At 45.5% G+C, this 576,716-nt stretch overlaps 7 protein-coding genes, 1 long non-coding RNA gene and 1 pseudogene across 9 annotated transcripts; 4 read left to right on the top strand and 5 right to left on the bottom strand.

Moving 5' to 3' along the window:
• Window positions 1-15,977: 15,977 nt before the first annotated feature.
• Window positions 15,978-50,399, bottom strand: SUDS3 (SIN3A corepressor complex component SDS3). The gene is made up of 12 exons (XM_090291792.1): window positions 50,104-50,399; window positions 48,180-48,249; window positions 42,001-42,056; window positions 40,669-40,740; window positions 37,900-37,919; window positions 36,555-36,711; window positions 28,773-28,868; window positions 27,788-27,849; window positions 27,605-27,626; window positions 26,312-26,417; window positions 19,527-19,611; window positions 15,978-16,277 (listed from the first exon to the last, which is right to left on the bottom strand). The coding sequence occupies exons 1-12, from the start codon at window positions 50,249-50,251 to the stop codon at window positions 16,179-16,181; spliced, it is 993 nt and encodes a 330-aa protein (XP_090147918.1). The 5' UTR covers window positions 50,252-50,399; the 3' UTR covers window positions 15,978-16,178.
• Window positions 50,400-54,106: 3,707 nt separating this feature from the next.
• Window positions 54,107-190,166, top strand: TAOK3 (TAO kinase 3). Its single transcript, XM_090257380.1, has 21 exons — window positions 54,107-54,397; window positions 109,285-109,384; window positions 119,438-119,643; window positions 123,635-123,706; window positions 124,113-124,214; window positions 129,295-129,340; window positions 130,217-130,313; window positions 132,665-132,778; window positions 133,906-133,997; window positions 137,996-138,089; window positions 139,565-139,646; window positions 143,264-143,431; window positions 145,836-146,042; window positions 157,282-157,416; window positions 165,119-165,355; window positions 167,210-167,338; window positions 172,731-172,934; window positions 180,695-180,934; window positions 182,372-182,584; window positions 188,467-188,649; window positions 189,686-190,166. Exons 3-21 carry the CDS (start codon window positions 119,524-119,526, stop codon window positions 189,845-189,847), a joined length of 2,697 nt encoding a protein of 898 aa, XP_090113506.1. The 5' UTR covers window positions 54,107-54,397; window positions 109,285-109,384; window positions 119,438-119,523; the 3' UTR covers window positions 189,848-190,166.
• LOC149996878 (small ubiquitin-related modifier 2-A pseudogene) lies at window positions 72,456-72,740 on the bottom strand (annotated as a pseudogene).
• A 5,789-nt stretch (window positions 190,167-195,955) lies between the features above and the next one.
• PEBP1 (phosphatidylethanolamine binding protein 1) lies at window positions 195,956-201,655 on the bottom strand. Its single transcript, XM_090291872.1, has 4 exons — window positions 201,376-201,655; window positions 200,181-200,290; window positions 199,416-199,516; window positions 195,956-196,947 (listed from the first exon to the last, which is right to left on the bottom strand). Exons 1-4 carry the CDS (start codon window positions 201,508-201,510, stop codon window positions 196,730-196,732), a joined length of 564 nt encoding a protein of 187 aa, XP_090147998.1. The 5' UTR covers window positions 201,511-201,655; the 3' UTR covers window positions 195,956-196,729.
• Window positions 201,656-220,458: 18,803 nt separating this feature from the next.
• VSIG10 (V-set and immunoglobulin domain containing 10) lies at window positions 220,459-241,852 on the top strand. The gene is made up of 9 exons (XM_090291801.1): window positions 220,459-220,904; window positions 225,288-225,569; window positions 233,805-234,107; window positions 235,817-236,077; window positions 236,448-236,741; window positions 238,812-238,922; window positions 239,217-239,232; window positions 240,688-240,923; window positions 241,718-241,852. The coding sequence occupies exons 1-9, from the start codon at window positions 220,832-220,834 to the stop codon at window positions 241,771-241,773; spliced, it is 1,632 nt and encodes a 543-aa protein (XP_090147927.1). The 5' UTR covers window positions 220,459-220,831; the 3' UTR covers window positions 241,774-241,852.
• A 3,890-nt stretch (window positions 241,853-245,742) lies between these two features.
• Window positions 245,743-262,309, top strand: WSB2 (WD repeat and SOCS box containing 2). The gene is made up of 9 exons (XM_090257272.1): window positions 245,743-245,897; window positions 252,182-252,350; window positions 255,958-256,202; window positions 256,337-256,468; window positions 259,088-259,188; window positions 260,019-260,191; window positions 260,927-261,037; window positions 261,151-261,258; window positions 261,889-262,309. Exons 1-9 carry the CDS (start codon window positions 245,885-245,887, stop codon window positions 262,049-262,051), a joined length of 1,215 nt encoding a protein of 404 aa, XP_090113398.1. The 5' UTR covers window positions 245,743-245,884; the 3' UTR covers window positions 262,052-262,309.
• Window positions 262,310-264,328: 2,019 nt separating this feature from the next.
• Window positions 264,329-273,961, bottom strand: RFC5 (replication factor C subunit 5). Its single transcript, XM_090257270.1, has 11 exons — window positions 273,773-273,961; window positions 272,197-272,261; window positions 271,796-271,932; window positions 270,596-270,675; window positions 269,859-269,932; window positions 268,510-268,669; window positions 267,690-267,771; window positions 267,212-267,341; window positions 266,581-266,658; window positions 265,483-265,537; window positions 264,329-264,503 (listed from the first exon to the last, which is right to left on the bottom strand). The coding sequence occupies exons 1-11, from the start codon at window positions 273,835-273,837 to the stop codon at window positions 264,407-264,409; spliced, it is 1,023 nt and encodes a 340-aa protein (XP_090113396.1). The 5' UTR covers window positions 273,838-273,961; the 3' UTR covers window positions 264,329-264,406.
• A 15,193-nt stretch (window positions 273,962-289,154) lies between these two features.
• LOC149996872 (uncharacterized) lies at window positions 289,155-298,790 on the bottom strand. Its single transcript, XR_016513952.1, has 3 exons — window positions 298,716-298,790; window positions 289,794-289,885; window positions 289,155-289,292 (listed from the first exon to the last, which is right to left on the bottom strand). It is a non-coding gene; the product is annotated as an uncharacterized LOC149996872 (long non-coding RNA).
• A 164-nt stretch (window positions 298,791-298,954) lies between these two features.
• On the top strand, window positions 298,955-570,874 carry KSR2 (kinase suppressor of ras 2). 2 transcript variants are annotated; one of them, XM_090290536.1, is made up of 19 exons: window positions 298,955-299,198; window positions 359,054-359,194; window positions 362,374-362,524; window positions 411,166-411,679; window positions 456,529-456,713; window positions 499,778-499,847; window positions 501,237-501,320; window positions 514,503-514,568; window positions 516,674-516,800; window positions 522,998-523,166; window positions 526,646-526,687; window positions 527,283-527,355; window positions 527,787-527,835; window positions 530,003-530,370; window positions 559,889-559,985; window positions 560,891-561,024; window positions 565,536-565,667; window positions 569,326-569,455; window positions 570,438-570,874. In XM_090290536.1, the coding sequence occupies exons 1-19, from the start codon at window positions 299,019-299,021 to the stop codon at window positions 570,573-570,575; spliced, it is 2,850 nt and encodes a 949-aa protein (XP_090146662.1). In that variant the 5' UTR covers window positions 298,955-299,018; the 3' UTR covers window positions 570,576-570,874. The 2 variants fall into 2 exon arrangements, with proteins under 2 accessions (XP_090146662.1, XP_090146663.1); XM_090290537.1 differs by having other exon boundaries at window positions 514,503-514,570; window positions 516,682-516,800.
• The last annotated feature ends 5,842 nt before the right edge of the window (window positions 570,875-576,716 follow it).

Here is a 576,716-nt window from a genome sequence, read left to right as displayed (position 1 = left end):
CTGTGTATCACAGCAGTGCAGGATCAAGTTTTTTGAGTCATACCAACTTACAGTTGTGCCAACGAACGGCTTATTGTCTATCTGGATGACATGCATTTGGTCTCAGTTTCTTCATCTGTAAAATAGGAACAATATCTAACCTGTATGTTAGAAGGATCTGAGACAACACACTACACCATACACATACACACATTAAAATATATATTTTATGTATAATATATAATGCCCATTATTCTAATTAGATACAGATTACTAGACTGGCAAATCAGTTACATGTAGTAGAAATAGAATAAATCTAATGGAAAGGTCACAAGTTTTAGAATCAGTCCAAAATGAGTTAGAGCCTACTTCTGCCATTTACCAGCTTGGCTATCTTGAATAAGTTACTTGAACTCTTTAATAATACCTATTCCTTCACTGGGCCGCTGTAAAAATCAAAAATAATAGATCACCAACTCTATGCCAGACACTAAGCCAAGCCATCTGCTTACTTTCGTTCACTTACTTTATAGAGAGTGACCATAGCAAGTGCCCAGCAAATAGCAGGGAGTGTCATTATCAGCATCCCTGAATGGCAACAGGGCAGTTAACACGTCCAGGACACCCTTATGAGTATAACAGAGAAATTTGGGCGAGATACAAGTATGGTAAAAGAGTTGAATACACATACCATTGAGAAAATATTGGATAACAGCTGAGAACAAATGAGGCTCGAATGATTATTTAGAACAGGGTCGGGAAGTGTTTTGTGGTTTTTGTGAAGAATGAGTAGTAAGTATTTTTGTCTTTGGGGGTCAGTCTCTGTCACAACTTACTCAACTCTGCCCTTTTAGTGTGAAAGCAGTCATGGACAATACATAAACTTACGGGGGTGGCTGTGTTCCAATAAAACTTTATTGACACAAACAGGCAGTAGGCTGGATGGGGCCTGTGAGCCATGGTTTGCTGACCCCTGGTTTAGAATAAATCATGAAACAGTATGCTATTAAGTTCAAAAAACTGACTGCACAAGCATTGAAACTCTGGGAACTTAAACCAAAACTCAGGACAATTATGTCAGGTGAGATAAAAAAACAAAATTGCTAAAGTAATTTTAGGCCACAAAAGTCAAAATTCTACCCTAGTCTGTTCTGGATGGACCTTGCCTAGGTCAGTTCTGAATAAAGTAATGTGAACTGAAGCATGTTCAACTGTGAAGGGTGATAAAATACCAAGCAGAGGTCGCGTCTATGTTTCAGATGGTGCATCTGCCACCCCACCTCACCCCACCCCCAATCAATTGCTAGTAGCTGCAAGGAGCACTGTGGGAAAAGGATTTAGAGACCTCGCATCTGGGCCTAGAGAGTGAAAGCCACAGTTGATTGGTAATGCCTGCCACAGGGACAAGCGGGGAGAGCACTGATGCGTGTGCCACATGCTCGCTACCTCTAAAACCATATCACATGAGGATGGATGAGTAGCAAACAAATCAAATTTATTACCCACCGGAAGTTGTATAATCCCAAATATAATTATCTTCAAGCTGGCAAGATAGTACTACTTTCTAAATATTAATCCCGTCTTGCTGATAATGGACATGACATATCCAAAGTAGCTTTTATTATAGTGAGCAGAAGTGGGCTGGACACCTCTGAATATTCTTCTCTGCCCTGCATGAGTCTCTGGTTTTTTAAATGCCCCATTGCACCATCACAGCTGTGTTCCAGGTGGCTTTGTCTCCCCAACAGCTTTGAGGATATCATGAATATTTAAACATACTTTAGGCTAAACATTTTTCATGCTTCTCAACTCACCCATGGTCCAAAGGTAGGCTTTGTTTGGCAAGAATGCTCATTTTTGAGATGTGAGCATATGTACACATATGCATGTAAACCCAAAGGCGTTGTGTTATATGCACGCATTTGAAGCTTCAAGGTGCATGAAGGTGCATGTATATAAAGTCCTCCTCTTAAATATTGACACTCATCTCTGAAGCCCACATCTGTAGTTAAAGGCCACTTACACATCTTCAGGCACAAACCAGCAGCTTTGCAATAAGTAACGATGTGCTATTTGGAACTGACTTACTAATGTTCCCGCTGCAGTTATTCATAGACTATGGCCTCAGAACCACAGTGACTATGAGACAGCCAATGTCCCCTTCATTGTCTTGATGAGCAAGAGGCTGAATGGAGTTACAGAAAGTCCCAGAGAGGTGGGGGCAGGCAAGGCACAAAGGGTTGAAGTGAAGAGGGTTGGTGAAATATATCTGTTTTTCCTTTATCCATGAAATCCCGCTAAAACAACTATAAAGTTATTTGTTTTGTTTTTTTGTTTTAGGACTTAAACTCACCAGGATAGAGAATACAGGTAAGGAAAAATTAAATTGTAAAAGCTGAATGTAGAGGGAAAACACACAGTGAAATCTTAAGCCAAGCTAACAATCATGAATTAGCAGTATATAATCAGTAAAGACATTGCTAGAAATGAAGGTGAAGGCAGTGGGACTGGTTGAAATTCATTTAAGAAGCTGTCAGTTCCCAGATCTGCTTCCCTACCTGAGCAGCAAGACGGCTCAGAAATCAACCTGGTAAAAGACTGAAGATGTCTTCTGCAGAGAAGGTAAAGCAAAGGGTCTCTGGATTCAAGGCCTGCAGAACCAGATACCACTTTTTCTTTTTTAAAGAGGGGATGAAAAATCAAAAAGAAAAGAAAAGAAAAAGAAAGGAGAGAGAGAGAGAGAGAGAGAGAGAGAGAGGGAGAGAAAAGAAGGAAAGAAAGAAAGAAAGAAAGAAAGAAAGAAAGAAAGAAAGAAAGAAAGAAAGAAAGAAAGAAAGAAAGAAAGAAAGAAAGAAAGAAAGAAATAGCTCTTTAAAAATTTCCTTTTCAATGAAAGACCAAAAATGCAACTCAATAGAAAGATTAGAAAATAAAGTTAAGAAAGTCTCCCAGAACAGAAAGGAAAAGACAGAGAAAACAAAATAAATTTGAAGACATAGGAAGTCTACTATTTAAGTAACATGAATCCTGGACTAAAACAGAGAAAATGGAGGAGAGGGCATCATCCATTGTATCAGTTACCTCCTGCTGCATAACAAGTTGTCCCAAAAGCTCACCCAGCATTTATCCTCGTACCCAGTTTCTGAGGGTCGGGACCCCATCAGCAGCTTAGTTGTATAGTTCTGGCTCCGTGTCTCCCATGAGGTTGCAGTCAAGCTGTCAGCAGGGGCTGCCGTCTCATCTGAAGGCTCAATTGTGGCTGGAGAATTTGCTTCCAAGGTGACACGCTCACACGTTTATTGGCAACAGCCTCAGTGGCTAGCTGGCTGTTGGCAGGAGGTCTCAGTTTCTTGCCACATGAGCCTCCCCATAGGCTTTACATGGTAGCTAGCTTCCCCCCAAAGGAAGCGATCCAAGGAGGGAGAGCCAGACCAAGACGGAAGCCACAATGCCTTTAATACCCTAACCTCAGAAGCAAACTTACCATTAGTTTTGCTGTATGCTACTGGTCAGAGACCAACGCTGGTCCAGTAGCGAGAGCAGAAGGTATAAGGACATGGCTATAAGAAGGCAAGGATCACTAGGGTCATCCTGGAGGCTAGCCATCACATCCATGAAACATGTGTGGGTTTTTATGTATATGTATATTTTAATTCTCAGACTGTAAGGGCATAAGTTTCCAGAACCGAAAAAGTCCACTAACTGCGTAGCACAGTGGGTCCCCACCAAGATAGATCTATCATCATAAACCTACAGAACACCAAGGATCCTACAAGCTCTCAGAGATATTAAAGTCAGATCACCAAAGAAGATACACAAGTGACCAATGAATACATGAAAAGAGGTTCAACATCACTAGTAATCAGAGAAATGCAAATCAAAACCACAATGACAGACAACCTCACACCTATTAGAATGGCCATTATCAAGAAGACAAGAGATAAGTGTTGGCGAGAGACAAAGGAACCCTTGGGCACTGTTGGTGGGAACCTCCATTAGAACAGTCACCATAAGTAACAGTATGGAGAGGTTTCAGAACTAAAAATAGAACTGCCACATGATCCAGCAATCCCACTTGCGGGTATATGTCCAAAGGAGATGAAATCACCATCATGGAGAGATGTCTGTACGCCCGTGTTCATAGCAGCATTAGTCACAATAGCCGAGACATGGAAACAACCTAAGCATCCTTCAATGGATGAATGAATTTTTAAAATGTGGTGTATACATACACACACACACACACACACACACACACAATGAAATATTACTTAGCCAGAAAAAAAGAACAAAATCCTACTATTTGCAACTCTATAAATGAACCTTGAGGGCATTAGGCTAAGTGAAATAAGACAGAGGAAAACAAGTACTATATGACCTCACTTATATATGGAATCTATAAAAAACAAGCTCATAGAAACAAAGAGTAGATTAGTGGTTGCCAGGGGCAGAAGAATGGGGGAAATGGGTAAAGATGGTCAGAGTTCAAACATCCCACTATAATAAAAATAAATGCTGAGGACAAAATGAACAGCGTGGTGACTATAGTTAACAAGACTATAGCATATACTAGACAGTTGCTAAGAGAAGTAGATCTTAAATATTTTCACCACACACACAAAATGGTAATTGTTGATATGTGGATATGTTAACTAACCTTATTGTGGGAATCACTTAGCAATATATACATATATCAAATCATGTTATGCACCTTAAACTTATACAATATTATGTCAATTATTTCAATAAAGCCAGGGAAAAACTTTTTAATTCAAATCAAAGACTCAATCATCAGAATGGCTTCAGCCTTCTCAAGGGCACACTGGAAGCTAGACAGCAATTCACAATGCCTTCCAAATCCTTAAGGAAAATTATTTCCAAGCTAGAATTAAACCCACCATCATGGAGAGCACTGGAAACAAGCAAATTTTAGAAGCTAGACAGCAAAATTTTTTTTAAAACCTGAATCTTCAAATTGACTATGGAGAGAGCTGAGAATAATAAATTAGCAACATGAAGAACCTCTAAGATATGGAGGTGAAGGAAGGGAGGGGCTGGGTGAACTACACTTTAGGAGCTAAGTACTTAGTAGGACTTTTCAATTCTGGAAATGTATGGACCTAAATTCTGAGGATTAAAGATGCAGTTATATCAGCCAAGCTATTGATGAAGTAAGTAAACAGAATGAAAGTATTTTCAATCCTGCTTGGTAACTTACTGTAAGATGTGTTTTACCAAAATGGGGGAATAAAGTAGAGAAACAGGAAGATAAGAGAAAGATGAAATGATCCAAACCCAAGGAGGGGTAAAGGGGAACACCAGGATGGTGGTGAAGGGAGACCCCAGAGGGACAGCTGTGTGCCAGGCTCAGGGGTGGGGAGGTGGGTGGGCAGCAACCAGTCCAGAGTGGAACAGGTCCGAGGACCTCAGGGAGGAGGCTTTTCTCAGTGGGCTGCAATCAATGGAATGCCTGGAGGATTTAGACATTTGCTGAAGAGTTTGAGGTCAAATTCATAATACACAGGAAACCAAACAAACAAAAATGATAAAAAATATTAACTCCTGGGAAACGTCAAGGAAAGAAAAAGCAATCATAGTATACAACATGGTTCAGCCGTGACTAGTGTTTATAGTCATAATAATGTAAACACTCGATGGTAACCTAATCAAAATTATGAAGTAAGAATTTGGGGGGAGTAGGCAATGACTTCCTCAGTGGGAATTTAATAGAGATGCCTAGAAGTGGACTGCCTAGCATTAGTAATAAGAAGCTACAGATGGAATTAAACACCAAAACAATCAGCTAAGAAAGATGAAATGGTTGCTTCGGGGAGGAGAAATGAGGGAGAAAGCAGGGGACTACTACATTTTGGGGCCATTTGGTAGAATCTTTTGACTTTCTAAATTACACATGACTTCAATCTTAGAAAGAGATTAATATGCTGCAATGAGAAATGGTGAGGACCATCCATTCAGAGGATAAGCATTTAATGTGTTATAGTATACCTACCGCTCCCTGGGGACTTGGGGGAGGGGCAGATCTGCTCCCTGTCCTCCCTGGCTCAGGTCAGTGGGTTTCTCAACACAGTGCGGGCAGGGGGCAGCCATTCAAACTCTTCTCTAGTGAGGTATTTATAAAGACAGATGCCTAGACATCTGCCTGTCCTGAATTTCAAGGTTTGTAGTTAGCGGCTCCTGTTGGCTTGCCCTGGGCAGGGGTACCCTTGGAACACTGCTGTGGCATGGTGGGAACTGAGAGGTAGGTGTGGCAGACAACTCCTGAAATAACAATGGACAGCCCTAGGTTTTCTAAAGCACCAGTGACCTAAGGCTTGTTTCAAGCATAAGGGTCACTGTTCTGCCTGCTTTGCTCGCATGACCATATTTAATGCTCACAATAAACTTCTGAGGTAGCTACTATTATCATCCCCACTCTCTAAATGAGGAAACTGGAGCTCGGAGAGGTTACATGACTTGCCTAAGGCCACACAGCTAGGAAGCTGAATTTAAATTCAAACCCATGCCCTTTAGCCTCAAGATCGAAATTCTCAATCATTGGATGAGTTGCTGTAAGACCTGGATACTAGCTCTTGCTTCACCATTAATCATCTGTGCTTAAGGGCAAGTCCCTTCCTTTCTCCGTGTCTGTTTCATATGTGAAAAACGGAGGGGGTTGGCTTGGCTGACAACTAGCATCCTTTATCCTTCGGAAGTCTATGTTAGGATGGGGGAAGCCACCTGGAAAAGGAAATACATGAATGTGGTGCAGAGACGAACACTCTCGCCTCCTCTGAGCCTCAATTTCCTCAGCTGTGAAATGCAAATCATTAGAACACACATCACGAAGTTGTTGAGTGTGTTAAGGAAGGTAATATATGAAAAGTCCTTAGCACACACCCAGGCACATGGTACGTACGTACTCAGTAAACATCAGCCCTCATTTATTCCTATTATGAATGCGCTGACAGCCCCCCCATGCATGGATTTCTGAAAGCTGGCACTTCTGGTTAAGGTCAAAGCATCGTGTTTGTGGGAAGAATGATCAAAGCAGAAGAAAGGGGGTCAAAATTACTAACACGAATGTGTGCTGCTGCCCTTTATTGGTTTGACATGCGAGTTAGTTTACGAATACTTTCAGGAGCATGTAAGTGTGAAATTGGAAAGCGTCACTGCGGGACTGCCACGAGCCACCACGCTGGCGATATAAAAGGGGAGGTGGAGGGAGCGGGGTGAGCCAGGGAAGGGGAGAAGAAAGGAGAAGGGAAAGGAAGGTGAGCCCGAGGGATGCAAGGACAAGAGACACCAGGCTGGGGAACAAGCCGATTTTAAAGTTCAAAGCTCATTCATCCAGCTGGATTGTTCAACACACAGTCTTACTCGACTTTTTAAATATGCCCTCCACTCCCCCGCCTCTGTGCTTTTGCTCTAGCCATTTCCTCTGCGTGCGATTCCCATTCCTAGCTAGGGACCCCGCTCAAGAGACACTGCTCGAGGCCCGCCGAGCTTTCAGGCCAAGCTTGAATGTTACTTCCTTTCAGAAGAAATTGTAAAGCTTTCATGGTTAATAAGAATATAGACTTTGGGTCAGCAAGACCTTGGGCGAACTTGAGGCAAGTTTCTTAACGTCTCTAAACCTCAGCGTCCGAGTCTGTAAAACGCAGATATGTGATCCCAACCTCCAGGGTTGCAGTGATGAGCAGTGTTATGCACGTGCGGTGTTTAACCATCTGCTCCATAAATGGCAGTTGCTGTTATTTCTCTGTCACCCACATTCTGGCCCCATTTTTTCCATGGCTCAAGTGTAGATCCGATGACACCAAACTAGAATTATCACTGACAACATGACTGCCCAGCCCCACAGCCCCAGAGGGAGGGAACCATGCTTTTATTCATCTCTGAATCCCCGAAAAGATCCTAGGACACCACCTAACATGCAACAGGTGCTCAACAATGTCATTTGAACAGAATGCAACACCTAGAGCAGTGGTTCTCAACCTTCCTAATGCCACGGCCCTTTAATACAGTTCATGTCGTGGTGACCCCCAACCATAAAATTATTTTCGTTGCTACTTCGTAACTGTAATTTTGCTACTGTTATGAATCGTAATGTAAATATCTGATATGCAGGATGTATTTTCATTGGTACAAATTGAACATAATTAAAGCATAGTGATGAATCACAAAAACAATATGTAATTATGTGTTTTCCGATGGTCTTGGGCGACCCCTGTGAAAGGGTCATTCGACCCCCAAAGGGGTTGTGACCCACAGGTTGAGAACCGCTGGACTACAGCATTCTCAAGCTCATAATTATTATTTCTAGGATAAGAAAAAACATCCCTAACTACAGGCTACAGGTGACCAGACGATCGTGGCAAGGTTTCCTGTCTTGTCTGGGATGAGACTGAGGCTCTCTGTGGTGTGGAGAGAACCCTTCTGCTCCAATAGTATCAGAAACAAGAACAGCAAATGACTAACATGTATTGAGGACTTGCTATGTTCCAAACACTATTTCTAAGTGTTTTATCCAAAATAAGTTAGTTAAATCTTCAAAGCAATTCCATGGAAAAGGGGCAATTCTCGACCCCATTTTACAGAGGAAGAAGCTGAGGACCAACTGTCCCAGTTTGCCTGGGTCTGAGGGGGTTCCCAGGAGGCAAGAATTCCAGTGCTAAAATCAGAAATGCCCGAGGCACACTGGGATGTGTGCAGCCTTGCCACTGAAGCACACAGATGCTAAGTCACCGTCCCAAGGTTAATAAGGGGCAGAACCAGGATTATGAACCCAGGAGCCCAATCACCTGTACTGCAGGCACAGATAGAAGCAAAGATGAACCAAGAACTGAGGGAATAAATTAACCTAGTTATAAAGTGAGCTGCCTACCACACTTTCCAGCACAGAGTCTAACACAAGTTGGTGCTCAAATGATTATCCCAACCATGTTCTAGCCATACACTGCCCATGGCTAACAACACGACCTTGGACAAGTCATTTCATATCTCGGGGCCTCAGCTGTTTTCATCTTCAAAATAAGGGGTCAAATTCGGTCAAGGATGGCTGAGAAATGGATTCCCTTGCAAATGGCAAAGGTAAGTAAGCCACCCCTTCCCACTGTAGCTGAACGTGGGCCTCAGAATCCTTCCCAACCCAGCACACTGGGCACGCACAACCCATTTGCTGGAGGTGATGTTTAAGCATGATCTCCCAGGCCAGCTTTACCTTCATTGTCCATTGGCACTAAATGAGCTTCCCAAAATTGTCCTGGTCTCCGGATTTCACACTCAGACTAACATCCAAGGACAGGAAGCAGACACATGGCAGCAGCAATGGCAATGGCAGGCCAGTCCCTGAAGACTAGGAGCTCCCTGCGAGCAGGCCTGCGCCATGCATACCTCACAGCACAGCACCGTGAACGCGAGGGCAGGGACTCCGGAGACCACCTGGACTGGGAATCCTGGCTCGCCATTTACTGCTACCTGGGTGACGTTGGGTAAGTTATTAACCTCTGTTTCTCAATTTCTTTAACTACAAAATGAGGGTGATAATGGTGCCTACCTCATTGGGTTATTACAGCGCTAAGTACATATGTGTAGAACCCTTGGCACATCATGCTCTACGTGTTAATAGTATTAGAATTCGCAAAACCACTGCAGTAAATACTATTAATTAACAGATGAAGACACCGAGGTTCAGAGACTCACTTGCCCAAGGTCACACAGCTAAGCAGCAAAGCCAGAATCCAAAGCCTTATTAGAAGAATCTGTGGTGGAATGGAAGTGATTCTTGACTACATGCAGGGGCCTGCCAACCCGGGGCCACTGTGCCCAGCCCCCGCTTGCTTCCCTGGCTGAATCTGGAATGTCACCTACTTGCCCATCCAGGCCATCAGTTTATAGAAATTCTGGCAACAATCTAAGCATCAGCCTACGGAAAACCAGAACATACTGCTGAGTCTCCGCTTTTGAGAGACAGGAAAGAACCTTTAAGATTCTGATTATTGGTCTTTATCAGTAAAGTGAATTTGGTTATTTTCTAGATCTGTATCTTTCAGCAAATTGAGCAAACACAGACTGGAGAAAATTGGTAGAGGGATTAAATACCTAGGTATCTATGTTCTATCTTATCAGATCTTACTCCCCTAGGAATTCTCCTAAACATACTCTATATATTTTTCTGTCTTAGTAATTATAGTTATTCACAAAAATATCTATTCTTGTTAAAACTAATGTTCCTAAAGCTAATGTATTTCTTAGCATGCTATGATGTCCAGAGAGTGAGCTGGTGCCCACATGTCTAGTACGTTCCATCCAGTGCCTTGTTTTTAAAAGCAGGAAAGGTGCTTACGGCTTTGCTAAAGCTAAGGCTAGTGGCTGGTTCCGTTCCTGCCTCTCCAAAGACGGCAGATGCGGGCTGCTGGTTCGAGCTGAGCCAGCAGTTTGAAGCAGGTGACATAGAACGGTGTGTTCTGTTCGGTGACGCCACTGGAGGACGCGACACGAAAAGGTCCACTGATATCCCAAGAGCTGCAGCGTGTAGGATGTCCAACTCTCCACCGACATTTTTAGAGAACAGTTCAATGGCTCCTACCCCTCCTCCTTCCTTCACAGATGACAAGAAAGAAGAAGGTGATCTGGAAAACTATAGATACATGTCCTCTTGAGGCTCTCTTGCTGCTTATTAGAGTAGGCTTCATCAAGACCGATTACTCTTCACATTCTAAACCGTTTGTCCCTTTATAGAACTGTTAAGACTCAACGCCTTCTCAAAGGAAAGCAACCTCTTGGCCAATAACTGTGACTCTTTCAACTCTATTGCTAAGGGGAAACCCAGTTATCTATCCAGCAGGAGAAAGGGTCCTAGCAAATAATAATGTTTTAAATTTTCTAAAATTTGCTCTGTGTGTGTGTATAAGAGGTGAGAAGAGATAAAAACAAACTCCCAGGGAAGCACTGAGGAAAAAAGGTGAAAACGTCAAGTGTTAAGTTTTATCATAGTTTGGGAGGGGACAAGAGAGGGTAGTGGTTAGGGAACCTGGCTTAGACTATGGAAGTCACGGCCTCGGCCACGTGGTGTGTTTAAGTTACTGACCCGTCTTCTGTGACTAAGCCAGTCTGCTGCCCTCTCTGGAAAACGGCGAGAACAGCGTGCTGTCCCCAGGGCTGCCATGAGGTAACGTGCATGAAGGGCACCACACCCGGAGCTGGCACCACCACCAGCCGGCTGCCTTGCTTTGCACGTCCCTGGGCACCAACACTATTCGACAACATCTCCAGAGCACTCCCTGTGACCAGGCACAGTGCTGAGCTTTGGGTTCCACAGCATTAAATCTCGGGGTGGCTATCAGTAGGTCAGCCTTCAATTTGGGATTATTAGTCCTCCTTTCAGTTTACTGTGAAGACTGAGCAAACGACTCCTGGGAAGGGCAGAGTCGTGTCCGACATATGCAAAGTCCTCAACAGAAGGCAGATGCTAACGTCAAGGGCAAGCCCCGTTTGCCTTGAAAACCAACAGGAGGGTGAAAGGATTGACCCAAACCCAGTTTTTCCTCCCCCATGTGGCTACATCCTTTGCTGCCACATCCCCTCGCCTACACCAGGGACTTAGTTCTCCCAGCACAACGATGGAAGGACCCAGCAGCTCAAGAGCTTGAAGGTTAAGGTGACTGAAACAGAGAACCCTAGCAGACTAACAGTGACCCTAACAGGAAGTAACCCAAAGGAAGCTGACATTGCTATTTCTTGGTCACATGGAAGCGTTCACTTTTGAGAAAACTCAACTTCTACAATTAAGAATTGGGCACTTTTCTGTACATTACAATGAAAAATTTTAAATACTGTCCCCACCCATTATTCAAAGCACAAAAGCAGCCCTTGTCGGTGAGTGTGCCGCAACAGGTCACCCGGGGAAGCAAGCAACTGCCTCAGTTTACCCCACGGGAGCTGTAGAAATGCTATGGGTTTTGGTAAAATTGGGAGAGACCACTCTAGAGTGCCCTTCGAACACCCCCCTCATTAATCACAGTTTACCCCAAGGTTCCTCCTGCATCACATGCCATGGAGTCAGCCGCACTCCAGTGAGCCCATGAATGAGTAATGTCCACAGTGGCCCGCCTCCTGGAGCCCTACTCAGCCCCTGCCGACTCCTGACTGTGCCTTCTTTTACGGAATCAGCCATCTCATCATATTGGGTCCTCTTCTCCTGCTGCCTTCTACCTTCCCCAGGATTACTGTCTTTTCCAAAGAACTCTGCCTTCTCACGATGTGCCCAAAGTGGGACAGCTTCAATTTTGTCACTTTTGCCTCCAGCGATGTTTCAGGCTTAATTGGCTCTAGGACCCAGTCCTTCGTCTTTCCGGCTGTCCAGGTATCCGCAGAGCACACCTCCAATAGAGTCTTTCAAATGAATCCTTTTTTTATTCCTTATCAGCCTGCTTCGCCATCCAATTTTCACATCCACATGTAGTAATTGGGAATACAATGTTTCCTATCTAAGGTTAAGTTTATTTACACGTACACGTACATGTACACGTACACACGTGTTAAGTACATGGCTTTGTTAGGTCGACAAACCCCCTTACCCCCGTTAATCTCATGCCCAATATCTGTGTATCCTGCCAAACCCCAAAAACAGGGCAGATATAAGACAAATTAAAGACTAACTATATTAAACCCAAAATAACCTCATGATCGGTCTATTGAATAAAATAATAACCGATAATAATAACTGGTTTTTAATCAGACTACTTAAGCCTCTCCAACAAGGAGAGCATACACTTAATTTAAGGGCCAACACCCCTAGACTGCTCTTTACAAAACTGAGTTAGTCTTTGACATCATTCTTTATCTGACTCTTTAAAACAAGCAAATGTCCCTCCTCCCCAACTTCCTTCCCCATTGTCATGGGAGGAAAAAAATCTAAAATAAATTTCAATCATTCATCAACTCAATGGACATAACACAGACTACACGCTGGTTTTCTCTTTGAAAGTTTATTGTTATTTTTTTTAGAAAAGCTATACTTTTTACATTTTATATTCACCTCTCAGAACATTTACTGGTACCAGCTAATGATGTTATTGTATAAAAAAAGCCCACCAGCTGCTTGAAATGGCTGCATTTTTTTTTTTTACCATGTTCTAATATTAAAGTGGTTTGAACTCTGGAAAAATTGGTATAGCATTAAGAGAGTACCAAGGTTTCAAAATCTCAGGTTAGAAACAAGAGTTTTAAATCAGGAGGAAATTTAGTAAAAATTCAAGGCTAAAGGAAATGTTAATAGAAAAACAAAAACAACAATATTGTAAAAAACAGGTTTTTCCTCCAAGTTAGATTAAAAATGCAACCAGCTTTCCCCCATGTTTCTCTTAGAAAAGTCACCCAATCCTAAACACAGGGTCTCCCACACAAATACAAGTAGCCTGATTTGCAGATCAGCCTCTGGGATCTCTCAGCGGCCCCACTTAGAAGTGTTTTGTTTGTTTGTTTTTCAACCAAGTTATGTTAGGTAGGTAGACATCAATAAATACTAGTATCCAGGCAAATAAAAATACCCTGGCTTTGGTACAGCTACAGAAACACGAAAACTGTTCGAGAGGACACCAGCTCAAGGAGAGAGTCGGGGAAACACACAAAACCTCCAATAGGGGTTAAAATAAATATGGGGACACACCTCTAGCAAATACTGTGGACTTGAGCCAGATGCCTTGAGCCAAACACACATACAGGTTCTTGATCAGAATTGTCTGGACCAACCTTTATCAAAGTAGCACTTGCAGGAAACACTTTGAATTTGGGAATTCATCTAGTGAGAGACAGACATTTTGGACTAAGAATGGCCACCTGGGCTAAAAGCCAGGTGCCTCTTATTCTAGGAATCACACAGTCTGTTTCCCCCTCCAGCTCACTTCACCCATCACAAAAGCTCCTCCTTCGCCTAACACGGGGCTCTGCCACCCCTGGTCACCACAGGGGCCTGAGCGGTTGAAATGCCGATTTTTCCATCTCTGAAATAATTCAATTTTAAAAAGTAATTGGTCTCCAGGGTCAGGAATATAAATTGCGGTGCGGGCCTCTCTCTCGTCCATGTCACATTTTCCTCCATTTCCACTAGGCCATGATGTTAAGAGTTGTGAGGACACTGAGAGAGAAGGCAGTGATGGGACGACAGCACACCTCACCCCCGCCTCCATCACCCCCAAGTTTACAGAAGAGAAGAGGCCGAAGTGCCCAGACCCAGGTCTTCAAATAAAGTTATTTCACAGCAGCACAAAGGTGCTACCAGACAAGGCAAGGAAAAAAGGCAACTCGCTGCCTCAATGCTAAACCCTCAACAGTCAGCAACACAATCCCTTCGCCAAGAAAAAAACTTTGGTGTACTGTTAGGAATACAAGTTAAGACAAAAAACAAAAACCTTCAAGGGCAACACACACTAAATATACCTAAATAATTTCCATCACAGGGCGCTCGATGACAACCAGTAGCCACTGACGTGACGCGATGTTACACACAGCAGTGACAATTCAAGCAAGAGAGCTCTCCCCAGCAGCAAAGGCCACCGAGAGGAAACAAAAGGCGAAACCCCTGTTGTCTGCGGACTTGGTTCACTGTAGTAAACATCCTGCGAATGGGGGACAGGGGCAGAGGAAACACACCAAAGGTCGGGCAGTTTTTGATGAACAGCATCATTTATCCTGTTTTTAAATGAGGCTCCAACACCAGGAAAAAAATGAGAGGAAAAAACAGGTTTTAAATTAAAACAAAAATATATCTGTACACATCTTTACTCTGAGTCTGTAAGGTTGGGCCTCTGCTGAAGCCAGGACTTTGGGGACGGTGACTGACTTGTCACCACAGCCCCCTGACTCGCTCTGGGGTGTGCACATCGAGAGACAACATGAAGGGACTCACTTACGACCAAGGGAATTACTTATGAAGATTTCCTAGGAGGTGTAAAGTCTCCTGATGGTCTATAGAGATGCTAACACTTGCTCCAACCCCCCAAACTTTATAAACATCATAAGGTGGCAACTAGTAGATAAAAAACCCCATCACCCAACAAACGCTTTCTCTCGTTGCAGGACTGAGGGAAAGGAAGCCGGGAGCGCAGGGGTGGCTGCTTCGTCTGGACTCGTCAGCGAAAGCGTAGAGTCAGCGGCAGCCACAGCAGGGCCTTCTGTCTTCGACCTGGGCCGGACCTCCCGGGAGGCCTCCCGGAGGCCGCGAGTGCCGGCACGGCTCCTCTGCTTTGGAACGGCCAACGTGCAATAATGGCCTCGGTGACAAGAGTGCGATCTGAATCGTGAGTGGGAGTCTGTAGGTCACTGGGTATTGCACCATCAGTCTCGCCTCCCCACTTTCAGTAGGTGACCCAGATAATCAGCCCGTGGCAGGGACCCCTTCACCTACTCGGGAGCAGAGGAAATGAATTACAAATGAAACCGTCGGAAATGACCACTTCTTGTTCCAGCTTGGGCTCGAACAACTGTGTGTGCATAAACCACTTGCATTAAATAACATTTAAAATACGGTACCTTTAGCACATTATGAATATGAAACACCCCCTCCTCCCAGCCCCAATTACTTCAGTGCACAGAGTCCCCCAGGCAAATCTTCCTGTCGTGCAGCCAGTGGAGAGGATGGCACGCGCCAGATGTTACACAAGGCATTTATTTCTCTGAGAAGGCTGAGAGCCAGGAGAATTAATCTCCTGCTAGGACCGCTCCCCCAAGCTTCTGGGGAAAGTGAATTGGGCTCAACCAGGGAAGCAGCTATGTGATCCACGAATCAGATTCAAACATGACAATGCACTGCAGAGTGTATCCCTTCCTGGTCCTCTTCATGTTAGAAAGACCTAAAGATAATTAATAGAAGAAATGTCCCTTCAAACTCAAAGGATGCTTTGAAAAAAAAACACACAAAAGCAAACAAATAAACAAATACGTAAACCAAACGCCCAAACTCCTGAACGTGAAATCGTCCCATGGTGACCACTGGCCAGGAGGCGAGGCCGTAAGAATGAAACGCAGATGGACGTGGCCACGAAAATGCCTTGCAGAATTCACAACAGAGTTCTCCATTTTCCAAGGCCAAGGAGCAATTCCCAAGTTAAAAACTTTCTATTAAGAAGAAAACAGAACAAAACCAAAAACCAAAAACCACCCCAGGAAACAGGTCAGGGGCCGGAGCACGCTGCGTGAAGTCAGGCGGCCGACCTCCGGCGGATCACGAAGAGCCCGCGCTGCAGCTGGCCCAAGTAAATCCTCATCTTGGTGCTGTCGCTTGTCTTTCTCACCCAGATCTGTGGGGGGGGGGAAAGGGGACAAGATGAAAGAGGCTGGGACCGAGGAGGGAATCTTCCAGAGCATGAAAGTATCTGCACAAATTAGGTGCAGGCAGAAAACTGGCAACCTCTACCTGTCAACCTGCAAGGTCTTCGAAAGCACCTATGTGACCTTCGGCCCTCCTAACGGCACACCTCTGGTGGAGACAGCAGGCATCAGCCCTTGAACTCATGTCTCCCAGCCATCTCTCTTACATCTTTGATTATGAAAACAGGAAGAGCCCTGGCTGGTGCGGCTCAGTGGATTGAGCACTGGCCTGGAAACCGGAAGGTTGCCAGTTTGATTCCCGGTCAGGGCACGTGCCTGGGTTTTGGCCAGGTCCCCAGGTGGGGGCGTAGGAGAGGCAACCCAATGGTTGTTTCCGTGGCACATCAACGTTTCTCCCCTTCTCTTTCTCCCTCCCGCCCCTCCCCCCGAAAATAAATAAAATATTTTTAAAAAGGAAAGAAAATGGAAAGCACAATGATAGGGCTCCATTTTGGCCTTTATCTTAAAGATGATTTTTGATTTGGTTTGATTACAGCATTACCAACATTCAAAATACATTTATTCATGAATATAAGCTTTCAATCAAATTATGAAATATTTTCCTTACCTCAAGAAACTTCAATATTATACCGTATTCCCTCACTTACCGCGGGTATTATGTTCTAGCTCTCCCACCCCACGAAGGAGGAACCTTGCATTTATTCTACACCCTGAAACCTACGTAACTTTAACAACCTACGTAACTTTAACAACATATGTATAAGTACCGCAAAATCCCGCGATATAGTGAAAAATCCGTGATAAATAATTAAATATAATATTTTTTTAAATCCCGCGATACAGTGAGGCCGCGATAAGTGAACCGCGATATAGAGAGGGGCTGCTGCATAGCCCTTCAATACTGGTTTCCTGACAATTAAGGCTGATGGTTGTGACAGGAAAAAAAAGAATAACAAAAAAGATGCCCATGAGTGAGCTAAGGCCAATTCAGATCATGCAAAGGTTAAATGAGCTTCAGACAGTCCTTCCCTCCTGACCAGTGTTCTCCCACAGAGGGTATCACACGTCCTGCATTTTACAGGCAGACACGTTCTTCTGTAGAAGTGAGGATAAACTCTTGCAGCAGGGGGGCTGCCAGCGCTGACAAGTGCGTTCAATAAAGGGCATCTCTGCAGCCAGGGATGGGAAAGAGGGCTGACACACCAAAGCGAGGGGCCACTGTGTGCCAGACACTATGCTTATCCAGCTGCGCCTCCTCATCCTCAGGGCCCCCCCCTCCGATGAAGTATTAGCACTGCCCGCCTTAGATAGAAGAGTAAGGCTGAGTCACATGTCCAGTGTAAGCTCTGGCACCTGATATCAGAGTCCTTGTTCTTCTCCATTAAACCAGACCCTGCCTCTTCTCATCGGTTCTCTCATGTTTAATTAACACAATTTTTTAAAAAACTCTGCACCACATATATGCAGGTACACATTTACAATGTATCTTCTCCCTCCCCCACTCAGTTTTCAGATTTAAAAAAAGCTTATTCTCAGTTTCATCTCAACTTCTTTATTGTGATTATTTAGCAACAAAGAGACTTTAAAGTCAAACACACTGATTTGAAAATAAAGTTAAAGACCTCACATGAAGATGAACCTCTAAAGGACACTACAGAATCATTTTCAACTAAAAACTGACCCCAAGGAGGGATGAACTGGGAAGTCCCCAACATGCTCGGATGCACCCACCAAATCTGCCCAGAGTCAAGTTATGCAACGGCCAAGTAGCTCCAGTGTCACTTAGGACGGGGCCTGAAGAACGAGCTGGAATGCCTCCGAGAAGTGAGAAATGCTTTCTTGTGGCCAGAGTTGCGTGCCTCTGATGCGGTGAAGCATCTCCCCTGCAGGGGACATGTCTCAGTGTCACTGTTTCCTTGTCAGACTTGTTGACACTCTGTTATGTCAAAGGGCAACAATCTTCAACAGAGAGACAGGAAAACCTAGCTTTCATTTCTATTTTCCTGAAAAATCTGGAGGTGTCAGGGAGAAGAGCACCCTGGATCTGAAGTGAGGTTTAGGTACTAGGAGGCCACACAGCCAGGCACAAAACTGCTGTGAAGTCACAACACCTCTTGCTGAGGAGCAGCAAGTGTCTCTATCAGATCCCCTGTTCTGGTTTTGACTTGTCTTAAGGTGACACACAGATCCTGAGCCCAGAGAAGAATGAAATTCATTTATCTGGAAGGCTCTCCCTAACTCCTAAGGAAACAATCATTTTGCAAACTAGTCACATTTAAGGCATTTTCAATTCAGGAAGCTGCAGGAATACAAGAGGCTTAAGTTATTTCATAATCCAGTTTCATTAGGTTTACTGTGCATTGGCACAAATGAGTTACAGAGGGCAGACACGCAATAATCAATTTTGCTGCAGACATTTGTGGGCTGATAAAAGATCAAGCCAATTCAGCTATTAAACTTTAAAATTTTTTTTTACTACTACTGATACAGGCTACGCACTGCTGACAGCCTCCTAATGAAGGGCAGGTCAGAGAACTCCCAGGTGGACCGTGTCATCCTGGAGCATAACCCTCTGAGCTGACTTTACAACCCAGGCCCCATCCCACAGCAGCGACTGGAGGAGACAGACAACTAATGACATGAGCCTGGTCGCTCAGTGTTCACAGGCACAACGGGGCGTATCAGGTCGGAACGGCAGCAGGCAAGGAGCAGTGTGTAGGTCAGACCTGGCCAGCACCCATTTACTGAGCACTTACTGTGTGCCGGACCCTGAGGGGGCCTCAATATAAACCTCACAGCATGAAACAAACCTATTAGTACACATGGAAGTTCTACAGAAATAACAAAGATGCAGTATACTCCTCAGGGAGGTTCCATGCTCAGTAGATGGTCACCTATAGAAAGCAGCAGGATCTGAAAGCACAGATATCACACAGACTTGCCTTTTGTTCTTCCTGTTGTCTAGCTAGCGGTTCCCAACTCAATTACTATACAGGGAGTTCACAGATACAAAGAATACACAAATCCACATACACTGCAGTTAAGCAAAGTAAGAGACTTTCAAGGGTGATTTTGCACACGTGCAATTTCTGCCTGGAAGTGCTGATTTTAGACTCCATCCCACATACTACATGGTTCCACTGTACTTTCTTAGTGGCCTCACACTGCAGGGGTGTCACCTTTGGCTTTCCTAAAGGGTGAGGGAGTTCAGTCCCTACCTCGTTGGCTCCAACAGAGCTGATCACACAGCTCAGTTTCTGGTTGTCCTTTGACTCCAGGTAGATGGCTTGGCTCTTGTGGTACCTGCCAGAAATGGAACACAAAAGTTTATCTTTTTAACCACGTTATTGGAGTATGACTGAAATGTAAAAAGCTGTACATATTTAATGCATACAATGTCATGAGTTTGGGGATTAAGTAAACACCCATGAAACCAAACCTCCATCAAGGGCACACGTACAGGAACGTGTAAAAGTAGGTTCACAGTTGTGAGTACATGAAACAGAATTTATTCTTACATTATAATAATTATTAATTACTGTATTATTATTAATCTGCTTTTCCCATCCCTGTAATATACCACCTCCCAAAGTTTCCTCCTGCCCTCTTTATTATGATTATTATTTTTTGTTGGTAAGAACACTCAACATAGTAAGATCTATCTTCTTGTCCTGGCTAGTGTGGCTCAGTGCACTGAGTGTCAGCCTGCGAACCAAAGGGTCACGGGTTTGATTCCCAGTCAGGGCATATGCCTGGGTTGTGGGCCAGGTCCCCAGTTGGGGGCGTGTGAGAGGCAACCACACATTGATGCTTCTCTCTCTCTCTTTCTTCCTCCTTTCCCCCCTCTCTAAAAATAACTAAAATATTTTTAAAAATTTTTCCTTCTTAAAAATTTTTAGGTATACAATATAGTATTGTTAAAGGCACAGATTTTTTAGGAAGGAAGTGAAGAAAAAAAGAAAAGATCACCACAGTAAAAAATGTTAGAAGAGTCTCCACCGGTATTTGTGGAAGAGTCTGAATTTCAGGTTAATTTTAAGGCTTCCATCCTTGGATTAGATTAGATGATGACATCCTAACCTTCTTCTAAATCTAAAACTTACATTCTTTGGTCCCTCTGTGGAGGCGGAAAGGGGAGGATATCAAATTAACTGTATATTAATTTTTTTATTTGGACTATATGACTCAATTCAAAAAGTGAATTGTAATTTTTCAAGTAAAACCTGTTTCCACCCCAAAACATCAAAGAAGGCTGGGTACACAAAACGAACAGATAAGTTTAAACAACTGTTTGTTCTGTTATTTATTTTCCATTTGTCCAAGCCATCAATAAGAAGGAAAGCCAAATTCTGCCCTTATCTGGGTCACTCGTTCAACAAATACTCATTAATCACTTATTGTGTACCACTGACTATGCTGAAGGTTGGAGGCAGACAATGAACGAGGCCACAAGGTCCCTGTTGTTACGGAACTTCAAATACAGCGGCAGTGAAGGAGATGAAATAATCACACCCGGTGAGCAGTAACTGGGTGAAGTTCTGAGTGTCGTGACAAGCGCCCAACAGTATCCAGCGTGGCCTGGTCAGTCAGGAGAGCTGCTTTAAATGGAGCAGGTATGACAGACACTCCTCTCTTAGCCCCTCTACCTACTCTCGTGGCCTATAGTGCAGGACCACCTTCAGCTCCCACAAGTTCAGGGACAAGGCTGAGGATGAAAGTGAGGAAGCCAGAGAAACAGCAAAGGGGGCGATAACAGCCGCCACAGGACGAAGGAGCAGCTGCCGGATTCCACGAGCCGGAAGCCAGAGGAGCCGCTGGCGGCAGCCCCGGCCCGCTCCCGCACCTGTTCCGTCAGCCACACCACCTTTGGCTCGTTCTGGCTGCACGGATCTGACCTAACAGACCCATTAACTCAGGTAAATGCCACCAACACCAAAATCCACCTCCCAGCAAAGCACCGCATTTAGAGCTCTATTTCCGTGGGAGAAAAAAGCAGACTGTTTTGTTTGCTGGTATAATGAAATAATCTAATGCCAAGACATTACAGTAAAGGATGTACTACTTCACTCCCACAATAAGCTTTTTCCAATCTAGGTTCTAAGCACTCTTCAATCTGCTACTTAGGAACCAAAAACTAAGGTTTCCAAGTCAATTTACTTCCTGAAAACAGTTTAAAAAATTGAATCACAAACACAATTAGAATAGCAAGATTGGTTTAGATCCAAACTGGCTTTTGGCCAGGGATGAGCTGGTAAACTGGGTTAGGGGACCTTCAATAACGCTAAATATGTAATATTGCAAGGCTTGAATTGTACGATGCATGAAGAAAGGCTGAACAGGCTCCCAGCTAAACTCAAACTGTGAGTTTCCCTCCCACATCTAATCCAACTGTCCTGTCTCAATGGTTAGAATACATACATAGGAAGAACATTCAGTTAGTCTGTAAGGATTGTGATTTATTAGAGATCAAAAACACAAAACAAGAAGCAACTAGCCTCAAGTCATTACAATACTACTATCAAAATACTTTAATAAAGGAAGGTCATGGATGTGGTAGAGAAGTATGTTACTAGTTTGGAGACATGCTCAAAATACTGCTAAATAACTATGCCCATTATGTTCTTATGTCTGTAACAAAACATGCATATTACACATGTATCATACACACATACACAAAAAAAAACCTGGGTAAACTTATATATTAAAATGTATATTAAAAATTTATTAAAATACGAAATGTAAATTAAGAACAGCATTCCTTTTATTGCATAGCCTTTTTTTTTTTCCAGAATAAACAGGTATTAGTTATATTAAAAAGTAAATAGACTTCCGGTCAAGATGGAGGCGTAGACAGACACGCTGCATCTCCCTCCACAACTAAGAAGGAATACAACTACCTCAAAACTAGAGACAACCAGAAGTTCCAGAAAATCGAGCTGCATGGAAGTCCAACAAAGATATAAAGAAGAAATATTCATCCAGACAGGTAGGAGGGGAGGAGCCGGGGCGGAGAGGACAGTGTGGCAGTGGCAGCAGCGGCAGCAGCGGCAGGCCAGCGGAAAGCGCAGTCACACATTTTAAAAAGTTGGGAGGGACACCTGGGGAGCATTCCCAGCTCCTCACCGGACCACGCAGCTCACAGCCCCAGCACCGGGGAAATCAAGCCTCATTGCCTCTGACTGTGCAGACCAGTGGGGGTTGGGGTGGAGGTAGAAACTGCCGGTCTCTCAGCAGAGTCCGCTTGTTTAAAGGGCCCCCATGGTCCTAGAACGTCCGCAGACCCACCCACTCTGGGAACGACGGCCAGGGCAGCAACTAGAGGGGCGCCAGTCCGGTGTGGAAGTGGGAGAGGTGCCTAGAAAGGGGGTGAGTGCCGGGCAGGTGGCATTGTTCCCTCTCAGACCCCTCCCCCACATACAGTACCACAACGTGGTGAAACAGGTCACCCTGTATTGATGAATCCCTAAGGCTCCGCCCCTTACAATGTAACAGGTGTGACAGCTCTACCTGGGACATGGAGGCAAACACAGACAGGAGACTTCCGGCCAAGATGGTGGCCTAGACTGACACGCTCCGTCTCCCTCCACAACTAAGAAGGAATACAACTACCGCAAAACCAGAAAAAGACAGAAGTTTCAGAAAATAAATGGGAGTCCAACGTATGAAATTATAAAGAAGTGCTCGTCTGGACGGGTAGGAGGGGTGAAGCCAGAGCGAAGAGGTCAAGCTGTGCTGGTAAAAATAAATAAAAAATGAATTATCTGAATTCTCTGGAAAAAAAGAAGTCCTCAGTGCTCATATGGGGGTGTTTTTAAGATGAAGTCAAAAAGTACATGACAACCTTAAAATAAAAATTTACTTTCCAATTTCTAAGAGCTAATAAAAGAACAGACAACATTTCAAAATATACTTAGGACATAAAAATGTTAAAAAGCAACATTAATAGAGCTGTTAGTAGAAATATACATTTTACTTTTTTGCCAATTAACCCATTTTACGAGCTGCAACTCATCTCCACTGAAAAAATACTTTAAATAGCCTCAGAGGACAAGCCCCAGATGTCAAGCTACCTTTATTACTTTATTACTAATGGAAATTCTGACCTGGGAATCCCTACAGTTAAGCTGCTAAAGCTTTGCCTCTACTGTTAAATCCAATGAACTAGAATCACCACTACTATTACGGAAGAAAGCAATTTCTTTAGAAGGTGGGTCAAAAAGTGGGGCAGGGAGGGGGTAGAATTAATTTAATTTGGTACCCTGCTGGGAACCCTGATATTAACGTTCACTCCAAAAGAAAAGACCATGTCACAGCTACAGCCTCCAGGAGCCCCAATTCTAGCTGTAAACATTCACTGTTTTAAGTTAATAGTCCTTTGTGTCAGTCGAAGGCTAGAGCATTAAATCCACTCAAGCAAGTGGATGACTTCATTTCTGATTCACATTAGTAGCCCCAGATTTAATGCGAGGAGAAAATAAACAGTCTGCCGGCACTATCAGTTCGTTATTTTAAATATCAGCTACTTTCACAGTACTTTCTAAGAAGGGTCATTAGTCCAAATCAAAATGTGAGGAAAACTTACAGCAGGATATAAAATACCTTAAAAGCATTATGAGACCAAGGCAAAGGGAAGATGCTTATCTTTCAAAATGAAATGTAGCTTGATGAGTGTTCCTGCCAAGATGGGAAGCCTGAACCACACTCATTTTGAGGAAGTCATTTAAAACTCAATGAGACATGTTTTGCCAGAAATACTGTTTCGCCAAAATACTCCCCACTACTGGAAAAAACAAAGCGACTCAGTTGACCTCTCAGCCACAGGCTATGAATGCTGGGAAAAAAAGGAAAAATGACAGCTTCCAACTGACAAGGACACGAAAGGCAAACAGTAGAGCCTGGTGAGACAGGAGAGGCCGGTCCTGTACTGGTCAACATGCTGGTCAGGAATCCCATAAACACCTAAGACGGAAGGGGACAACCTGTCTTTCAACAAATGTGTCATGAACTTTGACTGCCAAGGCAGAGAAGTGGTACACACAGAATACAGAAGAAAACAACGGTCTTGATATTTAACAATAAAATAAAAGCAGTTTTAAATTCATTGAAAAAGTAAAATGTTCCCAAAGACCTTATTATTTTTTAAATATTTTATTTATTTTATTTTTAGAAAGGGGAAGGGAGGGAGAAAGAGGGGAAAAGAAACATCAATGTGTAGTTGCCTCCTGTGCACCCCCAGCTGGAGACCTAGTCCGCAACCCAGGCATGTGCCCTGGCTGGGAATCGAACCGGTGACCCTTTGGTTCACAGGCCAGTACTCAATATGCTGAGCCAAACCAGCCAGGGCAAGCCTTATTTTTTAAATTTTTTAAATTGTGAGGAAGACAGTGAAATTCTTTCAAAATGCTTAGGAAATCTAGCACCTGACTACTCTGTCTGCATCATGGAACACCAGTCCCTGTGGATCTTTTCTTTAGAAAAACAGGAATTTTTTTTACAGCAATTTCACTCTCAAGACATGTCTCATCAAGTCGAAGGATTAAGCCTTACAAAGAGGAAGATCTGAAGCAACACAATTACAAAATGAACATTATTTGAAACATCACAAATGTTAGTGATAAATCTAATCATTTTTGAAGATGTTTCTTGAGTGTGGGCTTGATCTTCAAAGGTTTTTTGGTTTTCATTATCTGAAACAGCTGTCGTGCTATTTTGCCCCCAGTGTGTTGAGCGGTTAGGGCCTGCCACCTAGTGGTGATATGGTCTCACAGGCAATGTTAAACTACACGGCTGCCAAAGAACAGCCCAACGAGAAGGGCAGAAGGCCCTAAGATCAGGCTTACAAATAGAGCAGGCCTTCATCCTTCACTGGGTAATTAACTCACTGTAACCTAAAAGGTGGACCTGACTTATTTCAGGCATGACCAGATCACTAAGCATTTTCTGCCCATTTTAGTTACAATATTACAAGGTAACTAACTAAAACAATGTTAGGGATTTTTTTCATTAAGAAAGTACAAAAAAGTCAAAGTAGCATTACTCAAATTTTGGAATCTTCAGTTAAATAAGTATATTGAAACTCAAAAGGTCATTACATAGCCATTATAAATAATTAGAGGGAGCATACAAGAACCCAGAAACACATTCTGCATATAACCAAGTAGAAAGGCAGAAGAAGGCAAGCATGTGTCCACCACGACCTAAAGTGAGTAAGAGCAGGCCACATGTGGACAGTGAATAAGGACATATATCAGAATTAAGAGAGCTGTGAAAAGGGGGCAGGATCCGGGGTTACTTAACACTTAGCAGAATGCCTCGTTACAGAGCAGACAGTAAAGGTTTGCTGAATGAACACATTGATGAGCTTTTAAGGTTCTTTCACATTGTTTTGCCATTTCCTTCCCAATGGAAAGACGGGTGGTCTGAAGGTTTCAACCCTTCTTCAATCTAAACTAGTCATGTTCGAGGATACAATTCCCCAAGTATATTTCCTGGAAGAGCATCCGAAAGGGTCCCTCACCAAGTCAGTACCACTGGACAACACCCTAGAAAGTCACAGTGCACACGAGCACATCAGAGGACCCCGGCAGAGCAACAATGGAGAAGCCGATTCATCTGAGTTAACACGGTTATCCTCCAAACTTGTCAGACCACCAACCCCTTTTCTCCAGAGGAGACATACTCACTTTAGCACACAGGGGCAGAGTTAAGAGCAGACAGAGCACTGCAAAAGATATTAGCCTGCAAATTCTAGTAAAGCATGGACAGAGGAAGGGGGGTCACCATCAGAAGAACGTTTCGGGAAAACACTGCCTTCAGAGATCTAACAAGTGGCATAAACCAAATAACTCCTGATACCCGTTCAAATGTTATTCCATTTTTTATATTATGTAAGTTAGGCAGCAGCCACGCTCTGAAGCAACAACTATAGATTGGCCCAGCCCTCCTTCCAAGTGGTTCTTCTGAGACTCTTTGGAGTCATCTGCGTTTTTTCCCTACAACATACCATCTTTTATCATAGTACAATTTGCCATCTTCTATCCGGGCTTCAAATCTCTGGGCTGGAGACTCAGCAGGTGTGGCAGGCATGTGCTCAGGAGAGGACGGGGATGCTGGAGAAACCAAAGAAATATGTCAATGACTAAGCATGTAACAAACATGTGAATCTACCAGCTAACATGCGTTAACTAAAATACTAAAAAGTGCTAATAATCATAATTATCAAGACCTTACAGTTGTAATAAATGGGAAGTCAATAAAATTCTTGTATAGCTCATCTAACAATCCTCAGAGCAAACTTGTGAAGTACGCAAGCTTAACCTCACCGAACAGAGAAGAGACCTGAGGCTCAGGCAGGCTCAGGGATCTGCCCAAGGTCACTTGGAGTAGAACTAAAATCCCAGTGACCATTAGAAGCCCCAAAGGACAAGAATTCAGTAAATCTCTTTAAATTTAAACAAAATGAAGTAATTTCTAAAAATATTTATTACTAGGTAGAGCAGACTATTGGGTATGTGTAGAGTCATGCTAATATAGTGCCAGTAACCACGGTGGTTTAAATGATCTAAAGTCACACACTCACTCAAATAACCCCTTCCCTCATCACGCCTTCAGAAACTCAGGCCCTCTCTGGGGACCACGGCAGCCCTCAGGAGGAAATTATTTAAAGAAAGAAGAATCTTGTTTTCTTCCCCAAGACTTGGTGAATAGAGGGATGTGTGAGTAGTTATAGTGCTTAAAACAAACAAACAAAAAAACGCCCTGCCAGTTCAAAATTCTATCCGACAGCCTAGCACTGACTCTCAAGTGCTGCGCTAGGAGGAACCACAGGGAACACTGGGCTGGCCTCTGCTATAAGCTGGGACTGGGAGCAGCCTGCAAGTCCCTGGCCAGAGCCAGGCCATGACAGGCCACTGCAACAGCAGGGCCTAGTACTTAACTCCACAAAGAGAGCAATCTTGAAAAATCCTTCTGGGTTCATTTTCAGAAATGGATGTGTACTTAAATCTTATGGCTGATGCCCATACAGAAAGGAAACCTTTACCAGCCAATCAAGCAAATATCTCTTTTACACTAAATCCTAAGGAAGAGACAAAAATTGCTTTAACATAACAGGGTTTAAAATAAAATCAGGGGAGGGTACACTTAAGGTTCCCTTCAGCTTTCGTGATGACCAGTCTTAGGCAAATGATGAACACTTTACTTTTGAGAATGGCAACAATTTCCTGCCAGGTATTCACATGCTTCTCCAAATACATGATAAAAAAATTGCACAAATGCCAATAACATCATCACTTACCTGGTCTCTTGGGTGACTTAAGCTGTAGAAAGAACAACAAAAAATCTTAGAGAAAATCATTTCAGATGCAACTCACAATGTCAAAGGTATCAAGCTGATTTAACAACTAACATGTGAACAAAGTAAAGCAGAAAATCATACCAGCCCTAAGCTTTGAAACAAATCAAAAAAATCAAGCCGTACCTTATTTAACGTTCTCAGATCCTCCATGATCTGTTCATCTGTTAACAAATAGTTTAGCTGGGGTGTCGAGAGTTAAAGAAAGGTGTCTGGAAAGCACTGTTTCCAAGCAAAGAGTATTCAACAAAATGGTACCAGTATTTAGAATTTACAAAGTATAATTATGTTACATGACATTTTTACAATAATAGCCTGTCTCCTGAAAGTTTTTCATTCTTCTACTAAATGTCCTGGTGCCAGGTAGTCAAAAGAATTCATACTCACTGCCCTCCCCCACCATCTTACAAACTTCAATGATGCAAAGGTGGAATGAGCTTCAATAGGTAACTACAATAAAAGAACTTCATCCTGAATTTATGAAGCGCTTTGGTTCCAAAGATCTGAAGATTTCCACAGACACACATGGGGTTAATCTTCCCTTGCAACTCACACTCTCAGTTGTGAAGAAAAGGGACCTGAAGTTATGCCCTTTCTTGGCGGCAGACAAATGACTAAACAATTTTGTGTAAATAGCCATTTATTAGTTCCTCAAGAAGGATAGAAACAGTATGTCCTCTTTCCATTCCCATTTTTATGATTAAAGGGGCTTCTTTATGTCCAACTGAAATCTCATTTGCTTTAATTTAACAACGGTTGGCAGCCCAGGGAAAGAGAGATAGCTAAGGTAGAAAAAGCAGATGATCGCTGTCCTCGTTTACAGGTGAAAAACCATAAAGGCACATGGAAATTTTCAGTTGCCCCTGAATCTCCAACAGAGTATTAAACATAAAGTACCTTTCTAAATCCCCTCTATGCTCTCTATAAACCCTTCCCACCAAAAGCAGTAGCAACTGAGGACTCCAACAATAAAATGGCCGGCCCCTACTTTCCAACCAAATATGACTTTTCTGTAGGACAATAATCATACGTATTCTATCAAACGGGTAAGCAAAGGATTCTATAGTCTTAAGGGGGAAAAAAGTGACCAAGGCTTGACGCGAATGGATATCAGGAGCAGGTTTTCTCCTCTTGTCTGGTATGGGGACAGGATCATTCGGTCGCCTCCGCAACTTTCTGGTCATGATGGGTTTCACTTCCATAGAATCTGTGGCAGCAATGGAATGTATAAATCTGAAGTGAGAGCCTCTGCACTGTAAGAATGCCTGCCCCCGAGCCGCCCAATGAGAACCACTTCCGGGAGATGGCTGGTCCGCACGGGGCCCGGCCGGATGCCCACCTCGGGCTTTACAGAGAGCCCGGGCCTAGGAGAGCCTGACCGGCTGACCCAAGTGCACGCACATCCCTCTCGGAGCACATCCCTCTCGGAGACGCAGCCCAGCCCTGCAGTCCAACACCACACCCGCTTCAGGCGTCTCTCCCGCATCCTGGAAACCAGAGATTTCCCTTCTCGTCCCTCCACTTTAAAGAGGCCACCGAGTCACAGAGGGGATCAGAAGGAGCCTCTGGGTCATTTCAGTCAACCAAGTCCTGCTGCTCCCATGGAGGGCAGGTAGACTGAAGCCCACCTGCACAGAAGGCTGTTAAAGGTCAGTGGCCTCAGTGCCAACAACTGTATATGAGATCTTCATTCTCAAACGCCAACCCTGTCTTTATTTAATAACCTTTTGTAGCCACTTGACTATCAAGAACGATACAATGAAGGCTCATAACAAAAGCCTCTTTTCATTCTTCTTGACTTCGCTGTGCAGTCGGACACTGGTTGCTCACTCCCCTGGCCTTAAAATCTCTCCTCCCCCGGCCCCTGGCACACAAATATCTCCTTCTGTCATGATTTGCTTGCCTGGGTTCCTTTTTGCTGGCCTGCCCCTTGAAAACTGAGGTACCAGTCTCAGCCTGTATGCCAGTGGGTCTCCTCCCAAGGCTGCTGGCTCTCCCGTGTCTCAGTGGCATCGTGTCCATCTATCCTTCCAAGCCAGAACAAAATCTGTCACCTGTGACTTGTCTTCCTTCATCCAGGCATCAAACCCACCAGGTAACAGCCGGTCTGCCTTTTAACTACCTCTCAACTCCAACCCCCCATCACAGCCTCACCTCCTTCACGGTGATCTCCCTAAGACACAGATCAGATCACTTTGCACCCACTCCAATACTTCAATGGCTCAGCACTCTACAGAATCAAGGCCAAGCCTCATTCTGGTCTTCCTTCCTTCTCCTTCATTCACACGTACACTCTGCGTGAGCCTTTAGCTATTTTGTTACCCAAAGACACTCTTACTTCTTACATCTTCAAGACTTTGCACGCTGCCCTCTCTGCTTAGGCTCCTCTTTTCTGCCCAGTAAACTACGCAATATCCCTTAAGAGCCAGTTCAACAATCCCCCTGTGGCAGTAACCAAGGTGTTTGTATAAACCTCTACTGTCAAGAGCCACAAAGTATGGGACATGTCCCCCAACAGGTGCTTGAATGCCACCCCAGCATGGAACCGCCCCCACCCCAGCCCGATGAGGAGATAAAGTGAACCTGAGACTATGCACACTACAACAGAGCAGACAGGACAGCCTTGCAGAATCCAAATGGAGCCCTTCCATTACGGCAAACTGTGGGATATAAGAGTATGTCATAAACACGCATACAAAATCAAGTAACATTTCTGCACACTGCTCTTATGAACAGAAATGGGCAATACTGATATTTCCCCCCAAGAAGGAAGAAGCACAGACCTAATGAATATTCGTAAAAGTGTACTTGAAAGTGAGGGTAGAAGGATGGACAAGCATACACGCACCTTGAAGGGAAAGGTGTGTGTGTCGGGGGGGTGTGGGGGGCTTTCCCTAAAAGAAATCTCTCGCCCTCTGCCGAGATGCCACCCTTCTTTGGTTATGTACTGGCCAGGCATCTGAACCCCTGCTGCACCTGTGTGACCTAAGGCAGGCTACAGAAACACTCTACGTCTCAAGTTTCCCCATGTATGAAATGAAAGTATCAATAAAACTGCCCTCAGGGGGTGTTGTGAGGATCACGTGAGATGCTACCTGCGAAGCCCTCAGTACAGTGCCTGCCATAACGCGAGCTCAATCAATGCTAATTTATAGTGTCATAATTTCAATCGGGAAAATAATTATACAAAGATCTTTTTAAAAAGTCAAGGTGCACCCCTGACAAGTGTGGCTCAGTTGGGTGTCATCTCACAAAACAAAAGGTCGCTGGTTCGATGCCCAGAGAGGGCACATGCCTGGGTTGCAGGTTAGGTCCCCAGTCAGGGCATATATGAGAGGCAACCAATCGATGCTTCTCTCTCAGATTGCTGTTTCTCTCCCTCTTCCTCCCTCCCCTTGCTAAAAATAAATGAAATCTTTTTAAAAATAAAAATAAAAGGTCAAAGCACAAGAAGCTGAAATAGAAGGTATAGACTTGAAGGCACCCGAGGTCAACTCTAAGGCTTTGCAGCACTCAGACCTAACTTGGAACACAGAGTAAAGGGAGTGCACCCAACCCTACGGGGCACCAGAGAAAAAGCGTCTAGCTCATGAACATCATAGCATGTTCGGTCCACTACAGAGTGGTCACATGTGCCCTACCCTTTGGCTGCCCAGTCTGGGGAATGAGGAGGGTGGGCAATACATGATGGAAGCAAGTGAAGTAAAGGTATAGCTGAAGATCTGGTAATAACTCAATCTAATCATGGCCAATAAACTCAGAACATCATCACTGCATCACTCACAAATCCAAAAATATAATCGAATTCTTCCTATGAAATGGTGAAAATCAGTTATTTTATTAGCCTACTCACAATAACCCAATCAATTAAAGCCAAAAGACTACTTCGGCAGAAGGAAGGTGATCTGAAGCAGCCTCTAAAATTTATTAGAATGTCCCCACCACCATTCAGGAGAGACAACACAGCACGGAGCACTCCTGGCCAATAGTCCAGGTAGAAGATGTGATTCAAGGGTTAGATCATATCTAAGTATCACAGGCCCAAAACTACACAATAACATGATCTGCTTAACTCACTGGGTCCCAATCCCAGGTATGCCTAATTGACTTCTAAGGGAGATTTTACAGAGGGAGGGACCATCCTGACCACCTGGGTCTAAGTCTGCTGCAAGGGCTTAGTATTCACTGGAAACAAGAAGCGGGTATTTATAGCATCAGTCTCCTGTGAGGCTGGCCAGTAAGAGTTCCAAATGGGGCCCGATCTGGGTGCATCGACAAAAATCAAACCTCCAGAGCTCAAACTCAGGCCTCGGCAAGTCTGACCTTGCAGAAGGGAGTGGAGAAGGGCATGGTGCACCAGCACAAGACACCTCTGGCTCAGATCAGGAGGCCTTCCAGATCCAGAGGACTTCTTGTAGGTTTGCTTCAGTGGGGAGACTATTTGCAGAATCTAACTGAACATCAAACAATTAAACCAGAGAGTATAAGTGACAGAAAACACCAAACACGCAACAAAACTCGGTTTACAGCTCCTCTCCAAACCATCTTGTATAAATGACCTTTAATCGTATAAATCCTAATGCTCACTAGGAAGAGTGGAATGGCCAAACCTAACAGACATGGGTATCCCCAGGTAGTGATGGATATGCCAGCTAAGAAATGGGGAGCGCAGGTTGAATTTTGCTACATGGTCGTTACAGCATAGTCCCTATGGAGAGAGATTCCTAATAACATTAATTACCCACAATTAGCATACAATGATCACTTCCTGGCAGGCCTTTGTCCTGCACTTCCTAGGCCTTCTCATTCACTCCAACAGCTCAGCTGCCTACAATGCACTACCAGAGTTGAAAGCGTCATTCGAACATACTTACACCATTAAAACAAACTGACACCTGTTCAGCTGCTGAAAAAAGAACTAGTTATAGGAAAAAAGGATGAAAGCAGAAGAAAAGCTATGACCGACTAAACACTGTAGGAGACTGGAAATAAGCCCCAAAGCAAGGGCAGCGGGACACGGGAATAGACTAGAGGCCCAGAGCAATCCCAGCACAGCCAGGCCCCTCTGCAGCGGGTGGCAGGCTCCCAGTGTCATTGATCAATGCTGCAGTAACAACCACAAATGGGCGCCTACAGGAGGGGTGCGGAGAGGGCTACACAAATCAAGGCCAGATCTTCAGAGGCCACACCAGGGTAGGAAGTAAGGAACCGATCTCCATTAGGCCAAAGTTGCCCAGAGTTCAGGGATGGCATTTAAAGGGTGAGCCAGTCAAGCCCTCCTCTGTACCGGCCACCGCATTAAAGACCCTGGATTCCACAGTGGCAGCACCAATAAAGGGCACCCTAGGAACAAGCCCACAACTCCACCCAAAACCCCGGTCACCTCTTCCGTTCCCCCTCCCCAGGCTATTTGTGTGGGACCTCTTCTTCGGAACTTGGCTTCCCAGGTTCCCTGCTCATTGGCATCTGTTACGGATTGGCTGAAACTTAACTGCTCCTACATCAATACAACCACACATACTTTGAAGGTTTTACAACTGGTAAAAACAAGCCTGTCAAATGTTTATCCTGATTTAGGAGCCCTCTCTCTCGACACCGCTATGTGTCGAGGAAGACATGGAAACGTCAGTCTTGTAACTATCAGAACACAAGCTCCTAGAGGACACAGACCTCAGCTGTTAGCCTCATTCTGTGAGTCACTTCGTACCACATGAATCCATGGTATACGTAGGGAGTCCACATAATAAACGGGCCTGGAGTCAGACAAACTCTGGCTGACCCGCCATCTCACTGGAGGCACTATGAGCACACAGCTCTGGTTCTGAGCTGCCTCTGCCAAGCCAAGGCCCCAGGCGCTGCGGGAGCAGAATCAGGTTGTAGCTCCCCAAACCCTGCTGCTCACTCTGCACACCAGCCCCCTTCGAAGCGCCAGTGAGGCATGGCTCAGGTAGCCTTTCCACCAGCCCTCCCAGGCCGGCTCTGTCACCTCCTGCCACCTGAGAACACGCCACCCCTGCTGCTCAAGACAGGGCCCGGACTTGCCCCGTCTGCCAGCCTGTAGAGGCAGCTCTCCTATTTTTAAGTAATATGTGGCAGCTCAGTGTAAGTGCTCAGGAAACAAGAGCTCCTGCTTCGATATCATAAGTGTGCATGGCTCTAGCTACAAGTCCAGTATCTTCTGAAGGAAACGAACAGGCTTTTTACTGGGTCGTGAGTAGCTTCCACGGGGGCCTGAAGATTGGAAGATGCATCTGGTGGGGCAAGAACTTACAAAAGAAAATGCAGTAGCAGTCAGTGGGCTGCTGGAAGAAAGGAGAAAAGACAGCTGTCCTAAGGACAGGAAAAGGAAAAATGAGTTAAAAGTGATAAAGCTCCCCACATTTTCAAGTTCGTTAAATGCTCAGTTATTTGGGTTACTTATTTACCTTGGCCTCAACAGCAGAGGAAACGCACACTCGGGGCATTTTTACCTATATCCTCACTGCTCCAAGTGGGGTCCGACCAGCAGTACCAGCAGCTCCTGGGGGCTGCTTAGAAATAAATGCAGGCTCTCGGGCTCCGTTCTAAATCCCCCAAAGCAGCACCTGTATTTTACCAAAACCCCCAGGCGACTCACAAACATTCAAGTTGTGGGGGCAGTGACCTGGAACTTATCCCAGGTTCTTTACCAATGACACACCTTCCCAGCCACCCCCCAGCTGTCCTCACGAGTTCTCCACAGGAGGTCTGGGTGGTGAAGAGAACCTCCCCAGCTCCCACGGAGGCCAGAAATGCTTTCACAGTCCCGTCTGGACAAGGCAGGCCACCGGATCTACCCATTGCCAACGGGTTATTTGGACTAAGCTTCTCAACAGCCTTATTGTGTTTTGTTTTCAAGAGACCTTCATGCTGAACCAGAAAAGGCGATCTGAAGAGACTTCTTTTCTGGGCAGAGCTGGGCAACACTGACATTGGGCCTCAATCCACAAAGGGGAAATAAGCCACTCAGTGAGAGGAGTGAAATCAGGCCTTTAATCCAAAACCATAGCAGCACCATCTGCAGAAATGCTAATTATCCTTCCAGCCCCAGTGCCCCTCCTTTCAGCCCTCTGTCACTGCCTGGGCAGTGCTCTCCAGGCCAAGGGTACCAAATGGCTTGAGGAAGGACATCAGTGCCTTTAATGCCTGTGGCTGGGTCTGAGCACTTCTGCCATCTATTTTACTGCGTTACAAATGACTTCCCCGTGTCTGTCTTTTCTACCCTGGTAGCCTTGGCCTCAAGTCAGAGGACGCCTCCTGCTCCAGGTAGGATTCTGGCTGTAAAACCGCCTGGCCAAACAATGTCTGTCGCTTGTCAATAACTGGGATGCCAAATCACAGGTACGGTGGTGATATCCTTCCCTGCAGATGGAGCGGGAGCAGCAATATTTCCCACTAGCCTAATAAAGGCTCCCAAACATCTGGTGGCCTGAGCAGAGAGTGATGAGGCGTCGATGCCAGCCGCAGCCACCATCAGAGAAAGTGGTGTGCGGGTCAGAAGGCAGGCAGGCAGGCGGGTACCGCACTAGGCCCTGTGGTGCTCAGTCGGATTAAAAAGGCGCCGCACCAGGAACAAGACGGTGCTCTCTGAAGCTTCCATTCTCACCCAAAAAGCATTTCTGAGCTACTTCCAGAGGTCTGCAAGGAAGTCACCCCTGTCGCCTCACATCTCAGTGAGGAAGCAATCACAGGAGACATTTTTCAAGAGTGAGGCTCCCACTTGAGACACAACCACATTCTCACTGAGGCGTCGTGGGGATTCCAGCTAGACGTTGATGTCAGTTGGGAGGCCAGTCTGCCACTGGTTCACAGCCCCACAAATGCAGATGGGGAAACACAGTTCTACCAGTCACTGTTAGTTTCAAAGTTAACCCCGAGGACTTACATAAACACAATGCATTTGCGGCGGATCCCTACTAAAATTGGGCATGCCAGAGCCCCAGCACCCTCAGAATATGTACAGAAGTTAAATTCTGAGGTGGGCAGAGGCATGCCATTTACATACCCAAGGGACCCACTCACCTCTGACTTGCCTTGTGGTACCTGCTGATGGAAATTTTGCCAAGTTCCAAAATAGCTAATTCAAGCCAATTCCGGCCCTGTATCCTTCTAGGATTCATCACTCTACATATGGCAACGGAAGAGATGGCGCATATTGCTTCTCCCTTAAACCTGCTGAGTCTCCATATGCAGATTACTAAAGCCTAGCAGGGAGGGGAGGGCCTGGCTCTAAGGCCACGTAACTTCACTACCTTTTCAGGAAAGTTCAGCTTAGCTACCCTTGCTGAAATCGTATCCACGCTCTCTGAAATGTTCACAGCAAGGCCTGGGAGAAGGCATCTAACAGCATCGATGATACAGCCAAAAGCTTGTGTTCTCACATCTAGGTCAAAGGACGACAAGCTCTTTTCTGTAATTAAGGCAGACTGGAAAAAAAAAAAAAAAGGCCGCAGAGGGACTCGAGTAAGTAATCTGTGAATATAAGCAAGACACAAATGGCAGCTGACCCAAGAATTAAATTAAACAAAGCAGAAGCCAGGGGTTGCAGTCCCTGTTAAAGGTCTACCATTCGCTGGATGCCTGTTATGCCCAGGGCGCTGCACTGGGCACGCCCGTCTCTAACCGCAGTCCTGCGTGTGATCAGTCCACTTTACAGAGGGGGAAACATGCTCCGAGACGTTAGGTGGCGTGACTGGAGTCACGGAGCCGATACAAGACAAATGAGAAGCCTGACCGGTCACGTCAAAGCCCCTCTTCTTTCAGCCTGCTCTGCTCTGCTGAGGAACTGGGATAAAAGAGGGGGTTAACCGGAACGCAGCTGCCCCCACGCCAGGCCCTGCCTTGAGGCCCCCAGGACCCCGCTGCTGCTTTCTACCTCCAGTCAGTTCCATCGTCAGCTTTTCGTTTTCAATCATTTTCTTCTTCTCTTCTAGCTCAGCAATCAGGTTCTCTTTCAGCTCAACCTTCTTATCTTCAAATTCTTTCACTGCTGCTTTCTTTTCTTTAACGTAATTTCTTTCCACTTGTTCAGTCTGAGCAAAAGAGAAACAGAGAATAGGGGTACATGGACCTGGCACCCAGGGCTCCACCTTGATGTCTGGCCCTGCACCCAAAAGCAAAGAAAACACTTTGAGAAACAGTTGCACTCACACAGACAAATGCAGTAACAGGGTCTCTGAAAGCCAGTTTGCCAACGAATGCATACACTTGAACCACCAAACTTCTGCTTGTTCTTATAAGTACACCTCACTTGTTACTCAGGGACTTCCTCTGTTCCACATCTTGTATTTTATCGCTGTGTCTCTCTTTTAAGGACACAATTATCAAAGGAAAATAGTGCATTCCAGATGAAAGATCTATATTGACAATTAGCTGAGTCAGGATGGCTCAGCAAGATAAAGATCAACTAGAGTAGACCATTTATTAGGTGTCTAAACCCAAAGTACTAAACACTGAAATTATACTAAATAAAAACTGCATAAATATCCTCTTTCTAACTCTCTCCATGGGGCTTATGGTGGGCAATGGCTGAGGACCATGTGATCCTTCAGGCTTTGACATGTATGTTGCACTGATGTGATACGAAAATGGTTTCCAATAATGTGGCTCTGATAAATCATGATCTTCTCACACTCGTGTGTGGCTCTGATAAAACTCACGACCCTCCCAACCATCCCCGCCCCCGGCACACAAGCCACCTCAGGAGCAGTACATCATTCAAGATTCCGGCCCTTGTCACTGTACCAAAGTACTGTGCCTCACACAGGACCAGCACTAGACGTCTGCTGAATGAAAGGAAATTTTTAATCAGTCTTTCCTGCTAACCCACAGTCGCGGCTGTAAAAGTGAACTATTGAGCCAATTCAGAAACCGGGCTCCTTTGAGGATCAATGTAACATATTATGAAATTATTAGGCCCTTATAATTCAGACATACTCCCAAATGGCTTCACTGTAAGATCCAAGTCAACAAGAAAACCATGAGAGGTGAGTGTCCCCTGGGCCCCTGTGACAAGCAGAGGCTGCCCAACAAACAAATGAGTAGATGGAATTTCTGAATTGAGACCAAATGTCCTTTCATCAAATAGAACATTGACAAAGGCTTCCGGCTGGAGGCTTCCCAACTACCTATTTGGTGCTAGAAGGAAAGCCCACCAACTGGGAGAGCGAGATTCCAGTCTGAGAAAGAACCTGCAAACCCAGAAGGTCCATGGTACTTACCTCCAGTTGGAGGAAGAGTTCTGAAAGAGAGAAAACGTGCAATTAGATTCGCTAGGCTGTGTCACCTTTTTAGAGAGTACGTTAGGATTCATTTAGAAGCAGTAATTGCTTTCTGAAGGCACGATTACCCAGAGCAAATGTTTGCCTCAGTAAAGTGCTGATATACATGAATGGGAGGGAAGCAAGAAGCACTTGTGTCTACTTAAAAGCTGGCCCTGAACAAACAGCATCAGCTCTGGCAGCTCTGCCCAAGGGCAAAAACAAGCAGCAGGAACCAAACTACCTTGACAAAATAAAAATAAAAGCTATCCCTTCTCTCACCCGGTACATAACCCCCAATAGTCCTGCAAGGCAGAATGGGTCAGGAAGAAGCAGTGTGCGGACTCCGGAAGCAAAGTCAGCACTGATGTTTTTAAAGCACTGTGTGAAGGGCTCTGGGTGGTAACAGGAAGGACAGTTCTTGAGATTTCAGAGCAGAGGTTCTGAGGCCTCCTAGGCTTTCCTCTTCAGCTGCCAAGACTCTGTTCCTGGCCGGGCCTCCACCAGCAGTTTCAGATCTAACGCAGCCTCCTCCAGCAGGCCGTTCCTGAGGACCCTTGGCCCACCTACCCTCCATCACCTGAAAGTACCTACCCCACAGTATGCAACAGCTTATTTAGCACCCGCTGTGTGCCAGGCAATTCACAACTGTTAATCCAGCAGTTTCCCTCTCCACTCAACTGAAAGGCCCTCTACACACCCAGGACTTGGGACAAAACAGGTCCCTGGCGTCTAACCTTTCCTGGGTGACAATGGAGCTGCTACATAAGGTCCACAAAGATGGCTGGCAAACCAACAACTCCAGGGGGTGCTGTTCACATTTTACCGTGGTCTCCTTTGCAAATCTGATAAATTCTATGGATCCATTCCCCCATTAAAAATTACATATGTACAGTCACGCACAAGTCGTAAGATTTTGAGAGTTTCAGGGACTCCAGATTAAGAATCTAAATGTCAACAGTTACTGAATGAGAAAATTAACTGAGCAAAGGGACAAGCCACTTACTCTTTTCTAACCCCCCAAAGCCCTGAGCCCTGGGAATCTCTGGGCACACAAGCACAGGTACACCCAGTCCAACATGCTCACTCCTATGATTACGTCATACTTGGACCACTCATGAACAAGCCAGACAGCTGAAGTTGGTGCCATTCCAAGAAATTACACCTGCACCCACAAGTCAAATTGACAATTAGCACTTAGGAGTTGGTGGTGGTGGTTTTAGTTAAAGCAGCCAAACAACAGACACAACTATAGCAGGTGGATTATCTCTGCGTGGAATGTGCTTTTTAAAGCTCAAGACATGACTGATTTAGGAGCTCTCCTGCATCTCTATAGGGGTGGGGGGATGTTTAGGAAGGATCATGCGAGGACAGAAAAAACTCTGTACTCACCCTGCCGTTCCAGCTTAAGAAAAATGGCGCACACCAATTTCCTTTCCTTACTTACAACTTAAACCAATTCCATGAGCTAAACTCCCCTCTACGATAGGGAAACTGAGGCTCCAAGAGTAAGTACCTGCTTAAAGGCCTAAGACCTAAAGCGATGGAAAACCCAGACCTAGGAGCTCTCTCCCTGGGCACCACCTTCTCCCCCTGCTGGAAGGGAGCTCCAGGAAAGGAACGGGATTCTGAAGATGTTCCGGGGGGAGCCTCCGGATTCAGAGTGGAGGTGGGGGGTGGGTAACCACAGGGGCAGGAGGGATGAAGATGGACAGAGGGCTCATGGCTACGTCTCCATGGTTCCAGCACCGCTCACACCCTCAGCGTCTCTTCTATCTGGTGGCGTCCACGGAACATCTACTCACTGAGGGACAGGAGGAAGGATTCCATCAACAGCAAGTGGGAAAGTCACGGGACGGGAAAGGAAGAGGGCAGCAGCCTCGGGAGGGGCACCCAGACCTCATTTTAAAACCCAACATTACCTTTACCGCTGCAGGAACCAACACCATGCTGGCCACCAAAACCCTGGCTGATGGGGAGCTTCAAAATCTAACACAAAAGACTTCCTGTAAACCCAGGAATTTGTGTTTCCACACTTTAAAACAGTCATCACATCTTACTTTGTGCATGATTCTCTATTTAACTTATAATGTTCCTTCCAGTCCACCTTTCAGTATCTTTTGTCAATGAAACAGGAAGTTTCCTTAAGTTAAGGACAATGTCTCACACTACTTATCCTACTCACAGAGCTTAGATGGAGCAGATGCTCAACCAATTTTTGTTGAATACATTTACTGTGTACAGCAGACCAAAAGCGTGTTTTTCTCCAAATGCTTATAATACTTGAGGGGGGAAAAAAAAACAAAAACCAAGAGGTCACTCTTTCCTCCCAGAGCACAGAATCTCGGAAACAGCAAACTCAGAAGAGCAGGGAAACAACCTACAGTCCTTTTACATGTCGGCTCCTCTGCGGGTCCATTAAGCCAGCCATGCAGACCCGAGAAAGCAAGTGCAATTCTTGGGGCACCAGTGGTGGGGGGGTGGGGTACCCTGACTGCAAGAAGCCACCCCTAACCACCTCAACTATGAACCTTGATTGGTCACTGGAAAAAAGATGAACCAGTTTCACATAACTGCGCCTTTGAAGTCTCTGCTCACTAAAACTCTCCCCGCAGTGAGTTATTTTGAGATACATTTTGGAGCACAGCTCTTAGGGCTACATTACACTGCCGACCAGCAAAAAGAGGAAAACTTGGAGATGAGTTATTTCCATTTAAGACAGCACCTTACCTGCATTGCGTATCCTCTCTTTGTACTGCTGATCCAGCTTTTTCATCCTCTTCTGATATTCCTGTAGCGTACCTGATTTTGAGATTTAGGAAATAAAAAGTTACTTTGAAAATATATTCTCCATTCTGGCTCATTATGAGGGTCCCAGTTAGTGTGGGAAGTGCTTCCTAATCATAATACTTTAGTAAGATATACAGAGTGGGGCAGAAGTAGGTTTACAGTTGTGAGTTCAGGAAACAGTTTATTCTTGTATTATTTATTATTGTATTATTTTCCATAGAAACTGTAAACCGACTTATCCCCATTCTGTATTAAAGGCATCTTTTTCAAAATCCTTCGCTCGGCCATGCCTCGCAGACTTGCCAGAGTGGAATGTATTTCTTTCTCTGGCAGTAGTACTTCCATTATTGTGAAAAATAATAAAATAAAAGATATGAAATTGCAACTTATGGGAACATTTTTCAATATTAAGCAGAAATCAATACAAGATGAACTGGTCCAAGCAAGAAAAGTACCCAGCAGAAGCAGTTTCGCTGATGACGGAACAGCACAAAATGAAGCCTAAGAGCTAGTGGCAGTAGCTACCGGTCCCTGAGTTCTCACAGTGTTCCTGAGAGTGCTGGTCACTTTTTGTACATGATCTCACGTCCTTTCTTTTTCTTCATTTCAGAGTAGAGATTAAGCAAGAGAAAGGGGTGTGCTCTAGAAAGCAGTGAAGTTGGGATTCAACCCCATAATGAGACTCAAGAGCCTAAAATGCCTTTAGCCGAAAATAATATTCAACAAGATACAATCCATTTTTTTGAAAAATAATTTTTATTTCTTGATTTTAGAGAGAGAGATCGATTTGTTCTTCCACTTATTTATACATTCATTGGTTGGTTGTTTTTTGTATGTACCCTGACTGGGGATTGAACCCACAACCCTGGCATATCAGGACATTTCAACCAATTAAACTAGCAGGCCCGGGCTACAATCCATTTTTAATTTACCATGCTAAAAAGAGAAAACACAGGAGGATAGTTCACAGTTCATTAGCCTTTAGTTTAGAAAAAACAGTACAATTTTATTTACTGTTTTGGAAACATCTCCCCTGAAAAGTGTCCAGCAGCAGGCAGAGTGGTCTTCAGTTCGTGCTCCACAGAAGGCCTTAAGTGAGATTTCACAATGGTCTGAAAATCGTACTTCACTGACTAAAGATAGCAAAATGTGTACTGAGACAGCCCTACCCAATTTTAAATCACTCAGACAGAGAAGTGAAATACACAGATCTCCAAGGTTTGTAATATTAAGAGGTATATTTAGAAATAAAGGACTAAATCGCACACTAACCTTCCTGCAGCTGTTGCAACTGTCTCTTGAGAGAAGCCAGTTTATCCTGATACATCCTGTGAAGAAAGGAAAGCCACAGTGAAAGACAAAAACATTCAAGACCGAATTCCAAAATAACCTACATGCAGAGGTTCCCTGGGTTGTTACGGGAATGTCATCGGTGTCCTTTAGGAGAGAGAAAACTAATGTCCGCTGGCTGGTTTGAAATGCAGCAGCAGCTAAGAAGGACTGAAAGGGACAAAGATTCTGTGTTCTTGATCCTGTCCCAATTTTATAGATTCTCCTTTCCCACCTTTAGAAATCAGCCTAAAATCTACAAATATGAGGAATGCAGATTTTAATTAATAAGTGACAATGATAATCAGAGTTAGGCAAGAACAAACAAAAAAAACTGAATGTGAGGTCATGTTCCTCTAGACTTACAAGCCTAAGAAACACACACACACACACACACACACACACACACACACACAGGAAAGGCATTAACACAGCTCTTGTATCTGCTCTACAATTAGATTATAAATTCCAAAGGAGTAAGATTATGCCTTCGGCACAATTTTTTCCTATATAGACAGCATAGCTGTGTGAGCACTATGTTAATAAACCTTCGTGTCATTTTTAAAATCACTACTTTTTTAGGATCAGAGAAATAATAATTCAGTAACAAAAGCTAAAATGCACAATTTATTGGCAGCCCCAGCTGGATGAGAACACAGAGCACACAAAAAGCAAGAGAACCTGGAGAGTTCTGTTTTGTCCCCTTTGTACTGAATGAATTATAAGCAATTAAACACTCCAGCAAATCTGCAGAATGGTAGATTCCACACGTAAATCACATCTCAGCAATATTTTCGCTTCTACCTGAAAAACACTTCTGATTTCAAAAACAAGATTTGCAATCTGGAAAAAAAATAAACACTATCCAATAGGTAACAGGCACAGCAGCATTCTGATTGGTTAACTGAAGACTGCAAATACACCCCAACTACCTATAGGTTGAGGAAGTACGCAGAATCTGAGAATTACTCCGGATGCCTGATTCTTTTGGGAAAATTCTGATGTACTCTCAATGCTCACCTTGAATTACATAGGCATTCCATTTTTTTACTTGCAATTTATTTATTTATTTATAATTGAATTTATTGGACTGACATTGGTTAATAAAATTATATAGGTTTCAAGGGAAAGCATTCCATTTTAATCAAATTTATTTTCTATATCATCAAATATTAAGGGGCACATTCAATTAAAAGATTGTCTCTAGCGACTTCCAGCCAAGATGGAGGCCTAGACAGACACGCTGCGTCTCCCTCCACAACTAAGAAGGAACACAACTATCTCAAAACTAGAGACAACCAGAAATTCCAGAAAATCGAGCTGCATGGAAGTCAGCAAACAATGATATAAAGAATAAATACTCAGCCAGATAGGTAGGAGGGGCAGAGCCGGGGCAGAGAGGACGCGGTGTGGTGGCAGGAGCACTGGCGGTGGAACCAGAAGGCAGGAAGAAAGCTCAGTCACATGTTTTAAATACTAGGGAGGGACACCTGGGGAGCACTCCCAGCACCAGACCAGACTGCCCAGCTCATGGTCCCAGCACTGGAGAAAATCAAGTCTCATTGCTTCTGACTGTGCAGACCAGTGGGGGTTGGGGCGGAGGAAGAAACTGCCGGTCTCAGCAGAGTCCGCTTGTTTAAAGGGCCCCCACGGTCCTAGAACATCCACAGACCCACCCACTCTGGGAACGATGGCCAGGGCAGCAGCTAGAGGGGCGCCAGTCCCATACAAAGTGGGAGAAGTGCCTGGAAAGGGGGCAAGTGCTGAGCAAGTGGCATTGTTCCTTCTCAGACACCTCCCCCACATACAGCGCCACAATGTGGTGAAACAGGTCACCCTCTACTGATGAGAAAACCTAAGACTCCACCCCTTACAATGTAACAGGTGTGACAGCTCTACCTAAGACACAGAAGCAAACAAACACAGGAGTCTGTCAAAATGAGGAGACAGAGAAGTATGGCCCAAAAGAGGAGAACTAAGCAACGAGGAGACAGCCAACCTCACAGATGAGGAGATAGCCAACCTAACAGGCGCAGAATTCAAAACACTGGTGATAAAGATGCTCACAGGCTTAATGGATATGCTTGAGTACAGCAGATGGGTAAGAGAAGAAGTGAAGGCTATGCTAAACGAAACGAAGGAAAATCCACACAAAACCAATGGTGAAGGGAAGGGAAACGGGGTTCAAATCAATGATTTGGGACATAACGAAGAAAAAAACAGTCAACCAGTGCAGAATAAGGAAGCAAGAATTGAAAAGAATGAGGAGAGGCATAGGAACCTCTGGAACAACTTTAAACGTGCCAACATCCGAACCATACAGGTGCCAGAAGGAGAAGAGGAAGAGCAAGAAATTGAAAACTTATGTGAGAAAATAATGAAGGAAAACTCTCCAAATATGGGGAAGGAAATAGACATACAAGTCCAAGAAGCAGAGAGTCCCAAACAAGCTAGACCCAAGGCGGACCACACCAAGACACATCATAATTAAAATGTCAAAGGTTCAAGATAAAGAGAGAATCCTAAAAGCAGCAAGAGAAAAGCAGAGAGTTTCCTACAAAGGGGTGCCTATAAGACTATCAGCTGATCTCTCAAAAGAAACTTTGCAGGCAAGAAGGGGCTGGCACAAAGTATTCAATGTGATGAAGAGCAAGGGCTTACAACCAGGACTACTCTATCCAGCAAAGCTATCATTTAGAATGGAAGGGCAGATAAAGTGCTTCCCAGACAAGGTAAAGCTAAAGGAGTTCATCATCACCAAGCCATTATTATATGAAATGTCAAAGGAACTTCCTTAAGAAATAGAAGATCAAAATTATGAACATTAAAATGACAACAAACTCACAACTATCAACAACTGAATCTAAAAAATAAAAACAAAATCCAACTAAGCAAACCAGAATACGAACAGAATCATATATATGGGGATCATCTGGAGGCTTATCAGCTGGGAGGGGGAAGGGGAAGAATGGGGAAAAGGTGCAGGGACTAAGAAGCATAACCGGTTGGTATAAAAGAGACAGGGGGAAGTTAAGAATAATGTAGGAAAGGGTGAAGCCAAAGAACTTATATGCACGACCCATGGACATGAACTAAGGGGAGTGGGACTGCTGGAGGGAAGTGGGGTACTGGGAAGAGGGGAGCAAAGGGAAGAAAAAATTGCGACTATGTACTGTAACAACATAATCAATAAAATATACTTTAGAAAAAGGCCAAAAAAAAGATATTTTCCATTCTTCTATATAAAAAAGCAACCCACATACTCATTTTTAGCAAAGTAAATGATAAAAATGAACCGATTTATCCTAGATTCTTATTTATAATTACATGCATTTGCCTTATTAACTTGAATAAACTTACTGGAGTAAAATATTAACATCTTGAGGTCAATCCTTAGATAAATATACATAAAAATATTCACAATTTAAGAAGTGATGAATCATAAATCTAATAATTTATTGAACTGAATTAAAGATTTATGCTTAACTTTTAAAATATAATTAGGTTTGTTCATTTACCCATTTACCCACAAATATTTATCAAGTGCCAACAATATGACAGGCACTGTTCTATTAACTTGATCAAAAATTCTAAGTTTGTGCTTTAAAAATTTTATTACCTAATTAAAAATGGTAAATATATAAACAAGTAACTGAAAAAAACAAATCCCGTTTTTAATACAGACTGTTAATACACTTGAGTAGATTTTTATAATTGAGCTCTTTATTCTACCTTTGATGTTGTACTCTTTTAAAAATATTTAAACTACATGCCCTGGCTTGTGTGGCTCAGTGGACTGAGCTCTGGCCTGCAGACCGAGAGGTCGCTGGTTCAGTCTCAGTCAGGGCACAGGCCTGGGTTGCAGGTTGGGTCCCCAGTTGGGGGCGTGCGACAGGCAACCACGCATGGATGTTTCTCTCCCTCTCTTTCTCCCTCCCTTTCCCTCTAAAAATAAATAAATAAAATCTAAAATAAATAAATAAAATATTTTTAAAAAAATTTAAACTAGAGTACACAACAATCTTACCTAATAAAAATCAAGATGTATGGAAATGTGAGTCATCAAAAGAATGAGTATTTTTGTCAGCTCTGAGAACCACTAATGAAAAAGAAAACAGTGCACATGAGTAAGACACTGGGGATGTTCACACGGATTTGATGCTGTTATTCACTGCCGTGGACAGCTGCACCGTCCAATGAATTTTTACCTACAACTGGCAACATCAGACATCACTATCTCTTCCATAAGATTAGGCTCCAACTGAGAACCCTAATAAAAAAGAAAACAACAGTCTACACAAGTAAGACACTGGGGAAGGAAGCTCATAGGATCTGACGCGACTACAGCTTCAGCCTGAGTCTCAGCTTTGCGCCTCTCTCCCTGAACAAGGGCATCAGCACGCACTCCAGCTTCTCCACAAACCACCGTGGGCTCCATGCAGTTGCCCAGCCACCGGGCCCGCCCGGCCAGCAGCGCAGCCAGCACCCATGCAGGCGCCGAGGGCCCAGGCTCCCGGCTCTCAGTGCCCCACTTCACTAGCACGCAGGGCAGCTGGGGATCCGGGGGCCTGGCTGCAGGGACGGCCGGGGGTCTGGCAGGCATAGGGGCATCCAGAGAGAGGAGGAGACTCTGCAATGCCTGGATGGCCGCCTGGCCTCCTGCCTGGAGAGGGTAAGAAGCCCGGGGGCTGATAATTGGAAACTGGAAAGCAAAATCTGGGAACACCTAAAGAAGGGACCCCACGTCAGAGACTGGGGGCGTTATTTCAAGACCATTGAGGACCTGAGGGCTCAGATCTTTGCAAATTCTGTGGACAAAGCCCACATCCTTCAGCAGATTGACAATGCCCGTCTTGCTGCTGATGACTTCAGAGTCAAATATGAGACAGAGCTGGCTGGGTGCCAGTCTGTGGAGAGAGACATCAATGGGCTCCGAAAGGTCACTGATGTCACCAACATCTCTCAGCTGCAGATGGAGACAGAGATCAAGGCTCTTAAGGACAAGCTGCTCGTCATGAGGAAGAACCACGAGCAGGAAGTAAAAGGTCTACGAAACCACACTGCCAGCTCTGGGCTGCCTGTGGAGTTGGACGCCCCCAAACCTCAGGACCTCAGCAAGACCATGGCGGACACCTGGGCCCAGTACGACGAGCTGGCTCGGAAGAACCGAGAGGAGCTGACAAGTACTGTCCCCATCAGACTGAGGAGAGCGTCACAGTGGGCACTTCACAGACCACTGCGAGAGAAGCTGCTAAGATGACACCCGCAGGGCTGACATACATGCAGTACTTGGAGATCGAGCTGGACTCAAGGAGAAACCTGCAGGCCGTTGGGAGAACAGCCTGAAGGAGGTGGAGACGTGCTATGCCAGGCAGATGGAACAGCTCAACGGGATCCTGCTGCACACGGAGTCAGAGCCGGCCCAGACCCGGGCAGAGGCAGCACCAGGCCCCGGAGTAAGAGGCCCTGAACATCAAGCTCAAGCCGGAGGCTGTGATGGCCCCCTACAGCCGCCTACTGGAAGAAGGGTAGGACTCTGAGCTTACTGATGCCCTGCACACAGCCACTCCTTACAACCATCCAAAAGACCACTGTGGATGGCCAAGTGGTGTCGGAGGTCAACACCACCAAAGTTTTAAGGCGTAAAAAGCAACAGTGGACAGACTTGTTACCGAAGAAAGTGGTAATGAATATTAGCCAAGCCATTTTGAGCTTCTGAAAATAGGAGATTGACCTGATGAAGATGTGTATCAAGGACGCTGAGATTCTGAACTAGGCTCCAAACCCTCAACTTCCTGAAATCATATGATCATATTTACCATGTGCCATTAAACTAACAAAATTAATGAAATATAATTTATTAGCTAAAAGGGTGGGAGGAATGGTCCGCTCCTGTTGTATGGCCTTATTTCCCTGGGATCATTCCCTCAAGTTTCTTTCTAGCCTATCCTCAAAAATATTATTATAACAGGCTGATTAAATGTGACAAATTTAAAGGGAGGATACTGCACACATATACATGGTCTTTGGAGGCACTATGGTCAAAGCCACACACATACAGTCATTATAGAGATTTCCTTGTCTATTGCAAATTCCAAAAAAGAAATCTAAATCCTACTCACTGTTCTTTCATTTCTACATAATCTTCTTCATCATGCTTTGCCAGGTCAGTTTCGCTAGCATCTTCAGTGTCTAAGTAAAATCAGAGCAGAAGGGTTTGTTAAAATCATAATTCGTAGAGTTGAAATCACCTGACACACTTAATAAACTATTTTTTTTAATTGAATTCTAGTCAATGCAGGCCTGAGTGAAGCCATCAATGAAAAATATTACATTAACTTCAGAAAGGAAAATGCTATTTTCCAACTTCTAAGCAGTCAGATTGACTCAAAGAGCTTGCCTTCATCTGAAGTGCAGCTACAGAACAGGGTGCATCAGACACAGGCAGTCATGGTCAAGGCTGCTGCTTCTGTAGAACCCTGGCAGCTCGGCAACAGGAGATGTGAGTGTAAAACTGGAAAGCTACACGCAGGCAAGCCTTGCTCACTACTCCAAGACAACCTAATATCGACTTTCTCTTCTGGAGTATGTCTGGTTTGAACCCTAGCAGATTTTACATCACAGAGATACAAAGGAGAATTCAAGTCAATGAATTGAATTCCAATAACTGAAAGATTTTCAAAGTAATAGCTAAAAGGGACAAGGTGATCACATGCAAACTTTTAGAACATTTTAAAATAAACACTGTTCTTAGAATAAGCAAACCGCTGGAGTCCTACATAATTTCAACAGCCCTCCTTAAGGGGGGAAGTAATCAATTTTGGCCTCACTGCTCCCTCTTGTGGGTATTAGAGGCGGTACAAGTGACAAGTGACTGACATTCACAATCTCGGGCTAAGCCTCGGCTACAAACATGGTTTCACCAAATCAATTAGTTCCTTCAACTCTGTATCTGAATAGGCAGCTGCCTTTTTAAGGGCTGTTTCGGGTCCAATTCTCCACCAAGCCCTCCGCCCTGAGTTCCTGTCATGTCCCAGCCATAGCACTTGGCACTTGGGGAACTGAGATAAAAAAACAAACAAACCATAATCCTCATTTCAGACAGCTCGTCTAGCCTTGTGCTAGAATATTCTACCCATATATTGGTCTCTTCCTCCTCCTTCTTCTCCCTTGTCTTTTGCTTATTCACCTTTCTCCCTCCCCCAGCCATCTCCTTCAACCCCTCCAAAACAGTGTTCCTCACACTTGCCAAGATGTAAAACCCCGTTTGAAGAGCAAGGCTCCGAGAGGCAGTCATGACAACACAGCGCGCATGGGACTTAAAAAGCACAGCGCCTGGGCACTAGGAAACAAATCCACATCCCTACCTTCCCTCACTGTGCTTCCCCAAAGGTTTAAATACCGGGTATTTCCTGAGCTTTAAAGTGCCAGTCCGATACTTTATGCACATATCTCATTCAGTCCTCACACCTACACTAGGAAGCGCCATTGGTTGGGGAAACTGAGGCTCCTAAGCTTAAACTGTCTAAGGTTAAAGTGAGCCAAATTTAGACCTACGTCTAACTGATGTCAGGTCCCATTCTTTAACCACCTTGTACTGCAGTGCCCAGCGTGAAGTCTGAGAAAAGCATCACCCCGAGGTAAAGGGTGGGAACCCAGAAGCCGAAAGGCTTCGCTCCAATCTTCTCCGAAGCTAAAAGGGGAGGGGCACCCAATGGAAGGCTTTCTCATTCCCAACAGTGAAAACCTGAGGTTCAACCACAGATGGTTGGGAAATAAGAAGCAGAACCTTTAATGGACCTCCTCCGGCTGTGACAACAGCTCCCTAAGTCCCTTCTTTTGAAAACTGTAGGGTGCAACGTACCCAGAGCGTCCCCCTTGCCCTGAACAGGTGGGGTTAACCTCCCAGAGCCGCGCTCCCTCCAACTGTCCCTCCAACCTGCCCCAAGCCTCACAGGTCTCGCCGCCCCTCTCCCAAGCAGCCCCATCTCTTCCCGCAGCGCTCCCAACCCTGCTCCGGGCTGCCCAGAGAGCTAAAGGACGCGCCTTCATCCGACTCGCGTCCCCGACAGCTGCGCTCGTCGTCCTCGGCGCTCTCCAGCTCTTCGTCTTCCTCGGGGTAGTACTCCGGAGCCGGCGGTGCTCCAGCCGGGGCCGGGGCCGGAGCCGGAGCCAACAGCCCTGCGGCACTCATGTCGCCTCTGACAGCAGCTGAGGGCGCCACCCGGGGACCGCGGCTACCCGCCCTGCGGACTCGACGCCCGCCAAACAGCACCCGAGGGAGCCGCCAACTTGAAAAGCGGGAGCCGCGGCGACCTCCTGCCCGTCTCCGAAAGCTCCGCCCCTCGCGCCCGCGCTCGGCAACGGGGGCTTTGCGCCGGTGGCAACTTCCGGGTCGTGAGCTGCCCGAGGACCGCCTGTCTCCGCCATCTTTCAGGGAGTAGAGAGGCCGCCGGCGGCCTCCTTAGCCTTAACCCCAGCTGCTTCATCCCCGACTTAAAATCCTCAATGGGTAGTGCGTAAGGGCAGAGACAGGATCTCTAGAGTTAGGCAACTCCATGGACAGGCCTGGTCGCGGCCAGGACCCCGAAGCTCAAAGGCGACTTCCGGAAGTAGCCGCCAGGCGGCGCCTGGGGCCACAGTGAAAGCGAGCTTCGTGAGCTGCTTGAGAGGGCAGAGGGTTTGAAGGGCTCTGGGCGGGTGGAAGTGAGCTCTTTAAACAGGTGAAAGACGTTAAGCCTAGACAGCTAGAGTTTGCGTGATCATCCCAAAGAGAAGAAGCCTGGCTCCTCCCCTAATAGAAGCCTTACTGAAAACTAAAATAAAGACAAGGATGCTGGTATTCCATCTTGGAGTCAGTAAAACGGTATTTTTCCAACTCTCTGGGAGTCCTTTCTGTTTGTATAGGTTTACTCCATTAGATGTTATCCCTGTTTCACAGATGAGAAAGCGCTGTCACTTGCCTATTAAAATGATAGCATCTTTTTTACTTCGGCAGCCGTCCGTCTCGAGAGACGATGGTGTAGCTTCTTAAGAGTCTATCTGCACCGCCGAGAATGGTTGTGCAGTCCGACTCGGGAGTGACACAGTATCTGTCATCTTGCGATGACGCTGGAGTGTCCTCTCCAGTGAAGCTGAAGCTACAGAGCCTGGGCAGGGTGATATGGAGGGTCTGCTGTTGCCCATGCAGCAGACCCCCCCTCTCTTCGCAGCTGAAGGGTTCAAGGGAAAGACGGAGTCAATACAGCTTGGCTTCAGGTGCGCTGCAGGAGTTGCCGGTGTTGACTACAACGTCAAACCGCCTTAGGGACTCCGGCTCCGGATTTTCTGTCGGGGTTTACTCCCTTAGCCTTTCCCCTGAAGAGGTATGCCGCAAGGCAGCGGAGGTTTTTTGGAGTCAGAGTTTTCCTTCTCTGATAGCATCTAGTCAGCCTTGTTTAGACTGTCAGAGCCAGGCCCACTACAGTACAGCTGCCTCGCATTCTTATATTAGCTTTTACTTTTTAATGGTGGTTCCCACCAAGCTAATAAATGGCACATTTTCCAACAGGAAGTTAGTTAGGCTAACTTAAGGAAGGTGCTATGTGGAAACAAAACAAGAGAATGAGAGAACAAACGACGGGAATCTGCATGAATTGGTTTGTGTGCTTCCCCCTGAGCAGAAGGGGACACGTGTTACAAGCTTTGCTTAATGAACAAACTCAAGCTGTCCCTTCTCCCATCGTATGTGGCGAGAAAAGGGATAAGGAAAAAGACACAGAGCTGTGTAATGGTTTGTCCAAAGTAACCCCACTCCCTACGTTGCACCAAGTCTCCTGAGAAAAAGTAACGTACAAGTAGCGAAGTTGAACACAGAGTAAAAAGACGGGGTGGAGTCCAATATTAGGATTCTCGGATCCCCTCCCCTGTGACTGCATTTATCTCTGAATTGGCCCCAGTAGAGTCTTCTCAAAGTGCAGAAACTTACTCTCCTCCCATTTATTTCTTGTTTTGTACCTTGTCTTCATTAAAATCTTGGCTATCTTTGTGAGGAATTCTTCCTCCCAACAAAACTCAAGAATTTCCAGAAAGGAATGCTGCGATGTCTTTCCAGCAGTTCAGAGATCTTCTGACGCCCCTCCTAAATAAGAGTCACTCTCAGGGCTCACTGTAAGGTCCACTGTACATGAACTAAGATTTCAGAACTGTCTCCTGTCCAAAGGATGACATCATTTTCTTCTTTTATGCTCTCAGATCACATTTAATTATTTGTAATCAATTGTATTGAGCAACTTGAGTTCCTATCAGTAGTGATAATTATAGACCAGAAAAAGCACCAACATTTTAGAAATTACAGTTCATTGATATGAGTCAAAAAGAGAAAGAGTTGATTTCATTGCTAATTGGTTTCCTTTCAAGACACTTGATTTTTTATCTTGTTTTATTTCTATTTTCTTGATTGCAAATAACATCTGTCAATGGTCATGCATTTTTTTTATATGAATAGACACAACTGAACGAACACTTGAGTGTTAAAAACTTACCCCATTTTTTTCCAGTTCGTATTGCCAACTTCACAAGGAGGACCTAGCTATTTTAATATAATGGTTTTGGACAGTTTTTCTAGGTCTATAAAAATCAAGTTCCCTCAAAACTGAGTTTTTACTGTCTTGAAATGTTTTTGCATCCCTTCCCCAAATGGCACAGAGTCACACTGCTCAGGAAACATCTTCAGAAATAGCCTTAAAGTCCTGCCAGCCCCATCTATACAGGCCCTCTTTGCATACCCTAATACTCAAACTTCACAGGGAAGCATGGTAACTGGAATGCGGCATGATTTTAAAACACTAGGGAAGATATAGTGTTTAAAAGACAAATCTTAGTGACAGTTAACACAAAAAAAGTTAATGGATGGAGTTTTGAGTGAGGCCCTATAAACACATCTGACAAGGCTTAAGATCAAATTGTGTTTGTGAAATGAAAGTTTCTTCATAAACACGTGGTCAAGCACCATAAACTTTGGGGTTTAGGGATGAAAGTAGCAGTTTTTAGTTTCCTGTATTGTTTAATCAGCATATCCAATTTCACAAAAATAGAAAGAATGGCTCTGCATAACAGGATGCACTTTCACCCCTGCAGGCACCATGTTTCACCTTGGGCCAGGATGGGTCTCTGGTTATCACAGGTTGCGCTTGGGTCAAAGTTTATTATACTTTGGCCATTAGTTAACACAGAATCATTAAAACATGTGGCCCTGAAAAAGAAGATATTGAATAGGCTTGCTGAAACCTTGCTAAAGCTAACGAGGTTTCCCCTACCACGCAGTTCCTATTCCCCCGTAATAATTATCAGAATCCACAAACTGATTATTTCTAAAGCTTTGTCCTTGTAGCACCTATCAACATGTGCCCCATCAGTGTTGAATATTTAGTTGTGAAGAGCATGCATCTAGTATATAGATTTCTTCTTTCAAGAGCATTCAACTGACACATTTTGAACGCAATAAAACGTAGGGCAACTCCCTGACAAAGGTACAAAAAAAAAGTTTAAATTCAGGAAACATTTAAAAGTCCTGGGTGAATAAATACTATATTAATTTCTGGCAGAAAGCTGTGCAAGGTCTGGCGGAAGAATGGGGTCCTCCTCAAAGGCTCTAACATGGTGGTCCAGGGGAGTCCCAGCGGGCCTTGGCCTCTGGGAGGCTCCCAAGAAAAGTAAAGGAGCGGGGAGGAGTGCCGTGAACTTTGACCACGGCGCAGCACAAACAAAATTGACCGCACCCCAGACTGGCCCATGGGTAACTGAAGTTGCGAGGTCTTCCGTGTCCGAAGAAACCCCGCCCCGCCCCCTCCCGCCCACCGTCAACTCAGCCAATCCTCAGGCGCCATCGACAGCTCGGCTCCTCAGGCACCTTCAATCAAGTACCTATATCTGGGCCCAGGCTTGTGCCCCGCGATCAAGGAAGGTCAATAGAGGGCCTATCAGAGTCGAGCTGGGGGCGTGGTCAGGGGTGGGGGGCGGGCGGACTGAGACCGTGGGGCGGAGCACGCTCGGCGCAGTCGGGTGCGATTGGCCACCCCTGGCAAGAGCCGCACCTCGGACAGCAGCAAACGGCGGCTGCGGGAGGGTCCTTGTGGCGCCCGGCGGCGGCAGCGGTGGTGGCGGCGGCGGGGTCCTGAGTGAGAGAGTGGGACGCGACACAGAGACCGCGGGCGGGGGCTCCGCGAGGCCGGCCCGGGCACTCAGCGACTGGACTTCGGGATCCTCCAGGGGACCAGCGGCAGCAGAGCGACTCGGAACAAGTGCGAGAGAGGAAGCAGCGGCGGCGACGCCGGACTGGGGTGGTGACAGCAGGTCTGAGGTGAGAGCACCAGGGCGCGGGGCTGTCACAGCGTGAGCCGAGGTGTGGGACCTTGGGCGGAATCAGGTCGGCGAGGACCCGAGTGAGGGGAGTTCCGGGAGCGGGCTTGACAGTCGGGACTGTGCAGAGCAGACCCCGAGAGGAGCTGGGGCAGAGGGTCTGAGAGGACCCTAAGGGGGCAGGGGAGAGTGAGTCTGCGAGCGGGCGCCGAGAGGGTCCGGGGCGGCGGATGTAAAGAGGGGACCCCGAGAGGGTCCTGGACAGCGGATCTGAAGGGAAGGGACCCCGAGAGGGAGCGGGGCAGCGCGTCTGAGGGGAGCTCCCTAGAGGGCCCGGGACAGGTGTACGGGAGGGGCCCCGAGGGGGGCGGGACAGCGAGTTTGAGGGGCGTCCCCCAGAGCGGCTGGAACAGCAGGTCTGATCGGGTCGGAAGAGTGGGTCTGAAGGTGAAGGGGACCTCGAGAGGGGCTGAGAGTGCAGATCTTGGGGGGCTAGGTCCCCGAGAGTGACCGGGCCAGCCGGCCTGAGGGGCGGGGGGCCGAGAGAGGCTCTGAGCACGCCCGGGCCCCCGCGTGGGAGCGCCGAGGAAGCGCGGGCCGGGGTCGCTGCGCGGGGCAGAGGGACGGCGCTGCTCGCAGGGTCGGCAGTCGGCGACCTTCCTACGGGCGGCGTGGGAGGCGTGGGACAGCCGGAGCCCCCGTGGCTCCGTGGGTGACTGTGCAACAGGGGTTATGTAATGAAACATCTAAGTGGAACGCACGGGCCGGAGGGTCTGGCAGGAGCACAGAGATCCTGCAACATCGAGAGCGCTGGCGGGACTCGCCCCCTGGCCCTTCCCGTTCATGTGTCCGAGTTTGGCGCGGGTGCCTAGGAAGGGAGGGGGCCTCCCGGCCTTAACAGCTTCATCGGAACGTGGAACGTGGGAGAGGGCTTCTTCAGCCCACCGCAAACACATCGAAAGGGAAAGGGAGCCTTCAGGACACCCGCGTTTGAGATTGATTAGGATGTTTCAGTTTAGGTCAAAAAAAAGACCTAAGAAACTTTTTCAGATCTGGCAGCACATCAGGACCGATGTCGACCATGCAGATTTAAAGGCGTAGATGCTAAGTTGGACTGTTAAACCAGGATACGTTGGAGGGAGTTGGAAGGTCATACTGAACTTCGAAAAGAGCTCTTGGAGTTGCTAAACTAACAGCACTGCCCAATTAGATTTCTCCTCCTAAAAGCTGCCAGGGCTGAGCTTCAGGCTAATACCGGGGACCGGCCGAGGAGAGAGAGAAGCCTATTTAAATCAGACGCAGGATGCCCTGGTGGGAGGCAGGTGCGTGTCTGCTAAAACGATAAAGTAAACAGAGGAAAGCAATAGGGGGTGGGGATTGGGGGGCAGACTCCTACTTTGAGGGATGCGAAGATTAAACTAATGACCAGGCTAGTGGTTCAAAGTACGTAGCATCTGTTGGTACCGCCCTGACCACCTCTCACAGGCTCTGCTGAATGCACGTGCTTCGCTATTGTTGCACCCAGCGATGGTGCAGGTCAGTTTTGTTTTGTTTTGTTTTGTTTTTACCTCTTTTTCTCTGTGTGTTGCTTCTCCGTACCCCATCTCTTTACAACAGGTTTCTTTCTAATAGAAGCAAATTTAGAAAATTATGGTATTGGGGAAACAGTGGTGGATGTAACTACTAGATCATTTCACTGTTATTTAGATGCCTTCTTTGTTTCAGGTTTAGAATATGCCTTATTAGAAGCCTTTGCCCCTTGCCCATGTTTAGGAAAGGGCAGCTTCCCCTAAGAGGAGAAAAGAAATACCGCGTTATTTCCCAGAGTCAACATGTAGAGCTGCTTATTTAAACCCAAGATAAAAATTCCAGAAGTCATCCTCCTCAGGGCGATATTAGAAGACATGCGCCATTTGGGGATTTTATTTGATATCACCTGATCCAGAACACTTCTTATCTGGCTTCAGACAGTGTGGAACTTCGTGTGGTTGTGAAAAATCCACCAACCAGAAGTCCTTCTCTAAGAAACAGAAGTCATGGAGATAAGAGGAACAACAACGGCAAATACAGATTTTAAATACGAGGCCACTGTAATTTCTTTAAGATGTAATAAGTGTAATTTTTTTACATTAAATTATTTTTCCCGGAACCCGCAGGTAGAATTCAAGTAAAAACAAGGCCAGTTAATGAACAAGGTTATTTGCAAAGGTCATATAATCACTCTGTAGCACCTGTGACATCTGAAATGGCCTGTGGAAGGACTGGGAATCTCAGTACCAGTAATTGTCTACAAAGTAATAGAACTCTTTGACCAGATAAGCTCTTTCATCACACTTGTTAACTCATTTCTGACTCGTACAAACGGTGGTTCCTTAAGAGAAAACACGGAATTTATTTACTAGTAAGAAAAGAACGTGTTCTGATACTCCCCTGAGTGATTACTAAAGCAGTCGTTTCAACCATATTACGTTGTGATATTGATCGAGAGATGTTGAAGAGAGATTCATTGTAATACAATTTTTAGTGATAGGAGGGGCCTATGATAACTGTTTATTCCTTGAGGAGAGGAGGGGTATAGGAGGGTAGGAATTCTGTGGGAATTTATTTTCATTTGTTTCACAAAATAAAACATCAGGAGAACTATAAATATGTGAAGTTATTACATCTTTGCTTTTTTAAACTGCTTCTTTTCCATTAAAAAATGTAATCAAAAGTAGACATTAAGAAAGAGCCTTACACTTCCATATGAATGGTTACAGCAACCACAGAATACAAGTTCTTTTTGGTTGGCAGTTCTTAAACTATTAGTTTAGCAGGCTGCAAGTACTGCCCAGTAAATACAATAACCCACTTTACACTTTCTCTACCACTCGAGTCCTATACAGTCAAACCATTATAATCTCAGAGTCTACCTCTAATTTGGTTTAATGTTTAAGCCAACTTGAAAAAGTTCTCATCTCTTGCCAGTGTTCAGATTTGTTGGTCTCGGTAGTATAGGAGAATGAATGAAAACTATCAGTACTTTTATTTTAGACTCTTTGTTTAGAAGCCTTTTTCCTTTATAATCTTTTCCTCCATTCTTTGTTTCTTCCCTTCCCCCCAAAAGAAAACAGACAGAAAGTTTCCATCTAAAAGTGTTGTATGACTCTCCTGAGAGAAGGTATTTTCAGATTTCTTTTCATTCTTCAATGAGAGATTTCTGTCAATCAGAAAATAGTTTCGAATTAGTAGTTTTGAGTTATGAGGTATTGTACAATTAATTACATTTCACCGTAGGGAGTTTAGTTTTTAGTTAGTTAGTCTTATATTTAGCCATTTGATTGGTTGCTTTATTATTTATGAGGATATATTAAAATTTTGCTACTGTTTCTTAAACTCAGACTCAGCTTAGTAAAAAAGCAATAATAATAATAATAATAAGTGATATCCAGCTAACTATAATTACAGATTAGATATGTTCATTTATAGGCCAAAATGTGATCTAACTCATTTCTAAGTTATGGGCCCCAAATTAAAAACAACTAGTTAGAATTTTTATGACAACCAGTAGGAATTAAATTGATTAAATTTTATCATTCCAGCTATGCATATGTTGTTGTTAAAGTTACCTAACTACTGTATAAATCAGCATAATGTACTTTTCTGACTTGAGATTTGTTAGAGACATTGAAATGTATTTAAAGTCTTTCTAAGTTATTCTGTATTACAACAGAAAGACTGTTGATTTGTTGATTTGTTAACACAGAACAGTCCACTAACCATTGTCAGCTGTCTCAGAAATACACATTTTTTGCCCCCAGAGCAAGTGAGAAAAAGAAGATGCCTTAGAATAAACATTTTATACCTAGTAAAACCTACTCCCATTAAACAAAGAGATGTGGCCCATGTGTCTTTAGCTCCCAGCCTGGAATTTGCAAGCTGCAGCCTAATGTTTTGGGCCCTTTCATTTCACCTTGGCCTCAGTGAAATGATGGATGGCAAAAGCAGCCTCACATTGTACATTTTGATATGCTTAATATTTAATTAGTCAGTTATCAAAGTACTCACTGAAAGAGTTCAATTTTACTTTCTTCCACTTTTTGATGGACAATGATATAACTTGTTATTTCCAGGTCAAACCAGGAGTCTCGTGGCATATATTTATTTTTATGGAGTATGTTTCACTTCCTGTCTAATGACACTGGCTTATATCCGTAGCAATCAAGGCTATAACAACCCCAAATACATTTTATTTATCCATTACAACAGATGACACTAATCAAAGCAGAATGCGTTCTTAAATAAACTAACCACCTAATGATTCTTGGCAATAGACACACAATACAGAATCATAGTTCATGGCTAATTTTCCTTCTGTTAACATTAACCTTTGAAGGATGTATGTGTAAATAGACAAATATTTCCCCAAACCACAGAAACATAAGTTTAAAATGATCTAGGTCAAGGTTTAATAGCTGAAATACAAAATTACAATATTTTGCTTCATACACCTTTATGCTTCCATTGTCTCTTGTGCAAAAAATGCTCTTCTGTCATTGTGTACCGGTTCCTTATTTACATGTGTTTGCCTTTTACTAGCTTATAAGCACTTTAAGGGCAAAGATGGGTCTTATTTACCTTTACATTTTCCATGCCAAGTGTAGTATGAGGCATAAAGTATGAAGGATGCTCAATAAATGTGAATTGAATGATTGAATGAATTAATGATCAACAAATAAGTAGGTTATATCCACACTTTGTTTCCTGTCCTCATTAAGACCTTTTTGTATGTCAGAAGGGTGGTAAAAGAGACAGTGATTTGTTTGGATCACAAGAACAAATGTTAGCCGTATTTATCTATCTTATAAGAAACAGAATGCTATATTGAAAGAAGGAAAGGCCTTAGCCTCAGAGATACCGAGGCACCTATTTTGGTTTTGTCACTATGCCAACTGGCTGGCACTGGGTAAGTTACTTAGTCTTAAAGTTCTCCAGTCTCTCATCTGTAAAATAATAACACATACCTCATGGGATTCTCCTGAGAATAAATGAAGCAGTTTATGTAAAGTGCTAAGCACAGTGACATACACAGGAAGTATATAATAAATGGTAGCTGCTTATTATTTTAATCACTTGAAACAATTTTTATTGCTGTTTTTTTTTTTCTCTACTCCCAGTATCTAATCATTTGCTGAAATTCATGGCTCCTGACTCCAAAAAAGGATAATTAGTAGATTCACACATAGGTAAACTGAGACAGTGAGAGTAAGTGACTTCCCAAAGTCATCCAGACAGTGGCATCCATCACTCCATCCAACTGAGTTTGGTTTTTGAACTCAGTACACTTCCTCCTCTATACCCCTCACCGATCTGAGAAGGCGCTAATGAAGACCTTAATAAGGTGCTAGGGAAGAAGTACTGTGACAGTTTTTCAGTCTCCTTTTTCATCTTTCTTACATGTGCAGTTGCTCCCTAAAGGTACAACTCTGAATTTGTCACTCACGTGTTCATAACCTTTAATAATTCCCCATGGCCTATTGAGTTCAGTACAGATTTACTAACCTGTTTTTACGTTCCTATTGCTCATAATCTATACATTATGTATATATTATATACTTATATTTCTTTGTTCCTGCCATTTTCCCCTAGAATGCCTTCTGTTCCTCATCTTTCAGACCTTCCTCCAATTATCTTCCAAAGAGGCCTGTCCTCATCATCCTCCTTGCCGCTCTCTCCTTTGAGTTCCCTAAGTGCTTGCTCTGTATGTTTTCTTGTGACACTAATACTCTCTCTGATATTACATCATAGGGCTGGCACTTGTCTCATCCTTCCTAGATGTCCATCTTCTTGGTTTTAAAAGGACAGTGTCTTATTCATCTAATCAAGTGTGTTGCAGCTAGTATCTGCTCAATAAATATTTGTTGTATTAAATTTAAATACTTAGTTTAGATTCAAGATAATATTTCAGTATAATTATTGCTACTAGTACAGATAACAGGGATAATTCCAAAGTGAAGAAATCTCTTCTGGCCCTGGCCGGATGGCTCAGTTGAATGGAGTTAAGAGTGTCGTCTGTACACCATTGAAAGGATGCAGGTTCCATCTGTGGTCAGGGTATATACCTAGGTTGCAGATTTGATCCCCGGTGGGGCATGTACTTGAGGCAACTGATTGATATTTCTCACATCAATGTCTCCTCCCCTCCCCTCCCTTCCCCCTCCACTAACCCTCCTCCTCCTCCTTTCTTTTTCTTCTTCTACTTCTTCTTCTTCTCTTTCTCTCTCAAATCAATAAACATATCCTCCGGCGAGGGTTAAAAAAAATTCACTTCTGAACCTCACAGTTGGTAAATTCAATGCTAGTGGTAACAGATATAAAGAAATTAGTATGATCTTATTCAGAATGATAATATTTCCTAAAGCGACCTTTGACTCCAAGTATTTAGGATTATCAGAAGGATAATATTTCCTAACGTGACCTTTGATTCTAAATTAGTTTTGTTTCCTTATGTGATGGTTTTATCAATAAGGAATGTGGTCTAACTTCAGGTCTTTGAAAGTTTGTTTTTTTTTCTCTAGATACTAGGAACAAATGAAATAAGATTCTCTGTGATTTGCAACAGAAGGTGGTTGTTCCTTTGAGTTAGAGATAGTCTTGGAAGAGCTTACACTCTGGTCTTCAAAGCAAAGTTCCTTGGTGATATAAGCAATCTGCAGCTGTGACCAAATAAACTTATTGTTATCCCTACCTTTCATATTATATTATTTTCCATAGTGCTTACTACCTTCTAACATAATAAATAATTTATATTTTATTTATTTGGTTGTCTTATATCCCTATGCTAGAATTTAGCATCTATGAAAGCAGATTTTTGTTTTATTCACTGCTGTGTCCCCAGCTCATAGAACAATGCCTAACATGTAGTAGGTGCTCAATAAATATTTGTTGACTGATTAGCTAGATAAATTTGGCTTTTGGAATTTCTTTGTTTTGTTGGCTAAAAAGGTTTTATTTTAAACATAAGGGACTAAAATCCTGTGAAGGTAAAGTATAGAAGAACTGGAAGAGTTTTTCTGTACATTTTACTCTCTGGGTTTTACATTTTTCTTTGAGCAGCCTTGAATTTACTATATATTTGTTTTTACTGAACGCAAGTAAAAGCCATTCCTGCCACCACACCATAGATCCAAAGATGATTGTGTCTCACTCTGGCTAAAATCCACGACAACTGTTTGTTATAACAAAGTCTAATGGAAGCTTTCTGACTTGACCCTTAGATGTTAAAGACTAATGAGACCAAAATTATAATAAAATTCAGTTGAGGAGCATTAGCCCATTCAAAGCACTTCACTTGTTTTTCTTAGATGCTGATAGTAACCCTGAAAATTGGTCAAATCAACCTTCTGCTGTTAAATTGGGGTTATCAGTTTTCTGCATGTTCAAGTAATTGGGTTTGAAAAGTGTTTAAGCCTGAATTAAAAGAACTTAGTCACCGGTGACTCAGAGTAAGAAGTGTTTCCTTTTCCCGGCTGGAACATATGCCATTGCCTCAAACATGCCCTTTCTGAGACATTAAAAACGTAAAGACTCCTACTTTTACGTACTAGGTTCTGGAAAAGTTCTTTTAGGTTTCAAGTGGTAGCCTTAATTATAGTGCTTTTTAGTGGTGGGCAACACCATTGACTCTCCAGATCCCCATACAAATTTCTTTACTCTGCCTTTCTGGGAGTTTTTCAGTATACGCATATGAAGCCATCAACAGTCTGCTACATAGGGTATGAATGACCACAGGGACTTGATCTGTTTTGTCCATTACGATGTCCCTCGTGCCTAGAACAGTGCTTTCCACAGAGAAAGAAACTAATACATATTTGCTGAGTGAAGTCACGTACATTCTGGATCACCGTGCATCTTAGAAAAATCATGAAAGTCTGTCAGAATAAATTTTCTCCAGCACTTTTGAATTAGGTAATTATTAAATCACAATTAACCTAGTTTGGGAGGCCCTTAGTATGAGCCCAAGGTAGTTTTGCCCTAGTAGCTCTTAACATTGATTGTGCCAACCTGAAATTTTCTTTAGTCGTTCACTTAAAAAAGGAGGGGTAAATTGGCAACACCCATAGGCACTTGTACCTGTGGGAACCAATGGGAGCCGTAACAGGAAATACTTAAGCCTGCAATACCGAGGGTAGTGTGCAGCAGCCAGGTCACGCTGTTTTTATCTGCAGTTCCTTACTACGGGATTGTACAACCTTTCTTGGTTTATATATACATATATGTATTTAAAAGAGAATTAACTTCAACCTTGAAAACTAAAATATGAATTATTTGCGTTTTCTTCACTATCAAGGAATGGGTGAGTTGTCCTTTAACTAAGTTCTTTTACTTTCTCATGTGTCCTGGGAAACCTCATTCTGGCACGCAGGGTAGGGGGAAATGGGAGGGTGCATAAATGTAAAAGTAACATAAAATTAAAATTTAAGCTCATATTATTGTCAGTGATATAATAATCAGTTCTGATACATAATTCCATAATGGCAGGCATTGGTAGAATTTTGCAGATTTTTACGTGAGATTTGTTTAGCTTGAGCAAGTTTTCCTCTTGTACAAACCAGGGGGGGAAAAATCAGAAAGAGTTCTTAGAAAGTTCTTTTCAAAATGTCGAAATCTAAAGCTGTATAAAATGCTGTTGCCGTTAACGGTCTGACCAGGAAGTACTCTCTTTAAGCCTCATTTATAAAACTGTCTCTAATAACTTCCTTTCTCAGGATGAAGGTGCTGATAGCATGATGTTGTTCTTACGACTTGAGTTCAGTTTTAGCTTTTCTAAGTGATTAAGAGACAGCTCTTAAAGAAAGCCACTTCTGGGGCAATCTTATCATTGCTGTAGGTAAATAAAGAACTTTTTAAAAGTATTTTGTGCTTTGGGTTGGAAATGTAGGACATGCGTTTGAGAAGATCTACTCTAAGCTTGGTGTTTTGTTTTACATTTAGTGTATTATTATAAATGGGGTTTATGTCTAAATATTGCTAAGGAACTCTTTGTAGAATTTCATGTGAATATTTATGGCCTAAGTTCAAAGTCCAGCTGAGAGTAATCAACCTCAAAAGTCACTGGATTCATATGCTCTATTTATTTTAATTTGTAGTTTGATACTCTACAAATAAATAATAGTGGAAATTATTTTCAAAAATTGTTTGATTTTATTTTCTTTCTCCTGGATAAGTAAGATAGATATCGAGCTGCAAATAAAATATCAAAATCTTGTCAGAAGTCTTTTAAATTTTAAATATACTAAAGGCCATGTTTATTAAATAGATGCAGTTTATTATAATGATTATATTATTACTGTAAAACGATATTTTAAAATTAAGCAACTCAAAATACCTTACTATTCATCCTAGAAAGCTTAAAAAATATAACAAAACTACCTCCTATTTTTCTTCTTTTACAGAAGGGAAAATAGAAGAGAGACCAGAGTAATTTCTTAAATATAACACCAAATTTAGAGACAGAAAAGTCAGAAGATTTGATCACATTTACTTTGTTATGTATTTTTTTGTGTTTTAGTATACAAGGTTACTAATTAAAAATATAAAAAGTAAAATATCTTTGCCGTAGGTAGTAATTTTGGGACTACTGTAGTCCATAAAATGGAATTAGATGAAGTAGGAAAAGAAATAGTTTTTTTAATTTAACATCTCATCGTTTGTATGTCAAAAAGTTAATGCAAAATATTTTATAAACCAGGAAAGCTACCTTAATAGTTTCTTTACCAACTTCACTAGGCTTTTGGAACAATGTTTAAATGAAATGTGTGTAACTCTGACTTCCAAACTCCTAATACTTTACATGTTAATGTGTAAATTAAAGCCTTGTAATTGTACCTAGGATGCATTTTCATTCAAGAAGCATTGCAATGGATATTGCTGATTTGGGGGTTGTATTTTCTTTCTAATATATAAAAAAGGAAATTAAGTCATTCAAATAATCTTCGAAATGTGCTATCATATAGTGTTTTTTTTCTTAAAATTTATGAATGTTAAATACTTAAAAGTGCCAATTATGCAAATTTTAGTTTTTATAGATAGGGAGGACTTTTATGATTGACTGTTGTCATGTTGTCAGCATATGCCCTCGGTATCCCAGTCACAGTTTGAATGAGGGTGGGGCAGAGGAAATGGGTGGGGCTTCAGAGCCGTGACAGATTATTGCAGATTAGATGGCTGCCTGCCAGCACACCCGCAGTTGGAGGGAAACGTGGAAGTTGCCAACTGCATCCTATTAATTTATTTAATAGGATGTTTACTTAACCAGTTATAACTGGACCGATTATATAACCAACTGTTTGCTGGTTTCATATACAGATGACAAACTTTAAACTTCTGAATTACTTGACATGTGCTTAATGTTATGTTCTTTAGTTTCCCATGGTCATATTCCTTATCTATGGTCTGCAGAGATCACACTGACCCTTTTGTGGGGGACCATGTGTTAGCAGGAAAAAGGGGGGGGGTGAGCAGAGACAACTTTAAAGTATAATTGCTTTATTTTCTAGTTTAAAATATTATAGAGTTAAAATGTAAGGTGTCCCATCATTTTTAGACCATTAGCATAAAATACTAATAAAAATAATCATGTCTTGTGAAGGAGTTTGTAATTAAATATATCCGTCGAGATGCATAAGCAGGGAATTACAGTGGAGAGTTATTTTGAGATGTGTCTTACAAATGTATCTCATGTATTGAGAAATATCTTTAAGAGGTTAGTTTGTATTTCAGGGTCACTGGTAGGAGTTACATAGGTTGCTCAGTTCACTGGATATTCTACTATGAAAATTACTTTTTTAAACATTTTGATGTCACCAACCAGCCTAGTTAGTCTCGACCTGGCTGATGTAAGTAGGAGCATTTTTTAAAATTGACCAAATTGAGATCCTGTCAATACCACCAAATAATAATGTAATAAAGAGGGGACAGTTAATTCTCATATCAAAGCAGTATCCCATTCTCCTTCAGGAATAGAGCACAGCGTTATCAGTACTAAAAAGGAAAGGTTAGAAGTTGCCTAGGACTCTATCCATTTGTATCACCGACACATTTCTCAGGATTGATGCTCCCACTTACCTTTTTACACAGTGAGTAGCATGTCCGGGTCCTCATATCTCTTACTTTTCATTTCGGTGTTGGCAGTGTAATATGATGATTAACAAGAGCATATTAAATGGACATGTCTGCCACTTACTGGCTCATTAGCTTTGCAACCTTGTACAAATCCATTAACTACTGAAGCCTCAGTTTCTTCAACTGTAAAGTGGGCGTACCTACCTTGCAAGACTATCGTGAGGATTCAGTGATATTATGTATAAAAAGCATAAATTTGGACACACATTGTAAAGGAGGAGCTCAGTGAGTGATATGTTTATTTTTACTGTTTTTTTGGACATTTCAGTTCTTATTCACAGCTCTATCGGAAAATGACCACTGGAAGAGATAAAACCATACATGCAATCATGTATAAATAATAGAATGGGTGTTATAATAATAGAAGTATTTAGAAAGTACCATGGGAGCCCTCACCTTACCACATTATGTACTTACTCCCATTCTCAAGGGAGAGGGAGTGCAGGAGACAAATTGATTCTAGATTGAAATAATTATTAGTCAAAAAAACTAATCTGCCAAAGTTAGCTTTAGTAACATTTTTCTCTTTGTTTTTTACTTAAGAGAATTTCCTCCCAATTTGATAGCACAACTCAGGAAAGCAAGGTGGCAAAAGTGCTGATTTCTTAATTCATTATCTTGATAGAGTTTATTTTCTTCTGATTGGATCACTACCAGATATAGTCAGCACTATATCTCAAGATTTTAGATCAGCTAAAAACACAAGTTGGGTTTTTGGAATGTAACCCCCCCTAACTCCCCTCCCTGCCACAGAACCAGGCAATAAAGAATATATATGTGAGTATAAAGAATATTTTTCTGTTTTCATGATCTTAATCGCTGGGGCGCTTGTATCCTGTAATGGGTCAGTTAACTTTGTTTATGTATTGAAACACAGCTAATTTTTACATGAGCAGATATTCACAGGGCTGTGTTAGCAAAGCAGATATGAGATTTGGGGGCACCTGCCTTAAATTCACTAAACAAAACAATGAAACTACTTATAGGGTACTTACAAAACATTTATGCTTTGTGAATATATGTCTAGTGTTTGAAATTTCCAGGTCTTATTAGCATGTATTAGTACTTTATTCTTTCTTATGAATAATATTTCATTCTATAGATATTCCACATTTTGTTTATTCATTCATCAGTTGATGGGCATTTGACTTGTTTCCACTTTTTGGCTGTTGGAAATAATGTTGCTATTAACATTCACGTACAAGTTTTCACACGAACATATGTTTTCAATTCTCCTAGGTATACACCTAGGAATAGAATTGCTTATAATTATTTTCATAAAATAATTCAAATCAAAGCGTTTTGAAATGATTTTTTGAATCATTTATTTAGCCCCCCACCACCACCACACACAATATTGTTTATTTACCTAATTTGTTTCCCAGCATTTTTCTTCAGAAATAAGGTAGAGGCAAACTTTAGCTCAGCTTCTACACAAGGAGACTCTAATACTAAATGAATATAATCTGAGTTCAACACTGTCTACTACATTCAAGACACTAGAGAGGACAAAAAAATAATAATATTCCTACTGCTAGTCATATTCAATTAATGGCATTATGAACTGCCCATGTCCTTAAGCAAGGCAGAATGGCATCAATCCTGTAACATGTTGTTAAATTCTTCCCTACATGAAGAAGGAAGGGGTTACTTATGTACCAGGAAGATGGGGTAACTTGTAGATAGGACTTGAGTGGAGTTCGGAGAGCTGGGTAGTGTTCAGCAGGTATGGTAGGACGTAATCAGCGTACTTCGTAGTCTAGCTCTTAGTTGTGAATGAAGTGCAGGGCACTGAGGGGAAGTGGCAAGTCAAAGGCCCTCAAATCACATAACGAGGTTTGAACTTAAAGCGGGAGACGGTGGGGTACCATTTCAGGTGTTCGAAGGGAAGAGACTGATGTCATCAGAGCCTTTGAAAAAATTATTCTGTCAGTAGTTTGTATACTGATTTAAAGGAAGAATGAGCTATGAGATAGGGAATGAGAACTTGGACTGGTAATGAGGTTCTGGAACTAGCGCAGCCCCAATGGAAGGAAGAAAAGCAGCTTGTGAGAGATTTACTAAGGGCATTAACAGCTTGGGAGAGGCAGATAAATAATAGAGAGTAGAGAAAAGAGAGGAGGCCCGGCACCGACCCGTGCGTTAAGTGGCGAGAGAAGGACAAGCCAGGAGAAGTGAGTTGGAAAGGAGCTCATATGAACCAAGAAGCCACACAAACCAAGAAAGCACCTTGAATTACTTCAGGCATATGTGGAAGGATTTAATTCTGTCTTTCTATCTTATGTAAATGTTTTTCTTTCAGCCCTGTGTTGGACATATCTTTGTCTATGCTTTAATGCGTTTTCCTCCCCAAAGCATAGTTACAGGATGCAATATAGAGACTACCACTTAGGCCTGCTGAATCCAGTTTTTCCTATTTATTCAAGCTGTGTCTTTTGAGTGCTAATAATAGTAGGAACTAAAGTACAGTATTTTCTTTAAAAATTAGCCTATAATCCTCAGTTTGAAATTTTTATGTAAATGTTTTATTCTCTCTAAAAGATGCCCCAAACTAATATTAATATATTTTCTACAGAATAGGAATTTTTTAGTGATCCATTCTGTAGTGTAGCAAGCACTGTGGAGACATTAATCTACACAATATTTCTGTAGTTGAAAATAATAATGATGAATACAGGTGACTTTGAAATTATAAATTCCCTGTTATAAGATGTTGCAAAATCAGTTCTTTGTTTGTCCTGATGTTGGGAGTTCCTAGCAAGAAGACTTGTTGGTAAATAACTAGATATGGAAGCTAAGATCTCCTTCATTCCTTTTTTTTTTTTTTTTTAATCCTTACCCTGAAGATATATTTATTGATTTTACAGAGACAGAAAGAGAGGGAGGGAAGCATCGATGTGAGAAACATCAACAGGTTGCTTTTCATGTGCTCTGACCAGGGATCCAACCTGCAGCCAAGGTGTAGTGCCCTGGCCGGGAATCAAAGCCACAACCTTTTGGGTACAGACAGCGCTCCAACCAGCTGCCTCATCCGCCCAGGGTTCCTTCATTCCTTATGTTTTCTCCCCCTCCACCAAAATGGTAGGAAGTCCTTGACCCAAGACAGCTCTTATATAATTTTTAACAACCATTAAGTAATATATGCTTTTTGTTTTAATAAATAGAAAATGCAGATGAGTAAGAGAAAATAAAAGTTGTCTTCTATATTAGCGATTTTCAACCTTTTTCATCTCATGGCGCACATAAACTAATTACTAAAATTCTGCAGCACACCAAAAATATATATTTTGATGATCTCACAAAGAATAGGTATAATTTTGCTTCATTCACATGGGATGGCTATTCTTATATTGACTATCGTAATTTTTTTATTTGACAACTTAAAGGGAAAGAGGTCAGTGTCCCTAACTAAATAGTCAGGTATTGCATGTTTTAAAAATTCTTGTGGCACACCAGTTGAAAATCACTGTTCTGTACCTCATATAGTCCAACATATAACCACCCAGACTTGTTTTTAGATATTTAAAAAAATAGTAATTAGGAAGGTTATAGTGCATGTATTGTTTTATAAGGTGTTTTTTTAACTTTAGCAATATATCATTATGTGATATTAACAAGTACTCATATTTCTATGTCTAAATATACCACATCCACATCATTTTCAAGTCAATATTGTTATATTCTACATAGATTGTGTTCTTAGTTTTTATTCTTAGAAATTATTCTAAATTGTTATTTTATCTCCAGTACAACTCTAGGGTTCTTCCTGCTGAGATTCCACAGCAGATAAAACATAAGAACTTGGTTTCCAGGAACATGGTTTAATTTTTTTTTTTTCAAATAGGGTGAGGAATAGCATTATTATACTGTATGTCCCAGCAAAGGTTCCATTTGCTTAAGAATATGTCCCCTTTTCCCCCATCAACCAGAAACACAAGTTAATAGTGTCTGACAATTCTGTCAGCCAACAAGAACTCAAAAGGATCCATACTTATCTCCCTAAACACATGGCTCTTCTTGGCCTTCATCTGCTCCAGAGGAACTCTAGCTCCCCTTCTTCCCTCAGACTATCATCAGCCTTCCTTCCTCTTATATTCTTGCCCATTCAAGATTCTTTTGTTCAAGTTTTTCATTTAACTTCTTAGTTTTGAGCTTTTTAAAATCACCATTAAGAGGGGAGAGACTTTGGATTTGTCCGAAGTGACCAATTACTACAATAATTTAATTACAGAATATTTCTTGTCCATTATTATAAAAGTTATATTTCAGCCTCCTTAATTTAATTATTTCTATTTTGTATTATTTAAAATTTTTTACCCTGATCTGACCCTTAAAAAAAATATATGTTTTTATCCTCATCTTACTGAAATTTTTTCTTCAGATTTATTTCACTACAGTAAATATGAATACAAGTTTAGAAGCTGCTTTCAAAAAGCAGATATGATTTAGTAGGCTTAAATAATTTTATCTAATGACTAGGTGATTGAGTAGGCTAAGCTTATAAAATTTGCTAAGTGATCCTTTACTGGCTAGCATCTTAAAAAACCAAATTAAAATTCTAATTATCCTTGACAAGGTGAAGGGGTATTAACAAGAGGAGGTTGACTAGGGGATATATACTGAATGATTCAATGAAGGACTAAAATAATGAAATGTAAATATAACAGGGGGCTTCAGGCTTTTTTAGAAAAGCATGACAGAAAGAGAAATAAATAGTGATAAGTATGGGAAGGTAAACTATTATTTTTAAAGCTTTAATATTAATAGTATTAATAGTTGTATTTTAATTGATCATAATTTATTTTTCAGTTAAGAAGTAGCCTTATTTATTTTTATTATTTTTAGCTAAATGCTCTCCATTGGTTTCTAATACGTACTGAGAGAGGAGGAGAGAGGAGGGGAGAGATGATTAAAAAAACAACAGGATACTGTGAGATCGAAAAGTTCTAATTGCCACATACCTTTCGTATTATTGAACATATTGCAAATAGGTAGTGCTGATCCCATGTTTCTTAGGTGGGATTTCCATCATTGTCAAGGTATGAATAGGCATTGTTGATGTGAACACTGCTGCTCCCTTGTGAGCCAAATAAGATGGATGCTTGTGTTAGAATGAGGTATTCCATCTGCTCTGTGTATTAACCGAGATTTACACCTGAACTTCTATATAACTGAACAAATCAACTCTATAATTGCCTTATCTGAATCTAGTGGATTAGATTTACTATGGCACCTGCTTTTACTTTTTTTTTTAAAGAATCAGGAGCTTGAATTTTTGTATTTTGGTAAATCAGAAAAAAATTGTGGAATATACACAAGATAAAGGACACTGGTACATTAGGGACTCTGGGGGAAGATGAATAAAGTCAATATAAATAATAAAAATAAACAGGATTAGAAGGCAGTCCATTGTCAGTGCTCAAAATTTGGGGAGTCCATACAGGTTTCTTATGTTGTAGAACTTGGAACAATTAAGTTCTGGCAAGTTTTTATAAGACCCTTTGAGTTTAAAAGAAAACATTAAATCTCAAAATTTTCCATCTTCAAATTATTGTCTTCAAGTACTTCTTTTAAACTAAATGTATTAATGATTTCATTTGGTATCATTCTGCCACTTTATTCTACTGTTTGCTAATACAGTTCCCTGAAAATCTCAAACGCTCAATAAGTATTTTTAATTATTTTACTGGCCATTTAAGTTCTAGGTTTAATATAAAATGACCCATATATGAAGTGCACTGAGACTCCTGAGTTTCCATAACTAATTTTTGCTTCTGATTAATGACTTTATTTCACTCTAACGGCTGTCTAGACTTCACCAATGGCTGTGGAAGGAACCAGTATATAATTTTTTCTAAACCTGAGAAATACTATTAGAATGTAATATAGAAATTTCAGAAGACCTAATAATTGCTAATTTATGATGTCTCACAACAGAGTACCATAAGGCACTTGTGATAGTACACAAATTTATAACTCTTTGTTATAATATCTGAGTAAAGAGTCTGGCATTTACTTTGTGGGTCTCTGCAGACTACTGTAGGTGGTAAGTTTCTAACTTATTATTTCAAATCTTGAACTAAATGGGCTTCTTTCTTACTTGTATAACAAGATCTTTTCAACTCGGAGAAAATACTAACTTTACCAAGCTTTATAAAGGATAAAATTCAAAGTTCTTTCCCATCGTGCTAATAAAACTTTTACTGATCTTATTTACATAGTAGTGTCTGTTAACAAATGAGCGTACAGTTGATAACTGTCAGCAGATTGAGTCCTCATGCTCGCTTTCTCACTAGAAACACCAATGTTATAGTCATAGTAAAGCTACCTGCTCTCTGAGATGAGGAAGCCTCATGATCGCTCCCAGCTCTGAAATCCTGTGATGTCAAGCTAATTTCAAATGAAGGAGGAAGTGTTTACTTGGCCAAGTAAAACAGTGAAAATGTTAACAGAAGCAAGTGAAAGATTACAGAAGAGTTTCGTTAGCATGGTTTAGTGGATTTCCTTGATAAAGTCTTATTATAGAACCATTATTATGGGCAGTTTTATAGTTAAAACTGTGACACGGAAAGAAGGCGCCGTTTTTGAAAACAGGCAAAAATGAAATCAAGCCTTTGTCCCCACTTTTCTTCCTCGGTTTCCGTGGTTTGACCATACGTATCAACTTTTCCCTGCTAGGGTGACTTAATCTGGTTATTCACTTATTTATATTAGATTTAATTATTTAAATAAAAACTGGTAAGCTTAATTTTTAAGCACATTGAGTTGTTGCCATTAAAGTAAAATTTGGACAGATAAGTAGCCACGATATTTGGAACGAGATTGCAGTTTTCTAATTGAGAATGTCTGCTTGGTCTGGAGGAACAGGGTCTGGAGTAAAGTAGCAGGTTCCCTTGTCAGTAGACATCCGCCTGCTGCTGGAACACATCAGTTGTATCTTCCGCCTCCATTTCCAACTGTGCAGGTGCGTCTGTTTCATTGATTGGCTGCCCGTCAAATCGGAATCTGATCCGCCTCATTGACAAACCCTGTGGTTCACAAGAGGCTTTCGTTAGTTTACTAAGTGGTGTGCGCCTCTAAATCTTAGACTGCACCACGGAACCATCCCGCACTGCCCCCTTCCAATTAATATGATTGTCGTTCTCAGTCTTGACTCCTTCTTTGGGCTTTTAATTGGCCATGGCGAGCACCGAGGCTCATCAGCTGCCACTTCCCAAAAGAGGTACCAGGTCTGCACCAAAAGAGCCTACATAAATTTTTTAGATTAAACTTTATTTGAGATTTTGTTGATTCATACACAGTTGTAAGACATACTATAGAGAAATCTCACATACTCTTTACCTAGTTTCCCCCAGTGATAACATCTTACAAAATATGGTACAATATCACAACTCGTCGGCAGCTGTCCGTCTCGAGAGACGATGGTGTAGCTTCTTAAGAGTCTATCTGCACCGCCGAGAATGGCTGTGCAGTCCGACTCGGGAGTGACACGGTATCTGTCTCCTCCCGTGTTGAATCGACATCTTGTGATGACGCTGGAGTGTCCTCTCCAGTGAAGCTGAAGCTACAGAGCCTGGGCAGGGTGATATGGAGGGTCTGCTGTTGCCCATGCAGCAGACCCCCCCCTCTCTTCGCAGCTGAAGGGTCCAAGGGAAAGACGGAGTCAATACAGCTTGGCTTCAGGTGCGCCGCAGGAGTTGCCGGTGTTGACTACAACGTCGAACCGCCTTAGGGACTCCGGCTCCGGATTTTCTGTCGGGGTTTACTCCCTTAGCCTTTCCCCTGAAGAGGTATGCCGCAAGGCAGCGGAGGTTTTTTGGAGTCAGAGTTTCTAGAATATTGATATCATGCAGATTTCCCCCAGTTGGTTTTACCGGTACTGGTGAGTGCATGTATGTATGTTTATGTGTGTTTAGATCTGTGCAGTTTTTCACATGTGTAGGTTTGTATATCTACCACCACAGTCCAGATAGAAAGCAGTTCTATCCCTACGAGACTACATTACCACACCTACTCCCATCCCTTTCTCCCCAGTCCCTATCCTCAACCCCTGGCAACCACTAATCTGTTCTGCATTTCTATAATTTTGTCATTTCAAAAGAGTTATACAAATGGAATCATACAGAATGTAGACTTTGGGGACTGGCCTTTTCTTCCACTTAGTATACAGCAGTCCCTCGCTATATCGCGGTTCACTTATCGTGGCTCACTGTATCGCGGGATTTTTAAAAATATTATATTTAATTATTTATCGCAGATTTTTCACTCTATCGCGGGATTTTGCGGTACTGTATACGTATGTTGTTAAAGTTATGTAGGTTTAAGAGTGTAGAATAAATGTAAGATTCCTACTTCGTGGGGTTGGGAGGGAAGGTCTAGAACGTAATACCCGTGATAAATGAGAGAATACTGTAATTCTCTGGAGTTTCTTCCAAGTTGTGCATATCAATAGTTCTTTCCTTTTTATTGCTGAATAGTATTCCATAGTATGGCTGTATTGTAGTTTATTTAATCATTTTTTTATGGAAGGACATTTGGGTTGTTCCCAATTTGGAGCTATTAAGACTAATACCGCTGTGAACATTCATGTATAGGTTTTTATGTCAACATAAATTTTCATTTTTTCTAGGATAAATTCCTGGTTGTATGGTATTTGCATATTTAGTTTTATAGGTGCCATACTATTTTCCAGAGGGCTCTACCATTTTACATGTAAAAGAGCAATGTAGGAGGGAGATCCGGTTTCTCCATGTCCTCACCAGCATTTGGTTATGTCACTGTCTCTTATTGTAGCCTCTCTGATAGGTGTATATAGTAATATCTCATTGTGGTTTTAATTTTCATTGACTGGTAAAATTGAACATCTTTTTCTGCTTATCTGGCATTTGTATATCCTCTTCAGTGAGATTTCTGTTTATGTCTTTTGCACCATTTCTAATTGGATTTCTTTTACTGTTGAGTTTTGAGAGTTCTTGACGTAACTTGCATTCTGCATACTACTTACTCTTTTGTTGGGTATGTGGTTTGCAGATATTTTCTCTCAATCTGTAGCTTGTCTTTTCATCCCTTTAATGGGGTCATTTGCAGAGCAAAGGTTTTAAATTTGATTAGGTACAATTTATTAATATTTCTTTTTTACGGGTTATAGTAACAAGCCTAAGAAGGAATTACTTTTTCTGGACCCTTTACATTACCAATTCAACCCTCCCCCCCATGGTTATAAACCTATTCCATGTTATCTATTTAATGTTGGTGGATTTTTGATGGTTTGTGGTTTTTGAGAAATTGGCCCATTTATTCTAAAGTTCAAATTTTGTGAACAAAAGAGAGCTCTTTGGTTTCTAATTTAGCATGGTGGAATCATTTTCTAGGACTCCATGCTAGCTACCTCTTATATTCATTCCCTCTCTACAGCAATTTAGTAAAGGAAATTTGAAATCTTTTAGACTTCATTGTAAAGGAAATAGAATTGAATTCAAAGTTACATTTATATTCTGTAGTAATTACCCGCTCTTTAAAAATACTAATTCAATATGTAATATATATATAATATATTTTATATACATAATAGATATTTCAAGAAATCCTCTTCCCACCCAGTGTAAAATGAAATTACAGACCTGTGTGTACCATATCTAGACCTTTGTATTGCTTGTTTGTCTTTGATTGGTTTTAGTAGGTGGCAGTTATGGATAAGTTAGGTAAATTCCATATTCTTGTTCTTCACCCAAAAAAGGGGGTGGGGGACAAATGTCTTACATTTCCTCAAGCTTTATGGCAGTTTCAGACTTATGAATCTCATAAAAATAAAGAGCACTGTCAAAACGAAAGGGTCCTTGTTTATCAAGATTGCCTTCTGCACCTTTCTACCCATTAGTGGCTCTTTCTTCCTCTCTTTTCCCTTCTTTTTTTTCTTCTCTTCTTTCCTTTCCTGTTTCCCCCCTTTCCTTCTTGGCCTCTTTTTTTCCTTGGTTTCTTTTTTTTTCTTTCCTCCTTATGAGCCAACACATTTAAAGTTTAATTAGCAACTGCCTTACTTTGTAATCTAAAGGGGCTGCAGTGTAGTATAATATATACTTCCTCTTTGTGATACTTCCCCCTTTGGTCTACTCTCAAGTGGGACAAGATACACACAGATGTGGTACCTTAACTATCTGGAGTCTGCCTGAAGCATGAGGTGTGATAACAGAGTTTGGGTCCAGAATCTGAACACTGCCTAAAAACACACCAAGTTACTTTGACATATTTTAAAATTCATTTAGAAATGGGACTCTTTTTTTTTTTCTCTATCACCAATAGATAGATTTATGATTTACATTGGCGTGTATAAAAATACATATAGCTATTCTTTGCAGATAAAAGAAGTGAATGAAGACTCATCAGATCTCACAAATCTAATATCACGTAAGCAAAGCACTTAGAAGTCATTTCATTCATAGACATGAATATAATCTTTACCTTTATTTTCTAAACTTTCATTTTGACTTTTTATGGTGAGGGTTTTATTTGTTTCCCATCCTGTCATCTCTAGATATAAATAATTTGTTAGGGGAAGAAAGACAGGAAACGAGAGTTCAGATTTAATTTTAGGATGTTTGTCATTTTCTAGAAAGCCCACACCATGGAGCAGCTAATGTATATTTCCCTTTAAATACTGAAGATATCGAAATATCCTTCTATGTTGTTGTTGGCACAAAGTTCTAACTTAATGGCAAAGATTGATGGTGTTGTTGTTCTTCTGTCATTATTTATGAGAATTAAATGGCAAATACCCCATTTCTCTGCCTTATGTTTCTGGTCAGTCACGTACCAGAGTTCCATTTTTAAGTCATTGCAGAAGTGGCTTCATAGAGCCACTTTATGCAAATCTTGGTTAAGTGTAGACTGCTGTCATGTGAGAGGAGTCATCTTGGATCCCTGTGGGAAAGATCAGAATTGAGGAAATATTTGTGTTTCCATGTCCTTTGGTTTTTATGTAGCTCTGCAGTAGTTAACTGAATACTATTCCCATTTAAAAAGGGCAGAGACTGACCTCCCTGGTGTAAGTAATAAGTCGTAGAATATAGCTAGCTTTATATCTTGATATAAAAATCCTGTTCCTCCGACCCCTGTAAGTATGGAATGTATGCAAAATGACTCATTGAATAGAATAAAGTTCTTTTGCTGTTTATAGTTCTGGCAAATGTTTAAAAGCACTCTTAATACATTATCTTCCTTTTCTACATTTTACTTTTCTAATTATACTCTGAAATAAATGATACAGTATTTTTGATTGTTTGCTGGGTTTTAAAAGGTTGAGAATCAATTGAAATTGCTTTGGAATTTGGTCTCTCAGGGCCCAGAATCCTGGTATGTTTCCATGTTAAGATTCTGGACAAAATAACACCGAATCACCATTCCTAGTTGGGTCTACCATACAATTTCTTTTGGGAAACATCACACAGTGTTTAAAGTTAAGTGTTAAACAAAAATTTTCACTTCCATGGCTGAAAATTTTTTAAGAGAAAGGGTTTATTGGGCCATTGCTAGCAAGAAAGCAAAGCAACGTCCTGGCGCATGAAGTCTGAACCACTAGCAGCAGCGCCAAGAGGAAAAGGCAACAGGCCCACCATCCTGGAGTTGGCAAGTGTTCTTTATACATCAAGTAGTGGGGGAGAAAGATGTAGGTTGTTTTGAAAGAACTAACGTGGGCTAAAGTAAAGACGCTGGTAGAAGTTGAAGCTGGGCTCATTCTGAGAGAGGCGCAGAGTCTCTAAGGAAGAACTATTTGCTGCTTTGGGTTGGTTATGGGCGACAGTCCAGAAAGTTCACGTGTAAGCAAGAAGCAGAGGCGTCCTGGGGTTCTATGGGCACCAGGCTATTCCCTCTTTTAGGTAATCACGGAAATAGCCACCTGCAAGTTAATTCACAGCCCCAGCATACGCTCAGGAATGCGGGCAGTCCTGTTAGCTGGCCCCCAGCTATTACCCGTCTAACTGCATTATCATCCTCTCACGCTCCAGCCGCGGTAATTTAACTTAGGACATCTCGGAATTGTCTTTTCTTGTCACACGTTTCAAGGTCCAAACGTCTATATTTTGTTATCCAGTGTGTTGGTCATGTTTATTAGTCATGAGCCCTGTCAGGCTATGCTCTTCCGCCTCTAGGCCTTTGTGGTAACTACCCCAGCTCAAATGTTGCTTTCTTTGGGACTTCCTTACCCCCTTTCCTCAAGAGACTGACCAGATACCCTTTCTGTGGGTTACACTGTTCTGTTATTCCCTGTACTTCAGGGTTGCTTTCTCACTAAATATAATTTCTTTGAGGATAGAGATCTTAACATGTTCATGAGTATATCTTTACTACCTGGTATGAAGCCTGGCACATAATAGATATTAAATAACTGTTTGCTGAATAAATGAATAAAATAACAGGAAAAATAGTTACTTAATTTTTTAATTTAAAAGCCATTATAAATCTCTTATATGAAGATATTTGTTATCTTGATAAACATGATACTTTTTTATACAAGTGGAAAGTTGCAATTATTTAGTGACATTAAAAATTGGGGCACTGGTTTGTGTGGTTCACTTGGTTGGTTATGGGTTCAATTCCCAGTCAGGAGACATACCTAGGTTGCTGGTTCAATCCGCAGTTCAGGCACATACAATCCTCATTCTGGGCATATACCAGAAGCAACCAATCGATGCTTCTCTATCACATTGATATTTCTCTCCCATCCTCTCTAAAAGCAAAGAAAATATGTCCTTGGGTGAGGATTAAAAAAATGAGGTTCTCCAGTTTCCCTTGAAGAAAAAACTTGTCGCTCACCTACTCAGAGGAAATAATGAGTTTAGCATGTTACCGATTAATGGGAATTTCTGAAATAGCTGGGTTGTTTGGGTTTTTTAATAGTAGGCTACAGAGTTTGCTGTACTCTACTGTAGAGCTTTGAGCTTGAATGGGCAGTAGGTCAGGTTCTCCTTCCCCATGTAAGCAAACGGTAGTGCAGTAAATCTACTAAATGTGTCTTCTATAGACTGCGGGCTCCTTGAAAGCCGGGGTTTTGTCTATCATATTTCTATCTGGTACCTAAACAAGCCGGTCGTTTTGAGAACTTATTAAGAATTTGTTGTATAAAGAGAGAACATTACAGAGGGGACTTTAATTTTTTGTGTGTGAACCCTGTGGTAGAATGCATATATGGCCAATTTAAAAAGTAGAACTTACTATGTAAATACAATACACTCTCTGAAGTAATCAAAAATGTCTTATTGGGATTAGGAAAATCACAACTGTGGGGTTGGTTTTATATGATACTGTCTCTCTTTCAAGCAAAGGAGGTCTAAACTTAATCCATAAAGAGCAACTGGACTTTTCAAATCTTATCTAGCAATAGAAATTGAGGATAGTTTTTGCAGTCTGTAAGTAAATCTTTATTCAGGAAGACATAAGATGGAAACTCTAAATGCCAATTATCCTGAGGCTTATTTGTGAACATTTTATTTTCGGAGTTGTATAAAAGTTCTTCTTCTGCCAGAAAGGAAACTTGAATTTGAGAACCAGTCTCCAGGGACTTGATATTGAATGAACTTAACTCTTTGTCTAACACAGATTGATTTCATTATTCTTGGCACAAGATCAAATAGCTTAGACATAGCATTTCTATGAATGTTTGGAACATTTTCTGTCACTATTATTATTTCTCAGTATATATAAGTGCTGTTCTTTCAAAGTGATATATGCTTACATTATATAAATAAGTGGTTCAAACTTGTTGAACTTTCCCTCGTCCTGGTTCTTAACCTTTTCAGAACCTCAGCTTCCTCAACTATAAAGGTGGGATAATAGTGTTTACCTCCTAGGATTCTTGTGGGAATCAGTTAATATCATATATATATATATCTTCCTGTACAAAGTATGCCATAGATAGATGATGATAGGGTGAAGTAAATAGTTTTTATTACTAGAGCCAGATGCAGGGATTGAATTAGGTGTGTTGCTTGCTTGTTTCTTTTTGATCACTATGGTCCCGAAGTAGCCCAAATGTCTTTGAAATAAGGAAAACCGTGAGGAGTATTTTTCAGTAATGGTCTGTTTAATTTGCTATGTGAAGACAAGCTGCAGATCAGCATTATAATATGACCATTTGTGTAATAAAAAGAGGATTCTCATTATATATATTTATAGATAAAACTTTGAAGAATACACAATAGTTTCTTAGGATTAATTACTTTCAAGGAACGAGAATGAGGCAGCCAGGCGAAGAGGGAAAACTTTTCTTCTCTTCCCATGCCTTTGCACTGCTAGAATGTCGAATGTGTATTACTTTCATAATAGAAAACAAAAATAAAGACCATCGAAGGTTTTGGCAACAGTCGGTAGATTGAAGATTGTAAGCAGAACTAACAAACCGCCTAATGAGCTAGTGAAATCTAAGAGTAAGTTATTTTTTATCATAATTGATAACTTCAGTACAATTATATACATGATTATTTTAAAAAATAAAGCGATATTTAAAAGTTGCTGTTAAAATTATAGTTATTTAATTTAAAACACCTGACACAATGCTGGATACCTTAAAGATGTATCTTTGATAGTTTTAATTCTGAGCAATTTCTCTTCTGTAAAAAATGCAAACAACACAGAAAAGTTGAAAGTGAAATTTCTCTATAGTAACACCACCAGTGAAGTTTATTTATTGCTAGTGATTTGGTATATAGCTTTCTGGAATTTTTCCTATGGGCATACATAAACCCACATGCAATTTTATGCATATATTTCTTACATGAAAATGGGCTTTTATTACATGCACTGTTCTGCAACATGCTTTTTTCACTTAATATATTTATGTAAGGTCAGGACACATATACTTGCTCTTCTTTTAACCACTAACTTATTATACCGTGAATTCTCTAATTATTGTTATTGAAGAAAGTTAAAGTTGTTTGCATTAGCTTGCTACATTAAACACGCCTGTTCCACCTGGGTATTTTAGGAGAACAAATGCCTGGAAATAGAATTGCTGGATGATACGGTATATCCATTCTAAAATACGATAGACATTGCCAGCTTGCCCACCAATGAAGTTCTGTTATTATATCAACTTGCACACTGCCCACCCACAGGGTCTGATATAGTAGTGCCTGTTAATGCATTGCTGCTCTGGTATGAATAAATTGAAAACATTTAACTTATATTTCTTTCATTATTACTGAGGTTGAAAATCTCTTCACATGTTCATTAGCTATTTATAGTTTAATAAATTGGCTATTCATTTCCTTGTGCCCTTTTTGATACCTTTTTTCACTTCGTCGTTTTGATTTGTAGGTGTTTTTTATATACTACAGATACTAGTTATCCTCTTAGTGTATGAAACATATTCCCCCCCATTTGTTGTCTTTCTCTTCTAATAGTGTTTTTTGCCAAAGAAGCATTAATTTTTATGTAATGTTGTTTTTAACAATACATCCATACAGTTTTAAAAGCTTTTTCAAAGCTTATAATGAAAAACAGTTGTCTCATGTCTTACATCTCTATTCCCACTCCCAGTTCTTGCTTCTGAGAAGCAATCACTTTAAAGTTTTATAGATATTTTCTCTGGTTTTTTTCCTCCATATTTCTAAAGAACATATTTATACTGCTATCTCAGTATTTCAGTTTTAGATGAAAGATGAGAATTTAACTTTCTTATACACATGTTTATATTATTCATTGCCAGCATATAGAAATATAACTGATTTTGTGCGTTGATTTTGTATCCTGCAACTTTGCATCTGTTTATTATCCCTAACAGTTTTTTAATGAATTTTTTGAGGTTTTCTAGATATAAGATTATGTCATTGAGGCAAATTTTTTTTTTACCATGATATATTTCTGAGTAAGACCAAGAATATAATGTATGCCAAATGAGTAGGAGCTCTCTCAGTTCTGTGTTTTATATGAGGAATCATTTTTTCTATTATATTTTTTAAAAAGGAACACTTGCAATAAACAATAAAATTTCTACAGGAATACAAGTAAACTACTAGTACCTTTAACCAGATCCTTTTGAATAGTGAGTATGCTGTGGTTAAAGGGAAAATTAAGAGGCGTTAAAATATAAGATTTATATGGATAGGTCCATGATCTGTATGCCTTTTTTTTTAGGTTTCTTTAATTGAATACTTTGAAACCTGACACTGTATATAAATATATTAAGAAGAAGGCACAGCCCTGGCCAGGTGGCTCAGTTGGTTGGAACATCATCCCATACACCAAAAAGGTTGCGGGTTCAATTCCTGGTTAGGGCACTTACCTAGGTTATGGGTTCGATCCCCAGTTGGATGTGCATGGGAGGCAACCAATTGATGTTTCCCTTTCACATTGATGGCTCTCTCTCCATTTCTCCCTCTTAAAAATCAATAAACATATCCTCGGGTGAGGATTAAAAAAATAAAAGGAGAAGGCACAGTCACCTGCACCGCTTGTTTATAGCAGCATTATTCACAGTGGCCCAGACATAGAAAGAGCCTAAGTGTTCATTGTTGGATGGATGGAAGAAGATAATGTGAGATAAGATACACACACACACACACACACGCAATAGAGTAGTATTCAGCCATAAAGAAGAAGGAAATCAAAATGGCAACATGGATGGACATTGAGATCATTATGCTTAGAGAAATAAATAACTCAAGAGAAAGACAAATACTGTATGATTTCACTTATATGTGGAATCCAGAAGAAGAAAAAAAAGCCTAACTCAGAAACAGAGAGTAGAATGGTGGTTACCAGGGGCTGGGAGTAAGGGAAAGGGAGAGGTGTTGGTCAAAGAGTACTATCTTCTAGTTATAAGATGAATGAGTTCTGGGACTCTACTGTTCAATATGGTATACTTGAAAGTTGCTAAAACAGTAGATCTTAAACATTCTCACCACACACACATGTACACACACACAATTTTAATTAGGTGAGGTGATGAATGTGTGTTAACCTTATTTTGGTAATCATTTTGCAACATATACATGCATCAAATCATCACATTGTACACCTTAAACTTACACAATGTGATATGCCAATTATGTCAATAGAGCTGGGGGATAAAAACAAGACAGTCACCCATTAGCATTAGGAATAAATTCAGGGGAGATCTAAGAAATCAAATAACTAGAAATTGTTTGTAAGTAATATATACATGATGTCCCATCCAACCCACTTTGCAGTCTTTGCCTTTGTTAAAATCAGGACCTCGTGGTAACCTCCCTCCTCTTCTCACCATTCTAAAATATCCCCACAGCGACCAACAGTCTTCGTCAATGCCAGCAGCTCACGGTGCACTTGGAGAATTATCCGAGCCAAAATTCACAATCTCCTTTATTTACTATTTCTTCTATCAATTTTCCTTTGTCATTTACACTTACAATTTCATTTTACCCCAGACACATTTTTCTCACATGTGCCTGTAGACTCATAATTACCTCAAATAATTGTTCAATCTAGTCTCTTTCATTTTTAGATCCTCCTTTTTGTGGGGAGGAAGTTGTTTTTTTTTAACTTAACCAAGTATTTCAAACATGCAGAATGTACTAACATCTAAAGTCCTATCTCAGAATTTTTTAAAGAAATACATTATTATATAATTGAAGTCTCCTTTATACTTCTTCCATGTCTCATTCCTTTCCTTCTATCGTAGATCTATCTACTGTCCTGAAGCTGGTACGTATCCTTCCCTTTCCCATTTGTACTCTTATATGTGTGCTTCTATAAACAATACATATTTCTTATGTTAAAGTATGCATAAAATTACATATATTTACATATGATTCTTCAAATTGTTTTTTTCTATTACGTTTTTGAGATTTATCTATATTAATAAATTTCAGTCACAGTCATTGATTTAAACTATGGTATGACCTTTATATTGGATGATTATACCACAATTATCTTTTTCCTTTAGATAAATGTTTCAGTTGCTTCTTATTTTTTAGTTATAAATGATGGCTTAATGAATAACTGACCATGTGACCATGTATGAGTGATAGAGTATGCATACCCCCAACTTTATTAGATATTGTTAAATTACACAGATAAAATGGTTATTGTAATATTTTATTTTAAATTTATTTCTGAGAAAAAAATAGGGTGTTGATCATGACTGGCAAACATCCTTACAATGGAAAAGACACTGGATAAAAAAATTTGGATGTATTTCAGCTCCCAGACTAATTGATTGGATAATTTGTGTTAAGTTATTCCATCTGAGTCTCAGTTTCTCCATTTCCAAATTAAGGTTAGGTTGAATATGATCTCTTAAGTCTTTTCCTACCTTGATGTTCTGTGGGTTTAGTGCTAATGTATGTTGAGAGACAGAAGAGCCATACATTTTATTATTTTTTAATTATATTTTATTGATTATGTTGTTACAGTAGTTTCAATTTTTTTCCCTTTTGCTCCCCTCTGCCAAGTACTCCCTTTCCCTCCAGCAATCCCACTCCCCTTAGTTCATGTCCATGGGTCATGCATATACATTTTTTGGCTTCACCCTTTCCTATACTATTCTTAACTTCCCCCTGTCTATTTTGTACCAACCAATTATGCTTCTTAATCCCTGCACCATTTCCCCATTTCTTCCCCTTCTCCACTCCCAGCTGATAACCTTGCGAATGATCCCCATACCTATGATTCTGTTCCTATTCTGATTTGCTTAGTTGGATTTTGTTCTTATTTTTTAAATTCAGTTGTTGATAGTTGTGAGTTTGTTGTTATTTTAATATTCATAATTTTGATCTTCTTTTTCTTAAGTAAGCCCCTTCGACATTTCATATAATAATAGCTTGGTGATAATGAACTCCTTTAGCTTTACCTTGTCTGGGAAGCACTTCATCTGCCCTTCCATTCCAAATGATGGCTTTGCTGGATAGAGTAATCTTGGTTGTAGATCCTTGCTTTCATCACCTTGAATACTTCTTGCCAGCCCCTTCTTCCTGCAAAGTTTCTTTTGAGAAATCAGCTGATAGTCTTATAGGCACCCCTTTGTAGGTAACTCTCTGCTTTTCTCTTGCTACTTTTAAGATTCTCTCTTTATCTTGAACCTTTGGCATTTTAATGATGATTTGTCTTGGTGTGGTCATCTTTGGGTCCAGCTTGTTTGGGACCCTCTGTGCTTCCTGGACTTGTATGTCTATTTCGTTAGCCAGATAGGGGGAGTTTTTTGTCATTATTTTTTCACATAAGTTTTCAATTTCTTGCTCTTCCTCTTCTCCTTCTGGCACCCTTATGGCTCGGACGTTGGCATGTTTAAAGTTTTCCGGAGATTCTTAAGCCTCTCCTCATTTTTTTCAATTCTTGTTTCCTTGTTCTGTACGGGTTGACTGCTGTTTTCCTCCTTATGTTCCAAATCATTGATTTGAACCTCAGTTTCTTCCCTTCACCATTGGTTTTGTGTGGATTTTCCTTCATTTCATTTAGCATACCCTTCACTTCTTCTCTTATGCGTTTGCCGTACTCAAGCATATCTGAGAGGGAACAATGCCGCCAGCTCAGCACTTGCCCCTTTCCAGGCACCTCTCCCACTTCCGCACTGGACTGACACCCCTCTAGCTGCTGCCCTGGCCGTCGTTCCCAGAGTGGGTGGGTCTGAGGACGTTCTAGGACCGTGGGGGCCCTTTAAACAAGTGGCTCTGCTGAGAGACTGGCTGTTTCTTCCTCCACCCCAACCCCCACTGGTCTGCACAGTCAGAAGCAATGAGGCTTGATTTTCCCCGGTGCTGGGACCATGAGCTGCATGGTCTGGTCTGGTGCTGGGAGCGCTCCCCAGGTGTCCCTCCTGACTTTTAAAAATGTGTGACTGGGCTTTCCACCAGCCTGCCGCTGCCACCACTGCTGCCGCCACCACAGCGCGTCCTCTCCGCCCCAGCTCCGCCCCTCCTACGTGTCTGGATGAGTATTTCTTCTTTATATCATTATTTGCTGGACTTCCATGAGTTCAATTTTCTGGAACTTCTGGTTGTCTCTAGTTCTGAGGTAGTTGTGTTCCTCCTTAGTTGTGGAGGGAGATGCAGCGTGTCTGTCTAGGCCTCCATCTTGGCCAGAAGTCTTAAAATGAAATTAGACCTAATAAAGAGCTGCTGTCAGCCGTCCCTAAAGTCCATCAGTAATCCAGAAGTTCAGATCAGAATATCCTTAAGTCTCCATTTACTATGTCTCTTTTATGCACTCTATCTTAATTCAAGATATTGTTTTAAAATTATGACTCAATTAAATGTTTTCTGATTTGCATAATTAGTTGTTATTCAGCAATACTTTTAAAAGATATTTTATTTTTAAAAAATTAGTTCGAGGGATAAAAAAAGAGAGAAAGAGAGAGGGAGAAGAGAGAGGGAAAGAGAAATCTACTTGCCCCCTTATTTATCCATTCATTGGTTGTTTCTTGTATGTGTCCTGACCAGGTATCGAACCCACAACCTTGGCATATAAGGACATTGTTCTAACCAACTGAGCTACTTGGCCAGGGCATTTTAAAGATTAATTTTTCAGTGTAAAATAAAGTATTAGATTTGCATTACACTTAATAAACGCTATGGTCTAATCTAAAATCCTAAATTCCAAAGAATGAATAAATAAATAAAAACCTAGATTCCCTATGAAACATTGATTTGTGGGTACAAATATATTTAGTTTCAGATAACTAACTTGGAAGTGAGCGTTTGGAACCCAACACCCTTGCATGTTGGAGACTTCCTGTAACGTTAATTTCAGGAAATCCTAGGCAAACCTACAGTTATTACTCTAGAAGATATATAGATGGTGTGTATGTGCTGGAAATTAAAGTGTCACTGCTAAAAGATTTGCATTCTGTGGGCTCTGAAGGGCCTAGGACTTCTTTCTTAGGCTTCGTTTTCCTCACGAGCAGTATCATTCATTTTACTACTTCTGGAGAAAGGCAGGCAAGATTAGAGGCATGGAGAGAAGAAGAAATACTTAACAGAAGGGCAAAGACAACTTCAAGGGTAATGATGGTAAATAAATTCTTTGGCTGAATCACTGAATAAGATAGAGCCATAATAACTTATTCTAGTTTGAGGTCTTCGTAAGAAGTTGTCCTGGTTTTCCTTTAATGTAAAAGTTTTGGTTTCATTTCTCTGAATTTTTGGCCTTAGATTACTGGACAGTTGAGTCATTGCTATGTTAAAAATTTTACTATTGAAGTATCTAATACACATTCATAATGGGATTACTATTGCCAATAACCTTTAAAGTGTTAACCTGTCCCAGTTATGGGAAGTTACAGAGGATAGCCTTTCTTTCTTTGTAATAAGAGCAGAAAACATCTTCATTCTCTAATGCTTTGCCTGACCTTTCTATCGGGACCCAGCATTATCCCTAGGGTTGGCTCTCCTTATATGAGTTTTAAAACTGTCCTTTTTTAGAGAGTTGTTTTTTGGGTTTGTTTTTTTTTTCCTTTGAACTCCTTTTAAATTGCTGTTAGCCTCTTTTCTGCATTTTCCCCTTTTTAATGATAGGAAATGTTTTTGTCAGTTTCATTTTCACCCCAGTTTTTAATACAAGGCTCAGCAGAATAGAACCTCAACAGATAAGCACTTATGACTGATGGAATTTACATCTCTGGTGTTTTCCCCAGTGTCCTTTTTCCTCCACAGTCTTTCGCTGCTCTCATGATTTTGTTGTGCTAGATCATGATGCTACAGGCCTCTGATTAAGATCACTTCGTAGTAGAAGTGATAGTCTTTTTTCTGTTGATTCAGTATGCAGCTTTGGACAATCAGGTTCATTTAGCTTTGTTTTCATTTCTTCATTTGTACAATGAAGCTAACAGAAGCTATCTTGTGGATTTTGTAAATAATTTGACCATAGGCATTTATAAGTTGTGATGCCTTTTGAATTGGATATCAGTAATAAACCTTTAATAAATAAATAATTTTAGGAAGCTCTCTCCCCTCACCTCTATTTACTTCCCCACCTCAAGAAAAATATCTTGCTTCGTTTTAATTGTCCAAGACATGACTAGCTGTAGATTTTAGAAACAAGGGTATCTATTTTCCTTAATTATAGTATTGTTGCTTATTTTTTTAAAATCACAATTGCTTATGTAATTTATTTATATTTCTTCCATGGACTTTTAAGTAGTCTTAATAAATATTAAATTATAAATTAAGGTACTAGATTTTCTTAAAATGTTTAATTCTTAATACTGGGGAGTCACTTAGGTTTTATAGTTTTATTTAACTCATCAGTTTTGATTTTCTATAGCTATATTTTTGTCTAATGTTTCTGTTATAAGTAATACATGAAAAACTATTTTGAAGATGAATATTAATTTTTAAACCAGTGATTCAAGTAGAAGAATACTGGATTTATGCTAGTCTTAAGGTTTCAAAGTTCTCAAACTTGTTCTTCGCCCAAATGCCTGTGTAGTATTTTTTTAATCCTTGGACTTTAGTAGCTTAATTGAGACATTTCAGTATTTAATTATCCTATAACCATTTTTCCTGGGATATGGTGTGCCCTATCGGTCTGTAGCTTTAAGTCTTGTCTAGTTCCCAGAAAGTTTTAAAAATTACATTAATTTTAAAATTATTTTATTTCCATTGTTCAAGGATACTGATTGTGAATATGTATATCTCTCATATCTATATTATCTTTTCTTTTTTTACTTTGTTCCTAACCCTTTTGTTAATTTTACCAATTGTGCACTTCATGTCCCTCCCCGTGCTTTCTTCAGCATTACAAGCTCTTCTTTGTCCTGCTTCCAGTGCAGGCTTCATTTCAGTCGAGGTTGTTTTTGTTTGTTTGTTTGTTTGTTTGTTCTGACATCTCTCCTGACATCTGCCAAGTCCTGTTTTATTCCATGTTTGGCTCACCGTGTATTCCATTAACCCCTACATCCTGCTATGAACTCCTGTGTTGTATAGCAGTTACTCCCCTACACCCTCACCCTTCCCATTGCTCCGTGATAACCGAGTGCGACAGCTCCTGTTTTCTGTGCAGTTCTCTTTCCTGCCTGATTCTAACAAGGACAGCTGGCCCAGGAGCTACCTACCTGTGACTAGTCTGAGAGAAAGAGATGAATGACAAGGCAGCAGGACCTCCTTCCCTCAGAGGTTAGGCCAACCCAGACGGTTGGTTCCCCACAGGGGCCTAAGGTCAGAGTTAGGCTACTAGTTAAATGTTTCAGATCTTAGCTTTTTGTTTTACAAATGACTTCAAAGGGTGTATGGGGCCACCGATGCTGGCGGGAGGGGCTGGCTGGTGGGAGGTTGATTCATAAAGCGGTAAAACGCCCCTGAAAGCCTCAGTGCTTCTCACAGAGTTAGTCAACAATTCCTGAGGCAGCGACACAGCCTCTGTAGTTTAGTTGTGAGAATCATTATTATTCACTTCCAACATAACTACCAATATTTTGAACTGTCTAGAACTGTGCATTCAATATAGCTGCTAACCGTGTAGCCATTTAAATTAAAATTTAACTAAGATTTAACAAAATTGAAAAGTAGTTCCCCAGTCACATCAACCACATTTCAAGTTCTAAATAGCCACATGTGGTCAGTGGCTACCATGTTGGAGTGCGCAAATATAGACTGTTACCATCATCATGAGACATTCTTTCTTGAAAGCACTGATCTGGAACAAACTCTGAGAGCAGAGGGTTAATTTTAAGTATATCTGGTTTACAGTCAAATGATTAAAGTCCAAAATGTAGCGTGTAAAATGACCTTTTAAAGATGGAGCCTACCATTATGGTTTGGTTTTTCTAGGCATAAATAATAATATTTCTAAAGTGAACATTCGTGTCCACTAAATAAGTTTTCGTTTCATGTTAATTTTAGACTCAAGGACTTGAGGAAAAGATGTATGGATATTTTTAAATGAAAAATCTTACTTCATTCAAAATCCTTAAGGATAAAATAAGTCACTGAAAAAAATTTAGACAAAATTTGATATAATTAAAGTTATTGGTAAGTGATAGAACATGAAAAATTTAATTTAAACAATGACATAGGGTCCTTTGTACATTCTGTATTATTTTATTAAAACACAATGCCCTATTGAACAAAAAGAGGGCATAAAATCACTGAAAAGTAATTTCTATAATAAAACTTAAATATCAATCAAAGACTGATCTAATCTTTATTCTAATATAGTAATTAATGTTGCTACTATATTTAGAACATCAGCGTGGGATAATTGAATTATGGGCAATTGAGCCCATTTTTCTGACATGCAAAGAAGAGTAAAAATTTAACAGTTAAGTACTTCATACTTTATATATATGCTCTACACAGACTATTACATTTAATTATTTTATTTATTAGTAGTAATGGACGAAGTTTATTGAATGCTTATTCTGTGCCAGACACCTTGCTTAGCACTTCATATGCTCTGTCTAATTAAATCCTCACAGATCAACAATGCTATGAGTTAGGTATATTTATTATGTTCATTTTAAAGATGAGGAAACTTAACCTTGGAGAGTTTTGAAACTTGACTGTGATCATATGCCTAGTTAGGGATAGACCTGGGTGGAATTTGGATGCAGTTCGGCTTTAATTAAACCACATAGTCTTAACTGAGGTTGCCTTGTCAAGTAGCTGACTGAAGGCTATATTAGTAAGTAGTAGAGTAGGATTTAAACATGCTTTTCTGACTCCAGGTGTCATGTTCTTTCTAGTTTGCAGTGTGCCTCTCATATCAACTGAAAATAAACAGGAAATGACCATAATTTTATCATTTTAATGGAAATTCTTAAAGTCCCGATAATAAATTCAGTTTTCCTAAAGTTATAACACATCAAGATTTGAGAACATTGTCTGAACACATTGTTTTTTTAAAAATGCCACAAATTTTATAAAAACTGAAATACAGGTTGCATTCATGTGACTTTTAAAACTCAAAAGCCTTAGCGCAGTGCAGATGATACTCATCAGAGGCTTCTTCTAGCATCGTCTTGATTTCCAATTACATTCATTTTTAGGAAACATTGCAACCACGCAAAGTTGTTGAACAATATTTAAGGAGTTTCTTACTTGTGAAGATAAATTATGGTAATATTCTTAAACTGGTTTATGAATAATCAGATATTCACACCAAGAAGTCTGAGAGAGAATTCATAATTCAAGACCAAGTAGTGAAGCCCTCTCTTTGGTTAATACATTTCACGGTTAGCCTCATCCAGACCCTCCTCCCTGAAACCATTGAGGCTTCTAGCCCTCAGTGTGAGAAGTATCACCAAATGTGAAGTTTCTGGAGAGTAAATATAAAAGAGAAGTAAGTATCCTCTAGTGGAATTTCCTTCTAAGTGAATGAAATGTAATTTAGCCAGTTGAATCACTGAACAATTTTATTGCATTGGAACTCATAAAAGAATTTTGTTTAAAAAACACTGCTTGCCATTTCAACAACTTAAAAGTCATAGTCTATTCAATCACTTCATAACAGACCAGTGTGGAGAAGGACTTCTCTGAAACAGAGCGCAGCTCCTGCAGAGGGGGGTTGATATGTGGCAGCAAAGGGAGAGGGCGGGGCCAGGAACATAAAGAAGAGTTAACTGTACTTTATTTATTTGCTAACATTTGAAATATGAGAGCAATAAGGAAATAATTAAAAATAATATGTGCAGTCATCTTCCAGAAAGTTACAATCTAATTGAGATAAACAATTCATATAATATAATGAGATTTGGAAAGGAACATTAACATAGGAAAAATGGTACATAGGTCAAAGTTAGTGAAAAAGAAACTTTTTAACATTTTTTGTTGTATTGGAATTGATTTATTCAGTCTTTCATCAACTTTTTTTTTTTTTGCATGAGTACTATCTGTCAAACATTGTTTTAGGCATTGGAGATGCAACAGTGAACACGCTAAAAACCTGCCTTTATAGAATTTACATTTTAAAAGGGTGAGACAGAAAATATACAAATTAATTGAAGTTCATAGTGTATTAGAAGGTGATAAATGCTCCAGAGTAGAAAAGCAGAGAAGATGGACGGGGACTGGCGGAGGGATGCAATTTTAAAACAGTTTTCTCGGAGATCACCAGTAATTTTCATTTTGCCAACTTTAATGGTCTTCTCTAAACCCTCCTTTAACTTGCCCACTTGATCTTTTTGGTCAGCCTCTCACCTTGCATTATATCTCTTAAGGAGATTAATGAGGGCACATCGTAATGCCTGACACAAGAAAGTACTTGTCAAATGTTGGCTGACTGAACTGAATATGACTTTATACTCTGTTGTTTATTCTAGCTGAATGCCTTAAATGTTGTGGGTACTCAGTGCACTTGGATTTGTTTCATGTATGACTGAATGCATGAACTTGTCCCTCCTTCTCTGTCTCTTTTCATAGTTCTTCCTCTTCCTGAACTCACACATATGCTTAAGAACTTATATATTAATCATTATGCCAAAGGCTTTATATTCATTATATCATTTATTTTTCACAACCAATTGATATGGTAGTTATTCTTATTTCTCTTTTACAGAGTTGGAAAATGAGACTTAGAACTTTTAAATGACTTCTTAGAGAAAGCCACCAATTAAACTAATGGAGATTTTTATAGAGGATTCAGATATTAGCTCTCTGCCCTTTGTTTGCACTCTTCTCTCCCTTCAGGGTCCATCCATTCTCCTGATTCTAGTTGGCAGTGGGATGCTAGTGACACTGAAGTCAAGGCCTGTGAGAATTGACATTCTACCCCATTTCTTTAGCTGCTTACACTAGAGGATCATGCTATCATATGTTGAACTCAACCTGTGTGAAACAACTCTTCAGTATTACCTCAAATTGTATTCGCCTTTAGTGATTGAGTTAGTGACAGCCTCACCGTCCAAATCACTCAAAACGAAACCATCTTTAACTTCTCTTTTCCATTTCCTTATCCTACTTCACATCAACTGATACAGCATTACTCCCAAAGGATGCCCGACTACATGACTAATCCTTACATGGCTACCACAGGTGGAAAAGTCAATCTGGTAGTGTCTTGATTACTTCCCTTTAGTTAATTACCTACTTACCATCTCATGTCATTTTAAAAACATGAAAAAACTTATAGCTGTTAGAAATGTAATACTTATTTGAAACTATTTTTTCCAGGATCTTACATACTGGATAAGTGACAAATACTGCTAACTTACCAATTTTTCCTACAGATGGGGAAGATTTTGTTTTTGCTAGGTACTTATTCAGAAGCCTCGAGCTGAAATCCCCTTTGTTCCACTGGGAAGAACTGAGTCACATGCTTACCCCTACGTCAGTCACTGGCAGTGACAATCAAGATGACTATAACTAGCTTATACCTGTTAAGGTGTATCTTGTATCAAATCACAAGGCTGAAAGTTGTTATGTGGGCGGAATAGGGGGAAAAAAGGACTGTTGGTAGGTAACCACCAGGCGGGGTCTGCCGCAGTATTCTTTCTTCATTTTGAATTTATCCATTGCACAGCATCTGCATCTTGGCAAGCCATCTTTCCAAAAGTAAATACTGTGGTTGTCTTCTTCAAGAATGGGCTACCATGTATGGGATATTTAATATAAGGGAGTTTGAAAGGTATTCCTATTTCTTAAAGAACATGCCATTCATAGGAGTATCAATCGGCGGCAGCCGTCCGTCTCGAGAGACGATGGTGTAGCTTCCTAAGTGTCTATCTGCACCGCCGAGAATGGCTGTGCAGTCCGACTCGGGAGTGACACGGTATCTGTCTCCTCCCGTGTTGAATCGACATCTTGCGATGACGCTGGAGTGTCCTCTCCAGTGGAGCTGAAGCTACAGAGCCTGGGCAGGGTGATATGGAGGGTCTGCTGTTGCCCATGCAGCAGACCCCCCCTCTCTTCGCAGCTGAAGGGTCCAAGGGAAAGACGGAGTCGATACAGCTTGGGTTCAGGTGCGCCGCAGGAGTTGCCGGTGTTGACTACAACGTCAAACCGCCTTAGGGACTCCGGCTCCGGATTTTCTGTCGGGGTTTACTCCCTTAGCCTTTCCCCAGAAGAGGTATGCCGCAAGGCAGCAGAGGTTTTTTGGAGTCAGAGTTTTCCTTCTCTGATGTACCCTGACTGGAAGATCGAACCAGCGACACTTAGCTCGCAGGCCGACGCTCAATCCACTGAGCTAAACCAGCCAGGGCAAGGAGTATCAATATACATAGAAAATAGGAACTGTCATTTAATTGTACTAACAATAATAGCTGACAAGTTTTATTAAGTGTGATTTTAATATGTGACGGTAGACTATTTATATAATCCTATAAGGTATGGCTATTTTTATTATCCTTATTTACCTGTGGAAAGGATGGAGCACGGAGAGGTTCACTTACTTGACCAATAGTATGAGTCGGTGACAGAAGCACCTCCCTTGAAACACAGGTAATCTTGCATCAGAATTAATGTTCGTGACTAGTACACTAAACTGCCTTCAGAAGTTGGAAGTAGGGACAAGACAGTGATAAAACCTACCCTGTCATTCATCGTGAGGCCTGGGACTGTCGACCTATTTTTTTTCTTTTGCTAACGTTTTTCCTCTACCTCCTGTTCCCTCCAGCAGAGTGTGGATATGATTAGTGTGTTGAGGATATCACAGGTCACTCTTCATTTTCTTCCTTGATCTGTGCAAAGAGTCACACTTTGTTTTAATTTCCCCACTTCAAGATGAATAAGTAGGAACAGAGTACGACAAAAGACATCAACTGGAAAAATCTCTGAAAGCACAGAAATATTCTAAAGGAGGCATTTTGAATTTAAATGTTGTTCATATGTAATGTGTAATTCTGTGAAAGTTAAAGGGGGATAGATGGTCTGAGAAGAAAATATATGACTACAATATGATCATCTTCAGCCTTTCTTTTGATGCCCTTGTTCTTGTTATGCTTTGAACTCTGACGTATTCTGACCACAACTTCAAGCTTTATTAACTACAAATTTAAATTAAAAAAAAAAAAAGTATCTTTGCTACATGAATTCTAGTTTTGGGAAGGAGCCTAGATAGAAAATCCTAGGTCGCTTGTGGTGAGAAAGGGCCTTAAAATTTCAACAAAACGCTTAAGCAGATTTTTATTATGGAGTTGCCTTTGTATTAGGCACTCAGCTAAGTGCTAGAGGGTTTTTGTTGGTTGTTTGGGTTTTTTTTTTGTTTGTTTGTTTGTTTTTTTTAGCTTCCATCACCTATTTTGCTTTGATGTTTCCACCTCTTTGCCACTGTAATCAAGCCTCCGTGACAGTGACATTTGCCGCTCCTTGTGGCAATATGCTGTCTGACATTTATCAAGCAACAAGGAAACCGAGGCAGGTGTGAGTAGTAATGGAGAGGGCACAATGTAAAATGGACCAAAACATTAGTACTGGATGAAGAGCTGGTTTTTGTCATTTCTGGCTGTGTAAGAGAGGTTAAAAAAAAAAAAAAAAAAAAAAGAGGAAGGGAGTGTCCTAAGAGACGAGAAAAATGAGCGGGGAATGAGGAAATGATTAGGCCAGGGACATACATAATTGTTGAGGAACAGAAATAGCAGAATTCAGGAAGAAAAGAACAATCTGCAAAACATCCTTCAATATACTAAAAGCTTTTCCATGTGTGCATATTTAATGTGGTGAGATTATTTAGAAAACTAACTTGCTCTGAATTCATCTTTATTTAGGATGAGTCTCAGGTTTGTGACTTGCGTTCCCTAAGCTTAACCCTCACCTCTTTGGTACTCAGCCCCCAACCACACAGGCTCTCAGAATTATCTCTTTTATCTCTTGATATTCAGGTCACGTTTACTTTCTCAGACTTTTGGAAGTTACCACTCAGACAGATGCAAATTCAGTATTTGCCTGCCAAAGTGCTGAGCAGAAGAGAGCCTTTCTTTTACACCTTCCATCTTTAGAGCTTTTGGTCCCGTTCGTTCAATCTTTGCTAAATAGTAAATGGGGAGATTGTTGCTCAGATGAACAGGAGGGCATTTGCATTACTGCGTTCGCAGTTTCTAGTTCTAAAGAGATTCTTTACAGTTTCCTTATCAGCAAAGGAATCACCTTGATTTCCTTTGATGATGTTTCCCAGCTGATATTCTAGAACTAGCACCGGAGCGATTCATACCCTCCTGAAATGGTTCTTGCCCAGAAATCCTGCTTGATGTGTACTTATTAGGCTTTAACTGCAGGATGAAGAGGGTGGATGGAAAAGAAAGCAAAAAATACTCACTGCGCTCAGATTGAGCTCTATCAGAACAGCTTGGCTCCCTCAACGGAGACTTGCAGGAATACATTTCTACTGTAACAGGGTTGTTTTCCCAGTTGTTAGCCACAAATAATAAACACTTACATTTTAAAAAATAACCTTTGGTCATTTGAACTGAGCACAAATAGACCTCTGTTAATAATAGTTCACAAAATTGTGAGAAACCGTTAGTACCTTAGACCTATAAAAAGCATCTCAAAACACATTATGAGCCTTTTTTTTTTTTATTTGCCATTATGAGTCTTTTGCTTAATGGGTACTGTATTCTTGTTTCAAGATAGCAGTAAAAGGCAAAAGGTTTTGAGTCTGTTAAGTGTTTTGTATTAAATTGAGAAGTTTATGTCATGAAGAGGGGGAAAACAGTGCTGAAACAAATGAATATTTTTAAAAGTTTGGACAGATTTTAATGTTTAATACATTTGAGGGATCCTATTTTTGGTTTACTTTAAATTTTTTGGTGTACAGTAGTTCTTCTCTATATTGCGGTTCACTTATTGTGGCCTCACTGTATTGCGGGATTTTTTAAAATATTATATTTCTTTATCGCGGATTTTTCGCTCTATCGCGGGATTTTGCGGTACTGTATATATATGTTGTTAAAGTTACGTAGGTTTAAGAGTGAAAAATATGTTTAAGAATATAAGTAGTGTTTATAAAAGTGTGGAAAAGGTTAATAAGGGAGTGGGAAAGGTTAATAAGGGACTGGGAACGGTTTGTAAGTGTGTGGGAAGGGTTTATAAAGCCTTAAAACATATATAAATACTAAAATAAATGTAAGGTTCCTACTTCGCGGATTTTCATCTATCATGGGGGGGTTCTAGAATGTAATACCTGTGATAAGTGAGGGAATTTACTTCGCGGATTTTCATCTATCATGGGGGGGTTCTAGAATGTAATACCTGTGATAAGTGAGGGAATACTGTAATTATAAGCCCTGGCTGGTTTAGCTCAGTGGATTGAGCGTCGGCCTGCGAGCTAAGTGTCGCTGGTTCGATCTTCCAGTCAGGGTACATCAGAGAAGGAAAACTCTGACTCCAAAAAACCTCCGCTGCCTTGCGGCATACCTCTTCAGGGGAAAGGCTAAGGGAGTAAACCCCGACAGAAAATCCGGAGCCGGAGTCCCTAAGGCGGTTCGACGTTGTAGTCAACACCGGCAACTCCTGCGGCGCACCTGAACCCAAGCTGTATCGACTCCGTCTTTCCCTTGGATCCTTCAGCTGCGAAGAGAGGGGGGGTCTGCTGCATGGGCAACAGCTGGCCCTCCATATCACCCTGCCCAGGCTCTGTAGCTTCAGCGTCATCGCAAGATGTCAATTCAACATGGGAGGAGACAGATACCATGTCACTCCCGAGTCGGACTGCACGGCCATTCTCGGCCGTGCAGATAGACTCTTAAGAAGCTACACCATCGTCTCTCGAGACGGACGGCTGCCGACGACGACGACTGTAATTATTCTTTGAATTTAATCTTATATAATCTTTATGTAGTCTTTTAAAGAAAACTAGGACCAGTATAAACAACATATTTAAAAATTATAGAACAAGTTAAATGTCCTGAGAAATGGCAAGATCTTAAAAGGAAAAAACTGCTGGTGGGGAGCTCAGTTAGTTAGAGCATCATACTGATACCCTGAAGTTGTGGGTTCGATCCCCAGTCAGGGCATGTACAGGAATCAATGTTTCTCTCTCTCACTCTTTTCTCCCCTTCTCCCTACTTCCCTCCCTTCCTCTCTCTCTAAAAAAGCAGTAAATAATAAATAAAAAAATAAACAAGGAAAAAAATCACTTTTGATTAAGTAAAATTGCCCAAATTTTACAACCAAAATCAGTCTTCCTTTTCTAACTTAAATACTTCTGTGTATACTGATTAAAATGAAACTATGTGGAACATGAGAGGTAGAACACGGAGTTTTAAATTGTGTTTTCTCTTTTTTAGTTAACTTTAAATAGTTGATTCTGATTAAAGGTATTTCTTTGAAAAGAATATGGTTTTATAAACATAGACTTGAATTTAGGGGGTGACGAGGGTAAATTCATAGTAATAGCTTTATAAAAAGTTTCCATCTCACTCTGGCCAGTGTGGCTCAGTTGGTTGGGCATCATCCCACAAAGCGAAAGGTCGCAGGTTCAATTCCCAGTCAGGGCACATGGTTGTGTTGCAGGTTTGGACCCCAGGCCATACAAGTACCAATCTGTGTTTCCCTCTCCCATTGATGTTTCTCTCCCTTCTTCCAGTCTCCCTCCCTAAAAATAAATATGGAAAATCTCTTTTAAAAAACGTTCCCATCTCCTTCACAGCTTTAAATAGCCTAGCATGCCCTCTCCTTTTCTATGGGGGTAAATTTTTTTTTTTTAAGTCATAAAAATGCAGTAACAGAAGAACCCTATTCACAACTTCATCTTGTGCCTTTCAATTCAAAGTGTAGCCCATGGACCGTTAGCAATGGCCGGGAAGCTTGTTAGAAGTACAGACTCTCTGGCCCCAGACCTGTTGACACTCGAAGTCTGCATTTCAGCAAGCTGCCCAGGTGATCAATGCACATCAGAGTCTGCGAATTACTGATATAGTTCTGAACAATTTCATGTGCTCAAGAATGGTTACTAAACTTCCCTTTTATTTTTGTGACCTCTGTAAGCATTCGAAGTAACATTAATTGGGTCATTTCAGACTAGTAGGTCTTCACCAATTAATAATTTCTTATTATTCAAAAGAAAGTGTGCAAGTACCTTGGCCTTTGAGAGACTCTGTAAGGAAGGATTGAAATATGGAGTGACTCCCTGTTTCTGAGAAATAGTTTGAGTTAAAATAAAAAGCACCTTCTATTTGGTCATATCACCTGTCGTTACTGAAGCAGAACCCACGGGCTGTCCTGATGGAAACAGAATGTATGGGCTTTTTCAGTTATGAGGGGCTTGATTGCCCACTGCCAAAAAGCATAACTCCCAATACTAGAGTTTGGTGAAAAAGAAAGGAATTGTTTATTTAAAGGTTATACAGATTTAGATCAAAGGCAGATTTCTGCCATTAAGTCTTACTTTCTTTAAAACACCCGCAAACACATAGTTCTGCCTCCCTCTGCCCAGTCAGGCTAGTGTTAGCATAGAAAAGTCAGAGGTACCATTTCCCTCCAGGAAAATAGAAGTCCGTGCCTTTGTATCTCTCAGACACAGTTCAGCTTTACCAGCAGCTCCCGATCATTCGTGCCTGAATGGGGAGGTTTTCCCTGTGGCGCGGTGTTTTTCAGCTCTTAATGCAGAACCACGTGGCCCCTGCTTACCCACCCCACCTTAAGGCCAGCTGGTGAGGTGCTTCTGTTCTCTTTCAACCCGCGTGGCCCTCTCTCTACTTACTGCAGCCTGTGATGCAGTGGGTATGGTGACCAGTCGCAGCCACTGCAGAATTTTACCCAAGCCCTGTAAGCTTTTTGTCACCATTCTACGATCAAAGCCCCACCCATCTCCTTGGTGTGTGGAATGGCCACACGTATTTACATACTAAGAAACTAGGTATTTCTTAGGAAAGTGGCTGTGTTCCGCTGAGTCCCATCCCCCACCCCCAAAACGTGGGCTCTGGGGAATTTTTGGGGACCCCGCTCTATAACATTACCAACTGTGTTATCTACGTTCCTGAATCTTATAAATTTTTGTTACACTTTAAACAGTGTGCTTTATCGTAGTAGGATTTTGCAGATCACTTTTTTACCATACGATTGATTCCAGTATAAGAACATAATTTGGGCATCTCCTTATATTCTTTTAACAAATATTTGCTGAGAATAATAGCAATGAATAGGAAAGACAGGAGAGAAACAAAATACAAACGTGTAAATACAATAATTTCAGATAAGTTTAAGTTCTCTGAGATAAACAGAGTGATGCTGGTCAGTGAGAGGAAGAAAAAATACTTTAATAAGGGTGGTCTGGGAGGACCTCTTCAGGTGGTAAAATCTGCATCGAGATCTCAAAATCAAGGCGGAGACCCGTGAAGCTCTGAGGACTGTAAAGAAAGCCTGTGTCGGGAAAGTTTCCCTGAAGTGGTACTATCTAAGCAGAATCTTGAACAAATTCTTGTTAGTAGGAAGAAGAAGGCGGTTGCCAACAGGTACTTCTTCATGTCCCAAGGAAGTAGTTTGAGATAGCTGGGGTGCCCAGTGTGGGGCCTCACAGTTCCTATGGGCGGGGTTCAAGAGCAGAGAAGGAGCAGATCACAGAGGATTTCATTTGCCATCTCTCTACAAGGAGTTTGGATGTTATATCCTGTACCTGGTGGGGTTAAAGGGTTTTAAACTGGAGAATAGCATGGTCAAATTTTACTTACAGGTTGACAATGCTGTCAGTAGCATAGAGGATGGATTTCACTCAAAGAGCTACAAAATGTTTTTTAAATCAGGTAGTAATATAGGGAACTCTTAGGGCTCATTCAGCTTCTAAATTAAAAGTAAATTACTCAAGGATAAAGACATTATTTTAAATACCTGAACAAGAAAGTACTTGTAATCACTTATATCTTGTGGAACTTACATATTTAAGTTTCATATTAAGCGGCAGCAGTATCGTTGAAAGATCAAATAAATGTAAAGTGTCTTTGGGAACAGATTTTAGGTCAAGAGTTTACAGTTAAGTAAGTGTATTCTAGTTCCCTTATTTGTGTCTGTTTTATAAGTTATTAGGTGGCGTCTAATGAAATAACTATAACCTTTTTCTTCTCTTTCAGAGAACACTATTTCTACTCAATTCTTTGAGTTAGCAAGGTGTATTTTTGAAAGGAGAATGATTATCAAAAGATCAGTTTTTGTTTTTTAAGTATCTGAAAAGAAAACATTTTGGCTACATATTTAGTAACCATTTGAATATTGTCCAAATCTTAGTCTAAAATTTTAAGGAGGCTCTATCTTAGTCTCCTTAGTCTGCTATAACAAAATGTCAGAGACTAGATGGCTTAAACACGAAAATGTATTTTATCACCTTTCTGGAGGCTGGGAAGTCCAAGTTCGCAATGCCAACTGATCAGGTTTCTGGTGAGGTCTCCCTGGCTTGCCGAATGACCTGCCTTCTGGATCTGTGCTGACAAGGCCTTTCCTTCTTGCCTGTATAGGTGGAAGAGAGAGAGAACGTTTCTCTTCCTCTTCTGTAAAACCATTAATCCTACTGAATTAGGGCCCAACCCTTAAGGACCTTATTTAACCTTAATTACCTCCTCTCTGTCCAAATACAATCAGTCACGCTGGGGGTTAGTTTCAAAATCTGAATTTGGGGGGGACACATTTCAGTTCATAGTGAAGGCCAAGTAGGCCTTTTTCTAAAAAAGTAAATTTAAATATAAGTATATACCGTTTAATTTTGAAGTTTTGGGGTTTCTAAATCTGATTGTGCTTAAGAAAAAATTTTTATTTTCAGGGCAACCAAGTGGAGACAGGAGAGAAATGGTCCCAAACAAACAACAAAAAAGGAACTTGCTAATAGCTGTGACATTTTAGAAAAATTGCATGTCAGATAATCCTTCATTAGCTCTAAGAAGGTTTATCTTCCAAGCTCTTTATTTCTGCATGTTGTATTATCTCCAGAGCCTGTAGGAGGGAGTCAGAAGTTGTAAATACAGGGCGCTCACAGTGCCTTCATGTATTTGGTGATCAGTAGGAGGTAAAATTTGCAGAAGCTGAAGGTGTTTATATCTTGGGTTTTCTTTAATTTGACTTTGGGACAATTAAAGTGAAATCGATTGCTGGGGATTTTAGTTATAGTGAATTCACGACATTTGTGCGTGTGTGAATCTGAATAAAAGATTTTAAAACCAAGCAACATGCCAGGATCACAGACTTTTAGTGTTGAAATGGAACCTTAGAAATTGCCTTGAGTATCCACAAGACCAAGAAAAAAGTCAGCTTGTTCATTTTATTACTGTAGTGCACGTACTTGTTTAAAAACACATCTCCAAAGGCAGAGGGCTTTTGTCGTAGTTTAGTAATTGACATGAAGCAAAAGCCAGAGTTATATAAAATTCTAAATTTTATTTCTGATAGTATTATTTTTACTATTCATCTCAATTTCTTAGACTTAGGGAAGTCATTTTAACATTTTGATTATCTGTAAAATGGAGTGAATGCTTAATTATAGAAATATAATATTGTACTTAGCACTTACCTAACATTCGCTAAGAATTCAGCTTTGGAATATTTCACCAAGATTTAGTTCTCAGCTTTGTCTTCTCTCTGCATTCTTTACCTGAGTTATCACAGTTCCTTCTTGAGTTTCTTATCAACCTTGTACAAATAATTGTATATCTGAATTTCTAGCTGTGTTATTTTCCCTGAATCCCAACCTCCATTTCTTTCTAGTTGCTGTACATCTCTACCTGGGTGCCCACCTAGCCCTTAAAAGTCAACTTGGCTAGAAAACACTCATCATCTTTTTCCCATTAAACTTGCTTATTTTACCAAATGTCCTATTTTTGTTCAAAGAATAATTGTCTTCCCTGTCACTTGTTCTTAGAGCCTCAGAGCTAACTTTGACTCCTGTGTCTTTTCCAGGCTATAAAGCCAATTGCTGACGATGCCACATTATTACCATGTTATTTTTGCACCCAGATTCTTGAAGCCATGGCACAGTGTCTGCCTTGCACCTTCCATTTATTGCCAACGTGCTAAAATAAGACTGTCATTCCTGGTGGGTAGCTCTGACCCACTCCCTGCTCTAGTCCCCTTCTGTTCCAATTCAGTCTTTTAAAAATACTTTAACTTTTTTTGTTACAAAGTGATATATGTTCAGTAGAGAAAATACAGAAAATAAAAAGAAAGTAGAAAATGCCTATATTCCCAATAACCAAAGATAATCACTAGTGATATTATGATCTATATTCTTCTAATTCTTTCTCTGTGATGTGTACACAGTGTTTTTAAACAAAATGTTTCCAGCCCAACCTGTATATTACTGCCAGACAATTAGACTGTTACTCTTTTTTTTCTTGTTGGGATATAATTGACATATAACATTACATTCATTTCAGGTGTACAAAATAATGATTCCATACGTGTGTATATTGCTGGATGATCACCACAGTAAATCCAGCTAACTTCCATTACCACACATAGCTACACAAATTTTTTCTTATGATAAGAACTTTTAAGATTTACTTTCGAGTAATTTTTTTTGTACCAACAAAAATAATAGCATCTTTATATAAATCAGTGTTGTTAACTTTGATTTGAGGAGGAGTTGTGAATTTGTTTTATATAAGTTAGAGAAAAGCTCTCAGAAGTTTAATACGGTTTTATAAGTAAATAGGCAGTTTCATCTTTCAGTAGCTCAGGGAACAAACTTTCAAGTCATCGTTGACACCACTCTTTCATATTCCATCAAAGCAGCAAAGCCCATTCGCTGTTCCTTTATAGCTATTCCAGAATTTAACTCCTTCTCACTGTCCCCACCACCACCACCACCACCACCACCACCTTGGCACCAGCTACCATTATTTCTTGCCTGGACTTTTGTAATGGCTTCTTCAAGGTTTCCCTGTTTTTAAACTTTGCGCCCATACAATTTGTTTTTCACAGAGTAGAGTAATTTTTTTAAATACTTAAATCACTTCTCTCCCCAAATACCTCAGTGGCTTCCCAGCTGACTTATTATAAAATTACAAGTCTTAATGGTGTTAGAGGAGGCCCTCTCTCTTCTCCTGCTATACTCGCCATTGCTCACTCTGTACTAGCCACCCTGGCCTGGCTTTTCCTGGAATACGCCAAGCAGTCTTCCTATTTTCCCTGCCTGGACCTCTCTTCCTTGTTAGGTATCTCAGGGCTTCTCCTTCACGTCATTTAGCCTTCAGGTCTCTGCTCAACTGTTAAGTCATCAGAGAGATCTATCTTGACCACTGATCCTGCTTTATTTCATCTTTCTTTATGATATATATTAGTACCTGCCCTATCAATATTTGTGTGTTTCTTCATTAGAATACATATAAGTTCTATGAGAGGAAGAAAGAACCTAAATAAAGCCTTGTTCCATACTATACACATATTAGGCACTTAATAAATATTTGCTGAATGAATGAATATATGAATAAAGCAAATGACTAAAAACATTAAGCAAGTATTAGGGATCTGTGAGAATTTTTTACAAGGAATCTAAATGTTAATCAAGTTTGAGAAACCCTATTTTAAAAAGTAAAATATCATTTCAAGTTTTCATATGATTAAGTTACAGTAAGAAGGGAAGACTTCAAAAGTCTGGTTAAATCCATTAGAATAGTTTGGAATCTACATAGACAAATCAGCACCATTTCTGTACTGGTCTTAATCCAGGTAAAGTACCATTTTCCCCAAATGGATGTATAATTGATTGCAAGTTGCTGGTTTCATATCAAAGTGTCACATAAAACAAAATTTTTCGGTGCTAAATTCCAGAAATCTAGAAGAGCTTTTTCTGCCCTAACGGTTGTGGCTCAGTGGGTTGGGCATTGTTCTGCAGACCAAAAGGTCACCGGTTCATTTCCTAGTCAGGGCACAGGCCTGGGTTGCGGGCCATGTCCTTGGTTGGGAGCGTGCGAGAGGCAGCTGATCGAGGTTTCTCTCCCTCTCTTTCTCCCTCCCTTCCCTTCTCTCTCAAAATAAATAAATAAATAAAAATTTTTAAGGAGCTTTTTCTTTTCCATCTGTTTCTCAACCTATAAACATCTATTTTTTTAAGGGAGAGGGCAAATAACAATCTTTAAGAAACCAAAATAATTGATTTTTTTGCTTTTCGGCACACAAAAAGTCTTAAAAAGGTGACTTGAAAGAGTATTCTTCATAATATTTAATGTTACTTGACCCAGGAGTAGTCTAAAGGTTATAATTATTATGATAATCAGGAACCCCCAGCCACTTCTGCATTATTTGCTAAGTAGAAATGAGGCGATCATTAAGGTTCCCTTCCAGTTCTCAGGTGGACTGATGTGTGATCACAATGGGCAGATATAATTAATGGCATAAAAATAACTGTCATCTAGTTTCAATTTCAAAGCTAAATTACTATAAAGAGGGTTCCCTATCTCAGGATATCAGGTGAGTGTTAGTGGCGGACCATAGCAACAGCTAACCAAAACAGTTGTTTCTTTCTTGAAAGACAGTTCTCTTCAAGTCTGTATGGGAGGTGGTGTTATAGATAAATTAGAGAAGACACTGGACTAGTCTTGACTTTGAACAAGTCCTATCACTTATTTTTACTTCATTTTTTACTGCTGTAAAATGAAAATTTTATCTGCCTTCTGGGAGCAAGATATGAATGAAATAATAGGAATTTCCACAGGTGAAGCTTAAGTTTGAGAGTCCCTCATTTACACCAGCCCCTTTTAAGGCCCTATACGTATTGGTGTAGAATTTTGTAAAATGTTTTTTCTTAAAGAGATCCCCAAATTTGTTTACTCTTTCATTCCCATAACAACTGAATCTACCACTGTGTATTCAAGTGTTATGAGAGCCTTTAGAGAAGTAATAAGATGAAGTCCAATCTTATATTAAACTTTTCTTGATTACCCTCTAAAATATAGCAAAATCGGAAAACTCTTTGCAATTGAAGTCTGACTTAGGCAGTTTGATTCGGAAGAAAGTTTCTTGGAGTGGGAAATTAGAAAGATTTTAATGTGGGTTAACCCTACTACATAGGTGTGATTTGACCCTTAAGTTTTCTGAGATTCAGTTTAATAAAAAGTAGTTGAAATGTCTAATCTTTAAAGTTCTTTCCCATATGAAACAGTCTGATTCTTCTTCCCTAATGCTGAAATATTGTGGGTTATTCAGACTAGTTGGCTCCAGGTTTATTGTTGAAGTGTGATTGCAACATTTTAAGGCAGCTAACATCTTCCATGAATTTCTTGAAAGATGCTGGGCAAAGAGAAGTTATTAAAAATAGTTACATTTCTCCTCTCTATCAAGTGTTCTTTCTTTCTTTCTGTTTTTCTTTATCCTCACCCAAGGACATGCTTATTGATTTTAGAGAGGGGGAAAGGGAGGGAGAAAGAGAGGAAGAGAAACATCGATTTCAGGGAGAAACATTGATCGGTTGCCTCCTGTACACGCCCTGACCTGGGTCCAAACCCACAACCTAGGCATGTGCCCTGATCAGGAATCGAACCCGCAGCCTTTTGGTTTACAGGACAATGCTTCAGCCAACTGAATGGCACCAGCCAGAGCATCAAGTGATTTTTCTTATATTAAGTCATAACGTCTGTGAAAAATAATTTACTTGATTATCATTGTTGGAAGATTTTCCTTTCTTAGAATAAAGAATGAAGAATATTATTTTAGTTACACATCTCTGATAAAATCTTCTACTACAAGGTAGCCGTATTTGGATTGTTCAGTTGGCCTAAGGGCCTGAGACCTGAAATACTACATTCTTGGCACAGTTCTAAGCTCTCACTATAAATGCAATACCTGAGTTTGCAGGAAGTCAAGGAAGAAGAAAAAATAGTTTCAGGCAAATTATTTCATCTTCACTTAATTATTAAAATGCTGTCTTCTTAGAAAAAATGTTCTTTATGTTTTGAGGGAAGGATGAATTGAAAGATAATTTTTAGTATAAAACTGGGTTGGAAAAGGGTATTTTAGCAGAGTTTTATAGAGTATCTGCTATATAAAGATGCCACGGGCCCAGCAGTTCAATTCCTAGGTATTTAATCATGAGAAACAAAAGTTATGTTCACACAAAAACTTGTGCACATGTGATTGTAATAATATTATTATATAAGTCCGTTCATGTAGAATGTCCAGAACAGGGGCATCTCTAGAAACATAAAGTAGATTAGTTGTTGCTTAGGAATGGAGGGATAGGACAGGGGGTGAGTGATAGCTACAAGGTATGGGACTTCTTTTGTGGTGATGAAAATATTCTGAAATTGACTATGATGATGGTTGCACATATTTGTGAATATACTAAAAACTATTCATTGAGTTGTATACTTTATATGGGTGCGTTGTATGGTATGTGAATTATATCTCACTAAAAAGTGGTTTTTAAAAACCATGCCATGAGGATACGATGATTAATCAAAATCTAGGTTTAGACATGAATCCTACTCTGAAGAAGCACTTGTCACCCAGTGAGAGTCCTAATGTATGTGTATTAAAACTGAAGCAAAGGGAGAAAATAGTAGGTGCTATGGAAGAGGTGATACTTAGCTGAACTGGGAGGGATGTTCTAGGCAGAGGCAACAGCAAAAGCAAAGACAAAGGTATGAAAATGTGCCTGTACGGTAATTCATTTTGTCCTGACCATAGAGTTTAGAATTTAGGTTAGAGTAATACTTTGAGGCCAGTTTTGAGTGTTAGGTGAAGTAGGCCACAGGGAGAGAGTGAAGGATTTTGATCAGAGATATGATGTTATCTGAACAGTGCTTCAGGAAGATGATTATGGTAATTGTGTTTTTAAAATGAATTTCAGAAAAGACAGACAAGTGGCTGAAAGCAGAAGCAAAGGAAAGCAATAATGAATGCTAACAGAAATGGAAAGTGAAGAACACATAAAAAGAAATATCTGAAGTAGAATTGTGAATTAATTGGGGCAAGGGAAAGGGAAGTCAAAGTTAATGTGAGGTGTGTGAGGGCCATTTAGGGGAGCAGCCGAATAGATACTTGAAAACATGGGACTGGAACTTAGAATGGAGTTTAGCCCTGTCTAGTGACACTGTGTTACGTGAAACCATTAAATGGACAGAAATTAGGATGGCAGCTTCCAGTCTCACAGAGGGCTTAAGGCAAATACTTTGAAGACCACATTTACTTAGAGATCATAGAGGAGATAACTATAGAATGAGTAATATGGAAAAACAGGAAAAGACAGTTTCATGGAATCCAAAGAGACATTTATAAAGAAAGAAGAGAGGCAGTGAAATGGAAGAAAACTGAGAACATCCTTTATGTGTAATGGATAAACTTCAGAGTATAGTTTTCACGCTAATAGCTTGTACAGCATTCTAGCAAGAAAAAAGATGGTAAGACTGAGGAAATTTAATTCCTAGAAGCCTTAGACAGTTTTAGAACATTGATAGAGTCATGCACCTGAAGATGAGGAGAATACATATTTTAAGAAAATCATGTAAAAATGAGTATTTAGACAGAAGAAAAATACTAAGCATATATGTCCATAGCATGAGAATAATTTCTAGAAGTGAACATCTCCCGCATTTAAAATTAGTCAGGACATGAGGATGTTAGTAGATGCCTTATTTAAAACTACTCTCTTAGAAATTTTGCAACTAGTATTAATATAATAGCAAAAGGAATTTTTTTTTTAATTGAAGCTATAATCAGACTAGATTAGCAGGGTAGACATACAGTCATAACAGTTACTGATTAGTTGGTAATTCAGTGAAATGGGATGCTGAATTCAGGCAAGTTTTAGCATCTCAGCTATAGAATCAGGGAATAACAAAAATAATGCAGACATTTAGTTTTTAAGTATAGACGTGAGTGGAGATTGGGATGTCCCCAGCAGGAAAATGTGAAAGTGGAGCCTGGTATCTTTTTTCTGTCCCCCCCCCCACCACCAAAACCCACCACAGAGGGTTTCATCTCCAAAGCTAGTCAAGCATCTAAAAATTATTTCAATAACGTAAGTTTTAAATTGTTATATTCTTTGATCCAACAAATCTCTTTCTAGAAATCCATTCCAGAGAAAGCCTTAAAACATAGATAATATGCACAAAGACCTTCAAAGCGTAATAAATTTTAATAGTTCATCAAAGGGTCGACTATGGCCTTGTTTCAAATTGTGGAGAAACAGTTATGAATGAATTATGACATTTCCATGAGATATACATTGAGTAGTCATTAAATGATCTTTGTGAATAGTGTTTGATGACATGGAAAAATGCTTATAATATAGTTAGAGAAAAGAGATGGTCTGAAATTATATGTATAAATACGATCTCAGTTGTATAACAAGATAAATATGGACATGAAGAAATAAATATGTGCTTGGAGAAACGTATGCCATATTGTTAATGGAGTTTTTCCGGGGTAGGATTATGGATTTTTTTTTCATATAGTACTATATATTTCCCAGATTTTCTACATTGGACATGTACTTCTTTAATAGATAATAAAGAATAATCATTACTCCCCAAAATGGGGGAGATTGGTTATAGGAGAGCCTCGGAAACGGAAGATAGATGAGCCGATGTAAAGCATCATGCCTATTGGAAAAGCAATTCAGAATATAAGCCTCACTGACAGACAGTCAGTAGCATCAGTGTGTGCTGTCAGATTAGTCCTCTCTGCTGGTGGCCTCTATTGAGTTTCCCTGGACGCAGACAAACCCGTGGAAGCCTCAGTATAGAGTCCAAAATCTAATGACACGTTTGTTTTCACATTTGCTTGTGAAAGAGTAGCCTGTGTCTCTGTTGTGAAAATTTTAGCGTTACATCTGTCATCCACAAGCAGATGAAGATAAAATTCTAACTTTGTAATATTATTTGTAAATATTTAAAGCTGCCATGTTATCGATTATTGCTTCTTTAATTTTGCCCCTATAATTATGTATTTTATTCTTCTCTTTCCATAGGTGCACCATAAATACAAAAGACTGAAATTAAAAGAGGAAGAAAGGTTGCTGCTAAAATGAATTTGAGCAATACAGTATATTTTGTGCCATATACGAAAAGGTATTGTCCATAGATCCAAGCATTCTCTTATAAAGTGGGAACAGATTGTACATTCTGGTTTTTCTATAATTAATTTTTAGTATATTTGTAAGAAAATTAAAGGGAAAGAAATATATTAATAAAATTGGGATAAAATATTTTTTTTAAAACTTTTTAGTTTCAACTTATTCCCTTATAGATTTTTATTATTCTCAGTTATAGCTCACAATACAGAGAATTACTTCATTAAAAGAAATGAGCTAAAATTGGTTTCTATTGTCAAAATATTTTCTGGAAATAAATTTTTGTTGTAGAAATACACATTAGCAAAAAGAAGGAAATAAAAAATTTACCTGAAATCACTACACCTACTTCACCTCAAACACAAACCTACAAAGAAATCTAAACTTGCAGGTGAAAGAAGCCATATTTCCCATCTTCAGGGTCATACCTGTCCTATGCTCTGCCCACTTACATCTGCCTTTTCCTAGAACAAACAGAACAATGAAGAAATGGCTATGTATAAATTCCTATTATGATATTACTGGGTCAAAGGCTATACCTATTTGATTCTTCCAGTTATGTATCCTTATGCCCTCACCAAAAAAAAAAAAAAATGCATCTTTTCTCTATTACTTTGCTATTTTGGTGGGTAAAATGAGATGTCCTATTATTTTAGTTTTTACTTGTTTAATTACTAATGAAATTATATGTTTTATATTATTAATGGCCACTGCTATTTTTTAAAATTTCCTGTTTATGTTCTTTGAGTGTATATATATGTGCTCACCTCCATGAGGTTAAGAATAACTGCCAAATATTTTGTAAGAACCATCCCCACTTTATTTGCCTTTTATTTTTTAATTGTATCTTTTTAAAACAAGCTTACTGGTGTATAATTAATATACAGTAATTGAATATATTTAAAGAACATGTTAAACATTATATAAATTTAATATTAATATCATTCCAGTTATTAATCATTAATTTATGTCTATTGATCATTTATTAATATAGTTATTATTTGTGTATATTATATTTATAATATTTACTAGTATATTTATACAGTATGTTGCTTATTGATATGTTTCTTAATATTTATTGATATAGTCATATTAATAAGTAAATATATATATAAAGCCATCATTATGATGAATATATATAGCCATCACTTCCAAAAGCTTTCTCATACCCATTTTAATCCCTCCCTCCTCTTCTCACCCCAACCCTAGCCCCAGGCAACCTCTAATGTGTTTTCTGCCTCGTTAGGTTAATTTGCATTTCCTAGAATTTTATATAATAAATGAAATTATAAAGTATGTACTCCTTTTTTATCTGGCTTCTTTCACTTATCATAATTATTCTGAGATTCATCCATGTAGCATCTATCAATATAGTTCATTTTGTTGCTGAGCTGCATTCCATTGTCTGCATTTACCACAGATTGTTTATCCATTCATCTGTTGATGGACATTTGGGTTGTTTCCAGTTTGGGCTATTAAAAATAGAGCTGCTATGAACGTTTGTGTACAGGGCTTTGTTTGGACATATGCTTTCATTTTTCTTGGCTAAATTCATAGGAGTGGAATGGCTACATCAGATGGTAGATGCATGTTTAACTATTTAAGAAACTGCTAAACTGTTTTCCAAAGTGTTTGTATGATTTTTACATTCTCGCCAGCAATGTATGAGAGAGCAGTTACTTAACATCCTTGCCAACACCTGGTATACTCAGTCTTTTCAATAGTAGCTGTTCTAATAGGTATGTAGTCGTATCTCATTGGGGATTTAATTAACATTTCCTTGGTAAATAGTGATATTATCAAGTATCTTTTCTTTTGCTTATTTGGCATTCATGTATCTTCCTTAGTGAAGTGTCTGTTCTAATCTTTTTCCCATTTTTAAAATCAGGTTGTTCATTTTGTTGAGTTGAAGATTTCTTATATTTTATAGATATGTCCATTATTAGATATGTTTTGCAAAGATTTTCTCCTAATCTGTGTCTTTTCATTCTCCTAACAGTTTTATTAAGTATATGGTTTTATCTTGATGAAGTCTAATTTATCAATTTTTTCTTTATGGATTGTGCTTTTGTTTTCATATCTAAGAACTCTTTCCCTAACCCAATTTCACAAAGATTTTCTCTTGTGCTTTTCTCAAGGATGTGTTTAGTTGTAGGTTTCACATTTAGTTCTATAATGCATTTGGAATTAATTTTTGTATATGGTGTTAGTATGGATCAAAGTTGTTTGTTTGTTTGTTTGCATTTGTATAGGCAATTGTTCCAACACCATTTATTGAAGATTTTCTCTACTAAATTGCCTTTGCACTTTATCAAAATTCATTTGTCCATAAATGTGTAGTTCTATTTCTGGACTTACTGTTCTGTTGCATTGATTTATTTGTCTCTAGTGCCTTGATAACTATTGCCTTATGATAAATCTTGCAATTAGGTTATGGTAGTCCTAAAAATTAGTATTTCTTTTTCAAAGTTGTTTTGGTTGTTCCAGGCCCTTTGCATTTTCATGTGAATTTTAGAATCAGCTTCTCAATTTCTGTTTCTAAAGAACACTCAATATTGAGTCTTCTGACCTATAGCTACAGTTCATTATGTCTTTAATTTCTTTCACCATTATTTTTTAGCTTTCATTGTACAGGTGTTTCACATCCTTTGTTATATTTACCCCTAAATATTTCATATTTTTATGCTATTGTGATGTTAAAATTTTAATTCCACTTGTTCCTATTTAGAAATGTAATTGTTTTATACATTGATCTCATATTCTGCACCTTTGATAAACTCACTTATTAGTAGCTTTCTGTAGATTCTATTGAATTTTCTACCTGGATGATTATGTTGTTGTTTGTCAATAAGTCTTGTTTCATTTTTTCCATTCTTGATGCATTTTTTTTCTTTGCTCATTACACTTATAAAACATCCAGGGCAATGTTGAATAGGTGGTGAGAGTAGAAATCATTGCCTTATTCCTGATCTTGGGAAGAAAGCATTTTGTCTTACGTTGTTACACTTGATATCATCTGTAGATAAATTCTCTTTGTCAGATTGGGATGTTCCCCTTTATTCCTAGATGGCTCAGAGTTTCTATCAGGAATGAATTTTGGACTTGGTCAAAAGTTTTTTCAGCATCTTTAGAGATGATCATTTGGCTTTTGTTTTAGATCATTGAAATAGTTACATTGATTGATTTTTGAGTGTTAAACCAACCTTGCATTCCTGAGATAAACCCCACTTAGTCATGATTGTAGTATTCATTTTATACAGTATTTTATTTACTAAAATTTTGTTATGAATTTTTGTATATATATTTATTAAGAATCTTAGTCTGTTTTCTTTCTTAGAATGTTTTTGTCTGACTTTAATATCATGGTAATGCAGGCCTCATAGAATAAGTTTTAGGAAATATTTCTCCTTTCCTTTTTCTGGAAGACATGTGTAGAATTAATATTGAATTATCTTTAGATGTTTGATAGAATTTACCAGTGAAGCCATTTGAGCCTGGAGTTTTCTTTGTACTAAAATTTTAAATTACAATTTCAATTATTTTAATAGATGTATAAAGGTATTCAGATTATGTATTTCTTCTGGAGTAAACTTTGGTAGCTTGTGTCTTTCAAAGAATTTGTCTCTATGATCTAAGTTGTTGCATTTATTTTCATAATTCCATAATTTCTGATTATCTTTCTAATATGTATAAAATCTAAACTGATGTCATCTCTCTCATTCCTGCTATTGGAAATTGTGTCTTCTGATGTTTTTTCCTGATCAGTCTAGCAAGAGGTTTATAAATTCAGTTGTTCCTCAAAGAAGCAGCTTTGCTTTGATTTTTTCTTTTGTTTTTTTGTTTTCTGTTTCATTGATTTCTGCTTTAATCTTTATTATGCCCTTTCTCTAACTTTGGGCTTTAATTTTTAATAGTAGAAGCTGAAGTTGTTGGTTTGAGATTTTTTTATCTCCTAAAGCAATACTCAAAGGGACTACTGCTTTAGCAGCATCCCATAAATTTTGATGTGTTGTGATTTTATTTTAATTAAGATAAAAGTCTTTTCTAGTTTCTGTTTGATTTAGTTGGTGACCCATGGGTTATTTAAGTGTGTTATTTAGTTTCTGTACATTTGGGGATTTTTCAGGTATCTGTCTCTTATTGACAGACAGCAAATCAAAGGAATGTTTGTTACAGAATTTATGGGCCTACGTCCTCTGTAAATAAATATATATTGAGTTGAGAAGTAAGACCATGATAGATACTGAAAGGAAGAAAGCATTATGTTAAGACTCAGGGATCAGTACATGTCATTAGGCTCAGAATCGTCCTGTTTTCAAGTTCACTAATGACGATGGGATTGCCACCAGAGTGGAAATACCAGGATCTCTCAGAATTTGGGGATTCCATTCTAGGTTCAGCCTATGACCCAAATCCAAAAGTTCCAGCCTTTTTGCTACCTCCAGAGTTAACTCTAGGCTCTGGTCAAACAGAGCTAACTCCAGGTTCTGGTCAAACAGTACACACTTGATGGGCATTTCCAGGGTGGATCCTTGAGGGTAAAGTCTTAGTAAATTCATAAAGCTTTCAGAGGAGCAAATCTATGCCAGCTCACCTAGACTATGCCAGGACCACAAACTCGATCCCTGTCAGTGGCTAGAAGAGGAGCAATTTACATGTGTCTGTCTGCAGCATCTCAATGACTTTAATTCTGTTGTGTCCCAAGAATATACTATGTATGGCTTAAATCCTTTTAATTTATTGAGTCTTGCTTTTTTGCCCAGAGCTGAACTTTTTGTGAACTTCCAGTTACCTGACTGACAAGTAACTAGATTTGAAGTTCTATTGATATATTGACTTCATGCTTAATTATTGGCATTATTGGATTGACAGGATGACTGCCCAGGATTAATGGTCTGCAATATTGTGGAGGGAAAACCTTTTCCCTTTGTAAAAGATTCAGTGGCTTCCCATTACCCTCAATAAAGTCCAAACTTCTTAATATGTTTTAAAAGGACTATTATGATTTCCTTGGCTCAACACCAACTTTATACATTCTCCTTCCAACTCTCCCATACAGTCATGTTGAATGAACTACTTTTATTTTCCCTAAAAAGGCATGTCTTTTCATATTTAAATAAAAAATAGACTGGGTCATCCTCTTATATATTTACATTAAAATGTGTTGCTTTTTCTCTCATAACAAGTATGACCATTTTGATATTTGTGTCATTTTAATGTCTCACTGCATTTGACGCTAAACCCTTGAAAGACATCTCCTTCTATCACTAACCCCAATTATAATGTCTGATAAATACTAGGCATGCAATAAGTATTTGTTGAAAGAAGGAAAGAGTTGAGTGAATAGATGGATAGTTAGACTGAGACATAAATACGTTAATGTTGTTGGAAGTTCTAGCCACAGCAATCAGACAAGAAAAAGAAATAAAAGGCATCCAAGTTGGAAAAGAGGAAGTAAAACTGTCATTATTTACAGATGACATGATAGTGTACTACATAGAAAACCCTATAGACTCCACTAAAAAACTACTCAACATAATAAGTAAATTTGGCAAAATAGCAGGGTACAAAGTCAATATTCAGAAATCGAAGGCATTACTGTACACCAACAATAAAAATATCAGAGATAGAAACTAGAAAGAAAATCCCATTTACTATAGCAACAAGAAAAGTAAAATACCTAGGAATAAACTTAACCAAAGAGATAAAAAACCTGTACTCGAAAAATTGCATAACACTGAAGAAAGAAATTAAGGAAGATACAAATAAATGGAAGCATATACCATGTTCATGGATGGGAAGACTCAGCACTGTTAAACTGGCCATACTACCCAAAGTCATTTACATATTCAACACAATCTCTATTAAAATACCAGTGACATATTTCACAGACCTAGAACAAATACTTTGAAAATTTATATGGAACCAAAAAAGACCCCGAATAGACACAGCAATCTTCAGACAGAAGAACACAATAGGAGGAATCACAATACCTGACATCAAACTATACTACAAAGCCACTATAATCAAAACAGTCTGGTACTGGCATAAGAACAGATGTATAGATCAATGGAACAGAATAGAGAGCCCAGAAATAAACCCAGGTCTATTTGGTCAACTAATATTCAACAAAGGAGGAAAGAACATAAAATGGAGTGAGAAGAACCTCTTCAACAAATGGTGCTGAGAGAACTGGACAGGGATGTGCAAAAAAAATAAAACTAGATCACCAGCTTACACCACACACCAGAATAAACTCAAGATGGGTCAGAGACTTAAATGTAAGACTTGACACCATAAAAGTCCTAGAGCAGTGGTTCTCAACCTGTGCGTCGCGACCCCTTTGGGGGTCGAACAACCCTTTCACAGGGGTCACCTAAGACCATTGGAAAACACATATATAATTACATATTGTTTTTGTGATTAATCACTATGCTTTATGTTCAGTTTGTAACAATGAAAATACATCCTGCATATCAGATATTTACATTACAATTCATAACAGTAGCAAAATTACAGTTATGAAGTAGCAACGAAAATAATTTTATGGGTGGGGGTCACCACAACATGAGGAACTGTATTAAAGGGTTGCGGCATTAGGAAGGTTGAGAACCAGTGTCCTAGAGGAAAACATAGGCAGAAAAGTTTCAGATATCCCACATAGCAATATTTTCACCAATACATCTCCTAAGGCAAGGGAAATAAAGGAAAGAATAAACAAATGGGACTACATCAAACTAAAGAGTTTCTGCTCAGTGAAGGAAAACATCAACAAGATGAAAAGGGAACCAACCATATGGGAAAACATATTTGCCAATGATTCCTCAGACAAGGGATTGATCTCCAAAATACATAAAGAACTTACGTGTCTCAACACCAAGAAGACAGACTCCCAATTAAAAAATGGGCAAAGGACCTGAACAGACACTTCTCCAAGGAGGACATACAGAGGGCCCACAGGCATATGAAAGGATGCTCAACATCACTCGCCATCAGAGAGAGGCAAATAAAAACCACAATGAGATACCACTTTACACCAGTCAGAACGGCCATCATCAACAAATCAACAAACAACAAGTGCTGGCGAGGATGTGGAGAAATGGGAACCTTAGTGCACTGTTGGTGGGAATGCAGACTGGTGCAGCCGCTGTGGAACACAGTATGGAATTTCCTCAAAAAACTAAACATGGAACTGCGTTATGAACCCGTGATCCCACTGCTGGGATTATACCCACAGAATCCTGAAACACCAATTCAAAAGAACGTATGCACCCCTATGTTCATAGCAGCGCTGTTTACAATAGCCAAGTGCTGGAAACAGCCTTAGTGCCCATCTGTAGATGAGTGGCTTAAAGAACTGTGGCACATTCACACAATGGAATACTATGCAGCAGAGAGACAGAAGGAACTCCTGCCATTTGCGACAACATGGATGGAACTAGAGAGAATTATGCTTAGTGAAATAAGCCAGGCAATGAAAGAAAAATACTATATGATATCACCTAATACAGGAGACTAATGAACACCACAAACAAATGAGCAAAATTGAACAAGGAACAGAGTAACAGTTATCAGGGGGGAAGGGGAGGGAGAGAAGGGGGGTAAGTAGCGGAACGGTTTAGTAAAGGAACTAGTGTAAATAACCCATGGACAACGGGGTGGGGAATGACTGGATGAAGGGGTGGGCTGGGTGGGGGGAGCAATGGGGGAAGAAGTGGGACAACTGTAGTGGAAAACAAAAATAAAGTTTTAAAAAATACCCTGGCTGCTGTGGCTCAGTGGATTGAGCGTCAGCCTGCGAACCAAAAGTAACCTTGTTAAAAAATAAATTTAAAAAGGTATTTTAAAAATATGTTAACGTTTTAACTAGACTAACCATATGAAGTAATGTACATTGTCCCCTATGACTGTCATTTCAGAAGAGAAATGTGCCTCTTAGCACAGTCAGTTTTATTTCTTAAAAATATATATTTTATTTAATTATTTTTAGACAGAGGGGAAAGGAAGGAAGAAGAGAGGGAGAGAAACATTGATGTGTGAGAGAAACAGATCGGCTGCCTCTTGCCACACCCCTAACCAGGACCAAGCCTGCAACCCAGATGTGTGCCCTGACCAGGAATCGAACCTTTGTACTTCCTGCTTTGCAGGAGGATGCCCAACCAACTGAGCCACATTGATCAGGGCTTAATTTTACTTCAATTGATAATCCTCTTTTTCTCTTCTTGAGTGGAGTTTATGTTTTGAAAAATACAGTTTTATTGACCTATAACCAAGGAAAAAACACAAACTATTTTGTGATAAGTTCAGATGTTGGAACGAAGGATTCTCAGGACTTGGGGGTGGGAGGACATATAATAAAACTATAGATGAAAGTTAATATTTCAGTATTTTTTCAAAAAATAAATAAAACGTATCTGTACTAAATAAGTAACTATTTACAATCAACATATAAACAGTCAAAATAATGCCTTTTTGTTAATAGAAACTTTGAGAATATTTTGTATAGCAGCAGAATAACCTGCCCCTATAAATGAACATTTAACATAGTCTTTAAATTATAGCACTTTTTCCAGTAGTTCATAAAGAGTTACTTAATTACCTATTCTACCATATGTATATATTGCATTTTAATTACAAGCATGGGCTTTGCAGTTGGATCAGGGTTTGAGTCCCATTTCTGAAAAATAACTTGCTTCCTGACCACGGAGTCGTTTCACCTCTCAGTCTTAGTTTGTTCCATAAAAGCCAAATAATAAAGTCCTACGTTATGATTTGTTGTGGGGATTAAAGGAGGTAATACACGTGTGTGGTATTTGGTGTGGCCTGACACATGACAAGGCTTAACTAATATTAGCTGTTATTATTTCTATATGAATTAGACCAAAATGCTTTTTTAAAAAACAAATTTATTGAGGTATAATTTTTATATCATACAATTTACGTATTTAAAGTGGGTTTTAGTATATTAGCAATTGCACTACCATTACCACAATCAAGTTTAGAACATTTTCATCACCCCATAAAGGAAACCCATACTCTTTAGTTATCCCCACAAATGATCCTTCTCCCCAGCTCTAGGCAACCAATAATCTACTTCGTCTCTATAATTTACTTATTCTGGATGTATTTTATAAATGGAATTATACAATATGTGGTCTTTTGGGACTGGCTTCTTTCACTTAGCATGTTTACAGGGTTCATCCATGTTGGAGCATGTATTAATATTTCATTCGTTTTTATGGCTGAATAATATTCCATTGAATAAATCGCATTTTGTTTATCCATTCACCAAATGGGCATTTGGGTTGTTTCCATCTTCTGGCTCTAATGTGTAATGTTGCTATAAATATCCATGCACAAGTTTTTGTGTGGACATATGTTTTCATTTCTCTTAGCTGTATACCAAGGAGTAGGATTTCCAGGTCCAATGGCAACTTGGTTTAAGTTTTTCATGAACTGCCCATCTGTTTCTCAAAATGGCTGTACTATTTTACATTCCCACCGGCAGTGTTGGAGAGTTCCGATTTCTCCACATCCTTACCAGTACTTATTATCTGAGTTTTTAAAGAAGATTTTATTTATTTATTTTTAGAAAGAGGGGAAGCAGGGAGAAGAAGAGGGAGAGAAACATCCATCGGTTGCCTCTTGCATGCATCCTGAATGGGGACCAAACCTACAACCTAGGCATGTGCCCTGACCAGGAATCGAACCCCTTTGCGGAACAACGCCCAACCAACTGAGCCATATTAGTTAGGGCTATTATCTGACTTTTTGAAAATAGCCATCCTACTGTGTATGAAGTGGTACTTCATTGTTGCTTTAATTTTACTTCTCTGATGGCTAATGATGTGGAGAGTTTTATTCATGCCTTAGTGGCCACTTGCATATCTTTGAAGAAATATCTGTTCAAATCCTTTGCGAATTTTTCTTTTGGGTTATTTGTTCTTTATTATGGAGTTTTAAGACCACAGTGTTTTTTAATATTGATTTGTATTGCCGCCAAACGAAATGTGTTAGAAATAAGTTACTGTCAAACTTAATTTTTCTACAGGCACTAAAACTTTACAAAAAGATTGTCAATGACAGATAAAGCTGGCTGGGATATCAAAAACAAAACGTTTGCAATTATTGGTCATCATGCCTAAAGGGTTGCCAAAAGACCCAGAGATTGCTGATCTGTTCTACAAAGATGATCCTGAAGAACTTTTTATTGGTTTGCATGAGATCGGACATGGAAGTTTTGGAGCAGTTTACTTTGTAAGTAATTGAAAAGAATCATTTAGATAGATCAGGTTAAGAATGAGTGACTTCTACACATTCTTTTACTTGTAAAATACACTTGGTTTTAATGTTTATTCTATCAATTAAATGTTATTTACAGTAGGGGCAAATAGTCATTGCTGAAAAACCAGTCCCAGAATTCTAGGTATTTTCAAACCAATGATAATCCATATCAACTGACTGCTATCAAGGTAGTGTGTAAAAATTATAAGCCTGAAGTTGGGCCCTATGTATTTCCACTTGTGTGCCAAGCTTCCGCTGCCTGAGGGCCTTTATATGTGCTCCTACCTAGAAAACTCTGCACACTGCGTCCCCATCTCTAACTTGTTCTACACATTTCATCTGAAGTGTTACATCCAAAAGATAATCTTTCCTGTTCAACCCTCCAGCACTAAATTAAGACTTTTTTTAATAATCTCCTAACACCCTGTGCTTGTACTTTGTTGCATTTGTCACAATTGTGATTAAATAATGATGTGTAAGATTTTTTGATTCATGTATAGCCCTCCCCTTAAATAATAAGCTTCAGGAGGACAGGGGTTATGTCTATCTTGTTCATTGCTATATCCTCAGGCACTGGTATACTGTAATGGCTGACAATAGTAGGTGCTCAATAAAGGTCAGGTGAATACATGGATACATGGATGGCAGAGGACCAATGAATGGCTATTCAGACAGATTGATTGACAAAGATTTTTAGTAACAATCATGTCAAGGCAATATTTTAGATCTAAGGCTTTGGCCTCTAAAATCAGTTTGTATTCCAAGAATGTGATTAACTTCTAATGAGAATGAGAACTGACTGAAATGCTAACATAGCTCATTTGCCTGAAATTCAATACATAAAATATAATTTTAAATTTATTTAGATAACCTTTGAAGGTTACTTTACAAACAAACAAATACTTCCTTATGAGTACTAGTCTATTAAAGCAAGTAATATTTAAGTACTGATTATTACCTATTTCTCACCCAAACCTGTTATCACATAATTTTTTCTTCTTAAATAATATTTGACTTTTCCTTTTAAGTGGTCCTTTATGTCCAGCCACCTGGGTGGGGTTTATTTTAGTTGTCCTTTCAAATGAGATTTTATTAATTGCATCTTTAGACCATCCTGTTGTTTCTCGCCAAGTCTTCAGCCTGGGTTTTCTCTGGTCTTTCTCCCTTCATGTCTAAGATCAGCACTTACCGCCCCTTCTCCCTTGTCTCCCCATCTAATACTTGGCTGCCATTCAAGTACATTTTATCATTAACTCACCTTCCATGGCTGAAGAGGGTCCTTAGAATAGTATTTAAGGCCCAATCAAAGTTCTGTCTTTCTCATTCACAGGAGACACTTAAAAATATTTTTTTGGTCCTGGCCTGGTGGCTCAGTTGGGTAGAACATTGTCCCACTACACCAACACTGCAGGGTCCATCTCCCATCAGGGCACGTACAAGAGTCAACTGATGAGAACATAAATAAGTGGGACAACAAACTGATGTTTCTCTCTCTGTGTGTCTTTCTGTGTGTGTGTCTCTCTCTCACTCTCCCTCCCTCCCTTCCTATTTCTCTCGAAAAATCAATAAATTTAAAAAGGAAAATCTTATGCTTAATTTCTGTATTTCTTTATAAACAAGCAAGAGTTGAGAGTAATTTAAATATAGTGGGAAATGGTTAATAAAAATATCAAAATGCACTGTAACTTTTCAACAAATACTTTTTGAATCAATGATCTTGCTTAAAGATATCGAGACCATTGTGACTATTGGCAGTGTTAAGTATGAATATCGGTTTCAAGAAGAAAACTTGAAATGGCTAGAGGTTGTAATAATTCATAAAATAGTATGAAGCACTAGAAAGCTTGAGACCCCATTTATAGTTTTCTTTCCCTGTGTAAAATATTGATTTTTTAAAGTCTCAGTTTCAGTTCTAAATTTTAACCAGTATAAAATTTCATTTAAAAGATCACATCTGTAAAGAAATCAATATGGAAATGTTTTTCAAATTTTAAGTCTCCGCCCCAGTAGATAGGTTTTATAAGCAAGTATACTTACCACATTCTAAGTAATGATTACTCTGTAAATCTAAGAAAATACACATATTTTTTTAATTTTAGTGTTCTTCTGTGTTTCTGTCTCTGGTTCCACATTAGCATTGATTATAAATAACTAATAAACAATTAGATAATACAATTTTTTCCCATTTCTGTAGGCCTTTTTTGTTTTTATAAAGGTTAAAGGTTTGTTCGTTTGGTTTTTTAACCCAACTATAAGTTAAAATTCTTCATTGTTTGAGCATCTCCTAAACTTTTCCCAGGCTCCTTTAGCTGCACAGTATAGATTCATGCCCAAAATATCCACCTTCAGATATAGTCCCTCTTATATTTATTGTAATACTGAATTTACATCAGCTTTTCTTTGTCAATGTAAATTGGTCATATAAGCACAGTCTTAATGTTAAATTTTAAAAGGCAGCAAAATGTTAGAGATGTTTTAGTTTTAACAAGTCAATCTATACCTTCTAAATGAATAAAATATCTACAATATACCCTTGTAGAGTTATGCTGATTTGAAAACTAACTAGTGGAAACCTTGTTTCTATAATAGGTATTTTTATCTAAGTGCTTATAAAATAAAAAATTTTTTTTAGTATATGTTAATTTTCTCTGCATTCTGGCATTCAGTAAGAATCTGGGGTTGAATTCCGTTTACATGAGTAAGTTATTTTTCATTGTTTGAATTTAAAATATTTTTAATCACAAAGAAATGTTGGTTATATCTCAGGAGCTTCTTTAATTAGATGTATTTAAGAAAATTATGATGCATTTTTTTTTCTTAAAAATTGGTGACCTGATTTTTATTAGTGAGTGAATCCTAATCTTTCACCTCAGAACCATTGCTCTAGCTTCCTTGGTCTACAATAATAATAGTCTGAACCAAAATAGCTTACTTACATCAGGAGTATGATGTAGGGCCCAGTTATTAAAAGAAAACCAGAATTAGGTCATCTTTTAATGTCTTATATTTTTTTGTGAACAATTTTAGAAAATTATCTAGTTTTAAATCTCAAGTAAATTGGGAGAAAAATAATATCACCTGAGTTATTTATGGTTTTCATGTGTGCTTTCAATGAACTTATATTTAGGATTTAGAAAAAAATACATAAATATGAGACAAGGCAATCTTTATAAATGACTACACACACACGTGTGTGTATGTATGTATGTAATATATTCTTATATAAGTAACTTTGAATGTGAAAATCCATCTTAAGATTAATTTTACCTTCTGCTGCACTGTTCAATACGGTATCCACTATTTAAATTTAATTAAAATTAAATAAAATTTAAAACCCATTTCCTTAGTCACATGAGCCACATTTCACATGATACCAAATAACGATGTCAATATAGAACATTTCCAATCTCACAGGAGGTTCATCCTACATCACTGCTCTAGGGATTATCACTAATATATATTCTGGAATAAAGTTTTTAAATAATTTCTTCTGCACATATACCCACATTATTACTATTTTGGAAAAATAATATCATATCATACCATACAGCTTTTTTTGGTCATGGTATTTTTGACATCTTTTTATATTACTATGTATACAAATACATTACCTCATTCTTTTAATGGTTGTTTTATTATGTAACTGTACCATATTTATTTAACTGGTTCTCTATTAATAAATGTTCTCTATCATGAAGCTAGTATGGATATTTTGGAAATATGACTTGTTTCTGTTTGATTGGATATATTTAAATTTTTTAAAAAATAATGTAATCTTTGCATATATATAGAAAGGGACAAAGATAAGCTGTTCTTAAAGTGGAATGGAAATGTCTACCTAGCCTATCAAAAGTTGGGATATCTTTAAATTATGATAATGAAGTATGAGAATGTCATTTAAATCTCTAGTCAAATACTTAAGTTAAACTGTCTTTTTTCATTTTATTTTACCATCTTAACACAGGCCACAAATGCTCACACCAATGAGGTGGTGGCAGTTAAGAAAATGTCTTATAGTGGGAAGCAGGCACATGAGGTAAGTTAAAGACACTTGTATACCTAAACTGACCCAAGCAAATTAATATGAAATTTACAGGAAAAATAACGTTCTTTGAACGTTTTTTATCATAATTCCTTTTGTGTTTTTTTTTTTGCCTCCTTGTGGAGCATACAATAAACATTCCTACTATTCTAACTTGGTCAACTATTTTGTGGAAAAATGGGTTAGTATAATGGATTTAAATATGTATTTGCTGATAGACTTACATTTACATGTACATGTATTCAAACTAAAGATATAACACAAGACTAAATGACTCCTTTATTTATTAAACATTTACTTTGTTCATTTAAAAATAAAAAGAACATGATATATGTGTACTTGATAATAAAATACTATTTTTAGCTTTAGAATGATACCTTTTTTTTTCTGACTTCAATAGAAATGGCAAGATATTCTTAAGGAAGTCAAATTTTTACGGCAGTTGAAGCATCCTAATACCATTGAGTACAAAGGTTGTTACTTGAAAGAGCACACTGCTTGGGTAAGTCAAAGGACCTCTATTATCTATTTTTCTCTATTATCTCTTTGATCTATAAAATTATCGATCCCATTTTATATTTATTAATGCCTCAGAGTATGCCATATGCTGTACGCATATATTCCATAAGAATGATATCTAGCCTATGGGAAGTTGCATTCTATAAACATTCATCGAAGAAATGGTGAAAAGTTAACATGATTATATAATCATTTATTTATAAAAGTAAAGGGCAGGGCTTTCTCTGTTCTCAGCATAGAATTTTATCTTTAACGTTTTTCATTCCCATTCCAATTCCTGAATAATTCAGAATTGCGCTTGGTATTATAAAGCCTATCTAAGTTGTACCAAACAGGGCCTAGAAATAATTTAAATGAAACAATCTTTTGTTCTACTCTGTCTTCTTACTGTATTTTTACATGATTGTGTTTATGTTGGGCACTGTTTAATACATGAAATTTTATATCTTGTACTTATTCAGATTACACATTTCAACTTAAAATCCAATTTAACTATCATTTATTTGGTGCTTACAATGTACTATGTCCTTTCTTGTACATAATCGCCACTTAGGGAACTGAATTTTTGTTCCCAGGTAGACCATCAAAGAGTATACTTAAACATGTATGTTCAAGCAGCTCTTAAGATATCTAGAGTCATTGTTTTTGTTCTAAGGACAACTTAACTGGAGGAATATCTCATTATCCAGAAGTCTGGCAATCTCAACTATCTTGAAGGAGTCAAGGAAAGGACTTTGAACAGACAGAATGAATGTTACAAAATCAAGTGTTCAACTTCATGTGTTCTAGTCTTCAGAAAAGTCCTCTTACCTCTTATTTGAAACCTATTTATTCTTAGATTACATAGAGTGCTAATAAGCTGGGTCACATGGTCTCTCTCTGCAATAGATTTGATAGCTTTAGGAACCAATCCGCTGGAGACACACATACAAACAGCCTCAAGACTAATTTGACCATAGGAAGAAGCTGAGAAAGCTAGAGTGCAGACCTCGTCATTTAAAAGCAGCATCTGGAGCTGCTTAGTGTCAGGAGTAAACAGTCAGCCACAGCTCAGGTGCACTTGTGTTGCGGAACAATAAGGAAAAGAATATTTGTGACAAGATACGGAGTTATTTAATATGTAATTTTAAAGATATAAATATTAAATATTTACTCCATTAGATTTCAAAGTTCTGTGTTCATATTCCATATACTCGGTTTAAGGAAGTTAAATATGCATATTCAGTTACTTAGTTTAAGAAATTAGAAAAGTAGGGAGCCTCGTTATACAATCTGAGTATCATATGTTTCTCCCTTGCTCATATATTGCATTAAATTGGTTTTTCTCATGTTTAAAAAAAAGAAAAATAGAAAAGTATGTGATACAGCTTAGAAATGTTTCCATCAAAATTCATCAAAGAAAAAAGTGTTTTTCAATTATACCTTGATAAAGCTGAAAAAATAGTGTACATAAAAGGCTACGGTTCATTATAAGAATCAATGTTTATAAAAGAATTAATGTTTATAAATCTACTTTTAATATTAAGCAGAAGACAATAATAAAGTTTCTTAATTTTAACTTTGGAACGTTTCATATTCTAAATTATTCCAGTAATACAATAATTTAATGATTGTATAACTTAACAATTTAGACATATATATAACTAGATCATTATACAATATATTATATATGACATATATTGCTATATGTATTATGTACCTTGCATGCATTATTACTGGAATAATTTAGAAAAATATAAAATACATTGAATATATGTATATTACATATTACATATAATTATAAATTGTGTAATATATAAATGTGATATATAATATTTACTATATATTAATATTATATATCATATTCTGTTATTTTGATTACACAAAGTACATAATATATAAATATATGTTTTCATATTAATTTTTTAATATAAGTAATTAATATATTAATATTGGTTAGATCTAGATAATTATGGGAAATTTTTATTTTATAATGAGCATATGGTTTTTTTAGAATAACAAAATAACTTGTCAGAGTGTGTGCTTGTGCATGTATGTGGACACTGTCACTGAGCATTCATAGTTCTTTTCTTTTTTTAAGATTTTATTTATTTTTCGAGAGAGGTGAAGGGAGGGATAGAGGGAGAGAAAAATTCTTCAGCTGCCTCTCGCACGCCCGCAGCTGGGGACCTGGCCCTCAACCCAGGCCTGTGCGCTGACCTGGAACAGAACCAGTGACCTTTAGGTTTGCAGGCCGGCGCTCAGTCCACAGAGCCACGGCAGCCAGGGCATCACTTGCAGTTCTGCCTTTGGCTACAAATCAGTAGTCTGGGACACCTAAAAAACCTAAGGTGAAAGTAAAGAAAGAGTTTTCTCATTTTTGCTTTTAAAAAACCTCACAAGATTGCAAGCCCAATAAATATCAATAATATTTTAATAATATTATTTTCAATTTTTTTTACTTGAAGTGTTTTTAAGTATATTTTATTGATTATGTTGTTACACTAGTCCCAATTTTTTCCCCTTTGCTCCCCTCTGCCAAGTACTCCCCTTCCCCCAGCAATCCCACCCCCCTTAGTTCATGTCCATGGGTCATGCATATAAGTTCTTTGGCTTCACCCTTTCCTATGTTATTCTTAACTTCCCCCTGTCTATTTTGTACCAACCGATTATTCTTCTTAGTCCCTGCACCTTTTCCCCATTCCTCCCCTTCCCCCTCCCAGCTGATAACCCTCCAAATGATCCCTGCACCTATAATTCTGTTGCTATACTGCCTTGCTTAGTTGGATTTTGTTTTTATTTTTTTAGATTCAGTTGTTGATAGTTATGAGTTGGTTGTCATCTTATTGTTCATAGTTTTGATCTTCTTTTTCTTAAATAAGTCCCTTTGACATTTCATATAATAAGGGCTTGGTGATGATGAACTCTTTTAGCTTTACCTTGTCTGGGAAGCACTTCATCTGTCCTTCCATTCCAAATGATAGCTTTGCTGGATAGAGTAATCTTGGTTGTAGGTCCTTGCTTTTCATCACCTTGAATACTTCTTGCCAGCCCCTTCTTGCCTGCAAAGTTTCTTTTGAGAAATCAGCTGATAGTCTTATAGGCACCCCTTTGTAGGTAACTCTGCTTTTCTCTTGCTGCTTTTAAGATTCTCTCTTTATCTTTCACCTTTGGCATTTTAATTATGATATGTCTTGGTGTGGTCCTCTTTGGGTCTAGCTTGTTTGGGACTCTATGTGTTTCCTGGACTTGTATGTCTATTTTCTTCCCCAAATTTGGGAAGTTTTCCTTCATTATTTTTTCACATAAGCTTTCAATTTCTTGCTCTTCCTCTTCCTCTTCTGGCACCCCGTGATTCGGATGTTTGCATGTTTAAAGTTGTCCCAGAGGTTCCTAAGCCTCTCCTCACTATTTTCCATTCTGGTTTCCTCATTCTTTACTGGTTGACTGTTTTTTTCTTCCTTATGTTTCAAATCATTGATTTGAACCCAGTTTCCTTCCCTTCACCATTGGTTTTGTGTTGATTTTCCTTCATTTCACTTAGCATAGACTTCACTTCTTCCCTTATGCGTTTGCTATACTCAAGCATATCTGTCAAGCCTGTGAGCATCTTTATCACCAGTGTTTTGAATTCTACATCTGTTAGGTTGGCTATCTCCTCATCTGTTAGGTTGGCTATCTCCTCATCGCTTAGTTCTCCCACTGGAACCTTGATCCATTCCCCTTTTGGGCCATGTTTCTCTGTCTCCTCATCTTGACAGGCTCCTGTGTTTGTTTGCCTCTGTGTCTTAGGTAGAGCTGTCGCTCCTGTTATGTAGTAAGGGACGGAGCCTTAGGGACTCATCAGTACAGGGCGACCCGTTTCACCACATTGTGGCACTGTAAATGGGGGAGGGGTCAGAGAGGGAACAATTCCGCTTGCTTAGCATTTGCCCCTTTTCCGGGCATTTCTCCCACTTTTGTATGAGACTGGTGCCTCTCTAGTCCCCAGAGTGGGTGGGTCTGCAGACGTTCTAGTACCGTGGGGGCCCTTTAAACAAGCAAACTCTGCTGAGAGACTGGCAGTTTCTGCCTCCACCCCAACCCTACTGGTCTGCACAGTCAGAAGCAATGAGGCTTGATTTCCCCGGTGCTGGGACTGTGAGCTGCAGGGTCTGGTCAGGAGCTGGGAACGCTCCCCAGGTGTCCCTCCTGACTTTAAAACGTGTGACTGTGCTTTCTGCCAGCCTACCGCTGCCGCCACTGCTGCTGCCACCACACCGCGTTCTTTCCACCCCAGCTCCGCCCCTGCTACCTGTCTGGATGAATATTTCTTCTTTATATCTTTGTTTGTTGGATTTCTATGCAGCTCGATTTTCTGGAACTTCTGGTTGTCTCTAGTTTTGAGGTAGTTGTATTTCTTCCTAGTTGTGGAGGGAGACCCAGTGTATCTGTTTAAGGCCTCCATCTTGGCCAGAAGTCCTCAAATTATTTTAAAGTATAAATTTAAATATCTCATACCTCAGGAATTCAAGCTAATGTAATGCTACAGGCTACACCTTTAGATTGAGTTCTAAACTATACATATTTTTTTAATGAAGGCGGAAATAAGTGATCTTGTTGCCATAGATATAAAACTAAACAATATTTTCTTGTTTAGCCCTTTTTAAATGTGAAGATAAGGAATTTTCTACTTAATTTTGGCTTATTTTACTTAACTTATATTTCCCATTATAGATTTTACAGACTAATGTAAGTTATAAAATTTAATTTGTAGTGGAACCTAAACTACCTTAAATCCCTTTTTGAAACAAGACGGTGTAGAATTTAGTAGTAAATAAGTAAGTTAGAGCTCTCAGCTTGATCATTTCCAGTGAGTATTTCCACATCCAGAACCCTTATAGTCTTAGATTAATTTCAGTTCAAGTAGATGACAAAACCAAATGATAAAGACCAATTAGTGCCAGTTGACCAAAATTTAATCCAGGGTCAGGTAGGTCAGGATATTTATTCTTCTAGTATTCTTATGTTCTGGGTTGTGTGGCTGGTTTAGCTATTTTTTTATCCATCTTCATTGTTCTGATTGTTATTTTAATCTCTTACAGTTGGTGATGGAGTATTGCTTAGGCTCAGCCTCTGATTTGTTAGAAGGTAAGACTCAAAACACCGTCCCTTCCTTTCTGTTGTACCTTGACCAGAATATTATCTACTCCTAAATTAAAGTGCAATTTGGACAAACTAAATGGATGATAACTTAGACTTATGGGTTGTATGGATAAATTACGCAATCTTTATAGTGTCACTGTAAGTATCTGAGTAATGAGGAGCAGCCCTCCAGCTGTTTGGTTTAATTCAGGGCCCGTCCTGGTAGGTACACTAAAACGTTTGGCTAATGGGATGTAGTATGTGCGGCCCAAAACACCACATTTATGCTCATGTATGAAAGAGAAGTAGATGGTATTAAATTAAATGTTGATATTTAACCCTTTCAAATATCTTGACTGACCCAGTTCTCCACAGATGCTGTTAAAACCAGAGACTGCGTTAAAAATTTTACATTAAATTTTTTTTTTACATCATCCTTGACCTCTGTATAGAAATTGCTTATTAGCTGGTTTCACAAATAATGGAAACCTGTAGTTAGAGAAGTAATATAATAATATCCTCCCTAGCAGAGGAGAATAATGCAACCTCAAACACCCTAGGGTTTAAAATGTCAGAAGAGTTGGGTAAATTTAGACCTGGCCAGTTGAGGTGCAACTGACAAGTAAATTAACAATTCATTAGCACGAATATCAGATTTTGTTTTATTTTGTTTGGAGGGGTTTGTTTGTTTTTATACTTGGGTTTTCTGTTATCTGATTATTTATTGCTGTTCTATAGAAAATATATATTCGATGTATTTAGATGAACACGTTCTCAATTTGTTATGCGAGAAAGTCTATAATTCAATCTAGTATAGCTGTATAAGATAAAAAGAGGCATGAAACTGATCATCTACTCTTGAAAATGTTTTTCCTTCCTCAGTTCACAAGAAACCACTTCAAGAAGTAGAGATCGCTGCCATTACTCATGGTGCCTTGCAGGGGCTAGCCTACCTGCATTCTCATGCATTAATTCATAGGTAAGGTCAGAGACCAGTTACATTTTCATTTCAGCAATATGACTGTCTCTTCAATGAAACCTGAAAATTAGTGCATGCTCCAATTTTTAGGGCGCCTAAGGATTTATGGCAAGCAAATATAGGCTGCTGCTACTTCTGGATGTAAGGAGTAAAATTGCCAGAACTTATTTCCCATCTCTCGGTCTCTCCCATATATCCATAAAAACTTACATCATCTCTATTCTATAGGTAACTATTCTCTAGGCAAGGTGTTGCGGGGAAATTGGAAGGAGAGCTCAGTAACCTTTTGATACTGTGTCAGGAAGAAAAGAAAAAGAAATCAGCGTTCCTAACATGTATTTCTTTCCTAGCTCCTCTTCTTCCCTTCCAATTGCAAATAAAAAAATCCACCTTACAGAACTATATGCTGTTTTATCACTTTAAAACGTTTTCTGTTTCTGGAATTTGTGTAGATATTTAGGATAATGTTATTTTATTGTCTTTCTTTTGGCAGATGAAGGAACTAGGACTCAGAAAGATTTAAATAACTTGTGCATAGTTTCACAGCATTTATATAATAAAGATTAAAACTCAAATTTCCTAACTCCTAACTCAAGACTTTCCCCTACTTTGTTTTTTCCTACCATTAGCCGCACTCTACTTCCCACCTCTAAATTCGCCTAAACAAAGGTGTTGTTTCTACTCTCTCCCTTCCCCAGTAAAGAACTTCTGGTTATTTCAATGAATGGTACAGAAGTAGTGGAATGAGTTAAGTGGAAAGGATCTGAGGTGGTTCAAGAACAAAAGAAAACCCTTTGACATTTGCTAGGAAGAAATGAAACTATTAGGTCATAGGTTCCCCTTTTACTTCTGTTTTAGTCACAGAAGAGTAGCCTTCATGGTTACTGGTACTAAAAAAAAAGCAGAACTTCCTCTAATAGGCAGACCAAAATCCCTGCTATGAATTTGGCTTATTTATAAGGACTAATAAATATCGACAAAAGAAATTGAACCATAATTTCCATGGATTTGATACTTCTTAAAACATATCTCTTTTGTACCAAGATGTCATTACTGAATGCCAACTTCATGATTTTTGCCTGTTCCTCTGAAAGCCACAGTTCCATTTTTATGCCTTTGTTATCTTAATCTGCACATTAATGTGTTCTTCTATGTCACACTTTAACTCTTTTAATATGTAAAGTAAGTTGAAAAGACAAACACCTTTTAAAGAGTGCTCTTTACTTAATAGTAAGTGGTATCTATGTCTCCGATTTTATTACTTTGATTTCAGAGGCTAGTTATGTTGTCATTGAAGATAATAGAAAAAAGATGTTTTTGTTGTTGTAAGAAAATAAATGATGCTTTTTTTTTTAGTTTTCTCTGCCAATTCCTAATGTCATCATGAGGAAAGAAACTGAATTTTCAAGGGAAGATTTTTGGAAACATTTTGGAAGTATCTGAACCTTGTCATTTCAGCCTGACATAAATTTTCCTCATTCTCTCTGCTTTATCTTTTCACTGCCCATCAACCTGCAATTCTTGGTGTCTAGTACTCATTATACCTCATACCATTTTTTAAAGAAAATAAGGAATACATTCACATCTCATTTTTAAATTATACTGAAGACTGAATTTTTTAAATCATATTTTTAAGTCTTTTTGCTGCATAAAGTATCTAAGAGCTTTTGTAGTAACCGCTTGTGATTCTTTGCAGTAATACAATAAATGCAATTTCCTAACTCCTAATCCTTGTTTGTTTTGATCTTTCAGGCTCTTCTTTTTACTGTACAGTGTTATTTTTTAAAGAACACCTTCTATATAATATGTATCCTCAAATGCCTTAGAGTTGCAGTTACACTTAAAGGCAGAGAGAAAGGGTCAGAGGCAAGAGAGAAAAGGTATGTGTGTAGAGGAGGCGTATTGGTAGGTAGTCAACACAGCGTCATTGAGGGTTTGTGTAGGCTCCAAAGAAATGTCCTGTAATTTGGAAAAGAAACAAAAGGCAGCTGCAAACAGCACCAATTGTCCCAGCACAAAGAATACTGTGGATGACTGGATTTAGCATCTAAGAATGTGATTCTGTAACTCTAGCAACTGAATAGGTCTCCTTGTCTGCCATGTCTGCCTTTTTCTCAGGGCTTCCCTCTCTGAAGCGGTCTCTACCCTCTGGTGTAGTCACTACAACCTGCCTCTAAGTGCACCCAGGAGCTTGGGCCCCCTTACAACATGCAGCAATTACTAAGTCCCCTTCTGGCTATCTGAGCAAGGATTTTAAAAATAAACTTTTATCTGATTAATTGCATGCTCTGACCTTCTTCCATAAGCAAAATTGAAAAGTAATTTTCTAACCCTCTTATTGTTTCCTACAGGGATATTAAAGCAGGAAATATTCTTCTAACAGAGCCAGGTCAGGTGAAACTAGCTGATTTTGGATCTGCCTCAATGGCTTCGCCTGCCAACTCCTTTGTGGGCACACCTTACTGGTATGTAGAATTAGAAAGCATGACATAGTTTTAAAAATATGCATGCACGAACAAGGTTTTGTTTGGTTTTATTCTGACAGTGTCTCACCATGTCTCTTAAAATGAGATTTCATTAGAGAAGGATAGAAAACTCACTAGCAAAAAGAAATACTCTGATTTAGTATAAAATTTCCAGTGACTTTAAATCGTTCAAGTAAGGTTGATGTCACTGTGTGTAAACTGAGCAGGATTATCAACACTCTGGCCAAGCTCAGGTTTTCGATTTCATTTAAAGTTTCTTTTCAACTTTTCTCTTGAGGCAGAGCCTCTGGGCAAGGACGGTGGCTCCTTTAACCTCCTCTAGCCAATGAGCACAAATATTGCCTTTCAGGGAAAGAAGTCCAGGTTCTTGTCTTTGTTGAGTCTGCTGATACTTTACCTAGCTTATCGTTCTGATTTAGTTTTACCCCATTCAGTTCAAAATTCCTTTCCTTCTTTCACAGATACATTGGAGTTTTATTATACCTTACAGAACGACATACCCCTGGAAAATTACCTACTAAAAAAATCAGCTATTTGAATTTTTTTTCATCATCATCAAATAGCATTTACTAAGTAACTACTTACATACACCAATAGAGAATAAAGAATATTATGTTGATAGGAGCCCTGCCCTCCTTATGAAAATCCATTATCAACTAACAAAGTAGCATCCATAGCGTGTTTGTTTGTTTTTAAGTTGTAATATCTTTGAAATATCTTTCATGTTGCTTAAAGTAATTCATTTGTTTAAGTGTTTCATACATATGAATCCTTTATAAATCTCTCTGAGGTAGCTGCTAGAATTCCCTCCATTTTTATAGATGAAGAAACTGATATACAGAAAGGTTAAGTAACTTACTAAAAATCAAGTTTAAAGGAAATAGTGCAAACAGAGTTTATTGAAAATAATGTATTGTTTCATCTAAATTAGTAAGCATATTATTTACATTTTGAAGAATATTTTTTTCTAAATGATTTGTCTAAGAAAGTAATATATCAGATAAAATTTTAGAATACCTTCAAACACAGTTATTGCATTGACTCACTTTATTAGGTGAATTTGGTCTTTAACTTACAACTTGATTTCCTCATGTTATGTTTGGCAGGATGGCTCCAGAGGTGATCTTAGCTATGGACGAAGGGCAGTATGATGGAAAAGTCGATATTTGGTCACTTGGGATCACCTGTATTGAAATGGGTGAGTAAAGAGTTTCATTGTATTTTTGAGACTCACTTCTTATTAGGACTGTGAATTTATTCATCCAGCCATTATTTAATGAGTTACTGGTATAAGTGTGCTAGCTTTCAAATAGTAATCCTTACTGTCACGTATTCCCACATATATTAACTGCCATATCTGCTCAAACTTTTACTTGAATTAATAACTTGAAAATGTAGGCTTTGCAAGCCACACATGTCTCTATCACAGACACTCACCTCTGCTGCATTGCATGAAAGCAGCTGTAGGCAATATGTTAATGAGTGGGTGTGGCTGTGTTCCAATAGAATTTTATGGAAATGGGCTGCTATGTGAAGTTGACCCTTAGTCTGCCAACCCTTGCTCTGTAGTATTCTGGATTAGCAGTGAGTCCTGTCACCATGACTCAGGATTTATGTACTGCATCTGGCAAGGAACTTGAACATACATGAGGCCATATGAAATTAATATTTAGCGAAAGCTTCCCAGAAACTAGTATTTAGCGAAAGCTTCCCAGACCGTGGAGCTGTGCTGTGTTTGGAAGACCTTTAGCCTGTGCTCCTCCCTACTAGGACTCTTCTTCTGTTGTGTGGTCAGCTAGCTTCTGTCTTGTTTATGAACAGAGGACCTGTTGCTTACAGGTGCTCCTCAGCTCTGAACACCGTTGCACTGGGTTTTGTAGTTATTTTTGTTCTTTCGCCTCTTCTTCCTTCATTTGTTTTCTTCTTTCGTTAGTCCCCCTTTCCTGCTATTTCTGTACAATTCTTCTGAGCAGCTGATATTTTACATTTTTGCCAGCATATGAGAGGGCTCCTATCCTTCTGATAGTGAATGAAGTCATCCCAGAGTGTCTGCCTGAGACTCAGTCTTTTCTCAGCCACTTTGTGACTTCCTGCCACACAGCCATTCTTTGTTGACAAAGTTTCTTCTTTGTCTTAGTTTTCCTTATCTTCATTTACTCATTTTATAGTTATTTTTAGCCATTAAAAAGAAATATCAGGTGCTGTGCACAGCACTGGAAATGCAGAGATGAACATAAAAGATATTGTCCCTGCCCTCATGAAATTTAGCAAAGATGATACACGTTAAAGAATTGCACAAATAATTAATTATGGTTGTGATACGTGGTAGAAAGGAACATATAATTTGGAATGACAAACTAATGGGAGACCTAGTCTGAGAGGTCAAGAAAGGCTTTCCTGAGGGAGTGATTTTTAAGCATTTAATGAGACTGGAGTAAATATTTATTAATTAATGCAGAAATAAAATTATATTTAAGATAAAACCTGAAGGTTTGGCAAGAACTCATCATATCAAGTGTAGAGAACAAAAGTGGGAGAGGAGTCCAGGCAGAGAAAGCCGCCTGTGTGAGAAGCTGTGAGCTCGGTTCTTTCAGGGAAGCAAAAGATTATATGAGGAGAAAGGGGGAAGGATTGCCTCCCGACTGACGTGCTGGAGCTACCCAGGGTCATGTTAGTCAAGGCCCAGAGGCTATGTTTAAGGGTCTGGAGTTTGTCCTGGGAATGATGGGAAGCCATTGATGGCTCCATGATGTGTTCCTAGTTCCACCTGGCTTTAAATACTTGTCAGAAACCAAGCTTTAGAAACGTAATAGAGTCTACCTCCTGAAAAAGAAAACAAACCTGAACCAGTTATTTCTTTTCTGCATTAGAAACAGATATAAATTCATGTTTTCACACTGCAACTTTCTAACTTCCACTTGTTAACAGTTCATGTCCCTGTAACACTTGATAGCTATTGGGTGAATATAAAGTACTTTGTTGAGAGGTTAATAAATATTTGTAGAATTGCAGACACTTTCAAAGGTATCAAAGATCATTTAGTCGAGACTATAAGGGCCCCTCTGAAGTGTCACAGATGCGTAAGTAAAGTTGCCTTCTGCTTGAGCACTCCCAATAACATAAAGTTCCCTGCTCTCAACAGTTTTCATTTCAAGTTAGGGGGAGGGTGTTTGGTTCTGTATCACTCTGGCTTTTCACCTGTTCTTCCTTCTATGAGTAAAAGTGTCTTACTTCTTCTGCCCTTAGTTCTTGTTCTGTTTCTCAGAATGCAAAGAATAAGCCCAATTTTCCATTTTAAAAGTGTTTAATAAAAGGATCTTTACTTAAAAACCAAGATGCTCTGATGAAACCAGAGATCAGATTATGAACTACAAACTGGGACTATGTAAAGAATTCATTAGGATAAGCACAGTAGAATAAGATAGCGATTAATCTGCTATGACATAATAACTAATAAATAGCATAAAATTAACTGTACTCAGAGCTAGAACCTTGTTTCTTTCCTTTTGGTCAACAAATGGATCACCTAATATGTGAATAAAATCTTAATACATATTCTTGGAGAATAAATAATAAGAGTATTTGGGTTATAAGATCTTGCTCATAGAGCTTATTATTGTCTTTAAAAGAAAAGATTTGTATGTTTCTATAAATGTTATAAGTGAGCATATGCCAAATCAGTAGTAAACTAAAAGAGAGCTGTAGGAACTCCAGAGAAGAGATCATGGTGGGCTGGGGTGCAGGAAATCTTCCACTAATAGTTGATTCACTGAGTTTCTCTTTAAAATTGGATGGACCAAGCCCTACTTAGTGCTTCTCCTCTTCCTCCTTCCCATTTCCCCTCCACACTCACCCATGCCATTCTCTGGCCTGGGTATTCTTCAGTGTTTATTGAACTGAATCATGTTTTACACTGTGTTAGAGATGTTTAAGATGTTCCATTTTATAGTTTTTACTTTACTTTTCTGTGCTTTCTGAATTTTTTCAATGAATACATATTTTTAAATTAAGACACACATGAAGATGTTGTTAATGTAAGAACATCCAAACGTATAGGAAAATTTTATACATTTATTAGAGCCAAACTAAGGACATTCCCAGGAGCAAAATCTTAATGGATCGAGAAAATGCTCCAGAGAATGGCAGTTTGGCAATTTTTATTATACATTTAGAACCAAAGGAGAAAGCGTAAGGAAGGTTATATGAAATCCCTTGGTGGCAGATTAAGGAGGCAGGAGAAAGCAAAGCGGGGAAACCTCTGGGATTGGATAAAAAAGCAAAATGGAGAAGCACATACTTCTTTTACAGTGGTGGCTATAGGAGGGTTAACATTTAACATTTACGGTAAATAAAGATGGTATGGGGGCAGTAAGATAACAATGAGGAGTTTGGGTGCACCTGCTCTTGTGAGGGTGACATTTCAAAGGTGGATCAACCTGAATGTGCAAGAACAACTGACAGGGCTCACTTATATTTTTAAAGATTTTATTTATTTATTTTTAGAGAGCTGGGAAAGGAGTAAGAAAGGGAAAGAAACAGCAAGAGATGCATTAATCAGTTGCCTCTTGCAGGCACCCAACAGGGGACCTGTCCTGCAACCCAGGCATGTGCCCTGACCAAGAATCAAACCAGCAACCTTCCAGTTCCCAGGCAGGCGCTCAATTCACTGAGCCACACCAGCCAGGGCAATAGGGCTCACTTAAGACGAGTAACTTTTTACTAAGGAAGCTATGGGCCTAGAGCCTGACTACCCACCATGCCCTGCCCAGGTAGTATTTTATGATCAGATCATCATCGTGTTTGCTAACTTTTGGTCACTGAACTTGTTAGACCTGCCACATAGCCCCCTGAACTTGTCAGGTTTTCTACACAGCCCCTTTTTGTTCGTGATGGTCATACCTATTATGAGAAGACAAAGGCTAGCCTTCTGAAGATATGTGAAAAACATAATAAATTGTTCTTTCACATTCTTGAAGTGGGTCTGTTCGGAGCTTTGCCTATGTACATTAAGAAGACCAGCAGCTTCTTTTGAATGGCTACTCTGGGCTGACCTAAGAGATTAAAATAAATGGATTATGTGGCATGATGACAGTAAGAAGCTCTTGATTGAGCAGTAAAGCTTTGCTCATAGTTCCTATTTCTCTGTCTGCCTGATTTCTTTCAATAACTGCTTTATCATGTTTCTTTTCCTTTCAGCGGAACGGAAGCCCCCTCTTTTCAACATGAATGCAATGAGTGCCTTATATCACATTGCCCAGAATGACTCCCCAACATTACAGTCTAATGAATGGTAAGACTCTGCTATAATTTCAAATGTCTAATATAATGACATGTATTTGGTGCTTTCATTAAATTTTATTTTAAATATCTGACCTGGAGCCCTGGCTGGTATAGCTCAGTGGATTGAACTCCAGCCTGCAAACCAAAAGGTCACTGGTTCAATTCCCAGTCAGGGCGCTTGCCTGGGTTGCAGGCCAGGTCCCCAGTTGGGGGGCGTGTGAGAGGCAATTGATCAACATCTCTCACACCAATGTTTCTCTTCTTCTCTTCCTCCCTCCATTCCCCTCTCTCTAAAAGTAAATAAATAAAATCTTTAAAAAAATAAATATCTGACCTGGAAATCATTCCATTTCTTCATCGTACATTATAAAGAGTGACATTGGCATTACACGGCCACACACAACACACACACACGCGTGCGCACTTTATTTCAGCCCTCACTGTGGCTTGTATTGTGCTCTTAATATGTTTAGTCACTGAAATTTTACAGGGAACATGCCCTGCTACCTTCCTAACAAGTCTAGTCTCAAGTCAGGACAGAATGTATCGATCATCTCAGCTCTTAACATTTCTAATCAGAGATAAAGTACCCTCTTTGATGCCATTATTTTTCTAGGTGTCGTTTTTTTATTATATGTATATTTGAATGTATTAAGACAGAACATACTTTTTTTTTTTTTAATGTAATGTTCCTTGCTGAACATTGACATTCTGATAAACATTTGGGCCAAAAGAGTTTTAGAAAAAGGACAATTTTATTTTATTTTTTAAAGATTTTATTTATTTTTAGAGAGAGGGGAAGGGAGGGGGAAAGAGAGGGAGAGAAGCATCACTGTGCAGTTGCATCTCAAGCACCCTCCCAACTGGGAACCTGGCCCGCAACCCAGGCATGTGCCCCAACTGGGAATCAAACCAGCAACTCTTTGGTTCGCAGGCCAGCACTCAATTCACTGAGCCACACCAGCCAGGGCATAAAAAAAGGACAATTTTAAAGAAGAGTGGACGAAACAGAATTTTCAAGACAGGAAATATTTTCATTCAGGAAGCATATTCCCAGTTTCTCTTTGACTTCTTTGCTTCAAATTTTAGTACCTGGTTACAGGTTGGGGTGATGGAGGAATTACCAACTGGTCATGAAGAATATAGGCTTAACATTTATGAGAGTTATCATCTTTGGAGAGAAAAAGTTGTATAAAACTATTATATGTAAATACAATATTTTCACTTTCTGATATATATTATGATTTGACCTTGCTTATATATTAAGGTATGTTTATGTTTGACTAACTTGAAGTGTTCACATTTTTAGCCAAAAGAATTTTAGATACCATAAACTTGAAAATGGCTCTATTCTCCTGATATTCCGGAAATATTGTATTTAAAATCTAAAATGTAAAATTGTCCCTGGGATGAAAATTATTTTAAGTAATCCATGAGTTCTGTAGACCCTGATTTTATTTTCTTTTGGCGTATTTGCACACACAGGACGGACTCTTTTAGAAGATTTGTTGATTACTGCTTACAGAAAATACCTCAGGAAAGGCCAACATCAGCGGAACTGTTACGGGTAATCACCCCCCCCCCCCGTTATTTATTTACTTATTTAATTTATTGGAGTGAAAATAATTTTTCAAATTTATATTTGAGGAGGGGAATTTAAAGTCATGTTGTAGTGGAATATAGTAAATCATTCCTGCAGCCGCTCACCATGACAAGCTGGATTAGAACGTGCTGCCTCGTCATTCATCCAGAGAGACTAGGCAGACGTAGAAATAGCAAGAGTATCTCCGTGTAGGTTCTGTACACATACTCCCTGTGAACAGTTTTCCCCATCTTTTCCTTTTGCTCACACCCACTCCTGTTTTTGACTTATGACAACAAAATATTTCTCCTCGCTCTAGTCATTATTGTGATATTCCTGTGACCAATATCTGTATGAACTTTCAGGACAGAGTCTGCCAAAACAACAACTCTGAGAATTTCCCTTACGTTGTTGTCATCATCAGGCATGTTGGTGACAAGAGTATCACGTTAACTGCATTCATTTGATTTAAACATCATAGTTTTTAGCATCTCTTTCCACGTAACTTTATTATAGGCTTATACATAGGCAATACGTTCCATCTATATCAGTGAAGTATGTGGGAATCTTTTAAAATGTAAATATCTTTCCTTTGGCACAAAATAGTCTAGATTTCTTTAACTTTTTTCTGTATGCACGTTTTTCAACCCTTGTTAGTTTAGCTTAAGAAAGACTGAAGGATCGTGTTGCCTAAATTAGTGAAGCTTAAAAATGTCAGCCACCTTTGTAATTGAAGAGCACTTTGGCTAGGTCAAAAATTCTTGGGTTCCATTTTCTTTTTCTTAGAACTCCGTAAACATTTTTCTCTCATTTTCTGGCTTTTAGTATTCCTGAAGAGGTAGGTCTGAAGCGGACTAGTTTTTCCACCCAAAAGTAAGTTTTTTCTTCTTGCGAGTCGCAGGCCGCAGGGATATGCTGAGCGAAGCAACAGGGCAGCGCACTCTACGTAGTCCTCACGTGGCGTGGTGTCGTCCCCGGTCTGGCCGTGAACGGTCATGTGCGCCTTAGCAGCAGCCCCGTGTTTCTAGAGCGAAAAAGGACAGCCAGAGCAAAGCACTGTAATACAAAATAAAGTAATAGCTTTATTACTTTTCAGTAAGCAAAGTTTATTTTTTTAATTTTTACCCAAGGACATGTTTTATTGATTTTAGTGAGAAATGAAGGGAGAGAGAGAGAAACATTGATCAGCCGCCTCCCATATGCACCCCGACCGGGGATCAAACCCACCACCTTCCGGTGCGCGGGAGGATGCTCCAACCAACTGAGCCACCTGGCGAGGGCAGCGAAAAACTTTTAAAGGGCAGGAAGGCACTACCATCAAGAGAAAAAAATAATAATAAATTCGGGTTATATTAAAATTAAGGGGGTAACTCCAAAGACGAAGATACTACACGGATTCAAAGCTGAATTTTAGGGTAATAGACAACAAATGGATATAAAAAGCAAGTGGGCAGAGGTAAAGAAAAAAATGGAAGAGAAAAATTAAAGCGTAACATTAAAATCATAAGCAACAGGCTAATACCATAAACCAGTCCATTTAGGGTATTTCCCATGGAAATAAAACAAAATTAAAGGCAAATGAAAAAAATTTTAAAGGTAATTATAAAGAAGATGACACATGTAGAAGACAAAAGAGAGCTAACAGGCCAACCTATTATTCCTGAAGGACAAAGCAAAGCACAGAGCAGAGGATATTTAAAGATATACTTGAAGGAAACTTTTTTGTCAGTTAATGTTTGAATCCTTATTTGATTTGATTTGATGTAGTCTTTATTTGACCAAAACAAATGAGCCTACCATTTATTCAACAAATATCTACTGATTGTCCACTGTCTGCCAAAGCATGGTTTTAAGCACTAAAAATAACATAAAAGTACACAAGAAAGAGATAGTTCCTGCACTTATGGAACCTAAATTCTAAGGAAGGGGTGTAAAAACAAATATGTGATGGTATAATGTCAGGTGATGGTGGATCATTTACAGAAAAATAAAGCAGACACAGGGGCAGAGTGCCAGGAGTGTTAGATAAGGAATAGAAAACAAAATACACACAAAGATAATGCGGGATCGGGAGGAGGATTGAGGCAGATTCTAACAAGAACAGTCTGTACCCCGCATTGCCTTTGCTTATTGTATAGTTTCAGATTTGAACCTAAGTTGTAGCTTCAGGTTTACTAAAAACCGATTTGCTCTTGTATAATTGCCAGCACTGGAGAGGCAAAATAATTTCCTTTCTCCCTTTCGTTCTCATTTTGAAATATGCAGGCTACGTTTACTTCCGGGAATGGTATTTCATCTTTACAAAGGACTCTTTGCAGAGGAAGAGATATTTTATAAAAGCAGGAGCAAAAGCCACAGTTTCCCTGACAGCAAAGTCGGGGTGAAGAACCACAAGACATGTAGATTATTTTTTTCTCACAATGGCCCTGTTCCTCTTTTATATCTTTTTAAACTTAGAAAGAAGTAAAGCTCATTTCATCATCTAAGGTCTACCCCATTAATTTCTTTTCCCCAATTTTCTCAAATTATAATTTCACATAAGTGAATTTTTCAAATAACCGAAACTTTTCCTTTAAGAAACAAAGCATCTTCCTCCCACTTTTGAACATTTTCTTTGTCAAAATGCAAAATATGCTTCTCTACCTTCTGAAGAAGTATAATGAACATAATTTCACTTCTTGATGGCTCAAAAACAACAGTGTTTTGCGAACTCCTGGAGTATAAAATGATGATATGAGGGCATTGCTCCTCTTTGCAAGTAGCCCACAGACCATCGTTCATTTTCATTTGGTTGGTCCTTGGTGTGTGAGTCGTGGAATTTCTTTATTTCTCTTCTGTCAGGCTATCAGAGAACTTTCAAAGTGCACTTCTCTTTACAACAATAACCCTATCTCTAACAGTTATCCTCTCCTACTTCCATTCCCTCTTTCTTACCTGCTATGGGCTGAGAAACCAGGAAACCAAAACACATATTAACAATCATTGACAATATTGAAAGTGAGGACTGCTTATACTAAGAAAGGTTTATGGACCTTCGGGCAGATATATTCACTCCTCGGAGGCCCTTTTCCCTTTTTTCTGGTTGTAGGACTTTTTAAAGGGAAGGTGAAGTTGCCAGAATTCTGACCTCTGAGTTTAACAGCTCTCACATTTTTAGTCATACACTATATATGACCACAGAAACAGGAAGAAAAATACAACGATAGTGTAAGGTGGGGAGAAGGATTGAGGCAGCTTATAACAAGAATATTGTATACTCTGCATTATTTTTGCTTTATTATATAGTTTCAGATTTGGAAGTTAGAAGCCACTCAGCTTCTAGTTAAAGTTATAGTTATTGTTATTACTTGAAAGATAAGGTAAACCTCCTGAGTAAACTCTAGGACAAAGGCCACAAAATGGGCTTGAAGTGGAAGAGAAGAGCATTTTAGTTATCTTGTTATGGGATTTATACAATATGAGAAGTTATATGACATGGAAATCGTATCTTGTTCTTTATGCAAAATCCATAGCACTGTTTTATGTCTATTTACAACCAAATCTTGCACCTAAAAATAGGTTTCTCATGATCAGTTTTTGTTGTTTTCTCCTCCCTCAATTAGCATGACTTTGTCCGACGAGACCGACCACTACGTGTCCTAATTGACCTCATACAGAGGACAAAAGATGCTGTTCGTGAACTAGATAACCTACAATACCGAAAAATGAAAAAAATCCTTTTCCAAGAGACGCGAAATGGACCCTTGAATGAGTCACAGGAGGATGAAGAAGTAGGTTCAATTTATTTTAGCAGGCACTTACAGAGTGCCTACTGTGTGAAAAAGTTCTGGACTGGGCAATATCAAAATACACGCTGGGGGATAAAAGTGTAATGGATATTCTCTGCCTTAAGAAACACACAGAGTTACAAAAGAAACATTCATGAAATAGCTCTTATATAAAACAAAATATGAAAAATGCTATAGAGGTGTATCGCCACGCAGGGGTGCACCATGGGGATTAGTGAAGGCTGTAGGGAGGACCTGATGTGGGTGATTTTTGACAGAAGGGCATAGGGCATTTTAGACTCAGGAAAATGCTGGGCTTTAGAAGGATTATCCGAGCAACGCAATGTAGGATGGGTTTGATGGGTGACTAGTCTAAGCAAGAGTAAACAGGGCCACGTCGATGGGAATGGGGGAAGAAGGAACACTTGAGAAACACTGTAGAGGCAGATTTGATAATGCGGTGCTTCTCGTTGGAGGTGACAGTGGCAGGTGGGGAGAAGTTTAAGGCAACTCTGAGCATTTGAGCCTGAGTGACTGGAGTATGTCAGTGCCGAGAACAGGAAAAGAACCAAGGAGAAAGAAGAGGTTTAGGATGGTTTCACTTCGATGCCTTTGAAGTTTCAGGTCCTCGCATTCTATGCCACAGACATGGGATACACGTGGAGTTTTCAATGGAGAGATGACTTCCTGGTTTCTCATTCAAATTAGTTGAAAAGGGCTGGTGGAGGTGAGGGTGATGACAATTGGGACACCTAAGCGATGTCTAGCAATTGGTTGGGATATACAAATCCAGGACATAGGAAAGAGGTCTGAGTAAAGGATTAGGGGTCAAGAGCACTAAAGCGATCATGAGCCAAGGAGTTGATTGTAGAATGGGAATGCCGTGTAAGAAAAAGGAGAGCTCGGAGGCAAAGGCATCACAGACACTAAGAGGGGACACAGTTTCAAGGAGGGAGCAGCCAGTCCCATCAGACACTGCCAAGAGGTCAGGTTAGACCAGAAAAAAATGTTAAGTGTTTTATAAGTAGGGCGTTCTTGATGACCTTAGTAAAAGCAGTTTTACCGGAAAAGTTGGGAAAAAGAGTAAGATTACTGTGGGATTTAGAATAAATGGGAAGTGAAAAAATAGAGACAGCAAAAGTTTGTTGTTTTAAGATTTATAAATTTGGCTAAGAAGGAGAAGCGACAAAGGGCAGTATGTAGAGAGGAACGTAACTGTGGGCAGGCCTCTTCAGGTTTATATGCCGAGGGGAAGGAGCCAGTCCAGAGGCGTCCAAGACAGCGGGCAGAGATACAGTTAAAGAACGGGCATCTCAGGGAGTGCTCAGGGTAGGGGCAAGGGCGTCTGAGCACGGATTAGCCTATCTAAGGCTAGACAAAAGGGAGGGAAGGAATGGGGAGTGTTGTTTTAGCTTTTTTACACAAAAGAAAATAAAACAATTATTAATTTTTTACAAAAATGAAATTTAGAAATCTGAATTGGACTGTAAAATTTCTGATTGCATATATACAAATTGGGGAAATAACTCTATTAAAAATATAGTTATTATCTAACATTTTAAAATACCCCAATTACCATGTCAGTGATTCCTTATATTGCCAAGTAACAGTTCTTTGAAGTCATATATGTACATACGCTTTTTTGAAAGTAGGTTTTATTTGGAACTAGTTGCTTTAATTATATTATTTAATCATATATCAAAAGATATTCCACCGTGATGGATAAATTATATGTTCTGATTATTTTACTACTTCTCAGATAGTGGTCTTTAGACTAGTAGTGATGAATACCAGTATTATTTAACAGATATATTTAATAAGATTACAGAGGTGAGCATAATGGAATTGCTTAAGGGAGGCAAAATTTAATTACCTATCCAGGACAGTAGAATTAATATCCCTGCTTAGACATGAAGTTACTCAGTAACGATTTGCCAAGGAGTATATTGCTTGTCAAATCTCTGAAAACTCTTTTTACTCAATTAGTTTCAAGTGACCACTGCCATATTTGCAGATATCCTAGAGGTCACCTGTCCAATCACCGGCAGTCTTTCTGTAGCAACTGGATGTTCCTGAAGGCCTCTCACAGACCTGGCCTAATTCTCCTTCCTGAAGAGCAATACAATAAGATGCTAGTTGCATATGACAGGGCAAAGCCCTGGGAGAGCAACGTTTGGAGCCTCATGACTCATGTCCGGAATGGCCCCTAGGGAAGGCATAGAAGTGAATTTGTGACGTCTGGAAAGGGCAGGGGAGTAGGGGAGCCACTACGTAAAAAGTTTATCTTTGCAGATTTGTCAGAAAAGCAACCTGGCGCTGCAAACTTGAGTGTGATTAATAGCTTAGTCGATGGATTGGCGCTTTATCGCCAGTCATGTTTTCTAACCTGAGCGTCCCATTTTTATAGGACAGCGAACATGGAACCAGCCTGCGCAGGGAACTGGACAGCCTGGGCAGCAACCATTCTATCCCGAGCGTGTCTGTGAGCACAGGCAGCCAGAGCAGCAGCGTGAACAGCATGCAGGAGGTCATGGACGAGAGCAGCGCCGAGCTTGTGATGATGCACGATGACGACAGCACGGTGAACGCCAGTTGCTCTGTTGTGCACAGGAAGGTAGGTTTCACGGTCCCCTGCAGAGCCTGAGGCTTTGCCAGTCAGAGCAACGCCAGTTCAGGGCACTGAGCATTCGGATGTCGTAGTTACCTTTTTACTACTGGGATGTGGGACTAAACCCAGCCCTAGGTAAGTTCTCTTACAGTACAGAGGTAATGAAGAACACTGCGACCATATCTGTGCCTAGTTCTTCACCTTCTCGTGTTACTCCGATAGCTCCCACTATCAGTGGGCTACAATTGTAAAAATCCATAAATCTCCAAGCCAAATAAACCAGTACGTCCCTCTCTAAACCAGTAACCTTAAGACTGTAGACCAGCGAATTTCAAGCTTTTCCCCTCATGGCACACATAAACTTATTATTAAAATTCTGAGACACAACAAAAAATATATTTTTTTGTCAATCTGACAAAAAAATAGGTATATAGCCCTGGCTGCTCTGGTTCAGTGGATTGAACATCGGCCTGTGAGCCAAGTGTCACTGGTTTGATTCCCAGTCAGGGCACATGACTAGGTTGCACGTCAGGTCCCCAGTTGGGACACAAGTGAGAGGCAACCACACAGTGATGTTTGTCTCCCTCTCTTTCTCCTTTCCCCTCTCTCTAAAAATAAAATAAATAAACAGACAAATAAATTATTTTTAAAAATAGATATAATTTATTTATTTTTAGAGAGAGGGGAAGGGAGAGAGAAAAAGGAAGAGAAACATCAGTCTGTGAGAGAATCATCATTCGGTTACCCCTCACACATGCCCCAACCAAATGCCCCAACTGGGGACCAGGCCCACAACCCAGGCATGTGCCCTGACCAGGAATTGAACCTGCAATCCTTCACTTTGCAGACGGTGCCCAACCAACTAAGCCATGCTGGCTCCGAGCGGTATAATTTTCATTCATTCACACCAGGTGGCTATTGTGTTGGCCGCTGTCATTTTTTTATTTGACAGTCTAAGTGAAAAGAGGTTAGTGCCCCTGACTAAATAGTCACTTATTGCACCTTTTAAAAGTCCTTGGGGCACACCACTGAGACTGCCAGGGCACACCGGTTGAAAATCGCAGCTATCGACCTCAGAAGCTTCCCGAGTAAAACCCTTTGGGTGTGCCCTTTTAAAGTATGCTTTTTCAGAGTATTTTTCTTAATGTACACAGGATTCCCTCACTTATCGCGGGTATTACGTTCCAGACCCCCCGCCCCCCACCGTGAAGTAGGAACCTTACATTTATTCTACACTCTTAAACCTACGTAACTTTAACAACATATGTATATACAGTACCGCAAAATCCCCGATATAGCGAAAAACCCGCAACAAATAAATATATTTTTTAAAATCCCGCGACACAGTGAGGCTGCGATAAGTGACCACGATATAGAGAGGGACCGCTGTATTCCCAAGATGCTATTTTAGAAACACTTTGTACTCTTTTCTGTTAAATCTTGGATTTACTGTTTCTAATTCTTCCAAGACTAGCTCTCTGTTACTTTAAATATTCTGACTTTTGAATGAATGATTCTATTTTTTATTTTTACTTTATTTTTCCAATTAAATATCCTCATTTCTTACAAGCCTATCATGGTTCATAAGTTGAAATACTTTATGGAAAAAAATTTAGGCTTCTTTCAAAGCAATTTCTGAAAGATGAGTGTTTCACAGAATTATCATTAATTTTTTGGAGGAATTCCCAAAAGTGTTTTGAGTGACCATAGGTAAGACGTTCATAGAATTGAATTATAGAAAAAAATCCCTTATAATTTTGTCCTTATTAGGTATATTTGAGGTGTATATGTACTTTAATAAATGGCAATGATCACATTCTAATTCCATTGAGAGAGCATGTTGAAGAATAGAATTTTTTCCACTTAGAACTTCTATTGGTTGTGCATTTTTCTTGAAAAGAAAATTAAACAGGTAAGGATGAAGGGCAGAAGAAAATATATTGGTCTCTGGTTGTAAATAGTGGAAGGATACATATATATCTTATTATTTATTCAACTAATACTGGTGGGGGGGACCTCTGTTATGTGCCAGGAACTATGGTGGTCCCTGTGGATACAAAGGAAATAAAACGAAATAGTGTTTTCATGGAGCTTATTAAATATAAAGAAGATCAAGCAAACAGTCATACTAATAACTATATCATGTAATTATGAAACTTGCTGTGGGTAAAAGGAGGCCGTCCTGGAAAGCATACCCAGTAAAGTGACGTCGAAGCTAAAACTTCAAAGACAAGTGGAAGTTCGCTAACTTGGGGTGAGAGATGGGGATGAATCAGTAAGCAACATGTACAAAGTACCTGAGACAAAAAGGAACATGTATGTTCAAGGAAGAGGGAAAGGGTCAGAGAGGTCAGAGTTTGGTGACCTATGTGGAGAGTCAGCTGAGACCAGAAAGACAGCCAGGACCCAGGTTATCAGAGAAGCATGGAAAGAAGCGGTATCGGACGGCTGCAGAAAAGTGCTAAGAGATCAGCATTGCCAGCTGGCCTCCTTTGAATACCGGCGAGTGATCGTAGACGCATTTGCAGGGGAGAAAAGAAGGTTTTGCGAGGCTCTCTTTTTGGAAGGAGCTTTCGTGGATGCTGACATCTGGCTTTCCTTTCTGTTCCCTCTGGGGCTCCATGGGTATAGAGAGCAAAAGAAGAGACATTCTGTGGGATCTTTTTACTCCAGGACTTCTCAAATGAATTAGAAGAAAGCTGCTGCTGGAATATTCAACAAGAAAGATGACCCTGGTCTCAGACTTACTGAGGGTTTTTATTTTAATTGTGACATGTTGGTATAGAGCTTCCTTGTGATGATATGGGTTTCTCAACACTTTTTTCTCCCTGGTGCAATCACTTAAGAAGTAGAAGGTAGTTGTATTTGATCCACAAAAAATTGTTTGTGAGGAAGAATTTAAGTTATGCAATGTATTTCTTTTTCATTATGAGACAGAGGAAATGTGATAGAAGAAAATTGGAAAACCTTTGCAAAAAAAAAAAAACCTGAATGAACTAACTTTAAGATATAATGGAAAGGCTATAAACAAAGTCAAAAGACAACCCACAGGATGAAATGTTTGTAAATCATATTTACACATCTAATATTTTGCATTTATAGTATTTGCATATCTAATAGGAAATTAATATCCAAACTATATATAAAACTCCTAAAATTCAACAACCAAAATAAACAACCTGAATTAAATATGAGCAAAGGACTTGAATAGACATTTCTCCAAAGATGATAAACATAACCAATAAACACATGAAAAGATGTCCAACATCACTAATCATTAGGGAAATGCAAATAGAAACATACAGCAAGATACTACCTCACACCCATTAGGATATCTACTGTCAAAAAAGAAAATAACAAGTGTTGACCAGGATGTGGGAAAATTGGAACCCTTGTGCACTGTAAGTGGAAACTTAAAATGGTACAGTTGCTGTGGAAAACAGTACAGAAGTTCCTTAAAAAACTAAAAATAAAATACCGTATGATCCAGCACTTCCACTTCTGGGTACATACCAAAAGAATTGTTAGCAGGGTCTCGGAGAAATGTCTGTATACCCATGTTCATAATAGCATTATTCACAATAGCTAAAATGCAGAAACAACCCAAGTGCCCATTAGTGGATGAGTGGATAAGCAAAATGTGGTATATACATACAATGGAATATTCTTTGGCTTTAAACAGGTAGGAAATTCTGACATATGCTGCAACATAGATGAATTATGAGGATATTACACTACGTGAAATATGCTAGTCAGAAAAAGACAAATACTGTATGATTGTACCTATATGCATAAAGTACTTAGAACGGTCAAAATCATGGAGACAGAAAGGAGAATAGCGGTTGCCAGGGGCTGGGAGAGAGAAGATGAGGGGGGCAGTTGTTTAATGGGTACAGAGTTTCAGTACAGTGTACTGACCTGTATACTTAAAAATGGTTAACATGGTAAGTTTATATGTATTTTACCACAGTGAGAAGAGGAAAAATAAAAGCAGACTATAAAAATATTATATATGAAAACTTAATGTTAAATACCATGTACCTGTGCTTAAAAATATCATCTTTAAACACAATAAAAACAAAATATATTTCAATAGTTTGCATTGTTGGTTCACTTGAGTTCCTAAAAGTTTTCTACTTAAGAACATAAATGAAATAGGATCTTAAACTCCCAATGGAAAATTTTTGTATAATGGACTATAGGAATGAAGAAACTAGTTTATAGTTCTATCTGCCACTGATAGTTTTACTTTACTTTGGACGAGTCACAAACCTCTCTGGGGCTCAGTTATTCCATCTGTAAAATATATGATTTCAAAGATCCCTTCCAACTCTAAAATTCTGTGGTCCTCTTCCTGTAATAATTAAAGAAGGAAATCTCTAATGTGGCCCTCAGACTGTGTTATAGAGGCACCTCAGGAGCTAGCATCATCCACACCTCACCCAGGACAAGGTCTGCTTCATCTCTTACAATATGTATTTGAATTCCACTTAAATTTCACTTGCAGAAGGGTTGGGGTTTTTTGTTTGTTTTTGAAGCCACTGCCCTGATCAGTCCCTTCTTCATGCAGATGGGATGGTAAGTACAATATATTACATGTAGGTACGTGCAGGTAACATTTGTGTTGCAGGTTGGATTCTCTAGGAAGCAGAGTTGAGATGATTTATCACAGCATGTTTTTATTATTATTATTATTATTATTATTATTATTATTCTATTGAGAGTTTCCTTTGGGTTGAATACCCATGGAAGGGAAGAGGAGGAAACAACACTGATAAGAGGGCAAAGTTGAACTGAGATGTAGGCCCAATGGCAGCCTCAGCCAGCCTTCCAGTGAGCTCTGGGGCTATACTGGTTCTTTAGAGCTGGGCCAGAATAGCCACGCCTTGATACCCCAGACTAGATCGGTCAATGAATATGAGCAACCTGGGAAGGGTATGAACTTGGACAAGGCTGCCCTCTACAGCCAAAGCAGTTCCTAAAAGAAATGACAGCCAACGACCACTGCCAGCAGCATGTCTTGTCTTAAAGGATGTGGTGCGTTTCTGTGGCTATCGTCATTTGCAACCAGGTTGTTTTAGAAAGAAAGCGTTCGATATTGTTACACAAAACATTTACCACTTTTGTAAGGGTCAAGGTCCAGAATTTTTGAAAAGCCTATGTATCACTAAGTTATCATATTATAAACAATATTCTACCCATTATTTTATTATCCTCTTTTATTTTCTATTTAATACTCTCTCTAAAATTATACTGTGAATTAATTTGCTCATCTATTATTTTATGAGTAAAATATAGGTTTTATTAGTGCAAAGATTACAGTGCTCTGCACTGTATCTCAACGCCTATAACAGTGCCTGGCACAGCACAGCCACTCAGTAAATAATTACAGAATGAATGAATTTTTTAAAAACCCACAGGGAATGGATTAATTACCAGATATTAAACATCATGCTGTGTTGGTTCTTTGAATATAATGGACTAAAAGGGTTAAATAATATTAATCATTACCTGGTTCAATCCCTGGTTGGGTACATACAGAAAGGCAGCCAGTTGGTGTTTCTCTGTTGAATTGATGTTTCCTCTCTCTCTCTCCCTCGCTTTCTCTCTCCCTCCCTCTCTCTCTCTCTCTCTCTCTCTCTCTCTCTCTCTCTCTCTCTCTCTCTCTCTCTCTCTCTCCCTTTCTCTCTTTCTCTCTCTCTCTCTCTTGCTCTCGCTCTTGCTCTTTCTCTCTCTCCCTCTCTCTCAAAGCAATGAAAAATGTCCTCAGGTGAGGAAAAAAGAAAGAATAAAGGTGAGGGATGTTTTGCGCCTCCAGATTGTTGCACTCAAGCAGATATACCCTAAATTAGTCAATTCATAGATATGAAACAAGAGTACCCCTTTACACAGGAAGTAAACTTAGCTTTAAAGGCCATGTGTAACTAGTGATAGCACAAATTGCAATGAACTGATCTGCATCCATAATAAAGATGCCGTGATTTGAGCAGGACAGTTCTATCCCAGATCAAGCCCCAGAAATGTAAAGTGGGACACTGAAAAATTTCCTTTGCCATCAGAATTTCAGGTTACTTCTTTCTCTCCAAATCTTTGCCTCTATCCTGGTCTTTCCTAGGCCCTGAACGGATCCTAATCTAATCTTCCTTTTGAGCAAGAATGATTTGATAAATCTAAAAGTATATTCTGACAAAATAAACTTTAAGCACTTATTTATTTTCCCCTTGCTAGTGTTGCCACACGGCTTTTTCCAGTAACAAGAATATCACCGTTTCTCTACACTGGTAGTTCTTCAAGGACACCTCTCATCACCCGCTGCCTAGCACAGTGTCTGTCTCATAGTAAGCACTCAATAAATGTTCTGTGAACTTTTATAGGATACAACTCTGCACCCAATTCTTGATTATTCACAAGTGGTTCCAGTGCAGACTTTTAATCCAGATTAGACGTTGGCCTTCACCTAGCCTGCTTCTAGCCTCTGCTCTACTCCTTAAAATCATTGCTTATAGAGCAGGAGTAAACAGATTTTAGTCTCATCCTAAGCAACGAAGTCTATTTTCTTAATTTGTCAACTAAAAGTTTTATTTTATTTTGTTAGTCTAAAATTAGTTCTCTTAGCCTGCTGCTGCCATCTATTTATGTAAATCATTAGACTTTCATATATTAAAATTATTTCTTTGTTATTTTAGATGTCCCTAAAGAACTCTGTCATCATCATTGTCCCCTTTTAGCAATTGTTTTTTAAAATCATTCTATCCTAACTCCTAAAGCTTGACTGGGCTCCTACTATTAGTTCTTTTTTTTTTCTTCTTCTTCTTCTTCTTTAAAAAAAGAAAAGCTTTCACCAATTTGGGGAAAGGAAAAAAAGAAATGTCCTTGAGGGGATAGGATGTTCTAGTTTAATTTTCACTTGCTTCAGTGGCCTTTCCTATTATTTTTGCTGAAGAGTGGGGCGGGTTCTTTGACTCTTCAACTCACCTTTGGCAAAGTAAAAGTAAATTAACATGTGACGGTAATGCTTCTTACGCAGAGCAGTTCTACATCCCCTTTCCCTACAGAAGCCCTTCATCCTCAGCATTGTGCTAGTCATTTTCTTCTCCCTCATGGCTCCCCTTCCAGGTTACGGTGTCCTTTCCATCGTCTCCCCTTCCTCTAGCCCACATTTTGACAGTTGCACCTGCTTAGGCAATAATTTAATAATTTTGAAATGAACAAAACCAAAAAGAGATGGCGGGTTTGCTGATCCTTTCTCCACAGCATGAAAAGTGTTGGAATCTATAAAAGGGTTTCTCATCAGCACATAAAAGCCATTTTTAGGTTCCCTCATCTTCCCATTATAAAGGGGTGCTTATATGTGGGTCACTGTTTTACTACTCCCTTGGAGTACTGAGTGGCAGGTTTTTGTGAAACACAGATTTGAATTCTGTTAAGTAATATAAGAGGAGATGTCATTATCCTCACATCTCAGACCTATGTTCTTGAACTTGTTTATTCTGCAAACATGTACTGAATACCTACTAAGTATTAAGCCCTGTGCTAGGTGCTAGAGTGACTGAGAGTTTTCAAACCACATTTACTGTCTTCCGAAATCCTGCAATTTTGTGCATAGACAGACAAATAAGTGTGATGAATAATGTGACAATGGTATACCTAAAACTTAACAGAATTCAGAGGAGTGGTTTCCAGGATTAATTTCAAGGTAAACTAGAAACTATAAACAAGTGGCTACACAGTAAATCTTCATTTTAGAAGTATAACTATTCAGACACTTAAGGAAAAGCTAAATAAAAATAAAGCACCTTGTCCAAAGTATAATAGTAAAAAGTTTGTACCTCATGCTTTTACACACTTCACTATATTGTGTGTAGGTTCAATTTTTCTGACTAAACATTTGGAACAAACATTACAGCTTGTTTTTTAATCTGAAGTTTTATTTCTCATAATGAAAGAACATTGTAAATTTACCAGGTTAACATAGATTTACTTAAAACTGGACCCCGATCATACTAGTATTTCAAAGAGCTAGTTTATTTGTTCCTCGATGATAATGTTTAAAACATAAATTATAACTAAGTCATATAGTTTGTCTTGATAAAGTAGAACATGATAATTGTTCTTCACATTCTAAAATCATTCTTCAGCATCAAAGAAGATGGCCCTCTCGTTATTTGTAAATATTCTTTATAAGTGTCTAACTGCATAAAATAGCAAGCTGACCTTTTCCACTATTAATCTTCAAATGTGTTTAGTTCAGAAACTCTGGGACCCAAGTATAGTCATTTTCAAAGGGACTGCTACTTAAAGGGACACTATAGTGATCCCTCACTTATCGCGGGTATTACGTTCTAGACCCCCCCCCTCCCGCGATAGGTGAAAATCCGCGAAGTAGGAACCTTACATTTATTTCAGTATTTACTATACAATACTGCAAAATCCCGCGATATAGCGAAAAATCCGCGATATATAATTAAATATAGTATTTTTTAAAACCCCGCGATCCAGTGAGGCCGCGATAAGTGAGCCGCGATATAGAGAGGGACTGCTGTATAACAAACAGACAGTATATCCAGTGAAGTTGATAGTTTAGGTTATTCGTACTTGCTTCTCAAGTGACATTGCCCCATTTTAAAATAGCTTATTATTTAAGTTGTCCTCAGAGTTTGGAACTTATTTTATGCAAAGGAATCAACTATTAAAATTCACTTTCCAATGTACTTGAACTGGATATCACTCTGAGACTGAAATTTTGCCCCATTTTGTGTTCTCTTGCATAACTTAATGTTGGTGATCTTGGTTATGAAGCTGCTATGGAAAACCAAAAACTCTTCAAAAAGAAAAAAATAAATTTCAGGGTATAAAGCAAAGATTATGCTGTTATCATTATATTACATTTAAAGTACATTAAAATTTTGGACCTATTCTTCAGACTAACTTCTAAAATAGCATTATTTTTAAAATATACCTTATTGGGTTTTATAATTAGCTATGTGTCAACTAAAATCACTGTGATTTTGAGTTTTAACTTTTCCAGTGTATTCCAAGATCCTTGAGTTTTATTTGAGAGAAAACAATTTAATAATATTAAAATTATACGTATTTGCACATAAATATGTTTTGTTTTATTCTGTTATGTGAAGAGTGTGAATTCTACTGTCACTGTTATCTTTGTAAATCAAGTTATAACAACTTGAAACTTAGCAGCTGCCACATCATTTGAGATCTTCTTAATATTAGCTAGCTAATCTTTGCCAAAACTCTGACTCCTCAGGCCTCTACCTGGTCTGTCTCTTGGGCTTGTTGATGTTTAAAAGCTTCTTGCTTTTCTGGTATTGTAATATTAAGTAAGATCAATTTTGGAGATAAATGTAATTTATTAATGAACATTTGGCAACATGAATGGTAGCAGGTCCGAGTGTATTCCTCTCTAGAACCTAAACCTAGTGCATAAATTCCAATCCGCACCTAATCTTTATTTGCTCTGTGAAATAAGAGTTTATATTTCCCAGAAAATAATGTAGAAAAATTTTAATTGACCTATTATCTTTTTATAAATTTGAAAAATATGGGTTGAGATGCATTTTTAACCTTTCTTGAACTTTCTGCAATGATGGAAACGATCTTTATCTGAGCTGTTCAGTATGGTAGCCATAATTAGTGTCTATCTTGAAACGTAGCTGGTGTGACTTAAGGACTGAATTTTACATTTAATTTAAATATCCATGTGGCTAGTGGCTATCTATGACACAGCACAGTAGTAGAATGTCCCTTAAATTTTATATATGTGCCCTCAATGGCATTTGGGGTCTCTTCATTATTTGGAAAAAAAAAAAAAACGTGATACAGTAAATTGAAAAAAATAAATCTGTAAATATAGATATAATGGGAGATACCATCCCAACATTCTGAAGCATTCTAAATTTACGAAAGGAAAAAGAAAATCAGCCCAATGATAAATTTAATCTTGACTCTTGGCTTTTACATAAAAACCTGGATGTAAAATTTAACATCCATCAAGGAATATATGTGTTTTGACTTATCAGAATTTTAGACTATATAATAAATTCTTCTGTTTTCTAAACCTCAATATTGTTTGCTGATGAAGTAAAGGGCAATTATAAAAAATAGTCATGGACAAAATGCAAAACTGACTTCTCACAAATGGTTTCTCCTAAAACCCTAGGGAAATAAGAGAATTAATTTCTCCTTCACTGCCCTGAACATGTACCATTTTAAAATCTCCCATGGTTGTACATGTTTTTGAGCTATTAATTATTATAGTATCTTCTTTTCTGCAGGGTTAGAGCCACTTACTGACTGACCACTCCATCTTTTATAGAGAGACACATCACCCTTTGAAAGCATTTTCCCCTTTAAAAGTCATTCCAGTTGCATTTAAGAAACATCCATTACTATCCTTCCAGGGAGCATTATTTTTCACTGGGCGTTACAATAAGATTAATCATCTTTGCCTATCAAGAAGCATATGCTTGATTAAATCAGTCAAGGGCATTAAATTCCAGCCTCACGTACTCTGGTGAGCATACCGGGACTGAGTTGAGGAAGAATTTGTGAAAGTATCATTTGGTTAAAATTGTATGCCTGTCTCTTTAAATCTAAAAAAAAATCCTTTCAGAAGCTGTAGAGAGAAGGTGCTAGAACTGTGTACGATCATGACTGGAAAGCAGGATCCCTCAGTGACTGCCGAATCTTCCCAGCACAAGATAGAGAGGCAGTTCAGCACAAGCCTACACTGGTTCTAGGCAGAACGATGATCCTACCGAACAGATCTCAAATAAAATTAAATTGAGAAAGCAGATCTTTCAAGGGAATGAGGCGGAGGCTCGCTTTTATGTTAAAAGCAACCAGCATCCTCCTTGCTACACATGGACATGATATTTTTAAAGGAATTATTTGGTTACAGCGTCTTAAACAAACTGTTCTAAGGAGTCTGTACATTGCATTGTTTTTTCTATTCTTTTTTTCTTTTGCATATATGTGATTCTGGAGGTAAAGAAAAAGCCTGCCAGGGATTCAGAAGGCATCCCACTAGCGATCAGCTGACATTCCTAACTGAAGGCTGCAATGTGTTGCTTATTCATTTTGTACCGTGGGAGCTGCGGGGACTAGCAGAGAGCTAAACTATGCATTTCAAACAGCAGTGCTTGTGCAGAAAGAGGGGTGAGAGAGAGGCAGCCGGCGAGGAAAGAGCACAGCTGGACTTTCTCCTTGTTTTTATCCATTTCTGCAGGATCATGTATTCATAAGGGATGAGGCGGGCCACGGCGATCCCAGGCCTGAGCCACGGCCTACCCAGTCAGTTCAGAGCCAGGCCCTCCAGTACCGGAACAGAGAGCGCTTTGCCACGATCAAATCAGCATCTTTGGTAAGCAAACACCCCTCTACTCACCTTCCCTTCCTTCCCCTCCTCCCCATCTGGCAGCCTCTCGCCCTCCCTGAGCCTCTCTCGGCTTCATGGATGGGAGGAAAGGAGTCAAGAATGTTTTCTGCCTCCTAATAATTTTATTCATTTTAGAAAAAATCTGTTGGCATAGCAACCTGATCTCAGATATTTTAGCATTGTCTACGGCATGGAAAAAAAAAACCCTTTGTGTGTGTGTGTGTGTGTGTGTGTATTTATATATGCTGTATGTGCAAAATAAGAGGCCTTTAAAGATGAAGTTGCTAACATATTTAATTTTTTTAAAGCTATTTGTCTTTTAATTAAAATAATAATGCTAAAAATATTTTAAAGGTATTTGATGTATGTGTTTGCAGGGCAGTGTGCTTCTTTTTATATAGATTCATGTGTGTCTATAATGTATACACATACATCAAAAGATAAAACAATTTTTTTTAATATATGGTTGCCGGCTACTGTATATAATTGTAGAAAATAAGATACTTGCTTCCCAGGGATGGATTGCTGGTTCGTTCTGGTTCATTCATTTATTTATTGCAACAATGGTAGTGGCTGCACTTCCCCATTTAACCCCTGAAGAATTTCCTGGCACCAGTAAAGCAAGAAGGGCTTTGTAGGAGAGGCTGGGGATGGTTGTGGAAGAAAAGATACTGTAGGATCCTTCAGCATTTTTACTATTGCAAATGTGATTGCTGGATGCCCTTGTAGTAGCAAAAGGGGTGTGTGCTGGAAGAGTTAGTTTTCATGCCTCCTCCCCTTGGTCCCCAACGCGTGCGCACACACACACACACACACACACACTCACACTCACATCCTTTCATCCTTGGCACTCTAAACTCTCTTTAATCTTTTGCTTCTGAATCTCACTTCTCAGCCAAAAAATTACTGAAATATTTAGCTGGTTTGCCCAAATTGATGTTAGAGGTGACATGTGCAGGAAGAGTTCCACTGCCTGCCCGTTACATTTAGAACCCATGATGACATCATCCAAGGCCGACCCAGAAAGGATTATTTTTCTTGTCCTATTTTTTAAACCCGATTTACACTTTTATTTCTCAAGTCTTTAAAAGGCTTCAATTGTCTTTTGGAATTGATAATGGATTATAATTTTTAAAACCCCAAATAGAAGGAAAATGGGAGTTAAAGCACCTGCATATTGGCTGTGCCTGCTGCTGTCTAAAAGCAAGCGATTGAACACAGACTCCTTAGAAATAATAAGCCTGCCTTTAAGCTCCTTTGTATAGAAGTTTTTTTGTTATTTCTTGAATTGGCAATTTTTTATTTTAAATGAGTGCTATACTGTGCAATGGAGATCTTAAAATGTCCACTATGTATTTGCTAGTGATTGTTGAGCACCTAAAAAACATGTTTCTGAGTCTAAATAAAGCATGAAATATTAAATAATAAATATCTTCAAGCCGTGATATCTGACGAAGAAATACGGCATTTATGGAATATTACTACTTACCACCGACCCTTGTGAGACTTGTAACCTTTATTCAGACCTGTTCATGTTGAAATGAGGGGAGGAAAGATGAACCACCACTGAGAATCAGAGCACCACAAACAGGCTTTGAAAGTGAGGCAGACATTATACCAAGCGGCTTCCCCTCTCTGGGACAGGCTCTCCTCTTTTCTCAGTTGCCACACCCTCGTTCCCACATCATATATTCATGACCTCTCCTACCTCCCAGTAAGTAAGATACTACTGCTGCCATGCCAGAATCATCTTCCGCTGGCATTTGTGAACTCTGTGTACCTATCAGCCATCACCGTCTTCCTCTCTGTGGATAATGAAAGCTGCGTCCCCTACCAGGCCACCTCGGGGCTATGGGCAAAGTCCTCAGGAACCCCTCTGAATCCTACAGGCTTCCTGGTGCGCATTCAGAGAACAGCTGGGATCTGTCTCTCTGGTGGACTTTTGATTTGCTAAAAGGCCCCTGCCACTATATTAAGTTAAAAACAGAGTAGCTGATAGGCTCTTGCTGTAACCACAAAGTAAGTTGTTTTTTGGTGAATCACAGAGGAATTGATGGGAGGTTATCAGAGTTTAGTGGCAGTTCTATCTAGTGGTTTTTAGGGAGAAAATAATTAATAGAAGGGAAAAGTGATATGATATTGTATGATACCACATTCCGTTTTGAACAATCTAACTATTGAAATGGATATTTTAATGTATATTATCAAGTACTACAGTTCTACTACTCATTATGTTATTTTAAAGGCTAATTTCATTAGGAATATGTAAATCAGGACAGTCAAATATCAAGAAGCAGCACCTAATTTTTTAAACTATATTGTGAATCTTACTGTTTTTCATGAATCCCAACTGAAAATGAAAAAGGACTGAAATTACTTAAATAACAAAGAGTAAGAGCAAGATCATGCGAAAATGAAGGTCCACTGTAACAAATAGTCAAATCATTGTTGAAACCTGTCTCCACTTCCCATAATTGGTAGCCATACTATATTGATTTAGTTACTTTGGTTTTACTCTTTCTTTACAATCTCCTAACAGAAGTGATAACAAGCCACAGAATGATCCAAAAGTGAACAACAAAAGGAGGAATTCAGAAATGAGTTTTTCAATTACAGTACTAGATAAATAAGTGATGAGTGTGTGTTCAGTAGACTTGCAAACTGAAATATATATATATACATGGTTTTTCAAATTTATCAATCTGTCTCTTCTACACAGCCTAAAAGAGGCATAGTTCTGTGGTTTTTCCCCTAGCATTTCTTTCTGTATTGTGTATTTCAAGGGGTCATTGGCAAGTGTATGAAGCCCACGGGCTATAAGCTTTCACTACTATATATTTTTATTATCTTGGCGCCTTACAACTGAGATTTTTATTTTATTATGCAACCTACACAATTGCATTTGTAACAAAGAAAAAGCAAGGACTGCCAACCTTGATACCAGAGGAAACCCTAAGGAAATTTTAGAACTATAATCATTTAAGGGAAACATTATTGACCTTATTTTGAAAAAATAGGAAAGGTAAGGGCATCTTGTGGAACCTTTTTAATTTCTTCTTTCTTCTTCTTCTGTAAGAAAGTTCATATCTGGCTGATCCATTATCTGGAGAAAGGAATTGTTTATATAGTTATTCAGAATGACTGAATTCTTGGGCCTTTGAGATGTGCCTTTTGAGTTTTTATTGTTGTGGATGGAGAGCCTAATATTTTAATTAGATTAGTAACCCATGAGAGTGTTTTTAGCTGTATTAATCTGATTTCATTTCTTCCTAAAATTTCATAATGTCCTGGGTCCCTGGCTGTTCCCATAATAGATGTTAATATAAAGAGCTCCATGACCATATCTGTCAGACAATTCTGCTTTGGGTCTTATGAAGGAATTCTTACTGGAATGCTGCTACACAGGTGAATTTACATTAGAATTCATATTAGGGAGAGGCACACAAAACTCTTAGTTTCTAATCTCCAGGGAAGTATGTAGGAGAAAATTATTAGTCTATCGAAACAAATACAGAGTCTTTGACTTTCATTTCACAGATTCAGTAGAAAAGCTCATAAAAATGGAGTCTTCTTTTGGATTTTTAAAAATGCAACCTAATTATTCAGCTAATTGTGAAACTGGATGCCTGAATGAGTTTGATAGACAAGCATAAAAATATTAGAGCTTTAGCAATGAATTCTATGTTGCACCTCTCATGAGCCATACTTTTCTGTTTCTAAATGCTTAAAATTTTGTTATCTTCCTAGATAGCATATCAGAGGATTGTTATCAAAATATTGCATATCTCCTCTTTCCTTTTTGTTAACTTCTTAATCTCACTAAGATCACTTTTCACTTGCCTTGCCCAATCTATATGCCCATCCCACGTACCCAAGGGTTTCAATAAACATGTGTTGAATGAATGAAGTCTCTTCCAGCCCTGCTACCACATCAGAATTTGGATTCATAAGTGTGCATTTCAGAATTCTCTGTCAGTTTTTCTGTATAAGGCAGAATTGCCTGTTATCAGTCATTACTTTTCATGTGAACTTAAAACATTTTCCCCTAGGTATTCTAAAGAGTGGAATGTCAAAATTCTAATGCCAAAATGTGACTCATTGTATTCTTTTTAAGAACTTGTTATAAATTTCATTTGTTCTAAGTTCTGAGGCCAGTTTCATCATAAGCATTATTTTGATTCTTACATATAATTAATCTTGTAAGTTGGCTTTGATTTCTTAAGAGAGTAACATTATCAGCCACCATGCTCCTCTCTTATGTTCAGTAAGTTGCTTATTAGCTTTCTAGTGCAGTGTTGTGTAAATACTTGGTAGGCATATAGTACACTTTGGGTGATGTGTTTTAAGGCCACATTTTGCTGGAATTAAATTGGGGAGAGTTGAATGGTTATCGTTAATAATTTAAATTTAGAAATTATTCATACTTATCTTATAATCCACAACCTGGATACAAGTGCAGTTTTATTGTTAAACTTGCCCTTTCTCTTAGATCCACTTCTTCTGATTTATGTCCTCATTAGCAGAAATGCTTAGTGGAGGGAAAAAGAGACAGATTACTCAGGGTCTGGCAGGAGAAGAAAGGGAACCAGCATCTATTGAACATTTCCTATGTGTCAAACACCTTGCTAGGCACAGCTGTTATCTCATCAGTGATGTCCTCTAGGGATGGTTCCTCTTTGCCTAGGAAAACTGAAAGACCTCGAAGATTAAGTAATTTGTCCAAGGTCAGTTACGTAGTAAGGGCTGGAATGAGATTTGTCTCCAAGCAACCTACTAGGTGTGCAAGATGAACTGCTCGCTTTTGGTTGATTACATTTTTGAGGCCATGATTGTGAAAACTACAATTCCTACATTTCTATAACTTTCTCTCATTTTCAGATTTATTCAATTTGTAACTTGGATTTACCATTCTCTTCAGCTTTGATTATTTTCAGTATTGATCCCTTCATTACTTCATAACAAAGTTTCATTCATTTCTGCCTTAGTGATATGAATTCTCTCAGGCAATTTCAGAACCATAGGACCTTAGTTCAAACTCCAGGCTTCATGAAAATTAAAGAGGTAAATTACATGAGAAAGCGCATTGTAAACCAGAAAGCATGATACAAATTATGAGCTCTTTCTTTTATTTTATTGACAAAATAGTGTATTCATAAGACATGAAGTTTAAAAACATACACAGGAACATTTTAAAAAATAAATTTTATGTTAGACTTCACAAATGAAGCATCTGGTTGTACTTTTATTTACATTCATCTATCTAGCTTGAAACATGGAAACATAAAATTCACTGTCACTATCTGTATCTAAAAACACAGTTACTTTGAAACTTGGAAACTTTAGTTGTACAAATGGAAGGTGATGTTAGGAATTTAAGAAGGTGATTATTCAAATTATGGGAAGCATTTAAAAGCAAAGTGTCTCTCCTGGAATTTAATGATGTACAATGCTAGCATGTTGAGCTCTGTAATTTGTTTTTGCCACATAATTGTATGATCTGGTATGCAGTAGGACCACCCTTTTCACAGAGACTCACCCACCAATTAGGAGAGAAAACTGGCCTTGACACAGCTCATTTCTGTTTTATCGTTACGTTGTCTGGTTTAGGGAAATGTTCATACTTTATTTTACTGACCATGAATCAAACGTTCTGCTGGCAAGTTTAACTGTATCATGATAGTTCTAGAGTGTCCCATACCTCAGCTTTGGGAATCTGAATAAAGGAGAAATACTAAAGTAAGAAAAAATAAGTACACAGATAAAACACCTCTCAAACCCCTTACTCTCTAACAGACACTTTACTGCCACACTTGTCTAAAAACAAGTGAGTTCGGGAAGGCCTAAATGGTATCCTTTCTATTGATTGAAATTGTTCTTCATCCCTACAGTTGTACTTCAAGAAGGCACAAACATGAGAAAGTAAAATATACACATATATTTCAAACTACTTTCTTTCTTATCATGAAATAAGTCCAGTAGAAAACACATAATTGTGATGGCAAAATAGATTATTTATAATATTTAAAGCGTTAGGTCCCTCTTTGGTGATGATATCCCTTTTTCATCTTGAAATATTGTCTGCTCTTCTTTCTCATACTTTAAAGAGGATCGTCCTTTAGGAAAGAGAAATGAATATGAAACCGAGAGTTAGTTTCAGCTGGAAAGGTTTCAAAGTTCGGCTAACGTTTAATGGTGTACTTTGATAACACTATCCAATTACAGAACAGCGCTCTCTTGATAGTAAGGACTCAGTCTAATATGCAGAGACACCTTATAAAAAGAGCAGGCAAACAAACTGTTCTTTGTATAAAATGCACTTTGACCCATAAACTGAAAATAGTAGACAGAATTAATAACAGTATGAAAATTTCCAGTAAAACTTGTTTGAGGTTTAGCTTGAGAAGTGGCTTGTAGTAGGTAGGAGTGACTAAATTACTGAGTGAAAGACAAAACTAAAGTTATAATTTTGCAATTAAAATTTTTTTCTAAAATAAGAAACATGAGAAGAAAGTGACCAGAGAGTCTGAAAGGAAAATAAATAGGGCTGATACATTGGAGGAAGGACTGAAAAATCAGAAAAGGTTTAATGAATAGAAACGAGATATCAGAATTCCCATTTGCAATCTTCCGTTTGTTGGCTATTCACTTGAGAATGGGTTAAGGAAAAACTACTAAGAAAAATAGCCATCCAGAAATTGCAGAAATGTCTTTTCCTCTTTAGAAGAGCAGGTAGATGTATTATAATTTTTTAACGTCCCTTCTGCAGGAAGGGAAGGGGAGGAGGGAGACAGATGATTTAAAGGGAGAGCGAGTTCTTTCTCTCTATTCATATTAAGAATAGGAAATCAGTCTTGTTCAAACTATAATTGAAAAGATATTCAAGATTCCTATGACTGTTAGACATGATTCTTAACAAACAAGCAAGGAGTATGATGCGGGGCAGCGGTTCTCAACCAGAGAAGACATTAGGCAGTGTCCGGAGACATCTTTTGTTGTCTTGACTTCGGTGGTGCTGCTGGACTCTAGTGGGTGGGTAGGTCAGAAATGCTGCCAGACATTCCACAATGAACAGGGCAGCCCCCACGTAAAGAGCTATCCGATTCAGTGTCGATAGTGCCAAGGTTGAGAAACCCCCCGCTACAGTGGAAATAGCATGGCTCTGGCGTCAGACAGAAATAGGTCTGAATCCCAGCTCCACTCATTAGCGCCATGACCTTGAGCGTGTACAGGGATAGGCAAAAGTAGGTCTACAGTTGTTCAGATGAAAAAACACATGCAAGTTTTGATTATTACAATAGCTTTATTAACTCAAAAGAATGGCCCTCACAACTGTAAACCCACTTTTGCCCACCTCCTGGATATAACGTATCAAAAACCTGTAAATATATTTTGGCTGCAAGAATAAATAAATTCCCTCAAGCCTCAATTTCTTCATTTACAAAATGGGGGTGGTAACACCTGCCTCCTGGGTGAATAAAAGGATTAAGTGAATGAGGTGGGCTTTAGGACTAAAGTATATACAGAGCGCCCAGCACAGTGCCTGGTGCAGACACGTGCGCAGGTAATGGGAGGTAAATTGATGGTGACAACGATAAATGAAACTATGCCAGAGGGTTCTCCTCCTTTTCCTGAAAGTTTGCCTTTCATGAACCTGGTTACCTGAATTCTGTTCCCCAACCCAAATCAGGTTACACGGCAGATCCATGAGCATGAGCAGGAGAACGAGTTGCGGGAACAGATGTCAGGTTATAAGCGGATGCGGCGCCAGCACCAGAAGCAGCTGATCGCCCTGGAGAACAAGCTGAAGGCTGAGATGGACGAGCACCGCCTCAAGCTACAGAAGGAGGTGGAGACGCATGCCAACAACTCGTCCATCGAGCTGGAGAAGCTGGCCAAGAAGCAAGTGGCTATCATAGAAAAGGAGGTCAGTGCGTGCACGCATGCCTTCGTGCCACAGCTATGCCAGGCGTGCTCCGGCCAGTGGCGTCAAGGAGGCAGGAGGGGTGTGATTTCTGGTGATAAAGGAACAGTATTGCTTTGGTGGGAGAATGGGGGTGGTTTGATGGGGCTCCTTAAAATTATCATTAAAAGTTAAAATAGTAACTAAAGGTGTGTATCGCATCCTTGTCTATTTAAGCATCAGTCCCTTCATGGGGGTCTGGGTAAAATGTGATTTAAAAAGGTGCTTCTTTTCTATGGAAACTTGCATACTTTGGGTCTGTTGCTGTGCCTGCCACCCCCACAATCCTCTTCAGAGGAAAAGTGCTCCACAAAGAGTCCCTTTCAGTCAGAGGTGGATTTAACAGCGGGCGCACTGGGCGCGCGCCCTGGGCCCCGACTTCTGAAGGGCCCCGCAAAACCATGCATTTTTATTTTCCTTGTCTCCCTCTTTTTTTTTTTAAAGGACCCAATATTTTCTTGTGCACCTGGCGCTTTAACCGACCTTAATTCACCTCTGCTTTTAGTGTTGATAATCCCTGCCTGCAGTTGATTGGACTAGGGATGGTCACCTGACCAACTGCAGCAAGTAATTAATCTGGCTGTTGCTTGAGTATTCTAGAGAACATTTGTCTTCCCTACTCATGTTCTAAACTAATTTTCAAAACACACGAGAGGGTAAGGTAGATAGAGTCAAAATATCACCTTTATTACTGATAAATGTTAGATGGGCGAAGTGACTTATGTCTGAAGAAAAATAGACCTGATCCTACAGATCAAAATCAGACCTGCATACCCAGGCACTAGTAGTGCCTGTCACCCCCCCATAAGACTTAGACAGTGTGGAAAAGCAGGGTGAACATGTCCTCCCTGTGGATGGAGTGACTGGGGACAGGGTTCCGGGGTTCTTTCAGTAATTAGATTCTCTCCACATGAAAAGAAACTTCAGAATTGTAGAAGTGCTCCCCCAACACCCATCCATCTGTGAGGTGGTCTGGCATGAAAACATCAGCCCAAAGAGGGATGATGTTGACTAAATAAACCAGTCAGATTCTTTCTTGGGAATTTGGCTTGGTAAATATGTGAAGACAATTGTTCATAATGGAAGAATTATTAATGGATGCTAAGTGTTAGATAAGATACATAAAAAAGGACCATGAAGCATAATTCCTCTCTGTCCCTTAAGCATCTCATTTACCTATGCACTTCATTGAATGGTTGGTTCCCTGACACTTAGATTTGGTCACTTTCAGGAACCAATATTTATTGGGTTATCTTTTATTTGGTCTGTGTTCAATCCACTTAGGAGCACCCAGAATGTCCTGGTGTCTAACTGCTGTGGATTGTAATAGGTGGCTAAGAAATCAAATGTCTTCAGCTTTGCTTTTTATACTAGAGGTGGCCCCACTGGGAAATCTGATAGTTGGAATAATTAATCAATTAAAGTTAGATTCTTAAAACAGGCTAATTATATTTATCCATTTTTATACTATAACCCAACCCTTCAGCTACCAACAATATGATAAAGAACTTTTTATTGTAATCCTTAGTTTAGCTTACCTTTCATCCTGTGTATTTTTTGTATGTTTTTATGGTTTTCCCTCACATTTTCCCCATAATCGGGAATAAATTTTTCAGTGGTAAAATTTTCAGTTTTTTTTAAAATTTGTTTAAGATACAGGAAAATCAGAGAAGACATTTTCTTATTTTGTTTTTAATTATTTGTTCAAAGACTACATTATTCAGCATTTATGAACTCTTTTAATGCATTGAAGAATATATACAGCTGAATTCTGTGTGAAGAACAATTCATCTAAGATCATATTTGTTATTTTTGCAGGCAAAGGTAGCTGCAGCAGATGAGAAGAAGTTCCAGCAACAGATCTTGGCCCAGCAGAAGAAAGACTTGACAACTTTCTTAGACAGTCAGAAGAAGCAGTATAAGATTTGTAAGGAAAAAATAAAAGAGGTAAGAGTACCAATATTTGTAGTCACTAGTTTGCCATTAGAATGGTTGGACCTTAAAATTGATTCATCTTACATTATGATCAATATGTAGTCTAACCCATCGATTCTCAAACTTTACATTAGAATCACCTGAAATGCTTATTAAAACAGATTGCTAACCTACCCCTAGATTTTCTGATTCAGTGGGTCTGAAGTGGAGCTTGAAATATGCATTTCTAACAAATTCTCAGGTGATGCTGATGCCGGTGGTCCAGGCACCACACACCAAGAACCATTTGTTTAACTCGAGCCATTCTTGCTTACTTCCAGTTCATTCTCCACACTTTGGACAGAGTGACCTTTTCAAACCATAAGTCTAGTCCTATCCCTTCATGGTTTTAACATTTACTGGCTTCCCATTGCCCATATAGATCAAAATACTAGAAGTCCCTACGTGGTCTGCTACCGACAGCCTGCCGTCCAGTCTCACCTCACCCCAGTGTGGTCCCCGCCTGCTCACCCCACCCCCACTCTGCACTGCTCCTGCCACACTGGTCACCTTTCGGTTCCTCAAATGTGTCAAGCTCTGCCCTTTTCAAAGGGGCTTTGCTCATACTGTTTCTTCCACCAGGATGCTCTCCCACCTGCACCCCAATTCTGCTGTTTATTTCTCCTCCTCCTCCTCACAAGATTTGGGATTGTTTATTAGTACCTTAACTTAAATATTGCTTCCTCGGGGAACCTTCCTGACTAAGACCAGTACCTCTGGTTTCATAATACTAGTTTTCAATCACACATTTTTTGTGATTCTTCGAGCTACTTTCCCTATTGCTGGCCAGTAAGCGATAGGTGCAGAGACTATGCTTATTTATTGGCGAGTTGCTGTTTTTGGGGTATGTGTGTGGTGTTTTTGTTTTCGCTTTTGTTGGTTTTTTTTTTTTTTTTTTTTTTTTTGCCCATAACTGATCCACAGACTTTCCTTCTCATAAGACTTAGGATCTCTTATTTGTTAACTACTAGTGTATTAAGGTTTAATAAAATTCAATACGGGGCATTGTTCTAGTATATGAAATCATTCATTTGGGCTCAGATTCTTTTTTTAAGTACAATTTTATTGATTATGCTGTTACAGCTGTCCCAATTTTTTCCCCTTTGCGCCCCCTCCAACCACTACCCCCGCTTCCCTCCAGCAATCCACCTGCTTAGTTCATGTCCATGAGTCGTGCGTGTAAGTTCTTTGACTTCTCCCTTTCCTGTACGATTCTTAACATCCCCCTATTTTGTTCCTACCAGTTATGCTTCTTAGTCCCTGCACCTTATCCCCATGTCTCCCTCTTCCCCCTCCAAGCTGATAACCCTCCAGATGATCCCCATACCTGTGATTCTGTTCCTATTCTGGTTTGCTTAGTTGGATTTTGTTTTTATTTTTTAGATTCAGTTGTTGATACTTGTGAGTTTGTTGTCATTTTACTGTTCATAGTTTTGCTCTTCTTTTTTTTTTCTTAAATAAGTCCCTTCAACATTTCATGTAATAATGGTTTGGTGATGATGAAGTCCTTTAGCTTAAGCGGCAAAAATCTGTCATTTCTTCCACAACACCACCCCACCAAGCCAGACGTAATGGGGATTTATCTTCCCGGTGCTGGAACCCTGGGCTGTGTGGTCTGGCCTGTGGCCGGAATCGCCCGCTCCCAGGGTGTCCCTCCCAATTTGTATCCATCACACGTGAATGTGGAACCATCTGTTTCTCCTGCACAGACACTTGTCCGAGCCACACCGCCTCTTCGCCTGCCTCCATGACTCTGCCCCTCCTACCCGTCTGGATGAATGTGGCTTCTTTAAATCCTTGGTTGTTGGACGTTCATATATCTTGATTTTCTTATGGTTCTGGTTGTTACTTGTTTTTGAGATCTGGTTGTAATTCTGTGCTTGCGCGAGGAGGCGAAGCGTGTCTACCTGTGCCTCCATCTTTACCAGAAGCTGGGCTCAGATTCTAAGTTAGCAATATGGGACTTAGCAAGGTTCCTCTCCCTTTCTTTTTTCAGTAGGAAGAGAAAGCATGTATTTGGGGGTGGGGCCTCGGGACCTTTTGCCCCACCCAGGCAAGCTGCTCATAATTGATGGGCCTGACAGAAAGTTGTATTTGCTCCACACAGCTTGAGGGGAAGAATTTCTGACACCAATAGGTCAAGAAAACCAAACTGTAATGAAAAATAGCCCAACTAAGAGGGTTCACACACTCTCCGTTTTCTCTTAGTTACTGCTTGAGCCTAATTACTACATGACAATAGGATGTTGTTTCTGGATCACAGAGATAACCTTAATTTTTCACTAAGAAATTTTGAGATTTTCTCAGCTGCAAATGCATTCTTACTTCTAATGCCCTGTGCTTACTCATGCCCTGGAGGCCGTACAGTAGGACTACAGCCACCATTTCGAGCTTTTATAATACTCAAGTATTGGGAGATTGTGGGAACTCCACCCTTAGAAGGATCTCCCAAGAACAGCATCCAAGAGTTCCCACTCAGTCTTCAGGCAAAAGGCTATTTTTGGTTCACCATTCTCAAACTGAGCAGAAGAGACTACAGGCCTAAACTTATAAGTCTTTCAACACACTCATGAAAGAAAACAAGCCTAAACCCAATTTGAGATAGCCTCAGTGAGCCCTTCTGTGCAAAGCTAATATTACTCCTTATGAAGTAAAGCTAAGTTCATACTATTTAAGGGGGCATATATATTTAGTATTGGTATACTTAAAGGTTTGTCCTTGAAATGACAAAATAATCTCCATTATTCCCACTCTTGATAGATAACACGGCCACGGATAATACAGAATGATGGATGGTCCAAAAATAATTTATTCTTGATTTTGGAGTGAATTTTTATGATCATATTTGAATTTGGGTGTGCAGTATATTGGTTAATGCCAAATCTAGTAGTGAAGTCGAGGCATCAAGAAATTAGTCACCCCACCTCCCTACTGTGCTCCCAGCTTACTCCGTGCTGGAAACAGCTCATGCTCTCATTGATTCTAATATTTCACTCAGTACTTCATTGGAACAGAAAAGTTGATTTACAAGGGTTTCTTGACTAAATACAAAAATAATCAAAATAGTATGTGATATCTGCATCACAAAACATTAAATAAAATAGGTGTCAGCCCCAGGTGGTGTGCTCAGTGGGTTGAGCTCCAGCCTGTGAGCCAAAAGGTCACTGGTTCAATTCCCAGTCAGGGCACATGCCTGCGTTGGGGGCATGCAAGAGGCAACCAGTCGATGTTTCTCTCGCACATCGATGTTTCTCTCTCTCTTTCTCCCTCCCTTCCCCTCTCTCTAAAAATAATAATAAAAATACAATATTTTTTAAAATATAGGTGTTAGTAATTAAAGGAGATTTCACTGAGTGAATAGTTAACCAAACATTATAGGCCCAGCTTGTCCACAGGAACAGTATGAACAAAGAAGAGTACAGTGTGCTTTACCTAAAAGCGGTCATCTTACTTTCCTCATAGATCAACAGCTGTTCTGATTCACTGCTCTCTTCCCTTTACCCATATGGGCAGTTGTGGATTTTGTCTTTTCGAAAATATAGGTGGTTTATAATCCCAAATAAAGACTGTCTTTTTTTTCTAAAATTCAAAGGAGTGACATTTGCAGTTACCTCCTGTCTTTAAAATCTGTCTACTTCTCTTTGTCTTTTTGCCTTCTCCTTTGTCCAGGCTGCTATCATCTCTCACCTGGACCTTTGCACTAGCCTCCCAGCTGTCCCCCTGGGCACACTCTTCACCTTCCTTATTCTGTTTTCCACATGGCAGCCAGTATCTGTTTGAAATGCACCTTATTATTATGATATCCCCTTCCATATAAAATCCATTTCTCCTGTCCTAAAGATCAGTGTCCTTAACTTGGCCTGTAGGGCTCTACTAGTCCTGTCCTGTCCAGCCTTGTCTCATGTGACACTCCACCACACCTGGCCTTTCAGTCCTTTGAGCATATATACCAAGTTTCAACTGACCAACCCTAAGCGTTTTGCATATGAGGTTTCCTCTACCTAGAGTATTCTTCCCTTTCCTTTTGGATGGTTAACCCTTCGAGTGCCATGCGTAATTGCTAAAATTCGTGTGAGAAATGCCAGGCTATTTTGCTGAGAAATGCAGAGTTTATGAAAAATGCCTATAAAAACATTATTATTCATAATAATTTGCTGAAAATTTCACGATGTATAATAAATGCACTCTTCTTTTGTAAGCAGTGTTCTTTGACACAATTGAGAAAAAAATTTGTTGCATTAAAATTATTTTATTAAATTATTTTAGAAAAAATAAATTCTTTCCTTCAATATGGCCTTTGAAGTACAATATATGGCATAATATAAAACCTATTATTATAATTTGGAAAACACATAGCAACATGGATAACAAGCAAGAAGTATGCCAAATATTGCATAAATTTTTGAAAAGAAAATAAAAACTTCATAACATACAAAAAAAATGAACACAAACGGCATTCACACTAGAGACATGTATCAATAGATACCAACAGTTTATAAACAAAATGCTAACACTATACTGTGAAGCAATGAAAATATCCTTTAGCAAAAGCTTCCTTATCATGCACGCTGCATAGAGTTTCGATGATTATTGCAAATATAAATGAGATTAAAAGGAACATTTAAAATATAAGTAAAACTTATAACAGAATTAATATGTTAGTATTTGAACAAGCATAAAAATTTGAAATGTGGATCAACATGAGAAAAAGTTACATCAATATATAACCTGAGGCACAAAAAAAGAAAAAGAACAAAACATAAAATACAAATTATTCCATTGTTATTTACATTTATGGCCATCGACAAAAGAGTCACTGGGAGCCACGCTGGCACTTGAGGGAAAATTTGTCAGCATCGCTCCCAGTGACATTGGCACTCAAAGGGTTAATGCCTATGGCTTTTCAAATTTTAGCTTTGTTGTTACCAGTATTTTCTGTTAAACATTCTTGTAGAACCAAGAACTCACCTCCAAAGTAGTTACCACAATACTTTTAGTTCATTTATAATGGTCCTCTGATTAGTGTTTTACTCTAGACTAAAAAGGCCCGTGATGGTAAATACCATGTTCTTTTATTCGCCATTGTATCCTTACGCCTTGCACAGAACCTGTCACATAATCGGAACTCAGTAAATGTGTATTTGATTGACAAGGGGAACAAATCCTGTCTGAGAGTTGAGAAGTCAGAGAACTAGAAACTAACAAGTCTCCCTCTCACTTAATATTCAACTAATTGAATTTTTAAAATTTTGCGGGCAGGGGGTGCAGCACCAAGCCTTAATCCACAATTACAGTAAACTATTACAGTTCCTTTGACTGATGAAACCGGCATGGGTTCTCCCCCCCCCCCTCTTTTTTTGTGAAGGAGATGAATGAGGATCATAGCACACCCAAGAAAGAAAAGCAAGAGCGGATATCCAAGCATAAAGAGAACTTGCAGCACACGCAGGCCGAAGAGGAAGCCCACCTTCTCACGCAGCAGAGACTGTACTACGACAAAAACTGTCGTTTCTTCAAGCGGAAGATAATGATCAAGCGGCACGAGGTGGAGCAGCAGAACATTCGGGAGGTATTTATGTTTCTAACTATTGTCATTAACTTATGGGACAACAAGCCTTGTGAGGAGCATGACCATGTCTGTTTTGTCCATTCCTATACGCTTGGCCATTAGAGTCTTTTAAGTGCGGGGCCTGACACAGTATTAGGTATACGAGAAGCCAGGGAATGAATTTACCACTGACAGGAGAAAGCCCATTTACAGAACAAAAATTGATTAACTTTGTCCAAATAAATGTGATAGTGTTTTAGCGAACACTCATAAGCCAAATCATGCAGTGGAGAATAAAAAGAAGTAGAATAACTAGCTTGCTTTTCAAAGACTTGTGTTTTTGTGACTCCACCACAAACACTTAAAAAACAATACAGTGCTCTACAGTTAAATTCATTCATTCAGTCGTCCAGCACTTACCGAGTGCCTCCTTTGTGCCAGGCCCTGTGCTAGACACCGGAGCTTCCAAGAAGCTGTACTCCTCTTCTCGATAGCCCCATGCCTAAGCGGGGAAACAGACATGTAACAGACTAATTACAATAGAATACATTAGGTACAATAAAATAGACACACAAAGTATCATGGGCATATAGTAATGAAAGGGCTTGTATGATTCAGTGATTGATGAGGTGGTCAGTGTTCTGGGTGTGGGGCATGCAACGTCAGAACAAGAAGAGTTGGCAGCGGAATTTGGGGGGCCTTTTTGTTAAGCCAAGGCATTTAGATTTTAGTCTGAAGGCAGTTGCATGGCCATCAGAGGCTTTTAAACAAGAGAGTGATGACAAGTTGTCTTTATTTTGAAGGATTAATGGATCGGTGTGAGGGTAGGCTGGTGTGGTGAGAAGTCAAGTACAGTGAGGTCAGCTAGATGCTCTTTCTCCAGTTCCACCTGGAAGGGGCAATGAGGGTAGAGAGAAATTAGATTTTTTTTACCCCGATACTGTAAGATTCATATACATTTTTGGAAATTAGATCTGAGTGACATTTCTGAAGTAGAACTGGTATGAGAATTTCAGAAGAGGGAGTAGTCAAAAATGACTTCAAAGTTTGTAATTTGGGGAAACTGGATGAATGTGATGTATTTCACTGAGATGAGGAATAGAGAATGTGAATCAGTTGCAGATACAAAGTTCAATAGGAAATTACTGTAACCTGGAATAATCAGAGAAAGAGAAGCCTCACAAATGAGCTAGCACATTGGTAAGAACACCAAGTTTGGTAAAACCCAGTGTTCCTCTGCCTGAGGGAAACAAGCACTCCAAGTACATTTAATGGGAATGTGCATTGATGTAACTTTTTAGAGAGCAGTATTCAAATGGGAAGGCAACAGGGTGATGCAAACTCAAGTTTATTAACCACGTTTAATTAAGGACCAGGCTCAGACTCTTTGTCTGTGTTATCTCATCTTATCGGAAGGGGGAGAAACTGCCAAACGTTTCTGAACCAGTCAGTGATCCAGTCAAAGTTTTACGTCAGAGAGATCAGCCCAATTTGGTGGCCACACACAGAGTGTGAATTCTCGGGGTGGGGGTGGGGGATGATTCTTGTAGGGGAGGAGTCTTAGAGATTACAACATTTGGAGGCCGTCTGAGGGGCCACAGTACATAAACAGATACACAGTATATCTGTGGTATTAACATTTCAGGGGTGGAGGTGGTCGGGGGAGGGGGAAATCTACAAGGCCTCCTGATGGGGACAGTAAAGGAGGGGAAAGGCTGAGAAACACTGGATTATTGGGAAGAAAGAAAAGGCAAAGAAGTTAGGTGGTAGAAAAAAGGGCACAAACAAAGACGGTGGCATAGCTACCCAAAGAACGGTGGGTTTGAAGCATATTTTTTAGTATAAAAGAAGCAGGACTTGGCATATGATAAGACATGAGAGCAAAGAAGAAGGTAGAATCAAAGTTATTTCTGGTGTTTGAGACCTGGGGAAATGCAGATTTGGGCAGAAACAGAGAAGCTTAGAGAGAGGTGTTGATAAGAAACCAACTAATTCAGTACTAGACATGCTGAGTTTCTTGGAAGACAAAAATCCAAATGAAAAACTCCAATAGCCAGTTGGAAATAACATGTTTTGGACTTTTCATCTGGCAATTATTATTATTATTCTAATAGCACATATTTAGAAGAAGTCTGAGGCTAAGGGGACGTTAATGCCCATAGTTCTATGAGGATATTTTTCTTAAGAGTCTAGATTTTCTTTTGTTTGCTCTTATTCCAGAGCCTTTTCCATGAAAATGTTTAGTTTTTCTTTCTGTTTACAAAATTAATCAAAAAACATTGAAAAAAGACGAATATAGAAAAATACAACACTGAGTAGTGAAAGTTCTTGATACTCCCATCCCATCCAGTCTCTACCCTGAGATAGTCACCATTAATTTGGCACACATATTTCCATATTTCCTGGCGTTTTCTCGGTACTTATGAAGGAGAACTCCCCCCAAAAACAACAGGATTATCTTTTGGAGGGCAGGCACCTTGTAGTACAAGCTGCCCCTGCTAGGTGAGTGTTCTAGGAACCCATCTGCATCAGTGTACCAGCTGGTGTTGTTGTGAGAGGCTGCGTTCAGCTTCAGGGAACTTGTGTTCAAGGCTCTTTCAGCGCACTTGCCCATTTCAGGATGGGTGATTTACAAGTGCACCTGCCCACGCCGCACTGAGTATGCAGCAGTTTTTGACCAAAAACAGCATGACCCCTGTGCCCCACATCCTCCGTATTCATCACATCTTGCCCTGAGCGACTTTTTTTTGTTTGTTTCCCGGATGAAAAAAGTTCTCAAAGGAAAACGTTTTGCCAATGTGGAAAAGGTGAAACAAACAAACAAAAAAAGCAGAAGCACTAAAAAGCATTGAAATCAATGAGTTCAAGAATTGTTTTGAGCAGGGGAAAGAAATGTCTTCATAGACATATTGCATCAAATGGAGAGTACTTTGAAGGTGACTGAAGTTTAAACCTGTAAGAATAAATACATAATTATTAATAAATTAATTCTAGGTTGTTAGGGCCCCCCTCTATATAGACATACGTACAGCTTATATATTATACAGAACTTTAACTTTACAAAATAAGGTTGCATTAGTGGTTTATTTGATTTGTAAGCAATAGAAACAAACGGGCTGACTTAGTTTGAAGAGGAATTTATTGGAAGGTTAACAGGATAGATGACAGAGCTGAAGAATCACCCTGGAAAAGGTGAAGAATGAAGCTGGAAAAGCAACTTCCGTGATCTAGAGAGCAAGAACCAAGGGACGTTGTTCAGGGCACACCCTTCTGAATGTGTCTCCTCCAGCTATGTTTAATTTCTGTGTCATTGCTGCTGACGATTCAGATTGCTAGGAGGGATAGAACTTGATTGAGTAATGGGTGCTTACTCCCTTAACTCCTGATTCCAGAAAGGGTGGAGTAGTTTCTTGGAAAAAGAAAAACCTGTTAACAAAAAGGAGGAGAAAGGGATACTGAACCTACAACAAAAAAACCAGATGCCTACCATACTGTTTTATAACTTTTTTTCATTTACTATCTGGGACATACAGCTCTGCCTTGTTCTTTTTAGTATTTTTGGCTATAAGATTTTTTATTTAATAACATGCTTCTCAGCGACTATTTTGTTGAAGTTTTACAGTATTACTAACAATGCTATGGAGAACAACTTTGGATAAAGATCTTTTTACATATATGCAAGTATTATATAGGATATATTCTCACAAGTGAAAGTTCTGGGTCAGAGTATACACATCTAGATTTTTAATAGATATTACCAAATTGACCACTAAAAGGGTTTATACTCCCACCAACAAGGAGAAACTGTTGCCTGTATCTTTGCTAAAATTGAGTATTAGCAATCCTCTAATTAATAAAAAACGTTTTTAAAAGATCAGCATAGACTAGGTTGAGCCTCTTCTGGTATCATCACTGCGCACAGATGCCCACTGTATTCTAAGCAATTGTGAAAGTAAGAAAGCATGAAATGTCTTACGCTTGAACATCTCCATTTAAACGCCTGAATTTTAGTTCTTACTCAACCTCAGTGGGCACGGGGACAAAAATTTTGACTTGAAGGACATCAGTTGCGTTTAAAGAAGTTAATAGCCCTTCCACTGCAACTTAACTAGAATGAATGGGTCCCAGTTGGGAAGGGTTTGCTAGAGGACACACCCTGGGTCCACATCTTACACAGGAGGTAGGTTCGTGTGAAGTCTGGTGATGTGCTCAGGGGCCGTGGTATATGAAAATACCCGCATTTCAATACTAAGTTCACACTCCGCTCGGCGAGATGCTGAAATCGTGTGAAGTCTCCCATCTCACACCCCTGGCCAGGGCATACGTGCACTGAGTACACCGAGGGGCAGAATTACCTGCACCGTTGCACCTGTTTTTGTTTCTTCCTCAGCTCACTCTGTTGAGTTTGTATAAGCCAAAGGTACACATGATGTGGCTCTGCCATCAATTATGTCATCTGTACAGCTGAAGTAACCATTGCAGGGTGTCTAGCTAGAGGAGAGGAATTTTTCAGAATAGTGTAAAACATAAAACAAAAATGTAAGCCTTCACCACGCCATCTTTTCATGGAAAATATTGAAAATCTAAAAACATGAGTTTTAGCCTCATTTCTGCAATTCCGAAGTTCCTTACTGTCATATATAAAAGGGGTAAATGCCTACAGTCTTACCCCCACATAGGGCTGCAACTAGGACTAAAATATCTGAAGTCATTTTTGAAACTTGAAAGCACATTTCGCATTATTATGTAGGCAGAGCACTTGGCTCCTAATAAGCTGAGTAATATTTTTCTCCATGGTTTAAAATATTATAGGCAGTTTACCAACTGACATCTTCGCATCTCAGATGTAGGAATTAAAAAAAGGTAAAGGGAACAACCTATTATTATAATAGAAAAGCCATTTTAGTATCATGTTTCTTCACTTTTCTAACAGTTTATAAAAACTAGTTTTAAGACACTCACTTCTGAATACAGAAAAATAATAATGACATGTTTATGTCATTCTGAAGCGTTTTCTCGTGGTCTTTCGTTTAGTCTTCACAAGAATGGTAGTTTGCGGTGGAAAAGCTATCCTCACTTTACACCTGTGGAAACCAAAACGTGGATTAAGAGACTTGCCCACAGCCATGTATGAGTCAATGGAAGAGCTGAAACTGACTCACACTCTGAATATTTTTCCATTGATTCTCAGACTTTAGTATATGTCAGAATTAGCTGGGTGGTACCAGGTAGTTCTGATGGACAACATCCTGCAGCATTCCATTAAATTTAAAAATAAGCATTTGATTTCTTCTGAAAGTATTGTTTGCTTTGATCTTTTAATTTTTCCCCCATGAGGTTCAGAGCTCTGGGCAGCTCAGTCACAATTTGGACTTCTCAGTTTAGGAAAATGTGAAATGTATAAACGCCCAATATTGAGAGGCCTGGTACTCAAAGGTTCAAAAGGACATAGTTATGTAGGAACAGGACATTTATCCATTTCAAGGGCTTTCCTTGGCTTTCTCTTCTTGGTCATTGGACTGGAGGGACTAGCTTTAGTCTCTTGAAAGGGCTCGCTGTCCTTCAGTGCCACCTAGGGGCCAGTTAGTGATTTTTTAAAAAGAAGACATTTGATGGCTGAGGTAGAGGAAAAGCAAAGCAAGGAAAAGAAAAATGCAAGATTGAGGGAGATGCTCTGGGGTATTTTATTCCTTAAAACAAATGTAAATTGCACTTCTGATATTTCCCCACTAGAAAATACCTTCATGGGGGGGGGTGTACTTGTTCACTGCTCTATCCCTGATTCCTACAACAATCCTGGCACATAAGGGGTGCTCAACAAGGACTTGTTGAGTACAGAAATGAATGATTAATGACTTTGCTTCAGTAATAGATGCTGTGCTGATTAAAGGACTTCTCTTCAAATGGATAGAAGGCCCAAGTATACAAGATATTCTCATCTACACCAATATACAAATGTTACGGATAATTATATGAAAATAGATGACTTGCATTTTTCTTCCATAGTGGATCCCATAGAGAAAAGAGGCACCTGTTGTCCTAATTTAATGCTCAGCTCAAGAACTTTCCCCTTTCGTCGGTTTTTTTAACTAGTAGTAATTATCACCCTTTTCAGAAATCTTACAGCGTAAAATCTTTACCTCTTTTACAGCACTTAATATATACTTCCAACCTTTCTCTGTCTTTTTTAAACTTATACGTAAAACATATTTCCCTGTATTAATTAAGGTTCTTTGTTTGCATGTTCCTAAAATTTATTTGAGCCAGCTTAAGCCAAAAGCAGGGACTTTGCTACAGAAATACAGGAATGTTTCATAAAACCCAACTGCAATAATACAGCTGGACCTACAGGAGTGCTTAGAACCAGTCAGGAACTTGGACATCAATATATTCCCCGCACTTCTCTCTTTTTTCGTTTTTGCTCTGAAGCCCAGCTTTCCTTTAATCACCTCACTTCATTGCAGCGGACGGCGACCACATATGTAGCTTTTACATGACCCTCTATTCTGGATGTCTGTAAAGACTAACTGTCTCTGAATCCCAATTCCAATTTCTAGTAGAGAAAAAAGTAAATTGATTCATTCAGCTGTGAGCTAAGCATATACTTCAGTACATGTCTGTTACAGTTCCCTAATAGAGTGTCAGCTAGTTGAGGACAAAGTCATGGCTTAGTAAACATTTTTAAAACCCCAGGTTTTTAATACAATGCCATTCAGGAAACATTCTTGAACTGGTGAATGAAAACGATGTTGTTCAACGACCCCTCCCCCCTTTTTTTCCGGTTTCCTCTCTTTTGCTGCTTCAACAAAAGAGAAAGACATGAGTAAAACTGGAAAGAGCAGAATTATTAGAACTAGAAATGATCAAACAGACTATAATGGACAAGATGAAAGGGGAAAGATCTCTGCTTTTCCTCAGCATGCCGTGAACTCTGAGATTTTAAAAAATAGGTAATTGGCCTACTTCTGAAGCATACAAAAAAAAACGGTATTTTCCCATAAGAACATTGCAGACATTATCAGTTTGCTTCAGCGAGTCTCAGCTCTGATTGTCTTTTACAATTACCTGGGGACCCTAAAAATATTGATGTCATGGTCCCACCTCAGACAATTATCTGAATTTCACATTGTGGGAAAAAGTCATCTTACGTTTTACAAGCTTCCTCACGTGATTTCAGTGGGCAGCCGGGGTGGAGAACCACTGGTTTAACGGAAGAAACATTTATTCAGACCTGTGCCTAACACACCATCTCATTAAGGGTCCCAGCAACGCTGTGAGGTAAGAAGGGCTCAGAGAGAATTACAAGGGTAGCTCAGTACTCATCGTCGGCTTCAGAACTCGTCAAATATGGTACTTACTGCATTTTGACGAGAAAAACTATTTCCCCACTCGGCGCTTGCTCGCCTCTCATTGCAGTTGCTAGAACGCCTGTCAGTCACAACACCACCTCACAAGAGAAGATGCTTCATCAATCATCACTTGCTCACCACTCATTGAAATGAATTAATGACGAGTACCGAGGTACCACTGTAGTCCCATTTTATAGATAGAGTAATCGTGATGGCTGTGAAGTTGCCCATCTTGTAAAAATCGTGGACCCACATAGAGAACCTAAATCTCTAGGAATCGTTGATCTAATCTCCACAGGTTATGCTGCCAAATACTAGTGGGCTTAATTGAGGGGGTTAATAGTGCCATTCCTTGTCATCCCTCAGTTGGGACTTCCATCCAGTCCGTCCCCATTCATTTCTCTCCTGCTTATCTCCTGTTCCTGCACGCAGGAACTAAATAAGAAGAGGACCCAGAAGGAGATGGAGCACGCCATGCTTATCCGGCACGATGAGTCCACCCGAGAGCTCGAGTACAGGCAGCTGCACACGTTACAGAAGCTGCGCATGGATCTGATCCGTCTACAGCACCAGACTGAACTGGAAAACCAGCTGGAGTACAATAAGAGGCGAGAACGGGAGCTGCACAGAAAGCATGTCATGGAACTTCGGCAACAGCCAAAAAACTTAAAGGTGAGAGGACATTGAGGCGTTTCCCTGTCTGTGCTGCCAGAGTTGAACTGAATCAGGGGTTCCTCCATGTGGATGATTGTCAGTCACCTGGGTAATTCTTCCCAGTTACAAACTTCTGGGCCCTACACGTACTGAATGAGACTCTTCAGATGTGAAGCACAAGAATCTGTGTATAATAGACTCCTGAAGAGCCGCTGCTGGACAAGCTGGTTTGATAGTCTTTATATGAGATGATGTCTCCCTTTTTCTTTATGTCCATTATGCAATTTCTCTGACCCCTTCATGACCTGCCCTCTTAAAAATGTAATGTATGGACCAGCAACATAAAACCAGGAAATGAGAAAGTTACCTGGCAGGTATAGGGCAGATAAATTTCATGCCATACCAGTCATGTGATTGGTAGTAACCCTCACTACCTTGAATGCTACTGTATTGAGAAAGACACTAAAGCCACATCCAAGCTTTTAAGAAAGAGTATGATTTATTAGTGACATCTGTCATGGGCATGGGGATCCCGAATGAACCTAGATGTGCCGGGCACTTATTACCCCTGCACTAGAGATATGGTGCTCCTCTGGCCCTCACGGCCTCCAAATCACTTTAGCTGACTCCTAAATGAACAATATGCACTATATGGACTAAACTATTATCCTGTGTCAAGGGACACACTGTCAGTATTGGCATAGATATAAGGCCAAACTCCATCTCTCTGGCCATGATCCTCTTTAGCCAAACCCTAACCTGTCTGACGACCCTCGTAATCACAGCCCCTCCAGGTATTCATGAAATGTACATGTGACAGTGAGGCAACCTGATGGAATGCCTTTGGACTGAGAACACGCCCACCTTCTCCTTGCCAAAATGCATATTTGAAATTGCTTCATCCAAATGCAACCTTTTAATGGAAGGGGGCTAACTAAAATCAGTTTTCCTTTTTATTTATGCTCAAATGTAATGGGATTCCCAAGGAGACACAGAGCAGTGAGAGCTGGCTTTATACATTGCCATTCTTTATCCCACTTGGAAATTGGCTGGGGGGGGGGGTGGTAAAACAACAAACAATAGAAGACACTTAATATCTTGAGTAGGAAACTACTAAAATAATGAGCAACCTTTTAGCTAACTGAGCTTCACAGTCTGTGGGCTTCATAGTATGCCACAATCTGCTTAGAGTTGTGGTCCCCTTGTAACAATTCATATTCTTAATCCAGTCAGAAATACAGAATCACTTCTATTTATTTAATATAAACCCAAAAGTATTGGTAGAGTTAACTCCTGTCTATGTCATATGTATTATTTTCATTATTATTGACCAGTAATGTGGGTCACTGCACCAAAAGACAGATGGTCCCAGCAACTGTATTGTGTCATTACAATGGACACCTTTCTGTATTTACTGATGTGTCTTTATTTTCTTTTTGTCACTATTTCACACAGGCCATGGAAATGCAAATTAAAAAACAGTTTCAGGACACTTGCAAAGTACAGACCAAACAGTATAAAGCACTCAAGAATCACCAGTTGGAAGTTACTCCAAAGAATGAGCACAAAACAATCTTAAAGACACTGAAAGACGAGCAGACGAGAAAACTTGCCATTTTGGCAGAGCAGTATGAACAGAGTATAAATGAAATGATGGCCTCTCAAGCGGTAAGTGTTAGGTTCGGTGCCACAGCCTCAAGAGCTTTGGGAATCAAGAAAACTCAAGATCCGGCCTTTTGTTCCCAAGATGATTCTTGCACACATTTAGGATATTGGTGTTTTTCTGCCCAGAGAACTGAGGAAATGACGACGCTGAATAAAGCGACGCCGATGCGGATACTTGCTGGAGTGTGTCTTGTGAGCTGGAACTCAAGGAATACCATGCTAAATCAGACTTGTGGCACATAGGGCCTTTGAGGGCGAGACGTGCTAGACACCGCATATAATATCATATTTTCATTCGTCAAAGAGTGCCCAACTAATGTCGCACATGAATGAATAAGACACACAGACACATTCATTCAATAAACTTTTCCTAAGCATCCATGCTCAGCACTGCTGGGCTCAGAGGTAGTATGGTGAGGTAGGGAGACAACAGTTGGTCCCTGTCCTCACGCTTTAGTCAGTCAAGCAAGAAGGTCAGATAATTAAGCAATAAAAATAAAGCCTAATAAGTGCTTTGAAGTGGGAGCATCAGGGGCTGTGGAGGTTAAGTAGGAACAACTGATCTAGTCTAGGGAAAGCTTCCCAGCAAAAGCCAAGAAGCTTGAAGAAACTCACTTAAGTAGACAGGTTCTGTGGAAAGGAACCTACACAGGCAGAGGTCCAAAAAAGTTGGAAAGTGTGTGTTTGGGGACTGAAAGAACTTTGGCATGGGCCCAAATTTTGAAAAGGAGGATTATGGGAGCCCAAAATAGGTCATAAAGGTCTTGGAAAGCCTGGTAATCTGTGGAAGAGTTCACAAGGAGATAAGTCTTAAAGACCAAGAGTTTGCCAAACACACAGAAAGGGGATAGTTATTACTGGCAGAGAATACTGTGTACTATAACTGTATGCAAAGATTCAAAACCCTGAAAGAGGATGGCACATTTAAGGAACAATGGGTCATTGATAAAGCAGGAGTATAAAGAGAAGAAGGTGGATGGTCAGGAGTCAGATCCTCAAAGGCCAGGCGTTTGGATGTTATTTATTGTAGACGCAATGGAGAGCTCCTGAAGCCTGTTTTAAGAAGGAAAGTGACAGGATCAGATTTGTGTTATAGAAAGATACTGGCAGTAATATGGCAAATATAGGTAAAGAGACCTATTAGGAAACTATTGTAGTAGTCCGAGAAAAAAAAGGAATAAAGGCCTGAACTAAGAGAGAACATTCTAATGGAGATGGTGAGGAAGGAGGAGGATTTGAGAAACATTTAGGAAGTAGAAATATTTAAGAGACAGAACTTAGCGACCATTTGGAAGATAGGTTTGGTAACAGTGAAATGGGTCATCATTCTACCAAGATAAATAAAAAGAGGGGTGAGTTTGAATGCCTGGTAGATAATTGGCTAAGTTGTGGACATGTTACCTGAGCTACATGAGTATTCTAGAGAAGTACAGAGATGGAAATCTATAGTTCAAGATAGTGTCAGGATTAAAGACAAAAAATCAGGTGTCGTTGTATGGCAGCAGTGGCAGCTTTATGAATACATGAGATCTTCTAGGGACAGGAGATAGTATCACATAGACGGAGGGGACAAAGGACAGAGTTGTGGACACCACTGTGTGAGGGCTGAGGAGTAGACCAAAGAAGATGAATAATCAGCAACATGGGACGGTAACCAGAGAGAGCATGTCACAGAAACCAGAACAAAAGTTGCTAGTTGATGATTTCAGATGTTGGAAAGAGACCAATTGGACCTAGCAGTGGATTTGTCCATTGATTGTCACAATCTGGAGTGGTGAGAATTGAAGGCGTTTTAATGCGTTGAAAAAGTTATTATTGAAATAGAAACTGGAAGTGAGATTGCTTCTCCCAGGTATTCATCAGTGAAGGAAAGGAGAAAGCAAACTATAACTAGAGGAAGAGACAGTTAAAGGAGGTCTTCTGTTCACTGGGAAAGCTAGTAAACATGTCGTTAGGCTGAGGACAGGAGTCAGTGTATTCGTTCATTCATTTAGCCAATAAGTATATATTGAGTGTCTATATTGTGCCCTAGGCATCCTGGGATACTATGGTGTATAAGATAGTCATCAGTCACGTCTTCATGGAATTTATAGAAAAGTGGAGGGAACATACATTGAAAAAGTCTACTTGTGGTAATGGCAGAGCAAGTGCGGTGTGTTAGCAGTAAACAAGGAGAGCTTGGCTGGTCTGGAGAGTCAGGAAATTGTCTCCCAGGCATGGTGATTATTTAAGTTGAAGCGTCGGGAGCACATTCCAGGGAAAAGTAACTGCATTTGTAAAGATGGGAAAGACAGTGTACTTTTCTAGAACTCAAAGAAGCCCATTATGTTTGGTATGTAGAGAACAAGGAAGAGATGAAATGAGATTAAGACTGAAGGGTAAACAGGCCAAATTGTGTAGGGGCTTGCAAACATCCTTAAGAATTTTTATCTTTATCTTAAAAGCAATAGCAAGCCATTGACGAATACTAAGGAGGGGACTGACGTCAGATTTGCATTTTTGACCGATCACTGGTGACGTGTGGAGAGTCGCCTGAGAGATGGCAAGAGCAGATATAAGGAGAGGGACAGATAAAAAGATATAGGCACGAGGGAGTGGTGGCAAGGCCAGAGAGGGGGCAGCTGAGATAAAGGAGAAGTGACTACATTTGAGAGCTAGGCAGGGGATGGAACTGAAAGCATTTAGTAACAGATTGCATGTGGAGAGTGAGGTATGAAGGATGATTCCCAGTGTCTAGTTTGAACAAAACAAGAGATGGTGGTACCATTTACCTCTATGGGTAAAAATAAATAAAAGGGAAGTGTAGCAGATTGGGGAAGTGAAAAAGGAAGGATGATTAATATTGGTCAAAGTTGAGCTTGAAGGCCTGGGAAATATCCAGGCCAAGATGTCTCTGGTAGACTGGAGCAGCAGCCAGGACCCCAGGGGAGAAGTCTGAAACAGAGGTACAGATGTGGGCGCTAGTTGCACATAAGTGGTAATTGAAGCTTTTGAAATAAATGAGATTCCTTAGGAAGTGAGATTAGAGGAAGAACAAAGCCCTGAGAAAATCCCATTATTTAATGATCCAGTAAGGTAGGGAGCAGCTGGGAAAGGAAAGGAAGGGACAAAAAACCAAGAGGTGTGGTGTCTCAGCAGACAAGAGGAAGATTTCAGGAAGAAAGGGGCAATCCGCATTATCAGATGCTTCTTGGGAAGTCAACTAAGATGAAGACCCCTTCAAGGTGGTTGTCACTGACCTTAATGTGAGCAAATAAGTAGAGGAGTAGGATCAGAAGGAGGGGGGGAAGGTGGGACCTGCAGAGAGGGCCTGAAGGTAAGGAGAAGGGGAGAGAGTTGATAGGAACATGAATGATAGGATTTTTGTTTTGTTCACCTGTGTATTCTCGGCATCTGCCTCAATGCCTGGCATACAAGTGCTCCATGAACATTTGTTGTAGAAGGTGGGAGATGATGGGTTAGGAATGTAGGTTCATGGTTGCCCTTGAATAAAAAGAGAGAGATACCCTTTCCTCTGATGCAGGAAGGAGATAAAAGTATATATGATCATTACAGTTGTCCTTTCCTGAAACTGCTTGTCATGTGTCAGGCACTGTTCTAGTATTTTCTAAGTGTTATTTCATTTTTGTGAAACCCCTTTGAAGTTGTTACTATTTTAACCCCAATTTACCTACAAGGAAACTAAGGTTTATTGAAGTAAAGCTGCTTGCTTAGGGCAGAAGTTGGCAAACTTTCTGTAAAGGAGCAGATAGTAAATATTTTAGGCTTTGAAGAACGCAGGGGTCTCTGTCACAACTGCTCAAATCTGTTATTGTAGTATTGTACAAAAACAGCCATAGACAGTGCATAACTGAAGGCGCATGTCTGTGTTCCAATAAAACTTTATTTGCAGAAATAGGCAGCAAAACAGATTTAGCTCTAGAGCTATAGTGTGCCCGCTCCTGACTTGGGGTGCACACGACTAACTGGAGACGGAACTAGGATTTGAACCTACGTTCAGGGGAGCCTATAAAGCTGTATGGTTGGCCACTACTACTTTATGCTGCCTCTATCACATCCTTTTTCTTCAGTTTAATCCATGTTATGAAACAGACATGACATTTACCTCTACTTTTATTTATAAAACTTTTTAATGGGTTTTGTATGTGCAGCTTTTGGGGGATCAATACCGAATGCTGGAATATCCTCTGATTTCTGGACTGGCACTTCTGGAGACTCAGAGCTGGCACCAAATAACGTAGTTCCTGTCATTAATAATAGAATGCCAGAAATAAGAGGAGATGGAGTTGTTTCAGTGGTCTAGACTGCCCATAGGATGAGCCTCTCACCCACTTGGCCAGGGCTTAAAGCAATTAATGCAGACAAGTAGAAATGAACAGACTTCCATTCCCTTTACTGGTAAGGAAGCTCCCATATCAGGAGGAAACTGAGAACAGTCTCACTGGGAGCCAGTAAGCCCTTTGGCATTTATCTGTAAGGCTGTTCCTGCTGCAGATTGACTGTTCATTGTGTCTAGTATTTCTTCTGCCTTCATTTCTCACTGGGAAAATGAGAAGAGAGAGTCCTCTTTAGTGAGTTTCAGTGAAAGCTGGTTAAGCTTAATTATTGGAAAGCACCTTGGAAATATGATTAAATTATATTTTATTGATTTGCTATAGGACAATTCTCCAAAAGTACTAAATAAGACACTATGCAAATAACTTTCTAAAGCTATTCTAATAATAACATTCCAAAAAGTCATTTCTCAGTCAACATGTTGAGATATATTAATCGCCTTGTTCGTCTGTGCATTCACAGCATTGTACAGACAGGGAAGAAAGCATAGGTAAATGATAACTATCTTGGCAAAGCGGTCTGTATGGAAACATGCAGATAAGCTCAAGGAAGTGCTATCTAATTGAAGGGTTCTAATCTCAAGAGCTGTCAGCCGAACTGAGGGCCTGCTCAATCTAGACAAAAGCAAGCCCAGGACAGGAGGGTCGTCATCCCTAAACATACTCCTGTTCATGGCTGCAAACCTTCGGCTGTGCTCACTGAAAGGCTGGCATTTCTGCTGGCTGCCCTGGCCCGTTCCCCACACAGAATCGGCGGCGTGGTGTGTGACAAACACAAATGTCAGGGGCTACAGGGAAGCGAGGGAAACTTTTTCAGGCTGGTGTATAATCTGGACTTTACTGCTTCACACCAGAACACAGTCCTTAAGGTTATCAGGGCTGCCTTCTGTGGAGCTTTAGATCGGCTGACCAGCAAGATAACATATAGCCAACAACAGGCATTACTGGCTAGGAGTGTAACAGCGTCATGGTGTATTCCTCAAGCGTTAATGGAGATGGGACTCATTATTTTTTCTTTTAGAGCTAAGGATATCTAAGTGTATTTTGGTTTTGTGGTTAAAGATATCTGAATATGGAAATGGTCAGTGAAAACCAAAATAATAATGGCAATAGCTGCTATTTATTGAACACCTGGTATACATCAAGAACTATGCCTGAGAGGAAAAAGAATAAAAAGAGATGGAGAGGTAAACTTGCCAAGGTGGCACAGTTAAGCGGATGATGGAGCTAGAGTCCAGGTTCAAGAGTCTGCCTCCAAAGCCCCTAGTTTAATCACTGGAGTGTGTAGCATTCCTGACTCCTGCCAGCATGGTTTTTCTTAAGAATTTTTTTATTTTTTTAAGAAAGATTGTTTTAAGAATGTGTTTTTAGAAGTTTGTAGCCCATTGGGCATAGCATACTATGTATTTTTGGTTCCAAACTCTGGATGTAACCAGCGCATCTGCTTTTTGTGAGGGAACCTTTTACAATCCAACACCTAAACATCTTCCAGTAGCCGCCAAGGGCTGTAAGCTAGGAGTGAATTACAGTGTGTGTCTTCTGTGCCCGCAGTTACGGCTAGATGAGGCTCAAGAAGCAGAATGCCAGGCCTTGAGGCTACAGCTCCAGCAGGAAATGGAGCTGCTCAATGCCTATCAGAGCAAAATCAAGATGCAAACAGAGGCACAACATGAACGTGAGCTCCAGAAGCTAGAGCAGAGGGTGTCTCTGCGCAGAGCACATCTTGAGCAGAAGGTATGAGAGTGTTCCGACGGGTCCTGTCCAGCTGGGTGGGGGATGGGACACAGCCTCGGAAGCTGCCATCTATTGGGCCCTGCCCGTGTACCTGGCGATTAACGTAGGCACTGTTCACGTATCATCTGCTTTGACACTCCTAGTATCCGAGAGGTAGGCATAATCTCCATTCTACAGGCAGGGTACTAATACTCAACACAGGTTACTTGCATAAATCTGACCCCAGATTTACTTTCTATTACTCTGCGAGGAAACCCTCCACCTTCACAGCCAGACGAATACAGGGGTTACTGGGTAGTTGATATGACACATAAAAGGTACTACAGACTGATGGCACGGCTGCTAAATGGCATGAGGAAGCCAAGTGCAGATTTGGCTTTTATTTTTAGCTATTTCTAAACGAAAAGAAATCCCCAGCAGGGCTCTTTAAAAAAAAAATTGAAATGAAGAGAGGTTGATATTGCCATGCATAATAAATGTTATCTGAATTGAAATATTCATTGCTTTAAATATTGCCGAGGAGTAGGAAGTAGAAAAGATGTCATAAAGCATCTCAAAGCTGTTAAGCATCTATTTGCTTAACCAGCTATTTGTGCTTTCTTCCGGTAGTTCCCTGATACCAGTGTAAAAGGCTATCGTCCCAGCTCCTGTTCTAGAACTAAATTGCTAATGACCCAAGGGGCGTTTGGCTCTCTCTGGGATAGCAGCACAGCCTAATTGCGCTTTAGTATCTTTTACCTTCTCCTGAGCTATCTCCTGCTGAGGTAGGACACTGACCTAGATCAGCCCAGCTGCTTCGCCCACTAGAATGGTAGTGCTGGCCCCAGGTGGGCCCCAGAGATTTTTATTCTTGTGAACAAGTTTTAAATATAATGGATTAGATCAAGACATTTATCACAGGATCCTCCCAGCCTGCTTTACTTTTAGTTTCTGTGTGTTTGTGTGTCACGTGTGTCCATGTATGTGTACCTGTGTGCATGTGGGTGCCTGTTGGGAGATCCTTTCCATTAAGATCTGCTCATTGTGCTTATTTCAGATTGAAGAAGAGCTGGCTGCCCTTCAGAAGGAACGCAGCGAGAGAATAAAGAATCTATTGGAAAGGCAAGAGCGAGAGATTGAAACTTTTGACATGGAGAGCCTCAGAATGGGATTTGGGAATTTGGTTACATTAGATTTTCCTAAGGAGGACTATAGATGAGATTAAATTTTTTTGCCATTTACAAAAAAATAAAAATAAAACAGAAAAAAATTCAGACCCTGCGAAACCACATTCCCCATTTTAACGGGCGTTGCTCTCACTCTCTCTCTCTCTTACTCTTACTGACATCGTGTCGGACTAGTGCCTGTTTATTCTTACTCCATCAGGGGCCCCTTCCTCCCCCCGTGTCAACTTCCAGTGCTGGCCGAAACCGGGCCATCTCTTCTACTCATAGTACACGTCAGTGTATTGATGTGATTCAAAACGTTTCAGTGAAAACTTTGGAGACCGTTTTAACAAAACCAATAAACCAACAACACCAACAAAAGTGGACGCATATTGCTTTAAGCAATCACTCATTACCACCAATCTGTGAAAGTAAAGCAAAAAAATAATAATAATAATAATAATAAATGCCAAGGGGGAGAGAGACACAATATCCGCAGCCTTACACCTTAACTAGCTGCTGCATTATTTTATTTTATTTTATTTTTTTGGTATTTATTCATCAGGAATTAAAAAAAAAAAACAAAGTTTTATTAAAGATTGAAAATTTGATACATTTTACAGAAACTAATTGTGATGTACATATCAGTGGTGACATATTATTACTTTTTTGGGGATGGGGGGGTGGGTGGGGTGAAGAGATCTTGTGATTTTTAAGAACCTGCTGGCAAGAGTTTAACTTGTCCTCAGCATATTCTGATTGTATCATAATCATTTTCTGCTGTTGCAGAGGATGTGAATACACTTAAGGAGCTCACAGAATCCCAGTAGCACAAATTGGGCTTTGGCAAATCGTGTATTTTGTGTATAGAAGGAATTTAAGGAGAGGTATTACTTATTTTCATATTGTATTTTAACTGTTTCTCTGATCAAATTTTTTTACTTCCTCCTCCTATTCCTCCCCACCTCCCTCCTTTTCCAATTCAGTATTTGGAGTTCAACACTGTCTCTCAATCAGATCATCTTGATCTTTTTCTTTATTTACCTTCCCCTCCCTAAGTCCCATATCTTGGTCATAAATATTGCATTATTCACACTTTCAAACTGTGTATTTTCTTACAATAAAAAATGATGAAAAAAAAAAGGCTTTACTTCTTTTGCATGCACTTTAAAAAACAAAAACATTTTTCAGGTTCCAAGGAAGAGCATGATAACTGTCAAGAGCTTTTAATTATATTTGTAAATAAAAGTGTTCATCACATCGCCTTGCTGTGTTATTGTAGCAGGAAGTTTCCCTTCTAGGTTTACCGGTTCATAATTCGGATGGAGAGCCCACCCTCCAGAAACTGTTCTTGGTTGCTCCGGTTGTTCCCAGAAGAGCCATTCGTGATTTCCAGGTAAAGCTGTGTCTTCCAAGTTCTTCTACAGGATTGAAGATAGTGTTGCACTCTTTGAAGTGGTCAACCGCACCTTTTTTGCCCTTTAGAAAAAGGCACACGTGCATGCACGCACACCCGCACGCACAAACACAAACTGATGTGCCAGTCATTTGCAGAAGTGCATATTGCTGAGGCGAGCAGGTGGGCACCCTTAAAGAAAGGCAGGCTATGAAGAAATGATAGCCAAATATGTGAAGTGATCCCACTGTAACAGATCCTCCACCCCTTGTATTCTGCTTTTATTGGAATAATTTTATTTGCCTATCAATGAGGTGGTAAAATATATCATTTCTAGGATATGGCTTGGGTAGGATCTCATATTCTTACAGTTCTAAGTCCTGGACATTGAAAATTAAACTTTAGCATAATGACCTCTTGTATCCTCCAGGATCTTCAGTCATCACAGATACGTGTTACCGGTCACGTTCACTATAACAGATACAAGCAGAGAGACTCACAAACTAAAATAATTATCAACATGGGTTAACCCCAGCCATAAAGCCTTTAATTTATCACCTGGTTTCCTCAGCAGCTTAGTTCATTGAAGTTTCTGTGTTAGGTACAACAGAAACTAATACTTCGAAGGGCTGGAAAGAAGACATAATTACCCAAGAAAAACAGGTAATCTAGAATATATTTCATGCTTATGCTCCCCATGTGATGGAACTCTACACCAAGCATTTTACAGATGAGGAAATTAGCTCAGGCCAGGGCAAGCGATGGTGGTGGAGGCTGGAGACCTGATTTCAGAAACACCCCTAAGCATAGGTCATGCCACCATTCAGGACATGAAATCTTCATTAAGACACAAAAACTTCATTAAGTATTACATCCATTTCTCTCTAGTAAAAAATGTCTCAGTAACTTGTGAAAAGGCCTTATATCTGAGATGACAGGTGCTGATCTTCATAAAATTTCCCTCTCCACAAGTTTGTCGGTGAGGTGGTCCAAGGTAGAGTTACCAGAAGAAGACCAGAAGGAAGGAACGTGGGTCTCTGCTCCTAACACCTGGGGCAGACTGAGTCTTCCAACTCCTAACGGCAGCAAGAGAACAGGTAGGAAGGAGGTGCTGGGACAGCAGCAGAGAGCCAGTGCCCTATAATTTCAGCATATACTAAACTCCCCTGATTTAAAAAGAATTATTACAGGGTTGTCATGCATATTAGTAAGGGCTGCTTACCTTTGATTGGCAATGATTCATTGAGTATTTACTGAGTACCTCATTTGTCAGGTGCCAGGCCAGATGCTTGAGCTCCATCAATGTATCAAACATAAAGATCCTTGCCCTAATGGAGCTTACATTGGGGGTGGGAGGAAACTGATAATACACAGTAATTATAATAAACGATCTTCCATGGTAATAAGTGCTCTAGGTAAAGGAAGAAATAGGGAAGGGGGATTAGAATGGCCAGGATCAGCATACACTCATTCATTCAAGAAGTATTTATTGAGCACCTACTATGTGCCTAGGGGTGTAGTAGTAAATAAGATGGATGGGGTCACTACTTTGCTGGAGCTCATAGTTTAAATCTCTACTGAAACAAGCAAATTAGCAGGAGACTAGGTTAGTCAACAGTGGACTAAGATGATCCATGATAAGACATGGACTGGGTGCTATCAGGAGTTTGAAGGAACTGCAACAGTTAGTCACAGAAGGTGTCAGAGAATGTTTAGTGCTGTCTAATTAACTGAGTCAAAGTTTATGGAATTTACCATTATCTGTGATTATCTGTTTATATATTGGTTGGAAAAATTATTCGTGGGCAACTGAAAATATGCCCCAGTAAGAACTCCATATAACCTGATTCTAATTTAGTAATAATATTTTGCCATAGAAATGATGTTAAAAAAATACATTTTTATTGTTCCAGTTTGACAGAGCAGTATAAACCTTTCCTGCTTAATACAATTAAACTAGACAAACTGAGGACACTGAAGATAGTGGAAAAGCAACCTAGACAGAGGAATGAGTGAAATAAAACCATTCTGAGATGAAGAAAAATTGAGAATTCATTGCCAGCAGACTTGCTCTACAAGATACGCTAAAGGAATTCTTCACCCTGAAGGGAAATGATACCAGAAGAAAATGTGGATTTCTTGGAATGAAGGAAGAGCAGGAAATGGTAAATAGGTAAATACAAAAGACTTTTCCCCTCATATTCTTTAAAGTACTTTGAAATACATATATATTGTTGAAAGCAATGACATTGTCTGGTGAGGATTTTAACATATATAAATGTAACCATCCGCCAACTATAGCATAAAGATTGGGGGTTAAAGAACCCATTGTTGTCAAGCTTCTCCATTTTACATGAAGTGGTCAAACTTTTATTGTAAGCAGACTGAAAAATTAGTTATGTGTGTTGTAACTCCAACTACCAAAAAAGAAAACCAAAAGAGGTAATAGCCAAAAATTGAATAAGTTAACATATTTAAATAATCCAAAAGAAGTTAGGAAAGGAAGAACAGAGCTATCAAGAAAAAGAGGGGCAAACAGAAAACATAATAAAATGGCAGACCTAAATCTCACCGGTATTTAATTACATTAAATAGTAACAGTCTCTAAACAGTCCACTTAAAAGGCAGAGATGAGTTGCCCTTGCCTTCATGAAGGGTCCAATCTAATAGAGGAGATAAACATTAAATTAAAAACTACACATAACAGCTCTGACCAGTGTGGCTCAATTGGTTGGATGTCATACCACAAAGCAAAAGTCTGCCAGTTCAGTTCCTGGTTAGGGCACATGCCTGGATTGCTGGTTCAGTCCCTGGACGGGACATGTATGGGAGATAATGGATCGACATCTCTCACATAAATGTTTCTCTCCCTCTCTTTCTCTCCCCACTCCTCTCTAAAAATAAAATTTTAAAATGTATTTATTCTGAACCTGGAGCACCTGCTTCTTAATGATGTGCCCTCAGGCAAGGTCATTTTTACTTCCAATTTAATAGGTGAAACAGGGTGTCCCGTTGTTTCTAAGGTTACTAATATATCTTTCCATGTGCATTATTCTTTTTACGTGAACTTCTGGTGCATACACTTCACCTTTTGTTGGTTGAGTTGCTGACCTTTTCCAGAATCATTTATGAGTCTATACCTGTTTTAGGCAAGGAAAGATTACTGTAATTCCTCATAAATCTTCAGACTGTAACTTAAAAAGTACTGTGATTAGCAAGACACAAGTCTCAAAACAGTTTACAGAGTGAATGATTTTAAATATACATAAATATAAAATTGTCAAATGTGTCAAGTTTGAGAAAACTGGTAAGGGTATGAAGAAGTTACTTTCATATACCATTGGCAGGACTATAACTGGTATGCTCTTTTTGGAGGTGGTTTGTTGGCATCAGCATTGAAAATGTATATATTCTTTGATTATTTCAATGCTAGAAATTTATTCCATTAAATTACTTGCAAAAGCATCTTACACACAGAAAGTTTGGTGAAGCACTGTTTATAACAGTAGATAACCAGAAATAATCTAATCACAGTAGGGAATTGGACTGGTTAATTATGAAACACCCATAAAACAGAATTTTTGTTCAAAATGAGGTGAATTGTGCTCACCTGTTAACTGAAGATAGTCTGCGTGGAGGTACATTAGTTGGGGAAAGACAGCAAAACCATGTATACCAGTTTGTACAGCAAGACTATAATTTTTAAGGATAAATATGTAAATATATACTGACATCAATATCTACATTTTCTTCTGAAAGAAAATTGGTAACTTCAGATGAGACAGAACGGGAATGAACATTTTCTTCCTCTACTGTTTGCTTTGTCTAACCATGTGCATTACTTTTCACATTTATTTTTAAGGTCAACAGGGTACTGTTTTCTATAAATTTTTGTTTCATAAAATATTTTATTTTTAAAAAATTTTATTTATTTTCAGAGAAAGGGAAAAGGAGGGAGAGAAACATCAATATATGAGAAAAACATCGACGGGCTGCCTCTCCCACACCCCCAACCAGGGACCTGGCCCGCAACCCAGGCACGTGCCCTGACTGGGAATCGAACTGTGACCTTTACGTTTGCAGGCCAGTGCTCAATCCATTGAGCCACACCAGGGCTAAAATATTATTTTTAAAATGAATTTTATAACCCTAAAGTTTAAAAAAATTACTCTCTACCTTATCTGCCCCCAGAGATTACGAGGCAACATTTCCAACAGTTTTTCAGAGAAGTACAGCAGAAGGCAGGGCAAAGCCCAGCATTGCTTAGCACCTGCCAGGCCTAACTCAGGGTCCCCGCCTCCATCCCAGACCAGGGCAGTGACAGACCTTCCAACGCCTTTCTTTTCTTTTGGTACACCAACGGTTGTGAGTGATCTATCCACCCACACACACACTTTGGTCTTGCTTCTATGTGGACTGTAAGTCAGAACAAAGAAAGGTGTAGGCTATTTCTTAGCCAATTGTTATGGTGTCTGCACATAACTAACACCATGGGGGACCTCTTACAAAAATCAAAGGGACTTTCTGGGCAAGAAGACATGGCTGAAGTTTTGTGATTTTTTTAAAGACCTCAAATTTCAATGGTCAGTCCTGCTGTAGTTTAATGGCATGTGTGTAAGTGTGCGCCCTCTGTATGGTCCCTGAATCAAGTCCCAGTCATTTCAGCTGGTCCGGGAAAGAGGATATTGACCGTTTGAGCTTGTCTATTGACTTCCCACATTTATGAAACTCCATATTCAAAATAGCAAAATATCTGGAGGCTCAGTTTGTCCACACAACGTCTTTATTTTTATTCAACTATACGCAAACAGCGGACTTAATACAACATTCAGCAACTCCAGACTGGCTTTTATTACATCAATGAAGAGTGATCAGTTTAACAGGCACAGACTCACGGATTTCTGATAACCTCTCACCCAGCCCTGCAGCTCACCAAGACGGCTGTGCCCCAGCAGGAAAGTGACTCTCCCTGTTGCTCTTTCCAGTACTGCTCTTTAAAGGAGCTGGAGCAGGATACTGACAACTAGTAACCAATTCAAGATGTACACTGGGCGTCAGTGGACATGCCAGCCTCTGGTTGCCTGAAGAGAGACAGGGCTGTGAAAACCCATCTCAGAATGTGCTACCAGGCACAGTTCTGGATTCAGGCTCACAATGGCAGAAGCAATTAATCTTTTTTTTTAATCTCCTTTAACAATTTTTTTGATGCTCTGCACTATTACTGTAGACCTGTTCTTACCTAAATTTTTTTCTCCTTTAAATTCTGGGTTGCTCTCCTTATATTAACAATCTGATGACCACATCTTAGTACCAAAACAGCCCCCAAAATGGAGTCCAAATTTGATCAAAACATAAACCAGGTTGTGTGACCCAGTACAATGATAAAGGATAGGCAGAAGGAAAAGTTACCCTACACCACTATCTGCTCAGGTCTCGCCTGTGAGAATGGGAACAGGGATGAGGAGAAATCTACATGCGTCACTGAACTTGAGAACACTGCCTAGGGCCCCCAGGGCGATCCCTGCCTCCTGGCTTCCCCCTATTTCCCGGACAGCTGCTCATAGAGCTTGGGCACATAGTCGTCCCATTCCGCCTGGTAACACGTGCCGGCCACTGGGGATCCGAGCTTGTACTTTTTGCGGAAAGATGCCACCTTGAATTTGCCACGGTTATCTCCAGATCGGTTGCTGAGAATAGGCTCGTCACACTTCAACGGACTGTCCTGCTCATAAACCAGCCAGACGTAGCGGTGAAGGCCTGGAGAGAGAGGCAGGAGGGAAGTTATACACACGGCTAGGCATCTGATGGAGACATCATCCATTTTCACAGAACGTGCCAACTTGGAGGGACCAGAGTATCCATTTATAAAGACACTGAGAACCCGGAAGGAGTCAGCTCACTCATCTACTGAAAATCATCCCGTGTCACTCCACTGCAGTTAGTGCAAAGTCCACACTCCGCATTACAGTCTCTAAGGACCTACGGGATTTGGCCTTTGCCTACCCCTCCTACTGCTCTCTGCTCCTCATTCGTCCCACTCTGGATTCCTGCTCACCCCAAGCAGGAGCTGATGACCGGTCATTTCCCACCACTCCCACGAGGGTGCCCATTGTACTTGTCACAGTAACATGGCTATGTAAGAGTCCTACTTTTTAATTTAATCGCCCATTGGAAAGAGAGCCCCATAAAGCTACAGTGTTTGTCTTGTTGACCAATATCACCCCAGAACTTACTTAGTGCCTGGCACATAGGAGGTGCTAAAAAATATGAGAGGTGGATGAGGGCACAGCAACTCACTGACCAGGTGCTCATCACACTGCAAATGCTAAAGAACATTATCTTTCTACCACCAGAACTTACTTCCCCGCAAGACAAGAGACCTGCTTTGAAAGAAACGGCCCAACTCACTTCAACTAAGTAGCAAAGAATGTTTTCAAATGAGCCAGCAAGCACCCTATGAATCTTGCAGCATTAAGTACTGGACACAAAAAGGTACCATGAGTTGTTTTTAAACATTTATTTAGGTATCTGTACACCCGTGTTTACTGCAGCATTATTCGAAATAGTCAAGAGGTGGAAGTAACTCAGATATCCATTGACAAATGAATGGACAAACAAAACGTGGTATAAATACACAATATAATATTACTCAGCCTTAAAAAGGAAGCAAATCCCATTGCATGCTACAACAGGGATGGATTTTGATATGGAACTACACGAATCTTAGATGGATCTTCTGAAACCTTCATATTCTGCTGATTAAGAGTATAAAATTTTTCAGTCATTTAGAAGAACTCCCGGGTAATTTCTATGACCCAACAATTCTACTCCTAGGTATTTACCCAAGAAAAATGGAAACCTATGCCCACAAAATGACAAGAATGTGTACAGCAGCTTTATTCATAATATCCAAACACTGGGAACAGCCCCAACGTCCATTCACAAGAGACTGGCTACACAAACTACGGTATATCTGCACAATGGAATACCACTTAGCAATAAAAAGAATTAATTACTGATAGAAACAATACCATGGATGAATCTCAGACATTATCTCAAGTGAAAATGATCCATCACCAAAAGAAATGCATACCGCCTATCATTTATATGAATACAAAAGTAATTATGGAGATAAGTCAGAAAATGGTTAGCTCTAATGAAAGTTAACTTCAAAGGGTGTGTGCATCCATTCATATCCATTGTCTTAACCCTTACAATCTGTGTGTTTCATTATATGTAAGTTATACCTTATTAAAAGAATATGTAAAAAAGGAAGAGAAAACAGAAAGTGAGTTACTGAGGCTTCTTTTGTTAATGAGAACACAGCTCCTGAGAGAACTGCCTTATTCTCAAATGTGTCCTTCCCATAATTAAACTGCCTCATTTCCTAACTGCCCTAGAGAACTTAATAGGGCCCTGAGGAAGACGCACCTTTGCCTTCCTTTATGAGTACATGGGAGGGATGCAGCCACCGGAAGCTAAAACAGGAGCCTGTGGCCACCTGTCCTGCTCAGGGACCTTCTTGTACCTCTGCCGACCAACTGACGGCTGGACAATGTGGACAAAGGCCAGGATGCTGCCACGCTCCACCGACCATTCCTTCCCTGTCCCACCATTGGCTTAGGCAACATTTACCTAACTTGGTCTCTCTATATAACATAATACCATACATTGTGTGTGTCTTCAGTATAGTTCTTAACGTCTCCCAGATGTATGCAAGATACCGCACTAGATTTTCGAGGGAAAAGGGAAGGTATAAGATAAAGGAGCCAATTTTTAAGAATTAATTTGGAAACTACAATCATTTCTGAGAGCTTTTATGGAAACTAAAAGCTCAAAGATCCCACGGGGCCAAGGCAGAAAACAGAACCTAGATGGTTTACGTGTGTTCAATCCATGTGCAGCGCCCCCAAGCAGCGATTTCAAGCATACGGCCACACTGCTTCCCCGGTACCTTCTCACAAACTTCCCTGCTTACTAACCGCTGAACAGCTAAGACGCAACACTAACAGAGTCCATCCAACCAGAACCCAAGCATCTAGCTTACCTGACTCGACTGCCTTGGAGGTGAACTTCACTGTCTGAAACCTCCACTAGGCCAAGGGCTCTCATAAATACAAGAATAAACTCTTAACAATCAGACTAAAATTTGCAGCACAATAGGACAACCCTAATGTGTACCAACGCTCCCCCCACCAACTCCCCTGAAAGCAGCCCTTACTGACCTGTGCCCTTAGGAGGCCCAGAGCCCACATAATCGGAGAGAACTGTGCCACTGCTGATGTCACTTCCCTTCATGTTGACGACCAGGAAATGGTGCCATTCCCTATGAGAGAATACAGGACCTTCAACACCACAGGAAATTAGTATACATTCGCTGCACTGCCAACATACGTTCCGTGCCAGGATGCAACAATGAACTAGACAATCCTGCATTCTTGGTCAGCACACACTTCACGAGTCTGCAGAAGAGAGGGCCCACCACCTCCCTCCCTCTGAGACTGAATAGAGCAAAGGCCAGCAAATGTTCTGTAAAGAGCCAGACAGTAAGTGTTTTTGGTTCTGCAGTTTATACTGTCACACCTCAACTTCCTGGCTGTAGCACAAAAGCAATCCAAGACAAGGCTTACTTACATAAGTTATCACAGCTGTGCTTCAATTAAGCCTTTTTTGATGGACAAGGGAATTTGAATTTCATTTAATTCACAGAGTATTTCTTTTTAATTTTTCCCCAATTCTTAAAAAATATAAAAACTATTCTTGGCTCATGGGGCGGAACAAAAACAGGCCTTCGGCAGATCTGGCGCTCAGCTATAGTTTCTAGTCTCCTGCTCTAGGCTGTGAAGGGACCAGACATGCAGCTCTGGCTGAAGCATGTATGTGAACATCCCCAACCAAGTCTACCAGCACAGCATGTCCACCACTGAAAGACTTACACAGGACAAGAAGCCCCAGCTCATATCTGGATGACCTGCAGTTCCCCAACTTGCCTATATTTGGGGTCCTTCCTGCTTGGAGCATCAGGGTCTGTCAGGACCAAGGTGTAGAGTTTGCTTGGATCAAGGCCATCCCATGCAATACTGGTTGGCCGGTCCTTAACCTGCAGGAAGGAACCAGATTAGAGTTAAAAAGTCAAATATGCTAAAGAGACCAACACTCAGTTTCCCAACAGAGTAGACTATTAATAAAAGCTAAAATGTATTGAGGCTACTAAGAGCCAACAGCTGAAGTTTAATATATTCTTTACATTCTTTATTTTAGTCCCAACAATACTATTACAAGATTGCTATCCTAGCATGTTATTAAAAGAGTTGGGGTGAGGATTTCAACCCTAGTGCTGACTGAGTCCTCTTAACTGTTAACCTTACACAGTCTGGAATCACAGGGTCTCCAGATCTGCTAACCAGGAGGATACCTGGGGCCTACTGAAGCAAAATCACCATGATCTGGACATTTAAAAGTGCACGGAAAACAAGAAACCCGAGGTGGCCAGACGTGGACGGCGAGAATGGGAAAAGGGAGGCTGCGGGATGGGAACTTCACATTTAAACATCGAAAGCAATAAAGTCTCACAGATTGCCACGGAGCTTCGTGACCAACAACTCACACCTGTGCTGGGCACTCTGGTTTCTCCACTTTCAGGCGCCAGGACCTGGTCCCGCCTCCAGCACGGGCGTCAGAGGCCACACAGGAAAGCAAGGCCCACTGCCCCGGAGCGGATCAGCTACGTAAGTCGCTACCACGCTCCTGGCCGCTACACCAGAGGCGGCCGCGCTGGGCACTGACAATCACCGGTTACATAATGCGTCTTTGTCCTCGGGAGGGGCGTTTGCTCCCCCGATGAGACCTAAAATCCCGAGACTAGACGCGAGGTTCTCGGGAAGCGCGGGCGACCAAAGCTCACTCGTGCCTGGGCAAGGTCCCCTTCCTGCCCCCGCTGCTCCCGGGCGGAGAGCCCCGTCTGTGCCTGGGGAAGAGGATTGTTGCTCCCGCGGGCCGCGCCCCGCCCACCAGGCGTGGAGCTCTCGGCGCTCAGCGCGACCGTAGGCCCGCACCGTGGGCACCGCCACCTTTTCCACTGGATCCGGCGCCCGCGGGCTGCAGTGCCCACCCCACCTCCGCCTGGTCGCTCCCCTGATGGCCTGCAGCGCCCTTCCCCCCTCCCACCCCCCCGCCCTCCGGTACCTGGGTGGGCGTCAGCACTTTGCCCAGCTCATCGACCTCCACGCCGTCGTATTTGACCTGGAGCGGGTGCTGCGGCTGCTCTTCCACTTCCTGCAGGCACAAGGGCCCGGACCACTGGCCGAGGTCCACCGGCATCTCAGGGCCGAGCGGGAGGACAGCCGGAGAGAGGCGACACACCAGGTGCAGGGCAACAGCGCCGACCCTCACCAGCTCACAAACTGGCCAAAGGCTGCGCGAGCCCCGCTGCAGAGGGAACGCATGCGCCGCAGCCGCCGCCCGTACCCCCCTTTGCTCTCTGATTGGTAGCGCGGGGTGTCTCGTGATCCCGGGTCAGTGTTTCTGGCCTTGCCTTTCTTTTTGCACGGAGGGAATCTGCAACCCGTTGTCCCCGAGTTCCCAGGAGCCATGGCTCAGCCTGTAAAACAGTTGTTTCAAGAAATGCAGTTGCGCTACCATTGATTGTTTTTTACTTTTTTGCATGATTCTTTGTTCCACCTCCTAAATTCAGAAATGGTAAGGCCTTGCTTTTCTATTGCATTTCCTGAATCAAGCCAGATTGCCCTAGCCTGTGATTTCGCGCATGCTCACTTATTTTGGTAACTGCCCAGTGGAAGGGCGTGAGCGAACTTTTGATCATTTTTCTCTAGGGACACATACATTGGCACATATATTTGATTTTCAACCACCCAGCTTGGCCCAAGCAAGATTCCTGGGAAATGATTATTTAAAGCCATTATTATTCCTATTCTGCTGACACCAGGCTCTGCCTCCACCAATACTGCTCTCACTGTGGCCACCAAATGCTTTCTTTTTGCTAAATAAAATGGGCACTATTTAATAGTCCTTTTCTGATTTGATTTTAGAACAGCCTTTGACATTGATAACTCCCCCAAGGGAAGTTATCATTTTCATTTCTTATTAGTATATTAATATACCCCTGGCTGGTTTAGCTCAGTGGATTGAGCGTTGGCCTGCGAGCTAAGTGTCGCTGGTTCGATCTTCCAGTCAGGGTACATCAGAGAAGGAAAACTCTGACTCCAAAAAACCTCCGCTGCCTTGCGGCATACCTCTTCAGGGGAAAGGCTAAGGGAGTAAACCCCGACAGAAAATCCGGAGCCGGAGTCCCTAAGGCGGTTTGACGTTGTAGTCAACACCGGCAACTCCTGCGGCGCACCTGAAGCCAAGCTGTATCGACTCCGTCTTTCCCTTGGACCCTTCAGCTGCGAAGAGAGGGGGGGTCTGCTGCATGGGCAACAGCAGACCGTCCATATCACCCTGCCCAGGCTCTGTAGCTTCAGCTTCACTGGAGAGGACACTCCAGCGTCATCGCAAGATGTCGATTCAACACGGGAGGAGACAGATACCGTGTCACTCCCGAGTCGGACTGCACAGCCATTCTCGGCGGTGCAGATAGACTCTTGTGAAGCTACACCATCGTCTCTCGAGACGGACGGCTGCCGACGAGTATATTAATAATACAAGCTCATGGTACAAAATCAGAGAGAAAAAACTCAAAGAATAAATAAAAGTCGTTTTTATTGCACTACTTGGATATAAATAGTATTAAAAAATTTTAGTATAGCTTTCCAATAATAAAACTATAAGTATAGATAATGTTCTGTTTATTCACAAAAAAATTGCATTATACTCTACCATTTTACCATATATGTATCAAATCACCAGATGTATATTTTTTAAATTGATTTTTACAGAGAGAAACATCAATTTGTTGTTCCACTTATTTATGCATTCATTGGTTGATTCTTGTATGTGCCCTGCCCAGGCACGGGATCAAACCCACAACCTTGGGTTATCAGGATGATGCTCTAACCAACTGAGCTACCTGGCCAGTGCCTAAACAAACTTCAGTTTTGTTGTTGTTGTTCTGTTTGTTTTGTTTTTATTTTTTAAATTGTTCTATTACAGTTGTCCCGTTTTTCCCCCATTGCTCTCCCCTGCCCTGCCCACCTCTCCCACAGTCATTCTCCACCCTGTTGTCCATGTTCATGGATCATTTATACTAGTTCCTTGGCTAGACCCTTCCCCTTCTTTACCCCTCCTTCTCCTCCCTCCTCTTCCCTCCCCTCTGGTCACTGTCATTCTGTTCCTTCTTTCCATGCTTCTGGTTCTGTTTTGCTCATTTGTTTGTTTTGTTCATTATTTTCCTTTATTAGGTGAGATCATATGGTATTTGTCTTTCACCACCTGGCTTATTGCACTTAGCATGATACTCTCCGGTTCCATCCATGCTGTCCCCAAAGGTAGGAGTTCCTTCTTTCTTTCTTCTGTGCAGTATTCCATTGTGTAAATGTGCCAGTGTTTTGATTCACTCATCCACTGATGGGCACTTAGGCTGTTCCCAGCACTTGGCTGTTGTAAACAGCGCTGCTATGAACATAGGGGTGCATAGGTTCTTTTGAATTGATGTTTCAGGATTCTTCAGGTATAAACCTAGCAATGGAATTGCTGGATCAAAAGGCAGTTCCACTTTTAGTTTTTTGAGTAAATTCCATACTGTTTTCCACAGTGGCTGCACCAGTCTGCATTCCCACCAACCATGCACTGGGGTTCCCATTTCTCCTCATCCTCGCCAGCACTTGTTGTTTGTTGATTTGTTGATGATGGCCATTCTGACTGGTGTAAAGTGATATCTCATTGTGGTTTTAATTTGCCTCTGTCTGATGGCTAGTGATGTTAAACATCCTTTCATATGCCTGTGAACCCTCTGTATGTCCTCCTTGGAGAAGTGTCTGTTCAGGTCCTTTGCCCATTTTTTAATTGGATTGTCTGTTTTCTTGGTGTCGAGTCATATAAGTTCTTTATGTATTTTGGAGATCAAACCCTTGTCTAAGGTAACATTGGCAAATATGTTTTCCCATACGGTTGGTTCCCTTTTCATCTTGTTGATGTTTTCCTTCACTGAGCAGAAACTTTTTAGTTTGATGTAGTCCCATTTGTTTATTCTTTCCTTTATTTCTCTTGTCCTAGGAGATATATCAGCGAAAATATTGCTATGTGGAAACAAACTTCTTGATGTTGGACCTTTATGCTGTTTTGTTGTTTTTCCCTTTAACACATATCGCTGAAATGAATATCATTTATACATATATATTTAAACACTTGGTGAGTAGTAGTTTTTAAGAAAATTTTATTAGATAGGGGCTAGCTCAGTCAAAGAATATGTATTTTGTAGGGATGAATCACAGCTAGTTCGGTGTCTAGTTAAGTCCCAATTGGAAGCAATTCCTTTAAGACAAAGCACTGATACGATTATTGGTTCTTTCCATCATTCATTCTATAAACGTATTTTTTTGAGAACCTCATGAGCTGCAGGAGGAACAAGCCATGCCCTCGTGGAGTGTATAGACCAGCAGTGGAGAGAGACAGTAATCAAATGACATCCAATGAAGTAAAATTACAGACTGATAGACGCCAAGGAGAAAGCACAGGCCCAGCTTGTTGATGAGCTTCAGAGAGCAGCCTGAGTGCTTTCTGCAGCTTTCTCCCCACGTGACCTCAGGAAAACCACCCTCAGGCTCAGCACAGGGATGATTCTTGGAGAAGATAGGTGACGGGTGCAAAACCTCTTGGGAAAGATGGAAAGCAATTTCAGATGGTTCTGCTCCTGGCTACCATCTTGCCGCATTCCTACCCCAACAAACAAAGGGCAATGGGCCCACTTCTCCCCCCAAGTCACCCCTGACTTTCCCAGTAATGTGTCTGGTAGTGCTCTCCCTGACCACTGCCTCTAGTTTTCCTTTCTAGTCCACCCTTTTTTCTCAGCTGTAAATCAGGTCAATCTATACCTCACCCCTCCTATTTTCCTCAAGCCCCCTGTAGCTCCCCATTGTCTCAGGATGAAATCCAGATCCTTGATAAGGCCCTGTAGACTTCTCCCACCTTGCTTGCATTCTTTTCTCCAAATGCTCTTAACTTGTTTCGGTCGGATTTGTCTTCCTACCTCTGGGACTTGGCACATGCTGTTCCCTCTTCCTGGAACACTTCCGCTCATTCCTCTTTCCCCTCAACCCTCATTGTACTCCTATCCCAGCTCACCTTTACTCATCTCAAAGATCACTCCCACATTCTCCCACCCGTCAAGACTGAGAAAATGCCCTGCCTCCTCTGTCCACCTATTCTGTCCTTTCTCATTCCGAATATTTAGAGCATTTGGGATTATCATCTGAAACACACCACTGCCCTCTTGAATATAGATTCCATGAGGGTTATCTTTCCTGTTCATTGGTCTTATCCCTCACACTTAAAATAGTGCCTGACACATTTGGTACATGATAGTATCATCATTAGAAGAAAATAAGTGAGTTTTAGGTTCACATCACTAAAGCTTACGTTTTGTGTGTGTGAAAATGTCACATTCTGAAAAAGACCATTTCACCTATAATTCTGATGTCAACAGCACCTCCTTAATTAGCAGCAGTTGGAGAAAGCAGAACACCTTCCCTCTCACTGTTTATATTAAACAGCTCTCATTAAATGGTCATGAGATAATGGATGCCATCCTACAAGCTATGTGTTAAAAAAAAAAAAAAAGAAAACTATTTGGTCAGAAATGATGTTTGCAGCTTCATAGAAAATGCTCAGAAGATGTTTTAAAACTGGCTTTGAGTTACTCTCTGGGACTAAGCACAGAAGCTCATTGGATGTTTAAGAGGTGGAAGCAATTTTATGGAGAACCCATGGGATACAAAGTTCTTAATGTGCTTTATTTAGCTCCCTCAGCTGTCCTGGGAAGGCGGTTTTATTCTCCTTGCTTGCTCAGGGAGTGATTGGGACCATCTGGATGTGTCTGCACCTTTCTCTGTCTCTATTGGCCTTGGGCTGCTCTCTCCACTGCGGAGAGAGAACTGGAACCACTTCCACTAAAACAATGGTCGGAACCAACTCAACCCTGTTTCCTGGGTGCCTACTGTGTGCAGCTTAGCATGCTCCAATAATGACCACTACTGTTTACTGAGTGCAGGCTCTACGCATTCCATTGTTGGCCATACCATTTACCAAGCGCCTACTGAATGTATGTGCCGATGACAGCAATTACCATTTCCTGAGCACCTACTTCGTGCAGGTCAAGGTGCTCCAGTGAAGAAGGCTAACACTTGCTGATATGACTACCACCATGGGCCAGGCTGACTGAAGGCCTTGACAGTGAGCATTCCACTTCGTGCTCACACCAAACCAATGTGGGAGATAACTGCTAGTATCCCCATTTTATAGATAAATAATAAACCGAGGCTTGGAAAGGTGTAAGTGACAAAGCAGGATGAAAGGCTGCCTACCTCCAAAGGCCAGGTGCAAAGTTCTTAAGCACACTGTAGCTAGGAATGCTGGGAATAGAGGCAGATATGGTCTCTGCCCTCCAGAAAGCAACCCCACATGGCAATCCTGAGAATGCACCTCTCAGATCCGACTGGTGGGAGAGAAATTGGCCAGAGCTCTAGCTACTGTGCTCTCTGCTTATAGATCTATTTCACACTCTGGCCTCCAGAAGTATAAGATAATAAATTAGTGTTGAGTTTGTGGTAACTTGTTACAGCAGCAGTAGGAAACTAATACAGTACATGACTTATCCTAAGCCTCAGCCTTAGTCTCCCCCTCTCTAAAATGGGGAAATGATCTTTGTGAACATTAAATGAGACAGATAAGATGTGCTTCATGCACAGCCTGGCACCTCCAAGTGGAAAGCTATTACTGTTATTACATGTCCATTATATAAAAACTTATAAGTATAAATAAGCAAACATAAAATTAACTAAGTAAAGACCTTTAATAAACTTACCACCCCAAAGCAATGAACATCTTGCTGTAGTTCCTTCCAGACTTCCTTCTATGTATATAAATGTGAATATGCACATATGAAAGTATGTGTTGGGTCAAATTATACATACATGCTGCTGTGTGATTTACCTTTCTTCACTTCCTCTTGTCATATCTATAAATAAATTACTACAGCAACATTTTTTAAAGATTTTATTTATTTTTTAGAGAGAGATGGAGGAAGGGAGAAAGTGAGGGAGGGAAACATCAATGTGCAAGAGAAAGATTGATCTCTTGTCTCTCACACGCCCCCAATTGGGGACCTGGCCCACAACCCAAGCATGTGCCCTGACTGGGAATCGAACCAGCGACCTTTAGTTTGTTTTTTTTTTGGAGACTGGCACTCAACTCACTGAGCAATACCAGCCAGGACACTACAGTAACATTCCTAATGACTGCACAGGATTCTGTTGTGTGGGTTGTCACTTGTTCACAAACACAAGCCCCCATTTAGCAACACTGAAGGTGTTTTCACTGTTATGCTCTAGAAATATCTCTGCAATATGCTGTTTGTTTTCTCCTTAGGACAAAATCCTAGAAGTGGAGTTACTGGGTCAAAGAACATTCACCTTTTGAGTTTGGGATACCAGATTCTGCGTTTGGAGAGCTCTCTGTGACTGATCAATTTTTAATCCAAAAGGGAACCTAGTGATCAGCCAGGTTTACCCCCTCGTTTGATTCCAAACATTTCTACTTCCACAAAGTTGTGTTTATTTTCATGTTCCTAACAATAGATATAAAACTGTGACCCACATTTTTTTTTAAATGACTGCCTAGTATGATGGCATGGTGAATTGTTTAGTCATTATTTGTTGCTAGAGTTGAGACGTTTCTCATTTACCCCTTCCTTTGACAGTTGAGACAGCTGAAGTTCAGAAAGGCTCAAGGATCTGCCAAAGGCCGGCATCCAGCTGAGAAGAGAACCTGTTTGGTCTGTGGGGAGAGCTCTCTACAGAGCGGGGAGCAGGTCTGGGCAGAGGCAGGGTGCCCAGAAGAGAGAGAGCTTCTACCAACCAGATGGAGGAGCCAAGCGCTCCCACAAATGTCTACAGAAAGCCTCGTTTTTATCCAGAAACCAAGAAGTGTTCCAAATATCCAGGTAAAGACCCAGCCCTAGGGGACTTTGGGGGCATATAGCAGATGCTCCATGTTTTCTGACTACTCTGGGCGCACTGTGTCGTATCTGCTGGCTCACAGCCACCGTACGCACTCTCACTTGCCTTTCTGGGTTATAATTTGTGTGTGTGTGTAGGTAGGGAGCTGCTGTAGGTACTGCTGTTGGTGAGTTCCAATGAAGGAGCCTATAAACCCACAGGATGTTTTTGTTGAGTGAGGGAAGGAAATTCACCGATGTGGTTGTTTAGTGGAATGGCTTCATTCCAGTTTTATTGGTTGTGCTTCTGCTAAAGAAAGTGTTTCACAAGGAAGACCAGGACAAAAATAAAGCTCCATCCTATGGCTGCAGTTCAGAAACAGTTGTCGAGGCCATGCCAGTGACTTGTACTTGTGACTCCAGGGGACTCGGGCACTGGCTGTGAGCCAAGGATCTGGACTGAGACATTGTTCTAGAAATTGACCTCCAGGATTCCACGTGTTGGATTTTTTTCATATTGAGATTGTTGCGTTTCCTCTATGAGAATTTCAAAGCATTATGTTTTATTTTAGATTTTATTGATTTATGAGAAGGGAGGGAGAAAGGGAGTGAAAGATGCATCTATGTGTGAGAGATACATCGATTCCGTTGCCTCTCGCACACCCGCAACCAGGGACCTGGCCTGCAGCCCAGCCAGGTGTGTCGACCAGGAATTGAATCAGTGAGCTTTTTGGTTCACAGGCCGGTACTCAGTCCACTGCACCCCACCAGCCAGGACTCAAAGCATTTTTAAAAACCTTTTACATTTTTACAGGCATCTTCGGCATAAAATGTTTTTAGGCAGAAAATCAATTTAAAAAACAAGCATATTCTAGTTCCTCAAAAAAAATTAAAAATAGATTAACATTTGATCCAGCAATTCTACTTTGGGTATATATCCAAAAGACTTGAAAACAGAGTCTTGAAGAGATGTTTGCGTGTCATGTGCACAACAGCATTATTAACAATAGCCAAGAAGTGGAAGCAACCCAAGTGTTCATCATCGATCGATGGATGGGTGAAGGAAGATCTTGAGGAAATGGGATAGAATATTGGAAAAGTCTTGCCTAATGGAGGATGTCCAGGATTACTTCCAGCATAATGGCTGGAACATAGTACATCCTCAGTAAACACTTGTTAAAATAGTGAATGAATGAACAGGACTTTGGAGGTGGGCCTTCCTGTGCTACCACAGCAGTGACCTGTCAGCATTGGGTATTTGATGTGGGGAGTCCCAGAAAGGAAACTGCCAGACATTTGAGGTCTGTCCAGAAAAGTCCAGCCATTGTTAATGTAACGAGAATGGTTTGTGCAACATTGATGTAACCTGGAAGCCAAGGAGAATGGACTGGAGTCTGCATGCATGAACAATGACAACTTCACTGTACTAGTCAGTGGGAGTGATACATGCCATTGGGTGAGCATGTGTACTGTGTGGCCATCACATTCAAAATGACTGAGTGATCAGAGCAATGAATCTGATCACATTTTGCCTTCAGCTTGAACATTCCTCCATGGAAACTATTCAGATGATTCCGAAGGCCGCAGTTATGGGCAACTGGTGAGTGGCAGCTTCATCACAACAACGCGCCCGCTCATGCATCACGTCTTGTGCAGAGCTTTTTGCCAAAACATCAAATCACCCAGGTGATTCAGCCCCTCTACAGCCCAGATTTGGTGCCCTGTGACTTCTGGCTTTTTCCAAAACTAAAATCACCTTTGAAAGGGAAGAGATTTCAGACTGTCGATGAGATTCAGGAAACTATGATGAGTAGCTGATGGTGACTGGGTGAACTGTGTGAAGTCCCAACATGTCTACTTTGAAGGGGACTGAGGTGTCATTGTCCTCTGTACAGTGTTTCTTGTGTCTTCTTCAATAAATGTCTCTATTTTTCGTATTACATGGCTGGATAACTTCTAGACAGACCTCGTACATATCAGAGAATATTATTCAACCTTAAAAAAGAAAGAAATCCTGCATATGCTACAATATGTATGAACCTGAGAACATTATGCTCAGTGAAATAAGTCAGTCACAAAAGGATCCTACTTACATGAGATAGCTAAAAGAGTCAAATTCCTAGAGACAGAAAATAGAATGGTGGTTGCCCAGGGCTGGGGAAGAGGAGGAAGTGGGCAATTGTTTGTTTAATGAGTATAGGGTTTTAGTTTTGGAAGATAATAAAGGGCTGAAGACTGGTTGTACAGCATATGAATGTATTTGATGCCACAGAACTATACATTTAAGACGGTAAGTTTTCTGTTATGTGTATTTTACCATGATTAAACATAAAATAAAATAAAACCAAGCGTATTATAATACACACACACAGTGGAATATTATTCAGCCCATCAAAAGGAATTAAGTTCTGATACTTGCGACAGCGTGAATGAACCTTGAAAATTTTGTGTTAAGTGAAAGGAGCCAGGCACAAAAGGCCACATAGTTTGACTTATATGAAATGTCCAGAGTAAGTAAATTTGTAGACACAAAATACAGACTGGTGGTCACCAGAAGTGAAAGAAGGAGGGGATGAGGAACAGCTGCTTAACTGGCACTGGGTTTTATTTTGAGGTGACGAAAATATCCCGGAACCAGGTAGATGCGGTTGCACAACATTGTGAATGTACTAAATGCTAGTGAACTGTTCACTTCAAAATGGTGAATTGTGTTCTGTGAATCTCACTTTAATTTTTTTAAAGCAAATTCTAGACGTCACAAGCAAAAAATGTTTGCAGGCTCAGAGATTATTTGCAAGATTACAAACAGCACATCCTTTCAGGGACTGGGAAACAGAAATGAACAGATTAACAGGTGCAAACACTGGTGTTGCTCTTGCCAGCATCCATTTCTCTTTCTTCAATTAATAGCACCCCACTTTTCCTTTGGGGAACCACCCTCTGTCATTTAGTTCATGTAGTTTAGGTGTTGGGGGGCACTCATGTGACCAGAGGCTGGCCAATCAAAGCATTGCATCCCTCTGGCCTAGCCGTTGGCTCAGGCATGCACAGGTGAGCCAAGCCAGGCCAGTGAGACTCCATTCTGGGACCTGGGCTGGCACCGTTGGGAAGACGGAATCTCTCCTCCGGCCAGTGCTGCTGAGAAGAGAGGATATCTGCCTGGAGCTGCCGGTGCCCATCTTCCCACCAGGACCGAAGAGGCTGCCTGGGGATGGAGTCAAAACTGAGAAAAGGAGCTCTGAAACGGAGGGAGTCATCACGGTGCGAGGGTGTGATGACATTGACACTGTTTGACCTCTGGATGGAACCAAACAGGAAGCAAGATTTACCCTTGTACTTTTCAGATACCTGCGCCAGCAAATTCCGTTTTGGACCTGTGCCTGTTTTAGTTGTTCTTCACTTGTGACAGAAAGAGTCCACGGCTCTTGCAGATGACCTGCTTATTTAAAAGGAGCTCGAAATAGAAACCAGGCCTCCCAAGACCTACTAAAACTCAGTGGAGCTTCGTTCACTCAGACTTCAGGGCTATCAAACCAGTGATTATTAGAACCAGAATCTTTACCACCTTTTTGAAAAAATGGTTTGCCTTTTGTCTTAGACAAGCCAAGCCAAAGAATACCTGCCTTGCCCACAACCCCTAGGAAGCCCTCAGGAGTCCACCCCCAACCCACCTGACAACCAATCCACAGGCTTGTCATGCCACCTATGAACAGGGCTGGCACAACGGGATGAGCTGCGCCAGATTTGACCTCTTGAATCTACACGTGTATATAAGGAGAAACAGGCAGGTCTAAATGGTAGGAGCTAATGCAGGAAGGAGAAGATGCACAGAGGAGTCATTAAGAGTCTTGTGTGCCCTGGCCGGGTATCTCAGTTGGTTAGAGTGTTGTCTCAATACGCCAAGGTTGTGGGTTTGATTCCTAGTTAGGGCACATACAAAAATCAACCAATGAATGCATAGGTGAATAAGTGGACAACGAGTCTCTGTTTCTCTCTCTCCCCCACATACACCCCAAAATCAACTTAAAGAATAAGAGTCTTGTGCAAGTTAGAAATCAGAGGTAGCAGGGAGTATGGGTAAAAAAATATATAGTCTGGAGAAGAAGTGGCCCATTGGCAGTGGGAAAACAGAGCAGATTCACATTGAGAAATGAGCACCTGGAAAGACAGCCCCCGACCCCCAGAACTGACCCACTGCACCAGAGGGCTCCAGCTGAGTGTCAGACCAGCATCCTTTCTGCAAACACCTTGTTCTTAAGGTGACCTCTGTCCCATGAAATGCGTAGAATCTGGCCACATTTTTTAAAATGTTAATCAGGACTCTTTCAGTTGCAAGGGACTAAAACCCAATGCAAACTGGGATCTTTAAAGAAGAGAACTATAGTTGGGGGTCCTGGCATGTCAGTGGGTGGCTGACTTCAGGAGTGTCTAGATCCAGGTGCTCAAGGGGGGCCCCCGAGTATCTGTCTCCAACCTATTTCTCAGCTTTGTTTGCCTCTAGGCCGGTTTCAATCTCAGGTAGATTCTCCCTTTGTGTTGCCAGATAGCCATGTGCTCGGCAGCTTCTAAGAAGGCCCCAGGGACCGCCACCTCCTGGCATTCACAGCCTTGTATAAGCCCTTGAGTAAATACTTCTGGCCCCCAAAAATGAGGCAGTGTGAACGGGCTGTCACTTCTGTAATCAGGTCACTTAAGACTGCGCAATGTGTTTTGCTCACACTTGCTTTCTGCTGCTTTCTCAGCTTGCCGGTTTCCATGGAGTAAAACTGCATCATGGAGAGGCCCAGATGGCAAGGAATTGAGGGTGGCCTCTGGCCCACAGCCAGTGAGGATCTCAGGCTCTTGGTCCAATATCCTGCAAGGAACTGAAACCTGCCGACAGCCGCCAAGTGAAGTCACGAGCCATCATTCCCCAGTCGAGCTTCCAGGTGAGCAAGGTGTCCAGCTCCTGGTTAAAAACCTGTGTGTGATTTATCAGGCCTGCCCACAGGCCATTACAAAGACTTACCTGGGAGGCCTCACTGGGAAGCTACCCTCCCCCCACACCAGAGCTTCTCAGTCTCTGAAGGAAGCTGTAGTTAGGGACAAAGCCCCTCTGACCAGTCATGGTCTTTTGCATATTTGCATTCCTGGCCCTGGCTCCTTTGTTCCTGGGTCTCTATCTGAGGCCTTGGGCAGAGGTCTCTTCAGGTGCCTATGTATTCTTATTTCACGCAGAGAGTTCTAATACGTTTAGTCATCTGGGTTGTAAGAGAGAGCAGCTATAAAGCATCAAATTTAAGCATCAGACGGACAGGAGCAAGAAGTGTGATCACATTAACAGTGAGCAATTATTGGGCATCTGTGGCTGCTGGGCATTTTACTGGCATGTGATTCATGAAGAACCACTCAGTAACCCCCAGAAACTGAGGCCCAAAGAGGGAAAAGCAACTTTCCTAAGGGCACATGGCAAGCCGGACAGGTAGGAGGGCCTGTGCTCAGTGCCTCGCCCACAGGAGGAATTAAAAAAGAAACAGCAATGATGCGGGGCCCGTTTGTGTGGGCGGCAGACCGGCCTTCTAGTTCCCAGAGATAACATCGGGCAGTAGCCAGTTTCACAATGTTCACAGGCACAAAAGCGCATTCCTTGGCTCATCGTGAGAAAACATTGCGTGGTGACCGCTGCGCTCTGCTCAGAATAAGGGAACTATGTGATACATTTCAGAGATACGCGGGTGAGTCCTGGCTTGTCCAAGAGCTGCGGCCTTGAAGAAGCTGCTGGACAATTCTGGCCCTCTTTCCTCCTCGGGGCTGTGGGAGTTACTGTTTGAACCTATAATCTCTGAAATTGTTTGAGTTCCATGCAGCTTAGACCAACCAACTCTTATCTCTCAGAAGACCTTGAGTTGGAACCCAGAGTCCAGACGGGCTTGAGAGCTCCCCCTGGTGTTCACGTTTATAAGGGCGATCGTTTTTTTCACTTCCTCCTGGACCCGACCAACCCAGTTTACAATTCCAGTTTAGACCTGCAGGATTTTTTCGCCCACCCCTCCTCCTTAACTCCTTGAAATTGCTTTTAAAACGTTGTAAACGTGTGCATTTTCTTGGGAAGAGAGGGTACAAACTTTTCATTATAAGATTCTTAATCCTCTCTACCCCCAATCTAAGTTTTTACTACTCTTGAGTAAATGTGAGGCCCAGAGCAGAAGTGATTCATTTTATAAACATGGGCCTGAGGCTGTGACTTTATTTGGGAATTTATTGTACCTCTCTGAGCCTCAGCTTTCTCGTTTGTGAAATGTGGATAAGAATGGTACCTCCTTCAAGAGGTTTGCCCAAAGAATGGAAGGAGATATTCCATGGAGAGTGTGCCTGGCAAGAGCAGATAGTATTTATAGTGAGGGAATTTCTCAAAATCTTACAGGAAGTCAGCCATAAGCTGGGAAAGCCAGTGTGCAAGTAATTACCATGTTTCTATTGGTTAAGCAAGAATAAGTTCACTTGCCCTGGCCAGGTAGCTCCGTTTCTCAGATCATTGTTACAATGTGCCAAGGTTGCGGGTTTGATCCCTGGGGAGGGCACACACATTAATCAACCAATGAATGCAGAAGTAAGTGAGACAACCAATCAGTCTCCCCCCAACCCTTTCCCCTCTCCCTTTAAAAATAAAAGAATAAGTTCTCTTGGACAGGGAATGCAAACACCTTAGAGTCGAATTAAGTTGAATACACTTGTCTTTGAGAAATGGAATGGAATTTCTGCAGGGCTAAGAGAAAGAACTGAAGAAAGCAATACTCAGAGGCTGGGACCCTAGGAAGCTGGGAATTCCTGGCTATGGAATTTCACTGAAATCTTTGAAAAAAGGAAAAATAATGGTATCCAATACTACCTGACCAAATTCCAGCCAGGTGCCTTGGCATTCAGAGAGCCCAAGCTACAGAGAGGCAGGCTTTTATAAAATGCCACTCTGCTCACAGTGCAGCAGCCAGGGAAGAAAGGACACTTTGCTTCCAGGAGACACATGTGGAATGATGGGAAGGCAGAGAGGAAACCAGAAAAGAGATGGCTCAAGTCCTCTGAGTTGTTCAGTGGCTTAAATATTTATTGAACTGATGAATGAAGTAACAAAAATGTAGTGTCTCTGTACAGTAGAATATAATTCGGCCATAAAAAGGAATGAAGTGCTGATAGATGCCACAACAGGCGTGACCCTTGAAAACATTGTGCTGAGAGCAGCCAGTTACAACCTATATTATTTGATTCCGCTTACATGAAATGTCCAGAATAGGTAAATCTAGAGGGAGAGAAAGTCGATTAGTGGTTGCCAGGGGAGGGGGTGGGGGGATAGAGAAAGGGTACCGTGTTTCTTTTTGGGGTGACAAGAATTAAAATTGATTGTGGTGATGGTTGGATAAATCTGTGACAAAACTAAAACCCACCGAATTGTACACCTGAAATGGATTTATGATATGCGAAAGGTACCTCAATAAAACTGTTGGAAAAACTGTCACTGAACCTCACACATCTGGGTAGTCACAATAGAAGGACCCGCTATCATTATATAAACTTGGAAAACGCAAATGTTCTTGGCTGTATAATATTCCAACAGGTGCATATTAGGTAACCAGCAAGAACTAGTCTGCAGAGGTTGGTGAGACTGGTTGTTCCCAGGGAAGAGGATTGGGGGTTTGGGGAGAGGTGGGCAGAAGGCTTACTTTCAAGATACACCCTCACTGCAAAACTGCTTGGATTTTTTGTTTGTTTGTTTGATTCACTTTTTTATTCATTAACAAAGCACTTCTGTTCTCTGTCCCTTATATGTCATGCTTTCCTTCTCTATTTTCCTATTTTTCCACATTCTTGTGCATTAAAAAAATTTAATTGTGGTAAAATATGCATAACAGAGTTGACCATCTTAACCTTTTTAAGCGTACAGGTCAGTGGCATTCAGTACATTCACATGGTCATACAGCCATCACTACCATCCATCCCCAAAACTCTTTTCAGGTCACACGACCAAAACAGCGTGCACATTAAACAGGAACTCCCATTTCTCTCCCCCCACCGTCCCCAGTCCCTGGGAACTACCCTTCTGCTCTGTCTTTAGAAATTTCATTGCACTGGGTCCCTCAAATAAGTGGAATCGCACAATATTTGTCCTTTGCTGACTGACTTATTTCACTCAGCACAACGCTTGCAAAGTTCATTTATATATACATCTATGAATATATATATATATACATATATATATACCGTTAATATTTTATTACTTTTCCAGTTAAAAAGACTAATTACTTGTCAAAAAAATCACAATAAGTACTTCTAGTATAAAGTTAAGGGGAAAAGCAGGAATCAAAGCTTTGTATAAAATATCGTTCCAACTTTGAAAAAAATATCACACGCGTTGGAACTCAGCAGAAAAGATGAGTGAGACGTTTCCAGCAATGATAGTGATTATTTATAAATGGGTTATGGTTATATTTTATTTTCTATTTTTATGTTTTTTTCATTATTCTAGAATGAGCATGGTGTGTTTATAATCAAGAAAAAGCAAATGCCATCTAAAAAATAGGTATGTCGCCTTCAGAAAAAAATGCTTCCTCTGAACTTTCTCAGGATACCCCGAGTTTACGAAGTTCCTCTAGCCCCATAAATTAAATGCACTTCCTGTTGTCCGTTCCTATATCCCAGCTGGAGCTAGGAAAATAGCATTTGTCTTGGCCAACAAATGCATTCAATAGGCGAGTCTGAGGTCCAAGAACAAGAGGGCGATAAAAGAGTGTTTTCTCCCTGAGTTATCCGTTTGGCTCCCAGCGGGTCTCCTCCTGGCTGGTCCTGCCAGAGATTTCCCACTTCAGAGCTGCCTCACTGGGGAAAGTGGAGTTGTCCCAGTGGTGCTGGGTCTGGAGCGCTGACGGTGCCTGTAGCTCAGTAACCTCGAGTGACAGCTTGACATTGGCTACAGAGGAGGTATTTGCGCCAGGCAAAATAGGGGACACTACCAATCACTCAGCCCACCGCCAGCAGCCAGTGTCTGTGGTTACACACATTCACCAGCACACCTCTGGGGGCTTCCCAAGGGTGGGTGAGCCATCCTCCTCTCTCCAGCCCTTGGCTGCCCATTTCTTAGGGAACTGGGTGGTCATTTTCCTGATTCTTCTGCAAGTTAGCCTTTTGCCTTCTGGGAGTGGGTCTGCCTTCCAAGACCTGGGGTTCTTTGCCACTTGGAGACACCAAATTCACCCTCCTGGTCTCAGGTCCGGAAAGGAGTCGAAAATGCTAGACATTTGACAACTGTCCGTTTTCCGTTTTTTCCATCTCATCCTGTTACCGTCTTCTTGGAACTTCACCTGATTTCAGGATCTTTCTTGCTATAGCACCTGTACCCTAATTAGGCAGTGGTCTAAGGGGAGGTGGGAGAATGTGGTGTTTTGGAAGGTTTAAGCAAGCTTTCCTCTGCGGAAAACCAGCCAGGTCCTGTCCCTGTTCCTTCAGGTGCCAGCCTGTGCATCCCAGGTGCATCCAAGGGGTCACAGGTAGGATTTTGTCATTTACCTCTTAGTATTTGAAATGAGGAGGCCAGAGGGGGACATGAGGAGCCAGGCTGCTACTCCCAACTGTTCCTGGCTGGCGGCCCTTTCTGAAGCCCCCCAGGAGAATATCTCTAGAAGAAGCAGGCTGTTGCTAAGAAACCTTTCCTCTAGGGAGGGAACAAGACCAAGAGGAGTAGTGGGCAGAGATAATAGGTTGCCTGAGGGCTTCAAAGACTCAGGCGGCAGAAGGGCTGGCTCTGGAGTCAGGTTGGAGCCCCATTCTGTTACTTTCTCCAAGACTGATCAATTCAGCACTGCCTCAGACCTGGGGCCAAATCCGGGCCTTGCCATACTCCCTCTGCCACTTGGCCTCTCTGAGCCATCTGTAAATTGGGAACAGTAATGGCTGCCTCTCAGGGCTGTGCTGAGGATTCAATGAACGAACGTATATGAAGCATTTAGCCCAGAGTAAGTTTTTTTGAATTCTTGGGAGGTAAAAGCAAAACAAAACAAAAGCAGGATTGCTGGGGGGAAGGGGGGGTATAAGGGGACTAAATGGTAATGGAATAAAATACAATAAAGATTAAATAGAGTGCGTTTCAGGTGATTGCACCCCAAAGTGATACCTTAAAGACCTTTGTATATGTCAGATCACTTTACCTTCATCACAATCCCATGGGGTAAATATTAGCTATGAGGTGCAGTTATGAACCCAGGACTTGAAAGGTCCCTACCTGGCTAGGCTCCACAGTGATCCCCGCCCCTGCCGCACAATGCACTGGTCCCTGTGCTAGGCAGGGCACTTTCTACTGTCCAGAGGAGCTGGAAATAAGACCAGATGTCAGGACAGGGTGTTCCCTAAGGGCTCCTGTCCCAGGGTCGGAGGGGTGGATATGCCCAGAGTGGTCTTGGGGCTTCCTTCAAGCCCCGCTCACAGGAATGCCCATGTCTGCTGTCCTGGTGACACCCAAAGCATCCAGACCATGGTAGTCTTTGTATAAGTGACAAGACTGGAAGTTTGTTTAGCAGGACAGACAAGGGGTCCAGTCCTGGCTCTACCACCAACTGGTTTTGCAGTCTGAAATGGAACCTGTTGTAGAACTATAGGTTTCTCATTTATAAAATGAGATTGAATGATTCCTTAGGTCCAAGGGTTGTAGGGAGGGCCCAGTGAGATTACGTTTCAAAAGTGGCTTTGGAAGAAGGCCCTGGCCATGCAAATGTGAGGTGCTAATTGTACGTGTGAAGGAGGGTGATCTTTGGGGGAGTGGGGGACAGACTGGTCAGAAGAACCATGTATCTGGTTCAGCAAATACGTCAGGAGGGCCTGTTCTGTGTTATTCCCCGAGTAAGGCACTGCCAGAGTCACAGAAAATTCCAGACCCTTAGCTGAAAACTTGCCAATTATTGATTTTACTTATATCTCCTTAACTTCATTGAGGATGGGAGGTGTTTGTGGAAAAGCCTGAGGCACTGCAATACCAAAACCAACAACAACCTTTCATTTGTTTATTTGACAAATACACATTAGGTGAGAACAGGGGGCCAGGCACCTGGAATACAGGAAGAGATCCCTCTACGTCTGGTCACTCGCCATCATCACAAGGTAAGAGCCGAAAGCCTAAATGGCTGGGAGGGGAAGCAGGACAACTGTCAGGAGCTGGCTGAGGAGTTAGTCAAGGCAACTTCGTGGCTCATTTCGCCAGGCAAACTTTTTTTATTGGTTCCAAGAGGATTTCATCATGGAAGAAGTATTTCAATAAGGGGCCTTTGAGCAACAGAATGGGTGGTTTTCTTAATAGCAGTTTTTGTTGTAGGCCCAACATTTCATGATGAGGTGATGGGGACATTTTCCAAAATAGAAAAGTTGAAAAACACAAACAACCGTATCTCCACCTCCCAGAGTGTACAATTACTGTTTTACTGTACTAATTGCATTTTTTTTTTTTAAAGAGGAAGTTTCTGGTGGGGCTGTTTCAAGTATCAGCTCTTCCTGAGGATATCACCACCGGGTGTCCCCAATGACAGAAGGACGGGATGCTGGGGTGGCAGAGAAGAGAGGAATGTAGTTTTCTGGGCAACAAACGGGACGAGGGGGGAGGAACCAAAAAGGAAAAGCAAACAGAAAAAGCTCCTGAGAACCGAGTCCCTCTGGCTCCTGGGCCCGCGCTCTGACAGTGTGGTCTCGGCCAGTTAATAGGACAGGAGTCTCGTGGCTGCCTTTGGCTGGGAGGTCTAAGGGGATCATCTTTCTCCTGCTCTAGGCTTGCCTGCGTCCTGCCAAGGGTAGAAAAGGCAGCGATGGCGGCCCTGGCGCCCGCCCGGAGCGCAGCAAAACACATGGGAATCCCTAGAGAAGCTAAGCTGGGACGTCGAGGGGACCCTGAATCCTGTAGGTCGGCAGCCGGCCCCTCCTGCTCGCGGCGTTCCTCCGGGTGCCGCAGCCTGAGCGCCCGGGAGGGAGCCTCTGGCGGCCCGCGGGCAGGGGTGCCGTCCTGCGGCAGCTGCAGAGCTCTGCCCGGCCCAGCGGTCCCCGCGACTCCGGGCTGCAGCTCAGGGCGGGGTGGGCTCGGGGAGGGCCCAGCCTCCGCGCTCCTCCCCTGGCCCGGCCAGAGTCGGCTGGGCGAGCCCGGCGCGCGCCCTTTGCATAAAGCCCTCCTCCTCGTCCAAGGTAGAGGAAGTTGGGCTCCCGCCTGGATGGGAAGCGGAGGGAGACCGGCTCCTGTTTTTTTCCGCCAGCGGCAGTGGGTGCGGGCACAAGGGGAGGGGCGCGCTCCCCCACCCCAGGCCAAGTGCTCGGGAGAGGGAATCACACCGGGAGCCCAAGCGCAGCTCTCACCCCGACAACCGACTCACCCCAAGCATCCTTCCTGGGGGCTGTGAAAGTCGAGCTATTCCGTCGTTGCGAGGACCTGGGAGGAGCACTTGGTACCCAAGGGGCCGGAGCCCTGAGGGGCGCACACCCAGCCCAGCCAGACCCTGCGTTTCCTGAGGGGCCCCTGCCCGCATTTGGCGCGAGATGGCCGCATGGGCACCGGCGCCCCGAGTCCTCCTCTGCCTCGGGGCGCTGCTGGCCCGCTGGGTCGCCGCAGGTAAGGGCCGCGATCTGGAGGGAAAAGTTGAGTTTTGCCAGGCAACAGCGGGGAGGAGGGAAAGCCAGGGACTGAATTCCCTCCGACTCCGCCGGATCGGGTTGTGGCGGCGGCTCCGAAGCCGCCCGGGGTGGGTCTTGAGTTTCCTGCTCGCAGCTCGGCTCTCTTTGCAGAAAGGAATTTTCCCCGGCGCTCGATGGAGGGTAAGATATCTCCACGCTCTTGGAGCGGGCAGCCAGCAAGGCGACAAGGGCCTGCGGAGAGGTGATGGGAAAACTGGGGAAAATGAGGATGGGAATTCCGAGGCTGGGGAAATTAGAGGCACGTGTAGGGGGCAAAGTGTTGTTTTTAAGCGTCGGATGTAAATTCACGTTCTGGTTTTACCTGCTGAGCAGGTGCTCAAAGTCGAGGTTCCTTTCTTTTTCTCTCCTCCCTATCTCTGCCTAAGGTTGAACTTGAGGTACACCTGTAACCTGTGGATTTCCCTGCACCTCCCTGCAAGCAGACCTATGTGGACTAGCGCATTTAAAGCTGTGCCTTCTTCACTTAATCTTTTTTTTTTGTTTTGTTTTACTATAATTTCACACTTACAAAAAACTTCCCCTACACTTAACACGACCTCTTACCCCTGACACGATTGGCAAAAGATCTTAAATATTTCATCTATGTTCTGCCTTGTAATAATAAAGAATAGAGGGTTACTTACAAAAATAAGCATTGTATAAAAGGACTGAAAAAGTAGTTTTAAATTTAATTCACCAGCGAATGCATGTCTGCTGTGCGCAGGGCAGTGTGACAGGCAGTGAGAGGTCTTGGGTGGAGGGAAAGAAGAAGGAGCAGGTGGTAATGTAGTTTGCCAGAAATCTTGTGGAGCGCTATTTCACTGTGTTGCCCAGTCCCACACCCCTAGCTGATTGCTTGTAGGTTCCTGCAGGAATTGCTCCTTGAGCTTCCTAGCAGCAAGTGCCAAAAGTTCCCAGCTGTTAGGCTCGTACGCGTTTTTATTTTGTTTTGTTTTCAGCAATTATTTAAAAAGTAAAATTTTCTATTATCTAGGTTTCCAGTTTACCTGGGAAAATATCTGAAGATCCAGCAGCATGGGCCCTGCTTTCCTATCTGCAGCTGAGCAGTGGTCACCCCTTTTATCTAGGGCATGTGACCCCAGATTTGTTTTACCTCTCCCTGTTGTATTATTTACCCCAGGTCCTATTTTGACTTAGTGGTCACTGTGTGGGGGCAGGGGTTGGGGGAGGAGAAGAGGACAGATAGTCTGCAATTGGCTGTCTGAAAGTTTCCTTCTCCCCAGCGATTTACAGTGTTTATTGCACTGTGAACATCAGGGGCCTGAGGACACCTGACCCTGGCTTGAAGTCATCACACTGGAATGAGTGGGCTCTCAGGTTTGCTGTGGCTCATCGTGCAGGAACGCTTCCTCTACTACCATGCCAAGTTTTTTTTTTTCTTTTTTTTTCAATCCTCACCCAAGGACATGCATATTGATTTTTAGAGAGAGGTGACGGGAAGGAGAGAGAGGGAGAAAAACATCCATGGATCCATTCCCTCTCCTAAGCACACCAACTGAAGGCTAAACCCACAACCTAGACATGTGCCCTAACTGGGGATTGAACCTGCGACCTTTCAGTTTATGGGATGACACTCCAACCAACTGAGCCACACCGGCCAGGGTATGCCCAGTTATTTTGATGCCCAGGCCAAGTTTACCTTTGTGTACAGTGCTGAGGGCATCCCTAGCTTGGTATATTTTTGTTTGCTTATCTAAAAAAATTTTTTTAATTGATTTTTAGAGAAAGAGAGAAAGGGCGAGAGACAGACAGACAGACATAGAGTTGTTCCACTTATTTATGCATTCATTGGTTGCTTCTTGTGTGTGCCTGACCAGGGAGTGAACCTACAGATCAGGATGACAATAACCAATTTAACTACCTGGCCAGGGCCTTGTTGTTTGCTTTTCAAATTGGGAGTTGTCTTGGGAAAAAAATTGCCTTTTTCCTGTCACTTAATTCCAGAAAATATTCATGCCTCTACTGTTGCCTCAGATTGTAAACCCCAGGTCATTCTTGGGGAAAAGTTGCTAGGAAAGAAAAATATGTTTGGGTACAGTCCCAGCTCTGTCAATGATAATATAAGGGGCAGCATTGGAAAAAATGACTATTTATATTGCTTCCTCCTTTGTTCCATTGGGAGACACCATGTGGATGACTTCTAGCAACACAAACTGTCACGGTGCCGTATGGTCTCACCCTGTCTGATTGGGAAACCGGAGTAAATCCCTGAGACCTGGAGTCCTGAAAACCCGAATGGCTAGCCCAGCTTTCCCAATGACTTACAGGGGACCTTCAGTAAATTACTTCAGCTTCCTGAACCCCAGTTTTCTCAAGGTAAAATGAGGGGTTATAGGACAACCAGTCACAGAATCTGTGGACCCTCAGGGACTATTCGTTGTCTGTTTCACAGGCATCACTAACTGATGACTGTATTCTTCTGCACTGAGCCAGGACTCAGCCTGCCTCATCTTTAACCCAGTCCACAGGCTGCCACATCTAAAAGACCTCCAAGGTCAGCTTCAGCGTCATTAGTTTAAAAGAATCGAGTGAGTTGCCCTGGCTAGGTTGCTCAGTTGCTTGGAGCATTGTCCTGTACACCAAAAGGTTTTGGGTTCAATCCGTGGTCAGGACACATACCTAGGTTTCGGTTCGATCCCCAGTTAGGGCGTGTACAGGAGGCAACCGACTGATGTATCTTTCTCACATTGATGTTTCTCTCTCTCTCTCTCTCTCTCTCTCTCTCTCTCTCTCACCCCTCTCTTTCTAAAATCAATAAACATAACTTTGGGTAAGGATTTTTTAAAAATAAAAGAATGGAGTGAACAGAGCCAAGAGGAGAAGTGACGTCCTTAAAATGGTTTCTTCTGTGATTCTGTCATTCTATTCCTTGGAGGAGAAGACAATGTTAGCTCAAGTTCCGAGACTCAAGTTTCACCAGGGCTTTTCCAAGTTCCTTTATTTCTTTGCCAAGGAGCCAGGGAAAGGGCAGGTCTGCAGGTTTCATGAACACACATGGCATCTTTAATTGTACAGTTCATCCTCTTTCCTCAGTGTAGATTGTCACTGAAAACTTGGGTTCCCAAGGCTAATTATTTAAAAATAATTCTCACCTGCTTTTTAAAATGATGGTTCAGAAGCATTTCTTGTTCTTTTGGAATTTCTAGCATTAGATGACATTCTCTGCCTTCCAGCAAGTGGCTTAGATTTACTTCATCTTGTCCTGACTTTGGGGCATGGTATGGCCAAAGTGGGGAGAGAATTGGAACATCCTGTGCTTCCAGGCTGGCTTCAGATCTTTCAAATGGAGCTCCATCTAACCAGACAAAAGGCCCAGTACAGATAACAGTTACTCTTTATTTTATAAATGGGAAGGAATCCCAGAGGCAGGTAGTAGGTTTGTTTTTATTTTCATAACACCTCTGTTGTGATATAGTGGTAATTCCCATACTATAAAATTCACCCTTTTAAAGTGTACAGTTTATAGTTTTTAGTATAGTCACAAGATTAGGCAACTGTCAGCACTAATTAATTCCAGAACATCTTCATCACCCCCAAAGAATCTCTATACTCATTAGCAGTTGCTCCCCACCTTCCCACCACCCCACTTTGTCCAGACCTAGACAACCGCTAGTTATTTTTGTATCTCTATAGATTTGCCTTTATTGGACATTTTAAATAAATGGACTCACACAAGTATGTGGTCTTTTGGGACTGGCTTCTTTCACTTAAGAGTAATGCTTTCAAGATTCATCCATGTTGTATCATTCCTTTTTATGGCCAAATAATGTTTCCATTGTATGGATATATCACATTGTATTTATTCATTCATCAGTTGATGAGCATTTGGGTTGTTTCTACCTTTTGACTATTAGAAATAATGCTGCCGTGAGCATGCTGTTGTGTAGACATATGTTTTCATTTCTCTTGGGTGTATACCATGGAGTGGAATCACTGAGTCATACGGTAACTTTAACCTTGTAAGAAAATGCAAAACTGTTTTCCAAAATAGCTGCACTATTTAAAAATCCTACCAACGATGTATGTAAGTGCCAGTTTCTCCACATCTTCACCAACACTTGTTCTTGTCTTTGATGTTAGCCATTTTAGTGGGTGTGAAGTGGTAGGTATCTTACGTGGTTTCGTTTGTGATTCATGTCAAGTACTGGCCACTAACCCCGCAGGGTTGGGGCTCTGTGTGTTACTGCATCTGAAAAACACACACCTGATTTTTTAAAGCTCCTAGTGTGGAGGGACTGCAAAGAAGGAGATCGTGCAGAGATCAGGAAAGATAGTAACAGCCTGACCTTTCCTTGTACAGGACCGGAGGGTGTCGTCATTGGAGAAGCTCATGAGAACATTACGCTGCACTGTGGCAACATCTCGGGATCAAGGGGCCTAGTGACCTGGTACCGGAATGACTCGGAGCCGGTCTTCCTCCTCTCCTCCAACTCCAGCCTCCCTCCAGCCGGGCCACGCTTCTCTCTGGTGAATGCCAGCTCCCTGCACATCGGGGCGCTGAGCCTGCAGGATGAGGGGAACTACACCTGCTGGGAGGTCCTGAATGAGACTCGGTGGTTCCAAGTGTGGCTGCAGGTGGCCAGTAAGTGGACTTGGAGGGCATGGGGGTGGGCTGGTGACGTGCTCAGAGCGTGAGGCGGGTGGAGGGCTGCAGAGTCAGTGGCCTGGGTTTCCTCCTGGGCCCTGATACCTGTACGCGGAGTGACCTCTCGCACTTGTATTTCCTCATCTCTGAAATGGGGATAAGAGGGATTCTTGCCTCATAGGATTGCTGGGATGAATAGATACCAGTTGACCTATATAAAGTACTCTAAATGGCTCATGGCATAATCATTAGCTTTTACTTTTAGCTTGTTGTTAATATCATTTTGCTGTTCGTATCACTTTATTATGCAACATAATCGAGTCAGACTGCTTGAGTTCCAATCCTAAGGCTGTCATTTACTTCTGTGTCATTTTGAGGGAGTAACTTAATATCTCTGAGCTTTGGTTTTTTCTTGTGTAATAATGGGGATAATACATTACACACCTTACCAGGTATGCGCTCTTATGTTATAGTGCATAGTACAGGGCTTGGCACGAGCTACTGTCACTACTGTCCCCAAAATAGTCTGGTGTCCATATACATGTATGAATTTAGAGCATGCTGTTGGCAAACTGCAGCTTGTGGGCCATATCTAATCGGCTGCCTGTTTTTGTATGGCCTGCAAACTACTCATATTTTTCTTTACATTTTTAAACGGTTGAAAAAAAATCAGAAGAAGAAGATTTATGACGTGAAGATTATACGAAATTCAAATTTCAGTGCCCATAAATAAGGTTTTATTGGAACACAGCCACACTTGTCCATATTCTCTCGGATTGCCTTTGGTGCTACAACAGATTGTATGGCCTGCAAAGCCTAAAATATTTATTCTCCGTGCCTCCACAGAAAAAGTTTGCTGGTCACTTGTGTAGAGGGGTCTCCACGTTCTATGTCTAGGCTGTGTAGTTGAATAGAAATACCCACAGGGTCCCTTTGCTCCTCCCTACTTTCTTCATCTGTAAAATAAGGACGTACTCATTCTTTTACTCAACGTGTACACAGCGAGAGCCCGATGCCAGGGGCTGCTCTAGGCGCTGGGCCGCAGAACGAGCAAGGCCCCCACCTGCGTGGAGCTGATCTCCTAGTCGGGGGGCACACAGACAACAGGCCAACAAGATGCATCAGGCAATGTCAGTGACACATGCTATGCAGAGAATGGAGGTGGGGTGATGTGGTTCTCTGAAACACTTGCAAGTGGGGAGGGGGTCGGAGAGGAGTTTTTGGAGGGAGTGACATTTAAGCTGAATGATAAGTAGGAGCCGGTCATACAAAGATAAAAAAGAATGCCATCCAGGCAGCAATTCAACTAGTACAAGACAGGTTGAGAGTGGTGCCTGCTCAGATGGGGAGAAGGCTGGTGTGGTGGGAGTCCCGTGTGTGAGATTTGGGGGTTAGGGTAGGACTAGTGCTATACTTGAAGTTTTAACCCCTGGTACCTGTCAATGTTATCTTATTTGGAAATGGGGTCTTTGCAGGTGAAATCAAGTTAAGATGAGGTCATTGGGGTGCATCCTAATTAAAAGGGACCAGCATCCTTATAAGAAGAGGAAAGTGCATGCGGAGACAGAGGGACACAGGGAGGATGTCATGTAACAACAGAGGCAGGGCTTGGAGTGTTGCAGCTTCAAGCAGAGGAATGCCAAGGATTCACGGCCAGGACCAGAAGCGAGGAAAGAGGCAAGAAAGGATTCTCTGCAGGGAGTACGTCCCTCCTGACACCCTGATTTTGGATTTGTGGCCTCCAGAACTGTTACGAGAATCAGTTTCTGTTGTCTTAAGCCATCTAGTTTATTGTACTTTGTAAGGAATTGGGATTTTTATCCTGGGTGCAGGAGAAACTTCTGGAGCTTTAAGTAAGCAAGGGTGTAGTATCATTTGATTACGTGTGGAGCATGTAGGTGCGTGGTCTAGAGAAGGACTGTTAAAATAATAACAAGGCCAATTAGAGGTACAAGGTGTTGGTGGCCAGAAACTAGGTGGCAGCAGTGGCCTTGGTGAAAATACACAGGCTCGGAAAATGTTTTTTGGAGGTAGACCAGCAAGACTTGCTGATGGATTAGAAGTGGAGAGAATGAGCCTTGGCTGGTGTGGCTCAGTGGATTGAGCATCAACCTGTGAATCAAAAGGGTCGCTGGTTCGATTTCTGGTCATGGTCCCCAAGTGGGAGCACACAAGAGGCAACCACACATTGATATTTCTCTCCCTCTCTTTCTCCCTCCCTTCCCCTCTCTCTAAAAATAAATAAGTAAAATCTTTTCTTTTTTTTTTTTTTTAAGTAGAGAATGAAGGAAAGAAATGCTTTGAGGACACGTCCAGATTTTTGGATGGTCTCTGGGGTTTCCACCAACTCCTAAGGCTTATGGAATTTGTGAGCCCAGTATTTGTGTGTCTGGAGGTGCCATAGACAATTTGCTGAATGGCCAGGAATGAATGTGGGTATACCAAAAAATGTCACTCATTTGTTCGGTTCCCACTGGGAGCCCATAGGCAAATGTTTGCATCCCTCACTCCAGCTGCCAAGCAGTAATGAGTAATTCCTTCATGTCCGTCTTGTCAATAAGTATCTTCTCTTTGACCACAGAGGAGTGAGGTGGCCTTAAATTTTTTTTTTTTAATCATCACTGTCTCCAGTTTATGATGACTGATTGTATTAATCATTGGCTAACTTGATTGGGGGTTGGATTAGTTTCATTATTATCCTGTAGGGAGATACATGCCAAGACTTATGATGAAAGTGAAATTACATTTAAAAAAATGTCACTGAACCGAAATGGTGTTTTGGGCTCCCTGAGTTATTGGGGTATGACGTGTATTATGGAAACTTCTTCATTTGGAAACATAGGGGATCCTTGATGGGGGCAAGGCTTGTTGGGGAAAATAGGATACAGACTGTCTTCATCAGTTTGGGCTGCTGTAAGAAAAATAGCAGAAGTGGGTTGGCTTACACAACAGACATTTATTTCTCACAGTCCTGAAGGCTGGTGCCCACAGCCCCACTGCCTGCTGACGGCTGTTCCCTGGTTTGCATTGTGTCTTCACGTGGTAGAGGGCAGAGAGGCGGGAAGCAAGCACTCTGGGATCTCCTCCTGTGAGGCATTACTCCCATTCGGGAGGGCTCTATTGTCATGACCTAATCACCTCCCGAAGGCCCACCTCCAGATATCCTCATATTGGGGATTAAGTCGCAATATAAATTTTTGCAGGGGGTGAGGTGGGATACAAACACTCAGTCCATAGCACAGACATCCTCTGTTTCCCATGCACCGGAGCCCTCTGGAATGTCAGGGCGTGTTCTCATTCTAGGAGAACCCCGGCAAACATCAGACTCCTCTGGGCATCAGGGAGCCCCTTCCCACTTCTCAGACAGTGGCCTAAAGAGAGGCCTTGGCATCACAGATTGCAATTCGGCCTTCATTTCTGCACAGAATATTTGGGCCTATGGATTAGGTTCGATCCAACCACGGTTTCTGGGAGGACGGTGGCATTACTAAGTGGCTGAGAGCATACACTCCGCCTGGGCAAGGTTTAAATGTAGGTCCTGCTGGCTGTTTTCTCTGTTTTCTCGGGGAATTCACTTGACTCCTTCCAACCTTAATTTCACCATCTGTGAAATCAGGAGTAGTGGTGGAACATAGGCACAGATCTACGGCACCCATAGACCACGACACACAGGGTGCATTTGGTCCATGTTACCTCGGTCAACTGGTTAAGCAGGCAGTGGGATTCCTGCGGGAAAAGTGCGTCTCAGGTTCCCAGCAGTCAGTTACTATCTGAGCTTTTCTGACAGGACTTACTGTGGGTCAGGAACTGTGCATGCCCAGATCTTGTTTGTCCAGTTCTTTCCCTGACGAGGTTGATAACTTAGTCTCTTAAGTAGAAATGTTTGGAAACATTCTAACACGGCCTTGGAAGATAGGGAAAATTTTTCGAGATGTGACAAGTTGTTATCTATAAGTGACTTTGTGTGAATGGACAGAGAAGCTGTATCAACATGAAGCCTTCTGTGTGAGGGCGGGTAGCTTCTCTAGCCTTACAGCTTAGACCTCGGCTTATTGATCACTGGCATTTGGTGCCTCTGCCTTCTAGGGAATATGGTTTTCTATAGGCCTGGGGTGATTCAACCTGCCTAGGATGGGTACCATGATGTGATTTTGTTATTCATCTCAAGACAGTAACACTCTGCACTAATACTAGTTAATTTAATGGTGCCATTAAAGAGTTTTGCCATTGGGATTGGGACTGCCTGTCCTGAGAGTACAGAAATTCCATAGTCCAGAGCAGTTCCAGGCTGCCAAGGCTGTGTATTTCATACTTGTCTGTCCTCTCCTCCCTTCAAATTGGGGTGGGTGTAAGGTTAGAACGGCTGTGTGTTCACCTGCAGACAGGCTGGAGGAACGGGAAGGTAGCACAGACCCTAACCCACTCTAGTAGACTTTGTGCTGCTTTCAAGAGATCACCTCTTATGCTTTGGAGAGCTGAGTGATCTCGCTAGAGACTGGCGCAGGAAAGGCCACAGTCATGGTACATGGAGCCAGACTCTCTGTGTCTGTTTTTCTCAGGCCACGCAGGTGTTGAGGGAGCCTCGGAGCCAGCTGGCACAGAAGTCCAAATCCTAGAGTCCCTTTGGATTTAGTTGGGGTTTGGAGGACAGGGTGCTCCTGTCTATGCAGTGGTGTGGCTGCAACCCCGGACTTACAGGAGACAGAGTCTCAGGAAAGTCCCACAGTTCCCTGACTAATTGGGCCCATCTGATTTATTGACACTGATTCTCTGTTGACAGTGGTGACACTGGGCCTCATCACACCATGAGGTCCCGGGGAAAGGGACTGTGGACACACTGAAGTTGACCCACATCAGATGGATGATCTTTGCCCAGAAATTGATTCATTTGAGTCTTGCCAAGTTCATCAGTAGCAGAGATGGGTGCTTATGGCTGAGGACCTCTGGGTTCCCACTTTTTGAACAGGATTGGCATTCACTAGGGAGATCTGGAGGCAATGAGGTGGTTGTATTTGCATCTCTGTACAGTCTCTAAAAGCAACATCACAACAATCTCTGTAAGTTTTCCAAGGATTTTATCCTGCTGTAGAACTGTAAATATGAATAGCAGACTACCCAGTATATTCCTAGTTATTTTAAAATAAAAATGCTGGTAAGAAGAATAAACGTCTAACAATCACTTTTCCTGTTGGTTAGGAACCCATGACCCTGAGATGGGAATCTCCTTTTTAGTGGGTCCCCTTAGATGTAAATTAACCCTTTGAGACCCTTGAATGGCCAACCTACAGTTATGGGGGAAGGAAAGAAGTGAGTTCCTATGTCAAGAATGATGACATCAGAGAAGAGGAAGGGAGCAGTAGTGGCAGATTGTTCTAAAATAAGAATCAAACTTTTTCTGCGGAGAGCCAGATGGTAAATATTTTATATGGGTAAAATTGAGGATATTATGTACAGGGGTAGGCAAAAGTAGGTTTACAGTTGTTCATATAGGAAAATATGTGATATAAGAATAAATAATAATACAAGAATAAACTCTTTAGCATACTCATAACTGTAAACCTACTTTTGTCCACTCCTGTAAGTACTTACATAAAAAGACAGAAAACCAATTTTCATATCATATTTATTAACAAAATTGAACTACAATAATTGAGTACGTTTTTTGTAGTAGAGGCCTACTAATGAGAACAATGGAATTCTTTTTAAGGGAGATAATATTTCACTTGTTCAGGGTTCAAATTAGTGTTCTCTCTCATCAAATCAGTTACAGATGTTCCACCATCCTTAGCTTGTGGGCTATACAAAAACAGTGGGCCAGCACCTGTCAAAGCTTGTTCTAGAATCGATCTGCATGTATACTGCTGATGATATCACGTAACATTCATAGGCTATTGGCCCGTATCAAACAGCGGGCTAATCTAAGTGTTCTGCTGTTATTATCTCGTTGGATCCTTCAAAAACACCGTGGTAAGAGTTATTACTGTTCTTTTTGTTTCATAAAAGGGGCAATAAAGTGAGAATTAGAGGGGTGGGCACTTGCCCAAGATCGTTTATAAGCTGCAGCAGACCCACACCAAGGTCTGTCTGAATTCAGAGGACACGCTCGTCACTACTAGGCTAAGGCATCCATCCCATGGAGTCAAGGACTGAAGCTGACAGGGAGCCAGGCCGTGATAAGAAGCTGAACCTTTGTAACAGCTCTGTATTTTTATTTCTTTGCTGTTGTCTCTTCATTTCCTCCCCCATCTGTCTCTGAATGATTGCTACCTACCCAGCAAGCAAAAAGTGCTGTAAGTGTCTGTGTAGGAATATCAAGGGAGTGGAGACAGAGGTGGGAGAGCAAGAAATGGGTGCTTCCTTCTTGGTAGCAAGTCAGCATAGGCGAAGAACCCCAGGGAATCAAGAAGATGGTGTCAGCTTTAATTAGGAAGCAGACTCACCCCAGGGTTTATAGATGAGCTATAACCTTTAAACCCGTAATTCACAAGGGAGGCCCTTCAGGGAATCCTTTCATTTGACTTTTTTTTTTTCTAACCCTTGTGCTTGCTTCCTTCTGGTCTATCCCCTGTACCCAACCCCATTTCTTGCTGAGAATTGTCCTGGTCAAAAGCTCCTCCCAGCCAGTTGCTGGGGGTCCACACAGTCCATGCCAGGCCATAGTAGCCCCCCAGACCATGATCTGGAAGACCCGGCTGTCCAATCTAACATACTAGCTTTATTGGCCCAGGCTTGGATACCAGTACTGCACAGGCACCTTGTACTTAATTGGAGGCCTGCCAACTGCGGACGCGCCCTCAGACTGGCTGGTCCACATACCTAACCAACTAGCCAGCAACAGTGAACGGGGCAGTTGAGCCCTTCCCAAACCACAGTAGAATTTTTTCTCCAGACCCGCTGTGGGAGGTGACATGATTCTAACCGGTCGCTGAAACTATGAGGAGCTAGCCCCAACTTGACAAGCATATTGTCAAGAATATTTTGTCCTCAGAAACCCACAATGGTTTCAGACGCAAGTCAAATAGATGCTGTACTTTGAGGGTCTCCGGAAAAATCTTCTCCTCCCCTCATTAATTTTCCCCACTGGTGTATTTCTGCTCAAAATTCTTCAGTCATTCATTTATTCCTTTGGCCAAGCATTGCCCCTTCCTGGATTCTTATTCAGAGGAAGTCTCTGGGAGAAGTAACACACTAAACTTTAGTATAAATAGATGTTAGCTATAGCCTCTTCATCAAAGGGGACGTGGCATCTTAGGTGTACTGGGTACCGACAGTGTGAAAGTGTTTCTGGGGATAAGGAGGAAGTTCAGAGAGGCAAGGGGAACGAAGGTAAGACCTGGCATTTATCGAGCGCTTTCAACAACCAGGCATTGTTCTAGGTGCTGAACTCCACTAACTCATATAATCATCACCACAACCCCATGAAGCGGGTTCTAGTGTCTCCCCATTGCACAGAAATGTGTGACATTGTGATGGAGGTTCTGGGAGAGCTCTCTCTCGGAGAACTCCCAGGACCCAGCGGGTAACGTGAGCACGGCAAACACACACCCAAAGCAAAATCAGCCCAGGGGAAAGGCGTGCGGGGTTAAGTCACGGGAAAACCAGGGGCAAGCTTCCTAGAGCGCTTTCCCAGTGGAGTCATAGGGGCACACTTATTTCCTGTAGCAGCAAGTGGTGGCGGCATGTGTGACATGTTGTCTGCCGGCACCCTGAGATTTTATGGGGGGCTGCTGGTCGCGTTGGTCCTCTGCCAAGCACATACCAAAATTCTAGACTCTCAGAAGGAAAGCAGGAGTTCAGCAAAACCCTGCTGTCTGTACAGATAGTTTAGGCACAGTGAGCCCCACTCTTATCAGTTCTGGGAATGGTGGGAACCCTCCTGAAAGTCCTCAGGCCCCAGTCAAGGCCAACCTTGCAAGCTGGCCTAGACTCAGGCCCGCTACGTTAACTCTTTCATGCACAGATACCGTTTCTGCTTGCCGGGCTTTTTGATAAGGAGCAATTTGCATTTTCTTTTTTCTGTAAGAATTGAGCCCCATGATTAATCAGACATAATTGCTCAGGATTAAATGAGCATGCGTAAGGGCACTTAGCGTACCCTTTGTCACAGAGTAAGTATTTTGATAGATATTATCATCTTTATTGGCTGCTTCCTGATCACCTGTGAGACTGTTAGAGCTGGGAAGGGGCTCAAATGGATTCTTAAACCTTTTCCACCCCCTCTGTCATTCCCAGGTGGCCCCTACGAGGTCAAAGTCAACATCTCCACCACTGGCATGCTCCCCAATGGCACTCTCTATGCAGCCAAGGGCTCCCAGGTGGACTTCAGCTGCACCAGCAGCGCCAGGCCGCCGCCCATGGTTGAGTGGCTGTTCCGGGCCCAGGATGCCAGGACCGAGCCCTTCGGAAACAACCTGACGGCCAGCTGCTTCACTCTGCTACTGATGTCGCCAAACCTCCAAGGGAACTACTCCTGTCTGGCCATGAACATGCTGAGCGGGAGACATCGAAAGGTGACCACCGAGCTCCTGGTCTACTGTGCGTAAGAAGCACTACCTTCCTCGCCTTGTCCCTTTGCGAGCTACGTGTCGTGCCCCTTTTGTCTACAAAGGCTTGTTCGCTGTGTGGGTCCTACTGTAGTTCCCTCAACTCCTGTACACACCCAGGGCTGCATGTCAGAGAGGGAGTCACCGCTTCTAGAAGGCTGCTTTAAGTAAAGCATGGGAGAGGCCCTGTGAGCCACAGCTGGAAGTTAATGCCTAGCATAATGCTTTCTTTTTAAAAAAAAATTGAGGTGAAAATACATAACATTAACCATTATAAAACGTGGAACTCTGGCATTTAGCACATTGATGGTGTTGTGCACCCATGACCTCTATAGTTTCAAAACATTTTTGTCACCCCAAATGGAAGTGCCGTGTCCATTAAGCCTCCCCCTCCCACCCAGCGCTATCAACCTGTGTTCTCTTTCTATGCGTTTCTGTGCATTTGCCTACTGTGGACATTTCATATAAACGGAGTCACACAATGTGTGCCCTGTTGTGACTGGCTACTCCACTTAGCATCGTATTTGTAAGGTTCACCCACGTCGTAGCATGAGCCAGTACTTCATTCCTTTTTGTGGCTGAATAGCATTCCATTGTGTGGATGGACCGCAATTTGCGAATTCATTCGTCTGTCCTCATACATTGCCTTCATGAACCCTGGGCCCTCTAGCACTGTTCCAAACCAGCAGTTCATGAACCTTTATTTTGGGGGTGAAGAAACAATCACCAACCACACCTGTCTACAAGTTTCTTGGACAAAAACAACTGTAGAGCTGCAGAGGGTACTCACACTCGGGGCTAATGAAAGGGAGCATCGGAACGACAAGTTACGTAGTGGGCTGGGCAATGACACATTACTGATTCATGCATTACTCAGAGCCTTTGTTAGGCTCTATGTCTTCTCTATCATACATGACGTTTATTGTATATAAACACACATGCTTGTTGTGGGAAACACAGATGAATATAAAGAAGAAAATAACTGCTTGTACTCTAACCATTATTTTGGTGTATTTCCAATAATTTTTCTTGTAGATGTCATATACCTACCCATTAATGTAAGATCCAAATTTATTTCTATTTATGGCATTATATAAAGTATATAATAAGACATATATAATATGCATATATAATACATGTAAAATTATATGTAGTTATTAGCACATGGGTTACATTGGATTTATAGGTTTGTAACTTGTTAAAATTTTGTTTGTTTTTAGTAATACACGGACATAGTAAAAGAGAAATACAGGTTAGGGGTGGGAGTGAGTTAAGTTCCACCTGGAACTCCCTCTAGGGACCAGAAGTATCCAGCAGAACTTTCTATGATGATGGAAATGTTCTCTTCTGTGTAGTCTAACATAGTAGCCACCAACCACGTGTGGTTACTGAGCACTTGAAATGGGGGTGGTGCAAAGCAGGCACTAAACCAGTGATTTTAGTTTATTAATTTAAACTTAAATAGCCACACACAGTTAGTCAGAAGTACAAACATAAATCGGGCGTGTGCTCTCAGAGACTGAACACCCAGCAGAGGAAATCTGACTGTTGTTAGGCACTGATTTGTGCTGGGAGCTATTTCAAGGTACAGTACCTGGCGGGGATGTTTCCCTGTTCTCCTGGTGCTGTAGTCCTTAGAACCAGCCCAACGGCTGACCTTGGAGTCTGATTAAGCCCACGTTTTCCTCTGGTGTTTTGCAGCGCCCCCTCCGTCGGACCTTGAGTGCTGGGCAGAGATGTCACCGGGGTCGTCCATGCTGCAGCTCACCTGTCGCTGGGATGGGGGATACCCAGACCCTCACTTCCGGTGGACAGAAGAGCCAGGGGGTGTGGTCGTGGGGACATCAAATCTGGGAGTGGAGATGCTGAACCGATCCCAGCTGTCAGAAGGCCAGAAGTTCAAGTGTGTTGGGAGCCACATAGTGGGGCCAGAGTCGGGATCCAGCTGTGTGTTACAGATCCGTGAGTCTGGCTTGCCTTGTCCTGGGGTTGGGGTCTACTCACTTCCTTCTGGGAAAGAAATATAGGATGTGAAAGTGAACCAAATTCCTTCCTGTTCTTCCTCTCTTTGGCTCTATGTTTCCTTCCTTTCAAACTTTGAAGAGCCAACTTTGAAGATACTGAACCAAGCTTCTCGGTCCTAGGCTAAGCTGTTTTCACTTGACAAATTTTTTTGTTCCTAAAGATTTTATTTATTTATTTTTAGAGAGAGGGGAAAGGAGGGGGGAAGAGAGGGAGAGAAACATTGATATGCAAGAGAAACACGCTCCCAACCTCAGGCCATGGCTTGAATATGAAGCATTTGCTTTCTTTACCTTCTTCTGATCACCAGGGAGCCCCTCCATTCTCTCTGAGCCCATGAAGACTTGCTTCGTGGGGGGCAATGTGACGCTCACCTGTTATGTCTCTGGAGCCTACCCTTCTGCAAAGATCCTGTGGTTGAGGAACCTAACCCAGCCTGAGGTGGTCATCCAGCCCTCCAGCCACTATCTCATCACCCAGAATGGCCAGAGGTCCTCCCTGACCATCCAAAACTGCTCCCAGGACCGGGATGAGGGCTACTACGTCTGCCGGGCTGAGAACCCCGTGGGGGTGAAGGAAGTGGACATCTGGCTGAGCGTCAAAGGTGAGTGACACAAGTGGCCCCAAAGGAGGAGGTTTGAGAGCTTCATAGGACCTGGTGCCAGCATGGGGACGCTTGGTGCCTCCCTGCATGTGGGAGAAGGCACATCTGCTTTCCTGTGGCTTGACAAGATGGATGGGAAAAATAATGCCAGTCCTAAATCTTTAATATTTGCATAGGGATGCAAACTACTTAATATTTGTTATATACCAAAAATATATCAATCTTTATATGAAGAAGATACAAATATGAAATATATAAAAATGAAAATATATAATGTAAGTTGTGAAGCATAATAGCAAAATGAACACCTAAGAAACTACCATCTCACTTAAGATAAAGAACAGTGCCATCATTGCTAAAGTTACCTGTAGGTATTTGACCAGATTTAGAAAACAACATTGAAACTAATAAAACGGGATACCCACTTAAATTTGCATTTTAGAAAAACAAAGAATTATAAAAAAAATTATTCGTTGTTTATCAAACTCCAGATTGAACTGGGTATCCTTTATTTTATCTTGTAATCCTACCCATAAGCCCCTTTTTAGTCCCCTAAAAAAGGTAACCACTATCCTGAATTTCATGTTTTATTTAAGAAAAAAATTTGCTACATATGTACATGCCTAAAGTTGTTTTTTTTGTTTCTGAATTTTAAAAAATGATGGGTACCATACAAATGTAGTCTTTTGTGACTTGCTTTTTTTACTCCACATTTTGTTTTTTGGATTTATTCATACTGATGTGTGTAATTATGCTTTGTACCTCTTCACCACTGTATAACTTTCCACTGTGTCACTCGATAGCGCACAACTAAGTTACTGATTTTCCTGCTGACAGATGGTTCTGCTGTTTCTGATTTTTTCGTTTTTGTTTTGATGAACACTGTTGCTATGAAAATATCTTACCAGACTCCTGTGTGTACATATACACTAGGTCCCCCGGCAAATATTTCTCCAGGCTATGTAAAGGAGTAGAAATGAAGTATTACAGGTTTTGTACATTTTTTTCCTTATGGGATAACCAAGCTGTCTTACGAATTGAATACATCAAGTTCCCTTTGTAACAGCAGCCTATGAGTGTCATCGTCCCACTTTTTCACGAGCAGGCTTTATGATCTGGTGCAAAGTGGAACCTCATTGTGGTTCTAGTTTGAATTTCTCTGGTTACTCAGAAGGTTGAGCATTATTTCATGTTTATTTGCTGTTTGGATTTCTTCTGTGAAATTCATACATACTTGTATCTTTTGATATTTTACTCTTTCTTATAGATAAGTAGGCATTCTTCAGAAATTCTGCAAACTGATTCCTTATTAGTTTTATGTTACAAATACCTTTTCGTTCCTTGTTTGTCTTTCTCACTTTATGGTTTCCTTTGAGTAGCAAACAGTCTTACTTTAATGTACTTCATTTTATGAATTTCTTCTTATCTCATTAGCAATTTATGTCTTAAAAATTCTTAACTGTTCCACAGGCACAAAGATATTAAATGTTTTGACATTTTGCCTCTCACAATTAAATCTTGAATTGATCTAGAATTGATTCTTGTGAATGGTGCGAGGTCAGGATCAAGCCCCTCGGCCCCCCATTTAAATAACCATTTATTCTAGCACCATTTCTCAAATAGTTCCTCTTTGTATTCACTAATCTTTCACATATCAAGTTTCCTTTTATGTGTGGGCCCGTTCAGTTTTCTCTTATGTGTGGGCCTGTTATTGAATTCTCCATTCTGTTCCATTGATCACTGTTTACTGCGGCACCAGTATCTCACACTCTTAATTATTACGGCCTTAGAAACACTCTTGATGTGTGGTAGACACAGAGGTTTTAACTTTCCAATGTTTTTACATCACATGTTTTGCTTGACTCCCACAAACTCTCTGAGGTAGGGAGATGAGAGGCTTATCCTGCTTCACAGAGGTCATATGCCTTGCCCCCAAGAACATGAAACCAAGATAAGAGTCGGACGCAGGGAGAGTGGGGGCAGGCCTGGTTCTCAGGGGAGGGGATGTAGTACTCTCGCAGCTGTGTGCGCGTCAGGTGGAACCGTCAGCGGTGTGATTTGCCTTTGCAGAACCTTTGAACATCGTGGGAATTGTGGGAACCATCGTGAGCCTCCTTCTGCTGGGAGTGGCCATTATCTCAGGGCTTCTGTTGTATTACAGTCCTGTGTTCTGCTGGAAACGTAAGGACTTCTCGGGTCCTTTTGCTCTCTTGCAGGCTTTTTGAAAGGGTGTGGTTGGGGGAAGGAGGTCCCTGTTATGCTCCCACCCGAGGTCCCATTCTGTAGGCTTCTTCACTGGGCCCAGATGTGCAATAATGAAGCCCCTAAGTACCATTCCAGAACACCCTGTCACCTCTCATGTTGGGTCAGTTTTCTCTTTGTCCTTTCTTTTGTAGATACTATACTGATTTAAAACTTCAGTAATGGTGACCTTGATGTTATTTCATACTAATCTTTTTTTCTTTCTCCCTTTAGTAGGAAACACTATCAGGTGAGTGTTCCCTAAACTCAAGTCACAACACGGTTTCCATGATCTATCTTCACTGCTGTTTCGTTTCCTTTCTTAAGAACAATAATAACAACTTCCACTGAGGACCAATCGTGTGCCAGCACTGGGCTGAGGGCTGCATTAGGCATTATTATAAACTCATAAAATCTCTATTTTCAGGACAGGGAGATCAAGGCTCAGTAACGTAATTTCTGCAATCTCATCCAGGAAGTAAATGGCAGTACTTGCATTCATTCAGACCTAGATTTGACTGATTCCAAAGTCTCTGTTCTTTTTACAATGCTAGACCTTTGAGGCATATAGTGTGTATGCACTGAGCCCAGTTATTCATGCATTTATTTTACCTAATTTTCTAAAAGGAACTGAAAGGAAGAATAAGTCATAGTCTTACAGCGCGCTTGGAAAAACTAGTACAAGCGTGCCTTGAAGCCCCTCCCAAAAGGAAACCTCAGTAGGGGGCAAAGTAACTAAATGGGAACTTAGGTATTTTATTCTCTAAGGAGATTCTGAATGGGAGCAAAGAACTCTTCTCGTTCCTTTTCTTTACCCGTTAATAACCATGAGATATTATTGTCCTCAGACCACCATTCATAATGAGGGAATATGATTGTTTTGGGACCCTTTTTTTCATGGGTACCATGTTACCCTTACTGCCACGTATCTGAGGGCCATTCTCCCAGCGATTCTGTCATTTCCCAGGTTTATTTCTCACAGGAGGTAGCAGTGAGGCCCAGTGGGAAAAGGCTTTGGAACTAGTAGACCTAGATTCAAATTGCAACTCTGCCATTCCCAAGCCCTTTGCTCATGGAAGATCCCTGACCTCCTCTGAGCCTTTGTCTCCTGCTCATCTTTCCCAGAGGGAGACTGTGAGGATTAAATGCTCCTAGGACTGTGACTGGCCCATGGTATGTGTTCTTTCCTTAAGAAATGTACAGTCTGACTGGGTAGGCAAAACCAGCAATGAGCTAAGAGCAATTCAATGCTGAACAGCTGGGCATGGACTCCAAATGCAGTGGTAGTTCAGGACTTCAGGGGGAAGGAGGGAACTTTGTCCAGGCCTTAAATAACGAGGAGGAGAAATTTCAGTTAGTGGAGCAGAAATAAGGGCACTTCTGAAAAGGAACAGAGCATTTGTGTACATGCAGTGAGGGGGACTAAAATGTTAGATGCCTGGGACAATGAGGTCACCTTCCTGACATGCAGGGGAAGAATAAAACTCACCCAGAACAAGATAAGATTATCTGTAACAATCTGTGACTGTGTCTCTTTGAGAGATGACAATCACACTGTTACCGCGTGACTTAACCAAGTTGAATGCGGGAAGAATTTTCCGTGTTATCAAAGGGGTTGCAAAGAATCTAGTGTTTCCCATTTAGCAAGGGCTGATGTTGGAAAAAACAGGGCACTTCCTGAACATTCTTCCCCCTTTGGCATTAGGGGACAAGACGTGGGTGATGTCATGGTTTTGGTGGATGAGGAAGAGGAAGAGATAGAGGAGGAAGAAGATGCTGCAGGAGAGGTAGAGGATGAAGAGGAGGAGGAAGAAGAGGAGGTAGCAGTTGTAAGGGAGGAGTTGCCAAAAGAAACACCTAAACACGGCCATATTCATAGAGTGACCGCACTGGTGAACGGGAACATAGACTGGATGGCCAATGGACTCCAGGCTCTGCAAGGTGAGCTCTTTTTCCTTTTTTTTTTTTTTAAAGATTTTATTTATTTTTAGCGAGAGGGAAAGAGAGAGAGAGAAACATTGGTTGGTTGCCTCTCAAACACACCCTAACCGGGGACCGACCTGCAACCCAGCCATGTGCCCTGACTGGGAATTGAACTGATGACCCCTTCCTTTTCAAGATGACTCCAATCCAATGAGCCACACCAGTCAGGGTGAGCTCCTTCTCCTTAAAAGCACTCCTGCTTGGCTGCGGTGAGCTTCCCAGTAGGAAACCTCTTAAGTGGCTTTTTAAAGGCTGGGGAAGATAGTTAATCCGGAACCTAAGAATCTTTTATCAATGACCAGCGCCAACAACCAGAGCAGTGTCGCAGAGAGGAGTTCGATTAATTGCCTGATGAATGATGTTTAAAAATTACAGGACCGCAGGAGAAAGATGAGAGCTTTGAGGGGTACGTTGGTGAGGAGGAGCTTAGTGGAATAGGTGGGATATGAGACAAGTCTTTGAGGTCAGTTGAGTTTGACTAAGCCAGAAGCAGAGAGTGCATTGCAGGTGAGAAGAGTGGCATGAGCCACGAGCAGGAAGGGTGGAAAGTGTCACGCATGCCGAGAGGATTCTGAGTGGATAGGACAGGTGAAAAGGGAACACACACCCTGCCTCACCTGCTCCTCCATGAAATCCGATTCGGAGGCTGAACCGGGGAAGGGCTAGAAGTCAAGATGACTGAAGACAGAGGGAAACAGGGTCACCCCCATTGAGATCACTCAGAATCGGATCTACTCTTCCCTCCTGTACAGACGACAGCAGTGAGCAGCAGAGTGACATCCTTCAAGAAGAAGACAGGCCCGTCTGAAGAAAAGAGATGTCCTTCATGGCCCTGTCCTACCAGTTTGGGAAGCTACACTGAACATGAGCTTTTCATTTTGCTTTGACTTGACTTGCACCCTTGCCTGAGGGCTTAAAATGGTTTGGGGCTCTCAGCAAAAAGCTAAACTTAAACAAAAAACAAAACAAAAAAAAAAAGCACATCTCCATTTTTAAAAACTTGGTTTGACTTGCTGTAACTGTTTTTAATGATGTTAAAAAGCTTTGGGAACAGGCAGTGTGTGGGGGAAAGCTGCATTTGGCATCGGAGGTGCCTTTTCGCTGTGACTCCTGGCTTTATCCAGGTTGACAGATGCTGGTTTGGGGGGGCAGGCGTGGGAGGAGGCACTTGGCCTCAGGGCCCTTCACCACTACGAAGGGTCGGTAACCAGCTTACCTCAGCACACGACGGTATAGTGTGGGTTGACAGGGACACTGCCTTTATCACTGCCCAGGTAAGCCAGGGAACCAGGTAAATGTCAGCTCACTGGAAAAGGTGAGGAGGGGTCAGCTACTGCTCGTCGGGGGGGTAAGCGGTGTGATTCTGGTGTTTGGAGTGGAAACACCCGGACTTGAATCTCGGCCTTGCTACTTGTTTCAAGGGCTTGGGCAGGTTGCTTTCCCTCTCTTCCCGGCGCCTCAGTTTCCTCATCTATAAAATAGGTGAAATCACAGCTACCTTACGGGGTTATGGTGAGGACTTGGGGATGTGAAAGTGCCGAGGAGACCCTTAAGAGCTCGTTCTTATCTTCTTCCCCTTCCCTAGGGGAGGAACAAACTGTCACCTGTAAGCTGTGAGCTGCTGCCTGGGCCCTTCAGCCCTTCATTCTTCTCTGTAGAATCATTTCAGATGAGGGCATGATCAGAGCTCTCCTGACGATGTTTGCTAAGTGCAGTTCTTTTCAAAACGAGGTAGGGGCCCGCAAGAGAAAGTGCCTTTCGTTAGAACCTCACATCTTGCAAAGCTTTCTATTTATACAAAAGCCTCTTAAATGATATATACTATTAGCTCTCAGACTTTCCCATTCTTCCTTTTCTCCTGTGACCTGGGAAGAAGGCAGGAGAAATGTTTTGTTAAGGGGGTATCTGGTAAGACGTACTCCTTGGGCAGACCAGGGCATCTGGCCTTGGTTTCTCAATCCCTGAAATGGGGAAACTTGTTTCCTTTTTCTCTTTAAGGATATTATGAGGATACACTGATTAATAATGCTAAGTTTTGAATGCATATTAACGTGTGATGAGTTTAAGCTGCTGATGCATCTAGTAGGACCTGTACAGTTTAGATATGTTTTCCCCGCTTTCATTCACATCTCTTTTAAATGTCAGGGGCCTTATAAAGGTGCAAAGGGTGTGTGCTAAGCCTAAAAAATTTGACTTGAATTTGCATTCTTTAATGTTGCACATTCTGCTCTGATGGGCTTAAAGGAGAACTTCCTTTCTCCCATAACAAGGACTGGGACTCCTAAAATGAGACACTGGTTATCTGTAGGGTTACCCAGCAGGTGTGCTTGGGGTTTGTCTATTTTCTTGAATGAAGGGACTAAACTGAGCAAGTCATTAAAAGTGAGTCCTGTCCCCTGCTGAGAACACTGCAGAGCTCAGGAACAGCCGTGAACTGCAGTGTTGTTGGGCTGGGTCTTTTGCTGTGTGGTATCTCGTGGATGTAAACCACTCTAACTAGTCTGAGTCAGTGTCGTTTACAGAACAGGATACTTAGGCAGGTTGCTTCTAGAGTTACTGACCACTGAGCTAGTCTCTCCTTTAGAATCTTCATGAATTCCATTCCCGAATCTGAGCCTCTACTTTGCAGGGGCAACAATATTTTTTTAAAAAGAAATGAAACTGTAGCAAAAATTCCCTAGCTGGGAACACAGGATGATTTTCAAGATCACTAAGATATTTCTGCAATCTCCTCTTCTCTTGCGCACACACCTGATAGGTAGGAAATCTTTAAGGAGTTTTTCCACTAGCAAATTGGGAGCTTCAAGGTCTTGGTGCCAAACACTATAAACCCTTGACTAGTTGAGCTGTGGCTGCTGTCACTTGTATCTGAGCCCTGTGTACCCATTAATATGGGTGGGTCAGTTAAGAACCCAGGTGCTGGGGGGTTTTCAAATTTTAAGGATTTTTAAAGAATTAGGGACTTGTTTTAAGGTGACCCATCCCCAAATCCACAAGCATGTTGTCAATGGATTACAGACTTGGTGTGGCAAAGTCCAAGCTGTTACATTATGCTTTACATACATTCTTATCTGAGTCTCTTAAGAACTCAGAGACCAGGTCTCCTTATCAGAACCAGGAAGATAAATTCTTCACGGCTATCACAACGGCTATTTCTTTTTCTCAAAACCTGGTGGATACTGGGGAGAGGGCTCCTGCAATCGTGTGGCTTTGACATTAGCTCAATTTCTCACAAGCACATACCGGCCCTGTTTACTGCAGCGGGAAAAAACACGATGGAATATGCCCATAATCCATGCACTTGAACCCCAGAAAATCATCCTTGCTGGGTAAAAGTTATGATGATGCATTAAGTGCCAACTGGTATTTCTCACCATGAGGCTGGCCAGCATCAGCTGCAAAGAAAAATAAGCAGGTCCTCTGCATTATTTACATTTTAATATTTGGTGTGGGGGGAGGTGGGTTGGGAGAAATGTATTCTGAGGTTATACTTATGGATTTTTTTAAAAAAGATGATGCAATAAAGTTATTTTTAAATAAAAGCTTTAGTGAATCCGATTGAGATTTGATTAGCAAAGATTTAGGGACGTGGGTTTACCCCTCCCCCCTTTTTTTCTCTTTTCTAGCTTTCCTATCCTTGGTGACAATATTGTCTTCGTTGACTCTTCTTGTCCATGGCTGGTACCTACCACCCACCCTCTCAGAACGTCTGACACCATCACCGTTTCTGCTCTCCCTGAGAAACTTGCTCTTCCACTTTTTTTCTCCCTACATAAGCCTTTTTGCTCAGTTTGCGGGCTCTCGACAGGGCTAGAGGTCACCATGGGGAGGGGACACAGGCCGGGCGGGCCATCTGACCATTTAAATCGGCCTTCCGGCCCCTGTCCCCCCGCGACCTCGCCCCCGCCTGCGCCTGAGGTTGCCCACTTCCCTTCCCTGTTCCTGTCCAGGGCCTTTCCTCTTAGGTCATCCCACAAACCCCCCCCCCCTTTTTTTTTTAGTTGACCCCAAGCTCCCGGGCTCCTCGGGCAGCGCGGTCCCTTGTTACGCCTCGGACCCCCGCTGCCCCCCGTGTCCACTTCAGGGGCCCTTCCGCTGCCTCCGGCCGCCTTCCGCCTCAGCCCTCCCGGGTCACGCCCACTGCGCCCCCACTCCTCGGCTTCCGGACCCCCACCGCGGCCGGAGCCCCCCGCCCTCCCCGGGGCCCGCGGCCCGCTCTCAGCGCCTGGTTTTCGAACCTGGACGCGCGCACTCCAGCCACTTGCCCCGGGGCTTTTCTGTCCCTGCTTCTCGTTTTCCCGAAGCCCAGCCCGGCTCACCGCTCCTCTAAGCGCCCCCCGCCCCCATCGCCAGCCTCATGACTAAGCCCTTTCACACGCTCGGCCGGTCCCCCCAATTCTCCTTTTCATTGGGCTCCTTCCGACCGGCGCCCCCTCCCGTTTCCCCCCTGCCCCAGCCCCCCTCGCCCTCCCCCTAGCCTTGCTCCCGGCCGCCCCCCCCAGTATTTTTTGTCCGCCCCCCCACCCCCCGTGGTGGCGGTGCGGTTACCCGGCCCGCGTTCTCGCCCCCCCAGCGTCGCGTCCCTCCGCTCCACTCCGGCTTCTGCCCTCTCGCTCTCCCCGCCCCGTTTTCACCTGAGCCCCCTCCGCGTTCTCCCTGAGCCCTGCGCCCCCACTCCTGGTTTTCCCTCTGCCCCGCTTCCCCCGCCGCGAGTCCGCGCCCCGCCCACCGCGCGTCCCCGCCCGCGCCGCCGCCATGTGACGGGAAGCAGCTGATGGCCTCTCCGGGTGGCCGCGGGCTCAACGGGGCCGGGGCCGGGGCGGCGGCCGGGGCGGGGACCGGCGCAGGGACAGAATGAAGGCGGACGGCCCAGGGGGCTGAGGCGCGCTCCGCCCGCCACGGCGCTGCGCGTGTCCTCCATGGAGGCTGGAGGTGAGTGCGGCCGCGGCGCGCCGGTCCCCGCCCGGCGCCGCCAGGCCCGGTCTCCCGGGGGTGCGGGCACGGGCTCGGCCGCGGGGGGCGGCGCGGCGGGGGCGCCCGGCCTGGGCCGTCCGCGCGGGCGGGCGGCGGGGTGCGCGCCTGGCGCCCAGCTTTGTTTCACTTTCACTGTCAGCGGCCGCCTGTGCGTCCCCCTCCGCCGGCAGGAACCGGGCAGAACGGGCCTCGGCGTGGCGGGGCCCCCCACCCCCTGGGGCAGTGGGGGGGGACGCACGAGGGGCGCCAAGCTGAGGGGGGTGATACCCGCAGGGTTGGGTGCCGGGTGCCGCGCTCGCACGTCTGGGTGGGTGGGAGTCCGCTCTGCCCCCTACGAGCTGTGCGGTGGAGGACGAGCCACTGGCCACCCCTGTCCCCCAAGTGTCAGTCCTGTATCTGCACAGTGGGTGGTGATAGGACCCGCCTCGGGGCGTGGTTGGGAGCTCCCCAAACTTGCCTACTCGTAAAGAACGCGCTCTGGGGTCCTTGTTCAAACATACATGTACGTGTGTGTGATGCATCTATCCCGAGCCTGCCCCAGCGGAGAGGGCGCGGGGAGGCGGGTGGGGCCGGCGTGCCACTCCTGGCGACGCGAGGGACAGGGACAGGTCACGGTCCGGCCCGCCGCCGGGTGAGGTGCGCACTTGCCTTGGTCCTGGCCACCAGCTGTCACCCGAAGATGGAGCGGAAGGCGGGGCCTGCAGGCCACACAGACTGCAGAGCCCGCCCGCAGGAGCGCCCCATCTCCGTGGGAACGGTGTCCTTGTCACCCGAGGCAGCAACCTCGGGACACGGCCCTCCTGCCCCTGCGCGCCCCCTCGCCCCGAAACCCCGCCGACATAACCGGGGGTGTGTTTGGGGTGGTCCTTGGGAGCCCCCGCTTCAGGGCAGCTCTTCTAGGGGGGCTTCCAAGCAGGGTCGCGGCCTGGGGCCCCGCATGCGTTCCTGGACCTCCCTGTGCCTGTTCCTGCAGCGCAGCCGGAGCTCGCGGCGCCCCCTGGCCTGGAGGGAGGACCCCGGGGTGCTCCCCGGGGCGGTGCAGCTGTTTAATTTGGGAAATGACGTTTCTTTGTTTGCTGGCGTCCGGCTTTGGGTAAAAGGTGTGGACGCCGCTCTCCTGCCTTCCCATCTAGATGAGGGCGTCTTTGCAGCAGCTTATGTTATAAAGGGCCCTTGCCCTTGGCCTGGATCGAGTAGGGGCTCTATAGCCTCCGAGGTCGTTTTCCTCGGGTCCCCACGGTTACATCGGAAGGCGATCCGGAGCGGCCTCCCTGTTCAGCAGGGAGCTGGGGCCGGTTCTGCGTGTTCCCTAAAGACGGACGCTGTGTTCTGGCGTGTGGGCAGCGCTGCTGAGAGCTGCCAAGCTACTGTTAAAAAAAAAAAAAAAAAGCCTGAGAGTTTTACATTCTTTTAAAACTGAATAAAGCCTATTGTCACGGGATTACAATGGACAACAGGAGATACTTCAGAGCAGTGGTTAGAATTCATGGATTCATTCAACAAATATTTATTAAGGGTCTGCCCTGGGCCAGGACGCGGGGCTTTCGGGCGGTGCCGGCCAACAGAAATAGAATGAAACTCACATATATCACTAAAAATGTTCCAGTAGCTGCGCTGAAAAAGTGAAGCAGGTGAAATTAATTTTAAAACGATATCTTCGTCAGCCCAACGTGCCTGAAGTGTCATTGCAATGTGTAGTCATGATTCCTGAGGCATTTTAGATTGTTTTTGGCATTAACTTTCAGGATACAATGTGTATCATATACATGACCTTCGCTTGGACTCGCCACATTTTAAGTGGTCAGTAGCCACGGGTGGCTAGTGGTTACTGTATTGGGCAGCACAGCCCGATAGCAGTGAACAGACAGGCAGGTTTGGGGTGGAGGTGGGGAAGAGATGGATGTTAAATACATAAAAGTAACAAGTGCAATCAAGAAAAGATAGTTGAGTGATAGTTATAAAGAAAATTAAATGGAATGAGAGGGAAGTGACTGGTCCACTTTTTTTTAAAAAAAGATTTTATTTATTTTTAGAGCAAGAGGAAGGGGAGGGAGAGAGGGAAAGAAACATGGATTGGTTGCCTTCTGCATATGCCCCAACCTGGGCCCTAACTCGAAACCCAGGGGTGTGCCCTGACTGGGAATTGAACCGGTGACCTTTTGCTTTTCAGGATGACGCTCAACCCCCTGAGCCACACTGGTCAGGGCATGTCTGGGCCACTTTAGATAGTGAGGACAGGAACAGTTCTGAGAAGGCCACAACAGCAAAGATTGGGACCTGCCAGGCAGAGTTTTCCAGGCAGATGAAACATCTAATGTGATGACCTGGAGACAGGACAAATCAGCTTGCTTTCTGCCAGCTGGAGTTACAGCTTCCATCTCTGTGTTAAGGCAAGTCTCCTTTCACAGAAGAGACTCCTAATCAATACCCTTCCATTCAGCCTGTATCCATACACATCCCAGTGTGTGATTAGAGAAAACCCTGATCTTTTTCACCAAGAGGGGCCATGGCAGGAACAATCCCAGATGAAGCTGGATCCTCTCCGCGGTTTTTTTAAGTTCTGCACTAATTGTGGCTTTCTTTTCCAGCAGCCAAGTTTAGTTGGGGCTCAGACTCCCCTTCAGAATTTCCTTGGTTCTCAAAACGAAGAAGAGACAGGAGTCGCTGGGTTCTTTCTTCTTTTAGCTCCTGAATTCCTGAGCCTGAAATAGCAAGAGATTAAATCCCCAAATCACAGAAATAGAGTGTGAAATCTGGGTATGGCTCATGTTTAAGAAGCATTTCATGTGAAATGTTTCACATAGGCATCATGATAGTTGAAGGAGCTTCTTTCACTTATGTTTGAAGAGACATACCATGTATATTTATTCAACAAATATTTACTCACTGCCTGCTCTCTGCCAGGAACTCGACTAGGAACGGGGGATAAACATACCCTTCTCCCATGGAGTTGACATCCTAGTTGGGGAAGATAGTTAATACTCCAAATAGTGATTATGCTGTAAAGAAAATAAAGTGAGGAGTTGTAAAGGAGATTGGCTTGGGGGTCAGGGAGGGCCTCTCGGAGAAGTTGTCATTTAAGCTGAGACCTGAATGAAGAGAAGGTCCCAGCCATGGAGAGGCATTTCAGGGGAAGAGAAGAGTTTGTGCAAAGGCCCTGATGTTGGAACTAACTGAGTGAGAGAGGCTAGTGTGCTAGAGCCAGGGGCAGGGAGAGGAGAAAGAAGCCCAGCTGGGAGACAAGTCAAGGTCCCATTTCTTCAGGACTTTGAGGGCAGGGTGAGGAGCTTGGATTTTTATTCGGAGAGTGATTGAAACTGATTACTTTGGGGGGTGAGGAGAATGGGTGGTAGGGGCCAGACAAGAGCATCTGGAAGGCTGCTTAGTGAGGAATGATGTTGCATAGAGTAGAGAGAATAGTAGCCGTAGAGATGAAGGGAAGTTAGTTTACCAAGTCTTTTGGAAACATTTGGTAGAACTTGCTAGTGGATTTGGATTAGGAGGTTAAGAAAAGAGAAATCAAGGATGACCTCTTCTCATATTGTGTCAAGCTTCCATGGTGTCCAAAGGATGGACAGTGTGCGTATTGTGGAGGAAGTGAACCAAGTGTAAATTGTCAGGATGGAATAAAGAGATTTTCATCTGGGTCAGCTGATGAAAATGTACCTCCAGATCAGTCAATGTTATTTAATATTGTCCACATCTGGGTTCTCAGCCTTGGCACTGCTGACATTTTGGGCCAGAAAATTCTTCTTGTAGGGGCTGACCTGTGCACCAAAGGTTGTTTACAGCATCCTGGCCTCCATCTAACAGATACCAGTAGCACCACCCACCCCTTGTTATGACAACAAATACTGTCTCCAGACATAGCCACATGTCCCCAGGGGAAAAAATTACCCCCAGGCGAGAACCACTGGACTACAGATTAGAGCTGTATCACCGTGAGAAAATATCTAGCAGTAACAAGAATGAAAAAACTGTTGTGGGATTACTGCATAACATTAAGGGACCTGTTTAGATTTAAAATGTAAAGTAAAATATTCTTACCATACAAATATTCATATCCAGAGGAATATGCGTCAACAGACAAATAATGGTATAAATGTGCAAACACATTTCTAGGAGGAATTACTGGGGTCTGGACAAATGACAGTTTAGACCCAATATATATGTATATATATCTTTCATTTTTGTTCATTGATTTGAAAGGTGAGGGGGGAACATCGATTTTGTTGCTCCATTAATTCATGCATTCATTGTTTGGTTCTTGTGTGTGCCCTGACCAGAAATCAAACCCACAACCTTGGTGTATTGGGATGGTGCTCTAACCAACTGAGCAACCCGGCCAGGGCTAGACCTAATATTTTAAAACCTAGATTCACATATAGAAACCTAATGGAATGACTATAAAGGAAATTTCCTTAAATAGCAAAGCCACCAAAGACTTGATATGATTTATAAAAATTCTATTTAAAGATAGCATTTTCAATAACACACTTATTTTCTAAAACAAGATATACCCATGTAGTTTTCTATAATGCATATACCAGAAAAATATTATTTGTATATGTGTAAATATTGTATACATTTATACACATAGATATGCATCTTTACCATCTGTTTCATTGAATCCAAGATATGTATCATATATGCCATATGTATCACAGAGAAAAAAGCATTGCCTATTTAACTGTGAGAAGTCATTGCTTGTAAGACATATTCTGACTTCAAGGAGGTTACAATGTGAGACGACAGCACTGGCCAAGTAGCTCAGTTGGTTCGAGAGTTGTCCAGATACTCCAGGGTTGTGGGTTCGATCCCTGGTCAGGGCACATGCAAGAAGCAACCAATGAATGCATCAATAAGTGGAACAACAAATCAATCTTTTTTTCTCTCCCCCCCCTCCTTCTAAAATCAGTAAATAAAATTTTTTTTTTAATGTGAGAAGACCCAAAGATGTGTCCTAAAATATATGAAGTAGGGGCTATTTAAATTAGTATCTATCTGGTAAGAGCTATAAAAGGGTCAGAGTCTCGAAACTGTTAAAGTAGAACATAAACCTCAGGAAACAACTTCATTCAGGATGGAAGCCAGTTTTTAATTAGCATGTATCATAGTCATAGTGGTCAAAAAATCAGTTCTGAAGGCCTTTCACTTAGGAGCTTCATCAGCCATTGAGAACCTTCCGTTGGAGTAGAGAACTGAACCAGGGAACTGCCCTTTGGTTGATGAAGAAGCATCAGTCCAGCAGCTACCCAGAAATTAAATCCTCTGGATGTTTTTGAACAGGGGTGCTTACATTCGGGTGGGGGTGGGCCAAGGAAATTGGTTACTACAGGAGAGAATGAAATGGGCAGGGAGTGTGGGAGATCAGGCTTCACTTCTCGGTTGCTAATCTAGGTGGGGTTCTCATAAGCAGAAAATGAGGCCAGGTGTGAGCGCGAACGAGCTGCTCCGGGCATGGCCTGCGTGGCCAGAGTGTGCTGTCCGGGGACATGCGACGCCTGCTGGAGCCCAGGGTGTGGAGTGGAAGCCCGGGCTCAGCTGCCCTGATTGTGTAGGCAGGTGGGACATACTTGAAAGAAGTGGGGGCAGACGTGATGTGTGTTTTAGCTTTAGGAGGGTTCCTGGGGGCAGGAGGAGGACTCAGGAGCCTTGCAAAAGATCTGGGCAAGATGGGATGAAGGTCTGAATGAGAACTGAGGGGAGATGGAACTGGGAGGCCGTATCAAGAGTGAGAGGAAGCAGGGCAACTGCTGAGCATTTTATTTTAGCCTTGATGATGGGGAGTGGGGGTTTCAGATAACCCTTTTTTTTGTTTTTACCTGTTTCCCAGTAGCAGGCTGTTTTGAGGACAATTAAATACATTTGAAAGCCTCCAAATCTGTACCATCTCACTGGTCCTTGCCTGTCCGGTCCTGTTATGTATGGTCTTATCTCCTTTCTTCCTCTTCAGGCATTCATAGGACAATGGGGCCTCCCTCCACTGGGTTTACCCTTCCAAAGGTTACTACTCTGAGTCATGGGTAACCGGCAGAGGGGAGAGCCAGAACTGACTAAGCGTGGTGAAATGTGGCCCGGGGCTACTTTTACTGCCCCAGGTCACTAAGATGACAGCTCCCTCCCAGAATCCATAGCGTCACCCTTTGCCCTGGGGAGACGGTGGCTTTCCTGTGTCTGAGTCAGGGAGGTGGAGAGGGAAATGAGGGTGCCTGTTTGAAGCACACTGTCTCTCATCCCAGAGGAACCGCTGCTGCTGGCCGAACTCAAGCCCGGGCGCCCCCACCAGTTTGATTGGAAGTCGAGCTGTGAAACCTGGAGCGTCGCCTTCTCCCCAGATGGCTCCTGGTTTGCTTGGTCTCAAGGACACTGCATTGTCAAGCTGATCCCCTGGCCGCTGGAGGAGCAGTTGTAAGTACTCTGGCATCCAAAGGAACGAGGGAATCCTCGAGATGAGGAACAGGAGCGCTGGCCCACAGATGCTCCCTACTCTTTGGGGCTCCCTGCCCAGGAACAGGAGAGGGAAGATGGCGGAACAGCTCAGAAATGGACCGTTGGGACTTCCAGAGCCCCACGCACTGTACATGTGAAAATTAGCTTTATTGCAATTGTTAGCCCCAAGTTTTTAAAAATAAATATATTGAAATATATTTTACACATCATACAATTTGCCCATTTAAAGTGCACCTGTCCCTGTGATTAATCGTAGAACATTTTCATTCCCCACAAAAGAAACCCGACATCCCGAAGCTGGCGCCCTCCCAACCCCTCTGCTCTCCAGCCCTGAACAGCCACCAATCTGCTTCCTGTCGTTACAGATTTGCCTGTTCTGAACATTTCATTTTAACGAGGCCATATAATGTGTAGTCCTTTTTGATTGGCTCATTCACTTAACATTTTTTCAGTTATCCACGTTGATGCGTGTATCCGTACTTTATTTCCTTTCATTGCCAAATAATGTCCCATCGTACGGAGATACCACATTTTGTTTTACATTTATCAGTTGGTGGACATTTGGGTTTTCACCTTTCGCTATTATGAATAATGCTGCTGTGGACATTTATGCACTTTCTGCGTGTACATATGATTTCACGTTTTCTATATTCAACATTTTGAGGAACGATCAGATTTTTTCCGAGTGGCTGCGCCATTTTACAATCCCACCAGCGGTGTGTGTTTTTCAGTCTTCACATCCTCGCCAACACTTGTTACGGTCAGGCTTTTGATTATAGCCCAGCCATCCTAGTTGGTGTGCAGCAGCTCTGCATCTCCGCTATGGCTACTGGTGTTGAGGGCACCTTTTCATGTGCTTATTGGCCTTTGTGTATCTGCTTTGGGGAATTGTCCATTCAGATCCTCTGACCATTTTAAAATTGGATATTTATCTTTTTATGATCTACCACGTTTAGTTCCTGATATTTTTCTTTCTGTGGGCTGGTTGGGTCCCAGTGTCTGAAGGTCCAGCATCTGCTTGTTTTCGTGTCCCAGGGCAATTCTATGTCTGCATTTATGTATTCGGCCAACATTTGTTGCAAATCTTTGCCTGAAACTGAGCTAGGGGGCTGAGAATCCTAAATAAATCAAACATAGCCCTGCCCTTGAGAGTTTCATTTGTTTTGCTCTAGGCATTTCTTATAAATTGCATATTAGATTTAAGTTTTTTCTGTGTTTCATCCGAAACCTGTTGCCCTGATCATAGGTAGTGCTGATGAGAGTTTGCCGAGACGGGCACCCTGTGCTCCGCTGGGGCCGAGCGGGTGTCAGTCTGCACTTCCCGGAAGGAAGGCTGCTTGGCAGCAGGCATCAAAGACCTAAGAAAGGCTTTTCCAGTGATTTGGACTCTCGTGATTTTCATCATGAAATTAATTACATAGTAGTTAAAAATCAGAAATAGCTTCAGATCTGGTGATAAGAGAATGGTTAAGGACATTGGCATTTCCATATATTTTTGCAGCTGTTAAAGATTGTGGGGTTTTGTTTTGTTTTGTTTTGTTTTGTTTGTTCGTTTGTTTATCATGATGTTCAGTTCCCTCTGTGGTCAGTTTAATGACAATGCCAAGGTCATTCATTGTTTATTGATCCACCCACTCTAAATAAAGGGAAGTTAACTTCATATCCAGACCTAAATCTGATACAAAAAAGTTTTAAAAAGCATAAAGTGAAAAATCTGTTCTTTTCATTTTATGTAGTCTTCCCATATTAACTAATAATTGCCCATTTCCAAATTTGTTCCACATTTTTACAATTTAAAATAATTTTTAAAGTCCTTTAAAAAGGAGGTCATCTGGGGCATTTATGTCCTTAAGGTTGTTGCACATTTTAAAAAATCGTATTATATGTGCTTTTGATATTGAGTAAACAATTGATATTAACTAAATATTCATACTACTTTTAGAAATAATATCTTTAGAAACTTACGTCTGAGCGAAGGTCTCCCAGTGAGTCTTCCTTCCACAGCGCCCACCTCCCATGTAACTCGTCCCTTGATTCACTGGCAGGCTCAGAAGCCCAGGGGATCTTCTGAGCAGATCAGGATGCCCGAGACTTGTGTTCTAATTCCAGCTCTTCCCCTGATTCTGTGACCCCAGGAAAGTTAACTCTACCCCTAAAACGGAGATTTTAGTATCTCTTCCTAATGAAATTAAATTTATGATATTAAAATGATTTAATATATAAAAGGGCTTTAATTTCTTTGGACTAAAGTAGCTACAAAAGTATCCCTTAATTCAAATACAGAAATTAGGATTTTATTAAAAACAACGTAACTTCGGAGGTCCCAAACTGTCCTGCAAAGCTTTCCCTACAGTCTGCCTTTTATGTGCTGCTTCTCTGGATGGCAGACTCCGGCCCCTGCTCAGGGCCAGGCAGCTCTGTAATGTGCGTGGGGCCGTGTGTGGGCTGGGCAGGCCCAATCAAAAAGACGTTCATTATCACATCCAGATGTTTCACTTGCTTCAGTTCCTCCTAATGTTATAGGGTAGCATGGTTAATTTTTTTAAATATATTTCAATTATACAACTGAAAAAATGTGATTTCTTATGGCAAACAAATGTAATATATAAGGAGGTCCAGCTACATAGTCCTGAGTATAGGATTTCTCATGGAACTGAGTTCCAGCTTTATAATCTTTGTTCCCCCGAGTTGGATACACCCCAGGGTACGGTCAGGGTCACATAGAAAAGTACGACTTCACAGTTGCTCTGGTGAAGTGTAACACAGACCGGAGGCTTTCATGTCTTCTGGCTGAACCTCAGGCTGTCTCACTGCTCATGACTTCGAGATACTGCCTGCAAGGCGGAGTGGTGGAAGGGTCCGTGTCTTAGGGACAGAGCCTCCTCTAGCGAATCTGGGCCTGTGTTCCACTGTAAGTAGAATGTAAAGGGGAGGGTCGAGTTATTCGGTGCACCCCTGAATAGTTCTGTAGATTCTTTCTCTCTGTTGACTGTCCCGCTGGTTGGTTCCTCTGCTGGATATACCCCCAGGAAAGTTAATGACAGAGCCTTATTAATGAATTGGAACATAGTGAGTGAAGGGGGATATCTGTGTGTTCCAATCAAAGTGTGTTGGCAAGAAAAGGTTTTATTTTCTTTTGGGGAGTTTTCTAAGCTAGAGATGGGGTCCTCATCAGGGAGGAGAGCTGCAGGTGGATATTCAGGTTCTCAATTCTGTCCTCGTTCCAAACCTACAGCATGCTTTCTTTCTCGTGGAAAAACCTAAGTGCATCTTTCCTTTCACACACCAAAACCCGAGAGAACTTCCCGAGGAAGCGTATGGCTCCCTGGAGCATCTGCGATCTACTTATCCCGCCAGGCAGGTCACCCCATTGCAGGACTTTCACAAGTGCAATGAGCCAAGGCTAAGAAGCCTCTGTCACACAAATTCTAGAAAGAAGTCATACCAGAATTCACCGAAGGCCAGTTTGTTTCTAGGACTTTAAAAGTCTTAAGATAACCAGGATGAAAAGTTGGTTGACTTGGTGACGATTTCAGACTCATTAAGAACTCTCCACTTCCCCCAGCATCCCTAAAGGGTTTGAAGCCAAAAGCCGAAGCCTCAAAAATGACACAAAAGGGCGAGGCAGCCCAAAGGAGAAGACTCTGGACTGTGGACAGATTGTCTGGGGTTTGGCCTTCAGCCCGTGGCCTTCTCCACCCAGCAGGAAGCCCTGGGCCCGCCACCCTCCCCAAGTGCCAGACGTGTCTTGCCTGATCCTTGCTACAGGACTGAACGATGGGCAGATCAAGATTTGGGAGGTGCAGACAGGTAGGTCATCTCTGGCTGGCCCAAGGCCCCGGAGGCTTGTGTGCATGTTCTGTGCGGGCCGAGGAGTGTGGCTGTGGCCGGCAGACCAGGTGTCATCTGTCCCGCTGACCTGAGTGCTCCTGTGTTCACTCTAGGGCTCCTGCTGCTGAATCTTTCCGGCCACCAAGATGTTGTGAGAGATCTGAGCTTCACACCTAGTGGCAGTTTGATTTTGGTCTCTGCGTCTCGGGATAAGACTCTTCGCATTTGGGACCTGAATAAACATGGTACGGAGGTCATGGAACTCCGGAGAAACCCCTCAGATACTCTATTTACCCCTTTCTCTGCTTTACCAATGTCATTTTTACCAAGAGTAGTGTTTCTGAATCTTTTTTTCTTCTATTATTGCTGCTTTGGGAGCCTTTTAGACTTTTTTTTCCTAATCATTCCCCCTCACCTCTTGAAGATTTTAATATTGTATATCCATGTAGTGAATGCATACTTATGCTTTGTATATTAAAAAAAGTAAGATTATTTTTTACTAGGAGAAGCAATTTTTGCCACTATCGATATTCCCTCTATTGAAAATACATGATGTAGGATACCCTTACTCACCATGGCACTATTGACACTTTGGGCTGGATAATTCTTTATTATGGGCTGCTCTGTGCATTCTAGGCTGTTGCTGAGCATCATCCCTGGCCTCTACCCTCTAGGTGCTAGTAGGGCCCTCTACATTGTGACAATCAAAAATGTCTCCCGACTTTGCCAGTGTCCACGTGGAGGGCAGAGTCCCCCAGATTGAGAACCCCTGACCTAGAATAAGTCATCCATGTTGGGTACTTCCTGTTAGAAATAAAATTTCTTTGTGAAGTAGAACCTAGGTCTAGAAGCATTCTCTCAGACTGGTGGGGAGAAGGGGTCAGCTTTTATGCAATTCTGCCTTGAGCAGAATTATATACAGGAGTGGCCCAGTAAAGAATTCCGCCCATCTCTGGTGTTGACCCTTAGGTATAGGCAAGGGGAATTTGTTGACAGGCCATTTATCACCCACAAGGGTGGGGACTCAGGGTCTGGAGGGACGTGGAAGGAGGAAATGGTGATGTGGGCAGTTGGTGGAGAGACATACTCATCCCTGATAATGCAGAGGCACCGGTGCTCTTGCCGGAGCCGTGACTGTTCCCCAAACCGTGAGAGGGGGCCTGTCTCTTTCCCTCTTAGAAACGATCCTGATAATTTGTCAGAATAGCTAAGGAGATGGTGCTTGTCATTCCCTCATTGAAGGCATCTAATCACTAAGAGAACTCTGTAGAGTTTCTGCCCACTAGTGTGGAACTTGTAGTCATACAGTCTGAGATAGGCTGCTGCCTGGGAAGGCTAAGGAAGGGCAGTGCCTTTTTTTTTTTTTTTTAAGATTTTATGTATTTACTTTGAGAGAGAGGAGAAGAAAGGGAGAAAGAGAGGGAGAGAAACATCATTGTGCAAGAGACACATCACTTGGTTGCCTCTCGCACGCCCCCAACTGGGGACCCGGCCTGCAACCCAGGCATGTGCCCTGACTGGGGTATCGAACCAGCGACCTTTAGGTTCATAGGCCAGTGCTCAGTCCACTGGGCCACACCAGCCAGGGCAGCAGTGCCGTTTTTAGTGTGTGTCCAGAAGCCGCTTGCCGCCATCTAAGAGAGGTCCTTGAAGTGGCTCTGAAAATCACTTGGGGGTTGGGAAGCTGAGGGTGACCGAGAGTGGGCAGAGTAGACTAGACCAGCTGTTGAGAGGAGGGGGGTAAAGCGGTGCTCCCACGTCGCGGGCCGTGGTCTTATTTGATAGCTGAAGAAACCATGACTGACCTTTAAAAACATGAATACTTATCCACACATACCCGTACATTTATAGGTGTATATACATGACCATACACGTTCGTAAAAATGTTTTCCCTTTTATTTTAGCTTGATTCCTCCCCCCACCCCCCTGCTGCCTGCCCTCTCACCCCACCGCCGGCCTACGCCATATTCCTCATTCTCCCTTCCATCGAATTCCTCCATAATCTCCCTGTAATCTTAGAGCCCGTTCTAAGAGTCTTACACATTTATTCCCATATTTTGCTTATATTTGTATAATCCTATTTGGACACTCACACTCATATATATGGGTTTGGGGGTCATTGTTTCACAAGAATAGAATCATAGTCTTCATGTTTTTTCTGAATTTTTTTTTTTTTTCCATTAAAGATTACTCCATGGAAAATTAGATTCTTAATTTCATCTGAATTAACATGGTGGATATACCTGTTACACCCTTTATTCACTCACTTCTCTATGGATGGGCACTTTGTTTTTTCCAAAAACCTGGAGAGGTTGTGGGAGTGACGCAGGGTTATGCGTTAGGTGGAGAGTAGAGCCAGGGTTCAAACCGAAGTTTGCGTGACTGCAGAGCGTGCAGCCCTAATCACAGCACCATTGCCCGTCCAGACACCCCGGTGAAGCGGGAGGGGGCGAGGGTGTGGAGTGAGATCCCGTGACCAGGGGGAACCATTACAGGGAGAACTGAAGATGAACGCTCTCAAATTTGGAATCATGCTTCAAAGTAATTTGAAATGGTTGGGGGACCTGAAAAAAATGTTTGTTGCTATTAAAGGGATCTATCAAACCCGATGATCTTGTGGAGTTTGGTGAAAGAGTAGGTAGTGATTTCCCTTGGGGGTTAGAATGTTGTATTAATAGACATCAAGTGTTAAAATGACAAGATCTGTCATATTTCTTCCTCTGCCTTAAAAAGTTGGGGTTGGGACTCAGTTGGTAGAGAAAGGGATAGATATACACTGGTAGGCGGACCATCACTGCCAGTTCTTCAGTCTTCTGGCTTTGTGGTTTTGAGATAGCTCATCGTCTGCTCCTTTTCTCTGCCAGGTAAACAGATTCAGGTGTTGTCGGGCCACCTGCAGTGGGTTTACTGCTGCTCCATCTCCCCGGACTGCAGTATGCTTTGCTCTGCAGCTGGAGAAAAGTCGGTGAGTCTCACACATCAGGTACCATTTTCTCTATGTAGTTCAGCAAGATCTGGAGGTCTGGAATGGATCCTACATAGGGATCCACATTTCTTCTGAACCATACGACTTGTGTCTACCTAAATAGGATTTCCATGTCAGATCATAAAATGTACAGCTTCTTGTTGGACTTTGTCCTAAAATCCTGTTATTCTTAAAAGCATTAGAAACTAAAGAACAATTCGGGAATGGTTTGTTTGAATCTTGTGTCTGCATGGAGCTGTTCGCTGTGACTGACTTGGGAAAGAATTCAGTATTTGGTACAGCCCAGGTGGTTAATCATACATTTGAAGTTTGGAACTGTGTGAAAGTGAGAGTTTTCTTAAAGGAAATAAAATAAAATCCTGTTTTTAATGATTCTCAGAAGGGCTTAAAGTGATAAGCTACGTCAGGGGTACAGTGGTGGGCAGATTTCCATGGTCCTGTAAACACCGGGGGTATAAAATGGCATGGCAGGGTGCCACCACTTCGTTGGTAGCCCTGGAGTTCACTTCGGACCCCGATTTTTGGTTTTAAATGAGAGGACAAGATTGCCCTGTGTGTATAGATATTCATCGCTCTTTCTGTGGTTGGCCCTGCTTATTTTTCCTTAAAGTAAGCTTAGGCACCTCAAGAATTCAGAACTATTCCTTGATTGAAACCCATGTGATAGTTTTGGAAGAGCCGGAGAGAGAAGGGGTTGAGAGCGCGGCTGCCTGTGGCCGTGGGGCCCGAAGTGCGCATTGCCTTTCACTCAGTGTTCACCTTCTAAGCACTGTTTCCACCCCTAACCAGGCACCTGTTTCTCTCCACAGGTGTTTCTGTGGAGCATGCGGTCCTACACGTTAATCCGGAAGCTGGAGGGCCACGAAAGCAGTGTTGTGTCTTGTGACTTCTCCCCTGACTCTGCCTTGCTTGTCACGGCTTCTTACGATACCAACGTGATCATGTGGGATCCTTACACTGGCGAGAGGCTGAGGTCACTCCAGTAAGGACCGAATCCCTGCTTACGACTTCTTGTGGGGTGACCGATGAGAAACCTGTTGGGTTAGATGTGTTCCTTTCAGAGTCTGGGGCATGGGAGGGGGCAGTGTGGGTAAAAGACACAGTGGATTCAATGCTTATTCTAAAGTCTGGTCTACAGTAGTGTTTTCTCGTCAATTAAGTTCTTAAATTAGGCCTGAGAGCCTTCAACTCTCCTGACATATGAGACTGTACCTCTTTGGATTCAGCATTAAGAAACCTCAGTGACTCTTTTTTTCCATTTACTAATAACTGTAGTAACAAGTTCAAAATGATCCTCTTATCGAAACTGCTATTTCCCAAAACGAATTTTCATGTTCTTGCAAATTTGGTCTATTTTTTCTTTTTTCTCTGTTGTTTTATGAAGCAAATAATAGGTAGTCCTATAATTATCATGTATCTTAGCCAAAAAGACTTTCAGTTTGTACCATGGCATTTAAGTGAGGGCTGACCTACTTTGCATAAGGAAACTAGCGCAGGGAGTGTTAGAACCCGTCAGCCCACTCCACGAGATACTTGGAGCCTTAGGAAATGAACTTCTTCCCAGTTGTCTTTCCTAATCCGCAAATTTCATGGTTTCCCATATGGGGTACAAGATGCATCCCCAACCTTTTCAAAGCGAAGTAGTTGGGCCTCCTGCATGGGGATGAAGGGTGAAGGGGGGCCGTTCCTCCAGCCTCACTGTCCTGTTTCTCCTCAGCCACACCCAGCTCGACCCCCCAATGGATGACAGTGATGTCCACATTAGCTCCCTGCGATCTGTGTGCTTCTCTCCCGAAGGCTTGTACCTTGCCACCGTGGCGGATGACAGGTAACGCAGTTTATATGTCGTCAGAGCAAACGCTTGTAGTTATTGTAGCATTTCCCTAGGGGGTCTGGCCCCAGGTTTGCTAATGTGCAAACATGCTTTTCTCTCTCATCCAGACTCCTCAGGATCTGGGCCCTAGAACTGAAAACTCCAATTGCGTTTGCTCCTATGACCAATGGTCTTTGCTGCACATTTTTCCCACATGGTGGAGTTATTGCCACAGGGTATGTATCTGTTAGCTGAACAGATGGGCAGCAATTTCTGCTGAGTATATACCGTGTAGCTTTTTTAGGAAAGAAAGCATTTAGAATGTTCTTGCCTGTGAGGAAGGCTTGAAGGAAATCCAAGATTACATAAAATTCTGATATTCCATTCTGCCAATATAGGTTATCGTTTATTCTTAATATTTAATCTAAATGTAATTAAAGAGCTACAATTCATTAGTGACAACCCCTTAGTTACAACTAAGGGATCCAAATTGCAAGGAAGCATAAATTAAGATGATGCAGAATTTATATGGAAACCATTTATGGCAAAGATCACCTTTCAGGGACCATCTATAATTCAGTAGGTGGCATTCTTCCCTCTGTCACTTTTGAACTCAATAGTAGGATTTAGAAAGGGCTGTGCTGACAAATAGCACTTCGGTATCGAAGGTGTCTGGAGTTCTTACAATCCTCAGTAGCCTTAATTATTCAATACCACAGCTTTACATCCATCTCAACAGTCAGGGTTACGTTTCCCTCTGAAGTCTCCTGCTAGTGCAAGTCAGAGTAGAGACATTGATGTCCATCAAAATGAAAGCCTATATTTCCAAGGTCTGTCTTAATCCATTGGCTTCTGTTTTATTTCAGGACAAGGGACGGTCACGTCCAGTTCTGGACAGCTCCTAGGGTCCTGTCGTCACTGAAGCACTTATGCCGGAAAGCCCTTCGAAGCTTCCTCACAACCTACCAAGTGCTAGCACTGCCAATCCCCAAGAAGATGAAAGAGTTCCTCACATACAGGACTTTTTAAGCAGCGCCACAGCATCGTTTGCTCTGCAGCAGGATAAATCGAGTAGCTGGAATAATGGGCCGAACATCTAGTCCTGGTTGAAATAAAATTTCTCTTTGGGATTGTGGATAGAATGTAGCAAAACCAGATTCCAGTGGACTAGTCATGGATCTTTTTCCCCGTGACATGTGGGAGTCGGTCAGAGGAGGGATTCCACTTCCATGGCCACAGAGCCTTGTCTTAAACCTTCAGTCCACTTATAAACAGTTTTTGAACTCATTCCAGTAGTTTTGATTCAGTGTGGTTACTGATGTTTTGGTAAGAAGAGTTGAGTAGGCCTCAAGAGCCTCTCTGTAGTGGCAGAAGGGTTTCAGCTCCCTCTACTGGGACGTGTGGCTTCTGCCTAGTGCTTGTTCCACGTGCAGCGGTGGCATTGTTCACGTTCTCCTGTTGCGTCAGAGCTGCTTTGGTGTTGGCAAGTCTTTCCTTCCTCTGGCTCCCCTCTGACCAGCAGGACAGTTTTCATGGAGCACTCAGTCTCTGGTATGAGGTATTTAGCTTAACTAAATTACAGATGACTCAGAGGCTGTGCTTCTGATAGACACTATAATTGGCTTTTTTTTTTTTAACAGTGGTGTGCATGTGCAGATGACAAATTTATATGCCAGGATACGCAAGAATTTATTCCTAAATTGCATGACTGTTCAGATGGCTGAGTTGTCAGTTGTTTGCCTTTCATTAGCATATTTATTTGTATTTTTTCAACAGATGTTAAGGTACAACTGTGTTTTTCTTGACAGTATCTAAAAATCATAGTACTTAAGTCAAACAGTCGTGAAGAACGTCTCCTTAATTGTGTAAAGAATTGTCGTCATCACTTCACCGGATGCCCTCATGTCTGAGGTCTGACTTCGCTGCTTCACCTCATTAGACCGATGAGCCAGTTTCAGTCCCACCCCTAAACAAACATAGCTCCTTAAAAGTACTGTTCTCCTTCAGTGACCTGTAGTTATCGAAGCAAGACACCTCATTCAAACAAAACCTGCCTTTGGAAAATTTAATATATTTTAAATTATTTTAAAAGAAATGCAACACCTTAACCTTTGGCTTTCTTAATAGGTGCTTTATAAAGGAGGCCAGTGTAACAAAATGTGTTGAAAAAGTAGGAGTCTCTCCTCTACCGCCTTTGTTGCTGAAGAAAAACATTTTTCAAGATGAGAAACTTTCATTGAAGGAAAAAGTTAAAAGCTTTCGGCTCTCCGTTTCATTTTTTCCATTAAGAAAAAAAAAAATCACCTTTAAAACAAGTGAGTACAACAGGACAGCTGGGAACAGATTGGGCAAGTTTTTAATTTTGTGGTTATTGTAAAAAAATCACAGTGCAGTCTGGGGGGCCCTGGCAGGCTTCCTTGAGGCCCCACTTAGCCATTAGCTCCAAGTCTGGCTGGTGTCCTTGGGGAACAAGTCCTACACGAATGATGGGAACAGCCCTTTTGATAGTGTCAAAATTTGACACCTTTATAAAGAAGAGCCTCCAAAGTTTATTCTGTGATAACAGAAAGGGAGGTTTTCAAAGAGATTTAAGTTGAGTAAGTCAGTGTCTTTGTAACTAAGGAAAGGTCACTTGTGACACCACCAGCAAGCAAGCTGCTTCGTTTCCATTATGAACACTATAAACGCAGCGGGACTGCTGTAAAAAACGCTGCACTCGTACGCTGGTCCTCCTCCTTCGGGCTTACTCTCACGTGCTGTCCCTGCGTTACATACATGAGTGCGGTGCAGCCTCCGGCCCCTAATGACATAAACTGAAAGTTTACTGTCCACCCACAATTAGGAACCTGCTAGTAACTCCTCTACTTCAAGAGGAGAAATAAAGACCAGTTTTTAAAGTAAGAGCAATGACTCCATTTTATGAGTATAATAGTTTGGGCCAGAAGTCCCTTTAACATCTACCCTAACAGTAGATACACAGGCAAGGTCACAAATTATACTTTATTCTGGAGACGTTCCGTTTGAGTTGGACAGATCTGGGCCGTGCCGATTTGAAAGCTTTAGTGTCCGAAATGAAGTGGATAGGCTAACTTCCTGTCATCCAGGCAACTAAAGGGTAAAAGCCTGAAGGCTGAAATAAAGCTGTCTGCTTTTTCCTCCCTACGAAACACAAGTGGGCAGCGAAGTAAGACAGCTGTACGTTAACACTGTTCGTACGTCTCTGCCCCAGACAGCCACAAACAAGGTGCTTTTTATATGTCTGCCCACCCATGCCTGGAACAAGAATTTTCCAAGACCTGGGGTGGCTTCATCCCATAACCAAGTCCCCTGTTCTGTCGTCACTGCTGGGCCTTAGAATTGCAGCAACTGGTCCTCAGTCAGCACCTAGGCCTCTGCGACAATCAGGTCTCTGGTGACTTGAAAAGCTGCAATGAGGGAACTCAGCTGAATCTTCTCGCTGGTGCCGACGGAAAGTCTGTACCTGAAAGAAATCAAAAGGTGAGAATGGAGAAAATCAGACAGCAGCCCTGTGACAAGAGAACAAAGAGATCAAAGACTGAAAATCTGAAGAAGGCTCGGAGGTAATAAAAAGTTTATCCCAGACATCACTCTTGTATGTGTACCCAGCCATTTTCTTCTTTGCCCTAACACTTACAAATTTGGCTCAAATTGGTGAGGAAAATTTAAGTCTAAAAAATCATCAGCAGATTGTTCTAGCTCTGTATAGATTTGCATAATCATGTGATTAAGTATTATTTCGTCGCCTACAAAATGCACTGAGGAATTATAATTAAGATTTTCTTCCTCTTCACTTGGAAGTTTGGTTAATCTATCTGGGTCTGTGTGTAGTCATAAAGCAGGACTCTGCCATTTCATCTTGTGACTTTTTAAGTAATTAAGCCATTGAAAGCAAAATTATGATACTCACAATGTAGTGATAAGAAGTCACCTAATTTATATACCCAAAAGCCAATGAGGGCAAATTAAACTTTGCCTACGTTGACAGTCTTATTTTGAACCCAGTGCTTTTGTCTACTTAAATGGTAGCCACTGGCTTCACTGGGGGCTAATAACTGTTTACTGAACCAGGAAAAGTGGCAAGGTGAGTTAACTTTTCCCCGCAATATGCTTTAATATGCCAAAATCTCTTAACAGCTGGTAGCTTACTGTTCCCAAAAGACCTGGCGGTCTGAACTGAAGCAGGCCTCCCAAATAACAAAAGCATTTCCAGAACCGACGTGGACCAAGCTGTTTTGGTCTTTATCTCAAATATGTAACTGAGTGACACCTGTCCTTGTGTTTATTCATGTTCTTTAAATAAGCATCTCGCACCTTTCCCCATGTTTCACTCATTAATCCCACCAAAAACCAGACTGTACAGTATAGGAATGATTTAGACAAAAAATTAGATACCAAGCAAAGAGGAGAAAAAGAATTAAAATTGGGAAATAAATACTCACTCAATTTCTGCCATTTTGGTCAATAAATGTATTCGAACTGAAGATGGAAAGTCAACTAGGGGGAAAAGAAAATCAAATGAGTGAGGTCTGTCACTCCCTACTATTAAAAAAAAAAATCCCAGAAGACAAGAATGAGTTTAAAAATCAGACGGGTAACACTTCTTGCATCCTCAAATCACTAGATACCACACTTCTAAGGAAGTAAAAATTGGACAGGTTTTCAGATTTCATTCACTCCATTTTGTGAGTCTTCACAATGTAGCCCAAAAGAAAAAAAAAAGAAGGCAGATTTCAAAGTGATCCTAGAAACATGGAGGTCTTCAATACTGCCCGGTTAGCAACTAGGTAGCTCTGAGTTACTATAAAAGCTGTCCCGATTTTAAAAACAAAATAGTGATTTCTAAAAGTCAATTTATGCTCGGCTTTCACAATCAAAGTGTAGAACCGGGCTTGAGCCCACCATGTTCGTGGGCAGAAGTCAACATGCCAGCCAGAGGCCTGTAAAGGCACGGGCAGAACCAGCACTCACGCAACTGTCTGCAGTTGGCTGTTGTGGAGAAAAGAGCTCCAGAAAGCTGCACAGCGGATTGCCTAGAAAGCTTGAAAAATACTGATGCCTGGTCTCCCCCAAAAAGCCCACTGCTGTGGCCTGGGGGTGACTGCTCCGTGCCACCAGGACTTGAGAACCAAGTCTTTGTGTACACGGTAAAAGACCTAGTGTGGAATTTAAGGTGGTTTAGTTAAGACTGCTTTGGTTACATGATAGATCTTCCTTCTTTCCCTCCTTTTGGGGAAAATACTCTTTCAGAAATGTGGATTAAAACGTACTCCTTACGGCTGTAAAATACAGACCCTTGGAGGAATTAAAGTTAGCCTTCAGGAGTTGTTTCCATTCTTGCTCAGAAGTTCTAGTGGTTCAACGAGTATTTTTGCAATGAAGTTTTAATAAGACAAAACTAAAAATGAGGGGTTAGGTTTATACTTCATTCCTGTTTCTTTGCTTCAAAATGAAACCTCAAGTCCCCTTTCTAATCCCCGTTAACCACAAAGCACGCCACCTTCTCCATAGCTTTTAAACTAGGGAATAATGAAAGTTACCTCTATGCACAAACAAGTGGATCTCTGTCAGGATATCATGTAGTGCCAACCCCTTCAGAGTTTTCAGCTCCATAATATCTAGAGAGGAGCGGTTAAGGCAAAGGGAACAAGTTCCGAACAAGCATGCTGCAGTGGATTTCGGATCCAAACCCTGGTGAGAGACTAGAAAGTAGGGTCTAACTCAACACAGTTACTTCTCTCAATCTGAAACTGCTCACGCTGAACCCCAATTCTTGTTTTCATCTTCAATAAGGGCCTTCTAAAAGATATAGTTGGTATCTGTCTAGTAAAGAACAGAATAAAATGCACTTCCCAGAAGGCTCTGTATCGCTACACCTCGCTTTAAATTTCAAAGCAGAACAAGTTACAGGGATTACTGGAAAATGATGGCATCTCTCCCATCTGTGAGTAAACTGACCTCAGGCTGTCCCTAGGTCAGAGCCCTTCAGGAAGAACTCGGAGCATTAAACACATGTGTTCACCACAGCCATCTTACTCCTGCGACAAGCTGAGCGAAGTCACACACAGCTAACTGTCTTGCCGGTCAGGTATAGCTGCTGCCTGGAGCTCCGGCGTCAAGTCCAGGCCTCGGACACTTGAAGCACTGCTGGCAGAACACAAGAAAGGATACTTCTGTAGGCCGTGGTGAAGTCTTGATTCAACATCCAGTCCAGAATGTTGGCGACGTCTGACTTGAGCGGGTGCCCTGTGCAGGTGTAGACAGTCTCCTCTGTCACTTTCCCAAAGGCCATATTGGTGCTCTGTGCGGACAGGAAGAGAATCCCAGTTGCAGGCATTACTAGGGTACGGGAGAGCTCAAGCCCCGTCTGTTTTTATTTACACCTGGAAGAGTTAGCCTCATCAGAGGACGCTGCTGCCTGTTGGCTATGTTAGTTGCAGAATCTTCCCCATCTCTCCCTGTTTGCAACAAATCATTCTTTCAATTATCAAAACACAAAGGGGTGGGGAGATCTTTGATACATGTTGAGATCAAGGTCTTGCCAGTTCTAGATTTCTGAATTTACAGATGGGTTGTACTGCTGCTTATGTATTTCTTGAAAAACTATTCTGAAGCAACGACCTGAGATTAGCTACGAGCAGCATCATACCTGCAAGATGTTCAGGGCCCGTCGCATATCTCCACTGGAAAGAGTCACAAGTGCTTTCATCCCGTCTTCACTTATATCAACTCTGAAAGGAAACAGGCAGAAGGGACTGAGAGGCCCCTGAGAGCCCAAGCACTCACCAAGGGAACAAGATGGCCTGCAATGATTAAGGCTTTGAAACAAAGGGGGGAGGAAAAAGGAAGGACAGAGTTAACGGTCCTCTCCTGAGCTAGAGGATCTAGAATTCACTCTGGTATTTTGGGATGAGAGACTCACATTAGTAGTCACAACCCTCTCCAAGTCTAGAAAGACCCTATCTAAGACCAAGTATTGCTCTGTTGAGCAAATGGCTTTGAATTGTGTTTTCTGGAGGAAAAAGCACTGGCGAGAGACGTGTGATCAGAGTCAAAGTGCCTCCTTTCAAAGAAGCGGCAGTCCAGGCTGGTTACTTGCTCGGCATCTGATTACACAGAATGTAATGTCTCAGTACCTTCCCTTCTAGTCAGAAAAAAGGGCTAGAGGCATCTCAGCAGAAGGGACTTGGCAGCAAACAGTTTCCAATGACAAAAGAAGAGGTGCAAGAAACTGGGACAGCTTCTAGGAGAGGAGGATGGAAGGAGAAAACCAAATGACTTACCAAGAATGTTCATGACATACCACAGAAAATGACAGCAGCTAACAGACCCTGACGCTAAGCACTCTGCTCAGTCCTTTACACACATCACCTTTAAGTGTAGACCACCCAGTCATCCCGGAGCCTACCTTACACCGCCCTCAGTTCCCAAGCGCCCCCCCCCCCTTTCCTGCTTTTCAATATACTCACTTCTCTTCTCCTATAACATGTTCCAGGCGTGGGACCATGAGTTCAGGGGTCAGGGGACCAAATCGGAATCTCGTACAACGGGACTGCAAGGCGGGGATGATCTTTGACAGATAGTTACAGATGAGGCAAAATCTGGTATTTTCAGTAAATTTCTCAATCACTGGCAAGAGAAAAGAAAACCACCTCATGTCCGTTCTGATTCATCCAAGGACCAAGAAATCCTGAACTTTCCTCTGGTCATGTGAATGGTACAGGAAATAAGAATGTAATAAGAATTCAAGAATGCAAGCAAGTGGGATGCTACTGTAACAAGAGAGGGTTTCACTGGGGTGGTCAGGATTGAAATCATCCACTCCTTCCAAAAGCAGACCAGCATGTCACCTCCATGGGATTTTTAAGATCTGCCATGGTTCCTGTGTTCTTGCCACCCCATTCCATTGTGAGATGAAATCCAGTATTCCTGCCCTTTGGATAAAATCTGTTTGGCACGGTGATGCCCCGGGCAGGGAGAATTGTAGCTTTTTGTAGACTTTCCAGTGGACCTTGTCTCAGAGCCTTACGGTGGTAAAGGGAGCAATAACCTGGATTCAGAGATGCTTATGATGCCAGTTTTCATTCGGTAGGTACCCAGTGTTTTTGCACCGGGATCTGCCCAAACTGGCAGTCACTCTGCAGGACAAGATGCTAAAGAAAGACTGCCAAAGCTTCTAGGACCAGAAGATATTCTGTCCTCTTCCTCCTGCTCTTAAACATTGGCAACAAGCCACACTCCTTTTCCCCAGAACTCCTAAAGATCATCCTTTTCTTTTAGCTGATTACCTCGGAATCTTGATGGAATTATGAATGTCTTTCTAAGAAATTAACAGCCCCAGGCCCCTTAAGACGGATAAGCCACAGGATCTTCTACTGCCAAATAATTTACGTGGCAAGTGAAGTAATGTCAACCTTCTGAGTATGACTAAATTTCTGGAATTTCCGTGACTACTCTGTGTCTAAGGGTACCAACAGCAGAGGAGCCAATCCAGCAGTTTAGGAATGAGACTTTCCACAACCTTCCATCAAACGATACGAGATTCCCAGCCCTAAAATTGAAGCCAGCTGAAGCGAATGAAACACCAGAAGTCCCGGCAGGGCTTAGTCTTTAAGCTGTTGAAAGGGGAAAATCCCTGAAATGGAGACCTTTTGCCGAGATCATCAAGTAGGTACATGGGAAAAGGTAAACAGATTTCTCTGAGCCAGAAATGAATGAAAATGGAAACTCAGCCACATCGTATCTTATGTCCAAAATTCCTGATTCTCCTGGTGCGCTGGTCATGAACCAGCGCACGGTACCTAACAGCTCTTCTTACCTCTCCTCAAGGCGTTCTGGGCGTCCTGAGTCATGGCATCAGCCTCGTCCAGGATCACTAGTTTAAAGCCCTTCCTGGGAAAACAAATGGTATCACTGTACGCTTTCTTCATCACTTCAGCTTCCAGGTCCAAACCTACATCCGCACACTGGTGTCATCAGGCCCTGTTCCAGAGTCCCTTTCTCCTAGAGCTCTGACCAAAGCAGAAGTCTGTGGTCACACAGAGGAGATGTCCCCATCGCTCCTTCAGCTCTTAAAGGGAACTGAGGTCTGATTTCTGTGTTTTTGTTCCCCTCTTCTAGCACCTTCGTATTTCTTCTGCACAGTATCCCATTTCTCTAGTGCTATTTTTCCTCACCACCTTCACTCACTCCTGTCTTTTTATTTTTTATTTTTAACCACCATTGTAGTTATCCACCCTGATCTCAATTCCTCTTTGCCTCAATTCAAACTAGTTCTTAGGATGTCATCAGTCTTCAGTTAACCAATAAAATGAAGTTAATGCTTCCCCAAAACTTGCTAATATAGACTTAGACAGTATTTTATTTCAATATTTGCATTGTAACATTTTATTTACCACCATCCCTGCACTTTATCTCTGTTTCACACCTGCTTTTGACAGTCATTTTTCTTCCCCTTTACAAACTGGCGTAGGGGAGGACTGAAAAAATCAAGCCCTATAATCTCACTGATCAAAATCTCTAGGGGGGGAGGGGAATTATGCAAATATTTCTTACTTAAATATTGTCCTTGTGCTGGCAAAGCTCAGGATTGGTCCCCGAACAATATCTATTCCTCGGTCGTCTGAAGCATTCAGCTAAATGAGGAAGAGAGAAGCCAAAATAAATTAAACACATGTCGGTGTGCTATTTGTGAATTAATGTATCTTTTCATCAATCTAGCTCAGCAAACGAGATCTCCAAGTGTAATGACGGCTAAGAGAGAAACACTATTAAAAAAACTCCTAACTCACTAGATCTGAAAGGCAAGACTGATTTTCCTCCCCCCATGAGGACAATCACTGATGTCCTCTGGAGGCACAATTAATTGGCCTGGTCTCAGTGAACAGCACCTAACATGAGCAGGACGGTGCTAAGTTTAGCTACCACAACCTGGAGCAGCCCGTAAGTTACCAAGTTTTTAATACATCAGGTAAGAATATGTGCATCAGCAAGGTTCTAAGATATAGAACAAAAATATTTTTTTGTGCAATCCACAATATTTAAATTTTGTAATCTAAGTGTATTAGTCAAGTCCCAACAGTAAACAGACGGCATACTCAAATTCAGTGCTTTGATGAGGATTACATGAATATTTTAAAAGGTGTTGGTGGGGTGTGGGGAAATATACATTACTGCAATAGCTCAGGGACTACTGGGGCCCATGACCAGCCCCAAGTCTTAAGGGGTTCGTCGGGGAGTGGCGTGGCCACCTGGAGAAGGCAGTGTGATATGCCCTGTAGATGGGAATGATGTCAGCCTCCGGTGGCCCCCAGGGCAGGATCAGGCATCATTCTCCTCCCCTGCCCCCTCTCCCGCCAAGGCCCCTATTGGCCCAACCTAACCAGGAGCCAGAGTTTGTAGTCAATACCACTCAGCCTTCCGAGACAAGAATCTGTTGCAGCAATGTCGAGAAGCCATCTGGAGGGCCACGTGGGAGACAGTCAGCAACCGAGTGACCACTCACTGAGTGATCACTGAGTGTTTGTGGACAAGCTGGCAAAAGCAAAGAAAATTTCCTAGCCCTACAAATGCCTCCTAGGTAATGCCAATCCAGACGGAAATGTCAATTGTAGAAAAAAAGTGAATTGAAATATTGTATTTTATGTCTGCTTCTTTCCCAACCTCCAGCAGGACAACTTAATTGCCAAGTAAAACAAACCTAGCAGAACTAAGAGAGACTGGAGGCTTCTGTCGAGTAATAATCCTCCTAATTACCTCCAAGACCATGGAGCCAAATTCTTTGTCTTTGTACAGCTGTTTCGCACAGGCTAGAATGGTGGATGTCTTTCCTGTCCCCGGAGGACCATAGAGAAGCAGGTGTGGCAATCGGTCTTCACTGATAAATTTTTGAACTGAGGGTTAGGAAGAAAGACACCATCAGTTTCTGAGAGTTGCCTCATTCACTGTGGGCCAGTGAGTCGGGCTGAAGGCTCTGCAACCTTTTATTCAAATCAGAGGCAGATGCACAGGTAAAAAACCCGAAGGACCCAACTCTTACAGCAACACTCCATAAAGCTCAGATTCTTCAACATTATTACCCAGCAAAGACAACATCGCCAAGAAATTTATACAGGCCCTTCAACTAGGATAACAACAACTGGCATATGGATGCTTACTGGTACTCAAAATGTCCTGATGAGAAATGAGATCATTCAGCGTCTGTGGCCGGTATTTTTCAACCCTGAAATACAATTTAGCATGGATTACACCACATATAAATGCAAGAACATGTTGTTATGTGCAGAATATAGACCAATGTTTTCAACCAGGGCCGATTTTGTCCTCCAGGGAACATCTGGCCACATCTGGAGACATTTTCAGTTGTCACAGTTGGGTGGAGGTTGCTACTGGCATCTAGTGGGTAGGCACCAGGGATGTTGCTAAAGACCCTTTAACGCACAGGACAGCCCCATACTCCTTCCCCCGACCAAGTATCTGGCCCAAAATGTCAATAATGCTGAGGATGGCAAACTCTAATGTCACCTTTCCAGCTGTCTACCTATAATCTCAACCAGGATGGGCACCTATTATTTCAAAGTGAATTCAAAACTGAACTGGTAACGAAGTATACAGAAACAGATAAATGGTGCCATACCCATATAATGGAATATTATTCAGCCATGAAAAGAAATGGAGGGTGATACACACTACAACATCGATAACCCTGAAAACGTGGTAAGTGAAAAGAAGCCGGTCACAAAGGGCCACATAGTGAGTCCTTTTATGAAATATCCAGAAAAGGCACATTCAGAGACAAAGCAGGTTAGTGCTTGTCAAGGGCTAAGAGGGGGGAAATGGGAAGTGACTGCCAATGGGTATGTGGTTTCGATTTGGGGTGATGAAGACTTTTAGAACTAGTGGGATGGTTGCACAACATTACGAATACACTTAATGGCACTGAACTGGACACTTAAGAATGCTTACAACTGTAAACTGTATGTTACATGTTTTTACAACGATAAAAGCAAATTGAGTTATTATTAGACAAGAACAACTTGGAGTTTTCTGAAATCAAGCCAAATCCCATCAGTCTTTAAAACATTTCAGGCTACAGTGTGGCCGTAGAAGAGTTAAGAGTACAAGCTCTGAATTCCGACCCCTTGCGTTCAAATCCAAACCTATTTTCTAGTTCTGGATCTTATTATGCAAGTCATTCAACCTCTTGGTTGCATTACTCCCGTTGTAAAACTGGCACAATAAAAAATACCTGCCTCCTCGGGTCTCTGTAAAGATCAAACATCGAATAACCGGGTGCCTGCTAATCTAACAGAAGGCCGTTTAAAGAAAAGTTAACTAGGGAGTGTTATCATCGTTATTAGTTTAGTTTAGAATTGGACCAATAATCGCATCGCAGATTTGGGCGAGAGCGAAGAGGACGTCTCGGCACGGGGCCAACGCGGGATCAGACCGCAGCGCCCTCACCCGGGTGCGAAGGCCGCCGTCCTCCACAGGGGAAAGAATGGGGGTGGGGGGTCGGTAGACGGGAAGACACGGCAAAAGTCGTAAGTACGGAGGGGGATTGAGGAGTCTGGGGGTTGTCGAGGCGAACGTCCGCTCCGGCCGCAGGTCTCGGGGCGGCAGGACGAGGTCCGGCTGCGGCCCGGCTGGGGCCCGGCTGGGGCCCGGCTGTTTGCCCACCCGGCCGACCCCCTTTTCCGTGGCAGCCGGCACGGCGGCCGGGCCTCCTCCTACCAGGGCAGGTTCCTGATCCTGGGCGCCGAGGGCTGCTGCTGCTGCTTGGGCGCCGAGGTTTCCATGGCACCGTGATGAAGGTGCCCGGATCCGTAGGAGCCGTCAAGCCTCCCGGGGGTCTGCACAAATCTGACCCTGGGACCCTCTCACTTAAGAGTTCGCGCGCAAAAGTGACTCTCGCGAGATTTAACCGCTACTTCCGACTTCCTTTTTAGGGCCCGCCTCCTCTCTGCTGCTAAGGCGCCGGTTGCCTGGTTACCGCGAAGCGCACGCCGCTAGCTTCCCGTGAGCTCACCGCTTCCAGCCCGAGGGACTTAGAGTCTTCACGAGTCCCGTGACAGGGGCAGGAGGGAGAGGTGAGGCCACACCTGCAGCTGCCAGTCATCATGACAAAGTAAAGTCTTACGGCCAAAGCCAATTCCAGACATCGTCAAAGTGCAAACGCCGGCCGTTCTAAAGAACAGAAGGCGGCCAGCGCTAGAACTCCGGAGGGGAAAACATCCCCACATGACCCGGCCGGTTCTTGAATATAGATACCATACGAAAAAAGGCTCGAAAAACCTTTTGGCCCCAAAGCTGCGAGGAGAGTACTCTGAATAGAAAAGCAGCTCCAAACAAACGCAATTGAAATCTGTCCCAAGCCCATGTTCCCCACCCACCAAACTGAGAGAACCAACCTCCAGAAACAAGGCCAGAGGGAAAGCAATAAACAAACAAACAACCTTCCAGATAGGTTAATATGTGTAATTGGAAAGGGCCAGTTAATAGATATAGAGGACAGGGTCCCTATGATTTGAAGATAAGAGGACAATTGCTATCAAAATTGTAGTGTATATTTTTCCTTAAACGAGGGGATTATGGACTGCTTTTTACTTTCTTCTCTTTTGCTGGCCTGTATTTCCCAGCAATGAGTGTCCGTTGCATGCTTAATAAAATGTTTGTCTTCTACATGTTGAGAAAGACAATATTGGCAGATGACTCTGGCCTGGAGCCATAGTGTTCTGATTCAGAACTTGCTGCTCCTTGCATCTTATTACATCAATGGCAGCTGCTTTAGAAACAGACTAGATGGGCAGTGGGCAACACCCTAGCCCCTGCCTGGGGACTCGGTGGAAGGGGGCCAGATGTGGCTTTTGGTATGACTATGCCCCTACTCTCTGCTTCCTGCCAGGACAGCTCTAATACAGTTGTTCAGATCATCAGCATGCCACTTTCCCCACGTAGCTTAGGGCAGGTTGCTTCCTCTCCTCCTCCCACCATAACCGCCCCAAAATGATTGTGAGGATTAAATGAAATAACATATGTAAAGCATCGCACATTGGCCACCATTTCTCTCCTTCCCTTCTAACACTCTCTTCACTCCTCCTGTTCTTGTTAGAAATGTTTCTTCTCAAACAATACCTGAATAATTGGCGGGTGTGCCCGTGCCTCTGAGGGTTAATTTTATGTGCTGTTTTGGGGGTGTGTCTCTGAGGGTGTTTCTGGAAGAGGTTGGCACTTGAACTGGTAGACTAAGTAAAGATTTAAGACAGAGGAAGGGTGAATTTGCTCTTTTTGAGCTGGGACATCCATTTTCTCCTGCCCTGGGACACCTGTGCTCTTGATTCTCAGGCCTTTGGAATCAGACTAAATTACGCCTCCAGCTTTCCTGGGTCTTCAGCTTGCAGACGGCAAATCGTGGGACTTCTTAGCCTCCATAATCAAGTGAGCCAATTCCTATAATGTATATTATAAGTATGAATATATAAAATATTTATTATATATAACTATATTAGTCACATATAAAGTTATATAGTAATATATATTGTATAATACAGAATATAGAAGTATACTTTTAAATCTACATAAATACAAATCTACATATATTTTTTTCTATTGGTTCTATTTCTGTGGAGAGCCCTGACTAACACGCCATGACCTGGGCTTCTTCAGCCACCGTGGTAAGAGCCATCTTGCTAAGGCACCTTTGCATTAGAAACATGATGCCACCACTTCCTTGAACTGGAAGATGCAAACATGACTGGATCAAGTTCTCATAAAACTCTGTATGCACCTGCTATTCAGTTTGCTTGGAATGCAGCATTCTTCTGTGTGACCTGTTATGTATTTACGAGGTTATGATGTGCCTCTACAGTGAATTGTAAGCTCTTTGAAAGGCTAGGCTTTGACTTATTCACCACTGTGCTCCTGGTGCTGGGAACAGCGCCTGGCTCAAAGGAAGTACTCAATAATTGTAAAATGAGTGAATGAGTTATTGTAGCTAATACTTATTGGGCAGTTATTAATACTATAGGCCAGACACTGTTCTAAGTGCTTTACGTTTATTATACTCACAGGCTGGTTTTGATAAGCCCAAACTAATGTCATTGGTCCCATTTCATATATGTTAAATAACTTGCCCATGTTCTGACAGGTTGTCAGGAGCACAACTGGATTTAACCAAGGTAGGGTGATTCTGCAGCCTAAGCCCTTAGCCGCTACACTCCTGTGGTCCTGGGGCCAGGAACAGCAGCAGCAGCGTCCCCCGGGAACCTCTTAGAAATGTTCATTATCCCCCCACCCCCACCCCAAACCCATTGAATCTGAGACTCCGGGGATGGGCCCAGCTATCTTTGTTGTAACGAGCCCTCCAGGGGATTGTGACGTGATCAATTTTGAGACTCACTGCCCTACACGCTACTGCTTCTCAGTCCTTGAACTCTCCATGACTTCACTTTCTAAGAAAAAGAATGGGTACTCACATGTATATTCTGGAAAATGAAGGCGGGACTATTAAGTGTCATTTATGTGTGCGTGGGCTTTTGTTTCTGTTTTTGTAGTTATTTGAAGGTATAGTCCTTTGGGCAAGTTATTCAGTATTTTTTTGGACCTCAGTGTTGGCACCTGTAAAAGGGGGTGGTGGTGGAGGGCTGGACTAGAGAGAGGAATGACATGAAAAGTACCTGAGGATTTTTAAAAATTCCCATGCCAGAAATCCAGCCAGACCAATTAAATTGGGCCTCTGAGGGGTGGGGCCCAGCATTGGCATTTAAAATAGCTTCCCAGGTGACCCTAATATTCAGCCAAAGTTGAACTACAGACTCAGTGGATCATATCAACTCTAGTTCCCCAGTTGGCTTACAGGGTGAGCATGTGACCCAGTCCTGCCCAATGAGATGTAAGGGGATGTGTGGAGTGGGGCCCAGCTCGGGAGAGTTTTCTCATTACTTTGCAGATCCTTGCAGTAGGTGATCTTTAGCTTCTCTCCCAGTGCCAAAATTCTGTCACTTTAAAGAGAAAGAGAGAGAGATGAAGGCCATGGTTACAAACTCCTATGTCTGTAAGTAGTGTGGAAGTTAAGATATAAAGGAAGAGGGTTGGGTGGGAACTCTGCCCTGCCTCAAGGAGTCCCCGTTTGTAGATGAAAGATTTAAGCAGAAAAGGAACACAGCAAGGAAATATTGAATAGCTTGCAATCAGCAGGCAGGCTGGAGAACCCCACTTGGGAAATGGAACAAAGACAGGCCATGGAACTAAAGCCATGGTCAAAATCACCCCACAGAACCAAGCCAGTAGGGAGACCATTGCTGCTGCCCGCCTTTGGATCCTCTGGCTCCTGCAGTCCCTAGAATCTGGATGTTACTGTCACCAATTCTCCTGTACTGGATCCTTCCTGAAACTAGCAGCCCATTTAAAAGCCTGGGAGACATGTCAGATTGGCCAGGCCTGGATTGCATGCTGGGGGTGCCTCGTACATGGCTTGAATGATGGGAAAGACATCTGCCTTCCTACCACCAAGCCCTGTGAACTGGAAACAATTCCTGAACATAGGAGAGGGTTCAGATGCTGGCAACCAAAGGATCACAAATGTCCACTACACCAGCATTCAGCCATTCAGGACAGCAGGCAAATGTTGCCAGACCTTCTAATGTTTCAAGAAAAACCAGAAATATGGATTTTTACGTGAAACTCCTGTATGTAAATGTTGGCAACTAGTTTAAAAAAATACTGCTGGCCAAACAAAAACACTATAGGATCACTTTGTGACTTGATTTCTCAAGAACAGATGATCAGGCAAAAAGATATAGGAATTTCTTCTTGCCTTCTGCTTTGATTTTAGAACTTCTGGAGGATTAAGGGCAAATCAAGGCGGCATCTCCATGTGGATTGTGACACGGATGAACACAGGCACAAACGTTTCTTATATAATCAGGACCAGACTTGGAAATGCCTTAATAAAACATCAGGTCCTGGAGATGGCAGGATCAGAGGTTACAAGCAAAATTACCAATGAAAGGCATTTGCTCTTGAAATTGAATAAGGGAAAGGGAGCCCTGGATTTTATTACTCTCAGCTTTGGAACAAACTTGGCTTTGGACACAGCACTTACTGCCTTTGTTTATTTTGAAGACTTGTTTTTAATGAGAGAATGGGATGCAAGGCTATCTTTGGAAGATGCTGGCTGAAGAAAATCAAAGTGGGTCTTCCTCCTGAACATGTTTATACTGGTGAAATCATGTTTAAATGAAGAGCAAGGACTGGGAGAAGGAAAAAAAAAAAATCTCAGAGCAATTTGAAGAGTGTGTGTAAAGGGAAGGGCCATCTTCTTTGGTGACCATGGCAAAAATCATTGACTGATAAGGAATTTAACTCCTCAGATCTTTTGGGGCACTGACATTCCTTCTTGTCAGAAGCCCCAACATGCTCCATATCAGGGCTTAGGGAAATCCATTCATCAGCCCCAACGTTTGTTGATTGAATAACTGATAAGTGGCTGTTTATTGATTCCTGAATCTGATTCTCTTTAAGTTTGACATAAAAAGGGTAACTCATATGAATTTGCTCCATGATACTGGGGCTCAAAATAAAAGTCACATTACTTAATTTTTCTAGAATAATTATATTTGGCTCAGCTCCTCCAATGTTCTTTTCTCAAGCCAAGGTAGTTTGGAAATTCAGTCTGTGGGGATTGGGGAGTCGGGTTCCTTCCCTTCCCTGGGGTCATTTAAGAAGCCTACAAGGTTGTGAGGAAATAAGATGAAAAATCTGGAGAAGAGCTTTTAGTCTTCAGTCCTTTCTGTGGTCTGCTGGAATAGATGCTTTTTGTATGGACTGAAACGATCCCTCGGAAGATGGGCAGGTCTGTTGATAATAGTGTCCTGTCCCTCAGTGTCCCTCTCAGCCACTCAGAAGTGTTGCTGTTTGCTCCCAGTGGCACAGGATTTGAAGTTTAGACTTTCCTTTTCTGAAGTCCTACCTATTCTTCCTTACCCCCTGCTACTCGAAGTGGAGTCCCAGGACCAAGAGTACGGACACTGCTGGGAGCTTGTTAGAAATGCAGAGTCTGTGGCCCTGGCCAGGTGGCTCAGTTGGTTGGAGCGGCGTCCCATAAACTGAAAAGGTTGTGGGTTCAATTCTGATCAGGGCACATACCTAGGTTGTGGGTTCGATCTCCCGTCCAGATGCAAATGGGAGGCAACCAATCAATGTTTCTCTTTCTCTCCCTCTCTCGCTCTCGCTCTCCCTTCCTTTCTCTCTTAAATCATTGAAAAACCTGCCCTGACCGGTGTGGCTCAGTGTGTTGGGCGTCATCCTGCAAAGCGAAAGGTCACCATTTGATTCCTGGTCAGGGCACATGCATGGGTTGCAGGCTTGGTCCCTGGGCTGGGTTGTACAAGAGACCACTGATCGATGGTTCTCTTTCACGTCAGTGTTTCTCTCCCTCTCTTTCTCCCTCCCTTCCCTCTCTCTAAAAATAAATAGAATCTTAAATATATATATATATATATATATATATGTCCTTGGGTGAGGATTAAAAAAACCAAACAATAACAAAAACAAAACAAAAAAGGAAAAGAAAGAAATGCAGCGTCTCTGGACCCACGCCAGAGAATCAAACATGCATTTTAAGGTCTCCGGGCAACTCGTGTGCACAGTTCAGGTGGTAAGCCCTGGATACTGGTGATGTACCTCTTATCCCGCCCTCCTGCTCCTCGCTGCTGCTCGGCACCCTTGTGTGGAATTCTCCGGGGAGCTGGGCCACTCCTCTCTCACACAGCACCCCCACCTCCTTCCCTGTAAGGGCCTAGCAGTTGGATAAGTCAACTCCAAATCTCAAAGTTCCTAGGCATCCAAGCTCCCCTGAGCGAGGCAAACCCAACGCCCCAGGACTCTGTGAAGCTTAATTGCTGGGGGAGGAAAAATCCCCTGCAGTCTTCATGATAAGTCTAGAGTAGAAAGTAAATCCAGTTAATTTCTTAACCACATTATTCTGCCACACGAATAATAGGCCCTCCAGGCTGGTAAAATATCAAAAATATTTCTTCTTCTGGCACCTTTCCTGATTCTCACTGCTCAGAGTCCAGCATGATTGCCCTGGCTTGGATTCTCTGGGGTCCCATCATGATTTAAAAAGAGACAAGGGTGTTAATGCGGAGGTGATAGGGGCGTGGTTTCATTACCCTTGTAGGTGCAGCCACGGACCGACCACACTGCCTTTGGGTCTGTGAGGCTAAAAATGCAGATGCAAAGAAGCAGCTGGGCGGGTACCTGTCGTACGATCTGCATGCAAAACAGGAGGCCTGTTTACCTCCTCTCTCTCATCATAATAAGGACCCTGGGAGATGTAATGAAGTGAGGAATAGAGCTTAATACTGGCAAAAGACCGTAGATTTAATTCAAGGATGAATCGTAATAAGAAAATGCAAATTACTACCATTATTTACATTGCACGGCAGAGTTCCACAGCCAAAGAGCTGCTATTAACAGACATTTCACCCCAGTCCTCCAGTCCCCCCACACTCACTCTTTCAAAGCATTTGGCCTAGGTTCAATGGCAATGTGATTTTTAAAAAATGTATGTGTTGAATAAATGCAACGCTGAAAAGTAAAGCCAGAGAGTACTACTGAAAATTGATGAGCGAAGGTTGCTTCAAGTCAATATCGAGGGGAGTTTTTCAACTTGAAGATGTTTTATATGTTTTAAAGATGTAAATGGTCAAAATATATTTTTAAAAATCATTTCAACTAATGAGAAAGTGTATTTTTTAAAAGGGTGGCACCTTCAACTCAAATCTTGTTCCAAACCGGCAGATGTGCAGGAAATTAAAATATCTGGCATGTTCATTAATATGAAGCTTGGACGATTGTGTCTTGAAAAAGTCTTGAAATTTAAAGGTCATTAAATATACATATTTTTTAAACATTTGATAAAAGCAAATTTATTCCTTAAAGGGGTCTAATTAAAAGTTCCTCAGTCTCATGGGAGTAGATTATTTTATACACTCTGCTTTAATTTTTTTTTTTTTTAATTTAAGGGCTATTGGACAAAAACAACGTATTCAATATGTCATATTTTGGCAAATGTCAAACAGAACTGACTTGTTAAACATGGGTTATCTTCCCCTTGTGCCAATTAATTTAAAATGTTTTCTAAATGCTGAATTTAAATACATTCTTGGTTTTTATACAACTTCTAATTTCCCTCTGTTGCTCAGGTGATTTGAAATTATAATTGAGAATACATTTTGCAAAATTAGCACATAAAAGGGCATCCCTGGAAACATTTTCCATTGCATAATTCCAAGTGCCATGGAAGTCGTTGGCGTGTTTGGATAGTCACGGAACTTAATTCCATACATACATATTTCAAAATTATCCATCTGCTTAACACTAGGAATGGTTTCAATGATAAGATCTTAGTGTACCCGATTGCGGAGAACTCGGTGTGATAAAATTTGCAAAATCAAAATCGTGTTATTTCTTTAAAAACAATTAGTGAGATTAGAAAGTTATTCTAAGACTGCAATATGGGATTATCAGAACAAGAAAACAAGATAATTTGTTCATGTCTTCCCATACTCATAAGTGACCATCAGGGAGAAGACACCCAGAAGTAATGAACCAAAGGTAATATTTCAGATGCTAAGGACCAGGTGAATTTAGCTTAAGCTTTAATATTAATCAAGTGAGATTGCACCTTCTCTCTTGAAATTGTAGGTGCTGAGAAATAACAGTGACACTCAAACACTGCCCTAAATAGATTTATATTGGGAAAGTATCATAACATATTTAGTGCAAGGACTACAAACTATTTTAATACTAGTACTAAACTACAGGATTCCCTCACTTATCAAGGGTATTACGTTCTAGACGCCCCCACCCCCACCCCAATATGTGAAAATCCACGAAGTAGGAACCTTACATTTATATATATTTTAAGGCTTTATAAACCCTTCCCACACACGTATAAACTGTTCCCAGTCCCTTATTAATATTTCCCACTCCCTTATTAACCTTTTCCACACTTTTATAAACACTACTTATATTCTTAAACACATTCTACATTCTTAAACCTACATAACTTTAACAACATACGTATACAGTACCACAGAATCCCGCGATATAGCGAAAAATCCACGATAAATAACTAAATATAATATTTTTAAAAATCCCGCAATACAGTGAGGCCGTGATAAGTGAACCACGATGTAGAGAGGGACTACTATATAGGTAATAAGCTTCTCCGCTGATTTGTAACAACTTGAACAGAATGAGTGCTGTTTGTTTGGGTTACGTGACCAAGGTGGATTGTCTGCAAAGGTGGCTGCCAGCGATTCCTCCCATCCCCGTGGGTGCGTGCAACTCCATGTCCTCAAGAAGAGGAGTCGATTTCCTCACTCCTTGGATCTAGGCTGGCCTTTGAGCAATAGATGTGGCGGAAGTTCTGTTCCGGGATTTCCAAGCTGAGACCTACAAGTTTTGACCTTAACTAGAGAGGATACCATCTGCATGTCAAGAAGCCCAGGCTATCCTGCTGGAGAAAGAGGCCCAAAGCGGTGACTCCAGGAACTCGGCTGCCAGCCAGAAAGGAGGCCCCCGACACACGAGGGAGTCTGGCCCCCACCCTGCGGAAGAAGGCCCCGCGGTTCTGCACAGCCCTCAGCCGTGGGAGCCGTGCCTGCTGAGGTGCCACCCTGTGCACGTGGTGGTCCGGGACCCTCCAGCCCCGCGGGAAAGCCACCGCAGCTGACACCGCGTGGAACAGAGGCGAACCGTCCCCCGCAGCCCTGTGGGCGCTCCTGGCCCACAGACTCAGGAGCAAATAAAAATGATGGGCATTTGAAGCCATTACCTTTAGGTAGAGAAGGAAAGCCAGGTAGAATATTCATTAACCAAAGCTGACATACCGAAAAAGATTTTTTAAAAGTTCCTTTGAAAAAGCTTTGTGGCCGTGCTTATAAACGATTTCAGCTGCTTATGTTTCTGTCATGGAGAGTGACGTATGTACATGCTGGTTAATGTGTAACTTTGATCAGAGCAGTGGCGAAAGCCGTCACTTCAGTACTTACCTATTTTCACTCACTATTATGAAAATGAGAAAGCAATTCCAAGAAAGCTGTAAGTAAGGATGGACAGTATTATAAACTGCACCCTCTGCTGTAGCAGATCCAGGCTGCAAATACTATCTGTATAAAGTACACTGGTGTACTTGTACCGAAATAGAAATATTTATAGGCATACCAAGATCTTAGTCCAAAAGAAGTTGATCTAGGTCTAAAAAACTTTTAAGCATGTTGAAATTTCCATTTGCATTATAAATGTGACTTGTAATACTAGTACTGAATTTTTAAAACTTAGCTACCCAGTGTTTCCAAGTTTGCCAGCGTTTTGACAATGAGGTGTGAGGAAATGTTGCTAGAAGTTTTGTCAACCTCGAGATTTTTTTTTTTTTTTAATTTCCAAGATTGGTATAGACTTTTTCTTTTCTTAAGGAGAAGAGCTTTTAAATTAGCAGGTGACATATAGATCAAATACTAGCTATATTTGGTGCCTGTTCACTGGAAAATTACATAAAAGAATAGTTAGGAAAGGAGATGAAAAAGAACCAGTAAGAAGAGCCAAATGCTAAGGGAAAAGAAGAATAATTTATACATGAGAAATTATTAGCACGAACCATTTTGTTCTATAATGTAACTGTTTGAGATAAGAGAATAGGAGGAAAATGGTAAATATACAGAAAATAAGAGGAGAACAAAGCGACCTTTTTAAAAAACAGACGCACACGGCATGAGGGAAAGATCTGAAAATTAGCCTACTGGGTTTCTATTTTTGGCAACATTTTGGACTAGATAATCTAAAAAGTTTTTCACATTTAATAGTCATCTAGAAATGCTGGATAAAATATAACAGATACCCTTGTAAGTGCCAGAGAATAGGGACAATCCCCAGGAGTCAGAAAAAGAGGGTGTGAAAACCAGGCTGGTTAAGGATGGCGTGCACAGAGCGCAGGAGGGGATTGAGTTGTAATGGCCCTAAAGGACAGGGGACAAAGCCTTGGGGTCTCCACACAAACAAGAACTCTCAAAGAGCTCCACTTTTAGGGAAAGGAGAAAAACCTGGGAGAGAAGGAGAATTAGGACGCTTATGTGTCTTCATCTGGACCCCTGGTGGGATGGAAATGCCCCAATGAATTTGTCACAGTGAAACTAGGCCTCTGTGGCTCAGTTGGTGGGGCATCTCTGAAATGTCACATGTTTGATTCCCAGTCAGGACACACACCTGGCTTGTGTGTTCAGTGCCCAGTCGCGGGGCACGTGGAAGGCATCCAATCGGTCTCTCTCTCACATGGGTGTATCTCTCCCCCCCACTAAAACAACAGCAACAGAAACTGTTAGCCAATCTTAGATAAATGAAACAATAAACCTATATTCATTTAAAAAAAACTATACTCACATAGGTTTGGGTTCAAATTTATACTATGGGGAGCCCCCAAGCCAAGAAATTAGCTGAACACAAACTCTGAAAGGACCAACTTTCAGCCTAGATTCCCACAAATAAAGATCTACTCTTTCAAAATGAAAAACACACAAGGAAGCCATCCTCCATGAGCAAGAGACAACAAACAATACACGCTACGGTCAGGTCCCAATTGCTTCAAATCATTGGCCTATTAAAAAGACTCATTTGAAATTGATTAAATTACAATGATTAAAACCATAAATAAATGAATAAAAAATACGAGAAAAGAACGACTTAGATAAGGTACTTCTGAAAGAGAAACTAGGACATCTTCATTTTAGCAAGCAATTTTCCTCTCTTCTCATCGCCAGTGAAACAAAATCTTCAAGGAGACTGCACCTCCGTATTTGCATATTCACCAGAAGCAGTGAAATTTCCCGATGAGTCACTCATCATCACTCATTCAGCAAACATTGGCTGACACCTGCAATGGGCCACCGACTGTGTTATGCCCTGGGGGTACCACAGGTAAAGGAGACAGACCCTCCAGTGGGGCAGAGAGAATTGCAGACAAAACAGACAGAGGATATGTTAATTACAAGTGTGATGCACAGAGCAGGATGAAGGAGAGTAAAGGTTGGGAGAGGCCCAGAAGGACCCTAAGGAAGTGATGTTTCAGCGGAGACTCAAAAACTGGATGGAGTTTACCCTGATGATCGGAGTGGAGAACGCTGTCCAGGCAGAGAAGAGAGCATGTTGGAAGTCCTGCGTGCCAGACAGGCTGGTGCATTTGAGATCCTGCAAGAAGACCACTAAGGCCAAATGAAGAAAGGCAATAGGGGCACGGGATGTGAGTGTATATGGTCTTAATGCAAGGCTGAATGGCGCCAGGGGCCCGATTGTGACCGTCTTTGTACGCTAGGCCAAACCGTCTGGGTTGGGATTTATCCTGCAGGCGTTGGGAAATTGGTGAGTGGAGAGACTGCCCAATTTAGGCTTTTGAATTGTCATTCTGGGGATGAGGCGCCAGATGGTTTACTAAAAGGCAGACCTGTCCTTCCTTAAGGCTGTTGGAAACAGGATGACTTGAGCTGCAAAGGGAAGTTCCTCTTCCGAAAGTTTGGAGGAGGCACTTAAAACTATTTTAATGAGCATCAGTAGGGGAATGGAACACTTAAGAGGAAAGTAAGCTTAGAAATATATCCACTGTGCATTCCTACATGGAAAAACTGTAAGAATAATATGTAGAACATGCTTCCATTTTTAAAAGGTAGAAACAAAACCTGAAGTTGTCCCTGTACATATAAGTGTGTGTGCATATGCACACACAAGCACCGGAAAAAACTTAATATGACAGGAGTCTGAAGGAGCTTCCAGATTCTCGTTCTTCAGGTTCCTACTGTGGATAGTTGGGGGAAAAATTACAGTGATATTTCTGTTTTTAAATTCATTGCTGATTATCTAAGGGGCTGGAAGAGGAGAAAAAGTTTAAATTATTCCAAGGTCACGACCATGACCCCTCACTGGAAACTGAGCTCCGTCGAAGTCACCCACATGTTTTATTCATCTTCGAATTTCTCCAGTGCCTGGCACATAAATGCCCAATAAAAATTTATTAGATTTGAGGATGAGAATATGAGGATTTTGGAATGCCCTATGGATTATGGGGGAACTGGCAAGAGATTACTTTTGGGGGCGTTAAAGTCAACAAATATTTACTGAGCCTTTGTCATGTGCCATCCTGAGCTGGCACGCAGGGTGAGGGAGGTGGTTTGGTTTAGCATCCTGAAGACTGAACCTTAGCAATCAGCCAAGGAAGGTTAGAGAGACGTGGTCAAAAGCACCAGCTCTGGGATCAGGGAGACCAGGGTTCGAATCAGGACTCTTCCACTCACTGGCTGTTGACCAAAGGCAAATAGCTTAACCTCTTTGGGTTTCAAATTCCTCATTTGAAAAATAAGGATTGTAATAAGAGTACCTACTTCAGAGAATTGTTGAGAAGAATTAATGAGATATTCATGTTGAGCACTTAGCACAGTGCCTGGCAGAAAGTAAGCTCTTGGCTTACATGACACATTATTCCAGACAAATGTAGAGATCAAATTCAATATCACTGGTTGGTGCGACTGTTCACAGCTACCAAGGAACGGTGCTAAGCACCTTGCACAGGTTGCCTTAATGAATCTCCGTAATCGGTATATTTTGTGAAGACCATACTTATCACAGTGTCTAAGTGTCTAATTATTAATTGTTTAATAAATGTTAGCATTTCTGTTAATATTTTTGTGGAAGTGAAGATGAATAGGAGAAACAATGAAAAGAAGATGAATTCATTAACATTCTGCTAATTTTGAGATCACATTTACGGTATCCTCTGTACTGCTGTCGCACAGCGTCTTGAACATGAAATAATAAGAAGAGAGTCCCCAGGGCATCAAAATTCTGTTCAAAATTGACACTTTTTGGCTTAACACTGCATTCTTTTTTTTTTTTTTTTAATGTGGTGAAATATACTTAACATAAAATTTCCCATTTTAACCGTTGGTAACTGTACAGTTTGGTGGCATTACGTCCATTTGCATCGTGTGCAACTGTCCCCACCATTCATCTCTAGAGGTTTTCCTCTTCCCAAACTGAAACTCTGTGTCCATGAGCCACTAACTCTCCACTGTCCCCCTCCGGCCCTCACAACCACAATTCTACCTTCTGCCTCTATGAATTTGACCATGCCTGGTATCTCATGTAAGTGGCGTTGTGTGTGTGAGTCTAAGTTAAATAAACTTTGTGTAGTGTTTTCAAAGATCGTCCATGTTGTGGCATGAATCAGTGTTTCACCTTTTCATGACCAAATAATATTCCACGGAATGTATGTGCTACATTTTGTTCATCTACTCATCCACTGGTGGGCACTTGGGTTGTTTCTACCTCTTGGCTATTGTGAATAATGCTGCTCTGAATGTTCATGTACGAATGTCAGTTCAAGTCCTTGTTTTCAATTCTTTTGGGTATTTACCCCAAAGTGGAATTGCTGGGTCGTGTGTCAATTCTATGTTTCATTATCTGAGGAGCCACCACACTGTTTTCCGCAGCAGCTGTGCCACTTTACATTCCCACTGGCTTTGCACAAGGGTTCTAGCTTCTCCACATCCTCACCAACATGTGTGGTTTTGCACACACAATCCTGTGTCCCTGTGGAAGACTTGATTCTGTGGCACGGCTTCTTTAGAAATGGAATTGCTAAGCCAAAGGGTATATGCCCTCCCGAAGGGTTGTACCAATTCACACTCCCACCGTGAATGTATGGACCTGTTCACTGGCCATATTCTCGCGGACCTCAGATAATATTGCCCTTTTCAATATTTGCTATGCTGGTGGACAAAAAAATATCTCATTGCATACATTTGTATTTTTCTGATTACTGTTGGAGCACCTTTTTGCATTTTTATTGGCTCTCCATGTCCTTTTGCTATCATTTGATCAGTTCTCTATTGGTGGATCTTTAGCTTGGTTATCAGCCCACTGTGTATATGAAATGACCAAGCAGGAGGGTGAATATGGGAAGCTGTTTGAAATGCATCCAATGACAATAAAATGGCTGCAGAGGCATTCAGAATGATAACCCTGAGTCATCAAGTAGTTAGACTGTATTTAGGAAGTAGGGTAGTGTTTTACAAGAGTTCTATCAAAAGTGGTTGAAAATATGAAGTCTTGCAATTTTTAAAAGGTACCATTTACTGAACATGAACCATGCGTCATCCTCTGTAAAGGCTTTTTATACATCATTTTATTTCATCGTGGCTCGAACAAGTATTATCTCATTTCATATTGTAGAAAGGAGGGCTTCTGGAGACTTGCCCAAGGTCGCAAAGTATAGGAAGCGAGCGGGTAGTTGGGCCCCAATCCAAACCTGCCTGACACCCGCCCGCTTTGCGAGGGTCATCTGAGGGAGGCCCTGGGGACTCATGGAGACAGCATGAGCCATGCCCACCAGCGTCTCAGATATCCTGAGGCGTCTGCGTTGTTGTTGATTTTGTTGTGCTTTGAAAATCCAGAGTCGGACAGCTAGCTCTTAGATGAGGAATTCACTGCAATTGCGCGCGAAGTGTGTGCGGAGCCCGCTAGGAAGCGACCTCAGGCGGCGCGCAGGCCCGACGGTAACTGCGGGACTTGTTTCCCAGGTGCTCCCTTCCAAACACGTCATCAAGGACAAGGCTCCACGTGGTGCTGGGAGTTGGTAACACCTCTCCAACGCTTGCTGATTAAAAAAAAAACTTACTTTTATTTTTGATTTTAGAGAGAGGGGAAGGCGGGCAGAAAGAGAGGGAGAGAACATCACTTGGTGGCCTTCTGCGCACACAGCCTGCAACCCGGGAGGCGACCTTGCGGTTTGCAGGAAGACACCCAACCAACCGAGCCACGCCAGCCAGGGCTGACTTGTTTTAACGACGACGCTGCTGCAGACTCAGAGCTTCAGCAGTGACAACATGTAGGGAGAATTTAGTACCATTATTTAAAAAACTTATATTTACTTTTCCAGTTATCTAATTATGGCGAGATGTCTACTTTTCATCGGCACTAATGAAATAAATTTCCCTTCTAAGATAAACGTACTTTTGTAAAAATAGTGAGCCATTTTACAGAAAATGAGGAGCATACGCTGTGATAGACTGTAAAAGAATTGGGTCAAGGTGGGAATAAAGATCATACCTGAAGGACGTTTTGGAGACGTGACCTTATGGAGTTCGTAAGAGCAGGATCTGGGCTGCACAGGTGTCGCTAGTCGTTAACTCCTCCCACTTTCCTAAATTCAGGGCACATCACAGTCACAGGAGGCGCTTGTGCGAGTGCGGGCAGCCAGGACTTTCACAACCCAGAGAGCCTCAGTAGGTCTGGGGTGGAACCTGGGGTTTTGCAATTTGGATGAGCAACGCAGGTGGCTCTGGGGCACCTGGACAGCATGTGGTGCCTACAGAAATGGGTCTTCCCATTTTAAGTTGGTATAGATTGAGAACAAAACAAAACAGATTGGTACGAATGCTACATGTATGTAAATCCATCATGCCACGGAAGAGGCAGCCGAGGTTACATCTAAATTTCAGGTGGCATTGTAAGCACTTTGCACAGGTTGAGTCATTTGACCCTCAGTACAGCCCTAGGGGGCCGATACCATTATGACCCTCATTTTACAGGTAAGGAAGCCCAGACACCGAGAGGTGAAATCACTCCCATAAGGTCACCGGGCCAGGAGGTGGCAGAGCTGGGATTTGAACCTGGCTATCTGGCTCAGAGCCAAAGTTCTTACCTGCAATGGTCTACTTGCCTCTCCTGGATTTCAACTCTCTCTGTGGTGATGAAGGTCCATCGCCCCCTCCAATGCTCCATCTTTTTGTCATTCTATTAGGAAATCAGGCACGTTGTTTATAATCAGAAATTAATTGATATTTGAAGTGAATGAATCAATGACTAGGCTAAATGTCCCAGGGTTGGGCACTTACTACTCTTCTATCTCAAGGGAAACCACGGACGAGGTCTGTCTTTAGAAAAGCCAATGTTTGTACTTCCAAGGGCAGAAACAGAAAGTGTTCTGAATTGGTCAAGAAAGCTAAACTGATCTAATTCTGTGCACGAAAGCACAAGACAGGGGGAAACCTGTGATTTGTCCCACTCAGCATTTCTGATTTCCCCCCATTTCATCAAAGAAAAGGAAAGTCCAGAATCGCAGAGGAGACTTGTAAAGGGGCCTTCAGTTCCATTTTTCAGGCTCCAGTACATACAGGCAGCTGAATAAACACTGGGTCTGTGTCTTTTAGAAGGCATCAAATTTGGGATGATTTGAGGCTCATCTAGCATCAAGGTGGACAGTCTCATTCACTCACTACATGCATTTCTTTTTTTTATTTTTCTTTGCCCTCAGGTCACAGACAGGTGCTAGAAGGTGGGCCAACACAGAGCCACCGGGCGAGCTGCAGACAGCCGTGGCGGTCGTGAAGGGGAGGAGACACATTCTGCTTCTACTGACCGGACAGATGGCCTACGTGGGAGCTGGGAGGCAGGTGTGGGCTTTATCTCTGACTCGGGCACGGCCGACCGTGGGAAAGGTCTGCACCAGGGGAGGTAGCTCGCCTTGAATGCATCCAGACTACAGAACAGGTTTGTTTTTCCTGCCAGCAGATGCTTGTTTTGAACTGTGGAAGAGCTCCGGCGGAAGAGAGCTCAGGAGCAGGAGCACGTGGAAAATGCACGGCCAGGACGGCAGCCCTGCGTCACAGCTGCACTTTGGAAAGGGGCGATCGCTTTGAACAGTGCACACGCGTTCACGTGACAAACCACTCAGCCTCCAGCCCGGGTAAACAGCACGTGCTCCTTATCAGGTGGTGTCCTCGGATGCCAGCGCTCTATGCGCTAGAACCCGTGACGCCAGTTAAGCAAACGAGGGGGCAACTTTTAGGTTTGCTGGGGTGCTTTAGCTGCTGGTTTTGATCACGAAGCAATGGACTCTCCCCCGAAAACAATAGATGATTTATTCATGTGTTTCCTGTATCTGTCAAGAGGACTGTTGGATTGCTCAAGATACTGTGGGCTTGTGAGGGCTGACGTAAGAAAAACACACATAGATATTTTAGTAAAAACTATAAAGATTCTCAACTTGTATACAGTTTGACCCTTGATGTCTGAGGCCAAAACTCAACAATTCTCTGAAAGGCACCTGTAGTGCATTGTCCTCCACTTTGGCTGCACGTTAGAATTATTCAAGGGTTTTTTAAAAAATTCCAATGCCCAGACCAACTAAATCAGAGTCTCTTTGGTGAAGGACCCAGGTATCACTATTTAAAAATTTCCCAAGCACTTCCCTAATCTCATACCACATGTTTTGGGTAGATTTGGTGTCACTTCCCAGGCTCCAGGGCGGCCCAACAATACAGGCCCGGCCCATCCACATATTCCCTTCCCTTGGCCAGTGTGACTGGCTCAGATGTGGGTGGCCTATATCAGGTTGGCACACAGTCAGTCCTACACCTTCTGTTGGAACTAGTTGGAACGAAGGGGGAACTAAGGAGAAAGGGACTCTATTTCTGGTGGGGTTGCTGAGCTTTCTGTGGCCATTTTTGCCATGTCCCGGGGGAAAACCCCTGAAAAAAGAAGCCGACATGGAAGAAAGCAGATCTGAATGTGGGGAGAGAAGAGGCAGTGCCAGGCCAGAGTAAGAGTCTTCCCTCTAACTTGCTGGTTGTAAGAATTACTTTTTGACCATAATTAGTTTGTGTTAGGTTCCTGTCTGTTACAGTTTATTGTTATTTAAATCCCAAGCATATAGCATATCCCAGCGCATTGTAGGCACTCAAGAATATATATGTAAATGCATACATTCCTAAGTATACCATTTACATATATATATTTTTTAGTAATGAAATAACATCAGTGCAAGAAGAGTCAGGAGGGGAGGATGTGAAGCAGCTGCAGCAATCACACCTTGCTCACGAGAATGTAAAATGGTGCCACTGCTATGGGAAACAGTTTGGCAGTTTCTCAAAAAGCAAAGCATAGAATTACCATATGACCTGGCAGTTCCACTCCTGACTACATAACCCAAAGAGCTGAAAACAGGTGTTTAAACGAAAGCTCTTACATGGATGTTCACAGCAGCACTAGTCACAGTAGCTAAATGGTGGAAATAAAACAAACAGCCACCAACAGATGAATGGATAAACAAATGTGATATAATGCATATGATGGAATATTATGCAGCTACAAAAAAGGAATGAAGACTTGATACACGCTACAATGTGGCTGAACCTTAACCACGTTATGCTAAATGAAATAAGCTGAACATAAAAGGACAAGTATTGTACAATTCCACTTATATGGAATATACAGAATAAGTAAATACATAGAGACAGAAAGCAGATTAGCAGTTGCCAGAGGCTGAGAGGAGGGGGTGGGGAATGTGGAGTGACTGTTGAATGTGCACAGGATTTTCTTTTGGAGGTGATGAAAACATTCTGGAACTAAACAGTGGCGGTGGTTGCACAACACTGTGAATATACTAAATGTCTCTCTGGTGGCAAGATTTTATGGTACGCATATTTTACTGCAATAAAAACAAAAGGATCGAGAACTTCATCAGGGCTGCTGCAGAGGACGTCATACAGGCTTGTTTCTTTCATAAGGTGCCCAGATTAAGGGGGCAGGTCTGAGATCCAGACTGTGCTCTGCCCACAAATGGTGACCTTTGAAGGGCAGATGTCTTTTCTTCTGATTCACTCAAAGACACCATTTGGGCGAGTGCAGAAACTCATAGACAAGATGGCGTAAGAAGTAAGCAAGCGTGGTCGATGGTATCACTTTACCACAATTTTCAACGATACCCCTTTGCTGTGTGTCCCTAAGTGCTTGGAGAGTGTCACAGCACGCATCCTCTCCCATCCTGAGGGTGCTATCTCTGCAAATTCACAGTGCATCATTGAGAGCTTAATTTGTAAAGCCAGCATAAATCACTGGACTAAATTGTCCATTACTGTGAGCTCAAATTATCTCGCCATCAAGAGAGTGATCTGGTTGTTTTGCTCGCACTGGAAAATTAAGAGACAAAGAGGCAAAAGGCCAAAAGGAGAAGAACTAAAAAAAAAAAAAAAAAAAAAAAAAAAATCAGTTCTGTGATGTTGGTAAAAATGCAAGTTAAATGTAGGAACATTCTGCCTTAACTCATCAAAGGTATTTTTAAAAAAGCCGTTTATGTTCCAGGGATCAATGAGTTAGAACAGAACAATAATAATCATCTCACAGAGATGGAAGATTTGGTTGTATCCTGAGGACTAGTATTCAGAGATTTATTTCCCCCCCTCAAAGAATTAGTAGAGCAGAGGAAAACGAAAAAAGGAATGTCCCAGGAAATCACTATGATGAGCCCTTCAGGAAGTCAGTGTTACTTCTGTTCAGGTCCAGAAGTATTGGCCACCGCTCTGCCTCTCAATCTGCCATTTCCCATTTTGGGTCCCTATTCACAACGCAACTCAGGAAACTCACCGATAATATTACCAGACGTGGAATGAGACTTTTCCTGCTGACCCAGAACTTCAGCTAAAGCTTCAAAGATGAGGGCAGGGGGTAACAACACTTCCCACTCCTGTTAAAAAGCAGCCAGACTGGTCCTTTGACCATTCATAACCATCAACCTCTAGCCTATATAAGACAAGGTCAAGATTTTATCCAGAGGAAGTTTCTCTGACAGGCCTTTGTGGGGGGGAGGGGTTCTTTGCCCTTACAACCCCCGAGCCAAGATAGGAAGGTTCAAAGAGTCCGTGTGAGGCTGGGCACGCCAAGGGGGCTGCATTCCTGGCATCCCATTGCCAATTGAAGGGTGCCTGAGGCTGCCCGGGATGGGCGGTGAGCAGAGAGCGCAGCAGAGCAGAGGTGTGTTCTTTCGCCCATGGGCCAGAGCATGCATTCTAGGCTTGAGTCATCCTGCAAAGACTCACCCAAGAGGGCAGCCTGCCAGGTGAGGGGACCTCAGAAAGAGAGTGTGGGGTACTTCGGGAGGTATGAATGGCAAAGCAGTGTGCAAGAGATGACCCAGCACATGCACTGAGTCACTGTGGAGGTTTCCAAAGATCTGTCAGTTAAAGAACAAAGGGTGGGAGGAGGCACCTGACACTCGACAGAACTATACCTGTACTCACCTGTTCTCAGCTAAAGGGCCCTTTGCCACTCATTTCTCCGCTCTGGTACTTCAGCAAGCTGAGATAGAGAGGAGGCAGGAAAACACACACCGGCCCTGGCCTCTGCTGTAGATTCCAGAGCCATCTGTGGGTCAGACCATGTGCAGGGAGCAAGGTATTAAACTGGATATGAGGATGAAGTTTTGGTTGGGTTAGACTGGACTTCTAATACCTGAATATGAGAATGTTCTTGCAGCTGAAACTAAAAACAAGGGCATCTAATGAGATATGGCTAAGGTCAGCTTATGCAGTGGTCCAGTAACAATAATTTACTCCCACTGTTGATAAAGCCACTCTGAGACATGTGCTGTTCAGAGGGAGGATGCAGCTTCTGGGATAGAATACAATGACAACACCAAAATTCTCCTCGGCCTGCTCCAGTTCTCCAAGCGTGAAATCGGCGAGGTTCTTGTTGATCGAAACGCCTGAAGCTATACTAGCGGCAGCAAATGCATCTGCCAGTGGGGCCAGGGGGGCCTAGATAATGAATAAGGGGGGCTGGGTGGGGTCCCTGATGAACTGGAGAGCTTGTACCCCACCTGAAAGGGACAGCTGCCTCTCACATTCGGTCAGCCGTCCCTCAGTGTGGCCGGTTCATCTCGTTTTCCCAGAAAGGCCAGAAAGCTCCATTTTTTTTGGTGGTTGTTTGCATCTGCTGATTTTGGAGTTTTGTCAAGAATATCAGTGAGGATTCTTTGTGGCAAACAACACAATCTACTCCAGGTAGTTAGAGCAGAAGGGCTTTAATAGGGCAATACTATGAGGTGAATGGTTTCCCCCAAATTCCTACATGGAAGTCCTAGCCCCCAATGTATATGTACAGTCTTTCAGAGGTAAAGATGCAGTCAAAAGGGTGAAGCCCTAATCCAGTGGGGCCGTGGCCTTACAAGCAGAGGAAGCCACGTGAGCCACGTGTGCCGTGTGAGGACAAGAGCAATCAGGTCCCACCCTCGAGCCAGGAAGAGCGCTCGCCCCAGTACCTGACCACGCTGGCGCCCTGAGCTCAGATTTCCAGTCTTCACAACCGCGAGAAAAATGTCAGTCGTTTGAGCTGCCCCATCTGTGGTATTTTGTTATGGCGGCTTGAACAGACTAAGACGGGTGGTTAGAAAGAACCTGCAGGAGAGGAGTGGATTGGCTTGGACTGTGCAGTTGGGAAGGGTGCCCAGACCACTCCACAGGGCTGCCCCTGGGAACAGCATGTCAGACCTCTCAGCATGGACACTGCGCTTACGCAGGAAGGGACACCTGGAAGCAGGTGCATTGGTTGCCATCCTCATTACCAGACAGATTCTTCACTTTCCAATGGATGTCTCATGTGATAGTGTTACAGAAACAGGGGAGCCCCAAAATCCCCGGAGTTTGCGGCTGAGAGATAGGGAAAAGGAAGCAGATTTCAGAATGCCTCCACACGCCTGAGGCTGGTGGCTGGTGTCTTTCATTACGCAAAATTGCTTGGATGCTTCCAAGGTCTCAGGTGGGTGGGAGGAGTCTTGAACCAGGGGACGGTATGGAAAGCACACAGAGCCTGCGTGGGGTTCTGTGAATGGTCAGAACTGTTGGCAACACCCACTGCGTCAGAGGACGCAGTCAGGGATATGTAGGCAGCTGTGAACACTTTCGGGGGTGGGGGGCGGCGCGCTCTGGGGCTGGTTCCCTCACTGGTGGGTGTTCACAGGGGTGCTCTGGAGAAGGAGAGGAGGTCCACGCGGTTTACAGAAAGAAGACAGTTTGCAAGGAGGCTGAGAATCCCAGCGGTTTTGTGTTGAGAGCTGAAGGGCACCACAGCACAGAAAGGACCTCCCCAGTCAGATTGAATGATTGGCAGCCGCTGGTAAAGCTGAACTGTGTTTGGGAAGTAGGGAAATAGTGTTTCTGACCTTCCTAAAACTGGCTAGGTTTGGTAGGGGGGAGGCAAGGATATGTGTAACTGTTAAACAATTTTCTTTTCACTTAACTGAAGTATTAAGAGTTGTAATTCTGGCGATGGGCAATCGGACCCCTAACTAAAGAGCCCGTGGGTTTGTTTTCAATTGGAGCAGCCCAGGGGTTCTGTAACAATAGGTTTAATGGCCGAGTCTCGATTACAGGAAACCTGGTTGCAAGGAAATTTCTGGAAAAGTGTAGGGTATTTTCCAAACATAGGAAGTGTATTCAAAGGAGGCTAGATGGGTGCATAACATAACAAATATCGACTATAGCAATCATTTGCAAAAAAAATGGCGGGGGGTGTTCAAACAGTGCATTGGTGTGCTGCTTACAAGCCCTGACTTCTGACCTGGGGGCTCCTTTCATTGCTTAAATTTCCATTTTGTCTGAAAATAATTGGAAAAGCCAGATCCAATCACTGTTGTCGTTGTCACCATCATTATCATCATCATCTACTTCAAGGCATTCAGAGAGCTGAGAAGCAACCAGGACTAGAGAGGCCAAGATTCTGGATAGAGAGGAATTGTGTGGAGGCCAGCTGACACCATGCGGTCACTTTTTCTTGCTTCTGTGGGACAGAGAAACAAGCAGGACTTTTGGAAGTCTCATAAGATTGGAGAGGTAAAATTGGCTTAATGTGCTTAAGGTCTTAAGGAGCTCAAGGAGTAAATGCACGTGCCCACCACGTGCTGACCAAGTGCCCATCACGTTACCAGCACGTGACCATCTTAAGCTCATTAAATCCTTAAGCTCATTAAGACCTTAAGCACATTAAGCCTCTTAAGCTCATTAAGGTCTTAATGAGTTAATGAGTTTAAGGTGATCACGTGATGGGCACGTGGTGGGCACGTGATCAGCTTGTGATGGGCACGTGATAGACACGTGATCAGCTCGTGATCGGCTCGTGATTGACACGTGATCAGCTGAAATGACATTTGAGTTGACATTGAGTGACAAGGAGCCAACCAAGAGAGGATTAAGGGAAAATGTGGTCTAAGTAGAGGGGACATAGAATGCAAAGAACTCTGAGGCAAGAATATGTTTGGTCATTTAATCAGGGTCATCTAACTTTTCTGTAAAGCTCCAAATAAGTATTTCAGGCTTTGCAAGTCACAACTGTGTCTCTTGCAAATACTCATTCTGCTATAATGCAAAAGTAAACAAATAAACAAATGGGTGGTGTTCTAATAAAACTTCGTTTATGGACACCAAAATTTAGAATTCCTTGTAGTTTTCATGTCGCAAAGTATTCTTTTGACCCTCCATACCCATCCCCCAAAATAAACCTTTTAAAGTGTAAAAACCATTCTTAGATCTGGGGCCATAGTTTGCTGACGTAAGGTCAGTTATTACGCAGGCTGGGATCAGATCATGCAGGACATGTAGGACTTGGTAACAGATTAAGGCAAATCCCCTTTCCCTTCCAAACGGAAAGCTACCCATCAGGGTACCAGTTCTGGAAGGCAGCTTCCAACAGCTCATGTAAGATCATCAGGTTTGCTTTATTTTTTCCCAGTGACAAGAAAGGACAAACGAACAAAAAGGCACGCACGCGCACACACACACCCAGCCAGAAAGCCGGAGAGGACATGCCCAGATTCACGCGGACGCTTCTCTAGCACGCACTTAGGGTTTTAAAGTTGGGCTCACACCTGCTTCCAGGCAGAGCGCACCTGCTGAGCTGATCTCTGGCCTCGTCTCGCGAGAGCGGGGCTGTAGTAGTGCGCCCCCCCCCCCCCCCCCGCCCCCCGCACCAAATCCCTCTCCCCGCCCCCTCGCCCAGCCTCTGCGCTCTGGCACGCTCCCCGCTACCTTTACCGCCCCGGGGAGCAGCCCCGGTCCGCAGCCCGCGCTTCCCTCGCGCCCCACCCGCGGCTCGCAGGCACACACCGGGTAGTAATTTCATTTTGCCACGCGAGCCCCGCATCTCCTGGAAATCCCGCCTCCCCGCTCCCCCCTGCCCCCGCCAGGAGCAGTCCCTTCCCCGGCCAGGTGCGCGAGCCTGCGCACTCCTCCTCCGCCTCCTCCGGCGGGTCCCCGGCGCGCTGGGGCCGGCCGGCTGGGGCGGATGCGCGCACGGCGCCTCTCCACCAACCCGCTCCCCTGCAGGTCCCTCGCTCGCTCTCCATCCCTCGCCGGCGCTCCCTCGCTCCCCCCGCCCTTTGATTGACAGGCAAGATGTCGGTGTGGAGCGAGGCAGGAGCGACTGCACCAGCCGTCACCCCCGGAGCCCGGCGGCGGCAGCAGCGGCAGCAGCAGCGCGAGGAGGAGACAGCAGCCAGCCGCAGTCGCCGCGGCAGCCGCGGGAGCGATGCGGACGGCGTCTTGAGAACGCGCTAAAGCACCCCAAACGGTGGACAATGCCGTGTCACTGCAATTGGGAGGGGGCAAAGCAGATTTTTTTTGACATAAAAGCCAGCCAGCCAAAAATATGTAATTTTGCCCTTCACGGAGCCGGTGTGTAAAGAGTGAGCGCTATTTTCCTTCTTCTCCGCCTCCTCCGCCTCCTCTCCACCCCCTCCTCCTCCTCTCCCTCCTCCTCCTCCTCCTCCCTAAGTGTAGAGACAGCATCACATCACCTGGCTTGCTTCTGAGAAACAGCATCTCTCCTTTTCAGGGACCCGAGACTCAGAGAGAGGAGACATTCTAATGGAGTCGGCTTGACACCCTAAAATAAAATAATAAATTTTGGCTCTTGTCCCCTCCTCCCACCCCCACCCCCTCAACCCCGTGTGAGATGTTGGGTTTCTTCTTCATGAGACATTGTGGAGAAGTCGCAGTGGTTGGAGAGGCGTAGGGGGCGGACTACCTCCGCTGCCCCCTCGTCCCCCTTTTTTCTCTCTGGGAGGAGGAGGCGGGGAAGGGGGTTTGCAGAGCAAGCGATGGATGAGGAAAACATGACGAAAAGCGAGGAGCAGCAGCCTCTGAGTTTGCAAAAAGCCTTACAGCAGTGCGAGTTGGTCCAAAACATGATAGACCTGAGTATCTCCAACCTGGAAGGGCTTAGGACCAAATGTGCTACCTCCAACGACCTCACACAAAAAGAAATCCGGACCCTGGAGGTAGGTGTTGCTCTCCGGTGGGGGCCAAGAATGCAGCCCTTCCTCCCCTCGTCTCTCTCCCCCCATCCCTTTCCCTTTGATTTTGTGTGTTGCGGGGTGGTGGTGGGGGTGGGTGGGAGGGTAGCAAGGGGGGCTGATGTGGTTTTCTGTGATTTATCTTCTTGCAAAGCCTGCACCGACTGAACGTCCCTTCCCTGCACGGCTGTCGTCTACGCTTGGCTGGGTTGGTGGTAGTAGTAGTAGTAATTGTTATTCTTTATTTATTATTATTATTGTGGCTGTTAGGATCGTTCTCTTCCTCTCCGAGGAGTGAGTTCTCTCTTTTCTGCTTGTGGATTTGTTTATAAGCCAGGGGGGCTTGTGTGCCGGGTAAGACATTAAGGCGCTGCAGAGAACCCACGTGATCTTGCGCATTCTGCAGGTGGTCAAAAGGTGGTTTTTGCTCGCAGGATGGGGTTGCCTATAAATATAGATCTCGTCGTCTCTCCGCCTCCTTCCCAGCTCCCCTGTTTGCTCCTTGGATTGTTTTTGTTTGTTTGTTTTCTTAGTGATATACATGTAGGGAGGTAAGATGCATTAAAAAAAAAAATTCCCAATGAGCTGCCCATTTTCAACCAAATCATTTTGATGCTGGGAACTGTTGCAGGCCTAAAACGTGTAAAAAGATTTTAAAAAAAATATGCCCGGATCAGGGCACACAAGTGGTGTGGGGAAATACTCCTGAATCTCGGTGGGACCCTGAAGAAAGGGGTCGGAGGAGGAGTTATCTTGGGCATGTTGTAACATTCCTTCCAACAGAACTTGAGGGGGAGTTTGGAGCAGTTTCGTAGGGGGTGGGGTAGATGCAAAGTTACTCAGAAGGAAGATGGCAGAAATTTTTTCTTCCAAAGGCCCTTTGGTCAAAGGAGGAAGGTTTCCAGAGCTTTAGAATATGCCTGGCGTCCACAAAATCACTGGGCCTCCACATCGAGACATCGGAAGGGCTGGGTGCGCGTCCCTCCCTCAAACTGGCCCAGCTGTACACATGGCTTGATTAAATTTGGGAACTCCCAATCGCTGGCAGTTGATGAGTTTCCAAGGCCTGAACTCTTCAGTTTTTAATAGAATCCTTTAGCAGCCCCTTGTAGCCTGGATGACCACCTCTCTGGGATTCCCTTTCAAGCCTTTCTTTTTCCTCCATGGTTTTAAATTTGGCTGGATGTCAGCAGGCAGGAAGGTCATCGTTTTGAAAGAGGAGTTAGTGTGTGTGTGTTGAATATGCTATTTGCTACCCTAGAATACATGTGCACCTGTCATCTGGGAAAATGATCCTCAGAAATGAAATAAGATGAATGTCAAGGGGTGTCCGAGGAGTGGAAATTCTGTTGGGAGGCACAGGTATTTTCTTTCTCGGTGCTTTGGGAGAGCAGTCTGGGCCCGGATTCTGCTGCTGGGAGAAAAAGTGTGGGATGCTCAGACCCAGCCTTCTGCCTGAGAGATGGTTCTGTTCAGAACTGCATGCGGTAAATAAACAAGTAACCCAAAGGGCCACCTGCGGTCTCTTCTGTTTCTGTGAGAAGGGAGTCCTGCGTGGTAGTTTGTGTGTTATGGGAGCTTCCCCAGTTTTCTTTCCCTCTGTTCCACATGCCCCATCCTCTGATGACTCTCTGGACGATGGTGACGGTCTCAGTGGGCCCTGGATTCAGTTGCTGCTTTTCTGCCTGGCGGTTTTCTTTTTAATCCGGGGGGTGGAGGCATTGGTATGATGGGAGGCATTGGTATGATGGGAGGTTGCAGTTACTGGGACCACATCTGTTTGTTAGTTTCCTAGTCTCAATATGCCTCGGAGCATGCCAACCACTTTATCTATGTTGCCTGTGGAAGGGTCTTGAGGTCCCCGGTCTTTAGGGCTTGAGGGGGGCCACTGAGATGGGGCTGGTGACTCTGGGTTCAGCCAAGTCCTGCCAAGCTTCTGTAGGATTTGAACCCACAGGGTTTTTATATCTCAGTCATTCCCAAATTTCGTATATCAAAATCACCCTGGGAGCTTGTTAAAAATGCACATCCCCAGCCTCTAATCCCACAGAGTCTAATTCAGTTGTGATTGGAGGGGGCCCAGGAATCTGCATGTAATAAACAGTCCTGGTGTTTCTGATGCATGTTTTCATGTTGACACTTTGAGAAATACTATAATCTATTAGGAGACAGATGTCATACACAGCTCAGCTACTTAATAGCGACAACTTCCTGCTCCCAAACACTAAATAAAGTATTACATTGAAAGACTATCCCCAAAAACTTGGTAATAAGCAAAATTTACCAACATACATATACACCTGTAGAAACAAAATGTACAACATGGACTTAGTCTTCAAGAAGCACACTTCATAGCCTGGCTGCTGTGGCTCAGTGGATTGAGCGTCGACCTGTGAGCCAAATGCTGCTGGTTCGATTCCCAGTCAGGGCACATGATTAGGTTGCACGTCAGGTCCCCAGGTGGGGGCGCGAGTGAGGGCAACCACACAGTGATGTTTCTCTCCCTCTCTCCTTTCCCCTCTTTCTAAAGATCAATAAATAAATGAAATAAACAAATAATTTAAAAAAAAAGAAGCACACTTCATGGCTAGGGACACAGGGCTAATAATATAGATGTGCAATAATGATAAAGTAAATAACAGTAAATAACATGGGGAAAAAGCATGTGGGTCCATTGGGAATGTGTTCAGCTGCATGAACTGGAAAATCCAGCCACGACGATTAATCAAATAATAGTTTATTTTTCTCATGTCACCAGAAGTCTGGAGGCATGTGGTTACAAGGTGGCCTCTGAGGCTTCAGCCATTACAGCAGGGTTCAAAACAGGAAGGAGCGGAACTGGGCGAGTGTCAAGGCATAACTGGCCCCTATCTTTGTTTGGCTTCCCCAGGACACCCCCTGCTCGCTACCCTACAGATGATGTTTAATTATGTCTTCCCGGCCAGAACTGGGTCACAGGGCTAGGCCTAGCTGCAAGGCTGGAAGGGGAGACATGGGAACACCATTGTGATTACCTTGGTGGGTCACGATCCCTTGCCTTGGTTGACCTGTTGCCCCTGCGTACAAAGCCAGGGTGGATTGCCAGTATGGTGGCCCCAGTGTATTATGGGAGAAAGATCATGAGTTTTGGAGTGAGACTGATGTTTGGAATTCTAGCTCTTCTACTTTATCTCGGGCCAGTGATTTAAATGTCCTCACCCATGGTTTAATATTTGGTAAAATGGCGGTGGTAGAATGACATTACCTACCTCAGAGGTGGTCATGAGGATTAAAAGGGATGACATTTTCAAGGGTCTAGTGCTATCACTGGCACAGCGCCTGCAGGTGCTAAATAAATGATAGCTGTTATGATTAGCATTGCACGGTGTGGAGGTGAGGACGTGGTAGGCAACGTCCCAGATCTGAGAGAGAGGAGAAGGAACTTGAGCAGCATTTCCAAAGTACTTTCTAGGGACTCCTCATTCTGTGGAACGTTAGCATTTTTCATTTTTTCAACAAATGCTGAAATCCAGGCTCTGGACTAGATGTTGGTCGTCAACAAGTGTTCAGTAGACAAAGTGAATTTTAATTTTCATATGTTTGGGAAAAGTTGAATTAAGCAAAGGGAAATAGGCGTCTTTACTGCAGGACTTCTCAGAGCCTTGAAGATGCCAGATACATTTCTTGTGACACCAAGAGAGGGTATAGTCTGTCCGAGGATATCTCTCGGGGCTGATGTTCCACAGAACACACCTGGGGAAGCACAGAAGCAGTTCTGGTCGGGGGCCGGGAGCCCTGAGTGGCGTGAGGAGCAGGGGATGGTGAGATGGCAGTTGGGGGCTCGCCGGGCAAGAACAACAAAGCAGATGGAGCGCTTGCATGCCTTTATGGGGCAGCTCAGGACCATTGGCCCAGAATGGACAGTGTCATTAGACACGAGTGTAGGTTGCTACCTGCTGGGGTCTGACTTAGCACAGGGGAGTCAGATCAATAAAGTTTCACCCCCTTGAGGGAGGAGACAGAAGTCTTCAAAAGTTTGGGAGTGAATACAATTTTAAAAAAATAAGAAAAAGATGTTTGAAGGTTAGTGTGACGGCAGCCTGCAGCAGGGGCCGGCACTCAGTAACTAGCTGAGGCTTTGTGGGCCATGTGGTTTCCATCACAGCCGCTCAGCTCTGCCTTCGGAGCCGTGGGCAATACAAAAACGGACGTGTTCCGATAAAACTTTATTTGTGGACCCTGTGGGTTAAATTGGGTATAATTTTCACATGTTATAATGTATCATTTTCCTATTGATTATTTTGTCATTTAAAAATTCTTAGGTTCAGGGCTTTACAGAAACAGATGGTGGGTCAGATCTGGCCCATGGCTGTGGCTTGCAGATCCCTCCCTGGTCTATAGGGTGATGGGATAGAAAAGACCCAGGAGGCACAGAGTTCATCTGAAAGGTGAGCAAGTGAGGCTAGGATGGGAGGGTGCTGGCCACATGCAGATAGTTCTGACCTGGCTTCTATTTTGCTTAAATTAGAAGGGGAGGAAAATATCAGGGATACCTGGACTGTCTGTTAACTGCAGATTCCTGGGCCCTCTCCAATCCCAACTGAATTAGACTGTGTGGGGTTAGAGGCTGGGAATGTGTATTTTTAAAAGTTCCCTGGGTGATTTTGAGACACAGCAAGGGCACTGTAGCTGCACATGTATTAATTATTTGGTCTTCATATGTTCCGTCTCCATGATGGATTCTCTTGTAACAAACCGTCTCTAGACTTAATTATGTTTGGGAATCTTTGGACTTCAGACAGCTTGTTATTTTCCATGATGCTCTGCACTGGGATTGGCCTGGTGGCTTTTTGGCTGGTCTTGCCTGGGCTCACTCATGCGACCACATTCGGCTGGTAAATGGGCTAGTGGCTGAGACAGCTGAGCCCCTCCCTCCACGTGGCCTCCCCAGCGGGATAGCCTGAGTTTCTTACATGTCCCCGCTGTTCCAAGAGGGCAAGAGCGAAAGTCGCAAGGTGTCCTAAGGTTTAGAAGTCACACAGTGTCTCTTCCATTGTGTTTTATGAGTTGAGGTATGTCACATGGGATGCCTGGATTTAAAAGGGGTGGGGGGTGGGGGAGGGAGGAATAGACTCCACCTCTTGGTGGGAGGAGCTGCAAAGCATTTGTGGCCATATTTAATTTATACCAGATATGACTATTTAGTGAGACCTACTGTCTGCCCGACGCTGTTTTAGGCCCTGGAAACACAGTGATGAACAAGACAGGTGAGGCCCCTGCTCTCACGGTGCTTTTATTCATGTGTGAATGTCAAGGTGGGGTAGGACCGGACAGGCAATAAACAAGCGGGCTGAGAATGTTGGTTAGTGTATTACTTAAGAGAGGCTATGACAAATCGATCCCTACATGTGTAATGGCTCTGAAATAGTAGAAGTCTTTTTCTTGCTCATAGAGCAGTCCAAGATGAGTGTTCTTGGTCAGTGGGCCTTTCTCTCATACCCCAGGCCCCTTCCATCCCGCAATATTGTCATTGTTTTCATCCAGCAAGGGGAGAAAATGTGAAGGCAAAGCCCCTAAAAAGCCTCATCCTGAAGTTGCCCTGACCAGTTCGGCTTGCATTTCATTGGCTAGAATTTAGTCCCTGCAAAGAAGATGGGGGGTGGGGGGGGCAGGAAGAAGAGGAAGAACAGTTTGCTGAAAGTCTGGGAGCCTCTGCCACGACCATTGATAAGCTACTGTCACAATGAACTCTTGCTCCACAAACGCAGTGGCTGAAAACCAGAGTCGTTTATTCGCTCACGAGTCTGCAGTTTCGGCTGGACCCACCTGGCCAGTTCTGCCCATCTTGCCCGGCTACTCACGTGGTGGGGGTCACCTGGTGGCTCGACTGGAGCTGGGTGGTGTGAGATGGCCTTGTTCACATGGCTGGTGGTTTACTTATATCGCGGTTCACTTATCGGGCCTCACTGTATCACGGGATTTAAAAAAATATTATATTTAATTATTTATCGCAGATTTTTCGCTATATCGCGGGATTTTGCGGTACTGTATACGCATGTTGTTAAAGTTACGTAGGTGTAAGGGTGTAGAATAAATGTAAGGTTCCTACTTCGCAGGGGGTGGGGGGTGGGTCTGGAACGTAATACCGGCAATAAATGAGGGAATACTGTACTTCGGTTTTTCTCCACATGGTTTCTCCAGCAGGACAGCCCAGATTTCCTATGTGGTGGCTGCGGCAGTGTCCCAAGGGGACAAACCCCAGCACACAGCCCCTCTTAGTCTCTGCTTCTGTAATCTTTGCTAATGTCCCATTGGCCAAAGCAAGTTACGTGGATAGGCCCGGAGTCAGTGTGGAAGTAACTGTCCAAGGGTATGAATTCCAGCAGGTGTATTCACTGGGGGCCAATGAACAATCTAGTATAACCATGTACCACAGCTATGAAAACACAACAGAACCAAACAAAACCGAAAGAGCTTGGGAAAGAGAGGGAGAGGCATGGGATAATCAGCAAGGATCTCTCTCTTTAAAGATTTTGTTTATTTCACTTTTCGAGAGAAGAGAAGGGAGGGAGAAGGAGAGGGAGAGAAACACTGATGTGCGAGAGAAACATCGGTCGGCTGCCTCGCGCACATGCCCCGACTGGGGACCTGGCCCTGTGACCCAGGCATGTGCCCTGACAGGGAGTCGAACCAGCGACCTTTGGACTGGCAGGCTGGTGCTCAACCCCCTGGCCACACCAGTCAGGGCAGCAAGGATCTCTTGAAGATGTTTTGCTGATTTGAGGAAGCAAACCATGAAAATCTGGGGAATACACCAAGCAGGGGGAAACAGCAGATGCAAATTTCTTGGGCGGGACTGTGCTCCGCACTGGTTGGAGAGGAGTGAGTGTGTCGGGATGGGATGAGGGACACAGTGAGCGACAAGCAGGGACCTGCTAATACAGGGCTTGCCCAAGACCCTTGGATTTTGTTCTGTAAACAGGGGGTGACCGATTTATGTTTTTAAAAGATCCTTCAGATTGCTGCAGGAAAATAGACCGTGGGGGGTAAGAATGGGAGCTGGGAGACAAGTTGGGAGGTTAGTGTGGAAGTCAAAGCCAAAAACAACTGTGCTTTGAGCTATTATGATGGTTGGGGGATGGGCAAGCGACTGGATTCAGAAGGTCAAGTGCCTGGGAGGTGCTCATGAATTTGATATGGGGGAGGGGCTGAAGGAAAAGAAGTAAGGACTGTTCCTAGGGGTTGGGTCTAAGAACTGAGTGAATGGCGCCCCAGTTTGAAATGTGGAGACTGGGAGTGGAATAGGTTGAGCTTGGCAGTCAAGCCCTGTTTGGACATGTTGCATTTGTCAAGCAGGCAGTTGGGTGTATGAGCCTGGACGTCTGAGGAAGGCTGGAGATATGAAGTGCTCTCAATATGTCGGCAACATCTTTTCATATGATGAAGTATTATTTTAATATCTGCATGGTATTACATGGCTATATCATAATTCAACCAAAATTCCACGGGCAGATGTTTGTTTAGAATTTTCCATTATTATAAATAACACTGTAGTAGACATCCTTGTGGCCTGCGGTAGTCCTTGCCTTCAGTTCCTGGAAGTGGAATTGCTAGGTCCACGGCTATGCCAAGTTTCAGGTTTTGCCCCATTGCCCTTCACCAGCAGCGCGGGAAAGGGCCCAGCGCCCCGTATCCTCCGCGTGGGTTTCTGGTCCCTGTGATGTTTTGAGGATCAGGAGCCCAGGGTTAAGGAGGCCGTTATGTCAGGTTGGAATCTCATCTTCCCTGTTTTGCGCTGGTAAAGCTCTGGGGACCTGCAGTGACAGGAGGAGCCCTTGGTTTTCGCACACAGGGGCCAGCCTGGGAAGTCTTAGCCTCTTCCCCTGCCTGTTTTCCGGAAGATTTGGGTGGGAGGTGGTCTCGTAATTCTGAGTCCATGGCAAAAGTTATTTCTGAAGGGTTTACTACCCCCGTGGGTTTTGGGAGTGGGTTCTACTGGGGCACTTGCTACCCTTCTTCCTCTGATGGACAGAACCCTGGGGAGTCTCTTCCCCCAGAGGATCGGTCATTTTCTGGGCTTACATCCATCTGGCCCCAAATGCTGGGACCTGGCCCTCCTCCTGGTCCCTATCATGATGCTCTGCATCTGGGGGCTGGGGAGGTGTTCAGCTGAGGAAGATGAAGGGCCTGTGGCATTAGGAAGGGGGATGGAGAAGCTGAGGGATGGGAAGAGGGACAAAAATGGTGACCTTTGGAACATCTCTCAAGTGGATAGGGGCCGCGAGTGTGGTTGTTCCTGATTTACAAGTGAGCTTCCTGAGGTTTAGAGTCAGCGATTTAACCCAAACTGCAAATTAAGGCAGCCACAGATACAGGACGAGGTCTGCCGCTCTGCCGAGGGTTTCCCAAAGGCTGAGGGCCTGGGAGGGAAGACAGGAAGGTGAGAGCCAAGGGAGGGCGAGGGCAAGTGCGGATGACAATGGCGATGTGAGTAGACGTGGTGGCTACAGGATTAATGAGAGTCATAGCGATGGCCTGCTCTGTCACTTGGGTGCTTTCACTGGTGACTGTTACAGATGACAACTATTGAAAAGGCATCCAGGGCTGCTCGAGACAAAGCAGGGCATCCACAGAGACAAGAAAGGATGAGAAGAAGAGCGGCAAACATTTCAGACCTGAGAGGTTCAACACAGTAGCGGTAGCGGCTTATGGCCTTGGCTACTGACCAGCTGAAATTTGCATTCCAATTGAAATGTGCTATCAGCATAAAACTCACCCTGGCTCCTGAGCTCTTAGTATGAAGAAAAGAATGTAAAAGATCTTATTAATAATGTATATATATTGACAACATGTTGAAACGGTACTATTTTAGACATATTGGGTTAAATAAAGTATGTTAAAATTAATTTCACTCATACCTTATGACCTTATTTTCCTGAGGCTACTAGGAAATTTTAAATGACCTGGGTGGCTCTCAGTATATTTCAGTTGGATGGCCCTGCTTTTGAGCGTTGAGGTGATTTCTCTGTTTTGCTATGATGGAGATCTTGGTCTTGATAAAGCCTGAAAATATGGGCCCCCTGGAGTATAGGCAGCCATTGATGAAGGCAGTGGCTGCCTTCCAAAGAAGGATGCCTTCGATTTCCTGGGTCCAATAGAAAACTGAGATGAAGGCTCAGAAAAAAAGAATGTAATTGAGTCCCTGGAAATTTTGGGTGGGTGCTTGGGGCCGCAGAGCCGGGTACTTAGGGGGCTTGGGCTCCACCATAGGAACTGCGTGGGTTCCAGTCTGAGTTCAGGATTCACTAGCTAAGTAGCCTTGGCCAAATGCACTCTCCTTCCGGAGCCTCAGTTTCCTTGCGTACAAAGTCGGGATAATCTTACGGAGAACTGTTATGCTGATGGCATGGAATCATGCACTAAGGAGCTGAGTGGAGGGACAGGAACATGGCAGATGCTTAATTATGGTTCCCTTTGGTACTTTCGCTTATCATCCTCCCTATAGATTGGTATGGGGGGTGGGTGCTGCAGCCCTCCCTGCTGGTTAGCATATTGTAGCCTTCCCGGGAGGGGCCGTCCTTGAGTGTGTCTTTCATGCATTCCATGAGTGTTCACTGCGCCCCCAGCGTGTGAGAGGCAGGGGGCTACCCTAGCAAGGCGTGAGAAGAAGAAACCCACGGAAGCCATCTCTGGGGCAAGGGCACACCTGCTAGCGAACGAGATTCCGATACCCAGACCTGAATCTTTGGAGTCGCTCACAGATGCCTCCCTTCTCATCAGCACCTGGCAGGCTTTAGCCTTCACCCCGTGTGCTCATCGCAGCTCTAAGTTGGACAACAAAGTACAGTCATGTGCCACTTAACGACAGGGACACGGTCTAAGAAATGTGACGTTAGGTGACTTCCTCTTCGTGGGAACATCACAGAGTACACTCCCACAAACCTAACTGGTATCACCCGGTGATCTTCAACCCTTTTCTTCTCACGGCACACCAAAATATATGTTAATTTTTTGCCAGTCTGACAAAAAAATAGGTATAGTTTTGATTCATGCACACCAGATGGCTATTGTGTTGGCTGTTGTCACGTTTTTATTTGACAACCTAAGGGAAAAGAGGTCGGTGCCCTTGAACAGAGTCAGACATTGCAGTTCCATCGGTTTTTGCTTTATTTATTTTGAACTCTTTTGTTCAGTGTAGACACGTTTGGGATGGTTGTTTTCTCAGTGAGTTGACCCTATATCATTATGTGGAGTTACTGTTCATCTCTGCTAATTTTCTTTGCTCTGAAAACTCCTTTCTCCGGTATTAATATGGCCACCCAGCTTCTCTTTGCTCACAGTTGTGCAATCAATCCCCCTTTCTGATTCCGGAATATTACCATCAACACACACACACACACACCCCTCTTGTATCTGTTAACGGTCAATCCCATTTCCCTGCCCTTCATCCCCTGGCAACCACTAATCCATTTTCTGTTGCTGGGGTTTTACCTGTTCTGGATATTTCACGTCAATGATATCATACAGTATGTGGCTTTTTGCATCTGGCCCTCTTCACTTAGCATATCGTCTTCAGGGTCCGCCCAGGTTGGAGCACAGGTCAGTACTTCATTCCCTCCTATGGATAGACCCATTTTGTTGATCCATCCATCAGCGGTCTTTGGGGTTGTTTCCACCTGCGGTTATTGTGACTAGTGCTGCTGCGAACATTTGTTTGCTAGGAGAATGGGGATCTGTTTTTCCTCTGCCAAAAGCGAAAGAAACGTCCACAAGTTCAGGCTGGTACATGGTTAGGGACCTGAGAATCAGAAGTTCCTTCCATACCTTTGTGGCTGTACATGATGGTCTACGTGACAGTTCCCTGGAGCCTGGGTGGCTATTCTGGCTCTAGGTGCCAGGTGATGAATTGTTCACACTGACTTCAGACATGGAAGTCATTAAATAAAATAGTCATTTTAGAGAGAGTTCTGGACCTTAAAGCACAGCATATTCACTATAGAAAAATAGAGCATGTGTTTAATAAAAAAAAAAGTAAACCCACTTAGAGTCCTACCACCCACAGATCAACGTTAACACCTTGTTATAGAGTCTTACAAAGGCGTTTGCTCAAGCCAATATGTATTTTTATGTGATTTTGAAGAATAACTATGTTTTATACATTTCGTAGTCTTCACTTTTCCTCTTAAAAGTTGACTTTAAGACATGAATGCCTTTCCCTGCCAAAACCATTTTTTAACAGCATTTCAAACGACTGCTAACATTCCAGCTTTAAGATACGGCAGAATTTAGTTGACCCAACTCCCTTTGGTGAGTTAGTTTATTTCAGATTTTTCTTTCTGCTCTCATAAACACAGCCTAATGACTACTTTTGAAATGAAATCTTTGTAAAGCATTATTTTTGCTTCCTTAAGAAATATACTTTACCCCTGGCCAGTGTGGCCCAGTGGATTGGAGGGTCCGCCTGTGGATTAAAAGGTCGTGGGTTCGATTCCTGGTCAAGGGCACATACCCAGGTTGCGAGTTCGATCCCCAGTCAGGGCGCGTACAAGAAGGCAACCAATAGATGTTTCTCACATCGATGTTTCTCTCCCTCCCTCTATCTCTCTCCCTCCCTCACACTCTAAAAAATAAAAGCAATGAAAAAATGTCCTCAGGTGAGGATTAAAAAAAAAAAAAAAAAAAAAAAAAAAAAATATATATATATATATATATATATATATATATATATATATATGCTTTAGAAGTAGAATTACTGTGTGCTTTTAAGGCTTTTTCTCATCCATGGGTTGCTGGTCCTTTAGAAAGAACATACCAATTTATAACCCTCTCAGAGTTTGCAAGAGTAGAGTTTGTGGCTTTGCATTTTCAGGAATGAGAACTGTGAGAGGTAAATGTTTCCAATAGATCTGTGACTTAAAAAAACATGTAAAGTCACTTTACTACATCTGTGAATCAACTTGCGATGAGCGCAGAAACTTGAGGCAGACAGGGATTTTTAAAAACGCGCTTTCAGCTGAAGTAAGTACAGTTAGAATCACATTCCTGACATGGAAGCCCACTTGAAGGTGACATTTTTCACAAGTGCGATCAGAAAGGGTATGAGTGTGTCAGGCGAGGCTGCCTGGTTTCCAGGGGGCTCTCAGTCAGCTGTTTTCTGGGACCAGGCAGGACACCCACAGAAGGAAAAAAGACCAGAAGCAGGACACTTGGGAGGTGTCGTATGGGCCATGGTGAACTCCAGGGTACAGGTCACACATTCTATAGATGTTAGTATTGCCCGTCGATAGGATTTGGGCCTAGTTTTTCCAGATATTTCCATTTTGCAATGGAATCCAGAAGTCAAAACTATAAATAAGGAGCAGACATTGCCTCACTATGGTCTGATCGTGTTACTGCTCTCCCCTTTAATTTAAACGCACGTGTGTGTGTTTAACCAGTGTCGAGCAAGGAAAAGGAAGGCACCCGTCATCAGCACCGCTGGAAGAATTTGTGAGCGCCAATGGTCTGATGATTGCTGTCGCAGATTCTTTCCTAATCCCATCCATGCAGGGGTTGAAAAACTTAAGGCTACATTGTTTAGCCTGGAGAAGATGGGGTCACCAATTATTTGTCGATTTTATAATGTTTGCTTACTGGGTGGCTATTCTCCATCTCCTGTGAGGGTAAAGTAAGCGCTGTGACTGGGACCAGACAGGGACACACATGCACACACACAGACACACACACACACACACACACATTGCAAACCTATACAAAAGTAGAGAGAATAGCATAATGCACCCATATGTACCCATCACACAATTTCAATGCTGATCAAATTATGGCCAGTAACCCCCCTCCTGCATTCTCTCCGGATTATTTTGAAGCATTTTCTAAAACTGTCATGGCATTTCCATCCTCAAATATTTTGGTGTGTGTTTCTAAAAAATGCTAAGTTCTCTGTTTAAGCACAACCCGATTACTATTATCCTACCAATAATTCCTCGGTCAGATATTTACTTTAATAACAAATCAAATGACCCTGCCCCAGCTCTGCTGACATTACCTAAAACAGTCTTGAAAATTGTCTTTGGAGTCACTCGACAAGAAAACAAGTCTCTTTATTTTTTTTCTCGGTCCCAAATGGTAGCCTTCATGATGGCCGTTTGATGATGGCCAATGACTTTTGTTCGTTTAAAACATATAAATAGTCACGTCCACCTTCAACAAACAAGATGTGTTCCCTTTGAAGATGATCGTGGCAGGGGCCTGAGCACAGCGTCTGGACAGAAACCCGGAGAGAAGAGTCAGGGCTTTGCGGTCGGGTGTCAGCCATTCCCACGGCTGCTCTGAACGGGGGCCTGACTGGTCAGTGTCCACCTCCCCCAGCCCCTCGCTCATCCCGCATCGCGTTAGGTGCACGAGACTGGAACAAAGTCTTGCCTCTGCGGTACTTACGACGTACAAATATACTGCCTACCAGCCACTGTGCTAGGTTCCTGGCCCACAGGATATATGGCTCGTGGATCTCGTGATGCGATTTAAAAACTACTACCTGAAGGGTGATGGAATTAACTAGAGATGAGGAAAGGCTCTTCCAGGCAGAGGGAGGTGTGTGCAAACGCCTGGACGGGGAAACAGCATGGGGCGTCTGAGGAAGCCAGTGAAGTCCTGCGTGGCTGGAGTACAGAGACTTTCAGGGCCACTGGAAGGCAAGGCGGTGGGGCAGCACGTTTTCCTTCTTCTCAACTGGCTTCCTTTGAATCTTTTTCCTACCTCGTCTCCTCCTTGTAGAAAAACGAGGCCTTCTCATTGCCAAACTGAATAAAACCCTGCACCCGGTGATCTCCATTTCTCAAATATGATTCGGAAGCATAACATGAATTGATTGGTCTCCTCAGGTGGAGGCAGGTTCTTTAACACCAAAGCCAACCCATAATAGTAAAGGTGGGCAAGGCCTGGAGAAGGGCAGGGTGGTGGGAGGGGAAATAAAGCCCGGAGAAAAGAGGGGGCGGAATGGAAATACATTCTAAGTCTTATGCTTTGTGGTTTATTATTAACAGCAGTGCAGAAAATGTCTCTGCAGAGTTATGAAAAATTCATTCCTAGCATGCTACAGGTCTGAGAGCTGGTCATTCTTTGATCAGATTAACGGTAATGAGAGCAGTCTTATATTAACTCAGATTAAGAGGAGAACTCTCCCCCACCACCATTCAGTCATACATGTATAATCACATTTCCTCACAGCCAGTCGCCCTTAGTTGTCTGCTAAGATGCAACTAAGGTCTTTGCAAAGGTAGAACCCGGACTGCAGGGGCGTGGTGTGTGTGGCTGAGAGCCCAGATGCCACCTTGAAACTGGGGTTCCAGGGGGAAGAGTCCTTGGACACTCTCCTGTGTTCCAGCTTTTGTCTCATCTCCCTGACACTGCTCTTCTATTTCCAGACCCGTTTTCTTCTTCCTGGCTCTGGTTCATGCCAACTCACAATTTCGCAGTGTCGAGCACCTACAACATGCCACGCAGTGTTTTAGGTGCTGGGGACACATCCCTGAGTGAAACAGGCAAAGAACCCTGCTTCAAGGCAACTCACATTCTAGCAAGGGGAGGCAGACAATAAGTAAGTAAACAAAGAGTAAAGAAACTAAAAGCATATTAGAAGGTGGTATCATGAAAAAACAGAAAGTAGAGCAGGCTTCATGGAAAAGATGACATTTGAGCAAAGACTGAAACCAAGTGAGGGAGTGATCCATGAGGAGCACTTAGAGGCGGGAGCCAAGGCATGTGCAAAGGCCCCGTGGTCTCAGAGGAACAGCCAGGACATGGTAACTGGAGTGAAGGGCTGAGGCTCAGGTCAGAGCAGCAAAGCGAGATCAGATCAGTAGGGTCTCTTAGACCAGTATAAAGATCTTTCCAACTGAAATGAAGTACATTGGAGGGGGAAGGGTTGAGCAGAGAAGTTCATGATCTGACTTCAGTTTTAATAGCATCCTTCTAGCTGATGGTTGAGAATAGGTTGTAAGAGGCATGACTAGAAGCAGGTAGATGGGTTAGAAGACTATCTCAGGTGAGGGACGATGGTAGCTCATACCAGACTGGTGAGCTGTGGTTGGATTTTGGGTGAATTTAGAAATAATAATTAACAGGGTTTCTATATATTTTGGACCATGCGCATTAACCGATGTAAAAAAAAATGGTGGTGTTTCCTGGTTGTATTAATCCAAACTCTTGGTTGCAAGGGATGGAAATGTATCTCAAACCGTTTATACAAAAAGCAGAATTTCTTTGGCTTATGTAACCGAGAAGCTTACGGGTAACACCAGCTTTGCCATGGCTGGGCCGAAGTACTTAAAAAAGGTAGGCAAGGGACTCACTCTCCAGCTCTCAGATCTGCTTCCTTTCTAGGCGGTTCTTCCTATGATGACAGGATGGTCCCTGTCAACTCCACACTTGCATTCTGTCATCTCAGCTGTGACGGAGGAAGAGCATGAATATCTCCCGGGGCTCCAGTGAATGTCTGGGGTATTCATTTCACTGGTCAGACATGATTCAGAGATCTTTTCCCTCAGGGTTCACAAAGTCAGCTGGATTTACATAATAGCCTCACTCCATGAATCAACTCTGGGACCAAGGTTCCTGTGCTTCCAGCATGTTCTCATGGCTGGCCTCCCCTTCAAGAGGGGCCATGTGTCTGATGGGACAACGTATGGATGGAGAACCGGAGCACAGAGTCTGGTCCCAGCCCTGCCGCCTTCTCTCTTACCCTTGTCTGTCTAGGGCAAGCGGCGTAACTTCACTGAGCTACAGAGGGTCCTGGGAGGATCAAAGGAAAGAAAGTTTGAAAGTGCTTGAGAAACTGGGCCCACGAGGCAGGGCCTGGCTGTATTGCTCCTGGTTAAAGAATACTTGATGTTTGCTGCTCGCAGGGCCACCAGATAAAATACAGGGTGCTCAGTTAAACTGGAATGTCAGGTAAGCAGTGAATACTTTTCCGGTATAAGTATGCCCAGATATTGCATAGGACATACTTATACTAAAAAAGTATTTGTTGTTTACCTGAAATTCAAATTTAATTGAATATTTTTTTATTTTCTAAATCTGGCAGCCAGAGGTGATCACAACAAGGAACATGTTATTATCCGTGCTCACTCATGGCTAACCCCAATAACCACTTCATGCTAGTGCCAGGAACAATCGCCAAATTGCAAACATCTCTAGTGTTTTCAGATTGGACAGGAGTGAACTTTTTGTTCTCTCTATTTATTTTTATTGTTGACGCTGTTACAGATGTCCTCATTTCTGCCCCCTTTGCCCGCCTCCCCCCATCCCTCACCACTCCCTTCCCGCTGGCCATCACCACACTGCTGTCTGCGTCTGTGGGTCAGGCATATATGTTCTTTGGTTAATTCCTTCACCTTCTTTCACCCAGTTCCCCTCTCCCCTCTGACAGCTGTCAGTCTGTTCCGTGTGTCCACCTCTGTTTCTGTTTAGTTCATCAGTTTATTGTGTTCATTAGATTCCACATGTAAGTGAGATCATATGGTCTTTGTCTTTCTCTGACTGGCTTATCTCACTGGGCACGATAATCTCCAGGTCTATCCATGCTGTCGCAGAAGGTAAGAGTGTCTTCTTTTTTACTGCTGCGTAGTATTCCATTGTGTAAATGTACCACAGTTTTTTTTATCCGCGCATCTACTGTTGGGCACTTAGGCTGTTTCCAGCACTTGGCTGTTGTAAATAATTCTGCTGTGAACACGGGCGCATGGATGCTTTCAAATCGGTGTTTTGGGATACTTAGGGTATATTCGCAGAAGTGGGATTGCTGGGTCAAAAGGCAGTTTTATTTTTAATTTCTCGAGGAGACTCCATACTGTTTGCCACAGCGGCTGCACCCGTCTGCATTCCCACCAACAGTGCACCGGGGTTCCCTTTTCTCCGCATCCTCGCCAGCACTTGTTGTTTGTTGATTTATTGATGATGGCCCTTCTGACAGGTGTGAGGTGATAGCTCGTTGTGGTTTTAATTTACATTCTTCTGGTGATCAGTGACATTGAGTATTTCTTCAGATGTCGGTGGGCCCTCTGAATGTCCTCTTTGGAGAAGTATCCGTTCCAGTCCTTTGCTCGTTTTTTCATTGGATTGTTTGTCTTCCTAGTGTGGAGTCATATAAGTTGTTTATATATTTTGGAAAATAAACCCTTATCATGTGTATCATTGGCAAATATGTTCTCCCATAAAGTGGGTTCCCTTTTCATTTTGTTGATGGTTTCTTTTGCTGTGCAGAAGCTTTTCAGTCTGATGTGGTCCCGTCTGTTTATTTTTTCCTTTATTTCCCTCACCCTAGCAGACATAGCAGCAAAAATACTTGAATTTGACTGTATACTTATGTCAATCCTCTGACACCATATTTTAAAATTCTGAATCTAAGATAGGTCTGAGTTTTGGGTATCAGTGTTGGTTTTTCCAGTTATGAGCTGTAACCTTTGGTTTAATCTGTGTGCCTCAGTTTCCCCATCTGTAAAGATAAGAAAATGCTATGGGGATTAGTTCTGCATCTGGTTCCTGACAAGTACTCGACAAATGTGAGCTGCTGGAGGCATAGTAAATCTATAGAAATCAATTAGGCTGGTCTAGAATAATCTGTGCTTGGTTTTCCAAATTAACTTCTCCACTATTTTTGGAAATTTTCTTTTTGAATTGTTTCTATGGTTTGGGCTTCATGCCTAGCAGATTGAACCCTGAAGTAGAGTAACAGGATGCAATCTTTTTTCTTTTCCAAGATTTTATTTATTTTACTTTCAGAGAGAGAGGAAGGGAAGGAGAAAGAGAGGGAGAGAAACATCATTGTGCAAGAGATACATCAGTCGGTTGCTTCCCTCATGCCCCCAACCGAGGACCCGGCCCGCAACCCAGGCACGTGCTCCGACTGGGAATCGAACCAGTGACCTTTCAGTTTGCAGGTCGGCACTCAATCCACTGAGCCAAACCAGCCAGGGTCAGGATATAATCTTGAAGTTGACACTTATCGGGAGCTTTCAGGTTCAAATTGGGGGGTCAGGGAGCAGGAGGGAGAGAATTTCTAACAGTGGTCTGGACTGGGCAGTTCCTAGGTTTGGTAGGTATGATCTTGGCAGTCTTGACTCTAGATTTTACCCCAAATCTAAGCAGGCATGCCCTGTTCAGTGGGGTGGTAGTGGCGGTGGTGGGGCACAGGAGCCCAGCTTGAATCAGCCATGGAGATGTGCTCCTTTTTGATTCATTCTCCGCAGTCCTGGTCCCTAACTATTTCTGTCTATTCCTCACCTGCAGGCCCTGAGCAAAATGCCAGGGATATGTTAAAAAGTGACCACCCCAAACTCCTGGGTAATCAGAAGTCCTCAAGGCCTGCGCATGGACAGGTGTGGACAGGAATAGACTAAGGTTCACACTGTGTGTTATAAATGCTTGCTTTTCTTTTCTTTCTTTTTTTTTTCCTTGAGATCATTTAAAATGGAAATGTTTTCCAGGCTTGGTGTTTTTATCCATATGCTGCTTTGAGAGACGTGTTTATAGACGGCTGTGGGAGATCCTCTCACAGCTGCTCAGGTCTCTGTTCTGCAAGATTCTTATAGCTTCCGTCAAAGAGTGTGCTTGGGGTGATGGGATTTCAGAGGCAGGTCGGATCTGCTTCTTCTTAAAATGAGCATTTACCAGTGAAAGGCAAAGCTGTTTGAACAATCCCTGTCAACCTCAATGTTAATCCTGTAACTGTACCTGGCATTCAGCCAGTGCTTAGTTACCCTGGGTACTCACCTGAGCTTCACGCACATGGCTACCCAACTTGTGGTCCACGGGCCCGTGGCATTGGGGCCACCAGTGAGTTAGTTACAAACGCAGAGTCTCAGGCCCTGACCCAGACTCGCCAAATTGCATTTTGGTCCAATCAGGTGACTGGACGCACAGCACCGTCTGGGAAGCCCCAGTTTAATCCTCAGAACCACCCTAGTGCTATCAGTTCCATTAAAAAAAATTTTATTATGGTAAAATATACATACTATTTATCATTTTAACCATTTGTAACTGTACAGTTCAGTGACATTAAGTACATTCACAATGTGCTGGAATCATCACCGCTAGCTATACCCCAGACTTTTTCATCCATCCATAGCTCTGTACCCATTAAATAATAACTTTCCCCCCTTTTCTCCCCAGCCCCTGGTCATCTCTGTCCTGCTTTCTGCCTCTAAGAATTTGCCCATGCCAACTAGTGCCAAGTATTTATTGATGATGAATGGATAAACAAATTGGTCTCTCCCCACAATGGAATATTATTCAGCCCTAAAAAGGAACAGAGTGCTAGTAACGCGGTAACATGGAGTACCCTTGAAAATAGTATGCGAAGGTAAATAAGGCAGACTGGAAGGGACAAATGCTGTATTGTTCCCCTTCTATGAGGTCCCTGGCATGGTTAGAGTCATTGAGGCAGAAATTAGAATAGAGGCAGCAGGGACCAGGGAAGCGGGCCTCGGGAAGCTGTTGTTTATTGGATGCAGAGTTTCGGTTTAGGAAGAGGAAAAGATCCTGGAAAGGGGGTGGGGTGCTGAGTCTGCACAGCAATACGGACATGCTAAATTGGACACTGAAGAATGGTTGAAATGGTGTATTTTAGGTTACGTAACTTTTACTACAATATAAAAAATGAGAACAGGGATAAATGACTTTTCCAGATGCTAACTTTATACTGGAATATATTGATTACTTTGCTTTCATATAGCAGTGTTTGGCGTCTGGGAAAGGCCTGGTCCTTTTTTTATTTTATTTTATTTTTTTTAAAGATTTTATTTATTTATTTTTAGAGAGAGGGGAAGGGAGGGAGAAAAAGAGGGAGAGAAACATCAGTGTGTGGTTGCCTCTCACTTGCCCCCAACTGGGGACCTGATGTGCAACCCAGGCATGTGGCCCGCCTGGGAATTGAACTGGCAACCTTTCAGTTCTCAGGCCGGTGCTAAATCCACTGAGCTACACCAGCTGTGGCGCACCTTCAGATCTAAATTATGCTCCCTGCCCCCCATTCAGGGCCATCCGTGGCTTTTTACCACTGGGGGCTGCTGAGTGATTTTCCTCCTCTGGGTGGGTGTAAACACGACAAGGAGAATGGACGTTAAGGGGAAGTTCCGCAGTGACAGAAAGAGCTCTTGGAAGGGGCACCAGTAGAGTCCCTCCCAAGAGAGACGGACCAGTTTTGTCTGTCTGACACCAGCAAGTCAAACTTGTCATTCGCCTCCAAAGCAGCCGCTTCCAGATTCCTAACTGAGAGATGCTAATTAGGAATTACGGCACCTTCATCATCCTCGGGGGTGCCTTGCGCCTGATGTTCGCCGCTCATAGCATCCCTGTCAACAAGTTCTCAAGATCCTGTTTTTGTAGCAGATACTCAGATGCGTTAGGGAAGCTAAAGGAAGCCTAGGTCAGACGCGGAGACAGCTGGCGTTTCTCCTCTTTCCTCTGTTGTTTGAATCCAGATCCACATGAGAAAGATCAATGGGCAGCCATCACTTTTTGTTTCTGAAAAGGCCACGTTGGGCAGTGTCCTGTGACTGATAGGCACGCAGGCACTTCGGGGTCAGTCCTGGGTTCATATCTTGGATTGCCATTTATTAGCTGTGCGTCTTGGAGCAACTCCGCGTCTCCGTTTTTCCATCTGTATAATACCGATGATAATAGGACCTCCTTCTCAGCGTTAGGGTTTAATGAGGTAATGCATGTAAAATGCTTAGGCGAACGGCAGGCCTGCAGGAGGTAATAATGTTAACAGCTACTGCTGCTGTCATTCTTATGGAATTATTATGTACAATACCACCAGGTGTTAAAATTGTCATTGTTAACTTTCTTCCCCTGTAAGGAGTAAGGTCAGTAGGAACCAGGTTCTTATTTAAAATCTTTCTTTCTGGAAAAGTTTAACATAAAAGAAACTAGTGGAGTGAGCTTCTGTAAGCTTATCCCCCAGATTCAACAATAATCAGCATTTTGCAATCTTGTTTCATTTGCCTGCAGTCCACTTTGTGTGTGAGTGTATTTTAAAGCAAATCCCAAAGATTGTAGGTTTTACCTGTCAATACTTCAGTATGCATCTCAAACAGGTAAGGACTTCTGCAATAATATAACCACAAAGCTGTTACTTCAGCTCATAAGATAAAAACCAATTTCTTAATATAATTGAATACAGTCTGTGTTCAAATTTCTCCAGATATTCTTTAAAAAAAAATTTTTTTTTTTGGCAATTGATTTGTCTGAATCAGGATTCACTCAAGAATCCCACTTTGCATTTGGTTTTTATGGCTCTAAGTTATTTATCTTTGTAGTTCCTTTATTTTGAAAATATTGCTTACTTGTTGAAGAAACAGAGTCATTGTCCTGTAGAATTTTCACCTTCCCTTGGTGATATGGTTGAACTTGTTCCTTTCTCCCTGTAATTCCTATCAAGTGATAGCTAAATCTAGAGACGTTTGCTTAGGTCCTGGTTTAGTTATTTATTTTCTCTTGCAGAAATACTTCACAGGGGCTGCTGTGTATTTTGTTACCATCACACCAGAAAGCACAAATATCTGGATATCACACTTTTAGTGTTGCTAAGATTGATCACACGGTATCGGGTGTTGTCAGCCCAATGCACCTGTTGTAATGTGTCCAAATGACTAGCACCCATTGATGACCATATCTAGATCCCTAGGGGTTACAATATGATGCTTTAAAAAAAATTACAGTTTATATTCAATATTATTCTGTATTAGTTTCAGGAGTACGGCTTAGTGGTTAGACAATCATATACTTTACATAATATCTCCTGGCTCCGTACATGGTTATTACAATATTATTGACTCTGTTTCCTATGCTGTGCTTCACATCCCTGTGACTGTTCTGTAATGACCAGTCTGTACCTCCCAATGCTTTCACCTTTTTACCCAATCCCCCCCGCCCTGCAACCTGGTAATCATATGATGATTTTCTAATTCTATCATTCCTTCTGTGTTTAAGCTAGAATTATTCAGCAAATAACTTTTGCTTACCATCTTTATGGTTACCCTGAAATCCAGTTTATAGGGAAAGGCAGGAGAAATGCTGATTCTTTTCCCTTTACTTACCAGTTTTTCAAATAAAGAGTTAGTACCGTAGCAACACCCAAAGATAGCCAGTGATCTTTAAGAATATCATTATGAACTCATGGATTAAAAACTGGCTAGGTGTGTTTCAATCGACTGTAGTTATTACTCTTTAAAAAGTATATTTTATTGATTGTGCTGTTACAGTTGTCCCAATTTTTTCCTGTTGCCCACCACCAGCACCCCCCACTCCCTTCAGGCAATACCCCCACCATTGCTCATGTCCGTGGGTCCTGTGTATAATAAGGTCTTTGGCTGCTCCATTTCCTATGTTGTACTTTCCGTCCCCATGGCTATTCTATGGCTAACAATTGATACTTCTTAATCCCCTCACCTCTTCACCCATTCCCCCCAAACTCCCTCCCATCTGGCATCTGTCAAAATGCTCTTCGTATCCGTGATGCTGTCTCTGTTCTTCTTGTTTGCTTGGTTCGTTTTTTTAGATTCAGTTATTGATAGATTTGTATTTATTGCCATTTTATTATTCATAGTTTTGATCTTTTTCTTAAATAAGTCCCTTTAACATTTCATATAATAATGGTTTGGTGATGATGAACTCCCTTAGTTTTTTCTTGTCTAGGAAGCTCTTCATCTGCCCTTCCAGTCTATGTGATAACTTTGCTGGGTAGAGCAATCTTGGCTATAGGTCCCTGCTTTTCATGACTTTGAGTATTTCTTGCCAGTCCCTTCTAGCCTGCAAAGTTTCTTTTGAGAAATTGGCTGACAGCCTTATGGGAACTCCCCTGTAGATAACTAACTGCTTTTCTCTTGCTGCTTTTAAGATTCTCTTTATTTCTAACCTTTGGCATTTTAATGATGATGTATCTCGGTGTGGACCTGTTTGCATCCATCTTGTTAGAGACTCTGTGCTTCCTGGACTTGCGTGTCTATTTCCTTTACCAAATCAGGGAAGTTTTCTTTCATTATTTTTTCAAACAGAGTTCCAATTTCTTGCTCTTTCCCTTCTCCTTCTTGCACCCCTATGATGCGAATGCTGGTTTGCTTGAAGTTGTCCCCGAGGCTGCTTCCACTATTTTTGTTTGTTTTAGATTAGTTTTTCCTCCTGTTCCTCTGCTTGGTTGTTTTGTGTTTCCTGATGTGTCATATCATTGATTTGATTCTCAGCTTCATCCACTCTACTGCTGATTCCCTGCTAATTGTTCATTTCCATTAGTATATCCTTCATTTCTACCGGGCTCTTTCTTGTGCTGCTGAAGTCCTCACTGAGTTCCGTGAACATCCTTATGACCAGTGTTTTAAATTCTGCATCTGATTGGTTGCTCATCTCCATTTTGTTTAGTTCTTTTTCTGGAGTTTTGATTTGTCCTTCCATTTGGGCCATGTTCTTTGCTCGTTTTGGCAGCCTCCCTGTGTGTGTTTCTATGTACAGTATCCGCTCACTTACCGCGGGTACTGCGTTCTAGATCCCCCCACGAAGTAGGAACCTTACATTTTTTCTGCACTCTTAAACCTACGTAACTTTGACGACATACGTATACAGTACCGCAGAATCCCAGGATACAGCGAAAAAATCCGCGATAAATAATTAAATATAATATTTAAAAAAATCCCGCGACACAGTGAGGCTGCGATAAGTGAATCAGGATATAGAGAGGGACCGCATTAGTAGGTGGAGCTGCTCTCTGTCTTGGTAGCGTGGTCTAATGTAGCAGGTGTCCTGTAGGGTCCAGTGGCACAGCCTCCCCTGTCACCCAAACTAGGTACTCGAGGTGCACCCTCCAAGTGGGCTGAGTACACCCTTCTCTTGTACTTGGGCCTCTTTGCTGTCGGCAGGTCTGTGGGAGGAATTTACGCAGGCCGTTCAGCTGCAAGGACTGGCTGTGACCGCTGACCACCCTCCACCCTCCTGGAGGACCAGCTGTGCAGAGGCGGGGGGGGGGGTGCCCCGACGTGGTCTGTAGCTGCCCACTGGGTGCGCAGGCTCCCTGCTGGTGCAGGTCAGTGTCAGCCCCCACCTGCATTTTTTCCTGGGCTACCCCGTGTGAGCTACAAAGCAATCTGCGGATAGCTGCTCCTTATGCTGGGCCAGAGCCAAACTGTGCTCTAAAGCTGCCGGTGCTAGTGCAGGGCCTGGGGCCTCTTAGCCAGAGGTATGGGGATGGGGGTGGGCCCACAAGTTGGGTGGGCCGGAGCCTCAGGTAAACACCAGGGTGGGACAGACAGTGATAGCCAGGTTGATGGAATCTCAGATATGGCTCCCGCCTGCTGGTTCTGTGGCTCTGTGGCGGGCAGGCTTGAAAAAGGCACAGTGGCCTCTTCCTGCCTTTCTGTCTGGGAGAGAGCTGTCCCCAGCTCCTGCCCTGATGCCAGATACTTCAGTTCTTCCCCGTATGCCACCGGTGCCTTTCAAGCTGCTACCCTGGTGCCGGAGCTCAGAGGAAGTGCGTCTGTGTAAGTTAAGAGGAACTGTCATGGAGTCTAGTAATTTTTTTTCGCTGACTCCATTCCCACTGATTTTTACAGCCAAAAGTTGTGGGGGCTTCTCTACCTGGCACTGGTACCCTGGGCTGGGGGGCCAGGTGTGGGAGTGGGACCCTCACTCCTGATATATCCCTCCCAAATTTTTACCATCACGTGTGGGTGTGGGACCTGCCTGTGCTGTGTCTCCAGGTCTCCTACGAGTCTGGACGGATGTGGTGTTTTTAGTTCCGTATTTGTCAGATTTCCATTCAACTCGATTTCTGACGGTTCTGAGTGGCCTTTGGTCTGTAGTTTAGTTGCAATCCTGATGTAGTTGTGAGAGGGGTGAACTGTGTTTACCCTCCCCGCCATCTTTGTCTGGAGTCATACTGTCCTTTCTTACTCTTTTCGAAACTCAAAACGTTCCACCTTTGGGCTGTGGAAGTCGCTATCAGTTGCCTCCCGAGTTCTTCAGATGCTGCCTCAGTCATCCTGACTGGCTTCCTTGCCTTCTGGCGCCACCAATTGTCCCAGGATTATTTTGTTCCCTGGACTTGGAGTCAGCCGTTTTGTAAAGAAGCCCCGATTCCTTGTAGAGAGATTGGTATTTAGAGACCATGGTTGGGGACCAGAGGTGATCGTTGCTGCTGGGTTGTCACTTCAGTGGGCAGAATTAGGCAATGCATGTTCAGAGTGAGAAAAGGGAATTTATAATGTTATTTCCAACTTAAATATAAGATGATATGGTTTTGCTTAACTTTTCATTTTATATTTGCATGTCTTTTCTGTTAAGCTAAGAATCTTGGTTTCTAACTACATTGACCTAATTATTTATTACATATGTTTTAAAATGATATTTATGCTGCTATGATTAAATAAAAATAATGAATATAATTAAGATGTTTTTTGTAGTTCTTTTAGTCATTAGGATACATCCTACTAGACGTATATGTATAGATAGTCAAAACACTGTGTTTTAAAGTCACATAAAATTTTTTTCTGTGTCTGGTTATATCACCAATTTGATATACAGATAGGTTTCTTTCTTTCATTGGAAAATTTCTTATATTAGTTTTAACCTCCCTTAAAAAGTAAATATATATAGATACATATGTACATAGTATATGATCAATATATTAACAAAATATTAAATACTATTACCCCCTTTATCACACAAAAGTTAGAATACGATATACACTATATACTCTGATAACCTAACGTAGGCCATCCCTGTTCTATTTCAGCGTAGTTGTTTGCTTCGTTGTGTGTACAGGTTTGAGTTACGACTGGTTCTCGTTATTCACAGCAGTTCTATAAAGTCACCGCTGAATTAACGAAGACTGTGCCGTTGCCCCAGGGGGGACACAGGGCGGGGCTCCTGCAGGCCCCTGGTCATGTTCGCGCCAACCTCCGAAGCCATGACCTTGTTTTATGTGCATTTCTGTTTAAAAGACACCTTATTTAGTATTTATTAGCATTGAACTCCTGGCCAGCTACTACAGCTCATGCCTGCAGGAAGCTTATCTAACACATATATTCTCCATAAAGCACATCCCGGCCTTCTTGCTCTTGGAAACACTAGATAGCACTTTAGCACTAGACTTGGGGTGAACCCCCCCCCCCAAAAAAAAACACATGAAAAATGTGGCTCTGAATAGACCACAGACCATGGAAAGGACACGTGTTTATATGATAGATTGAGAGCTGGAACAAGAGGCCAGAGTGCCACTTGGTTCGGCCTTCGCTGGCAACGTGCAGCGGACAATTCGAAGTTGTCACCGCTCTGCCCATGTTCCCGAATGACTGTAAAACACTGTGAGTATTGATTTTGGAGTTACACGTACATTTTAGCAGGTAGACAAATCTGTGAATAATGAGGATAGATCGTATTTCATTTGCCTCTATTTTCTTTCTCCTTTACTCACCGCTAAGTTGTAAGTTTCCTGAGTGGAGAGACCTCACTTGTGTGTGTCTTGGTCATGGCAGAAGCTTAATAATGGATGAAAGAATCCCCAAGTAAGAATGGATTATTTCCTATTTGGAGTCTGATACTCTACACATTTGTTTTTAAGTTGGTTTAGATGTGTTTCCATTCTTCTGACATCGTTCTTTTTCAATAGGGCACTGGTCTGGCCCATCAGTCACCAAATCTATCTTCTTACATAAAGTCAAGCTCACGTGAAATTTCCCACGCGTTTTATTTGGGACAGTAGTTTGCCCTAATCCTGGCTGGTTTGGCTCAGTGGATTGAGCGTCAGCCTGCGAGCTAAGTGTCGCTGGTTCGATCTTCCAGTCAGGGCACATCAGAGAAGGAAAACTCTGACTCCAAAAAACCTCCGCTGCCTTGCGGCATACCTCTTCAGGGGAAAGGCTAAGGGAGTAAACCCCGACAGAAAATCCGGAGCCGGAGTCCCTAAGGCGGTTTGACGTTGTAGTCAACACCGGCAACTCCTGCGGCGCACCTGAAGCCAAGCTGTATTGACTCCGTCTTTCCCTTGGACCCTTCAGCTGCGAAGAGAGGGGGGGTCTGCTGCATGGGCAACAGCAGACCCTCCATATCACCCCGCCCAGGCTCTGTAGCTTCAGCTTCACTGGAGAGGACACTCCAGCGTCATCGCAAGATGTCGATTCAACATGGGAGGAGACAGATACCGTGTCACTCCCGAGTTGGACTGCACAGCCATTCTCGGCGGTGCAGATAGACTCTTAAGAAGCTACACCATCGTCTCTCGAGACGGACGGCTGCCGACGACGGAGTTTGCCCTACCATGTGATTTACCTGAATTTTCTTTAAATAGGGAACTTGGCCCCGGCTGGTGTGGCTCAGGGGATTGAGTGCCGGCCTGTGAATCAGAGGGTTGCTGGTTTGATTCCCGGTCAGGGCACATGCCTAGATTGCAGGCCAGGTCCTCAGTTGGGGGTGTGTGAGAGACAACCGACTTCACACTGGTGCTTCTTTCCCTCTCTTTCTCCCTTCTCTCTTGAAAAATAAATAATTAAAATCTTTAAAAAATATGTAGGGAACACAACTGATACTCTCTACAAATTGTGCTTTCCTTTACCCCAAGTTAATTGACATGGACTCTTCCAGCCACATAGACTCTGCCCAAGAGGCGCATTACATTGTCCTGATAGCTGATCTTGAGCCATGAACTTCAGCTTCTTGGGGAGAATTTCTCCCTGAAAGTCTCTGAGAAGTTAAAGCATTTGCATTTGATTGCCTGATGAGATTTTGTAGGATGTTGCTAATTTGAGACTCTCTGGGTTTGCCCTGCCTTCAGATAGGTGGGACTGTCTCTGGGTGTGATCAGCAGCCTAAATATACCGCATCAGCGTGCCTGCAAAGGAACTGAGCTTCCGGATAGCTTGGGAAGGAGCCCTGGCTTCTGTCTGGGGACCGCTTCTATTCGAGTCTTTATCATAGTTTGTTTACATTTAGTGCATCAAATTCTAGGCAAATAAAAGTGTGCTGCCTCTATAAAGGGCTGTCACAGAAACACACATTTGCTAAACTCTTTAGGGATTTGCATTTACATATGTAAGAAAGAGCATCTATTTACTTCTTTTTATTTGGAAAGGTTCAAACCATTTTACTAGCGATGCATCCTCTTGTGACTGCCATTATAACATTTATTTATGTTGGCAAAGGAATAGGATTAAGTGAGCCCAGTGCAGTGACTTAGTTGTGATAATGATTACCGTCAACTCCGGAGTGTTTATTTTGTGCTAGGCATGGTGTGAAGAGGTTTAGTTCCTACAGCAGTTCTAAGGAGATAGTATCAACACCCATTTTACAGATGCGGAAGCTGAGGCTCAGAGAGGTGAAGCAACCTACTCAGAGCCACACAGCCTGTTAGTAACAGAGCCTAAGTTGGCCTGACTTCAAAGACTGTGTTAACCACCTTGGTTAGAAGTGTCTCTAAAAGCCTCTTTATGATAAGGTCTCACTGTGTGGCCTTAAAGCCAGCTTTATTCAACTTGCTCAATATTTACTGAGCATTTATCCTGTGCCAGACACCACAGCTGGCATTTGTGGCATTAAGAATAACAGCAGCAGCCAGCACTTCATATAATATTTAACGTGCCCAGTGCGGTTCTGAGGTTTTACACATATTGGCTCATGCAGTCATTATGATAATCATTTGAGGGAGGTCTTATTATTACCCTCATTTACAGGTGAGGAAACTGAGGCACAGAGAGGTTGAATACGTCAAATGTCACACAGCGAGCAAACAGCAGAGCCAGGATTCACACGCAGGCACCAGGCTCTGGGAGCCGGATCATGACACTGTTCCTGCCTCTCAGACTCAAACGCTTGCAGGGGAGTGAGGAGGGGTGTTGTGTTCCCAGCTATAGCAAGTCCACAGCTGCATACATTTCCCCCCCAAGGAGTTTGCCATTGGTCGGCTGCACACCTGTCTTGAAGCCAGGTGGGCCCCAAATTCAGACACTCTGCTTCTTTGTTCTCTTTCCCCCCTCCCCTACACCCTGTTCTGTGGTGTGAGCAACCACACTGGGAACCTGCCACCTCTCTCCTGAGCATTGGGTTTACTCACACAAGTTAGGAGGCTGTGTTATAGAACGTAATCTTCGGAAAGGCCGCTCATCCCTCAGAGTCGCCAGAAAACTCAGAAATCGTGAACTCTTGTGAGGTTTCAGGTCCATGCAGCCAAAGCAGCCGGTTTCGTGCCTGGCCTGTAGTAAGTGCTCAGTTAACGGCATCAGTGGGCTCCTCTTGATCATCCGTTTTATTTTCATCCAGGTAGTGGGCTTACACTTCCTCCATTCCAGGTCAAAGCCACCATGGTAGGACCCACTGTATTTTTCTTTCGCTTAAGTCATTCAAAAATCATGATAAAAAAATGAGATTACCAATAGCACTAAAATGTCCTTGAACACCTCTCCAATTCTGGGACCTGGGCCCTGCTCCCCAGAGCTGACTAGGATGGTCGGTTTGCTGTGTATCCTTCTGGACTGTTTTCCATATATTTCTGTGTACACCTCATTCTGTAATGCTCTTTTTCACTGAGTGCTATGTCCTATTATAGTTCTTTCTTTTTCAGGTCTCTGTTCTTGCTGAGTTTTGTCTTATCCTCCTATTGAGAGTGGAATATAAGTCTCCAACTATTATTATTTTTAAAATTATTTATTTATTTATTTATTTATTTATTTATTTATAATTTATCGTTTAGTCTCCAGATATTATTATTACATTATTCCTCCCTTCAATTCTGTGCGTTTTAATTTCAGGCACTTTGGGGCTTTGTCGGTCAGTGTACGTTGGTTGTGGTTGCTACTGTCATCTTTTAGAGCACTGTATTATTCTACAGAGAGACTCAAAGGTCTTGCAGAAAAACCCTGTGCTTAAGAATAAGGTAGAAATCTGGGCTGTTTCTCTCTTGTAGGGGTCTGAGCAGCCTGGGGCTCTGGGCCTTGTTCACCCGCAAGCTGCAGGTAAAGCCCAGGGTTCGCTCAAAGCAGGGACAGGGCCATGCCTGGTTTAAAGAACCGGAAACATTTTATAAGAGACACTCTTTGAAGTGGGTATGGGAGGGTCGTTAGGAGATGACAGGGAGAAGTAATAGGACAAATAAACTGGTGACAGGACAAGGAAGTGCAGGGTCTGTAGCTGGAGTGTGTGGATGTTGGCCGTCGGGACTGAGCTCATAGGCCAAGAGCTTTGAATACTGACTTTGATGGGCATTGGGAGCCAGTGAAAGTTCAAGAGCAGGAGAGGGGCCTAATCAGAGGTGCACTTTAAGATACTGCACCAGGCACCATGTAGGGTGAAGGTTTGCAAACTCAAATGCTTAGAGGTCCCAAAGAGGCTGTTATAATGGATGAGACAGTGTCTCCCGAAATAAACATACAGTCTCCATAGCCACTGCCTGCTTGCTGGGTCAGGGCAGCTTAGGTCAATGGCCGGCCTCCTCTTTCAATCACAAAGCCACCCCTAATGGAGTTGCCACTGACCGGGTGTCAGATAATAAGGAGGGAGGGGGTGGGGAGGAGATGGAGCAAACGGGGGGTGGGGGGGACGTTCACGGCCATGTTCCGGCTGAGTTTTTCATGCAGGGGTGTGTGTTCAGAATTGCTGGATCTTTCTTTATTTTTCAAGAGAAGCCCAGCACTCAGCTTTGTGATTTCTCCTCATTTTCAAAGGTTGGCAACTAATGCACAACTGGAAAGAGACTTTTGTGGGCTGGGTCTGCCCTGCGTGGGACTCCCCTAGCTCTAGTCCAGGTGGGTTTGTCCTGGCGAGCCTCAGGTGTGTGCCTTTGGTGGCTTCGTTTTCCAGGCGTGTCAGGAAGGAAGAAAGGCAGGAGTGACTTCATTTGGCCTTCGCTAGAGGGGCCCTGTTATCTTGTGCATTAAATCCGTCTCCGTTCCGGTCTCATTATAATCCACGTGATCATTGAAGCGCACCTGTAGGTGCTGAATTGCCGGGTAGGACTGGTTTGCAAGGCAGGCATCCAGGTGGCCCAGGACGTGTGTTCTGTGTACCAGTTACAAAACTGATCTCTAAACTGGAAACTCAAAATGTAAAACATTCTTGTATGGAACTTACAGACTCCCCACCAAGAATTCACCTGAAGACCCTCAAGGGTTCACGTGTCTTCGTTTGAGGTGCCCAAATGTGGACACAGTCAGAATGAGATGGACTGGGGGGAAAAAGCAAGAAACGGCAGTGGAATTATTTGCTAATATTTCAGTTGGCAAATTGATAAATTGCCCATTTCCTTAGAGTCTGCTTAATGGCTCTGGTAATTCTGGGTGTGGGGAAGCCAGTGGGGGCGTCCTGAGGGTACAGGCGAGGGATTGTTAACCTTCCTCGAGTCTTAGAGAAAGCTCCAAGGAGGAGGAGATATTTGAATCAGGTCTTGCAAACAAGAGGGAAACTTTTTAGGATATATCTCATGCCAGAGCATCTGATTTTGTCATCAGGATCCATGGGAGACGCACAGATTTGACCGTTTTCCTGGGATTCCCCAGGATGAGTTAAGTCTGCGATCAGCCCGGTGTCAGAGGCTGCTCACTACTCCCCCTGCCACCACCCATATGTACAGGTTGAATAGTGGTGAAAAGAGGGGGTGTATGGTCATCCTTGGGGCTTCTCGCACCTCGCATCCTGATTTTTGGGTAGGAAAAATACGTCACTGCAGACACGGCCTATTGCTGCTACCGTCATGGCTTTGGGTGACCTTGTAGCCTACCTAACTAACATTTGGTGTTACTGACCTTCACTCCACAGCTGAAGCCCTGGGTGCCCAAATGTGTCTTGATTGGCTTCGTCTTTCCGAGATGCTCTGCCGACCCCCAGACCTCCACGGTGTGAGACCCTCCGTTCCCAGTGTAGTAAGCTAACGCGCGTGAAAATGGATCACTTGCCACTGTCACCTAAGCATTGTCGAGCGTTGGCTGCTATCAGCAGGCACCGAGACACGTAGGGTGCCCAGGGAGAGAAGTCAGAGATCTTGCAATCTCTCTGTCATCTGACAAATCGGATTGGTACAGCATCGGAGGTCAGCGCTCAGTCGCTGCTGGCCGCCTCTGACTTCAGCTCTCTGAGCTTCTCTTCCGTCATCTCCACAGCAAGGGTAATAAACTCCTTTGCCAAGTTCTGAGAACAGCCCACAGAGTGGAAGTAGTTTGCAAACTCTAAAGTGGTAACAATTTGGAATTTGTTATTTAGCAAGTGCTTATTTTTCTGCATAGTTCCAGGAACCCCAGAATCCTTTTCAGGGTTCTCTTCGCTACACTTGTATCCAAGGCTGTGAAGATCCATCCATTTAATGAGGAAGCCAGAGAAAAGGCATGTAAGCAGCTGAGTCAAAGTGTTGCTGGTGATGATGGAGAAAGTCAGTTGAGTGCTTCCTGAGGGTTAGGTGCTGGGCCGAAGTGCTTTGCGCGATTACTTCTCTGATCCTGCTAATAACAGAGTATACCCAAAATATCATTCTTTCTAGTTTTCAGATCGGAAATCTGATGAACCAAGAGCTTGGTGTAATATATATCCCATGTCAGTAAGTGGCAAGACCATCTTAGGGTGCCTTTGGAACCAGTTACCCCAATTAAGAGTTAAGAGGGGGACAAAGATAAGTCATGGGAGAGGGTGGTGTGTGGGAGCCGGATTCAAGAAGTCGGGGTGGAGCGTGTAGGGGAAGGTGTGTGTACTAGTGCCCTGGGGCTGCTGAGACATTGTCCCTCAGATACGATAGAAATTCACTTTCTCCCAGTTCTGGAGCCCAGAAGTCCAAAGTCGGGGTGTTAGCAGGGGCCACGCTGCTTCTGCCCGCTGCAAAGGGAGAATGCTTCCTTGCCTCTTCCAGCTGCTGGTGGCTCCAGGCTTCCCTTGGCTTGTGGCTGCATCCCTCCAGCCTCAGCCTCCGTTTTCTGTGTCTCTCTGTGTGGCTGTCTCTTATAAGGACACTCCCATTGGATTTAGGGCCCACCCCAATTTAGTACCATCTCTCCTCATTTCTTACCTTAATTACATCTCCAAAGACTGTATTTTCAAATAAAGCTTCTATGAGTTTTGGGGAGACACTCTCAGTCCACTACGGTTGGGTGGGCAGGCTTACAGGGGGAGAGCAAGAGGCGCAGAAGAGGAGGGGGCAGCAAGGCCGGGCATCATTACTACTCCATGGCACTTGTGACAGCTTCTGGTGGGGGTGAGGGGTGACTTTCAAAGCTCCCCCAACTCCTGTCATGTGAGCAGCTCGCAGCTGAAAGAAACCAGGTCCTCGCGTCTTGGTCCAGAAAATCAATGTACAAATCCCAGGGTGTTTCTCCTTTTAGGCCGCCGGGATTGAGCACTCTTGCTTCTGAAGCCAACCTGGGGAGGGGACAGGATATACGATTCATTTTCTAGATGTTGCAGGCACTCCATCCCCATTCCCAGCCCCCCTGCCCAGGCTAGGGCCTCTCCCCTCTGGGCTGCTGCAGACTCGCACCAAAATGTTAATTTGGAACAGACTGTTTTCGAAACTGCTGGAAACAGTGTCTGCCCCCAGGGGACTGACTACCAATGAATTTTTTTTTTTTTTTTAAACTAGGTAAGCCTCCCTAGCTGGCATTTTACCATCTTCCTGAAATACAACATCTGAGGAGCTGTGATCAGAGAAAATGCTCTCCTCTAAAGTGTTAAACTCAAATCACACTTCCTTTTGATCTGTTTTCCTTCTCCTTTATACCTGTAAACCTGCTTCCTTGTTGACTATTTGGACAACATGCAACAGAATTAAGTATGAAATAGTTCCATAATCCACCACCCAGAAACATTTATTGACACATTTCTGGTAATTTTTTTTTCCTTGTATATTGAGGTCATCTGCATATAATGCTCTGTGTTTCACTTTTCTTGCTTAACTCTGTATTGTTAGCATTTCTCTGTCACTTCGAAACGCCGGTAATTTTAAATCTCTGTGGACAAACAGAACTGCAGTTTTTTAGAAGGGCATACATGATAACAGAAATGTCCTATATTGGAAAAGTTTTGCCATAAGTTTCCAGGTTTATAAATGGTCTTTTTATGTTTCCCAGAAGAATATAACGTATCATCATTTGAATAATGTTAATCTCCACTTTTATTTTAACAAGAAAGTCAAGGTACAGCATTAAGCAGGAGTAGATCCAGGCAGCTAAATACCAGTGAAGCAGCTTTTCCCACTCAACTTGGCTGCTTAATTTTGATAAAATTCATTTTTATATTTAGTACATAATAGCATTGAAAATCTAAGACTCTCATTTATTGCAGCGCCTCCTAGCGGTTGAGAGAGGTCTAGGCCACGTCCATTTTTTTTTTTTTTTTTAGTGTTTTGCTGCATTAGAAGTGAAGGGAAAGAAGGGAAGGCCGGAGCAGAATGATGCTAGTTGGTGATACGTTTTCAATGTTCCCATTTAGGGAAGCAACATGTGTAACACACACGACAGAATGATTCATGGCCGTTTGAGTGGCATCAGATGTCTGAATTTGAAGTCCTTTCTGGATTAGAGGCTCAGGACAAGTGGCCCTCCGGGGCCAAGAAGCATAAGCCCTGGTTTCTTGCCAGGCAAAACACGCTGGTGTGTTTAAAATCCTCCTTGTGTTTTCTACCAGTGCCTGAAGAGAGAGAGACTTTGTGATCATCACGAATTGTGGTGTTTGTCTAGTCAGTACTGTAATTTATTCAGCAAGTGTATTGAAGTCTGCCATTATAACAGACTGGGAGGGATGTGGCTCCTGCCCTCGGGGAGCTGTCTTGTGAGGACATAGACCTATGAAGAAAAAAAAATTAAAGCATGATAAGAAATCCTTGGATAGAGACATGTTCAAGTACTACCATAGCAGAGGAGGGAGGTTTCGTTTGAAGAATGTATTGCTCGGCTTTTGCTGCAGTAACAAATAATGGCCAGCTTCAGTGACTTACAGTGTCAAACACTATTTCTTGTTTGTTAGTCTGTGAGTCACTGTAGCAGCTCTGCTGTGGGCTGTATCTTGGGTTCAAGTCTGCTCCATGGGATTCTCCTTCTGGAGCCCAGGCTATAGGGACAGAAGCTCCCTGGACATCCTCTTCTCACGACAGCTCACAGAAGTGCAAGAGGTCAAACATCTTGTCAACTCACATTCCATTGGCCAAAGCAGGTCACAGACCAGGCCTCTCATTAGTGGGGCAGGCAGGATTGCTCTCCTTGCACGTGCGTGCGCACAAGACAGAGTTTTTACAGGTCAGTAATGCAGTCTACCACAGAGAAGACTTAAAAGGAGATGATCTCTCAGTTGGGTTCTGTAGGATGCATAGGAGTTCATCACGCATAACTCATACGTGGGAGCTTTGGGACACATGGTATCTTAAAGGCAAAGTCAGTACCATGACCTCTTGCTTTAGTGGGTTCTGTGTGACCTAGAGGGCAGGAGTATCTGGTAATGGATTTCCAACATGACCAGCCCTCTGGTCTTTGTGAATGATAGATACCCTTCCCTTCAGTAGTGACAGAGCAACGTAGGTGAGCACACAGATGACCTGTTCTGAGGGCCGCACTGTGGCACGCGTCTTGCTAGACGCATCCTGCCTTCCAAACTGACACTGGAACAAAGAGTTCCCAAAGCAACACACCCCAGAACCGCTTCCCAAGAATCCCACAATGCTGTGCGACATGGGGTGCTGCCGTGAGAGAATACAAGTGAGGCTCTGGTCCTACCTGTGTGGCTCCGGGCATTTCTCCCGTTGTCTGCAGGGGCTCTTGTGAAATCTTGAAGCTTTTAAAAAAGAAAAGTAAGTTTAAATTGTGATAAGATATAAAAAACATGCTTCTGAGGACAGGACCCTTACCCAACCCTGCTTTTCTTAGCCTTGCACAGGAGCAGATACAAAGCAAAATCCCGTTAGCCAGACACTGTGCTGGGCCCTTCCCCTGCGGTAGCTAATATGAACCTCACTGCTCTCCTGTGAGGCAAGTATTCTTATAAACGAGGATGCAGAGGCTCTTTCTTGGTTAATAATTTTATTAACCAGTGTTACTCCAATAAATTCAATAAATATTTAAAAATTTAAAAAAAAGGAGGAGATTAGCAAACATTGGGGGTTGTTAAAGATATGCATGGTAGCACTAAACTGAGGCTTAATCTTGATGTCATTGAAAACGAATTGGAAAAGGGAATTCACTCTTACACCATGTGATCCAGGGTAATGCTGTTTGCAAGCACCAGCTAACATAGGCCCTAATATTAACGGGCATATGGATACCATATTTTGGTAAATAGTATCTTAGGTCATCGTGCTGGAGGGTGAAGCCTGTCGGAAGGCCTAGGAGCGGGGCGGAGGCAGTGGGAGAACTGGAGATGCAGAGAAGCACTGGTCCCGCCGTACCGCCGTCCCTTAGGCAAATAATGTCAGGCGACTTAGACTGGTAGCGCAGAAACTAGCTTCAGAGTGAACTTGCTTTGTAGGAGACAACAGTGGGGACAGTGAAGGGGTGTCCAACTTTTGTTCAGGCTGTGGAGCCCCTTTTTCCAAGTGAAATCTTACTGAAGACGCCAAGATAAAAAGTAGAAGAAAGTAAAGGCACTCGGTCAAAGCAGTGGGTGGCGGTGGACTCCTCTCTGCTGGCTTGCATGTTGGACTTGGGAGTCAGAACCAAGTCTGAGTCTGGGCCTAACTTGCTTCCTGGCTTTGCATGTTCATGCCAAACTGTCCTCACCTACGAAATCGGGTTGGATGAGAAGTCCGCTCAGGCTCCCCTTTGGTTTCAGGTTTCTGCACAGTGGCAGACAGTGATGTACATACCACAGTCGAATGAGACGTTTCATGGCTCAGCTGCCTGTTTGCCTTAACAGTTCGAAAGGCTATCCCATCACTTGCTCTGGAAACTCGAGTGTGACTGTTCACAGTGGTATACAGCACTGTTCTTGTAAGAGTCACAGCACATCCATGTCCCTTTGACCTCAGAGCTGCTGTGTAACACAGAGGTCTCTTTGACCTTTGGCCTCTGTGGCTTTTCTATTCATATCCTAAAGATTGAGTAATTGTCTTTACGTATTTGTGTCAGAGAGATACCTCCAGGTAGTAGAAAGGGCAGCTTTCAGGAATTGTGCTTCGGTTTACTGTTCTATTCTGAGGGCCGGTTGCTTAGGGATATGTCACCTTGATGAAGGCCCTTAAAGGTGAAGGCAGGTGTGCATTTCCACATTCGTTCGGATTTCAGAAGCCTTGTTTTTCTCCCAGAGCAGCCTTGCTCTGTCAACATGCCAGTCGATTCTCAAATATACTCCAGAAGGAAGCCAAACTCAGTAAATAGTCTTGCAAAAATAAGATAAAATAAAATAAAGCCAAAGATAATGAATTTTCTAGTTACTTCTTTTCTGATGTTTATTTTGGAATGTATGTAAGTGGATACATGACAAGTTCATTTAAATATAGTCTGCGCTTTGCTTTTCCATGCGTGAATCATTTTCACTTGAGCGCGAAATACAAATGGAAGATACTGATGCCACATTGTAAGTGGATCGCTTTCAACCACTCGCAAATGTTTCTTTTCTTATTGCATGCTTCTTTCTCGGGAGCTAACGATCACTTTACCTTTACTCAACCCAAATCTTCCAGTACCTTCCCGCTCTCACTAGGAGCTTCCACTTGATTTTCTTCTTTCTTGAAGACAAGTAGTGGGATTATACTGAGCACCTTTTCAGTACATTGGCAGCTCCTGGAGAAGGGCTGCCAAAGGATTACGATGAGGGCAGTTATATTATTATATAGCTTTATAGGAAGAAAAATGGAAAACTTTAAAAATATTAAAGATGTGGCTTTAATATTTCCCCTCCAGATATTTCTGGAAAGCTAACACATTAATTTCTCTTCATTTGCATTTCATGACTAACCAGTGTGAGGTTAACTTGCTTTCACCTTGTACTCTTACAGGTGGTTGGTTTGCTTGCAGATTTTTCCATTCACTGTTGTTTTTTTTCCCCTGATATTCTCTCTCTCTTCCTCTCCGGTGCTCTCTTAATCTCTAAACAGGTCAGGGCAGGAGACCGGTTTCCATTGTGGTTGACGTCAATCCAGCCCTGCAGATTAGTTCGCAGAGGGTGCTGCTGGGAGAGGGGCGCAGCTGGTGCCCTCACCTGGAGACCAGGTCTCGCCGGAGACACCTGCCGAGTGTCATTTTGAGCTCCCAGCCCCGGCACATCCGGGTTCACAGGCTGGAGGACTCGCGTCTCTAAGTTTTACAGATTCTGGCTGAAAGCAAGGGCACCTGTTCAATCTCTGCAGCATCAGCACAGCAGGACTCCCCGTCCTGCGTGAGGCCGCGGCTGACCTCACAGACATGGGAGTCAGAGAGAGCCAGGTGTGAACCCTGGTGTTGTCAATTACTGTGTTAATCTGAGCAGGTAATGTGACCTCTCCAAGCCTCAGTTTCCCCACTGGGGAAAATAAAAACACCTACTTTATGGAACTGTTGAAAGTAGTGTTTCTCAAAGTGGGGTTCCTTTGAATTAGCATCACCGGGGTACTTGTTAGACCTACAGATTTTCACATCACGCCCCGCCCCGGACCTACTGCATCAGCATCTCTGAGAGTGGGCCCCAGGGGTCCGTTTTAACAAGCCCTCCTGGGGTTTTGATGAGAACCTCTGCTGGAAGCAGTCAGTGAGGGATTCGTGGACACATCAAAAGCTTGTACCTTCCTGGAAGAGAAGATTTGTGAAGACAAAGTGACTTGTTAAAAATATTTTCTGTCTTTATTTTTTAGAGAGAGGGGAAGGGAGGGAGAAAGAGACGGAGAGAAACATCAGTTGGTTGCATCTCTCATGCGCCCAACCAGGGGACAGGCCCACAACACAGATATGTGCCCTGAATGGGAATCGAACCTGCGACCTTCCTGTTTGCAGGATGGTTGCCCAGCCCGCCGAGTGACACCAGTCAGGGCAACAAGTGACTTTAAAAATGTACATCATCCATGTGTCCTCAATAGCTAGAACAGTGCCTGGCACATGGCATGTACTCAATGACTATTTGGAATGAATGAATGTTAACTATTAACATGATCACTGGATTATCATTTTCTTCCTAATTAGTACCTCCTGCCTTCCTACTGTTTGAGTCATGGACTTAGATCAGAAAAGGGGGAACTTGGTGTCGTCTAGTCCAGGTCTTTTCAGAAAGACGAGAATAAATGACTCCTCTCTTGTGGTCACTTTGTTTATTATTTTCCTCTTGTCACAGCTCAGTGTCTCGGTCCCCGGCGCAAGGCAGAGCTGTGATTCCAACCCTTTTCACCTGCCTCTCAGTGAAACGTCCTTTCTGCTGCATGGCGTGGTCCTTGCACAGGGGAGAGAACACGGTCACAGCAGTTCTTGGTCCTGGGTAACTTTCCTTGGCTGACAGGCCGTGGCTGCGGGGTGTGGCCCACACAGCACGTGAGCTTTTCTCTTTCCTCCTCTGGGGGCCCCTCCGTGCATCCCAGAGCGGGGAGCCTTGGCCCCCCGGGGTACACGTGGTCATTTGGGACTGGGGTCCTGCATGCAGGCGAATCATTTTCACCGCTGCATGTTTCACTTTATTTGTATTAGAAAATATGGAACTAACACCGCTCTCGAAGGTGTGGCTTACAGGCACTATGCAGGACACGGCTAAAATGCACAGTGAAAGTAGGTCTGCATCGACTTGATTATAAATTTTGAGGAAGTAACAATTGCGATTTTAAAGAAACAGCAGTGGTGTGGCAAAGATCGGAAAAGTGGCGTGCAGAGGGCATATTTAGGAAGCACTAGCCCGTGGGCCAGGAACATTCTCTTTGGGGTTAAACACGGCTAGGCTTGAGCTTTGGACTCGCCATTTGCCAGCCCTGTGACCTTGGCTGAAGCAGTGAACGTCCTGATTAGGGGCCTGATGGTCATACCTGTCCCTTCTTTGTGGAGTCTCAGGGACACACTTGTAGTGCTTGTAAGTGATTTTCCTTGACACGTGACATCTCCTTCAAAGGCTAGCATGTGAACCATTTTTCAGAAAGCATTTCAAAATTGTTTTTAATCCTCACCAGAGGATATGTGTATTGATTTGAGAGAGAGAGAAAGAGAGAGGAGACATCTATTGGTTGCCTCCCATATACAACCACCCCCTCCCCGGGGGATTGAACCTGTAACCTTTTGGTATATGAGACAATGAGATAATGCTTTAAACAGCTGAGCTACCCGGCCAGGGCAAACCTTTTTTTTTTTTTTAGTGTACATATTTCAGCAAATGTATTTGCCTCCTTAAATAGAAAAGACGAAGCAAACAATGACCTTTCGTTGTTCTCCTGGCCCTCGTTGGTGATGTGGATGACGCACGCTTTCCTGCAGTGGCATTCAAGGGTTAGACCAGGGTATTTGAAGTGTCTGCCCCAGGTCGGCTTGCCAGGTAAAGGAGAGGATGTGCAATTCAGTCTGAATTTCAGACACACTGGGAATAGTTTCTCAGGGTCAGAATGGCCCATGCAGTATTTGGGCAGGAACGCTTACCCTTGGGTTTCTGGTGCGGAGAGGCCCGGGGTCAGGTCCAAGGCCACGCAGCCTGTGGGCCGCACAGCCAGGACTTGAACCCAGGCAGCCCCACTCCAGAGGCTGTTGCTGGCCTCTGCATGACTCCGTATATGTTTGAGATGAATCCGCAATAAAACGTTTTGAACCTTTGGAGGAATTTTTCTGTCTTTAAAAAAGTGTTTTTTGCTGAATTCATTAGGGTGACACTGGTTAATAAAATTACGTAGAGAGATTTCAAGTGTGCCGTTCTACGATACGTCATCTGTGTATCGTGTTGTGTGTTCCCCACCCCAAGTCAAGTCTCCTTCCGTCACCCTCTTCCCTCTCCTACCTCCCCGCACTGGGTGCCGTCTTAATTGTGGGTTGGGTCACGATGCTGATGTTCTTATGCAGGAAAGGCAATAAAAAGCAGTGGGTTACAAGTTGTCAGCTGGGTTTGCCTGGGTGTAACATTCCAGAAACCCAACAAATGATAACCAAGTTGTGGTAGAGAGCTAGATATAGTCCCCAGCCTGGCACGTGCTGGGCTTTAATACCTGGCAGTCATCATTATTTAGGATTTTATGTCTGCCTTCTGTTTCTCTCCCCTTTCCCTGGTGCATCCCTCAAATGTTCTTTGAGTGCCCACTGTAGACTGACTGTAGCACCTTGGGCTACTGGCAAAGAGTCTTTTTTTGTATAGGGTCTGTTCCTCATGGGAATGTATGTCTAGTGTAATGTTTCCTAGTAGCTGTGTTCCAGAAGAGAATACACCTGACTTTCTCTACTGATAAAAGTTGGGAAGCCTCTGTGTTGGCTAGTGGGTGAGAGCCAGTGACATCTGGGGAAGCAGTGAGGGGCCTCGGTGTGAGGTTTGTATCGCTGCGTACAAATTTAGCGTCTTCAAACAACACCCGTTTCCTACCTCCCAGGTTTCCGGGGCTGTAGAGGCATGGCCTAGCGGGGCCCCCAGCTCGGTCTCACCGGGCAGCCGGCCCTCAGGGTGCTGGCTGGGCTGCGTCTCATCTGAAGGTTCGTCGGGAGAAGGATCTGCTTCTGAGCTCATTGGTGGTGTTGGCAGATTTATTGGCTTGCCGCTTCTGTGACTGAGGGCCCCATAGGCCTTGCTGACTGACTGCTGTCCTGGAGGCCCTCCCCAGGTCCTAGGGGGCACCTGTAGTCCCCAACCCTGTGACTGCGTCTGTAGGCTGTTTACAGCCCAGCTGTTTGCCCTTCCAGGCCAGCAGGGAAGTCTTTCTCCCCAGCCTGCCAGGACGGGGTTTTACCTGATGAGTCCCCATTCTGGGAATGACATCCCATTCCCTTGGCCACATTCCGGTGGCTGGAGGCAAGTCACGTGTTCCACGCACACTGAAGGGCGAGGGTTGTACCAGGACGAAGCAGGCCATGGGGTCATCTTAGGATTCTGCCTTCCGCAGCCTCCCTGGGGAACGTACTTCGATGTTAGTGTTCGGGCTTTGTGAAGACTATTCAGTGTCTCACAAGACTTTGTCTACAGTTTATTTTAGGGTTGTTCCCCAAAGTTGGGGGCAGGGAGGACAAGTTGCTGGATGTGTGGCCTTGGGATAAGCAGAGATTTTTATGTTTTTGTCATACCCTAAGTATCCATGGTATGTCAATCAAACTTACTTCTGTACTGAGATAGTCTCTGCTTACAAGATGCTGGGATCCACAGTATGAAGCCCTAAGAAAGAGAAGGCCTTTTAATACATAAGGAAGAGCCTGAGATCATTGATCCTGCTTCCTGCCTCAAAGCAGGAACGTGCTTTGGACAGATCCTCACCCCACCCGAGCAAAAACAAGCCAGGAAATCAAAGAGCCCCGTAAAAGCCTCCTACTGTTTTCTTAAGCTTCACTAACCTCTTTTCAAGCTGGAGGACTTGGGAAGTGTGATTGCACTTGGCTGTGCACTAAGACAGTTGCTGGGGGTGGTGGTGGTGGTGGTTTGACAGTCAATGTCTGTGTTCACAATCCCATCCCCCTTGGAAGTGCATTGGGGTCTCCCGAGCCCCAGACTGGGATCTAGTTTGCAGGAGAGTGATTTGCAGAAGGCAGCCGTCTGTCCTTCGGACGCCGTCTGGCAGAGGCGCTATGCTGAGCCGCGTGTGACATATGGCTGTTGCATGCGTGTATATGAGTGCGCACACGCACACACACACACAATGTGCACAATACACTGCCCACCCATTCCTGTGGGCGGCCACAGTCTCCAGCCAACCAAAACTTCTGCGGGGGTGTTTTCATAGGAGACTTGAAAATAAAACAATCTTCCCAACCATGTGGGGACTTGAGCCCATTCTACCGGTAGAGCATCTGCTTCGTGGCTTCTGCTGTCTTCATGATCTGGCATCACCAACCGGGTTTCTTTGCACTGCAGAAAGCTAGCACCCAAGTCACCTAGCTCACATTAAAAAAAAAAAGAAAAAAAAAAAAGGAAAATTACCAACCCAGTGCTTATTTTTGTACCAAAGGGGATTTCCACGCGGGGAGAATTTTCCATCCCTCTGAAGGCTGTTGCTATCTCAGAGGCACGTCTGCTCAGCCAGGCAGTGGGGACGCAGGAAGACAGAGAGGAGCCCCTCGGACGGGAGTCACAGGAGACGCCAGCTAAGCTTTGATTGTATTTTTGGGCCCTGCAAAGCTGATGTGGTTTCCTAGTCAGCCTTTCCTGCTGCCTGCTAATGGAGGCTGCTGGGCGGACTGGGGAGCGTTCTCCTGCTCTTCCCAGGAGCTGGGAGCTGCGCTGCGCAGGACCAGGGCAGGCAGCCCCCTCACCTCTCAGCACAGCATGCCGAGGGCCACGGCTATTCTTAGTTTGCGTGCATTTCCTTGGCACCAGTGCCTTGGTATTTTTTTTCGCCTCCAGATCATTCTTGTTGTGCATATGTGGCTTGAAGCTGGCGCCTGTCACAGCTTGGGAGATGGATACTAATGAGGCCATAATTTCTGATAGCGAATTATCAGGATAATGCCGCCCACCCTGCAAGCTGGGTCCCAGTCCCTGTTGACTTGGACAAGGAGGAACCGGGCGGAGGGGAAAAAAAAACCGCTTCCCTCTAACACCTCCTGGGGAGTGGAGGAGGTGTCACCGCCCTGCATGACACAGCACCTGCCCTGTCAAGCTCTCCCATCTGAGTGTGGGCGGAGCTTGGTCCTGCTGAGATTGGGGGTCGAAACCAGGACACGGTCTTGTAAGGGTGGAGACTGAGTTCCTTGGCTGCGTGTTAGAATTACACAGGAAGCGTTTAAAAAAAATTGAGATATAATTCACATACCATAAAGTGCCCCCTGCCTTTAAAGTGTATTTTCAGTTGTTTTTAGTATATTTACAAGATTGTGCAGCCATCACCACTACCCAGTTCCAGAGCATTTTCATCGCCCCAGAAGAAACCCCAGTCTCTCCCCAAATCCTCTTCACCCCCAGCCCCTGGCAAGCACTAGTCTACTTTCTGTCTCTGCGTTTGCCTAGTCTGGCCTGCACACTTCTCGTGTGACCGCCAAATGACTTTTCTGCAGTGAGCAATGACGGTGTTGAACCACGAGGTGACCCGGTGGCAATTCCTCGTCGGCCAGGGAATCCAGGAGCCCTTCGAGGTGGAAGATGGGCCGTTGCAATATTCCACTTGGAGACCTCTTTCTCTCATCTGCTGGAACCCAAGTCTCCTGGCTCCCAGTCCCACGTTATTTCCATTACACCATTCAAGTGTGATGCAAGGTTTGGCAGAAAGATGTCCCAGGGTGGATCCAAGTTAGAAGAAAAAAACAAAACAAAACACTATGGTTTATGGATACATAACTTCAAATGCAATAAAATGGATCTGAAAGAAGCATGAGGGAGGGGTCTCCATATAACCTAAACCGGGAATGAAACCATGGAGAAAATACTTCTATAAAAAGTTTCTCGAACCTGCAAATGACTTTTAACACAGAGAAGACCTTGAAATAGTGGTTTTATTTAAAATTACTAGATTTAGAAGCAGAGTTCCCAGGATGACACTAGCGTGGAGTTCTGGGCTTGGTCCTCTTAATCTGAAGCTTACAAGTTCTGTTGATAGAGGGTGATCGTGGTTGGAGAGAACACACACCCAAGGCACCATCCTGGGCTCCTCGCACCCTTGGCTGAGCACGAACGCCTGTGCACATCCAGAGAGGCTGGAGATTGTATGGATCTGGATTTGAATACCGGTTCAGCCACTTAATAGCTGAAGTGACTTTGGACGTTGTTTGTCCTCCTTTCCGAGCCTTAGGTCTTGCATCTGAAAGATCTGGAGACCTGCCCGTACCTCCAGACTGTTGTGAGGGTGACCCAACACAGTCACCCTGTGTCATCCCTGGACCAACAGCATGCAAAGGTGGGGCCCTCTCCAGACCACTGAATCACGGCTCTGGGGGTGGTGCCCAGCGATCTGTGTTTTAACAAGTTCTCCTGGGAATGAATTCTGATGCGCGTTCAAGTTGGAGACCTATTGGCTTGGGAGAGGGTTTCTCAGCCTCGGCCCTATTGATCTTTGGGGCCAGATAATTGTTTGGGGGGCAGTATGATCGTGTGCAGGTTTAGCTGAGCAGCACCCCTCGCTGCTACCAGTAGCACCCCCCCACCCCACCCCCTGCAAATTGTGACCATCAAAACCATCCCCAGGCATTGCCAAACATCCCCTGGGGACCAAAATCACCCCTAGCTGAGAAACATTAGTTTAGGATAAAGCAAGTTCCTGGCCTACCGAGGGCTCTTAATTATTAACTGTCTTTATTTTCTTCTGCAGTGGAGCATTTGAATTGTAACAGGAAAAAAAGAGGCGGCAAGATGCAAGTGTTTCTCACTTCCGTGAGGGTGCTGACATTGTAACCTGACGTCTCATTATTTAAAAATAGTCACACCCTTTAAACTTTCTAGCAAAATTTTCCTTTGGGTTGAAGCTAAACATGGAAAATCTCAGCCCCGGGGAGCCGTGCTAATTCTCCCCCAAGAGCTGAGCAGCCGCACGTGGGGATTTTGGTGGAAAGTTTCGGGCTGCCGTGCGTGCGTGCGAGCGAGCTCGCTGCCCAGATGCGCGGGCGCGCGGTGCCCCCACTTCACCTCGGCTCTGCTCCCGTGAGAGCTGCGCAGCTGGGGCCCCCACACCCCGCGGCCGCGCTCTGCTAATAATAACCAGAGAGCTGTTTTCCTTTGCTGGCGAAGTGTCTCTCGTGCCTGGGTTTTCTTTCTGGGTGTGACCCGACTTTGAAGAGGCGTCTGAGGCTGGAAAGGGGGGCAGCGTCCCTTGCGGTGCCTCCGAGGTGCATGACCCGGGTGCTCGTTCTGCCTGTGCCGCCACCTTGCACAGGAGGTGCCGCGGCAAGACGTCGGGGGGCCTGATTGTCCTTGTTTCTCCATCTGTAAAGTGGAGTCTGTCATACCCGGGGCTTCTGTAGGAACATGCCTTTAAAAAATGTGGTAAAAAAAAAAAAAAAAATATATATATATATATATATATATATATACACACATATATATGTATACACATATATATATGTGTATATATACTAGAGTTTACTGTTTCAACACCTTGAAGTGTACAACTCAAGGGCATTACATACATTCCCCTCATTGTGCAGCCGTCACCACGGTCCGTCTCCAGGGCTTCTTCATTGTTCCAAACAGAAGCTCTGTACCCAGTAAACAACAAGTCCCTGACAACCAGGGCCACCCCTGCCTGCGTCTTTGACCCAATCTCCTTCTTCTCTTCCCTCTGTCCGTGATATTCCAGCTCTCAGTTCCTGAAACATGCCAATGAGTCCTTTGCCACCTCAGGGCCTTTGCACCTGCTGTGCTGGCTACCTGGCTCTCTCTGTAGGGAGACTTCCTTTTGCTGGTCCAGGTAGCAAATCATCTTTCCCTGTTAGTGCTTTAGGTTCTTTGTTGCAACCACAGCATTTATCACAATCTGTGGTTATCTAGTGGATTGCCTACTTGTTGTCTGTCTTTCCCATAAAAATAGAAGTTCCGTGAGGGCAGGGATCAAGTCTGTCTTGTCCACCATTTTATCTCAGGGCTTAGCACAGTGGTTTCCACTTGTAGGAACTCAACTATGTATTGACAGTTTGCTATATGCCAGGCACTATGAGAAGCACTTGTAAAACATGATCTTATCTTATTCTACTCTGCTGTTGGTTATAAACTAAGTTCATTATTTATATCACTTGGGTATAACAGATATACATAGCCTGATATGCTCAATGCGATATCATTGGCTTTCAAGATGGAAATCAATCCTGGCTTCCCTGTATGTTCATTATATGGTAACAGAAAGGTACCATGAGCTAAATGCTTATATGATGAGTGGATGGATGGATGAATGAATGAATGAATGGATGGGTGGATGGATACATGGATGGATGGATGGATGGATGGGAAATGATGAGGCTCCAGATCTCTGCAACCACAGGGCTCTGGGGTTGAAAGGAACCTCAAGATTAATCCAGTTCAGCTCCTTCATATATGACCCCCTCCGCTGTGGTGGAAGCTGTGTGGGTGTGCTTGGGTGTGTAGGGGACAGTCGAATGGAGATTATGAGTGTCTGACAAGGTCTGGCTTGGACACTACCTCCTCCAGGAAATTTTCTCAGGCTGTCCCTCCCAGAAGTCCTCTCTCTGTCCTTGAAGCGCTTGGCTTCTGCCCCTGCTCTAGTTCCCACTGCCCCTGCAGTCATTGGAAAGATCTGTGCACATAGCTGTCCAGTGTACTTCACTGCGAGCTCCTTCAGAGAGGGGCCTTGTTGAGCTGTGCGGTGCTTTCCAGTGGAAATTGTCTGGCCTGTCACAGCTGCTGTGGTGTTTTCCTGCTGAGGCCAGTAGCTGCCTCTGGGATTTTTGCTAAATGTCCTCTATGCATGTGCCCAGGACACCCCAACATCCCCTTAGAGGGGCCCTGAATAGGATTGTGGTACTGAGGGTGGGAGGCCCTAAGTCAATCAGTCTCCTGTTCTTTCTTATGTCCTTGAGTTACATTAATTGTTCTAAGATGCATAGTTACTAACTGCCCCTGCTGGACTTAGGTCCACAACCTTGGCCTCTGGCTCCATCTGACCAACTCAGCTGGCCACCATGGCTTGTGGAAGGAATGCAGCTTCGGAGCCAGTCGGCTGGGGTCAGCAGTGCCCGTGCCCAGCTGGACTCACGCCCGGCAAGTCAATGGACCTCCTGTTCCCGTTTGTAAAATGCGGACAATGAGGCCAACCTTTCAGGTCTGTCATAAGGATTAACTACTGAGATGGTTGGAAGAAGTGACAGAGCGGGGGCCGCAGGACCGCGGTGGGGGGGCAGTCGCTACACTAAAGAGGGGCCTGTGAGTGAAAGAATTTCTCTTTTCCCGTTCTCTGGAAAGAGTAGCTTCCCACTTCTCTCTGATGCCAACCTCATGCCTAGGTTAGCAACAGATGGTTGGAGCGCCAATCTGTTGTGTGTGTGTGTCTCCTACTCACCAAACCCCCTCCAAGTCCCCAAACAAATCAAAACAAACAAAACAAAAGTAATTCAGGACTTCGGGCTGGAAATGTGAACCCAGGACCGAGTGGGCACTTGTGGGGTTTGTACACCGAGGACACCTTCCCTGCCTTTGTTTTGGCATGCCCTTCATTCATGTGCAAATCCGTTCTGTCCTTTTAATTACTTCCGAGGGGGGAATGGCTGTGTTTGGCATTGGGAGAATGCAGACGTGACAGAGACAAGACCCTCTGCCCTTAAGAGGGAACAGTTTATTCTTGCGTTATTATTTACTAGTTATTTTATTATTTACTTGTACTGTATGGCAACTGTAAATTTACTTTCGCCCACCTCTGTATAGGTGCAAAGCTGTACAAGCTTATGTTTCTGCATATACCTCAGTCCGTGGTGAATTATTAAGGGGGGAGCCAGGGGAGGGGGACAGTGGGAAGTGATTTAGATTGACCTTTGCTCCTGTAAAGCCAGCCTAGGGCAAAAGTGTGTAATTATTTATCAATATTTTTGCAGGACCCACCTTGATCGGAAAAGGTTGGGAGTGGTTATAGCCGGGGACACAGCCATGCTGGCCTGTGGGGACTGCAATTTTACCCCTCCCTCCCCCAGCTTTTTCTCTTCCCTTTCAGGAGTGTGGGTCCTATTCCATCATGCTGCCCTCTCTGGGAGTTCCCGCCCCTCTAGACACGCTCCTGTAATCAGATCACCTAATCGGCATTGAGGTAGATGAAGACACCTAAGGCGATGCTTCTGGACTTTTCGCCTTTGTTAGGACTCTCAGGGGACCTTGTTTAAAACCAGCGGGAAGAGAAGCCCCCTGTCCCCAAGGGCCGTTGATTCCGTATATGTGGGTTTCGGGGAGGCAGGGGCTCAGCACTTGTATCCTTAACAAGCTTCCCCAGGGGGTTCCGCTGCAAGCTCAAGTTCAACAACTTTTAAGTGTGGTGTGGAAATAAGGACCAGGGACAGGCTTGGGGGCTATGTGCCCCCATTTTCTCATCTCCAAAACGGGAATGAGAGGGTTCTTAGCCCTTAGGATGCATAGGATAAATAATATTAATGAGCCTGGAACATAGTAATTGCTTAGTAAAACTAGCTATGATTATGAATATATTATTGTAGAATAGTTTATTGAGAACAGCATCACAATAACATACCTAAAGCAGTGGACACAGGGCGGCAAATCAAAAATATCAAGAAATGTCCTGTTTTGCCCTGGCCGGCTGGCTTAGTTGATTAGAGCCTTGTCCTGTGCTCCAAAAGGTTGTGGGTTCGATACCTGGTTAGGGTACATACCTAGGTTGTGTGTTCGGTCGGGGTGCACATGGGAGGCAACCGATCAATGTTTCTCTCTCATATCAATGTTTCTTTCTCTCTCCCCCTCCCCTTTCCTCCCTCTCTAAAATCAATAATGGAAAGTATCCTTGGGTGAGGATTAAAAAAAAAAGTGTCAGTTTTATTATGATAAATATATAATAATGCCATGTAATATAAAATTGTTATATTTCAAATTATGTATTATGTCTATGAATTCTTATCTATATGTATGAAGATAGACTATGTGTTATAGCATAGTGTATTGTTATAGCATAAATATTAACGTTATAGTGCGGCAGGGATTGTCACTCCCGAGTCGGACTGCACAGCCATTCTCGGCGGTGCAGATAGACTCTTAAGAAGCTACACCATCGTCTCTCGAGACGCACGGCTGCCGATGATGAATGACTATGTGAGGAAGCTACCAGTGGGCCTGGCATCCTGTAAGAGCTCCAAACACCATGAACTCTTTCTTCCTGTTTGTAATATTCAGTAGCAACTCGTAATGTAAAGAAAAGGAAAAGCCACCAGCAGCACTGAGGGCTTCACCGAAAGCCCTGGGCCCCAGGTGGTTTGCACCAGAGGGAGCCGGCCTGCAGTCCTGCGTCCCTGGGCCCAGCCCCAGACCCGTGGGTCCTGTCTGCTTTGGCCAGAGGGATCCGGCTCTAACTGGGATGGGGTGCGGAGCGAGGAAGGGCCATCTCCCAGGCCTCCAGCCCTCAGCGGGGAATTTGCCCCGGATGCAAATGGCAAGGTTACTTGAGACGTTGGCAAGTCAAATAATTCTCTGCCCTGTCAGCTGGCCCCGCTGGGTGCCGGGGATGTTATGACAATGGTTGCTCTGGCAACCGCGGGAGGCGTGGGGCTGCTGGCTGTGGCCGGTGGCGATTTCCTTGCTCCTCCCAGCCGGTGCTGGGGACCCCAGAGCCTGGGCTGCAGAGCCAGGGCCCCAGTTCTGAACGTGCAGCTCCTGCTGGAAAAGGAGTTCGGTTTATGGGTAGAGGCCTGGCCCCCATTCCTCATGACGCTGGTTTAGCAAATGATCATGAAAAATGTGTTGAGCACCTACTGTATGCAAGGCGCTGCTCTGAACACGCAGGGGTGGGGTCACCCCATGCTCTTTTGAGCTGACATTCTGTGATGGTTGTGATGGGGGGGGGCGTAACCACGGAAACCAGTAAAAGGATAAATTGTAGAACAGTGAGGAGTAGCTACCAAGGGAAAAACAAAAGCAGGGTGCTGTGATGGTGACACTGGGAGGGGTCGGGAAGCGATGGCACGCGAAGGAGAGGAAAGCGCCTCTTTATGCCAAAAGCTGGAGGGAGAGCGCTCTGGGCAGCAGGCAGACGGGCAAAGGCCAACCCCGCAGCGGGCTCCTGGCTTTGAACTCTGGTGCTAACCCGTGCCTGCTAAAGAGAAGGCAGCAATGATGAGGTGCTTGCTGACAGGCAGCCCTGAGGGGTGCAGAAGGTTCTGCAGCCTGCCTCTCCCTCTGCGTGTGATGATGAGGCGAATTATGTCCCATTCCTGAGCCTCAGTTTCCTCCCATGTTGCACGGAGGGGAGATGAGAACCTCCGCTTGGCCTTGCCGTGGGGTTTCCCTGGGAGGGTTTGTGAGAGCACTAGAAGGCCCTCAGTTGGCACTGCATGCCCAGCTTCCACCCACTCTGCTTTAGTTTTTTTTTTTTTTTTTTTTTTTTTTGTAGCACCCAAGCAGTGATGGTTTGGGGCTCCAGTAACCCAGCCCCTAGGGGCTTGCCTTATCCATGGTCTCCAGGTTTATCTTGGTTTAGATTCTGAGTGGAAACCCTGGCTGGTTTGGCTCAGTGGATTGAGCGTCGGCCTGCGAGCTAAGTGTCGCTGGTTCGATCTTCCAGTCAGGGTACATCAGAGAAGGAAAACTCTGACTCCAAAAAACCTCCGCTGCCTTGCGGCATACCTCTTCAGGGGAAAGGCTAAGGGAGTAAACCCCGACAGAAAATCCGGAGCCGGAGTCCCTAAGGCGGTTTGACGTTGTAGTCAACGCAGGCAATTCCTGCGGCGCACCTGAAGCCAAGCTGTATTGACTCCGTCTTTCCCTTGGATCCTTCAGCTGCGAAGAGAGGGGGGGTCTGCTGCATGGGCAACAGCAGACCCTCCATATCACCCCGCCCAGGCTCTGTAGCTTCAGCTTCACTGGAGAGGACACTCCAGCGTCATCACAAGATGTCGACTTAACACGGGAGGAGACAGATACCGTGTCACTCCCGAGTCGGACTGCACAGCCATTCTCAGCGGTGCAGATAGACTCTTAAGAAGCTACACCATCGTCTCTCGAGACGGACGGCTGCCGACGAGATTCTGAGTGGAAAGTTCTCTGTTTCACAGGATTATTTATACCTCTGTCACATGTCTTGACTTTAAACTTTTTTTTGTTTGTTTATGCTACTAAATTTACCATCATGCTAATGCAGAGTACGTACCGTAACGAGGCACTGAGGATGCTCAGATCCAGGAGGGGCTGAACATTTTCCCATCTGCCTGGAAGGTGCCAGGCTGTCCCCTGGTGTGCAGATGGAGAACTGCACCCCTGGGTTCCTGCTCTCTGGGAGTCCTGAGTTCCTTCCCAGGGACCTTATTTGGCCCCCCGGGCAGCCCAGGGCGGTGGGGCGGGCTTAGTGTGGATGTGCTATTTCCGGAATCCCTGCGTTTTTTTTTTTTTTTTTTCACTTGAAGATGGAACCTTTGGACTTTTTGCTGTTCAGCTCTGCCTGGACTGAATTGAGGGTGACCTAAAAATAAATGAGGACACCCTGCAGAGGGAGGCACAGCAAAGGCCCTTTTCTGACAGTGCTTCTCAACCCTGAACCTCTAGGCTGTTCGGACCCTCCGCTTCAGCAGATAGCTATTGTGAAGAGGGCACAGGACTGGGGATCAGATCCTGAGTTCAAATCCTGGCCCTGGTGCTTCTTTTGTTGTATGACCTTGGGCAGGATCCCCGTGCCACTGAGCCTCAGTTTCCCCACGTGTAGAACGTTAAGAGCAATCTAACATGCACTTCAGCGTTGTTGTGATGCTCTGAGGAGGCAGTGTCTTTGGAGCCATTCTGGAAAATGATTTGTTTAGTGATGTCGGGGGATTAAGCATGACGCCTCAAGTTCCTGCGAGCAGAGGTCAGCGCCTCGCACACCTTCTGTGGTGAAGGATCAGCTTTTTCTTTCCTGGTACATCGCACCCAATACTTCTGTAAAATAGGATAAAAACGATTTACTAGAAAAACGAAGGATACCAGAAAACTCAAGTGAAATACAAGCCTTACTTTGAAAATACGTATTAGATTCAACAGACAGACATAATTACTCCGTCAGTTAGCTAGCACAGTGTCTAAATGCCCTCCGTTTCTGTCCCTGACCCAAACGAAGGGGCTGGCCTTCAGGGCACGGGGTTTTCAGGCCGCACTCGGAAGAGTCCTGCCTCAGGGCAGAGAGGGTGTGGAATTAATTTTGTATCCCCAGTTATTTGTATTGAGGAAGCACCTCAAAAGAATATTAAATAACTAAATGAGAGCTTCTCTTAGGCTAAACATAGAACTTCCGTCATTCTCGTCCTGTGATCAAGGAACGTTTCTCTGTATGAGGCTGTTCTCTGAAGTTTGCCTGTGCAGTGCCCATGCTGAACCCTGGCCGCCCTTCTGTTCTGGCTCCCGCCCTTCGGCCTCGTGATGCGTGTTTGCACACCTGTCTCGTCGGCCCCGTTGGGAGCTCCCTCAGGCCTAGACGGGTGCTGGCTGCTCTTGAAATTCGCAGTGTCCTGGGCAAGGTCTCCGTTCCCGGAGCTGCTCAGTAAATGTCTGCTGTGCACAGGAGCCCCCAGAGAGGGTGCTGCACCCTGGCTTCTGGAACGGGGTTTCTGACCTGTAGCTTATCAGAGAAATAAACTGCTTTCATTACGTAACTCAGAGAGCAGGTGTGAGCTGCTCATGCTTGCCTGACCCTCAGTGGCATTGGGGTGCTTGTGTTTTTAAGATCTCTGGGCTTTCCCCAGATTTCCTGAAACAGAATTTCTAGGGGATAGGCCTAGAAGGTTGATTTTTTTAACAAACACCATCAGGAAATTCGTTCATGGTCAGGAAATTGGGGGAAGAGGGAACCAACATGTAACATTATCTAGTACCTTGGGAGAGCTGCTTCCTCCTTGGCCTCAGTTTCCTCATCTATAAAATGTGGGTATTATTGTGCTTATTGTGAAGATTAAGTGAAATGATGCATATGAAGTGCTTAACAGAATACCTGGCATATACACTATATATTATTTATATTTAAATGTATGGAATAAAATGGCTGATAGTGTGTATGTCCCCACATATCTTTATTGATTTTCATGAGATTTGTAACTATCATACAGTAATTTAAGTTTATAGAAAAATTATAAGATACATATGCACAAAAATTATGTATATGTATGTGCATGTTATGCATATATTAAATATGTATGTATATACTATACACACATAGCACATTGTTATATATTTTATATGTGTATACATACATATACATACATATACACACATTCATTTCATATTCAGAAAATAGGATAATATGGTACCTGTTGTTTTGCCTGTTTTCTCACTAGACAGCAGATCATGACACTCTTTGTATGTCAATAAAGAAGAGTTTGTTAGACTTGGGTTTCAATCCTGATTTATCCAGTTAGTTGCTCGATGATTGTGGGCAGGTTATTTAACCCCTCTGGGCCTTGATTTTCCCATTTGTAAAACAGGGAAATGATTGGTCCTATGTAGCAGTGTTGCTACGTGAGTTATAGATAATTCATAAAAGGCGCTCATCACAGCATTGGCTCAGAGGGAAGCCCTGTTAGCCGACAGCCACCGGGTGACGGCTGGTGGGGACAGTGCTTCTCAGGCTCTGCACAGTCCAGCTTCATGCCCTGGGCAGCGTTCTGGGTTTTTCGCAGCTCAGACTAGCTGTTCTCACTTCCTTAAAGGTGATTCTTGGTTCCTTTTGTCTCAAAGGGAAGACCTGGGCCTGGGGCTGCCCTTCCCACCTGTCTTCCCCACTCCGTCTGTGTCCTGCACTCGGCTCTCTCTCCCCCATCGCTACGCATCACAGTGGTCCAGTCTCCGCAAGGCCTTGGGGACACCTTCCCAGAATCCCAGCCTCCCTTCAACAAGGAGTTAGACAACAGTGTCTGTGGGTATGTGGGGAGGACTCGGCTTGTCTTCTGCACGGTCCCAGCTGGTGCCTCAGTGGGCCTGTGAGGAGAGGTGATGCATGCCCGCTTTACAGGTGAGAAAATGGAAGCTCGGGCTGGTGTGACTTGCCAAAGCCTCAGAAGATACTTGCTTCTCCCACAATAGTGGGAAGGCATCCCAAGATGAGGGAGACCCTCTCTGCCCTTGAAGGGTCAATGCCCAACTTTTGGATGTCCAGTTCATTGGGAAGGACCCATGAACAGCTCATAAATAAGCCTGGCAAAGGGATGGAGCTTTGGGGTCGTACTGTGGCTCCCTGACCTCAAGTTCTGTGGATCTGGGCAAATGATTATACCTCTCGATGTCTCCCGTTTTCTTGTTCACAGAATGGGCTCAGACTACCAGCCTCACAGCTGGCATCGCGGCATGGTTTAAAAAACGAACACGTGCAGCGCACTGATCCCACAGCGCCAGGCACGCTGCAGGCGCCTATTGTGGCGGCGATCATGTTAATGTTCTCAACAACGCTTTGTCACAGCTCACAAAGATCCCCCCAGCAGATAGCGCAGGGCTGCGCCCACCAAGGGCCTTTGACCCTGGTGTCAAAGGGATCCCTCAGGCTGAAGATTGAAAAAAAAAAGAGGCAGATCTGGGAACTAAGGAGAAAGATCCTTGAGGCTTAGTACTGAGTGAAAAAAGTAAGCAGTGGAAAACGTATACTGCATGATACAATTCCTGTGAACAAGACCCGCCCTGGTCATAAAACCACACTGCAGTGTCTACATGTGTGTATGGGAGTGCATAGAGAAAGGTCTGGACATCTCAGCAGGTTCCTTCACTACCTCTTTGGAGAGGGGGTCAGCATTAGTAGGAATGGTCAGAGGGAGCTTTGGCCTTTTTTTTTTTTAACATGGAAAATATATACATGGGTTTATTAAATAAAATAAAATAAAATTATCTTTTATGCACTATTGGGGCTTTGGAATCGGACTTGGGTGTGAATCATAGCCCTCTGCTTACTAGTTGTGTGATTGTGAGCAAATGGCCAACTTCCCTGTGTCTGATGCTTTCATCTATACAATGTACATCCTAATAGCGTGTGGCCCCTGGGCACGTGAGGGTACAGAGCCATGATGCACGTAAGACCCTGAACATGGCCCGAGAGTGCGCACTTTTTACTTTTTATCATTATGGTTATTTCACTTATTCATCCAAATATGGAAAGGGCTCCTTAACACTTTAAGATATCTGGTGTCTTTATTATAAACCAGTAAGAATGCAAGAAAAACTGTGATACGGTTTATAATAGAGTATGTACAAATAAAATGCCAAGGAAGAATTGGTGACGTCTTGCTGAAGAAGTTGACATTTGAGATGGATGTTGAAGAAAAATTCAGATTTCCATGAGTTGATGGGATGGTGTATCAGTTAGCTATGGATCCCAATAGTGCTGTGTAACAAACAACCACAGGATGTTACTTGCACACAGCATAAAAATTTATTGGTCACGCGGCGGAGTCAGCGGCAGACTAGTGGCTCTTCTGATCTTGGCTGGGCTCACTGATGGCAGTGAGGCGGCAATTGGCGGTTGGCTGAGCTAGGGTGGCTTTGGCTGGGAAGTCTGGGAAAACTAGACTTGGCCCTATGTTGTCTCTCATCCTTCCGTTGAGTAGTGGACTGGCCCGGTCATCGGCTCTTGGAGATGGCAGACATCCAAGAGAGCAAGTAGAAACACACAAGGCCTCTTTCCATTGGCTGCAGCGACTCACTGGCCATCCCGATTGAAGGGGGGGATGGGCACAGACTCCATCTCTTCAGTGAGTTAACTGCAAAGTTGAGCCCTGAATAATAGTCTAAGAGTTTGAACTTTAGTTTATAAGACATTGTTTCCCAAACTCATCAGCTTGATACCACCATATACCTTTTTGCTGTATGTGTGTATTTTCTTGAAACCAACTCAACTTTTTAAACATACATGTGTTTAAAAATAAAACGTTGTACAACTATTGCATGGAAAACTAGCATCGCTTGCCATGAATGGAAGAAAATAAATACAGTGAAAATGAAAGTGTCATGAAATTGTGCTGATATTGTTACCAGCCCAAGGCTGTGAGTATGTATCCTGCTGTCTGTTATAAAGAGAGTGGTAGGTGTTAAAGACATAGGATCACCGAACAGAGGCTGTCTCCTTGATACATGGTCAGCTGGCTGGGGAGGTTTTCGGACAGAGAAGAACATGCTCATGCTGTGACCCATGTTATTTCGTGCCATGCCCAGTCCCACGTCAAGTTATCAGTGATCCCCGCACTTGGGAAAGGCTGCTTTTCATGGGTGTTTTAGCAATGACTTGGTTCCTTCACTCCTGCCTTCCAGCATCTGGTCTTTCTAGTTTTTCAGACTTCTGTGACACTGAATGCTTTTCAAAGGTATGAGAATGATGTCACTGGCTTTCGGTTGACACAGATTCTGTGTGTCTTTGAGAAGGTGATAGGGCATTGTTAGTATTTATTTAAAGAGACTTGGTTTTTATTTCTTTTGCCATATTTGAAACCCAACACAGGCATATTTATAGGTATATAATAATAAACACTAAAACCTTATCTATTCAGAAGAAAAGGCTAAAGGCTAAGGAAAACCAATGAACAAAAAAGCCAAGACTTACAGATACTGCTACTGAAGTAAGTATCTGTTACTTTCAGTCAATTTCTGTAAATTAAATGGATTCCAAACCTATTAATTTCAAAATCAGGATTTAGATAATGAATTATGAAGACAGTATTTTTTAATCCAATTAAAAGTACATTTTCTTGCAGTATAAATTTCATCTGTGTCTTAAACTATGGAGAAATGGTCCATTTGATCTTGAAAGAATGTTTATTTTTTATTTTAAAACTGATTAATTTTAATTTATGAGAAATATAATACTTTTTCTGATACTGGGAGTCAGTATATCTGAGGCATGTCTCTCCACGCTAATTGTGGAAGGTGTCTGTGAATTCAGGGAACACAAAATCAGCACTGTTGCTGGGGCGTTCTGCGTGACTCTTGGGTACCTGTTGGCACGCGTGACCTCTGTTAACCCTCTCCACAGTCCTACAAAGGCGGTACACTTTAATCTTCATTTTCTGGGTGAGAAAATGGAGGTCTTAGAGCAGTTTTACAACTGGATGTTGTTCGGTGGAGACTGGAGGCCAGGTTAGCCCGAGGTTCTGGCTCCTCCCCGAGACGGCCTCAGGTTACAACAGGTTGGCACAAAAATGAATCAAGGGGGATTGTGATGCAGCGGAGTTCTCGTCCTCTGGCTGTCTCTAACTAACGAGTAAATCGTTGCAAGGGATGCAAGCCTTCTAGGCTTACGTACTGGGCGTGAAAATGGCCTCTGAGGGACCCATCTTGCTTTTCATTGCTGGGCTTTCTCTTCCACCGTGTGAGCAGTCACAATCCCAAGAATCTCTCTCGTGTCCTGAAATTTACTAGAAGAGATATAAAGGGTGGTAACTGTTGGATCCAGGTTTCGTATCTACATTTTCTTCAGAAATGCGGGACTGGCTTTGATGCTCTGTACCAAATGTATCAGGAAGAAGGTAACTTTTGGTTAATTGTATTCTTTATTGAATTCCCGGAGCCTGGCACCGTACCTGGCATACTGGTGTATAGTTAGCACTCAGCAAATATTTTTTAAATTAAAAATATTTTCAGTTACAGGGGACACACAATATTATATCTGTAAATATTTTTTGAGTGAATGAATTACCAAAGGTTAGGTATCCTGCTCACACTTTGCATATACCTACCCTGTGGTTCAACTAAGTCTTAAATTAAAAAATAAGTTCTAAATATTAGAAAAGCAAAGCAATATGTACTTCATATAAACATTAAAATAATATAGGTGCACAGTAAAAAGTGAATACCCTACCCCCTTTCACACCAATTCTTTCTGTTGATTACTTTTTTCAGATTTTTTCTGAGTGTTTATAAACATATCATTAACATACATGTAGTTTTTAAAATATAAATGCAATCATATGATCATAAGGTCTTTGCAGATGGCTTTTTCACTGAAGAGGAAAATCTTGGAGACTTTCCCAAGTCAACATGTATCACTCTTCCTATTACAGAGTTTCTAGATTAATGGCATGCCATTCTAGGCATGTGCTTTAACTCATCCATATTTATTTTTTCTGTAAATGTACCTTTTTAAAAATTATTTTTCAAGTTTTTAAAATCAAAGATGGCACTGCAGTAACTGGCCAGCCTCTTACCCCGGGGACACACTCACGTTTAAGTTTTTCTGTAAGGAAGAGTCCTAGACGTGAGACTGCTGAATCCAAGTATTAAAACACTGATCCCCTTGGTGCCGTTCTCTAGGGCTCCTCACATTCTCAGGGTGAAAAAAAAAATATTGCCAATAATAGAAAAACAATTTAAAAAGCCAGTGGAAAAGATATTGCCAAGCCTATTCAAACATTTTTTCCATTAATAATCAGGTAGCACATCTCTCTACACTGTATTTTCTAATATTTTGCTATAGAGAAGCAAACAGGAAAAAAAATAGATCACTCAGAATCTTACTGTAAGGGAAAAGTACTGCTAAAATTTTCTTACATACCCTCCTAGGGCTTTTTCTACGCATGTATACATGTCTAACTTATAAAATATTTGTACGTTATTTATACATTATAAAACTTTTACACATTATACATTATTTTAAATGACGTCATCATATGAATCCAATGTAATTTATTTACAGTGTCCCCTATTATCGAAGAGTTGGGTGGTTTGCAGTCATTCATGGCTATTCTCGGCTTGGAGCAGAGCTTCATGGATCTCCTAAATTGTTTCTTTAGCATAAAATCTTAGAGCAGCGCTGTTTGTTAGAAACGTAATGAGAGCAACAGATGTGAGCTGAATGTGTAATTTAAAATTTTCTGGTAGCCACAGAGACAGATGAAATTAATTTTTATATTTTATTTAACCCGGAAGATCCAAAATATTATTATTTATGTAATCAGTCTAAACATGCTGACGAGATATTATACATGATTCAGATGCTAAAATGTCAAAGTTAAAGGAATAAATAGCTCCCCCCCAAATGATAACATCGTGTCTGTAGGATGAGCCCTAGAAGTGGGCTTGCTGGGTCCCCGAATACGAGCAGTGGAAATGTACAAGGATGCCGCCGAAACCCCGCCCCCGCACTGGAGTGGCCCCAAAGCGTGTCCCCCCTCCTTTAGCATATGGAGTTGGATGGGGTTCGGGCAGGGAGGGGACAGTGCGGAGATTCCTGCCTCTCTTCCTCGTGGCCGCGCCTCTGAGACATGTCCTCACCTGTGTCTTTGCAGAGCAAGCTGGTGAAGTACTTCAGCCGGCAGCTGTCGTGCAAAAAGAAGGTGGCCCTGCAGGAGCGCAACGCGGAGCTGGATGGCTTCCCCCAGCTCCGGCACTGGTTCCGAATTGTCGACGTGCGCAAGGAAGTCCTGGAGGTGACCAGAGGCGGCCCTGCCCTCTGCCCCTTCCCGGCCAGCAGCCAGCCCCTCGGGCAGTGGGGTTTTGGCTGTATCTGGCACATAGTAGGCCCTCAATCAATATGTATTGGATGAAGCCAGTTAAAGGGTCTGAATGGGTCATTAAGAGTGACCCATTAATGAGTTCTGCTGCTTATTAACTCAGTCACCTTGGCCAAATCACTGTCCCTCTTAGACCAGCTCGGCCAGTGGAGCTGGGATGGAACTAGGATATACAACTGATGCGGCAGCCACCAGCCACATGTAGCCCTGACCACGTGAATTGTGGCTAGTGGATGTGACTGGGGAACTGAAGTTTTAACTGTATTTCATGTTAACTCATGTGGCCAGGGCCACCCTATTGGACAGCAGAATCTTAGGGTGTCAGTTTTCTCACCTGTTAAATGGGGCGATGACTATCTCCTCTTCCTGGCATGTAAAATGCGATGATCCGTATAAAATGTCCAGCTCCCCCTCTGACACCTAACAGCACTCAGTAAATGTCACTTAGCGTTGTTGTGACGTTGTTGCTATTGTTGGAAACTTCGGAAGCAGCAGGTTCTCCGATGACCAACAAACCAGAACATGTGCTGTCTCATCCACCCTCAAGGAGTGGGGCTGGTCCTTAAGGTCTCTAGGAAAGTGGGACTTCCTTACCCTGTCGGCTCCCAGCAAGCAGGCTGAGCCCTTCCTAATAAACCCAGCTCACGTTGAATCCCTGGTGCCAGACACTGTACTAAAATGCACGCAGGTGCGACTTACCCCATTGGGCGGAGCAGTAAACTGAGGCTCAGAGATAAAGGGACTTGTTTCGCTAGTGAGGGCATGAGGCTGGCAGGAGATGGAAAGCCCTGTCTCCCTTTTCCTGTTGCCAGGGCCTCTCTGGCCTGGGGAGTAGAGGGGGTTCCCCCTACCTGCTGGGCCTTGTACCATTTCTCAAGTGGCCCCCAGTTCTTCCTTGAAGAGGCCTGGAAGATCCTCTTCCACCCTTCGTCTTTTCAGACCTTTTCTGGATGTGAGCTCGCCTGAACCCACCAGATATAACAATCCTGAGCTAGGCGCATGCCCCCATCCCTCCCCCCGTCACCCCCAACTTGCACAGGCACCCCAGACAGGATACCATTCTACGTTCCTTTATTTCATTCCCAGGATAGCAGTTTTGTGTCAATATCTTTGATATGAAAGGTCCTGTAGAAGTACAGACTTTTATTTGCATGGCCCAGTATGCATTTCAGAAACGTTTGGGACCATGTATTTATCAAACAGGACGAATAAGGCAGAGACAGATCTGAACCAACACTTGAGAACTGGTGCTCTTGAGCCGTATCTTAGGCACAGACTTTTTTTTTTGTTTGATTGATACGGTGTTCAAAATTTTTTGAGCCAACATTTAAACATTGAAAAGAGTTTGCATAAAACCTCAGATCTCTGGCCTCTCTTGAAAAATTAGAATTGCTTACTACGCTGAACTGAATTCTGCTGCCCGTTTGGGTCCTGCAGGTCCCCAAGTTTCACAGCTTTGCTCATTGATATTTTACCTCACCTGCAGGTACCCAAGTGCTGATTCTTACCTTAGTGAGAATCATGAGCCCTAGGCCACATGCCAGGGGGTGGGGACAGGCTGGGGGGGGGGGGGGGTACCAGCTCTCTGTCTGCAGCTCACATGTGTATCCACTAGAGGTCTCCTTTCTCTGGAGGAACTAGAAGTAGGGAGAAAGATCTGAAGACAGACTGCCTAGGTTCAAACTTACTTGCTGTGTGATCTTGGGCCAGTGGTCTAACCTCTCTGAATTTTAGGGTCCAAGTTACAGACTAGTGTTAATGATGAAAGCACCTACTTTATGTGGTCTTTTTAAAAGAAAAAAGTCCATGAAAAAGACAAAACAGTGCTACATCCATTTCAATTATTATCATTATCATTATTTTCTACAACAGAAATACATCTGCTCTTTTGGCGCTGGCTTGTTAAGGCTTTCTCCATTTTTGGTGTCATTACTTCTGTGATTTGTTTTTGTGTGACCCTAACCTTCAGCGTACATTGAGTATTTGGGGGGTAAATTATAAGATTAAAATGCACAAGTGAATCCTGCAGCAAAGAGGAGAATTCTTTTTGTTGGGAACCATCCCTTCTACATACGATTCATTTTGTACTTTCAGATACTGGTCCATCACTTTTCTTAAAGTGGGGATTAATTACCTCTAAGGTGTTCCTGCTTGAGAAAGCTGCTAAGCCACTCAATTATTGTTCTCTCCCTGTCCCCTGCCATAACGAGGTGTAAAGGCATCAGTTGGGCTTCATGGCTTTTGCCCTGCATCTTTTTTTCTTTTTTGGACAGAATTTTTGTGCTTGCAGTTTTCCTCTTCCTGGTTGCAGAAATGTCTGATTTTGTTGTGATACAAAGACCTGGCCACCAGAGGGCACAAGTATTCCACGTATTCCCCTAGAATCTCCATCCTTAGGTATCTGAAATTCTTACTTTAATAATAATAATAATGATGATAATGTTAAAACACTGGATACCATTAAGTGTTATAAAACGAAGGCTATTTTTGTAGATGCATAAATATAGAAGTTGGACAAATTTCAAGGTGTATCCATATTATGAGGTCTAGGGACACATCGTTTTGGGAAAGGGGGATGGTTATTGGTGGCGGTGAAGGGCACCTGCCCGAGACATTTAGCAGAGAGGGAGGGCAGCTATCAGGAAACTTGGGTTGTCCAGTTTGCTCTGTCTGATTTCATCCCGAATTTGGGACAAGCCACCGCAGTATGAGCTGAGCAGGAGGTACAAAGGGCCCTCCAAAGGTAAATGGATTGACACCTTGCTCATAAGGAATTTAGAAACTGCCTTGGGAGAGAGACAATTAGCTCCCACCATTTTTGGAGCGCCATGTGCTTTCCTGCGTAGTATGTGCACTTAAGAGTCCCATCTTTACAGGTGAGTCAAGTGAGGCTCATACAGGTTAAATTACTTGCTCCAGGTCATCTAGCTAATGAGTGGTACAGCTGAGATCAAACCCAAGCCTGTCTGACCCTCAAATCGGAGACCCAACTCTTACCGCTAAGCACCCATCCTCGCGGTGCCGTGGAGGCTCGAACGGCGTTCCACCGCTCTAGGCGCTGGACGGCTACTTACCCTCCTTCTTAAACTCTCTAGGAAATCACTCCGGGGCAGCTGAGCCTGGAGGCCCTCCTGGAGATGACGGATGAGCAGGTGTGTGAGACCGTGGAGAAATACGGAGCCAACCAGGAGGAATGCGCCCGTCTCAATGCCTCCCTCTCCTGCCTCCGGAATGTGCACATGTCAGGTGAGCAGCGCCGGGGGATGGACACCTGGGGGACAGTCCTCTGGTTCCTGTGCCCGCAGCTGCAGGCCAGGACGCGACAGTCTCAACTCTGGGTGGTAGATCTCGCTTGTGAGCAGAGGAGAGATGGGCGTGGGACTCGGAGGTAGAAGTGAGCAGGGCATCTTCTGGGAACTGTCCCAAGGGAGACCAGAAGTGTTTTATTTTACCTTAGACATTCTGAAGTGTCTTTGTATTTTGGGTCAGTATCTAATATATATATATATAATATATATATATATATATATATATATATACACACACACACATATATTACATAAACAATATGAATTCATTATAAAGTAACTCAGAAAACACATAAACATAATTACCTTAAGCTCCACCCTCTATGGACCTGCTGTTGTCATTTTGGTATAATTTTTGATATACTTCTTCCAGACCAATAGGTGTGTGTATACTACCTTTGAATTGTTCAAACTCCCGTCTGCCTTTCTTAGCAGGACATCAAATATCATCCTCTTGAGGCCTCCTGCTTCTTTCCAGCTTTATAATTTTCCCACAAGTTCCCCAGCCTTTCAGTGTTAAGGAATTAGCTCTGCCAACAGCCAAAGATTATTGGTCCACCTGCGTGGCTGTTTCAGTTCTGGCCACAAGGTGTCACTGTTTTATAGAGTCTGGCACAGTTGGGCAGGTTCTTACCCACAGACGCCCTCCCTGGATTCAACAGGCAACAATATTTAGTGAGTGACTACTTTGTGCCATAACGAGTGTTTATTAGGCACCAGAGCTGGCTGGTTTGGCTCAGTGGATTGAGCGTCGGCCTGCGAGCTAAGTGTCGCTGGTTCGATCTTCCAGTCAGGGCACATCAGAGAAGGAAAACTCTGACTCCAAAAAACCTCCGCTGCCTTGCGGCATACCTCTTCAGGGGAAAGGCTAAGGGAGTAAACCCCGACAGAAAATCCGGAGCCGGAGTCCCTAAGGCGGTTTGACGTTGTAGTCAACACAGGCAACTCCTGCGGCGCACCTGAAGCCAAGCTGTATTGACTCCGTCTTTCCCTTGGACCCTTCAGCTGCGAAGAGAGGGGGGGTCTGCTGCATGGGCAACAGCAGACCCTCCATATCACCCTGCCCAGGCTCTGTAGCTTCAACACGGGAGGAGACAGATACCGTGTCACTCCCGAGTCGGACTGCACAACCATTCTCGGCGGTGCAGATAGACTCTTAAGAAGCTACACCATCGTCTCTCGAGATGGACGGCTGCCGACGACGACTTTGTGCCAGGTGTGCTGAGGATCTATCAGTGAACAAAACAGAGCATATTTGAAACGGGTCATTGGCCCAGATCCCCCATGTATGCTCTTTTATATTTGTTGTTGCTAGCAGATCTTGATCAGGGCTATAAGTCAGCATCAAAAGAGACTGTGAATTGGAGGCTGTCCTGTCTTTGAAGGATGTTTGGTAGCATCCCTGGTCTCTACCCACTGGATACAGTAACAGCCCCCTCCCATTCATGACACAGAGAAATGTCTCCAGATACTTTCAAGTGTTCTGGGTAGTGCGGCGGGATCACCCCTGGTTGAACAGCTATAAAGGTCAGGTTATTCCTTATTCTAGTACAGTACTGTTGACTCGTGTAACATTTGCATGGCTGAGAGGGGCCTCTCAATCATGCAGTGCAGACAAAACCTGCTTCAAGGTGACTTCTGTCCACCTGCGGTGCGAAGCAGGTAGCAGTTGTCTCTCCTTTAAGAATGGTGCCTCATTACCATGTTACAGCTTCCACATCTTGGTCAATAAATGCATTTGCTCTTCATTTTTAAGGCCTGGATACTGCCACCATTTAGTTAAGCAATCTCCTATTTTTAGGCAGTTAGGCCGGCTCCATCTTTTTCTTATTATAAGCAGCAATGCAGTGAGCCGCCTCAAGTGTTATCTACCGCACATCCAGGACGACTCCTTTAGTGAGAATTCATAGGTGTGTGGTTCCCACAGGAAAGAGTTTACATGTCTTCAGACTTCTGGTGAGCGCTGCCACGTTTGCTTTCTGAAACGTGTGTACCAGCTTCTGCCTCGCCCCTCCCCTCCCCCATCCCCCACAATGCAGGAGAGTGAGCAGTTGAGGTCGGGCTCGCCATTGCTTTTCAGAGTTCATGCCTCTTCTTCACAGCCGGACTCCTGAGTTTGGCAGAAAACCTCACCAGTGGCTTCCCATACATAGACTTTCCCACGGATTGCAAAGCATCTCGGGGTTTGGCTTCTGATTGGAACCCACTGTTCGCATTTCCTCATCAAGCTCTCAATGTTGTGCAAATCTACTAGTCACTTAGAATTTCCTAGATCAGGCATGAATTTCACTTCTTGGTGTTCAACCCACTGCCTCGAATTCCCTTCCCCTTTGTCCTTCCGATGAATCCTGCTTATTCTCAGGCCCCTGACGCAAGGCCTCTGCACTTGAATGAGAGAATGAATGAGTGAATGAATGAATGCTTCTGCCGCCAACTGGCCATGCCTTAGACTGATGGTCAGTTTTTTGTCTTACTCTCTCATGTGCTTGTGCCTTCCCTGAGGACAGGTGCGGTGTGCTGCTATTCACGCTCGGTTCCCAGCACCAGTTTTTATTTGTTGAAGTACAGGAAAGCTATGCCATGTGCTTTCTAATGATCTCCACCAGGGGGAAGCAGTGAGCCATTCGCCACTGATCCTTGCCTTAAATTCTCTTCCCTCAAAAATTGTTTGTTCTTTGAAGCTTCTAACTCTCTTGGTAGCTGGGTGGTTTCATCATTTCCCCCCCTTCAGCGTAATCAAAAATGTTATCCCAGACTAAGGAACAAACTAGTTTTTGACTCTTGCTTCTTACCGTATTTTTCATCTTGGTCTCCCCAGTTCTCAGCTGGAGTCTTCCACAGTGATGAAATTAAACATTTTAAATCCTGGTATGCAGTGGGGACTCATTTATACCCTGTTGGCTGTTGGGAAGCTTATATGAAATGAGGCAGGCAAAGCCCAGGGCCTGGCCTGGATTAGCTACGTGATAACTTTTATTGTTACCTTTATTGTCCTTATCACAGTAGCACTGTGCCTACCCCCATCCTACAAACCCCATTGCCATCATCCCACCATCACCACCGCCACCACCACCACCACCACCACCATCATCGATGTCATCATTCCCACCATCCCCACCATCCCCACTGTCATCATTATCACCGTCGCCATCACTACCACCACCATCATCACCACCACCACCTTCATCACCATCACCACCACCACCATCATCACCACCACCACCTTCATCAGCACCGCCACCTTCGTCACCATCATCACCACCACCTTTATCACCACCACCACCTTCATCACCACCACCACCTTCATCACCACCACCACCTTCATCACCACCACCACCTTCATCACCATCATCACCAGGGTCCTCTAGTCTTTCTCTGCCCCATCTCACTTTCCTCCACCTTCTTTCTATCCTCCTCTTATTTTTTGTCTCCAACGGGCCCATGGGTTTCAGCTTTTCTAATTCTGCTCTCTGTTTGTCTGTGATTTCCCTTCTCTCTGAGCCACTGTCTCTCTGAATATTGCTGCTGCTTTAGAGCGTCCTGTCCCCTGTCTGGCTTGATTGTTCTCTGAGGGCTGGGGGCTCGCCCTTCCCTGCTGGCCAAAAAGTGAAAGCAGAACCCCAAACAAGTTTCCAGCGTGCACAGCCCCATTTCTGCATCCCCCACCCCACACGCCAGGGCCCTTACGGGGCTGAGGTCCTAGGTCAGCTGGACTTGGCTGCTGAGAAGCACGTTCCTTTGACTGTTTTCAACCTAATGCTGTGTGTGCATTTGCGTCTTCACTTTCCCAAGGAAAAACCCAGGTCCCGGGCACTGGAAGACTTTGCTTTTTTCCTCCCCTTCCTTTCCTCCCTGCCTGCCATGCATAACGATCAAGCACTCACTATGCATCTGGCACTGTGCTGGGTTCCAGGGCTTGGGGACTTTCTTCAGGGTGGAGCTGGGACCTTAAGGAGGAGGAGGAGGAGTTCTAATGATAAGGGGGTGGCAGGAGGGAGCCTGTGCCAGAAAGCCCAGTGTGGCCGGCTCCTGGGAATGCTGGGAGGAGCAGTGGGAACTGGGGTCAGGTAGGTGGGCAGGGCCAGCCCCCTTGGAGGGCCATGGCATGGAGCTTGCCGTGTAGGGCTCTGAGCAGAAGAAGCTTGGGTCACTTGCCCAGTTTTCAAACAAACCCCCGCTGCAGAGTAGGTGGGTAGCTTAGAGTGGGATGCTGGTAAATCCAGGCGGAGGCCCAGCAGGCTGTGTGGGGGCCGCTGACAGGTGCCCCTGCACCCCGGCAGCCCCTGGGGAGCTTGCTTTGTTGGACCCCCCTCCAGCTGCTCCTCCTGAGAGTCCAGGAAGAACTCATGGTCCGGGGAAAAGCAGGATGTAAAGTGGCCCTGCAACAGAACAGACAGCCTCAGATGCCCCCGTGCATCCTCCCGGTGGGGGTGTCAGACGAAGCCCCCAGAGCTTCCCACTGCCTTCCTTTGCCTGCAACGAAGAGGAAGAAGCACCTAGATTGCCCTGTTGTTCCCGTTGCTTCTCACGTTGGGAGGCTGGACCCTGAGAAGGAGCCACCTGTCCCAAAGCCCGCAGTGTCGGTGATCCTTTGTCTCCCTCCGTTTTATGTCCCCAGCCGTCCCATTCTGCAGGCTCTCAGGAACCCCTTACACAGACGTGGGGCTGCAGTAGCATTCTCCAGTGCAAGGCACAGAACCCTAATGCACCCACACGCACCCACAGATTGCTCGTTTGTGCGCTATAAATACAGATCAAACGTCCTCTATTTTGGTCCCAGTGGGGGGACTGGGGACGTAGCAGTGATTCAGGCTAACCAGCTCCCCGCTCTCATGGTCCTTGTGTTCTAGACCTGAGCTGCCCAATGGGGTGGCCTCTAGATTCATGCGGATGTTAACCTTATAGTCACTAAAATGAAATAAAATTAAAAACTTACCTCTTCCGTCGCACTAGGCACATTTCAAGTGACCCACAGCCACAGTAGCTAGTGGCTGTCCTATCGGGACAGCACAGTTCTAGGACTTTTCTATCAACACAGAAAGCTCTGTCAGCCAGTGCTGCTGCGGGACATATCGAAAGAATGAACAGGAAATAGATCAGGTGGTGACCGTTGAAATAGAGGGATAGGTTGGTGACTAGCAGGCCAGCTTTGATGGTGTGTGTGTGGGGGGGGTCATTGCAGCGGGAGCGTCAGAGGAGCAGAGCCAGGAGGAAAAGTATGTTGAGATTTAGTGCCAGGAACTTATTGTGACTGGAGGCCGACTGGGCGGGTCTGGGACCTGCAGGGCGGGCTGTCTGGAAGGGCAGGCTGGAACTCTGGGGCACAAGCTGAAGGGTCTGTTCGTGGGCAGAATTTCCTTTTCTTCAGGGAAGCCTCTGTTCGGCTCTTCACGCCTTCCAAGGGCCCATCCAGATTATGGAGGATCGTCTTTCTTACTTCAGGTCACCTGATTATAGACTCTAATCACCTCCACAGAATTCCTGCACAGCAGCAGCTCCGTTAATGTTTGACTGACTAATGGAGGGCTGTGGCCTGGCTACCTGGACACACTGAACGGGGGAGGTGACACTTAAACCAAGACTTGAATGACAAACAGGGACAAGGCGTGAGGCTGGGGGAAGAGTATTTTCAAAGAGCTAGAAGAAAGGGTGACACAGATCTCTAAAAGCACTTCCAAGAAGGGGAAGGCAGGCCCGTGTGGCTGAACTGGGGAGGGGGGGGGGGGCATTCTGACTTGTCGTCATGCAACAATTTACTCCAAAACTTAGTGGCTTCCAGTGACACCAGCCTGGTGATCCCTCATGATTCCCTGTGTTGGCTGGGCTCAGCTCGGTGGTTCTTCGGTTTTACGTGTTTCGGACTGAGTGGGCTGGGGCCTTCACCATGGCGCATGTGCGTGGATGGCCTTGGTGGTTAGGTGGGAGTTCAGTCATGGCTGGCTGCTGCCTTTGCATGTGGCTTGGGCTTCCTACAACAGGAGCAACTGTTCCAAGTGGGAAGCTGCTGGTTAGGTGTCTTAGAAGCTAATCGTGAACCAGGCACAGTATTGCTCCTACTGGTAGTGGTATCATTGAGGGGGTCCCTTGGGGAGCAGAACTATTGTGGGGGATAATGGAGAAAATAAGTTATTATAGGAGTACAGACCTTATACAAATGTATAATGAAAGAGAACTGTCTCTAAAATGGGTCGGCCAACTACAGCCCACTGGTCAAATCCGGCCCTCTGCCCGCTTTTGTAAATAAAGTTTTATTGGAATGCTGCCACACCTATTTGTTTACAAACTGGCTAGGGCTGTGTTCGCACTACACCTGCAGAGCTGAGTAATGTGCCAGAGACTGGATGACCCAGAAAGGCTAAGATATTTACTCTCTTGCTTTTTACAGAAAAAGTTTGCTAACCCTTGTAAAAGACCAAGAAAGAAATAATGAGTGTAAGCTAAAACCAATACATACACGCTCTAAATTAAGAGATGTCTCATTCTGCCCTAAGGAAGCTCTTCCTTTGGGAAGAGGAGAATAAGCACATGAGTAAGGAGGTTGGGGGCGTTGTCCATGAACTCTGTGGTGAGGGTGAATTACTGTGTGTACAGTGGTATAGCATTTACGTAGGGCTTTCATTTATGACTTATTATACCAGGTGGTCAGGGGAAGGGAGGAAGGGATGCAAGGGATGGAAGGATGGACGTGCTCAGAGAGGTTAAGTAACTTGCCCAGAGTCACAGAGCCAGTACTAGGTAGAGCCTGTGCTCAAACTCACATCAGTCTCACTAAAAACACGTGCTTTAACTTGCAGTGTCCTCTATGCCCAGTTTTCTTGTCTGTTCCCCATCAGACTGTGAGCTCTTTGGGGGTGGGGACCACATCTCATTATCTCTGGAGGGACGTCGGGATAGTGGCTCTGGGGCTCATGCTCATTTAGGGGGTCTGTGGTTTTCTTTGGGCAAACATATCCCTCCCTCCCCATGCGGTTCTGACTGTCGGGTGCCTCACAGCCCAGACCACCCCCCGCTGACCTCACTCCTCACTAGTACGGGGCCTCCCTTCCCCCAGGCCCACAGAGACCTGTTGACACTTCCCAGACCCACATCAGCCCTGACCTTAGGGACAGGGCTCAGTGTAGCTCCATCATCTGATCATTTTCTTTCTTTAGCACTTTTGTCTTTCCCTTCTCCGTCTGGTGCTTCGTGGAGGAGAAGTGAGGTGGACAGGCTTTGTAATCGGATACCAGGACACCCTGGGCGACGGGCTGGCCTTGTTTGTCAAGCTCTCCCTTCTGAAGACCTTCTGCCTTTGTCATCACGGAGGACAGAGGGACGGAGTGGCAGGGCTGTATTTTTGCTTTAAAACCCAGGCTTCTTGCTTGAAAACTGGGGGTCAAATCTGGTTGGCTGCAAACCCTTAGATGCCTTGATGCCTTTTCCTCCTGGTGCGGATTGCCTTGGACACCCTCCGGCGGGTGCTCCTTCTTGAGGATTCTTGACGGCCACCAGGGGGCGCTGCCTGATAACCTTCCTTCAGCAGAGAAGCCCAAGCATCCGCGCTCAAGGGCCGCGGAAACAGAGCCACGTGGGTGCAAACTGGAAGGAAGCTCTGTCTAATCATCTCGACTTTCCAATAAGGAACAGCTGAATCCCAGAGAGGATAAAGGCCTGACCCAGGCATGGCAGGGAACAAGTGCAGGCGTAGTTCTGGGTTATAGACAGAGCATCCTGGCGGGCGCAGGGGGAGGGGGCCCCCTTTAGTCTTTATTCCTGGCTGGTTTTGAGCCCGCAGCGCCACGTGGGAACAAGCTCGTAGTTCCTGCCTGCCTCCAGTGGGAGCAGACGGGGTCATGCTGCCCCTAACCTTCCCGCAGCGCTGCTGTCACAGAAGCTGTCGCGTTGGTCTCCCTGCCACACTGAAGACCAATTAAGAGAAGAAAATGAGCTCTAAGGAAGAAACTGCAAAGCAGGCTCTGAGTAATAGCTCGTGGTGTTGCAAAGAGAGTGCTCCAAAGAGGCAGTGGCTTCATTTCCTTGGGAGGCATCTGGAAAGGGCTTGGGGCCAGCCGTGGGGTGACTCTAGCTGTGGAGGACCCCTCCTGAAGCCTGTCCATGGAACGGCAAGGAAGAGAAGCAGCAGGGATTGTTTCAGCGGAAATCAGCGTCTTAGCCTTGGCCATGTGCCAGCACTGGGCATGTAGATAAAATGGACGTGGGCCACAGTAGTCGGGCTGCCCTCCTGGGTCTTTGTCCCGCTGGCCTGGTCAGTGAGTGGCGCAGTCAGGAAGGTGTATGAGTTCCGAGCCTGGCATGAGAGTCCTGGCCGGACCACTGGGCTGTGAGGACCTTGCTCCAGCCCCTTCCCCATCAGTGTCTCAGTCTTTGACACAGGCATAGGAATACTTAATCATTTCGTGTTGTCATGAGGAATAAGTGAGATGACACATGCTTTCGCCACTGTCCAGGGCTGCCTTCCCCGCTTGAGCAGGACCTGACTTTGGTTCTTTTGCTTGGAGAGAATTGGCAATCAGATGGCCCAAACAAAGGGACCAAGTCAAAGATTTCTTCCCCTGCTCTCTGTTCTACCGCCAGCCTGCCTCCAGAGGGCAGAGGCCCAAGGAGTGGGACAGTCGTGAGGTCCCAGAGCTGGGGAAGCCGGTTTTGTGGTGGGTGTGGGCAGCCGGTGGTTTTGCCAAGACTTTGGTCAAGCCCTGAATTTGACAGAGCAGTTGTCCCACAGATGGGGGCAGGGTAGGCGATGCAGCCCTTTTAGTATTTTGGAGCAGAAAAAAGTTAGTAATGCTTCACAGTCTTCCTTTGACATATTTGAAAGGCCAGAAAAGTCCCCATGGTCTTTTATAAAACCATAGGGCTATATTTATGCCCCCAAAGTAAGCAAGATTCTAGAGTAAGGGGCTTTTATGCAGGGGATCTGTAGGTTCCTGTGTGTTCCTTCCTCACCGCAGACCGGAGGTCAGTGGGTTGGGGGAGCCATGCTCAAGAACACTGATCATTGTCAGTGCCATCAGGTGTCACATGCACCGGCTCTCAGGCCCCAGGTAGGAGGCTTTCTCGGGAGTCTCCAGGGACAGCATGGAAAGGGCTAACTCAGAGTTTCTCAGCCTCGGCCCTATGACATTTGGGGCCAGAGTGTTCATTTATAGGGGGCCATTCTGTGCATTGGAGGGTGCGTAGTAGCCTCCCTGGCCTCTACCCACCAGATGTCAGTAACATCCACAGCAGCCCCCCCCAGTCCTGAAATCAAAAATGCCTCCAGACATCCCGCGTTCCTGGCTGAGAATGGCTCCGGAGAGCTCCAGGCTTCCTCAGAACGGTGCTGTGTCTCAGATGATGACGATGATAATGATGTCAACGGTCATGACAACTTAAGTAATTCTGAGGCCAGATGAAAGCCAGGAAACTTTGTGACGCCCGAGGCTCTGGTACAGCACAGGAAACCGTAACCGATTTGGACTTTGGCTTGTCAGACCCAGAGCGTGCTTTTCCCAGGGGTTCTTAGTCAAATTTGTAGGAACCAGATGAAAGCTAGGAGCCTTGCTGTGACTCCCTCCTTCCAGGGCACACACACGCACGCACGCGCTCACACACGCGCTCACACACACCCACAAGCACTTGAACACTCACACGCATCATTTCTCCCACTCTTTCTAGGACGTTGTTACAATTTCAGTTTTGCAGGTAAAGAGCTCCTGATCACACTCATTTTCTTGAGGAAATGCTTCATGAAAGGCAACAGCAGTGGGGAGAACTCAGGCCTGGCCGAGCCTGGTGTCCTGCCTGTAAAATGCCTGGACACAGGAAGGATGTCTCAGCTTTGACCTTCAATGCCCTTTGAGGGAACTTGACACGTCCCCACGCTCATCAACAGCTGTATAGTTCACTCGTGGCTTCCAGTTATTATTATTATTGTTGCACTGATCAACCCGGTGACACCCCGTTCCGGATTCTTTGAGTGTGAGGCATTCGTTTCATTTCTTTGCACTTGATGGTTCTTTTGCAGGCAACACCGTTCACGGGCTGGCTCTTCCTCGTGGCCTGTCCTCAGCGCGGGTGCACCGTAGGGAGGGCTCCCGCACAGGGTTAGTGTGATTGCGTCTCTGCTGTTACTCTTCACAGGCCGGGGAGCAAGGTGGCTGGGAGGACCTGGGGGCAGCTGGGTGGCCCAGTGCAGACGAGCGAGTTCAGGGGACGCTTTCTAGAGGAAGGAACAGCTATGCCGAGTTTCAGGGGTGACAGGCTGTGTTTGGACTTCTTTGCTTTCTTCGCAGGTAGATTATTGTGTTTTATTGCCCACAAAATGCCAAATCTCAAATCTGCTTGGAGTGGGTTTTTTTCTTCCAGATCATCAAAGCTCAAAACAATTTTTAAAAAGTATATATTTTTGACTGCTTCTTCTTTTGCGATATCTTTCTGGACCATTTTGTGTTGTCAAAGCTTCCTGCAGCCTTTCAATGCCAAAGTCAATAATGTACACATCCCGGGAAAAGGGGACTTTAAAAGGAGGTGGGTTTTTTTGTTTGTTTTTTTGTTTTTTTGAAGGAAGGATATGGTCCGTAGGGAAAATGCCAGAGCCTTGCCCAACTGCACCCACTTTCCTTTGAGTCTTGTACCCCTGAACTCCTCCTTACCCCTGACCATGAGCTTATTCAGCAAGGCCCTCAGCCTCTTGGTGGTGCTGGTCCTCCCATGAGACACTGGGGTTTCAGCAAAGGGGAGTTACGCCCTTGGGGGCAAGGCTAGGCCAGGAGACATGGCAATGGAGGAGGCTGGAGGGTCCTTTATGAAGGGAGGGTGTGTCCTTCATAATCAGTGGATTTGTCCCAACATCCTGGTGCCAATGGATGTGGAAAAGGCAGATTTAAAATGCCCTCACCCCGTGTCTCTGTACAGATGTTTATTGTTGCCTACCGTGTACAAGGCATCACTCTGTGTTTATGATGCTGTAGACACACTGTGTGCAAGGGCTGTCTGTGGGTGGCCTCCTTTTTATCTTTATAACAACTTTATAAGGTCCAGGCTGCCCCATCCCTTGTCAGAAAGGAGGAGGTGGGGATCAGAGAGGTGCATGGATTGGGCCGAGGCTGCACAGCTTAGGCAGGTCACAAAGCCAGTATTGTACTCGCGACCACTGCTTTATACCTTGCCCGGGACTCTGAAGGAGGGAACAGAGGGGAGTGGCGTCTGTCGAAAACCCAGGTGGTTTCCAGAAGTTGCTTGGCTAAGCTCGCGGCGCTGGACTCTGTCGGGCCTGCGGAAAACCTGTGGGCTTCGTGAGCTTAGACACGATTTTGGAGGAACACGAACCTTCTGGGTGGCATCACATGTTGGCCCGTGCCTAGGTAATGCTGGTGGGTGGTTTGGTGCCTTAGAAGTGGGTTGGACCAGAGCCACTGAGCAGGTGGCATCTGGGCTGGGCGTGGAGGAAGTGGAAGGCGAGAGGGAGGGAGGGCCGAGGTGACACTAGGAGGGGATGGGGACACCAGGGGGGCCTGGAGTCTGCAGGGGAGTCCTCTCTGTGGCTGCAGAGACCCTTGGGGCCCCTTGAACAGGAACACCGTCTGTAACGGGACCTGCATCCGCCTTCAGAGGCCGGGTCGAGGACGCGGGGAGGTGATGTGTGTAAAAGCTGGCCGCTGAGTGTGGGCTCGGTAAACGGCAGCTGCTCCTCACTCTTTTATGTCCCGTTGTCTGGCTCCGACAGAGGTTTCCCGGGGCAGGTGAGAGTGGCAGCTGCCGGGGAAAGGTTCTCCCAGGGACGCGTCAGGTGACGGGGAGCCTGGGCGGTCATGCAGTGAGCGGGGTCCCGGTTGTCTACTGGATCTCGATATTTCCCTTTCTTGGTGACCGAGTTAAATTTTCAACCGGTTTTGGGGTCTGAAGGGCTTGGTTCCTCAGCGCCGGCAACCGGAGGTGATCCCAGGGGCATGCCGGGAGTCTGGGGGGACCCCACCGAGCGAGAGAGGGAGGGGAGCGCAGGGGATTCTTCCACAGAACGGGCGTTGTTCCGCCGAGCACCAGCTTTGCTGCCCTACCGTCCTGGTTTCAAATTCTGGGCTCCTGCGACTTACCTGCTTGTGACCCCAGGAGATTGTTGGCTCCTCCAGACTCAGTTTCCCCATCTGCACCGTGGGGATGAGGCTGGAGTTTTGGTTGAGGCCGTGGAGATGAAAGGGCCACGTAAGCGGGGAGTGTTTGGTCACCCGCAAGCTGGAGGAGGCCAGAGGAGCCAGCGGGGGACCCCGGTCAGAGTGCCGGAAGTTTGCGGTGAGCAGGGACAGAGTTCAGTGTCGACACCGCCCGCCGTCTGCTCCGCATTTTGTGCGTGTCTGATGGCTTCTCAGGTCGCGCACCATCCCTGGATCCCACAGCCACCAGCAACTTCTCCCTCGGGCCCACCGCCTCCTCACGGGTGTGGGCGGGGGGCATAGTCCCCCACGACGGGCAAACGGCTCAGGGCAGGAGCCCTGGTTTGCACCCGAGACCTGCCCCGAATCTCTCTCACCTCTTCCCTGGGTCACCAAAGGAAGTCATGTTGCTCGAAATTCAGCTTCTCTTTTCAGAAAAGGCAATCAGGATTCTTGTTCTCCTTACCTGCTGAGGCCTTGGTGAGGATGGAACAGCCGCGGGCCGAAAGGGGCTTTTCCAGCTGCCACACACCTCGTGTTGGGAGGGACTGTCGCTTTCACTGACGACAGCTGGGTCTGGAGCAGCAGCTTTATTGGGGGCCCTCAGCAGGGGGGAGGTGGAGGGTTTATTATCTCCTTTGAAATAAATTCCCCGGAGCGCTGGTGTCCTACCCCAAACCAGGTGTCTGTGGACATGATCCAAACGTTCTAGAAGATGCTCAGGTACGTTTGTTGGCGCACTTCGGAGAGCAGAGCCAGGCTAGCGGTCTCCAGAAGTTATGGGGTCAAGAGACAGTGGGATCTGTGCGTGTAGTTCACTTGTGCGCTCAGCTTTACCCGGCACTTATTAGATTCTTACTGTGTTCCCGGCTTTGGGAGTCACGTACCGGCTCTGCGGCCCTGTGCGTCATTTCATCTCTGTGAGAGCCGTCATTTCCTGGCCTGGATATTTGGGTCGTAATAGTCCCTACTTCTTGGCTAATGGTGAGGATTAAATGAGATAAAATATGCAAAGCTCAGGGCCTGGCATGGCGTTACCATGGGTGCGTGGTAACGGGTACCTTGCTATGATAATCATTGGGAAATAATTACTGCTTCTGTTAGGTCTCTTCACCTGTCTGATCTCATCGAATGCATCCGGCTTCCCTGCAGGGTGATTTCACTTCCCTTTCAATTACGCTTCACTTTCCCCCACTGTCTTCTGTGTGAATTAAGTGCCCCGGTTTATCGATGAAGAAGGAAATACAGACGCCAAAGCCACGTGGTCCAGATCTCAGAGAGGCAGAGAAGACGGGTCCTGGGCTGTCCCTTCCCTGCCTCTAGCGACATGGCCCAGGCTGGAGGTTTCCGCCCACGTGATGCTCACAGGCGACGCTCGTCTAAGGGCAAGAAATGGCCGGCTGCCGGTGGAGAGGTACGACCAGCCGAAAACCAGGCTGGAAGAAGGAAGAGCTGACAGGGAACCCCAATGTTCTTTTTAGGCGCATTTATTGGGAAGGGGAAAGCAGGAGCAAAGGGAAACAAGCTCTGCCTGAGCAGACGGGATTTACTGCTGCCGGGGCATATTTGTAATAGTATCAGGGTGTTTCTCGCTCTGGGGGAAGGATTGGGGTTTTTGTGCTCCACCAGTTCCCCTGGAGACAGGGGCAGAGGAGGAAGTTAGATTTGGGGACAGACCATGTCTCTTTTACAGTCAAGCACTCTCTTTATTTAATTAAATTTCCTTGGAGTTTGGTTTTTCCCTTGAGTGAATTTTCTCTTGTTTTCTTTCTTTCCCAGGACCTCAGGCAGGGCAGACTTTATCAATAGACTTGACAGTATCAGTAATAATAACAACGCTGCTAATGACAGTGTTAGTAAAATGGTAAAAAAATAAACAACCAAACCCCAAACAGCACCATGTCCTCTGTTATCTTAAGCTGGTGGCTGAAGTCACATCTGCCTCTTTAGAGGACTGTCACTAACTGGTAGCTTACGTAGATTTTCCTCCCTTGACTCCCTCAAGGGTTTGAGGCTTGAGGTCTGAGAGAGTTCTGAGAAAATGTTTTTAATCATCCAGAAATGATTCAGGCTCTCTTAGGAGATGGCCTTGCCTCCCTCCCTCCTTCTCTCCCTCCCTCCCTCCCAGCCTGGCCAGCTGTCTTTAGGGGAAGGTAGAGGACAACTTGCTAAGAATGAGCCTGTCTCCTTTAGCCACTTGGAGATGTGTTAAATACTCTAATCCAGGGGTCAGCAAACCGTGGCCTGCAGGCCACATCTGTCCAGCTGCCTGCTTTTTAAAGTGAAATTGCATTGGGACATGGCTCCACCTACTTGTGGACGTACTCTCCATGGCTGCTTTTGTGCTATAGTGGCCCAGTGGAGTCGTCACAACAGAGGTCATGTGGCCCGCAAGTTGAAATATTGACTGTCTTGTCGTTCAGAGAAGAAGTCCAGCAGCCTCTGGGCTCATCCTTGGCTGTGTTCCTCTGTCGTTTTTCACTGGTTTCTGCTGTGTTTGCTTGTGAATAAGTAGGCTCATTCACTTATTCAATGAGCATTTAGGGGACGCTTTCTTGGTGCCAAGCCTCATGTTAGGTACAAGGGGTGCGTTTTGTCTATAAGGAGTGATGCAGTGCACTAAGGTACAGAGGGCTGTGTCTGTCACCACGGTAACATGAAGGAGGAAACAGGCAGTGTTTTGCAGGTTGAGAGCAGGTGGATGCTAGGGAAGCCTTCCTGGAGGAGGAGACGTTTGAGCTGGGTATAAAAATCAAGTTTCCAAAAGGCTGAGGGACCATGACCCTCTAGGTATAGCAGTAACCAGTAGGGAGGTCTGTAGTGATAAAGCGTGACCAGCTCAGGGAGTTGCAAGTCAGCCTGGAGGAGAGTTTAGAAGAGAAAAGAAGGTGATCAGGTTAGCGACTTGTGGAGGGGCCATGTGGGAGCACTCTCAGGACAGGAGTGGTGACTTCCCTGTTTTCATTCCATGCTGATTAGCTCCAAGCCACAGCCCAGAGGCGGCAGTTGATTGGATTCATCACTGGGCGGTGCCCTGAAGTCACCCTCTCTGTGGGAAGCTTTGGAGCTGGCTGATTGGGTCCAGATTGGCTTCCCATTTTTATGCCCATCTCCAGGGCCTCCCAGACCCTTCAGACCGACTTCATCCTTTCGGAATTTACTCCCCGCCTTCTGAGGCCAATGGGAATGTTAGCGCCAGAATTATCTAAGGCACAGTCATGTTTTCAGAGAGCAAGGTAGGTGGCCGTTGGGAGACTGGCCAGGGCAGAAGGACATGCAGTCTGGTGCGTTTCACAGAGTGGGCAAATCCCGGAAGGGCGGCCGTGCAGCCTGGATACTGGATGCCCTCTGGGCGCCTGAGGTCAGGGCTGAGAGGGCCCAGGGCTGGCAAGATTGGGGCCAGTTGCCCTTGGATAGAAGGCTGCCTTTGGAACTCAGGAAGGCTTGGCCACAAGGACAGGTCCAGGATTCTTCTCATTTGCTTTGATAAAGAGGTTTAGACATCTGTGCCTCCTCATCTGTGAAATGGGGATTATTATAACCGTCACTTCTTAGGATTATTTTAGGAATTTAATGAGTGATAATATATAAAGCAAGTGCCTGGGGCACAGTAAGCACTCAGCAGAATGGCTTAGTAATTAAATTACTATCCAGGGACACATTTTCTCAAGGATATTGAGGGGCTTTACTTAAAAAGAAATCAAACAGGTTTCTTTCTTGCAGGGGTTCTCGGTGGAGTTAGTAAGTTGCTATGCACTGATCTTACTTACAATGGCACTGTTCCGCCTGAACTTGGCTGTGGTTTCTGTTTTCACCGAGCATGTGTTGAGACAGCATCTCATGAAGCAGGCTTTGGGAAATTCTGCTTAAGGTTGGTAATGGGGTGAAACCTACTAAGGACTTCCTCTGTGCCAGGCACTGTGCTAGGCTCTGGGGGCACAAGAGTGACCAAGAAACACAGAGTCCTGGCCTCATGGACTTCGGTGACAGCTCCTGAGATAACATGAGAGTCCTGAGCTGCCTTGCTCCTCAGAGTTAGAATCTGTAAAATGGGAACAGTGTGAATCCCTGCTGAATTTTATCTCACCAGGACTTTGGAAAGATGATATGAGAGACTGGCTTGGCCAGGGGTTGGCAAAGCTGAACGGTGGAAGGGTCATACTGAAGCATAATGTAGGAGCTAAGGGCAGAGACGCTGGAATGGGTTAGCTGAGGCTGAAGAACCAGCTCTGCCGCTTTGTAGCTGTGTGACCTTGTACAAGTTACTTAGCCTCTCTGGTCTGTAGCTCCTACAAAATGGAGAGAGTACTACTATTCTCCTCATTGACAATATACAAAGTGCTTTCTAAGGATTAAATAAATAAAAGAATAATTGACAACAACAACAATAATAACAGCCAACATTGATCCACTGTTTACTCTGTGTTAGGCCCTTTACCTGGATTGTCTAATTTATTCCTCACAATAGCCTTACACACTATAGTAATTATTACTGTTGTTACTTTCATCATCGCCATTAAACAGATGAGAAAACTGAGGCTCATAGTCACGTCACTGCCAAGGGTAGACAAGTAGTAAGTGTTCAGGCCGACTGACAGATACTAGTACCTGAGATCTTAACCACTAACTGCTTCCTCCCTGTGTGGTTGAGGTTGTACTGGTGGCAGGACATGTCTGCCAGGCAGAGGTCCAGCTTGTAGGGATGTGGATGGAGAGAGGCGCCCAGGAGCTGCGACGGGCGGGCGTGATCGCATTGGGTTTAGATTTCCGAGATCACCCAGGTCCAGCCTTCACGGTCTCAGGAATAGGTCCGCCTGCCGACGTGATTCTCTTCTGTCTGCTCTCTAGCCTTCGAACTGGCTTTCTGCAGCCAGAAATAGAGGTCAGGGCTCCTGAGAACAGGTCTGTGAAAGGGAAAGCTACGTTCCACAGGAGTGAAAGAAAAAGTGCAGGAAAACGGGAGCCCTAACACTTTCATCAGCGCTGTGTGTGCGTGTGTGTGTGTGTGTGTGCGTGTGTGTGTTTAAAAAGGTCTCGGCAAAGGCTGACGTCCGCCTCTGCGACTGTCAGGCCGTGCCTCACAGAGGTCACCGTTCAGACTTCACGTGTCTCACGCTTGTCATCTTCTGAGTAGTTTGAGTGGGCGCTTGACCCTCTCCCTAAGAAGCAGTGTATTTTTAAAGTTTGTTGTTGTTTGTTTGCCTATTGGAGTGTTTTTTCGCCTCGTCTTTTAAAATCTTCCTTTTTCTTCCTTCCCGGAGCCTGGCAGCCTGACCCCGCCTTGCTTGTCTAAGACGATAAAGCAGGAACCAGCTAACGAATGTCGCTGCAGCTCTGGCTGAGGCTGCACCGCAGAATTGCCACAGCAGAGACAGAATTTAAGTCCTTTAGCCCCTGGGAGGATGGGGCATCTTCTCTGTGACCGTTCTGGGCTTTGTCAGTTGCTGGCTCAGCAGAGGCGGAGCAAGACTAGGGCAAGGGGGCAGGTGTCCTGAGCACAGGCTAGAGGGGAGTGGGGTTCGTTCATCTGTCCTTCCTTCCTTCCTTCCCTCCTTCCTTCCATCCATTTAGCCTTCTACCCAGCCACCCAGCCACCTACCCATCTACCTACCCACCCACCTGTCCATATATTTCATAGGCACAGAGTCCCTTCTATGGACCAGGCATTCTGCAGAGTCCTGAACATTTAGAAATGATGAACAAGGCCCCTGCCCTTGACCGAACCATCTAATGAGGTAGACCAGCCATTAAACAAAGAAATGGGATGACTTGGGAATCTGATGAACGCTGTGAAGAACGTGGTGAGAGGGCCAGGCTAGCCGGAGCACTCAGAGGTGGTCTCTCTGAGCAAGGAGCATTTGAAGCGAGGTCTGAAGCACGTGGAGGGGAGCAGAAGAGACACAAGGAGTTCTCTGGACAGAGGGAATGTTGTTGGAAGGAGAGAAGCACAGCAGTTCTGGCCTGAGGGACTAACCAGAATCTCTGTGCCTGGGGCCATGACATCCGTGCACCTGTGCATGCATCCCTGTATCTCTCCATCTGTGTACGCATCCGTCATCCACGTGCACACCCATCTTGTCCCCGCGCACACATCCATGCACCTGTGCGTGCATCCATTTATCTGTGCACATGTCCATCCGTGCGCCAGCGCACACACCCATGTACCCACCTCTCCATCCGTGCGCCCAACAGACATTCATTGTCAACCTATTTACATGTCTGACACATCTGTCTTCTGTTGCTTGATCTCAGCCTCCTATACAATCATGACCACTTCCTCCTCTAGGAAGTATTCTCTTACCCCGGCTGTCAGGAAAGCACACTCTCCTGGTTTTACTCCTGTCTTTCTGGTTTCTACATGCCTACAGCTAAATACACTAACCTTCCCCTAAATCCCTCTTCTGCTAGATGTTTTCTTCTTAGGAAATGATAGCACCATCTCTCCAGCGGTGGAAGCTGGAAATCTGGGAGTCCTTCTAACTGCAGACCTGCGTCACTCCTTGCGTGCTCTACGTCCCCAGGCCTTGTTACTCTGTCTCCAAATGTATGTCACATCTGCCCACTTCTCACCGCAAGTGCCCTAGTCTTGCCTGGAGGACTGCAGCGGCCTCCTCTCTGGTTTTCCTGCTTTCATACAGGTTCCCCTCCAGTGCTTTCTCCACGTGGAGCCAGATCAATCTCTTTAAATTCTGAATCACATCATGTGACTCCCCTGCTTAAAACCCACCATCTTCAGGGCACGGTCCACACTGCCTACCTCAATGCCTCATCTCATTCTGTTTCCTCTCTTACCCGACATCAGCTAGTCATGCTGACCTCCCCCGCCGGCCCCCAGGTCCTGGGATGCTTTTCTCACCTCAGGACCTTTGCATATGCTGTATCCTGTGTCTGGAGCACTCTCTCCTTTCTTCTCCCCTAGCTGACTCCTATTGAACTTTCACACTTAAACATTGTTTTTCTCCTCTGGAGAATTTTTCTGTCCCCCAGTGCAAAACAGCACCCCTCTATTTTCTGTTGGGATACCCTGACCTTCTTTGTAGCATGGTCCTAATCATTAACAATATATTATATGTCCACATAAAGAAAATGCTGAGTAGGAAGTTCTATAAAAAATAGTTCAGACAATTAGGGTATCTATCATTGATTGATTACTCTGTGCCAGGCATTGCGCCGAGTACCGTATGTGTATTGTATCATTTAATCCTCCCAACAGCAGCATGAGGTGGGTGCTGTTACTACCCCCATTAGACAGACTGAGGCACAGAGAGGCTAAGTCTCTTGTCCAAGATCTCACACACAGGGACAGAGCTGGGATCTGGACCTACATCTCTTTCATTCCCAAGTTCTTGCCCCTTCGCCTCAACTCCACAGGGCTGTGATATACGAAAAGCGTAATAAATTATTTTAAGACTTGAAAAGGGGCTCTTCTGGCACCTCGGGTGGTCTTGGCCGAGAACTTTGAGGCAGGAGGTAGACCAGATGAACCACACCTGGGACTCTGGCACTGGAGTTCTTTGAAGGTTTTCCCACTTATTCTGACTGGTGCCAAGTTTTGTTGGAAAATTGAGGCCAGTCAGTAGCTGACGAGCATCTGGGTTTGGGGTGGGGGGTGCCTGTCTTTGCTTTCGGAGTTGGGTGGTCTTGGGTAGGAGTGTGACCTTGCCGTGTGCCCAGCGCCTTTCTGTTTCTTCCTATTCCTCCTTCCCCTGGGACCTGGAGCCTGAGCCTGGTTTTCAAATTGCAAGATAACGATCTGATTTAGTGATTTATCTGATTAGGCTTAAATGTATTTATTACATGCTTAAACATATTCCAGTGAGCTCTGAAAACGAACCGCAGAACTGTCCTGGGCTGAATTTCCGGGACCCACTGGAGCAAGTTCAAGAAAAGCATAATCTACTTAGAGGAAAACAGAACCAGGCACTAATCCAATCGGCAGCTGCATCAGGCAGCACATCCCCCTCGTCCTGCCCACAACCTCTGCGCCCCCCAAACCTTCCTCTGGGAGGTTAGATGGGGCCATGGGGGTCGGTCTTCAGGGGTCAAGGTCACCTCAAATTTAATGTTTCTCTGGATTCTCCCCACAGAACTGGTGTGGGGGGAAGACCTTACATACCCTTTATTTGTTGTTTTAAAGTAACAGCTATTCTTCTTCTTGATTCTAGTCTTTTTTTTTTTTTTTGTAAGATTTCCAGAAAATAAAAAAGTATTAAAAAAAAATCACCCAGAATTGTGCCCATATTTACAGTTCATACTAGGTTTTTTTCAATATTTAAAAATGCTTTCACAATTACTTAAGTAACACAGGATTACATTTTAATTGTGATAATTCCAAGGTCTTTTTTTCTATGCATTTTTAACAAACTAGAGACACTATCAAATGATGGAGATTCTTTTATATCCTTTTTACTTCGCTCAGTTTTGTTTTTTTATTGGCCGTGCCTTTGATTAGCTTTTGAAAAGCATCACTTTTAATAGCTATACCTTATTTCTTCTCGTGAAGACAGTGAATCTGCAGAACCATTGGGTTTCGGTTATGTTGGGTTTTCAGTTTCTGCTCTTCTTTACCCCACCACCCCGAACATCTCTGAACATCTTTGTACCACTTGGTTATTGTATCATTTATGTTCATTCCATTATTTTTAAAGGTGGTCTATATTTTTAAGGGCTTCACTGAGTTATAATCAACATATAATCAACTCCAAAATGTATACAATTTGGTGACTTTTGACATATGTATACAGACAGGAAACCATCATCGTGAAATCAAGACCGGGGTCATATGCCCTGGCCAGAGGGCTCAATTGGTTGGAGCATCATCCTATACACCAAAAGGTTGTGGGTTCGATTCCTGGTCAGGGCACATACCCAGGTTGTGGGTTCCATCCATGATTGGGGTGCATATGGGAAGCAACTGATCAATGTTTCTCTCCCTCTCTAAAAAGAAAAAAAAAATCAATAAAAAGATATTCTTGGGTGAGGATTAAAAAAAAAAGGATAGGGGACATCTGTGTTACCCCACAAACTATCCCTGAGTGTCTTTGTTCCTTTGTTCTTGTTGTGCCGGAAGATGACCTCATGTGGTCTGGGTGCCCTCAGCTACTTGGCATCCCCTTGTCATGCCTGGGACCCCTCCCAGGACATGCCTTGCACATACAAGATGCCTTAGTCCATGTTTGCTGATGAAAGAATGCAGCTGAAACTCCTGTCCAGTGTAGACACCACCTCCCTGCCTTGCATACCCTCAGTGGCAGGGGGTTCCCTCCCAAATAAGTCAGCTCCCCTCCACAGCTGGCCAATTCTGCAGGTTTCACCTTGAACAATCCCAGACTAGCTTCGAGCACAGGTGTCTCTCTCTGGCTTGCATTGTGCCCTCCGGACTTTTCAGGATGCATCCTTTCCCACTCCTTCCTGACCGCTGGTCCTCTCCCCACTCATCATTCCCCTGGGCTTCATGACAAATATTTTGCCCACAGTGGTGGCTGTGACACACCCGGTCCCTGCACCACAGAGCTCATGGTTTGGTGGGGGAGGTGGGCCTTCATAGGTAATGACTTACCCCAGGGTGAGTGACACACGGGAGGAGAGAGGTGTAGGAGCTACAAGAGCTTATAATGGGCCACTGGCCTTTTTTAGGGGGCGGGGGCGGTGCCGTGGCCAGGGAAAGACCTCCACGGAAATGACGTTTCCTGTTGCTTTTGGTTATCGGAAGACACCGTCTTGTGCTTCTTTCCAGTTTTGTCCACTCGGGGCCAAACATTTCCAGTTTCCTTGGTCTGTTTCACCTTGTTCAGGACTTACGGACCTTCTGGTCCCCTGCCTGCTGTTTGTGGTCCCGTGTCCTGTGGCCGGAGAACACCAAGCACCCCGTCTCCGAGGACAGTATTTGCCTAATCATGCAGCCAAGGGCTGCACTCATTTTTCCTCCTCCAGGCACAGGACATTTTCAGCAGGATCAAAGGCTGGCTCAGAAGCCCCCATAAGGACGATAAAACAACAGCACCCGTGAGCATTTATCCAGTGCTCTCAGGGGGCAGGCGCTGTGCTAAGCCCTTCCCAGGCACCTACACCCACCTGGCTCCCAGCCCCCAATATAAGCTCACCAACATGAGCCGACCCGGTATGGCACGGAGTTACGGAAAGGCTCTGTTGGGAGGGGTTTGCGCATCTTAGCTCACTTAATCCTCACAGCAACCCCAGGTAGGCATTTTTATTACTGCCGCTTTACAGTGGAGGAGGATTAGGCACAGAGAGGTGAAGCAACTTGCCCCAGGCCACAGAGCGAGGATCAAACCCTGAGTCAGGGGCAGGAGCCACCAAACACAATACCGCCGCCTCTGCTCTGGTTCCTGGTCCAGGTGAGGGAATGAAGGTTCAGGGATGCAGGCAGTCTCCCCAAGGTCACCTGGTGCCGTTGAGATTTGGCCCCAGCACCGGGACTCTAGAAGTCATCCTTCACCTGATCTATTCTGCTTCCTTTTTGGAGGAACATCTTGAGGAAAGAAGGTTGGGTGGTTGAGGTCCCGGCCCCTTATCCATTGTGAGAGCCCTGTGGGGTCTACCCCAGGCCTTGGGGGGGCACATCAGGGTTGGTTTATAAGTACGAGGGGCTGGGAGAGGGCCGTTAATAATGAGAGCTGGAGCTCAGAGCTGGAACGGGGTGCTCTTTCTTTAAAGAGCAGTTACCCTGCTGTAGGAAGGTCTCTCATTACGATCCAAATGGATATCGACGATCTGGAGTAAACATCATGCCAACCTTTTCTCTACTTATTGAGTCATTAATTAGATCCATCTAATTTCCTGTGGTGTTTCTTCTTGGGAGTGTGGAGAGAGATGCGGGGAGGGGCGGGGGGAGATGTCACATCATTATCTGTTAGGCCCCACTCAGAGTCTAATGAAGTTTTGCTACAATGGTTTAGAAATTCAGATGCAAATTGACAGTAGGTCTTAAGGGACCTCTTTCTGTCAGCAGACTTGGTCCTCCAGAGGAAGAAACTTCCACAGACAGGCCCCGGAAGTCCTTAAATGGCTTATCAAAACTTTGCACGAGTCAGAGTTGAACTTGATTGAACACTGAGCTCTGGATTCCTGGCAACATGGGGCAGAAGGGCATTCTGCCTCGTAGCCCAGCCACTGCAGACAGAGACAGGCCCGTCTGGCCTTTCGTTTCTCCCGGGGCTTCTCTGCCTGCAGCATGCAGGACACGGCGCGCGGAATCCCCCCGCAAAGCCCTGGGTTACACTTACCGCTCTGCCACGTTGGAGCTGATGGGCCACAGGCAAACTCACTTCACCTCACTAATCCTTGTCGCGTCGTGTGCACAGTGTGTCACAGGACGGTTGTGCCAATGAACTAACATGGTGTGTCTGCAGCCCTCTGCTTAGTGCCTGGTCCCCCGTGACGGCGGCTGTTCCATTGGGCTGCTTTCTGTGCTGGGCATTGAAGATACAAGGAGGACTGATGGGGACTGATGTGGCCCTAGCTTTTAAGGAGCACGCGGGCTGCCAGAGGAGGCGGGTGTGTGAATAAACAGAAGATGCACCTGCTATGGTCCAGGTTCAGCCCCTCGACAGTCATGACCTTGCAAAGGTTCCACCAAGACGATGGCAAAGGCAGGTCACAGGCACTTAGAAATGCTGTTTTTCCAGCGGCGGCTGCCTGACAGATGACTCCACACGGGGGCTAACCGCTGGTGCTCGCAAATTCTCAGGGTCAGGAGCGGGGGCAGGATGCAGCGGCGGCGGCTCGGCTCTGCTCTGTGCGCCTGGGAATTGGAGTCACCTGCAGGCCGACCTGCACTTAGGGAGCGTCTGGAGGTCGTGCTGGCTCTGGATGGAAACCTCAGCCGGGTCCTCAGCGGAACTCCTAGACACGGCCTTGCCGTGTGGCTGGCTGCCTGGCTTCCTCACCGCGTGCCCCGGCGCGCTTTTAAATTTTCCAGTAGCCACAGGAAAGTGGAAACAAGAAACAGGGACTTTAATTTTCCCCAGCTTTATTGAGATATAATTGGCTTATAACGTTGTGTAAGTTTAAGGTGTAGGATGTCATGACTTGATACGTGTATGTAACGTGAAATGATTACCGCAATAAGGTTCGTTAACATGCCCTGCACCCCCCATAGTTCCCATGTTGTTGTTGCTGTGGTGAGAACATTACAGCTCTACACTCGTGGTAACTTTTAGGTATATAATGCGGTATCGTTAACTCTACATGTTGTAACTTATAACGGCAGGTTTGCAACCACCATTCTGCTTTCTGTTTCTATGAGTTCGATGTTTCCCAGATCCCATGTGTAAGTGAGATCATACAGTATTTGTCTTTGTCTGAGTTATTTCACTTAGCATAATGCCCTCAAAGTCCACCCATGTTATTGCAAAAGGCAGGATTTCCTTTCTCTTTTTACAGCCAAGTAATATTCCCTTGTACATTACATGGAAATCACATCTCCTTTTTCCATTCATCCACGGATGGGCATGTAGGTTGTATCTGTGTCTTGCTATCGTGAATAATGCTGCAGTGAACATGGGGCTGCAGATGTCCCTTTGAGATGGCAAGTCCATCCCCTTTGGACGTGGGACTGCTGGACCACCTGGTAGTTCTAGTCTTAATTTTTCCCGGAACCTCCATCCTGTTTTCTGTGATGGCTGTACCCGTTTACCTTCCCACCACCACGGCTCCCTTTTCTCCACACTCTTACCACCGTTTGCTCTCTTGTCCTTTAAAAAAAAAAATTCATTCTAACTTCTATATTTTGTATATTAACTCCTTAACAGATATACGGTTTGCAGCTATTTTCTCCCATTCTGTGCGTTGCCTTTGTTGATTGGAGCCGTTCCCTGCGTTTTCTTCTGGGCATCTGATGGTCTCAGGTCCTCTGTTTAAGTCCTTATTTTATTCTGAGTTAATTTGTGGGAGTGGTTTGAGACAGGAGGCCAATGTCATTGTCTGGCCGGTGGATGTCCCGTTTCCCCAGCACCATTTATGGAAGAGATGATCTTTCCCTCATTGGTACTCCTCGCTCCCTTGTCAAATATTAGCTGACCCTCAAATATACGTGAGGGTTTGTTTCTAGATTTCCGATTCTGTTCTATTGGTGTATGCGTCATACTGTTTTGATTACTATAGCTTTGTAATATAGTTTGAAAACAGGAAGTATAATGTCTCCAGCTTTGTTCTTTCTCAGGTTTTCTCTGGCTGGGGCCATCTATGGTTCCATACACATTTTAGGATTGTCTTTTATATTTCAGTGAAAAAATGCCATTGGAATGTTGATAGGAATTACGTTGAATCTATAGGCTGGTAACATTAATTTTAATGTGTTTTATTTAACTCAATATATCCGAGATAGGATTATTGCAATATGTCATCAAGACAAAAGAAATCATTGAGGCATTTTACATTCTTTTTTCTTTTATTTTGTGCCAAGTCTTCAAAATCTGGTGTCTGTTTGAGAGCCCATCTTAATTCAACTAGTCACATTTCGAGGGCTCGGTAGCTACATCTGGCTGGTGGCAACCCTACTGGACAGGGCCAGTCTAGAGCTCTCAGAGGTGAAGGATTTGTGAACATGAACAAGAAACTCTCACACGGAGGACTTGACCCTTTTCCAAATAGAATTCTGCCTGCCCCCTGAACCCAAGCCAGTGTCTGACCCCTGGCAGGGACTTGCCCTTGGCATTCTCAGCGGGCAGCTGGAGAAGGAGGTGAGAATAATCACGCCCTTCCCCGAGCCTTAGGCAGGGCTGTGAAACTGCCCAGTGCTGCCCAGACAAGCGTCGGGTGCCCGCAGCATCTCCGAAACCTCTCCTTCCTGTGTAGGCAGACCCAAGAAGACCTTCGCCAAGTTCACGCTCTACCCTTCCCGTGGCCGCAAAACCTCAGCAACCAGGCAGGGAGAACACCAGTACCCAGAAGTGCCTTTACTGCCGCCCTTCCTAGTGCCAGGCACAGCGACAGCCTCGCCCTGCTTCTTGTCTCACTCATTCCTCACAACCACTTTGAGACACGGGTACTCCTAACATTCCCATTTGATGGAGGGGAAGCTGAGGCAGGGAGAGGCTGTGTAACTTGCCGAGACCTGCCTTAATGGGAAGAAGCGGCTTTCACAGCAGGCCAGGCCTCGGAATCCCCGCAGTGCTTGTGAGGACGCAGGTGGCCGGGGTTCAGACCAGGAATGTGCACCTCTTCACGCCCCGTGGGGAAGTAGTGTTTGGGGGAGCCCCCTTTGGGGCATATTCTAAAGTAATAGGCTTTTCTGTGCGTCTTCTATTCCTCTCTCCCTTTCTTATATGCCACCCTCAAGCGCTGCCTCCGTGGTTTTTGGGTGGCCGGGGGACTTCCTGGTGGCCAGGTGGAATTTGGAAGTGGGCCCCAGTTTCCCAAGAGGCCCAGGGGTGGCTACTTCATCTCCTTGTTGTGTTTCTCGAGCGGGCAGTCAGGTGGCAGTGACATTGTGTCCACGACCAGTGGCCCTCCCTGTCAGGTTGCATCAGGACCTCCAGCTTCCCTGTGGCCCTGCAGATGCCCCACCGTGAAAAGGAAGCGTCACGGCCGCTCCTCCGGCTGAGTGAGTGGGGCTGAGCAGAACCGGCTGGCGTGACGTGTCCTCTGTACCCCACGGTAAATGGGTCCTGACAGGGGCAGGGCTGCAGGGAAGGCAGTGACCGGTCTGGGAGGGTCCACCTGCTGTAGGGCAGCGCATGAGCTCCGGCCCATGTCATTAAGCCTCGACAGGGATTCGTTTGATTTTCGTTTCACGGAGCCCTGGAGTCTGAATGTGACTGAAAAGGCATGAAGTTCTGATCCATGTACAACCTGGATGAACCCCGAATGAAGCCAGACACGAAAGGCCACCTACTGTATGGTTCCATTTCTGTGAAATACCCAGAACAGATGAACCCATAGAGACAAAGCAGATTGGTGGAAGCTGGGGGCTGGGGCAGTAGACCATGGGGAGGGAACTGCTTAGCAGGTACAGTCTCCTCTGGGGGTGACATTAATTTCTGGACCCAGACAGAGGTGGTGTGCAGCATTGTGAATGCAGATACCACTGAAGTGTACACATTAAGATGGTTAACTTTGTGATATGTGAATTTCACCTTTTTTTTTTTTTTAAAGAGGTCCTTAGTCTGACTCTGTTAACCAAATGGATTCCTAGAGGAGTTTTGGGAACTGGTCTAGACTGGAACAGGGAGTCTCAGCCCAGGCTGCAGTTCGAATCACCTGGGAGCTTTGAAAACTCTGGCTGCCTGGGCTCCACCCGTGCAGCTGACTTACTTGCTCTGGGTGGGGTCTGGGCAGCAGGAAGGGGGACGGTAAATTGTGGCGGGTGAGCAGCCAGGGCCAGAGCAAGTGCCTCCTGAATCCCCACATCCCTCCTGAGTCCTGACTGTCAGGATGTGCTGGATGTTTAAAACAGTGAGCACCCCTCACACTTCAACGTGCATGCGAATCATCTGGGGAGCGCGCTGTGCCGGTGGCTGGGGTCCAGCACGTCCTGTGTGGGGTGTGGGAATCTGTTCTCCTAACCAGCTGCTGGGGGAGGCTGATGCTGCTGCCCGGGGACCACACTTAGCCAGCGTTGTAACTACAAATAAGAAAACATGGTTAAAATTCAGCTGCTGAGACTTTTCTTTAAGCCCGTATCACAAGGCGGCTATTGAGTCTTGTCCTCTGGTCCTTTAGTCATTTAATCCCGACACCAGTTCTGTGACGCAAGGATTTCGACTGCGCCTGTGTCACAGATGAGGACACTGGGGCTCAGAGGCGTGCAGCTCCCAGGGCTCTCCACCCCTGCCCTTTACCAGGTCCAAGTTCAGCGCAGCCAGGCGACTGCATGGGAAGGCGTGTCTGGGTGTCAGACGTCAGGGAGCGGGTGCCCCACAGGAAGAGCTCCATGGCTGGGTTCGACAGGGCTTTGCGTCTGTTTCTCATGGCGACCACCATGTCTCGGTGTGAAGATGTCCAGCTCATCCTGATTTGCCTGGGACTTCCCTGATTTTAGCGTTCAAAGACCCATGTCGCTGGGGACACCCCAGTCCTGGGCAAACCGGGCTGGTCGGTCTCTCTGCTCTCCAGAGTCCAGGAGTCCTTTCACGGCTTCTGAGGACCATAGATTGGCAGTGGCTAGTGGAGCAAGCGGTGTGACAATGCCCCCCTACCGTGACTGTTCCCACCCATGGCTTGTCTTTCTCAACAACCTTGACCTTGTCCAGCAGTACGGACACCCCTGGAATTGTCCTGTGACGAGAAGGCAAGCAGCTTCCCGTTTAAGGAAGAGCTTGTTGAAGGACGCAGTTTTGATTTCAGTGCTAAGGACCTGGAAAAATGGAAACACTTAAAGTAGGAAATAGTTGAGGGCCCTCACGATTTACGGCAGGAAACACAACACATTATCTTGGAGGGTGGCTCCTTAATGGGGCGTTTGGAAAGATTTCTTTGCCTTCCTTAGGAGGCGAAGACGGGAAAAGCAGTGTAATAACAGTGATACTGTGATGATGATGATGGTGTTGGCTACCATTTTACCAAGCTGATAGTCTAGGGTCTCCAAATGGCCCGTAACACGCTGACAAATGGTACGGTAGCAAGCTCAGCAGACTTTTCCTTAAAGGGCCAGACAGTAAGTATTTTAGGCTTCTGAAGGCCTTACGTCTCTGTTGTAACTACTCAGCTCAGCCTTTCTAGGGTGAAATCAGCCATACGACAATTTGTAAACGAACGAATGTGGCTGTGTTCCAACACAATCACATTTACAAAAATAGGGGGCCAGCCCTTGGCCTGCGGTTTGCTGACCCCTGATGTCATAGGAAGAGAATGGACTTTGGGAGTCAGGCTTGGGTTCCCGGACCAGCTCTGCTGCTTTCTAGCAGTGGCCTTGAACGCGTGTAACCTTGACCTCTCAGCGTCCCAGCGTGCTCATCTGTAAAACGATGTGCCCCATCTCACAGATGTGTAGTGAGGATTTAACGCGTGTCTGGAGCCCCTGCCGCGTAGCCAGGGCTTGGTAAACCTTAGCTCCTCTGAATAAGCTCCCGGCCTGGGGGGTGGGTGGGTGCAGGGGGCATCCCGCTGCCTCTTACCGATGCCGCGGATACATGTTTTACAAACCCTTTTCTCCGTGGCCTGCAGACTCCACTCTACTGGGAGGGAACGCGCTGTTCTTTCCCCCAGGTGTGCCTTCACGAAGGCGAGGCTGAAGTCCTCCTCTGTCTTTGTCTTCATGCCCAATAAATCACTCTGACAAGGGCTCGTTATTACTTAACTCTGTACATTGTTTTGGCAGTTGCCGATAGGCGAGGGGAGGGAGAAAGGCATTGTTTTGCCCAGAATTGCTTCAGGAGTGGAAATATTTTTTTTATGAATTAATATTCATCAAATAGATCAGGTAAACATCCAATAATGACAATGCCCAGGCAGTTTATCAATTCTGGCTTCAGAATGCAATTACCATTCAGATGGCACTGAGAGGCACTAATGAAGCCTGCCTGAGAAATCCTGTTTTTCCCAGGTCAGGGGGGTGCGAAGATTCATTTTTCACTTTCATGTGAAGAATGATACTCTCTTGTCAGAGGCAGGGCTGGGAGTCAAGCTAGAGCTTTCTCCTGCGCCCCAGACTCAGACAAGGAGTTTGGCAGACCCTGATTCCAAAGGTGCAACGGGCCTTCTGGGTGTCTCTGGGAGAGAGGGGAGGTGGGTGGGGAAGGGGACAGATCTGGCTGGTCCTCTCCCTGACCTGCTGTGTCCCATGTGCCGCGCTAGGACATTATTCTATTCCTTCTGTCACCCTCAGACAAACTTAGGACATTGGTACTGTTATTATTTTATCTCTATTTTGTGGGTGAGAAAGCTGAGGCTCCGAGAGAAGGGAAGGCAGAATAGTGGCCCCGCAGCCCTGAGCTGCCCACACCCGACCCCTGGGATGTGTGACTGCTGTACCTTCCACAGCAAGATGTGATTTATAATAGTTAGAGGTCTTGGGATGGGGGCCTGGCTCTGGATTGTCCGGTAGGCCCAATAGCATCACAAAGTTTCTTATGAGAGAAAGAGGAGGGCAGGAAGGTCAGAGTCAGAGAGAGGGATTTGCGGGTGCTCCGCTGCTGGCTTTGGGGTGCAGGAAGGAGCCAGGAGCCTCGAGAAGCTGGACAAGGGGAGGAAACAGACTCCCCCCCCAAGGACCACCACTCCCATCATACCTTGATTTCAGCCCAGTAAGACCCATTGTGGACTTCCGATATCCAGAATCTAAGATATTAAATGCGTTGCATTGAGCCACTAAGTTTGTGGTACTTTGTCACCCAGGCGGTTGGAAATGACTTGCCTGAGGTTACGTAGCCAGTGGGTGGCTTTGCTCAACATCCCTGTTGCAAACGTATCCCACGCCTTCTCAGCCACCCCCTTCCGGGGGACATGTTTTTTCCTTTGGTGAGAAACTTGGATCCTGTGAAGTTCTTCAGCCCAGGGTCACTCAGGAGTCCCAGGCCCCCGCCTGATCTGGGCTCAGCCACCTGCGCGTCCTGCCCCCGTCCCTTCCCACTCGTCTCCCTCCGGTGGGAGTGGCTTTTCTCCAGCTGAGCGGCCAGGCCTGCGGGGCTTAGCCTCCCCAGCTCCCCAGCGACAGGCCCCAGTCCTCTGTGACCCTCGGGGGTTTTACGTTTTGGTAATCAGGAACAGCAGATGAGGGACTCCTTCATAGGTACCCAGGCTTGGAAGATGTCCTTTGGATGTTTCGCCTAAGTCTCCAGATAGAGCCATTGTCACTGAATTATCACCTCCACTGTCATCCTGCAGGCACCTGGAGGCAGATTACTTGCCCCACCCCCACCTCACCCTGCTTGTGTCTGTCTTTACTGTCAACCGGGTACCTCTCCGGGAGGTGGGGTAGAGTTCTGGTGCCTCTCAGGCACCCCAGTTCCTTAACAGTCATTACTAAGCATCACTAAGAAGCAAGCATTGTTGTTTGTATTCATATCCACAGCAACCCTCAGCATGGGGTACCATTGGAGGTTAGAATACAGACTCAGAGATGTCAAGTGTCTTATCCAAGGTCACACAGCTTGGTGATGTCTGTGCTGAGCTGAAAATAGGATTTTCCTGAGATCAGTCCTCTTGAGGTTTGCTTTTAAGAAGAGTAAGGCCAATGACTGCTCATCATCTATGATAACTTTTTACATTTGTTTATTATAGATAAAATATGCACAATGTAACATTATCCTTTTAACCAGTTTTAAAGTGTACAATTCAGTGACGTTAAATTCATTCACAATGTTGTGCAACCATCACCACCATCTATTTCCAAAACTTTTTCATCTTCCCCAAACAGAAATTCTGTGTCCCTTAAGTGGTCCCTTTCCATCCCCTCTCTCTCCCAACCCTGGCTGATGTATTATTCTATTTTCTGTTTCGGTAAAGTTGCCTATTCTAGGTGTTTCCTGAAAGCAGAGTCATACGACATTTGCTGTTTCGTGACTGGCTTCTTTCACCTGCTTTCCAGGTGCATCCATGCTGGAGCGTGGATTGCTGCTTCATTCCTTTTCACGGCTAAGTAATATTCCATTGTATGGCTGTGTCACACTTTTGATTATTCGTTCAGCTATTGATGGACACTGGGCTTGTTTCCACTTTTTGGCTATTGTGAATACTGCCACAGCGAACAATGGCGTACTGCCTCACGCCACTCACGGTACCTGCTACGTCAGAGCACATACCCCTCTTGTACCTTATTCAGTCTTTTAAAGATATTATTACGGAGGCGAAATTCACAGAACATAAAATTAACCATTTTAAAGGGAACAATTCAGTGGCATATTCTCTGTCTAGTTAAAAAATGTTTTCCTTACCCCAAATAAAACCTCATTAAGCAATCACTCCCCATTCCTTCGTTCCCCCAACCCCTGGCACCCACCGATGAGCTTTCTCCCTCTCCGAATTGGCCTATTATGAATACTTACTGTAAGTGGAATCATTCAATATTTTCCTTTTGTGAGTGGCTTCTTTCTTTAGCCAAAACTTTTTGAGGTTTATTTACCTTGTAATATGTATCAGGTCTTCATTCCTTTTTTATGGCTGCATAGTATTTCAGTGTATGGCTAGATCACATTTTATTTATCCATTCATTTGTTGATGGATATTTGGGTGCCCCCCCCATTTGGCTATTGCAAATAATGCTGCTATGAACATTCATGTGCAAGGAGTCGTTTGAGCGCCTGGTTCAGTGTTTGGCCTGTACACGTGGGCATGAACATGCTGAGTCGTGTGGTAATTCTGTGTTTAACTTTTTGAGGAACTGCAATCCAGGCTTTGTATCCTGATCTCTTTCACTGTTTCACAGTGTGCTCTGGGGGAGCAGGGTTGTGCTCTCTGTCCTGTTCCCAGCCTGTGATTCTGAACTTGGCACACAGTAAGCACTTAGAAAATACTTGTCAAATGAGTGAGCAGTGACTCACGTGGCCTTAGGCCCAGCTCTCTGCTCAGAGTGACTCGCGGGCACCCCGGAGGCTGAGTGGCGGCTCTGGGGCTCCGTCAGCCAACGGCTGGGCTGGAGATCTGCAGGGAGGTCAGGTTGAGTCATCGCGTGTCTCGTCTTGCTTAAGCGCCTTTGCTAAGGGGCGGCAGTGAAAGCTGTCATCGTGTGAGCCCTGCTGTGTTCCTGGAGCATGATGGGAAACTCCGTGTTTGTCCTCACAGCCACTCTGGGCACTGGGTATTATTTGCTCCACTTTCTAGCCGAGGAAGCCGAGACTTAGGGGAGCGAAGGGCACACGCCTGGTAGGCAGCAGGGCTGGGATTCAAACCCAGGTCTGTTTGACTCTGAAGGCCACGCTCTTCTCCCAACACAGTGGTGTTCTTGTGGGTATGAAGCTTCACTGGACAGTCTCATGGGCTAGAATGTATAGGGGCAGCCTATATCGCTTGCGCATTTTGTCCAAAGCGATGAATCTGATGGTGATGGTGACGGGGACAATGACCTGGTCCTTATTCTACGCCTGACATGGTGCTGAGTGACCTCTTCACATCATCTCATTTAGTCCTTACCCACTGCTTTGCCTGGTAGATATTCTCCCCAGTTTACAGACAAGTAAGCTGAGGCTCACACAGACGCTTGCTTACAAATGCCTAACTACTAAGAGGCCGAGCTGGTACTCAAATGGGGGCTCCCGACCCCACCTCCATGCATCCTAACCCCATATTCTCTTGCCAGCAAGCTGGCGTGACCTCCTTCCTGCAGCTGGGGGGGTAAGTGTTATTCTCTGGGCGCCAGGGGCCCCTGTGAAGGTTCCTGATTGCTCCCGGAGAGTCACCATGTGCTGAGCATCCAAACTCTGTGCTGCTGGGGCACCTGTTCCTCCTGACATGCGTATCCGTACGTGACAAGGTGGCATTGTTTCCCAGAGTGCATGTCGCAGGGGAAGGTGAGTTGCTAGGAGGATGATGGCGCTGCCGAGCTGGGCTTCGTCCGCTTTCTGAAAAGACTAGAGGCTTTTCCACCTTGTGCCCGCAGCCCCTGGAGTGTTTGGGGGCAGAAGCGGAGGGTCCTGGCTTCCCAGGCGCTTTCAACGCCGCGTCTCCAGCGGCTGAAGACTGAGGAGTGGGTGTCCCTTTGCCATGCAAGTCAAGATGAGGCGTCTGGGGGCCGTTTCTCTGCGAAAGTAAGGAAGGATGACAGGAGCGTAGGCTGAGGGGTACGCTTGTGGCAACGAAGTCTGGGAGGCCGATGGGGCTGGAAGTCAGGCACTTTGCTGAAGCTCGAGGAGATCTGGTAGCCGGCATGTGTGCTGCTATCACAGTGCTCATCTGTCCCTGTCCCAGCTGCCTCTGGACAAGGACCCGCTAATCAAGTGGCGGTGAGAAGGGAGGAGGAGCCGACCCCCCCACCCCTTGGTGAAAGCCGGCGCGTTTCGTCATCCCATCCATAGTGACCGTCGCGGTGTGTGCGTGCATGTGCTATGAGTGCGCGTGTACCTGAGGCAATCCAGTGTTCACCGTGGCGCCTCTAATTCCAAGGCACCTGGTTATTTTTAGGGATGACGCATCTGACATCAAAATAACTGGTTATTTTTACTGTTGGGTGCATCAATCACGTTATGACATATTCCAGTTCTGGAGAAACAGCGGCCAAGCGGCATCCAGACCAGCAAAGGGAGCAGAATGAGTCAGACATGGGGACAAAGCCAGAGGGTCTGGGGCCGAGGGGCCGGGAGAGGCCGTTGATTTGATCTGAGGAGCTGGGATCCTTGGTAACAGCAGCCTTGGTTGAGGCTGCCCTGTGCGGGGCGCTGTACACACGGGGCCCCGTGGACTCCGTGCAGGGATCTTTTGAGAGAGGGGCTTCCGTTGTCCATGTTGCAGGTGCGGCCACTGGGGCACCGAAGTTAAGCTGCCAGACAAGGTGCTGCACAGTGTCATTGGCCCTGTCAAGGGCATCTTATTCTCCTTGTGTTTTATTGGCGAAGCGTCAGGTTTTCCCCCCTTTGATAAGCGCCACGCTTTTATAGAGCCGTCGCTGACTGTGGACACCAAGCTGCGCAAGTGATCGTTTGGGGTTGGAGAGAAGCTGGAAACAGAGCTGGAAGAGGCATTTCCGGCCCCTAAATAAACAGAGGGCAGTTTATTAGGGAGACACCATGTTGCACCGCAGTACAGGCCTCGGGGAGGTACAGTGGTGTCGTGGCCCAGACTGCGGGGGGTGGGGGGGAGGAGATCAATTTTTTTTGTCCCTCTTATTTATGCATTCGTTCGTTGATTCTTGTATGTGCCCTGACCGGGGACTGAACCCTCAACCTTGGCGTATCAGGACGCTGCTTTAACCAACTGAGCTACCCGGCCAGGGCTGGGGTTCTTGATCATTGAGGCCTCCTTTCCTCAGCCTTCTCTACATCTCATTAGTCCCGTGTCCTGTCCAAAGAGCCCTTGGGTTGGTACACGTCCCTCCCTCCTCACGCATGGCTAGTCTGGCCGCCCTAGTCTCTCTGCTGGACGTGTATGTCGGTCTCCAGAATGATTCTCCTGCTGTCAAGCCTGCCCTCCCACCCTCTTCCACCAAGAGCCAGAGTGATCTTTCTAGAAAGTGCCTCTGATCATGTCCCTCCTTGGCCGAAAGCCATTCAGCCTCATTACCACAGACTGTCTGTTCCAGTCACCCTGAGCTAGTTTTTTTTTGGTTTTGTTTTATTTTTTGCCACTCGCTTGCTCGCTTATTTAGTCAGTAAATGTTTGAGGGCCTCTTGTGTGCCAAGACTAGTCCTAGATGGGAGACCAGTAAACAAGGCAAGCAAAGTTCTGCTTTTATGGAGCTTATTTTCCAGCTGGAAGACACAGACCGCAAATGAATAAACCAGAACATATCAGAGAATGATATTTTGTTGTGAAGAAAATACAAGTTTGACATCATAGCGATTGGGAGGAAAGGGGTGGCCTCCTGAGAAGGTCCCACATGAGCTAATGGCCTGCGTGAAAAGGAGCCGGCTCTTGAGGGGTCTGAGGTCAGTGCGTTGGGAATGGGAAAGAGCAGGTGCAAAGGCCCTGAGGTGAGTTGGAGAGAAAGGAAGACCAGCGTGGCAGGAGGTGTGAGGGTGCAGCCAGAGGGAGGAAGATGGGGAAGGAGAGACATGGGCTAGCCCCTGATTTGGGGGAGGCTGGGAGGCACCAGGAAGGAACTGGGGTTCTGAGAGTGATAGGGGGCCATTGAGGTTTGCCGTAGGGGAGTGAGGGCCTGTTATATGATTGCACAGCATCAGGTGTCATTAGAGAGGGGGTTGTGCAGGAGCTGTCCAGGCCTGAGACGATGGTGCCTTGGACCGGGCAGTGGCAGTGGTGATGGAGAGAGAAGGTGAACTTGGGGCATGGAGACCTGTAACACTGAGAAGTCTCGCTGTGGGTGGGCGGGAAAGAGAGGCATCGAGGCTGAGCCCTAGGTTTTGGCTCCAAGTGGCTGGGTATGGGTGGCAGTGCCATGTAAACAGTGGGGACATCATGGGCAAGTGACAGGGGTCCAGGGGTGTGCCTTCCCCTCTTAAGATTTAGCTAAGACATCATCTGCTCCCAGAAACCCTGTCTGAACTGCCAGACGTGCCACGTGTCAGTGTGTGGACGAGGCGTTGCATGTTTTATGAGAATCATCTGTCTGCGTGACTTTGCCCTGACCCCAGCAGGGGTGGGGACCTTGTCTGTCTTGTTCACTGCTGTATCTCCAGGTGCCTGACACTCAGTGGCTCTTTGGAACTGAGCAGAATTGATGACAGGCAGAATCAGTGGAGGAATATACGTGCCGTGAAAAGATAAGGGTTGGTGGAATGAAGTGAGGAGGCGTGCCAGTTGGGAAGACGAGTAGGAAGAGTTCCCAACATGGGCTCATGTGACCCGGGTTCATACTTCAGCTCTGCCTCTTCCTGCTGTGTGATCTTGGCCTACCCGCTCCACCTCTCTGAGCCCCAGTTTCCCCATCAGTAAGAAGAGAATCATGGTCTGGTCGCCTGGCAAGGTTGCCGTAGTGAATAGATGAGACAGCCAGACCCTGGACACAGGTCTGCGGTGTCTGCAGGCACAGGACACGCGTGACTGAGTTAGACCCTGAGAGGTGTAAGCAGGGCTGGCTGTGGTCGGCCTTCTCTGATAACATCCCCTGGGCTTCTGTGGTCACAGGGACTGGCAGGGAGGGCTTTGCAGACTGCGTCTGCCCCATCGAGGATCAGATCCTCCTTTTGCCTTCCCCCTCGATGTCTCAGGGGGAAAAGGTGGTAACTGTAAAGACCTGGAGACTACCTCCCAGTGGGACACGTGAAGCTTTCTGACTCTAGGTTGGCTGAAACACCAAAGGTCTTTGTCTCAAAGTCTAAAGAAATGATTTTCAAAGTGAGATCCCTGAGCCAGCAGTATCAGCACCCCCTAGGGACTTGTGGGAGATGCAAAACCGTGGACCCCATCCCAGACACAAGGTATCAGAGGCTTGAGAATGGGCCTCACAATCAGCGTTTCACCCTCTGGAGAATTTAGAGACATGCTCAACTTTGAGATCCCTTCGTTCCAGCCTCCATTACTTCTTTCCTTGCACTGTGGAGAGAACCAGGAAGTTCAGGTTGAGACAGTGAGAGTTATCTTTTAGTCCCGGTGATTTGAAATGTGTTCTGTAGAACATCATGAGACTCTAGATGATGTTTTAGCTAAACATTAGTGGTGAAAGTTAGTTTCAGTTCTGTGACCACATAAGTTTGAGAAATGCTGAGTTTCATAGAGCTCGCAGACTACTCTGCAGGACCTGTTAGAGCCTTTAGTATCCAATGTGATTTGTGAAATCTCCAGTGCAGGGGTATGTTATGCAGCCCTCAAATTTACAATCAGGACTCCTAGTCCATGGCACACAGTTTGGGAAGCACAGATCCAGTCCAATCTCTCATCAGGTGGACGGTCCTGTTTATAAATTTCTGGCTATTCAGCCTTTTTTCCAAAGCTTCTAGGTATAGGGAGTTGTTGGTAACGATTTTTAGCTTTCCTTTAATTTCCTTCCCCTGGTTTCAGCTGTGACCCCTGGAACCAACTAGGAGAAATCTAATTTCTCTTCTGCCTGACCACACCGGGAAGATCGCTGTCTGTTCTCAGCCTGTCCCCGAGACTTCTCTCTCCCAGTCCCCATCCTGTAGATACGGTCTGACTTCTGTAGTTAGTGCAGTCCTGGGAGATTGATTCTTTAAAATGGCTTCTTTCATGGAGGTGATTGCAAAGAACACACATTTATCACAGAACTGACAGGTGTTTCAAGAATCTTCTGTCGTAGTTTATCCTCATTTTACCTACCTGATGCAGGTGGTAGTCCAACCTTTCCATGAAGATGTGGGGAGGCCCCAGGCTTTCTCCTTAGTCTGCTCCGGTGAAGCTTTGTTCTGCTCATCGCAAAGCTCCTCCTGACCACGTGACTTACTTCCCCTTTCATTCCTAAATGATATTTGCCCTTTGGTTCCTTTGACTAATGAACCAATCAGTCGACTTCCTTTCTCTCATTCATTCCAACGTCTTTGGGTGCCCACTCCACGCCAGGTACCTGTGAGGAGCTACAGGACCCGGGCTGAACAAGGCTGAACAAGACACGTCATGTAATAATGATATTTGTCCTTTTGTGTCTGGTTTCTTTCACTTAGCACAATGTTTTTAAGGTTCATCCCTACTGTAGCATGGGTCAAAACTGCATCCATGTTTATGGCTGAATAATATTCCGTTGCATGGATAGGCCACATTTTAGTTATCCATCCACACATTGATGGACACCTGAGTGGTTTCTACCTTTCGGCTGTTGTGAATAATGCTGTTATGACATCGGTGTACAAGGGTCTGTTTGAGTCCCTGCTTCCGGTTATTTTGGGTATGTACCTGGATCAAATGGTAATTCTATGTTTAACCTGTTGAGGAATGACATTAAATTTTACAATATATTTTACTTAACCCAGTATTTCCAAAAAATGACCATTTCAACATATAGTTGATATAAATTATTAAGGACCATTTAGTTTTTTTTTTTTTTTTTTTCATTCTGTCTTTAGAATCTGGTATGTAGGGTGTAGATTTTATGTGGAAGGAGAAGCCTTTGCTTTGTGGATCTGAGTGCTGTGTACACAGTGGTGTCTAATAAGAAGATGCGTGTGCACTGCTGCGTGGGGAAGGGGACAGAATGACCACCAAGCAACAACGGCGGTAACCATGGCAGGCCAACTGTTTACTTTCGTGAATTCTCAAAACAACCCTATGAAGTGGGGACTTTTGCCATTCCCTGTTTAGACGCACAAACTGCAGCTCAGAGAGGTTAAGCAGTTTGTCCCAGGTCACACAGCCAGGAAGTGGGAGAGCTGGGATTTAGGCCCAGCTGGGTTCTGCCCTCTTGAGACAAACAGCTCAGGAGCCGCTGAGTCCAGGCGTCTTGTAAAAAGCCCCCTGGTGGCTGTGGAGGTTAACAAAGATAGAAGTTTGCCGAACATCCTTTTCCTGGAAGCGTCCACATTTCTCTCTGCCTCTGGGCCAAGACCACGGGGGTAACCCGAACAAATGTACCTCCTGCCTCACCAAGTTCCAAAGCCTTCACCAACACCGTCCCTGCACCGGGACACTGGGGGGGAAATCGGGGCAATGCCGGCCCCACAGAAGACGCACATCGAGAGAAAAGACGGAAGGATCCGGGAAACCTGCTCGTCTGGAGATTGAAGATGGAGCACGTGAGGCTGAGGTTACCTACTGGTGCTTTCAGCGTCCTTAAATTTGCCAGCACAAGGGCTATAAAACTCATATAACTCTTGTCACTCAAAACGAGGCAGAGGGACAGGACAGCAGAAAGTTCTGGAATTAGAAGAATGGCAGAGGTCACCCCTCTGTCTTGTGGCTTCTCTAGATGCAGACTCTCTCCTGCTGCACCCCGGGGACTGGTCTAAGCCAGGTGGGCCCCCCCAGCTCCTCGCCGCCTCCTCTCTTAGAGCTGTGGGGCAGCTCAGCCTAACGCAGGTGCACGTGCTGGAGGGGCCGAGGCTCGGCTGTTTCTCAGACACAGAGCCAGAGGGCAGCAGGGTCCGGACAGACTCTTTCTTAACCCTCTTGTGACTAGGCTTTTATTTCTTAAGGCTTTCTCCATCCAGGACCACCCTGGGCAGGAATGGAATTTCCGCAACAGCGAGGCATTTCCCAATCTAGTTTTTTTTTTTTTTTGGCTAGAATTCAGGATGGGTGGTACACATAATATTACCAGTCATGACAGTAAGAGCTGATGCGTGTTCAAGAATTGATTCCTCCCACAAATAGTTATTGAAGCAACATATAACTTATGCATCATGACAAAAATATAGTCATTACAAGTTTTTCCAGCTTTATCGAGATGTAATAGACAAATACCATTGATAGTTCAAGGTGTGCAATGTGATGATTTGATATACAGTATTTTCCCTCCCTTATCGCGGGTATTACGTTCTAGACACCCCCGCCCCCCGCGATAGGTGAAAATCCGCGAAGTAGGAACCTTACATTTATTTTAGTATTTATATATATTTTAAGGCTTTATAAACCCTTCCCACACCTTATAAACCATTCCCAGTCCCTTATTAACCTTTCCCACTCCCTTATTAACCTCTTCCACACTTTTATAAACACTACTTATGTTCTTAAACATATTCTATACTCTTAAACCGACGTAACTTTAACAGCATACATATACGGTACCGCAAAATCCCACAATACAGCGAAAAATCCACACTAAATCATTAAATATAGTACTTAAAAAATCCCGCAATACAGTGAGGCCGCGATAAGTGAACTGCAATATAGAGAGGGACTGCTGTATACATATGTTGTGAAAATAGTTATTTATTGCCAGTCCCTGCTCTAGGTGCTGGGCGGTACAGTGGGGAGAAATTTAGCTCAGGCCTCCGCCTTCTTAGAGCCTGTATTCCTGTGGGGAAGGCAGGTGACAAACAGATAAAACACCGGGATCCTCATCATGCGTGGCTTCTGTGTTGCAGATTTGCTTACTTGCTAAAATGTATTTGTAACCCCCAGATCAACACTTGCATGTGCGGAGTGCTGGAGAGTTTGAGTTCCCGGATGTTCCCAGGGCTGAACAGAGAGACATTCTGTCCTCCAGCTTCACCTGTCCCGGTGTAAACCAGTGTCCTTTTTGTGGTCTTAAATTTAGTGCCATGTTCTTCCCAGTTTTGGGGCTTTGTTTCAGTGATTTCACTGAACCTGGTGCTGAAGTGCTGTCTAGCGTTCTGCAAAAGGAGGCTGACATTGGCTATCCCCTGGGTGGCTGTGAGGATCACTTCAGGGCCTGATGTCTGCTGTGTGGTCAGACTGCCAGGGTTTGGTTCTTGGCCATGGGCAAGTATTTCAACTTTTTCGAAGCCCTGATTTGCTTACCAACCTCACAGGGTTGTTAATGAGAATTAAATGAAATAATTTAATGAGAATCAAAGAGGTGGGGCAGGAGCGTGGCCCCCAGTAAGCACTCAGTGAACATGAGCTATGGCTGTTATTAAAAACGGTTTGTTAAAAGTTCATCAGCATAGTAATAATAGTAATAGTAATGAAACAAAGGCAAAGTAACCAGAGTTGGCTGGGATGTGTAGAGACAGAACCCTCGTGCATTGCGGGAGGGAACGGCAAGGGGCTCAGCCACTGCGGGAAACAGTCTGGTGGTTTCTCAGAAGGTTAAACACAGAATGGACATGTGACCCAGCAATTCCACTTCTAGGTATACACTCAGAAGAATTGAAAACAGTTGTTCAAGCAAATACTTGTATGCAAATGTTCATAATAGCCGAAATGTGGAAACAGATGTCCATGAGCTGATAAATGGGCCAATGACATGGGATCTATCCATATAATGGAATATTATTCAGCCATAAATAGGAACGAGATTCTGATACTTGCTACAATGTACGTGGATGAACCTTGAAAACACTTTGCAAGGTGAAAGAAGCCAGTCACAAAAGACGACGTTTTGTATGATTCCACTTGTATGAACTATCCGGAAGTGGTAAATTTGTGGAGACACAAAATATTAGTGGTTGCTGGGAGAAAGAGGGAATGGGGATGACTGCTTAATAAGTATGGGGTTTTCTTTTGGGGTGATGAAAATATTTTGAAATTGATAGAGACATTATAAATGTACTACAGGCCACTGAATTCAAGAGTTTAAAATAGTTCATGTGAATTTCACCTCAATACAAAAATATAGAAAAAAATAGAGCTTTGTGAAAACAGACAGGCTACCCTGAAGTTACTGACTGAAGGTTAATCTGGCCAGATCTCCTGGTGGAGAATAAAATCGCCAATGCCTTAGAGAACAGGACCTGGGCAGCATTACCGGGTCAGAACCCAAGATCCCTGCCCTGGCCCATCCCCCAGATGACTGATCTGCAAAGACCAGGGTCAGTGCATTTGTTTGGTTCAATGTCCTGGGGCCGGGACAACGTCCAGCGGGACCCACGGTTTGGTCCAAGGCCAAGTTCATTAATGAGGCCTTAACATTCTAGACAATGTTAAATTGCTTTGGCAACTGTTTTTTTCATTGGTTCTTATTCTGTTCTTTTTGAAAGTATTACAGACGAGAAACTTGACAATTCTGGTGGTGATCCGAAAGTTCTGTATAAAAGGGTGGAGCCTTTTAAGGCCCTTCTGGATGGGTCTCTCATTTCCTGAGGGAGTTGGGAGGCTCCTGAGAGAGCCAGGGTAGTGAGGGATACACTCTCTACCACTGACTCACTGCGTGACCTTGGGCAACTCAGTCTCTTAGCTAATCTTCGTTTCCTCCACTGTGAAATGGAGGCAGTATCTGAATTTTCTTATAGGGTCTCATGAGGGGAATATGAAGTGATGCATATAAAATATGTAACAGACTATCTGGCACATAATAAATGCTCAGTAAAGAGTAACTGTTATTAGTGTTAATAATAATTGTTCTTGCTGCTATTTTTTTGTGTTACTAATGACTCCAGTCAAACATTTTCAACCAGCATCTAAAAGTTCTGTTTCTTGCCCCAAAGTTATGAGGATTGAAGTAAAAACTTACTTTTCTGTTCCATCAATGACTTCAGTCTAATATATTCAACCAGCGCCTATGAGTTGTCTACCTCGCTGTCAAGTTTGCAGGATTAAACTAACAAGTGCTTTGAAATATTCACAAAAGTTACAAGCGGCGGCGATTCTGGAATCATAGTCTCTTTGCCAGCGCTGCCTCTGAAGGCTAAAGCATTTATGCATCCGACTCTGTCTCTGAAATTCAGATGGATTCTAAGCTACACATTTGCCCGTTTATAACATTTTAATGGGAAGGGACAAAGAAGTTAGACAATTGCCTCGACTTTCTGAAATCGTTTTCTCCCTTGAAAATGCCTTTTATTTCTCTTAGTCCCTTATCAGAGAATGTCAAAAGGGAAACCCCTACGCCTTGGAATGTCTTTAATCAATCCTCAGACCTTTCGTGTCTGAAAACCTATTCCTTTCTCCCTGCCCATCTTGAGACTTGAAATAAAATGGTTTTCCTGAAACAGATGACAAGATAGGAAGGGTTACGATTAATAACCCTCAGAACACCTTGGTACACACCTTCCCTATTTAAAATGAAAAATTACCATTTTCCCTTCGACTTTATTAAAAAGAGGATCAAAAGAGACAGGGGAAGAGCTGATATAATACAGCGCATCCGTGAAGCCCTTCTGAAGCTCTGGCAGAGAGGATCCGAATCCCCGTCAGCGGAGCGGCTGGCAATTTGGATGATGAAATACGGCTCTTGGCGTCTTCATCCCCAGACTTCTGATTTTGAAGTGCAGGGGTGGAGAGGAGGAGATCTGATGGAGATGGGAATTTGGTGGGGGTGCAGCTTTTCTTCTTCCCTGTCCCCCTCTCAGACTGGGAAACAGCTTTAGGACGGGGATACGTGGAGGCACCTCAGTGCTTCCTTGAATCCAGTGGAGGTGTGTGTGCGTGTGTGTGCATGTGTGTGCGTGTGAAGGAGCTGTAGGCTCCGGGCAGTGGGTCCCAGCTTACCTACAGGCGACTGCCCTTGTAGGGACTTTAGCCAGGTCCTATTCCTCACCCACAACTCATTTATAAAATGAGTCAATAGCCTCTACTTTACAGGGCAGGTAAGCTGAGCACCGAATCCCCTACCTGGGCCTGGCAGGTGTCCTCCAAATGCTGACTTTGAAGTCCCGACTCCCAGTCCATATTCTGTAAGTGTCGGTGATTTCCCGTTGAGGGCTCTGTCAGCTTCCTAGGGCTACCGAGGCAAGCCCACCACAAGCCAGGTGGCATGAAGCAGCAGACCTGTATTTTCTCACTGCTCTTGGGGCTTGAGGTTTAAAATCAAGGGGTCGGTGGCCGGCCCTGGGGGAGAGTCGGTCCCCTGCCTCTCTCCTGGCTCGCGTGGCTGCCCGCAGTCCTCGGGGTTCCGTGGAGCTGCACCGCACAGTCTCTGCCTCAGTCCCCCCATGGCTCTCTTGTCTGTGTGTCCCCTCCTTCCCTTGTAAGGACACCAGTCATTGGGTTTCAGGTGTTCCACAGTCCAGTGTTCCCTCACCTCAACGTGCTTCCATCCATGGAGACCCTGTTTGCGAACAGGGCCACCTTCTCAGGTACTGAGGCCTGGGACCTCCGCATGTCTTTTGCGGGGATATAACTCAACTACCGTAGAGGCTCAAGGTCAGGGATATAGGTCCTGAAGCAAGGCATCTTCCGTGTTTATTTTTTTAATCCTCACCAGCATCATGGGGTCAAGACGGCTTTGCCCTCATTTTACATTAATGTTTATGCAGTGAGGTCTGTGTGTCCAAGAAGTCGCTAAGAGCTCTCCTTGCATGGTTTTATTTAGCCTTCAGCACAATCCTGGGGGAAAGCTCTGATGTTATCCCCACTGTACAGATGAAGAAACGGAGTCACAGTGAGGAGAAGTCGGGGCAGGTTCATTTCTTCGGGGCGGGTTCATTTCTGAGTACCACGTTGCCAAGTTCAGGGTGTTCTGTGCATATAAAACACCTGCTCCCTTGCCTGATGTTGGCACCTGCCTTGGGTGCAGCCCTTTGGCACAGGTGCACACTCTTGAAGTGGAAGGTAGGGCCATGCTACCATAGTGTTGAGAATTACAACTAAGGGAGCTAACATTTATGGGGCACCTACTGTATGCCTAATGCTGTGCTCAGCACAATTGCTTGAGTTATTGCATCTGTCCTGAGGGACTGCATAGTCCCCTGAGGTCAGTGCGACGACCGCCCCATTTCGCAGGTGGTAAAGCGAAGGCCCAGAGAGGTTGCACGAGTCCCCAGGCTCACACAGCCAATAAGTTGAAGCACCAGAAGTAGGACTAAGTCACCTGACTCCACCCTGGCTCTCTCAGTCAGTGCTCCACGGTCTTCAGGGAATGCAGGCCCAGCTTTCTGTCACAGATGCCTGGGCCTGGGCTGTTGAGGTGGCCCAGGTCCTGGGTTTGCCACCCGGCTGTACAGACGTGGCATCCGGGGCACGTCTTCACCTGTGCGCCTCCATTTTCTCATCTACCGACGTAGAGATCAAAATGGCCTTTTGCCTGCAGAGTCACGAAAATTAAGATGTAAAAGCCCCAGTACAGCAAGTGAAGAAAGCAGATGACAAGCCGTTAAATAAGGTCTTATGGTATTTTCTTAAAAAGGAAAGAGCGAAAACAAACGTACAGAAGACCATCTGGCAGGCTCCACAGCCAAACGTTAACAGGAGTGACGGCTGTAGGCAACGTTGCCTTTTTCCTTCTCTGAGTTTTCTGATTTTTCTCTAATGAATGTGTAATAACCAAAGAGCTTGTTTTAATTCAAACAGGGGCAGCGACTCGGCGTTCGTGGACGCACTCTGCGAACCGTCCAATAAAGCAGCTCTCGTTACGGTCCTTCTAGTCTTTGCTGCGTTATTGCTGGTCGGCTATGGGTTGGAATTAATTTCTGCCCCAAGCTCCTCCCTTGGCCCACGGTGGGAGGGGCCCCCTTGAGCGTCTTCAGCCAGGTCCCAGTTATTTTTCCCTCCACTGACCCTCCAATGCCTTCTCTCCCTCGCTGCTGCCACCACCCAAGTCTGGGCCAGCGTCCTCTCTTCCCTAGGGCCCCTACCTGTCCTTGTCCAAGCAGCAGCTCGGGCAAGCTCTGAGAGGTCAACTTCAGGTCAAAACCTTCCATGGATTGAACTTGGTATAAAAAAAATTCACGTTGCACCTTGGCCCATGGGTCTGGAGGTCTCTGTCCCGTCAGCCTCTGCCTGAGCCACTCGCCTCATCGTCACCTTGGAGAGGCACCCAGAGGGGACCTGAACGGGGCCTGCCCTGACCTGGATGCTCTGGAATCTGTGCGCTGGGTGGTGTCGGACTCCTGTGCTTTCCCGTCTCGCAGCGCGGGCGATGCAGAGAGGCTACGCGTGGCGGCTGGGGCGTCGGAACGTGTGGACCGGGTTTGCATCTGCCCTCTGACCGCGGCGAGGGAGTGGAGAAACGCTCGCGCACGATTGGATTTATTTTACTTTCTGATTTAGCTTTTGTCGGGCCTGAAAACCTCACGTTTTATTCGTGACAGTGGGGATTTTCCTAATGTCTCCATTTTCACCCCTAATAAAGTCGTCGGCAGCCGTCCGTCTCGAGAGACGATGGTGTAGCTTCTTAAGAGTCTATCTGCACCGCCGAGAATGGCTGTGCAGTCCGACTCGGGAGTGACATGGTATCTGTCTCCTCCCGTGTTGAATCGACATCTTGCGATGACGCTGAAGCTACAGAGCCTGGGCAGGGTAATATGGAGGGTCTGCTGTTGCCCATGCAGCAGACCCCCCCTCTCTTCGCAGCTGAAGGGTCCAAGGGAAAGACGGAGTCAATACAGCTTGGCTTCAGGTGCGCCGCAGGAGTTGCCGGTGTTGACTACAACGTCAAACCGCCTTAGGGACTCCGGCTCCGGATTTTCTGTCGGGGTTTACTCCCTTAGCCTTTCCCCTGAAGAGGTATGCCGCAAGGCAGCGGAGGTTTTTTGGAGTCAGAGTTTTCCTTCTCTGATGTGCCCTGACTGGAAGATCGAACCAGCGACACTTAGCTCGCAGGCCGACGCTCAATCCACTGAGCTAAACCAGCCAGGGCCATCCCTAATAAAGTATTGTAAGACTTTTAAAAAGATGCCCCTTCCCATCTCTGAGCTTTGGCCCTTGCTCTCCTCCACAACCCCCCCCTCCCGCCCCCCGCCGTAACCTCGCCTTGGCTCTTAGCACGGCGATGATCCCTTCTTGTCATCATCTTAGATGTCACTTTCTTAGGAGGCTGATCACTATACCTCCCCTCCCCACGCACCTTCATGTTTAAGTCGAATTTTTTATGGAGCTGTTGTGGATTCACATGCGGTTGTACGAAATAACCCAGACAGATTCTGTTATAGTCAACTCGGGCCACTGTGACAAATACCACAGACAGGGCGGCTTAAACAACAGGCACGAGTTTCTCTCAGTTCTGGAGGCAGGATGTCCAAGGTCAGGATGGCGGCAGGGTTGGTTCTTGTTGAAGGCCCGCATCCTGGCTTGCAGGGGGCTGCTGCCATGGCCTCAGGTGACCTTTCCTTGGAGCTCTTGTCCCTTCCTCCCCTTATAAAGACACTGATTCCATCACGAGGTCCTCACCCTCGTGACCACATACACCTAATTTCCCCCTAAAGCCCCACCTCCAAACACCATCGCCCTTGGAGGTTAGAATCTCAATGTACAGATTTGGGGGAGACACAGACATTCGGCCCATAACAGAGCCCTTGTGCAGTTTGCTCAGTTTCTTTCTTTTTTTTTTTCAGTTTCTCTCAATGGTAACTTTTTGCAAAACTGTAACAGAGTTGCAACCAGAATGTTGATATAGATACAACCCTCCAATCTTGTTCAGATTTCCCCAGTCTTACTTGTACTCGTGCGTGTGTGTGCGCGTGTGCACGCGTGTGTGTGTGTGTTTTCTGTGCAATTTTATCACCTGGGTGGGCTCAGCCTCCGCCCCACGGTGAAGAGGCAGGACAGTTCCAATGCTACATTGTCCCTTGTGTTGTCCTTTTGTAGCCACACCCCTCGGGCCTGTGTCCTCCGTCCCTAACCCCTGGTGACCACCAATCTATCCCCCATTTCTAAAATATTGTCATTCCAAAAACGGTATATCGATGGAGCCGTACAGGAGGTAGCATCTCGGGCTGGGTTTTTCCGCTCAGCCTGTTTCTCGGGAGAGTCACCAGGTTGCTGCGTGCTCAGTAGTTCACCCCTTTTAGTGGTGGAATAGCGTCACCATTTGGCTGTTCGTTCACTGTTGCCAACACTCCGGCGGTCACATCGTTCTGTTTGCTTCCCTCCCAGTCCTAGCAACCAGCTGAGATCCTCTCGTGAGGGTGTTTTCTGGGCCTGGCCTGGGTGTGGCTTCCTGTGCCGGCACCTTCAGAAAGTGCTCGCTGGGGGAACACATGGTTGCCACACAGCGGCGGTAGATTGGGGAGAGGTGTACAGTGGCGGGACAGTGGGCAGGAGCGACCGGGGCGAACTTGACTTTGCAGAATTCATGTATTTCACATTCGTATGTCAGGCAAAGGTTATCCTTGAAAATACTTTCCTTAAGTCACCTTAAAAGTGTTAGGACTAGAACCCCTGGAAGCTTAAAAGGCAAGAATTAACTTCTTTGCTTTTCCAGACCTTTGAGCTGTGGGCTCCCCAGCCCTGGGACAGTGGGGGGCAAGGCTGTCGAATGGAACTGACGGTGAAAGGGCCGACAAAGGGGTTTTGCTCTCTCCTTGGAGGGGACAAGTGGTGTGGTAGAATTTATTTAAATGTGCATACAGTGTAGTGTGCATACGCTGTCACATGCGTATTGTGGCTACGGTGTAATGTACATGTGTGCATATGTGTATACACGCATGCGTTGTAACTCGCCTGGCTTTCTCACGGCTTCTCCGTGTCTCTCTGCTCCTTTGTTCCAACTCAGGAGGCAACCTTTCCAAACAAGACTGGACCATCCAGTGGCCCACCACGGAGACGGGGAAGGAGAACAACCCTGTGTGCCCCCCGGAGCCCACCCCGTGGATCCGCACCCACCTCTCCCAGAGCCCCAGGGTCCAGTCCAAGTGTGCCCAGCACTACTGTCACGCCAGCCCCGCCCCTGGGGCCCCTGTGTACACCCACATGGACAGGCTCACCGTGGACGCCTACCCGGGCCTCTGCCCGCCACCACCCCTGGAGTCGGGCCACCGTTCCCTGCCCCCGTCGCCCCGGCAACGGCATGCCGTCCGCACCCCACCGCGTACCCCCAATATTGTCACTACCGTGACCCCACCAGGCACGCCGCCCATGAGGAGGAAGAACAAGCTGAAGCCCCCTGGGACCCCGCCGCCCTCCTCCCGAAAGCTGATCCACTTGATCCCGGGTTTCACGACCCTGCACCGGAGCAAGTCCCACGAGTCCCAGCTGGGTCACCGCGCAGACGAGGCGCACACGCCCAAGTGAGTGCACGGGGGGCCCCCCCGGGGAGGCTGCGCCTGGGGCTGTGAGGGGCTGCCTGCCTCCAGGGCCTCGGGACCCTCCCAGCTCAGGGAAACCTGAGGACACGGGTGTTTCCCTCCTCCAGTCTGTGAAAAAGTAAGTAGAGTGGGATTTCCCAGAAATGATCCTTCTTACAACTATTACTGTTCTAAAGTAGGAGCCTGGAAATTATGGTCTGGGGGCCAAATCTGAATGTGTTGCCGCACGGCCAGGTTCATTCCTTACGTACAGTGTGTGGCCGCCTTCCCGCCGCGATGGCGGGGTTGAGTTGGGCCGGCAGAGCCAGGAGTGTGCCGACCTCCGCAGGGTCTGCCTTAGCCCTGCCTCTAAAAGTAGGATGTGAGCCCCATGGGCAGCCTTCCATTTTCTGGTGGCCTCGTTCAAAGGAGGAGAAGGAAACAGGTGATGGGCATTTCCGTAATAGGTGCCATTTAACCCATTACGTGTATCAAAATATGACTGCAGCACAGAAGCCACATAAAAGATTATCACGGAGGCAGTTTGCGTTCCTTTCTCCCACTCAGTGTTCGAGAGCTAGTGTGTGTTTCACACCTACAGCTCACCCCGGATTGCACCGCCCTCGTTCTGGGTGTGGCAGGGCTCCGTGTGTGGCAGCTCTAGACCAACCCTGGGCGCAGGACATGCCGGCGTTACCACCAGGATGCGGATCCTGGTCTGCTGGGCTTGGCAGCCCAGGGAGAGGAGATATGGGCCATCAGAGCAAAGGACATCGGACAGAAGTTTAGGGTGTGGCTGCAGGCACTTGGGGAAATTATCATGAAAGGGGGTGCAGTGTGGCTGGCTCTGGTTTGGGGGGGTCTTGCCAGCAGAGGGTGGGTGACATGGTGTCTGTGGCTATGTGCTGGCTGGTGGGAGAGACAGGGCCGGTCTCTGCAGGGCCCCTCAGAGGCTGATGGTGGTCTGAGTCCCTTGCATTCTTTTGAGGGTCTCAGTGTATTAAAAAATGGAAGAAATGCTGGACAGGTTTGCAGAAGTAGGTAGAGTGTTTCAAATATTCACATTGAACAAAATTGCGGTTCAGTCATAGAAGATAAAATGATTCTGTATCATCTTATTAGGAGCTAGGGTCACGGGTCTAAGTTTGCTCTGTGAGAGGCCCCGTGTACCCCCCTCCCCCCCGAGCCCTCCCCCCCTTGCCGGCAGCCCTGCAGCTGTGATGTAGGGGAACAGTGGAGAGTGTGTCCTTGCATTTCCAGTGTGTGAGGGCCTCCAACTGAGGGCTGAGGCTGGCCAGACACCCCACAGGCATCCTGGGGTGAAGCAGAGGCAGGCAGGGCAGCAGCAGGCATCTCTTCTGTGGGTCTTCTGGGGCTCCTTTGCCTTGCCCTCACCTTCGAGTGATAGCTCAGGTACCAAGGGATGAGTTCCATGCTGAGCAGGTGAGGGAACCCTCCTGGCTTAGGAGACAGTGGCTTTGTTACAGCTCCGTCAGTGCGGCTCCCAGGGTCCCTTCAGGGGACAGTTATAACAGTCCTGCTACTCAAGGATCCCCGAGGCTGTGATTCCTCATCAGGTGTTTCAAGTTCATACCTAGAACTCCCAGTCCATGTGGAATCTACCCACCAGAGGCAGTTCAACCATGAGCAGTGTGGTTTACCAACACAGCTGACTTTTCCTCTTTAGAGATATTCAGAGGATCAGAGCTGGAAAGTCAGCCCAAGGTCAAATTCCCATTTGCAGAAGGAGAAAGCTCATGGTCACCATTTTCCACAGCTCCTCTCTAAAAACCTTGTAAAGTGGACTTGTCTCCAGTTCACACTGAATTTTGTCTTATTTTGAAGTAGTGAGGTCTCTAACAAGGCCTTCTATAATTTATATAATATATGATATATAATACATAATATAATCCTTTCTAATGTAACGCTTACCAGGTTTTCCAAATTAAATATTGTCACTACCTGGCATGAGGACTTTCTGCTTGCAGCCGCATTCAGCACAGACCGTGCTTCCTGTCCTAGCCCCAGGCCCTCTTTCCATCGGGCTGCAGAATCGTTCAGCCCTATGAAGGATGGGTCAAGTGAGAGTCATCGGAAATAAGTTTGGCTTCCTAAATAACAAACGGAACGTCTCTTGGTATCTGCCCCAGACGCTTTAAAAACACCACGTTCCTCCTGACATAGCCGCTCTGAACTTCCACAGCAGGAACTGATGAGCTCAACACTGCGCTTAGTTTATTATGAGTCATGGAGGTGAAGTGGCTGTGAGCTGGGCAGCCGGGCATTTCCTGGGAGGTGGCTCGTTCTTTACAGGAGTAAAGACCCCCCCTGCCCCCCGCAATGGGAGGGTCGTCTGGCTCAGCAGCGCCTGCCTCTGTCTCTTGTTATCTCTTTATAAGGAGCTGTGAGTTTTCTGGGAGCCAAAGTGAGTCCCATCTTGGCTGCCGACTAGCCCTGTGACAGGAGGCAAGTCATAGTGGATGTCACTGCAGCTTTGGTGACAAGTCCTGGGCACGCCAAGGTCCTCCCTTCAGCACCCGTGTGTCGGCGTTGGGGGCTTTCTTTGGCCAGGGGAACATGTTTGGCCTCGGGGCAGGGCAGGCTGGGAATGCCAGGGAGTTCATGCCTTCAGAGGCAAGCGTCGGCCAGGGCGGGGCAAGTCGTGGGACGTAAATGTGCGCTCCTGGGGCCATTCTGCCATGTGTTCTGCACACTCTTGGGGGGTCCTCGGAGCGGGTGAGTCCCAGTGCCCACAGCGGTCCAGACTCTCCCATTAACTTACGGCAGGGCCTCTCAGCCTTCCTAATGCCGCGACCCTTTAATACAGCTCCTCATGTTGTGGGGACCCCCAACCATAAAATTATTTTCGTTGCTACTTCGTAACTGTAATTTTGCTACTGTTATGAATCATAATGTAAATATCTGATATGCAGGATATATTTTCATTGTTACAAATTGAACATAATTAAATCATAGTGATTAATCACAAAAACAATATGTAATTATATATGTGTTTTCTGATGGTCTTAGGTGACCCCTGTGAAAGGGTCGTTCGACCCCCAAAGGGGTCGCGACCCACAGGTTGAGAACCGCTGATTTAGGGGCTTTCCTTCTTCCCTGCCTCACTGCTCCACTTCGTCACATTTCCCTTGACCACCTCCCAAATAGACTAGTTGCCCCCCTAAACCTCTGTCAGGGTCTGATTTGGGGGGAAACCCAAACAAAGACAAGAATAAAGGTAATCATTAATATGATTGCATTAAGTCTATACATAAGCTGTGTGGACACATTTATTTCCACTACATTAAACGATTTGTTTAACGATTTGAAGGATTATTATACTAATATGAATGATAGCTGTCACACTGTGTTGCTTACTGTATGCTGGTACTTTACATGGTTTATTTTATGTAATTCTCCAATATCCATTTTACAGGCAAGGAAATTGGCCTGTCTAACCTCCCCCAGACTAGTTAAGTACCAGCGTTGGCATTCTTTCTCATCTGAAGTTCATGGTGGCCTTGAGGGATGTCCTGGGCTCTGAAGTCAGGTGGCCTGGGCTTGCATCCTGGATGGAACATGAATTCAACAGCTATTTCCTGGGTCCCTACCATGGACCAGGCACTGGGATACAGAAATGTGTGTTGAGGCAAATTCCCCTGGTCAGTGTCAAAAGCTAGAGGAGAGAAAGATGTAGAGTTTACAGATTTAATCGCTTTACGTTTTCGAATAAACAGGGGAATGTTCCTTTTCCCCAAAGAGGAAGGGAGTAAGTGACATCAGGTGACATTTTAATAGTATCTTGTGGGATGCGTTTGAGTCACCGGGGCAGAGAGGAAGGGGAGAAATTTCAATACCCATTTTGGCCCAATTCAAATGACTAAGGGTAGGTTTGGCATGTCTGTGCGTATAAGACTGGTCATTCCTTCTCCCGTTCCTGTGGCTGGCATTTTTCATGGACTCTGGTGTGACTTCAGAATCCTCCTCAACACAACACTCTGGGAAGGTCCCTATCAGTCAGTGAAAACTGGAATGTTTGATGAATCTGATTTCTGTCGCTTTGCAAAGCCCTTCCTTCTGTTGATTAGAGCCAATGAGTCTTCTCTTGATGGTGCTGTGACTTAGAATATGAAACAAAGTTAGGTAATAAAAAGGCAGGGTGGGAGGGCAAGGGTATCATCCTTAAGCTGTTAAATATATTTCTTAGCTACTATTCTGGGGCACTCCAAGGTTTTTGGGTGTTATGATCATCTTATAGCCACGCTTTCCCCAAATCATCCAGGGGTGTCTCCCCGCAGGCCCGCTGCTTATGCAAACCAAGGGCTGCTTAACCACATGTGGAACGAGACGTTTTGTGCGGCACTGGGATCTTGACTATGTAATTATAGTTACTGTTATTGCCGCAATAAAAGGAAGAGTGTTAGCATCAGACTCAGGATCGCGGGGCCTCACATGCAGGAGGCTGCGGGGTCTCCTGGGGGCTCCCTTCATTGAGTAGAATTTACAGCCCCTTTTCCTCTCTCTTTGTGGTCACCCTGTTGAGTTGTTGCTTCCTTCTGTCCCCGCTCTTCGCTGGGCCCCTGGCAGGCGCCAGCCTTCGGGAGGCAATGTCGGTTGCCAAATTAAATACCCCAAATCTAGTCACTCTAGAGGGTGGTGCCATTTCTGGAAGAGACAAAGAGAAGGCACTGTTCTCTCTCTTGATTTTTGACTTATTTGATAGAATTTGAAATGAACCTTTTAGTGTGATAAATGGAGAGATATAAACATTCCTTCCAGGGCCAACCTCTCTGCTGGGCCTTGGCTCCTGAATGGCAGCCTGAGTCATAGACAGCAGCCGCCCATCGCTGTGATTTACGATAATGGGACCAGGATGCCGGTGTGATATCAGCGTGGGGTGGGGCCGTCACACGGAAACAGGCAGTAAGTAAGGCCTTGGAGGCCAAGACAGAGGAAAGGAACAAGGCTGGGGGCAGTGGAGACCCCAGAAATGCCTCCAGAAACTGCCAAGCGTGTGGCCTCAGTGGGCCAGACATCTTGGCAGCCACAAAACAGTCATGACTGTCCCTAAATAGGGCACTTCTAGGTGCCCTACTGGTTCAGGGGCCAGTCCTGGTCCACCCCAGAGTGAAATAGGCCCCGCCTGGCACTCTGTACCGTGTTATACCAGATGGAAGGATTCGATGACTGAGTTTCACTCACTCATTCATTCATTCATTCATTCATCATGCATTTTCACCTGCCTGGGACCAAGTCCTACAGGGATTCTCTGGTGGGCAAATGACCTACTTTCCAGGAGTTTACAACTGAGAAGAAAAGAATATGCTGAGTCAGGAGACTAAAACAGTAACGTGTGCCGAACAGGATAAAGAGGGCAGTGGGGTCTCCTTTAGAGGCATCAGGAAGATTTAGACTATTCCAGCTTGGAATAATCTGAGTCCCAGCTGTCAGCGAAACTTCCTTCTCTTGTGCCCTGCATTTGGTCTGGGAGTGGTCGCTTCTCCAGGGCGTATTTTGAGGCTCCTTCGTTCATTGCTCTGAGCCCTGTCATTCCTGTTTTCTGTTAATTAATTATTTCAAGTGTGCGGTGTTGTCTCCCAGGACGCTGGATCTGGTTGCCCAGCTGGGCGGGTCAACGGGAGGCTCTGCCATCTGCTCCCAGTGGCTGGTGGCCCCCATCTAGTGCTGCTCACGTCCCCGTATGCGTCACCTCCGATGGCCTCCTGGCCTGCAGCTCCCCATGGGCCCTGTGGGCCTCTGTCGTTTAAAATCAACATGGCTGGGGGCTGCCTGGTCACTGGCAATGAGCTCCCCACTTCCTCCTCCTGCTCCCCCAGGCTAGAGGTATTTATTAACTTGAATTAATAGAGGAAGAATAAAAATGTTAACAACTCTCTAGGCCTCAGGCTGGGGCCCCTTCACCACGTCCGGCTCCCAGAAGCTATAGGGGAGGCAGGCGAGGTTAATTTCCTAGAGTGGTGCTTAATGATTTTCACAAAGCAGTCACCAGGCCCTTCCTTCGAGCCTCAGCTGTGTCTCAGGGTCACGATTCGTACATTAGAGAGTCAGCCTTCCAGTGTCTGTCAGCTGACTCAGGCCCTGGTCGAGAAGATGCCCCCACACCCACCTGGGCTTTAAGCACCCAGTCTGGAGCTGTGTGGGGATGTCACCTGGTCCTGAGCCCTGAGGCTGGCACCTCAGATTCCACTTTTCAAGATGTTGAGGCTTAACCCTTTGTTTTCCATGGTGATGCTGGAGGGAGATCTAAGAAGCGTGCTCTTTGCCCAGGGAAGGTACAGGTTCATTTTCTTACATCCTCTGTTTTGCGCAAAGTCTGCGTGTGCAGCCCGGAGACTTTTCCAGCCTTCAGACAGCTTTTTGGACAGCGCCTCGGCCCCACGGGGAAGTCAGGTGGGCTTCGTCCTCGTTCTAATAGCCACGTGGGCCAGGGCTCTCACTGCGAACGTGGCTGGGGTTTTCCGCACTCCACACCGACCCGCACGCCTTTCTGACTGCCCGCGTGTTTCTGTCGCCGCGCTGTCGTGCAGTGAACAACGGCAAGAGAAACAGCTCACTTTCATCACATCCTCACGCGGTGTGGGCACAGCCCTGAGCGCCTTTCCTGTGGCGGCAGCTTCTACGGCCTCGTGAAGTGGCTGTCGCCCCCGTCTCTCTGCCGTGGTGAAGGAGGCTGACATATAGGGAGATGATGTAACTCGCCTGGGGTCTCACCTTGCCACCTGGGGAATGGCGCCCTGCTACTGCCTGGGGGCCGGCTCGGCCCACCACCTGTTTTTGTAAACAAAGTTTTATTCGAACAGTCACACGCGTTCATCAACATAATGTCTATGGCCGCTCCCACACGACTATGGCGGAGTGAAGTAGCTGCGACCAAGACTATGCTCAGCAGAGCCTGAAGGACAATATCTGCTATCAGGCCCTCCTAGAAGATGCTTGAGGAATCCTGTCCGTAGCTGTTAAGCGGCAAATGCGATACCAGTCTGACCTAGAGGCTGCACTTGGGACCGTGCCTGCGCTGGGCTGTCTCTGTGGTTGCCCATGCCTGTCACTTGTGCTTCCAGCAGGTTTTGAGTCCCTTCTGTTTTCCAGATTCCTGGATTGTGAGTTTTTTGAGAGTAGGGACCCTGTCTTGTTTGTCTCCTTCACTTCTGTGCTTGATACAGCACTGGCTGCATCCGTGAATGTTAAAGGCTCCGTGAGTGTTTGCTGGAGGAATGAGTGAATGAATGAATGAATGAATGATAGCCTCAGCTCCACCCTCAGCATTGGAAGCCAGCCCCGCCATCGATGGTCAGTCTAGCTCTCTGACTACCACAGAGTGAATGTGAGGGCGGGAAGCAGCCCGTGGAGGGCCCATGTCCAGTTACGCTCATTGACAGCGGGGCTGCGGGAGCATGACGTTGTCCCTGCCGAAGACACCTGCCTCGGCGTTTTCAGCACTTGTCCTGCTGGGCAGAGTAAGTCAAAACACCTGGCTGGTGCCAGAGGAAGCCTTCTTTACTGCTCCTTTTGACAAATCTAGAATTGTGCCTTCCTGGAACTGAGATTCTGAACATCAGTAACACACTATTGTATTGTATTCAAGCAGTGTTTATCGGCCACCGTGGCAAGCCTAGTCCTGAATGTGAATTTGTGGGGCCCCTTCCTAGAGCTGCCTCAAGAGGTCTGCAGGTGAGGGGGGCTCTTCCCCTCACTCAGCAGAAGTCCAGGCAGGGGCAGAGCAACACCCCCCTCTTTAAAGGGCTGTCATCATGAGGCCAGAGCGAACGACGTCACACAGAAGTGTTTTGTCCAAGGCCGAGGCGGCAGAAAATGAAGTCTCCAGCAGGGAATGTCTTGGGAAGCAAGGACTGTAACTCATGTGAAATGTGAATATTACAACCTGACGTCAGCGGTGCTGCTAACCGCATTTACGGAGCACCAGTTCCTTGCATTCATGCGTCTCTTGCCACCACTTAGCATTTTTTCCCATTTGGAAATGATGGTGTAAAAAGCCCAGTTGGAAGCAGCCTCAGCACTTGAAGTCTGGACTGCCTGGTGCCGAAGGTATTGACTTTGGCCCCTCTCTACATCTGAAGGGACCCCCTGCCATGGTGTGGCCACCGGTGAGGGCCGCATAGATGACTTTGGCCTCAGGCTCCTACTTCCAACCTGTGACCTCCTGTGTCTGCGACCTGCTTGGACCAAGTCCCCGGCATCACGTGTAGTGAGAGCCCAGTGCGGTCACGGCCGTTATCCTCGCTGGAGTGTTCGCGGCCCTGCAGGACCTCGGGTTGCTCATCAGGCATCATGTTCCAAGTCTTTCTCAGTTGTCCATTTAGGTTTTCAGGGATATTCCTGAAATATGGGAGGCTCGGGGCTCGTTGGGAGCCAGAGGGGCCTCACGGAAGTCAACGTTCCGTTCCAGGTTATAACGGCAGCATCTGGGACGGCTGCCTGGGCCCGTTAGCAGCTCTGCCCTTGTTCCCCAGTGGAGGTTTGTGAGTTTACTTAACCATGGTGAGCGCAGGTGTAGCAAAATGACAAAACTCACCCCCGGTGGAGACAAAGTTGGGGGCGTGTTCGCAGTCGGTCTTTTTCTCACATGGCCCTCGCCTTCGAGGATTAGCCTCACCTGCCCCTTATCATTGTGAACAGGTCATGTGAGTCCCAGCTTTCCTTTCTCTTCCCTTTAGCCTATTTGCCATTTTTTAAATCGAGTATTAATTTACATACAATAAAAAACACAGATTCTAAGTTCAATGAGTCCTGATAAACCTGTATTCCTAGGTACCCACAACCCCAATCAAGATACAGAGCATCTGCCATTTGCTCTGGAAAGTTCCTTCATGCCTCCTTTCCTGTCGTCTCCCCCACCTTGAAGGCAACCCCTGTTCCGATTTTTATCCTACAGCTTAGGCCTCGTATGGAACGTCGTATGAATGCACTTGTGCATTATATACGCCGTGTCTGGCTTCTTCTCCTCAATGTGATGTTTTCGAGATTAATCCACGTTGTTGTGTGGATCCGTGGTTCGTTTTTTTATATTACTTTATTACTATATATCCCTAATATTTCATTATGTGAATACACCACGATTTATTTAGTCCATTCTCACTGTGTTTGTTTCTTAGGGCCGCTGCAACCAAGTGCCACAAACGTGGTAGCTTAAAACAACAGAGCTTCATTACGTCCTAGTTCTGGAGGCTGGAAGTCCAAAGTCATGGCGTTGACCGGACCTTGCTTCCTGTGAATGGAGGAGTGTTCTTTTTCCCCTTTTCCAGCTTCTGGGGATGCACTGCAGTCCGTGGTGTTTTGGCCTGTGGCTGCATCATTCCCGTCTCCGCCTCGGCCCCATGTGGCCCTCTTCCTTCTGTACGTCCTCTCCTCTTCTTACAGGGTCACCAGCCATTCGATTTAGGGCCCACTCGTATCCACGAGGACCTTGGCTTCATTTGATGACATCTGCAAAGATCCTATTTCTAAATAAGGTCATATTCGCAAGTACGAGGGATTACGGCTCAAAATATCCTTCTGAGAACATGGCTCAGCCCACTTCCCTCACCCTGGTGGACAGTTTATAGAGTGTTTCCAGTTGGAGGGCATTGAGATGAAATCTGCTCTGAACATTCTCTACAAGTTTTTTTTTGTGTGTGTGTGTGTCTAAAAATGTTTTCATTTCTGTTGGGTTGAATTCCTAGGTCATCATGGATGTATTTGTTTAACTTTATAAGAAATCATACTTTCTCTGGAGTGGCAGTACATTTTATATCCCCACTAGCAGTGGGTGAGAAGGCAGTGGCCATCACCAGGCAGCAGTTTTGTCCCTCAGGGGACATTTGGCAATGTCCGGAGACATTTTGGGTTGTCACCATTTGGGGAGCAAGGAGTGCTGCCAGCATCTGTCACCTGGGTGCTGACCAAGGATGCTGATGAAACGTCCTGCAGGGCATGCACAGTCCCCCTTCACTGCCCAGGAGGGAGTCACCCAGCCCAAACTGTGGGCAGAGCCCAGGCTGGGAAGCCCTGCTCTGCAACCTGGCCATTGCTCGGTGCCTTCAGGCTCCCGATTTTACTTATTCTAATAGGTATGGAGTGGCGCCTTCTTGTGTTTTCATTTGCATTATTTAATTAACTACTTTGTGTTTTCATGATGACTAAGGATTTTCAACATCTCTTTGTAGATTCACTGGCCGCTTCTCTCTCTCCCTATCTCTCTCTCTCTCTCTGAATTTATCTGTTCAAATCTTTTGCCTCCATTTTAATTGGGTGGTTTATCATCTTGTCCTTGTGTGGTAGGCCCTTTGTCAGATTATGTACTGTGGGTATTTCCTTTCAGTCTGTGGCCTCCCTCATCCCTTGCGTCTGGTTGTCTTTCAAAGAGCTGACATGCTCAGTTTTAACAGAGTCCAGTTTATCACGTTGTTTTCTTTTGTGCTTTGGTGCCTTTTCTATCCTAAGGAACCTTTGCAAGTCCCAGATGCTAAAACAGTCTCCCGTTTTCTTCTAGAAGCTTTACGGTTTTAGCTTTGATGATAGGGTTGCTATCCATCTCACATTAACGTTCGCATATGGTGTGAGGTAAGGGTCAAGGGTCACGACTGTCCATGTGAATATTCGGTTGTTCCGGCACCGTTTGTTGAAGAGACCACCTATTTCCACTGACTGACGTGGCATCTTTGTCAGTCACACGTCGGCCGTGTCTATGTGAGTCTATTTCAAGACTCTGCTGTACTTTACATGCCCAGGACAGTTTGGTAACCACCAATGTGTGCTTCTCAATCCCTTCACCTTTTTTACCCAGGCCCCCACCCCCCTCCCCTCTGGCCACCATCAGTCTGTTCTCTGTGTCTGTGAGTCTGCTTCTGTGGTATGTGTTCACTTACAGTGTTCTGCTCTATTTTTAGGCCAGTACCACCCTGGTTTGATTACTGGGGGCTCCCTGGCCCCCGCTCATCCATCTCTTCTGTTTTTTTCCTCTCAACTTCCCCTCTTGCACGGGGCTTGGGAAGAGGGCAGCTGGGAGAGAAAAACTAAGCTCATTGTTCCTTTTTCTTCTTTGATGCCCTCTGTGGTCTGCCTTCCTCGCCACCCTGTGTGTGTGTGTGTGTGTGTGTGTGTGTGTGTGTGTGTGAGAAAACAGACTGAGCCAGGATTAAAAAGCCTCCGCTCACTGCAGCCGGCTTCCTTTTTCACTAGTTTTCTCGCCCCAAGATCATCCAATCTACAGACCAGCCAGGCCTCATTCCTCTTCTTGTCTTTGACTCTGTTCACGTCCACCCTCACCCCCAAGTCTTCCTGGAGTCAGTTGAAAAGGTCATTTTTTCTTTTCTAACGAGTGAGTCATCAAGCCAGGGTCGAGCACTCACCGCCACCCCTGCAAGGGATGGAACGTGGTCCTTGTCGCTGTTGATTTTCCCATTTATTCTGGGCGTGTTCCTGTGCGTCTCGCCCGCTGCTGCTGCTGGTGTCCTGTCTGATTGACGTAGGTCGTGGCGCATCCTGCAGCCCCGGACTGAGGAGAGGCCTGCGGGCAGGACCGTGTTTTGCTAACGATCCAGAGAGATGATGCCTGTGGTGTGTGTAGCTCTCGGCAGCCATGCCGCCTGAATTCTCCCGGCTCTTCGGGGCCCGGCGGGAAGGTTATAGTGCCCGTGGCCTTGTTATCTGGGAAAAGCCCAGCTTGTGTAATTGCAAATGATATGACAGAGCCCCCACTGGGTCCTCAGCATCCGAGGGGCATTGCCACTCACTTCCAGGTAGTTTAAAACATGTACATGAAGATTTCACTTATATGTGGAATCTAAAGAACACTGTAAGTGAACAAACAACACAGAAACAGACTCACAGACACAGAGAACAGACTGATGGTGGCCAGAGGGGAGGGAGGTGGGGGCCGGGTAAAAAAGGTGAAGGGATAGAGAAGCACAGATTGGTGGTTACCAAATAGTCCTGGGGATGTAAAGTACAGCGCAGGAAATACCGTCAGTAATACTGTGGTAACTACGTATGGTGCCAGGTGGGTACGGGAAATACCAGGAGGAACACTTGGTAAAGTATATGATTGTCTCACCCGCTGTGAAACTAATACAAAATGACATTGAACGCAAAGCCCTGCAAACCCATTTAGTAACTGCATTCCTTGAAGCCCACGGCAGCAGAAAGCCCCGCTGGGTCCGCAGTGCGGCTGTCGGCTGGGAAGCTGGCTGGCAGTCCTCTCTTCTAGGGAGATGGTCACACGGTGCCGTGCTTTGCCAGGGCTGCTCTTGGCACCTGTATTCAAGAGGCTAAAAACAGACTCAGGTGTTGGGGTGTCTGTTTTGTTTTAACCACCTCCAGGCCTTTGACAATGGTCACACCAGTAATCTTCATGGCGGGAAGCCCGGCGTGGAGGGCAAAGCGGGACATTGAAGGTCATGCATTTAACTCTGGCTGGGCACGTGTGACCCTCAGTGTCCCCATCTGACTGAGAGCTACTTATTCACCAGCCTCGTGGGCTGGCCAACAAGGAGACCCGGGGCCAGGATTTCAGGGTAAAGTGGAGGGTTTCCCCAGTGGCGTTCTGACAAGAGGTTTCTTTTAAGTACAAGAATAAAGCCCTGAAAGCCACATTAATTCAAAGCCCCATCAATCCAGTTTTGAATTATTCCAACTGGACTGACTTGTCTGGAGTTTAGTTTTGCTGAGCAGCATCTTTACTTCCTCAGACAGCAGACAATCAGAGAAAGTGCCCTTCTCGTGAACCTCTGTGCCTTCCCAGTGACTTACGAAAAGGCTGTTTATATTCATTTTAAAATCATAGTGTGCACAATAAAAGTAATGTTAAAAAAAAAACCTAGTTATAGAAGATTCTTAGCAGTACCTCTAGACGATACTCTTAACCCCAGGTGGCATTACTGCATTAAAAGTTATAAAAGTCCATTTCTTTTAAAATGCGCTATACTAAAAAAAAAAAAAAAAAAAAAAAGCGCTATACTAGATCTCTTTTTGCATTAGACAGAATTCTTTTGGTTGCAAGTGATTAAATCTCAGACTGGCTTTTCCCACAAAATGTGCTTGTGGGCTTTTGTGGCTGCCGAGTTCAGAGGGATGGCTGGCTTCAGGTACAGTTAGATCTAGGTGCTTCAACGATGTCAAAGGGATTCTGTCTGTCTTGATCCTTTCTCTGTGATAGCTTTGTTTTCTTGAGTCTCAAGTAGTTTCAGGTTTATAGTCCCAGTGGGAAAAGCAAATCTTCTTTCTTGAGAGTTCCCACAAAAGTCCTGGGATTGGTTCCCACTAGAGCAGCTTGGGTCTTGTGCCTATGCTTGAAACCGTCACTGTGTCCAGGTGATGAGACGCAGTGAGTAAGCTGACTGGGAGAGGTACACCCTCACCTGTCCGCCCCACACAGATCACGTGCGTGGAGACCAGGGAAGGAGTGGGTCCTCAAAAGGGAAATGACTGTGCATTTATGGGAACCAGAGGAAATGGCTAATAGGCAGACTAGGCTAACAGATGTCATCTACATTTTAAAAATAATTAAATCCTCAACCCCCAGTCTGCCTCTCGAAGGTGTAGCTTGCAACGTGCAGTTACAATACAAGAGGAGGTTGTCTAATCAGGTGTTCCTTGGCACCATTGTTACTTGAAAGATCACCCAAAGTCAGGCGGAAAGGCGGGTTATACACCGGCTTCGGTGAACTTGAGGAGCCTGACAGTGGACTCCTCTTGCCAAGCTCTTCAGTCTCTGAGGGTGTCCCCTAGGGCTGGATAGGGAGAGGCCGCTGCACTTGGGAGGAAGAACCAATAGTGACTCCAGAAGTCAGATCATGAGGGTCAGAAAGATGGAGGAGGTTAGGTCATACCCCAGAGCCAGTGCGGGAGGGAAGAAAACACTTGGGAATTTAGAGACAGTCAGGAAACCTCTTTACCGAAGAGCTTACATTTGTATAGATTCCAACCCCCCACCCCCCCGGGCACTTTCATATCCATTATCTCATCTGAGCTACACCACAACCCGTGTGGTTGCCAGGTCAAAAATTTTTATATTCATTTATTGCATAAAGAAACCAAGACCCATTGAGGTTCATTGGTTGGACCAATGTCATAGTGCTAATTAGTAGGAAGACTGAGAGGTTCTCCACCAATGTGACGCAGGAAACATACAATGCAAACCACACACATAATTTTAAAAACTTTAGGAGCCACATTAAAAAAAATAAAAGGTTGGCTTTAATCATTCATTTCATTTTACCCAGTTAATCCAGAACATCATTTCAACATATAATCAGTATAAAAACTTGAGGTATTTTATGGTGTAGTTTCCTGTACGAAGTCTTCAAAATCTGGTGTGTACTGTGTACATATAGTTCGTCTCAGTTCAGACAAGGCACATTTTTGGTTTTTTGGGCTCAGTAGCCACATGTGGCCCATGCCAGGGCCTAGGCTGTGCTTGGTGTGATGAGTGGAGGCCACGCTTTGGGTTTCAACTCCTTGATTCAATTCAATAACTATTTACTGAGCATCTGTTATGTGCCAGATGCTGAGGATCTAATGGCAGTTGAGGAAGACTTGACCCCTGCCTTCACAGAATTCATATTTTAGTGGGGGACGCTGACATATAACAAGTTTACAGTGAAATGAAATCCTCTCAAAGTATCCCAAGCGCTAGGAAAACACACAGGGTGGTGAGGTTGAGTGATGGGTGGTCGGGAAGGGCTCTCTGAAGCTGAGGTCCGAGGCGCGCAGGAGTGGCCATGCAGAGAGCCGTGAGGGGCAGGGAAGACACGTGCAGGGGTCCCGAGGCAGGAGAGCACTTGCGTGTTCCAGGAACTTGCTGAAGACCAGTGTGACTGGGACTATCTGGACAACGGTTTGGAGCAGACTCATTTGCCTTGATCCGGAGTGCCTGACGTATGGTAGATTGTCAGTGATATTTGTCGCATGGATGGATGGACGGACGGACAGAAGGATGGAGAGAAGGGTGCATTCTTTTTGTCTTGTTTATGAATGCTTTTGTGCTAAAATGGCAGAGTTGACTAGCTGCAGTCTACAAAGTCTAAACTATTTACTATATGGCCCCTTTACTGAAAAAGTTTACTGGCCTTTCACCTATAAAATGGGGACAAAAATAACATTAACTTCTTCAAACAATTGTGTGGCCCCGGTGACTAGCCTCAATGTACACTCAGCAGAAGTGACTTTTCTCCCCTGTTGTTTCCCCAGATCCTCCTCGGAGCTCCATGTCTGGTGCTCCTCTGGGCCTTCCGTGTTCCGTGGGATTGAGCTCCCTCTTTGGATCCTCCGGAATGTTGCCTTTTACTTGTGTAGGGGCTGAGGGTGGGACTGGGTGGTGTTCAGCTCATGGACCCACCGGCGCAAGCCTTCTGCGCTGGCACGTGGGCCGGCTGAGGTTCATTAACGTTAATTACGGTCACGCTTCATTTCAAGGGAGCACAGATTCTCCCCGCTCTCGGTGGAGGGAAACTTAGAACGCACCCCTTCATGAGAAAGTCGTGCCTCTCTTGCTCTGCGAAATTGTGAGTGTGAGCATGCATTTAGATGACAATTTATGTATCCAGGAGCAACGTGGAGAGGCGAGAATTCCCCAAATACCTGCTCAGTGCCAGGTGAGTTTTGTCCCGGGTGTTGGGCAAACATAGAAGAGCGCTGGGTGAAATTTCTGAATTGCCAGGGTGAAAGTCAGAAGCCAGGATACATGTGGGTGATTGCAAATGCCCTCCCCATAGTGCAGAGCTGCTCTGTGGCGACACTGGGGACGTTTGGGGCTGCCTGATTCTTTGTGGTGGAGGGGCTTCCCTGGACACTGGAGGCTCTTTAACAGCTTGCCTTACTCCTGCCCCCTAGGTGCCAGTAGCAACCCCCTCCCCTAGTTGTGACGACAAAGATGTCTCCTGACATCGTCCAACATCCCTTGGAGGGCTAAACTGTCCCCAGTTGAGAAGCATTGGTAATAGAGGCGCCCATCATGGAGGCCGATGCCTGAGTGAGTCAGGAGGCAGCTGCTGCAGGACACGGGGCTTAGAGGTCAGACTGAGTGGGTTCTAATCCCTGGGGTGTGCTCGGCTAGCTGTGTGACCTTGGGCAAGTCACTCAACCTCTCTGAGCATAATGGCTGTTTTGAAGGTTGGTGTAGAGATGAAATAGGATGGTGTCAATGAAGCGGCGGGCACAAGGCAGAGTCTCTGTGAGTGTTTTCTTTCCCTGCTGCCTGGCTCTCCCTCTCCCTTCCTCCCCCCTCCTTCCCCTCTCCTCTCCCCGTCCCTTTCCTCTCCCTCCTCTTCAGACTCTGAGAATCTCCCCCACCCCCACCCTTAGCTGATCCCTAGGGGCAAATGGTGCAGGCTGCCCTCCAGGTTCTCCCCCACCTCCTTCTCTTGCCTTTTCTCATGGGATTGAGCATAGGAGGGCACATGTGGGGGGGAAAGAAAAAGTTCCACCTGATTCCTTCAAGCTCCCCTCAAAGAACGGGGCAGTCTTATAATTTGCAGCTTCATGAAAGTGTTCCTCCACCTGCCGCTCCAAAAAGAATAATAGATCAGTGAGATTGGAACCTTAAGTCCCGTCCTCCTCCTGCCCCAGTACCAGGCATTGAATGAATACTTAACGAGCTGGCTTTGATAATAAGGGGCTGCTGCATCCCCGAGCCTGCCCCCCCCCAGTCATGCTGGCCTCCTAGATGAATATTGGGGAATAACGTGCCCCGCCAGCCCCCGAACATCGCAGGCAATTCTGTGCCGCACTCATTTAATTCCGACTCAGAAGCAGTGGGTGGCTGGCGTCCAGGGAGCCCAAGCAGTGGAAGCCAAGTCGGCCTGGCCTCCCCGAGAAATTTCTGTTTGTGCCTTGTCCCCTGGGGAGCAGCAGCCCCTTCTCACCTCTCCCTCTGGAATTCTTTCTCTGCCGCCTGCTCATGGGGTGGATAGGAAGCAGGAAGAGGGCGAAGGCTGTGATGGTGGTGTCTGGATTGTCCCGCCTTCCCGGTCCTCCCCGCCCCCCCTTTTACTGTCCCTTCTGGCCCCTCACCTGCCCCCTGTTTTAAGTGATAAAGGTAATCTGTGCTGGTGTTACAAATACAAATTATACAACAAAGAGTGAAACCTCCAAAGGCCCCTTCCCTCCTGCTCCAATTTCAGTCACCAAACCACTGCTCTTAACCCTTTACTGTGAATTTTTGGGGAACAGTGATTGCTAACATGCCCAACGTGTGGTAGTCAGGGTCCTCTGACGAGACAGAATCAACAGGGTCTCTCTCTGTTTATATCCATCTCTGTCTCTCTCTGTATCTCACCTCTATCTTATCTATTTCTGTATCATCTGTATCTATAGCAACATCATCTACATGTATACCAATATCATCTCTGTCATCTGTATCTATATCATTTATATCTATATCTATAAAGATTTTAAGGAATTGACTCATGTGATGGCGGGGGGCACGGCTGGCAAGTCCAGCACCTTCCTGGCAGGCTGCCTGGGGTGTGGGGAGGTGCTGGCACCTCAGGCTCTCCCACAATCCACCCCAGGACCCAGCTTTCTGCTCAGTCCTAAATCGTACTTTGTAATGCATTTGAATGCTCCATTATCTTCTTCATCCCAGAACACTCAGAAACTTCCCCATTTCCTTGTTAAATAAAAGATGAGAGGCCGATAATGAAATCCAGATGCCCTCAAGGCCATGGATGTCACCTGCCAATTTCTCTGTGGGTCATTTTTTTTCCTTTAAACAAAACAGTGATGGGTTTGATGGCTCGGAGCAAGAGGCCATATTCAAATTGCGTTGTTACCTGTTGGGCTCGCAATGTTTTATTCACTCGTTTTTCTCCTGGATGCAGGGCTTGGATTCACTAGCGCAGCTTCCTCGCAGACAATTTTTCAAATACGTCTCAAATGCCAAGGTCCTATCCAGATCCACCCCCTTGAGAGGTAGACGCAAACTCCCTCTGTGACCTGTCTTCTTAGGATAAGAACTGGCTGTGGATCTAGATTCTTCACCACGTTTAGTACCTGTCTCTCTCTCCCAAGGGCCAGTGGTTCTCAAGCTGGGAGACTGTGCTCCCCCCGGGGCATGAGGCAATGTGTGGAGTCAGTGGGGAAGGCGGGGTGATACTGGCATCTGTTGGGTAGAGACCAGGGACACTGCTCAATGTCCTACAATGCACAGGACAGCCCCTCACAATTGTCTGGTCCCAAATGTCAGCAGTGCCCCAAGAAGATGTCCACCTCCCAGAACTTGTGAAAATGTGAAATACTTTACAAGGTAAAAGGGACTTTGCAGATGTGACTAAGTTAAGGACCGGCCGATAGAGATAATGCTGCCGTGAACATTCACATACACGTTTTTGTGGACTTGTGTTTTTATACCTATTTTCTCTCTCCTATGTATTCCCATGTGTATTTCACATGTGCGGCCATTACTCTGACCAGGCCACTTTTCTGAAGCAAAATCATACTTTTACACTTGCATGCCATAAAATTCACACATGTTAAAGTACAATTCAATGCATGTTATTAATTTTATAGAGTTGGGCGGCTTTCACCCTATCCCCATTCTGGAGTGTTTCCAACGCCCCGGAAAGATCCGCTGTGCTGATTTGCAGCTTCTACCCCCGTGCCAGGCAACCACCAACTTGTTTTCCATCTCTACACATGGGACTGGACCGCTTTTCGGTCTCTTTTTCATGCAGAATGACTGATCCTGAGAGAGAAGAGGCGCCACTTTCTGAATGTCTGTCCATCATGGGAATGGGGGCAGCGGACAGGTGGCGTGGGAAAGTGATTGGCCTCTTTCAGCCTCAGGTCCCCCATCTGTGAAATGGGGGCGGTCATTGCAGGTGGTTTATAGGATGGGGAGTTGTGGCTAGTGAAGGCATTCGAAAACATTCAGCTTAAGGTTCTTCATGCAGTGGGGACTCTGTGAAGTTTAGACACTGTGGCCACCACCTCGCTTTGTCCTAACGGCTCTGTGAGGCAGGTGTCATCAGCCCCATTTTATAGGTAAATCCACGGAGGCTCAGAGCAGTGGGTGGAGATGCTGGGAATGAGTTCCAGGTTGCTGGATTTTGGAGCCTGGGCCCTCCCACCTCCCCAGCTGCCCAGATTTTTAAAGAGGAGAGCAACCCCTGGCCCCAGGGGCCAAGGAGGTGGGTCCATGTTTTGCCAGCCGGGCCGCAGGTGGTGGGTGAATGTGGTCTCTGCAGGTATCTTGACAGGTGTCTGGCTCAAAGGAGGTGCTAGTGATTTTCAGGATTAGTAAAGGCACAAGCAATGAGTGCATTGAATAGTATCCTCAAATCGTGTCCACCTGAAACCCCAGAATGTGAGCTCCTTTGGAAGAAGAGCTTTTGCCGATGTAATCCCATTAAGATGATGGCATTCTGGGTTAGGGTGGGCCCTAAATCCAATGACTGGTGTCCTATAAGAAGAGGAGATGACACACAATGAAGATCACCTGAAGGTGGAAACAGTTGGAGCGAGCTCCGAGCAGCCAAGACTTGCCAGGGATTGCTCGGAGCGGCAGAAGCTGGAAGAGACAAGGAAGGATCCCTTCCTGGAGCCTTGGGAGGGAGTGTGGACCTGCCAACCCCTTGATTTTTGACTTTCAGCCTCTAGAGTTGTGAGAAAATAAACTTCTGTTCTCTGAAGCCACCCAGTTTGTGGGAGTTGGTTACAGTAGCCCAAGAAAATGAATGCAGGTGGGAAGACTGGCTGCCTTGCTCAGAAATATCAACGGCCAGTGGGAGTCATGTGCGTGGGGGCGCCGAGGGATTTCTGTGCGTTAGCGCACGTGATCTTTACAATGGCTGCGGGCGCAAACGCTCTGAGGTCAGTGGCAGCTGGGTTCCTTTGCCTTTACTCTCAGTACCACGTTCCCCTTCCCTGCTGCGGAGGCGCTTCTCGGCCTGCCCCTGTGGCTATAGACAGCGGTGAGTAGGGGGTGGCCCTGGAGAGCCGCGTTTCACTCACTGAAGACAATCCACGGGAAAGGTCTTTCAAGGGCACCTGCTGCTTGGGGAGCATTCACCGCCGAGGCATGAATATGATTTCCCACCCTCCGTGAATACAAAATGTCCTCCTTGAATTCAGATAATCCCGAAAGTTATCCGGCTTCTGTTGGAACCCCATCGGAAGCAGTGCAGACATCAAAAGTGCCCCGAAATGAGACCCAGCTTTAACCCAGAAATCGCCCCTAGTGCCTTCTGTGTATGCTAATGTATCCCGGTGGTAGGACCATGCGGTTTTTGCCTTTTTTCTCCAGTTTTCTTTGCCAAGTAAAGAGACTAGTTGATTTCACCCTGTTCCATTTACACTGCAAGGAGTGGGATAACGTCAGTGCGGGCATCTGGGCCCCGCGCGCGGTTGGGGCGCACAGCGTTCAGATTGGGAGGATGGACACCCCAGCAGAGCAGAAGAGACTGATGTTTTTACGGGGTCTGTTGGCATTCATTTTCTTTGGCCTCTAATCCTGCTCTCTGGGAAGATTGCTAGGTCGCTGTGTGTGTTTGATAAATTCGGCCTAGCCTGAGACATACAAGTGATTTTTCAGCAGGAGATGGAATTGCCTTTTAAGAACTTCAAGGGGCAATTTCTTTGCCGTTTTCATGTGGCCAGGGGATCAGTGTCAGGAAGCGTAGGCAGGTTTTCTTCCCTTCAGACCGTAGACTGCATGGCAGCGGGATGGCCTTGGTGAGGGTCTGGGCACCCCCACACCCAGGCCAGAGCCAGATGCAGGTGACGGATGTACGGAGCTGCTCACTCTCGGGGTCGGGCAGGTGTCTAGGAGTCAGTGCCGCCTTAAATTCTGGGCCCTAAGTGCCTCGCTCGTTCCATCCTACCCCAGGCCTCCCCAGCACATCGTTGGTGCTCCGTGAGGATTTGCTGGATGGACAGATCAGTCCCCGCTCCACAGATGAGGAGGGGGAGACAGAATGGTTAAAGAACCTGCCCAAGATTTGCCACATGGCCAATCAAGCCCTGATTCCAGAGCCGTCTGCCTTTCTCGCCCTCTGGCCCTGACTTTTTTCTATCACCCTTCATTCCTGGGCGGCGTTTCTGTGGGGAGCAGATGACTTGGAATTTGGGGAGAATGCGAAGGAAACAAGTCTGTTGCTGGAAACCTGTCCTTCCTCACTATTTCCCCACCTGCGTCCCATGGAGGGCTGGCTGGTTTCCCCTCCAGTCACATGTCCGGCTGTGAGTAGAGGAGAACGGCCCTGAATGTGTAACACTAGCTCTGGAAGGTCTCACGCCCCACTGAGCCTCCCACGGCCAGAAAGGAGCTTGTAAAAGGGCCACAGTGCGCTGGCCACCAGCCCCAGGAGTTTCCCTGAATCTCCGCCTGCAAGTGATCGGAGCCTTTGACTTGTCTCTGGGAATATTCCATTTTGGTGGAGACATGGATATAAGTAATCCTTAATGAGGAAGTGAGTTCTGCCAACACCTGGGAGTCTGGAAAACAGGAAGTCCTGGTTTGACACCAGCCACAGGCTCTGGAAGTGGTTCCTGGAAACGTTGATGTGGTTTTGGGAGAGCGAGTCAGGCTGAATTGCCTGCTCACCTGGGGACCCCCCTCCTCCCATCCCCCTGCCACATTTTAGTTTGATGGGTCTATTTGATGTTCGGTTGAAGAACCTATTTTTGAGATTCTCTACATTACCCCTCCCTTCACCATTCAGTCAAATATTTGGGTGTCTATTATGTATCAAGAACTGTGAGCATAGGTCTAGGAATAGAAGTGAAGTTAGGATAGATGAGGGAGATGATTGAATTGCACACCTTTGGGACGGTAACCGACAGGGGCTAGCAAGTAGCAAGGGGAGGTGCCTGGTGCTGGGAGGGTCTGTAGTGGAGAATCCCATTTGGCCAATGATATCAGGAAAGGCTTCTTGGGGAGTTACAATTGAATTGCTATCTGAGGGTATACAAGGAGTTAACTGGAGGGACAGACAGAGGCCACAGCATGTGCAAAGGCCCTGGGGCGGGCCAGGAAGCAGGCTGCATTGATGTGAATGAAGCAGGGCGGTCTGGTAGGAGAGAAAGTGAGAGGGGTCAGATCGCATGAGGACTTGGGAGGCTGTGTAACAAGTTACCCCAAACTGACCGTGGCTTAAAGCAATAGAAACTTATTCTCTCAGTTCTGGAGGCCATAATTCTGAGTAAGGTGTTAGCAGGGCCGTGGCCCCTCTGAAGGCTCTAGGGGAGAATCCTTCCTTGCTTCTCCCAGCTTCTGATGACTCCAGGTGTCCCTTGCTTGTGGCTATATCCCTCCAATCTCTACCTCATCTTCATCTGGCCTTTCCATCTGTCTTCTCTTCTAGTTAAAATCTCCCTCTGTGTTTCTCTTATAAGGACATTTGTCACTGGATTTAGGGCCCAGCTGGACGATCCAGGATTATTTTATCTCAGGATTCCTAACTTAATTAAACCTACAAGGATCTTTGTTCCAAATAAGGCAGCATTCACAAGTCCCCGTGGATATATCTTTTGGGGAGGGGTATCATTCAGCCCACGACAGAGGTGAGGGTAAAGAATTTGATATTTGTTTTATGAGCCTCGGGAAGCCTCTAAAAGGTTTTCAGCAAAGATGTGATGTAACCAGCTTTAAGCTTTTAAAAATTTAGTGTGGAGAGAGGACTGGGGAGCATTCAGGTGCAGCCAAGAGGTTTTTTTCCCTCAGTCACCTGGTGAGAGGGGACAGTGGCTGGCCCTGGAGTGGCTGAGGGAGGGATGTTGAAAAGTGAATGGAGATAAACAGGAAGCTCCTTCTTTTCACCTGGAATCATTTATTCAGCGTTGCCCTGCATGATGGCTCCGCCGTGGTGAGTTGCCCTTCGGAAACCCGTAAGAGGACGTGTCGACTGTTTGAATGAGCCATCCCCCGTTCCCGGAGAGAAGCGGCATTTGCTCCCACACTGACGATGCCCCTCATTACCTGGCTTCCTTGTGAATAAAGGCTTTCTTCAGTGCAGTTAATAGTGCCCTCACTTAGTTAAGTCCACGCGGGGGCAGGAAGCCAATTAAAGCGCAGGCAGGTTTCATCTGTCTCCACATACCTCCACAGCGCCGTTATTTTTCACTGACTTATTCTTTTCCTTTATAGCAAGCAGGCCAGTCATGTGCAGGAAGAGTAAATAAGACAGGCAATTTGGTGCTTACTGTTGGTTGCACTTAATTTGCATTTTGTTAAGGACCTCCCTCTACGATGATGCCGAGGTCAGATCATGGCTGGGGCGGCAAAGTGGTAGGGGGACAATATGGTCACTGTTACACAGAACAGGTAGGAGGCGAGCAGAGGGAGCGAGGCAGGTGGTCCAGCCCATAGACTCTGGGATCTAACGAAAGTGTGGCCACATCTTGCCTCCACCAGCCTGTAGTTATAGGGCCGTGGGTAGGTCACTCTGAACTCCATCTGTAGAATGGGAGGATAAGAATACCTGCTTTATGGGGCTGGTGGGAGAAACCAGTGAGAGGATGCACTGACAATATGCAGTAAAAGGGTAGTGATAGTTATAACTGACATTTCACGTAAAAGTAGTGACACGGGTTTGTTCACAGGCATCTATTTGTTGACTGTCGGGCACATGCCCTGCCTTATCTTAGGTGCTATGCTGAAGGCAGAACAGACATCCGAAGGCCCCATCCTCACGTTGCCGGGGATAGATACACAAGCAGCACGTAGCCCAGTAAACAGTTACCGTGCCAGGTGATGATAGCAGCCACAGAGAACCCGAGAGCCAAGGAAAGGGGTGGAGAGTGTAGGGGAGAGACCGTCCAGCTCAGATGAGGTGGTTGGGCTGGCTGCTCTCACGAGGGCCATTGGAGCCCAGAACTGAATGAAATGATGGGACAATATGTCTGGATTTCTGTAGAAAGAGAGTTTCAGGCTAAGGGAATGGTATGTGCAAAGGCCCTGAGGCAGCCTGTAAGACTGCGATGGCCCCAGGCAGGATATGGGCAGGAGATTAATAAGCATGAAATAGTGTGATGTCAGGTGGGGCTTGGAGAAAGCCAAGGTGGGTGAGGGGACAGAGTGTGACGTAAGGGATTTCTGCAGGCTTTTGCGGGGTGGCGGCTTGCAGCAGGGACGGTCTCTCTGAGGATCTGGATATCAGGTCTGTGTATGCTTAGCTTGCGTTTGGGGCCTGCTCTGTAGCATCCTTTTTGATCTCCGTAGTGAAGTGATGGTGAGCTCAGATGGGTGGGCGTTGGGAGGTGGCTTCCCCGAAGTTCCCACCAGCTTCCACTCTGTGGAATGAGCGGAGCTGTGGACAGAGCTAGAAAGAGACAGCAGGTGTAGTGATTAAATCAGGTTTTCTGGGAGGACACACAAGAAGCTATTAACAGCGGGGACCTCTCAGGAGCTTCACTGAGCATCAGCGGAATGGATAGAGGGGGTGTGTTAGTTCCCAAGGCGTTGGCAGGGTGGGTTCCTTCCGAGGGCTGGAGGAGGACTCTGTCCCAGGCCTCTCCTTTAGCTTCTGGTGGTCTGCCTGCCGTCTTTGGCGTTTCTTGTTTTGGAGAAATATCGCCTCCGTCTCTGCTTTTATCTTCACATGGTTTCCTCCCTGTGTCTCCCCATCCATACATGCCTCTGTGCCCAAATTTCCTCTTTTTATAAGGACACAAATCATATTGAGTTCGAAACCCACCCTACTCTAACATGACCTCATCTACACGTCACTGATGACATCTTCAATGACCCTATTTCTAAATAAAGTTATATTCTGAGGTCCTGGGGGTCAGGGCTTGAACATATTTGGTGTGGAGGGAGGACACAGTTCAGTCTATAACAATGGACTTAAAAATCTAGTTATCGAAGTCTAACATATGTACACAGAAACGCATGTTAGTAAGTGTATAGCTCCTTGAATTTGTACAAAATAAACATACCCGTGCAACCAGTGCCCAGATTAAGAATCCGAACATTCCCAGAGCCCCAGAAGCCCTCCAGAGGGGGCCTTTTTATGTTTCATTATGTACCTTTCTATGCTATATAAACACTTCAGCACTGTGTGGACTTCCCTTTCCAATAAAACCGAATGGAACTTAACCTGTGGGCGCCTGAGGAGAAGGAGCTCACGTAGGTCCCCCATCAAGGAGGAGGAGAGCAGTGTCCTTGGATGTCTGGGCAGGGTGCTTTTCAGTTGAGTTCCCCCCACCCCCACCCCCACCCCAGTGTCCTGCAGAATGGTTAAAGGTGCATTGAAGTATTGATCAGCTTCGTCCCCTGGGTGCCTAGGGCAGCTGAAGTCCCCCCATCTGTCTATCCTGGTGCATACGTTGGGTCACATTCTGTGTGTGCCATGGGGTGACACACCTGCCATCTCAGGAAGCCCTCCCAGCAATGCAGAAAGGCGGGCACTGCAGTTAGTCTCCTTTCACAGGTGCGGAGGCTCTGCAGCACACGCTGGTCCCAGGGAGGACTGGGGTGAGAAGGGTCCTTTTGGGAATGGCACTGTCTGTCCCAATCCTGTCCCTTTACTAAAGAGGCCAGGCAGCCTCGCTGAAGTAGAGCCGCTGGTCAGCGGCAGAGCTGGGTTCTGACTTTCACTGCTGCCCCTGAGCCCACACCCCAAACGGCTTCAAGAGACCACCTCCCACCATGCTTGGACATAAGCCTCCTCTTTGTGCAGCAGAGAAATCCGAGGTGCGGAGAAGCAACCCCAGGTTTGCCAGACTCTCCCACCTGCGAAACTTGGCTCAGGCTCTCCTAAGGCCATTATGACCATGACTGCTTTGGAAAGTCTGTGCGCTGTGCTTCTGAGCAAGCCACTCTCACTGGGGTTCACCGTCCACCGGTTTCCTTACAGCACAGATAACGTGTTGAGCATGGGTGGAGGAGCGGGACCCCAAAGAAACCCAAGCTGGGGCCCGGCAGCCTCCCCAGTGTGGCAGATGGCACTTGGCTGGACTTCAACAGACCTGGGTTTTACAGCTCCTTTGCCAGTGGTCATAAACTTAGCATTTGCTTTTGGTACTTGGGGAGCCCTGAACCTCTAATTAAATTGGATCTGAGCAGGTGGAGAGCACACAGCTAGAGCAGATATGTGACAGCTCTTGGCTTCTCTCACTGTGTCAGCTGTCAGCCACTCCCCCACCCCCCACGCTCAGCCGCCTCCTCCCAGGGAACGAGCCCTGCCCTGCCTGGAGACTGGGCCCTCCCGCTGGTATCTCAAGCAAAGCAGTTACCTCTGCTAGCATGTCTGTCTCTCTCCTCACCGCTGTCCCCGCAGGGCCCTTCCCCCCCCCCCCCCCCGTTTCATCTCTCCTTTATTAGAGGGTAACCGATCCACTTGCTAACCCATTTTTAAAATTGTGATAAAATACACAGAACGTCAAATTTGTCATTTTCACCACGTCTGGGTGTACAATTCAGTACCTGAAGTACAGTCACGTGATTCCGTGGCCGTCCCTGCACCCCATCTCTAGAACTTTTTCCATCTGCCCAAACTGAAATGGCCCCCGTGAAACACTAGCCCCCTGCTCTCCCTGCCCTGGCCCCCAGCCCCGGGAAACCGCCCCTGCACTTCCTGTCTCTGTGACTTTGACGGCGCTCCGTACCTCACTCAACGTAACATCTTCAAGTTCATCCACGTTGTGGCAGGGATCGAAATTTCCTTCCTTTTAAGGTGGAATAATATTCCATTGTTTGGATGGGCCACAATTTGTCCATCCACCCATCCATGGGTGCACACTGGGGCTCTTTCTGCCTTTTAACGTTTGTGAATAATGCTGCTGTGAACATGTGTGAACATGTATTTGTCTGAGATTTTTAATTCTGTTAGATATGTATGTAGGAGTGGAGCTGCTGTATCATACGGTAATTCTGTTTAACTTTCTGGAGAATCATCAATTTTCTCTGCATTGCTGCACCATTTTATGTCTCCACCAGCCATGGGCAGGGCTTCCTGTTTCTCTGCATCCTTATCAATGCTTATTTTCCATTTTTTAAAAAATTATAGCTACACTAGTGGGTGTGAAGTAGTATCTCATTGTGGTTTAATTTTCATTTCGCTAATGACTAATGATGTTGAGTGTCTTGCCAGGTGCCTGCTGGCTGCCACTTGTGTATTTTCTTGGGACAAATGTCAAGTTAAGTATTTTGTCCATTTTTTTCATTGGGTTGATGGTGGTTTTGTTTCTACTCCCCACATTCGTAATCTCGCCTTCTGTTGAGCCCACCAGCCAGGCTGTAGCCATGACAGCCTGCAGGGGTGAGGGACAGACCTGTAACTAGCCAGGTCTGGGCGCAGCGCCACCTCTGTGGGCCTTTGGGCAGGCAGCTTCCGCCCTCCGTGCCTCAGTTCCCTCTTCTGTACAACGGGGACATGATCCTCCACCCCCCCACGTGGGCTCTGAAGATTGGATATAATGTTGGGGAATGTTTATCCCAGTGCCCAGCATGGGAAGGTCTCCAAGAGACAGTAAAGCTTATTAGCTTGATTTTTACTCCTGCTCCTTGATTTAATTTGCAGCTCACGGCCTGTCCCGTGACATACACCACCTTCCTTTGCAGCCCCGGGAGGTCAGGGGTGGATGCGGTAGACAGTGACGAGACAGCCACCCAGCACAGGTGTTCTGTACCGCGGCGGACAGGGGACGCGATGGCTCCGTGTGCACCCAGGATGGCCTTTGGCGGGCATCCGTCTGCCTCTGTCAACCTGCCACACCTGATACATAATTCATCCAGATGCTGAGGGGCAGGCGCGTTTGCATATTCAGGCGGAAGAGGGGTGGGAGCCTCTCACCCAGATTCCCGGGTGCCTGTGGAGCAAGGTGAGGGCCCACGACTCCGTGTCCACTGCCGCAGTCTGTCTTTGCAGCAGTTAGGCTCCAGGCTGTGTCCCTTCCCAGTGACTGCAAGATCTGGACTTGCCATTACTCCCCCACCCTGCCCGCTGAGATGCCAATTGCCTTTGATTCCAGGGCGTCATGGAACAAAGTGTCCAAAAGTGCAACCATTTTCTTCCTACTGTAAAAATTCACCTGCCCAGCTTCCCGTTTCCCTTCACGCCCCCTTCAAAAACGCATCCCTGATTCTTTTGAGCCACGTCTGCTGCATTGCCCACCCATGCCAGGTCCCCCCCACCCCCCCGAAGCTGGGGCCCTAATTTGGAGCAAAGGTTCGTAGATTTTCCTCCGAATCAGAATTTATTTGCCTGTGGCTGGAAAACACTGCGCGGCATTGCTAGATACGGTTTCCTTGGAGATGGAAACATCTGCCTGCAGATCTGGGAACCTGCAAGGCCACAGGCCAGTTTTCCTGCCTGGCGGGGACTGGGGACGGGTCTCCCGGTGCTGAGCAGAAGCCATCAGCCCTGCTTCTCAGGAAAGTGCCACCGAGAGAGACCCCTCTGCTGTGATGATATGATGATGTGAGATTTAGAACCGATATATATTTTTTAAAGATCAGTGCCATTTCATTAACCTGTGTGCCAGCAACAGTTAGTTCAAGACATTTAAATGAGCGACACGGCCCCATTCCCTTATACGCGCCGGAGCCGCGGGGCTTAGGATCACCCTCGAATTGTTAGTTTTCCAGGTGAACAGAGAGAGGCTCGGTGTTAGTCATCCCTTCAGCAGCTCTTTCTTGAGCTTCCGCTGTGTGCCAGGGCGTGTCCTGGACCAACCACCAGGAACATAGTTATTAACAAAACTGCCGTGACCCTACCTTCCTGGAGTTGATATTTTATTATTATTTTTTAATTTTAGTTTTCTGTCACAGTTTGCATTCAATAGTATTTTGTATTTGTTTCAGGAGCCTAGCATAGTGGTCAGACAACCACATACCTCACAAAGTGGTCCCCCCAGTATCTCCAGCACCCGCCTGGCTCCATACATAGTTATCACGATCTGGTTGACAATATTCCCTCTGCTGTGCTTTACATCCCCGGGACTGTTCTGTAACCGCTGCCACGCTGTGCCTCTCAGTCCCTTCACCTTTCACCCAGGCCCCCTCCCCTCTGGCCACCGTCAGTCTGATTGGAGCTGATATTTTAGACCAATGGTCAGGAAACCATGGCCTGTAGCCGAAAGGTAGCCCACTGCCTATTTTTGTAAATAAAGTTTTATTGGTGCACAACCTTCCTTCTTTCCTTGCTTCCCTCCCTCCTTCCTTTCTCCTTCCTGATAAATTACGTGTGCATTACATGCATGGTAGGCATCGTCTCTGTAAAAGATGGACACACACAGCCACTCAGTGGAAACCTTCCCCATTCTTCTGCTGTGACCCTAAATACATCACAGAAATATACAGGAAACATATTCAAACAGTGTGTAGATGTATTTATAGGTATTTACATTTATATATATATATTTATATTTGAATGGATGAGATTTTACTATACATGTTGGTTGGCAGCGAGTTTTTTTCCCCTGAATCAATGTGTCTTGGAGTTTTTTCTGCTCACGGAGAATGGGAATCGTCAAGCCATGACCCCAGGCTGAATCTGGCCCACGCCTTGTTTTTGTAAATAAAGTTTTCTTGAGACGCAGCCACGCCATGTGTTTTTCTAGTGCCCAGCACGGCTTTTGTGATTCAGCAGCAGAGCTGAGCAGCTGTGATGGAGGCTGTGGCCTGCGACGTCTGTAATATTGACTCTCCAGCCCTTTACTGTGGCTGTTCATTCTGACGACTGCATAGCATCCTGAAGTGTGGGTGTACCGTATTCTGCTAAATCACGCCCCTGTTCACACGTCTCCTGCTCTACTCTTCCTACATGCTCCAGTGCGGACCCACTAAATGGGGCTGTCCCTGGGGGTGCCTCGGTTTTGATGAAAACACTGTGGAATTTCCTGACGGGGAAGGCGTGTGCCGTTGGTGGCATGTGCCGCTGTGGCCCTTGGCTGTCCCGGAGAGTGTCGTCTGGTGATACATTTCCTCTTTTCTCCTGGCATGCTCCATCCCTGGCCTGGTCCGAACTCTCAGCCTGGTTGTGGGGAGCCTGGGCGGATGCTGGCATCACAAGTGGTATTTTGTTCCAGAGCGTCCGCCTGTGCCGAACGTGCTGGTAGCAGCACCAGCAGGTGTCAGAGGTGTGGACTCACGGGGCAGAGCAGTGCTACTCAGGAGTGTGGAGGCATTTCTGAAGAGCTTGTTAAAAAGCCCTGGCTGGTGTGGCTCAGTGGATTGAGTGCCGGCCTGAGAACCAAAGGGTCGCTGGTTCAATTCCCAGTCAGGGCACATGCCTGGGTTGTGGGCCAGGTCCCTAGTTAGAGGCAGAGGTAACCACGCATTCATGTTTCTCTCTGTCTCTTTCTCCCTCCTTTCCCCTCTCTCTAAAAATACACAAAATCTTTTTAAAAAGTGCAGATAGATATCTGGGCCTCACCCCAAAGAGTCTGAGAAACACTAGAGTGAGGGTGTTAGTCAGACTTAGAAAAAAGTCGAGCTGTAGGCTTTTTTTAAAAGGAAAATTCAGCTTTTGTGGTCGGAAGGGTGCAATTGGGGTCTCTGGTTGCAAACAGCAGAAGCCACGTCTCGCTGACTTAATGAAACCGTGACCCTCCATGGAAGATGTGGGGATGACTCTCAGGATTGGCGAGAAGTCCCGGGAAGGAGCAGGATTCAGGGTGTCTTGGGGGCTCTGTGTGGCAGGAATGACTTGATAGGTTTGGGAGGGACTGCTAGTAGGTAAACTGAGCTTCAGAGGTTTTTCCAGCGTGTGCCACTTCACTCGAAGGACATGTTTTCTGGAGGGAGTCCAGCTGGTCTGACCTGGCACCTGGGGACTTGGGGAGGGGGGCGTCTGTCCCTGTTGTCATCCCCGATATGACTGTGCACAGAGATTTCCCCCAACGGTGTATGGGGTGGGGGCGAATGCTGGATGGTCACAAACAAATGTCCCCTGCAAAGCAGCAACATAGGTCACTGGCTAAGATCTTTAAATACGTGGGTCCTGCTGAGCAAGAATAAATACGTGGATGAGCGTGTTAAGCTGTAATGCCCAGTGGGCTCACCGTCTATATTACTTGATTCCGAATGAACAAGTTTTGTATCATAATGAGTTACCGCTGGAAGCAAAAGCTGGAAGAAGGTCGAAGGCCTTGGATGGAAAAAACACCACCACCACCGATTTCAGGCAACAGTTCTTCAGACGCACGGGGAAAAAGAGTTTCAGGCTTTCTTCTCGGAGTCACTGGAGGACAGTCGCAAATGACTTATTAGAAATTCCACACCGCTGGGATCACACTAGCTGAGGTTTTACTGTGCCCTCTGCTCAGCTCAGGCTGACTCATTCGCCCCAACAGAAGCAGGGGGCAGATGGAGGGTCTGAAGAAGTTATCCCATTGTAGGAATAAGAGGACTTCAAGCCTCGCAGACTCTGACCTGCCCAAGGTCACGCCATAAGTCTGGAGGAGAGGGAGCGCATCGGGATGGATGAGCTTTCAAGGATGATCCTGTCCTAGACCCTCATTTTACAAGTAAGGAAGCTAAGAGTGGCCGAGGTCCAGCGGCTGGCCCCCGGGCGCCCGCCAGCCCCAGGGCCGTCTGAGTCCTTCCCAAACCTCAGCAGCTGGGAGGTGTGATTGTCTGTCTCACAGGCTGTGATGGGTGCATTTCAGCGCCTTTCTCGTAGAATTTCCAGATGGAAACATTGCCTTTTTAGGCATGTCCGTAAGGATTCACTCTCAGTTCATTTTTCCCAGCGTAAAGGAAGCTTCTGTGAAGTATTCCATAGTGACAACAGACTCCCAGTTTGCCTGAATAAATATTCCCAGCTGGCCTCGCTGGCAGAGAGAAAGCCCTCTGCTGGCTTGCCACCTGAGCAGGCAGTTGTCAGTTCTGCATGTGCTTAGGATGCGGACCCTGAGTGGATTCATATGGAGATGTTGGGGTGATGAGGACCCAAAGGGTAGCATGCTGCCTTGCCAAAGGGTGCCAGGCAGAACCAGGTTCTAGGAAGGATGCAATATATTTTAAGACTAAGAATGTTGGGGGTCAGGCAGAACCTATTTCAAATCCTCGCTCTGCCCCTTATACGCTCTGAGACCTTGGTAAGTCGCTGACCCTTTGTTTCTTCATCTGGAGATGACACTCCCCATCTCAAAGAATAGAATGAGCTAATAATGCCTGTAAAAGACTTAGCACATTGTCAGACATACAGTAAGGGTTCTATTAGTGGCAGCTGTTACAATCAGAACCAAGATACGTGGACCACTCAGCAAATCCCTGCTTTTGACAGGAGGGGAAACCAACTTCATAACCCAAGGTGGCTTGCTAAGTGATGAGGGGGCTCCTCCTTGCTCACCCGGTGATCTTATCAACTCAACACATGGCTTCCCTCAGGGTCACCTTGGTCAGGTCAAGCCACCTCCAGAAGGGTGGTGTCATGGGCTGAGGGTAACGGTGCTGCCCGTTTCCCCTTCCGGGCCCCTCCCCTTCTTTCTTCCTTAGGGTTCTTGATTTTAGGGGATGTTTGTGTGTCAAATGATTCTCTGCTTAGGGAGAGGCCAAGAGAAGGGGGAACAAGCCAGCCCAGGTCAGTACTTACTGGGCTGGCCATGCCCTACTGGCCCCTGGGAAACAGCCCAGACCTCTGTGCCAATCTACCTTGGAAATTGTTTTTTCTCTGACAAAGGGGATGGGGAAGGAAACCTAAAAGAAAACATCCAGCCACATGCCCATGAAACCTCTGCCCAAAATCAGTCATCTTTTTAATAATGAGGATTGTCATGAGCTCGGGTTCAGTCGGAAAGGATGGCCTGTGTAAATATTTGGTCTGTAACTGATTTATGGGTTGGGGAACAAAAAATAAGATTAGTCGCTAATCACAGGGAGGCAGGAAAATCAGCATGCCTGGACGCCGGCACAGATCAGTCCAGAAAGGCAGACTCGAGGTTGGCTGTCTGGGTAAGCTCAGCTGGGGTCGGGCAGGCAGGGTCGGGCTGTGCAGTGGTGTTCACTGGGAGAGGGGGCTGTGGATTCTGGATTATTCCATGGAGCAGAGGCAGTATTGTCTGTATCCAGGTGAAGAACTGGCCAAGACCAGCCTCCTGGCAAGATGTCCAGTTTGCAAGTGAAAGATGGGTTCTCCCCAGTTAACCCTGAAATTGACCATCTGGACAGCTCCAGGTCTGCGCAGGCACATCTGTGAAGTGGGAATATATGTGATGAGCTCTGACAGGGGACTTCACAGAGCTATTCAGAGCAGGCTTTGAAGTCAGTGACATCTGTGATCACATACACCCTGGGCCTTTATTGAGTTGTGATCTGGGTATTTTACCTGCTGAAACCCCCAGTTACCTTAATTACAAAATGGAAGTCATAGTTGTTCTGACCCCAAATGAGATGCCCGACCTCTGCCGTCCCAATCAGACAGAACTCAGTGCTGACTTCAGCAGTCCTGCAAATACCGGAATTCACTCCCCCAGCGGGGCTAGTATAGGCCCTTCGCTTTCCTGCGGGTTCATTACCATCCCCTCCCCATCAGGCACTCTATGCGGAAACACCTTCTACTGGAAATAAACATTCAGGGTGGGGTGTCAGCCTGGCTCCCTCCCACAGCATCGAGGCAAAGTGATGTTCTGGAGGGCTGTCCCCTCCCTGGCTCACTTCCCCGAGGAGCCCACTGGCTTTCATGTGATGGTGCACTAAAGCACTTGGACTTTCTCAGACTCCTTTAGATAATGGAGCTCTCACTACGTATGTGCCAGATCCTGTGCTGGGCACTGGGGATCCACTAGAATCAAGCCACACATGATCCCTGTCCTCCTGGTGCTTCCTAACGGGTGTGCAAGGCCCACGTGCATTGCATAATCAGAAGAGCATGTGTGAACTCCAAACCTGTGGCCAGAGCTTGAAGAAACATGAGGTGCTAGGACACCCCCCAACCTACCCCAGGAGGGTGGGGTCAGGATGAGGAAAAGAAAGACATCAGGTGGCAATGATGGTCGCTCTTGGGGTGCATAGGCAATGGGAAGTGGCGTTTGGGGTTACTTTGGGTGGTTTGTTTCAATTTTCCTACGTTCATGGAAGTCCAGACCCTGCTAGGACAGGGGTTGGCAGCGTGCGGCCCGAGGGCTGACTCTGGCCCACTGCCTAATTTTTGTCATTGATAGGAGAACAGCTCTGCCCAGTCATTCACGTCTCCTCTGTGACCGGTTTTGTGCCAGAGCCGCAGAGTTGCGTGGTAGAGACAGAGAGAGTACGGCTTGAAAAAACCAAGGTTTTACTATCTGGCTTTTTATAGGAAAAGAAGTTTGTCGACCTCTACACTAGAACATCTTTCTTTCCTGTTCCTTTTTTAAATCTCTTGTTCCCACCTTGGCTCTGAAGCTGTGTCTTAGTGGACAAGAGGGGCGTGTGTGTGTGTGTGTGTGTGTGTGTGTGTGTGTGTGTGTGGACAAATTTGCTCTTTCCCCAAGTCAAGTCTTGGTAGAAGAGGTTTTTTTTAATTAAAATTTTCAATCACAGTTTACATTCAATATTATCTTTACCTTAGTTTCAGGTGTGCAGCATAGTGGTTAGATAATCGCATACTTTACAAAGTGTTCCCCCTGGTATTTCCAGTATATGCACCTGGCACCACACAGAGTTATCACAGTGTTATCAACTCTGTTTCCTATGCTGTGCTTTACATCCCTGTGACTATTTTGTAACTGCCAATCTGTACTTCTTAATTCTTTCACCTTTCTCACCCAGGCCCCCAACCCCCTCCCCTCTGGAGACCATCAGTCTGTTCTCTGTGTCTGTGAGTCTGTTTCCGGTTTTTTGTTCATTTAGATTCCATGGTAAAAGGTAGGTCCGTTTGATATTGGGAACTGATCTGCAGCTGAGCAAAGTTTAACTTTTTACCAAAAACAAATACCTATAAGTTCTTAAGACAGTTTACATGTTTTTCAAGTACAGGTGCTTATATATATATGTTTATATATGACACATACTTATGTATAACTATATATGTTTATAGGAATCTAAACATTTTTATATCTGCCTACTAAATCAAAAATATGAATTACCAGCTGACTGATAGAAATCGTTTGAAAAACAAAAGTCCCTCTCAAATTTAATCTTCAATTTAAAAGTTCTTGAAAAAAATAACGAAACATCATTGAAATATTAAATAACGATTGACCACATTATTCCATGCCTGCATCTGTTTTCTTGAGTTTTTTTCATTTTAATAAAATAAAGAGAAAAAAATTCAAGCAGAAAACACCGTATGTCATTCAAAAATAATGTTTTAATATTATAAAAGACCATTTCTGTTACTCAGTGCAAATGGCAAAGAAGTCTGAAAGCAGCAAAGTGCCTACTCCCGAAATCCACAGCCCCCTCGTGCCTGAGGAGGGGGCCGGCCTCACGGCCATCAGTGTCATCTTGCCAGCAGGTGTTTATCATGTGCGTGTGCCCGGCCGAGACTGACACGCTGGTTCCGGAGACAGCCGATGCCTCCCCTCTCACCTCCTCCCCACCGCAGGGGCCAGCATGTCCCGTCCTGGGACAGCTCTGCTCTGCTGCCTCCCCTCCTCCTCCGCTGCCCCGACCTTGTCCTCTTTTGTCTGGGCGACTCCAGCAGCCTGTTCTCCCGACCCCCTAATTTCATTCCTTTCCCCATCAGGGTCATCTTTCTGCACATCGGGCAGAGGGATCTTTCAGAGACGGAATCAGGCTTGATCGTTTTCCTTCTCAGACCCCTCAGCAGGTGCCCCTTGCTGTTACAGCCAAACCCCGCCCCTTACGGGGGCAAAACGGAATCACCATCATGAGTTGACCTGGCCTTTGACTCTCCAACATGGACCTTGCCTCGCTGCCCGGTCCGGTCTCCCTCTGGATCTTTGCACACCTGGCGTGTATTTGACAATCTGGTCTCAGCTAAATGCCAGGTCCTCAGAGAGGCCTTTCTCCCCACTCACTCCACGTGAGCCTGATTTGAATTCTCCATGTAGCTCTCATCATTAATCAGTATTCCCTTCTTGTTTCACCTGTGTACCTGTATCCCCCACCAGGACACCAGCCCCCGGGGAGAGCGGGGCTCACGTTGGCCTCTTTCATTGCCAGCGTCCAAGCACCTCGTTGTACTAAAGATACGCATTGCGTTAAGTTTTTGAATTAATATATATAGCTTTTAAAGCCACAAATGAGGTCACACTGTATACACTGTTTCTGCCCCTTCTTTCTTGCACTTAATAATGAGTGTTGGCGCTCTCTCTACCCTAATTCTTCTACACACCTACTTAGTTCCATTAAATGGAGTTAGCGTGATTTAATTGACCAGCTCCCTGCGATGCATATTTTGGCTGTTTTCAGTCTTTTGTGAAGCAAAGTCGATTTTACCGTTGGGAGAAGGGGGGTGAAAATCAGGCTTGGAGAGGAGAGAGAAATGGGGCGGAGCAGAGCGTGCGTCACCCTCCCTGCCACGCGGGGACCAGGGGTCGTCTGGAGCACTGGTGTCCAAACGAAGCATCTGCAGTGACGGAAGTGTTCTATTACCCGCTGTGTCCAGTGCGGAAACCACTGTCACACGTGGCCTCTGGGCACTTAAAGGATGGTGATGGGGACTGATGAACAGCATTTAAAGTTTTACCTTCCTTACATTAATTTAAATTTTAGTAGCCACACGTGGCTCTGGCTACTGTGTAGAGCCGCGTCCATGTAGGCAGCGGGCTTCCTGGGTACCACGAAGGGCCATTCGCAGGGCCCAGCCCTGGGCGATGCGGGCCATTGTGACTGGGCTGGGGGAAGGGAGGCAGGGTGCTCCTTATTTAGATGCAGAAGGTCAAGAGAGAAGCTGTCACTAGAGGGAAAATAAATCCCAAGCAGACACTGGTTCTTCTCAGCGTTTTTTTCTTGATTAACGTCAGAGGACAGGGAGTCTGGAACGGGAACTGGCAAACTTTTTTTTGCAAAGGGCAAGAGAGTCATATTTTCTCCTTTCGGAGTCACGCCATCTTAGTGGCAACTAACTCAGCCGTTGTCAAGCAAATGTCCGAGACAGTGTGTCAATGACTGGGCACGGCTGCGTTCCAGTAAAACTTTATTTACAAGAACAGGCTGAGGGCTGGGTCTGGCTCAGGGTTGGCCCGTAGTTCGCCAGTCCCAGGAGCAGAAGAGTCCGTCCGGAGCTGCCCAGTTCTAACCCACAGAACAAACGCTTGCATTTTGCCCACCCAGATGGGGTAGGAGACAGCATAGATGCCTTAATTCCAGTGAAGGACAGTTTCTGGGGGTCACGCCTGAGCTGGAGGTTCCCGCTGTGCTTGGGTGAGGCTTCCACAGCCGTACAGCAGCCGTGAGCAGACTCCTGCTTCGTGGTGCGATCTGTGCTGGCGCAGAAATGACACACGGGCGGGGCTGCTGGTAACGAAGGCTGTGTCCTCCCCTCTCTTCCTTTTATGCCCGCAGTACCCAACACCGTGCATTGCACTTAGCGGGTCTTGGTTGGCGTGTGTGCAACGAAGTGCCACACCACCTCTCTGAGCTTCTTTTTCTCCATCTATGAAACGAGTGTAACCACAGTACTTTCCCTACATGGTCATGGTGAGGACTGCGTGCATCAATGCACATAAAGGGCTGGTGTCTGGACTACAATACGTACTCAGTGCACGGACGCACATGCAATGCTGTTGATGGCGGCCTAGAGTTGGGTGGCTCCGGAGAGCTCAGAGGAGCTCCTGCTTGAGCTGAGTCTTCAGCAGTGTGCAGAGAGAAGGTGGGTTAGGGTTCTGGGAGAGGGAAGGCACGGAGAAGCAGAGGTATAGTAGGCTTAAGGTGAGACGGGACAGGGAAGACAGAGTTAAAGTCATGTGCCTTCACGGACTAAGAGATTTACTAGAAATGACACCGATTCTTAGCAAGAGGATGATGCCAGTCCCTGCCACCATTGTCATAACTCACCGCCTACAGATCCCTTGGCAGACCTTATATCATGTGCTCACTTCCACAGCTGGGTGATATCCCTCTTTGAGAAACAATGGGAAGGGCTCAGTGGGGGGAAGTGACTTGCTCAAGTCCACGCAGCTGGCATAGGGGAATTGGACCTTAATCCAGGGCTGTTAGACTCTCGCTCTATGAGGCCCCAGTCTGGCATCACCCTGTATCCCTGGTTGGTCAGCATGGTCTTCATACCCTCTTGTGTTTCTTCCAAAGCAAGAGGTCCAGGACATAGAAGAATTCCTTTGTCCTTTTCCTTGCTATGTGTCCATCTTCTCTTGGGTTTGAGTTCTGACTTAACTTCCATACGGGAAGGACTTTGACCTTAAGGAGCCTCAATCTGTGTCTAGAGGAAAATAAATTTCTTGGCAAGGGACCAATGCTAGAAGAGTATTTACTGTGCATTCCTATGTGCCAGATACTCTATTAGGCATGTGAAGTCCATTAGTTCATTATACATCAGTTCTTTGGACTTTCACTGGATCTTCATGAGATAGAGGCATTATTATGCATTTTTACGGATGAGAACATTGAGCTCAGAGAGGTTAAGTGACTTTATTAAGGTCACACAGCCAGTAAGGGGGAAAGACATAGTGCCTGTATTACTATTATGTATATTTTTCTAATTGTAGTAAAATATACATAAGAGTTACTATTTTAACCACTTATAGTGTGCAACTCAGTGACATTAAGTACATTCATAATCTCGTCCAACTATCACCACTATCCAGTTCTACAACTTTTTCATCACCCCAGTGGAACTTGATATCCATTCAGTAGTCACTGTACAGCCCTCAGCCTACCCCCACCTCTTCCCCCGGCCCTGACAACCTGGCAACCACGAATCTGCTTTCTGTCTCTACGGACTTGCCTGTTCTGGACATTTCATATAAACGGAAGCATTCATTACGGGGTCTTTTGTGTTTGGCTTCTTCCACTCAGCATCATGTTTTCAAAGTTCTCCCACGCTGCAGCAGGCGTCCGTAACCCATTTGTTGTTCTGGCCGAGCAACATGCCATAGTGTGGCCGTGTGTTGTGCGACTAAACACGGTGTTTTATCTCTTCATTAATGGGCATTTGGATTGCTTTCACCTTCTGCTGTTGTGCATAGCGCTTCCACAGACGTCATGTACAGTTTTTGCTTGAACACCTGATTTTGATTCTTTGGGGTGCATATCTAAAGAGGGAATTGCTGGGTCCTACATTAATTCCACGTTTAACTTACCGAGGACCCGCAGCCCTGTTTTCCATGGCAACCTCCCCATTTTGCATTCCCACCAGCAATGTCCAGGGTCCCAATTTCTGCACATCCTCGCCAACGCTTGTTGTTTCCTGATTTCTTGGTTAGAACCACCCTGGCAGGTGTGTAGTGATGTCGCACTGGGGTTTTGATTTACATTTCCCCGAGGACTAACAGTGTTGAGCATCTTTTCATGTGCTTTTTGGCCATTTGTATATTTTCTCTGGAGAAATGTGGATTCAGGTCCTCTGTCCACTTTTCATTTGGGTGTTTTGTTTGTTTTACTATTATTTTTAAAACTTTTTGGAAGACATAACTTTCATTCAGAAGTGAAGTCCACAGCTTTTATGTACACTTTGATGAATTTCTATGTCTTGATATACCCAGGTACTCATCACCCAATGAAGACAAAGGACGTGTCCAGCTACCCCACTCCCCACCCCCACAAAATTCTTGAGTCCCCTTCTAGTTAATAACCTCCCCAAAGAAAATAGCTCTTTTGGCCTCACTCACCACAGATTAGTTTTGCCTATTCTTGAACTTGATGTAAATGGAATCATACAACATACGCTCCTTTGTGGCTGGCTTCTTTTGCTTAGCACTGTGTCTTTGAGATTTTTCAGTGTAACACAGCAGTCAGTTGTATGAGTATACTGTGATTTGCTTATCCGTTCTATCATGAGGGGACACTGAGAGGGTCCCCAGTGCTTGCCCACATGAGGAATGTTGCCAGGAACATCCCTACCCAGCTGTTCGTGGACAAGGGTGCTTGTTTTGTTTGGGGACGTACCCAGGGGTGAGATTGTTGGGTCCGAGGGTATGATCAGCCTTAGTAAGTACTGTCGAGCAGTTTTTGAAAAGGGTTTAACACGTCACCAGAATTTTGTGAAAGTTCTGGGTCCTCTGTAACCTTGCCAGCGTTTGGTACCGTCAACTCCATTTAGTCATTCTGGTGGGACCTGGACTTACATTTACTCAACATTTTTTCAGCCAACATCTTTTCCCCCTCCTCCTCTCTTCTTTCTCACCTCCTCTGTCCTCTTTTTCCCTTGCTTCTCCTTTTCTTTCCCTTCCTCTTTTTCTTCTTAGTGTGTTTTTCATAAAGCGGGATACCAGGAGGTAATTGCTGTGAAATGATGCAGCTGGTATGAAAGCTTACTGTTAACTACGAGAATACAAGAAGGTCATACGCATGACCTCAAAGCACCGCGTGCTCCCCGCTTCTGCTTTCTGATGGCGTCCTGCGTGCCCCTGTATTGCGGGGCCCTGGTTCATTAGCACCATGCTTGGGGGTGTGCTCAAGCCAGAAGCGAGAGTTGTCGCCTGTGACCAAGGAGCCCAGTGGCTTCGCACTGAATGTCCTCCCAGTGTGAGACGCGCCAGGCCTTTGTGTTTCAAACATCTCCGGCCCCTGGAATCTGAGCCGCTGAGTCGAGGGTCTGTACCCCTGCCCCTCCCTTTTCACCCAAGAAATGGTACTGTTCTTTGGTTTTGAACCTCCTAGTAGGCAATCAGATCAGGCCAACTGCCAAGGAGTTAAATGGCCCATTTGAAAGGGGGGTCGGGGGAACCGGTCATTGAGCCACGTGTGAGACCCGCGGGCCTCTCTTCCTGTTTTGGGAAATGGTTACTGGATTAGTGCTTTGCGGCACAGGGTGGTGTGCGAGAATGTGAGCTCATGCCTGTCCCCCAACCACGCCTGTGGGGAGCGTGTCTGTTCCCAGCCCTGTCATTTCCTCCCCGTTGGCTGGGCCAGACACTCCAGACACTGTTAATGAGACCCCGAGGGATTTGGCTGGGCGATGGCTTTTGAGTTCAAGGGGACATGACCTGAGACTCAAGGAAGCTGAGGGTAAAGAGGGCAGCAGCCCGGCTGAACTCCAAGCCAAGCAGACTCTGGAACAGGAAATGGTGCAGAGTTAAACACCAGCTTGGGACTTCCCTCGCTGTGCTCTGTGATGAGGGTGTGGAGAGGCGGGCTGGCAAAGGTGTGTTGCTCTGGAGCCTTCTGAGAGCACAGCCAGCTAACGACCCAGACAGGGGGCTAGAAAAAGAAAACTAGGGTGTGACTCTGTCCTCAAGGAGCCCATAGTTGAGAGTTCACTGAGAACCTGCTAATCCAGCCCTCCTGACTCGCAGATGGAAGCTGCGCCGCATTCCTGCAGAATTCCCCCAAGATGGACGATGCCAAGTTGTCCTTGATTGAGTCCAGGGCATGTGGACTTGGATGGGAGTCTGTAGACCTGGCTTCTGGTCTCGGCCCTTCCACTCCGGGGTGCTGTGGATGCAAGCCCTTCCTGTATTTGGGGCATGTGCGAGGCGGAGGTCAGGCACTCATTTGGTAACCACATGAGTAAATGCGGAATTCCAATTGGGATGTGTGAGAAGAAGAAGGGGGTGCAGGGAGCACATGTAACCCGAAGACATAACTAGTTCTGAGGCTTGAGTACTATGTGTCTAGGCAAGTGATTCCTAAAGGATGAGTAAGTCTCCACGGCCAGGCAGGATGCAGAATAGTGTTCCAGTCAGAAGGAGGCTCATGCGCAAAGGCCCTGAGGTATGTATGAGAACTTGGTGCCCACAATGGCTAGAGTCAGAGGGTGACTGGTACCAGGGGAAGTTGGCGAGTGGGCGTTGAGGGTCCCGTGCAGTTTTGTGAGCCCTAGAGGACCCCTCTTTGGAAGTTGGTAAGCAGGGGAATGTCATGATAGAATGTACACTTTTCAACACCTCACCTTGGCTGCTGGGTGGAAAATACACGGTAAGGAATTGAAATGGGGTGAGATTAATTTAGCCATAAAAAGGTATGAAGAGCTGGGCCTCTTTTCCTTCTGCAGATGGGCAGTTTCAGCAGAGGAGCTCTGGGGCTGCTGTGGGTGCCGCTTGCCACGGCACCCAGTCCTGACTTGCCCCCCCATCCAGAAAGCACGGCCCACCCCGGGCTCACACAGCCCCACGGGGTGGAGTTGCCCTCACCGGGGTTTCACGCCACCTCACTCTCCAGCTCGCTCCAAAATTGGCTGCATTTCCAGAGGTGACTTTTATGGAATATTGAATATCCCGTGAAGATCGTGGAGAGGATATTCTTTTTAATTGCATCTGCAGGGTAGACTGCAAGATGCTCACTGACCCTGGGGACACAATCACAATCAGGAGACGCAGTTATCTGGGTCTGTTTTCCTTTCTGACAGGCCTGGGCGGGGGGTGAGGATAGACACTGAAGGTGAATCCCACATTCTGTCCCCAAAGTCTTCCTTGGTGGGTGGGAAGCGATACAGGATCTCCGTCTACCTACTTGGAGCAAATGGCTATTCACCCTCCCACTTTCTCTTCCTCCTGTCCCCTCTTCCATCCTTCCCTCCACCCGTCTCTCCATCCTACTGTCCTCTTTCTTCATTGCACCCATCCATTTCTCCATCTACCCATCATCCTTTCATGCTTTGATGCTTTCACCCTTCTGTCCACTGTCTGTCCATCCATCCATCCTCATTCTTCTCTATTTCTTTTATCCCTTCTCTCTCCCCATTCCCTTTTATTTCATCCATTCGTCCTTCAGTTCTTTCATCCTCTCATCCCCCTGCCTCTCTTGGTTCTCTCTCTCCATGCTTGCATCCTCCCCCCCCATTCTCTCCATCCTTGATTCATCGATCCTTCCGTCTTCATCCTTGCTTCCGTGTCTCCATCTACTCGCCCTTCCTGCCTTCCATCTGCCTATCCATGAACCGTCCATCTATGCATCCTGCCTTCCTTCCTATCTTCCTTCCCTCCATCTGTCCATCTACCCACCCACTCACCCACCCACCCACCCATCGGTCTATTCATTTGTCTTTTTATCCATCCATCTGTCCAATGATCATTTATTTATATACCTCCTTCTCTGCTCCGTCTGTGGCCATGAGTTGGTGAGGGAAGCCGACTCTGGGGCTGGGTTAGACCTGGTTCTCCTTATACAAGGACCTGGCCTCGTCGCTTGGTGGCCCAGTGCCTCAGGGTGCCCATCTGTGGTTTGGAGCTGACAGTGATATCTGTTGCTAGAGGGTTTGACTACATCCTCTTCATTTGCCAATGGGAGTAAGTTGAGAGAGATGTTGGGTGTTTCAGGTGAAAAACACAGCTTGACTTCAATTTCTGGCTTCTTCAAAGTTCTTTCCATGCTAGACAAACACCAGATTTCACCTGATCATAGTGACATTAGTAACAGGCAACCTGGACCCTCATTCGGTGCTGCCCTGGGCCAAGCGCATGCTCTCATAGAATTATCACGATATCCTTCGTAGGCAGGTGATATTATTTTTCTCATTGTCCAGGTGAGGAAACTGAGGCACAAAGAGGTGAGCTCACTTTCCTGAGGTCACAGTCAGGACCCAAGCCTGGGTCTCTCAGACCCCTGAGAGTTTAAGTCCTAAGTTACCCTGCCTCTTTGAATCTGCACTGCTGAGCACTCACGTGGAATGAGGTGCCACCCCCTCCCTGCCTCCTTCTCTTCTCCAACCACAGGCAGGAGGAGCCAGCCAGCGGGTGCTGCCGTAATGGGAGGCATGGTCTTGGGCCTTGCCGCAGGCCCCTGGGGAGAAGCGCAGGGCTGCCAGCGCAGGCACTGGGAGGGGTCGAGTCTGCAGGCACAGCCGAGGAGCAGCAGGCCTCCTGGAGAGGGCGGCTTTCAGGCCGCTTGTGTGGGCCGCCTTGGGCCTTGCAGGAACACACCTTCCTAGGCGCTCCCTCCAGAACGCGGAACATTTGCAAGGACGGTTCACTTTGGCCACAAGAGGGCGCCCACCTCCTAAGCAGACCTGAACGGGATGATGTGGGCAGGTGGGCAGACCTGAACGGGATGATGTGGGCAGGTGGGCAGACCTGAACGGGATGATGTGGGCAGGTGGGAGAAGAGCTGTGAGGTTGGTTTTGATGCTGTTTTAAACCAAACTCTCTAAAACTGATCACCGGAGCTCTTGGGGAAGGGGAGAAATGTTTCACAACCAGCTTGAGAGGTTCATTCTATTTGGCTGATGCCAAGCAAGGGGCTGAGAGATCCGACAGCGAAAACCACAGGTCCCTGCACTCAAGGAGCCCACAGCTGAGCCTGGAAGACAGAGTATTAGGATGTAATGTGATGAGTGTGGCGTCTTAATTCAGATTGGTCACTGAATAAGCAGTTAATGAGCACCTACTGTGCGCCAGGCTTTGTGCTGCTTGTCCAGGACAGAGACGTGAACAATACAGAATCACTGCTCTCAAAGACGCACAGCCCACTTGGGAAACAAAAACTGAAAGAACAGACTTGCAAAAATAGGAAAGAACAGTCACAGAGATATACAGAATATTTTAGGAGAATTGAGGAGAAACAGCCAACCCAGGTTAGAAGGGAAAAGGGAATATCAGCGAAGGCTTCTTGAAGGAAAAACACTCAACCCTGGCTGGGTGGAACTGGGGTATCAGGGAAGGCTTCCTGGAGGAGAGGATACCAGAGCCAAGTCATAAAAGACAAATAGGGATTTACCAGGCAAAGAAGGGCGACGGTATTCCAGGCAGTGGGGACATCATAGGCCAAGGGTTGGAGGTGAGAAAGAGCCAGAATAGTGGCTGGAACTCAGTGAGAGGGGTTGGAGAGAGCCGCAGGGCCAGGTTAGGGTGGGAGTGGGTGCCGGGTGCCGTGCTAAGGAGGTCAAGTCTCCCTGCTCTCGTTTTGTGTGCATTTGGATGCATTTCCCTCTCCTCTCTTTCTGTCTCCCTCCCAGAGCCAAGAAGAAAAGCAAGCCCTTGAACCTCAAGATCCACAGCAGCGTGGGCAGCTGCGAGAACATCCCGTCTCAGCAGCGCTCCCCGCTCCTGTCCGAGCGCTCCCTCCGCTCCTTCTTTGTGGGACACGGGCCTTTCCTGCCCTCCACGCCTCCGGTCCACACGGAGGCCAGCTTCTCCTCAAGTGAGTCATGCTGCGCCCTTTCTTTTCTTGTCCTTTGGTGAAAGTGCTCGCGAAATGTTTACTGAACACGCCTCATCTGTGCCCGCCCCCCACCCCCACCTGCACCACACATGCCCCTTTGAATGGCTTCAAAGGGAAGGGGGCGTCACGGATCCTCGGGAGGTTGACTGGCTGTCGTCATTGGTCCCACAGGTGTGTGGGGACGACAGGGGGAAGCAAGCACGCAGGGCATTCAAGGACAGAGACGTGGGTTTTTTTCCCTTCTGCGTCTCAGCTGCCCGGTCACAGGCGTTTTCTTTTTCTGCTGTGCTTAAGGCTTCTGTGATTATATTTTGTAATCTCCCCCCCACCCCACGCAGGTCAGCACAGGATAACCTTCACATCTCCGAGATGTATTCACACTGGGCTGAGCGTGGCCTGGGGTGGTTTACATTCCGCTCCCGCAGAGTCCGCTGCGGACGAAGTTGTTATTACTCGGAGCAGAGATGGAACTTGCTGGTGATCAAGGGCTTTAGTCTTAGAAGGCATTTAATCTTCCTGCCCAGAGACCTGTTTTGCCGAACAGGCGCAGATGTGTTCAGAGGGGAGCCCCTGAACCGTCCCTCCGGCCAAGCCAAGAACTTGCATGGGGCTGCGGGAATGTGGAGGAAACCGCCCCAGGCCCCCAGTACAGCCACAGGGGTCCGTGGGGGTGTTGCTGCTCCGGTCAGTGATAAGTGATGTTTACTGAGCCTCAGTACTCGCTAATCCACACGCTCAATCTCATTTCTTTCTTGGAACAACCTGCGGTACAGATGGATTATCCCCATCGTATAGATGACAAAACTGAGGCTCAGGGCCATCAAAGAAGTCACAGAGCTGTTGAGTAGTCGAGCCAGGATATGAATCTGGGTCTAGCATCATGCATAGCTTGGTCACCAAGACCCCTCCACTATCCAGCAGGATGCCTTTCTCTGAATGTGGGGTCCTATTCTTTACATAAGGCCGTGGGCCCTTTAAGAATTTGATGAAACCCCTTAATTCTCTCTTTGGATAATTGCACATGTAAGAAACATCCGACATATGTGTCCAGTGTCAAGGCCATTTGGTTCAGAGCTCGGCCTGAGCCCAGCTGGGCGGTGGGCCCGGGCAGAATTGGGGGGTGCAGTCTACGGTCCACAGGTGTGGTTTATGCAGGATCCAAGAGACCCACGTGGGTGTTGGTTAGGAAATGTTCCAGAGCCTGGCTTGTTGGTGCCCAGAGGGTGCGGCCCTGAGCCAAGGAAACCAAAATAGCACCCGCAACCGACGTCAACACCAGAGAGCCAATTTATCAATTTGTCAGGAGAGATGGCTGTCAGACACCAGAAGTGCTCCGTGATGGGGGGCCTGTGTGGCGGGGACAGGGTCGGGGTGGGGCTTGAGGAGCCTGGACGAGGCAAAGACGAGACGACAGAGCAGATGAGGAACGGCAGTGGGGTGAGGCAGGATGCCTTGTCCCTGGAGGCAGACGCCTGGGTTCCGATCCCAGCTCTGTGACTTTGGAGCCCTGTGCCTGACCCCAAGCGAGTTAAGAGCCTCTTTGAGACTCAGTTTCCTCATCTGTAATATGGGGAGAACAATACATTTATCTCATAGATGTTTGTGAGGCTTAGGTAGGCTCACGTACGTCAGTTACCTGCGCAGCACTGGGCACACAGCTGGTGCTTAAGCAGTAGGCATTGTTAGGATTTTTCTCAGCCCCCTTTCCCTAGGAGCCTTTCCACCCTCTAGCTCCATGATTAATGTGGGGGCTGTGGCTAAGTGCCTTTCAGTGGACCCCCACTCCCCCACAGTCCTAAGAGAGCTTGGAATTCACCTTGGCGTGCTGTGGTCGCCGTCAGCAGGCATCTCTGTCTTTGGCCATCGTCGTCCTGAGTGAATATCAGCAGGGCTGCCTCTGAGGGTTTGGCCACAGCTCTGTACTTTGTTCTGGCCAGAGCAAAGCCCGCTCACTCTTCAAGCAGGGACCTTGTTCAAGGTGTTCTCCGTGCCTAGTCGGGAGATTGTGTTGTGGGGGCAGCCTGGCTGCAGGGCGGCCGCCCAAAGCGCAGCACCCACACTGGCGTGCCGGTCCTTACCCCCAGGACTCTCGTGTCGGTATTGAGAGCACCCATTGTCCCAGGTGCTGGCCATCCCCACAGGGGCCAGGCAGCTGCACCGATGAGCGGCAGGCACCTTCGGGTTCTGCCCCTCCTCTGTCCTGGGCACCTCAGGTAGAAGATAAGGAAGCGCTAGGTACTTTCCCCCCGCCTGCGGTTTTCAGCGTGTTTCCCTATGAGCTGCTCTGGGGGCTGAGCACTTCAGGGCAGCACCCACCAAAGGGGACAGGTGACTGATGATTCCTGGACTTCCCCGTCCTGGTCCTAATGACCCCAGCTGGAGTTTTATTCGAGGAAATACTGTCCTTCATGAGGTGTCTTGGGAGGCGGCATGGGCTCACCTTGTCTCCTCTTACCCTGCCTGCTCCTCATCTCTTCTCCAAGCAACCCCTGTTCTTTGTCTGGGAACAAGGTGACGGCGAGTTGACCCTCAACCGAGGGCCTGGCCTGACGTGCCCGAGGCTGAGTCAGAAGCCTGATTGGTGGAAGGAGGTGGCAGCAGGTAGCAATAAAGACTGATGAAGCCAAACTGCCTACTCCCAAGAAACCAGCCACCGGAAGGGTTCTAAAGAGACACGGGATGGGGGTGATTATATAATGGGGTTTAATGAGGCTTGAGGCCAAGGTTCATTACCCGCTGGAAGAGGGAGAGGAAGAGCGCCTGTCTTGACAGAAGTTTGCCTCCTGAAAAACTGCGTTCTCATCTCAAAATCGGGAAGGATGTTGAGAAGTTTCGGTCTGACCTGACTCCGTGGTGGCAATTCCAAGGGGAAACCATATACATTGTTGGAGCGACCCAAAGAACTTCTGCTCCCCAAGAATACTGCTCCCCACCCTCCACCCCCCAGACATGGGAAGCATCTATGTTGCCTGACATGGGTGTTCTACATCGTTGCTGTATTTTAGAATCCCAGATCCGGCAGGTCCCTAACATGTACTGACTCTTGGCTACTTGGCAGGCAGGTGCTTTATAGGCATCAAAATATATGTCCCTGGAAACATAAAATGAACACAGAAAGGCTCCTAGTGACAAACACGGGTCCCTCGGCCCGTCCCTCTCCCAGTCCTGCCTTTCAAAGGCTTTTTCTGTGCCTGGTTCTTTTGGTGGTCACTTCTGCAATTTAAATCAGATGGTACCAGGGCTTCTCCAAGTGTGCCCTGCCCCCCACCACGACAGCATCCCCTTTGAGAGCTTACTAGAAATGCAACTTCGTGCTTCCTTCCTTCCAGACCTCCTGAGTCAGAAGCTCTGGGAAGGGGCCCAGCCACCTGTGTTTTCGCCAGCCCTCCGGGGACTTCTGCAGGCTGACATCTGAGAATCACTTGGTTCTAGGACCATTTTCAGTTTTAGGTTTTTATTCTGCAGTAATTCAAATGTACAGAAACGTTGCAAGAACGATATGAAGGACTCCTGTGGCCCCATCAGGTTTTAACGCTGCTGTACGTTTGCTTTCTCTCTCTGATCCCCCACCCTGTTTTCTCTCTTATTTTTATGAACATTTGAGACTAGGTTACATACTCTCTTACGTAACCACATAGTTACCAGATTCAGTAAACTTAACGTTGAATCAAGACTTTCGTCTAACCATATTCTAATTTCAGCAATTGTCCCAGTAGGATCCTTTATAGCATTTTTTTGATTGTTTGTTTTTTGTTTTTTGGTCATAGCGTCCAACATAAGATCACATTTTGCATGTAGCAGCATGTCAAGTTTGAGCAGTCCCTCAGCCTGGCTGTGTGGGACTTGGACGTCTTTGACGAGTAGGGACCCGCTCTTTCACCAAACGTCCCCCAGTTTGGGTTTGGTTAGACGCAGGCAGTGTAGCATGGGCAGGAATTCTTCCTCAGTGGTGGTGTTCTACTCAGTGACAGTGTCCCTCCGTTGAGGGACGACAGCTGCCAGATCTTTGAATTTTTCAAAAGAAGTCAGAGACCGTGACTTTCTGAGAGACCTCCCACGTTAAAAAAGCACCCAACGAAACATCTTTGAATGTTGCGTGAGGCAGTATTATAGAACCCCAGAGGGGTGTGGGTCGTATTGGGTCTTGGGGTTCCCAGTTTTTAAACTCTGTTCTAGAATCATAGAAGTCAGAACTGGGTGGGCCTCAGTTATCATGGAGTCCAACCCCTCATCTTACAGATGGGGAAACTGAGGGCAGAGAGTGGAAGGGACTTGCTCAGGGTTACAGAGCTGGGGTTAGAAGCTGGGACTGCTGATGGCCAGCTAGTGGCTGTCCCGATCATGCCCGATGCTTGCAAACTGTCGCCTCGGCTGCTACTAAAAGTGCTGCAGAAGAAGGAAGCAGCGTCTTTGTTTAAAAGGTGACATGTTTTGCATGCATGGAGCACTGGTGGTGTGTGTGTGTGTGTGTGTGTGTGTGTGTGGCTTTGTGTTGACTGCCCGGCCACTTCTGGGTTTTTATCCTCAACTCTCCTCCGGTCTGCCTGCACGTCTTGCCCTTCCTGCCTTAGCATAAACAATTTGGGCTCAGCATGCAAGAGGCAACCTTAGGCCTTTTGTCGTGATTGCTCCCACCAGGAATTGTGGCAACAAGAACTGGTTGGTTAAGTGGTTGGCCTTAGGAGCCGGGGACTCATTTGTGTCTATTGGAGTGAGTCCTGATCCTCCAGCCCCGTTCCCTGCCGTCAGGACCCGTGCCTGATGGTGCCTTTGTCCCAGTAACACCCCCACCGCCACGCCCGGGAGGACTTCTCGGATTTAAGCCGGTTTCATAGCAACAAGAGAAGAAGTCCCAAGCACCGCTGCCATGGGATCACACGGACAGTGCGTACAGCAGGCGTTCAGATTCCCTATCCGCGCTCCCGCATCCCATTCTGCAGATGAGGAAACTGATATTCCGAGGGGAGAAACCACGGCAGAGGTGATGCAGAGCCAAGAACAGAAACCACGGCGCCTTCGGACTCCGGGTCGCATGCGCTCTCTGCATGTCCCCGGGCCTGACCTCATTCCTTGGCGCCTGGCGGGTTGTTGTAATCAAATGCGTCTCCTACCCCAAGAAAACTGTTTCTTCCCTCTGGCCCTGTGTTACACGTCTACATAGTTGGGCAAGCGTGTATTTTATCCAGGTGTGACCTTTGGCCCTTCCTCTCCATGGTGCCCGTCTCCAAGTCTTGTTGAGTTAACCGTCTGAAACGGGGGTCGGCAAACTTTTTTTTTTTTTTTTTTCTGTACAGGACCAAACAGTAAATATTTCCAGTTCTGCAGGCTGTGGGGTCTCCATCACAGCTGCTGTTGTAGCATAAGGTGGCCACTGACAATATCAAGGCAAGTGGGCATGGCTGTGTTCCAATAAAGCTTTATTTACAAAAACTGGCCAGGGGCCAGCTTTGGCTAACAGGATGTAAATTCCAGCCTCTGTTCTTCCACTTTTTTCCATCTTCTCCATCACCCCCACCCTGGTTTGAGCTATGAAGTAGTCTCCACATGGATCTTTCACGTCCACTTTGGCCCTGACTCTGATCAGCCAAAGGAATCTTCTCCAGTGGAGAATGTGGTCCCCACACCGAGGTTAAGGTTCTACCATGGTCTCCTGTGGGTCCTTGGCGACAGCCCAGAACCCTCTCACGGCCCTCAAGGGCCTGGGCGAGCTGGCTCCTACCCCCCTCTCACTTCTTCTTGCTCCTCCTGCCCCACTGGCCTTTAAAAAAATCACCGCCTCAAACCCTTAGCCTGCGGATACCCCCTCGCTGGTGTGACTGCATCTGAATCGCCGCTTCCCTGGGAAAGCGTTCTCTAGCTCCCCAAATGGCATTAGTTACACCTTCTTTCATTTCCTGTACTTTCTTCAGAGACACCAATCACAATTTACAAGCATCTCTTTGCTTATATATATGAGTCGTTGCTGAGCGCCTGGTTCCCCCAGGAGCAGCTCCGTGAGGGCGGAGGCTGTGTCGCTGTTCTTGCTCACGGCTGTGTCTGCGGCGCTTTGCACGTGGCTGGTCCACGTCGATATCTGTGAACGGACAAGAACATTTCTGGACGTTCGCTTTGGGGCCAGCCCTGAGCCTTCAGCTACTCAGGATTGAGAGGGAGGAAGGAAAAAGGATCCTGCTGCTAGCCCTCCAGAGCTGCAGAGCTGGCTGGTTTGGGCATCGTGGTGGCAGGAGCTGGCGTTGCTGGACGTCGATGCGATCTTTGGGGTTTTATGGATGGTTGTCCTGCCTTAATGGACCAGAGAAGCAAGCGGCCAGGCCAAACAGCCAAAAACGATTTCGTTGATTGGAAAATAAGCAGGTCTTTATCATGGCGTGGTGGCCCTGCCATATAGCTTGAGACTCGTGGTTACAAATGACAGAGAACCAAACTTGAGCTTTTTTTTTGTTTTTTGTTTTTTTGTATGAGGGTCATTTATTGGCACATGTAACTGTAAAATCCAGGCGTTAGTAGGCTTCAGGCGTGGCTGGATCTAGGGGCTCAGTTCATGTCAGGACTCTGTCTCTGTCTCTCAGCTCTGCTTTCCTCTGGGGGTGGGGGCTTCACTTTTAGGCTCCACAGGGTGGCAAGAAGTTCCAACCCCTTCCCTGTCTGGTCCATAGTAGGGAAGTGAGATGGTTTAGGTCTGAGATGCACCGATTCAATCAGTGTGGCCACGTGCTTAGCTCTAAACCAGTCAGTACGGTCAGGAAAGTTGGCTGGAAACCCCTCTGGCTTAGCCCTGGGCTGTGATCTTACCTTCGGTCTGGTCCAGGCCACCGTTAAAGCAATCTCTGTGGAAAGTCGGGGTGTCCCCAGACAAGCGTGGGGGGCACTCAGCGCCCACATTCATCTCCCCTCCCCCTTTCTCTATTTACTTTCTCTTGCTCCCTCCCCTGTCATGTCTGTCCTAATGTCTGTCTGCCCGTCTGTATTAGTCAGTTTCTTTTTCTGTTGGTTTTCCCAAGAATATTGTCACCCACCTCCTTTCTCCCTCCGTGTCAGCTTTGTGCTCTCAGTCCCCCCTGCCCCCCGCTTTGCCTCTCACCGTCCCTCTCTCTGTCCTCGCCCTCCTGGCTCCAGGCACCCATCTTCCAGCCTCCTGAGCTCCCCACTCTCTGTGCTGCGTTCCTTGATGGAGATGATCTGGAGACGGTGGGTGAGGGGATGGAGGGAGGGAGGACTCCCGAAACCAGAGCACCATCCTTTGGGAGAAAGGCCTAGGATTTGGTGCTAAGTACTGAGGAGAGAAGGCAGGGGCAGATGGCAGAGGTGTCCTGCCTGTAGCAGGGGCTGGCGTGCCTCTTCCAGGTGAAGTCCATGGCTGATCCTATCACAACAACCTGCAGCCCTAGGTCCTTAGGTGTTCACTGGCACGACCCAGCCTGCCTTCAGCTGGGGGCATTATTTTCTCTTTCCGCAAGCCGTCTGGGCACTCTTTGGCCTGGTGTTCTCTGGAAACCCCAGGGGCCCCTGTGAGTGGACATCAGGGCTGCTGATCTTGCCTCCTGCAGCCGTCTTTCCGGGAGGCCGCTAACCCTGCTTAGTCACCCAAATGCGGGCATGTCCGGTGCTCTGGGTCTGGGAGACGTCAGGCAGCATGATGCAGTAGAGGCCCCAGGGGCCATGCCTCAGCCCGGCCCCAGCAGCAGGGACTGAGGCCACCGCCTCACCTCACCATCTTCCCATCCATACGATGGGCTAATGATGACATAAGTCTCCCTGATCATGCAGATCTGCAGTGAGGATCAAAAGAGCCAGTGAGACATGTGAGCTGCTACAGGCTGTAAACTGCCTGGTGATTATTAAAGGCCAGGGGTCAGTTGCTTTTTCTCTAAAGGGCCAGAGAACAGGTATTTTCAGCTTTGTAGGTCAACAGTCTCTGTCATCCTTGCTCAGCTCTTCTTTGGTAGCATGACTGCAGCCTTATGTAATCAAACTGGCAAGGCTGTGTTCCAATAAAATTTTCTTTATAAAAACAAGCAGTGGGCCGGATTTGGCTCAGACTTCAGAGCCAAACAAGACTTGGTTTCAGATCCCAGCTCTGTCCTCTACAAACTGTGAAGTCTTGGGAAAGTGATGTCTCTGGGCCTTGGTTTCTCATATGCAAAGTTAGGGCAATAGGGAACTTGCTGGTTCATGTACTTAAAAAAAAAAAATCTAGTTGTAAACAAGGGCTTCAGGAATAGCTGGATCCAGGAGCTCAGTGTCATCAGGACATGCTCTTTCTCTCTCTCCATCTCACACTCGCTCTCCTTGTGGATTTCATTCTCTGTTAGGCTCCCCCTTCATGGTGGCCCTTGGCTACTCCAGGTTTCCACTCTTTACAGATCTGATTGCATCAGAAAGAGGAGTCTCAGTGTTAGCTCTGATTGGTTTGATGGGCACACATATTTCTGTCCTGAACTGATCACTCTAGTCAGTTAGATGGAATACACCATGTGGCTAAGTTACTGGCCCACTCCTGAAGCCAGTTCAGTGGAGTCAACCCTACTGAACTAACTGGATTGTGATCAAGGGGAATGAATCTCCAAGGAACTCCAGGGTAATATAACTCCGAGAATAAGGATGCTGAGCAGGCGAGAGAAACTACTGCCCCCTATAAATATCCACAGGAATATCTACAGGTCTGGGAGTTGGGCACCTGTGATTCTTTCTCTCACTTGTTTCTCTCCTCACTGAGTAGCCAGGAAGAAATGTGAATGATTGTTAATTCAGAAGAGGAGCATGAACCTGTCTGATGAGTATTCCCTTCTCTGCTTACATGAGATTCCTGCTTTCAGAGGATGCTGGGAATCTTTTTCTCTTTTCCCTATCAGCTTTCATTTGGCCATGAAGCAAGAAGGAACACTTTCTAGTCTGGTAGTTCCCAACCTTGGTTTTACATTCAACTCAGTTTGGGGAGGGGGGGTGGCTTTTAAAAATTCTGATTCCCAGGCTTACCCCAGTCCAGTGACATCAGAGTCCCCGGAGGGTGGGCCCCAGATGTCAGTACTTTTTAGAGCTCTCTGGGTGACTGCAGTGTGCAGCCAAGGTCAAGGACCCCTGATCCAGCTGGAGCAGCCAGTGTATTCAGAAGCAGTTCTAGGTAAAGCTAAGCTCTTGTTGGATTTTCTGAACTCCTACAACTTCAGGGTAGGTGCCGTGAGCTTTCTCTTCTCATCATGAGCCCTGGAGAGAAATAGAAAACAGGCTTTGGACTGTGCTGGGGTCCTATGTGATTTACGGGGGCTGGGGCCCTGCTGGGGCCGTAATTCACCCGCGCCATTCCTGCTCACTAGCACCCTGAGGACTGTCAGGTTATCTGGTCCCCTTGCTGCATCTCCAGCTGAGCTGGCACGGAGGCCTCTGCTCAGGCCCCTGAATGCACATTTGCAGGGGTGGAGGAAGTGTGTGGGCGGGCAGGTGTGAAGTACAGACAGAGCTGCAGTTCCTGGGGCGGAGACAGACAGATCAGGCCATGGGGACAGGCAGGGAGGGGGCTGACAGCTGTGGAGGGGCCAGAACGCTGCCTTCCCCGACCCAGGGGCCATTCATTCATTCGACAGGGGCGCGTGGAGGACCTGCAGAGCCAGGGCTGGGTGGCGGTGCCCGAATCACATGGTTGACCCCATAGCTAAGGTCTAGAACAAGAAGAGACCCCGCAGTCCTAGGTGCTGGCTGTCTGGACCGGCTGCGTCAGAACCTTTTCCCCTCCTATCTCTCCGCCTGGACCCAGAACCCGGGTACTTAACGAGCTCCCATGGAATGATGACACAGGCCTCACCCCCCAGACCCGGGCCGGCCCCCGGTGATGTTTTTAACCAGCTTCCGGCCAGATGACAAAAAGTAATGAGGACAAGAAGACACAGTGTTTCCATGAAGTATGTCCGTGAACTTGATACACAGCCCTTTAGCTTGAGGTAATATCCTTCAAATCTTTGGGTGTTAAATGTCCTTTTTAAAGTGAAGTGATGGGCCCTTACAGATGGCGGTTGCGTTTTATGTAATAGTGTTCTTACTTGGAAACAAACATTGCCAACTCTAGGCAGTCCCCTATTTATTAAATTTTCTGGCCCATAAAATTCAAGTCAGGAGCCCTTTTTTCTAGCTTGGAGTTTTGAAGGTTGATCATTGATATTACTTAGTAACACATCGCTTTCTTCGAAAAGAAATCTTACATAACCCCCCAGTATCTGTATCAGCAGACAAACCTGGGCTTGCTCTGGGTCACGTGCGGCAGGGGCCGGCTGTCCCATCCCGGGCCTCCCCTTCCTCCTGTCCCCTGACACTGGTGGTCCCTAAGACACTTCTTTGAATCTCAATTGGGAAACTGCTCTCCTAGAAATTTCTGTAAATGTTATGAATGGGAGACCTGAGGCTCTAGGAGGGAGAGTATTCCCTCCAGTTTCTGATTCCTGATTGGGTTCCGCCGTCCCACCGCTGACATGCCTTTGATGAGTTATAGCAACCTCTGACCTCTCCCCCCAGCCCAGTATGGATTCCGTACCTGGGAGGGGCAGGGCTGGGGTGGGATCAGGGCGTGGGGTCTCCATTGTAACACCCCAGGAGGCGGGGCTTGACTTCCTCACACTGAAGGGGAGGAGGATGTTGTCCAGGGAGGAAGTTCGGTGGCGCACTCTGGGTCTTTGGATTAGACCATTTTCCTAAATTACCTCTTCCTGACGAAGAGGGAGGAAGGCCCCGGGGGGCAGGTGTGGTTTACCAGGAGGTTCAGAGCTCTTTTCCGCCAAGCCGGCTCTGGAGCCTTGGGGGAGCTATGGATCTTCCGACAGCAGAGCTCTTGAGTTGGCCTCTTTGAGAGTCATTCCCCCCAAAATATTCGGAGTGCTTACTCCCTGTGTGGGTCCCAAGGGCGAATAGACACTCAAGATCCCCATCCCCGTGAAACCTCCAGACTGCTGGGGAGCCGGACTGAACAGCCAGTCATGTCAGTGGTTGGAACTGCAAAGCGGGTGCCCAGGATGCTGTGAAAAGCAAAGCGGGGCATGGGGGCTGGGGTGGCGGTGATGCGTGGGGCAGGCAGCAGGGGTGCCCGATCCGGCCTGGCAGTCAGGCAGTCAGGGAGCGCTTCTGGGAACCAGAGTCGTTTATGCCGAGACTTGACAGCTCCATAGGGTTAGCTGATGATGAATGGGATGAACATGCATTCAAGGCAGAAGGAACATCCTGTGCTGAAGGAGTTGGGCGGGCTTCAGGAACACACGTGTCTATGGATGGAGCAGGGGCGAGAGATGGAGGTGCGACTGCGGAGGGGAGCCCGGGCCAGGTCCGGGCGCAGGCCCTGCTGACTCACCTGTGCTAGCGCCATACTTCTCTTCAGTGACAACGTCCGCTCTCTGCCAGCGGGGTCTGCTATGGGTTGAATTGAGTTCCCCAGAAGGACATGTTGAAGTCCTAGCCCCCAGCACTTCAGAACGTGACCTCACGTGGAGAGGGGGCCATTGCAAATACAATTAGTCAAGTGAAGATGTGGAGGAAGGTCCCACCTTCCTCAGGTATGACTGGGGTCCTTCAGAAAAGAGGGAAGTTCAGACGCTGAGACAGAAACACACAAGGAGAACATCACGTGACCACGGAGGCAGCGGTGGAGGGGTGCAGCGGGGGCCAAGGAGCTCCAAGGACTGACAGCCACCACCGCCAGCTAGAAGGGGCGAGGAGGGGTTTTATCAAGGCTGAGAAGGAGCCTGGCCCTGCCGACACCTTGACCTCTGCCCTCCGAAACTGCGGTCGCACACATTTTTGCCATTCTAAGCCACCTAATTTGGGGGTCTTTGTGCGAGCAGCCCTGGGACACTCACAAGTATCTGTGCTGGGTCTGTCTGCAGCCCTGCAGCAGGCGAGTGTCACGCAGATGAGTCAGTCTCCCTGCGACGACATAATCAGTCTGGGAGTAAACTGGGTGCTTTTTGGGAAAATGGTATGAGCTCTCCTCAGCTGTGAAATTGCTCATCCATCAATGCGTTCATTCGAGTGATCGCCTTGCAGATGGCCTCCCAGTGACCATAAGGAGTTAAGCGCTGCTCCCCCAAAACGCCCTCGGTTCCCTGGACAGCTGTTAGTCAGGGAGGAGAATCTGGCTCAGCAGCCCTCGGGGGCTCTTGATGGAGGTGGGGTGGGGGCCAGTTAGACACAGCTGTTGCCGCCCACCCCTGGGGGCACAGGTCTTTGCTGCCTGTGACACTGTAGGGACAGGCTCTTCAGGAGCAGCCATGTTCCCAGCTAAAGAGGTTCTTCAGGACCCCTTTTCTTACTGTTGTCACCCGCTTTCTGATGTAATAGGGAACGAGGTAGGACATGTCTTCGTTCACAAAGGCCCTAGTCAGTTGCGTAGGGCGGAGTGGGTGCTGGATGGATTTGAAACCCCCGTAAACTGGGTTCCGCTGTCCCCCACTGCTGTGTTGGGTGGGCTAGTCAACCTCTCTGGGACTCAGCTCCCCCATCTGGAAAGTGAGGGTTCTTGTCTTGGACACACAGCGGTATGCTAAAGATTAAATTCAAGAACTGGGTGGCGAAGGGTCTTCTAAAATGAAGAGTGCTGTTCCTTTGGGGAAGACTGAGGCTGCCTGAGAAGGATTCCAGGCCAGGCTGCAGAGGCTTGAGTGGAGCCCGCCCCTCTGCTTGGGGTTTGCAGTAGGACAGGTCCCCAGTGTAACGACCCATAGAGCTGAGCTGTGTGGGTCTTCCACCAGGATCTTGGCTGGTGCAAGGGAGGTCTCCCAGCCCAGTGTTGCGATGGGTGTTCTCGCTGGTTTTCCCCTTCTGTAAAATAGTTTAAAAAAAAAAAGTGTCTTAGCCCTGGCTGGTTTGGCTCAGTGGATTGAGCGTCGGCCTGCGAGCTAAGTGTCGCTGGTTCGATCTTCCAGTCAGGGCACATCAGAGAAGGAAAACTCTGATTCCAAAAAACCTCCGCTGCCTTGCGGCATACCTCTTCAGGGGAAAGGCTAAGGGAGTAAACCCCGACAGAAAATCCGGAGCCGGAGTCCCTAAGGCGGTTTGACGTTGTAGTCAACACCGGCAACTCCTGCGGCACACCTGAAGCCAAGCTGTATTGACTCCGTCTTTCCCTTGGACCCTTCAGCTGCGAAGAGAGGGGGGGTCTGCTGCATGGGCAACAGCAGACCCTCCATATCACCCTGCCCAGGCTCTGTAGCTTCAGCTTCACTGGAGAGGACACTCCAGTGTCATCGCAAGATGTCGATTCAACACGGGAGGAGACAGATACCGTGTCACTCCCGAGTCGGACTGCACAGCCATTCTCGGCGGTGCAGATAGACTCTTAAGAAGCTACACCATCGTCTCTCGAGACGGACGGCTGCCGATATGATACCCTTTAAGGAATACTAATAAAATTTTAGTGCAATATTAAAAAAAAAAAACAGGTGAGCAAACTATTGCCTGCGGCTGCCTGTTTTCGTTAATAGTTTTATTGGAACGCAGGCTGGGATTAGAGAGTGACAGGGGAGGCAAGTTCACGGAGGTGCAGGCTCATTCCTGTCCTCATTTAAAAGTTTGATATTTTGTTCATCATGGATTTTTCCCATTCATTAAAAAAAAAAAATGTTACATTAAAATATTTTCCTCTTGCTACTTAACTGTTTTGGCCACCTCCTTAAATTGTGCGCCTCACCTGCCTCACCCTAGTCCCGACCCTGATAAAAATCCTCAGAAACTGAACTTGAACTCCAGAGACAGTCTTCTATGTGCATCTCCTGATTGCATTTCCCCTCCGCCCCCAGAGATGGCATCACCCTGAATTTGTTTTACTGTGTCCTGCTCATCTTTGTAGAACACCTCACGAGTCCATGTCCCTAAACAAGGTATAATCTAGTTTTGCATATTTCTGAACTTCACAAAAATGGGACCTTCCTTCATGTATTCTGTGGCTTTTTGAAATGGAATATTCTGGTTTTGAGACTCATTCAGGCCTATGGGAATCACAGTGCATTCGCTTTTCTGCTATTGCGTGCTGGTTTCCCCAATGCAAAGGCGCATGTGTCTCCCACAGTTGAGCACCCCTGAAATCAGGCCGTCCTTTGCAGCCTGTGGCACCTCATGGTCACTGTCTGCCTGGCGGGGTTGGGCTGCAGTTGTCATTGCTTCCTGTGCAATGCCCATGGACATGGCTCGTCATAATGTCATCACTTCGGAGGCTTTGTGCCTTGCTGATCTTACATGAGTTGAGTTTAATTGGAGTTTAAAAGGTCTTCAAAAATACGACACTATGACTTGGCCCAGAAACAAAACAAAACAGTCAATGCCTGTTTTCTCTACAGAAAGGCATGGGAACAGAGCAGCATGATCTCTGACAAAATGTGTCTAGAGAAATCTAAGCAAGATTGTAAAATAACACTAAGTATAAACGTTGCGTACAAGGAAGCACCGTCATAGGTTAACTGGCAGCCTCTTTCTTAGCGGTTTATAAATCAAGGAGCTTACATTCAATGGCATCTTAAAAGCCAATGAGATACGGTGCCATCCTGTTGTCTGAACAGAGCACAGTCATTGAGTGCCTTCCTCTGTTGAGGCACATTTCGGTTCTTCTCTGGTTTCTCACTTTGAAGCATTTTTGGACAGTCTCCTGCTGCCCTTGAACATCCAGGACAGTTTCCCAAACTTCTCTGGTGGTACCAGTCACTGGGGCCTTTTTTAAAGATCCCCAATGCTGGGGCTCAGCCTGAGCCTCTTGCATCGGCCTCTCCAGGGAGAAGTCTGGGATTTAGTCCTGGAAGCAAGTGCCCATCTTAGTTTTCATCAGCAAAGTGTTAGAAGTGTTCCTAAGACTAGATCTGCTGCGTCTGAGAGTTGCAACCTGATGAGATCAGAATGTTTCAACTTCAGGATAATGGACCTTTGGGGATGAATAATTCTTTGTGGTGGAGATTGTCCTGGGCATTGTAGGGTGTTTAGCAGCACCCCTGGTCTCTACCTGCAGGATGCCAATAGCACCTCCCCACACCAACAGACACCCTTAAGAAACCAGTATGTCTCCAGACGTGGCCACATGTCCTCTGGGGGGTAGAATCACCTCTGGCTGAGAACCACTGGACTCGATGATGTATAATTGGTTGCCAGAATGGTTGCATCAATTTTTGTGTTCACCAGCAATGCATAGGTGTTCCCATTGCTCCATATTCTTGCCAATCTCCATGTGGCCAGACTTTTTAACTATTTTGCCAATCGGGTGAGAATAAAATGGTCTCTCAGCTCATTTTCAGCTGTTTTTCCCTGATGGCTGATGAGGTCGATAGTCACTTCACAGGCCTGTCGGCCTCTCGTGCTTCATCTTCTGTGAAATGTCTTTTGCTCATTTTTTTTTTTTTTTCTGTTGAGTTGTCTCTTTTTCTTATTGACTTTTAGGAACTAAAAAAATATTCTAGGTTCTAATTCTTTTTGTCTGTGTGGCAAAAATATCTTGTACTGATCTGTGACATGTCTTCTCCTTTATGGTCTCCTTTCACAAAGAGAAGTTTTTTAACATGAATGCAGTCAAATGCATCATTTCTTCCCTTTATGATTTTTGGCTTTTCAAAAAAAATCTTATTAAATGAGTTCTTTCTGCCCTGAGGTTATAAGCCTGTTGTCCTACATATTCTTCTAAATGTTGTGAAGCTTTATCATTCACACTTAAGTTCTTAATTCATCTGGAATTGATTTTAGTGTACGGTAGAAGGCTGGGTTCTGTTTGTTCTTCCCCCAAATGAGTAACCGATTTCCCAGCACCACTGATCAAATAACTTTTCTTTCCCCCACTGACCTGCAGTATCAGCGTGTCACTTATCAGGACTGTTCTTGGTTTTTTATTCTTTTTTTCTGGTTGTCATCTTGTTTCTGTCCTTTAGTTTTCCTTTTGTTATATGGATCCAGATACCTTTTAGGTTTTTGCTTTTATTTTCTTTTAAAACTCATCCTCTCTTAAAGGCAGTGCGGAATCCTGGAACAGAAAAGGGGCATTAGTGAAAGAACTGGTGTTTACTTAATGGCAATGTGCCAACATTGGTTTCTTAATTTATCTAAGACACTAACTTGAGGGGAAGTTGGGTGAATGGCATATAGGAATTGTCTGTAGTATCTTGATAACTTTTCTGTAAATGAAAAAGTGTCCCAGGGTAAAAAGTTGATTTAAAAAGATTTTTCTGATTTCTCAAAATTATTTTCGCCTTTTCTGTTAACTCCTTTCTTAATCCTTAAACCCGTCGCTTACTTTTACATTGTTAATTTATCATCTCTTAGGTGTAAACCATTTATCTTAACCTTTGATCTCCTTTGTCTGCCGTCTTTTACATTTTCGCTTCATTGCATGGAAGTCTTCATTTTAAATCTCCTTTCTTTTGTCTCCTCACTTAAGGTAAGCATTCTTAATGTCTTGTGTTTATTGGAATTCTAACTCATTTATAACTTTTAGGTTATTTACCCCTCTTGGTTTCTGCTCAGCTTTAATCTCTTCCTAATCATCAGCTCTCCTTTCAGTATTTAAAATGTACGATGCTTCCCTTCTCTACTTCTTTCTGAATATGTTTTCTTATTTTTGGTTGTGTTTCAAACAGCAGAAAAACGTGGCCATGGGAGACAGGGAGAAGCAAGCCCTCCCCGAGCACAGGGGAGATGGGGGGCCTCATTCCTTCTGCCCGTGGGTTTCAGCCGCCGGTTCTGGCTTTTCCTGAGTGACTGGCTTGGGTCAGCCCTGTGCAGGCTGCAGTTTTCTGTGTACAGATGGCATGTTTGATTGGCTGGGGCAGCAACATCCTTAGCACCTTGGACATGAGTCTGGTGTCACCTCCTTGCAAATCCATGGCCGGTTTGGGGAGCTATTGCTCTTGGGTGTCCCTCACCTGGGCTCATGGCTTACACATCTTCCCAACTTCAGGATGGCCAGAGGGTCTGCTTTGGGGCCCGATCCAGGCTTTCCAGAAAGATGGATATGATTTGTCTTAACACGTGCATTCTCCTTGCAAAGAAACCTGTCTTCTACTTACGGGTAACCTAGATGGTTCCAGGTTCTCAGGACAGGCAGGTCCCTGCTGGGGCTGTGAGTGCTGGGCATGGCTGGCCTAAGGGCGCCCAGCCCTGAGTTCTGGCCTTCCTGGTGGCCAGTTGTCACGGCAGTGGGAACAGGACAGGAAATGGAAATTCCTTCTCACAAGTGTATTTGAACAGTGGCCTCAGGGAGGGACAACTCCTGTAGGACTTTATCCTGGGGGCATCTCATCTCTTTCCAGCTGCCTTCTGCTCAGAGTGAATTTCCTCCTCCTTTTAAAAGACCTTGGCCTGCCGACTGTGTGCATCTGTGGTGGGCCTGTGCTAGTTTCGTGGCTGAGGAAGGCCTGGGGGACTCGGGGGTTCTCAGACTCGCCGTAGGTCTGTGCCGAGCGAGGGCCTTTTACGCTCCAACTTGGGCATCCTGTCTTCCTCCTTCTGTCACATCACCGACCACTTTAAACTGATTCAGTGCACAGAATATCCCTCTAACTGAGGCTCCTTCCCTCCTTGTCTTTGGCCTTTTTTTTTTTTTTTAAGACTACTCTGTTTAATTCTAGCCAAGAGCAGGGGCTACTGGACAGTATAAAAACAATTTGTTATAATTTTGGGAGATGACCCTCGATATATAACTGACCTTTGGCTAATACTCTTTTATACTACATTAATCCATTCAGCTGTCTAGGCATGTATTTGCAGCCAGCTTATTTTTTGTGGGTATACCAGGAAGCTCTTCTGCTTAAACATAAATGTTTTATGAGGGCCTTCTTTAATGGATTTTTTTTTTTTTTTTAATGTTAGCGTTTTGTTTAATGAATGGTAATAGCAGCTCACATTTCGCACAGTGCTTTTGGGCTTAAAAGTACTTTTTGTGTATTATCGCATTTGATAAATAATGATAATTATCTCCATTCTACCCGCAAGTAACTTGATTCATCTTATTTGTGAGCACATAGAAAACATTGAGGTTTCATTGGGTTCCGGATGTTAATTAGCACTTAGTATGCTTAGAAAAGGAACTGACTAAAGATTATCTAGATTTATTATCATCATATTTATCATATTGGAATATAGATGAAGAAAAATAATTAGGCATGAAAAATGCAGATAAAAATCAAGATTGGTTTTCTTATGAAGAAGACCTAGATTAATGATAATCATAAAGAAGAATCATGAAGTTTTTTTTAATCATAAAATAAGAGTCTAGAATATTTTTCAAACACAGGAATAGTTATGTGGGGTCAGGCCGTCATGTAGACTTGCAGTTTTAAAATGGCATCTCCGTGGCAGCTCCTGACTCAGATATTGATTCATTCTTTCAACAAACACTTATTGAGATTCTTGTTCTACCATCTCTCACCAGTCTGGAAAGCTTTTTCACCCCTCACGAGGCCCATTGCCTGGGCTGCAAATCTCCAGGTCTGGTGATTCAGTACCAACAGGAAACAGTACCATTGCCCTTTATCTGCAGGGACCCTGCTTTTTGGCAGAAGCCAAAGTCGCCACTGCCACTTTTTCTAGCTGTCAATAACACCCATCCATATGCCCATGGGCACCAGTCTCCTGCACCCATTCCACGACCACTACGTCCACAGAGCCTTGTGTCTCAGATGCATTTCCACTGCTGGGTCCAAGCTATGACCGCCACCACAGCCACAGCCTCCTAACTCTTTCTCTCCCTTTGCCTTCTTCCAGTTCATTCCCCGCATGCAGCCAACAGGATCTGTGCCAAAGGCCCATCTGATCGGTTTACTCCTGCTCATAATTCTTCCGTGCCTCCCATGGCTCTGCAGTCCCGCCCCTTCCCCCTTCCAGCTATCCTGTTTTCTTTCAGTGCCGCACACCACCTACCCCAGGACTCTTGCACATGCTGTTCTCGAAGCCTGGAACACAGCTGAGCATCCACAATGTGTGTCACTTCTCAGGCTGCAGTAGATGAATGTTTCCACGTGGGGACACTGAGAGACGTCACTCCCGAAAGTACATTAAGCATGGGTAGCACCACTTCCTGAGAACTTGAACTTAGAGTTCACGGAGGATATATGCAGTTCTTGAAAAGGCAGATAAGTCTCTGATGATGCCAGAACTGCATCATTTTGACTTCCTATAAAACTACTTTCACGGATCTACATTTCGATTTTTACCTTTCCTCGTCATTGAGTGACATTTTAGGATAGTCCCAAGACAATTTTGTTGAGGATTTTTATTGCTATAGTAATCAGTGTCCTGTCAGGGATCTCTGAGGTAATGTATTTATGGTGTCAGGAACAGAAAGAGTGTGATTCTTACACACTCTTGTTCTTTATGTTATGGAATCAGGGACTGAGTCAGGTTTTGCTTTTTGCTCTGGCCACCAGGAAGCTCAAAACCAAATATTTGGCCAGCTTCTCACAATTGTCAGCATAGATGTTATATCTCTTCTTCCTGCTTGCTCAGCTTTTTTTATTAGCTCATTAAAAAGAAACAACAACGTTTTTTTCTCCTCTAATGTATGAATGTAAACAGCTTTAAATCCTTTTTGGATTAAAAGAAGGCATAGATAAATAACTATGTAAATGTGAGGTATCATTATATAATTCAGCTGATATCCAACCCCAAGGGTCCATGGGGCATTTGCCATGCACCACGTACTGAGCTACATCACCAAATTTGCCTTATGACATTTAAAGAAATAATAAGGGAGGCTCACAGAGGTGAGTGGCTTGCCAAGAGACACAGTCCAACAGTTGGCAGACACTCGTTTTAATGTCAGCTCTGTTTTTCAAAACCTGTACGTTGAACTACACCTGACACTTCCTCCACTGGAGCACTTGCTGACTCAGCGTTGTAAGGATTTGGCTACTTGTCTTTTTCTCCCACCCGTGTGTTCCAGAAGGGCAGTGCTCACGCTTGTCTCTCGTGTTCCTGGTACCGTGTTTGGGATATAGAAGAGGTTCAATAAATATTTGTTGAGTGGGTATGAGCTTGGACTGGGTGTGGAGAGCAGTTTTATTCCAAGTGGAATAAATAACATTTCTAAACAATTCAAGAATTAGAAAATTCCATTTAGTTGAATCTTTCTAGTATGTAAGGAACCTGGACGTTTTCCACAGATGTGAGAGAAACTTTCCCACCATTGTGGAGTTAGACATGGTGTTACCTTTGTTGAAGGGAGTGGGAGGTATCAGTTTACATGTGCTTAATCCTGTTCGACCTTGTCTGCTGGGACACGGAAAAAGGGATCTTGATAGCTAAATTTCACAACACTCAAATTGCACAAGGAGATTCATTGAGAAGGAGATGCTAGGTGAATAAAGTAACTTTGGTTTAACCAAACGTTCTCTGCAAGAGAATCTTTCTTCTGCTTTGCAGAGGTTTTAAATACAGAGTCTGTGAAGATTGATTATAAATCTCAACAGTGCTGACTCTCTGAGCTCTTGAATTACCTGTGTGAAATAAGATGCAAGAAATGGTGACTTAACCTGGAGCAGATCACATCCCAAATCCTGGATTCCTAGAGGATTGGGTACTTTTCCAATCCTCTTCCTACCTTAAGGAAAAAAAAAAAAATCAGAAGTGCGAAGAGGTGTGGGGATGTGCCTAGAGTGGCACTGGAAGTCACTGGTGGAAATGGTCTCAGACTCTCCCATCCATATGGGCCGGAGTTTGCAGCTGGTGCCATCTTGCTTGTGAGGCCAACAGTTATGTAATTTTCAAGGGTCGAATGGGATGATTTCTTAGCTCCCTAAATTGATAGAATAAAATGTGCAGAAGCCTCCCCAGAATGTCCACAGAATATCTGTGGTCCCTTCCTCTCTGGCCCTTCACAAATTTGTGTTGTGGAGGCTGAAGCTTGGAGGTGTCGGTGGTGGTAGAGGGTGACCAGCGGGGAGGTCTGCGTTATGGTTATTAATTTGGAATTTAAACGTTGAACAAGTTTTTTTTTTTTTTTAAAGAACTCTAGACTCAAAAAAAAATGCAAAAATAATGAAGCTTTTGTGTGCCTTTCACCCATCTTCTCCCCATGACATTTTTTTTTTTTTTAAACATAATCATGGTATCTTACCAAACACAGGAAAATGGCATTGGTATGATGCTATTAACTGAACTACAAGAGACGTTCTATGTTTTTTACATGCACATACATGTGGATGCGATAACTGTGTTCTTGCTCTATACCAATCCCTCAACGTGCTGATATCATGAAAACCCTCTGAGGCAGATACTCTCCTTATCCCCAGTTTACAGGTGGAAAGACAGGGGCGCAGAGAGGTTAAATAATCCGCCTGAGTGAACGTGGGTGGTGCGTGGTGGAGTTGAGATACAAACCTGGAATCTGACTCCAGAGTCTACGCTGTCAACTTCTTTTTTCATTCTGCCTCTCAATTCAGTAATAAAATTCCTTAACAGAGGGGCTTGGATTATATAGCTTCCTAATCTTACCACAGTGATACACAGGTGGTAGGGGCTAGCTATGTATTTGGGTTTTGTTTTGAATACAAAGTGAGGTACTGTGGGGTAGGCCTAGACTGGATCTTTTTCTCTCCCTCCTTTACGAAAACTTGCTGGTAAGTCTGAGTCCTAAGAGCTACCTTTGCTGCTCATGCTGGAGCCAGGGGCAAACCTGACTTCTGTGTGTTGGGGCCCAGGTCTCTGCCCACCAGGAGCTCATAAACTCGGGGTGCATAAGCTTCAGCCGTAGTTAATCCAGAGACTATTTATGCTGACGTACTCCCATCATTTCTTCACTTTTCCTTCCAGCATTGTTCTTTGGTCCCTAGGTAAGTATCAGCTAATGGCAGACAATATGAGGTCACTCGAAATGGTACCTGGGGATAGTGACTAGTGCGGGGGCAGGAAGGAAATAGGGTACCTGACTTCAGTTAAGCAACTAATTTCTGCACCCTCACGAGGGCCCAGACACGGTGCGCCCCAGACCTCGGGGTCTGAAGGCCCAGCTCTGGCTCACAGGACGCTGGCGCAGGCTGGTGGCGGTTTTGTAGAGCGGAAGCGCTCTCAGACGTGGGTTCGGAGCCCAGTGCCCTTGTCATTAATTAACCCGCTGCTGGCTTTGGGAAGGTCTCCTAGCCTTGCCGACCCTCCATTTTCTCATCCGTAAATGGAAGAAGACAGACGTGAAAGATGACATACTGTACGTTTGTATGAAATGTCCAGAGAAGGCAACTATATAGAGACAGTGAGTTGGTGGTTGTCTGGGGCCGTGGGAGGGGACAGGGAGTGACTAGAAATGGGCAAAGGTGTCTTCTGAGGTGACCGAAATGTTCTAAAATTAGATGGTGATGGTAGTCACAACTCTGTAAATTTACTAAACGTCACGGAACCGCACACGCTAAACAAGTGAGTTTTACAATTGTAATTTATGACTCAATAGCACTGTTTAAAAAAAAAAATCAATAGTGAGGCTCGAGTGAGATGCTGAATCGGCCGCACTTGGGACATTCTGACGTGCCGCACGCGGGTGCCTTGTCGTCAGCATTGCCCAGTTGGAATCGGACTGTTCTCTGAGACCAGCGGCACCCAGGAAATACCGCCGGGGAAGCGGCAGCTGCACTCATTCGGTAGCTTGGCGTTGTAGCAAACGTCATTGTCCTAATTCAGTGACAACTGAAAGTTGTAAGTTTCTTGATGGTAGGGGCTGGCCTTGGCCCTGTGTCTGCCCAGGGTCCTGCAGAAATTCCTGCTTCCAGGGTTGCAGACCAACCTTCCTGCCAAGAAGAACTAGAGATGCTGGACACGATATTTTTTAAACTGTTGAAAGGCATCAGGAAGCAGCTCAGGTAGTGAGGGTCCAGGAAAGAAAGGTGCTGCCGAGAAGTGAGGCCCAAGTTCAGGGGTGCTTGGCTAATTCCAACATGGCAGCTCAGGGGTGAGAAGCCGGGAACGGCTGCACTTCCTGGGGCTGAGGACCAACACGGAGCTCCCCACCCCCAGGAGGGGCCCTGGGAAATCCCAACGGGTCCGGCGGTGACTGGGACTCCACTCTAGGAGTAACAGTCAAGGACAGGTAGACCAGTGCTTATGAAAACAGGGCTGAACTTCACATCTGCCCAATTCCGGATGGGATTAATGGGATCGGCCCCTCTCTTAACTGCCTGCCAAAAGCAAAATCTCAGTCCTCTCTGGAGAAAGATAACATCAACCAGAAACACAAATTAGCTCTATTTTCATCTATAATTTTAGGAATTCAATCAAAGAGTTGCCAGGCATGTCAGGAAGCAGCAGCATGACTCCGAACCAGAAGATGATGACAGACCCAAGGGAGACCCAGATGTTTGAGTTATGAAACATGAACTTCATCTTTTATTTTATCATGATTCAATTCCTTAATTCATGGGCTTTGGGATGTTCCAGAATTAGCGGCTGTCTCCCCGACTGGTCTAGGTCCAATTTGGATTTTTTAAAATCAACACCGTGGAGGTACAGTGAATTGCACCTGTTTAAATCTCCTGTTGGATGGGTTTGGACAAGCGTTTACACCTGGTGTACGGTGCCTGCGTGGGTCTGTCCAGCCTGCTTTGTCCCAAGGTGGGCATAGTCATGGCCCTGCTGTTTTGCTGAAGACCGAAGACTTGGGGATGGGCAGGTAACGGGGAATGCCGGGGAGTGGCAAAGATCAGCAAAGCATTTAACACCGGTTAGCAGATCTCTCCCTTCCTCAGGGCCTTGGGTCGTCGAGAGGGACTTAACCCCTGAGCCGGAGCTACTCCGATGTCTTTAAAACACAGGTCGTTCTAGGTACACATCAAATATGGTGCCCATGTCGGTGTGAGTAGCTGGAGAGAAGGGAGCCTGCTTCTATAGCACTTTGGGTGCGTCTCCCCATGAGGAGAGAGTACGGGTGGTCACCGGTGCTGTTACCCAAGATTCTTCCCCCCATAGCAAGTAGACCCGAGTGGGGAGCACCCCAGAGGCCAAGGGTATCGAGGTATCCCCAGTGTGTGTGTTGGGGTGGGAGGAGAAGAGAATAAAATAGGTTTTTCTTTTAAGAGAAATTTATCTTAACTGCACCCGCTAGGATAAAATTTAGGCCAAGGCTTCGCACATCAAAAGATGTCAGGACAGGAGACAGAGAACCACACTCATGTATTAAATGGGGAGGTAACACACAGTGACTATCAAAGTAAATTTCAGAGGCAGTGGTGACATTTCCAGAATCAACATTGGTTAAGCACTTACGAACGACCGTCAAAATTATTTCACGGGTGTAAATTAAAAGTCAGCCCTGTAATGTCGATTCATTTTCTTCTCCCCGAGTTGCCACGAAGCACGGCAGGGAGATATTAAGAGGCCATTCTCCACGTGAAGATGTAAATAGCCTTTCCTTTTATCTTCTGTCCCGTTTCAAGAGAATCAATCCTTTACTCCTAATAGTGACATTAAATGTACACGTTATCATGTAATGAGCTACAGTTCTGAGCAGCCCACGCAGAGATGTGTTCCAGAGAGTTTTGAGCATTTTTTAAAAATCAAGTCTGAACAAGTCCAGTCATTTCTCAACGATCCATTTGTGCACTTTATTCTGTGTGCCTTATCCTTAGAAAAATTTTTCTCTGGAATTTTTACAATTGGATTTCAATCAAAGAGCAATTTATGCTTATTGCAATAAATTGAAACAAAGCAGTATCCCAAGTAGAAAAAGCAAATCCCACCACGGGAATGTATCCGCTTAATCCAGTCTGAGCGCGTCCTTCCTGAATATTTTCCTGTACATCCAGTACTGTTCTGCTTTTAAATTTAATGAAATGTGTCTTTCTATACACCTTGCATATTTTCACTTACTATATTAAGGACATCTTTTCAGATTAGTGCATATACATTTACAGCATTAATAATGTAATATCTCGTACTTGAATGGCATCATAGTTTATTCCCTCCCACATTTTATCCAGCTGTGTCGGTGCACCTGGGGCTCTTCAGTAGACCACGGGCTTTGGGGCTGATCATCAGAAGAGGCTCCAAGTTGCTGTTTGACTGGTTCAGCTATTATTTCCCCTCAGGACCTGTTCTTGGCCAAATCACAAATCATGGCTCCCAGGTCCCCAAGGGTCCACTCACTTTCTCTGTCCCTTTCCCCATGATGTATCGGTGCCTCTCTGTGCCATGAGCCATCCACTCGTCCGTCACCCTGCCTACCGATGGCAGGAAGTTTGCAGTGAATACACATGTGTTTGTGTATGTGTGTGGGCGCATGCGTACGTGTGCGTGCGCTTGCATCTTTTCAAGTATTGGCAGACTTCAGTCAAGCCCGGATGCACACCTCGATGTGACCAGTTTGGAAACCTTAAGAGAAACCATCAGCTAACCTTGGCCTCGCCACACCCTTGTGTGTGATCTTTCTAAGCTTTCTTGTAAGTTAGAGCCATGTCAGCGTTGCTCAAGCTTCTGTTGGAGACCACTCACCCCTCCCCGCCGCCCCCACCAAAGATTCGTGCCTCCTCCAGGTCTCCTTCATTTCACACCTCCAGGCCCGTGGTGCTGAAGGCAGGAGGAGGGGAGGGAAGAGAGGTGATTTTCAGGTTCTTTAAAAAATTAAATTAACAATAATATTTTTTTACACAATACTGATAATGGTCTATTGCAGAAGTAATTTCACTGCGTAGAGTTGTTATGCGTATTTTGAAATGTTAAGTACCTCTCCCTATTTATATCCCGATATATAAAGCTTGGAAGATGCGTGTGCATTTTTTCAAATTGGGACCGATGTTAATGGCTGCCTAGTATCTTCTCATCCTATGCCCTGTGTTTTTTGTTTGGGTTGTTTTCTAATCTGGGGGCATGCCGAGTACTCCTCTACAATTGCAAAACAATCTACATAACTGCAGAGCTTTGTGTGCGTTCCTGATTATTTCCTTAGGTGGCAATTTTAGAAGAAGAATTTCTGTGTCATGGAGCGTGCATATTTATAAAGCTCTTGAATTATGTTGCCAGATTACCTTATAAAATTGTACTGATTTATACTCCCTGGAAGCTAAAAATCTTCCAACCCTAGAGGCTGGGTAATAGAGTAGAAACAACACTCAGAAAAAAATGTAAAAATAAGAAAGCCGTTCAGGCAGCCCCTGCTCTGCACTCTCCGGCTGAATGTAGCTGGGCAGATCATAACCTTCTCCCCGCCCCCGGTCCGGTTCTTCCTTTGCGCAGCAAGAACGTTGGGTGAGCTCAGGAACTGGCCGACTTTCCATAACGGGCCGGGTAGTAAATAGTCTCGGTCTTGTGGGCTGTATGACGGTCATTGTCACTGGCGGTGATTTTCCACTCTCCGTGTCTGGAGGCATCGTCGATTGTCACGACTGCGGAGGGGGTGCCAGGGGCACCTATGGAGAGGGTAGAGACCCGGGGTGCAGCTCCACAGCCCACAACGTGCAGGGCAGCCCCCGGCACAAAGATTGATCCAGCCCCAGATGTCAGAAACACTGCCGAATGGTCGCTCTGTCACTATAGTACGAAGCCAGCCACAGACAACATGGAAGTGAATGGATGTCATTGTGTTCCAATGGAACTTTAGGTACAGACTCTGAAGTTGGAATTTCCTATAATTTTTACATCTTAAAATAGTCTTTAAATTATTTTCATTAAAAATTTTAAAAATTAAAAAATTTTAATGATTAAAAATATATATAAAGACCATTCATAGATTGAGGACCCACAGAAACAGATGGTGAGCTGAACTTGGTTTTCAAGCCCCTTTGCTGACCTCTGGGGTAGTTGAACTCTATTGTTTGGAGATTCTTGGGATGGAGACAACAGATACTACTTATTGAACATTTATTATAGGCCAGGTATTGTATATGGATTGTTTTCTTGTTTACTCTTACATCAGCCCTGCAGAGGGTTCTTATCCCCTCCCCACCTTCTTTTTTCCTGCAAAAGCTTTATTGTTTCCATTTGGTCCGTGCCTGGGAGAGCGCTCCAGGTGGGTAACAGGATGCTGAGCTCGTGCAGGGAGAGGCTCAGGCAGGAGCCAGGCACCCGGGGACACACGGGGCCCCTCAAAAGCCTCTGGGCCCAAAGGCTCCTGGGCGTGCTTGAGGAGGAGCCTTACGAAGAGACTCGGCCCAGCCCAGCCTGGGGGCCACCAGCCCGTGGAAGTGAGTCAGGTGCCACCCATCTTCTTGACTCGTCTCACCTGCTCATCCGGGAAGTGGTTCTGCGGGACGTCCCAGAGCTGAGGGTCTGTGCGGGCGGGACCCAGGGCAGGCAGGTCCCAAAGGGCCCGGCTCAGGTTCTCCTCCCGGACCGTGGTGGCTTCCGTGTGTCCTGAGTGTCACCCCCTCACCTTGGGGAGGCTTCGGCACGTCCTGGGAGAGAACGGCCACCGCGCTGGCTCCGCGTCTTTAGAAGCCGCTCGGAGCCCCCGCGCTGCTCCTGGGCCGGCAGCTCGCAGACAAGTGGCCCGGGCCCTGCACAGCCACGTCGTCCCGGTGGAGACAGAGGCCCAGAGGGAGGTAGGTGTCGGGGGCCCGCAGATGCTGCGTGACCAGGCGGTTGGCGGCGGCCTCCACCTGGGTGGAGTAGTTCTTATGAATTTGGGAGCTCGTGGTTGTTCAGCATTGAAGATTTAAGGTAAAAAAAACCAGTGTTGGCTGGTCTCGGGGGCTGAGGATGGCTAAGGTGGTCCCGAAGGTGGGGACTAGGACAGAGGTGGGAGGGTGGCTGGAAAGAAGGCGCGTCCCTGGTCTGTTCCGTCCGAACCCTGTTGAAGCAAGAGACAGATCCCAGGACCGCGGAGGGCACTGTCTCTTAGCCCCGTTTTAAAGACGAGGAACTGGAGGCCAAGAGGGATGAAGTCACTAGTCTGAGATCTCTCAGTTACAAAGTGGCAGAGCTGGGGTTTGAACCCAGGTGTGACCCCTTCTGGAGCCAGCGCACGAAATCAACAGGGGGCACCTGGCTCCAAAGTTACATGCATTTTCCTCAAGTCTGGAAGTTTCTGTCTGAGGTTGGGACCCAGGTGCCAAGTGGAGATAGAGAGGGAAAGAGGCGGGGGTAGGGAGTGACGGGGGATGCAGTGTGCGGATGGCATGGCTTCCTGGCGGTAGAAGGTAGGAGGGAGGCTCCCTGGCTGTGGGTGGCCTCCTCGGGTTCCCTGTTCACCCCCAGTTTGAGCTATGACTCCCCAGCCATGTTCATGCCCGGCCTCAGTGCTCAGCTCCATCAGTTAGCCTCAGCTCATAGTGTGATGCCGCTTCTCACGGGTGTGCCCCTGCTGAGGTCCATACCTCTGCCTTCACAAGCCCCTTCCTCTGTTAAAAAATAAAAAATGTGCCCTGGCCACGTGGCCTCAGCTGGTTGGAGCATCATCCCATGCACCAGAACGTTGTGGGTTGGATTCTCAGCCAGGGCACATACTAGGTTGTGGGTGTGAACCCTGGTAGGGGCGCGTATGAGAAACAGCCAATCTATGTTTCTCTCTCACATTCATGTTTTCCTCTCTCTAAAATTAATGAACACATCCTCGAGTGAGGATTAAACCAAAAAGTATATTTTGTGACTACGTTGTCATCAAGACAATTATAATCCACGCTGGATTATTATCTATTCATTATTCATGCATTCATTTTTTCTTCCAATTTGAAAAGAAATCAAAGTGGAAGCATGTTCATGAGCCCCCCTAAGAGTCTCGGGCCCGGTGGCATGGTCCTTCCTGTGCCTGGCAGAGCAGCTGCTCCGGCGCTGTTTCCCCTCAGTTCTGGGATCAAGTCACAGCTGCAGGGCTCTGCAGTCCCCGGCAAGTTTCTTTATTCTCTGAGCTGAGATCTTCTTGTTTTAAAAGTAATAGTGGCATCTTAAAAATCTGGATCAGGAGGCGATGATCAAATGCCCCGAGGTTTTGTTCATTTATTTGCTCATGCCTTCCTTTGGCAGATATTTTTTTCTTAATTGAGCAGCTACTATAAACCTGGAAACACTGTAGGCACTCTGGAAGTCATGGCCGTGTCTCCAAGGAACACGTGGTTGAGGCGGGCTTTTAATAAAATGCAGGCAAGTGTTAGACGTCAGAAGGCACTTGATAGGCAATTGGTCACGTCACGTACCCCAGGAAGTGGGAACTGTTTTCAGCTTCAATGTACAGATGAAGAAGCTGAGGCTCAGAGAGGTTAACTAATGTTTCCTGTTTGTAAGCGGTGAACCAGGGATTCAAACCCCGATTTTTTCACTCCAATACCTCCCTGCCTCCCCGAGAGTTTAGGAGACATCGAGCGGGTGCCCCCCTTGCTAAGTCAAGCTGGTCTGTGTGTCACCGGCCCCCGTGAGCCAGGTGTCTGTGCTGAGGAGCTGTCATTCACACTTGTGGCCTCGGGGACAGCCCAGTCTCATATGTGGGGGCCACTGTGCCCAGACTGCTTGGCTCTCTCCAGAAGGGCACCAGTGGTGTTAGGAACCCTGTCCCCTCCTGTCATACCTGTCTGTTGGCCTCAGATTCATAGAACCCCTGGATTAATCTCCTGTCAGCTGGATGCCTGACACCGTCACCCCCTGCCCATCAAACCTGCTCCCTGTTCCTCTCCGAGGAGGTCTACAGTTGTGTGAATCCAGATAGCTTTGAGCTTTGCCCGGCTCCCCTTTGGAGAGCCCCCATTGAGGAAGAGCATAGGGGCTGAGGGAGGTGTGTTGGTGTTCACATGCCCAGTCGGCTTGGGGTGGGGGACACAGTCCCTTGAGGATGGCGCAGACCCAGTCGTTTGGGGTGTGCTGACCTGCCCACCCAAGCTCAGTGCTGGGGCTGCTGCTGACCAGCTGTGCACCTCTGTGACCGGACAGCCCCGGTCATTTCATTCCTAGGTACATAACCCAGAGAACTGAACACCGGGGCTCCTAGAAGCACCGTTCACAGTGAGCACACACCATTTATGCCTCATCGAAAGGAAGCACTCTGAGGCAGAGTGGAAGTAGGCAGGGAGGGACCTTAGTTAAATATTAAGTTAGATATTAATTAAGCACCTCCTAAGTGTTAAGCACCGTTCTGAGCGCTTGGTTCATCTACTGAGGAACCAGTGAGGCACAAAGAGGTTAAGCAAAAACGAGCCCCGAATTTTACAGCCAACAAGTGGCTGAGACATGTGGCTGAAGCAGGGTGCCAGCCCTGGCCGCGTGACTTGAAAGCCTCACTGACCCCGACAGCCACTTTGCAGGGCTGCCATAGAAATCCTTGTATTGCAGGTAAGGAAGTCACTGTCTCAGGGGTAAAGACTCAGCCGGAGGGGAAGCTGAGAAAGGCACTCAGGAAGCAGGGCCTCATGGTCCCCAGACCCCAGGAGCAGCCCCTCCCTGCAGCCCCCTTGTCTTTAAGCCACCATTTACTCCTCGGTGCGCGGGAGACCTTCCTTCGTCACCTGCCCTCACTCAAGGGTAATATTTCAGCATGAAAGAAGCTAGCAGCTGCAAAAAGAGTCACCTGGAGGCTTTAATGGGTGGGGGGTGACTCTGAAAACCCTGAGCCGGCTCTACGCATTCACCCATGAAAACCCCTTTCGGTCTTTAGAGAATCAAGGTCCTATTGACAAACGCAAAGATGTTGACAGGTGCCCGGAGGCCTTGCTGCCTGCTCCAAGGTAAAAGGCGTGGATCAGGCTGCTGAATGTGCTTCCCCGCTGCTCATCAATCCTGCCTTTGTTTTGCCCATAAGCAAGAATGATGGTGGTGAACAAATCCGTCATTAGGTGGTGTTCCTTTCTACAAGAATAAGAGCACCGCACAGAGAAGACAGAGGGTGTGGTCCAGGGGTGCATTCAGAGCCAGACGGCACAGACAAAAGGGGCAGGTGTCAGAACCAAGAGCTCTGAAAACGTGTCTGATTGCATCCACACCCATCCATTTAGGCCCGGATTCAGCCCCTCTTCCTTCCCCCACCGACTATCCATCACCTGGCTCTTTGAAAGTCCTCAGAAGATTGCCCCTTCGGATTTGGTTTGCTGAGCTTGAGAACTGGGAACTGGGGCCGCTTTGTGAACTTCTGTTTCTTTTTGATATTGGTAATCAGACGGTCTTTGAACATTGGCAGTCTCAGCCTCATTCCTCAGCGATTAGCCAGGGTTAGCCATTCTGTCCTTGGTGACTGGGCTGAGTCACTGCACCTGGGGGTGGGGGGAGGCTTCTCCGAGAACTTGGGTAAACTTTGAGAAGGAAGTAGGGCCTGAGGCTGTTTGACCTCATGAAGCCTGCAGGAGAGACAGGTTTAGGCAATCTGTCCCAACACCCACACTCCCCTCTCAACCCCTGATAAGCGACTGGGACCATGGATGGTCATGAGCTCCGGGGGGTCGCGTTTGGTGATTCCCTTCTTTATGTCCATGTTTGGTATCTTTGATCTAGGGCGCCAATACTCAAGAGGGACAGTGTTGCTCTGCTCCCTGGGGAACACTTGGCAATGTTTGGAGACATTGTTTGTCATTGCTTGGGGAGCAGGGTGCTGCTGGCATCCAGTGGGTAGGGGTCAGAGGTGCTGCCCTACCAGGGCCAGGATCTGTCACATTTCCATCAACTCAGCTCCACTTAGGGATGCTTTGGAATATAGACACCCCCATCCTGACCCGGGAATATAATCCATCACAAAGCTGTCCCTACAATGTCTGCCGACTGCAGACAGTGCGACACCTCTCTGGATGGCACTTTGAGTCCTAGGGAACTGAGCGAGGGAGGAGATCTGCTTCCTGCAGTTCCGACTTGAGGCTGCCTGGTGTCTAGGGTTTGTTCAAGTTGAACCGGCGTCCCTCGCCGCAAGCTAGGCTGGCCTGTCCCCGCCGAGCCCACTCAGGCAGTAAATTCCATGGAATGAGTCTGTGTGGGGAACTTCGCAGCGGCCCTTTGTTCTGTGGGCAATTAACTTCCACCGAACATTAACTACAGGGTGGCTGCATAATTAAAAAAACGCCCCGTTTTCACTGGGGGAGACTTCCAGCTCAGGCAACTCCGAGCAGCTCTGATTTAAGATCCATAAACTCAGTTCAAGGCAATAAATATGAAAGTAATTGATGATGTAGTGTGAGAGGAACTCAAGACCCATCCATCACGTCGGGGCAAGCCAGGGCTATGGATGCGCTCAGAGAACACGGCGATGGGGGAATAAATGGCCAGGGGGACCTAGACAGCTCTGTGCTCCCCATAACTCACCGCCGCTTCTCCATAGACTGGCAGCCTCTTTTCCCGCGGAGCCCTTTTCTCAGGGTTTGTCCCCTCGGGCCGGGGAGAAGAGGCTAAGGAAAGCTACAAGCAAGTGCCTGGATTGCTCGAGGGGAAAGCTGTTCTTTGGTACACACTTACTATGCACCAGGCTGTTGCTTCCTATGCCAATTCCTGCTTCTTAGGCCAAGGAGGGGGCTTGGGCCCCTGGGTTGCCTGGATTGTCGACCGCGCAGTCCACAAACACCTCCTTCCACCTGTGTGTGGGCCCAGATGTCAGGCCCAACTTGGCAGATCTCAGCCTGGGACCTGCATGTCCCTTACCCAACGCCTGTCACGGAGACTGCCATTTCTGCTGGTCTATTGCAGCGTGAGACCATTTACAATTGAAATCGATGGCGCACAGGGCTGGCTGTTTTTCTCCCTTCACAGGGACATTGGCGGTGATGGCAGCATGGGGCCCCTGTCTGTCAGCTCTTGTTTTGTCCTCACTTAAGCCTGAGCCAGGGTGCCGGTAGCCAGCCTCTTCCAATCAGCGTTTTCCTTCGAGTTAAGGAGAGAGGTCCTGTGTCCCTGTGGTCGGAGCTGGCTCTGTGTGGCTGGTCCCCAGGTCTCCCCCCTTGTGCTCAGGGCTCCTCTCCCACGGAGGTGGCACAGGAAGACCCCCTTGCCAGCTCTGTTGGTGGTTTCTCCTCCTTCCTGAATATCAGAACAGAGACTGGCCTGCTCACAGTTGGGGCTTGCCTGTCAGGGAGATCTAGGTTCAAATGCCAGAAGGACATGTTCCTTCGCTGACCTCTGAGACTCAGTTTTCCCATTTTCAAAATGGTGTCATTAGTACCTACCTCCCAGGGTGGATTTTTCATTCATTCATTCATTCATTCATTCAATATTTGGGGAGATGCCTGTGTGTGCCCACCGCTGTGCTAGTTGCTGAGGACACAGGAAAGAAGGAAGTAGGGTTGTTACAAAGTCAGTAAGCTCACACAGGTAAAACATTCACGGCAGCAGACCCTGAACTTGTCTGCATGTTAGTATTACCTGGAAACTTTTTAAAATTTTCAAAGCCAGGCAGCACAATTTAATCAAGGGCCAGCAAACCTTTTATTAAAGATCCAGATAGTAAATACTTTAGCCCTTGCGGGCCATGTGGTCCCTCTCATGGCTACTCAACTCTGCCCTTATAGTGCAAAAGCAGCGTAGACCATGGGCATGGCTGTGTGACAATAAAACTTTATTTACAAGAACAGGATGTGGGCCAGATTGGTCCATGGGCTATAGTTCGCTGACCCCTGATAAAATCACATGTGAGAGGGGCACAGGCATCAGATGATCCCAGCATGCTGATAATTCTGGGAACCCCGGTAGCTATTATCATCATTACTCTCCAGCAGCTCGGAGAAGTTAAATAACTTGTCCAGTGAGGGGCAAAAGCAGGGCAAAAACCATTGTCTTTCTAACTCTAAATGCCATTCTGCTTCTCTGTGTTAAGCTCTTAGAGCCTCAGTTTCCCTATCTGTCAAATGGGATTGATACTTGACCTCCCCGACAGCATGGCTGGGAGGACTGAATGTGAAAACTGACATAAATTGCAAGTCTGCCCTCAGGAGGGACCCATGACAGACAAGGGTCAGGAGGAACTGAAGACATTCCAGATGGCTGGAGTAACTGCAGGACAGGAAGTGGTGGGCTCCGTCTTTGACCAGAAGGGCTTCATTGAGAGTCGGCTGCCCCAGCTGAGGTCCACTGTGGGAGCTGGGACTGGAGGTGTGGATCAGGGCAGAGTGGGGCTCCTGGCTTCCTGGGACCCCCGATTGGCCTGGGACTCAGAGGGCATGGAGGAGTGAAGCCTCCCTTCAGAGCATAGAGCCACTGGCCTCTCTTTGCTGGAGTTAGCAAGAAAAACGCTTCGCCTCTCAGTTCTGAGCCCAACTCTGCTGGAGACGCTGGACACATAAAGGTGAGTAATTGGCAGCATCTATTCTCCAGGAGCTCACAGTCAAGGGCAGTGTGAAGAATAGCTATGTAAGCAGTGACTCTATAGAATTAGGCACGTGGCTAGAAAGGTAAGCACAGGATGCTATGGGAGGGGCACAGCAGGGGCGCCCGCCCCTGTGCATTCAGGGAGGGCTTCCTGGAGAAGCCATGCCTGAGCTGGATCTTGGGAGAGGAGGTGTCCTGAGTCAGGCTTAAAGAAGTAGGGAGAGGGTATAGGAGAATGTTCTAGACAGACAGAATGTCTTCACTGAAAGTGGGAGATGCAAAACAGCAGATCTGTGGCGTGAATTTGGCTCCTGGAAGGCTGGGCTGGGCAGCCATCGGGCCATCGACGATTTTAAGCCCAGGACTGGCCCTTAGCGCTGTCCTATTGGATTCTCAGGTGCAAGGGGCCTTTCTTTCTCTCTGGCCTGGGATCAGCATGTTCTTCCTCCCCATCAGACCTTTCTTGGTCCCTTGAGTAGACAGGATGCTGTAACAGAGTCCCTGAGACAATGATTCTGGACACACCCAGCCGGCCCTCCAGACCCTGTCAGGGGGACCAACCACCTCCTCCCCTCACTCGCTCCAGAAGCGCCGCACTTACAGGATTTATTTCCCGAGCCCATCCCAACTGAACCAAGGTGGATCCGTTACGCTAATGAGCTGCCTCTGGATTTTCTAGATGTTAAGGTTTTCTTTCCTGCATTTTAATTTTATTATCTTATTACATAAACTAATTTTGACATTTCAACATGATTCCCCCCACTCCAGATCTCAGCAGTAAAATTATATCAAAGGGAAATTCGAGGGCTAGGTTTGGGGTAGGGGTAGGGGTAGGGATAGGAATACAGGGCGACGGAAGGAAGATAGATTTTCTCATATGTCTCATTTTTAGAATCGAGTGATAGATAATGCCACCCCGCCTCCAGTCTGTGGGGTGTCTCAGGGAATCAGAGACCATTGTCTTACTGTTCTTGTCCTATCCCCGCACCGTCGGGCACGCGTACTTGACTTGCTGTTAACACATTGGATTCTCCTTCTATCATCCCCACATGGAAGACAATTACTCATGTGGCGCTTGGGTCTCCTATTGTTTGGTTACGAGGTTAAAAATCCCTGATGCACTTCAATAAATTCAGCAGTGAGCACATTATAAAATGTAATTAAATGCCTCAGTTATCTTCTCTTTCTTGACCAGCAGTGGAGTTTAATTGAGGCCATCTGAGGGGGCTCAAATAAATCCCAGGTGACGATGACTCCGGGATCTGAGTGATGTTATCACCGTCCACACGTCTGACTTACGGGGAATCAGGGGACCCCTAATCAGCAGTTACTTGTCATGACTTAGAGGTGAGGAGGTGATAGTCTTTTAAAAAGGGGGAGAATAATTTGGGGAGTGGGGTATTAAAATAAATATATTCAAGTTCCCCCAGTAGATCTCGAAGGTGCTTCCAGTTTGATTTCACCATTAAAAAAAAAAAAAAAAATTTAGCCAGGCCTGGGGCCGGGAGGAATGGGTGACCAAGGAGAACTTGAGATGCTGGGGTGTGTTCCCCTCATGGTCGCTCACCTCCCTGCCTGCTGCCCCAGCATCAGCCCTCTGTCTGCTATGCCACCGTTTGCCCAGTGCCCTCACTGCCCACCTGGCTTACCCACGGAGGCTTCCACCTGGAGACATTGCCAGGAGGGTACTTCCTCTGTTTGTCCCCCTTGGCCATGACCAGCAACCCCCACCTCCCACTGTAACGCACACGTCCTCAGGGTCTTCTCTCGGCTTTGATCAAGTGACAAGTGGATAATCGTGTTACTTAGCCCAGGCAGAAGGAGTGCAGAAGAGAGAGTTAATTTTCCTTTCCCTCTGCCCTCCCGCGATGACGTGTGTAATCAGGCATTGCAGGAGACAGACAGGGCTGGAAAGAGCCCCGGGTTAGGGCGAGACTGGGGTGGGTTAGAGTCGTGCCTGGACCGCTTGCAGGTGCTCCTGTGCCCAGCTCCTCTCTTCTGCAAAATGGAGATGGAAGCAACATGCCCCACTGGGTGCTAGGACTAGGGGAGCAGAGGGGAGACAGCAGGTGGTCCTGCCCTTTTTGGCTTGGAGAGTACAGGCCATTTGTCCGAAGATTCCCACTGCAGAAGTGGCAGAACTGGGTCTTCAACCCAGGTCTTCTGGCTTCAAAACAAAACAAAACAAAACACTTTTGTAATGTATATGCACATCAAATCATCATGTTGTATCCTTTAAATATCTTACAATTTTATTTGCCAAGTGTACCTCAGTAAAGCTGGGGGGAAAAAAAGAGAAAGAAGAAATTCTCTGCTAATCAGCCCAGAAAATGAGTACACAGCTCTAAATGAGGGGTTCACACACATTTTCTTTAAAGGGCCAGGTAATACTTGATTTTGGCATTGTGGGCCCTATTTTCTAGTCACAGTTACTCAACTCCACTGTCCCAGTGCAGAAGGAGTCACAGACAATATGTAAATAAGTGGGTGTGGCTACGTGCCAATCAAATTCTTTTTACAAAAGCCGGTCATTGGCTGGATTTGGCCCGAGGGTCACCATTTACCAGCCTTTGCTCTAGATCATAATCCCCGGAGAGCTTTGTCATGTTCTTACTGGTGTGCTAATTCTTGAGGCAGAGTGAGGATGACAATGACAAAAACGATAATAAAAATATGTGAGTCACTCAGCTGAGCCCTGTTCCAGTTTTATTACCCCACTTGATCCTCTGTCTTATGAGGGAGATATTATGACCCCCTTTTTATAGGAGACATACTGAGACTCAGGGAGCTGAAAGCACCCAAGGTGTCAGAGGTAGTAACTGGCAGAGAGGATGTTTGAACAAAGGTCCGCTCACTTCAAAGTCCCACGCTATCTCTCCCACGCTCCGCTGGGCAGCTTGATGGTCAGGAGGCCCTTCCTGTTCAGAAAGAAGTATGCTGCTCTGGCTCCAAGGGCAGTCCACGCTCAAGGTCTTGTCTCCGTTTTAAACCCCACATCTGTGCAGATCGGTTTGCCCGTGATGCCTCCATTCTTGCTGTGTTCCTGTTTCTAGACTGGTAGCTTCACCTCTGCCCTTGCTTCTGCTTCAATATCAGGAGATACCTAGGAATCTTGCGTGACTGGTCTCTTGTATCAAGAGAGAGCAACCCTTAGCATGTCTTATTTCTATTGTGACATCTGGGCCCATCTACACATCTGCCCAGTGGTTCCCCAGACACCTCCATAGCCATCACAGCCCCTGGATGATGAAATTTGGATCTTGGGGATGGGTTGTCATTGTCTCAGGGAGAAAATTATGACCATGTTCACTAAGAAACTCAATTCAGCCTTGAAGAATCATGGAGCTAATATAACCTTTAGAGGCAACATGTCATTAAAGTTCTTTTAGATCTGATCTGTTTGAATTGAATATTAAAGAAAATAGAGCGATTCCCTGCCATGTGAATAATATCATGAACAGTTTTTGTCAAGAGTTGGTTGGCACCGTGGATAAATCAGTGGGATTTTAGCTGGTGACTGGCCCGTGGCCCCAAAAGAAACGTTTCGTGGTCTCAGTTTTTATTTGTTTCAGGTATCTTTGGGCCCAAAAGAATTAGCTCGTTGATTTGAATGCAGCATCATTGTCAGGTTCTCACTCCATCTGAACTGGAAGCTTCAGGGCAGCTCGGAGCTTCCATTTCGTTTGCGGTATTTCTGAGGCTGAGCTCCGGAGTTTGACTGTCCGCCCTCAAACTCCAGCTCTACTGCCTAAAACGAAGTTACGGAGATTAAATTAAATAACACATCAAAGGCCCTTCATCGGGGTCCAGCCATGCAGCAGGTGCTCACTAAATGTCCACTGTTATTGTTAACAGTAGGATGTGCTCAGAGGCCTTATGACATCTAAGGTTAGGGCAGCTCTTCTATCGGGGAGGGTTTAAAGACTCAGAGACTGCAATCGACAGTTTCCTGCGGTTCCTTTCCAACTCTAGGACTGCATGTTTTAAACAGTAAACTTTATACTTGTCTCAGAAGGAGATACAGTTTAGGAAGGCAATAATGTGTGTGTGTGTGGGGGGGGGGTGTGTACCAAGGCATGAGCTTTATAGGGTACTGGATTCGACTCTGAAGTCCACCAAATACTAGCTATGGGGTTTACGTTATCTCCAGTTTCCTTATCAGTAAACCGAGAATACAATCTCATAAGGTTGTTGAACTCAGTGAAGAGATGGGTGTAAGAGGTACATTCGCACTTGGGATATGTACAATAGGTAAGACTGATTATTGCTCCAGTGCCGGGCAGTGGACTGATTACTCTAGGGTGTGTTGTTTGTTTGTTTGTTTGTTTGTTTTGGTGGGTGGGGCAGCAGGTGGGATCATGACAACTCAAGTGGGAAAGGGCTGGACCGTGAGACCATGGCCTTGTAAGGGTCTGAGCTGATGCTTTAGATCCCAGTGGGGCTGGGGAGTTGGAGGGTGGGGGTCGTGGGCGCTTTGCCTGCTTTTGTCACAGCCTGGCAGGCGATTCTCCCCTCGGCCGCCAGAGAGAGCTCTTAAAATTGTGAGACCACCCCCCCCCCCCCACTTCTGCCCTGTCCTCTCTCTGGTGTTTGCATCCAGCCTCTGCTTTAAGGTACTTTAAGGTTCCCATTGACTTAAACCTCAAAGTTCCTGCTGTTTTCTTTCCTTCATGGAATATGTCACTTTCTTACTCCTCCTACAGACTCTAAGCTCAGAAAACTTGATTATCCTGATTATCCTGTTCGCCATACCCCCAGTTCCTAAAACCTTACCTGGCACATAATAGGTACTGAATCCGTTTCCTGTGGCTGCTGTTAAAAAATAACACACAGTGACAACAACAAAAACAAACCAAAACTCAGTGCCTTAACTCAACACAAATGTATTATCTTCCAGGCCTCTGGGGCCCTTCCCTGAGCTTAAAAGGGGCATGCTCACCATGTCCGGAGGCATGGCCCTGGGGGGCAGTCTGTTCCTGCCTGCGGCTCACATCCCCACTCAGTCACTTACTAGCTACTGACAATTGCTTATTGCTTCTCAGCTTCAGTGTTTCCGTCTGTGAATGGGGATGACACTGGCGTCATTTAGTGAGCCCTGGCTATGCGACCTGAATTAAAAACCCCAGTCCCTGTCTTCACTTGCTGTGTGACCTTGGGCAAATCTCATAACTTCTTGATATCCTAGGTGGTGAAATGGGGCTAATGGTAACAGCTGATATACTACCCGCATGCTGATACTAGCTGATAATTACCTCATTAAACGAGATTCTGTGTGGATTAAATGAGATAATATATATAAAGGGCTTTTTTGGCAATAGTGCCTGGTACATGGTAACCCTCCACAAAAAGCATATCTGTTCTTTTTTATTTCTTATTTTCTTCTGATTCTGATTCTGATTTCTTTTCCTCCTCTTGTCCTTCTCCTCCTCATCACCTGTTTTCACCTGGTGACTCTGTGTTAAATGCTTTTCCCACGCCTGACTCCTCTGTTGGCCGGAGTTTTTTCATCTCACCAGGTCAGAGCCTGAGTTCTGCATTTTAAAGCTCTACATAGCACGAATGCTGTATGTATTAATGTCGATTTCTCCTGCCGAGGCTTTTGCTTGCCTATCTGGCTACTAAGGTGGTTTCAAAGACCAAGGCTCCTGGTTTATCACCTTCTATGCAAGGGCACTGGTGAGAGGGACGTAGAGGAGGGAGAAGACCCCTCCTTCCCTGCAGCACTTTACCTTTCCCTTTCCAGGAGCTGGAAGTGAAACTATCTAAGAAGAAATGTCTGCTGTTCTCCCCCCGGGGACGGAAGGTACCAGTTCTGCCTCTGTGTCTGCTTGACTTGTTATCAGAAAATTAGAGTAGAAAAGAATCTTTTGTTCAGCTATGGAGACATCTTAATAGGCACTTTTGATGGTTAAGCAGAAGTTTCTGTATCAGTTTAATTGCTGTAAATGCTATTTGCCTTCTGTGTTATGATAAGGCCTCGATTTTTCATAGATTTTCCCTCCCTTCCCTTTAAACAGCTTTCCTTTGCTTTAACGCTTGCGTTGGCAAGCTTAATGAAATCCAAACAAAGAAAGTAGAGAGGATCTCAGAGTTCAGCTCCTCACACCCACGTACCCAGCCGTGTGGAGGTTATTATAGCTTGAGACTAATGATGCTGCAGCCGCTTAATGTAATTGACAGGATTCACCCCTTCAACCAGATATTGGGGAAATGAAACCAAACGACTAAACTTAATTACTTCCCCTTTTTTGAGACGGTGCTGTAATTGAGACTAACAGCATAATAAGGAAATGAACTGAACAGTGAGACGTGCTTATTATATACGCGAGGATTTGCTCTCCGCCGAACTGAGCTTCAGGAGTCCCATCTCTGTCATTTTGGGGATGGGGTGGGACAGAGAGGTGCCTGGAGAAGTAAAAACCATCTGGGTCTGGGATGCTTATCCTTGGTGCTGTTGACTTTGGAGCCGGTTAATGCTTTTCTGTGGGGCTGTCCTGTGGATTGCAGGATGTTGAGCAGCACCCCTGGCCTCTACCCATGAGACACCAGTAGTACCCCCTCACCCTAGCGTGACAACCAAATACATCTCCATTCACTGCCAGATGTCCCCTGAGGGCCAAAAGTGCCCTTGGTTGAGAACACTGGGGGAGGGACTTTCAGAGGACTTGTGAACAATTGCAGAGTTATAGCTTGAGGTTTTTCTAGTGCCTGGCTGTGTGACTTTTAGCAAGCCACTGCACCTCTCTGAGCTCCTATTCTTCCTTTGTGGGAATAATGAGAACACTGAGCTTATGGAGGCACAGCTTCCGGATGTAAATGTCACAGTCACCACATAATGCCCGACACATTGCGTTATCAGTAAACTCCGTGTTTTTATTACAGTACTCTTGGGTTCAGCAAACATGTATTAAGTCCTTACTGTGCCCCCAGCACTATGCTCTGAGGCCGTGAGACAGAGATGAAGATGTGGTCTCTGTCCTTGCAGGAGAAGCAAATAATGTGCAGACTTGTAGGTACTCCCTGATTCTTCACCCTGGCAGACGTTGCTGATCAATCTCTGTACTCTTTCCCACTGAACCTCAGAATGCTTCTCCACACACCTTTTTTGACAGCCACTCTACTGTTCCAGGAGATGAACTCCCCATTCGGCATCCCCGTTTTGTGGGCTCCCCACAAGGAGGCTGTGTGTCTGAGCTAACCCTCCTTCTCTAGCACAACCCTGAAACCTTTGTCTACCCCTGGTACTGGGGAAAGCATCGAAGGAGTTAGCAGGTAGATTCCTTCCTCTCCAATCTGACTTCAGTCCCAAAACTACATAGGAATGGCAAGAAAGCTCTCTCTCTCTTTTAGAAATAATTTTTCCTTTTTGTCGTCTTTTGTTTCCCTTAGAAACGGAAACAAGTAGTAAAATGGGTGACAATTTAGTTTTTAGTTAAACGAGAGGAAATTCCACGGGCGGTGACTCTCAGTGATATATCATGCTGCCTCCCTCTTGGATTTTCTCTGCCTTTTGGGGCTTGGAAAATCATTAGCTCTCTCAGAAAGGGCCCCAGCTTTACAAGGGGCAGAATTGGGGTTTCCGGAAACAGCTTTCAGATGGCTGCCGCCAGTGTCATTAGACAGAAGAGAGGATTTGAATGGGTTGGAGATGAAACGCTCCCTGATTGGTTCAGACAAGCTGGGCTCCCCAATGAGCGCACCACTCCATAGCAAGTGCTGTGAGAAAGAAGGCGCGCACGTGAGGCTCAGAACACAGGGCGCCGGCTCCATCCCTCTGGCCTAAGAAATGAGAGCTGGCGTGTGGGTCAGCCCCTGGCTGCTTCTCTGCCCGGCTGCTGGAGACTTCACCGGCCGCACTAGGTCATTTATGCTGTTGTTTCACGCCTCCCGGGGCCTTCCAGGGCTGTGAGGAGCCGCGTAGTGCAATGAAGGCGGGGGCCAGTGCTCAGGGTCTGTGGAAAAAGTCCCAGAACTCAGTCAGTGGTGGAATGGTCATGGAAGTCACTAGGATTTGGTGTAAGGCACAAAAGAAAGACCAGATGGAGACAGGAATCCAGGTTGAAGTCTGTGTGATGTATTGTTTCTTCCTCATTCCCATTCATCTATTCATCCACCCATCTATCCAAACACCCGTCCATCCATCCATCCACCCACCCATCCACCTACCCATCTGACCCATTTATCTACTCATCTGTCTACCCACCCCCACACACGCACCAATCTATCTGCCTATCCACCCATCCATCCATCCAACTGCTCATCAGTCCATTCCCTTATTCTAACGTGAGTTCAGATGGTACAGGGTTGGACATATTTTAAATGGCTACCTACAATATACACAAAGTTATATTAGTTTTCTATGTGGAGTTTACTTTTAAAATAAATGTATTTAAACAAACAAAGAGTCAACTCAAAATAGTAAATAGATAATTTTGTGGGTTGTACAAGGGTGGGATCAAAATGAGGAGAGTGGTACGTGGGTGACCGGCATTTGGAATCGACCCCATGAGGACCTGGCCCGCAAGCCTGCATTCACAGCTGCCGAGGTGTAAGACCCCGAGCAAGCGACTTCCTCTCTCCAAGCCTCAGTTTCCTCACCTCCAATATGCGGATGCTAACAACCCCTACCCGTGGGATTGTTTTGATGATGTAATGGACTAAGGCATGTGAGCGCATAGCACATGCCTGCCACACACTAAGCCCTCTGTAAATGGAAGTGGTACTTAACCTCGTTCTCTGCACAGCTGGCTTCCTTCGAGGGGAACACAAGCTGAACCCGTGTTCCGCTGGGCTTTGGTTGAACAGGTGAAGTGGTCATTGTCCTTCCTGAGGCCAGCGAGCCTCCTTCCGCCTTCCAGGGCTTAGCTGGACCCACACCAGCCTCTGAGCCTCCGTGTAACAGGCTCTCCTCCTCTCTTCTCTCCCCACAGACACACTGTCAGTGCCGCGCTGGTCTCCACAGATCCCCCGCAGGGACCTCGGCAACTCCATCAAGCACAGGTAGGCTGCGTTCTTGTGTGCGCCGGTGCCAACCTCCTGGCACGGTGAGGGCTGGGGGCTCTGACCCTGGGGTAGGGATAGGCTGGGCAGGTGTGGTCACGTCCATTTGACAGGTAGGAAAACCGAGGCTCTGGATGACTAAGTGGTGTGTCTACTTGACTTCAGCATTTGCATCCTTTGAACACTGCTGCTGAGTTTTCTTTGCACCAAGGCTCCTGTGAACGGGCTGAGGGACTGAGTCGCTCACTCATGGATTTCTTTCCACTCATATTGGTAGAGAATTTCTGTACCAAGGCTGCTGCACTGAGCGAGATGTAAGGTGTACACCCGTGGGGAGCTCATGGGCTAGTGGAGGGTTAGACAGTTAACGAACCACCATGACAGTATGGAGAGATTAGGGCTGGGAGTGGGGGGCGGGGCGGAGCAGGGTTAGTTCTTAGGGCAGACACATCACCATAGCCGGGGTGAGGCAGCAACGAGCATACTGTCCCAGAAAGGCATCTCGTCAACAGTTCTTGAAAGAAGTATGTTGACAGGACAGTTGTTGAGTCTCAAATGAGAAAAGTGGTGGAGGAAGTAGTGAGAAATATGTGACAGACACATCAGTGGTCCAGCAGTGAGATGCAGAAAGGCATCAAAAGCCCCTGGCTCAACTCCACCCCCTGTTTTAGCTCCACCCCTGACTCAGCTCCATCCCTGGATTGGCCATGTTTCTGGCTCAGCTGCCTGGTATCTCTTGGAGAAGAAGAAAGTACACCCCCCCCTCCCCTCGCAACTGTATATCATATATATATCAGAAGCCTCCAAATTGTCTTGGTTGCAGCAAGTGGTGGTGGTTGGGGAGGGAGGGGAGCTGAGCTTATGAGGGGGTGGCCCCCTCTTGAAGCTTCCCAGGTGACATGATTAGCAGTGATGGGGAATGACTTAGCTGGACTCCTGGGAGGACCCACCTTGCTTTGGAGGCTCCAAGGACAGTTCCAGCCCCATCCGTTGCTCTGTCCCAGCACTGAACTTGGCGCATACTAGGACATCAGGCAATATTTGTTGAACAAGCGAGTGACTGTTAGGAATAACTGGGTAATACTATAGTCACAACTCAATTCAGTGAGTGCTTACGAAGTGCCAGGTGCTGTGTAAAACCCTTGACGTTCATGACCCTGTTTAGTCCCCCCAACAATCTGTGAGGTCGATACTGTTATTATCCCCACTTTACAGGTGAGAAAACCGAGGCTCCGGTGGTTTGAGCAAATAGATTAAGTCACATATTTCCGAAGAAGCAAGACTGGAATCCAGGACCCATGTGCTTGCCCTTTAAGTGGGTCATCCTTCTAGGGAAGGGTCGGTTGTCATCACCTTGCCCTTGAACATTGTCTGTCTCTTTTCCCACAGGTTTTCCACCAAGTACTGGATGTCTCAGACGTGCACAGTCTGTGGAAAAGGGATGCTTTTCGGCCTCAAGTGTAAAAACTGCAAGTACGTGGCCGCGCCCGGCAGCATGTTTCACTGCGCCTGGCGTCAGCAGGGGCAGAACCGGGCTCTGAAGGGGCTTATCGGGGTGCCGTTTCCTGACTCGCAGGAGAGTTACTCGCTCCGTGTTTCAGAAATAGGTCTTAAGTGCGCCTGTGCATTTGCGTGAGGCTCAAGGAGAGCAGACCTAACGGAAACCTGCGCTCACGGGCGGCGCTGGCTGCTGGGGCGGCTGCCGCCTTGCGTTTGCACGGCACGTAAGACCAGGGCTCGGCAAACTTTGTCTTGAGCGGACCAGACAGTAAATAGCCTAGGCTTTGCTGGCCCCAGCGCCTCTGTCACCACTCCTCAGCTCTGCCGTGTAGCTGAAAGCAGCCAGAGACGATACCCAGATGGGCATGACACTTGTGTCTGTCCCCTTAAAGCCTTATTTACATAAGCGTTCCGCGGGCCGGCTTGGGCCCCGTGGCTGTAGTTTGCCAATCCCTGAGCTTAGCATTTGCGAAGTATTTTTTTCCTCCTCTGAGGGGGTGTTATGATTCTCCCCATTTTATGAATGTGAAAGCTGAGTTTTGGCAAGTTGCCTGCCTGAGTGCCCGTCCGAACTGGAGCCCTGGCCCCTAACGCCTGACTTTTCTGTGGTATCATGTTGGTCTTGTGTTCTCCAACCCTCCCCACCCCCCACTTTGCTGCCCAGCTTCCACACACATGTTCCAGGTCACGGCTGGCAAAAGGGACGGATCCCGGCTCTGAGATACTGTGGTGCCCAACGTGTGCTTTTGAGCTACCTCCTAGCTGTATGACCTTGGGCAAGTCACCTCACATCTCTGTTCCTAGTATTTTCGCTTGCACGAGAGGGGTAATCATCATACCTGCCCGACATGGCGGTGAGCATTCCAGAAGCCAGCACGGAGGGACGCAGCCCCGTGGGAGGCCTGGAGTTCTCTACTCTGTTGAAGGTTACAAATGCCTTTCTGTCTGGCCTCCCTCTCTCCTTCCATAATGTGTATTAAATACTTGCTCTGGTCCAATTACTGAAAAATAGTCATTAACATGCAAGTGTTATCTAGAGTTACAAATGAATGTACTTCCGTTTGCTGATGGGAGCCACTTACAGGAAAAGGTGGCAGGAGACATTCGCTTCCCTGTAGCCTTGTCCAGCCCAGGCTGGGGACTCTCATTGGGGCTCCTGCAAGCCTCCCCACATTTCGGCCCTGTGATGGAGGCGGGCTAGCCGTGGAGGCCAGGGACCATTCTGCCCCACACCGGGAGGTCTCACCTGACTAATGAAGGAAAGGCCGAGGGCTCCCTTCCTCTGTGGGAAGGATTAATTTGTTCCAGCCCAGAAGAGCGTTTCAGCTCCATGGATAAAGAGGGGAGGACACACAGGGCAGTGATTGTGAAGCATTCGTGTTTGGAGGCCACCGTCCCCACCGTGGTCCTCCGCAGACCCAGGCAGTCAGGCGGGCCCCCGGGTCCAACTGGAAGGCCTTCTGATTTCCCCCAAACACCAGCTGCTCACGGTGTTCTGCGGGGGAAACGGCACTTTCATATCCCTGCACCTGCAGAGCGGAGGCTTTGAAGTCAGGTGATGAGGTGGCAGGGACGCAGCCAGGAGTCAGCAAGGCTGAACGCTTCCGCCGCCGGTTAATTTTCAGCACTAGACGGAGAACTCTGAAATGGCCTTTGCATCCGCTCTCTGTTCTAGAAGTAATGAGCAAGACTCAGACCGTGCCGAGGGGTGGAGGGAGGTCTGGGGGAGGGGTGGGCGTCTGGGGAGAGGGCTCACTGCAAGGAGCAGAGACTTTGGAAGCAGCCAGCAACGAGTCTGAGTCCCAGCTGCGTTGATGAACTTCCTGTGTGAACTTGAGTCAAGACACTTGTCATCTGGGAGCTTAGTTTCCTTATCTGTAAAGTGGAGGTGATGTGAGCACCTGCCATAGGACTGTTGGAAGGAGTCAGTGAAATGTCCTTGCCCCCAGGTGACAATGTTTTATCACAGAACTTTCCTCCTCGGTCCACCTTGTGCAAAAGTAAGTGGCTCCCGCTGCAAAAGCGACGGAGTTCAAACCAAGCCATGCTGGGACTGTGCCATTGGCGCCGATTTGCTCAGCGCTTAGTAAAACGGCCCCAGTGGCAGCGGTAGAGTGTGTCACAGCTGCAGAGGTCCGGCATGCTTCAGGAATTTTGACAAAATTCCAACAGGGTTTAGAGCTATCTCCAGGACGTAACAATGAGCGCACATTGCAGGTATCACCAGCTGAAGTTTGAACTTACTCTTCTGTGAATAAGATCCTGCAGCTTTGGCATTGAGCACAGAGAGGATAGATGTTCATCTCTATTTGTTTACAAAGGATGAAAAGTTTTGGACGCACTGATGGGCAGATAGAAGGCTTGGATGAGGGACAGAAACAGGGGACACACAGATCCCTTGTCAAGGAATTTAGGGGAGGCGCAGCTATAGATAAACGAATTTCAGTGAAACCGAAGTGCATGCGTGAAGAACAGGGACAGGTGGAATTTCAGAGAGGTGGCGCCAAGGCTGGGGGAGGCAGCAGCTTAGAAAAAAGGGGCAGAAGTATTTGTTCTGTTACTCACCTAATGTTTATCAAGCAGCTACAATGCACCAGGCACCGTCCTCGGCACAGGGGAAGTAACAGTGGATAAACCAGACAAAATCTCTGCCCTCATGGAATTTATAAGCTGGTGGGATGGGAGAGTGGACACAATCAGGAGAGAAAGTAAATTATTCAAATAGATCATCAGTTTAGAGGCTACGTAAGTCCTAAAGAGAAGAACAGAACCTAAAAGGGAGACAGGAAGGGCTGGGGAAGTGCTCAGGGAAGGTCTGATACCTGGAGAAAATAGTCGTTTGTGGGGCAGGTCCTTTTCTATTTTCCTAAAGTATTTCCCACAGACTTTGATTCGAATCTGCCTTGAAGGCGATGAGCTGTGTTTTTGCTTTATATCTAGAGCCATCCTGGCTCCGTTAGTGCCAGAAACTCCCTGGGTGGCAAGGATGGGATCAGACCCTTGCTACTCCCTGCCCGGTCCCTGGACCAGCAGCATCAGCTGCACCTGGGAACTGGTTAGAAATGCAGGGTCCTAGGCCACACCCCAGACCTGCTACATGAGAGTCTGAATTTTAAGATTGTCCTGGGGAGTCTTCTGCACATTACAGTTTGAGAAGCACGGCCCTGGAGGGTCTCCAAATTCCCTTGCAAAGCTCCTTTTCTTTTTCTCTGGATTACGCATCTCAAACATGAGTTTGCATTAGACTCCCCAGGAGGGTTTATTAAAACACAGATGCGTGGACTCAGCCCCAGCGTTTCTGATTCAGGAGTTCAGGGCTGGGTCCCAAGAATTCAAATTTCTAACACGTTCCCAGGTGGTCTGGGGTCACATTTGAGAACAACTACTCTATGTAAACGTAATAGTTTGACAAAAAAAAATCAAACTTTATTTTGTGTGAGATTTTTTTTTCCTTACAGTATGTGCTCACTCTTTACTGATTACTTTTCAGGCTCTTTTGTCATTATAGCCCTTGTAGACTCGAGTCTTGTTCATCATTGTCTCTCCAGGAGGTCCATCCAGTAAATAGTTGTGTGATGATCAAAAAGATAAGGAATGGCCAGGAGCCCAGGCTGAAGGTCAGACACACACCCCTGTATGTGAATCTTGACTGCCACCAACTGCTGTGTAACCGCTTCTGAGCCTCAGTTTCCTCTTCCGTAGAAAGAGGAAAATAACTAGACACTATTTGTATAATGTCTGATTAATAGATAATGTCTATTAAGCACATATTATCTCACGATTATTTTTAAAAATCAGTAAGATAAATAAGGTAGAATGCTCAGCCTAGTACTTGGCCCATTATAAGACCTTTAATAAACAAAAGTGAATACCGCTACTAACTTTATGAATTAATTTTGGGGTACCCCTCCACCCAGGAAGCCCAGATGCTTCCGAATGTCTCATCCCCTTCGCTTCTGCTTCGGTTTCAGGCCCACTTCCTCCGGAATCATCATCAGCTTGTCTCGTTGGCATTCTGAATAGAGAGATTAATGAACTAATAGGAAATTATCCTCAGAAAGCAATTTGCAGTTATCTAAATTGCGGCGGTTTCATCTAATAGGTTCATGGGCGCGGAATGGAGTTTCGTTCTGAGCGGTCGGCTGTCAGCACAATCTGAGTATTGTCTGATAACTGTGGATTCAGCTGGCTGAAGTTTGCTTTTGCAGGCAGATGCTGATGGGGTTCCCAGCCCTCAATCACGGGTTATCTGCATCTTCCCTCCCTCTCGGGGCTCTTCCACAGGTTTGCGCCGGGCTGAGGGCGGGCTCCCTGTAACCTCTCCACCCCACCTGCGCTTCTTGCAGGAGATCTGGGCAGCAGGCACTCTAGCAAACAGGAGTCAGAACCAGGTGCTTTTTTTCTGCGTGGGCTGGAGTGTGGAAGGGCGGGGTGTCTTCTGAAACTACCGAGGCGAAGTAGCATGTTAGCCACCTACTTTGCGTGTTGTAGCCACGCCGGGGTCTCCTGTTGTAGACTGCGCTTTGCTTCGGGGTATTCTGGTTCAGCGGCAGCCCCGGCTGAGTGTCTGCCATTTGGGGACAAGGCGGGGAAAGACAAGGTGGCTGCCCTCCACTGCCCACAGTCACCACCCGGTCTCAAGGCATGCTCTGCCCCGTGAAACTATGATGAAGTCAGGTAGTGAGTCAGGGATCATGGAGGGAGCTTAAAATTGTAGCTTCTGATCATGTCCCTCACCCCCCCACCCACCCAGCCTTCCTGGCCCAGACTCCAGGGATTGGGCCTAGAAATCTTCATTAACAAGCCTCTCAGATAATTCATATTTGCACTTAAGTGTCAGTGAAGAACATTGATCTAGAGAGAAGGACAAATGACAGATAATTACAGTGGACCCTTGAACAACATGGGGTCAGCGGTGCCAACCCTCGCCCAGTCGAAAATCTGAATGTGACCTTTGACTCTCCAAACACTTAACTGCTTATGGCCTACTGTTGACTGGACGCCTTACCAAAAACATGAACATGTTGAAGAACACATATTTTGTATGTTATATGTATTACATACTGTGTTCTTACAATGAAATAATCTAGAGAAAAGAAAATCATAAAGAAGAAAACACATTTACAGTACTGTATGTATTTATTGAAAAATATCTGTGTGTAAGTGAACCTGAGCAGTTCAGACCCTAATTGTTCAAGGATAAACGTTACTGTCACAGGGGGAGGTGCTGGGGCTGCCCTGGGGTGGGGGACACACTGTGTACATTGCAGGGGGGGGGGGTGGCTGTCCCCAGGGACCTGGAGGTCGCTAGAGAAGAGTGGAGTTGACCGGGTGCAGTAAGAGTGTTCTGGGCTAAGGAAACAGTGTGGACACAGACTGGGACCAGGATCTGAAAGGGTTTTTTTGCAACTGTCTGTACCACGCAGGGCGTGGGGTCGAGGGGAAACTGATCCTGCTCTGCAGTCACGCTCGCAGCCCTGCTGCTGAGGTTCATGCCACTGCCTCCGGGGCTCAGGCCCGGGTGGAGGAGGAGAACATTGGTGTCTGATGGCCCTTCCCCTGGGTGGGCAGAATTGGGGTGGGGGGCAGGAGTTCTGATGTTCTCTGAGTCGCCCGATCTCGGGGCCCAAGACAGAAAGGGTATGGACGTCAGAACGCCTTGCAGATGCTCAGACGCATTTTTCTCTAGGGACAAGGTGATTAAATTAGCAGCCACGGAGCACAGCTTTCCCTTATTCACGTGTGTCTTAGTGTCCTGCTCACATTCCCAGTCACTCATTTAGCAGCTGCTATTGTCATCGGAGAAACCCTGGCTCTTCTCGCCGATGCAGTAAAGAATTACAGAGTAGCGAACCTCTCAGTGTGCACGCGAAGTTTATTAGTGAACGCGAGAGCAGAGCAAGGATGGCCAGGGCCCTGCGGCCTGAAGGCCAAGAGCAGCAAGAGAGCGAGTCTTTTGTCCTGAGGACTTACATAGTTGGCAGGATGGGGGTGAAGAAGCCACATATTGATTGAAGGATAAAGGTGGTGCTGGCTTCCCAAGACTGGGGCGTGAGTACCCAATGTTAATGGGCTTCTTTCTTCAGGCACCAGGGCCTTTTCCTGCCTTTCTCCGGATGTAAACACAGTTTCAAAGGCTTTCCTTCTCAGAGAGTGGAAACAATACCTAGGATTCCAAGGACTTTTTTCCTCCCATGCTGGCATTGTATTTTCTTGTGACGTTGGGACACCTGGCAATGTTATCAGACCAGGCCCAGGACTGCTGTGTTAGTGGCTGAGACATGTCTCCCACCGATACTCATTTGACTGTAACGCTATGGGCGCTGCAGCTGCGAGGCCTTCTCTTGAGGCTCACCCTTGGGTGACTGCAGCGGCCTCACCCAGGGGTGATGGGGATAAGCTGCCCCCTCCCACCCGGTGGCTCAGAGCCAGGGACTCAGTGGTAGAGGTGTGCAAATGCCCAACCTGCTTCCTTCAAGGCATACAGACTCTATGGAGCATGTCATGCTCCAGAGACACCCCACCCCTACCGCCCTGAGCCCTGATCAGGGTGGGACTAGAGTCACCTGAACCCATATCCTTGCTTAGCTCCTCCCCCATTTCCTGTCCGGCTTCCCCCCACAATGGAATACGTATCTCTTGCAGAACTCCCTCCGTAAATCACTTGCAAGAATAGCCATCTCAGGATCTGCTTCTAGGAAACCCAGGACAGGACAGTGAAATAGCATCAGGACCCAGAGTCTGCAGCGGGAGAGAGTTCAGTTCCGGTTCTGGCTCTGCCACCTCCCAGCTGAGTGACTCTGGAAAAGTTTATAAACCTCTCTGATGAAAGAGGAGGCTAATAAATACATGCATTTGAGGTGAAGGGACATGTGAGTGTCCCAGTCACATTATGATTTGTGGATTCCTTCAAAACAGAATCTTTAAATTAGTTGTTCAGCATTTCTTTCATTGCACAAATGGATTTTCTATTAATACAGAAAAACAAAAACCCCATACTCACCATATCGGCTCTGTGGGTTGAAGTAAGGTCAATGGGCAGGAAAAAGCTTATTTCCTTCTTTTCTGTAGCTCTTGTTCCCTGTGTTTCTTTTAGGATTTTCCGAACCAGCCCCCTTCCTAGCAGGCATATTCAAGGGTTTATATCAGTGTTTTTCATCCAGGTTCTATTGACATTTTGGGCCAGGTCATTCTTTGTTTGGGGCTCTCTTGTGCGTTGCAGGGTGTTTTGAAGAATGGCTGGCCTTCACCCACCAGATGCCAGTAGCCCCCTGACCCCAGCCTCAGGTGCGACAACCAAAGATGTCTCCAGACGTTGCCAAATGTTCCTGGCATGGGAAGGGGAGGGCGGCAAAACTGCCCTTGGTGGGCCACCACTGGTTTATACAAGAAATCACTCAACCCCACCCCCTGGGACTGTGGTGTGCATTGTTCAGTTTTAGAGGGCTCTTATTAAGAGCAATCAAACATCTTGGTTTCTCCGGGCCTTTCCTGGGCTAGATACTGCAGGTCCCATGTCCCAGGGGACCCAGGTTGGCTCAAGGAAGGTCTATGCTAGTGGAAACATTTTACGGGTTCCAAGTAAGGCCTCTGCCCACTTCTGAAGGGTTGAGACCCACAAGCATTTCCTAGAAAGGTAAAGAGTGGTGTTTGGAAGCCTGAGTTAACCAGCATAAGATTTTTAGATTATTTTAGTGGCATTTTAATGCACTTTATTCAATTCCCCTTTCCTCCTGCCTGCAGTAGCCTGGTTGGACATGCTTGTGGCTCTTTCTCTTTGTGTAAGCGGTCACCTCACTAATTTTTGTTCAAATGAGCCATGTATACCTTTATTCCATTTTGCTCTGTTAATGGATCTTTTCGCTTGGATTTCATGTGCTGTTTGCTTCCCTTCTTGCCCTGTGTCCCCCTAGCCTGTGTTCTTGTATCAGATACACTGTTTTATCTGTGATGAGGACATAAAAGAGTGAAGTGAGCCATGTTGGCCCGAGCCACTGGGCACGTAGTTTTCCCAGCCCTTGAAAAACTGGGGAAAGGATGCGCGCTGAGGATGCAGCTGCCACAGAGTTTCCTGGAAGCTTCAGGAGTTTGTGTAACGGGCAGAATATTGGCAGGATATAATTATGCGCATGCATTTCAGAGATCACCAGCTTGAAGCCTGAACTTATTTTCCGTTAATAGAAACAGTTCAGTTTTTGCAATAATCATAATGGGAATTAATGGTCCCTTATATGTGTTTTTATCTATTAGAGGCAAAAATGTGGGTCTAATTACAGCTGTGTGAGTGGGATGTTTGTAACTTTACTAGGGGCTCTGGTGGGGTTGAATTATGATGATGATGGTGATGATGATTTTGGTGATGATGGTGATGATGGTGGTAATGATGATGGTGGTGGTGGTGATGGTGGTGGTGGTAATGATGATGGTGATGATGATGGTGGTGGTGTTGATGATGGTGATGATGATGGTGGTGATGGCGATGGTGATGATATCATGCATTAAGGACTGACTTACTTGCCAGACATTTCGCTAAACACTTTACAGGTGTGATCTCCTTAATCCTTGCAACCACCATAGACGGTGGGATCTATTATTATCCCCACTTTGCAGATGAGGAAACAGAAACCTTTAGGAGTAAACAGCTGACCCAAATTCTCATGGTGGGTGAATTTGCTCCTCAAACTTACAGTTCCTCTGACTCCAGATCCTGTACTCCTAACCACCTTACATGAGCAAAGAGCCGGCCACACAGTAGGGCAGCAACAAATGCTAGCCCCCACTCTGCTTCTTCTTGAACGAAAGAACCAAAACAGAATGTGAGACTGTGCTCTCAGCCTCACTGGGGACCAGAGCTGTTGGTCTTTCTCACGTCCCTCCTCCCGCCTGCCCCCATCTCCCATCAGCCTTTCTTGACTTGAAAGAGGACAGACCGGTCTTTGTGTTCCAGTAAACACCTCCAGCTGCTGGGATCCAAGACGATTCTGTAGCCACTCTCCCCTCTTGGGGAATTTGGGGAATGAGGTGGGTCGGAGGGCACCTCCAATGGCTAATAAGCCTCCAGTTTCTGTACAGTGTCCTCCTAGGGCGAGAACAGTGCTGGGGATTTCCCGATTATTTTTCATTTTGCCACTGGATTCTGCAGCCTGATTTATATGTTTGTGCTCCCGAGCACCTTCCTCGTTTATGTGACTGGGTTTTTCTTTGCACGCATTGTAGGTCAAAGAGTTCAACCCCATGGAGTTGCCAGCAGGGAGGGAAGGGGTGTTTTATATCCTTCACTGAGAACATAGGGAGATGTTTCTAGAAGCATTTGGCTCAAGTAGGAGACCACAGGGGAACCAAAAGAGACAAAACTGCTGGGTAGGGCTAGTCAATGAAACATGTGAAGGGGGTGGTGATTTGGTTTCCTGGTTTTGCAATGAGTCTTAAAGAGCACGTAATGGAGTGACCTAGCAAAGGGAAAACCCAGGCAAGGAGTAGGAAAGATAGGGAGGGAACTCTATTGCCTTTAATGGTAAATGTCTGCACTGCCAGACGGAGTCTTCCCAAAATGCTTATGCAGCCTTCACCTTCCCATTTAAAAGTCCTTCATTGGTTTTCCCCCTACTTTCAGGATAAAACTCCAACCTCATGATGAGACTCTGCGCCATCCCTTGCTTACCTTTCCTTCCTCCCCTCTCACTCCCCTGCCTCTTCATGCACAGAGGGAGGAGAGCTTTCCATCGCTGCAGGAAAAAGCAATAAGGAAAAATGACCTGTTGGGGTGGGGGAGTGCAAGGCAAGGAAGAGAGATCGCAGAGAGGGACTCACTTACATTTCACAAACTTCAAGGGGTACGATCTCTAAGAAACAGGCATCATCTTTCAAAAACAGGTTTTGATAGAGACTCTTAATGCTCCTTCATCAGTAGCGTTTGATAGGTTTTCCCTTCTCTTGGTCCTTCCTTTTCCTTCTTCCCTCCTCCCTCCCCCGTCTCTCTGATGTTTATGCAGCATGTTGTGCACCCCACCAGGCCAGGCACAGAGGGGAGGGAGCCGCAACGATGAGGAAGACCCGGATCCTGCCCTCCAGATAAATTCACATATTTAATTTTCAGACGGAGAAGATGTCTCATTTAGCCAGCAGCTCCTTTGGGGAATGAGATGTTCCGCGTAAGCAACTTTTCTCCGTAACTGAAGCTTATCCTATTAGCCCTGGAAGTTAAAAAACAGAAAGAAAGGAAGAACCGTCTTCACCGAAAGTTTTAAATGCATCCTTTCCGAGTTTCCCGGCTGGATGTGGCCCTCCTGGCGTTCCCCGTGTGCCCCGGGTGTGCTTCAGCCCTGCACACGGAAACACTGGCCTTTTGGCTGCCTGCGTGGGAACTGACCTGGGCGTTTCCTCATGTGATCCTCATCTCCATTTGGAAGAGGAACCTGGACCCCTTGGTCCGAGAATGGTAGAACCATGATTCAAGCCCAGGTCCGCTTGGTTCCGAAGCCCACGCCCCTCCCCCCTTCTGGGACCGTGTGCAACCTTCCCCGTGCCTGGTAGTTGTCCAGAGCTGCTGCCCTAAATCACGGTGCTTCTCGGGCCATGTCTGGTGCAGACCTTTGTCCGGGTCATCAGCTGTGGCTCCCCAGCTCCCCCTTTGCCTCGTTGTGGAACAGAGCATGTGGGGACCAAATTCATAAAGGACTGTGGGCTAAGGAGACCCAATGGGGACAGTGAGCAGTGGGCCTGGTTTGGCGTTAGGACGGTGGGACAGACCACATTGGTGTTCGGGACCTCTTGTAATAATCACCATGTCTTAGTTGGCCCCCTGTGACAGACGTGGAGACAAGGGTTCAAGGGCAGATGCTTGGTTTGTTGGAGGGAAGAGCCCAGGCCACACCAGTAGGGGAGCGAGACCAGGAAGGAGAGGCAGCCAGAGCAGTTATGGGCCACTGGAGTCCAGTGCCACCTGGGACACCCCTGAGTTGTCCCACACAAGAGAGAGAAGACCAGGGTGGTCACCACCCAATACCCGCTGTGGTTGTTTGAGGGCTTTTGGCACTCTGCCAGCCCATGTGTCCTGCTAGAGAAGGTCATCCTGTGGAAGGTCTTAGGGACGTTCTGCATAAAGTAGTGATATCATTACTGTAGTGGAAAGGACAGTACCTGCCGTGTCAGGCATTTGTCTTCGGCACCTTACCTGTGTCATATCATTAGTCCCCAGTGCAGCCCTGTGAGGCACATACTATGACTGTCCCCACTTCACAGGTAAGGAAACTAAGGCTCAGAGCCAGTCAGCCACTGGCCCAAGCTGTCAGCCAGGAAGTAGTGGTTTCCGGTTTTGAACCCAGATTGATCCTGAATACTATCCTGACTTCATTTCCCTCCTTCTTGGGGGTGGGGTGGGGGGAAAGCACTGTGTTCAGCAAGATTCAGGCTCCCTGACATCTCTCATCTGGGACAGAGAGTCCATCCCTCTTACATGGCTGTTCTTGAGCTCTGGAATACGCTTACTAGAAAGTCACATTCAGTTACTAAATCAGAGCCTTGGAGGGTGAGCCTTGGGGGCTCTGATTCACAAGCAGGCGGTCTGCCCATAAATCGTGTGCTGGTAGCTCTTCCTTCATGGGTAGTGGGAAGGAAATGTCCAGTTGGGGTGGAATCATGCACATTTCCCATGGAAAAATGGTTCTTCGTAAGTGGGACAGTATCTGCGTCGTGCTAAGGTTTGGCCTCGGTCGGTCCCTGTGCCCCCCGCCCTCCAGGGTCTGTGTGGCTTCACTAAGCTAATCCTGCCGATTCGATGAGCAGGTCCTGGGTGTGCGGGCGCTCGTCCCTGACGCCCGACCCTCCGTGCAAGTGTGAGGTGTCTGGGCCTCAGAGGCGCTTCTCCCGGGGTTTCCCCATGAGCTCTGGTTGTGCTCCCACGCCCGGCGCTGCCCTCTGAAGCTGTAAAACTGCCTCTCACCCTTCTGCTGGAGGGGAAGGAAGCCTTCCATCAGTGCAAGAAAAAGCAATAAGGGAAAGTGCAGGGGCCAGGGTGGGGGGCAGGAGATGAGCCCAGGTCACTGGTGGTCTTGCCTATCACATCCTGATTCGGACGCGGTCCAAAGGTTATATTGCATTTCCCCCGCTTCATGGGGCTGCCTCAGTAGCAAAGGGGCTTCTTCACGTGTGCATGCCACCTTCCAGCTGGGCTTGTTGGAGAAGATTCACAGGTGGGGGTGGCAGAAAGGAACAGTTTCTCTCTGAAAGCTTACAGGGTGGAGTTCAGCTATTTCAAGGGAACAGAGGGCAGAAACTTCTTGGTTCTCCTGCCATGTGGTATGAGCAATGTCCCAACTCAGGGTTTCCGGAACATCCGTCTGACCAAGTGACAATTGTCCGAGCTTCCGGTGGCTTCTCAGTACTATAGAATCCAACACAGGCTCCTTATCAGGGCCACTGGGGATTCATGCCACCTCCCCTGCCTCCTGATTTCGTTACTTTTGTTTTCTTCACTTCAGCCTCATTGACCTTTAACATATGACCCCTGAACTGAGCAGGCTTAATCTTGCCCCCAAACTTTTGCACCTATTGGAAACCCTTCTTCCATTCTCCATTCCATTTCCTGTATTATTTTTGTGTGTGATCTTAGCACACCTGCAGTTATCTGGTATTCGTTTATCTGCTTACTATTCCCCCCCCCCCCCGCCCCCGTACACATAGTGACTGCATCTACCTGTTCACTGCATGCCCCAGGACCTGGGGCATGATAGACCCAGTGAAGTGCTTGTTGAATGAATGAAAGTCTAGTTTCGTTCAGCAGAGCTTTACATCAGGGTTTTGATGCTGCACAGGTTATAGCATTTGATATAACACTTGACATGACTGTCATGGCTGACGGTGACTCCATACTGGATTGTCAAAAGTGTTCAAAAAGTCCACTCTTCTTTTGCTCTATACAGCCACTCACCCATTTATTCATTCATCCATCTGTTCATCTGTTTTTCCATCCATCCATCCATCCATTCATCCATTCATCCCTCATTCATCCATCCATTCATCCATCCTTCCATTCATCCATCCATCCATTCATCCATCCATCCATTTCATCCCTCATCCATCCATCCATTCATCCATCCATCCATTCATCCCTCATCCGTCCATCCATGCATCCTTCCTTTTTTCTCTTTCTCTCAGGTTAAAGTGCCACAACAAATGCACCAAAGAAGCCCCACCCTGTCATCTCCTTATCATCCACCGAGGAGGTAAGTATTTAACACTTGCTGCTCTAGATTGGGGGTGGGGTGGGAGCCATGTGAGATAGCTCTCCCATCCAGGCTGATTCTGGATACTTTCTAATCCCCCGACGCTTATCTATGGCCACCATATTGCATAGTACAGGTGATGAACACTTCATCTGTTCTACTGGACATCGCTGGGCCGCACCCTTGCTAATTGAAGTGTGGTCCAAGGGCCAGCGACACCAGCATCCCTGGTGAGCTAGGTGCCCATCCCTGACCCACTGAATCAGAATCTGCATTTCAGCAGGATCTGTGGCTGATTCCTATGCACATTGACATTGAGAAGTACTGCTCCAGAGTGGGAGTTGCCGACTCAAATGCCTTCCAGGGCCCAGCAAGGGCCCGAGATAAGAAAAGCTGGCCAGATGGGGCCAAGCAAAGGGGAGAGAGAGGCCTGACGCTGGTTAGAGAGGATAGCCATGCCAGCAACCGTGGGACCCTGTGCTGCAAGATTTCTCATGTTTCAAAGAAAAGCCAGACTTGTTGTATGTGCCATATGGTTATTCTAAAATGTTAGCAACTTGTGAAAAGGTAAAAGATTTTTGCTGGCCTCCTCCCCCCTCACCCCCCATCTATAGGGTGGATGAAGCGAAGGCTCCAACTTGGGATCTAGCTACTTGCTCATTGGAGACTGAGTTCCTCCTCGTCTTCGCCCTGTGCCCCGCCCATCCCCCTGGCTTTGGTCAGTGCCTACGTGGGGGAATCTGCCCAGTTCTAGAATGAGCCCGAGGGAAAGCTAAAGGAGGAGGTAAATGGCTGCCTGAAGTGCTGAGATGTGTCCCAAAGCCAATGGGCCTTAGGTTTTCGATGATCTTTGCTTTGCTGAGCTCCACAGGGAGAGGAAACTGCAAGTGAAGGGAAAATCATCTCTCTCCCCGTGCCCTGTCCCTCCTCACATCCTCAGTTAAGAGCTGCCTGTTCTTGCACAACCGTACACACTCAGGGAGGCTATTTTAAACCCGAATGCTTTTATTCTTGAACCACTGTCATGGGTCAGCTTTGTTGGGGAAATTGCCTCCCTCCAAAGTCCTGTCTGTAGAGGTCCCCTCTGGCACCCGCCTCCCACGTGGAGACCAGACCAGCCTGCTGGAGGGCAACTCAGTCAGAGGCTGACATCTGAAGAAAGGCTCCCTCCCACTCACCTTCACTGCTGCATCCCCTTTGTATATGCGCAGCAAACAGAACTTTCCAGAAGCCCGCCAGATTTTTGCTGCCCCCACCCCATCATGTGTTGGAAATATAGTTGTTTCTATGGTAGCTCAGGCTAAGCAGAGAAATTAAATCCCTGGGTCAGTCTAAAGCTTTAACTTTTCTACTAATATCCCCACCTGCCCTTGCAATTAAAAAATAAATGAAACTGATAAGAAATACAACCAGTCATCAGGTTTGAACTTGAGCTTCTCATTTTTGCACGTCCCCATGGTCCCTGCATGTAGTAGAAGTAATGGAGGGGTAACAGGGAGAGGGGCTTGGATGATGTGGTTTCGTTTAGTAGGTATTCGTTTAGCAGTGGCCGTGTGCCCAGATCTTGGGGTGGCCTTCGGATGATGCAGGAAAGCTGAGCCTTTGCTTCAGGGACCCACAGTGGCCTTGATTAGACCAATGTGTTTTGATATGTGACAGGCTGCTCAAACCTGAGAAATCCCACAGGTAATGAAAGATGATCCTACCATGAAGGTTAGACAGGACAGGGGCAGGCAGCCCCCGTGAGCTTGTCCACTGGTTACAGACCCAGAGAAGTCGGGACCGCTTGTATTTCAAAGGAGGTTCTGTTCTGAAATGGGGGCCCATGTGAAACAGTGATGGTATTGAAAACAAACAAATGGATAGCTTCGGTTTTATTGTAATTTGTCATGGTCAGGTCATATATGGACGATACAAAAAAAAAATGCATCATGGGGAACTGCCAATGTCACTACCGTGACATGACAACTGTCATTTTTAGTGAGTTTCCTTCCTGCCTTGGGGGTGGGCCTTTGAGGTGGGATCTGAGCTCTGCTGTCCTGCAATAACGGTATAAAGCCAAAGGGATACTGAAATTCCCACATTGCTGTTTTTTCCCCCTACGGATCCAGCAAGGTTAGTCCGGACAGAGTCTGTTCCATGTGACATCAACAACCCTCTGCGAAAGCCACCCCGGTATTCGGACCTGCACATCAGTCAGACGCTCCCCAAAACCAACAAAATCAACAAGGTGAGGCTGGGTTCGGCCGGGTTGGGCTTGCTGGGGCTGGGACTGGGGCTGCCGCTGCGGGTGGGAGGGAGGAAGGTTCTGGAGCAGGACGCGGTGGGCTGATCTGGGAGTATTGCCCCCACCTCCCAGCCCACCTGGGCTCCTCATTCTTTGTGGTTGGTGTGGAGTCAAGCCTGGGAGGCGTGCAGCCCTCGGTGGTGGGCGAGTGTGCCAGGAACCTGTCTAATGGAGGGAGCACACGCGTGGAAACGAGGATGAGCGGGTTGTTGAGGGGGTGCAGCAGGGCTCGCGGGAGAGCCTATGACGGCTTTCTTCGTGGTCCAGACCCTGCACTCTTTGCTCTGTGAGATGTTTTGCCATCTGCCAGGATTAGCTTTGCAGATGGTTCTGGGCTTTCTGACACATCTGTTGAATCAAACCACCGAGGAACAGGGATCTATTTCTGAGCTCCTGCTGGAGACTGGGTGGACAGACGTGTGGGGGCTCTGAGCCGTGGCCACTTTGACGTCCAGCGGATCCCCAGACGTGGGCCTCTCTGTGCCTCTTCTTTCCAATGTGGCCTGGATATTTCCAGCGTGGTTTCCACATCCTTTGTCCGGGCTGTTGGCCAGACTGCACCAAAGCTACCCCAGGGATGCTTCCAGCCCCACAGGAGGAGGCAAAAGTTGTTCATGCCAACAGGTGATTTCTCACGCCCCATAATGCGTTCACATGTGGCATTGAATATGGATAAAGTGTGAATCAGCCCAGGTGCATGGCAGGTCACGAACCTGTGTTCAGGACCCAGGTGAGCATCACGACTTCTCACTGGCAAAGCACAGCCTCACTTCTCTGCATAAGGCTGGAGAGGTCATGACCCCCCTCCCCAATCTATTCACCACACAGCAGTCAGAATGACTCTTCATGGATATAATTTAAGTTGTATCACGTCTGCTTAAAACACCCAGTGGCCTTCTAGTGCATTTAGAAAACAAAGCAAGCTGCTTGCTGCAGCCTGCAAGGCAGTGTGTGATGTGGCCCCTCCCTCCATCTCTGGCCCCCCTTTCTGTCCCTCCCCGCCAAAGCACATGTGTTCTTTCGGCCCCATGCTGTCACCTGCCATTTCTACTACTGGATCTCAGTCAGTCACCATCTGGATCCTTGAGGTCTCACCTTAGCAGTTGAGAACTTGGCCTCTAAAATCAGGCAAAGCTAGCAGCCAGCCTTGGCTTCCTCCACTTACCAACTGTGAGACTCTGGGCGGGTAACTGCAGCCCTCGGAGCCTCAGTTTTCCCGTGTGTAAAGCGGGTACGTTCCAGTTATGCACTGCTGCTCAGACCGACCACCTTGGACTTAGTGGGGTACGACCACAACCCTTTCATCACGCTCGCGGAGTCGGTGTGAGGGGCAGGGAGTAAGAAGTGGTCCAGTGGAGGTTGTTTGTCTCTGCTTTGTAATTTCCAGGGACTCAACTGGGAAAACTCACACAGTGGAGGGCCAGAATTATCTAGAAGAGGGATTGGCAACGATGGCTTACCGGCCAAATGCAGTCTGCCCCCTGACCTCTTTTTGTGAATAAAGTTGTACTGGAACAAGCCACACCCTTATTGTCTATTGGCTGCTTTCGCTCTGCGAAGGCGGAACCGAGTGACTCACAAAGCCTGGCATGTTTACTGTCTGGTCATGTCAAGGAAAAGTCTGCCAATCCCTGATCTAGAGGCTCCTTCCCTCCCGAGTGTGGTACCTGGGCTCGGATGAGTCAAAGCCTGGGCTCTGTAGTAACTCAGCAGGAGCAGCTGCACGTGGCCTTGCCTTGTGGCTTGGACTTCCTCACAATATGGCTGCCTCGGCCTAGTCAGGCTTCTTACCTGGCAGCTCAGGGTTTAAGAGCGACTGTTTCCGCAAACAAGCTGGAAGCTGCCCGGGCTTCGATAACCCGGCAGAGTGAGTCCACGCGTTGATGGTCTCGGCGTGCACTAGCCAAGGGTCGGCAGTGACAGTTCTGCTGCACCCTCCCGGTGGGAGCAGTCCCAGCTTACTCAGGTTCAGGGGGAGGGGGTGTCGATCCCATCCTGGTGGTGGGAAGAGTCTAGGGAATCTGTGGCCATGTTTTGAAATGTCTGCGGTGGTAATGAAGGCCCCGCCGCAGAGAGTTGTTGTGGGATGAATGAAATAATCAGCGTTAAAAGAACCGAGTGCAGTTCCTGGGTGCGTGGGAAGCGTCCAGGAAATCCTGGCTGTTACCGTCAGCTTAAATCTCGGGGCGTTCAATGAAAATTTCAGGCTGGGTCTCTTTTTCCTTTGTTATTTGCAAAAGATCTAGGTCTCTAGGAGAGGGGACCCCCATCTCTGGAAGGGATTGAGGGGGCATACATAGTGAGGTCCCGGGGAAGTAACTGTGCATGACTATAACCCGTTCTTTCTTTTGGGACGTCTTGGGGATGAAGAGGTCAGAGTCATCTCAAAAGCTGTCTCTCTAGCTTTATAGGCACAGTCAGCCTCTGGGTGTCAGGCGGGACAGAAACATGGGTCAGAGAGATCAACGGCCGTGACATCCTGCTGCTCGTCTGCCAGCAGGAGAATTGGATAAGAAAAATAAATTAACCTCTATTTAGAAAGCTGCTTTGACATGAAGGTGGACAGGATCTCTCCAAGGGCTGGGTTATTTTTCCTTTCTCTTCTCACGGGCCTCGCGCAGATTCCTTTTGTCAGGCAATGATGCGGTCCGAGCGATAGATTTCCGAGCCCATTTGGCCTGAAGAGCTCCTTTTCGTTGCTGTGTTTCCTCTCCTGTCTGGCTCAGTCAGTCCCAGTTCACCAAAGTCAGGCCTTTTCGCCCAGCATAATGGTGAGAGTGGGCATGTTTGTGCCAAAAGGCTTGAAACTCAGTTCCTTCACTTACTGTGTGATCAGAGCAAGATCTCTCTGCCTTGGTTTTTCCCCTCTGGAAAAGGAGAAGGCTCATAGGAGGTACGGTTATTGGGATTGTGGAGAGGATTGGATGCAGTCATATGTGTAAAGAGGTTAGTCCAACACCGGATATTCAGGGCATGCACACGGCTTGATGATGAAGACAGAGAAGGAGGAAGAGGAACAGGAGGAGGACTAGGAAGAAGGAAGAAGATGGAGGAGGAAGAGAAAGGGGAAGAGGGAGGCGGTGATGAAGGGGAGCAGAAGGAGGAAAGAGGAGGAGGAAGGATGACGAGGAAGGAAGAGGAAAGGGACGCAAGAAGAAGGAAGAGGAGGAGGAAGCTGGAGGAGAAAGAGATGGAGGAGAAGGGGGATGGAGGGGGCAGCGGGAGGATGGTGGAAAAGCAGCAGCATCTGCCAGCTCCTTGGGAGACTCGTCTGCAGCACTTGTGCTTCCCCGTCAGGCATCAAAACCTCCGTCTGCGGTGGTGCCCGCGGCTGAGGATGTGCCCGCCGCAGCGAGCCATTTGAAGTCGCTGCATGCTGGCTTGCTCTTTGTAGTTTGTTGTGAGCATGAGACCCACCTAGGCTCGCTCAGCAAAACGAGTTTTCTTTTTTTGTTTAATTATTTATTTGTTTGTTTGTTTGTTTATTTATTTATTTATTTTTAGAGAGAGGGGAAAGCAAAAAGAGAGGGAGAGAAACATCACTGTGTGGTTGCCTCTCACTCGTGCCCCCAACTGGGGACCTGACGTGCAGCCCAGTCATGTGCCCTGACTGGGAATCGAACCAGCGACACTTGGCTCGCAGGCCGATGCTCAATCCACTGAGCCACAGCAGCCAGGGCTACGAGTTTTCTGTTGTAAGAGCCATGGGCCAATAAGAGGAAGGGGAATCTCATTTCAGGAGCTGCGCCTTACGAAACTAGACACGGAGGACAGTCTTGTGTCAGGCCGGCCCCTTAGACCTGCAGCCGACCCCCGAATCATCGTTCTGGTCCTCATTAGGACTAAGACCCGGCTGCTGTTTGTGGCGTCTGCTCCGGTCTTCATTGATGACCGGCTTCCTCAGCCTCTACGCCCGACTTCTCTCTTGTCCTTGCTTCTGCCACCACGGGGTTTCCACTCCTCATAGACTCAGCTTGTTTGCTTTGTGGCCTGTGGTGGCTCCTCGGTTCTCTTTGAACTTCATCTCCTCTTCGCCTGTGTTCCTGATGCTGCCCGCTATTCTGCCTAGTGGTCCAGCTCATATTTTCATTCCATATCATAGGTCACAGGCCAGCTGCCATTATGTCCTGACCTGTGATCCTGTGTTGGGAGTGGGCTGTGGCGGTCACAAAACAAGTATGGCTGGTTAGGACTGTCCCTTCGCCAAAGCCTATTGGGTTGGAGGGCGGGGACAGTTTCCTTAGGGAAAGCCCATGGGAGAGGCAGTGACTCTGAGCACCATCTCTGGCTCATGGCACACGTGGGCGAAGGGGGAACCGGGGAGAAGAGCGTGTTTCTGTTTGAGTCCCAGAGTCAAATGTGAGTTTCTTATTCGCTGGCACAACCTTGTGTTTCTGCTTCTGGGCTAGAGGTTGGGACCTGGGCCACTAGCTCTCCGTATGACTCCAGCAAGTCCCCCTCTCTCCGAGTCTCAGTGTCCCTGTCCATAGAATGAAGGGCTTGGGCTGGATCATCTCTGAAGGATGTGTCCATGTCTTAGCTGCGCTCGAGAGGAGGAATTATGTGACCGCCCTTCTCTGCGTGACGTGGCTGTTTGAGTTTCCCTCCCAAGGGGACACAGCCTCCAGTGCCAGTCCCGTTGGGACACAGGTCTGGGTCTGACCTGAAGAAGGAATGTTCTCTCCTGTAGTCGTAATCCTGCCAGGGAAAGTGGGCACCGTCTGGAGCTCTCTCTTCTGACGATTCTGTTTGTTTACATCAGCCCTGAGCTACACGGATGAGAAGGGATGATTTGTACCCTCAAGGAGGCCGAGATAATTCCTTCTTCCATCATGACAGTTGCTCCTTCTCTCCTTCCCTGAATCTATTTTTTCTTTTTGCTCCTCTCCTTTCCCATTCATTCATTCATTCATTCATGTCACATTTATTAGCCACCTCTTAGCATTTGTTTCTGTGCTAAGTTCTGCAGATTCCAAGGGAGTAAGATACAATCTAGTAGGAGGAGCTGGGTCTTCTTCCTCCCTCCCTCTCTCCTTCTTTCTGCCCCTCCACCTTTCCTCCTTTCATTTCTTTCTTTCTTTTTCTCCCTTCGTCTAGCGCACATTTACTGAAGGACCACACTGCCTGGCACACGGCTACTCCAGATCCTGCTTATATCCGTTTCCTGGAGCTGCCGTAACAAATGACCACAGACTAGGCAGCTAAAACAACAGACATGGATTCTCTCAGTTCTGAAGGCCAGAAGCCTGAGATCTAGGTGTCGGCAGGGCTGGTTCCTGCTGGAGACCCCGAGGGAGACTCCGTTCCACGTCCCTCTCCTAACCTGTGGTGGCTCCGGCTGTCCTTGGCTTGTAGAAGCATGGGTCCCACCTCTGTCTCCATGTTTACATGGCCTTTTCCTCTGTGTGTGTGTCTCCTTTTTCATTTCTTATAAGGACACTTGACTTTGGATTTAGGGATTACCTTAACCTAAGATGGTCTCTTCTCGAGATCCTTACATTCATTACATCTGCAGAGACCTTTCTTTAAAAATAGAAGGTCACACTCTGAGGGTCCAGGTGGACAGTCCCTTTGGGGGAACACTACGTAACCCCCTACACAGCTCCTGACCTCCCCCCTCTGCGGCCATTCTGAGGCTGCACGCATGGATTCTTCCTTCATCTTTGCTTGGGAGCAGGTTCGGGGCCCGGAGAGGCAGTACCGGTTCCAGCCGAGATGCTGAGATGTGAGGACGGATGCTGAAGGCTTCTCTCACGCTCCCTCTTGGGCTCTCGGGCTGTTGATTCTTTAATAAACACTCCGGAGAAGAGGTGTTAGGGTCGGAAGAGCACTCTGGGCACCTCAGCGTGGCCCTCTCCAAAATCAAAGCGGCACAGGGAGCGTGGCTGTCACCTACGTGGCTTGCATTATGTGGCAGCCTGTCCCTCTGGGGTCCAGACAGTGGACAGGAGTTTGACTCCAGATGCTGTTCCCTCCAGAGCTGGGTGCAACCTGGTGGGGCTGACGAAGCAGGCAGGACCAGGGCAGGGTCTGGGCCCGAGGACGCTGGGGCGAGGTCTCTTCCTGCTCGGCTCCCGCTCACTGCTGTGTCTCTGCGTCCCCGCCTGCCCCCTGCCCTGTTTTCTTTTTTCTTCCTACAGGACCACATCCCTGTCCCTTACCAGCCGGACTCGAGCAGCAACCCCTCGTCCACGACATCGTCCACGCCGTCCTCGCCCGCGCCGCCCCTCCCTCCCAGCGCCACGCCGCCTTCCCCCCTCCACCCTTCCCCACAGTGCACGAGGCAGCAGAAGAGCTTCAACCTGCCAGGTACCTCCGTGGTGGGTTCGTGCCAGCACCATTCTGGGGCCTGCCCATGCTTGAAGGCACCAGGTTGAAGGCATGTGGATTGAGTCTTATATGCAGGACAGTTTCCATGTTACTGGATCTTTAGAGTAGCCACGAGGTAAGTATTATCAGCTCCGTGTAACAGATGAGGAAACTGAGGCTCTGAGAAGTGAAGAGACTCTGTCTGTGGGTAAACGGCAAGCCAGTGTCTCCACCTACGCCTAAGCCACAGGGGAGCCTTCTGCTCAGGAGCCGGCAGTTGTCTTAGGGGCTCAGGGGCCACACGCCGAGCAGGGCTGCATTCTGAGCCTCACTCCTGACGTCAGGGCAGAGCGAGCTGGAGCTCTGGACTCAATCCTCTGTCATGTCCCTGCCATGTGGCCTCTGACTTCAGCTTTCTCACCTCTGAAAGGTGGGTGACAGGACCCCGAGGATTCTTCTCGCTCACAAATTCCCATGCGTTTAGGACGCATGTAGAGAATCCAGCATCTCAAGATCCTCAACTGAGTCGCATCTGCAAAGTCCCTTTTGTCATGTAAAGTATTGTAGCCACAGTTTCCAGGAATTAGGACATGGGGGTGGGGAATTATTCTGCCTATCACAGTCTCTGTTTTCATGGAACGTGTAGCTTAGTGGCAGAGACAGTGTTAACCAAGCAAACATACACAGGAAAATAAGGAGAAGAACAGTTAGTGCCAAGAGCAAATTCAAGAAGAAAACTAGTTTAGGGGGAAAGGTCAGAGCAGCTGAGTTCTGAAGACGGGGGAGAGTTGTCTAGGCAGAGCAAGGGGAGCACGTGCAAAGGCCCTGCCACAGGGAAGAGCTGAAAAATTGTCCCAGTGGCCCGAGTGCCACAAACAAGGGACAATGGCACCAAGTGACACAGAGCTGTAGGGGTGAGGCCTTATGGGGTGTGATGGGAATTTTTATTTTATTAAAGACACGTGGGAGGGTGGGAGGCCATTGAAAGGTTGAGGCAGGGATGGCTTGATCCTTCTTCCTTTGAGATCCTACCTTTCAGGAGACCACTTAGGCTGCTCTCCTGAGAGACCTTAGGAGGGGGAGTGGTGGAGGCTCCAGGGTGGAAGCGCCTTCAAAGTGGCCTCCTGGTCTCTCTGACGTCTGGTCACCTGAAACCCCTGAGTCCTCATGTTCTCTTGATGCCAGAGACCCAGGCGCCACTCGGGTTCATCAGCAGCCTCTTGGAGCTGGTTCTCGAGGGTGTCCCTTGTCAGCAAGAACAGGACACACAGCGACGCCTTTCCTCCTCTTCCGGCCACTCCCTCCCTGTCAGGCATCAGGCACAGCTGTTCTCTCTCGGGCACCCGGAATTGACTGTGCATGCAGGCATTTGCTGGATGTCCCGTGGCCTGACAGCTGTCCCTTGTCAGAGCAGGGCCTGCCTGCTCTGCCCAGCCCTCCTCCTTAAAAGACTGCAGCAGCCAGCAAACCACTTTCCCCGACACTGAATCCCCAGGTCCAGCTGCGGAGGGGACAGATCAGCTAAGCCTATGGAGAACCGCGGGTAGTTTTCTTTTTTTAATTTTAGCCCCTTGTTGACAACAAACTGCCTGCATGCGATTGAAAACAAGACAAAACAAACAAAAAAAACGCACTAGGTTACCTAGCAGAAGAAAGGTCCCAGAAGTCACAGAGGCTGGTTTCCTTCACAGCTTTGCTCTAGGCCCTTGAGAGAGTTGCTTCCCTTCCTGGGAACCTTGCTTCTCAGAATCAGAAATGCATCCATTTGGATTGTAACGCTCTGGAATTTGGGGAACCACTGCACCTAAGGAAAGTGAATTCATTCAACAAACATTAGTTGCTTGCTCGCTGGTTCAAGGCACCAGACCGGGGGCTTGGGATCCTGAGACGCCGGGACCTGCTCTCCATCCTGAGGGAGTTTATGAATCAATTCCAGCCTCAGGGCCAGCTAGTGAAACTATCCTGCTTGTCTCTTAATTAAAAAGCATCCTTGTCTGTTAGTGAAAACCGCTTAGAAAGAGTTGGCTTATTCGTAGCAGCCAGTACTTCTTACCCTACACCTACTGTGCACCCTTATCCCATGCAGGGGTGAGCACAGCGCTGCAGGGGTGCATTATCTCCCTGGTACACATGTGGACCCCGAGGCTTGAGAGAGGTGCCCGAGCTTTTACAAACAGCCACCAAAGAGCAAGGATTCAGCCATGCGGGATCAGCTTCTAGACCCCAGGCTCAGAACCCCTGTGCTAATTCTTGGTGGCCCAACTCCCAATTGTCCCCAGCCCTGAATGAATAACATTGCTTCTGGAAGTATCTTCACCTGTTGAGACTCATATCTGAGCCCACCCTTGCCCACGGCTTTTCCTTGGGGACATAAAGCTCCGTGTGACCTGTCCATTGCCCCTCACACCCCTTGGGTCCCCTGCTTCAGGCCCCGCACCCCACTGGCATAAGTGGTACCATCAGAAATCTGGGAATTATCTGCAAGAATTGGCCCCTGAAGGCATGGACTGGAAGTAAAATGAATGGTAGGGGAATCAGCAGTGACGCTGAGGAAATTTCTTTTACCTAGGTTTTTTTTCCCCCTAAATGTGGAAATTCACTCATACGTGTGGTGGGCAAAAGAATGGTCCCCCCAAAGATGCCTGTGTTCTAATTCCGAGATCTGTCAATATGTTATTTTAAATGGTGAAAGGAACTTTGCAGCTGTTCTATGTTAAGGATCTCGAAGTGGAAAGATTATCCAGGATTATTAGGGGAGCCTGTAAATGTAATTACAAGGATCCGTCTGTGCGGGAGGCAGGAAGGTCAAAGACGGCAGAGGGCAATGTCAAACAGAAGCAGAGACCGGAGTGATGGGCTGAGCCGAGACATGCAGGCAGCTCTGCACCTGGAAGAGTCAAGAAGCTCCAGCAAGAACCAGCCCTGCCAACCCCTTGAGTTTTTAGCCCCTTAGGACTTATTTCAGATCGTTGACTTCCAGAACTATAAGACAATACATTTGTGTTGTTTTAAGCCACCAGGTTTATGGTAATTTGTTTCAGCAGCTACAAGAAAACTAATACAGTGTTCGATGCAGAGAATTTGGATAACACAGGAAACTCTTTAGTCGTTTTTTTTTTTTTTAAAGCCACTGTAATCACTGTGCCAAAAGGGAAAAAAATTAATATTTTAGATTATGGTTCTACAGACTTTTCTCTGTGTGTATTCTTATGCATTGACCCAAAATGGGGTTGTGCTCAGGATGACTCTCTGAGCTGGGGTGCTCTTGTTTTCAGGGAGCATCAGATGAGAGGGTTGGCTTGGATGTGTAGAGCCCTGTTTTTTTTTTTTACACGTGTTCTCAGTCCCTTGGAATTCAGGGTGTCTGCAGAAATCTGGAAACACTCGTGGGTGGGCAGAGAACCCGGCTGTGGGAGCGGGAGTCCCTGAGGGGCAGCGCCAGGGCAGCACTCACGTTGCTGTGTTCCTTCTTTTGCTAGCGTCCCACTACTACAAATACAAGCAGCAGTTCATCTTCCCAGGTGAGCGTCCTGGGAGCTCAGCCCCTTGTGAGTGGGATGGACGGAGGGGAATGTGGGGGTGGACCAGCTCAAAGAGGGTGGTCATCACCGGCCCCCTGGGTAATGGCTGGACGCGGAAATGGAAAAGGAAAGCGTGGGGGGGGGGAGTCCCAAGGGCACAATGGCCCCAGTGAGGTGGTCCGAGAGGGTGGTCTGCAGCAGGAAGATGGGCAAGGGTAGGGGCGGTCCAGAGCCGCGTGGCGGGGAGAGGACATCAGAAGGGTTTGAGTTGGACACTGGGGGACGCGGGACCAGGTGGCCTCATCGTTCCCAAGGGAATCTGGAGTGAGGAGGATTCGGAGATGACCAGGGGCCCCGGGGTTCTGGCAGCCCCCTAGGTAACGATAGAGAATTTTGGTAAGGTATCATTTAGACCACTGCTGCATCTAAGCTGGTAAATTTCAAGTGGTCGAGGAAGGGCGAGGGGACCGGCCAGCCTCAGCGCCCCGCGATCTGGTGAGAAGTCCCTCGCAGCCAGCATCTTCCAGGAATCAGCCTTCGGGAGGGGCTGTGGGCTCCGTGTGTGGTTGGTGACTGTCTGATCTCTGGCTGTCAGATGTGGTGCCAGTGCTGGAGACACCGACCCGGACGCCCCAGGTCATCCTGCATCCAGTGACCTCGAACCCGATGTAAGTGGAGCAGAGGTCCCCTTCCTCCGCCCTGGCCCCTCAGTCTGCTTAGGATCCCCGTTTCTTCTTCCTGGAGTCGACGTGTTGGGAGGCAGGGAGAGAAGGCGTAGGGGGGCAGAGAGACACGGGAGTGGGGGAGGCAGAGAGGGAGAGCGGAACAGCCCAGGCCGAGGGAGGCAGCTCCTGCGCAGTAATGAAAAATGAGCCCCGAGCAGCCCAGGAAAAATTTATTCAAAACAGTGTCCATGTACACTGCACTTCTATGGCGAGGGTATGTATGGATTATTTCAGACATCAACATTGAAGTGAAATTCGAGATAATGGCTTGGTGGCAAGGACTTCTCATTTCAGGGCTCCTCATACAAGGATAAAGTTGATACGTGGATCTACCTTTGCCCCTGAAGGTCACACTTATTTTTCTTTCTTTAAAGCTTGGAAGGAAATCCATTACTTCAAATTGAAGTGGAGCCAACCTCAGAGGTGAGGACTGGAGATCAGTGGCGCAACCTATTCTCGGGGCTTCCCAGAGCTCCGCCAAGGGATGGCGTCGATGACGCAGAGGGCGGGGGGCATGTGGGGACGCGGGGGGCCCTGAGTGTCGGATGTTCTAGCTCCGGGACAAGTAGCAAGCGGTGACCCCTCCCGGCACCGAGCCTAATGGGCTGTTACATGGAGTGCATCATGGAAAAGCCACTCCTGCGGAAGGTGGCAAGTGATTTGCATAGTTAGTTGAAAAACCAGCTCAGGGCCGGATAAGTCCCCAGGGGGTCTGTGCCCCACTGCCTTGCAAGAATACAAACCACTGTTATATGAGATGTTAAAGGGACTGGTTTAAAAAACAGAAGCTAGGGAGATGAAACAAAGGCAAACTAAATAGGCAACGAGAGTGGAAAAGGAACTGTGGGTACGGGAAGCATATTGGGGGGAGGTCAACAGGGAGGGGGAATGGGGAAAGGGAGGGAGATGATATAGGAATTGGGGATCAAGGTAGGAGGGAATGGAATAGACGGAGAGAGGTTGGGAGGAACTGTATGCACAACTAATGGACATAATCTAAAAGGGGGGGACAACTGGAGGGAGGGGGGCCACCGGGTGGAGGGGAGCAGAGGGAAGGGAAATTGGCACAAATGTAATATTTTAATCAATAAAACACATTAAATCAAAAAAAAAAAAAAAAAAAAAAAAAAAGAATACATGGGAAAAGATGGAGGCCTCCCGGACACTGGGCTTGGCGGGGTGTTGAGTACATTCTGGAGCTTTCCCCCACTGCCAGCGCCCCTAGAGGAATAAATGCAGCGTCTTGGGTGAGCACATGGAGTCCCGGCCCCTCAGCTGTACTGGTGGGTCCTGAACTGAAAGGAATAGTCAGACTTGCCAGAGGAAAATCAGGTCCTTTTCCGAAACCGCTGTGGTAGGTGACAAGTGATACTGGGAGGTGCCGATGTTTTCTGTGTCATTTCTCCTGAGTGTGCTGCTGGGGACAGCTTCGGGGTCAGGATGACCTGCACCCAGCCAAGGGCCACCTTCTGAGGATGTCTGGTCAGGCCCCAGGTCCCTGGGACTCCCCATGGGCTCAGGCACCTGCCATTCCCACGTTCTGGCAAAAGTTTCAGGGACAGGGCACCCCCCAGGCCCCACGCTGGCAAGGCCGATCCCTAGACTTTGAGCATTTAACAATTGTGGTGGTCATGCCTGAGTGTGCCGGAGTCTTGTGGATAAAAATGCAGATTCCTGGCCCTGGCCTGCTGCTACTCAGATTCAGTGGGTCTAGAGGGGGGCCCAGGAACCTTCCTCTTCTCAGCCACCTCAGCGCATATTTCATGTAGGGGGTCAATCTGTGTGAAGAACTTATCAGGTCTTCATCTCCTTGAGAACCGCACAGTGCGGCCAGGGCAGATTTTATTGCACCCCCATCCCCCCTTGCTTTGCGATAAAGAGAGAAGGACTCAGAGGAGAAAAGTGACTTGCCCAAGGTCACACAGGCCAGATTCCAGCACATTGGGTCTGACTCCTAAGCCCGTTCCATCAACCTCTCACTCCCGTACCTCCTGGCCTCCAGCTGCACAGAAATAGGAACACAGGTCTCTGACCTCTCCCAGCTTCGCATTCGTCAATTCCAAATTTCCCGAGGGAGGCGAAAGGCACTCCCTGTGGAGGGTTGTCACATGCTGTACCCAGGTTTTAGCCTGCCATCTTTATCACGTGTGCATAAATAGACAAATCAAAACATCATGGTAGAACAGGCGGCCGTCGAGCAGTAGGAGTTGAGAGCCCTGAGTCTCTCACTGCCTGGCTGTGTGACCTAGAACGAGGTACCTCCCAGGGTGCCCAACCGTCCTCCTTTGCTCAGACCCAGTGGGTTATCCAAGGTGCCCAAACCAGGAAAACCCCAGGAACCCGGAAGGGGTGGTCCCCCTAGCAATTCTCCTCTCTGAGCCTCAGTTTCATCTTAGCACAAGAGCTGAATTAGTATAACCTCCCTTTCAACTCCTTCGTTGTATATGATTGTAGACAGACAGAGAGAAATGTGGGTGAATCCAGAGGTAGATGTACACACCAGTGAAAAGGCACAGAGATGTGTCCAGACCCCGTGGGAAGGTGGGACCACACAGGAACAGTGGTGACCTCTGTCCGCCTCCGGCCGCAGAACGAAGAGGGCCACGATGAGGCCGAGGAGTCGGAGGACGACTTCGAGGAGATGAACCTGTCCCTCCTGTCAGCCCGGAGCTTCCCGCGCAAGGCCAGCCAGACCAGCATCTTCCTGCAGGAGTGGGACATCCCCTTCGAGCAGCTGGAGATCGGCGAGCTCATCGGAAAGGGCCGCTTTGGGCAGGTGTACCATGGCCGCTGGCACGGGGAGGTGGCCATCCGGTTGATTGACATCGAGAGGGACAACGAGGAGCAGCTAAAGGCCTTCAAGCGGGAGGTGATGGCCTACAGGCAGACGCGGCATGAGAACGTGGTGCTTTTCATGGGCGCCTGCATGAGCCCGCCCCACCTGGCCATCATCACCAGGTCAGTCCCACCTGGGCTCCCCACCCACGGAGTCCGTCCCAAAGCCCGGCTTCCAGGACAGTTGAGAAGTGCGGATTCTGCTTAACTCAGCGTTCTAGTGAATAGAGCATCTCTATCTCCCTCTACCATTCAGTTTTTGTAGTTTTAAGGTTTGTGATTCCAGAAAATACTCTTAATGCTCAAATTCGTTGGTAGGGCACGGCATGGGGTGTCTACAAATTGGTTCTAGATCCCCTGTGCTCCCAGAATTTGTGAAGCCGCATCTCTGAGACTGACTTTCTCCACCTGTAACTTGAATGGATTAGACTAACTCAGGGGTCTGCAAGCTTTTTCTCTGAAGGACCCAGTCCTAAATATTTTCAGTTGTTGTAGCCACTACTGAGCTCTGCCGCTGTAGCATGAATGCAGCCACAGACACGATGTAAATGGATGTACGTGACTGTGTGCCAATAAAACTTCATTTGCAAAACCGGGCCACGGCCTGGATTTGGCCCACGGATCCTAGTTTGCCAACCCCTGGGATAAGCTGCTGATGGCGATGGTTCTGGCTCTCGTGACAGCATCAGAGTACACGTGCAGGGCCTTCCCATTGTTGTTTCCAGTGTCCAGGTCCGTGGTCTGTAGCCACACAGAAGAGGGCGTTAGTAGAGAGCTGACACTAGGAAAATGTCAGGGGATGGGAATGTCCTTGGACTTGCTCTCTGCAGCCTTGCCCAGTGACATGGGGCATTGAAAAAAATAGGTTTGGTTTTGGTTGAACAGTTGTGGAACGATCCTTTGGTGAGTTTTTAAACTCTGGTGTCTGCTCCCTGATTGCACTTGGACTGGCCGCAGCAGTGGCATGCTGGGTACAGCCTGTAATGCCTGAGGTCAGTTCGGAGCCCTCTCCTTCCCGTAATCAAGCAACGAGATCTCAAATACACAAGCCTCACATCTTGGCAGGTGCCGTAGCAGGAGCTGTGGGCTTGGGGGAGCACTGGTATGCCCTTGGCCCATTCCTTTATGATACAAAGCCTCCTTGAGTCCATTTATAAGACCTTGGTGATTGGTAGAAGGTGTGTGACTGTCTGTCACCATTGATCATGCAGATGGTGGGTTGACTGGAACCCATGTGTCAAATGGTAAGTGTTTGTACAGCATTGGAGATTTAGGTGTGGCCCTTCAACTCTCCTGAAACTAGTATAAAAATTGTGGTTCTCAACTCTTCCCAGGACAGAAGGGGCTCTCAAATAATCAGTCCAGGTAATACTGAGGAGCTGAGCAGTTCTGATTAGGAGAGTGTATCAGTAAGCTTTTGCTGAGTAACAAACTACCCCAGTACTTCATAGTTTCTCCCTATTCTGCGGACAGTTCTGTACTGAGCCAGGCTCAGTCTCTGGGCTCTTGGATGTGTGCGTGGTCAGCTGACAGGTGAGACTGGGGGCTGGTCAGTATTGGATGCCCTCCGGGTTGGCAGACAGTCAGCTGGGGTGCCATGGTTCTCTTCCATGTGGTTTCTCATTCCCCAACAGGCAGACTCAGGCTCATTCCCATAGTGGTCTCAGTACTCCAAGTACAGCAAGAGGTCAAGCCCTAATGGACAAGTGCCTTTCACATCTCTGTTTATATTGCATTGGCTAATGTTCATTGGCCAAAGCAAGCAACGTGATCAAGCTCCATTCAAGGCATGGAGAAACAGACTCTCCGTCTGGATGGGAGAATTTGCCACATCACATTGCAAGGACATGGATGCAGAGACATCCGTGGCCATTTTCACAACCTATCAACACCAGACCCTCAGCTGCCTTTCTTATCCAGGGTGCAGCATCTTCACGAGCAGGCAGTCAGTAGCCCTTTACTTTTGCCCCCTACTCCCTCTGGTCTGCTCCCCTTTTTCCCTGGTCAGTTCCCCACCTTCTGGCCTGCTAATCTAATCCCTCTTTTTACATCCTCAAATTAGAAATTTGATATCCATTGTCTTTCCTCCTCTGCCTGGCCTTTCCAAGTGCCTCCTGCCCTCCAACTTTTTCAGAGTCATCAGTGGAACCTGGGTACCCAAGCCTCTCTCCCCCTTTTCCTAGGGCTGGCTAATTGGAAATAGATGGGTTCAGTCAACAGCCATCCTTGAAAAATAAATGGCCATTATGAAAGTGTGTCTCTCCACCCTACAAGCCAGCTGTGTTTGTGGGCCCTTTTCTATTACGTACAAAACTATGAGCCCCCCCACCCCCAAGCACCATAACTGCCTGCGAATCTCACAAATAGCACAGCCTTTTCCTGGCACCCGATAAAGGCTCTGCAGCTTTGGGACATATAATTGGTCTCTGAAGTGTTTTGATATTTTGTGCGAAGAAGCCAGATGAGCCCCCAAAGAAATGGCATTCATTCCATATTACTGTATCGTTATATATTTATCTTGGGGGGCTCTGTGCACCCCTCTTTCCCATTTAGCACCATCCACTTGTTGGCCATCCAGGTTTCCTATCTGAATGTTCAGCTTGAAACCAAATATTTGAATAATTTGATTAATCACTTGCATTCGTGCAGTTGGCTGGCAGAGGTCCACGGTTGGATGGTAGCCAACCAACTGGAACCGTTTTTGGCCTCTGGATTTATTTTACAGGGAACATACGACCAGATAATCACCTGGCACATTCTGGATAAATTCACAGTGGCATGTTCTAGCCAATTACTTAGTAATTATCATCGAAGTTAACAAGTATTTTCTAAGATTAGCTTCCTTGTAATGCAATGTGTAGGGCTCTTGGGAAATGAGTAATCACCAACTAGTTACCCAACTGCTATAGCCCCAAATGCAATTAGCAGGCTTGCTAAATCGTTTTACGATTGGGTCATTACAAGATAGCAAAACTATTGACAGTCTGCACAATAGCTCATTTTAAAAACTCCAAATGGAATTCGAAAGCCAGTGGAGATAGAGTCGAATGAAAGCATCTTTCCTCCTTCCCCCATTGCTGCGCAGGAGATGGCCTTGCAAAGAGGCAGAGAAAGAGCAGTCCAGGCAGGGGCACAGCAGGTGCAAAGGCCCTGAGGTGGGAACGAGATGGGCGTGTCTGAGGACCGGAAGGAAGCCAGGGGAGACAGCAGAGTGGCAGGAAAGGCCTCTTATGTGCAGATAAAGGCATGCAGATGATCCCAATGCAGTGGGGCTCCAGTGAGAGATTTTAAACTGGAGCTGCTCACCCGCTCCGGAGGCATCCCCAGGGCTGGGCTGTGGCCTCCTCTTGCACTTGGCGAGTTGGTTCGGCGCGCCAGAACTCATCTGCTGGGGAGCAGGGACAGCATCAGCCAAGCCGGCCCTGACGGGTACAGAGGGGGACATGGGGCTCTGGGGCGTCCTGGCCATGAGATGGCATTTACACCTGTGTTTGGCTTCAGGCAAGGGGCCTGATGGTTCAGGGAGTAGGAGTGAGCAGGACGTTAGGGGTAACATCAACACCTTGTTATGAGAGAGGGACCTGGGCTGTGCGCCCCAGGAAAGAGAAGGAAGGAAGGACAGGATTTCCCCGCTGTTCTCGGAAGTGCCACCTATCCGTTGGCCCAGTGCCTGAGCGAGAATACAACGTCACAGTCATGTGGGGTTGACTCTCTTGCCCGCATGCATGCGACCCAGCCCCCGCCCGTCTCCCGGAGGCACGGCAGTAATGAAATCCCATAGGGCCTCATCTGCACACCATTTTAAATCTGGTAAATATCAGGAGCTGTTCAATAGATTATTTATTTCCAACTCCAAATCAGTTCCTCTTTTTCAGGCTTTCAAATATAATAACGCCAAGCTGCTGTATTTGACAGACTGGCAAATGGAGGGCCCGGCCTTTGGCCGTAACCCGATGCCCGATGGAGATCGCGACTTGCTTTTTCTGTAACTCTGTACTTGCGGTCTTTCTGATTATTCCTCCGTCAGGCCCGTTTGATTGTCCTAAATATAACATACAAGACTTGGGGGGCCTGAGCGCACGAAGATTGCGTTCCCCCGTCATCCAGTGGAATCGGCTTCCTTTTATGTTCAAAAAGCTGAATTGCTTTCCCTTTATAAAGCGCAGCTGAAAAGGTTTTTTGTCTGTGGCTGCCTTTAATTGTGCTGGAATGTAAAGCGTCCGGGACTTTTGTGAAGGAAGGGCTATAAATGTGCTGCATCATTATCATTATTATTATTAGCATCATCTCATGTACATCGCTTATGCCTGTTGGTAAATGATCGTATGACTGGCAGAGGACTTGGTAAAGGCTTTGCCACTGGACACCGCTTTCCTTGACTCTCAAACAATTCCAAAGTAGCCTGTGTGACATCTGTCATCACTTAAAAAATAACTTTCATATCTTAACAACACAAGTGATAATTCGTTTGTTATTGAAAGTGCAGACCAGCAAAAAGAAGAAAGTGAAATTCACCCGTAATGTTTCCAGCCAGAGAGACTCACATTTACATTTTGTTGTGTATCCTTCCAGAAAGTTTCCTTAATATATAGCAGGTCCTCAGATAATGTTGTTTCAGTCAAGGCCCTTTCATTATATTGTCGATGACATGCCCTAAGCACTTAACTCTTGTTTAAATCAATTAGCCTATGGTAAAAATGGTTTCGTATACATTGGTATCTTAAAGTCACAGAACCACTCGAAGCCATTCAGTTAGGGCATATGTACTGTATATGCAAACTCACAGTTTGTATGTGTCAGGCTAATGGCAGCTGCTGTAACAAATAAGCCTAAAACCATTAAGTGGCTTAACACAATAGAAGTTCGTTTCTGGCTCATGTAACAGTCTAAGATGAGTGTTTCTGGATTGTAGGTGGCTTTTCTTCATGTGTGGAGGGATCCAAGACCAATATTATCCTTTGGAGTGACCCAAGGCTCAGAATTCTCTGCTTCTAGCTGGGGAAAGAATAAAGAACATGGAAGGGCATGTGGGAGGTTTCTGTGAGCCATGCTTAGAAGTGCTACACATCATTCCTTTCTCATGTCCTGGGCTGGCATGTTCCATTGACCACACTTGACCTCAAGGGAGGCAGAGAAATAGCTCACTGTGTTCCTTGGAGGAAAGCAATGTTGGTTTTGGTGAAGAGCTCACAGTTCTGAGACACACAAACATTGTGGATATCTCTTCTCGCCTGTTGAGGGTGATTCATCAAGCAGCCCTGTTTTGTGACTCGCTGTTTTACTATGTATGAACACTCCCTTTATAAAAATGTAAGTCTGTTGCACATTTCCTCACTCTTGTTTGCCTCATTTTCCTCATCTATAGAATAGGGATAACATTGATCTCTCTTGCAAGGTAGGAATAAGAATTAAAGAGCTTATATAGAAAGGCTATAGCTTAATACCTTCTGTAACTGGAGGTGCTCAGTACCTTGTGTCTCCTAGTTGCTGCAGTCATAATGATGACATGCTGACAACAGTGATGACGGCAATAATGATCACGATAGCAGCAATTAGGAGAAGTATGTAGTATATTTCCTCTCAGGTGCCCTCGGCACTACAAACAGCAGGTGTCTGTGCTTATTGGAATATCAAATGACACGAGGACTTGACGACTCTGATTTGTGTCCCAGCTCCTGGCATGCACCTTGGCCAGATCACTTAACCTCTTTAAACTTCAAGCCATCCAGGAGGAGATGTTGAGTAAGGAGCTGGATATGCTGGTCTCACGCTCATATAAAAGGTTGGGGCTGGAAATAGCCCATGTGTGAGTCATCTGCATAGAAGTGGTGATTGAAGCTGTGGGCTTCCATGGAAGCTGAGATTATCCAGGGAAGATTGGGGGGGGGGTCACCTGAGGACGGAGCCTGGGGCACCTCCAGCACTGGGTGGCCTGGTGGGGAAGGGCCACCAGCAGAGGGGACTGAGAAGGAACAGGCTGGGCAGCAGCAGTAACCAGAAGAGCATGGAATTATGAAGCTAGTCCACAGTGGCTCCCACTGCCCAGCGGTCCCTCCCATCACGTCACTGTTTTATTTTCATTGGGGCACTTCTCACCGTAAGGTGACAATTCTTTTGTTCCTCAATTTGTTCACTTCTTGTCTCTCTTCCCCACATTCCCTCCCCCACTCAACATAATCCCCAGGAAAGCAGGAACCTCAGCTGTTTGACTCACTTCTGTATCCCCAGCCCCTAAAATATTAGGTCCTTCTTAAATACTCATTGAATAGATGAATAAAAGTTTTCAGAAACCCATTCACACACATGAGCACAGCCTGCTCCTCAAGGCGAGTGTAGCAGCCACCAGCGAGTGGTGCTGTTAGAATCACTGAGAAATGAGTGGGGCCTCTGTGAGACGTAGCACAAACCGGTTGGAGGGTGGCTATGGGATGTGGGAGAATTAACGGGGATGAAAATAAAAAAGGGGTCCATCACATGATGTAAATGATAATACAATGAAGAGGCTGCGTGGTTTTGAGGTGTTCGCCCCAAATGTTCATCGTGGGCAAGGTCCTGGGGGGGAAGGGCAGCCTCTGCCCCCACAGAGTTCACAGACAGGCCAGTAACTGAGTGATGCTCAGACTGTGTCAGTCTCTGCAATAGGATCAGAGGTGGCTGTGGGACCCAGAACCGGTCCCTTATTCAACCAAAGAACTGGCCAGATGGATAAGAAAGTATTGGCATTCCTGATAAAAGGAGCACCCTATTCAAAGGGCAAAAGTGGGAGGTATCAGGACCTGGGGCTGTAGGTGGGAGTCATGAGCTGGACTTCAGGCTCCACCCAGGGAACAGCAAGAGCTAGGAAGCTGGAGACAGTCTCAAGGGACTCTGTGAGCCAAGCTAAGGAATTTACCCAGAGACGGGATCCAGCCTGGTTTGCATTTTAGAAATCCCACTTGGAGGCGGCCCCTTCTCTCCGGAGACCTTGCGGCAGGGTGGTTGCTGGGTTTGCCTCCTCCAGGAGCAGTGTGGGCAGCTGGTGTTGACCCTCGTCGGACATCACTGGGAGCCAAAGCAGGCCTGCATGGCTGGGGCTCTAGGAGGTGCTTGGCGCGGCTCCCTACGGGGAGAGCCGCAGAGAGCTGGCTGGCCTCGGGGAAGGAAGACATTTTTCAAGAGCTTTCACTGTTCCCCAAGCTAAAGATAGCCGGCAGCACGGCCACACTTTGAAGGCGAGTGTGGGCAACATCGGGCCCCTGCCATGTGTTCCAGCAACCGCAGGGCTGGCTCCTCAGCAGAGCTGGCAGGCGGTGGCCGAGCAGAGATGCAGGAGCCTACGGATGGGTCCCTGGGGAGAGGCCACATGCTCATTACAAGCTGCTTCCCTGCGATCTGATTAACCTGTGTGGAAACGCGGGGTTTTCTGCGTTTTCAGTCATTTTTGCAGCCCTCAGAAATGGGTGCCAGTCAACTCTCCATTTCTAGACAAGGACACAGAGAGGCAAAGCATTATGCCTGAGGTCATAAAGCTAGGAAGGGGCAGGATTTGAACCCAAGACGGACTCAAGCAAAATCCGTATCAAATCATCCTCCCATTCTCTTTCCCATTTCATCCATACCGAAGTCCGTCACTTTTTTTTTTTTTTTTTTTTTAATGTCTTAGAACCCTCCACTGCCAGGCCCCTTCCCCTGGTGGGGACAAAGGCTGGCCTACCTCTGGGACACTTTCATGGTCAGGACCAACAAAACTGCCTGGCTTGTGACTTGTTGAGTCGGCAGCAGGTGCTAGTTGAAACCTTGGCATTTGTCCCTTTCCCTCTCTCCCCTGGTGGCAGACTCCGGGGTCCCTGAGTGGGCAGGGAGGAGAAAGTGTTGGATCAGTGTATTCACTGCTCCAGGAATTTGCCAGCCTTAGGGTTCAGTCTAATGCATTCCCAGCCTGATTCCAGTTGGCTGGGCACTGCTCAACTTCTGCTTTGTCCCTGCCTGATCATGTTTAAGATAATTAAGCCCATAAATCACATAATAAATAGATATTGACTCGTTGTCATGGAGTCTATCAGGATTGATTGACCACTGGGAATACTGCTTTCTTCAATCAGTGGGGAGCCAGGGAGATTAATAAATCTTGATAATGACTGGCAACAGGAAAATCAATAGGTACATTAATATATGCATTGGGAGCATATATCTTTGAATGTGAAAACGAGTTTGTTTTGGAAGCAGAGGGGAACCAGAGAGGGAGGAAGGACAGACAGAGAGAGGCTGTCAGCATCATTTGACCCAAGCAGGGTACCTGGGACACCGTGGGGCTCATCGATTTTTGGTGAACTGCAGAAACTCAAGCAGAGGTTTGCTTTAAAAAGGAACTGTATTTAGTGTTTACCTTTTTAGTTCTCTGGATGTCCAAGTACCCAGAAATTTCTCTGCCAATGGGCTGCATTGTTGTCAACGCTTGGCCTCCTGGGGAGAAGGAAAGAGAGGTGGGAAGAATTGGATATGCGGGGCGGGCGGATGGGAGAGGGGAGGGGAGGAAGGAGAGACCTGGCCACCCTCACCGAGAAGGAGATTCGAAACTGCATCAGGTTCCGGAAGCAAAATTGAGAGTTTGGTTGGCATTTTGAGTGCGAGGGGTGCCATTGAGTCTTTCAGGGGGCAGTGTTAATTTAAGTAGGCATTTAGAAACATGGTTGTTCAGAGACGAGTTCTAGATTAGGGGTGTAAAACCGGGGGGCCCCTGTGTTGTGAGACGCTGGGAGCCCTAGGCCTGGGGAAGTGGCCTGAGGCAGTGCTGCTCCAACCTGACCCTGTGTCAGAATCCCCGGCCAGGGGGCTTATGCAAACACAGATCTCCGAGTTCCACCCGCAGAGTTTCTGATTCTGTAGCTCTTGAATGGGGGCCTGAGAAATTACATTCTTAACACGTTCCCAGGTGATGCCGCTGCAGGTGTGGGAACCCCACGTTGAAAACCAGCAACCCTGGAATGAAAAACCAAAGTGAGAAGAGGACAGAGTGTTCCTTCAGGGAAGACTGATGAGAAGGGACCAGAGAGTCGGAGGAAAATCGGGAGACGGTTGTCATGGAAGCCCAGGGCAGACAATGTTTCAGCAAGGCGGTGTGGTCGGCAGTTCAGAAGCTGCTGTATAAAGGACAGACTAGGTGCATTTGGGAAGGGTCCCCTGGAGCTTTTGCAGCCTTCACGGTTTGTTGGTCTGTGGTTTATACCTATTCGCAGACTTCCCTATCTACCTGCCCAGTGACACTGGACAACCCCACCTGTGACGCCAGGTGCTTACCATGTGCATTTCCAGGTTAGGGCTAAGGTTAAGGTGAGAATGGAGCTCTTCACCCTTCCAGCTGGAGGGACGATGCTAGTGACAATCATCAGAAGGGTCTGAGGCGCAGCTGGAAGATTCTTTCCCAGGAACTGATCCCAGCAGGAAGGAGCTGAAATTCATCACCACGGCTGTGTGGAGCCACTGAGGCTGGAAATGAGTCTCCTCCTGGGAGATGTTCTCTCTGGGCAGTGTTGTTCTCAAGGCCTGTCCCTGATGTTCAGCTGTCACTGTCCTTTACGAATAAGGAAGGGGAGTTGATGGCTTGATTGAATCATTTTTAACATGAAAGAGGGCTTTGTTATGAAATGGCATTCTGAATATTTATTAAGGGGAGCATTTAGTTAAGCATCTACTGTATGCTGAGTTCTGTGCTGAGGACTATAGATGTTGCTTCATTAAATTGCTGTCCCCATTTTACAGAGGAGGACTCAAGGAGATGAGGGGGCTCGTCCTAAGACCTACAGCTGGTGTGGACTGTGTCATCTTAAAGACTGAACCAATTTTTTGCTTGAATATTCTTTTTGGTCATTCTCCAAAACCATCTAGGTGAGTTTCAGAGCTCACTGTCATGGTCTGGCCACCTCTTTGACCATTGGGTACATAGTAAAATCTATGTGAATTCTCCCCCCCCCCCCATATAGAAATCTTAAACTGGAAAAGAAAAGGGTCTTGCATATCAAAGTTGAGTTTCTGTGTGGCACCCAGTGCCTGGCCTTGTAGGTCATCAGAAAATACAAGCCGATAGTCTCACAAATAGCCTGCGGGGGAAAAGTTTGGTTTACCAGTTGTCTGGATCGAAGTAATTGGAGGGTGCAGATTCATCAGCTGAAGTTTTAATTTTTTTAAGGTAGTCATTAGGCCTTTCTGAGCCTTGGTTTCTGCATCTGTACAATGGAGGTCATAATAGCTCCTGCCTTGTGCAATTGTAAGGATTAAGTAAGTTCGTGCATATAAGACACTGAGAACAGAGCTCGGCCTGGATCAAGTGCTGTGAAGGTATTGGCATTTGTTATTGTTATAGCTACTATTACCTCTAACCCTGCACCGTGGGTACCCAGTGGAGGTCACATAAATCCAACTGTTGTTCTGTGCCGCAACAGAAGGAACGTTGGATATGGAGATAGGACTCTTGGATGAAGTTAGGAGCCTTGTCATTTGCTGGCTGTGTGGCCTTGGACACATCACCTCTCTGAGCCTCAGTCTTCTCATCTGTAAAATGGAGATAACAGTGTATATTTCCCTGGGTGGCAAGGAGGAGCAAATGAAATGGCAAAACCGAAGACTTCAGCAAGGACATGTCCCCCAAAAGAGTCCCTCATGCACATTGTGTCTTCCCACAATGCCAGGTTTATTCGGGGAGACCTCCCTAATAAGCCAATAGAATCACATGCAGGTTACACACAGAGAGGGGGAACTTAGGTGATAGAAATGGGCAGAACGGGTGTAGGGCACGAAGTCCCATTCACTGGCGGCATCTGCAGGTGGAGAGGCGGAGTCGGTCTCAAGCCAGGCAGCAACAGCGGCGGCCTGCATCTGGTGGGGTGGAAGTCCGGCAGGGCTCTGAGTGTGGCCCATGGTACAGCCAAGTTCAAGTGGCCGGTGGTTGAGCTCTTGTAGCCCCCTCAGGGGTGGAGGTCCCCCTTATATCAGTGTCCAGATAGAGCCCTTATCCACGTGTCCAGACTTGTGGTTTTAGGCATTCCTGTTACATCCCATTACCTTAGCCTTGACCTAGCACTTGACATGACTGTCATGGCTGACCTTGACACGATATTGGATTGTCAAAGGCATCTGAAACGTCCACTCTGCTCTTGCTCTGGACACCAGGATTAGAGAAATGTGGGATAATTGAAAAATTATATAATAATAATAATCGTTTATGAAGGATTGACTATATGTCTAGTATTCTAAGCACTTTGACTTCCCAACTTCCAGGTGAGGCTGGTACTTTTGTGATGGTGGAGCTGAGGTGTGAACTCATGTCTGCTGCTGTCAAAGCAGGTTTACATAAACACTTTAATGGTGAAGAGAATTTTCTGGTTGAATGGGATTGGCAGGTGGCAGTGACCCAATTTTAAAGTTGGGACTGCAGTGGAGGTGTCCCACAGTCAGTCCCCGCTTCCTGGGGCTCCAGGCCTTCCGTGGTCTCTGAGGAAGTGGCTGTCTTCGTGCTGTGAGTAACTGAGGAGAAGCAGAGGCCGCTGTCTCCGGCCCTCTTATCCTCTTCTTCCTTTGGCAGAGACAAACCTTGTCATTGATAAGTTACTCTTGCTTTTAATCAAAGGGTTCATCTCCAAGTCCTCTTCAAAAGAGGATACGCTTGCTTCCAAGTGTTCAAAAGACCCAGAGGAGTGCCATGTGGGGACTAGATCAAGTATCTTCAAAGGCGAGGAAGGGGTCACACCGTCTTCAGAATTTCCCAGCCAAGGCCGGTCCCTGTGAGAGAGTTATTAGCACAGTCCTTCGGGACTTGGAGGCACAGATCAAGGATTCTCGGTGGGCTTATTTGGAAGTTTGTAGACCATCGAGGACTGTCAGAGCGTCTAAGTCACCCGGGTCCAATCCCTCTCCAAGCACCAAGGGCTGCCTCTGACAATTTCTCAGAACTGGAGGTGCTGCGTGACTGCCCAATGTGCCAACCTGTCCTGCTAGTAGACGGGTTTCTCAGCTGCACACAGCCCTTCCTCCTGTGCGGACTCGGCCCTCTCTGGCCTCTCCTTCTTCCTGCCTGCTCTCTGTCTTGATGCTGGCACATCCCTGGGGCTTATTTGTCACCTAGAGATGAAAAAATGGATGCTGTTTACAGGGCGTTCAGAGGGATGGGCCTCCATCAGATGCTGAATATGGCAAGAAAAGGCAAGGAGGGAAGACGGGCCAAGAGTTCAAGTTCTTTCACTGCCGTGTAACCTTAGCTAAGTCTTTAATCTTTCTTGATCTCAGTTTTCTTGCTTGTGAAATGATTATAACATACTTTATCCTTAGCAGGATCGTTTACCTCCTTGCTTGGGATTGGGTGACCTAAGCTGAACCTTTAGGAGTAGATGACCACTCATCTCTCCACCCATGTATCCATCTTCTCATCAGTTCATTCATTCACCCATGCCCCCTTCACAGACCCATATGCCCACCCATCTCTCCACCCCTCAACCCTCCACACATTCCTCCATCCACGCATTCTGTTCATTCTCCCATCCATCCATCCACCCACCCATCTGTTCTTCCCATCATGCATCTCTTCAGCCTTTACCTACTCAGCTTCTCATTCATCCATTCATCAGTTCATCTTCCCACCCTTTAATCCATCCATTCATGTACCCATCGACCCACTCATGAGTAATCTAGCCATCTAACTATTCAGCCAATAGTTGTTGAGCGCCTGGTCTCTGTTAGGCACTGCTGGTTGCTTGAAGTGAGTATTTGGGACTTTCCTTCTTGGACGTAATGGAGGCAGACAGTGGGTCATACTTAAAGCCAGCTCCTTGAAGTGAGGCAAGGTGGCAGGCTAGAGTGGTAAGGATCACTCGGGTGCCACTGGGTTAGAGCTCACAGTAACTACGTAGATGTGGGCCACATTCCCAGATGTGGAAAACGAAACAGACCCCCCCAAGGAACAACCAGGCAGCCAGGCTAAGAGAATCAGAATCATCTCTGCCTTCTGTTTCCTTTCCCTGGTTCTGCATTTTGTGGATGAACATGGAAGCTGAGATCCTGGTAACATGTAGAGGAGGAGGGGGCAGCCAGAGGGTAGTCTTGGGCTGAGGAAGTGGGGGCAGAGGGTGCCAGTTCTGTAGGCTCTGAGGTAGCTTAGTCCATTTGCCTGAGATTGGCAGTGGGGCGCGGGCTGCAGACCAAAAAGGCAGGGCTATTCACCGCCAACTTTACACCCCATTAAGTCCTAGCTCATAATAATTTATCAGCAGCAGGCTGGGGTTTACTTATTCATTATTTATAGAGAAAGTGTTTGCTAAGCAAATCAGTAGTTCAAACAAGATCCTGGGGGTGGGGTAGGTTTAACCCACTCAGGGAAACCAGCCAGAGTAAGAGCCTCGGCATAGTCACGGTCTGCAGGCAGACAGAGCGGCGGGTGGCGCATGGGACCCCCAGCCTTAAGGGTTCCTGCTGTGCCGTCCAGAACCCTTCACTTCATGTTCACACGGTCTCTCTCTAAGAAACACGTCACCCCTTCAGCTGCCCCACCCAGTCCCAATCTGACAATTGACTTCATGTTGCCCATTACTTTATTGCAATAAAAGTCATCTGTCAACCCGACTAAGAATAACTTCTGGGGTCCACTGTCAAAACCAGGTTCCTTGCCCTCCTTCCCCTGTGTGAGATGAATAGCTCTGGCTTTCTTTAACTGTCCTAAAGATCTCGGGCCCTTTGGTTTGAGGAAGGCCCCTTGGACTTGAAGTTGGGAGACCTGGTTTCCCAGCGTGGTGCTTGGAGGCTTGCACAGACCCGAAGCTTCTCTCCCCCAGGTAGCTGTGCATCCTCCTGCAAGTTCCTTCCCCTCTCTGTGCCCCCATTTTTCTCACCTGCACAACGAGGACAACATATCACACAGTACGCACCGCATCAGGCTGTCTGTGAAGATTAAATAATGTAAAATATGCAGATGCTTAGACTAGTACAGGGCACATCCAAGCTTTAGCTGTGGTTGCCATTCACATATTCCTAATTTCACTTGTTTATTTTTATTTTTCTCCCTCTGTAAAATGTAAGATGCATGAGGGCAGCTTTGTCTACCTCTCTGTTACCTGAAACTGTACCTGCCATCACAGTAGGTGTTCAGTAAATATTTGAGTGAATGAATGAATGAATGAATGTAGTTTCCAGGCCGCCTGCATCTCTCTTACAACATGCTGGAGCTTGAGCCTTCCACCACAGTTTGAGTCTCTGTCGGCTGTTTTGTGACTGTGAACTCAGCCCTGGCCAAGACTTTGTCCGTCCTGTCTGTCTGTCTGTCTGTTTAAAGACAGAGTGGCCTTACCCCTCCTTTAGAAAAGGTGCCACTTTCCTAAATCTGTGCACGTTGCCCAGACATGAACCCTGCAGCTCTTTTTCCCTGGATTCAGGCGCTTCCCTGACCGTCAGCCATCTTCCACTCGGTGTTTACCCGTGTGAAGACTGTAAACCCCTTGGCACGTCGGCATGGGCCCCACGGGTACCCACGAGGAATCACTGCCTCATTGTCCCCAGCACCAATCTCAGCCTCACTTCCCACTGGGCATGGAGGACATTAAGAGGCCAGAGTGGTGGTAGGCAGGGGCCAGATCACACGGGGCAAGGGTTTCATCATTCTTCCATGGAAAACTCATGAAGGATTTTTACTGGGGTGGGCGGAAAGGGTAACATGATTGACTTCACAAGTCCCGGACTTCATTCCCCTGCTGTGTGGAGAGCAGATTGGAGGGAGGGAAGCCGAGAAATGGGACGACCACTGAGAGGCATTGGGGTTCATCATAGATAAGAGCTCTCAACTTTCTAACAGGAGCAAGTGGTCTTTCTCGAGACCCCAGTGCCTGGTGAGGTTGGCACAATGTCTGAATGAGTCCCCGGCTGATGTTTCTCCCTTTGCCTTTCTGCATCTCTGCGGGAAACCCTTCTCCACAGCTGCCCCTGCCCCCAGGCAGTGGCCCGGTGCCCTCCCCCCTACCCATCCTCACATGCATGGCCTGAGCTGGACGTGGCTGCTTAGCCATCTGCCTCCTCCATTGGCCTGGAAGCTCCAGGGGCCCCTGGACGGTCTCATTGTACTGTGTGAACCCGGAGCGTAGCACGCAGCCGGAAGACCCGGGGGACAGTTACCCAGTCTGTTTTATGAATTCATGCCTTTGGTGGTTACTTAAAGGGGGAAAGGAAATGAATGTGTTATTATTGTTGTTATCCTTGGAATGAATAGTTCCACTTTCTTTAGCACTCTGTGAGCTAGGTACAATATTAAACAAACGCTTTAGATGGATTATTCAATTTTCAGACGAAAAACTGAGGCTCAGAAAGATACAGCAAAGTGTGGTGGTGGAGGGAGGATTCACATCTGGGCATTTCTTGGACTCCTTCTAAGGATGGTACTATTATTCTTACTTTGCACATAAGGAAACTGAGGCACAGAGAGGTTAAGAAGGTGCCTGGGTTACTCAACTAGGAAGTACCCGAGCCTGTGATTCACTGTGAAGCCCATGATTGCTCTGCCTGGCTTCCACCCTTGCAGGAGAAAATCCTAGGTCTATTTCTCTGCTTTTCTTCTGGAACGACCTCCAGACCTGGCTCCCTTTTCCCATCTCCTGCGTGGTTTTGGAAGCTGCGTGGGGAGGTGACAGTTGGGCCCGTGGACAGTATAGGGGTGTTCTGACACCGAGAAGATGGCATTTCTGAATCTCTGAAGTGAACAGACCCTCATGCACCTGCACCAAACAGGGAGAGAAATCACAACGTGAAATTGACATCTCAGAAAAAAAGGATGTCAGTGTTTGCTAAGTGGGGAAAGAGGGGATCCTGGCTGGGGAGAGAAATGTCATTTTCTGGCTGCCAGGGAGTTTGTTATCATATAACATGGAGAACCAATAAAATCCATAATTGACTTCTTCTGGGCCGCCTTGTTGAAATAATTTATGAAATTGCTGCTGAGAACCTTGACATTTTGCTTCGCGTTCTGATAGAGATGATGTCTTGTTGGCCCAATACGGGGGCGTGCATATCAACTTTGAAGGTTCTTTCCCAGTCCTAGATGCTCAAGACCCATGCCTCTAATTGCAGTTCTCAGAAGTGGCTTTGTTAATAATTCATGCGTCCGTTCATTCACTCACCCACTCACCCAGCACAGACAAGAAACTCGGCAGTCGTGGTACCACATGGAAAGGGCTGTCGCAAGAGAGGCATGTGAAGGGTGTGGTGGGAACTCATAGAGAAGCGGGCAGGGCTGTTTTCGGAAGAATGAGGCATTTGGGAAGAAATGGGGAATGGAGAAAGGGTGTTCTTGAGGGAGGGGGCAGTACAGGCAAAGGGGAAGAAGGTAGGAGAAAGGGGATGCCACATTTGGAAAAGTACCGCTCTTTCAGTTGGGTTGGAACAAATGGTGCCAACGAGGGGGTGTACAGGGCCCCACAGTGTGAGGGGCCTTGGCGCTCCGCGATGGGGAACCGCAATAACAGGAATGGGGAGTTACTGACTTACCGTGCGTGGTACAGGCACAGTAAAGAGCATGTTGTTAAAGTTCACAGCCACCCCGAGAGGTAAATACTCTGTGTGATTATTCGTCCCCATTTTGTAGATCAGGCTCTGTCTCTAGCTACAACAAAATACCATAGACTGGATGGCTCATAAGTAGCAGACATTCATTTCTCACAATTCTAGAGGCTGGGAAGGCCAAGGTCAGGGTGCAGAGAGATTCAGCGTCTGGTGAAAGCCCGATTCTCCCTTCATAGACGGCTGTCCTATCACTGTCACCTCACATGATGGAAGAGGCAAGGGAGCACTCTGGTGTCCCTTTTACAAGGGCTCTAATCCCATCATAACCAAAGTCCACTCCACTCTCATGACCTTGTCACCTCCCGAAGGCCCCACCTCGCTAACATCACGTTGGGGATTAAGTTGCAACATGGGAATTCTGGGCGAAGCCAACATTCCATCTCTTAGAGGCTCCAGGGTGTTTTATTCCTGGTCCAGGGAGCAAGCTGGTGGGCGCTCTGATGAAAAACACAAAGACCCGGAAGCTGAACGCCTGGGTTCTGGTCTCGGAGGACAGGACAAGATCACCATGTGCTGGCTCCTGGGTTTGCTTCAAACACTGAACCTCCATTTCCTCGATGTGTAACAAGGCCATCTGTCCCCACCCACGCAGTGTGGCTGAAAGGATGTGCTAGCTTCCCCATGGGTCAAGAGGGGCTGGCATGAGGTCAGGACTCTGGTTCTGAGCTCTGTAGAATGAATGATCCTAACTTTTCTTACATACGTCCAAGCCCCAGGCCTGAGCACCCCCTCCCACCCACCCACCACCCAGAGCACCCCTTGGATGTTGAGGTGGCTGGGCCTTTGCTTCTTAAGCTCTCTGCCTCTTTGCCCTGGCAGCTTTGTAGACAGAAGCTAGGGTGTGTACGGGACTTAAGGAGGCCTGTGACGGCCAGGTTCACCAGGAAAACACTGGGAAGGAATTCTCTTGGTGCCCTGGACTTCAGAGCTTCAGGGAACGAAAGAACCCCAAATGAACTTGCGTGACAATTTTTGTCCATCTCAGAGAAATCAGCACACACTTACATTTTGTTCCTGCACCTTCTAAATTGGGTTTTGAGGAGTGACAGGACTTTCAATTGAAACAGATTACCAAAGTCAGGCTTGGAGACTAATGGAAATATCTGTAATAGGATTACATGGGGTTTTCATCTTTCCCATGAAGATGCAACCTTGTCACATGACAACCTTTCGGGGCACAGAACCTGTGTTTTTAATCTCTCTGGACATTTATTTTCTGTTTTTAAATGATTGAGAGGCGAGGTCAGTCCCTGAGGTGACCTGCTTTCTATCTGTGAGAGGCAGGAGAAAGCTATTAACAAAAACATGAAATTGAATCTCACCCAGCTCGAGGTCCCATTTGCCTCCAGTTCTTTAACACCACTGTGCTGCGCAGTTATGTACAAATGGAGGTGTCCGTGGGCATTTGGAAAGGAACCTCGCTTCCTTTTGGGTTTCCCTGGCGAACCTTACTGTGAAAACCTGACCCTAGCCAGACTATCTGATTTTTGTTTATTTTGCTTTTTGTCCCTTTCTCTGTCCACTCTCTTCTTAGGACCTCAAGGATTTTGTACTTTGAGGGCTAACAGTTAGCCGTAATACCCAGTACTTATCAAGTACTGTCTATGTTCCAGGCACTAACCTTTACATGTTCTATTCATGGGGATAGGACAGGCTTCGGCCGCAGTGACAGACAACCCTCAAATCCCTGTGGCTCACTCAGAGTTGGTTTCTCACGTAGAGTTTGCCAAAGGTTGGGCAGTGCCCCAGGGCAGCTCTCTTCCACGCAGTTACTCAGGGATCCGGGATATTCCAATCTTGTGGCTCCGTCTTATCATCGCGTGGCCTCTGTGGTCACAGAGACACAGAACCAGAGAGACCGCAGATTCAGCCAAGGGACAGGGGTCTCTTTTCATTGGCCCGAACTGGTTGCGTGGTGCTGCAGACCTAGAGCGGCAGGGACGTGAAGTGTCATGTGGGCCGGGGAGGGGGCGCCATGGAGCAGAATTTGGTGAACACATGGCTTTGTCTCTTTCAAGCAAGAGTTTTCTAATTTAATCACCCCCCCCCTCCCGCCCCCGTACCTGTGAGGTAGGTTCTAGTTTGTACCCATGCTTTTATTTTGAGCAACTTGTCCAAAGGCTCATTGCTAAAGAGTATCAGGGCTGGATCTGGAACCCAGTTCTGTCGAACTCCAGAATCCAAGCTTGTACCTGCCTAGTGCTCCTCTCCTCCCCATCAGTTCTCTCTCTTCTGGACTCTCTTTCTTTGTTTCTGCTTCTAAAAGAAACCATTCCTCCAGGACGTTCCTTGGTCTCTAGATTTTCTCCATTCCTCTTGTGGTGATGAAACAGTAGTTCAAGTTCATTTCCCTCCCAGGGTTCCCCCCAGCCCTGCCCGCCTGCCTTAAATCCCACCGTGTTCTCGCTTGTCTACAAAGCTTCAAGTGGAAAGGGCACAGTGTCCTTTGCTGCCAGGCTGGCAGAGGCATGGGTGGTAGAAACTGGGGGAAATTCCTAACCTGGTTGACAAGGCTGCGAAATTAGGGATTTTTTCCTATTTCCCAGACCAGGGCTCTTCTGCAAATGTGAGAGGAAGAAGTAAGGGAAGATTTTTGTGAACTTCCAGGTTTCTTTCTTTTTTCAACAACTTTGTTGATAGATATAATATAGATATAGGTATACCATTAACGTCTACTCATTTAAAATGCCCAAAGATGTCACTGGTTTTTAGTATATTTACAAAATTGTGCAGTTATCACCACATGTAATTTTAGAACTTTTTATCACCTTAAGAAGGAACCCTGTGCCCATTAATAGTCACTCCCCACCCCACCTCCCCACCCTCCCCCAGCCCCCGGCAACCTGAGCTTCCAGATTTCAGACGCAGGCTTGGCGTTTTTACTGGACTATTCCGAAGGCTAGGGGAGATGCGTGCACAGAACTGTGGCCAGTTCTGCAGTTGGCATCACTGTCTCTCTATTGTCCCCAGCTCCAGTCACCAAAAACATACTCACTGATAGACATAGATGTACATATTAATGCAAAGACGCCTGCCACACATGGGTACACATACATAAATATATACACATACCTGTACTACATCGATGCACATATACAGCACACAAATTCACTCACATGTATATACACATGTTCATGTGCACATAAACATATGTATACAGAGTCACTTGCATCCCTAGAAACAAGAACGCATATGTGTATATCCATATACACAGACATATCTCATGCCTCTGGCTTTCGATCCAGCTACAGCAACCCTCTGGGTGGTGGCAGCAGGTCAGATGACTTCTCCCCGGTGGCGCTGGCCAAGCCAGTGGTCTGTAAGGATGGCATTCTAAAGCAGTTTGGGGTTTGCCTCACTGGGATGAACATCTGTCCAGCTAATGTAGTGCGTACGGCCTGGTTGGGAAGGCTTTGTTAGGGTGTGTATAGGAGCTTAGGCAGAGAATTGTGGAGAGGAAGAGGCAGGAGACTTAGAAGCATGTACGGTAAGTCTTATGACGTAGGTTGACAGTGCTTCCGCATTTGAGTTGTGGCGTGTCTGGCTTGGGCGAGTCCTGCACCGGGGCCTCCCTCCTGCTGGGGCGGCAGCGGGCAGCCCAGCCTGCCCCCACTGTCATATAATGCAGGACTGCAGATTAGCTCGTGGCCGGCATGGCAGCCGGCCCCAGTGCTCTGTCCTGCTCCCTCCTCAGCCCAACTCAGTCCCACGCAGAGCTGTGTCCCTGCACCTGTGCCATTTACCGGCACTTTCGTGTGTATCACCTGCCTTGCCCAACAGAGTCGGTGTTCCCACACCTAGTACAGTGCCTGGTAGGTTAGGGACTGTGGGAGCGCTGGCTCGAGGCAGGCATGGGCGGGTGCATAGCCAAATGAATGAATGAATGGATAGAAAATCTACCTGGCCTTGATCACACCCAGCTCCCATGCGGAAGAAAATAGTTCCTAGTTGTACAGCTGTTTCTAGTTCTAGAAGCCCAATTTGTTGACCCACCTCGATTTCTTGGAGCATAGGTCAACAAATGCCTTCCATAAAGGGCCAGCCAGTAAACATCTTGGGTTTGCCATCCAGTCTCTGTCATAACTCTTCAATCTTGCCATTGTCACACAGACAATATGCAAACAAAGCAGGTGGCTGTGTGCCCATAAAACATTATTTGTGGACACAGAAATGGGAATTTCATGTAATTTTCACATCATCAAATATCATTCTTCTTTTGAATTATTTTAACTTTTATCTGGAGGTATAAAAACTAGTCTTAGCTCGCAGGCTGTACCAAAGCAGGCAGTGGGCTGGGCTTGGCCCGCGGCCATAGCTTGCAGCCCCTGTCTTAGAAGCCCGGCTCTCGCAGGCGTGTGCGTGTGTATCTACACTCCTTCAGATTCCCTGTGTGGCTTAGCTGGGTGTGTGCTGGAGTGGCCCAGTGCCGGAGGCCTGCTCAGAAAAGAGGGAGGCAGTGGGAAGGCCAGGGCTTGGGGCAGACTGGACCCGGATCCCGCCTCCACATCCTGGCTGAGATGGCTCCTGGGCAGGTTATTCATTCCCTCCAGCCTTTGCGTTGGAGGATGAACGTTCCCCGCCGGCGCAGGGCTTGTCTCAGGATCTGGAAGACATTGGTCCCTTGTCCCCGAACCCCTGTTCTTTCCACTTCCCGAAGAGGCCGTGGAGCTTACTGGTTGAGAACAAGACACTGGTGTCAAATAGATGGAGGGGAGAGTGCCGGTTCTGCTCCTTCCGTCTGAACTGCGTGAGCTTAACCAATGACATCCCCTCTCTGAGGCTCAGTTCCCCCATCTGCGCAATAGGAATTCCACCTCCTTAATGGGGCCGAGGGTAGGAGTACAATGAAATGAGATCCTTCACGTAAAACCCTTAGCAGAGTGGTCATGGGCAGTTCAACGAATGGCATTTATTATTCTTAGGAGGCAGCATGGTTCCGTGGCCGCGAACATGAGATTTAGCCTCAGACAGGCTGGGCCACTCGAACCATGACCTTCGCTAATTTCATCACCCTTCCGCATTTTGGTTTCCCCATATCTTCCACGAAGGAGGGGGGGCGGCTGAATTCTTGAAATTTCTACACTTTTTCTCTTCCACCATGGCCAGGGAGGTTCCACGCTCAGGTGCATTCCCAGCATCCCCTGGGAAAGAGGACTCTCCCCTCCCCCTCTCATTCACCTCTGCCCTTTCCCTCCTCACCCCCATCTCCATCCACCCTCTTGGGCCCTGGGTCCCAGGGGTGGAAAGGACACAGCCATTTGGGGTTATGAGCACCACAGATCCATCTGCCCCTTCTCCTTTTACCAGCCACACAGTTACTTTAAAAAATCAATAGTAAATTGTCATCCTCAACAGGGACTGAGCTCTTCCAGGGAGAGGGTTGCTATTGGAACCGGTCACTTGCTGTGTGCCCAGAACATGCTAAACCCCATGCAGAAGACGGACCAAAAATTGCTTCCTGCCCTCAAAGAGTCACAGCCAGAGAACCTTCTGAGCAGGTCTGGGCTACTCGAAGTAGGACTTCGGTTCAGACTGTACTTTCTCATTTCAGTTTGTTGCCACCTCAATATTTTCTAAACGTCTATAGCATAAACCTGTGTCTGGTTTCATTTCAGTCTGACTCAGAGGTGCTTTTTCCCCTTCTCTCTCTCTTTTTTTTCTCTCATTTTACAAAAGTAACACGTGCTTATGGGAGAAAAATTAGAAAAGAGAGATAAGCAGCAAGAAAAAAAAAAAAACAAACTTGTAAAGCTCCTAATCCCACTACCCGGAAATAGTTCTGCTAACACCCTCAGAGTCGATCCTCTCTGTGGATTTTTAATGCATATAAATTAGGAGGTATGTATGTACTTTCTTAAAAGACAGTCATTTAGTCTACTGTTAAGCTTTTTTTTTTTTTTTTTTTTTTAATGTCTTTCTGGTCAGGGAGCGACAAGAATTGATATGTTTTGATATCCAACCTTGGAGGGCAGAGTCAGTGGTCTGTTTGGTGTTTAATGCCATGTGGTACCTGGATCTGGGAAGCGTCTGGAAGTTTCATGGGTACTGCAACGTGGTTTGGCACATGGCCAATTTTGGGTGCTAAGCCATTAGAGGGAGACCTGCCTTGTCATAAAACACCGTAAGACTCAGCTCTTCCAGCTGCCGTGGACAATGGGAAGGAGGGAGGTGGTGGGAGTCATTCATTCCTCCATCCACGCATTCCAGGAGCTTTTCCTGAGCACCTTCCTGGGCCCAGCTGCCTGGGTGCTGCCATGGACTTGGCAGATGCGCCTGGATGCGCCATCCCTCTTCGGCCTGCCTTACCTCTCTGGGTGACAGCTGGCAATTCCCAAAGAGAAGCAGCACATGGACAGTGAGGCCAAGGTGGGCTGGCCCTGAATTTGGGGGGCGGAAGGAAAGGCCTAGCCCTGGGGAGAGGGGTCCTCAGCTCAGCTCAAAGCACAGACGAGAGTTTCTGGAGGTCACACCTGAGTTGGGCTCAGCCAGTTTCTCCTTGGCTAAGTCATCTTTTCCCACGGGCCTTGTGAAGTCCTGGAAAAAGGCGATGATTCGAGAGCTGGACTCAAATCCTGACCCTGTCGCCTGCTGACTGGCCCCTGGGTAGGTTACCTGAGCTTCCTGCACATGAATTTTCCCACATGTATCTCCCCTCCTAAGAAGGCTGGCATCCCTGGTTCTCAGCCGATTGCCTCGTGGAGAGAGCTCCATGAACAGAGGGGAAAGTCTCAATTTGGTGCCAGTATTTAACACCTTCCTAACCCTTATTTGCTAATTTTTTTTTTTTTTTAAACAAAAAGTGGAGGCCTCAACCTCAGATCATTGGGCAGACCACACGGCCACACTAAGATTTAATTTTGTTTTTTCATGTGTTTGTTTTCATTGTATATATTTTTACATTTATTTGGGGCTACAGGTTCTGGCTTTCCACCTGGTAGTGACAGAAGCTACAGCAGTCCCTCTCCATGTCGCGGTTCACTTATCGCGGCCTCACTGTATTGAGGGATTTGTAAAAATATTATATTTAAATATTTATTGCGGATTTTTCGCTATATCATGGGAGTTTGTGGTACTGATACATATGTTAAAATTACGTAGGTTTAAGAGTGTAGAATATGTTTAAAAACATAAATAGTGTTTATAAAAGTGTGGAAACAGTTAATAAGGGAGTGGGAAAGGTTTATAAGTGTGTGGGAAGGGTTTATCAAGCCTTAAAATATATATAAATACTAAAATAAATGTAAGGTTCCTACTTCGTGGATTTTCACCTGTCGCGGGGGGTGGGAGGGGAAAAATGTAATACCCGCGATAAGTGAGGGAACACTGTAATGATTGAAAGTTTTATAATTCAAAGTCAGTGCCTCTAAGGAAAACCAGCAGCAAGTGATACATAATACGAATGGACTGATCTGGGATAACTCTCACAGTGTCTCTAGAATGATTACAGTGTGAGGGGTACCCAGTGGGATGCCCAGAGAATATGCTGCAGAGTCAGGGAGGAGCTTGTCCTGATGCCTTTGGACAAGGTCAAGAAGAGCAGGTCTTTAACGGTGGCAGGACCTTGCAATGGGACAAGCGGCAGAGGACCAGCCAGGCTCCCGTTTCCTGCAAGTTCTTCCCGCAGTGAGCTGGAGGCTCATGCCTCCTCAGCTGGCTGCCTGTGCTCTGGGACCCTCCCTCCCGTGCAAAGCCCAGACCAGGGAGGGCAGAATGTCACCGAATGCCCAGGAGCGTGGGTCACAGCCAGCAGCATGAGCGCCCCCTAACAGGAAGAACCCCCATCCCAGTCCTTAAAGTGCCCAGAGCAGCCAACTCTTGGCCTCTGCACTTAGCAAAATTGGATCTGGCTCTGGAGAGAAGACTCTAGTACGGCTGGGAGTCTAAGCTTTCTTTCCGAGCTTTGAAGCGATGTCAGGGGGTAAGATGGCCAGGGGGTGTGCCTTTGCAAAGAATAAGCCTCACTCTCCTGGGCAGCCAGGCTCCTGCTTTGCATATTTCTCTGCCTGGCAGGCTCCTGTCATCTTTCTCATGCCTGGGATATGAGCCTTCCCCAGCCAGCCCCTTTACTTAATGAACTCTGTAACTCTTCATTTCCTGGACAAACGTCGGGTTAAGCAGGTGGCAAACAGCTGGCATTTCTCACTTGCTTTGTGGCACGTCCCATTTTTATAGGGAGCTAACCTGGCACTCTTTATTATAAAGCCCTGGAGTCCCAAGGTTTAATATCTTCGGTGTGAGATTCATGAACGGCTCGGAAGTTTGAGACCGCCTGCGGCTGGAATTTGATGGAGCATGCAACCTGTTGCTCGGAACAGGATTTATTTGCACAAGGGAGGGGAGAAGAGTGGAGGGCCATGAAGTGGGGTTTTCAGTTCTTAGAGGTGGGGAATGCTTAGAAGTCAGCAAGTGGACTGGGGTGGTAAATCCCTTCTGCCAGAACCTGTTGTTGTTAAAATAACACCTGACTTTGAAACCAGCTACCCTGTGAGCTCAAATCAGACAAGAGCTGCAAAGTCCCTTTCTCCACGTAAGGTTACATTTTCACTGGTTCTGAGGATCAGGATGTGGACGTATTTGGGAGGCAATTATTCAGCTGACCCCCACCCCCATAGTTATAAATGTGGGTATGTGAGTATCCTCACCGTGAATCCCCAAGGCCAAGGGGTCACAGAGGTGGCAGCGCTGGGTTGACAGCAAGTCTGTCTTCAGAGGCGGTTGCTTCCCCCTACCCCACCAGACACACACTCCCCACCATTCGCACCAGCCTGGGCTCTGGGCATGGTGGTGGTGAGTCTGGAGGAGGGAAAGAGGTGGCTGCCAGATTTCCGTCCCAGTCACTGTGTCGGCAGAATGAGTCAGTTTGGACAGAGGCCCTGGGAGATAAACCGTCTAAGACGGTTTTCCTGCATTGTGTCTGACAGCCTCCTTCAGGCTGACTTCCAGCGAATGTCTTACACTTGCTGCAGCATCTTAGCCACAAGGCTCACGGTGTCGCCCAGGGTATGGAGCTGAGAGACAGCCTTCTATGAGCTGCCTGAGGCCAGGACTGGGAGGGATGGTGACCTGCAGACCAGACAAGAAACTCCCAGTCCTTGCTCCTCTTCTTAAAATACATGATGGTTGTTGCAGAGAGAGATACTGAGAGGGAGGGAGGGATGGAGGGAATGTGTGTGCGTGTGTGTGTGCACATGGCTACTGTCCCAGAAGCAGAGAGCTGCTAAATAGATCCTTGAGTCACTACAACACCATCTCCTGACCTCCAGACGGAGGCCCGCAGGCCTCATCAATCTTCATTGCCATAGATGTTGTTCCTAGTGACATCGCAGCTACCATGTACTGGGGCCTGTGACGTGCCAGGGGCTCAGAGAAAGTTAAGGAGCGACAATGGGAGTCCAGTGCATAAGCTTCGGAGCCCAGCTGCCTGGGTTCAAACAGCAGCTCCGCTTAGCTGCTCTGAGCCTCGGTTTCCTGATCTGTAAAATGGGGCCGATCCCAGACTTCATTAAATCCAATGCCACCAGTGAGAATATGCACCACTTATTTTATGTACTGCAAAGAAAGGAAGACAGTGTCTGCGAATGGAAGATATTCTCATTTTGGAGATGTTAAAAGGCAAAGGGAATCAATGAATGAATACTCACTTTGTGGCTCTAGTGTCCCTATCATCCCTATTTCACAGATGAGGAAACTGAGGTCAAAGTCACTTCCCGGTATCACCCAGCAAGTAGTGAATAGCAGAGTCGGGAGGTGGGCTGTGTGTCTCTTTAGTGGCCCCACCTGAGCCCCCACACGCGGAGGAGAAGGTGAGAAAGATCAGGAGCAGGCCGATCTTGGCTGTGTGTCTGTGGGCGGGCCCTCCACCCGTGAGACCTGGGGGAGGATGGGGACCCGTGGGGGTGAGATGAGCCTCCTACATGTGCTCAGTAGGCCTTCGTCCTCTCCTCCCCTTCCTTCCCCACGGCCTACCTGCACGTGGCTCTTAGGGTGCCTGTGGTAGCCATAGAGAAATCCCAAGCCTGGAGCAGTTGCTGTGGGCACTTAAGCTGACTTGGCTGGGCAATCCAGGTCTCCGCCGCCCAGGACACCTGCCCAGGGCCTGCTCCTGTTGAAAGCTCGGGCCTTGCCCTGCACCTGTGGTCCAGCTCAGCCCCTGATAGGCGCCTGGGCCGGCACAGCCAGGCCCCGAGCTCCTAATTCCCTAATTCCTCTGCAGGCATTGCCCTGGGGGCAGTGGGGGAGTTTAGCACAGATACCTAGAGTGCCAGGATTGGCTTAGGTTAACTTTTACATTTCAACACCATGTATTAATTTTTCATTATTTTCTTGTTATTTTTTAAGTAAACCTTTTTTTTTTTTGGAAGGATAACATATCTGCCTAAGTGTCCAGAGCCTAAGAGCACAGCCTGATGAATTTCCACTAAATGCATCTCCATATAACAAGCACTCAAATCAAAGCATAGAACTTCGCCTCATGCCCTTCCCAGCCTTCCCAGCCCCCAAGGGTCACCACTGTGCTGACTTGGGGCACATGGATCAGTTTTGTCTGCTTCATACTTTGTATCAATTCAGTGTGAGTCTGTGTGTCTGGCTTCTTTCGCTCACCATGTTTATGAACTTCACATTTTGGGTGTTTGTTTTTTGCAGTTAGCAATGGTTTGTTCATTATACAGTACAGTATGAATATAGTATTTTTTTATTTGGATATGTCACAATTTCTCTATTTTTCAGTGGATGGCCATCGGGGTTGGTTCCAGTTTGGGGCTATTACGAATTAGTTGCTATTAACATTCTGGAACCTTCTAGTACATTCTAGTACATGTCTGTGGGTGCATATGACTGTGCATGCCTGTTGGGTATATGCGTAGTCAGTGGAAGAACTGCTGGTCGTGGGTTGTTCGTATATTTCACGTAGATGTGCCAAGCTGTGGTTGTGCGTACTGTTTATGTCCCACCAGCCAGTGTTAGTGTGTGCAGTGGCTCCAGACGCCACGGGGTAGTGAGAGAATCAAAGGCGTGAGCCGCTGCTGACAGAAATGAGGGTGCGAGCTGGGAATGGACATTCGAAGCCTGCGACTTGTATGTGGTTTTCCTGCGCAGGAGAGCCTGGGAGTCTTGCAGCCTGTTGCAATTGTTTGCTTGGCTGTCTGCAATGCGGACGGTGTTTTCTTGGCTCTGGCCTGTCATGCGTGTAGGCGGCTGTTCAAGAATGGAGTATCCAGGGGAGGGAATCCACCCACAGTCCCCGCCATCCGAATAGTTAAATGTCAATATGGTTAATTGGCTGCACAGCCCACCCCCCCTCCGGCTGTCGCCACAGCAATCACACTGCCTGGGTCGCCAAGGGGGAGGACAGTCTTGAGTCATCCTGGCTGCTTCCTGCGGACTTACTGGGCACCTGAGACAGGTGAGTCAGACTCCCTGTGCGTCAGCTACCCTGGGAACCTCACCTTAAGCAGGTGAAGGAGTGAGTCTTCGTCAAAGACCGTGAGCTAGCATTTTGGGAGGGTGACTGGATGGATAGAGAGATAATAGATGTCCTCTATGTATAAATATATAATTTATACGCATTTGCACAAGTGTGTGTGTGTGTTGATCATTTACTGCCTCTCACAGCAGCCAGCGTTTCCTGAGTACTTACTATGTGTTAGACATGAAGAGATGCCTGCACCTTTACACACCTGATTTCATGTGATCCTCTTAGAAACCCTAGAAAGCAGAAACTATTGACTGCATTTTACTAACAGTGAAATTGAGGCCCAGAGCGGTTAACCCATCTGCCTGGGGTCACACAGCCAGTAGCCGATAGGTGAGGATTCTAACCCCTAGAGTCTAGCTTGGGCCTCTGCTCTCCTGAAACTGTGTTACACCTCTCATCAGGTGCCAGGCATGGTAACCAGCTCCGTTTTTCCTTCTGTCCTCCTGCTGACTCTCCGAGGTAGGTATCGTTACTTCCCCTTAATAGATGAGGAAACCGAGGACCAGAGAGGTTAAGTAACCTACACAAAGACACACAGCAGGTAAGGAACAGCGCTGGGATTCAAACTGAAACCCTCTGGTACTAGAGTTCTAACTTTAACCCCACTATTACAGCCAAGTCTAGCACACAGCAAGGACTCAACAACAACTGATACCAAAGGAGTGAATAAAATGCCTGCAGTATTTCAGCAATAATGTCATAGATGAAAGAGAAATTCATGCCCTTATTGTGACGCAGTTGAAAAATTAATTTTGCTAATGTCATTCCAGCTTCTTGCAGTCAACATTGGATGATGCTATGAGCTAGACGTGGTGCTAGGGGCTGGGAATGCTCTGGTGAATCTAGAACTTCATTCATTCGTTCATTCACTCAGTGACTATTTAGTGAGTGCCTGGTATGTGTGTGCCAGGTGTTGGGCTCACTTCAGAGAAGCAGGACAGATGAGCCTGCCAGCAACTAAGTGAGAAGGTGTTACTGTCACTGCCTATCCCTTTTTATCTTGCTATTCATCTGAAACCACTGGTCCTGGAAATGAACTCAATGAGGCTGAAAATAGTTTGAAAACCTCTATCTAGACAGGCATCTGGTTTGGGGGGAGTATTATTGGTGTTTACACACTCCTGTCTAAGGGCTTGAATGCATCATTTGCTGACGGTAATTAGTACGCATCAGCCACCGCGTTGCTGGTCTTTTATCACCATCCCCATCCCCACAAACCGCAGCTCCTGGCGAGTGGGAGCAGCTGGGACGAGTAGCCGGCAGAGTACTGTCTGAGTGGTGTCTGAGGACCCCATACGTTGTGGTTTGTGCACAGCTTTCCGTCCTGAGACTCTGAAATAGAGGGAGCGTGGCTAGATTCTGCAGGTGTCCTTGGCAGCGAGGGGGGCGGTGATGAAGATTCTGAAGAACCCAGAAGAACTTGCTCCCAGACCCACATCCCAGAACCGGACCTGAGGTCTAGTCCCAGGCTTGTTATCTTATAGGATTAGGAGGGGCATGGCCACAAGGTCACCCTATTACGTGTCACTTCTAACAACTATGTGGGTCACCCTCCTGTTAATAGTTGCCAACAGTTTCTCTTGTCCTTTTGCTTTCCAGCCTCTGTAAGGGACGGACCCTCTATTCCGTGGTGCGGGATGCCAAGATTGTCTTGGATGTCAATAAAACCAGGCAGATTGCCCAAGAAATCGTGAAGGTATTGTGGGGTCTGGGGACCCCTCCCTGAACCTCAGAAAGACCTTGCCCCTTCCCGAGAGTCATGGTCTGGTTTCAGACCATTAGTCTGGGCCCCATATGTTGTGAGTTTGTGCAACTTGACTTGAAAAATACCAGTCCGTGTGTATGTAAGAATTTTGCTGAAATACGAACATTAGGGATGGTCTGTTGATTTTTTATTTCTATCTAGCACTCATCATCATGATAATTGGGCATGTTCAGGCACCAGGGGGGGATATTATTCTTAGGATCCTTTACTCCTCAAGTCCTTGAATTCCCAGGCATGTTAAAACAAACAGGAATGTCCTATGTTTCCTGGCACGTGCCTCATGAGTCACCTGTATTCAGTCTTTTATTTCCATTGGAAGTATCGGGACTGAGGTGTGAGAAGACATAAAAATGTGGCTTCTCATTAAGGCAAAAAAAAAAAAGAAAATCTAGACATTCACCCTTGAGCTAGACCCCCAATAGGTTCTTCTCCATGTTCTTGATCACGGAGTCATGATACATCTCTCGAGGAACGCAGGGCGTTGGGCAGGGGCCCGGGTTAAGTAGACTTAAGGGACAGGCCTCCTGCAGAGGAGTTACTTTTCAAAGAGGAAGTGGAGGGAGATGGTTAATGGGAGTCCTTTCTGTGGGTACCTCATCCAGGCTTGTCCCCACCCTTTCCTTCTTGAGAGGTCTTTTGTGCCTTGGGGACCCTGCCCATTCCCACTTGCCAGGCCTTTCCCCAGCCCACCCATAAGCCTTCACATTTGGGCCCCATCCCTATGGCTGTCAGCGTGGTCTTACTGGCAGCACCAGGAGTGGGAACCCAGGACCCGAGCCAGGGTGGCAGCGAGCGTTTGGGTTCTCTCTGCCAGCCCGTTTCCTTGTTCCCCGCAGGGTATGGGCTACCTCCACGCCAAGGGAATCCTTCACAAGGACCTCAAGTCCAAGAACGTCTTCTATGACAACGGCAAAGTGGTGATCACAGACTTTGGGCTCTTCAGCATTTCTGGGGTTCTGCAGGCTGGCAGGTGAGAAGTGGCAGAGGGGTTCAGAGGGGTTCTTGACAGACAGCAGTCAGGATAGGGGAGTCATCCCAAATGGCTTTAGTGACCCAGACGTGGTGTTAGGCCTGAGGTCACTTAGCTGAGCAGCTGGGCTGCTATGTGATGACGCAGCACTGAAGCCCCGGTCATGGTCAGGTTCCTCTGGGGCCTGATTTGCCAATGACTCCTTTGACTGAGCACGGAGCATGTCCAAATCCTGCAAAGCCTTTGCCCTTGAGTTTCACTGGAGGACGCGTCCCTTTTCCCAGTTACTCACCTGGATGTAGGAATCACTCAAGAGCCTTTCTTGAAGTTTTCTTATGGATGCATTCATTTCAGTAGAGCCAGAGTTTAGGTATGAGCAAGGGATTTAAAGTCAGACCCACCTGGGGCCCAGCACGGCTCTGCCACTTATTGAACTTTCCTGAACTTTAGCTTCCTGGTCTGCTAGAAAAATGATGGTTGGGGTCCTGCCTGCCTCCGGGGTCCTTGTGTGGATAAAATCAGATAACGCATCAAGCATGCAGCGCAGTGCCTGGAGCACAGGAAACTGGACAAACAGTAGCTGCTGCGGAGTTGCTGTAATTAGTATTAATTTGCATATACCTCCTCAGGATCACCCAGGAGAATCATTAACCACCATTAAGTAATTAACTCTGAGGCGCTGCTCACCCTCCAGCAAGCAGCCTTGAGTTGACCATGTGAAAAGCAGCTTGATCCCAAAGAAAAGACCCATAATCCAGAAGGTCTGTCCTTTGGGACTTTTATTTTGGAATATGTGTGTGCCCACCCCCCCACCCCCCGACACACACATGCACACACTCACTTTACACCCTGCGTGTTTTCTCTCATCCTCTCATCCTCGTGCTTTCTGCCTCTTTGGAAAGGCAGCCTCACACTTGCTCCTATTTTACTTAACTTTCAGATGCTTGGCGAAGAACTGATCTCTTTGAGGTACACCCCAGGCCTCCCCAGAGTGCATCTGGTTCACGCTGCATAGCACCTTGACTCTAAGTCAGACCACCCAGAATTGGGTGAAACTTGATCTGGCTATTTCTGTGTGATGCAGTGACAAGCAGGAGCTTAAATTTCCTCTTCAGACTTCGCTCCACCTCCCAACATGTCTCCAAAACCATCTACAGCACCTAAGATAAAATAAGCAGGCAGAAAAGGATCAAATAGATCAATAAGTAGATAGATGGAGAAAGGCCTCAAGTCAGAAGCCAGGAGGGCTGGACCGTGCAGGATTCTTTCTTCCCGCTGTCTCCCCAGCAGCATTTATTTCGAGGTCTGCAATGAGGGGGCCTGCACCCTCCCCTGTCACCATCGCCCCAGGCTAAGGGCAGAGGAAGCAGGTTCTACTATTCATGCCCAGACAACAAGAGACCCAGCAGGCTCTTGAAGAAAATCAGATCCCGCCTTCTGGTGGCCTGTCCGTCTCTCTCCCCTTTTCCTTGACAGTGCCTCCTCCCCCAAGCGGAGGAAAATGGGGGCAGGGCTTCTGATTTTCTTCCTTTCCATTCTTGGTTTCCTGAAGCCAAAAGAACAAGAGGAAGAAAGGACACGGTGTGGTGTGGGCAGCCTTTCTGTTAGCTGATTCCTGGAGGCCCAGTGTCAATCCTGAAGGGAGGTCAAGTCCAAGGGCATGGTGGCTTCTGGCCTGCTGTTGAGACAGCGCCCCTGCCCCACTGTGCCCCAGCCTGGTGGTCAACATGAACCCAACTGTGTTGGGAGAGGCCAGGGAGCCCTCTGCATCCACTCCTAATAAGAAATCCACATTTCTTGCTTACTGACAAGTAGCCATCAGTGGCTTTCTGTGCTTTTATTTCTGTTGCAGCCCACCCGCGGGCTGTTATTAATCATAATAATAACCATACTGAAGATGATTTGGTGTTGTTCCATCGCCATGGGAACGGGACACCCTGGGGCGTCTGTGCCAGGCCCTGGCTCCCTCCCAGGTACTCATGCTGGCCCCGGGCTGATGGTTATGCGGCGGCCACCCCTCCTCCTCCTGGCCCCGCCCTGCTGTTCCAAACCCCCACTGAACCAGCGAGGGGGGAAGAGATGGGACTTGGGGAGCTTGTTCTTGCAGCAGCAGCAGCATCCCAGGAGAATGTCAGCTGGCCAGGCCACAGCCCCTCTTTCTTGGATGACACTCGTCCCTTGGGCCCTACTCTCGACTTCATGTCTGAGTCCTTAAGATGAAAAAGTATCCATAGGTAATAAGTATGTCCCCGAATGGTGTGGCCCCTGCAGAGGACACAGCCCTGCGCCAGGTGTTGTCTCCCATTCGTCCCTACACTGGCCGTATGAAAGTTATGTACCCATCTTGCAGGTGGGAAAATAGAGACTCGAGTCTGCTCGAGGTCACAGAGCTAGTGAGCAGCAGACGGATCCTTACACCCCTGCGGGTGTGCCTGGTTATAGAAGCAAGAACTCACTGGCCTGCTCACTCAAGGGGTTACTCATGGATTCGACTCCTATCTTTTTTTTTTAAGCAGATGATGTCTATCCGGTCTGCTGTGTAACACACAGGAGCAAGTCAGTGTCACTAACGGTGAAAGACTGAAATTTGGACCATTTCCTTATTTTCTGTATAAATTAGAACAGTGATTCTCAACCCGGGCTCTCCCACCCCCCAAGGACATTTGTGGTGTCTGGAGACAGTTTTGGCTGTCACACCTGGGGAGAGGAGATGCTAACTGGCATCCAGTGTGTAGAGACCAGGGATGCTGCTCATCACCCTACATGCACAGAACAGCCCCCCCACCCCACCCCCCGCGCCAACACACACACACACACACACACACACACACACAATAATTATCCAGCCCAAAGCTGTAACGCCAAAGTCCCGGAGCCTCTCATCAGAATTCTCCCCTCACGCAAGCGTGCTCTGCCAGATGACGTTAGAGAGGGTGTGAACAAACATTTTCCATGTCAACTTTAATGTGTACTTAAAAAGTGCTAGTTACCCCTTATGGTCACATTAAAAAGTAACCTATGAAAATGCACATAAGTGAAAGAAATCCATTTAGTGAATAGTGGTCTCGAGCGGCACCGTCCAATGTGGTAGCCACTAGCTTATGGCTGTTGAACTTCAGCTCAAATAAATAAAAAGTTCACTTCTTCAGTTGCATCAGCTGGATTTCAGATGCTCGGCAGCCACAGGGGCTGGAGGCTGCCCTCCTGGAAGCAAAGGTAGAGGACACTTCCCTTTCTGCGGGAAGTTCTCTCTGGTGGCCCTGCCCTTGGAGGTGTTCAGACAGGGCCAGCATCACGATCGTGGATGTGAATGAGCGCAGTTAAGGAAATGATGCCTCACATCTAACGTGGCTCAGAAGCCTGCCCTGCAAGAACCAGGCAATCCAGCCAGCCGCAGGCCCTGGCAGGCCTCCGCAGGCCCCCACACGTACCCACACGCTGGAGGCTTTGGTCCTCCACAGTCTATACCTCTTGATGGTTCAAGGTATCCACCCCCCTCTCCCACGCCTGCCCACTCTCCCTGTGTTAACTGGTCCTTCCCTAGGAGTCTTGCATCAGGAGAAACCTTGGAGGAGGTCCGATTTCAGTCCCAAGGGAAAAGTTCTGCACTTTCTAAGATTTACAGTATGAAGACGGGAGCCAGCTTCCTGTCTCTTCTAAGGATGTAGCCTAAAGATTAATCATGGATGTTGGTGAAGGGATATATTCACAGTGTCTCCCCAAAGATGTTCGCGGCCACGTTGTTTATAATGATGAAAGGGGGGACCAGCTACGGCCCATCAACCAGGGGCTGGATCTATACATTTTAATAGAGACACCAGATAGCATTATGTGTGCCGGGTACACTGGCATCTCTTAGGTTTCAATGACACGCCAAACAGGGCCTGCCTTGGACCTTTGTCTAACTTTTCCTTCTGCCTAGAATATTCTTGTTCATAGGCCTGGATCCTTTATGTCATGTCAATCTTAGCTCACATTTTACCTAAAGTAAGCTCCTTCTTGTTTTTGACACATTCCATTCCTTTTTAAGTATTTTGCGTAACGTTTATCACTATCTGTATTTTCCCTATTTAATTCATTTGTCATTGCCCTCCCCTACCAAAGGTCAGACCCCAGGAGGGCCGGGACCCCGCTAGTCCTGTTCGCTGCTGTGCTCCCTGTCTGTGGGTTCACATGCGGGGACACGTAGTTCCCCAGGAGCGACAATTTTGCATCTGTTAATACAGTGTTTATGGAGACTTTATAGAACATGACTACCATGAATAACGAGGATCGGCTGTATGTATGAAATAAAGATGGAGAAGGGGGTGCCTCAGGTGAAGGGACTCAATGGTGGTTTGGGGGTCACGTGTCTCTCTCTCTAGACCAACCTCAAGTAGAAGGTCACACTGCGCCCAACAGGGAGATGCAAGAAAGCCAGCAGAGATGGTCCAGGGGCGTGGGGTCGGTGCTGGGGGGCTGATCCTCCCTGGGCTGTGGCACGGGGCTCACTCTGTGCTTCGCTTCTTCAGGAGGGAAGACAAGCTGCGCATCCAGAATGGCTGGCTTTGCCACCTGGCGCCAGAGATCATCCGCCAGCTGTCTCCCGACACGGAGGAGGACAAGCTTCCCTTCTCCAAGCACTCGGACGTCTTTGCCCTCGGGTAGGTGGCCCACCCTGGCCTTTGAGAGCCCCAGCCCGGGCAGAGGGGCGCTTCCCAAGTGTTTCTTCAGTGCTTTTGGAAGGGACAGGACCCCTGTCTGGGGGGGCAAAGGTGGCTGGATTTCTGAGTGAGACTGGGAGGACCTGACTGGGGTGTGGTAGAAAGGGTGACCCTAACAATTATTCATGCCTGGTTTCTAACTGGTTTGTGACCATGGCAAGTTACCTGACTCATTCATTCGTTCATTCATTCCTGCAAGAGCTGTTTACGGGGTGCCTACTATTAACAAATGATTTAAAATGTAGTGGTTTAAAATAACATTTATTTAAAAAAACAATTTATTATCTCAAATTTCAGCAATCAGGAATGTGGGAGTGGCTTAGGGGATGGGTCTGAGGGGCTCACCATTTCTCATGAGGGTGCAGTCCAGATGCCGGCCAGGCTGCAGTTTACCGGAGGCTTGATGGGCTGAGGATCGACTTCCAGAGTGGCGCCTGCACATGGCTGTTGGCAGGAGGCCTTTCCAGAGGCTGGTTGAGTGACCTGACAACGGGTTGGCTAGAAGCCACATTGCCTTTGCGACCTGGTCTCAGAAATTACCTATCATCACTTCCACCGTATTCCATTAGAAGCAAATCACTAAATCCACCCTACAGTCAAGGGCAGGGGAATTAAGATCTACTTTTGGCAGGAAGAAGTATCAAATACTTATCACATCTAGTCAAAGACAAACAAGGAAACAATCCGGTTTAACGAAGTATGATCAATGCTATTCTGAGGATAAACACAGGACTGTGGGAATAAAGGAAGAACTAAATCTAGCCAGGAAGTTCAGAGAGGGCTTCCTGGAGGAGGTGACTCCTGAGCCTAGATTAAATGTACCCAGATAGAAGGAACACATGAAAAGGCATACAGGAGAAGGAAACAAACTGCTCAACATGGAGGAGCATGTGGAGATTAGGGGGACGACAGAGAGCTGTGGGATGGAGACTCAGGAAAGAAGTGAGGCTGGGGGCGGTGAGCTGAGAGGGAAATAGAGTCCATTCTGCAGGGACTTAGAGGCTGTTCAGGAGTGTTCACTTCGCCTTCGTAACACTAGGGAGCCGTTGATGGTTATTAAGAAAGGGGAGTGACATTGTAATATTCCGAGTCTTAGAACGGTCACTCTGTACAGAATGGAAAAGAGAAGGGCAAGCTTGAGGCTGGGTGAGCAACCCAGGCAGAGACGCTGGCGCCGTCCACTGAGTCAGTGCCGGGTTGGGGAGGAGCCTGGGAACGGAGAAGCATTCAAAGTGGGAGTGACTGGGTTTGATGAGGGACTGGATGTGGTTGGTGCCCAGATAGCTACCTGAAGCTACCACTTCACCAAGGGAGAGCCCCTGGATGTGGGGCAGGGTTGGGGCACGCCGGGAAGGCAAGGAGAGCATGTCTGAACCCAGCGAGTTCAAGCTGCCTTGGAGATGGCCAGGGCATCCAACCAGAAGGCAGCAGAATCTGCACAGGCAGAGTTTGGAAGGAGGCGCCCAGGACTGTCCGTAGAAAGGGTAACCGCAGTCGTGGGAGAGAGCAAGGCTGTCTTTGGGGGTATAGAGTGGGGCGGGGGTCCAAGACACACAGCCCCAAGAGAAGGTGCAGTGAGAAAGGCTTTTGGGCTCACACCCGCTCTGGTGGCCCTGCCAGTTCTCATGTTACCTCGTCCACGGAGTGGTAGCAAGGACTGGAGGAGACAGCACTGCGGAAGCTGTTTGGGAAGGATGCAGGCCTGCAGGTGTGGGCACACAGACTTAGCACCACCGACCGATGGGAGACCGTCTCCCATGGAAAAGTACCCCCGCTGCGTCCTCCCTGCAAAACCTGGGAGAGGGTGGCTGTTCCTGGCATATCGGGATTCTCACCGTCTGTCACTGGGTCCCCATTAGAGGCCGTCATTTGCCCTGGTTAGTTTACACCCTGATCTTTATTTATCTAGTTAGATACTGTTATCTGAAACCAAATTGCAATAATTAAGTTGGCATATTTTCATATAAATTTAACAGAAGAAAGAAGAATGTAATTAACAAAATGTACCAAAGTAAGTAATTGGTTTTGCACTGGAGTTTTCATCTTTGGCCATTTTAATTTTTCTTGAAGTGAGTTTCTCTTGAAAGTTGGGCTCGAAAGGAAGTTTTAATGAGACTTTTATTCCTGACACTGTTGAATTCCTAAGGACTGGTCCTCCTGGTTTCCTGCCAATTAGGTGCCTCTTGTTGCTTGGGAACATCATGCCCAGGCATGACTTAGAACAAAACGGACTAACATCCCAGCACCTCCCCACCCCAGAAGGATGAGGTTGGCAGAGAAGAGGAGATGTTAACCGAGAAGTGGAACCCTAGAAATAGCTGGTTTAACACAGTCTTCCTATTAAGAAGGACAACAGGGTGCTTCGTGTTCTTTAAAGCAAATTTACGTAAATTAGCTTCAGTCAGAGGAAAGATGAGCACCTAGTATTGTTTCAGATGGTCCCTGAGTTGAGGAGTCTTGTTCTCAGTGAGCTGAGACCTATCCTCACGGAACAGCTCGTAACACTCCAGCATCCCGTGAATGCCCCGTGGTCCTCACTGCTACCCACGCCTCCCAGCGTCGTTTGAGCCCTGCCCAGCCCACGCCCTGTCTGTCCCCATGTGCTGCTCTCTGGGGCGGTCCTTCCTTCACCATTGCACTGTCATGATCTGAGAAACAAGGGATAATGTTATCAGTCCTTCTAGAATAACGCTGGCACTCAGCATCCCAGATAAACATTCTCCCACTGCAACTTTGTCATTAGTCTAATTTAGCAGGTAAGGAAATCTAGACCCAGAGGAGGCACGGGACCTCCCCGGCATCATACAACCAGTGTCAAATAGAATCAGAACTTGAACTCAAGGCAATCTGCCTTTCAGACCTTTTCTTTTTTTTTTTTCTTTCCACTGTTCTACAGGACGGTTCATACTTAGAAAACACAGTACAAAAGAAAAGGTTCCTGTTCTATTCTATCACAGAGTTAGCCATGGTTAACATTTTTCTGTGTTTCTCTTTATTTTCTTGTCCATACATATATAACGGTTTTTAAAGAGCAATCTCATATATATACTTTTGTGTCTTGCTTTTTTTCACTTAAAATGATATTGAGCATTTTTGTCATGTCAGTAGAGTTTCTTTGAAATGTTTTAATGATAATATAGGATCCCATATCATTCTATGGGTTTACCATAATATATGCAAACCTGTCTCTTTTACTGAATGATTGCATCGTTCCTGCTTTTTTCAATATTATATCTCATGTTGGAGAGAACATGGTTGTAAATGACTTTTTTATCCCTAATGTCTCCCTTACTGTGGTTTTCTAGAATTACAAGTGTAGGATCAGAGATCATAGCCACACTCTGTTAAATTATTTAGGTCCTAGGTTTTTTATTCATATTAGTGGAGGCATCAGAGAAAGTATTCTGGAATAAGCATGATTTCTACGGCATTGGAAAAGTCCTAGATATTGTACATTCTAGGCAGGAAACACCAACCCGGTGAGGTGGGAACTAGGGAACAGGGTGGCCAGCCAGCAGGCTGGTGGGATAGGTGTGTGTCGGTGAGCAGGTATGAGTGACATATCACACTGACACCCTTTCACAACGTCTGCCGACAGAACCATCTGGTATGAGCTCCACGCCAGGGAGTGGCCTTTCAAGACCCAACCAGCAGAGGCAATAATCTGGCAGATGGGCACAGGCATGAAACCCAACCTCAGCCAGATCGGCATGGGAAAAGAAATCTCGGTGAGTCCTGGACGGTGCCAGGTCTGGGGGACAGGTGGAGCAGCAGACACTGTTCTGGGCCTTCCTTTTCCTGTGCATTAAGGTTACAAATGCTTTCCCAAAGGGTGACCGTAAAAGCATGCCACAGCCTTGTCCTGTAATGATTCTGAGCTTAGAGGGCAAAAACCTCAGAACTATGCCTGCAATTCAGGTTCCTGCCATCGGGGGCGCAGTAGCGCTTGGCCACGATTTTGCCGCAATGGCCTGACTGCTGACTCCAGTAGAACCCGGGAATCCCTCTTTTTCTGCCAGTTTAAAAAGGCATTCATTAAAATATCAGGCATTAACTAACTCAAAACAAGATGTACAGAAACAGAGAAGCCTGCGTAATAAATTAATCATCATATTCTAAAACGTAGCACAGAGAATCCCTCTTTTGATCAGAAGATAGTCAAGGAGGGAGTAATTGTCTGGTATGCTTTTAAAAGCTGACTGCCTCTGAGTTCCTTTCTCAGGTGAGAAGATCACTACAGGTAACCTTCCCCTCTGTGACTTTGAAAGGCACGTATAGTATTGGGTTGTGGCTGCAGACATCAGGATTCCCTTTTCTCCTGCCCTGTTAAGAAGAATACCCAGAAACTCCCTGAGAAGCATTTTATTGGTCTCAGTGTATTTCAGGCCTTCTAGAATAAGATTACATAGTTTGTTATATGGCCCAGAAAGTGGATGAGTAGAAGGAAGGCAGGTAGGATGGATGGATGGTGGATGGATAGATGATAAATGCATACATTTATATGGGTGGATGGATAAATGGATGATGAGTGCATAAATTTAGATGGATAAATGGATGATGGATGGGTGGATGGATGGGCAGATGGGGAGGATGATGCAGGAATGTAAAACTGGGAAAAATGGGTAGACAAATGGACAGACTAATGAGGTTCCACGGAGTAATCAAGACATTACCATTTGTGTTAAGTTACCACATACTGGTTTCTTTTAGGACATTCTTCTCTTCTGCTGGGCCTTTGAACAAGAGGAGAGACCTACCTTCACCAAACTCATGGACATGCTGGAGAAACTGCCAAAGCGAAACCGCCGCCTGTCTCACCCCGGCCATTTCTGGAAGTCTGCAGAGTAGGTGTCATCCCCTAGGCTCTCCTCTTCCTCCCCTCCCATGTCCTCTGGCCTTTGTCAGCTTTTGCTCTCCTCCCCGACTCCTCTGCCAACCTTCCGCTTTCCCTCGCTCCTCTGTCCCCGAGCCACCATCCTTGCCTACCGAGTTCCTGCTCAGGGCCCTAGCATCTGCCATGTGGCCACCATGCCACCTCGTTACCTCATTCTTCCTGATGAGGGTTGATGCCCAGTGAGTGGAGCATCCCATGGCGAGGTGGTACCCTGAACCCACCAAGCTTCATGTGCCACCCAAAGCAGAAACTATGTAACCATTAAACAATAACTCCCGATCCCTTCTCCCTCTGGTCCCTAGTGACCTCTCATCTACATCTGTCTCTCTAAACTGTCCTTTTACCGATGTTTCATATATTTGTCCTTTTGTGTGCCTAGTTTCTTTTATGTAGCATAAGGTGTTCAAGGTTAATCCACACTGTAGCATGCATTAGAACAGCGTTCCCTTTATGGCTCAGCAGTATTCCATGGTATGGCTATTCCACATCTTGTTTGTCCGTCCATGTGTTTGCTGATGGACTCTGGGTTGGTTGGCGCTTTTTAGCTATTGTAAATGACGCTGCAGTGAATGTTGGTGTGTAAGTATTTGTTCAAGTTCCTGCTTCCGGTGCTTTTGGGTTGCATTGTATGTCCATGGCACTGATCCAGATCATTATGACAACCACCAGCACAGTATCTGTCATCTAGGTGTCACTTATTAAACACATGTGTGACAGGTGCTGTGTCAAGCATTCTCTCTGTATTACCTCAACGAATCCTAAGAGCACCCCCTCCAGGAAGTAGGTGCTATTACTGTCACTGCTTTATTTATGAGAAGACCAAGGCACAGAGATGTTAAGTGCCTTCCCAAAGATCACACAGCTAGTAAGGAACAGAGCAAGTATTTTAATCCAGGTTGTTCTAGACCCTAAATCCGTGATCTTAATCCCTCCATCCTGCCAGCTTCTAGGCAAAGATGACCTATGTACTTTCTAGGTCTCTTTCCAGAACGCTCCTGGGAGATGGGGCACAAACTTCTCTTGTTCACCTGGATTCTGTCTCAGCAGTAGTTGGCAAAGCCCCCGTTCACAGCAGGAGTCTGTGGTGTGGATCTTGGCCCCACTCCCTCTTCCTATAATTCCAGCCCTCACCAAGCATGATCAGTAGCTCCACAAGGCACGCGGGCTGGTGTTCCAGCACTGCGGAGCCTTAGCCCAGCCCACACGATGGTGACCATCCTTAGTCCAAAGGCTATATGCTCCAGAAGAGTTCTAGGTTCAAATCCTGACCCTGCTGCTTCCTGGCTGTGCACCCTTGGGCAAAACACTTAACCTCTCTGAGCCTCAGTTTTCTCATCTATTAAAAGGATATGATGTACCTATCTTGCAGGCTATTCTCAGATTTAAGTAAAATCAAGTATTGTGGTGCTTGGCACAGAGCGCGGCACATAGTAGGACCTCAATAAAGAGAAGTACCACTTTTTCCCACGGAGAACATGAACAGCTCATCTCAAATCATCTGGCCCTCTGTGAGGGTGCCAGTTCACAAAAGACACATTGTCGTATCCTTGTGACATCTTGCCCCTCTCTTCCTTCTCTCTCTGCTCTAGGCTGTGACCGTTGGACTAAGGGACAGCGCTCAGCTGCCTCCGCTCCCAAGCCACCAATCCTTCCCTGCTCTGTTCTCTGCTAGCTCAGGAGGCCAGAGGCTCACCATCAGAGGGGACCGACCCCGGCCAGCCTCGCAGCACTGCACGACTCAGCTCAGTGGCTTCCTTGTCCCCCAGGCCTGTGTCCTTTGCTCGGGAAGGGTTGGGGACCCCTGAGCTAGGACTTAACAGGACCAACCAGGGAGACAGGGAATTGAAGAACGGGTGCGGGGCAGGGGAGAGAGGAGGGACGCCAACTGGATGCGGAGTCCTGGGGCCGTGGAGACCAGGGCAGGAGGCCCACAGGAGCAGGCTCACGGGACTAGTATGTGTGTACATGCGTGTACATGTGTGTCTACGTGCATGATGCTGTCTGCTCTCTGTTCCCCTTGACAAGCAAGGGCCAGGCTGCCTCAGCTCCAGGGTGTCTTCTCGGCTCTTCTGGCTTCTGCGTGGGGGGTTTCAGCTGCGCTCTCAGGGAACATGGCGCAGGACACAGAGCTGAACCCCAGCTTAGTGGAGGCCATGGGGCCAAGATCTGGGCAGAGGGGCTAAGCTGTCTCTTCGTCACGTCTCTTCTCCGAGGCCGCAACCTAAGCCTGTCATGGTTTGTGGGACCTTCGCATACAGCTCTGAAGTACAGCACAACAGTTTTGCGAGTTTGGGGTTCTGGGTCTCTCTGGGGTCCGGTGCCAGGACCTTCTACTCCAGTTCTGTGAGAACATTGTCCCTTGTCCCTTTTTGCCCTGCCCTGCCCTTGCCATTTGGAAAGCACAGTGATTCCCTAGCCAGGATGACTTCTGGGGGCTCCTTATAGCTTACCTTTTTCCATGACACCCCCTGAAGTCTCGGCCCTGAGAATTGGGGTTCTGGGGAGGGAGTTCTAGGGCATCCTTTTCCCTCCCTCTGCTTCGGCACTTACACCAGCAAAGCTTGTCGACCACAATGACAGATTTGGGTTCCTGGGGTCCACATGTACACACAGCATCCTGTTTGCAAAGGATTTCCCCTCCCCTTTACCCTTGAAGAGCCCCCCTGGGAAGGCGAGGAGGGAGGCTGTTATAGAGGTTCTGCGGCCTCAACTCCAGACTGTGCTGGGGCCTGGAGGGGCTTTCCCACTAGGAGTCTGTTGAGTTTGCTTAGCACGCTTGCGTCGTCTCTCATCTTCACACCCACCGGGCCGGCGGCTTGCCCCACCACCTTGGGATGCAGTATTCCTTAGGAAGGATTCGGGGAGCAGGTCGTGCATGCAGGGTGGTGGGGGGAGCCTCTGTCTTGTGTTCCTTCTGTCCCATACCTCGCAAGGGTAGGTCTTACATTCCCAAAGCCCTGGAGCCTGTTCATCTGACCTGACGCCAACGGGGGCAGTAGCCGGGCAGCAGGCCGCGTGCTCAGGGTCAGCTCACAGCCCCTCTGTACCCTTGGGCATGGCCCAGGCTTAATTTGCTTCTGGTTGCTACCTTATCCAGATGTCTCCCTCCCAGAGAAGGGAACGAAGGCTTCAAAAACCCTGCCTGAGCTCAGACTCAGCATCCAACCAGGGGAGGGGGACGGGCCTTCCCCACCTTGAGTGGCCCCCAGACTTGTTCGTGCTCTGGGGGGCCAGCCCTGCTTCCAAACTGGGAAAACGATGAGACTAGTCATGCTTCCCAAGACCCTGGGCCAGGGAAAGCCCTGTGCCCCCCAGAGAACCTTCCAGAATGCCTTCCCAGCACCCCCACCTGCGTGGGACCAGAGACTAAAGGCCCCCGTGTGGGCTCTTCCTAAGTACATGCTCCTCTTCCAAGGACTCTATAACTCTTTGGCCCTTGGCTCAACAATTGTGTGTCTCGGAGGCATTTTACGCGTATCTGCACCAGCCCCCGCGCGCTGGTGTTGCTGGGAGCAGCTGCTGGGAGCAGCTCTGAGCAGCGGCTATCACGGTGTTCACTCGCCCAGCACACCAGCCCCAGGCCTGAGCCTCGGCGCTGCCCGGTGGCCTCCGGGGCGCCTGAAATCCAGCCAGAACTCCGTGGCGGGTCCGTGGACCCCCTACTTTTTCATGGACCTTTGTGCTGGGAGGAAAAACAAGAGAGGGACCAGCAGGCCAGAGGCAGCTCCCGGAAGTGGAAATGCTCCCCAGAGGGGCAGCCTGCTCCTGCTTGCCTCTCGTTTTCAGACCTAGCATGGCCACCCAGAGTCTCGGGCAAGGCCCAGCAGGGGTCTCTCCAGAGGCTGCTTGTCCCATCCGCTGGCGAGCACCAGCTTGAGATTGAGGACAGGGCCTGAGGGACCCAGGGAGAAACCTCAGCCTCCTCTGCACCCTTGAAACTTCTCTACTTTGCCGAACAGGGTTCCATGGGTCCATCCCCGGGCCCCACGTCACCTGCTCTTGACTTTTCCCTCTTCACCCACATCCTTCCTTTGTTCCCAGCTTCCTCCGTCTTCAAGGCAGCCAGCCTACACCCGGCGTCCAGCCCCTCCCTGCCCCCTCCTCCTGGCTACACCACCCTGAATTGTTTAGAGGCCAATTTTAACAGTCCCACATTTCCACCCAGGAAGAACCAAACCACTGCTTTCCCGGCTGACCTCAACCTTTATTTGCTGGTAAAGTGTTGGGAGGAGGTCATGGTCATTAAGCTTTTGCAAGGAAAACGATTAATGCTGCCCACCGATGCAGCCCCAGGGCATCTGAGTTGCCCCTTGAGATAGACATGAATGTCCATTGCTCATCTCAGGCTTTCCCTCCTTTCTCAAGAAGGAACTCAGGCCTGAAAAGGGAGGGTAAACTCTCCCAAGTTACATCTCTCCTCAGAGGCAGGCATGGGTTTAGAACTAAGGTTTTGGAAACTCAGAAATCCAGGCATTTGAAGTCTTGGCTATAACTGGTAGACAGCCTGTGAGGGCCCCGCACAAGTTTGTGTTCATAGGAACCTTGGAAAGTGCAGAAAGACAGACTTTGTCCTGAAGACCTGATGTGTGATCCCGTGGTGGTCCACTGCTTCTGCCACTTGGAGAGAGACCATCTATCTTCCAGGGAACGGCTTCCCTCAAGGCCTGCATGTTCCCCCAGCCGCAGAATAGCTGGGCAGGAAGGCCTGGGGCCTTCAGGTGTGATGATGATGATGATGATGATGATGATGTGTGTGTGTGTGTAGAGAGAGAGCCGTCCTTTACTTGCAGTGGTTTGTCACAGTTCCTGTATTTCACTCTAGACATCGGTGAGGGTAGGGAATGTCGCATTTAGAGGGGAAGAAAAGGATCCTGACTCCAATGGCCTTCTGGTTTTTTCCCCCCTGGTATGGAAGGCTCAAAATGTTGTTTTCACCCAGATAAAATTTCCTGGGGTCCTAGTGGACCACCAGCCCCAGAAACACCTCTAATAACCAGCTTGGGGGCTGAGAGTTCTTTCCATCCACTGCCTCTTCATTTCCTTCCTCCCCTTATTCTCCACCTCCTGCCGGATAACATCGCCCCTCGGACCCTGAGCCAAGGAGAAAGTTACACAATAATAGGGATGAAAAATAGCTGCCATGTATTTAGCTGAAATTAGCTCAGAAGAACGGCTCCCTCCCTCCATTGAGCGGGCAGCAATTGTTTATGCCAAAGTGCTGTTTGCATCCTGCCTTCTTAGATTTGAAAGTCTAATGATTAAAAACAAATCTTAGTTTTTCTTCTCCATCACTTAAAAAAAAAAAAAAAAAACAACGAACCCAGCTTGGCTAGTTCTTTTAGTTTAAAAATACCCCGACCTCCAGCACCGGAGTGAGAGTTTGGAAAGACCGGTGCCAGGGCAGCAGGAAGGAAAACAGGCAGAGAAGCCTTTTCAGATGGCAAGTGACGGGCTGGCCAAGGAGAGAGCGGTCTCTGTGTCCTTACAAAGATGCCAGCGTCAGGGTCGGTTTAGAATTCTGGGGGCTTATTTCTTTATCAGCTGTGTCAGTCAGTGGGTTATTTATTGAGCATCTACTCTATCCAAGAGCCTGGGCATGGAGGGATGAATGAAACAGTCTTTTCCCATTCCAAAGCTTACAGCCTAGTGGGGGAGATAGACAGGGAGCCAGCTAACAGCAATACATAAATCATAACTTGTCTAGGCCTATGGAAGGGACACCAATGGGTGGCCAGTCACATGAGATGGGGGGACTACTGTGGAGGGAACAGTGGGCAAAGGGCTTTCTGAGGAGGTGACATTTAAATTGAGATCTAAAGGAAGAAGGGGCAGTCATTCTGAGGAAGGGTCTCTTAGCCTCAGCACTGTTGATCTGGGGACCAGACAATGTGTTGTTTATGGCGGCTGTCCTGTGCATTAGAGGGTGTGGAGCAGCATCCCAGCCTCGACTCACTAGATGCCAATAGCACCTTCCCTTTCCCAACACCCTGAGTGATGACAGCCAAAGACATCCCTAGTCATTGCCAAATGTCCCTGCGGGGGTGGGGGGAGAATTAACCCCCGCCCCGCCCCAGCTGAGACCCACCATTCCAGGC

The sequence above is a fragment of the Furipterus horrens genome, unplaced genomic scaffold (assembly GCF_987537825.1).
Source record: "Furipterus horrens unplaced genomic scaffold, mFurHor1.1.pri manual_scaffold_11, whole genome shotgun sequence".
Lineage (NCBI taxonomy): Eukaryota > Metazoa > Chordata > Mammalia > Chiroptera > Furipteridae > Furipterus > Furipterus horrens.
The sequence above is the reverse complement of the archived record's forward strand: the minus strand, read 5'-3'. Positions and strand labels throughout refer to the sequence as shown.

Bases quoted from the DNA above. Each gene is read 5' to 3' on its own strand.
- TAOK3 (XM_090257380.1), top strand. From the start codon at position 119,524: ATGCCTAAAGGGTTGCCAAAAGACCCAGAGATTGCTGATCTGTTCTAC. The intron at 167,339-172,730 runs GTAAGAGTACCA...TTTTTTGTGAAG, and splicing joins GTAAGGAAAAAATAAAAGAG to GAGATGAATGAGGATCATAG. The intron at 180,935-182,371 runs GTGAGAGGACAT...TATTTCACACAG, and splicing joins AACAGCCAAAAAACTTAAAG to GCCATGGAAATGCAAATTAA.
- PEBP1 (XM_090291872.1), bottom strand. From the start codon at position 201,510: ATGCCGGTGGACCTCGGCCAGTGGTCCGGGCCCTTGTGCCTGCAGGAA. The intron at 199,517-200,180 runs GCAAGTTGGGGA...ATTCTCTCATAG, and splicing joins AGGAAGGACCCCAAATATAG to GGAATGGCACCATTTCCTGG. The intron at 196,948-199,415 runs GTCAGTAAGGGC...CTCTCTCTCCAG, and splicing joins TGGGCCTCCTAAGGGCACAG to GCCTTCACCGCTACGTCTGG.
- RFC5 (XM_090257270.1), bottom strand. From the start codon at position 273,837: ATGGAAACCTCGGCGCCCAAGCAGCAGCAGCAGCCCTCGGCGCCCAGG. The intron at 267,342-267,689 runs GTATGATGCTGC...CTGTCCGCACAG, and splicing joins GGGCCCTGAACATCTTGCAG to AGCACCAATATGGCCTTTGG. The intron at 265,538-266,580 runs GTAACTTTCATT...TTTTCCCCCTAG, and splicing joins CCACTTGTTTGTGCATAGAG to TTGACTTTCCATCTTCAGTT.
- KSR2 (XM_090290536.1), top strand. From the start codon at position 299,019: ATGGATGAGGAAAACATGACGAAAAGCGAGGAGCAGCAGCCTCTGAGT. The intron at 516,801-522,997 runs GTGAGGCTGGGT...TTCTTCCTACAG, and splicing joins AAACCAACAAAATCAACAAG to GACCACATCCCTGTCCCTTA. The intron at 565,668-569,325 runs GTAGGTGGCCCA...GTCTGCCGACAG, and splicing joins TCGGACGTCTTTGCCCTCGG to AACCATCTGGTATGAGCTCC.
- VSIG10 (XM_090291801.1), top strand. From the start codon at position 220,832: ATGGCCGCATGGGCACCGGCGCCCCGAGTCCTCCTCTGCCTCGGGGCG. The intron at 234,108-235,816 runs GTGCGTAAGAAG...GGTGTTTTGCAG, and splicing joins CACCGAGCTCCTGGTCTACT to CGCCCCCTCCGTCGGACCTT. The intron at 240,924-241,717 runs GTGAGCTCTTTT...CCTCCTGTACAG, and splicing joins TGGACTCCAGGCTCTGCAAG to ACGACAGCAGTGAGCAGCAG.
- WSB2 (XM_090257272.1), top strand. The intron at 252,351-255,957 runs GTAAGTACTCTG...CACTTCCCCCAG, and splicing joins TGGCCGCTGGAGGAGCAGTT to CATCCCTAAAGGGTTTGAAG. The intron at 261,038-261,150 runs GTAACGCAGTTT...TCTCTCATCCAG, and splicing joins GCCACCGTGGCGGATGACAG to ACTCCTCAGGATCTGGGCCC.
- SUDS3 (XM_090291792.1), bottom strand. From the start codon at position 50,251: ATGAGTGCCGCAGGGCTGTTGGCTCCGGCTCCGGCCCCGGCCCCGGCT. The intron at 28,869-36,554 runs GTAGAAAGCAGC...TTGCTGCCACAG, and splicing joins GACGATGGAACTGACTGGAG to ATTCTATGGAAGTGAAACCC. The intron at 27,627-27,787 runs GTACGGCTTGAT...TTCTTTCTACAG, and splicing joins ATCTGAGAACGTTAAATAAG to CTTAAGTCACCCAAGAGACC.